The 576,716-nt window shown below is 35.3% G+C and overlaps 7 protein-coding genes and 1 non-coding gene across 25 annotated transcripts; 3 read left to right on the forward strand and 5 right to left on the reverse strand.

Moving 5' to 3' along the window:
- Window positions 1-21,322: 21,322 nt before the first annotated feature.
- SNX25 (sorting nexin 25) lies at window positions 21,323-312,957 on the forward strand. Its single transcript, XM_051965470.1, is given in 20 exon segments — window positions 21,323-22,274; window positions 22,277-22,410; window positions 75,459-75,543; window positions 120,467-120,683; window positions 129,969-130,141; window positions 132,770-132,956; window positions 194,000-194,070; window positions 225,905-226,086; window positions 247,479-247,610; window positions 251,232-251,504; window positions 255,082-255,246; window positions 261,930-262,061; window positions 264,199-264,339; window positions 280,532-280,645; window positions 284,976-285,140; window positions 288,559-288,676; window positions 295,646-295,712; window positions 308,694-308,875; window positions 311,892-311,992; window positions 312,634-312,957. Coding segments are annotated over 20 exon segments (3,045 nt in total). The 5' UTR covers window positions 21,323-21,949; the 3' UTR covers window positions 312,715-312,957.
- A 1,718-nt stretch (window positions 312,958-314,675) lies between these two features.
- On the reverse strand, window positions 314,676-366,893 carry LRP2BP (LRP2 binding protein). 12 transcript variants are annotated; one of them, XR_007948264.1, is made up of 10 exons: window positions 364,005-365,066; window positions 363,678-363,801; window positions 360,327-360,439; window positions 352,200-352,313; window positions 328,840-328,982; window positions 328,650-328,755; window positions 323,929-324,152; window positions 317,760-317,934; window positions 316,604-316,839; window positions 314,676-315,651 (listed from the first exon to the last, which is right to left on the reverse strand). XR_007948264.1 is itself a non-coding variant. In XM_051965485.1 (10 exons), exons 3-10 carry the CDS (start codon window positions 363,778-363,780, stop codon window positions 316,774-316,776), a joined length of 1,044 nt encoding a protein of 347 aa, XP_051821445.1. In that variant the 5' UTR covers window positions 363,781-363,801; window positions 366,229-366,354; window positions 366,661-366,890; the 3' UTR covers window positions 314,676-316,773. The 12 variants fall into 12 exon arrangements, 11 of the variants coding, with proteins under 11 accessions (XP_051821445.1, XP_051821446.1, XP_051821444.1 ...); XM_051965485.1 differs by lacking the exon at window positions 364,005-365,066 and adding exons at window positions 366,229-366,354; window positions 366,661-366,890 and having other exon boundaries at window positions 314,676-316,839; XM_051965486.1 differs by lacking the exon at window positions 364,005-365,066 and adding an exon at window positions 366,661-366,893 and having other exon boundaries at window positions 314,676-316,839.
- Window positions 366,894-367,339: 446 nt separating this feature from the next.
- Window positions 367,340-371,839, forward strand: ANKRD37 (ankyrin repeat domain 37). The gene is given in 7 exon segments (XM_051965501.1): window positions 367,340-367,883; window positions 368,065-368,096; window positions 368,098-368,173; window positions 368,175-368,210; window positions 369,377-369,468; window positions 370,349-370,569; window positions 371,572-371,839. Coding segments are annotated over 7 exon segments (501 nt in total). The 5' UTR covers window positions 367,340-367,856; the 3' UTR covers window positions 371,589-371,839.
- UFSP2 (UFM1 specific peptidase 2) lies at window positions 370,283-396,255 on the reverse strand. The gene is made up of 12 exons (XM_051965477.1): window positions 396,007-396,255; window positions 386,979-387,057; window positions 386,182-386,365; window positions 385,134-385,200; window positions 384,656-384,813; window positions 384,040-384,232; window positions 382,108-382,254; window positions 379,878-380,042; window positions 379,326-379,450; window positions 377,225-377,301; window positions 373,833-373,957; window positions 370,283-372,289 (listed from the first exon to the last, which is right to left on the reverse strand). Exons 1-12 carry the CDS (start codon window positions 396,238-396,240, stop codon window positions 372,203-372,205), a joined length of 1,641 nt encoding a protein of 546 aa, XP_051821437.1. The 5' UTR covers window positions 396,241-396,255; the 3' UTR covers window positions 370,283-372,202.
- A 90-nt stretch (window positions 396,256-396,345) lies between these two features.
- C6H4orf47 (chromosome 6 C4orf47 homolog) lies at window positions 396,346-453,083 on the forward strand. 3 transcript variants are annotated; one of them, XM_051965494.1, is made up of 8 exons: window positions 396,346-396,620; window positions 421,233-421,415; window positions 426,966-427,185; window positions 440,152-440,289; window positions 440,391-440,466; window positions 444,330-444,509; window positions 447,673-447,842; window positions 452,855-453,083. In XM_051965494.1, exons 2-8 carry the CDS (start codon window positions 421,316-421,318, stop codon window positions 452,901-452,903), a joined length of 933 nt encoding a protein of 310 aa, XP_051821454.1. In that variant the 5' UTR covers window positions 396,346-396,620; window positions 421,233-421,315; the 3' UTR covers window positions 452,904-453,083. The 3 variants fall into 3 exon arrangements, with proteins under 3 accessions (XP_051821454.1, XP_051821457.1, XP_051821456.1); XM_051965496.1 differs by lacking the exon at window positions 396,346-396,620 and adding an exon at window positions 396,641-396,724; XM_051965497.1 differs by lacking the exon at window positions 444,330-444,509.
- On the reverse strand, window positions 427,996-428,075 carry LOC127542168 (small nucleolar RNA U2-19). The gene has a single exon (XR_007948564.1). It is a non-coding gene; the product is annotated as a small nucleolar RNA U2-19 (small nucleolar RNA).
- A 10,388-nt stretch (window positions 453,084-463,471) lies between the features above and the next one.
- CCDC110 (coiled-coil domain containing 110) lies at window positions 463,472-477,788 on the reverse strand. 3 transcript variants are annotated; one of them, XM_051965473.1, is made up of 8 exons: window positions 477,705-477,788; window positions 477,007-477,221; window positions 472,528-472,583; window positions 470,745-470,801; window positions 469,841-469,948; window positions 469,673-469,732; window positions 465,650-467,780; window positions 463,472-465,130 (listed from the first exon to the last, which is right to left on the reverse strand). In XM_051965473.1, exons 1-7 carry the CDS (start codon window positions 477,758-477,760, stop codon window positions 465,705-465,707), a joined length of 2,628 nt encoding a protein of 875 aa, XP_051821433.1. In that variant the 5' UTR covers window positions 477,761-477,788; the 3' UTR covers window positions 463,472-465,130; window positions 465,650-465,704. The 3 variants fall into 3 exon arrangements, with proteins under 3 accessions (XP_051821433.1, XP_051821434.1, XP_051821431.1); XM_051965474.1 differs by having other exon boundaries at window positions 463,473-465,130; window positions 470,736-470,801; window positions 477,172-477,221; XM_051965471.1 differs by having other exon boundaries at window positions 463,473-465,130; window positions 470,736-470,801.
- A 29,300-nt stretch (window positions 477,789-507,088) lies between these two features.
- Window positions 507,089-556,512, reverse strand: PDLIM3 (PDZ and LIM domain 3). Of its 3 annotated transcripts, XM_051965478.1 has the most exons (8): window positions 556,260-556,509; window positions 544,378-544,529; window positions 538,440-538,524; window positions 524,886-524,953; window positions 517,090-517,353; window positions 513,493-513,620; window positions 510,632-510,743; window positions 507,089-508,317 (listed from the first exon to the last, which is right to left on the reverse strand). In XM_051965478.1, exons 1-8 carry the CDS (start codon window positions 556,350-556,352, stop codon window positions 508,128-508,130), a joined length of 1,092 nt encoding a protein of 363 aa, XP_051821438.1. In that variant the 5' UTR covers window positions 556,353-556,509; the 3' UTR covers window positions 507,089-508,127. The 3 variants fall into 3 exon arrangements, with proteins under 3 accessions (XP_051821438.1, XP_051821439.1, XP_051821440.1); XM_051965479.1 differs by lacking the exons at window positions 517,090-517,353; window positions 524,886-524,953 and adding an exon at window positions 525,362-525,549 and having other exon boundaries at window positions 556,260-556,512; XM_051965480.1 differs by lacking the exon at window positions 517,090-517,353 and having other exon boundaries at window positions 556,260-556,511.
- Window positions 556,513-576,716: the final 20,204 nt, after the last annotated feature.

Here is a 576,716-nt window from a genome sequence, read left to right on the forward strand (position 1 = left end):
ATGAAAGCTAGTTTATTACCTGTGGAACAAACATTCCAGAGAACACTTCAGAGAATTCTATTTTTACCTAGCTACAGAGAGTTTTCCTTCTCTCGAGTTCCTGTGCCATTTGACAAGCCTAGTCCCTATCCCCTATGTCAGTGGTTTTCAAAATATGCAGACTCTATGGAAGTAAAAACTATTTCCCTAATGGTATTTCAATTTCTCATTTAATATTGACAGATATACAAGTGGGATGCTGACAAATGTTTAATAACCTGTTCTTGGAGAGAAAATTTACTCATATTTTAAAGATTTAATCTGTAATTTTAATTTTCTCCATTACTTTCTTAAGTCTAAACAATCAGCAAAACAATAGATGAAGCCCTGATTTGTAGCATTTGATTTTTGAGATATAAATGTTAAGAGTGAAAATTTCCAAGTTCCAATTTGCTCCAAAATGGCTCTAGAACCCCTGGATTTAACCCACAGGAAACAAAGTTTTTGAGAACAGGAGGAGTCCTCAGTATTTTTTAGAGTATAAAGGGATCCTGAGACCAAAAAGTATAAGAACTTTGGTTTATGTTTTGTGAATGAATATAATTTTTAAAAGATATTTCCTCCAGTTTTATGTAAAAACAATTTTTGACACTTTTTTTGTTTTGGGTTCCAAATTCTATTCCTTCTTCCTCTCCCTCTTCCTGAGACAATAAGCAATCTGATATAGATTATGTATTTGAAATCATCTACAACATTTCCATATTAGTCATTTTGTACTAGAAGATTTGAACAAATGGGATGATCAGCTGTGAATGACTTTGCTATTCCCAGAAATTCAATAATCCAAGACTACTCTAAAGAACAGATTGTGTCTAAATACAGAATGAAGCAAACTTTTTTTAAACTTTTTTTTTTTGAGGGGGAGAAATCTATTTTCTTTTGCAACAATGATTTTTATGGAAATGTTTGTATCAAACTTCTGATATGCCTTCTCAACGTGGATTGTGGAGGGGGGGGGAAGGGAAGGAGAAAATCAGGAACTCAAAAATTTTAAAAACAATTGTTAAAAACAAATTGTAAAAATAAAAAATTTAAAAATATGAACAAAAACCAAAAAAAAAAGTAAAAAAATGGTATGCTTAAGTTGGATTCAGTTAATATTAGTTCTTTTTCTGAATGCAGATAGCATTTTTTGTGTGTGTGATTTCTTTGGGATTGTCTTGGATCATTGTATTGCTTTGAATAGCTAAATCATTCACAATTCTTCATTATATAATATTGTTGTTACTGTGTACGGTATTTTCCTGGTTCTGTATGGAAGTCTCCAGGTTTTTCTGAAATCATCCTGTTTGTCATTTCTATATATATATGTATATATATATATATATATATATATATATATATATATATATATATATATATATGTATATATTCACACATGTCCATACAATTATTTTGCTGTACAAAAAGAATTGGACTTTGAAATAGTGTACAATTAACCTGTGAAGGAAATCAAAAATGCAGGCAGACAAAAATAGAGGGATTGGGAATTCTATGTAGTGGGTTATATTCATTTCCCAGAGTTCTTTCGCTGGGTGTAGCTGGTTCAATTCATTACTGCTCTGTTAGAACTGATTTGGTTCACCTCATTGTTGAAGAGGGCCATGTCCATCAGAATTGATCATCATATAGTATTGTTGTTGAAGTATATAATCTCCTGGTCCTGCTCATTTCACTCAACATCAGTTTATGTAAGTCTCTCCAGGCCTTTCTGAAATCAGTGTCCTTAAAAGCAATTCAGCATCAAATACCAGTGAAGATTATATCATAGTGATGATACTGGAAAAGTTTTGATTATGATCCATGCCACAAATTCTATTGCTCTCCAAGGACCAGTTTAGCCTAAGGAAAAAAAATCACTAAAAGAAGGGCCAGTCGGTGATGACTTTTTAGCAGATAGCATTCAAGAAACAAAGAAAAATAGTAAATAGCACTCAGTCCTCTGCAGGCCCCTTTGCTTTTGCATGAAAGGCTGGCAGAAAAGAATGCAAAGGGTATTAATAATCACATAGATTATATACTATCTTTATAAACATTAACTTAACTGTGCCTGAATGGATATATTATCGGAAAAACTGAACTAATAATAACCTTGACAGTCTCACTTTAAAAAATGAAACTAGAAGACAAAGAGAGTTGCAGTTATTTAGGATTGCTCACAGGTTGGAGAGAGCTGATAGAGTTGGTCTTTATGGTTCATTCAAAGATAACAAGACATATGATTTTATGGAATGTTTAGTTGTTTTTTGTTGGCAGTGCTCAAGATTAACATTTGCAAAAAGGCAATTGGTAATTGAATGGCCATTAACTAGGAGCCTGCATAAAGTTTAATGATATAGTCTGCACTTGAACTGTGGAGCATGCACAGTTTTTCTGTAGTTGGAAAGATTTGCTAACCACATGGTGAATAAAAGTCTCTTTGATTAGCTGAATATTAGAACTGGGGAGCTTTTCTTCTCTTAGTTTGACTTCTTCCTGCTGGTGAATGTTCTGTGGAAAGAAGAGAGATGATGCTGTGGGGGAGAGAAGCTTCCCTACCTGACATTAGCATGTGTCATAAATATAGATACCTGTCTTGGCTGTCTTGGCTCTTTCATTCTGAGTGAAAGAGGAGATGACCAGAAGTCAGGGTTATGCTACATTTTTACATCCATTCAGCCTAGTGTAGATTCCGTGAGCAGAGAGGAATGACCTTTAGAATTTTGGTCATAAGTAGTTGAGACAGGGATTTCTCATTTGGACATTATTAACGTTATTTAGGGAAAAAAAATGTTTTTAAGTCTGAGCCTATTCTTCCCAGAGACTAAAGTGTCAGGATTGATCTTTACAAGCGTGTGACCCCAGGGTACTAGAAGAAGGTATATTGAAATTTTGGTCTTTGTTTAAAAAAAAAAGTTAATTTATTAAGTGTAATTAGACTCCTACTTGCCAGTAGTTAGCAATGAAAGAAACTTTCAGTATAGAATTTCAAGATGACACCACAACTCCAGTGTGGAAATATAAGCACACTAATGTATTGCTAGTAGAATTGTGAATTAGTCTATTCTGGAGAACAATTTGAAACTATGCCCCAAAGGTTATAAAACTCTGCATACTCTATAACTCATTAATATCACTACTAGGTCTGTAGTAGTAGCCCCAAAAAGATCAAAGAAAAAAGAAAGGACCAAATATATTAAAATATTTATAGCAGCTCTTTTTGTGGTGGCAAATTGAAAACTGAGAGGATGCCCATCAGTTGGGAAATTGTTGAATAATTGTGATGGAATAGGATAGTTTTCAAAAATCTAGGAAGACTTAAATGAATTGATCAAAGCTAAGTGAGCAGAAAAAGGAAAACACTATACATAATAACAGAAATATAACAATAAACAACTAGCAAGTGGTAGTGGAGAGTACTGGTTAGCTACTCTGATCAATATAATGATCCAAGAAAATCTCACAGGACCCGTGATATAAAATGCTATTTGCCTCCAGAGAGATGAAATGTATAATGAAACATTTTTTCACTTTATTACTTTTTTTGCAACATGGCTAATAGGGAAATGTTTTCATGATTTTACATGCATAATGAGTATCATATTACTTGTCTTCTCAACAGGTGGAGAAGGGAGGGAGAAGATTTGAAATTCAAAATTTTTAAATAGCATATTAAAAAAAAAAGGGGGATACTCCAACTCTGCAGAAGGAAATGTAGCTATCCTTGCTCTAAAGCTGTGATGTCAGAGCACTTACACAAAAAAAATTATCTGCCAACTTTCTGAGACAATGACTTTATTGCCAAGGTGGAAAATAGTATAAGATAGTAAAAAAAAATCTGCTGAGAAACTGTTTAGGAGCAATAAAAAGGAAAAGGTCAGTAGACTATAATGAAGTCTCATGATGGACCTGGAGTCAAGGAGATCCAAGTTCAAATCCTATCTCATATACTTGTTAGTGTGACTCTGGATAAGTTATTTATTTGTTTGTTTGCTTGTTTATTATTTATTTTGTTGAGGCAATTGGAGTTAAGTGACTTGTTCAGGGTCACACACTAGGAAATGTTAAGTGTCTGAAGTCACATTTGAACTCAGGTGGTGCTGACTTCAGGGCTAGTGCTCTATTTCCTGCGCCACCTAGCTACCCCTTCTGGACAAGTTATTTGTCTGCCTTTACTTTCTTCATTTGTAAAATAGAGAGATATAATACCAATCTCACAGGCTTATAATTATGCTAATCAAATGATAAAATATTTGTAAAACACTTTACAAATTGTGAAGTACTAAATTATATTATTATATAATATATATGCTAATATATAGAATAACATATAAATTATGTTTTTATTTTCATTTTTAAACACTTATTTTTACCCTTTTTCTTTTCAACAGCCATTTCTAGCAGAATTGTCTACCACTACCACTCAATAAAATTTCTCTTGTAATGGGGAAAGTAGGTAAGCAAAATCAACTAATTGTACCTGATGGTGAACAATGTATTTTTCACCCAATCTTCTCCAACTCGCCAAAAAATAAGAGATCCAATCTTTTCTATGGCAAGATTGGTTATTACAGTAGTATTCTTTTTGTTTACAACATCATACTCATTAATTGTGTATATTCTTTTCTTCTTTCTGTTTATTTCATGATAACATTAATTAGTACCTCCTCTCAGGCTATTTCTCTCAGTTCTCATCTACACTAATAGCTTAGATCTCTAGAGCCAACTACTACTGTGTTCAGAGTTCTGGCATGTAACATTATTGTATATGAGCCCCCATTAGTGTGCTTCCCATCAGTGTCAATCATACATTCTTCAATTACATTAGAAAAAAATTTATATAGCAAATAACCATAATAATTGTTGGCATCATAAACATTCCTTCCCCCTCCCTCAGTTGGGTGTGTACTCTTTTTGCATATACAAGAACCTTGCAGAGTAGGCATAAATTTGAAGTACAATGTTAGTAAGATATGCATAGAGAACATAGATAACAAAGAGGTATCTTGTTACTTTTATTCCTGGAAGTAATTTTCACCTTTTGTGGAGTTCTCATAAAGTTGATTTCAGGGTATAATGTCAGTATTGCTGAATGAATTGATGTATGCTGGGCTAGGCCACTTTTCTGATGCTTCTAGCACTCTTCCTACCTTCTACTCTCTCCAGATGTGATAATTACAATAATGTTGCCTGAACATATCCATCTCAACATTACTGCTTAATTGCTTCCCAATTGTTGTCCCAATCTCTTGTGGACACTGTTGCAAGCTTAGTCCACTGGTGGGATCTCTGGTGGAACCTCAGGATTTCCAGAACATACATGGTTACCATGGTTACTAGGATGGAATTAGAGAGAGACACATTCTCTCCTTCCATCAAGCATCATCTCCCTTTCATCTTGGCTAGGGCTCTACCATTAGATTGCCACAATCCAAACTGGCTTTTGTTTTATAATAGGCCCAGAAGTGTGTCAAATTCTTGTGCCACGTGTCTTTATACAATGATTAGGGCACTGTAATATTCTCAAATTGATTAAGTATTCAATCACACCAGTTTATATTTTCCATTGATATATTGAGCTTTCTGGTCCCTCTTCAATAATATTAATAGGAGTAATGGTAGAAAGCCCCACCCTTTTATAAATTTAATGTTTCTGAAATATTCTGAAATATTAATCAATTAGTCATAGACAATAATCAAGTACTTACCCGAGTTCTATGGTAAATGCTGAGGATTCAAAGGAAAAAGTCAAAACATGTAATTCATATGCCACCATTTCTTTAGCATTCTCCCCCAAAGAGGCACATTGTAGGTTTTCAGAGTTTTTCTACCATAAGGAATGCTGTTAGAAATATTTTTTGTATAATATAGGGCCGTTATGTTTTTAAACTCCTTGAGATATATGCTAAATTTTGGGGTCTCTGGGTCAGAGATTCCATATTTTTTCCAGAATACTTGTATCAATTAATTTATTAGGATGCCTGTCCCTCTAGCATTCACTATTTCTGTCTTTTTATCATTTACTATTTCTGGTTTTTGCTAAGTATAAGATAAGACCTCATGGCTATTTTAATTTACATTTTTTCTTATTAATAATTTAGAGCAATCTTTCATATGACTTTTGATTGCAAAACTTTAGATACTATTTGTTCATATCCTTTGTCACTCAGTCTTATATTTGGTGTTAATTCCCAATATATTTAAATCTCACCTTTTTTAGAGATACAAAGATTTTGTTTTTCTACTGAATTTTCCTTCTTATCTAAATTGTAATATTTTGTTCATGATAAACCTTTTTGGTTTTTTGCAATCAAAATATCTTTTGGGGCAGCTAGGTGGTGAAGTGGATGGAGCACCAGCCCTGAAATCAGTAAGACCTGAGTTCAGATGTGACCTCAGAGACCTAATACTGCCTGGCTGTGTGACCCTGGGCAAGTCACTTAACCCCAAATACATCAGCAAAAATATATAGATAGATAGATATTACTTTTTTATGATCAACACAGGAGATAACGGACTTATAAAATAACATCATTAATTGCTTATATCTAAATAATTAAATGTTAATTTAAAACCAATCCTATAAAATAAACATTATTTTAAAATATACTAAATTATGATAAACATCATTATAAAAATTTCATTTTTGAAAAGAAATATATAACTAATAAATCATATTATATTGAGATAAAATCTTATTGAATAAATTTAAATATTATATTTCACTGGAAATGACTGGTTACTGATGCAGTTGTCATTTCTGAATCAACCATGAGTGATCAGATATTAACTTTTTAGACAAAATATAAAAATCAGTTCTAAAACAGAAAAAAAATGAACATGAGAAGATATGGCATATACAATTTGGGCAACTCCAGCATGATCTTAAGGAAGCTAATGGTTCTAAGAAAAAATGGGAAATGGCCAATAAAAATACAGATCTTTCACCATTTACAGATACAGATACAGATAATCACCATTTACAATGGCAATTTAACTGATGAAAATCAATTTCTATAACAAAAAATCCAAAAGAGTCTTAGCTAAGGAACACTTGATCTTTTTTCCAAGCAGGGAGATACAGTAGCCAAGAATAACATTGGTTCAGAATATTGAAAAAATTGTATGGAGGAAGATGTTGGAAGATTGTAATATGTTATAGCTGGTCAATCCATGTGGGAATGTACATATATCAGATACATATTATTGTATATTATTGTAGCTAGTTGAAGAAAAATCAGGAGTGACAATGATAAGGAAAGATTAAGAATAAAAAAGTATATTAAATTTAACAAAGTGAAAGCATATCAATTTAAATATGTATTAATCTAATGATATTGTACTTAAGTTAGTAAAGAAAAAAAAACCCAAGGAACATATGTGTTATGTACATATGTCTGTATATATATGTGTGTATGTGTGTTATGTATATATGTCTGTATATATATATATATATATAAAATTGAATAATAAAAACAAATTCACTTTAAAAAATCATCTTCTATACTATAACATATTTAACATGTATAAAACTGCCTTCCATCTAGGGGAGGGAGTGGAGGGAGAGAAGGGAAAAATCAGAACAGAAGTGAGTGCAAGGGATAATATTGTAAAAACTACCCATGCATATATACTGTCAATAAAAAAAAAGATTAAAAAATCATCTTCTTTGGAATACAAAGTTTTGCAAGGGTGAATGTTGAAAACTATCTATGCATATGTTTTAAAAATAAAAAAAAAATAAAAATCATCCTTTATTTTATATTGTAGTTTCTCTGCATGATCTTTATGTTCCTTTTCCCTTAATACTGTAATAAAATGTATCCTTTCTTAGAATAAGGGATTGATGAGAAATTGTAAGCATGGCATTAAATATTTGAATGTGAAAAGAGGTATAAATAGGGGATTTAATCCGATAGCATTTTTGAAATATGTTTTATGATTGTACGTATATAACCTATTTAAAATTCTTACTTTTTTAAGGAACAGAGATGGGGAGGGAAGAAGGGAGAAAATGTGGAACTCAAAAATTTTTAAAAGATGAATGTTAAAAAATTGTCTTTACATTTAATTGGAAAAAATGAAATGCTATTTTAAAAGAAAGGCAAAAAAACCTCTTACATGTTTTAAGACTATGTTTCCTGGGCTATGTCTTCTACAATCATTTTATTTATATATATGTGTGTGTGTGTGTGTGTGTGTGTGTGTGTGTGTGTGTGTGTGTGTGTTTGTGTGTGGTTTTTTTTTTAAATAACTTTTTATTGACAGAACCCATGCCAGGGTAATTTTTTACAGCATTATTACAGCACTCACTTCTGTTCCGATTTTTCCCCTCCCTCCCTTCATCCCCTCCCCAAGATGGCAAGCAGTCCTTTAGATGTTAAATAGGTTACAATATATCCTAGATATAATATATGTGTGCAGAACTGAACAGTTCTCTTGTTGCACAGGGAGAATTGGATTCAGAAGATATAAATAACCCAGGAAGAAAAACAAAAGTGCAATCAGTTTATATTCATTTCCCAGTGTTCTTTCTTTGGGTGTAGCTGCTTCTGTCCATCCTTGATCAATTGAAACTGAATTAGCTCTCTTTATTGAAGAGATCCACTTCCATCAGAATACATCCTCAAACAGTATCGTTGTTGAGGGTGTATAATGATCTCCTGGTCCTGCTCATTTCACTCAGCATCAGTTCATGTAAGTCTCGCCAGGCCTTTCTGAAATCATCCTGTTGGTCATTTCTTACAGAACAATAATATTCCATAACGTTCATATACCACAATTTATTCAACCATTCTCCAATTGATGGGCATCCATTCATTTTCCAGCTTCTAGCCACTACAAACAGGGCTGCCACAAACATTTTGGCACATACAGGTCCCTTTCTCTTCTTTAGTATCTCTTTGGGGTATAAGCCCAGTAATAACACTGCTGGATCAAAGGGTATGCACAGTTTGATAACTTTTTGAGCATAGTTTCAAATTGCTCTCCAGAATGACTGGATGTATTCACAATTCCACCAACAATGTATCAGTGTCCCTGTTTTCCCACATCCCCTCCAACATTCTGCATTATCTTTCCCTGTCATTCTAGCCAATCTGACAGGTGTGTAGTGGTATCTCAGAGTTGTCTTAATTTGCAATTCTCTGATTAATAATGATTTGGAGCATATTTTCATATGTCTATAAATAGTTTTAATTTATTCATCTGAGAATTGTCTGTTCATATCTTTTGACCATTTATCAATTGGAGAATGGCTTGATTTCTTATAAATTAGAGTCAATTCTCTATATATTTTGGAAATGAGGCCTTTATCAGACCTTTTGACTGTAAAAATATTTTCCCAGTTTATTGTTTCCCTTCTAATCTTATCTGCATTTGTTTTGTTTGTTCAAAAACTTTTCAATTTGATATAATCAAAATTTTCTATTTTGTGGTCACTAGTGACTTCTAGTTCTTCTTTGGTCATAAATTCCTTCGTCTTCCACAGGTCTGAGAGGTAAACTATCCTGTGCTCTTCCAATTTATTTGTAATCTCATTCTTTATGCCTAGGTCATGAACCCATTTTGACCTTATCTTGGTGTGTACGGTGTTAAGTGTGGGTCAATGCCTAGTTTCTGCCATACTAATTTCCAATTTTCCCAGCAATTTTTGTCAAATAATGCGTTCTTATCCCAAAAACTGGGGTCTTTGGATTTGTCAAACACTAGATTATTAAAGTTATTGACTGTTTTGTCCTTTGAACCTAACCTATTCCATTGATCAACTAGTCTATTTATTAGCCAATACCAGATGGTTTTAGTAACTGCCGCTTTATAATATAATTTTAGATCTGATACAGCTAGGCCACCTTCATTTGATAAAATCATTTTATAACTCCATTTAGGACTTAGTATTTATTTGACTAGGAGGAGGTAATAAATTTGTACTTTTAAATATTGAAATCCCTAATTTTAATTAAGCAAGTATTAGTTGAATTCTTAATCTATTTGTTTTATTTCAAACTTTAACATTATGCCCAACTTTTTATTTCTTGTTGCTTTCCTAAAATAAAATCTCTCTCTTTTCCTTTCCCTTTCTTTCCATTGTTTTCTATTTGTATTAGAATTATTATTGATAGTTCTTATTTATGTTGATTTATGTATCAGTAATATAGTACTTGTAATCCCGGGTGAGATTTGCTGATCTTTGAGTTTGAGGGATGGATCTGAGTTTGAGTGGGCTTTCCCAGTTGGTATCCACACTAAATTATGCATTAACCTGGTAAGTCCTAGAAAAGGAGTAGGCCAAATTGCATGAGGAGGAGTTAACCCAATTTGGTCAGAAATGTGGAGCATGTTAAAGCTCCTCTCCTGAGTAGGATAGGGCCAGTGAGTAGCCTCTGCATATCTAGTCTGAGCTAGATAGGGAGACCCATATCTTTAAAAAAATATATTATTTATACAATGCTTTGAAGTTTTAAAAGCATTTCCTAACACATTCCTGAGTTTTTGTAAACCTTTAAGCATTCTATAAATATGAATTCCCAATTAACACTCCCCCCCCAAATTTACTGAAATTCACAAAAGATAAATGTTTGCCCATGGTCACATGGCTTATAAATATTAGAGTTGAGACTCAACCCCACATTTTTTAACCCTGATTAGAATATTTGGAATATTAAGAGTTAGAAATGTTCCTTGGAAATGTTTGCTATACTTCAAACCTGAAGCAATAATTCCATCTACAGAATAACCAGAACTGGTCTTCCAGCCTCCATTTCAACATTACCAATAATGAGAAACTTTTTATCAAGGTAGTCTACTCCAATTTTGGTTCACAGTAATCAATAAGAAAACTTTCTTATTTTGAATTAAATTGAAATCTGTCTAATTTTAACTTTCATAAAATGGTCATAGCTATGGTCTTGAGCTATGTGGAATTAATCTAATATTTCTAGAAAAAGAAGTAATCAACAGTATACATTATAATGGCTATGGAATCAGAAGACGGGGGTCAAAATCCCACCTTGGTTACTCACTAGCTGGATAATCTTAAGACAAGTAATTTAACTTTCCTAGACTCCAGTTTCATTGGTGAGACAATCAAATTGATTCCCATTCCATTTTGTAATTGATTCTATTCTGTTATCACCACCATGTGATTGAATTTTGTATTGTTTCTTTGTCTTTGAGAGGTTCAGAAATTCAGGTTTCTGTTCAGCAGTCCTACAAATCACCTTAATTCAAAGAAATATATTATCACCACACAGCTTATTGCCCATGCACAATTAAAGGAGACCTCTTATCTTACTAATAAGCCTTGCATGCCCACTTATATTTAAGGGAGATCTGTTATATCAGTAATAAGCCTTGCAAGATGCAGGTGGGCCATAGGAAATCTGTTAGTTCTGCAACATTAGTTTTTCTTCAAGAAATCTGACCTATCATTGCTGGGACACTGACTAATCATGCAGGGGAAAACCAACAATGAACATAATAACAAGATGGAAGGAATAGTTGTTGCTAGCCTTGGATTCCAAACTTCCATCTAATCATATTATTTTCCATCATCTATGACACTTGAGACTTTGTAACCAAACATATCGCTTCCTAGTCTTCTTTAAAACTTGCCAAAACTTTAGGAAGGGTAGTAAGATCCACCTCAGGGTTTTTTTGGCTGGCTGAGGAGCTGAAAGATCCCCTTTTATGGGTAATTGCTAACCTTAACAATAAATTGACCATTCTTGGAACTTTGTGCCTCAATTTACCTTATTTTCAATCACAACAAATGGCAATCATAAAGGAATTAAAGGTGGGAGACTGGTCTTCAGAGCAACATATTAAGGGGGCCCTTTTCAGAGTGCTCAGGTAAAATTTTCACTGAGAGGGATTTAAAATCTTTTTTCATATTCCCCCTTTTTAACTTACTTATTTTAGAATTTTCAATAGTATTTTGCTTTTCCAAATACATATAATGATAGTTTTCAACGTATTTTTATAAGACTGCTTCAAATTTCTCTCCCTCCCCAAGACAGCAAGTAAGCTGATAGGGGTTAAATATGTACAATTCTTTTAAACATATGTGTGAGGTGGTAGACCCCCTTACCCAAACTGACTACTTGGAGACATTTTCAGATACAAACAGGAAGCATTTATTCTGTCCTTGCAAGGAGAGCTCCCAAGCACACCAGCTGAGCAGACCCAGAGCCTCTCAGCTCCTATCTCTCAGTATTGCACCTGGCCTAGTGAGCTGGAAAGAGTGAATTTGCTTAAATAGCAAACAACTTAGGTTCATTGGATGGAGCAAAAAGGAAGTAATCTTTGACCAATGGTCAGCTATGCTATCTACTTCCTGTGGTAAAACTCATAACTTCCTGAAGCTTAGATCTAGAGTCTGACCTTTCTTGCCCTAAGGACCTCTGAGAATAAGGATTATGTGACTTTCTGAAATTTAGGCCTAGGATCTAATCTACTCCATCTCATAGACTTTTTGAGAAATCTTCACCTGGTCCCATTCACATATTTCCATATTTGTCATATTGTGCAAGAAAAATCAGACCACATCCAGCAAAAGAACTATAGGAAATGAGTGTCAAACACAACATAGCATTTCCATTCCCTCTGTTTTTGTCTGCTTGCATTTTTTATTTCCTTCTCAGGTTATTTTTACCTTATTTCTAAGTCTGATTTTTCTTGTGCAGCAAAATAACTGTATGGATATGTATACATATATTGTATTTAACATATATTTTAACATATTTAACACGTATTGGTCTACCTGCCATCTAAGGAAGAGGGTGGGGGGAAAAGAGGGGAAAAGTTGGAAAGGTTTTGCAAGGGTCAGTGTTGAAAAATTACCCATGCATATGTTTTGTAAATAAAAAGCTATAATAAAAAAATTTTTTTAAAGAAAAAATCATACCAAAAAAGGAAAAAAAATAAGAAAAAAAGACAATCCCCCCCAAAAAGGGTAAAAATTCTATGTTTTGATCCACATTCAGTTTCTATACTTCTCTCTCTGAATGTGGATGACATTGCCTGTGAAAGCAAGAAAAGAGAAACATTAATGTATGTGGTCAAGACACGTTTATTGCATCTATGCTCTTCATATTTAAGCCTAAAATCACAAAATTACTAAGGAAACATAAAGCAGATAAATGAAGGGACAGTGTTTTGGGTACTAGTAGAAACTAAGCATTCTCTATAGAAACAGCTTCACCCCCTTGCCATCCTGATTTATGATACACACCCAACATATTCATTCCTAATTCTTCTCAATCTTTGCCTATGGGCTGACTGACACTTAGGGGGAGTTAAAGGGGGTGTTCAAAGCCAGGTCGAGATAACCTTGAATCCTGCAGCTAAGCAGGTGTTGCTAGGTAGATGTCATTGCCTGGAGAGGCACATTTTCCATGCCAAGTCTATTGGAATTGCCTTGAATCATCTCATTGTTGAGAAGAGTCAAATCCATCATAGTTGATCATCACATAATTTTGTGACCTTGTACAATGTTCTCTTGGTTCTGCTTGCTTCACTCAACATCATTTCGTATAAGTCTTTCTGAAATTAGCCTGTTCATCATTTCTTATAGAATAATATTAATAATAAAAATAAAACAATTATATTCATACACCATAACTTATTCAGCCATTTCTCAGTTGATGGGCGTTAACTCAGCAGTTTCCAGTTCCTTGCCACTACAAAAAGGGCTGCTACAAACATTTTTGCATACGTTAGTTCTTTTTTCTTATGATCTTTTTAGAATACAAATCCAGTAGTGACACTGCTAGATCAAAGGGTATGCACAATTTGATAGCCCTTTGGACATAATTCTTAATTGCTCTCCAAGTGGCTGGATCATCTCACAACTCCATCAACAATGCAATAGTGTCTTGTTTTCCCACATCCATTCCAGCATTTATCATTTGGATTTTTTTCTTGAAAGATTATACTATAATTATAATATTATATTATTATTATCCACTTTGGTGCAGAAGTTGCAACAGTATTTGTCTTGGTATCCTACAGGTGTTTGGGTGTGTCTGATTGGCAATTGGTAATAGAAACCCCCTTGAGGCAATACCAAACTCTTAGAAAGCTTTTGTTTTTTATCTTTAATGGAGGCATCAGATTTGTGTTGGGAGGCAACTTGATTCCTTGGAAAAATCTTTCTTCCTTCAAGGGGCCTCCTAGTGCAAGCCAGGAGAGATTATTAAGAAGGAATAGGGAAATCTGGAAATAAGGAATTTTTCCAGTAGTAAAAAGTGGTTGATTAATATTAAACAAAATTATATACATATATATATATGTGTGTGTGTGTGTGTGTGTGTATGCTAATTAGTTGCCCTTTGTTCTGGAAGAGAACTAAAATGATATCACTGTGTTGAATTTGAGGTATAGTGTGTCTAACTGTGGCTTATCAGACCAATACAAATTTGGAATGCCATGGGTTGGACACAAATAGTTCCTATGAACATTGAGATGGCTTCTCTAATTTTGTACATCTCACATTTCTTCTGAATTAATTCAATTATGCTTTGCTCAAAGAGCACAGTACCTTCTTTGATGAGAGCATGCCATTTTGGGTGGCCCTATGCCAGTGTCTCCCATGCCATACAATATGCATACACACAGATTATATTTAGACATATATACATACATATGTCCCAGAATTTGACCTAAAAGGAAAATTTCCTTTGTACTCATTGATTTGGTATCTTTCAGTCTTATTATGTATCTATTTTTGACAACCAAATTAGCTTTTCCTTGGGGCCTTGTCAACCAAATGAAAAAGAGTAAAATTTTGTTTTTGAGAAAGAATATCTCTTTCTCTTCCTTATTCTGACCAAGTCTGGGAGGTAGACAAGAAAATATAGATAAGGACAGGATTTTTTTCTCTAGTTTGCAGAAATTTTTGGCATCATAAACCAATTAGAAACTAAAAATATAAGTTTTCTACTTTGAATGTTTTTATAAATGCTGAAATGTTTTAGTGAGTTTTATTTAACTCTCTGTAGAATTTATTTTAAGGAAAAATGAGAATTAAAACTGTGAAAGTTGCAGGGAAATAGCATTTAGATCTTTTATTATTCTTTGTCTGGAAAGTGACAGATTTACTGTTTTAGTGCAAGGGAGAGATAATTTCATTGATTGGAGAAAAGGGAACTAAAGATATTTTGAAAGTAGTAATGAAATTCCAAAGTAAAGTAAAAAAAATGGATTGCACTTTATAGTCTGAATAGCTGTGGTACTTCAGAAGTGCTGTTATTAACTCTTTCCTGTTTCATGAAAAAAGAGAAAAGTTTGTATAAATCAGGGGATAGCTAAAAAGCAAATATGTTTTATTATACCATTTAATTAGATACTTGGGAGTTTTACAAATTAAATCTAAGTACAAATCAATTTAGACTGAAAATTTTGAATTATGTGTTGTGAAATTAGATTTTTTTTTGCTGTAAATTATATTAGAGTCTCTGATTTAGGTGCCAATATTAATTAATGTAGATTTAAAAAATTTGTCAAGAAGAAAATGAGGTTCTTACACATCCATTCAAACTAAACGATACAGAAATTATCAGCTCTGCTTTTGTTAATCAATCACTTCCCATAGGAGCATTACCACTCACATATATGAGAAAAAGAATAAAGAAAGGGAAAATCTGAGCTAATATCTCCATCCCTTTCCCCAAGGTGTGTGTGTGGGGGTATAATCCTAGTTGCAACTCAACATTACAAATCTGCAGGTTAAAGAAAGAAAAGTCACTTTGGGCTAAATTTCAAAGTCAATTGATGATTTGAATTTTAAGAATTATCTTACTTCTTGGCCACAGAAAGAGAAACTTATTTAAAGGAACAACTTAAATGTGAGTAAACTCTAATCTGGAAAAATACTTTATGTTACTTCTGTAAATAAGAGAACTTAATCATTTGGGTAAATTAGAAATAAGTTACCAAAATATATGAATAAACCATATATTTATAATTTTTTAAGATCCTCAAAAGCAACAATATTGCAATTGGTTGGAGTTATATACATTGTGCTCAAATTATTAAGGAAAAATTTAAAAAGGTTAGTTTGATAAATAGTTGGGAAATAAAGATTACAGGATCTGAGCAGATACAAGGATGTGAGGGAATTGGGTCAGAATATGAAAGGAGTCAAAGAAAGGTCCTATTCTAAGGGGCTTTAATCAAAATTCAAGGCAGCTAAGTGGTATAGTGGTTAGGGGTGGGTGGGGTGGGAAGACTCATTTTGCTTAGTTCAAGTTCTGTAGGACAATAGCGACCACTAAAACAATCAGAAGTCTGAGTAGATGTGCAGGAAAAAGTTTCTCAGAAGAAATAACGTGTAGTCTCAGTATAGTTTGAGAGAGACACAAGTAAACAAGGGGCAGTCTCTCTTTTATTCCCTAACTTTAGCTCCCCTCCCCAACCCATTGGCTCCTTTCCCCATTGGCTGGGGCTTCTAAAGTGCAGTTTCTAAAAATGTGGGATAAGAAAGCTTAAGGCTATCAAATGCTTAATAAAGTAAATTTTTCCCACTCAGTCCAGTTCCTGCCATCTAGGAGCTTCCATTCTAGAAGAGTAAGATAAGAGTGGAAAGCTAAAGAACAAAAGATTCTTTCCAAATCTCAGACCACCACTCCTAATTACAAAACCCAATCCCTGCCCCTAAGGAGCTTACATTCTTTCTTTTGGAGAGACAACCTCCACATACACCCCCATTTAATTTTCATAACTGTGGAAATAAAATAAATTTCTCATAAAGTTTCATCATTCAAATTTATATAATGAACTGAATAAGGAAATGGAAAACTACTCCAAATGGGTTCAAGAAATTTACTATGTTTGCTGGATTTTTTTGTGAGGCAATTGGGATTAAGAAATTTACCCAGAGTTACACAGTTAGGAAGTGTTAAGTATCTGAGGGTGGATTTGAACTCAGGTCCTGCCAGAACTGGTGCTAGAATGTCAAGACTGGGGCTCCATATTTAAGCCTATAGATACATAGGTAAATATAAGTAAAATACCATAAAGCATGTTTAGTTCTGTTTATTTTCAGGTAAGAGTGTAGTTACTATTTGGAACAGTCAATCAAATAGCAAAGTTCCATATCATTGACAAGGCATAATAGCCAGTCTGAGGATTAATTGAGTAAGAATTTTCCTGTTTGGAAAAGAAAGAGCACAATGGGAAAATTATGTTAAGAGGATTCTACCTTACTATATATACACTCCAAGGTTGTTCATTTAACCATTCTCAGGCAAAGATATCATCTATAGTACTCCTTTAAGAAAGTCTGGTCTATGTCATTGCTATGACACAGCTTTAATACTGATGAGGTTTAGATTTGGGGAATCCAAATAAAATTAGAGTTTCTGGTGGTCAGGGAGTTAAATGAGGTCTAGTGGCAGGTTTGGGGTTCAGGGTAGGTTTGGCTCTCCTGCACCCCCTTGGGATTTGGTGCAAGGAGAGAAAGTTTTGGGGACTCCCTTTTGGTGGCACAAGAAGTTCCCTGTAAAGGAATTTACACACCCGAAAATCTAGATTGATAAAAGAGGTTTATTAAGAGGATTTGAAGTATAAAGTCTGGTTAGGGAAATAGGTGGGGATAAAGAGAGGATGGCACTGGAAATAGTATTCCAGTGGGCAGAGGCTTCGTGGGATGCCAAGCATTGTATAGCTTGCATGTTTGGAACCTCTACAAAGAGAGGATTTTAGTTTGGCTCTTTTTATAATGAGAGATTTAGCTAATGGGCCCATGGGTGGAGTCCCAAGTTGGCTCCTTGCTGGGTTTCAGCTAGGGCTAGAATTTGTTTGGTGGGGGTTGGGAAACCCGAGCAAATCATCAGAATGCAGGCTTGGATAGCCCGAGTTGGCTCAGATCCCATGGGGGCGGGATGAGTCCTAATCTCCTAATTGAATTCAAAGGGGTTCTTTTAATCAGGATTTGTGAATCAAAGGCCCTGGCATCCTGTATTGATAATGCATCAGCCAGGAGGGGTTGGGAATCAGAAAGGAATCACAAATCAATCTGAAAGGAATCACAAATGTAGTTTCTTAAAGGAACTACAACCTGCTTCAATACCAGCTAGCCAAAGCAGGTGGATAGAACCAATGAGCTTTCCATAGCAACTAGATGGAGAGAGGGGTTGTTGCAAGTCCTGCATTCCATACTTTCATCCAGTTATGTTGTTTTCCATCTGTGATACTACCTAGGATTTTTTTCTTGTACTTCCCACTCATGGTCTTTTGCCACCACATGTAGCTGGTGATAGAACTGAGAGACCCTTCTTATTGGTAATTGCTAGACTTATGAATAAATTGAGGTGCCTGAAATTTTTTGTCTCAGTTTACCTTATTTTCAATTGTGACATTGGTGAAAAAATGAAGGGGATTAGAATAGATTCCTATAGCCCCTTCTAATTATATATCTATGATTCTGTGAAGATAATACTTAAAGATATTTGAAAACTACAATCATGTACCATCTAAATCTTGACCCTAGGCTAAACATCACTCCCTGAGTTTCTTCAATGATTCATTACACTTGCCATCCTGATTGTTCTCCTCTGTGGGCCCTCCAATTTATTAATCCCATCATGAAATATGGGGCCCACAACAGGAAACAATATTCTAGATTTGGGCTGGATAGGACATTGCAACAAAGCTATCACTGTGACCACCATTGTGCTCCTATTACTGTTAAGGGAAAATGATTTTTGTTGCTTTATTTTGGTTTTGTAACTATCTGATTAGGATATAGTAGTAAATTTACACTCTGAATTTATAAACCCTTGATTTTCTCATCTGTCAAATGGAGAATTAATAATAGTACTTAACCCAAGGTTTTGGTGAGGAGCAAATGAGAATATTTGTAAAGTGCTTAGAAAACCTTAAAGAACTTCATAAATGCTATTTATTGTTATTAATACCCTAGTTCTTTATCTAGTTTCTTTCTCCTATGCTTGTGCTAGTTGTTTTTACATTTCTATTACTGGTAATAACCCATTTATACAAAGTTATTTAAGATTTATAAAACCTGTGAAGTTTACTTTCTTTATAACAACTTGATAAAGTAACATAATATAAGAATTATCATCAGTTTTTTTTTAAATTGAGGAAATGCTAAATCTGAGTGGCTCACTTCATGAGCTTTTCATGGCTTCATGACAAAGTCAGAAATGAGATTCAAACTCAAGTTTCTTGACACCAAATCCAGAGCTTTTTAATTTTACTATTTTTCAATTCAAAGAGGATGAAAAGTACATATTACTAGCACCTACTACATGCTAAGCGCAGGCAGACTTAGGTTAAATGATTTGTATGTATATATGTATCTAAGGCTGCATCTGAACTGGGGTCTTTCTGACTCTAGGCCCAGTACTTTATCCAATACTCCACCTAGGTGCCTTGAAATCAAGAACTATTAAGTTACCCTACTATCATCCCAAAAACCTCAGACCAAATGGGTAATGGATAATAAAGTGAGACATTTATTCAGGGTCCAGGAATTGCAATTCAGGATAACATGATGCCTCATTCAGACAGGGATGCATGGGAAGAAGGGGAAAAGGAGATTCTTAAGAGGACAATAGAAAAGAGCAGGAGAAAGTAATGTCTGGATACATATAACAGACAAACTGCAGGAAGAGAGTGCTGAAGATGTTGAATGGTTACAACAAAGGCTCAGAAATGTCCTTCCAATCACCTCTGTGCAGAAACAAGGGTGATTAGAAACTTCTGGAGTAGGTGGAAGTCTTCTTGGGAATAGTTAAAAACTGCTGGTCAGAACAGGGGTAGAGGTCTACAATTTTCAGGAATTAACACTAGATGTTCTAGGTACTGTGGATATGTGTGGATATATGTTTTAAGGAGCTTATATTTTGTTGTTTATCTTTCATTTGGAAGAGGACCAAGATATCAGGGAAGTGATGCCATGACATGCAAGTGAATTGGATTTAAGTGAGGGAGAGCTGTGCAAGGTTACCAGCCTCTCCTTCTCCTCCTGAGCCATTTGGGTCCTGTGGCAAGATATAGATCAGGTGGACTGGAGATGTTCTTCATGGGAGGAAGTATGGAGTCACAAATTTTACTGTATTCAAATAACTGCAAAATACATTTGAGATGGAAGTAGCTAGTGCAGTGGTTAATACCTCACCTGGAATCAGAAGATTTATCTTTAAGAGTTAAAATATGGCCTCAGATATTTCCTATTTGTGTAACCCTGGGCAAATCACTTAACTCTTTGTCTTAAGTTTCTTCATCTGTAAAATAAACTGGAGAAGGAAATGGTAAACCGTTCCAATATCTCTACCAAGAAAACCAACCCCAAATGGAGTGAGGAACTACATAACATAACAGGATTAAATATTTGTAAAATGCTTGGTTGGCATGTAGTAGGTGCTATATAAATGCTTATTCCCTTTCCTACCTTCCACCCCCTTCCATTGAAAGTCATTTTTTAAAGAGGAAGAGTGTAAATAAAGCCAATAAATACACCTATATGTAGATTCTATACTCGTGGTTGTGTCCCACTTAATATACTTTTAAAATTCTAATGCCACTTTGCTTTGATAAAACCATTTTGCTGGATAGTTGCCACAGAAAACAGAAACATTGGTGAGAACAGAACGGAAGCCAAAGTGGTAATCACAGCTGTGTCCACCCTCTGGCACCAATCTTGCTTCCTTAGACTCCTCTAAACTGTTACACACTCCCCATTTGCTATCTAAGGAAAGAAGGAAGAGGTCTAGGAGAGTAATTAAAAACAACAACATCATCATTACCAATTGTGTTTCAAAAGTGGAGTTTAGAAATGAGGACACTTACTGTTTTCATAAAGAACTATCAGTCTTTTACTCACCTATTAGAAGTTCTATAAATACATAAAGATGTAAATCAAAGAACTTGCTGGAAAAAAAGGGGTAAGAAACAGGGATTCAGAATAGGAGTATAAGCTGTCAGTCATGAACCTCTGAAAAGGAAGAAAGATATCTAGTTAACTCATTGATTAAGGCACACAATGACCAGCAGAGTGGAGTGGAGGGGAATTTCAATACTTTGGGCAACTGAAGCAAAATTTTCCACTGGAGTAGGTAGAAAGTTAAGGTTGCTGAAATTCTCCTAGGGATGAGGAGGGGTAGCAAAGATATGAAAAAGTCAGCAGGCTTCCTAGGTTGCCTAGTACTTTTAAGAGATGTAGGTGAACGCCCCTCCCCGGAGGTTCCCTGTTTCCTTTCCGCCTCCCTCCCCTCCCTCTTCCTCTTCACTTCCCCACTCCTCCAGTCCCCCGGCCAGATCAAAGTGATTCAAATGGTTAAGTCTTTAATAATGTACCAAACCCGAGGCAGTCATTCCGAAGGACTCGGAGGAAGAAGGCTGGCCCTAAAGCGCGCTCTCCTTTTGGCCACCTCGAGAAGCATTTGCTCGCCGGCAAAGGAAGCTCGATCTTCACAGCTGTCACTCAGCCACCGCCTGCACTCCTCCCCCTCGGCTTGACACGCACGTCGGGGCCGCCTCCTACTCTTCTTCCTCCACAGTCTCCTCCTCCGCGGGTCCGTTCTGCTCCACCCGGTGCATTGACATATTAATAATCCCCCACCCCCATCCCTCACCCTGTTCCCCTTCCCCCTACACCCTCGGCGTCCGTGCGTCTATATCCTTGTGGGCTACCTGAGGGGCCACGGCACCGGCAAAGGTACTGGGGCCAGACGTGGCGAGGCAGGCGCCGTCTAGCCCAGCCCAGACACTCCGCGCTTGGGCCGGTGTCTCTCGCTGGCTGCCGGGGAGCAGGGTATGAACTGGGACTGTCCGTCGCTCTCGTGCAGCGGCGGCCGGAGCCGCGCGAGCAGCCGGAGGAGGAGCTGGGGAGCGGCCGCCTTCCGACCGAGCTCTGGGGGACAGCAGGGCGGGAGATGTGCCTGTCCTCAGCGGCACAAGGAGCAGCATGCACCCTGATGCCACCGACCACGGCGCGCCCGGCCTCAGTCTCGGCCGGGAGCCGGAGCCCGTGGCTGCCGCAGTCCCCGAACGGAGCGCACCCTCGGCCCCGCGCCGAGGCGCAGCTGGAGCCCGAGAGCTGCAGCCGGCGTCCCGCGCTACTACCCGCTCGTCACCTGCCGTCCTGGCCGCCGCCGCGTTCGGGCTCGGGGCGCTGGCGCTATCTTGGCTGGGGCCCGGTGGAGGCGGGAGCTGGAAGCCAGGGGAGCGCGGGTTCTGTTTGGTCCTGCTCAGACTCTGCCTCTACCTGGGCTGCGCGGCGGCCGCTTTCCTCCTGGGGCCCTCTTCGCGCTTTTGGGCCACAGCCGGAGGGCCCCGCAGCCCCATTTCCTCGGCCCCGGGGGCCGGCTGACCGGTGTTGCTTCCCGGGTTGGTGCTGGAAGTGCGGCCGCGCGACAGCTCCCCGGGGTGAGTAACTGGACTACCCTCTCCTTACTGTGTGGGGGGGTTAGGGGGATGGTCTAGCGTGCTTTCTCTACTTTCTGGGGGCACAGGCTGTCTACCAGGACTGTACCGGGTGGCACAGTTGGCCCCAAGTGCCCCAAGGATGATTATCCCTCCTTCCCCATCCTTCTCCTCCCCCCCTCCCCGCAGCTGAGAGCAACGAGTCTGGTGGCTTAGAAATTGGGGATTTTATGTCTTCCTCACTCCCAACTCCTCCTATGTGAATTTCTGGCCCTGGGGCAAATGAGCGAGAAATCGTGCCTACCGGAACCCTGTCAGGCAAGTAATTAGATAATTGTCCTAAGACTTAGGGATTTCTTGGTTTCTCACATGTTAACAACCGACCCTATTGTTACCCTCTAGTTTCTAATACTTTTGAAGGTAATGCAGGCAATTAGTGTTTGGTTTTTTTTTTTTTTTGGTGGGGGAGGGGGGGGAGGGAGGGAGCTGTTTCCATCCAGGAATGAGGCATTCGTTGACTGAAGAAAAACAATTTAGGAAAGTAATCCTACAGTATTTACCTGAGGCTGTATTACTGTTTTCCCTCTCCCATTCTATATATATTTGGAAATAGTTAAAAAGGAATTACATTTAAATATAGGGTGTCCCCAAAGTCTTAGTGCAACTTAAACTTTGCTGCACTAAGACTTTTGAGAAATTCTGGGGAGTATATACTCTGCTTCTGAGCCCAGTAAAACTATCATTTAAAGGTGAAGTAACAAAATTGGAAATAATTGCTGTAAAAAGGGCTATTGGGGATATGTCAAAGTGCGGACCATTCAGCATTATGCAAAATGATTTGTAATGATTAGAACATTAATTTGTACATTTCCTCTGTGATTTTCTAGTCAAGATCATAGCATCCCAGAATCTGAGAGAGAAGGGCTATCTAGTCCAACCCATTATGAAGGAAGAATTTCCTCTATAATATGACAAATGGTCACCCTGACTTGAAGACTATTGGGAAGAATAATGGGAATCTCATTACCTCAAAGCATCTCATCCACTCTTGGACAGTCTTGTTAGGATAATTTCCCTATGTTGCCCTGAAGTCTGCACCCCTGTCTGTAACTTGCACAGAGCCTGCTATTTGGGGCCTAGCTGTACAAGTCTCATTCTTCTTCTCTTAGGTTCAATCTGGCTGAAGATATTAGAAAACATCCAACTGTGTCTTGCCTCTGTTCTACTTCAGGTTAAACATTTGCTTCACATGCTCTTTGGATATTGGAATCCAAGACCTCTCCCTCTTATTGCCTTACTCTGAATTCCAGCCTATCAATTTCTTTCCTAAAATGTACTTTATAATTAAGCAGTCTTCCAGATATGGTTTGACTAGAGCTAAGTAGAGACTGACTTTAATCTGCCTGATTTTAAAGCACCCTAAAATGGCATAACTTTTATAAGCTGCTGGAAAGCAATTACTTTTACTTTCTTTTTATCATCATTGCTTAGCACACTCCTGGCACATACTAGGTACTTAACAAATTCTTATTGATTGACTAAAGTCCAAATCTGTAACTTGGAATAAGTCTTGGATTTTGTCAAGTTACTATAGTGAGGAGCATATTCTATTAGTTTAGAAGGGATCAAACTGGAAGACCTCAAGTACAGGCCAAGTGATGGACTATATGTCGTCTGAGCACCATCTTAGCTAAATTTGGAGGATCTCACCAAGCTAACTGCAGGATGATGGATATTCTAGCCAGGGCAATTTTCAAAGATCATCTAACTTATGCAGGGGTTGTAATCATGGAGAGAGCATTCATAGAATTATAGCTTCCTAAAGTAAGATTGATACTATTTGATTCTGGAGTCATATTGAGCCAGCATTTTGTATGGCAGCTTACTATAGTCTGAAGAATATTACACTTAAAATTTGGAGAGAGCCAAGTTTGAATTCTGGATCTAACACTTAGTATATGATCTTAGGGAAATTATTTAATGAACATATTTCCTTATCATAAAATGGTGATGATGATCTTTACATAGTTTGTGTCTCAGGGTTATTATGTGGCATATGTCTTAAAACTGTTTACATGTTGGGATTGCTCTTGCAAAATCTCAAGAACCTTTTTATATGAAATATATTTTAGTCATGCTTCTCCTTCTCATACCTTTCCCATATCTTTATAGTGGATTTTAAAAAAAAAAATTGAACTTCATATTTATCTCCATTATATTCCATCCATTCTTCTACATTGTCATGATATTTTTGGATACTACCTTTGATAGCCAATATGTTAGTTATTTCTCCCAGCTTTGTGTCAGTTGTAAATCTGATGAGATTCCTATTTATACATTTATCCGAGTCATTGATAAAAATATTGAACAGAGTCCTAAAGTTCTCTATTTGAAACTATCTTCCCTTCAAATCGACATTTGTGTTTGGTGATTGAACCAGTTCTGAGTCTTTGTGTTTATCCATTTATCTATTCATCCATTCTGTTTATATTACTCCATTTTCTCCACAAGATATAATTAAGATAATCATGATATCATGATAACTAGAATATATAGTACTTTAAGATTGGCAAAACACCTTACAAAAACTCCATTAGGTAGTTGCTATTAGTATTCCCATGATACTAGATGAAAATTCTTGTTCAGATGCTTTGTAAACACCTGTCCTATCAGTCCTGTTTAAAAGGGAAATTAATTTATTCTGACATAACTTGTTTTTGACAGATTCATGCTGGTTGGTAGTGATCCTTTCATCCCTTTCCAGGCTTTCAAAAACATTTTTGAAATAATGCATCTTAAAAATATGTTAAGTTCACTGGTCTGTGGTTTGAAGAACCCATCTTCTTTCACTTTTGGAAAATTGGCCATTTGTCTCTAATTCTTTAGTGACTTTCCCCTTCTTCATTCACTCTATGAAATACTTTGTATGGCCATGTCTCCCAATTATTCCTGCCAATTTGGCACAATAGTTTACTAAGCTAAAATGTTATTTGTGTATCCAAAGTATTCTTTTCTCTACCTGTCATTATTCCAAAAATGTCTCACATAATGGATTGAAAAGTATACATGAATCCAGATCAATACAAAGGTATCTTGAAATACATCTAGAATTTAATGTGCAGTATTGAACTACCGTATTCCATTTTGCTTAAGTTCAGTGCCTTGCTCTTGGAAATGAATTAAAACCTCAGAATTAGTAGAATTTTCTTATTTAGTTCAATGCTGACTTTAACTTTTTTTTTTTTATGAAGTTGAGAGTAGAAAGTATAATGTAGTTCATTTGCCACTGTATTCTTTCCCTACTCCTTTCTTAAATTACCCGTCAATAATCAATATTACCATGGGGGAAAAAATGGTACCTGGAGGACAAAACCTGCTTCTTTAGAGTGCTAGAAAGAATAATAACCAATGTATTCCAGTCTGCTAAACAGACCAACCCATTTTCTGGCTGTGTGCCCAGAAGCCTTATGTTATGGGTAATTACTCTCTTGCCTGGAAAGTCAGATTCCCCCCCAAAAAAGTCCCAAAACAAACAATAACAAAAACCTTAGGGCAGACTCACTCGTGCCTTTGGGCAGATAGAATTGGATAGCTGCCCAGAAATATGATTTTTTAGGGGATTTGGAAGAAAATGAATTCTGAACTTGGAACTAGAAAGCTCTGAGTTCTAGGCTTAGCTCTTCCACTTACTAATTATATGATGTCTGTAACCTGTGGGATCTTTGAGCCTCAGTTTTCTTTTTCACAGTCTACCTCACAAGAATATTGAAGTCTCAATTAACAAATTTACAGAGAAACAAGCTTTTTTCTATTATTAAGAAGAGGGAAAATTAGAATATACACCTTTTTTTTGGGGGGGGGGGAGAGAGTAACTCACTGGGAGCAAAGACATCTAAACTGAGAGGAATACAGACTAAGACAGACCAGATAGATTCCCCAAAGTCTCCAGGGAGGCAAGCTCAAAATCTGGGATATTTTGAGGATATTCTTCTATATCCTCTATTCCTCTTTCTTTCTGCTGTTTCTGTCTCTCTCTCTTTTCATGTGTCTGGAATCAATCCCTAAGAAAGTCGTCTAGTATTATACACAGCTTCTCTAAGACAACATGAACAATGTTTTTCTAAAGTTCTAATATAAACTTTACCCTCATAGTCACATAGTATTCTATCAACATACTCTCTACCAGTAAGGAGATTATTATGTAGAATGCCCAAGGCCCAAGTAGAAAACTGGACTTTATGTATTTTCTGTATAATACATATATGCATATGTGTGCAACAACCAAACCCTCTAATCAATGAGCAATACGTCACATGTATATATGCATACTCTATCATGTATATATGCTCATATGTGTATATGCATATGTATATATTAAATATATATATATTTTATATATGTATACTATATACAGAAAAATTTGAGATGTGAGGGAATATTTTCAGCTAAGAGAGCAGGGTCCTAAAGGTGGAAGGAGCAAACATTTTTAGGTACCTACTATGTGTCGAGCAGAATATTGAGTGCATTACAATATTATTTCATGTAATACAACAATCTTGGGAAATAGGTGCTATTAAGATCCCCATTTTACAGTTGAAGAAATTGAGGCAGATAGTGGCTAAGTAATTTCCCTAAGGTTACACAGCTAACTATATAGCACTGTTTCCTGTGCCACTTAGCTGGGCAAGTCACTTTACTTCTCATCTGCAAAATGAGAATAATAATAGTATCTATCTACCTCACAGAGTTGTGATGAGGATCAAATGAGTTAACATTTATTAAATACTTCACAACCTTAAAAAACTATATAAATTCTATTATTACTGTTATTGTTATTATTAGCTCTGAGATCAGTAACACCTAATAAACTGTCTTATTACTACTTAGACACTACTTAGTATGTTATAGGTGTTTCATAGATAATTTTTAAGTGACTTTGAATAAAACATTTAGAAGCTATTCAAGGAAGAAAGCACCTAGTATGGTAAGGAGGTTGACATGTATGGAAAGAAAACTAGAGTTTAGTGAAAAATAAAGATTAATTTTTTCTCCCTTCTTAAGTTCATGAGTCCCCTTGATAGGACTCCATGCAAATCTGGAACCTAGATTAGGAAATTAGAAATCTCTGGATTAAAGGATCATCTATGTCAGTCTTCAGAATCCTTTCCAGGTCTACTGTTGTCTGATTCTTTGAATTCTTACTGAAAAGAATTGCATGTGAAATTCAGTAGACAATGAAGAACTGTTTAAATGTGTTGCATAGAAGAATAGCACAGTTATAATTGTTAATATTATCTGCAAGTAAGAATGGCTAATTTGGCAGCATGAAGAATGGTGTTGGGGTGGGAAGAAATGGGAAGAGACTAGGTAGAAGGATGTCATTCTCAAGAGCCTCAAACTTCTTCTTTTTTTTTTTTTTTAATAATACCTTTTTATTTTCAAAATACATACAAAGATAGTTTTCAACATTTACCCTTGTTTTAATTAAAGCTTTTTATTTTCAAAACATATGCATAGATAATTTTAAACCTTGTGTTCCAAATTTTTTTCCCTTTTTCCCCACACACTTCTCTTCTAAATAACAAGTAATCCAATAGAGATTAAACACATTCAATTCTTCTAAACATGTTTCCACATTTATCATGCTGCAAAAGAAAAATCAGATTAAAAAGGGAAAAAAAATTAAAAAAAATACTATGTTGGGATTCATATTCAGTTCCCATAGTCCTCATTCTGGATCTACCATCACAAGTCTATTGGAATTCATCTGAATCACCTCTGTTGAAAAGATCCAAGTCCATTAGAATTGATCATCATATAATCTTGTTGTTGCTGTGTACAGTGTTCTTTTTGTTCTACTGAATTTACTTAGCATCAGTTTATATAAGATGCTCCAGGTTTCTCTGAAATCATCCTACTGATAGTTTCTTATAGAACAATAATATTCTATAACATTCATATATCATAACTTATTCAGGTATTCTTCCACTGATGGATCCCCAAACTTCTGTCAGAATTCTGTAGTTTTTGAGGGAAGAAAAAAAGGCTTAAAAAAGGTATCACTAATGATGCAACTATCATCTTGCAAGATAGATTCAACAGTGTTCTTTCTATGTGTCTTGTGTATGAGAACTTCTCAGGCAGGTAGCATGTTACTTTCCTAGGACATATGTAATACAGGAGAATACATTCACACAGATTATTATCTAGGAAACATAGCCTTCCCCCACTATCAAAACTATACTGTTCTACCACAAATAACCCTTATCATCTTCATTATCTCACCTTTATTATCCTAAGAGAATCTACCAAGCACAGTAGTTTGGGCCAGACTTACAAATACCAGCGTAAAAAAGGAGGAGAATGAAGTTCTACATGCTATTAAAAGTTGTTGCTTTCCACCCCCAGCTAGGCTGTCCAGCTTCCTTAGTATGGTAATAGAAAAGTCTAGGGGGCTGACAATGAAAACTGTTTGTGCCTGTTCTGGACAGTGGCACTAAAGGAGAACATAGGTGCAAGAACTATCACACTAATCAACAAGACTTGATAATTGATCCAAGGTGGAAAATTGGGGAGAGAGGGAAAATCAGAAGTTGAACAAGAACAAATTCTTCAAATATTATTTTCTAAGTGCTTTGTATACAAAACATTGTGATAGGCATTGGTAGAATTACAAAGATTAAATACAACACCCAGTCTTGGCCAAGGTGTAGAGTATTGAACTTGGAGTCATGAAGACCTGAGTTTCAAATCCACCCTTAGACTCTTACTAGCTTTGTGACTTTTATCAGGCATCTAGATGATATAGTAAATAGAATAGGCATCTAGATGATATAGTAGATAGAATTCTGGACCTGGAGTCAGAAAAAACCTGATATGCTAATTGTGATCTTACACGAGTTCATTTAACCACCCTGCCTCAATTTCCTCAGCAAATTTTACTTAATTATTCTCTGCCTTGGTTTCCTTAACTGTAAAATTGGGATCATAATAGCACCTCTCTTCCAGGTTTATTGTGAAATTAAATCAAGTAATATTTGTAATGCTTGCTTAGCATAGTGCCTGGCACATAGCAGATGCTTAATAAATTCTCATGATTATTATAATTATTATTTTATGACTTGAGTCACTTAATCTCTCTCTGACTCAGTTTATTCATCTGTAAAATAGGAATAATAATCATACCCTTTCCCCCAGGGTTGTTGTGAGGATGAAATGAGGTAACACAAGTAAAATATCAAATCTTTAAGCAGTATATAAATGTTAGCTAATTACTGAAAGCTAGTTAGATAACAAAAAAAAAAAAAAATTGAGAGCAATAGGTTAGGAAAAGTTCTGCCTTCTAAGCAGCCAGGATTTGGCAGGTGGTGAGGCTTGGGCCTTGGATGTTTAGAGGCCTGTACCCACGACTTTAGGCTTGGGTCAGCACTAGAATTGGGGGTGAGGACTTTGTCTAGCACAGCTAATCGACTCTGTTGTATGGTAACCAGCTTCTGGCAAAGGGCAGACATTACCCTACTAAAAGGTCCATCTCTGAGCCTAAACATCTCATGGCCCTGATTGGTTAGTGCTTTCTGAGTCTGGAGATGAGAGGTGCATACTGGTTGAGCCAGGGCTAAAAGGGCCATTGCCAGTCACAGATGCCAATTTGGAATAGCCTAGATGCTCAGCAAGCCAAGGGGTAAGGCGAGAAAGGAATCCGTGCCAGGACCAGGAACAGGGAGAAATGCCCAGTTCTGTCTGTGCGGTCTTAGGCAAGATCCTTTTTGTCGATCAGTAACCATTTATTATTAAGGTTTACTGTGTGCCAGTCATGATGCACAAGACCGAGGACACAAAGAAAGCACCCTGATTTCAAAAAACTCACCTTTAATTTGGGAGTCACCATGAAAAAAAGTATATACAAGATATAAACAGTGTAAATTGAAAATTATCTCAGAGAGAAGGTTCTAACAGGGATAGTGCTGGGCAGTAGTAAAGACCTACAAAACTTAAAGGTAAGATGTTCAGTTGTTTTTCAGTCATGTCCCTCTCTTCATGATCCCATTTGGTATTTTCTTGGCAAAGACAATGGAATAGTTTGCCATTTTCTTTTCCAGCTCATTTGATAGATGAAGAACTGAGGCAAACAGGTGAAGTGATTTGCTCAGGGTCACATAGCTAATAAGTGTCTGAGGCCAGTTTGAACTCAGGAAGATGAGTCTTTCTGACTTAGATACTCTATCCATTGCACTAACTAGCTACCTTAAGGGTTAGGTGAGTTGATCTTTAAGTCCCTAACCACTGTGACATTCAGTGGCTTTATGACATAGAGCCTAGCCCTTAGATTTGTATATCTCCTTTGATTATTTTATTCTTTGAATGATCTGCCTAATTACTTTATTTTATCTCTAAAATTCTGGCCCTATGGGACACTTGGGAAGATAATGATAGCTAGCATTTATATAGTGCTTTCAGGTTTGCAAATCTCTTTATACATAATATCTTATCTGATTCCTTTATCAAGATCCTGTGGGAAGGTGCTATTATTCCAATTTTACAGATGCCCAAAAAAACAAAAACAAAAACACAAACAGGATAAATGACTTGCACAGGGTCACACTGCAAGTAAATATCTGAGACAGACCTTTCTGACTCCAGGTGTTCTATCCATTTCTCTACCTGATAGCCTGTAGAGGAATCATTGGTCCTAAGGTCCCAAGATGTCTGTCTACCTTACCCAGAAGACCTGTGACTGCCTTTTGGCTCACCCCCACTCCATATGATGGAGCCAAGGGTTCTTAATGTGGGGCCTCTGGTCTCCCCAAAAATCTATAAATAGATTTTAGGGGCCTGGACTGGGGGAAAAGGAAGGAAGGAATATCTTTATTTTCACTAATCTTTAAGTGAAATTTTGCATTTCCTCCCCTTAGAAATCTAGAAAACCTTAATTATAGACTATTGTTTTCCTAAGACTAGCTTTACACAAAAGTGTAAGGTTCATGTAGAAAGATGTAGGTTTCTCAATCATTAGAAAGGATGTTGGTATGTTTAAAATGTAAAAATATGCCCACATATTTATTTTGTTCCTCAAATCACTCCAGTGATATTTAGTACTGAGCAAGTAGGGACAGACAGTGCAATGCAGAGTATCTGGATGAGTAGTGAGTTGATCTTCTGGCCTAGAATTCAGCTTGGTTGATAAGATGAATTGGTGAATTTGCTTTTATTAGCCAAGTGTGAAAAGAAAATTTAATTCTGTAGCATTAAATAAAACCTGCTTAGTTAGAAGAACAAAGAATAGTTTGCCTCTCAGATCTGTGGAGAAGAAAGGAATTTGTGGCCAAAGAAGAACTGGAGTTCATTATTGAACCAAAAACAGATAATTTTGATTATATTAAACTAAAAAGTTTTTGTACAAACAAAACTAATGCAGGCAATATTAGAAGGGAAGCAATAAGCTGGGAAAACATTTTTACATTCAAAAGTTCTGATAAAAGCCTCATTTCTAAAATATATAGAAAAATGAGTCAAATTATAAGAACATAAGTCATTTTCTAATTGATAAAGAATATGAACAGACAGTTTTCAGATGAAGAAATTGAAACCATTTCTAATCATGTGAAAAGGTGCTCTAAGTCATTATTGATGAGAAAAATGCAAATTAAGACAATTCTAATGTACTGCTACACACCTCTCAGATTGGCTAAGATGACAGGAAAAGATAAGATGAATTTTGAGGGGGTGGGGTGGGAAACCTGGGACACTAATACATTGTTGGTGGAGTTGTGAACTGATCCAACCATTCTGGAAAGCAATTTGGAACTATGCCCAAAAGGCTATCAAAATATTCTACCTTTTGATCTAGTAGTGTTTTTACATAGTTTATATACCAAAGAGATCTTAAAGGAGGTTAAGGGATTCACATGTGCAAAAATGTTCATGGCAGCCTTTTTTGTAGTGCCAAGAAACTGGAAACTGAGTGGATGCCCATCAGTTGGAGAATGGTTGAATAAATTATGGTATATGAATGTTATGGAATATTATTGTTCTATAAGAAATGACCAGCAGGATGTTTTCTGACAGGCCTGGAGAGACTTACATGAATTGATGCTAAGTCAGATGAGGAGAACCAGGAGATTATTATACAGGGCAAGAGCAGTATTATACAATGATCAGTTCTGATAGACATGGCTCTCATCAACAATGAGATGATTCTGGCTAGTTCCAATGATCTTGTGGATCGCAACATAGCATTTTCACTCTTTTTATTGTTTGCTTGCATTTTATTTTCTTTCTCATTTTTTTCTTTTTGATTTGATTTTTCTTGTGCAACAAGATAATTGTATAAATATGTATGCACATATTGGATTTAACATATTTTTAAAATGTTTAATATATATTGGATTACTGGCCATCTTGGGGGAGGTGGGGGGAAGAAGGGGAAAAATTGAAACACAAGGTTTTGCAGGGCTTAATGTTGAAAAATTATCCATGCATATGTTTTGAAAGCTTTAACAACAAAAAAAGTTGCTTGCCAAAATCAAATAATGTTAATACAAAATATTATGTTTACAAAAGGTGCAAGTAAAATGTTACATTAAGTCTGGGAGACTTAGAGAAAGTTGAACGTACTTCAAATGGTGCCTTAAGCACTTACTGTGTTGGTTTGTTTGTTTGTTACCCTGTTTGTCTCAGTTTCTTCATCTGCAAAATGAACCGAAGAAGGAAATGATAAACTATTCCAGTATCTTTGTCAAAAAAAAAAAAAAAAGCCATATTGGGTCACAAAGAGTCAGACACTAATTAAGAATAAAAAATAGCATCTATCTTTGGGTGTTGTGAGTATCAAATAAGGTAAATGAAGAGATAAAAATCAATGTTGATATAAACCATTTCTAGCTTAAAGAGAAACAGAGACAGATAGACAGAGATGCCCAAATTAGCATAGCTTTCCTCTGCCTCAAAGAGGCATAGCAAAGCTCTGCTTCAAGATTTCAGTTAGCATTGAAAAAGGAAAAGATAATTTAAAATATAGCCAGAGTGAGCTTTCTAGAATTGTCCCATTCTTCCTATATCACTCCCCTCACTCCCCAGGTTATTAAATCCAGGGAGCTTTTCCTCCCTTCCACTGATATCTTTATCATTTTTCTGTGGAGAAGGCTAGCTCACAAGTATCTATTTTATCCATATTATGTAAGAAATCTTTAAGGAGTAGAGAGGCAGTGAATATGATAAAGTAAGATTATTATCTTTATCTCCTTTCTTGGTGAATATAGTCCTTTGTTTCCCCCTTTCATCCTGATCTGTTACCAAGAATCTGGAAAATTAAGAGAGATTTTGTTACTTAATATTTTCAGTTTTTCTATAAATGCTCCCATAGTAGTATAATTATTTGTCCTCTGTAAGTTTAGGAAGAATAGCGGGTTTTAAATTTTTGCCACCTGCAGATACATGCAGTACTATAACTTGGAAAATTTTGAATGCTTCTTTGCAAGGCGACACTGGTCCATAGCTTCTTAAGAATGCACTTCTTACTATAGTTCTTTGAAAGTAATAGCCCATTCCTGTATCTGCAATATATTTCTACAAATAGACATAATTATCTGAACCATTTGTTCATCATTTTGTTGACATCTCAGTTGAGTTTCTGTAAATGTTACCTGTTAGAGCTATTCTTCGATTTGAGTCATTTAATGTGTTCTGCAATTTGTTATTGTTCTTATTTAACATGTAGTGAGGAACCAGTGAGGCAAATGGAAAAATTAGGGAAATGATGAATAGTTATTCCAAACTTTTAGGTTTAGCACTTTTTGGTAGAAGTACGGAGAGGGGGTCATAGATGTGAAACTGGAAGAGTCGTCAGTAGTTAGGTAGCTCTGCCCCCTCATTTTATACATGAGAAATCTGGGTACTTTGTCTCCCTCACAGAGTCTAATGATTGAAGATTTTTATCTCTGTCCTTGTGTAAACTGAACAACTAGATAACTTGCACTGTTTTTATAAATGTTCCTTGATTCCTTCCTCAGAATCTCTCTGTAATTAAGATCGAGTTCATTTAATATCTCCAGCTTGGGAAATTGTAGATTTCCTTACACTTGTTGGTACTATAGGAGATCTTATAACTCTCTTGGGTTCTTTCTCTTTAGTTTAGTTTACTGATATGTGTTCTGATATGATGTTTTTGTAGGAAAAGTTTTAGGTCAACCCATCAGAAACTCATTCAAATTAAGATTTGACTGCTCTTTGGGTATATTAACTTAGCTTAATATAGAAGCCAAAGACAATACAATTCTAATACCTAAATCTAAGAAAAATGGACAGGAAAAGTGGCTTAGATACAAACCTTATTCATTTTTTTAAAGATAATAATCTAAAAAATTTTTTCAAAATACATGTAGTTTCCAACATTCAGTTCTGAAAAATTTTGTGTTGCAAATTTTTCTCCCTCCTTTCTTCCTCCCCTAGACAGCAAACAATCCAATATAAGTTAAATATATGCAATTTTTCTAAATTTGTTTCCATATTTATCATGTTACATGAGAAAAATCAGATCAAAAAGAAAAAAAATGAGAAAGAAAAAAAACAAGCAAGCAAGCAAACAACGAAAGAATACTATGTTGTGATCCACATTCAGTCCCCACAGGCCTCTTTGAGTGCAGATGGCTCCATCACAAGTCTGTTGGCATTGGCTTGAATCATCTTAGTGTTGAAAAGAGCCACTTCCATCAGAATTGATAATCGCATAATCTTGTTTCTATGTACAATGTTCTCTCCATTCTACTTACTTCACTTCCTTATTCACTTTTGAGAAAAACAATTCCTTGCATGTCTTTTTAATTGTAGAAAAGAGAAAAAATAATACATTTTCATATAAAGGACATCATAAGTGAAGAAGGAAATGGCAAACCACTTTAGTATCTTTGCTAAGAAAACTTCAAATGGGATCATGAAAAGTCAGACATCACTGAAAAGACAACAGGAGAACTAGAAGAACACTAAGAAGTTTGGAGAAAACTGAAGGTCAGCCTCATTGAAAGACATCTTTAAGGAATGAAAGACAGCCCTCATCAAGGTTCATTTTAAAAGCTAGGGAAGTTCCTTGGATCATTTAATGGAAACATTTTTATTGAACCCCAACTTTATGCCCCAAATTGTCATCTTGACAGATAATTTCATTCTCTTATTAGTATCCTGGCACTGTCAGTAATCCCTGAGAAAGGAATCAATCTTATTCTCCAACTGATTTCCTCAAGCTTTCAATTTCAAGTAAAGATTTATAAGATAAAGAAGGGTCAGATATTCCAATTCCTGTAATGAATTAGCAGCCAGCATAAGGAACAGATGGCCCGGATAATGTGCTAATCTCCTTTTAGGACAGTCTGGATAACATGGTTCATGCTTATAAACAGGAAAAAAAAATGAAGAGAATAAGAATCAAATACTGTACTTGAATTAACTCAGTAACCAAAGTAACTAAAAGGACTTCTTTTTTTGTTACTGTTTTTTTAAATGCAAAAACTACCTAGGGTAAAATAGTTTGGGACTAGTGACATGGGATCAAGAAAGAAGATTGAGAATTAGAAGCACGAAAACATAAAAATGATGTAATGGGACTAAAAACTACTTACTCTTATCCGTGGCTTCCCCCTAGTTTTTTCCTCACACCATAAATTAATCTCTGATAGTTAGAGCATGGCAATGTGAGCTATTATTATTATTAACAATATCTATATTCTAATTCTATAATGTCTGTAATTTGTTTGCCTTTTTAAGGAGGGCTTTTTTTTTTTTTTTTTTTAAAGAAAAGCAAATAGGGAAAAAGAATTTTAGTCAGCATGGACTTTTGGGACTGCACTAACCTCATTACCATAGACTGGTGTTGAATTCCTCCATTGCTCTTCTTGGGTTAAGGATTGATATGACTTAAATGTACATATTTTCACAATTCGGTTTTTGGGCATCTTAGAATAAAATCTTGGAACTTCTCATGTCTTGATATAGTTGTATCCAGAAGTGCCACTTAAAGGATGGCCATTGTTCCTCTCCTTCCTTCTCCCAAAGACCCATACCTTTTCACAAAGTTTTGTTTTGTATTTTTTTAAAGAAAAAATTTAAAAAGAGGAAAATAAAACCCCAGGGGAACTCATCAGTGCATAGAAAAAAAAAATAACAATTTTATACACTAACATCTTATGTTTACTAAAGACATGATGAATTTTTATTTTTGAACAACAGCAACCACATCAAAATAGCAAGGAATAACTTACTATAAATGCATAAAGAACTTATAAATAAAACAGTAATGATAAACACAGGGATTGTAGCACAATTTATGAGGGAAAACTTGCAGTGGGTTTTGGCAGTAACTTTTTTCCAACGGAAGGCACACATGTATACAAATCTGTCCATGAAGCTGTGTTTCTGCTCTCTTAGTTTCTAAGGTATTATTTTTGTCCTGAGAAAACAAAAAATATTGCTTAATACTTTTATTTTGTTACAACAAAAGTCACATAGTTTAAGAAGGGCTCATGCTCTCATAATTTTAGCCAAACACAATTTAAGTTCAACATAGAAGCAAACAGTCTTTACATGAGAAAGTAACTTTCATAGGAATGAAGGTTCTTAACTACGTTTGTGTCTCTCCCTGGCTGCAGGGGAAATTCTCTTGCTGGACTGATGAGAAAGGGAAGTTTTTGTGTACTGGGTGTCTGGGTACTAATAAGTAGGGGAAAAAAGAAAGAAGGTAGCTAGCTATATCTTGTGTTTCATCCCAACTTCTAATTCAAAATTAATTTTCCTATGGGAATAATGTTTTTAAATGGTGGCTAGCCATGCAGGCTAGCCTGTAAACACATTTTGTATCAGAAATGGTCCCCATTTCTATAGTTGACAAAGAAGGATTAGACTGCAGATCAGTCTTGCCTGCCTGTGTGCTATAAGTAACTATTCTATTAATATGGGACATTTTTGAAGCAAGCTCTTCCTAACTTTGCTTCCCAGCTCATATTTTCCTATATATCCTCTTCTGCAAGGGCAGGCCGAAAGTCTGACCTTTGAAGTTATAACTTGTTCGTGATGTTGGCTTTAATTTGTATGTACCCGATTCGGCTAGCTGATTTACCCTTTGATTGAGAATCTTACTACTGTAATATTTATATCTGGAGGAAATCGTAGAGATCATTTCAGCTGATCAACCTCTTAATTTTACAGATGAGGAAATTAAGACTAAGGGAAGTTACTCAGAAACAGAATTTGAACTTGAGTCTTTTCACTTGAAATTTATTGTGATGTGATATATTGTAGAAACTAAGTCAAAAGTCATTGTGGGTTGATAGGTTTAAGAAACAGGCTTTCTAGATATCAGATATCAATGAAATAACCACTATATAGTAAGATTATCTACAAGGTAGCTTAGTGGCAGATTGGATAGAGCAATAGAGCTGGACAAAGATCTGAGTTTAAATTTGACTTCAAATACGTTCTAATTATGTGACTAGATGACTCACCTAATATAGGTCTGCCTTTGTTTCTTCATCTGTAAAATGGAGACAATAATAACACCTACCTTCCAGGGTTGTTGTGAAAATTAAAAGAGATAATATTTGTAAAGTGCTTTATGAATCTTATAGCAGTACAGTAATGCTAGATTTTTTTTTTTTAATTTTCGTTTCTGTTATTGTTTGCTTGCATTTTTTTGTTTTGTTTTCCTTCTCAGGTTTTTTTCTTTATTTCTAGACCTGATTTTTCTTGTATAGCAAGATAACTGTATAAATATGTATTTATATTGGATTTAACATATATTTTAACATATTTAACATGTATTAGACAACCTGCCATCTAGGGGCAGGAGTGGTGGAAGGAGAGGAAAATTTGGAACAGAAGGTTTTGTAAGGGTCAATGTTGAAAAATTATCCATGCATATGTTTTGTAAATAAAAAGCTATAATAATTAAAATTTTTTTCATTATATTTTATTTTCTAGATACATGTAAAAATAGTCTTGATCATTTGTTTTTATAAGACTTTGTATTCCATATTTTATCCCCTCCCCCAAGACAGCAGGTAATATGTGCAATTCTTTTAAATATATTTCCATATTTGTCATGTTGTGGAAGAAAAATCAGACCAAAAGGGGAAAAAGTATGAGAAAGAAAAAAACAAAGAATGAAAATACTATGCTTGAATTTAATTCCAGTTTCTGTAGTTCTCTTGACATGAATGGCATTTTCCATCCCAAGTCCATTTGAATTACCTTTAAATCACCTCACTGTTAAAAAGAGCATGCCCATCAGAATTGATCATCACATAATCCTGTTGTTACTGTGCATGATGTTCTTCTGGTTCTGTTTGCCTCACTCAGGATCAGTTCATGTTAAGTCTTTCCAGGCTTTTCTGAAATTACCCTGCTCATCGTTTCTTATGGAACAATAATATTCTATTACCTTCATATATCATAACTTACTCAGTCATTCCCCAATTGATGGGCATACACTTACTTTCCTTCCACTTCCTTGCCACTACAAAAAAGGCTGCTATAAACAATTTTGCACATATGGGTCCTTTTCCCTTTTTTATGATCTGTTTTGGATACAGGCTCAGTGAGACAGTTGAATCAAAGGACATGCACAGTTTTATAGCTCTTTGGGCATAGTTCCAAATTGCTCCCCACAATGGGTGGATCATTTCACAACTCCACCAACAATGCATTAATGTTGCAGTTTTCCCACATCCCCTCCAACATTTATCATTATCTTTCATGCCATCTTAGCCAATCTGAGAGGTTTATAATGGTATCTCAGAGTTGTCTTAATTTGCATTTCTCTAATCAATAGTGATTTAGAAGATTTTTTCATATGACTAGAAATGGCTTTAATTTCTTCTTTTGAAAATTGTCAATTCATATCCTTTGACCATTTCTCAAATGGGGAATGAGTTATGTTCTTATAATTTTACTCATTTCTCTATATATTTTAGAAATGAGGCCTTTATCAGAGGCCTTTTTTACAATGGTTGTAAAAAAATTTTTTCCCCAGCTTTCTGCTTCTCTTCTAGTCTTGGCTGTTTGTGCAAAAATTCTTTAATTTAATGTAATCAAAATTATCTATTTTTCATTTCATAATTTATTCTCTAATTCTTCCTTGGTCATAAATTCGTCCCTTCTCCACAGATCTGACAGGTAAACTATCCCTTGCTTTCCTAATTTGCTTATGATATCATCCTTTATGTCTAAATCATGTACCCATTTCAACCTTCTCTTAATATAGGGTGATAGATGTTGGTCAATGCCTAGTTCTAATTTTTCCAACAATTTTTGTCAAAAAGTGAGTCCTTATCCCAGAAGCTGGGGTCTTTGGGTTTATCAAACACTAGATTACTATAGTCATAGTGTCTTATATACCTAACCTATTTCACTGATCCACTATTTCTTAACCAGTACCAAATGCTTTTGATGACCGTTGATTTTTAATATAGCTTTATCATCAGGTACAGCTAGGCCACTTCTCTTTGCATTTTAAAAATTAATTTCCTTGATATTTTTGACCTTTTGTTCTGTTCTTCCACATGAATTTTGTTATTATTTTTTCTAGCTCTAAAGCAATTTTTTGGCAGTTTGATTATCATGGCACTGAATAAATAGCTTAATTTAGGTAGAATTGTACCTAATAAGCTAGGCCTACTCATGAGCAATCTTCCACTTGTTTAGCTCTAACTTTATTTGTGTGAAAAGTGTTTTGTAATTGTGTTCACATGTATTCATGGCTTTGTCTTGGCAGGTAAACTTAAAAATATTTTATATTACCTACAGCTATTTTAAATGACATTTCTCTTTCTCAGATATTATTATTAAAAAAGCATTCTGACACCTACTCTTTTGCCAGGAATTAAGCACACTTACAAAATTTAAATATACTGTGTATTTTGATCCCAAACATTCATCCATTTCTTCCTCTCTTACTTTTTGTGTTCCCTTTGGGCTAAGAAGCATGTCAGATTCTATTTTAGGAATTAGCACCAAGTTCTGTCTGTTTGCCTCTGAGTCAGTCTGTCTGCTCGTCTCTTTGCCCCTTCATTAAGAGCCCTTATTAAGACTGATGTCTGTTAATACATATATACAAATAGCAAAAAGATGAATCAGTTTCAGTGAATAGTATCAAAAGTAAAGTAATTTTACTTTCCAGAAAAGGGCTCTATAACTGCAGTTGTTTACACAGCTGTTTGCAAATGTCTGAGATTTATTGCCTCATCTCTTCATCCCTCTAGATTTATTTTGTTCTAAATCTCTCAGGATATGCAAAATTGGAATTTATTATTATTTTTTTAACGGTCATTTATCCAAATTCTTAATTGATATGGTTAGAAGGAAGAGAACTACTGTTCAGCATTTATTAAGCACCTATTACAGACCATGCTAAGTACAGGTCAACAAAAGATGAGGATCCACATCGTCATTGTTCTTTTTCATAGCCTATCATGAAATCATCTCACTCCATTTGTTCAACTTGTTCAAATCTTTTCTGGAGCAGAAATTCAGGAGATTGGGAGCTAGAACTTAATATAGCTTCCATAAAATAGAATCTGATTTCAGATTCTCTTTTTGGTCATAGCTTGCTTTATTATAGTTATTCCTTCCACATCACAGGACTTAGTGGTTTTGCCTTAATTTGGAAAATCCTTGTAAAATATTTTGGCTCTTTCTTCATACCGGAGAAGTCTAAATAGTTTCTTTTTCTTTTATTGGGGTGTTTACAATACCTTATTGTAAAATTTGGGTTGAATATTTGGTCATAGACTCTCACCTATTGGCCTTTATATGTTGTTTGTAGCTTCTGCAAATTTTCTAAACCATTTCCACTTAATTTATTAAGATAGTCATCTTAATATCCATGATATTTTGAAATCTCAATGGGTACTGGAAGCCTGCTCAGAATGAGAAATCAGGACCTATTTCTGCACTGTACCTTTTTTTTTTTTTCATATAGAGGCCCAATGCAGAGCAAAGAGTTCCAAGGTTCATTGTTTTCCTAAAAGGCTAACACTTATTCTCACCTCTCACTTGTAGCCACTGAAACCATCCTCACTCTGTTAAGTCTTACTCTTCAAGTTCATTACAACCAAAGTTTAGAACATGCTTTCATCACATTATCTAACTCTCTCCTTCCTGATTTCCTCAGTCACTATTCCCAAGTCTCTATGATGTGAAATAGAAGTCAGTCCACCCATTTCCACTGTCAGAATTTTAATGCACCCTTTTTTAATCCACCCATCTTGTTTCCATTGTCACATAGAGATAGGCCAGTTCCTGAGAATGTCTTGGTTAACATGCCTAAGACAGACTCATCTGTGTACCTGGACATAGACTAGCCCTGAACTGACCCCTCCCTAACGTCCTAAATTCTGCCCTTCCTTCCTTCTTTCTCTTCCCTCCTACTTTAAAAAGCCATGTTACCTGAAGCATCTTGCTAAATCACATATAATTTAGCCTTGCTAAATCATATTTGATTTTTCCTGTGAGCTGTTTCATATTTAAAAATGCCATTCTTTGTAACTATGATAAATATCTTATGTGAGTTCTTCACATTGTGAACTGTTCTCCCGTTACTTGGATCTGGTATTAATTTATTTGATATTTCATCTAGACTACCTAATCTGAAACTAAACTGAAGCTGGCTTTTTAAAAACCTATCTATCTATCTATCTACCTATCTATCTATCTAATATTTTCCACCAGTTACATTCAAAACCATTTTTTAGACATTTGTTTTTAAGATTTTTGAATTCTAAGTTCTCTCCTTTTTCTCCATCCACAATTAAGAAACCACATGTGAAGTTCTGCAAAACATTTCCATAAAAGTCAAGTTGTGAAAGAAAATATAGATCTCCCACCCTAATGAAAACAAAAACCCTCTAGAAAAATTAAGTTAAAAATAGAGGACTCATACTTTACACCGTACACTAAGATAAGATCAAAATGAGTCCATGATTTAGGCATAAAGAACAAGATTATAAATAAATTAGAGGAACATAGGATAGTTTACCTCTCAGACTTGTGGAAGAGAGAAAGGAATTTGTGACCAAAGAAGAACTAGAGATCATTATTGATCACAAAATAGAAAATTTTGATTATATCAAATTAAAAAGCCTTTGTACAAACAAAACTAATGCAAACAAGATTAGGAGGGAAGCAATAAACTGGGAAAACATTTTTACAGTTAAAGGTTCTGATAAAGGCCTCATTTCCAAAATATATAGAGAATTGACTCTAATTTATAAGAAACCAAGCCATTCTCCAATTGATAAATGGTCAAAGGATATAAATAGACAATTTTCAGATGATGAAATTGAAACTATTTCTACTCATATGAAAGGGTGTTGCAAATCACTATTGATCAGAGAAATGCAAATTAAGACAACTCTGAGATACAGAGTTATACCTGTCAGATTGGCTAAGATGACAGGAAAAAATAATGATGAATGTTGGAGGGGATGCCAGAAAACTGGGACGCTGATGCATTGTTGGCGGAGTTGTGAATGAATCCAATCATTTTGGAGAAGCAATCTGGAATTATGCCCAAAAAGTTATCAAACTGTGCATACCTTTAATCTAGCAGTGTTACTACTGGGCTTATATCCCAAAGAGATCTTAAAGAAGGGAAAGGGACCTCTATGTGCCAAAATGTTTGTGGTAGCCCTTTTTGTGGTGACTTGAAACTGGAAAATGAATGGATGCCCATCAATTGGAGAATGGTTAGGTAAATTGTGGTATATGAATGTTATGGAATAGTGTTCTGTGAGAAATGACCAGCAGGATGAATAGAGAGGCTTGGAGAGACTTACATGAACTGATGCTGAGTGAAATGAGCTGAACCAGGAGATCATTCTATGTGGTGTTCTCTTCTTTAATATATAATATAGTATGGTTCTCTCTGGGAGCAGGTTTCTTGGGGAGGTTTCTGGAGGCAGCCTTAGTTTTCAGTTAAAAGTAATAATCACTTCAAATACAGCCAGCTGATAAAATCCAAACATTTATTTCTTATCTCTTTCCAAGCCTGGTTAGTTTTCTTAGAGGCCTCTCTCTCTCCTGGGTTCTAAGAGCTCTTGCAGCTTTGTCCTTTGCTTCTGCCTCTGCTTTCTTCAGCCTCCGGCCAGGACAAAGGTGGAAGATGGAATGAATCTGACTCCACCTCTGTTGTGGGCTTCCTCTCAGAGTGCTCCCCTCTCTGTCAATCTTCCAAACTAACTAACTGACTAAAGTTCTAAGAGCTTCTTTATATATGATCTCCCAAAGGTTGACTTCTCCTCTGAGGGAGGGATTAAGGGAGATGTGAATTCACAAAGTTACAAAGTTATCTTTGTGAATCTCCCATACTTGGAAACTCCAATGAATACTTAAATACATTAGTGAGTTAGAGAATTTGCTAAGTACCTTGCTAAATTAGGCAACGGACATCACTTTGTAAGGATTTTGTCTAATGTGTGAACCAATAAGCATACTAGAATTCTAACATCTCCCTTGAGTTATCACCTTGTTTCAAGTTCTGGCTCATAACAATTATATATTTCAACAACAGTACTGTATGAGGATGTATTCTGATGGAAGTGGATATCTTCTACAAAGAGAAGACCAAATGATCAATGATGGATAGAATCAGCTACACCCAGAGAAGGAACACTGGGAAATGAATGTGGACTAATTGCATTTTTGTTTTTCTTCCCAGGTCATTTTTACCTTCTGAATCCAATTCTTCTTGTGCAACAAGAGAACTGTATGATTCTACACATAAATTGTATCTAGGATATACTATAAACATGTATAAGACTGCCTGCCAGTCTTTTGAGACTATTTCTGAGGCAGGAGTGGAGGGAGGGAGTGGGGGAAGGGAAGGGAAAAGTCCGAATAGAAGTGAATGCAAGGGATAATGTTGTAAAAAAATTACCCATGCATATGTTCTGTCAATAAAAAGTTTTAATAAAAAAAATAGAGAGGGAGAGTAATAAAGAATGCCTTGATCTATATTCAGATTCGATCTGTTCCTTCTCTGGGCGTGGATAGGATTTTTCATCATAAATCCTTCAGAGTAGGGATGGATGATTGTTCTGCTTAGAATAATTATGTCATTTACAGCTGGTCATTCAAGAACATTGCTATTACTTTGTATACAGTATATTTCACTTTGTTCATGAAGGACTTTCTAATTTTCTGTTGTTTTTTTTCCCTCGGGAACATCCTGCTCATTAGTTTCCAGAGAACAATAATATTACGTCAGAGAAACTTGCCCTTAAATTTTTTTTCACATTGTTATACTTTGCTAATTGTATTTCCCCCATTTAGGAAGCTTGCTTCTTAAGTGTCTTCATTGTGTGGAAACTTGGGTATGAGTGCTGGAAAGTTTCTCTCTCTAGAGAAAGGATATGCAGTCTCTGACACACAAAGAGTGATTTCTGTGAGAAATACACATCCTGGCAAAGGACATTCCTTTTTTTATTCCCTAATTCAAAATCCCCTCCCCAACCCCTTTTCCCATTAGCTTGGGGTTTCTAAAGTGCAGTTTCCTAGAAATGAGGTAAGAAAGCCTGAGGCTATAAAATGTTTAACCTAGTAGGGTGTTTCCCACTCAATCAACCCTTGCTCCTCTGGAACTTCCATTCTAAGAGCTTCCATTCTTTCAGCTGCCCTCTAATGTCCCTGTAGGTTTCAATTTTCCAATTTAAGTTTCATTTCTCCAATTTAATTTTTATAACTGTGGAAACCAAATAAATGCCCATCTGTTTTTCATACCATGGAACTGTAGGCACCTGCATTCTCTGGCCAGAACATTTTCCTCCTCTGTTCCACAATACCTCAAACATTCCCTCAAGGAGTGTTCACTCTAATAAGCATAACTTGACATGTGTCCAGATAAGTATAATACTGAATAGTTTAATATTGAAAATGGAATTAAAATCTACATGTTTTATGTTTTATGTATATGTTTTAATACTCTCTCATATCTTTAAAAATCTAAACAGTTGCTTTGTAACTTTACTCTTTAATTCTGGAAGAACCTTTAAGCTAAGCTTTTGTCTTGCCTTACCTCCACTCACACTCAATTCTATTGTGAATTGAATCTCCATCTTGCATTGTCTACTTTTATGACCTCATCCACCACCCACTTAACTCAGATTTTAAACTACACTCAAGTAGAGCCTATTACCTGAAGATTATTCCCCTCAAGTAATGGAAAAGCTTTGTTTATCTTAATTTCTAATGCAAAATTAGAGATAAGGGGTAAAGAAGAGATTCATATATTTCTTTAAAAAATTTTTAGTTAACACTATTGTTTGGCTTTTATCCCCAAGTATTGGGGAGAGGGGTTGATGGACTGCAAAAATATATTGAGGTCTCAGGCCAATGTCGCAAGTTGTCTCAAAAGAATTTAAAAAGTTAGACTTTCTCCAAATTGTATGAGACAAGCACCAGTCTTGAAGTCAGGAGGACTGAGTTCAAATCTGATCTCAGACACTTATTACTTCCTAGTCCTAGTGTTATGCCACGATTCCCTTTTAGTGTCCTGACTCAGTTTCCTTAATTGTCCTAAATTGTTCTGCCTTAAATTCCCCTGGTTGCAACCCCTCCCCCATCCCCCCATCATTAGGACTGATAAAACTTAGGACTGGCTACTCTAAGGTTATAAATTGTAAATGTGTAAACTCAAGATAAGAGGGAGTTCAGACTTCCTGGTCCTAACTCCTAAGTTATCAAGAATTTATGGTCCTCACCTCCTACCCTGTCAGAACAAGATTGATGGTCCCTTCCCACTCTCAGTGCTCAGACTTTACCCCTTACCTTGGTCTACCCTGGTAGACTAAAGCCATGTGTATATATTTCATGGGAAACTCACTTTTGCTGCTGGATTCTTTGAGACAAAAGTCTGATTCAGTCTTGAGACCAAAAATGGATCCTTTTGGTCCCAGAAAATCTCTCCCTCTCAGAAATCCAAATAAAATATTAAAAACTCTCTAATCTCTATCTTGCCTCAGTTTCTTTGGCATTACACTAGCTGTGTGACCTTGGGCAAGTCACTTAACTCCAATTGCCTCAGTAAAAAAAAAAAAAAAAAAAAGTTTGTTTGAAACAACAACTACCAACCCAAAATAATTCAAAAAGACACTTCTCAGAGCCAGAACAGAAAGCGGTTTATTCAATTTCTGCAATGCAAAGGGCATTCATTGCCTCTGCTAGCATAGTCAAACTAAGGCCCGTGGGCCAGATGCGGCAGCTGAGGACGTTTATTCCCCTCACCCAGGGCTATGAAGTTTCTTTATTTAAAGGCCCACAAAACAAAGTTTTTGTTTTTACGATATAGTCCGGCCCTCCAACAATCTGTGGGACAGTGAACTGGCCCCCTATTTAAAAACTTTGAGGACCCTTGGACTCTAGTAGAGTGAGGCAAAGTACAGGCTTTTTTAATACCCTGAACTTGGGCCTTAGTTCTTCTTGAGTTAGTATCAGGGCTCATAATATGTCAGGTGAATCCACTCTACCTTCAAGGTACAAGAACAGGGGGACTATAGATTACAAAGAAGTTAGTATGAGATCAAGCAAGAGAGTTTTCCTGGAGCTGTAGCCCTAAACTATGGCAGGTGTCAGTTTTCTGAGAAGGCCTTACATTCTTTTATGTGTCCATTTGAGACTTCTCATACCAACTTGATACAACAAACCTCTACATCTACTTTGCACTTCCCCTATCTTCCCGACTTTTGGGTTCCCACCCTGATTCCCCATTAATTGGTTTTTATAGAAGTTATAGGACATGGATTTCCATTTCTCATTACATAGCCAGTCCCTGTTCTCAAAGAGCTTTCATTTTTTGGGAAGAAAATAAACTTCATCCTTGATTATTCCTTTGATGCCCTTATGAATTTCAGTTTTCTATTTTAAGTTTCATTTTTCCAATTTAATTTTCATAACTGTGGAAAACAAATGTTTATCCATTTCTTACAAAATCAACAGGCAAAGATTTTATTTTACTAGTAATAGTGACTCCATAAGTGGGTTTTTAAGCAAAGAAAAGGGATTTAGCAATTAAGAAAGGAAAAGACAAGAGTTAAGTTCCCTAGTAGAATTCACAATTAACCAGGGGGAAGAAGCCCTTAGGGAGGAAGATGCCATTAAGGCTTAGCAAGTTTTTAGAAATCCCCTGATACCTTAGGTGGTCTAAAGAATTGGCTGCACAGCTATTCACTGGTGGGCTAACCCTAAAAAGAAGTCAAAGTGGCAATAGGTATTAGTGTGATGCTCGGCAAGGGGACTGACTTTAAAAAAGAGTGAGTGAGAAAATTTTTAGGCTTTCTCATAATTTGGCTTTCTGGTTGGCTGCAGTAACTAAAGTAATGATAGTTTTGTCAATGCAAAGACTTGGGAAGGACTGGGACTCTAATAAAAGTCCACTTTAAAGGCAACAAAAGGCCTAATCAAAATCAAAAGGTCTACTTATAATCCTACCAAAGCTTCTCCCAGAGAAGCTTTTTAACTCCCAGAGTAGCTTGGCTTCCTTGTGGTTTAAAGCAACTCAGGCTTTCTGTTTTTGAATATCTTCCAAGAACTTTATCACTATTGTGGTTGTTTTCTTCAGTATATTTTCTTTATAAGACCTTTTAAGAATGACATCAATAAATAGCTTTCATTTGGATGGAGGGAAAAGCACAAATAGAATATGAGTATATTATATTTAAGCAACTCACCAAAATCTCCTGGATAATTGAACCTTTGGGCTACTATCATTGCCTGTCCTTTCCCCTTCACAATCATAGGAGCGGGAGAGGAAAGGGAAATGATTATGTGAGTGGTTCTGCTTTTCCTCCCTAATGAATTATCCACTGTTTTTGCCCATATTTCTGGAGTCATGCTTTTTCTCCTTGTCAGTTTGACTGAAGGATTTCCCTGCATATTTGGCTGTGATGGGAAGAATCATAACATTGTTACATTTGCCTTTGAAATTGAAGGAAACTCTGTGACCCTGGGCAAATCACTTAACTCTTATTGCCTCAGCAAAAAAAAAAAAAAAAAAAAAGGAAAGAAAAGAAAAAGAAATTGAAGGAGAGAGAAGAAAATGAGGAGTAAACAGTGACAATAACAACTGAAAATAATAAAAGCTCAGATTCTTCTACTTAGGTTATGTGAACTACTTGGCAAAAAAAAAAAAAGTTTATGACAGTTATACTAACACAAATGAGAAAACAAATATAGCTAGTAGCCCCATGGAACAAAATCCGAGGAGTAATATGCCTTTTCATCTCCTTGTCTTTTCCCTCCCACAGTTCTAAGTAGCAGTTTATCCTCAGAGTTTAGGCTTATGCATGCTAATTGTTCTGGCTTTTGAAGTAGAATCTCCATTTATAGGCTCTGAAATTTAGCCAAGAATTCAAGTCCATCTCAGGGACCTTTACACTTTAAAGACGGTACTTCTCTTTATTATCTGAAAATTGGAATATCTGTCCAATTCTATTTAGCCTCTCTCTGAATTCTTCCCTTTTTCATATCATAAATCATAAATATGGTTACATAAATATGGAACATATTCCAATGGTCTTACTGTGCCCTGGTTTGAAATTGGTAGGAATTAAATTTATTGAGTGCAGTTGTATACTTCCAAATCAGCTGAGGATTTAGACATTAAAACTGTGACATTGCACTTTGAAGGCATGCTTTTTGTCCATTTGGATTAGGGTTTCAAATTCCTGTTATTCTTTTTCCCATTCTGAAGAGCTTTTCTATTATTTGAGTTGAGGAGAAAAAATAGAAATTTGAATGGTTTTGCCTTTTTCCTTTGTGTTCTAGTTTCTATAGTTCCAGATACTCAAAGATCAGTCTTATCCTTTCTTTTTACTTTCTTTTAACCTTAATTTGTATCCTTAGTATTTTTTCTCTTCTGTCTTCCTTCACAGACATCTTAGTCCTATCTAAATCCAGTCTTTATCTGCCCTCTAGAATCCTTCCTGTATTGTTAATTCATCTCTTCATCTTCCATCTCTTCCTCTTCCTTTTATTCCTGTTCCAGACAATCTCTCTTTCAGGAAAAAAACCTGGCATTTATATAGTGCTTTAAACTTTGCCAAGTGCTCATTTGATTCTCACTACAATCTGGGAGGAAGGGATTATTATTATTCCTAATATACCCATCTCTGTGTGTGTGTGTGTATATACTGAGGCATAGAGAATTTAAGTAACTTGCTGAGGGTCATACAGCCAGTAAATAAGCCAGAATTTGAATTTAGGTTTTTCTGACTCCAGATCTAACTTTCCACTGTGCCACCTAGCTGCCCCTCAGAGAGGACTTGGCCTCCTGCCTTTTTAAAATAATTATAACTTTTTATTGACAGAACCCATGCCAGGGTAATTTTTTACAATATTATCCCTTGCACTCACTTATGTTCCGATTTTTCCCCTCCCTCCCTCTACTCCCTCCCCCAGATGGCAAGCAGTCATACTATACATGTTAAATATGTCACAGTATATCCTAGATACAATATATGTTTGCAGAACCGAAGAGTTCTCTTGTTGCACAGGAAGAATTGGATTCCGAAGGTAAAAGTAATATGGGAAGAAAAACCAAAATGCAAACAGTTTACATTCATTTCCCAGTGTTCTTTCTTTGGGTGTAGCTGCTTCTGTCCATCCTTGATCAATTGAAATTGAGTTAGATCTTCTCTTTGTCAAAGAAATCCACTTCATCAGAATATATCCTCATACAGTATCGTTGTTGAGGTATATAATGATCTCCTGGTTCTGCTCATATCACTTAGCATCAGTTCACGTAGGTCTCTCCAGGCCTCTCTGTATTCATCCTGCTGGTCATTTCTTACAGAACAATAATATTCCATAACATTCATATACCACAGTTTACCCAACCATTCTCCAATTGATGGGCATCCATTCATTTTCCAGTTTCTAGCCACTACAAACAGGGCCTGGCCTCCTGTCTTAAGGATTATATGCTTTTATGCCTTTTTTTTTTTCCTTTTATGACTCCTTTCAAGACATCCCTTGCAAATGCACTTATTTCCCTCTTTACAATCTCAAAATCTCTTTATTGTCTCATTCTACTTCTGATCTCCAAGAATGAAAGGTTATTGCTTATTACCCCACCTCTCTTGTACTTGATTCCATCTCCTTCCATTTCTGGCACTTTGCTTCATGAATCTTTCCTTTTCTCTCCACTGGATGATCCTTTCCTTCTACCTATACACACATGTTCATTAAATCTTAAAAACGCCCAATAAAATAAAACAATCCAGCCTTCAGCATTTAGCCTTTTAGCTTTCATCATTCTAGCTTCCAATCCTGTCATTTTCCATTTTTGAACATTTCTTAGCCTGAGGTCATTAAAAGAGCATTTTCTCACTAGTTAGATGGGATATACAGGCAAATACCTTTTTGAGTATCTTTATTATTTAGTACATTTGTGAAATTCTACTATTTAAAGTTGATGGCAGTAAAACTGTTTTATCTGTCTGAATGTTTCAAGGATGTGCATTATCAGACTTGCCTCTATTTTGGCTTCAAAGTAACCACAAAAACAATTCTCAAGTCTGCCAAGTTAATCAACATTTCAAATATTTTCCTAAGCAGGTAATATGTACTCAGTTAACTCTCTGTTGGCAATGTGACTAGAAATTTAATGAGGAAAACCAATAGATAAGGATTTGTAGGATATTAAAAGTATAAGGATTCATTTCTTTGTCCAAGATCCCCCTAAAACCACCCCCTCTTCTGTATTCAGTATATTCATCAGTTTTTATAGCAGAGTAATATTCTATTACTTTAATATGACCACTGACTTAGCCCAAATAATGACCATCTACTTTGATTCCAATTCTTTGCTATAATAACATGTTGCTATATATATTGTGTTATATATGGAATCTTAGTTTTTATCACTTGTCTTACTTGAGGGAAGGAAGATATTCCTAACTGTACAATGTCTGGGTTAGAGGATTTGCATTTCCAAAGCATTACAAATTGCTTTCTAGAATGGTTGGACCATTTCACAACTCCACGAATTCATTAGTGTATTTGGCTTTCTGCAACTTCTCTAACATTAACTGTTCCCATCTTTTGTCATCTTTGCCAAAGCTTAGAGTTGTGTTGATTTGCATTTCTTATTTTTAGTGATTTGGAATACCACGGTAATTTTCTTGAATGTTTAAAGTAGGAACAGACCCAGCCAGCCTGGCTCCTTAGGTCCAGAGGAGTTCAGTGCGAACTCCATTATGAAATGAGACTATACAATTATACCTAAGATACTGGGATTGGAATTACATCTGTGAATCACATCAGTAGTTTTTAACCTTTTTGGTTGCAGGACCCTTTTATATTCTTTTTTTTTAATAACTTTTTATTGATAGAACCCATGCCAGGGTAATTTTTTACAGCATTATCCCTTGCATTCACTTCTGTTCCGATTTTTCCCTTCCCTCCCTTTACCTCCTCCCCCAGATGGCAAGCAGTCCTTTACATGTTGAATAGGTTACAGTATATCCTAGATACAATATATGTGTACAGAACCAAACAGTTTTCTTGTTGCACAGGGAGAATTGGATTGAAAAGGTATAAATAACCTGGGAAGAAAAACAAAAATGCAAGCAGTTTATATTCATTTCCCAGTGTTCTTTCTTTGGGTGTAGCTGCTTCTGTCCATCTTGGATCAATTGAAACTGAATTAGCTCTCTTTATCGAAGAGATCCACTTCCATCAGAATACATCCTCAAACAGTATCGTTGTTGAAGTATATAATGATCTCCTGCTTCTGCTCATTTCACTTAGCATCAGTTCATGTAAGTCTCACCAGTCCTCTCTGTATTCATCCTGCTGGTCATTCCTTACAGAACAATAATATTCCATAACGTTCATATACCACAATTTACTCAACCATTCTCCAATTGATGGGCATCCATTCATTTTCCAGCTTCTAGCCACTACAAACAGGGCTGCCACAAACATTTTGGCACATACAGGTCCCTTTAGTATCTCTTTGGGGTATAAGCGCAGTAGAAACATTGCTGGGTCAAAGGGTATGCACAGTTTGATAACTTTTTGAGCATAGTTCCAAATTGCTCTCCAGAATGGCTGGATGTATTCACAATTCCACCAACAATGTATCAGTGTCCCTGTTTTCCCACATCCCCTCCAATCCTTTTACATTCTTAAAAATTATTGAGAACCTCAAGGAACTTTTACTTTACTTTAATATCTTATTTTTTCTCCAATTACATGTAAAATAATTTAAACATTCTTTTCTTTTTTAATTTTGAGTTTCAATTCTCTTCTTCCCCTCCTCATTGAGAAGGCAAGCAATTAAAAATTTAAAAAAAATTTTTTTCTTTTTATTTTCAAAATATATGCAAAGGTAGTTTTCAAATTCACTCTTCCAAAAGCTTGTGTTTCAGATTTTTCTTCTCCCTTACTCTTACCCTTTCCTCTAGATAGCAAGTAATACAATATATGTTAAAAACCTGCAACATATTTCCATACTTATAGTGTTGCCCGAGAAAAATCAGATTAAAAGGGAAAAAATGAGAAAGAAAAAAATGAACAAGCAGACAACATCAGCAATAACAAAGATGAAAGAAAATACTATGTTGTCCTCCACATTCTGTCCCCATGGTCCTCTTTGTGGATGCAGATGGCTCTCTTTATCACAAGTCTATTGGAATTGGCCTAAATCGCCTCATTGTTGAAAAGAGCCACATCTGTCACATTATCTTATTGCTGCTATGTTCTTTTGGTTCTACTCACTTCACTTAGAATCAGTTTATGTAAGTCTCTCCAGGCCTTTGTGAAATCATTTTGCTGATTGTTTCTTATAGAACAATAATATCCCAGAACATTAATGTAGAAGGCAAGCAATTTGACATAGATTATACCTGTGTAGTCATTTCCATGTAAAGTCATTCTATAAAAGAAAACAGACAAACAAAAACAGAAATCCAAGAACCCCCCAAAAGTAAAGAAAAAGTATCTGATTTACATTTAGGCTCCACCAGTTCTTTCTCTAGAGATAACCAGCACCTTTCATCATAAGTCGTTCAGATTTGTCTTGGATCATTATATTCCTGAAAATATTTAAGTTAACCATACTACATCATTGGACAGTATTGCTGCTATTGCTTATAATGTTCTCTTGGTTCTTTCTGCTCATTTCACTTTGTATCAGTTAATGGAAGTCTTTCTAGGTTTTTCTGAGACCATCCTGTTCCTCATTTCTTATTCCATCATCACAATAATATATAACAGTAATATTCTTCTCTAAAATATATTGTTATCTGGGAGCAGGTTTCTTGGGGGGCTTCTAGCGGCAGCCTTCGTTTCAGTTTACAGTAATCACCCCAAATGCAGACAGGAGTTAAAAGTCCAAAACCTTTATTTTCTCCTTCAAAGTCTTGTCTCTTTTCCTGGGGCCCGGTTAGCTTTAAGAGGCCTATCTCTTTCCTTGGTTCCAAGAGTTTAAGCTGCTTTCTCTGGCTTATCAATCTCCTCTACTGAATCCTGGCTGAGGCTCAGAGCTTCTAGTGGGCTTCTCTCCTCCAGTAGGCTTGTCCTTTAGTGGGCTTGTTACAACTTCCTGGTCCTGAGACCTCCTCCTTATATACCCCACACTGAGTATACACCAATCATTATATCACTAGGAAACCATTATTTGTTGTAGGATTAAATCAATGCTAAACTAGATTTAACCACTGTCTCCTCAATTCCACTTAGTACCTTGTTTCAGGTTCTGGCCTATAACATCTCCTTATAGGATCAGATCAATCATACTGAACCTTGCTAAATTAGATAATTACGGTCTCTATCAATTCCACTGATTTAGTACTTTGTAAGAATCCTAACATGTAACACCTAGTTTAATCATTCCCTAATTGATGGACATTCCCTCAATTTCCAATTCTTTGCCACCACTAAGAGAACTGCTATAAGTATTTTTATACATATAAATCCTCCTTTTTGTTTTTATTTTGATCTCAAAGAATATTTATGTGAATTATATTTTGGTATTTACCACATCAGAAATTAAATCTGATAAATTTTAAATTTTTTATTAATAACAATAATAAACCCATTACATATTAACATGATAATTTTATAATGAAAATGTTTAAATAAAAATGGATTAGTGGCATCGTTTTACATATTTTTGCAAATATTTATTGTCTGGCTTGATAGAAAACATCTGGATTCTAAGATACTGCTTCAAGATTCATTATGTTTTGAAATGTTTGAAGTGTATGGAGAAAATCTAGCCTCACACAGATACATAGTTAGAAAAGAGAAGGAAATTTTAATAACATTTTAGTATTTCTATGAAAGTAGCTTGTGACCCCAGGTATCCCCAGAATTCTGCGAACTATACTTTGAGAAATCATACATATGGGGAAATTCCAAGGCAAAGAAATTATCTTTGCAAAAGCAGAATAGCTTTTAACTATAAGGGGATAAATGGTAAATCTAGAGGTAGTGTGTATAGTGAAAATAAAGACTTGACTTTAGAGATAAGATTAGAGACCCAAGTTAAACATTTACTATCTGTGTGACCATAGGCAGGACACCTGATCTCTATGTTCCAGTTCCTCTATCTTCAAAGTACAGATAGTTGTACTTAAGTACCCACCTCCCAGGATAGCTTGGAAACTTCAGTTGTTCTCACAAAAGTGAGACCTGCCCTCTACCCACTTTGTGTATAGTGTGTGTGTGTGTGTGTGTGTGTGTGTGTGTGTGTGTGTGTGTGTGGCACTTGGGGTTAAGTGATGTTCCTAAGATCACACAGTTAATTAAGTGCTTGAGGCTGAATTTGACCTTAGATCCTGACTCTAGGACCACTGCTCTATCCACTGTGCCATCTAGCTGCCTTTAGACAGATTTTTTGAAGGATAAATACAATGCATTCAGATAATGTTGTGTTTTCCAGTTACTTCCCCTGTATCCATTTCCCTTCTCTCTATCCCTCCTTCCCATTGCTTTTTTGTGTTGCCCTTGGAATTTGTGGAAAGTATATGCTTTCAAATGCAGTATTAGGATTTTAGTGTCCACATGAGTCTGATCTCCTTATAGATTCAGATATAGGCATGCAAGAATATTCTTCTGATAAAGGTTATGATCAAGCTATTTCTTAGATTAATACAGTTATAGAATTAGACAGGCACATCATTAGGAGAATTAGGACTATAAAAGTAGTTATCACACTGGTGAAACTGAAGACATATTTACACAAGTAGCCATACTTAGTTGATATGTCCTTTGAACATAATTAATGCCAATAGATACAACTAGTAGTTGCATGTTTAAATAGGCTTTTATTTCTTATTATTTTCTCACTATGCTTATTTGTATTTGTGTGTATTGAGGCAACATTTGTCTGTTATGGATATTTTGCTTTTATACATGTTTTTGCTACATGGAATTACATGTATTGTTATGTCAGCAAGTATTTTAGACTTATAGCCCTTAGAGCAAATTTCTAAATAATGGTTTGTTTGGGGCTATATTGTGAATAGGAGCAATATTTTTTTTTATTTTTATTTTTATTTATGTTTTTTTCTTCCACTGGAATGGAAGACTAAAGAATTGTGAGAAGCCAGTGCATGGAGAAGAGAAGTGCCTGGAACTGCAAATGTATGTTGACATTGTTAGATGTAAGTGAAAGATGCTGTTTCTCTGAATTGAATATAAACATGAAGAACTGAAGGTTTGTCTGATTTCGTTAATTCACTTAAGGAGTGATCTGCCTGGTATGCCTGAATATGCATGACTTGCCACACAAATCTAGAAAATGGGGAATGTATCCATTCTCCACTTCCTCTCCCTTTTTTGTGCCATTACTACTTAGTGAATAAACTTTACTTGTTATGTTAAAAAAAAAAAAAAAGAAAAAGAAAAAAGAAAGAAAAGGATTTTGGTGTCCAAATTCCCATCTCATCTGAAATCTAGTCATATTAGAAATTATACTTAGGAAACTGGACTATTTCTCCTAGCAATATTCTTTAGATTGAAAAAATTTCAAACTGAATTCAAGTATTTCTTAATTTTTTAGATCAAAATAACATGTATTTCAACATATTTAACATGTATTGGACTACCTGCCAGCTAGGATAGAGGGTAGGGGGGAAGTAAGGGAAAATTTGGAACAAAAGGTTATGCAAGGGTCAATGTTGGGAAAAATTTCCCATGCAATATGCTTTGTAAATAAAAAGCTTTAATAAAAATAAAAAAATAGATCAAAAGAATAAAAGAACCTTGAATTTTTAAACCTTTGGGACATTATATATGTTCACCTTAAAAAGCATGATTTTAGAGCATTAGGTCAGGGGTCTGAGACCTTTCTCCCCAACCCCCGGCTCCCCTCCCCCCATGCAAAAAGTCTTCACAGTTAATAAGGAGTGGTTATTACATGACTATGGCACAGAAGTAAGAGTGTGTTTTTATTAACCAAACCCCTCTCATGTACCACCCAGTCTCCTCTCAATCCTTCCTGATTGGTTAATATTCTGTTGACTAACAGCACCTCCCTCTCTGACTTCTTCATGCCCTCCTAGATGTGCTTCCCCTCCCTTGTCATTCATCCCATGTTCAAAGAGGGCAGAAAACTCTTAGAGGGTATATTAGTTAATATGCAATTAGTCTATTAAACATACTCATTCTCCATTTGCCCCAGATAATTGACCCCAACTAATTTGAGCCAGATTGGGGTCTGTGGGAACATTGTGGTTGAAAAGGATACATGGACCCATTTCTGATTGGTTAAATTCACCTGTTAAGCAACTTTGTTAATTACTTTCAAAATTCTAGTTCTCTGTGGAAAACAGTTTTGTTATTCCATCCTGGGGTGCATCTATTACAATGTCTCCTTTTTTTCTTTCAACACGAATTTGGTTTTCACATTTTATTCTTCTTAATTTCAAATTTCCTCATTATCATCTCACATTTCTCCTCAGAGGGTGAATTATAAATTTCCTTAGATATCATCCTCATCACCCTGCTTTTGATATTTCAAGTTTACATAGGCTATAATACCATATTCAACTGCTGTGAGTGTCCTGGCTGCCACTATTAGGGAAGTTAGAATGGATGTACACTGCTATTTCTTTTTATTTCCCAAATCATGACTCCAAATACCCTGCAATTGGATTCATGCAGTTAAATCTTGAAGTGCTTTAGTAAGGGTTCCATCAGGAGCAGTATTGTTTGGGATGAAATTCAAACATATTACTCCTGGTAGCATTTTGCATATACCACCTTGTTTGACTAGAATTGTATCTGTTAACTTATTTTCCCAAGCCATTCTGCTGCTTGCATCCAATTAACTGACTATGCCCTTGACCTGCATCTCTTCCATGGTTAATTTTGTTGATTATAATAGATATAATTGATCTAATCTACAGTCTAATTGATGATTGACCACCAAAAGAGGGGGAATTCAAATGTCTGCTTTTTGATTCCTTGCTTTGAACCCATCAGGTTCTCCATGTGGAAATCCAATAGCATCCAAATAGATTCTATCATCAAATGAACACTATAGGGTCTTTCAACCTCCCTTTTCCTTCTCTTATTCTCTTGGTTTTCCTCACCTGGATCAATGAGGCCTCATCTGCTAGGATGAATGGGATAGCCAATTGTACCAGTGCACAAGTATCTGCCCTTGGGAGGGAGAGTCAGTTAGAGTGTTTTTCCTCTAAAGAATCACCTGAAATCTGTCTTGGCAGGGTAGTCCTTTTAGTGCTCTCCATAGTCACATTCCAGTGCTGGGTGCAGAGGGCCATTCTGCCTAAGTCCTGAAATTTTTGTCTTGAAAGGTAGGCAGAGTGATTGTCTATCCCAAAGATAATGGTGGGAATACCCTTAGTGGTGCTTTTCTTTATTGATGAAATAAGGAGAATGAGGTACAATTTTTTGCAGTGCTGTTGAAGAACAGCCACATACATCATGCACTTAAACTTGGCCTCATGACCCTCCAATCCTAAGAGAAATGGTACTCCATATACTGCTGGTCTGTCTGAAGCACGTGTAACAAGTACTTTTATTCAATCTTCTAATTATGTATTGGACCCATTCCATCCAGTTATTAGTGTCCCCATATCCTATCTTTATTTCTATTGTCTTCTTTACGTCTCTTTTGAAGTCATTTATGGAAGTTTTTTACATCTAGTTTTTTTCCCATTTGGTGGTTTACTGGACCCAGGGGAGTTTGTAGCCTACACTCCAGATTGAGAATGGGTTGGGGGCCCACCAACCACTAGAATCCTGAATCTATCCATGGGATCCTTCCCACTAATATCCATTCCCATTCCAAGGGTTCCATTCACACTTCTATCTGCTCTTTTGATTGTGATATTTGTGGAATTGTACTCTCGGTTTCCACACTTCTGACCTACTATACCCTTAAAGATTGTTATCTTATTTTTAATTCCTGTTGGGGGCCCTTTGACTGAGTCCAACTTTTATACTGGGTGGCCCACTACACATCATCCCAAGCTGCATGAGAGGCCTTCTCTGTATTCGTACTCTATCATCTGGAGATTCGACTGGTTTCCTGCCCAAAGAAAGGTATTTATGCTCACCTCTTAGTTTCCTTTGGTTATCAATGTACCCACATTCAATTAATCTGACAGGCATTTAGTTGGATTGTTTGTGGGTCCCATTTTTATCAAATTAGCCCTTATCTTAATCTTACTTAGAGAGTCCCCTCCCAGAGTGTACTAACCATTGTCATAAACCCTATCCTCAGCCAAAGATTTCCCCTGCACCATCACAATCTCTGGACATAATGGTGACATGTTCCAACTACATTCTGAATTTGAACAGAGAAGGAGACATAAAATTATTATTCCACAGATTCCAACCACCCATATCGCTAAACCAAACACCAAAATCATTCCCTCAGGTCCAGTCATTTTGAGGACACATAGTCTCCTTCTGCTTGAGAAAATACTGGGGTAATTTTACACAGGAGAATTTGGGTATCATCACCAACATTCTAACCTCCCCTTGGCAAGCTGCCTCCTTTGCCACCTCATCTGTCAAGTGGTTTCACATGGCCTCAGGGGAAATACCCCTCTGTCCCCTCACATGTATTTTTGCTATTTCAATTCATCCTAATAGATTTTTTCCAACACTTATTTAACTACCCATATACCAATTCTTTCCCCTTATCATTCATTAGTCCTAATTTTTTCAAAAGTATGTACTACACTATAACCATATTTTGAAGGTTTGTGCTGACTTTCAGAAGGGCTCCTGTTCAAGAGTGAAAGCAAAAATTTCTCTGCTACTTACATCCAATGGATATATCTAGAAAGCATATTTTAGTTCTATTCTACTAAACCACTTGTGTTCTGAAGTACTTTACTCAGGAGATTATAAGAATTGGGCATGATAGGGTGCCTAACTTGCACTATTTTATTTATGACTCTCAAATCCTATACTACTCGATATGTCCTGTCCAATTTCTTTACTAGCAATATAGGAATATTATACCTAAACATACAGGATTCTAATAATCCATCTTTAAAGTATCTATTTCTACTATTAGTATAATATAATAATAATTATAATATATAATAATATAATATATTGTAATGTTCTCTGTTGAGGTTTTCTTGGGATCTCTGGGGGTCTTGGGAGCAGCCTTCATTTCAGTTCAGTAATCACCACAAGTACAGCCAAGTGTTAAAGTCCAACTCCTTTATTATCTCTTTCAAAGTCTTGTCTCTTTTCCTGCGGCCCGGTTAGCTTTCTTAGAGCTCTATCTCTCTCCTTGGTTCTGAGAGCTTGAACTCCTGCCTCCTTCTCTGTCCTCTGAATCTCTCTGAATGTCTCTGAATCTCCCTGGCTGAGGCTTCTAGCTCATAAGCTCCATACTGAGTACAAACCAATCATTATATCACTAGGACACCATTATTTGTTATAGAATTAAATCAATGCTAAACTAGATTTAACCATTGTCTCCTCAGTTCCACTTAGTATCTTGTTTTAAGTTCTGGCCCTATAACTATGTATAATAATAAAAAAAAATGATAATATTAACTAGTATTATCTGTTAGGCTGAGGCCTAATCTTCCTCCTATTTCCAGACAAATCTTCTAGCTTTATATCCAATTCCTTTTTCACACTCAGAGAATGCATTTTAACCACCACTTTTTGACTTTCCACTTCCAATTCTAGGCCCCGTGCTACTCTCAAATTACAACCTGTTTCCAGTATGAACAGTAACTACACTCTGTGTCTTTTCCAGTTTTTCTAATCACTTTCTTAAGTAACTACGACTTCAAATTCCTTCCTTTTTATCTCCTGTAACTTTTTACTTGTTCTTTGAATCATCCAATTTCTTTGGAGAGAACACGGGAGCAATGACTTCTCAGCCTCAAGGTCTACCAAAAATATTACTTCATCTTCTGGTTTTCCAATCTTTAAACTTACTTGAGGTTTCCAGTTGGGTGTGAGGAGTAGGAACCCCAGATATCCCCCTAGTCCTCTTTAACCAATAGTAACAGGGGTGCCACTGATCCTTCCTTGTTTTGGGGCAGTTTTTTTTTTTTTTAATGCCCTTCTTTTCCACAGAAAAAATACCTATTATTCTCCTGCCCCATTTCACTTTCTTCTCGCTTTTGGAGGGCCCTTCACTCCCTCTCTTGGTCTCCTTTCACCTTCCCATCTTGGTTATGTAGTCCAGAAGGGTCAAACCTTCTCTTGGCTCTAGAGCCAGTTTTGCTTACCACCTCCCTAATAGTCTACAACATTATTGTAACTTTCTGTTTCTGTGTCTCATCCTCCTTCTTTACAATACACTTTCTGGGCTCTCTGAGCAATTCATCCAATGGTTTTGGAATATCTATCTAATTTATGTAACTTTTTATTAATGTCTGGCCATGTTTTGGTCACAAAATTTACTTTCAACATACTCTGTGCTACTAAGTCCTGACTATTTTCTCATCTATCATCCCTGGTCCAGGTGGATGCCTTCAATGCTAAGTTTCCCTGGCTGTGCTCCTCTACTTTTTCCTTTTCAATAAACAGTAAATTTAGAATAGACATTAGTTCAGCCCAGATATAGATATTTGGTCCTAGGAATTGATCCATCTGTTCAGCTAATCCTACTGGATCCTTGATTTAAGACACCATTTCTGTCTTAAAACTTCTAACTTTAATAAAACTGAGTAGAGCATTTACCAACCTAATTTTTCCATCTCTATAGGAGCCTCTCTAAAGGAAACATATTAGTCCCCAGGTGGTTGGGATGGGAAAATTCACTAAATCCCTTTTAAACTGTCCCAATTCCTCCTCTAGTCTCCCAAAGGTTCATCCCTCCTATCTCCCCCTCCTACTTTTGTTGTACTGCTAGGGGGAACCCATGAGAAACATAAGCAGGCGGTGGGGGGTAGGGGTAGGGGAGTAGAGCAGAAAGAGGAAGGAGCCCATGGCTTCTCCTCCTTCCCTACCTTCTGTTCCATACTAACTGAAACTTTTGCAGGGTGTGCTTTTGCAGTGCCAAAGTGCAGCATATTCTGACTCTTACCTGTTGTTTCCTTTCTTTCAGTAACAAAGACATTAAGTGCCTGACACACCCAATCTTTATCCCTCTCAAACTTTGGCTACCAGATCAGTTGCCCCTGAATAGACCATTGGGTCATTATAACAATATTTAGCCAATTCCTTCTTATTCTTACCCTGAGTTCAGGAACTTTATTTACAATTTGCTAGCCTCCTTCCTGGGGGACTGTCTTTGGGAATCTCCAGAGGGTCCTTCCCTCTTTCTCTTGATTCCTCATCCTAGGCTTACCAAGAAGTCCCACTTCTCTTACACTAGAATGTGCCCCCTACTGACAAGACAGTACTTAGCTGCCGTTTTCTTACCTTGTCCAACATCTCAACTTTTCCTGGTCTGTCCAGATCTTCCTTACCTCACTCTTAGTGCAAACCCAAAATTCTGGGTTTCTATTCGAAGTGGGGGACAACTTAAAGGAAGGAGAAGCGAAGACTGCTGGAAATGGAGTGGGAATGCTCTTTTCACACCATTGTGTTCCCAGGACTGACCTGCTGAGCTTCTGTATCCTGGACGAGCCCCCAGATTGTTATAAATGTGGTCAGGGTTTCGAGACCCCCCAAAATGATGAAAAGTCTCCATAATCAATAAGGAATGATTATTACATTCCTGCAGAAATGTCCTTATGTAGATGCTCTGGTACAGAAGTAAAAACCTGCTTTTATTAACCAACCCCCTTCCATGTACCACCTCTTCTCTCAGTCCTTCCCGATTGGTTAATAATCTGCTGATGAATAGTGCCTCTCTCTCTATCACCTTCATGTCCTCCTAGATACGTTCCCTCTCCCTTGTCATGAGTCCCATGTTTAAAGAGGGCAGAAAATTCCTCTTATGAGGTATGATTATTATATTAAGCTTACTGATTCCCCATTTGCCTTTGCCAGGTCATCAGCTCTGACTAGTCAGAGCCAGATTGGGGTTTGTGTTAAGACTGTGGTTGAAAAGGACCCATTTCTGAGTGTTTGAATTCACCTGTTAAGCAATTTTGTTAATTATTTTCAGAATGCTAGTTCTCTGTGGAAAACAAACTGTTATGTTACTACATCTTGGTATCTATTTATCTCTGTATTCATTGTGGAAGCCATTTGTTTTGCATATAAAGAACCTGAGGCCCAGAGAGAGGATCGAGATTCCAAAACAATGCTCCTTCCACTATACTGTATTTCCTAATTTGTTTATGATAGTAAAATTTGGAAGCCTGAAAGGCTCCATAAGGAATTCCTTATAATACAATAAATACCATTCTTGTAGAAAGATATAATTGTTTTCAAATTTAGAAAGTAATTTATAACATCATCATAGGGGAATGTTTTCTATCACATGGAAGAACAATAAATTCATTAGTTTGCTGTTACTAATTTGGTTATAAATGCTTGACATTAAGACATTAAGATGATTTCCCAGACATCGCTAGTCTTACTTTCTTCATGTAGGTCACCACTTCCACCCTCTCCCCATCAGAAAATTTGGCTCTTCCTGAAATCAACTACCTTGAACTTTGATAGGCCAGCTTTGGTCTTGCTCAATTCCATGTCTTCATGGCATTTTATGGACTTCTCCAGGCAAGCTATCATGTGTGAACCTTTATGTGTTTTTTTCCCCCCTTATTAGACTGGCAGCTCCTTGAGGGCAGGGACTGTCTAGTATGCTTTTGTATGTATTTTAAGAGTTTATCACATTGCTAGACACACATTCTCTCTGTCTCTGTCTTTGTCTCTCTTCTGTGTGTCTCTTTCTTGACTTTTTCCTCCTTTCCCTAATTTCTTATTTGTTTAAATATTATTTTTCCCCCTTTACAATTGTAATTAACAGAAAGTACCCCAAACCATAATTTGAGGAGGTCTGGAGAGAAGTTTCTTGTAGTCTATCATCTAGTAGTTTTCTATTTTAATTAATTATTCTTGTTAACTAGATGCTAATCTCCTTCTCTCCCTCCACCCCTCCAGCACTGCCAAATACTTTTCATACTATTTTAATTCACTGCAAAGCATCAGTCACTCTTTCTAGTTTCAGTTCTATTTGTTTTCCTTAAAACTGCTCATTTCTAGAAATAAACATCATGTGTTGGTTGGAATGACCTCTCACCTTTTATTATTTTTATTTATTTATTTATAGCTTTTTATTTACATGATATATGCATGGGTAATTTTTCAGCAGTGACAGTTGCAAAACCTTTTGTTCCAACTCTTCCCCTTTTTCCCCCCATCCCCTCCCCCAGATGGCAGTACATGTTAAATATTTTAAAGTAAATGCTAAATGCAATATAGGATACATATCCATACAATTATTTTGCTGCACAAGAAGAATCAGACTTTCAAATAATATACAATTAACCTGTGAAGGAAATCAAAAATGCAGGCGGACAAAAACAGAGGGATTGGAAATGCTATGTAGTGGTTCACACTCATTCCCTAGAGTTCTTTCGCAGAGCCACATCCATCAGAATTGATCATCATATAGTGTTATTGTTGAAGTATATAATGATCTGCTGTTCCTGCTCATTTCACTCAGCATCAGTTCATATAAGTCTCTCCAGACCTTTCTGAAATCATTCTGCTGGTTATTTCTTACAGAACAATAATATTCCATAACATTCATATACCACAATTTATTCAGCCATTCTCCAATTAATGGGCATCCACTCAGTTTCCAGTTTCTGGCCACTACAAAGAGGGCTGCCACAAACATTTTTGCACATACAAGATCTTTTAGAAGAGAGTGTATCATGAATTTCACACACATGACATGTAGCTTGGGGTCTAACACATGACTATTGCCATGGTTTCCCTGAGTACAGAATTTGATAATAATTCTTCCTTGCTATAGCTACTTTTGGACATCATCCCTAATTTTGCACAAATATTTATAAACATTAATAAATTAGTATGTTGATATGATGATCTCACTGATAGCTCATCTCTTTCCTGAATATAGATGTTTAATAGATTTGTGTACCTAAAGAGTTTTATTAATGCTAGTTGCTTTTATATCATAATTATTTCCCCATATAGCATAACATTTTTAGCTCTCTACCATTTCTTCTAATAAAGAAAAATAGCCAAGTAAAACTGTCCCTTACAACAGTTATACTTGTATGCATATTCAATATTTAGCATCTGTAGTCTTCTTGTCTAGAAGAGGGGAGTATTTATGTTTAGTCATCTATCTTCTAGAGCCAATAATAATCATATGAAGTTTTTCTAAAAGTTGTTTTCATTCACATTATTGCAGTGTTTATGTTGTTATCCTGGTTTTGATTTCTTCACTATCTATCAGTTCATACAAGTCTTCCCATGTTTTTTGAGATTGCTTATATTCACTTGTAGTGTAATAATTCCTAAACTGATGAATGCCAGCTTGGGCTTTGCTGTCATGAAATGTGTTTCTACTAATACTTTAGTATATTTGAGCTCTTCTGCCTTTAGGCTCCTTGAGGCATATGCCCAGTAATAGGATCACGAGTTCAAAGGATTTAAGCAATTTAGTAATTTTTTCAGAATAATTGTCAATAGTTCTTTAGATGGTTTGGTATTTTATAAAGCCCATCAATAGGATATTAATATCACTAACTTCCCATAATCCCTCTGTTACATGTATTATTTTGAGACAATATTTGTACTTACAGTGTATTGTAAGATAAGAAAGGAAAGGAAAGGTTCAACCCAGTTAGTCTATTAATTCAGTTTATTTCTATCACCTCATGGATTCCTCCCAACTCCTTCTGTACATTCCCACAAAGCCATTTGGTGGTAGGCTACCTTGCATGGGAAAGTTGATTGTCTCTCTGGTGGATTTCTGCTATTGCAGTTTGATTTCTTATTGCAGGAATTCTTTCATGACTTGAAAGTTGTAAGCAGTGGGCACAGTGATTTAATATCAGCATCTAGAAAAACAAATTCCATATTTAAACTTCAAGAATTTCGGTTCAAATTTTGCTTCTATTGTCTGCTCTCTCTGTGATATTGGAAAACTCATTTAGCCTCTCTGGTATCTGAGTTTAATCATAAGTAAAATAGGAAAGGAGGCAGGTTGTGGGGGTTGGGAGTGGTTGGACTAGTTGATCTTCACTAAGGTCCTTTCTGGCTATAAATAATAATCAGACAAAAGACCTTGCTTAAGACACAACTTCTAGATGTAATAGAGTGTAATGTCCAAACACCAACAATCTCTTTCAAAATAATTTATAGTTAAGCCTCAAAGTATATGATATTAGTCTTCCTTGAATGCAATTGCATACTTGAATTCCAAGGAAATAACTCCTTTAGAAAAATTGTTGGTTTAAATTTCAAAGGGCAGCTTTTTTCATTTCCTGATCTAAAAACAGATAAGTTAAAAAACAACAACAATAACAACCCACTTAAAAACCCCCCAACAACCTGACAACATGGCAGCCTATTAGTTGTGTGTCTACCCGTAGAATTTTCAGCATATGGCTACTTATCATTTTTGAAACTAAATAAAAAGTTGTTCTGTGTCATTTACAATTAAAATCATAAAAACACAAAAAAGGAATCTGATTTTTCCAAATCTTTATTTAGTTGTAGGGCTTGGAACCTCTATTTCAGAAATCATTACTGTTGGAGAAAGGGGACTGGGACAATTGGAGCACATCCAGGAGATTTAGGCTCATCTCTTTTTAAGGCAGAATAAACATTTTCATAGTGATTCCTTCATTTGCCTTATATTTTTATAACTCTAGGATCTTGTAAATATTTGTGGGGAGGATAGGTTGATCCAGACTTGTGATTTCATTAATATGGAAAATTTCCAGTGTAGAATTCCTTCAATCAGGGCAGATTAAAAGTTTGGCTTTGGTTTTAGAAAGGTATCTGGAGCTCTGAGAGATTTAGGGGATTTAGCTATAGTCACATAGCTAGTGTGGGTCAGAGACAGGTCATAAACCCGTCTTCCTTTGCTATTCTCAGGAGTACAATGAAGGATTTATGATAAAAAAAATTTTCTTATCCATATCCAGAGAAAGAACTGATTGTGTGTGAATACAGATCAAAGCATATTCTCTCTCTCTCTCTTTTTAAACTTTATTTTTCTTGAGGGGTTTTTGTTGGAGGATAGGGGAAGGGAGAGAGCTCTAATGGTTTTTTTTTCATAACATGACTTTTATGGAAATGTTTTGCATGACTTCAGGAGTTGGATCTTAATGGGGGACTGGGACTAGGGATAAGGGAGAGAATCAGAAACCCAAAAATTTTAAAAATAAATGTTAAAAAAATTTTTTTTAAATAAAGCTGGGAAAAATAAGCAAATAAATAAATCCAGATCTTCCTAGCTCTAAATTTATCATTTTTTTTTTTACTAAACCAGACTGCCTGTAATAAAGGGTTTATCAATGTGTGTTGGTTTGAATTGAAATAAATTCCTACCTACTCACCTCCCAGATCATTTCATTTTGTAAAAAATATAGGAGTCAAGTGATTTTTTTTTTTGACTGGACCACAGTGACACATTTTAAAAATAAATTAAGTAAAACTACAAATCTCTATTGCAAATTGCTTGCTTTTTTTCCCCAAGTATATAATAAATTGAGTATATTACTATCATCTTTGGGATGATAGTCTTACTTATCTTTGGGAAATGGTAGTTTCTTAAGACTCATTCTCACTATGGAAAAAAGTGTCAGTTTAGAATCTTATGCTTTGTGACAGCTCTCATACTGACCTTGACTGTTAAATAATTACTGTTTTGTGTTTTTTTTTTTTCCAGTGAGCATAAGTTAAGTTCTTTATGTCAGATGAGGATTAATTGAAAGAAATGAGTGTTTAATTCAGAGAATAAAAAAATATAGAAGGACATAATAGCTGTCTATGTCTAAAGTAAGACATGGAAGACGGTCTTTGTGTTTCAGAATCAGGACTTATGGTTGGAAGTTGTTGAGAGGAATGTTTGATTTATTAAAAGATGACTTTCCATTACTTAGAATGATCCCTATGACTTAGGAGTATTCAAGCAGAGACTGAATGACTTGTCATAAACATTGTTTAGAAGATTTATTAGTTTAGTAGGAGGTTGAACTAAATGACTTTTAAGGTCCCTTTCAACTTCAGGACTTTATGAGTTTATCTCCTTTTTAAATTTTCTTTGTGATTTTTTTTATTTTCCAGAGAAAGAAAAATATAGTTTCTTTTGTTAGTGATTTAGTTTCTGAATAAGTCCTTCTCTTCCTGTTTGTTGTAAAGCTGCTTAATTCATTTTCTAGGGACCAGAATTAAAAAAAAGAAAAAAACGAGAAACAGAGTAAGAATCATAAAATAGCAAAGTAAGAAGGAAATCTAGGACATCTAAGCCAACTTCTGGGTTTTACAGTTGAGGAAACTAAATCCTACAGACTTGTCTAAATGCCTACTTATCATATAGGTATTAAATACATTGTAGGCTTGCTCCTTCAAGGCAGGAATTATTTTTACTTTTCCTTGTATCCCTGCACAATATCCTTGTGCATAGTAAGAGCTTGATAAATGCTGAATTGATTTGCAGGCTCTTTGCTAAGTTGCTTTCTTGTGTTTATCATACACCTCCAGTGCATATTTAGATATTGACAGTATTTTGTAATATATCATGTGACAAATTCAAATTGTTAGTATTCATTGAAAGATAGGTATTCTGTGGCTTACTGTTTTTTAAATTGGGGAAAGGATTTTTGCTTATCACTATGATAGAGATGGCAAATCCTGCTTTAAATTGGTTTTCCTGTGAGAAGTAACAGTCAGCATTGTCCATGAACATTGAGTGTCATGTGTGTATGTGGCTGGGTTCCAGGTAGTTCCTGGTTGCCTAGTTGCCAGAGGACTTAGGACTTAGGCTTGCATTTTCTTTGGATAGTGCCTCGCTAAGAGAGGATGACTTTAGTTAGCTATTTAGGTAAAGTGGATCTTAATTTGACTTGGCAGAAGATTCCAAACTGGTGTTATTTAGGAGCAGAACAGAAAGCTGATAAGCACAAAACTTTTTCTTGATAAGTGATATATACTGGGGAGGGAGGGTGAGGGGGAAGAGGAGAGAGCTTTTACGTTTTGTCCTATATTTGGAAGGCCATAATTAATGCAAGGAAAACTTTCTTTTCCCCTTTGTTTTATATTATTATATATTATATTATTTAATATATGCCATATATTATCTCCACAAGTTCCATTTATTTTATATCACATCTTTCATAGAATTTTTCTCCAGAATTTCACAGGTTTTAGTGATAAAAATATTGATAACAGAATCAAGATGCAAAATTATCCGAGCAGGTTAGAACTTGGGATTGTAAACAAGTCTTGAATTTATCTTCAAAAGAAGGTGCTTGGCCTGCTGCAGGTTGAGGGAAGCTTGGGGTGGCTCCTCCCAGCAATGAGACTGTTCTCCAAAATAATGTTCTCCCTACCTCCACCTCTCCCTCACCTTTCTGGACTGTCAGCTAGGCTACTGGGCCACTCCCTCTCTCCCCTAATTGAGTTGATCACAGGTATAGTTAACCTAGTTATGGCTCTGCCAAGCTAAAGCAGCGTGACTGGGGAAGCAGACCTGGTTTCAAATCCTACTTATGTCATTTACTATCTGTGTGATTTGGGAGGTGTCACTTCAACTGACTGGTCTTAGTTTCCTAATCTGAAACTTGAAGGAATTTCAAAGTTCCTTCTAAGTCTACATCTATGTCTATGACCTAGTGATAGGATATGGAGAGTAGAGAATATGGGAAGAACGGAGTATGACTGATGTTGTGAACCTGGGAGACTTAGAAAAGTTCAGCAAAAGTGAAATGAGCAGAACCAGGAGATCATTATACACTTCGACAACGATATTGTATGAGGACGTATTCTGATGGAAGTGGATTTCTTTGACAAAGAGACCTAACTGAGTTTCAATGGATAAATGACGGACAGAAGCAGCTACACCCAAAGAAAGAACACTGGGAAACGAATGTGAACTATCTGCATTTTTGTTTTTCTTCCCGGGTTATTTATACCTTCTGAATCCAATTCTCCCTATGCAACAAGAGAACTGTTCGGTTCTGCAAACATATATTGTATCTAGGATATACTGCAACATATCTAACATATATAGGACTGCTTGCCATCTAGGGGAGGGGGTGGAGGGAGGGAGGGGAAAAATCAGAACAGAAACGAGTGCAAGGGATAATGTTGTAAAAAAAATTACCCTGGCATGGATTCTGTCAATATAAAGTTATTATAAAATAAAATAATTATTAAAAAAAAAAGAAAAGTTCAGCAAGTATTTAGTAATTCTGAATTCCTTCAGGAATAACAAGTAATCTATTATGAGTCAGGTACTATTCTATGCACTGAAAATACAGAGATACAACCAAAATAGTTATTAATTACTGCTATTATTATTAACTACATTAACATGAACACAGATAATTGGATATGAAATATCCATATAATAAGTCATCAAATATTTAATAAGTATCTATTAGGAGTTAGGCTGGGGATGTATATGATAATGGAAACCATCCCTACTTTCAGAGAATGGAGGAGAAAACAAGTACATATTATTTGAATGAAGGGCTATGTGGAAGGAACCGTGAAAAACTAGGAGAGTGTGGAAAAGTAGAAATGGCCTAGGCAAAGGCACAAAGATAGGAGATGGAATATCATATTATGGGAAACAATGAGGGAGGGAGGGCAAGATTGGCTGCAGTATTGAGTGTTTGAGTGAGGAATAATATGGAATCATTCTGGAAAAGAGAGATTGAAGGGGACTTTGGGGGGCTTTAAATTCCAAACAAAGGAGTTTTTATTTTATCCTGGTGATTATAGGATCCAAAATGGCCATGGTCCCACCTCTGCTTGAGGAATTTCAGTTTGGTGGTTATATGGAGGAAGGATTGGAGAGGAGAAGAGAAGCTGCATAGGAATTGGAGGGGGCAGTTTTTTTTCCCCTGAAGCAGTTGGGGTTAAGTGACTTGCTCAGGGTCACATAGCTGGGAAATATTAAGTGTCTGAGACCAGAATTTGATCTGACTTCAGGGATGGTGCTCTATCCACTGTGTTACCTAGCTACTCCTGGAGAGGGCAGTTTTAGTCAAGTAACGGGGTAAGGAGAAACCAATCTGATTGAAGAAGGTAGAAACAGCAAGAGTAGATAGCTCTTTTAGGCAGTTTGACAGTAGATATAATTTAGACTGGCAAGGTCAATTGAGGAAAAAAAATTATTTATTTTTGTGAGGCAATTGGGGTCAAGTGACTTGCCCAGGGTCACACAGCTAGTAAATAAGTAATTCTGCCATATTTGAACTCATGTCCTTCTGACTTCAGTGCCCATACTCTATCCACTGCTCTATCTTGCTGCCCCCAAGTGAAAATTGGAGTCATCTCATTGTTGAAGAGGGCCACGTCCACCAGAATTGATCATCATATTGTATTGTTATTAAAGTATATAATGATCTCCTGGTCCTGCTCATTTCACTCAGCATCAGTTCATGTAAGTCTCTCCAGGCCTTTCTGAAATCATCCTGTTGGTCATTTCTTACAGAACAATAATATTCCATAACATTCGTATATACCACAATTTACCCAACCATTCTCCAATTGATGGGCATCCACTCAGTGTCCAGTTTCTGGCCACTACAAAAAGGGCTGCCACAAACATTTTGGTACATACAGAGCCTTTTCCCTCCTTTAAGATCTCTTTGGGTTATAAGCCCGGTATTAACACTGCTGGATATGCACAGTTTGATAACTTTTTGAGCATAGTTCCAAATCACTCCCCAGAATGACTGGATGTGTTCAGAATTCCATCAAAAATGTATCAGTGTCCATGGGTAATTTTTTAACATTGACTCTTGCAAAACCTTCTTTTCCATTTTTTCCCCTCTCTCCCTCCACCCCCTCCCCTAGATGGCAGGTAGTCCAGTACATGTTAAATATTATACAGTAATTAAATAAAAATTTTCTAATACAAACTTTGAAAGGGCTAAGAACTCTAATTTATACATTGATCAACCATGATTCCAGTGGATGCTATCCACTTCCTGATATAGAAGTGATAGACTAAATGTGCAGAATGAAACATTTTTATACATGGCCATCATGGTAATTTCTTTTGCTTGATTATGCCTATTTGTTAAAAGAAGTTTATTTTTTGTTTTGTTATTTTCCCCAATGGCAGAAGAAAGGAGGAAGAGAAAATAAATATTTGTGTTAATTGAACAACCGAAAGCACCCTTTAAAAATAAAAATCCTGAGCCAAGTCCTGAAATCCTTGAGGAAGTGTAATATATGACCTCCATATAGTTCAGAACCCCGGGCCCATAGGTAGAAGTTGACTTCAATAGAGATCTGAATAGGGTGATATAAACAATGGAGAGTGGCTCCAAGGAATTAATTGTTGATACATAGTGGTAGAGGGAAGGTACAAAAGTGAGAATGGGAAGCAAAGAGTAATAAGATTCATTCTTCTGACTCAGTGTTTCCAATGAATGGAATGGGTATTTGAAGAAGGTATTTATATTGAAGAGAATGGTGAGGGATGCTGTATCTTCTGGAAAGATCCAAGTTTCTGAGTGCCCAAGATAGAGTGCAAGATGATTGCACCTCAAAAGGGCATTTGTGGACAATGGAACAGTAGCTTCATGGAGGTATGAACTAAAGAGAGTTAGCAGATGAAAAGGTGTTTTTTTTGTTTTTTGTTTTTTTAAATCTTGGCAGACAGCTGCCCTGAATATGAAGACCTGGGTCTGAACTTTTAAAAAAAAATTTAATAGCTTTTTATTTACAAGTTATATGCATAGGTAATTTTACAGCATTGACAGTTGCCAAACCTTTTCCAATTTTTTCCCTCCTTCCTCCCACCCCCTTCTCTAGATGGCAGGATGTGGGTCTGAATTTTTAATGCTTACTACTTGTGTGATCTTGGGCAACTCATTTTGAAAATGAGTAAAATGAAGAATATATTAATCTCCAAGGTCTTTTTTAGTACTTAATCTTATAGTTCTGTTATTAGTCTTTCATAGTGATTGAAAAAAATATACTAATGTTCAGTTATCTGTGGAATATTAGTGGGGAGTAGAAACAAAGCTTAATACCCATATTCTATAGGAGGTCTTTCCTGCTTCCATATTTCTTTATTTTGGATATACTTTATCTTTTTGGTCTCTACCTGTTTGCTTCTGTATGCTAACTAATCCTTTGACATTGTATAACTTTTGTCTTGCTTCTGGCCCCTTTGCTGCCTCAGATGGTACTAATAATGTCCATGATCCTGCCTATGTCAGGCTGCCTTGCTAGGGTCATAGTCCTTCCATGGAGGATTTTCTGTTGTCTCTTTCCTTGGAGTGGATCATTGGGGAAAAAGTGAACCTGGGAACCTAAAAAAGGAGAAAGATCTTCCTAGAAAAGGATGGTAAAGTGACCCACTGACTGGTTTGGTTCTTGGTTTGTTTAAAGTTGGCCCAGCCTGCCCCAGTTCCTGATAGAGAGGTGACAGATTCCAAATATTTTTCAGACATGGCCAGTGTGGAAATTTTGTTTTGCTCATATTGTTTATAATAAGGGTTTTGTTTTTCATTCTCATTTAGGGAAGTGGCTGGGATAGGAGAAAGAGAAATTAGAGTTTTGTTGATTGAAAAAAAATAATTAAATACTTATCTCATTGGGTCATTGGGAACTCAAATGAAATAATATATGTAAAACACTTTGCGGACAGTCAAACAGCATATAAACATCACTTGTCCTCATTCTAGTGATTGTTTCTCTCTGTTGTCAGCAAGATGCTTTGCAAAGTACTAAAGAATAGCGTTTCCCTTCATTGTTAAGTGGATTCTCAAGAGATTAATCACCTTCCTAGAGCATCTTAAAGTATAAAAACATTAGAGCCTCTGAATCTCTTTTTATCTGCCTCTTGTCTGGTTGACTCTTGCAAATTACTTCCATTGCCTGGTTCTTTGTACTTTCCTTTGCCTGACAGTGATTTTTTTTTTAAATCAGTTCTTTCTATTGCTTAAAATAAACCTCTTAGTTAAAAGTTAGATTGATATTACATGAACTTCTGATGAGAATCATTCCATGTGTACCTAGGAAAGGAGAACATGGGGACAGCCAGAAAATTCTAATCATAGGTTGGACAGGTCTCATCTTTGTATTCTTAAAACCCAGTTCAGTGAGTGACACAAAGAATGTGTGTAATAAATGCTCACTGATTTGAATTGAATTGAATAGGCTCCTGCCTAAAGTATACCATTTCAGAGATCTTAAAAAACAAACAGCAAAAAAACAAAACAAAACAAAACAAAACCTAGAACTACCTCCTGTTCCCTTCATTAAGAGACACAGTCTTTCATTTATTTTCCTTCACTGGGTCTTAATTTCCTCATTTATATAAAACCAATGTGTCCTGCCTCTTCCCCCTTTGTTAGTATTCTTTCTCTCTCCTTTCCCCCTTCCTCCCTCCCTCCCTCTCTCTCTCTCTCTCTCTCTCTCTCTCTCTCTGTCTGTCTCTTTCCTTTTCTCTCTCTCTCTCTCTGTGTCTCTCTCTCTGTCTCTCTTTCCTTCTCTCTCTCTCTTGCTTTCTTTTTTTCTTTCTCCCTTAGTTGTCTCCATGCCTGACCATAAGGACTTCTCCTGACCTTCAACACCATATGGTACAACTGCCCCTTGATCACTCCCTATCATTCTTGTTATAACTCTCTCATGGGTTCCCCTTTCTTCCAGTCCCTGGATAGGAAATGACTTAGATCAACCCCTCTCCCAGAACACTCACACCTCTGGTTAGACTATTCCTCTCTCCTTCCCCCCTTCCTCCCTCTTTCTCTCTCTCTCTTTCCTTCTCTCTCTCTCTCTCTCTCTCTCTCTCTCTCTCTCTCTTCTCTCTCTCTCTTCTCTCTCTCTCTCTCTCCTTCTCTCTCTCTCTCTCTCTCTCTCTCTCTCTCTCTCTCTCTCTCTCTCCTTCTCTCTCTCTCTTGCTTTCTTTTTTTCTTTCTCCCTTAGTTGCCTCCATGCCTGACCATGAGGACTTCTCCTGACCTTCAACACCATATGGTACAACTGCCCCTTGATCACTCCCTATCATTCTTGTTATAACTCTCTCATGGGTTCCCCTTTCTTCCAGTCCCTGGATAGGAAATGACTTAGATCAACCCCTCTCCTAGAACACTCACACCTCTGGTTAGACTATTCCGTGAGCCACTGAATTTTACATCCTGTTTTGATAGTCTTAATTCTGGCTCTTTCTAATGCTTTGTATACATGATCTCATTTTCTGGAATACAAACAACCCTGTGAAGTAAACACTACAGGTATTATTGTCCTCATTTTACAGATGAGAAAATGGAGACTCCATAAGGCTGTGACTTGTCGCTGGACTCCTAATTAATAATTTCCATGAGGAGGATTTGGATCTCCATCTTCCTGTCTCCAAGTCCAGCACTGATTCCAGCATACAGTGCTGTCTCTTCAAGTCTTCCATTTTGATTTAAAACCAGGTGGTGTTTTTCATAGTGTAATTTATTCCTCCATTAACACATATCCTATTTATATTTCAGAGTCCTTTATCTGGAAATTCACATGAGTCTATCCAGTCCAGAAGGGTAGTAATTTCTCATAACATGGATAAAGCTCTGAAAGAAGGTAAGGATTTTATATAGATAATAGATATAGGCATAGCTATTTATATAGATGTTTATATATCTATTCAAACACAAATTTCTGTGTAAAGCAGGCCATTATATTTTGAAATTCAGATAAGATGAAATTTTCTATTGTTTAATCCATAACACTTTTTCTTTATGGGCATTTGTGTTAAAATTTTTATATCAGTTGCACATAGTGATGTGAAAATAGTTCTACCTTATGCTTTCCTGAGTTTATATTTAGTCCCTGTTTGTTTTACCAGACAAATGGAAAAACAAACACAGACACAATTGTTATCAGTGACTTCCTAAACTCCTGAAGCAGATTTGTTTCAGTTTGCCATAAGAAACATTATATTTCAGCGGTAATTCCTATGCAAAGCCAAGTTCTTAAATGAATAATGACAGAGTCATGTTTAGAAGTGTTAGGTAAGCATTATGGTAAATAATGAGAAAATAAGTCCAGATATCTTCCCACCTCAATCCCCTTGACTAGCATATTTTACCACTGATTTATTCTTAGTATGTTTAAGTTATTTTTAAAATGTACCTGGCTACAACTTTCATGGTGATTTCTGAACATACATATATCAAAGCCTGTCCCTTTGGCAGAATTTTTATATGTATATACATACATACATATAGACATACACATATACACACACAGTATATATTTTATATAAGTATGTATGTGTGTCTAGACATATATACCCAAATGTAAATGTGTACATGTACACATGCATACATATCCTCATTAGTATATTTGTATAGGCAAACCCATGTATATACACATATGTCACATATACATACCTCTTTGTGTATGTATATACACAATACACATTTAAATATATATAACTTAATAGTATACAGCAATCATATTTCATTCCATGATTAATTTTTAAAAAATATGTTTAGTCTCCTAAGAATAGATTGCCATTACAAGTTCTGGCAAATCTATTACATTTCATATCTCTTTGTTGTCTTTCAGTTTCATCCATAAATGCTATTGCCTGACCTAGCTTAGTCATGTATCATCATGCCAAGCTTTCGGGAGGCCTTGGTTTCTTCTCAGTTGCTTTTTCTTGTTTCAGAAGGTGATCCTGATCATCCTTCTATTGCCTTATAACTCATCTTTTGAACACACTCTGATATTTTTTTGACCATAGATGGATGAATTTTTGGAACATGTCAAAGAAATATTGTATAGTGGGAAGAATGCTGAGTCTGGGGTATTCATTGAACATCTTTAGGCCTTCTTTTCTTTGCTATGAGATAAAGAGGTTGAACTAGATGACTTTGGGTTTTTTCCCTTTTAGCCCTAGAGGTATGAATCTATAATATCAACTCTTCTCTCTCCTGCCTCCCTCTGTGATTGTAGGATCTAATTGAAATAAGAGAGTGCATTCAAACTATGGTTATCTAATATCTTGAAAATTAATTGGACTAAAAATATTTAAACTGTTATTTAACTCAGATGGCGGGCTTTTGCGTCACTTTCATGCTTTAAAAACCCCACATTCAATTTTTTTCTTCATTTAGGTATATACTGCATGCATGCACATGCATGCATATGTGCACACACAAAAAAAACTCTTTGAAGAGTGACAAACTAAGTTTTGAGTTTGTTGGTATAAAAGTTAGCCAACTCAGGCTGTTTTTTTTTAATTTTTTAAAATCTTATCCTCAAAGTAATTTCTCTTCATTTATTTTTATTATAAAGAAAACTGTAGAATCAGTGACAGTCTAAAGCCCTTAAATGAGAACTATACTTAGTCTACTTTGTACAACCTTGAGAATTTGAACATACAATGTTTACTTTAGTGGTATCGATGCACTTCTCTGGGAAATCTTGAAGTTATCAAGTTTGTTATTAAAGGAGATCATTTATTTTATATAGTGTTATAGTCAATAAAGGGGATTGAGAGGAAAAATATATTTAGTGTTTAGTATAACAAAATAAAAAAAAAAAAGAATTAGAATACCCTTACTGATGGGATATTATCTGTAGTCCATATAGCCTGATATGGGATATTATCTGTAGTCCATATATATTTGTCTTGAAAGAGATTTTTTAAAAAAAAAGTATTTAGAAATTTAAAATGGATAAAATTATATGCTAATATTTTATATTATATAATCTAATCTTTTCTAAATCTTGACAACCAGGAGATTCTATTAAGCATTCAGAATATTATTATCTAACTTCTATAAACTCTTCTATATCTTGGCTAAAACTGGAATTTCATTTTTAGGTCAGCAGTATGCAAACAAAAAGCTAACTCTTAGATTGGCATGATGAATTCTATTGAACAGAAGTATTTGAGCATGGCCTTATTTTTTGCACTTGAAAGGACCAAACAAGTCGAATACAACTGAAATAAGTTGGCTTTTGTGTTTTTCCTGACTTGCTTTCCTCTCCTCCATATAGAGCAATTAGTTTTAAAAAAGAACTTTTCCCTTTCCCTTCCCTCCTTGCTCTATATAGGAATCATCAGGAAAAATTTAATCTGTTCCCTTTTTCTGCTCCTTAGGCAGTCTTCTGGTCTTTTTTCCCCAAGGGCTCACCATTTTGGTGCCAGATTTAGCAAGTACCTCTCATTAGCTTTATCCATACTCTAGCTCAGAATTCCAAAGCCATTTACTGGCCTTTACCTCCCTAGAAGCAGGGCATGTAGGCATAGCAAGCTAGTTTGCTTTTTTTTTTTTTTTTAATGGAATTTCAAATAGGCTGTCCATTGAATTTATTTTCTTAAATTTTAGCTGATTGAATTATAGAGCATCAAAATGGTATTAAGTCAGAAATATTGAAGGAAATAATATAGCTATTTTTTCTGTGGGAGTAACAGAATTGTTAGGACTCCAGATATTTCAAGCAAACATGTCTTATGGGATGAATAAAGATTATACTTTTCCATTATACCCTATATTAGGGTTATGAATGTATTATCATTTTAAAATATGAAAGGCTAAAAATTAGAAACTCAAAATCTTGACATATTTATTTATATATCAACTCATATTTCTTTTGGAGAAAACTCAATAACCTCTTTCACCCATAACAAACACACAAAGTTTCTGTCCTAATAGAATCCCAAGAACCTTCCATACCTCTATTTTCATAAAAGAGATGGTAAATGATTTTTTTAAGAGAAAATATTACAGTTATATTAGACCTTCTATCAGACTTTCATAAGATCTGCTTTCTAATTTTCATTTGGCTATTTATTTATTTAAGTCTAGACTTATGATTTTATTTTTGTTATTTCACAATTTTGAAAATCACTCTCAACTGCTAAGGCCAGTAAAAAGTTAAATAGTTTGCCCAGGGTTACACAAGTTTCTTGTGTGCAAAGTAGTCCTCTATCCATTACTTCATACTCTCATTGATTTATTTTAGATTAGAATAATTCACTTTTACTCAATAAATATTCACATGCAACCTTAAAGGTAAATTTTTAAATGTTATCTTTGTAAATTTTATCCTTTTAGAATAATTTTGAATATTAATCAGTATTCTGCCATTCAAAAATGTTCTTGGTTTTTAACAAGTATCTTCTAGATAATGATCTAGAAACCTAGCTAATGGGTTTTGGTTCCATTATTATTACTATTTTTATTATTAATGTGGACATTCATTTAGTTTAAAATGGCCCTTGTTTCCTTGGGACATTTATAAAGGGTGTCCTCAAAAGTCTTAGTGTGGTTTTAAGCTACTTAGCTTAAAGCTAAAACTTAAAAACAAAATAAAACAAAACAAAAAAACCTAAAATGCCAAAAAGATATCTGATATTATAAAGCTTTTGGAAATTCATCATAACATGGATCCTGATAAATATTTTTTAATAGACGCTATAGCTTTCCATGGAAACCTAAAGATTGAAAACCTGGGACTTAGGCTTCTATGGGGTGTCCCTAAATTCCTAGTATAGTTAGTCTGTACTAGTCCAATGATATGATGAAAGGGTGAAGGAATAGTAGCTGATTATTTTTATTTGGACTAATGGGCTGTTTGTGCCTATGATATTGAATCATGTGTCAGCTGATGCTTTTTCTAGCAATCGATCATATTGAGGGAAGGCCTGGTTAGAAAATGCAGAATCTGCTTTTGATCAAGCTTCCAGGTTGCTTGAGAGTGAGTTTAAGATTAAACTCTGATTATGAGAAGGGAAAAATATCATTTTATTGTTTAGTGTTGTTTGAAGGAGAATAGAATGCCTTAGGGCACTGGGAAAAATCCTGGTAGTTTGATTAAACCAGAGAAATGTTTTGTGTATATTCACCTGTTTTTCAGTCAACTCTTCAAAACTCCATTTAGAATTTTCTTGACGAACATATACAGATGAAAAAAACTGAAATAAAGAGATTACCTAATTTAAAATCCTCCCAACAGCCTTTGGAGATAGGTCTTATTTTTATACCCACTTTACAAGTGTGATAATTGAAACTACCAATCCAGCCTGGATTTGAATCTTCCTCACTTTAGGTCCACTGTTCCCATCCATTGTACCACTTTGTACCACTTAGATCGGTGGTGACAAACTGATATAGAAATAGGGATCACTGATCATACATAAAGATCCGTGCAGACTGTGTATTGACTTAGATGTAATGATATCTGTGGTTCATTATATTTTAATTTATTTTGTTAAATATTTCCCATTTGCATTTTAATTAATTCAAATTGTATTTGGGAGAGTTTGCTGGAATGTATTTGACATCTCTGGATTTGAGGACTTTAAAGGTCTTTCCCATAGATATTAAAGTCTTTGATTCTATGATTTTCTCCTTGCAGATGCAAATAGAGAAGTCTCCTGAGGAGATATGGATCCCTTATCTCTTTAATAACATTTGTAGTAACCCCTACATAGTCTGTGCTAGCCCTCCCCTAAGGCTCTTATCTGTATTGATCTGCATTCTAATTGACTCTAGCTCTGATTAATCTTTGATTTATTAATATGCCTAGGTTACAATCTTTTCTCCTCTGTCCCATCTCCTCCTGTCTATGTCCTTACTGGTGTCTTGGGGGCCCCTTCTCATGTAAAGACTGATACTTTGATTGAATATTAATGTTTCATAAAACATTGTAGATTTAATACATTCTCAAAATCAAACATTATGTTAAAGAGAGTAGATTGAAATACTTTCTTAATGAATGCTAGGGTTTGGAATCAGGATTTCTTAATCTGAGTCATGAACTTCATTTAAAAAATATTTTATTAACTTTATTTTAATAAAATTGGTTTCCTTTATAATTCTGTGTATTTATTTCATGGATTTAAAAACATTATTCTCAGGAGTTTACAGATTTTACTCGTCTACCAGAATGGTCCACAATCCAAAAAAAGTTAAGAACTAGATTAGGTTGTCATTATTTATTTCTTTGTAACAAAGCCTTACAAGATCCTGTGTATTTTTTTTTCCAAGTGAATAAATACTGGGCTAGACAGTGAACCCAGGAATACTTCAAAGAAAGGTAGTTAGAAAGAGGATACCCAGTTAGTGTGTGTGTGTGAACATCATAGAGCTCCCAGTGCCTCATGAAGTTTCTTAAAAGCTACTCCAATGAAAATGCAAACTCTAAGAGGCCATGATCCAAACACCAGAAACTTACCAGATTGGCCTAAACGTGATTAATTTTTTTTCTGTAGCAACCTTTGAAACAAATAAAAATACAAAATGGCCCATGGTGGTTGGCGGCTTCTGACTCCTTTTCACTCTACAATGATGGTAGCAGACGGATGAAAAAAAGGGCAAGGAGTGCCAAAAATGCTATAGTCTGTTCTACTCTAGTGGATTTAACTATTAAAACTATATATGTGGATCTTTGTCCATTGAACCACAAATTTATAGATGGGAGGAAGTGAACCAAATTCATGTCAGAATTGTCATTAGAAATGAAACCAGGACACAGATAATAATAACAGTTAAATGAGAGACTGGCACATAAAGGAATTGACAAGTTATTTTCATTTTGTGTCCCATAACACCAAAAAATATCATTTGGTTTAATACCTTTAATACCTTCTTGCCAGACATTTATTTATGGAGTTTATAAAAATATTTAGTGGGTTTCTTCACCCAATTCACAATGGTGCTAGCAGAATGGGTCTAAAAAGGGGTGAATGTTACTGATTTCAGATATTCTGAAATACATGGTAGCTGCTCATTCTGGTAGGTAACTATGCTCCTACCCCTAGCACTCTAGCTCCCACCCGGAGCTCTTAGCAATCAGCCAATAGACTCCATTACTCAAAAAGTTTAGCAAAGACAGTAGTTACAAAGTATTTCTCCCAATAGAGTGGTACACTTTCCTAAAAATGCTTCCAGAGTAGGGTAGGGGTGGGAGGAAAATGAGTAAGAACTTAAAAGTACAGCACTAGTGAGACACACATGTACAAAATATATCCCATTCCTACTGATATTTCCTGTGGAATGTGATGAGGTGACGGTGTATCACTTTGCTATTCAGCTGGGCTGCCTTTTTGTCTATCTCTCTCATATACTGTTCTGCCAGGCTATTGCTGCTAGTCTTTGTCAGGTTGCTTGGCCACTGGGCACTTTTCAGGGTACGTAGCTCTTCAGTTCAGTTGCTGGACTCCACAGGTTTTACTGTCAGCTATAATCTTCTCTGCTTCTAGACACCAGCACACTCAGTGTTACTTTGCTCTCTTTAGCTGGGGTAGTGCTATGTGTTCTTTAAGTGGAGTGCTAAAGAGCTCTTTCTTGTAGCTGAGGCAATGATCCTCTGTCTAAAGATGCTTCTTTCCTCTGACTCTCAGAACCCCTAGCACTTTGTTTATCTGGCAGGAGACAGGAAAAAGCCTGACCTTCCCTAATTGATAATCCTTCTGAGCTCAAAACTCTTTCCCTAGATAAGTCACTCTATGGTTGCCTTAGGGTGATGTAAGCCAAATCAATCATTTCTACCTCCCGTACTCTTTTGGGAATTCTATATAGATGATTCTGTTAGATAAATTGACTGTCTTGTTTGTCTCTTCATATTCATATGAAATATTTAAGCCTTTAGATGCTTTCTAAAGTGAGATTATCTCTATTTTACATCTGGAAGCTTTTCCCTTTACATATCATTATCTCTGTTTTCAGAGTTTTTCTGAAGTCTCACAGGGTACCCCCTCTTACTAATATAAGTGTTTAATAACAGAAGATCTACTTTTGGTGTTAATAACAAATTCTGATTCTGCTATTTCTTACCTACATGATCCTATGCAAATTATTTGATCTTTCTGGATCTTAATCTCTTTGTCTATAAAATAGACCATCATCAATGAACGATCAACTTAAATTTTTTTTAAAGTTTTTATATTCTATGGAAGATAAAGTAGAAAAGTTCTACAAAGGATTTTTGAAAATTTTCAAAACCATATCAATGTATAGTTTCATATTTGAGGATCTAAGAGCAGCTGTAGGGCATGGAGGAATGACATAGAAAAATATTTGACAAAATAGTTACGAATTAAGAAAGAAAGAAACTAAAGACTTTTTCTTAATCCTAAACCATTTTATCAAGCAAGCATTTGTAACATAGAGGATTGATTATTCAGAAGACATATGCCTGTGTTATAAATATTTGTATCCAGAAAAGAGTTGAAAGGCAATAGACATGAAGAATAGCAAATACAAAAAATGAAGTACACTTTTTCTTAATGGACAGGAATCATATTAAAGCAGTGCTCTAAATGATTTTAGGTTGCTTCCTTCTTCAAAATCCCATATTTTGTCCTGCAGTATTCTGATATTACTGTGTGCCTATAAGTCATAGATTTAGGGCCTTAGAAGAATTAACATTAGAAGCCAGCCAAAGGAAGATGCAAAGACAATAATGAAGGTGAGAATAGAGTGTTGCAAATTGCCAATGAAAATTTAGGTGCAAGAAGTGGTCTAAAATCATTAAAGCTACATAGAAACAGAGGGGAAGGGTGGTTATGTAGCAAGAACAGTGAACAAATGAAGAAATGTTGCATTGAAATGCAAGAAATATTCAATAGAAATACTGGAAAATAGATAAAATACTGGAAAAATAATATGCAAAACAGCTTTATGAATAAAGATAATCTGTATGGTCCTTGTAAATCAGATTATTAAATTTCCCCTGGAGAACCGAACAGAGCTTCTCAGATGGAGTAGGTATTCAGAAAATATTTCTTGACTTGTTAATCCAGCCAGGTCCTGATTAGTACAAATAATGACTCCCTCCTCAAATGATCCTATTATTTGAATTCATACTACATATTCCCATAGATCTGGAAACAATTGCCCAAGTTTACATAATTATAATTTCAAGCAGTTTGAAACCAAATACTTGTGACCACTTAATGGATTTGTTATTTGTGCCTAGCTGCCCATAAGTGTTGCATAAGCTACCTCTAATGATTTGGTTGATACTTGTCTAGGTATCTCTTGAGAAATTCAGCTTCTCTCTGCATCAAGGCATTGAAGTATTTGGTTGGGTTTGTTAAATAGTATTTCCTGTTAAAATAGTATTTTAGACAATTCTCTTCCCTCTTTCTCTATTAACTATGTTACTCCTTTCCCCAATTTCAGAGTCCCCCCCCTCCCCCCCCAGGCAGTTGCGGTTAAGTGACTTACCCAGGGTCACACAGCTAGGAATTATTAAGTGTCTGAGGTCACATTTGAACTCAGGTCCTACTGACTTCAAGGCTGGTGCTCTATCCATTGCATCACCTAGCTGTCCCCACTGAGTCCTTAATATTAAGCTTTTATTGTTTTATTATGTTTCCCTCTTTAAAAAAATAACCATCATTGTGAGAGAAATGATTATTAATGACCAATGATTTGGAGAGTCAGAGTTGCTCTTTTTTCTATAGTCATCTTTTCAAAGTTGAGTCTTTTGAAGGACATTACTGATAATGAGTTTTGAATTAATTGTCTCTCAATGTTGGTAAGATCCTAACCCTCCTTCTACTCAGTTTTCAGTGAGGATACATTCTTTAGATAGAATGCCCACTGCTGGGCATTAGAAGTGAATGCCATAATCAAAGTTCATTAGAATAGGTCCAGTCCCTCACTGTAATACTCATTCTTTCTCATTACTTGTTAACCAGTCAGAGTTGATTCTCCACCATCCCCCCAAAGCCACATAATAAGTCTTGAGTTGCTGCCACATGCTGTACATGTATGTGTATTGGGTAGGGTAAATGTGGAGAGATTGGGGAGAGAATATTAGAGAATTCTAGAATTGCTTTTTTCCTCCACCAGACAAAAAGAAAACCCAACTCATAGGTGTAGAGCTTTGCTTTTAGAATGAAAATGGAAACAGTACTCTCATGTCATCCCAGTATACCATTTAGATCAGGGCAAGTTTTCCCTTTTTCAATTCACATTTCAGGAAGTTGTTGCTCTCTTGCATAGCTTCTCTTTCCTTTCCCCATTTTTCTTCTAGCTCTCTTTTAAGGTTTTTTATAGTCTCTTCTAGGAGACCCTTTTGTATTGGGGACCAACAGTGGTCTGGAGACTGTCTGCTATTAGTCTCTTCAGGGTTGAAAAGCTGTTCTCCTTCTGTATAGAAACTATCAATCGTCCTTTTGATTTTTTTACTCATTTTGTTAAAGCCTGAAGTGTCTGCCTTCAGAGCCAGGAAGTTACCAGCTTCCTCTGCAGAGCAGTGAAAGGTGTATGGACGGGTAGCTGTCCTGCCAGCCGGCTACAAAAAGCAGCGAGGTACTGGAATGCTCTGGGAAAGAGTTCCCCACCTGGGAGTAACTCAGGCCTGCAGGGCCGAGCTGGGAAAGTGCCCTGCAAAGAACCCCTGCTGTGTGGGATGATGACTGCTCTGGGGCTAGACGCTGAGCAGTGAGAGTTTCACTACCCTAAGCCAAAGCCCACCCTGGGGCTGTGGGTATTAGCAGCAGAGCAGGGAATGGCCCTGCAGGGACTGGAAGTGTCTCTGCTCTGGAAGCACAGTCCTGCTGGGGAGGTTCTATTGCTCCAGGATGAGCCCCCCACTGTGCCGATTAGAGGCTGCCCAGGCTGTGCCCCCTGCCGTGCAGATATATAGCTGCCTCCGCAAAAGCCCCGAACTGCAGGACGTGGCTGCAGGGCTGCATTAAAATCTGCCTGAGTCACTTCCGGGTTTGAGGGGTTACAGCCAGATCTCATTAGGTTCTGGCGTTTTTTAGAGGACTCTCTGTTTTAGGCTTTCATTTCTCTGCCAGTTTATTGCTTTGTAATCAAAGCAGAGCAGTCAGCCCATAGCAGAGTGGTTCCTATAACTTCTCTAGCCACAGAGATCACCCCCGCCCCTGGTCTGCTCAGGATGCTGGTCTCTCACTGCCTGTGCTAGTCTGTTCCTGGCCCCTCAGGACAAACCTTTCCTGGCGATCTTCCAGATTGACTTTGCTGGTAAGTTGTAGTGCTTCTAATCTTCATGAATTTAAGCAGTGAAGAGCTATTTTTGAGGCTGAATTAAGTAGTTGGTTGAGGGGATGAGAGGAGCTTAGAAAGTCAGCAGTGCCTTCCCTGCCATCGTGGCTCTCTTGGGGGGGGAGGGGGGCTTTCCCGGTGCCCAATGGCTATGCTTGTGGCTTGCCTTTCACTTCAAATTTCATAGATGTGGCACATTTAAATAGCAGGAGCCTTTGATATCGGGGAGATCTGAGAAAATAAGATAACTTTTGTTTACATTGTATTTTTAAACATTTAAAGCCTTTGAATTAGCTCACATTGTCTAACTCTTGGTGATTCCCATTTGTTTTTTGTTTGTTCGTTTGTTTGTTTTAGAAGAGATACTGGAATGATTTCCATTTGCTTTTCCAGCTTATTTTACACTTGAGAAAACTGAAGACAAATAGCATTAAATGAGTTGTCCAGGATCACACAGCTTTTAAGTGTCAGGGGCCTATTTTGAAACCAGATCTTCCTGATTCTAGAGCCAATGTTCTATTCACTGTGTTGTATAAAAATGAAAAGATTTGCTTTTTTGATAACCTCACCAACATTCTAGAGGCAGCTAAATGTTTACTTCCATGAGCACACTCTTCTGATTGTTAAATCTTGGCTCACCATTCCTGAAGGCAAGTATATTTTCCTTGATGTCCTTTTAGCCCTAAGTCTGAGATCCTGTAATGTAAAATGTGTCTGAGAATGTGGTGGTTGTTGTTTGTCTTTTGTTCTCAAAGAGGATTATGATTTCAGAGGAGATGCTACTGTGCCATGTAAGGGAGTTGGATTTAAGTGAAGGAGGGCTGTGGAAAGTGACTAGTCTTGCGTTCTCTTTCAGAGCCATCTGGGTCCAGGGGCAAGGTATTGATCTAGACAACTGGATCTGGCCCTGGATGCAGTGGGAGAGCTTGATCTTTTTAAAAAGCTTAAGTCTTTAACAAGTCTCAGTTTGATTGAGACAACATCCATTCAGTGATTAAAACTAGGTAAGAAATGAAGCAGAGAATGTCTCAGAATGTCTGTGAAGGTAATTTAGATATGGATTGTGAATTTAAATAGAGGGGTTTGTGTTTTGTTATAGAGACAATAAGGAGCCATCTGAGTTTTGTGAACTGAGGAGTGATGTGTCTGCTATGCTTTAGGAATATCATTTTGACAGCTGTGTAAAGTATGGATTAGTAAGGAATGAGACTTGAAATAGGAGACCAATTAGAAGGCTGTTAAAATTCATAAGAAGCAATTTGTTCTTGAGATAGGTGTGTGAATAGCGAAAGAATGTGGATGAGATTGACGTTACGGAGGTAAAATTGATGATATTTGGTGGACCTATTGAATATGTCAGAAGAAGAGTGATGAATAAATCAAAAATAAATCTCATCTTTACAATACAAACAATGAAGAATAAAACCACATCATAAGATCGAAATTTTTAGAAGAAAAACATAATAATATCAACTATTTATGTAATCTGTACCCTTCTAGTTTCTTTTCTGTATGCACACTTGAAGTTTTGTGGTTTTGTTCTTTAGGTTGTAGCCAATGTGTTTGCTCTTCTAATTTTGCTTTTGAAAAAGCAAATATTGAGGCATTATATCACTTCTTGTGAATCATTTTATATTTCTTTGTAATCTTCATATTTATCATTTTAAATTCCATAGGAATATTCCATTTCACTGTTGCAAATCCAATCTGTCTGCCATTACCTTGTCATTGGATATTAAGATTGCTCTTAATTTCCTCCATTATGATAAAGCAGGCAATATATTTCTACAAACAGATCTTATTTTCTGCTTAATATTAGATTTAGCAGAGTTCATATGAAAGAAATTGATCACATTTGTGTCCCTAAAAATACATTACTAGAGTGTCTTTCTAAAAGATTTTATTGCATAGCTCTTCAAAAGAATATAACATAGCATATATGTTTTTCTAGACTTCTGATTAGATGTAAATTTTATAATTTCAAGCTTTTTGTTAGTTAATATGTGTAAGGCAATGTTTCAAAAATTGTTTGATTCTGTACTTGATTATTGGAGTTTGAATACTATTTCATATAATTATTTAAAACATGTGCTTTGCTAGAAATTTATTAGTTTTTGTTAATTATTCACTGGGGGATGGGTATTACTCTTATAGATTTGTATCCTTTCTTTATGAATTTCTGAATGTTAGATTTTTGTTTCCTCATCTGCTTCTTTTCTTTTTGTTTTGCATGTTCTTTCAGTTATGCAAAATCCTTTTATTTTTGTATAATAGATACTTCATTTTGTTGTCAATAATTATTTATTTTATAAATTCTTATTTTATAAATAAAATCTTATTTTATAAATAAAAATTGTGTCTTTCTATTGAGATAACTATATTATTAGTTAGGATTCTATTTTGTGTATTATTTAAAAATTTTTTTTAGTATATCCAAGTGGAATTTATTTTTAGATATAGGATGAAGTGTAAATATAAACTCACTACTAATGAAAGTTTTTTCCCCACCCCCTTTTAATGAATAATAGTTCCTTTCCTAATCTGAGGTTTATAAAACACTAATGTCTTGTATACATTTGTACGTTTTGTACATGATTCTATTTTTTTACTTTTAAAACCTGCATAAAATAGTTTTGTCATTTACTGCTTTATACTAAAAATAACTCCTGCATAATATTTTTTGGGGAAAATCTTGATATTTTTGCTAGTTTAATTTTCTTTTAATATTCTTTTATTTTCAAATGAAAATCATTCTTCTTTCCCTCCCAGATACCTACTATTGAGAAGAAATATAAGAAAAATAAAATTCCCATTACAAACATGTATAATAAAGCAAAACCAATTCCTGCATTGACCATGTCCAAAAAAATGCAATTCTGTACAGTTCATCACCTGTTTATCAGGAAATGAGCATCATATTTCAACTAATTGTATTGGTCAGAGTTTCTTAGTCTTTTAAAAGTTGTCCTTACGATGTTATTGTCATAATCCAAATTATTTTCCCGGTGATGCTTACCACACTGTCAGTTCATATGGTTTCCCCATGTTTCTCTGAAACTGTTCCCTTCATCATCATATAGTATAATAGTATTCCATCATAATTGTATATAACAATCTTTTCAACTGTTGGTTACCAACTCAGTCACCACAAAAAGAGCTTCCATTTTTAAAATAAAAATCCATGTATTTTTATACATAAGGATCTTTCTCCATATTCTTTGATCTCTTTGGAATATAGACCTAATAGTGGCCATCACTGGGTCAAAAGAACATGGCACAGATATGACCACAGACCTGAGAGTTCTCTATTCTTTTTTCTTCTTTTTAAAAAATGACTCTATTTTATTTGTGTTTTCTACTCATTTGGAACTTATTTTAATATATGGTGTGAGTTTACCAAATACTACTTTAATTGTGCTAATTAGTTTGTTGAAACTATATCTGTAAATTAATTTGGGGAATATTGACACTATCACCATATTAAATTCTTATAATGATATGCAGGAAATATCCCTCTGTCTTTATTTCTGTTAAAATCATTTAAAAGCCTTTTTTTTTTTTTATAGAGATCTCATGTCTCAATAGGTGAGTACTAAACATTTGATACTTCTTTTCATCACAATACATTTTCTTGTATATACATTTTCTTACTTTGAGGGATAATATAAAAAATGAGCATATTTTAAATTTCACTGCCAATACTTACTTTTAAAATTTCTTCCTTCTTAATGCTCATATAGCATTGATCCACTTTTCTAAAGCTACATTGACTATATAATAAGTCATTCAAAGTAAGTAATACTGGTTTGTACCTCTTTAAAGTACTTTTTATGTTTCTCTATTTTGTATAACCTCAGACCTTGATTGTACTTTTGAATAGATGCTTTTATAATACTCAGGAAAAATTCTTGTTTTCTTGTGCTTTTTCATTATTGTGGATTTATTGGTAATACTTTTTTTAAAAGTTTCCTCTGAATCCTTTGTTGTAATCATATGATTTGAAAAGCAGCCCTTTATAGTAGGAGGCACTGGAATTGAAAATGGGAAATCTGGGTTGAAATCCAGCTCTGACACTATAAGCTGGGTAAGCATTAGGCAGCTTCTGCAAAATGGGGTTAAAAATATTTGAATCTAAATATAGGCTCTGCTTTGTGTTTAACAGTTCTTGGCCTTTATCAGTATTATGTTTGGATATGATCTCTTACCTCCAACTCTCAATCTTGTGTCATTGCTTTGCACTATGTTTCTTAGAGGATGGTTCTAGAGAGAGAATGCTGCCAACCTTAAATCAGCATATAAATGTAAGGTAGTTTTTAAAAGTGTGATTTAATTATATTGATACCCTGCCTCCCCCCAACCTTTCCCCCATTTTTAAACAAAAAGATAAGGCCATTTTTGTGTTATTCTGTCAGTTTTTGGTCATATTAGATTCTTCATGACCCTCTTTGGGGAAGGGATGGGAGGGTTTCTTGGCAAAGATATTAGATTAGTTTGCCATTTCTTCCTCCAATTCATTTTACAGATGGGGAAACTGAGGCAAACAGGGTTAAGTGATTAGTCTAAGGGCACACAGATAGTAAACATTTATGGCTGGATTTGAATTCAAGAAGACAAATCTTCCTGACTGGAACTCTATCCACTTTACCTCTTTGCTGCCCCATCTTTATGTTCAACCTTCCTGGTATTAATGCAATGTGGTCAAATTTTGTATGCTAGTCTTAGGATCCTAGACTCATCAGCTCAAAGACTGGGGCCTCTTAGTCCATATCCTTTATTTTATAGATGAAGAAACTGAGGGCCAGAGAGTTATGTTATTGGGCATATGCATATTCAGAATTGATACAATTTTATTATCTATCATGACTTTAAACATGATATAAACCTTATATCCCTTTTTATGTTTCTTGGTTTAAATTCAACTTGGATTTGCATTGAAGTGAGCAGATATTTTCTGAACTATTTCTAGCATGATAAATTTAATACAGCTAATTCAGTTGAAATCTGCTTATCACTTTTCTTGCTAGATTACCTGCATACAACATATGGTTAATTAATTTTTTACCCTTTCCATTGTAATACATAAAGTATTAAAATATTTATAACTCCTTCCCTTTTAAATGGATGAAGTGAATCCATTTAATTTACCTTTATAGTTATTATATTTGACTTTTCCATACCAATTCTGTAAAATGCTCATTTTTTGTCAGAAATTTTTTTCAAAAGTTGTCAAATTTTCTATTTTAACATTTAAATAATGTAACCAAAATGACATGTAGGACCCCTCTAGTTTATACCCTCATCTCACATCCCAGTTTAGGCCCTAAAGGAGGCCTCACAGTTATTTTAGCCTTCTCCTCAGTTTGGGAATTCACTTTTTACTCAATTTTTGCCCTAAGTGACTTCTTGGAGGAGAGAATTAGTCCCAGGTAGATGTCAGTCCTCTTTCCTTCAAATATCAACTTTGGCATCTGTTTTTTGTCCCCTTAGTTAGTTAGTTCTCTGGTTGAATATTGCTGCTGTGTAGTATGCTGTTACCCAAGGAAAAGATTATTCTATAGGCTTTTTTGTCTTTACCGCCATACAAAAAGAGAAGTTTGGAGAAGGAACAACAGAATTGAGTGTTGTTGCTTGTTGCCATACAATGATTGGGATGAAGGTTAAGGGTTTACAGCAGCAGCAAAAAGTATAGATTACAAGCCCAAGCTTAGGTTGTATTGTCTTGCCATATCAAGGGACCTGGTGTATGGTAGGGACTACTCAATAGATGGTTTAGGTTTAGAGATCTGCCTTCTCTCTGTCAATAAACAGACTTCTTAGTGTCTATAGACAGATGAAGTTATTCTTACCACTTGTGCATAATTTTTATTTGGCAGACATTTAGGAGTTTGGGAGGATTGGAGTCCTTGCTTTTTTGTTGTTCTTGGACCCAGACAATTACCTAAATGCAAATGTATTTCCCGAAATAGCATTATAAAAGGAGTAGTAACAAAATGTTATTATCATAACCCTAAAGTATATTCTTCCACAACTAATTTACATAATAAGAGGTTTCCCTCTCTAAATTGGGATCCAGGTTATGGGCATTATAATTAATGCTTACTCTTTTCTTAAATACCCTTTAAAATAATATTTTATTTTTTCCTCAAATACATGCAAAGATAGTTTGCAACATTCACTTGCAAAACCTTGTATTCCAAATGTTTCTTTAAAAAAAAAGTAATATCCCTCTATTGTCAAACTTCAGATAGATAGGGGTGAATAAGGGACTATAAAGGAATACTGCATAGAAGATCTTAATTTGAGAGAGAAGGCAAGGGAGGTGGCTCCCCATCCCAACTTTCACCCCAAGTGGGAGTGACTTATCCAATGTCGAATAAAGCTGGCAAGGAAGAGAGCCAGCAAAGAATTTGCTCTTTGGTTAGTGCTGGGACTGGAGCTAAGGGGTCAGGTCAGTGGGTGGTAGGGGATCAGAATCATGGCTTTGCCTGACCTTTGGGTGTGTCCTGGCTGGTAGATCTTTTGATTTGGAGCTACTGGACTGTGGGTTTAAATGGGATGGAGGTTCAGGATTTGTTCCATTGCCAAGAGAAGCAGAAGTTGACTCATAGTCCTGCTCAATTCTTCATCAGTTGCTGTCTTTGCTCTTGTCTCCCAGGACCTAAGCCACTGTACAAGGTCAGCCTAGGATGGTCCTACAGGACACAGTTCCAGCCTGATACTCCAAATCTTTCATAGGTGTCCAGCTTCTTATACTTGAAGTTTCCTAATAGCTGTACACAGGGGTACCTTTGAGCCTGTGAGCTGGGAAGTGCCTGGTGGGGTTTCTTGGGAGAATGTGGATTTCTTGATGGAGAGGATGAAAGAATAAATTCCCTGAAAGAAGCAGTAAGAGCTGAAAATTATATGCTGATCTAGAATAGCAAGAATAAGCTTCCATCACTGGCTCTTCCTGAATGGGCTCCTCCTTGGCCCCCATTAGCCCCAAATGGCCTCCATTTTAGTTGTGAGACAAAAGTATTCGTGAACAGTCAAATCTATATAAATTTTAATGGGCTATGACTGCTAGGCTGCCCTAGCAGCTTCCTGATCATCAGGAATCTTCAAATGCTTTCTTTTTCAGAACTCCAACCTGAGTTCTGAAGCCATCAGCCTATTGGCTTTGAGAAACAGATTTGGATTCCTTATGTTGGGGGATTCCAAAATTTTTCTTCTTCCCCCTCCTTTCTGATATAGGTTAAACAAGTACAATTTTCTAAACATATTTCCGTATTCATCATGCTGAGAAAGAAAAATAAAATCAAAAAGGTAAAAAAAAAAGAAAAAACATGAAAGGGAAAAATATCCCAAGCAAACAAACAACAATACTAACAATGGAGAAAATACTATGTTTTGATCCACATTCAGTTCCATGGTTCTTTCTGTGGATATGACAGCACTTTCCATCACAAGTCAATTGGAATTGTCTTATTGTTGAAAAGAGCCAAGTCCATCACATTTGATCATCATAGAATCTTGTTACTGTCTCCTGGTTCTGCTCATTTCATTCAGTATCAGTTCATGTAAGTCTTTCTAGACCTTCCTGAAATCAGCTTGCTCATTATTTCTTATAGAACAATAATATTTCATTACATTCATATATCATAACTTAATCAGCCATTCCCTGAGTGTGACCTCCCAGGTAATCACACCTACCTTGCTGATATAATCACACCTGCCTAGCCTATGCATAGCTTGCTATATTTCCAAGCTGTATTTTCCCAGGCATTCTGGCCTGCTCAGTCTGCACTCAGTTTGCAGTAATGTGCCATTCTGACTTGGCACAAACCCCTACTTCAGTCTGCTCATTGGCCGGCAGAGGCTGGGAAGCTTCGGGAACAAAGATGTTATGGGAATGAATCTGCAGGAGTGATAAGCCATCTGCCCAGATAGGGAGAGACAGTTTGTCTGGGAATATTAAAGTTTCTCCTTGAACCCAATTTTCACATGGTCCCTTCATATACTGACTAATTTATCTACTTTTTATTTTCATTTTGTGTTTCCTTAGCTATACTGTGATTAGAAAGCATTTAAGGGTACATTTAATGATAATAAACATCTTCCTTTGTCTTTTTACTACTTCACTTTGAAAGTATAGTGGTATCTTTTTGTCTTTCTTTCTCTCGATTTTCATGATATCTGTGAGAACCAGAACAGCTGGTTTGATTTCTGGCATTTTCAAGGGTCGTGCATTCCACACCTGAGGTACGTCCATTCAGTTTCTAGTTCCTTGCCACTACAAAAAGGGCAGCTACAAACATTTTTGCACATGTGGATCCTTTTCTTTCTTTTATGATTTCTTTGGGATACAGGCTCAGTAGACACTGCTGGATCAAAAGGTATGCCTTTTGGGCATAATTCCCAATTGCTCTTCAGTTCTCATATACTTCTTGCTTGGATCCACAGATGAATTTTTTAAATTGGAAACAAATTGTCAATGGCAGATGACTTTTGTTTTTCTTGTTTTATTTCCCTGATCTGTGGAGATTTTTCCTGATTTGGGGTGTAATGCCGGAGAAACTGAGGCAGGAGAGAGATTAGAGAGTTTTAATATTTTTATTAATGGGAGAGTAAGATTGACTGGACAGGACTCTCGTCTCAGATTATCCAGTCAGACAGAGATAAGTATACTGGGACCAAGGAATCCATATTGGTCCCAGGGCTGGAGGAGTCCGGCATACAACTGCCAGCCGCCATACTCCAGCAATGAATGGAAGAACCCCAACTTCTTAAATACCTTTTTGGAGACAAAGAAGAGAAAGGGAGGGAAAGTTTTTATCAGGGAGGGGAAGCCATATCATGGGTTATCTTGGAATATTCTAAAGGAATATTGTAAATCCATAAAAGAATCAGGAGATCTACTCTTCTATCTTGCTAATTTATAACCCCAGAGCGAATAATCCTTAGTTTTACTGGGTCAGAGACAGAACAGTTAAGGAAACTGAGACAGGGAAACTGAGTCAGGACAGTTAAAGAGAACTGTGGCATAACAGGGGCTTTTTGCTTTAATACTTAGTTCACAATTTTCTGCCTAACCTTCACAATGAATTTTTCTTGGAAGCTCCTGGCTTTTTGTTTACCTACTTAGATCTCTTTGCATTATGTCTCCCATTCTCTTCTCTTTCTCCCTTGAGTCTCTTCTCCTCTGAAAGAAATTATTATTTTTCTTTTATATTAATAACCAACTATTGAATTAAGACTAAGGTTTTCCCCCTTCCTATTTCCTCATTCAAAAATCAACCCTTGTAGACAAGCCATTGAAGTACAGGGATGATAATGTATGGTTCAGAAATGGTGAGGGGTCACCATTTAATAAAAAAAGCTGGAGAGATCTCTAGAAGCAAAGCAAAGTTTATTATACATTCTAGCGAGAAGGGCGTCCCACCCTTCCAGCAGACAATGGAAGGGAGGGAAGGAAGCACAGTCGGTGGCAGGGTCAACACTTTTAATCCCTAATGGGAATACCCCCTTCCACCACTGATGCTCATCCTCATTGGCTGAGGATCTTACATTCTAAATGAGGGAACTACCCAAGAAATTGAACTTGACCAATAAATACATAGTTGCCCATATTTGACTGAAATGGGGAGAAAACGATGTCATGGGAGGATAGCAGGAAGGGGACTTAAGTATTGAAATGGACAAATCTCTCCTTTCCGCCTCAGGCCAGCAGAAGAAAGTTTGCTTAGTTAGATTGGGGATCTCTTTTGTATTTCAAAAGACCAGGTCAACGATGCCCTTAAGGTTATCTGTTCCAGGTGGGTGGTCTATTTATGCAACAGAATACCTACTCCCACCCTGTAGTAAAATGCTAATCACAGATTCCAATGTAATAATGCTAATCACAGATTCCAATGTAATAATAGCCGAACAAATATAAAAGCTATCCCTAGTGTTGTGAGGGCACGGAATTTTCACCATTCTGTCCGGAGCTCGGTACCAAATAAATCCTAAATCTTCCTCATTGCGGCTGTCTTGAATTTTATTGCCTGGGCTATTTCATTATGACTGACTAAGTGCTCAAAGTCCTTCAGGCCTACTCAAACTCTGAAGTAGATGAAGTCTTACTCGATTTTCACAACTGTCTTGAAAGATCTCTCCTCATCTCGTTCAATAATGAGATGAAATCTTGGGCAAAACTGGGAAAACTAGTATCTAATCAAAAGGTAAAGAAATTCTAGTTTAGATGAATTGATGAATTCCGGTCTATTGGATCAGTCACCTACTGGGTGGAAGTGGATTTACCCCTTTTATCTAGATTACACTAGACTGGTGATATGTATATAGAGAAGTCTCTTTGACAAAGACTGAGTGATCAGAGTAAAATCCTTCAGACCCTCATTAAAATAAACCCATCTCTCATTATAATATTTATTTTCCTCATTACTCTTTAATAAGTCAGTGTTGATTTCCATCCTCATGAATATTCAGTCTTCCAAGGGCATATAAATATCTAGTGAATTCAGTGAGGTATCCCTGGCATTTGAGAGTGCTACTGACACCCTTCCCCGTCTTTAAATTATCTGTTAGCAACAATTAATAAAATGATTAATTACCCAGGAACTATATTTCTTGAACTTTTTATATGTCATGCCTGCTACCTCCAGGTTTCATGATTATGGCTGATTGCTGGCATTTATGGGCAGACCTTCATTTCCTTTTCTGATTGCATTCCATCTTGCTGATTTCCCACTGTATATAAAACTCACTACTGCATCAGTAGAACAGATGACAAGGGAATAGGATCCCAAGGACTGTAAAATTCCCTATCAACAAGAACAGAAATTCATTGAGATCTGCATATGAATAGTAGTGTTTGGCTGGCATTTGCTTTTTCCCTGAGCAGATGTGAGATGTGAGTGTTTTCCAAAGGAGAAAGTGATTCAGCATTTCATACTGGGCTACTTGTAGCTATGCCCTGGATGACCTCTCAGTATCTCTGGGAGCAAGGAAGGAGAACATAGGCTTGTTTGAATGGCAGTATCACTTGGGTATCTATTGATAGCCAGTTACTATGTCTTTAAAAGAAAGGTCTATTGCTTCCCTTGGATGATAAGTAGTTCTTTTATTTTAGACCCTACTTTGTATTATTTATATGTAGTCATATGTTCATTTAACAAAGAAAGAACTATAAAAGTCATTTGAGATATGCATTTGTTGTCTCTCCATACATTGACCCAAGAGGGTTAGGTTAGATTTTTATTTTAAATTTCTTATTCACAGATGTGTTTGTGTTTCTGAGTTTATTTTACATAATGCATCTTCAGAATTAAGACTTCCTTCTATTTCCTTTCATATTGATGCTATTCAGATTGTGAATTTCTTTGAGGGAAAGGGAGGGCCCTGCTGAGGAGATAATGATTGCTATTGAATACAATAAGTATCGTTAAGAGACTACTATATACAAGACATGGAAATATATAAAGATAGAATGAAAAGTAATCCCTTACCTCAAAGGGCTTACATGCTATTAATAAGATATAACATTTAAAGAGATTTGAAAGTGTGTGCATGTTTGTGTGTGTGTGTGTGTGTGTGTGTGTGTATGTATGTACGTACACATACCATATATTATTTGAGAAGGTCTTAAATCAGAGTAATTCAGGGATTCTGGAAAAGCAAATCCCCTTAGCACATAAAACTAAACCTGGAAGGAAACTAAAGATTTTTAAGAGGCAGACTTGAGGAGGTACAGGAGCAGAGATAGAGGTCAAAGATGGAGTGAAAGACTCTGGAAACTATTAAGTAGGCTATTTAAGCTGAAATGGAGAATACATGAAAGGAAGTGCAGTGAGCCTGAGAAGGTAGGCAGAAGCAGATTGAGATAGACTTAATGGTAAAAAGGGAAACTAGTATATTATCCTAGAGGCAACAGAAAAACACTAACACTCCTGAGCAAGGGAGTGTTATGGTCATCGGTACTTTATAGGAAGATAATTTTGATAGGTGTTGGGAGGATGGATTTGAAAAGAGACATACTGGAACCTGAAGGCTGAATCTAGGGAATCTAGAGATTGGGTTTTAAGTATGCAATGGGACAAGTGATATTTTAAAAGTTTTGGCTATTGAGAGCTATTGTGCTCAAGCATGAGCAACTAGGTGGTACAGTGGATAGGATGCCAGGCCAAGGAAGATTCATCTTCTTGAGTTCAATCTGGCCATGTGACCTGGACAAGTCACTTAACCCTGTTTATCTCAGTTTCCTCATCTGTAAAGTGAGCTGCAGAAACCAATGGTTCTAATATCTTTGTCAAGAAAACCTGTTCTTTAAGAGTTGGACATGATTGAAGAGCAAAAGTGCTCAGGCATAAATTTTCAGAAATTACTGTCTGATAGCAAAATACCTTGCTCATCGTAGGTGCATAATAATAAACGTTTACTGACTGATCAAATGTTTGATAAAGTTAATGTAGCAGATTTCATTTCAATATTCATTTGCACATGTATATACATACATACATACATACATATGTGTTGCGTGTATTATATATAGATCACATATCTTTGTTTTTTATAATAGCTTTTTATTTTTCAAAATACATGCAAAGATAGTTTTCAACATTTATCCTTGCAAAACCTTGAGTTCCAAATTTTTCTCCCTCCCCTAGATAGCAAGTAATCCAATATAGGTTAGACGTGTAATTCTTTTAAACATATTTCCATATTTATCATTCTGCACAAGAAAAATCAGATCAAAGGTGGGGAAATGAGAAAGAAGAAAAACAAGCAAGCAAACAACAACAAAGGTTGGAAATGCTGATGAGATTTAGATTTGGGGGTACCCAAATGAAATTAGAGTTTCTGGTGGTCAGAGAGTTAAACGAGGTCTAGTGGCAGGTTCAGGGTTTCAGGGAATCAAATAGAGAGGTTTGGCTCCCCTGCAACCCCTCAGGATTCGGTGCAAAGATAGGGAGTTTTGGGGAACACCCTTCTGGCAGCACAGAGGCTCCCTGTATAGGAATTTACAGACCTGAAAACCTAGATTGATAACAGAGGTTTATTATGAGGATTGGAAGTAAGGTTAAGATCTAGTTAGGGAAATAGGTGAGGGTAAAGAGAGGATAGCACTGGAAACTATTCCAGTGGGCAGAGGCTCCTTGGGATGCCAAGCATAGTATCGCTAGCATGTTTGGAACTTCTGCAAAGAGAGGGTTTTAGTTTGGCTCTTTTTATGATGAGAGATTTAGCTAACAGGTGGGTGGAATCTCAAGTTGTCTCCTTGCTGGGTTTCAGCTAGAATTTGAATTGAATTCATTGAGTTTCAGGACTGAGCCGACCCCCCTGAGATAACAAAGATGAAACTGTTTGTCCTTGGGGTGGGGTCCCTCACTGAGGCAGAGTTGAAGGAAATTTTCTCCTTTAAGAAATTTCAGAGTTTTAGGGTCCCCTCTTCAACATGTTGTGATCCACATTCAGTTCCCACAGTCCTGGATGCAGATGGCTCTCTCTATCACATATTGGAATTGTCCTGAATCAGCTCATTGTTGAGAAGAGCCTTGTCCATCACAGTTGTTCATCACAGAATCTTCTTGTTGCTGTGTATAATAATCTGGTTCTATTCACTTCACTCAACATCAGTTCGTGTAAGTCTCTCCAGTCCTCTCTAAAATCATCCTGCTGCTCGTTTTGTATAGAACAATATTCCATAATATTCATATGACATAATTTATTCAGCCATTCTCCTACTGATAGGCATCAACTCAATTTCTAGCTTCTTGTCACTACAAAAAGGGCTGCCATAAACATTTTTGTACGTGAGGGTCCTTTTCCCTCCTTTATTATCTCTTTGGTATGCAGGCCCAATAGAGACACTGCCGGATCCAAGAGGGTATTGTGTGGGATGGTACTAGACCCCTTTTCCCAAATTACTAATCAGAGACATCTTCGGGGACGAAGAAAGCATTTATTTAGTCCCTGTAGGGAGAGGCCCAGACACACACCTGGGAGCCATCCCAGTTCCCTCCATGTGCTTGTGGAACCTCACTAGCTTCCGGCTTGTGGGGATTAAATAGTAAAAGAGCCAAGCCTTTTCATTAGATAGACTAAAAGGACATTACCATCCTTGACCAATGGTCACTAATGTTGTATGCTTCCCACAGGTCACATCACTTCTTGTAACTTCCTGAGGGTCTGACCTTTAGAGACCATGTGACTCCCTGCAACCCGGGGGTCCAAGACCTGATCTTCAGGCTCTGGGAATAGGGATCATGTGACTTTGTTTCAAATTGAGAAAATTTCATCCAATCAGTCCCATTTAGTATGCACAATTTGTATACCATATATCTTTAATATAATTCAATTCAACAAGTTACTAAAAATATATGTCCAAAAGTGTCCAACTTTCATTTTGAGTTAATAGGTACTCAAATATATGCATTTGGATTCAGAGGACCATCTACTTACTTAATCCTGTGTGATCCAGAGCCAGGCCTTTGATCATTTTAAGTCTTCATTTCCTCATCTATAAAATGAAAGTTGTTAAAAGTTGGTCTTTAAGGCTCTTTCCAACTCTAAACCTGGGATCCTATATACAGACATGTATGCCTAAGACGTTGGTACAGATGATTATGTCCTTTATATTTATTTTTTTAAACATTAACATTGGCTTTGAATTCCTCTCAGCATGCTGTAATCATAGGGTTATAAAATTTTAGAGCACAAATGGACTATTTATTGAAATCTTTTAGTGCTAGGCCCAACCCTTCATTCTAAAGATAAGAAAATATCTTTACACCAGAGAGATTATCTTGGTTAAAGCCATTTAGTGTCCAAGTAAGGGGTAAAGATTGCCTATACAGTTCTGTTTCAAAAATGTCTCTTATTACATGTGATAATTTTGGGGGGATGTCTTGTTTTAACATCAAGAATTTACACGGTATTCCTACTTTGTGAGCAGTCTCTAGTAATAAAGGAAAACATTTAAGTAAAACTAAAATTATCTGAAAATCATCAGAAAGTATATACAAAATGTTACATCTTGTAGCATCCTTTCCATTTCACTACTTAATAAAAAGACAACAGAAATCTTTTTCCTTTTCCTTTTATTTCCTGCCCCATTGGGGAAAAAAGAAAAAAAATTTTCTTTTAATAATTTTCTTGCATAGTCAAGCAAAAAAAAAAAAATCCTCTTAATGGCCCATATAAATACATACATGATACATACATCCCTACAAATACATATCCATCTATAGAAATTCTGTAACCTAAGTCCATTACTTATATGTAATGGATAGCAGCTTTTATCATCTTGAAGAGTAAGGAAGGGAGAAGGCAAGATAGAGACAGACAAGAAAGATACTCCCATTTAAAAAATATTTTTGAGAGGTTTTTTTTTTTTGCCTGTTGTAAATGCTACTGGATAATTGTTTTAGTTTAATAGCAAATAGGATAATGTAGGCTCAAAAAAGGCCTCTTTGGAGAACAAGAAGCTGAACTCTACTGATTAAATCTCATTATGTCCAAATAAAGAGATCACGTAAAGAGATGGAACTTTAAAGTTCACATTCCAGCCTCTCTGTCCCTTGGGCGAGGAAGTAGATTTCTCTTGTTTGACCCACAGCAGGCAAAACTAGCGCCTAATTAGTAGAAGTTACAGAGTATCATATTTGAGTTTTGTTCCATGATAAACTTCCTAATAAGAGGTACCCCAAAGTGATATGCTACCCATGAAGAAATAAACTGCTTGCTCTAATAGATGTTTGAGCAGACCATGAATGATATATGGAGATTCCTATTTGATTTGTTTTGTTTGATTTGGAGAAAAAAACCACAATAACTGCTCATTGAAATCTGGGTGCCTAGACTCAGTTCCCCATTTGTGCTGTTTTATCAAGGAGAGGTGTCTTTTAGGAAAGGTCTCTTAGGAAGGCACATTCTATTACTTTTCTAGTATTGGGGTGTTTATAGCCTTCAAGGATGTGCTTGCACACATCAATAATATCTGGATATACTCTCAAATCTTTCTTTTTAAAGATTATGCTTATGGGAGAATAGGTTCTGATCTGGGTTTTGTTTTTGTTTTTTCATTGAAATATGGAACTCTATTAAGGTAGATCAGCTCCTTCTCTCCATCTAAGAGAGATACCTGGCAGCATGGGAGCTTTACTCAGATTCTTATAGACAGTATATCACAAATGTAGGAATTGAACCCAGCTCTTTCTGGCTTTCTATCTAGTATAATGTTATTATTGTTATTGTTGTTCTTGAGTGGTCTCAGTTGTAACATCCAACTCTTTGTTATCCTGTTTGTTTTTTGTTTTCTTTTGGCAAAGATACTGGAGAAGTTTGCCATTTTCTTCTCATTTGACAGATGAGAAAACTGAGGCCACAGTGACTTACCCAGGGTCATATAGTTAGCAAGTGTCTAAGGGAGGATTTGAACTCAGAAAGATGAATTTTTCTGACTCCAGGCCCGGTACACTATCCACTGTACCCAGCTAGCTGCCCCCTATCGAATATACCATACTGATTAAACATATCTTTTTGTTAGAATACAGGATCAATGCAGGACCCATCTATATTTCCCCGATTTGTTAAGAAAAACAAAAATCTATATATGCAAAGTATTTTTTAAAAAAAATATATATTGCTGAATCATTGCTGAATTTGTATATAATTATTAGTTTCTAAGTTTTTTTTTAATTTTTATTTAATAATTACTTTATATTGACACTCGTTTCTGTTCCGATTTTTTTTTTCCCTCCCTCCCTCCACCCCCTCCCCTAGATGGCAAGCAGTCCTTTATATGTTGGATATGTTGCAATATATCCTAGATACAATATATGTTTGCAGAACCGAACAGTTCTCTTGTTGCATAGGGAGAATTGGATTCAGAAGGTATAAATAACCCGGGAAGAAAAACAAAAATGCAGACAGTTCACATTCGTTTCCCAGTGTTCTTTCTTTGGGTGTAGCTGCTTTTGTCCGTCATTTATCAATTGAAACTCAGGTCTCTTTGTCAAAGAAATCCCCTTCCATCAAAATATGTCCTCATACAATATCGTTGTCGAAGTGTATAATGATCTCCTGGTTCTGCTCATTTCACTTAGCATCAGTTCATGTAAGTCTCGCCAGTCCTCTCTGTATTCATCCTGCTGGTCATTTCTTACAGAACAATAATATTCCATAACATTCATATACCACAATTTACCCAGCCATTCTCCAATTGATGGGCATCCATTCATTTTCCAGTTTCTAGCCACTACAAACAGGGCTGCTACAAACATTTTGGCACATACAGGTCCCTTTCCCTTCTTTAGTATTTCTTTGGGATATAAGCCCAATAGAAACACTGCTGGATCAAAGGGTATGCACAATTTGATAATTTTTTGGGCATAATTCCAGATTGCTCTCCAGAATGGTTGGATTTGTTCACAACTCCACCAACAATGCATTAGTGTTCCAGTTTTCCCGCATCCCCTCCAACATTCATCATTATTTTTTCCTGTCATCTTAGCCAATCTGACAGGTGTGTAGTGGTATCTCAGAGTTGTCTTCATTTGCATTTCTCTGATCAGTAATGATTTGGAACACTTTCATATGAGTGGTAATAGTTTCAATTTCATCCTCTGAAAATTGTCTGTTCATATCCTTTGAAGTTTCTAAGTTGAAGATAAATTTGAGATTTAAATTGAATTGATTAAAAAATTAAACTTTTAGAAAGATTAAAATAGATGTGCTGATTAGGAACATAGGACCATAGATTGAGAGCCACAATGGACCTTAAAGATAATCTTGTATATTTTGCATCATGTGCTTAAAATATTCTTGTTCACTTTGCCCTCTCCTTTCTCTCCACCAATAGAATAAATAAAGTCCCCAAGGCCTATTACTGTTTCATTTTTAGCATTCATTTTAGCATAGCAGAGGTCCAGAAGTGCTGAACCCCTCCAATATATTGGGGTTTTCAATACATACATACACTCAGAACGTTAGCAGAAATGCTAATATTGGGGATATAATTCTCCCCATATGGGACACCAAATGTTATTGTTTATGGGTGACTCAAAGTGTCTCAAAATAAAATCAAGAGGCAAAGATTTTTATGATGCTGCTGACAGTGGGATGACCCACTTAGGTGAAAAATGTCATAAAGGCAAGGAAAGTTCCTAATGAACTAGCCATAACTGGGGGAAAGATCCCACAAGGCAAACAAAGGTCCTGGAGAACTTGTTGCCATAAGGTGGGCAGTTCCTAATGAACCCCACAGAGAAGTGACACACAAATAGATTCTTTTATAGGAGAAAAATAACTGGGGAGAGAGGGGCTTGACGTCATAATTTGACCTTCTGATGGGATACAGTGACTATAGGTCATGTCTATGCAAGGAATTCAGCCTGGGCCTACTGCAATAAAGGTCCTAAACAAAAGGCTTATTTAAGAAAAGACAGAGATAATCCTGATAATGCTCATCCCTGCTTGGCTTTGGTCAGAATTTGGAGCTTGGACAGTAAAATTCAAACCTTCTCCTGTCAGTTGTCCCTACCTATGGCCCACCTACTTATCAAAGGTTTTTTTTGGGATCTTATTTCTTCCATCATTTTTAGTATCCATTCCTATGACTTGCATATAATGTAGTTATTATTATTATTATTGTTATTTTTTGATGAGGCAACTGGGGTTAAATGACTTGCCCAGGGTCACACAGCTAGGAAGTGTTAAGTATCTGAATCCAGATTTGAACTCAGGTCCTCCTGACTTCAGGGCTGGTGCTCTATCTACTGTACCATCTAGCTCCTTATAGTGTATATTTTTAAAAAAAAATTTGAATTGAATTCTCTATGTCTTTCATTTTATAGATGTGGAGACTGAGCCAGGAAGCCTGAGATTATCCAAGGTCACATTTGGTATTTTAGTGTCGTGAAAGAGCTATGAATTCTCTTTGTGTGTTTAACTTGCTGTTTATCAGAAAGAGACTCACGCTGGAAAGAAAGCTTTATTTTAAAATATAACTTAATTCAGTTTTATCAAAGCAATTTAAAAAATAAGGTACCATAAGTCCTAGAGTAGTCTAGACATATACATATCTGCATTCTACACATTGAAAAATATCTTATTTCTTATTTATATTTGGAGCATTTTTCCTTACTGTGCTTATCTAAACAGATTACAGGAAAAAAACATTCCTATTGCTTTCTATCATTCTTTCATGTTTCTACCTGTAATCCTTTCAACTTCTATCCAGAGTGCACATTTAGGATTTGGCAACTATATATGAAACTTAGAAAACTTCTGTGTTCCATTCACATTGAGTCTATATGTAAGCCGTAATGAATCTACTGAATTAAATTCAAGGAACATTTTTAAAGTATCTAGATTGCTAGGTATTGAGGATGAGGATGGGAGAACAAAATCAACTCCCCTTTTGTTGGGGAGGGAAAGTTAGATATAACATGTGCACAGTTAGGTAAATGCAAATTGGTCAGAAAAAGCGATACAAGGACAACTTTAGAATCAGTTGTATGACATGGGAGACACTGACATAAGATTGCCCAGCATGGCGGGCCCTCATCAAAGAAGATGCTTTGTTCTATGAGCAAACCAGAATTGAATTAGCCAAAAAGAAATGTGAGATGGGCAAAATTAGAGAAGTGAATGTTCATCGAGATTATTTGTTTGTTTTTTTGCTGAGGCATTTGGGGTTAAGTGACTTGTTCAACATCACACAGCTAGGAAGTATTAAGTATCTGAGGCTGGATTTGAATTCAGGCCCTCCTGACTTAAGGGCTGGCGCTTTTCCCACTGCACCATCTAGCTGCCCCATAGGGACTATTTGTGTTCAGCCTGAGGCAGAGCATTCTGAGCTCCGATTGGTCTGATCAGTTAGTCAGACTCTAACTCAACTCTAACATAGTGATGTCATTTTAGTCCTCTGAGTATCAAGGTAACAACCAACTAAATGCAAAGTAATGCAAATGAGTTTCAAGAGGAAGATATATAGGTGAGAGAAATGATTATTCAATAATCAAATATTGGGGAGATTCAGGATTTTTTCCCTTCCTCATTTGGAGATTATGTAAAAGCTTAGTTCTTTGAAGGGGAAGGCAGATGATAAAATGAAATTTTAGAATTATTATCTTACTCAACTAAGAGAACCTTAAAAAGAACTTAATTTAAAGAATTCTGGTTCATTCTGTTCCACCTGGCCAGCTCTGAGTAGAGGGAGAGCCTTTGTCTAGATTTTGGAGGCTAGGGATTGTCTAGGAAAGACAGTGATCAAACTCATCTCCTCTATCCATCATTATAATGGGTCAGCTTCTCATGATATTCATTCTTCTGGGGTTTTTATTCTTATTATTGTTAACCAAAAATAATTGATTGCTACCCTCAGGAACATACATGTTTCCAAGGCCACATAAAAGCATACTGGTTTTATAAGGGATCTCTGGCATTTGATTTCTTTTATTATATGATTAATAGTTTTTACCCAGAAACTATGTCTCTTGAACTTTTGTCACATGGGGCAATCAGGAAAGATTTTATGTAGGAGTTGGCACCTGAACTGTGTTGTGAAAGAAGCTAAGGATTCTATAAGGCAGAGTTGAGAAGAAAGTCGATTTTAGAAATGAGGAGTATGACGTGTTTTGTATGAGGAAACCACTAACAGGCTAATTTGACTAGAATAGAGAGTATGTTATAGGAAGTAATATAAAATAAGACTGCAAAGGTAAGGCAAAGACTGCAAAGATTTTGTAGGGCATTTAGTTAATGATTTTTAAAAAAAAGGTTTATGTGCTATTTTATAAATATTGACTTTTGTCATCATTAATCTCATTCTCATCCTTATTTTTGTTATTGATGAGCTTCGTACTCTGTCTTTGTCCAGTGAATACTAAAGTCAATGTTTTATACATGGACTTTGTATAAAGCACAGGATCAATTTGCAGAATAACTCAGTAAATAGGGGTTAAATGAATGAAAATATAGTTGAAATGTCAGCTTTTGTCCAATTATTTTTGTAGCTATCTAGTGTCTTTGGTAGGAGGTACTCAGAGCTAGCAGTGTCTAATTTTTTCTCCATGCATTTCTCCTGACGTCAGTATAAAACAATAAATTTCCATTTCAAGAAAACACTACAAATTATTTTCCAAGCTACCTAGCTTTTGTTTGCTTCCTTGTAAGTTTTTTGGTTTGCTGCTGTGTACTTTTAACTTAAGCTTCCTCCGAATGCCTCCAAATCCAAAGGTTTGTCCTTCAGCCTCACTTTTCTCATTCTCTCCCTGCCCCTCCCTTCCCCAACTATACTATATTAAAACTACCCAAATAGTAATGATAGTCAAGAGTATTGATATCGTTTTCACATATAAGAAGTAAACAATTTGATTTTATTGATTAAAGATAATTGATTTTAAATGTTTACCTTATATTTGTCTTGGAAAATTTCTCCTTGAAGATGTCAAATTTTCCCTTAAATTCTGCAATTTTTGTCACAAAATCTGAAAGTCTTTCAATCCTTTAAATATCCTTTGCTCTCCCCTCCCTCTACTCTCCCATTCAGGTCTGTACTTAACTTTGCTTTGTAAGTTATCCTTGGTTATCACAGCTCTTTTGCTCTATGAAATATGGTATTTCAAGATCTGCAGTCCTTAAATATATTAGCTGTTTTATGTAATCTTTATTGTAGCTTCATATTAATTTTTTTCCTTGTTGATTCCAATAGTTTCTTCTTGACATAGGGGCTTTGAAACTTGACTATGATATTTCTTCAAATTTTCCTCCTGGGATTTCTTTCAGGTGGTAATTTTTTTTCCCCCTATTTCTGCTTTGTCTTCTTGTTTTAGAACTTCGGGATAATTTTCCTTGATAAATTTTTTCCTAATATTTGTATCAAGATTCTTTTATATTTTTAAATATTCTTTTATATGATTAAATCATATAACAAGTAATTATAACTTAGAATGTGAGTGGTATAAATTTATTCATAAAGTGGAAATTGATAGCAGATTTAAAATAATTTCACTATTCTTATATTATTTCTCCTTGATCTGTTCTCTATATTAGTTGTTTTCTGATGAGATGTTTCACATTCTCTGCTATTTTTTTATTCCTTTGCTTTTGTTTTTTTTTCCCAATATCTTAGAATTTTTTTAGTTTCCCTTTTCTAGTTTTCAAGGATTAAGTTTTTGATTCTCCATTTCAAATTGGTTGAACTTTTCAAAATTTTCTTGATTTTTTTTTTCTTGGATTCCTCTTTTTTTCAAATTTTTTCTTTAATTCCTTTTATTTGATTTTTAAAGTTCATTTTTAGTTTTTCCAGGAACTCTTTCTGTGCTTGAGACCATTTGATGTTTTCATTGAAAAAGAAGTGGCTTTTTTTTTTTTTTTAAGCTCTATTATCTTCCTCCAAATATGAATTCAGATCTTCTCTATCCCCATAGTATCTGTTTATGGTTAGGTTCTTTCTCCTTTGCTTACTCATTTTAAATTAATTTTTTTTCAGCCATTCTAATCCCAGGTTTGGGGGGATGATGTCCCAAGCTTCTGGTCTTTCTTACTGCTATTTCCCGGTCTATTGCAGGGCCCAACTTTGGGCTCTCCTCTCTACTCCTTAGCTATATCTAGGTCTCTGTGGACATGCTGTCCATCCAGCAAATGATCTTGCTGCTTGCTTTCTCTCTGGTGGCTACAAGTTACAATGGTTTTCTCTGTCCTGAAACTGAAGCCTTCTTTTGCAAGTGCCTATTGCCAGAAGGGTCCCTACTCCTCTGCCACTGCGTTCACCAGGTTTGTGCTAGTTCCCATTCTCTTCTCTCACTAACCCAGAATGCTTCTGGTCAGCACAGCTGTGTTTGGCATCTCTCCACAGTAGAAGATCTTTTCATCTTATTCTCAGCTTTCAGACCCCCACATTGTCCTGGGATTAAAAGTTAAGACACCTCCCCACCTATCTGCCCCCAGGGTTTGGTGTTTATACTTCTGTCTGGTCCACCCTTCATCTCTGGAGGCCTGTCTTTCCTACAGTCTTCTCAAGTTGTCTTTTCTTCGATTTTCTTTAAGTTCTTTAAGTTTTCTATTCGACAATGTTTTTTGTTTTAGTTTTTTTTTTTTGGTGGAGGAAATTTGGAGAGCCCAAAGTTTTTTGACATCTGTTATCTTTCCAGAATCCTCTAAACTATGTTATATATCTATATATTTATCTATCTATATATACAACACACTACATCAATATTATAGAAATGAACAATTTTGAGGACTTTATAAAGTGTTAACAAATGAAGTGAGCCAAACCAGGTGAACAATTTGTGTAATTACAACAACAGTGTAAAAACAAATAACTATAAGAATTGTGAGCAGTACAATGATTATTCATGACCACAGAGAAATATAATGGATTTGGGATACAATAGGATAGACACATATATACGTATATCTGTATACATATGTATGGGTATGTCTATTCACATATATACACACACACACACATACACATATGCATACAGGGGAATTGTGAGAATTGGATGGGGATTTAGTTTTCACAGAGTTATGAAAATTAAATTGGAGAAATGAAACTTAAAGTAGAAATTTGAAACTAAGAAATGGGAAGCTGGAACCCACAAGAACATCAAAGAATGTAATCGGGGTGGAGGTTTTAGATTTGAACAGGGGCTCTTTAGATTTTGCCCCCTTCCCCTTGGGTTATCTACCCTCCAGAGCATGTAAGAATGTAAGCTCCTTGGGGGCAGGAGCTGGCTATATAATGAGGGGGTAGAGATTCACATTTTTGTAATATCCAATTAATGGATGTTACAGAATGTATTTCTTCATTTTGTCTGTAACCTCTTCTCCTAAATAAACTTATCTTTTACCGAAGAGCATGGCCATTGTGAATTCTTCACGTAACTGTACCCCAAAATTTGGTGCTTTCCTAAATCACATCATCTGTTGTCTACAACCATTTGTTCACAACGATGTTAGGACAGTGATATCATGACTTGGAGATAAACTGAATGTAAGAGAGAGGGATGTCTCTCTCCCCCAGAACCATCTGGCACAATATAGAACAGAGATAAACTATGGTGTTTAACAGGTCTCAGTCTGATTGAGGTAACCATTCATTCAATGTTTAAAGCTACGTAAGAAATGAGACGAGCCTCTTCTACCTAGTCGAAAAAGAATTTAGTGTCAGAGGGAAGATCCCCAAAAGAGTTTTTGCCCAAAACAGAAACAATTGCTATTTACACTCACTCTGAGCTTTCAGAGCCCCAAAAATAACTAGGTGAGACTTGGGCTAGAGTCTATTCTTAGCCAATCAATGAGAACCAGAGTGACTTGGGTTTAAGGCATGGTCCTTAAAAAAGAAATCTAGCCTGTGAACCCCAGGTATCTTGTGTGGTTTCAGCAATCAAAACTTATATTCCCTTGGGCAGAGAACCTACAGGTAAGAATATGCTTCCCTATGTGGACAGAGGGAGAAGAGAGAGAAGGAGAGAAAAATAAGAGAAAGGGAAGGAAGAGCTGTGTTGTCCAACTGAAACTGGCCAGTTGGATCCACAGTGGGGCAGCTATCACTATACTTAGATTGTTGTTTGTCTTTTGTTCTTGAAGAACATCAGGAAGATGACTTTAAATGAGGGAGGAGTCCCCAGAATTATTTTCTCTAACAGAGCCATCTGGGGCCAGTGGCAAGATATAGATCCAAGGTGACTGGAGATGACCCCAGATGCAGTAGGGAACCCAGGTTTGGTGATTTGCTGAAATGCTTCTGTTGTCCACTGTAAAATTTTGTGATGTTTCAGTTAACTAACGAGGCGCAGTGTCAAGGAAGATCCTAGAATTATGAACAGAATTAGTCAATAGACATTAATTAAGCACCTACTAGGGCAGCTAGGTAGTAGTGATGGACTTGGAGTCAGGAAAATGAGTCATCCTGATTTGAAATCTGGCCTCAGACACTTTTTAGTGTGAACCTGGGCAATTTACTTAGTTCTGTTTGCCCCAGTTCCTCATCTGTAAAATGAAATGGAGAAGGAAATGGCAAACCACTCCAGTATCTTGTCAAGAAAACCTCAAATAGGGTCACAGAGAGTTGATGTGATTGGGAAAACAAAACAACAAAACAAATCTGAATCACAACAGTGCCAAGGGCTGTGCTAAGCAGAGAGAATACAAAGAAAGGCATATGACAGGCCTTGCTCTCAGGGAGCTCACATTCCAAGGGGGAGGCAACACATAATAAGAAGGTGAAAAACCAGGTTGGAGAAAAGAGATGTTTCTCAGACTCAGGCGCATGATGAAGTCATTTGTCTGGAGTGGGAAACGATCGAAGTAATTTCCAAGTTGATTTTATCTTGCAGAATGATAGGTTTCTGGAGATGATCAAATCCTTTCCTGGATTCATATACTTTCCTATAACTGGCTGGATGAGGAATCAGTTCTTAAACACATTCCTGAAAACTTGGAAGACAGTTTTCAATCTCTTGTTGAGGCAGATGGTTTTCCTTTTAGGAGTTTTGTGTCCTGACAGACAAGGGTATTCATCAATTATTTTAAATATCCTTGGCATAGCATGAAATCTTTGAATATTTGTTGAATTTGTGTCTGCACCAAGTATATAAAATTTGTTGAGGCCTTTGAGTCAACTACATCCAGGACATTCCTCTTTCTTTGCATGATGACATGGTGACCAAGTTAGACAATGTTTGCAACACTGTTTCCATGGATTACCATCTTCCTAATACAGATAGTGCTTTTTTTTTTCTTTTTTTAAATAAAATAATCTTTTTTATTTTCGAAACTAAAGCATAATTTTCAATATTCATCCTTGTAAAACCTTGTGTTCCAAAATTTTTTCCCTTAATCCCTTAACCCTTTCCCTTAATCCCTGCCTTAGACGGCAAGTAATTTAATACATGTTAAACATGTACAATTCTTCTATACGTATTTCCACAGTTATCATGATGTACATGAAAAATCAGATCAAAAAGGGAAAAAATGAAAAAGAAAACACAATGCAAGCAAACAGCAACAAAAAAGTGAAAATACTATGTTGTGATCCACACTCAGTCCCTCTCTCTGGGTACAGATGACTCTCTCCACAGATGGTGCTTTCTCAAGAAATTTGTTTTCTGAAGCAGCTAAACAGTGCAGTGGATACAGTACCAGCCATGAAGTCAGGAGGCCTTGAGTTCAAATTTGTCATCATACACTTAACACTTCCTAGCTCTGTGACCCTGGGCGAGTCACTTAATCCCAAATGTCTTTTAAGACAGTCTCAACATATCAATACACATCTTGTCACTTCTTAGATCCTGCCTTTATTTCCCCCTCTTCCTTTTGTGCTACCAAATACCTTCCTCATTCCTCCCTTTACTTATTAGATCCTACTCTACCCTCCATCTTCTCTGAGCTATAAAAAGATGTGTCCCCCAAAAGTAAATTGTTCATTCATTTATGACTCTGCCTTGCCTACTTGTAGTGGCTTGAGCCTCTAAAGCTATTTCACATAAATAAAATAGCAAACCAAACTTGTGATGGATGCCTGTGACAAATTCTTTGTGTCAATTGAACTATTCTTCTTTCCCAAATCTATTTCATATTTCTACCCTATATTACCACTCCTGATACCTTTATTACTACTTCACTGACTCCAGACCCAGTGCTTTCTCCACTGAGCCACTGGCTGTTTCTTGGTCTTGTGCTAAGTACTTCCCAAATACTATCTTCTTTGAGCCTCACTACAACCCTGGGAGTAGTGAGGTTGTTGAGGTGTGAAAAATGAGGGTTGAGAGATCCCCTGACAGCAATGGGATCCCCTGGCCAGTCACAGAGGCTTTGTGAAAAAAATTCGCAAACCCCAATGAATAGAAGCTGGAGGTTTGTGGCAAGAATGAGTTTATTACGCCAAGAAAACAGCTTTCTTAGCAGGCAAACTCCTGTTAGGACTTTTGCAAAGATGGGTTTACACTGAGAGGCAACTCAGTGGGCATTCCTGATTAGGAATTAGCAGAGATGGATTGACAGGCCTTATATAGGTTTGTTTTGGCCCAGAGCTGGGGGACCTTTCAGTAGAGGGTGGTGATCATGCCCCTGGCCAAGATCTCCAATTGAATAGGAGTGTTTGGATTTTGGGAGTTTTCCCTGTGAACAGGAAGGTTAGGTTAGGGTTAGGGTTAGAGGGGTGGGAGGATTTGAGACTCAGGACTACTCTTCCCCCAAGATTAAAGGGACACAGTTTACATCAATGTAAACTTATTCTCTCCCTGTTTCAGGAAATGCTAAAACACTCATCCTGGGAACTTAGTTTCCCAGACTATCCTATGACCATATTTAAGACAACCATGATGTGTCCAGACTACCTTAATTAACATCTTTAAGATACTTATGACACTTTCCTAGTGTAATACCAGAGAAACTGAGGCAAGATAGAGATTAGAGAGTATTTAATAATTCATTTAATGGGAGAGATTTACTGGGACCAAATGGATGCATGGTTTGGTCCTAGGGCTGAATGAGACTATCATCTCCAAGAATCCAGCAAACAATGTGAGTTCTCAATGACTCAGACTTAGGGGGTATACTGAGGCAGGGGTAGAGTCAGGGTATTGAGAATGGGAACGGAACTCTGACAGGGTAGGGTGAGCCTCCCCTGAGATGGGGGGAAGGCATCTTGATAACAGTATCTGACATTCCGATAATTTGGGATGGGGAGAGGCATTCTGATATTCTAAAACATAAGATCTTTTGTCTTTATCAAAGATTCTGATAAAGAGGGAGGGGAGGTTTTTGCAGGACTGAGCTTTGAGAAGCAGAGAAACTGAGTCAGGACTGGGTCAGGATAATTAGAGAAACTGAGAACTGTGGCATAACACCTGACTGCCTTTGTTAATATCTTCAAGGCAGTCTCAACTTCTCAACATAAATCCTTGTTACCACCTTTATTTCCCCATCTCTCCTGAGAAGTTCCAAGGTTATATTTTCCCTATAATGCATATGATGAAGATCTTTGCTAAGTCTTTTTCCGGATTAAGCCAGTTCTGGGGTACTCTCTCCCTCCTCATAGTGTCTTCCCTTTAATGGCATCTTTCTCCTTCCTATATCTAATTCTGATTAATGTGCTAAACTCCTATATGAATTTAACTGGCCCATCAATGGTGTACTCGTATCTCATGTTATATTCTTTTAATGGCTTTTTCCAAACCCCTTTTATTACTGACCCTGTTGGCTCTCCAAAATCTACTTCATATCTACCCCTCCTGGTATCTATTTTACCTTTTCATTTTGTCTGCAACTTCTCCTAAATAAATGTATCTTTTGGCTAAGAGAAAGCCTTTATAAATTTGTCACGTGTATTTTGAATTAGGAATTGTTACTCTGACCTCATTAATAGTTGTTATTGAGGAGAACTGCCAAATCCTATTCATATAAAATAATGTGAAGTTAGTCTGTTACGTCTTTCATCTTGTCTCCAATTTAATTAGTATCTTTAAAGTCAGTCACAACAACTTTTGTGGAACTTAGTTCTTCCAGACTATCTTATTAAAAAGTTAAGTTTTCACAGATTATCTTGATTGGCATATCTTTAAGCATGTCTGGGACCTGTTCTGCCACTTAGCTCCCTGACATTACCTTGTCAATTTGTGTCTTTATAACCCCCAAGGCTATTTTGTCCTATAAAAAAACATGCTTATGATGAAAATCATTGCTAAGTTCTCTTCAGGACTAAAGCCATTATGAGGTACTTTCTTTCTTTCCCTCCAAGTGTCTTCTCTTTAACGATACCTTTTTCCTTACTCTTGCTAACTCTGCTCAGGCTAAACCAAACAATGGCTTTCTTTACCTCATGTAATACTTGTTTTTGTTTTGTATATTAAATATGTATAGAAGAATTGTACTTGTTTAACATGTATTAGATTACTTGCCATCTAAAGCAGGGGGTAGGGGGAAGGGAAGGAGAAAAAAAATTGGAACACAAAGTTTTGTAAAGATGAAAGAATTTTTTCTTTTATTATTATTATTTTTTATTAACGTTTTTATTTTTCAAAACATGCATGGATAATTTTTCAACATTAACTCTTACAAAACCTTGTGTTCCAGTCTCCCCCCCCCCCTTTCCCCATCCTCTCCCCTAGATGGCAAGTAATACAATATATGTTAAACATGGTAAAAATATATGTTAAATCCAATATATACATACATATTTATACAGTTATCGTGCTACACAAGAAAAATCAAATTAAACCAGCAAAAAATAAGAAAATAAATTTCAGACAAACCACAATGAAAAGAGTGAAAATATTATGCTGTGAACCACACTCAGTATCCGTAGTCTTCTCTCTGAATGTAAATGGCTCTCTTTATCACAAGTCCATTGGAACTGGTCTGAATCTCATCTCATTGTTGAATAGAGCCATGTCCATCAGAATTGATCATTGTATAGTCTTGTTGCCATGTATAATGATCTCCTGGGTCTGCTCATTTCACTTAGTATCAGTTGATGTAAGTCTCTCCAAGCCTCTCTGAAATCATCCTATTGATCATTTCTTATAAAACAATAATATTCCATAACATTCATATACCATAATTTATTCAGCTGTTCTCCAACTGGTGGGCATCCAGTTTCCAGTTTCTTACCACAAACATTTTTGCACATGTAGGTTCCTTTCCTTCCTTTAAGATCTCTTTGGGATATAAGTCCAGTAGAAACATTGCTGGGTCAAAGGGTATGCACAGTTTGATAACTTTTTGAACATAGTTCCAAATTCCTCTCCAGAATGCTTGGATCCATTCACAGTTCCAACAACAATGTAGGAGTGTCCCAGTTTTCCCACATTCCCTCCAACATTAGTCATTATCTTTTCCTGTCATCTTAGCCAATTTGAGAGGTGTGTATCTCAGAGTTGTCTTAATTTGCATTTCTCTGATCAATTTAGAGCACTTTTTCATATGCTTAGAAATGGTTTCAGTTTCTTCATTTGAAAATTATCTGTCCATATCCTTTGACCATTTGTCATTTTCTCCTGGTTAATTGTAAGGGGAACTTGTCTTTTTCCTTAGTCCAGGAAATTTTATTTCATATTTACTATTTCTGATGTCAATTATCCATTATCATTACCCTCATTTTATAGTTGATGAAACTAAGGCCGGCAGAGATTGTGTCATGCCCAGAGTTCACATAGCTAGCAAGTATTTGAGACTGAATTTGAATTTATCGATTCTAGGCTCAGTGCTCTATCTGCTGTGCTACTTATATCACACACATATACATATGTGTGTGTGTGTGTGTGTGTGTGTGTGTGTGTGTGTGTGGAGAACAGCTACTTATATCACAAGTAGTATCATTCATGCCATTGTGACACTCTTGGCTGTGTCTTCTTATAAGTTCATTACAAGAAGTCCACTAAGTCTGGACCCATAAGTAGTCCCATATTTCTCCAAATTCCTCATATTTGGCTTATCTGACAGCCTAATAATATTTCACTACATTCATATATTACAATTTGATTATTTATTTCCTACACACACCTTCCTTAAAATTTGATCTGGAGTATAAAAATAAGATGAGCAATAGAACAGGCAGTTAAATAAGTAATCCATGGATGGGGGTCACAGGAAGGCAATGAAGGACCTTGCCCCATGTCCTTTTTCAAAGTCCTGAAGAGACTTACATCACAGAAAAGGCCAGTCATAAGAGATTTGAAGAGATCAGTTATTTCAGTCTCCTCACTTTAATGGCTATGAGAGCTAGGGAAATTATCAAACCTTCTGTATCTCAGTTTCTTCATCTGTAAAGGAGAGGAGATTGAAATGATACAGATGGAAAATGACCAAAAGCAAGTCAGTCAGGAAGCCCAGGTTCAAATCTAGTTCTGTCACATCACATAACTGTTAAGTGGCAAAGCTAGATTTGACTCTGAGTTTCCTGACTGCCTCCTGGTGAGTTGGGAAAGTGCTAAAAATCAAGGTTGGGTTTGATTTGATTTATGAGTCAATGCCCATCTCTTGTCAAATAAGCTTGGGAAGTTAGTGTCATTTTCTACTCAGTTAGCCTGAAATTGGAATTTCATTCCAAATAAGTGTAAATAAGTCTTCCAAAAATGAATCTACCAGAACAAGCAAATTCCATGCCAAATACAGGAAGAGCTGGTCTGTTGCAGTCACTTTCTCATGCTGAAGCTCATTGATCTGCTGGCTAACCAGCTGGGTTCTGAGATTTGTAAAAAGTCTTCCAGTGGTTCCAATATGGATCATGGTTCATGAGGCAGGGGGCTTAGTCTGTGGGGAATCCTGGTAGAAAGAGCACCATAAACAGCTTTCACTGTACTAGGAGCCCCAAAAGGATCTCTATTTGCTTGGAGAATGCCCTCAGATGCCAGCTGGGTTCCTGTGCTTTCTTTCCAAGGACTGTCTCATACAGAAATTTGTGCCTTTGTAGTGTCTCCCATGCTTTCTATGGTGTGGTTAGCTGTTTGAAAGGATAGTTGTCACAGCTCTGAGGTCTTTGCCCTGCCATGGGTGCTGTAAGTCATCTGTCTAGAGTTGGAACAAATAAGCATGATGAGATAGTGCAGAACTGTTTCATGCCAGTAATTAGGGAAACCCCTGAACAGGTGTATAGAGAGACAAGCTTGGAGACAGAACAGGAGCTAGAATCCTAAGGAAAAGCCAGTCCATTATTAAATAGTCTGCAGTCTACCAATATCCAGATAATATCCAAGAGGTTAAGACTAAAATGAGAAATATGGCCAGTTGCTAGAGTTCAGAGGCAATGGCAAATTCAGGGAGTCCAAAATAAAGAACTCTCTGAACCGAGTGACTGGGGTAGGAGAAATGGTCTCTGTAAGAAATGGATGGGTATTTTGGGTTTCCATAGTTATGAAAATCAAATTGGAGAAATGAAACTTAAATTAGAAAAGTGAAACCCACATGGACATCAAGGAATCTTCCCACAAAAGAATTGTAAGCTCCTTAGGGGCAGGGACTGACTTTTGTCATCAGGGATGGTGACCTGAGATTTGAAAAGAATCCTTTGTTCTTTGTTGTTCTCCTCAGTTCCCTTTCCCCTTCTAAAATGTAAGCTCTTTGGGAGTAGGGACTAACTAGTCCCATTACAAAGTATAATGAGGGGTGGAGATTCATATCATGTAACTTCTGTAACATCCAATGAATGGGAAATCAGGGGAAGGACTTGTGCATCAGGATAGGAAATAAAATGCTGTCTTTGGAGTTCAAAAGTGTGTCTACTCACCTAGACACTCATTCTTTTGAGAATATAAAGTCTTTCCTGCATTCATCAATGAGTCAGTGGACTTCTTAGTAAGATATCTTGTTTCTTACAGTCTCTGAAAACCAATTTAATACTTCTGAGGAAGGATCTTCCTTTCCGTTTTCCTCCACTTTCTACCAGTAACTTCTCTCGTTATACAGACTATGGTAGACTCTGCCCAGGCTCAGTATATATTTTCTAGGCAAAAAGAGAACTTCACAATTACCTCAGTGACTCTTTTCCTGGGACCCCCAAAGGCCAGACTGCACTTCATTTTGCCCTTAGAAAGATTGATTCTATTTTGTAGTTTGAGCACTGAGAACAGAGATACCAACAGACCCAGAATTCTGAATCACAAAATTTCTTTTTCAGTGACTTCATTAAGTCTCTGGTGTCCCACAACTCCTAGGGGCTAGAATAATAAACTAGATGGCTTGTCTCATGCTCCTTGTGGGATTGTGCTACAGAATGATCTTCAGTCCTTTCTATTCCAAACCAGTCTATTCACTTCTGGTTTGCTCATCCACAGCCTCTTGAGTCAGCTATTAACAGAGCTGAGAGCTTTCAGGAGGCACGTTGAGAATGTCCCTTTACCCATCTTTGTATAGATTCCCTGACTGCCTTCAAATCCCAGAGAAAGTCCTACCTTCTGCAGGAAGCCTTTCTTCATCTCCTTGAACTCTTAATGCCTTTCCTCCTTTGATAACCTGTGTATATATCTTGTTATATAGTTATTTCCACATTTGTTCCCTCATTAGATTGAGCCCCTCAAGAATAAGAATTGCCTTTTTTTTTTTTTTGGCTTTTCTTGGTATCTTCAACTAGCATAATGCCTGGCATGTAGAAGATACTTAAAATGTTTGAGAATTGACTGATACTCTAGCAGAGAAGCTGACTTGAAACTGAGAAAAATATGAGGAAGTGGGGATCTGTTTACTCTAGAGAGAAAGTGAGAAGGCACTCTCTATATCATCCTGAGGCTGTTTATAACCCAATTTCTTAAACTGTGGTTCACATTGAATGTGGGGATCATGAAATTTTGATTTATTATCAGTAAATGTTTGATTTGCTTGCCTATTTTATATACCTATATACCTGGGGTCATGTAAAAATTTCTTGGGTGAAAAGGAGTCACAAGTAGAAAAAGTTTAAGAAGCCCTGGTCTATATTAACAGCATTCCTCCTTAGGTGAATCATGGAATGTTGTAGCTGAGAGAGATCACTATGAAGCATTGTGTTAGATCCTGGAGAAGATATAAAATTTTAATGGGCTTGGTCTTTTAGTACAGGCTCATTTTACTGCCTCATATATTTAAACTTAACAGCTGTGATTCTGGTCAAATTATTTATCCTTTATTTATCTTAATTTCCTCTTCTGTAAAATGGGGATAATAATAGCACGTACCTTCCAGGGTTGTTGTGAAGATCAAATGAGATAATATTGATAAAGCACTTAGCAAAGTGCCAGGAACATAGTAGGTAATATATAATGCTAGTAATTTATTGATGATGCAGTTGAACAAGTGTAGAATTTAGAATAAAGTAAGGGGTCCATAGGCTTCCCCAGATTGCCTGAGGGGTCCATAATATACAAAAAAGTAACAGATTATTGCTTTAGACTTTGTGTGCTGTAAGCAGCAACTATTCCACAGATAGTAATAATGAAGTGATAAATAAGCACCAGAACTAGTAATATGAAATAGATTTGGGAGAGATTGTAAAGATTTGGTTCAAAATATGGAGCAACTACAAGAAGCCATCCATTACAGGTTACAAAAGTTTGCTATTTATTTAATGTAAATAGCTTCATAGGCTCAAGCAGATACCAACCAGAAGCAGCATACTGTGTGAGCAATAATGCATTTCAGAGTATACAACTTTTAAAGTCTTTGGGGAGCAGAGAGATTGGGGGGGCAGGATCTATTGAGTAAGGGGGAAGAATCAAGGAAGAACCATGTGGAATCCTGACCAAGTACTGACTAAGGTTGTTGTAATTGCCTTATGAAGGTGTCTTAAAGGTGGGAAAACCAAATGGGCTGATTTAAGAATTTTACCTCATATCATTGAAACAGTAGAGGCTGAATGAAGAGTTTCTGTCTCTCCTTATTCTATGTAAACAGGGAAGCCTAGGAAAGGTCATCTGATAAAAATTTTCATTTTAACAATTCATGAGAATAAACTAGTTGAGGGTTCACATCTGTAAGACACCTCTAGAAATGGTCTTTGTGATTCTGTTGTATCTATATTCAAGTTTCATTTATGGTTTTGTTTTTTCTTTTGTTAGTGTTCGACTACAGTTATAGGGATTATATTCTATCCTGGTATGGGAACCTCAGCAGAGATGAGGGACAGCTCTACCACCTGCTCTCAGAAGATTTCTGGGAAGTTGCCAAACAGCTGCGCCACAGACTGAGTCATGTGGATGTGGTGAAAGTTGTATGTAGTGATGTTGTCAAGACTTTGCTCACCCACTTCTGTGACCTCAAAGCTGCCCAAGCCAGGTAACACCTTTGAGCCAGGGGGGAAAATAAAACAATCCAGGGCTTTTCTTTTCCATTTGTTCTTGTTGGGTTGAAAATCAATTCACACAGGTTACAATCTCTCATTTGTACTTTGCTTATGAATAAGCATGCAGATTGCACATCAATATAATATAATTGTATTGATGTATTTTTGTTTTTAGTTTTATGACTGTTTCCAAATCAGGTTTTACAAAGAGATTGGTATTCCATAGAGGATGCTTTTTACATGAAAATATTCTCAGTATAATAGTTATTTTTCATGAGAAGAATCAGTTTTTCTCTTTTTTTTCTTTTTTTTTTAAATTTTAATAACTTTTTATTTACAAGTTATATGCATGGGTAATTTTACAGCATTGACAGTTGCCAAACCTTTTGTTCGAATTTTTCCCCTCCTTCTCCCTCCCCTCTCCCCTAGATAGCAGGATGACCAATACATGTTAAATATATTAGAGTATAAATTAAATACAAAATAAGTATACATGTCCAAACCATTATTTTGCTGTACAAAAAGAATCAGACTCTGAAATATTATACAGTTAGCCTGTGAAGGGAATCAAAAATGAAGGCGGGCAAAAATACAGGGATTGGGAATTCGATGTAATGGTTCTTAGTCATTTCCCAGAGTTCTTTCGCTGGGTGTAGCTGGTTCAGTTCATTACTGCTCCATTAGAACTGATTTGGTTCATCTCATTGCTGAAGATGGCCAGGTCCATCAGAATTGATCATCATATAGTATTGTTGTTGAAGTATATAATGATCTCCTGGTCTTGCTTATTCCACTCAGCATCAGCTCGTGTAAGTCTCTCCAGGCCTTTCTGAAATCATCCTGTTGGTCGTTTCTTACCGAATAATAATATTCCATATTATTCATATACCACAATTTATTCAGCCATTCTCCAATTGATGGGCATCCACTCAGTTTCCAGTTTCTGGCCACTACAAAGAGGGCTGCCACAAACATTTTGGCACATGCAAGTCCCTTTCTCTTTCTTTAAGATCTCTTTGGGATGACTGCTGGGTCAAAGGGTTTGCACAGTTTGATAACTTTTTGAGCATAGTTCCAAATTGCTTTCCAGAATGGCTGGATGTATTCACAATTCCACCAACAATGTATCAGTATCCCTGTTTTCCCACATTCCTTCCAACATTCCACATTATTTTTCCCTGTCATTCTAGCCAATCTGACAGGTGTGTAGTGGTATCTCAAAGTTGTCTTAATTTGCATTTCCCTGATTAATAATGACTTGGAGCATCTTTTCATATGGCTAGAAATAGTTTCAGTTTCTTCATCTGAGAATTGTCTGTTCATATCCTTTGACCATTTAGCAATTGGAGAATGGCTTGATTTTTTTTATAAATTAGAGTCAATTCTCTATATATTTAGATATGAGGCCTTTATCAGAATCTTTGACTGTAAAAATGTTTTCCTAGTTTATTGCTTCCCTTCTAATCTTGTCTGCATTAGTTTTGTTTGTACAAAAACTTTTCAATTTGATATAATCAAATTTTTCTATTTTATAGTCAATAATGATCTCTAGTTCTTCTTTGATCATAAATTCCTTCCTCTTCCAGAGGTCTGAGAAGTAAATTATCCTATGCTCTTCCAATTTATTTATAATCTCATTCTTATGCCTAGGTCATGAACCCATTTTGATCTTATCTTGGTGTACGGTGTTAAGTGTGGGTCAATGCCTAGTTTCTGCCATACTAGTTTCCAATTTCCCCAGCAATTTTTGTCAAATGTTCTTATCCGGAAAGCTGGGGTTTTTGGGTTTTTCAAACACTAGAATTAAGGTTATTGATTGTTTTGTCCTTTGAACCTAACCTATTCCACTGATCAACTAATCTATTGAAGAATCAGTTTTTACAGTTATCTTGAACATCTTGAATACTTTTGCAATTTTTAGTCAAATATAGTTTATGTTTCCCCTTATAGAATACCATATTGAATGAGATAAGGTGAGATCTTTCAAGACAGTTGTGAAAATCGAGTAAGGCTTCATCTGTTTCAAAGTCTGAATCGGCCTGAAGGACTTTAAACATTAAGTCAAGGGCATACTTGAAGTGTCTCCTCCCTGCTATCTTTTTAAGGGCATACTTAGTCTCCTCCCTGTTATCCCCCAAGAACATACTTAAGTCCTTTTCTTGTTATCCTCCCTATTTCAACCAAATATGGGCAACTATGTACTTAATGGTCAAGTTCAATTTCTTGGGCAGTTCCCTTGTTTAGAATGTAAGATCCTCAGCCAATAAGGATGAGGGTCAGTGTTAGGAGGGGGAATTTGCGTTAGGTATTAAAAGCGTTGACCCTGCCCACTATGGTCCTTCCTCCCTTCGATGGGTGGGACGCCCAATTCTCGGTAGAACATATCATAAACTTTGCTTTGCTTCTAGAGATCTCTCCAGTCTTTTTTTATTAAATGATTTCTGACCCACACAATATTAAGAACTTCTTAGCATTATAACACCTTGAAAACTGATTTAAAGAAACTGTGTGTGATATTTAGAGATGGTATTTGAATGTGAGAATGTAAAAAAGATATCAAGAATTACTGTTTGGGAACATAGTAAAAAATGAGTTCTTTGCTAGTGTAACAAAGAGAGCTGTTTTTGGGTGGGTGGATTTATGCCTCCCATAAATGAATGTACATTTTGAAGAAGGGAACTCAAGCTATCATACTATTGGGATAAATGTTTACTTTTTTATTTTATTAATAACTAATTATTGAATTAGGATGAAGATTTTTCCCCTTTTCTATTTCCTCATCCAGAAATCAGCCATAATGGGAAATCTTGCTCAAAGGCTTATCCAGGTTAAGATCAAATGAAAGATAGTAAAGAAATTCTAAGTTCAGGAAAATGGGTGAATTCCTGCTCATTTTATTTATTCTGAAAGGTCTGGGGAAAATATCCATTCTCCCTTTTGTCAGATGGGCAATAAAGAAATTGTTAAATCTCTTTGATCGAGATTAGGTGCTCACATGTTTAACATATATCAGATTACTTGCTACCTAGGGTGGGTGAGGGAGGAAGTGAGGAAGGAAAATTTGGAATATGAGGTTTTACAAAGGTGAATGTTGAAAACTATCTTTGCATATGTTTTGAAAATAAAAAGCTATTATTTTAAAAACAAAAGATTGGGTCCTCAGTGTCATATATACCCCAAGATTCTTGTTGGAATATAGCTCAGCCCCTCATTGTCTTTTTTTTTTCCCCCCAAGTCAGGGGACAAAGTTTACTATAATTGTAATGCCAATTGAAGTAGGCGAAGTTCCAAAATAATTTGACCAAAGAACCAAAAACCAGAAGATAAATTTATGGAAAAAGATAGAAAGGTCAGGTGTTTCAATGTGTGTTAATTTTTTGGCTTAGAGATAGAATTAAGGAGTGGTCTTAAAGGTGGAATTGAAAATTATTGAATTCTATGGCTTATAGATGGAGTTGCACCCCATTACTGAATTCTGTGGCTTAGATTGTTTTAGGAACTTTGTTATTACTTACCAACAGATCTGAAGCCAGCATTGTTTATGGGACTTCAGCACTCCGAAGGCCAGATAGCTTTAGAGTTAGGGCCAGGTAATCTTAGGGTTATTGCTACATCCTCCCTAAGAGATATACTATATCATTCTACCCTCAAAATAATAGGGACCTAAATGCATTTTAGAGGCACAAGGATAAGGGTCTCACCTTCTGGAGCTGCTTCAGACTGCTAATCAGTATAAGGTTGTCCCTGCCTAGCCAAGTCCAGACTGAGGAGGGGAGACACAAGAATCCAGGTGGCAGCAGCATCTAGGGGCACCAAATCTCAGAATTAGGTAGCTAGTGGTTTTAGTTTGAACAAATAGTTGAAAGTTCTTGGCTGGAACCTAGAAGAGACAAAGCTCATGAAAAGGTTGAAAAATAGTTGCTCAGCTCCTCATTGTGATATTCATTTTGTCATTAATTGTTAACCAGTTAAAGTTTATTGCCTCCACTCAGGAATACCCATTTTTCCAAGGGCATATATATCATGAACCTGTCATGAGCATCTTTTTTTTTTTTTTAATAGTTTTTTATTTACAAAATATATGCATGTGTATTTTTTCAGCATTGACATTTGCAAAACTTTTTGTTCCAATTTTTCCCCTCCTTCCCCCCATTCCTTCCCCCAGATGGCAGGTAGCCCAATATATGTTAAATATGTTAAAATATATATTAAATACAATATATGTATACATGTCCATTCAGTTGTTTTGCTGCATAACGTAATTCGGTCATCTTAAGAGTATCAGGCTAAGGTGTCTGTTTCTACCTGTACACTTTTATGAGCTACTTATAGTTAGCTTTGGAACAGGACAAAAGTTGATGCTGGCATCAGAGCTATTAATATTATTGCTATCTGCCCCTACAGTTCAGCTGCCCTGGCTTCATTTTAATTTAACAAATAAAAACATCTGCCACTTGCAGAGCATTGGCCTAGATACTGGGGAAGATACCAATTTCCATAGTCAACATCATTCATGATGGGATTACGAGGGGGTTCATTTCACAGAGTCAGATAACTGTTGTTCAAAATAACATATAAATGCACCAGGCATGTGAAAAACAATGCTTTGCATTATACAGAGGGGAAAAATGTTGTTTTTGATTTGGAGGCCTATGGGAAGATTTCATAGAGGAGAGAACATAGCTTCTTCATTCATCCTTTAAAATTTAATAGTCAAAGAAAGGTTTAACATTGGTAATTTGGTGAAAGGCCAAGTTAAGGATTTGTAGTCAGTACTATTCAAATTCTGTTTATGATATTATATTACTCATATAACTTTGACAAGTCATTTCAATTTTCAGGGCCTTAATTTCTTCATGTATAAAATAAGATGCAGGGAAAGGAGATAGTGGGCAATAGAGTCCTGAGTTCAAATCCTATCTTTGCTACTTATTAGTGTGACCTTGGGGAGTCAGATATTTACTAGCCGTGTGACCCAGAGTAAATCACTTCACCCTGTTTGCCACAGTTTCCTCATCTGTAAAATGAGTTGGAGAAGGATATGGCAAACTACTCCAGTACCTTTGTCAAGAAAAACTCCACAGGGATTATGAAGAGTTGGACATGACTGAATAACTCCTGACTCCAAATCCATTGCTTTTTTTTTTTTTTTTTTTGGTAAACTATCCCATGCTGCTTTGAGAGACCAAAAAATTTAAATTTCTAAAAAATTAATGCAAACCCATTCCAAATTTATGTTTTTCCAGCACATGTATAATAAACCAGTAATCTCACTAAAATTAGAGGGAAGATGATTTTCAATAAACTTGAAGCAATTTGGTAAATGTTTTGCATTGTCTCACTACATAATTCCTTTTTTATTAATAATAATTATTATAATTATAATTATTATTATTGTTGTTGTTGTTATGGCAAAATAATTCAACATAATTTTTCCTTACTTTTTCCATGCATTTTCAGTTTGTGAAGTGATTTTCAATTTATTTTCCTGGCAAGAAGTTTTAGAAGCTTCTAAAGGCACAGTGCCTAGTATAGTGCCTAATTCGTAGTGTGACCTTAATAAACATTGACAGTTGGCTTAAATGGCTTTTCATAGAGCTGTTTTCAGGTGTTCCAGATACAGTGGAGACCATGGAAATTCTTTTGGTGGTGTTTGCTCACCTACTCCCACTTGGAGGCATCCCACGCATATGAGTCAGAGAATGCTAGTTCTGGAGAAAACTTCAGACATAATGAGGTCTAACCCACTCTTTTCAGATATGAGAAAATTTACTATTGTATATATTTCCAGAAAAAAAGCCTTTATGATTTTGGGGTTTTTTGAGCAGTGAAGTATAAAGAAATGGAAGTTTAACATTAACCATTTTCTTCCTTATTCATTGAATTCCTGGGAACAATACTTTCCCTTTAGAAATGAAGGAAAAAATGTTTTTCCTTTTTGAAAATCAAAGCCATCCTATGCCGATTACTTGTCTGGGTATATCTTCCAGCTGCATCATTTAGAGCAAATAGTGTTTTCAGCTATTGTTAAAATGCTTTCAATTTGAAGGACAGTGTCTTGGTATGTTGGAATTTTGAGATACTCAGTTAATTTCCATTTTTGAAAAAAGTTATCAGCTTCTGTGAAAGTAATTTTCCAGTGCCTAATGGAAGTATGGAGGTGACTAAGTTCTCAAAAATCTTTAGCTATGGCAGCCTTTCCCATATTCTCCAAAGATCAAAATGCTTCACTTACTTTTCCAGGAGAAATAGATTGTGTTTCTGATCTCTGAGGATGGGCTTAACTGAACTTGGCTAAGCCTCATCACCAGAAGGTTGGTCTCCAGGTTTGGGCACAAAAACTCAGAAAGCCATCTGCTAAAACATGGTTTAATTATGATCTGCATTAATGGGAAGAATACTCATATTGATAAAATGACATCTTTGGAAGAGAAAAAGTACATTTATCAACCTATAGTTTCAAAACTGAAATGTAATTAATTGGGTATTTTCAATTTAGAAATGGTAGCAATAAATAAGGAGAAAGGATATATATAGGCATAAGAAGAGATTAAAATATTTTTATTTGTTGAAGGGCATAAACAGGGTAATAATTGAGAAATCCAAGATAAGAAAATATTGAGATGAACATCATTATTAAATAAAAACCACTGGGAAATTTGCCTGGCTGAATGACAAAAATGAAATTAAATCTCTATTTTACTCGATAAACTATATTATGTTTTAAATGGCTCAATAGTCAAGATATAAAAAAGTAAAAAATAAAATAATATATCTATCATAAAATGGTAAACAAGAATTCTTAGCTTCAATAGTTAGAAATTATAGGTGGAAAAAAAAGATGGACTTAATTTTATAAAAAGTTCAGTGTTAAACTAAAAGCAATATACATAAAAATACAAAAAAGTAACAGGGAAAATTTTTTGCTGTTAATATTTTAAATAAGAATATGTCATCAAAAATTAAATCAAGGTTAAAAGATCTGAGGAGTGTTTAGATGAATGAATGAAATAGCATTTATCAGATAACTCATTACATTTCAGGCACTGTGCTAAGCAAAAAAGGATACATACAGACTGAGCCTATCCTTCTCCAGTAGATTAAGGATAACAGAGTGACTTGCCCAAGATCCCACAGCTAATAAACAAGTCCATATTTTAGGGTTTACTTCTGTCCATTAAGCTATCTAGCTACTTCTTAGTGAATCCACTGCTATACTCTAAAGATTTTATTGAAAGGAAAAGATCTTGCTCTATAAACATTCATAACAATACTGTTTGTTAGCAAGCAGTTAGAGACAAACTTATGTGGTCAACAATTAGAGAATAGCTAAACAAATATGGTATTCATTATTCTATATATCTATATTCTATCATTATTCTATAAGAAATTAAAAGAAGATTTCAAAGAAATACAGGAAAATATATTTGAAATGATGTAAAATGAAGCAAATAGAATCAGAATAATACAAATTTTGATTTCAGTGATGTAAAAAACCTGGGGGAAGTGTATACAATCAGAAGATGTGGAAACAAAACAAAATTAATCTTGCTAACAACATTGATGTACACCTTTCAGAAACAATTTACTAATAATGGAGTTTGTGGTTTTATGTCCAATCTTTTTTATCCTTGTTTGTGCATTTCAATTTTTTTTTTGGTTGATGATTACTGTATTTATAATCAAAGCATATAAAAAAGGAGAAAAATGAGAAAATAGTAGTGATGGTAAAAGAAAGGAACACCAGAGGATGGGATGATTTTGGAGGGAAGGTGAGGAGTTAGGTTTTGTGAACAGGCAAACATCCTTTGAATTTGTGGTCCTTGGAGAAGAGTCAGATTTCTAGAGGTCTTTTGATAATAGTCAGCAGTGTGGATCAGGAGCTCAGGAAGTAAGTAAAAAAGGATTGGAAATATACCTTTCAGGAATCCTCCAACATAACAATGAAAATTAAGATATAGCAGTGGATAAGATCACTAAGAGAGAAAATGTAGAATGAAAAGATTCAGAGCTCAGCCTTGGGGACTGCCCAAATATATGGCATATAAAGGAAGAAAAAGAGGAGACAGAGAAGTAGGTATCACATCACCAAAACTAAGGCAGCAGAAGATTTCAAGAGGTCTTTCTTCCATTCAGTTGAAGAGGAAGAAGACTGAAGAAAAGCCTTTGAATCTAATAATTAAGGATGGTTATGCTTGAGGTTAATTCTGGAAAGCAATTTTATTACTGTGCTTCAAAAGCTATTAAACTGGATATATCCTTTGACACAGTGATACTGCTACTAATCCCATGCCCCAGAGAGACCAAAGTAAGAGGAAAAGGACCCATGTGTACAACAATATTTATAACAACTTTTTTTTTTTTCTGGTGGTAAAGAATTAGAAATTGGGGAGTGTCCATCAATTGGGGAGTGACTGAATAAGTTATTGTATTCATGGTATGTGAATATGACAGAGTAGTTTTATGATATAAAAGAAATAATGGGAAGGGGATGGCTTCAGAAATTCTGGGAAGATAATTATGAACTGATGCAAAATGAAGTGAACAGAACCAGAACAATTTACATAATAGCATTAATATTTGTAAAGATTTTATAAAACTTAGAAACTCTGATCAATAAACAATTTCAAAAGTCTTATGATGAAACATGCTGTCTACCTATTGGAAAAGGGGGTAAACTCGAGTACAGATGGGAGCATATTTTTTTCCTTCTTCTCCTCTTTCCCTTCCTTTCATGTTCCTTTTTTCCATGACCCTTTCTCTCTTTTTCCTTTTCTTTGTTTCCTTTCTTCTTTTCGTTATCTTCTTTCCTCTTGCAGAAATATATATAACCTATACATATCTATAACAGGTTTTGTTTTTCTTGCCTTCTGAATAAGTTGGGAAGATGGAGGTTAGAGGTAGAGAATTTGGGAGCTAAAAATGAAATTTAAAGGTACTTGAGACTAGAGTATCTAAGTGAGTCTATTCCTTAGATAAATTTCCCATGAGGCTCTCTAATATAATTTCGTCATTTTAGGGAATGGGAAACTGAATTTCAGGAAGGTTATATAACTAACCCAAAATCATACCCTGGTAAGTTACAGAAATGGGATTTCAATCTAAGAAAATTGTGTAAAATTGATAAAATGTCACATGTTGGAAAAGTATTTTTTCAGATGTGTTTCTATTTAGCTCATTTGAGTAAATTCTACTTAATTATGTATGAATAACAAATTGTCCATGTAGATGACTCACTTCCACAATTTTCTCCCACCCTCTCCCCCTTCTATTTTTAGACAAGAAGAGCAGCCGAGGCCCTTTTTATTACATGCATGCTTAAGGAACTCGGATGAAGAAGTAAGGTTCCTACAAACATGTTCTCGGGTTCTGGTGTTTTGTCTTCTCCCCTCAAAGGATGTCCAATCTCTCAGCTTGCGCATAGTCCTTGCAGAAATTCTCACAACAAAAGGTAGACTTATAAAATTGAGATTGCTTTTAGATGACTAGATTTCTGTGCATACTAATGTGTTGATAACACTTTTTATGGCACATACATTCCCTTTGTACTCTTGTTTTGGAAGTGTGAAAATCAAATTCCAAGAAAATTTCACGTGGAAATAGAGCAGCAAAGAGAGCATGCTTTGGACATCCATAAGAAGCATAAAAATAGATAGTGACAGATGGCCGAATGAACAATCATCCTCTTATTTATTTTGAAATGAGAAAGCTGTTCCTTCTGCCCTTCATAAGGAAACAGTCATTCATGATAGCCTTTGTGTCAGTTGGGATAGTAACACAGAATCATGGGCTTAAAGCTTGGAAGGTCTTCAGAGGGCATCTAATCTAACTCCCTCGTTTTACAGAATTAGGAAACTGAGGCCCATGAAGATTAAGTGATTTTGCTCTAGGTCACGTAGACATAAATGCAAAGAAATCTACATGAGTCAAATCCTGATGGAAGATCTAAGTATTTTAAGATTTAGAATTTCATTGGTAGTGGTGGGTCTTGGATCTTTTTAATTTGTATTTCATAGTTTATATAAATTCAAGGTGATTTAAAGAGCAAGAATATTACAGAACTTTCAGTATGCTTTAAAAGAATGGAATAAATAGCTTTGCACAGCAAAAAACCTGAAAGAGAAAAAAAAAAGGCAAAATCTTAAAGCAGGGGTCCTCAAACTACGTCCTGTGGGCCAGATGCGGCAGCTGAGGACGATTATCCCCCTCACCAAGGGCTATGAAATTTCTTTATTTAAAGGCCCACAAAACAAAGTTTTTGTTTTTATTATAGTTCGGCCCTCCAACAGTCTGAGGGACAGTGAACTGGCCCCCTATTTAAAAAGTTTGAGGATCCCTGTCTTAAAGTGTCTGACTTAAGAAAAATATATCCTAACCCAGAATGTCAAGAGACAATTGTTGTTTGCTGAAATTCATTTTTAGGTGGGGAAAAAAAGGAATCTTTGAGAAGAGAGATCCCATGAGAGATCTTTCAATACAATTCCAAAAAATTCAAATCATATTATATCACTATTTTGAAATAGGAAAGAACATGTAGTCCTGTCATTTTAGAAATGAGGAAACTGAGTCTCAGAGGAAATGGTCACATAACTGGAGAAAAATCTTTTTGTTTTTCTTTTTTCAACCAATGCCCTTTCTCTTTAAAAACAAACATTATTAATACATTATTGATCCTCCTCTACCCCTAGCAGAACTACATCTAAGTAAAACTAAGTACTTATGATAATAAAATCTCCCATGCCTTCAGTCTACTACTTGTATATTTCGAGGGAGAAAGTCATCCTTTGCTGTCCAGACCTGTGAAGTCTCACTTGGTCAAGGTCTCGTTTTTGTATGCAATGTTTCCCTATTGTATACAATAGTCTTTGCCAGGATCAGTGATTCAGAGACAGATGGTTGAAAAACTACCAGTGACCAATTCGGAATTTTGTGGATAAAAGAAATGTTTAACTATGCACTTGCATGCAAGTTTGGTTTGACATGCATCATTTTCTCTGTATTGGCCAGCTTCTAGTAATCAACCAATAGCACCTTTAAACAATAGGAGACATTTTTGTATCTGAGAACAGATTTTTATATTTGTGAACATTTGTACATTTTTGTATCTGTGAACCACTATAGCCAAGTATTATTCTAGCTCTTCTCTTGTTTTACAGTCACAAACAAAATTAGCTGGGAGTCTCTCCTGGTCTGTCATAACAGTGTTGACTCTTAAATTTTGGCACTTTAGACTGCTTAAAATATCTGGAACCCTTATTTAAGCATAATCAAAGATTTCAATGTATGAATTTTAGAGGAGGAACATTTGAGCAGAACCATGGGACCCTGGCAACTTTCTTTCCTCTCTCCCTCACTGTTATCTTTGTTTCTTAATGGAGAAATTGATAGTGACAGCACATCCAGAAATGGACCCATCCACCTGGACCATTTTATTGGATGGAGCCTATTTGTAAGGAATTTTTTTTTAATCTCTTAATTTTATATGATATTAATTAGTCTATTTTAAAATCAGCATCTATTAATTTTATTTAATATTTTTTGACAAGGCAATTGGGGTTAAGTGACTTATCTGTGGTCATATAGCTGTTAAGTGAGGCTAGATTTGGACTCAAGTCCTTCCAACTCCTTTGTACCATCTAGTTTCCCCAAACATCTATTATTTTAAATGAACAAATGAATTTATTTTATAGCTTGTCCTAGCTATGTTGGAAGAAGTAGCCTGGTAAAGAGGATAGAGTTAGTTGGAAAGACCCAAGTTCGGCTCCTACCTCTGACACTTATTGATTATGGTCACTTAAATTCTCAGTGGCTCACATAATAAAGACTATCTTGCATAATATGTCACATAATGAAGAATATCAAGTGTTAAACTTGAATTAGAAATTGGTTTTAAACCAGTGAAATTACAGATCTGTCCCTGCCCAAAAAATGACCTTTAGATCATATATGTTTCCAGAATGCAGGCAGAAATGTTCATGTCGATTGAAATGTAAATTAAGAAAGAAAATAACTGGGAAAAAAAATTTAAAAAAGGAAAAAAAAAGAATGACTGTTCAGTGCCTTCTTCTGTTTCCTTCAGTCTTACAGCCTGTGGTGGAGTTGCTGAGTGACCCTGATTATATTAACCAGATGCTACTGGCTCAGCTGGAATACAGAGAACAGGTGAATGAGCATCACAAGAAAGCCTACACATATGCTCCTTCTTATGAGGAGTTCATCAAGCTCATTAACAGCAACTCTGACGTTGAGTTCCTGAAGCAACTAAGGTACCTGATGTTTACTCATAGTGTGTTCAACGTCCAACTTGCTCCTGACCCATGGCCTATTACCAAATTAGGCCAAACTATGTGATTTGAAGGAAGCAGCAAGAAAGGAAATCTATAAATCTTGTCATTTAATGAAGTCTAAATTAAATCAACTCTTCCTTGAGGCAGCTGGAATGGTTAATTTTCCTCATATCTAATTAGTGCAGATTGAAAGCTACTTGGTTATTATAGGCACTTGCTTACTTTCTCTAGTGCCTAGAAATAAGGGACTGTTAGAAGGGAGCGCTTATGTTTTTTCTTCAGAATGGATGTCAGAAGACCTGGATTTAAATTTCACCTTTGCTCTTTAATGCCAGTGGGATTTGGGGTAACGTCCCTAGAACTCAGTTTCCTCAATTACAAATTTAAAGTTTGATTTCCATGTCCTCCCAGGTCCTTTCTAACTAAATAGTTGATACCTATGGTTAGTGTTTGAGAAACAATGCACCACAAGAGAACTGTTCGGTTATGCAAACATATATTGTATCTAGGATATACTGTAACATATTTAACATGTATAGGACTGCTTGCCATCTAGGAGAGGGGATGGAGGGAGGGCGGGGAAAAATCAGAACAGAAGCGAGTGCAAGGGATAATGTTGTAAAAAAATTATCCTGGCATAGGTTCTGTCAATAAAAAATTATACATATGTGTGTGTGTGTGTGTGTGTGTGTGTGTGTGTGTGTGTGTGTGTATATAAAGAGAGAGAGAGAAACAATGCACCATAATAGTCATCAGACTAGTTCACATATATAGTGCTTACTGTGTACCAGGCATTGTGCTAAGTACTATATGACATGTTATCTCATTTGATATGTGCAACAACTCTGGGGGTAGGGGGTAAGTCGTATTTTACATATGAGGAAACTGAGGCAAACATAGATGAAGTGACTTGGCCATGGTGATCTAGGAATTAGGTATCTGAGACTGGATTTGAACTTGGGTCTTCCTGACTCCACTGCCAACGCGATGCATAAAGGGTAAGTTTGCAGTCAGGAAGTTCAAATCCAGCCTCTCATGCATATTGGCTGACGCAAGTCACTTAATAATAATGAACACTTATCTTGCTTACTGTGTGCCAGGATTCATACTAAGTGCTTTACATCCATTTAGGTGGTACATACTATTATTATCATCCTCATTTTACAGATGAGGAGATCAAGTCAAATTGGGTTTAAGTTAATCCTTCCCAGGGTAACACAATCAGTAAGTTTCAGATGCTGCATTTGAACTCGGGTCCTGACTTCTGCTCTCTCCACAACACCATCCAGCTACCGATGGATAGAGAGTTGGCAATAGAGTCAGAGACCCAAGTTCTGCTTCCCAGTGCTGGCTTTGTGACTGGGCAAATGTCTCAAGCTCTCAGTATTAGAGAAGATGTTGACATGCATTCCCTATTTGGGATGTTTTCCAATAACATCATAATGACATATATTAATAACTTCTGTTGTTCCTTGGTACTAGAGCTGAAGGCCTTGGTTTGGTTATAAAAATGATCAGCTCAGCCCCAAGTAGAGAAGAGAAAATGAATACCACCAAAATGCACAATGGGATTAACCCTTCTTATCCATCACTTGGCAACCTTTCCTTCTTTGGAGTTTGTTCCATATAGCTGTAAATCACCTTTAATGTGGTTACTTACTGATCTGAGAAATTTTCTTCTTCCTGTATTTGTTAAGCTCAGTCTTTCCCTGCACCTTAAGCACCTACTCTCATCTTCACATATCTCCTGGACCACTCTTGGGTCCCACTTTGCTGATCTCCTCCATTCCCATGACTTGTACAAGCTGCCTATGGAAGTGTTTCTATCCTAAACATCACCATTATCCAAAGCAAAGTTTCTTAAACTGTGGGTCATGATCCTATATGGATAACTGAATGTGGGGATCACAAAATTATGATTTATTATCAGCAAATGTTTGATTTGTATACCAATTTTAAATCTTTATATCCAGGGTTGCATAAAAATGCCTTGGGCAAAAAAGGGGTCACAACTGGAAAAAGTTTAAAAAACCCTGATCCAAAGCAGTGCTACCTTCATGATTCTTAATTCTGTAGCTCCTGAGTTCAGTGATACGTTCTCCTCTTTCCTTGAATCCTTTGTTTTTTCTGCCCTGTTGCCAATCAGACCGTGCCAATTGTAACCCTGGGAAGTTTTTCCATTCCTCTTTCAGTGCTACTCATTCTCACTAAATCTGCTCTTTAACTCATGATAACCTCTATTATCTCATCCCTAGAAATTCTCCCAACACCTATTCCTCCATTTAGTTTTACTTATTTTTATATCCAGTCTTGATTAGTGGGCTGCCATTTTAATGATTCCAACCAGTACCTTAGAATTCTAATCCTCTTCCTACTTCTAACCTCCCCCTCCAACTTTTAACATTCCAGATTAGGTCATTCTTAACTCAGCTCTTCCTTGAGGCAGGTGGAATGGTTAATTTTCTTATTACATCTGATTAGTGCAAATTGAAATTTCCTTGGTTGTTAAAAAGCACCTGCTTCCTCACCTAGAGATGAGTAACTGTTGGAATCCATGCAATGGACAGAATGCAGGATTTGACACTATAACTTATACCCTTACTTCTCAGTATTCTTACACCTTATTCTCCATCAGATACCCTTTGATTTAGTGACACTGGTCTCCTGCAAATAAGTCACGCCCTCTTTTCTGGGGCCTTTTCTCTGATTGTCCTTTCATGTTTGCCATGTTCTCTCTTTTCTCATTTCTGTCTTCCTTTAAATTCCAATTAAAATTTCATCTTCTCCAGGAAGTCTTCCCCAATCTTTCTTAATTTTAGGGCTTTCCCTCTCTTAATTATTTCTTATTTTATATTCTTATTTATTATTTCTTATTATTATTCCTGTAAGTAGTTTGTATACGTTTTGCTTTTTGTCTCCTCCATTAGATTGTGAGGAATTTGAGAGTAGGGACTTCTGCCTCTTTTGTATACTCCAGGACTTACACGGCAGGTACTTAATAAATGTTTACTGACATATGAGGGAAAATATGGAAAAGAATTGTACAAGGTGAGATGTAGAGTGGATTGTGATCTCTCTGGCAAAGGAAGTATCTCTGTCATCATTAGAAAAATTGGCAAGGAATCAGGATACCTCTTTCTCTACAACTGGAAGGAAAGAGGAAAGAATGGATGATGATACCAAGTGCAACAGAAATGCTGAAAGAAATCCAGGCCTATTCCTAGTGAAGCAGACAACTAGTACATCAGCTCTACATGTTGGGGATTGGGGAGCAGGAGTTAGATGAAATTGATGACTTGAGAGAAGTCTCTAAAAAAATTTGTTTTTGTTTTTGTTTAATTGCTGTGGAGAATCACAAGAGTACAATAGAAAAACTAACTGCTAAATAGAAGTGAGAGCCTGGCTGGGATTATCTATATTGTATTAACTATATCGTACCTAATATAGTTATAGTGATTGAAATCAACTTGATTTCATTGTTTCTTTCCTGAAGGATAAGCAAGCATATTTTTTGGTTCTTTAATCATGTCATACTATTCATGATCCTGTGGATTGTCCATAGAGTTTTATTGGCGTATACTGGAGTAGTTTCTTTTTCTGTTCCAGTGGATCATCTTTGTCAGAACTCCCCACTGTGACTTAAGGTTGCAAAATTAATTTAAATAAAGGAGCATGCCTATATTAGATTAAATGGAGGATTTTGTATTTGATCCTGTGGTTAATAAGGAATCACTGGAATTTATTGAGTAGGAGATGATGATAATCAGTTTATTAAGTACCTACTACTTTTATTAAAATAATTTATTAAGTATTTAGTATGTGCCAGACACTGTGCTAAGCACTGGGGCAGTGCTCAAGCTTCATAGACAATTAATGAAATTATTTCTATTCTCAGAGAACTTGCATTCAAGTAGAGTTAATTTAGATTCATAAATTTAAGTGTCTTTATAAATTTATATGGAATAAATTCAAGGAGAATAAATGTGGAGAGAAGGCATTAACAGTTGTGGGGATCAGGAGGGACTTTATGGGGAAGATCATACTTAAACTAATTTTTTTTTTTTTTGGCTGAGGCAGTTGAGGTTAAGTGACTTGCCCAAGGTCCCACAGCTAGAAAGTGTTAAGTGTCTGACACTAGATTTGAACTCAGGTCTTCCTAATTTCAGGGCTGGTGCTCTATCCACTACAGCAATTAGCTGCCCCTTGAACTATTTATTTAAGATAAGTAGTGAGGCAAGAGGAGAGAATTCATTCTAATTGGAAAATAGAGTGCAAAGGAATGAAGACCAGAGATGGAAAGTTATATGTGAAGACTAGAAAGAAAGTTAGTTTGACTGGATTGCCGTGTCTGGCAGGGGAAATAATGTTATTGAAACTAATTGATTAGTCAAACAATGAACTATGTCATGCATTGGGAATATTAAAAGAGAAACAGTAACTGCTCCCAAGGAACTTCTAGTCATAATATATAGAGAGAATATAGAATATAGCTCTAGACTTAAAAGAAGTTTCAAAGATAATCTAATTCATTGGTGTCAAACTAGTTAGATGGATCCCTGTGGAACACATATTCTTAGAAAAACACAATTTAACATTATTATTTATTTGTATTGTATTTTTACCTATTTTGTTAAATATTTCCTAATTACATTTTAATCTATTTTTGAGGCAGCTTGTGGTCTGAGGATCATAAGTTTGACATCTCTGAATTAACTCCCTGATTTTATCTTTTGACAAAAATGCATTATATGTCTAATTTTGGGATTTAACTAGGATTTGACTACAGAGCCTGTTCCATACTTCTACAAAGTGTATACAAAGTATTAAATATAAAGTAATTTGAGACACACTAATAATTTTGGGGAGGTGTCAAGAAGAACCTCTTGACAGAGCCAGATTTTACAAGGGCCTAGGGATCCATTAGATTATTAAGATCCTTGAGAGCAGCTTTTATTATATCTTTAGAATTTAGCATAATATCTGACATGTAGTATAATAAATAAATGTTTATTCATTCATTCATTTGTCTACATATGTCTGTATATGAAATCTTATTATAAAATAGTGGAGGGAAGAAACAATTGCATCCCAAGCATGGGTGAGGTATGGCCTATACAAAAGCATTTAGACGGATCTTGAAATGTTATATATAAAAAATAGCAAGGGGGTCAGATCTTAGCCTGTGTGAAAGAGACAAATATGTAATCAAGAGACCATAATCAGATTGCTGAGGGCTTAAATACCATGCTCTTACAGAAGAGGCTTAAACACATGCTGCCTACTGGCTTTCTTTTTCTGCTTTGCTAGCCAGAGGCAAAAATGCTCTGAATTAGAGTGCTGTTGCTACTACTGCTGTTTCTGGGTCTACTGCCAACTAGATTCTGGTTCCCTGTATTGTGCTAACAGCTGGAGCTCAAGCTGAGACCAGGAGCTCCTAGTCTTTGGGTCACAGGTCAGATATCAAGATTTAGACTCTTGTCTATTCCCCTCTCAGGAACTATCTCTCTGGTATTTCACAGAATCAGCAAAGAGCAGATATGGGTAGCAGCTTAGAAATCAAATAGCCTATCTTGTTTGTGTCCTGGACCTCTTGTCAGGGCAATCTAGTGAATCCTTAGGAGCCTTTTTCAAGAGAATGTAATCCTGTGTATTTTATGTATTTAAAAAACAAAGTAAATCTTATTAAAAATGCAGCTAAATACATATAAAACTGTGTTAAAATAGTTATATATATATATATATACATATATATATATATATTCATTTATCCAAATCATAGCAAAGCAGAAATCAAAGTATACATATGAGAATACATGCCAGACAATACAGAGTAAAGAATTCCTCCCATTGAGAGAAAAATAATTCAGCTCACCTAAGAGGCCTAAATCTCACTACAATATTTTTTTAAAAGAAGTTTACAGATTCCTAAGTTAGTCTTGACTTAGTTCATATTTTTTTATTTTGCAGAAGGGCAAATGGAGACCCAAAGTCAATGGGTCTAAAAGGTTATAAGTGACAGACCAGGACTCGAACCTAAAACTCAGTGTTTTTCCTATAATACACGATTTTTTTTTGTGGTGGTAAATTTTGCTTATTTTCTCAGGTTCAGTTCATAAATGCTATCAAACACCATTTGGTTGCAAAAAACTGTGCTCAGAACTATGTGCTGCAGTCTTCCACTTTCACATACTCACACTCTCTCTCTCTCTCTCTCTCTCTCTCTGTGTGTGTGTGTCTGTCTTTCTGTCTGTCTGCCTCTCTCTGTCTCTCTCACATAATTAACTAAATAACAAATCTTAGTGATGCAAAAAAGCTCTGTTGCTATGTAAGGGCCAAAGGAAAAAAAAGGTCTTTACTAATTGAGGAGATAAGGGAAGGAATTGAGAACAAAAATTTATTAAGCACCTACTGTTAACTGGAAATCTATTAAATCCTTTACAAATATTATCTTAGTTGATCCTCACAATAACTCTATGAGGTGGTGTTATTTTTTCCCTATTTTACTGTTGAGAAAACTGAGGCAAGCAGGGGTTAAGTAGTTTGAAATCAGGTAGGAAGTATTTGAGGCTGGATTTGAAATGTGGGGATCCTGACTCCACTGCCTCACTTATATTCTTAGAGGAAGTAACATTTGAATGGGGCTTTAAAAGACTTGAAAAGAATTCTCCTGGTGATGAAGGAGAGACACTTCAGATTTTGGGATAAGTAAAGGCCAGAAGAAGGGGCAAATACAATGAGGCAGCTCCCGGGGAAGTAAGCCAGGCTCATAAGTGGGGGTGGGGCCATGCTTAATATAGATGTTATCTCAAAGCCTTTCCAGCTCGTGTGATTTTGTGAACCAACGAGTATGTTCAATTTTATACCTGGGAAGAAGGTGAAAATGAAAAATACCTTGTAAGACTCCTTTAATTATTACTCTTGAACCTCCCAGAAACCCGACAATTTTTTTTTTTTAGAATGATTAACAAAGTGAGTAGGTCAGAAAATTCCAAGCTTTCTAAATTTTTCTCACAAACAAAATAAAATTGTGCCTCAGACAGACAGATTGTGCCTCAATCAACAAAATTGTGCAAACATAGACAGGAGAGGAAAAAAACAAACAATTTGGGGCAGAACAGGAGTCGTCCGAGATCCCAGAACAGAGGTTTGGCAGGTGTGAAATATAAACATCTCCAAGTTAGTGCTGATGAAAAAGCAGAGGGGAGCCCTGTCAGTAGCCGGGTTGAAAGGTAGCCACAGCCCCCACTACTGGAGCTTTCTGAAGGAACTTCTGCTGATAGGAACCAGGAGTGCTGTTGAGATCTGGTCTTGGGTAAGAAGAAACCAGCACAGACCCGGAAGTGTAGAAGCAGTGGGCAGGGAAGCTGTTGTCTGTGGGCACCCACAGGCAAGTGGAGTTCTTGGCTTTGGGTTTCAGGACAGAGGGGAGAACAGAAGTTAAGCCAAAGGCACCATCTCCCCATCTTATGACTAGAGGTAGTTACACTAACAATCTGCTATTAAAAAAAAAAAAAAAGGCAAAGGAGAAAAAAATCCAACTATAGAAAATTACTATGGGAATAGGAAAGACTGGAGTTGTCAGAGGAGGATACTGAAAAGTTTTAAAAAGTCTTTCTCTTATCTCAAATGGTTACCTACCCAAAAAGATTTCAAAAAAGACTTAAAAATTAAATGAGAGAGATTAAGAAAAAAAAATAACAAGAATAATCCAAGAAAAACAAGATGATGAAAAGAAAGTTAAACTAGAAAAGGACATCTAGAGTCTTAAGGAAGAAAATGACACTCTGAAAATTAGAATTGGGCAAGGGGAAGCCAGTGAAGAGACCAAGAATAATAAAACAAAATACAAAGAATGAATAAAATAAGAAAAACAACAGATTTGCAGAAAAGATCAAGAAGAGAAAACAATAACTGGACTACCAGAAAACTATGACCAAAAAAAAGAAACCTGATAAAATAATACAAGAAATAATGAAAGAAAATAGTTCTGAAGTAATAGAACGAGAGGGAAAGGTAGAAATAGAAAAAAAATCTACTGATCATCATCTGAAAGAGGTCTTATAAGGCAAACATAAAGGAACATCACTGAAAAATTTCAAAATCTCCAAATCAAAGAGAAAAATTTATAAGCAACCAAAAAGAAAAATACAATTCAAATATTCTGGAGCTACAATTAGAATCACATAAGACCTATCAGCAGCTGCAATAAAAGACTTCAAGTCCTGGAATACTATATATAGATCATCAAAAGAACTAGAGTTGCCACCAAAAATATCATATTCAGTACAATTAAGTATGACATTGAATTTTAAAAATGGATACTCGGTGAACTGTCAGATTTTCAGGATTTTGTTGCAAACAAACCTGACTTCAGTAGAAAATTTGACACATAAGTACCAACATCAAAAACTAATTTCAAAGGACTCAATAAGGATAAACTGCTTATGTTTTATACAGGAAAGTATAAATCATATGTCTGAGAGTCTCATTTGTAAGTGGGTAGTCCAAAAGAAGGATTGGGTTAGAGCTGAGTATGAAGTATATACTAAAAAAGCAAAACTGTAGGAAAAGGTAAAAACAGTAATGAGATGTGAGGGCAAGAACCAACAGAGAAATTAGATGGGGGAGGAGAATTGGCAGTTCTGAAATTTTACATTGGAAATGGGTTAAAGAGGAAACAATATACCTAGAAGTATATAACACCCTCCAAAATCTATAATGAAATAAAAGGAAGAAGGAATAGGATAAGGTGGAGTATATAGATTAACAGGAGTTGGGATAAGGTGTGTTGATTAATGGGAAAAGAAAAAAGTAGGGGAAAGGATTGGGGGAAAGGATAAGGGAGGGATTCTTAGAGGAGGAAATTAAGTAATAGCAAGGGAAATTAACAGGTAGAAGTACCGTAGAAGAATTTGCAGGGATAAGAAACAAGAGATTATGTATATATGTATAGATAATGTGTACATGTATATGTGTGTGTATAAACAAATATCTATGCTTAAATGTAGCATGCTTGGGGGAGGTAGAACAGAAGAAAAGGGGAAAAATGAATAAAATAAAAAGTGCACTGCAGAGAACAAAAGAAAATGTACAAGGAAGCAAAGAATAGATGGATAAGGACGTCTAAATAGCCCAATAGATAGAGTACTGGCCCTGAGAGGATCTGAGTTCAAATACTGCCTCAGACACTTAATAAAATCATTAACTAACTGTTAGAGCAAGAAGAATTTAAATATCATCTCATCCAGTCTGTTTATTCTAGTAAATGAAAAAACTGTGGTCTGGAGAGATGACTCAATCATTGTCTACTTACTAGCCCATGAATTAGTCTTTGTTCCTCAATTGTAACCCCATCTGATTTATTTTATTTATTTTTTTTTGGGGGGGGGGTAAGGCAGTCAAGATTAAATGATTTGCTCAGGATCATATGGCTAGTAAGTGTCAAGTCTCCAAGGCTGGATTTGAATTCAGGTTCTCCTGATTCCAGGGCAGGTACTTTAAATACAGTGTCACCTAGCTGTCCCTCTCCTTCTACTCCTGTAGCACAGAGTAAAAATGGTTCCTTGGAGTTTCTCCAAAATGCAGGCCCCTTGCCATCTTCTCTTCCTCTCTCACTGAGGCAGGGACTTTTCCATAAGGGATGCTGCCAGCTCGTTGGTCTTTCCTCTTTTCTTTTTTGCTATCACACAACTGTGTGTGATATTTATCCTGATCCAGGATGTCTTTTCCCAGGCACTGGCTCTATTCATTATTTCCTAGGGGTAAGTTTCTTCTTGTTTCCAAAGTGAATATAGAAAGAAGCCCCAGACTCAGCCAAGCGATCAAGAAATGGATATTTTGCTCCAAAAGAAACAGGTGAAGTACATAAAGTTTTTTGTTGCTTAGCTACTTACTTTTCATCGAAATAAAAAATTATTCTTCACTCAAGGGCCAGGGCCAGAGCCACGGCTGGCCAAACAGACAAAAATTACTTTTTAGATTCCTTACTAAAGCCTAAATTGATATGGTGTTATATGATATAATAGTTACTCATAGCACCAGTGGCACTGCTTGCTTCAGGTACAATTGGGACATGTCCTTCCTATTTTTTTTTTTTTTCCTTCTGTAATTGCTAATGTATACTGTTGCCTGGCATTATTGATTCCCTGGATCTTTCTAAATTGCTATCTATAAAATTAAGTGGACAGGCTGACTAGGCATGAGAAAGGTTGTGTCTTTTTAATTAAATTTGTATGGTCATTTGGAGATGGCAAAACAATTTACTCTACAAACATATTGATGTGGGAAATTAGCATGTGTTATGAGCCAAGCCAGGTCATTCAAGTTGTGCTTGACTAGGAAAAAAATAATACTTGTCTTTCAGATGGCCCTTTTCGGTCCTACCTCAAGATCTTAGGTTGTGGAACTTTCTAGGATCCTAAATTGTCCGTAGGTTATTCCAGCTATTTGGAGGCTCTATTAACTGCCATTTCCAGGCTTTGCTACAACAAGGGATAACTGACATCAATCAATAAACTTTTTTTTTTTTTTTTTTTTTAGCACTTAGGAAGGACCAGGAGACAGCTAGATAGCACAGTGGATAAAATACTGGACCTGGAGTCATTAATAGTTGGATGTGACTGAACCAAACAAGCAACAATAATAAAATGGACCATTCACTGTGCTAAGGGCTGAGAAGGCAAAGAAATGTAAAAGTCAATTCTTGCTATCAAGAGCCTGACAGTCTAATGGGAAAGACAACCAGGCAAAGACTTATTTTAAAACGAACTATATACAGAATAAATTGGAGATAACTGACAGGGAGAAGGCACTAGTATTAAGGAGAGTCAAGAAGTGTTTCCTGTAGAAGGATGTGATAATTGTGTGTGTGTATATATATATATATATATATATATATATATATATATATATGTATATGTATATAATTGATAATTGGGATGTGATAATTGTAATATTCTTACAGTACCTAAGAGCAGCTAGGTGGCACAATGGTTAGAACAGTAGGCCTGGAGTCAGGAACACTCATCTTCCCAAGTTCAAATTTGGCCTTAGACACTAGTTGTATGATCCTGAGCAAGTTAGTTAAGCCCTATTTGTCTCAGTTTCCTCTTCTGTAGAATGAGCTGGAGAAGGAAATGGCAAATCACTCCAGTGTCTGCCACGAAACCACAAATGGGTCATGAAGAGTCAGACAAAACTGAACAAGAAATGGTTCTACAAGAAAATGAAATAACCTCAAAATTATAAAGGGATTGGGATAGGAATAGGAACTGGACTTATGTCTTCATTGGAACAGAAAATTACTAGGAGGAAGAAATGTGCTCTATCATTGCAAATTGGTATCTTCTCTGAGATTGATAATCAAGAGCTGCTTAGGGAACTGACAGATAAACTGGGTTATCCAGATGTCAGGTAGAAGAGGTAATTGTTATATTGCACTGCTTGCTAACTCATAAAAGAAACAATGAATTATGTTCCATATAATTTTTTGTGAAAAGAAATGTATTATAATGAATTGAGGGCTAGCCTTGGAGTCACAAAGACTTCTTAGTTAAGTATGGCCTCTGAAATAGACTAGCCCTATGAATGTTGGGCAAGACACTTAACAGTTTGATGTCTCTGACAACTCCCTAAGACTATAGATAAAAATGAGTTGCTGATTTGATGGGGGGAGGGGGAAAGAGGAGTTTCCACATTGGAAGTTCCCCACGTGGGTAGAATTACAAATGTAGATGAAAAAAATTTTTAATGTTGAGTGGACTTTATTGTATTCTACTTTGATACTTTGGAAGATCTGTAATTTCATCAGCATGGATATTCTTTCCACCAAAGTAAATTATAATTTCCTACCTGTCTCATACAATTTAATTGGATTCAACACAACATTTGCTTTGTGCAGAGTAATCTTCTGGACATTGGGAGAGTACAAAGTTTAGATAAGACATGGCTTCAAATATCATGGAGTTACCTCTAGGGTCATATTCTCACCTTTCTCTACTTAGGGAAGACCTATTAGACTTTGTCCTTTGCTAATGTAGTCTTTGAGAATTCTCTAGGCTACACCGAAGCACAAAGTCAATACCTTCTGAGGTGGTGAGGTGGTATAGTAGGTAAAGTACCAGGCCTGGAGTCAGGAAGGCCTGAATTCATATGTGGTCTCAAATACTTACTAGCAATGCGACCCTAAGCTAGTCACTTAACTTGCTTTTGTCTCAATTTCTTCATTGTAAAATAGGGATCATCATAACATTTGCTTCACAGAGGCAGTTTGTGAGGACCAAATGAGATTTTTTGGTAAAATGACTGTCAACAGGAATTGTATCATTATTGTTCAGTCATTTCAATCATGTCCAACTCTATGTGACTCCATTTGGAGTTTTCTTGACAAAGATAGAGTAGTTTGCCATTTTCTTCTCCAGCTCATTTTATAGATGAGGAAATTGAAAACAAATTTAAGTGCCTTGCCCAGAGTGACATAGCTAATTGTCTAGAACCAGATTTGAACTCATGAAAATGAATCTTTCTAACTAGATCTAGCACTATCTTCCTTTCTGGGTGGTTGAAACTTGATAATTCATGTTTGACATAAGTGATGATTTTTCCACTAATCAGAACACCATGCAGGATAACAGTAGATTGCTTTGTACCAAGATCATTTTTAAAAAATATATATTTTAAAGGTCACAAGTAATTCAGATATGTGAGAGTCATTTGACCTGGCAAAATCCCAAAGCAGGAGCTTGAAATTAGCTAGGAATGGAAACATACCATTAATTTATTAAATGAATAATAATAATAAAAAAACCTAAAGTGATCTTCTAATCTTATTAATGTGACTTTTCTTCATTGCTCCCAATTAACATCCAATTCAGACATGGTATGCGATTCACACTTTAAAAAGACTTGTGGAATTGAATTCTTCTTATTTTAGGTGATTCTCTTCCAGGTTTCATTGTAGAATCTTCCTAGAGAATCTTGTTCAATGTTCTAGAATCCTTTTAAGTCCACATTCAAGCTGCTTTTATAAATACCACTACTATCTTTGTTTTTACATATGTCTCATTGACATGCATTTATACTTGTAATTTTTGAAGCAATTTCTTAATCCAGAAGTCAGAATGGCAGCAGAACAGTTAGTTAATGGTCAGTAGGTGAAGGGAAGGTTTCAGTTGTCCAGCTGGAGTGATCATTGTCCTCAATATCTGGTATGCCCAAGTCCTAATGTCCTTGACAGTCAGAGGTTCTCTACTTGTTATCCTTCCTTTATCTTTCTTTCCTTTTCTTTCACTTGGTCATAATCTTGAGTTTTTTTCTAGAAATGTCTCAGTGGAAATGATGGTACTTAGAAGGTTTACTTACTACATCTTTTGTTCATTTCCATAGTTTAACTATGGCTCAGCTTTCTCAGGCTGCATGTGTGCCTCATCGATAAAGTACAGGGGAGAATTCTATTGTGGCTTATTCTGGTGGATTCCATGATTGAGTTGTTCAAGGAAGGGAACAATTCGGTTTAAAAAGAGTCTATCATAGTAAGAAATCCAGGATGGTGATTGGGGTTAAAGAATTTGAGAAACTGTGTGCCACAATATAATTTAATCACGTGTATTTTTAAATAGCCTTAGGCAAAAGGCTGCTAAATAAAGTCTTTACCTTTCTAGAGCAGCTATTCTATTATGAAAAATTTCCCCAAAACAACTTACTTTTACATTAGGACTTTTCAAAGTGTTTTCCAGGAGACAAATTAACTTACAGGATAATAGATTTATTGCTAGAAAGTATCTTATAGGCCAGTAACTTTTATCCAAATTAAAAATGGAGACTCAAGGTAAGAAGCAGAAAGGATTTATTAGATCTTCTGAGAAAGGGCAACTCCCAACAGACAAAGTGTCCATAGAGGAGCAAAGCAAAGTAAAATACAGGATTGGAAGCCCCCACCCTTTTCTGACCTATTCTCCCATTGGCTGGGGAAATCCAGGCTTACCTCCTAAAGCAGAAATCTACCCAGAGACAAAGAATATTAGCCAATGACACTTTTTTTTTTTTTTTTTAACCATATTAGGAGCTTAATGCCAATTGTGGCAAAAAGGGCAGGGGGAACAGAAGAGAAATGTATGTTTATCTAAGATAAGCAAACACCTGAAGCTTTTGGCTGTAGCACAAATAAGTTATAATTAGGGTATAGGTCAAGGTCACATTCTTATGAGAGGACTTCACTTATTTTATCCCATTCATAATCTTCATATATATATATATATATATATATATATATATATATATATATATATATATATATATATGGCACCTAAATATGCTGTAGACATCTTAAAGTTTTCTTCCACATCATGAGAGTTAGGGGAACAGAAGCCCCAAGATCTTGAAAATCTACACAAAATCTTTTGGCCTTCCTTTTATATCAGAGAAGTATGTTTTAGTTTTGGCCTTCCTTTTATATCAGAGAAGTATGTTTTAGTTTTGTCGTCTTTTATGGAGTGTTTACAGTAAAATTTGGATTGATACTATACAATACTATACATATATTTTATGTATTTCTTGAGTTTCTAAACTTTTTCTGTTATCTGCTGTTTTTCATAGCTTCTGCAAAATTCCCCCAAAATTCCCTTTTAATTTCTTAAGTTGATCCATGATATATAAAACAATGAAGGTGTGATGTGAAAGGGATAACTATACTATTAAGGGAACCACTGTTCTCCCAGTCATCCACATTCACAATCTAGGTGACATTCTTTGCTCCTTATTCCTTCTCAATCACTATGTCCAATCTGTTTCCAAGGCCTGTTGGTTTTCTTTTCATAGCATCTTTCCAATGTCCTCTTCACACCCTATACTACCACCATCCCCTTATCACCTTATGCTGGAGTTAGTGCAGCACTCTGCTGATCTCTAGTTTATCCTTCACTCATCTGACAAAATAATCAGATCTGATCATGTTATCCTCCTATTCAGTCAACTCCAGTGGCTTCCCATAACTTGAAGCATCATATATATAAAATCCTCTGTTTAGCATTCAAAGCCGTTAATTAACCTACCTTTCCAGCTTTCTCAAACCATACTCCCCTCCTGCCATGTATTCTGTGATCTAGTGATGTTAGTCTTCTTGCTGTTCTTTGCATAAGATACTACTTTTCTGACTTTTTGAATTTTCAGTTTCTTCCCCATGCCTGAATTCTCTCTCTCCCCATCTCTGCTTCTTGGCTTGTTAGCTTCATTTACATCCTGTCTATAAGCCCACCTTCCCCTTAATACCTTACCCCTGTTGATTATCTCTAATTAATTTGGCTAGTATCCTGTTTGTTTTATATGTTTTATGTGATATATATATATGTATATATATATATATATATATATATATATATATATATATATATATATATAGAGAGAGAGAGAGAGAGAGAGAGAGAGAGAGAGAGAGAGAGAGAGAGAGAGAGAGAAAAAGCCACAGATAATGCTCTTTTAAAACATAACATATGGCCCACAGGGATCTTGGTGGAGGCATTAGAATCCCCTAGATCTATTTGAATCTTACTCAGCTGCTCTGATGAGCATTTCTGCATTTTAAAATAATTTCCAGTTTTCTCTTCATTTTCAGTTTGAGAGTTGACTTTATAAAGCAAAGTTGTTATAAGTTTAAATTGTTTTATTTTTATTTTATTTTATTTTGTGCTTGAGGCAATTGGATAGTGTTAAAAATAAAGTATGGGCCTGAGGTCAGGAAGAATCGAATTCAAATCCAGTCTTAAATGTTTACTAACTGTGTGACCCTAGGCAAGTCTTAACTTTTGTCTGCCTCAGTTTCCTCTGCTACAAAATAAGGATAGGTATATAGCATCTATCTACCTCTTAAGGCTGTTGTCAAAATAAAAAAGATAAATGATGTTTGTAATCTTAATACTTGTTTTGTTCCTTCCTTCTTACTTTGCAAATAGCCATCCTATACCTTCTATCTCTTATTTGAATCCTGATAATTAGCAATAAAAGCAGGATGACATGGCATTTATCATATTGGGGTAGTTTTGAGAATTGAAGCCCAGCTTCTTGATAATAGAAGATATGTCATATTTTTCTTACTAAGAGTTGACTTATTGAAAAGTAAAGTTCCCAGATTTCCTAACAGCTATATCACATAAATGTTGTGTCAGCTGCCGAATTGTCTGTCTTGGATTGGTTTAAGAATACTCCTTCCCTCAAATTCCATCTGTCTCTGTTTTTTCCTTCCACAACCAGGAAACAAACGAATTGGGCTGTTTATCAATTTCATTGAAACTATGTTAACACAACCATCTTTTTTTTTTTTTTTTTTAAATGTGGTAGGTAGGAGTTTTATGCATGCTTAATGGATTTAGTTTTTAATCAGAGTATTCTGAGAGTTCTATTGAGCCTTACATTTGGACATTAAAAAAAATTTTTTTTTGGACTGGACTTCAGGTTGGATTAATTGACTAGTGCTAGTACTGAAGAATATTTCCAGCCCCTTCATCCTATCCTTTTCTATTAAATAAATTAATTTTAATAAGTTTACTTTCCTTGGATGACTCACTGTGTAGAGGTTGCTACCCAACAGTATCACATGAGCACCTCCATTTTTGATTTGCTGTCCAGTACACTGGATCTTCTGCTATAGCTGTTTCCATAGAGTTTCCACCCAGATGTGCTTCTTCGATATTTAGAGTGTTTTCTTTTCTCTTTAAATTTTAGAAGTATTTTGCCCAGAAGAACTATAAGACGTCCCTGCTTATGTATTGAAGCAGCATTTCTTTAACACTGATAATCCAGATGTGTACAGGATCTCTTTGGTGTCTTTTCTGATAAATATTTTTAGTTTTTTGTTGCAATAATAGCTTTTTATTTTTCAAAATACATGCAAAGATAATTTTCAACATTCAACCTTAAAACGCTGTGTTCTAAATTTTTCTCCCTACCTCCCTTCACTCTCCTCCTTTACTCAGCAAGCAATCCAATATAGGTTAAATATGTGCAATTCTTCTAAATTATTTCCACATTTATCATGCTGCACAAGAAAAATCAGATCAGAAGAGAAAAAAAATCAAGCAAACAACAACAATAAAGGTGAAAATAATATGTTTTGATTCACATTCAGTCCCCATAGTCAACTCTCTGGGTGTAGATGGCACTTTCCATCACAAGTCTATTGGAATTGACTTGAATCACCTCATTGTTGAAAAGAGCCAAGTCTATTGCAGTTGATCATCACATAATCTTGTTGTTGCTGTGCATTCTTTTGGTTCTGCTCACTTTATTTATAATCAGTTTATATAAGTCCTTCCAGCTTTTCTGAAATCAGCCTGTCCATCATTTCTTATAGAACAATAATATTCCATAGCATTCATATGGTATAATATATTCAGCCACTCTCCAACTGATGGGCATCCATTCATTTTCCAGTCTCTTGCCACTACAAAATGGGTTGCCACAAACATTCTTGCACATACAGGTCCCTTTCCCTTCTTTAAGATCTCTTTGGGATATAAGCCCAGTAGGAACACTGCTGGGTCAAAGAGTATGCACAGTTTTGATAGCTTTTCAGGCATAGTTCTGGTAAACATTTTTAAAGTCCAACTGTATACTACTGTCTATTCAAGTTCTTTCTTTAAGTGGATGCCAACTCTTCTTCATGCAAAGCTCAGGGTTACTGACATATCACTTCATGCTCTATCTCAAGGGTCCTTATGTGGACAATATGGCTACTTAGGCTCCATTGCTGACCACATGGAAGCCCATAGAGATTGTCTGATAGATAGGTGCAACATCTATATTTAAGAATGTCCACAGACATTCTCACTCTCTCTTTTTTTTTTTTTATTATTATAGCCTTTTATTTTTTTTTTAGCATTGATCCTTGCAAAACCTTCTGTTTCAACTTTTTCCTTCCTTTCCCCCTCCCCCCTCCCCGAGATGGCAGGTAGACCAATACATGTTAAATATGTTAAAGTATATGTTAAATACAGTATATGTATACATTATCCATACAATTATGCAAACATTCTCTTTTGTGTGATTTTAAGTTGTACTCATTGTTTCTCTCCAGATTCTCCTGTTTCAGTCCAAGTACCTCCCAACACTTTCTTTTTCTTTCTCTCCTTTCGATTATTCAAGACAGATTTTCTTGTTGAAATCTGCCATCCTTGAATTTTTAGCCAGTGCGTCTTATACTACCTCCTGTAGCACCACTGCCCTGGTTTTCGCTATCCCTGCTAATCCATAGCAATAACTGGATTGAGATTAAGATTTTCTAGAACTGATAGCAATATCATCATTATTATATCACTTTTTAATAAAAAAAGACTATGACCACAAGGGGATAGTATGATCATGTAGAAAATGCTAGGTCTCTTTTAGCCTAAAAAATAATCCTTTCCCTGGACTCTTCCTTTAATCCATCATCCTATTTCTCCCCTCTTCTTTTACTATTGGAATTCTAGGCAGAATAGTTTATACTCATTTTCTTTTACTTTTTCATATTGCTCACTCTTTCCATATCATTTTCCTTCAAGTGATTCTTTTAGATCATTATGATTTAACCATGAAATCTAGTGGCTTCTTTTTACTATCCTCATTGTTCTTGATCACTCTGTAGCATTCTTTTTTTTTTTACTCCCTTATAATATTTATTTTTTAAATTTGTTTTGGTTTATGGAATTAAAAAAAAAGCATTTCCGTAATGTAGTATAAGAGAAAAAAGATTGTACATGAAACTGCAGATTAGTTATATACAATTTGCTATTCCTTTTAAACATATACTAAAACTATCATGTAAATGTTTTCTTTTTCCTCCTTTTTTTTCTTCCCCTCCCCCCTGCCCTACAGATGGCTGGGATTATAAACAAATATATATAATTCTAGACATTGTTCTATTTATTCTTTCTGTGAATGCAGATAGCATCTTCCTTCCTTTATTTATCCTTGTAGTTAATTTGGGTATTTATAATGGCCAAAGTAACTGATTCACTTAAAATACTTTACCCCAGGTAAATATCCCAGGATTCTACCTTTGGTCATTTTCTCTTTCTACACTTTACCCTTTCCTTTGTTGATTGCATGTTTTCCATAGAGGGTAAAGAGATAGCAAAGTCAACATAGCAATAAAATATATAGTAGAAGAGCTAAAAGCATGCAGTCCAGAACTAGGCTCAAACATTGGAAAAGAACCATGCAATCCAGTTCTCTTGTTCTGAATGAGGAAAGTAAGACTCAGAAAGTTCAAGTAATTTGCCGAAGTCTACATAGGCAATGTGAATCCCTATCATTGAATCCATGTCCTCTCCCCAGATCCAGGAATGTATAAATTATCATTGGACTTGATCATTAGAGTTCAATGGTAATCTTTGAGGAAATTGTTTCAATAGAGTAGATAAGATGGAAACAAGATTACAAGAGTTTGAAGAAATAAAACTGGAAGTTTTGGATATAGGCAGTTTTTTCAAATGACTTAGCAGTAAAGTAAAGCAATAAAGTACATATATTCAGGGAAGACTATTATCTCTACTGTGAGGGCTTGCTGAGCCCTTTTCAGTGTTATTTATTCACTTTTGGGGTCCACCTGCCACCTAACTCTCACCTGTGGCTCCAGAAATATGTGCAGTGGTCACAGTCTGGTAAACCATTTCTACAGATGTTCTAAAGCAGGTGGAGGGTAACTGATAGACCTCAAACCTATTAGTGAGTTAAGGGGATGTCCACCCAAGATTGTGTAGACTTCTAGTGGAATGGACTTAGGAGGTAGTTTGTTCCTATAAGGCTATGAAAGCAGCTGAAGCAGGCACTGTGGGGCACTTAGAGCTTGATCAGATACCAAGATCATCCATTGCATCTGGGGCCAATGCCAGTCATCTTGACTTTTTTCCTGTCACTCGACTTAAATGATTCTGGAAGAGAGAGTGAAACTAGCAACTTTGTGCAACACTGTTTTACTTAAATCTAATTCATACAGAAGTCAAGACATTATCTATGATGTCACTGATCTCCTACAAAAACAAAAGACAAATAACAACAGTAATAAAAAAAACAAAGAAGAGATGGTATCTGGATGGGGGGTAGACACATTAAGGGAAGGCTTTTTTATGAAGCAAGACAGGTATATTTGTCAGCAGATTGAAAGAAGACAATGGAGAAGAAAAGATTCAAGGGAAGAAATAATTGCTGAAACAAAATTCTAGTATAGTTAAGAGAGAGTGGAAGAGATGAGTTTTAGCAAGGAAGAAGGGTATCTCTTTTTCTAGGGAAAGGACCAGAGAAAAGGTAATAACACTAAGAAGTCTTAAGGAGTGACAGTGGAATTGAGGGATATTCCAGTTGGCTTCCATTTATTTAGTGGGGGCTCAAGTTGTGCTTTGAGCGTCAGGCATGAAGTTACTCCAGAGAACAGGTTAAAGAGTCGAAAAGAATGGAACGTTTTCCTCCTAAAACTCAGGGCCTTCTTGAGGTTATAGACAGTAAAATTTATGCTGGAGTAAATTGGGCAGGGAATACCCTAGTGGCAAAATCCTTCTCTTTCTTCAGGGTAGCAGCATTCCTACCTGTAACTGTCTCTGTCCTGCTCTGGTCTGCTCAGGTCTTTGCCGGTTTTGGAAGCCCTTGCTAACTTTCCCCAGGAATACTTAGCAACCCAGAAGGAGGAATAAATTTTCAGATATCTTCTATCCTGCAATGCTCTCCTTCCTCCAGTTGGATTAATGACCTCCCTGTCTTCCTCCTTTAAGTCCCAACTAAAATCCCACTTTTTATAACCTCTTTCAATTCCATGTTTGACCTCTGTTAATTATCTACTATTTATTTTGTAAATAGCTTACTTTGTACATATTTATTTGCATGTTGTTTCTCTCCTTAGATTGTAAACTCTATGAGAGATTTTTGCCTTTTTTTGGTGGGGGAGACCCACAGTGCTTGGCTTAGAGTGTTTAATAAATGTTTATTGATTGAGAGAATTGGAAGTGGGGAAGGGGCAAGCTATCAATTCTGTGTAAAAGACAGTGAATTTGTCTGTAAAAGACCAGGAAGTAGTCAACAAATGCTTATCTATCTCTTTTAATTTATTTATTAAATATGTTTTTGTTTCTTTTTTATTTTTTACATTATCATAATTTCTCCCAGCTTCCCTCACCTTCCCAGAGAGCCATCCCATGTAATACAGCATTTTTAATACAAAAAAAAGAAGAAAAAAAAACAGCATAACTGATCAATACACTGAAAATATGTGCAGTGTACAACATTTGTAGACTTCCTATTTTGGCAAAGTAATGGGTTGGGAGCATCTCCTTCATAATATCTTCTTTTTTTTTAGTCTTGTTTCTTCTTTATAGTTTTGCAAAATTCATATTTGCATTGTTATAATTACTATATATATTTGGTTCTGCCTACTTCATTCTCATCACTTTATGTAAATGCTTCTCCATATTCATCATATTCACCATTTCTTTCAGTACGGTAATATGCCATTACATTCATGTACCATAATTTGTTAGGCCATTCCTCAAGTATTTATTAAGTGTTTGGTGTGTCCTGGGGCAGCTAGGTAGTGCAATGAACAGATAACTGACCTGGAGTTGGGACAATCTGAAGTCAAATCTGGCCTCAGTCACTTATTAGCTGTGTGACTTGGGGCAAGTCACTTAAGCCTATTTGTCTCAGTTTCCTTATTGATAAAGTGAGCTGGAGAAGGAAATAGCAAGCCATTCCAGTAGTTCTGCCAAGAGAACTCCCAAAATGGGATCACAATTTTTGGACATGATTGAACAAGAATAACAAAATAGTATGTTCCCTCCAACGTGCTGAGGAAAGTGTTAAAGGAAATTACATGAATTCAAGGAGCTTGTTATTCTAGTGGGGAAGATTACTTGCAAACAAGTATGTATAGTTGAGTCAAGACTGGTTTATGGAGACAAGTGAAACCAGATTAGGCTATGAAAACTGGCTGACAGTGTTTGTTATAAAGGCATTATTTCTAAACTATATAGAGAATTGAGTCAAATTTGTAAGAATATAGGTCATTCCCCAATTGATTAATGGTCAAAGGCCATAAACAGATAATTCTTGGATGAAGAAATTAAAGCCATTTATATCCATATGAAAAAGTGCTCTAAATCACTGTTGATTAGGAAAATGCAAATTAAGACAATTCTGAGATACTACTCCACATCTCTCAGATTGGCTAAAATGACAGGAAAAGATAATCTAAAATGTTGGAGGGGGTATGGGAGAACTAGGACACTATTGCATTGTTGGTGGAGTTGTGAAATGATCCAACCATTCTGGAGACCAATTTGGCACTATGCCCAAAGGGCTATAAAACTGTGCATACTCTTGATGCAGCAGTCACTATTGAGTTTATATCCAAGGAAATCATAAAAGAGAGAAAATGACTTACATGTGCTAAAATGTTTGTAACAGCTCTTTTTGTAGTGGCAAGGAATTTGAAATTGAATGGATGCCCATCAATTGGAGAAAGACAGATTAAGTTATGGTATATGAATGTAATGAAATATTGTTCTATAAGAAATGATGAGTAGGCCGATTTCAGAAAAGCCTGAAAAGACTTAACTTGAATGATGCTGAGTAAGATGAACAGAACCAAGAGAACACTGTGTTTAGTAACAGCAAGATTATATGATGATCGTGATCAACTGTGATGGATGTGGCTCTTCTCAGCAATGTGGTGATTTAAAACAATTTCAGTAGAATGGAAATGAAAAATGCCATCTGCATCTAGAGAGAGAGCTATGGAAAATGAATGTGGATTGAAGCATAGTATTTTCCCTTTTATTTGTTTGCTTTTTCTTTGTCCCCTTTGGTCTGATTTTTATTTTTTTGACAATATGACAAATATGGAAATATATTTATAAGGATTGTACATGTTTAATCTACATCAGATTACTTGCTGTCTTGGGGAGGAGGGGAGGTAAGGGAGGGAGAGAGAAAATTTTGGAACACAAAATCTTACAAAAATGATGTTGGAAACTATATGTGTATTTGGAAAAATAAAATACTATTAAGGGAAAAGAAGAAAAAGAAAAGAAAATTGGCTGAGATACTAGAGGTCAAAGAGCAGGTTTCTTATGAAGAGGGAAGAGAGAAGTTTAAGAAGTTGTGTTTGGAGAGTAGAATTTTCCAGGAGCTTGGAAGTGGTTATTTTGTGAGAGTGAAGTATAAACTTTGACCACATAGGGATGAGGATAATGCTGGTGAAGGAAGAATTAGAAGGCCATTTTGAGAGATGAGGATGTTGAAGAATTGTTTGATTAGGCTGGTCCTGGAGTTGGGAGGATCTGAGTTCAAATCTGGCCTCAGTCACTTACTAGTTGTATGTCTTGGGGCAAATCATTTCATCCTGTTTGTCTCAGTTTCCTTTTCAATAAAGTTAACTGGAGAAGGAAATGGCAAACCATTACAGTAATTCTGTCAAGTAATGAAGTCTGAATAATGAAGTCATTGAGGATGCTGGGAAGAGATAGGTAAGAAGATATCAAGTATTAAAGTTAGGGTGATTTAGTTTATAGATTAGGATGAATATAATGTTTTTCAGGAGATTTATAGAATTATTTTCAGCTACAATTAAAAATATCATAGACTTTTGTCTGTATAGGAAAGTTTAATTCTGCCTTTAAACGAGGAGATAAAATAGATAACTAATTAAGGTTTTAAAAAAATATTTTCATTTTCTTAAAAAATGATTAGAAATGTCATAATTGTAGAGAATTTTTCAGAAAAATTCATTGAGTTACTAGATAAAAGCTCACAGACGCTTTTAAAGAGAAGGTTAGTGTGGGTGGACAAGGAGAAGGAAAATCATGCAGCATAAAACAAAGAGAAACCTGGCAAGATTTTATGAAAGGAATAATTTAATATACTCAAATAATTTCAAAGATTAAGTATTTAGCCATTGTGTGCATTCCATCTGCAAAAAGTAATCACACACATTTTATGACTTAGTTATGGATTTCTGTGCCCAAGAAATTCTTCAGGAAAGCTGCCATTTTGTCCCAAGCTAGTATAACCTTCATGCACTTAATCATTTCTACATCATGATAAAGCGATCATGGAGGATTATTATGGGAGAAAAGGAATTTTGATGTTGGGGGGAAAATCTTAGTATAAAATGAGAAACAGCCTCAAAGGTTAAAACATAGTAAAAATGAAATCTCTATTTTATGAGAAAATAAAAGTTCTTCAGAACTTCAGAAATAATGCTGTCTGATATTTTTGTCTGAGAAGTAGCAGAGGAAATGAATAGATTTGTTGAAGATTACAGGGCAAAAATTTTATTTTCATTTAATGGAAAAGTTAATGGACTAATGGTAGAAGCATAAGATGTATTTCCCAGAGGAGGAAAGATGCTAAGGAAATTTAAGAGCTCTCTGAAATTTTAGATGATTATTTGCTCAATCAAGAAGGCTCTAAGATGAACAGTAATCCATGACTCATTTAGAAATGACAGATATTAGACAACTATATAGATGTACAGTTCCTCCTATTTCTTCCCCTTCTCTTCCCTCCAGTAGGTGAAGATCATTAGTTTGAAGTCATGATAAATAGTTCACTCAAATGAATCTGTGGTCTTATTGAATTGAGAGGTGTTTCCAGCAGGTTAAAGTTAAGCCCATCCATGCCTGCCCATGCCATGCAACTCTTGTCTATATCATCCCCAAAATTCACCCCAGGAGTTCCTACCAAATGTGCTTCCTTGTTTTTTCCCAAAATAAGAGGAAATCTATCAGTGGAATCTACCCTGTGATGCCTAGTTCTTGCCACAAACTAGCAATGCCATATGACCAGCCCTTTTTTTTAATTTCTGTCATACGGTTTCTTGAAGATGGTAAATGAAAAGCCAAAAAACACATTTGTAAACCTATTACCAAAAAGCTTAGATAGAGATTGAAGCATTGAAAGAACATGACATTGAGAGACAGAAAAATTTGGTTCTCATCATGGCTTTGGCATCAAATATCTATTTATTTTTTGAAAAATCTCTTAAATCTAACTAGTTCTCAGTATTCACATTTATAAAATGAGAGATTGGACTGGATAGTTTCTAAAATCCCTTCCAATTCTGATATTCTAATTTCTGTGTAAAAATAGCCAAAGAGATTGCTAGGTTGGGCAGTTTGCTGTTGTTGGGAAGATCTGAGCTCAAATCTAGATAATATTTGTAACATATTTAGCACAGTGCCTGGCATATAGCAGTATTAATAAATGAGATCCTTCTCCTTCCCCCTTTTCTACTCCTCCCCATCTCTGTCTCTGTATCTTTCTCTATATCTCTCTTTGTCTCTCTGTCGCTGTCTCTATTTCACCTTCTTTCTCTCTTCTTTCCCTTTCTCCATCCTTCCCTCTCTCTCTTTCCCTCTTTCTTTCTGTTCTTTCTCTTTTTTCCATTTGAGTTTCATCTATTTTCATAAATCTTCCAACAGCTTTTTCAATGTAGGAAAATTCATTTTCTGTACAAACTCTGAACAAAATTCCGAATTAAAAAAACAAAAACCTGGAAGGGGAAATATCTTAGTTGTGGTAGATGCAATCTAAAACTTTCAATCAGGGCTAAAAATCATTTGCTCCTAAGTGGTTCCTTTTTTTTTTTTTTTTTATCCAATTATGTCTGCATTTGGAATTTTTGGCAGACATACTGGAGTGGGTTTGCCATTTCCTTCTGCAGCTCATTTTACAGATGAAGAGACTGAGAGAAGTAATGTTAAGTGATTTGCCCAGGTTCCCAAAACTAATCTGAGACTAGATTTTAACTCCTTCTGGTGCTGTATCCACTTCACCACTTAACTTCCCTGAGGGTTAAAAATAGCAGATACCACAGAAGCAGCATGAAGCTAGCCAGGAGAATAGGTTGTATTTGTGACAGAATTAGCTGAAGGTAACATACCACAGAATTTGGTGACATTGATTTTGTAGTTTTGCTTTCCCAAGGCTTGCCATGCTTCTTTCCATTCTTTCACTCTCCCAAAAGGTTCATAGGATATGGGGCTCTAAGCAGCAGAACTTTCCATTTTTTCTGCTCCAGATTTTTTAGCCAAGTTGTTGATTCCAGGTGTTGGCTTGTACTTCAGCTCTGTTGTTTTTAAGATTAATCAAGAATAACGCTCAATTTACCTTGCAAATCACTTCATGATTGATTGCTTGCTTGTCCATTAGTCAGATCTGCTTCAAGCTTACTGCACAGAAATGGAGTGACTAGCATACAAATGTATGTACCTGATTAGAGAATAAAAGCCGCACTAGAATTTATTCAATAGCAACTCACATTTTTATAGTAGGTAGATTTATAAAGAGTATAGCCTAGTGAATAGAGACTTGACCTTGAACTTGGGAAGATTTCCTACATCAATCATTTAGCCAATAAATGTTTATTAAGTATCTATCCTGATTTACCAGCCATTGTGCTAAGTATTTGAGATACAAAGAGAGAAAAAAAAAAGACAATTTCTACCCTCTTTGTTGTTGTTTTTTGTCCTTTGTTCTTGTAGGAGACCATCTAGGAGGTGATGTCTTGACATGCAAATAAACTGGATTTATCTGAGGAAGTGCTGTGCAAATCATCTGCCACAATCTCACACTCCTCTGAGTCCAGTGGCAAGATATAGATCAGGATGACTGGAGATGCCCCTGGATGCAGTGAGAGACCTTGGTCTTTTTAAGCTCAGGTCTTCAATTGTCTCAGTTTGAGGCAATTGCCCATTCAATGATTAAGGCAAGGGAATTTACAAAGCTGTGGAAGAGACAACATGCAAACAACCTTATTCAAACAAGTTGTGTATTCAGGATAGAGGGAAGGCATTAAGGGGAATTGAAGATGTCCTATGGAAGGTGGAATTTTAGCTGGAACTGACTGATAGGAAGCCTGGGTGAGAAACCTGCAACTCTACAGTTTCAGAGAAGTACATTGGTAGAGAATTTTCTCACTGGAAAATGCCAGTGACATATAGTAGATAGGATTTTAAAAAAGGTTTCCACAAGTCTTTCCTGAAACAGTCAGAAAAGGTAGGGATCAGATTCTACCACAGACATTTAAGAGCTTTGTGACTTTGGGCTTAATATTTCCTCTCTTGTACAATGAGGGAAGTGGGAGCAGTAGCCTGTAAGGTCCCTTCCTGCTTTAAACCTATGATCTTATATATTCTTAAGTATTAAGTATAAGTATAAAGTATTAAGATTTCTCAGGGAGGTTAAGCACCTTATCCCTGAATGTGTGTGTATACATACACATCTTTGGCAAATATCAGTATGGGATATGAACCTCTGATGATTTAAAATCCAGCATCCTTTCTACTTTGCCCTCAGTTTTTCAAAAGGGAAAGAGGGAGAAGGAAGGGCAGGAAATAGAATAAGCAGTTATATAGCATCTACTTTGTGCCTGGCATTATACTAAGTGCTTTACAAATACTATCTCACTGGATCATCTTCAAAGAAGGGACTCTCTTTGTCTTCCAGAAATTTTGTACAGATACTCATCATGGACTGGTGTAGTAAAGATGGGAAAAAAGAATACTAAATCTGGAGTCAGGACCTGGGTTTAAATTCTGGCTCTGTTACTTATTGTGAGACTTTATTTCACCTCTGGATCTCAGTTTCTCTCTTCTATAAGATGAAATGGGTTGGATCTACTGATTTCTAGTCTCATATCTTTTTATTTTTAATTACATTTTAAATTTTTTATGGTTATACATATACATTAACTTTTTAAATCCACATTTCTTTATGAATCATGTTGGGAGAGAAAAATCAGAACAAAAGGGGAAACCACAAGAGAAAAAAAAAAGAAAAAAATGTGAACATAGATATTGGTTTGCCATTTCCCTCTCCATCTCATTTGACATATGAGAAAACTGAGGCAAACAGGTTAAATTGACTTTACCACAGTCACATAGCTAGTAAGTATCTGAAGCCATATTTGAATTCTGCAAAATGAGCTTTCCTGACTCAAGACCTGATACTCCATGCACTACGGTGTGTGAAATAATTTGCCTCAAGATGCCCAACTAGTTGTTAATCCAACCAAGATTTGAAGCCATATCTTCTGACTTTGAATTCCACATTCTTTCCACTATATTTAATGGTTCAAACATAAATATAGAAATGGGCAATTAGAGTATGGGACCTGGGATCAAGAAAATCTGAGTTCAAATCCAGCCCCAGATACTAACTGCATGATGCTGAACAAGTCACTTAATTTCTGTCTGCTTCAGGTTCTTCACCTGTAAAATCAGAATAATAATAACACTTCTCTTCTAGAGTTATTGTGAGGACAAAATGAGATCCTAATGGTCAAGCCCATTGAAAACTTTGTCACTTCTCAAGTCTTAGGAATCTACAAATGCTCTGGAAATGCTGCTATTGTTTAGACCATTTTGGCAATCTCTTCTTGGAATTGTTTTTAGAGCCAGCTTTGCCCACTACCCTTGAAGGTCAGCTACTATTGATTGATTAACTGCTATTTGTGTTCATGTTTGTAGTGACTGAACTTGAATGCAACAGGCTGATTAGCCAGATGCTTCCAGATGCTGCTGTTCTCTTTTCAAAGGGTTCCTCTCTTGGCTAACCCCTATTTATGAAACTTTGAGGACTTGATCATGGTAGCCCCCCTACTTGATATGTTTTATCCAATTAGTACTGAGGATTTTTATTACTCTTAATAATCATGTTCTTTTCGCACCTAATGAATGAATAAAATGTATTAAGTTCTTATTCTCTGTGAAGCACTGTGTTATGCTCTTCTGTTACTTATACAACATGTCCCTGCCTTCAAGGAGCTTACCTTCTAATGAGAGAGATAATATAGAACCTAAAGTACCTGCTAGGAAAGGAAGGTCCCAAGGGAAGCTAGTCATAGAGATGGTGAGTAGAATGATAGATCCATTAGCATACTATTTCCAGAAGTGGTAAAAGTGAGTTGATTAATAGTTATCTTTTTTTTTTTTTTTTAACTTTTGCATGCAACTTCATTATTTATTTATTTATTTTTAAAAATAACTTTTTATTGACAGAACACATGCCAGGGTAATTTTTTACAGCATTATCCCTTGCACTCACTTCTGCTCTGATTTTTTCCCTCCCTCCCTCCATCCCCTCCCCGAGATGGCAAGCAGTCCTTTACATGTTGAATAGGTTACAGTATATCCTAGATACAATATATGTGTGCAGAACTGAACAGTTCTCTTGTTGCACAGGGAGAATTGGATTCAGAAGGTACAAATAACCTGGGAAGAAAAACAAAAATGCAAGCAGTTTATATTCATTTCCCAGTGTTCTTTCTTTGGGTGTAGCTGCTTCTGTCCATCCTTGATCAATTGAAACTGAATTAGCACTCTTTATTGAAGACATCCACTTCTATCAGAATACATCCTCAAACAGTATCGTTGTTGAGGTATATAATAATCTCCTGGATCTGCTAATTTCACAGCATCAGTTCATGTAAGTCTCGCCAGTCCTCTCTGTATTCATCCTGCTGGTCATTTCTTACAGAACAATAATATTCCATAACATTCATATACCACAATTTATTCAACCATTCTCCAATTGATGGGCATCCATTCATTTTTCAGCTTCTAGCCAATACAAACAGAGCTACCACAAACATTTTGGCACATACAGGTCCCTTTCCCTTCTTTAGAATCTCTTTGGGGTATAAGCCCAGTAGAACACTGCTGGATCGAAGGGTATGCACAGTTTGATAACTTTTTGAGCATAGTTCTAAATTGCTCGCCAGAATGGCTGGCTGTGTTCACAATTCCACCAACAATGTATAAGTATGTCCCTGTTTTCTCACATCCTCTCCAACATTCCGCATTATCTTTCCCTGTCATTCTAGCCAATCTGACAGGTGTGTAGTGGTATCTCAGAGTTGTCTTAATTTGCATTTCTCTGATTAATAACGATTTGGAGCATATTTTCATATGTCTATAAATAGTTTTAAATTCTTCATCTGAGAATTTTCTGTTCATATCCTTTGACCATTTATCAATTGGAGAATGGCTTGATTTCTTATAAATTTGAGTCAATTCTCTATATATTTTGGAAATAAGGCCTTTATCAGACCCTTTGACTGTAAAAATGTTTTCCCAGTTTATTGTTTCCCTTCTAATCTTGTCTGCATTAGTTTTGTTTGTACAAAAACTTTTCAATTTGATATAATCAAAATTTTCTATTCTGTGGTCAATAATGATCTCTAGTTCTTCTTTGGTCATAAATTCCTTCCTCTTCCACAGGTCTGAGAGGTAAACTTTCCTATGCTCTTCCAATTTATTTATAATCTCATTCTTTATGCCTAGGTCATGAACCCATTTTGACCTTATCTTGGTGTACGGTGTTAAGTGTGGGTCAATGCCTAGTTTCTGCCATACTAATTTCCAATTTTCCCAGTAATTTTTGTCAAATAAGGCATTCTTATCCCCAAAACTGGGGTTTTTGGGTTTGTCAAACACTAGATTATTAAAGTTATTGGCTGTTTTGTCCTTTGAACCTAATCTATTCAATGGATCAACTAGTCTATTTCTTAGCCAATACCAGATGATTTTAGTAACCACTGCTTTATAATATAATTTTAGATCTGGTACAAGCTAGGCCACCTTCATTTGATTTTTTTTTCAATAATTTCCTTGAAATTCTTGACCTTTTGTTTTTCCATATGAACTTTGTTGTTATTTTTTTCTAGGTCATCAAAATAGTTTTTGGGGAGTCTGATTGGTATAACGCTAAATAAATAGATTAGTTTAGGTATATTGCCATCTTTATTATATTTGTTCGCCCAATCCAAGAGCATTTAATATTTTTCCAGTTGGTTAGATCAGACTTAATTTGTGTGTTAAGTATTTTGCAGTTTTGCTCATAAAGTTTCTGATTTTCCCTTAGCAGATAGATTCCTAAATATTTTATACAATCAGTAGTTACTTTCAATGGAATTTCTCTTTGTAACTCTAACTGTTGGGTTTTGTTAGTGATATATAAGAATGCTGATGACTTATGTGGGTTTATTTTGTATCCTGCAACTTTGCTAAAGGTGTGGATTGTTTCTAATAACTTTTTAATAGAATCTCAGGGGTTCTCTAAGTATACCATCATATCATCAGCAAAGAGTGATAATTTGGTTTCCTCATTGCCTATTCTTATTCCTTTAATCTCTTTCTCAACTCTTATTACCGAAGCTAGCATTTCTAATTGGTGATAGTGGGCAACTTTGTTTCACTCCTGATCTTATTGGGAATGGTTGCAGATTGTCTCCGTTAAATATGATGCTTACTGCTGGTTTTAAATAGATGCTCCTGATTATTTTAAGGAAAAGTCCATTTATTCCTATACTCTCAAGTGTTTTTAATAGGAATGGATGTTGGATTTTATCAAATGCTTTTTCTGCATCTATTGAGATGATCATATGGTTTTTATTAATTCGGTTATTAATATGGCCAATTATATTGATAGTTTTCCTAATATTGAACCAGCTCTGCATTCCTGGTTTAAATCCTACTTGATTGTGGTGTATTATCCTGGGGATGATTTTCTGTAGTCTTGTTGCTAATATCTTATTTAAGACTTTAGCATCAATATTCATTAGGGAGATTGGTCTATAATTTTCTTTCTCTGTTTTCAACCTACCTGGTTTAGGTATCAGTACCCTGTCTGTGTCATGAAAGGAATTTGGTAGGACTTCTTCATTCCCTATTTTTTCAGATAATTTTTATAGCATTGGGGCTAATTGTCCTTTGAATGTTTGGTAGAATTCACATATAAATCCATCTGGTCCTGGAGATTTTTTTTTAGGAAGTTGATTAATAGCTTGTTCTATTTCTTTTTCTGAAATGGGACTATTTAAACAATTTACTTCCTCCTCTGATAATCTGGGAAGCCTATATTTTTGGAGGTAGTCGTCCATTTCACTTAGGTTATCAAATTCATTGGCATAAAGTTGGGCAAAGTAACTCCTTATTATTTCTTTAATTTCCTTTTCATTGAGGAAAGTTCTCCCTTTTCATTTTTAAGACTACTAATTTGATTTTCCTTTCTCCTTTTTCTGATCAGATTTACCAAAGGTTTATCAATTTTATTGTTTTTTTTTTCCATAAAACCAACTCTTAGTTTTATTTATTAGTTCAATAGTTTTTTACTTTCTATATTATTAATTTCTTCTTTTAATTTTAGAATTTCAAGTTTAGTAATTGATTGGGGATTTTTAATTTGGTGTTTTTCTAGCTTTTTAAGTTGCAAGCCCAATTCATTGATCTTCTCTTTCTCTATTTTATTCAAGTAAGCTTTCTAAGGATATAAAATTTCCCCTTATTACTGCTTTGGCTGCATCTCACAAATTTTGGTATGATGTTTCACTGTTGTCATTATCTTGAGTGATCTATAATTTGCTATTTCACCCAATCATTCTTTAAGATGAGATTATTTAGTTTCCAATTACTTTTTGGTCTATTTATACCTAACTTTTTGTTGAATGTAGTTTTTATTGCATTGTGATCTGAAAAGAAAGCATTTACTATTTCTGCCTTCCTGCATTTAATTTTGAGGTCTTTATGTCCTGATATATGGTCAATTTTTGTGTAGGTTCCATGAACTGCTGAGAAATTTCTGTCACCATTCAGTTTTCTCCTGAGATCTATCATACCTAATTTTTCTAATATTCTATTCACCTCTTTAATTTCTTTCTTATTTGTTTTGTGATTTGATTTATCTAAATCTGAGAGTGCAAGATTGAGATCTCCCACTATTATAGTTTTGCTGTCTATTTCTTCTCGCAACTCTCTTAACTTTTTCTTTAGGAATTTAGATGCTATACCACTTGGTGCATATATGTGTAATACTGATATTGCTTCATTGTCTATAGGACCCTTTAGCAAGATATAGTTTCCTTCCTTATCTCTTTGGATTAGATCAATTTTTGCTTTTGCTTGATCTCAGATAAGGATGGCTACCCCTGCTTTTTTGACTTCACCTGAAGCATAATAGATTCTGCTCCAGCCTTTTAACCTTTACTCTGTATGTATCCCTGTTTTAAATGTGTTTCCCATAAACAACATATTGTAGGGTTCTGACTTTTGATCCAGTCTGCTATCTGCCTCCTCTTTATGGGAGAGTTCATCCCATTCACATTTATGGTTAAAATTACTAATTCTGTATTTCCTGCCATCCTAATATCTCCAGATTATACTTTTCTTTTTCTTGCCCTCCTTCCCTTCTTCCCTAGGATTAAACTTATTGGTCCCACTGGTCCCACTTGCGTCACGCAGCTCTCCCTCTTTAGTATCCTTCCCTCCTCCCTATGAATCCCTTCCCCTTTCTTGTACCCTTCCCTTATTACTCTTTTTCCTTTTCCCTTTTCCTCTCCCACTTTTTAATGAAGAGAGAGAAGATTCTCTGTAAAACAAATAATGTCAATTATTTCTTCTTTGAGCCAATTCTGATGAGAGTAGGATTACACAATGTTCCTCCCCCTATCTAAGTTCCCTCAGATATGATAGGTTTCCTTTGCCTCATCTTCGCATGTAGTTTCCCTCTTTTTATCTCCCCTTTTCCCTTTTTCTGACATTATCCCATTTCATATCTACTTCTTTTTTTTGTTATGTCAGTAAAATCAAATTATACATGTGGTTTTTATGTATATCCACAACAGAAATACAGTTCTCAAGAGTTCCTTTTACCTTTTACTACTTCTCTTGAGTCCTGTTGTTGGAGATCAAATTTTTTGTTTAAGTCTGGTTTTTTCCTTAGAAATAAATGGAATTTCTCTGTTTCATTAAATGTCCATCTTCTTCCATGGAAAAAAATGCTCAACTTAGCTTGGTAGTTATTCTTGGCTGCATTCCAAGTTCTTTTGCCTTTTGGAATATCAGATTCCAGGCCCTTGAATCCTTTAATGTTGAGGCAGCCAGATCTTGCATGGTCCTTATTGTGGCACTTCGATATTCGAACTGTTTTTTTCCTGGCTTCTTGTAAAATTTTTTCTTTAGTCTGAAAATTTTGAAGTTTGGCCACAATATTCCTCAGGGTCTTTATTTTAGGGTCTTTTTCAGAAGGTGTTCAATAAATTATTTCAACACCTATTTTATTTCCAGTTCTATTACTTCTGGGCAGTTCCCTTTGATGATTTCCTGTAAAATAGTATGTATCTAGGCTCTTTTTTTCATCATAATTTTTGCGTAGTTCAATGATCCTCAGGTTACCTTTCCTAGATCTATTTTCCAGGTCTGTTGTTTTTCCAAGTAAATATTTGACATTTTTTCCAATCTTTTATTTTTTTGCTTTTGCTTGACTGATTCTTGATGTCTCAATGAATCAGTCATTTCTATTTGTTCAGTTCTGATTTTTAGTGAGTTATTTTCATTAGATTTTTTTACTTCTTTTTGTATATATCCAATTGAGTTGTTTTGCTCTATGGAATTTTTTTCCATTTCACTAATTTTTTTTTTTAGTGAGTTATTTTCTTTTTCCAATTCACAAATTCTGTTTCCCTGCACTTCTTGGGAGTTTACCTTTTCCTTTTTTTTTTTTTTAAATTTTTATTTAATAATTACTTTATATTGACAGAATCCATGCCAGGGTAATTTTTTTACAACATTATCCCTTGCACTCGTTTCTGTTGCGATTTTTCCCCTCCCTCCCTCCACCCCCTCCCTAGATGGCAAACAGTCCTATATATGTTGGATATGTTGTAGTATATCCTAGATACAATATATGTTTGCAGAACCGAACAGTTCTCTTGTTGCACAGGGAGAATTGGATTCAGAAGGTATAAATAACCCGGGAAGAAAAACAAAAATGCAGATAGTTCACATTTGTTTCCCAGTGTTCTTTCTTTGGGTGTAGCTGCTTCTGTCCATCATTTATCAATTGAAACTCAGTTAGGTCTCTTTGTCAAAGAAATCCACTTCCATCAGAATACATCCTCATACAATATCGTTGTCGAAGTGTATAATGATCTCCTGGTTCTGCTCATTTCACTCAGCATCAGTTCATGTAAGTCTTGCCAGTCCTCTCTGTATTCATCCTGTTGGTCATTTCTTACAGAACAATAATATTCCATAACATTCATATACCACAATTTACCCAGCCATTCTCCAATTGATGGGCATCCATTCATTTTCCAGTTTCTAGCCACTACAAACAGGGCTGCTACAAACATTTTGGCACATACAGGTCCCTTTCCCTTCTTTAGTATTTCTTTGGGATATAAGCCCAATAGAAACACTGCTGGATCAAAGGGTATGCACAATTTGATAACTTTTTGGGCATAATTCCAGATTGCTCTCCAGAATGGTTGGATTCGTTCACAACTGCACCAACAATGCATCAGTGTCCCAGTTTTCCCGCATCCCCTCCAACATTCATCATTATTTTTTCCTGTCATCTTAGCCAATCTGACAGGTGTGTAGTGGTATCTCAGAGTTGTCTTCATTTGCATTTCTCTGATCAATAATGATTTGGAACACTCTTTCATATGAGTGGTAATAGTTTCAATTTCATCCTCTGAAAATTGTCTGTTCATATCCTTTGACCATTTATCAATTGGAGAATGGCTTGATTACTTATAAATTTGAGTCAGTTCTCTATATATTTTGGAAATGAGGCCTTTATCAGAACCTTTAACTGTGAAGATGTTTTCCCAGTTTGTTGCTTCCCTAATCTTGTTTGCATTAGTTTTATTTGTACAAAGGCTTTTTAATTTGATGTAATCAAAATTTTCTATTTTGTGATCAGTAATGGTCTCTAGTTCATCTTTGGTCACAAATTTCTTTCTCCTCCACAAGTCTGAGAGATAAACTATCCTATGTTCCTCTAATTTATTTATAATCTCGTTCTTTATGTCTAGGTCATGGACCCATTTTGATCTTATCTTGGTATATGGTGTTAAATGTGGGTCCATGTTTTTTACCTTTTCCAATTCACATTTCAGGACGTTGTTTTCTTTTTCTACTTCATCAAATTTTTCTTTTAGTGAGTTATATGCCTTTTCTGTACTCTCTTGCATAGCTTTTCTTTCCTTTCCCCATTTTTCTTCTAGTTCTATTTTAAGGTTTTTAATAGTCTCTTCTAGGAGAGCCTTTTGTATTGGGGACCAACAATTGTCTGGAGACTGTCTTCTGTTAGTCTCTTCAGGTTTGACAAGCTGTTCTCTTTCTGTATAGAAACTATCAATCATCCTTTTGATTTTTTAAATCATTTTGTTAAAGCCTGTAAGGTCTACCTTCAGAGCCAGGAAGTTACCAGCTTCATCTGCAGAGCAGTGAAAGGTGTATGGACTGGTAGCTGTCCTGCTAGCCGGCTACAAAAAGCAGGGAAGTACTGGAGTGCTCTGGGAAAGAGTTCCCCACCTGGGAGTAACTCAGGCCTGCAGGGCCGAGCTGGGAAAGTGCCTGCAAAGAACCCCTGCTGTGTGAGATAAGGACTGCCCTGGGGCTAGACACTGAGCAGTGAGAGTTTCACTACCCCAAGCCAAAACCTGCTCTGGCATTGTGGATATTAGCAGTTGAGCAGTGAATGGATTTGCAGGGACTGAAAATGTCTCTGACCCCTAAGCACAGTCTGCTTGGAAAGTTCTATTGCCCCAGGCCGAGCCCCCCACTGTGCCAATTAGAGGCTGCCCAGGCTGTGCCCCCCTGCCGTGCAGATATATAGCTGTCTCTGCAAAGACCCCGAACTGCAGGATGTGGCTGCAGGGCTGCATTACAATCTGCCTGAGTCACTTCCGGGTTTGAAGAGTTACAGCCAGGTCTCGTTAGGTTCTGGCGTTTTTTAGAGGACCCTCTGTTTTAGGCTTTCATTTCTCTGCCAGTTTACTGCTTTGCAATCAAGGCAGAGCAATTATCCTATAGCAGAGTCGTCTCTATAACTTCTCTAGCCACAGAGATCACCCCCTCCCCTAGTCTGCTCAGGATGCTAGCCTGCACTGGGCTGTTCCTGGCCCTTCAGGAGAAATCTTTCTTGGTGATCTTCCAGACTGACTTCACTGGTAAGTTGTAGTGCTTCTAATCTTCATGAATTTAAGTAGTGAAGAGTTGTTTTTGAGGCTGAATTAAACAGTTGGTTATGAGGGGAATGAGAGGAGCTTAGAAAGTGGAGTGTTTCTTCTTCACCATCTTGGCTCTGCCCCTGATTAATAGTTATCAAAGAAAGAAGTGGAAAGCAGGAAGGGTATATGTGAGGGAGAAATTAAAAAAAAAAAAAATAAGATCCAAATAGTTGTCATGGAGATTAGGGCACAAGGGCCAAGGAAGTCGACAAACCTCTCCCATGTGTCAGGAACCAGATTAACTGCCATTAGCAAATGTTTAACAAAATGAATTAAAATGTAGTGTTATTTTTGTTCAGTTGTTTCAATTGTGTTCTACTATTTGTGACCCACTATGGGGTTTTCTTGGCAAAGATACTGGAGTTGGATTTGGCATTTTTTTTTTTTTCAGCTCATTTTACAGATGAGGAAGTTGAGGCAAACAACGTTAAGTGAGCTGCCCAGGGTCACACAACTAGTGGGTGTCTGAAGCTGAATTTGAATTCTTCTTCTTGACTACAGACCTAGTGTTCTATTCACTGAGCTACCTACCTGTTCTTAAAAAATAATACAACATAGATCATGTTAATTTGTGGTTTTCTAAGCCTGAGGGGAATCCATTTCTGTTTGAGTTGACACTTCTGCTTTGTGACATCATTCTCATCATCACTAACATTTATATAGAGCTTTTGGGTTTACAGAGAGCTTTACAAATATAATCTGATTTGATCTTCACAGCAACCATAGAGATACATGCAGCTATTCCCATTTTGCATATGAGGAAACTGAGGCAGCCAGAGATTAATCAGAGTTACAGAGTTAGTAAGTGCTGTGGGCAATATTTGAACAGGTTTTCCTAACTATGCCTCCACCTAGCTATCTATGTTACTGAAAGTCTTTAGTGGATTCTCAATACTTACTGAATGAAACCTAAAATCCTAACCTTGGCATTCAAGGCCCTTCACAATCTGACTCTCATCTGTTTCTTTAAAAATAAAAAATTCTATCTTTTGATTTGACATCAACGTTATTTCTAAGTGTATCTGTCCTTGTTCTTCACCCAGAGATTCATCCCTTAGGATAAAGCAGAAAGAGAAAAATAAAATGGTTTAATAAAACTAATCAATACTGTTTGTATGTGTGTATGACTTTATAAGCAGTGACTGAAGGCAGTGAATTCCCTGATTTCTTTTTCAGGGACAAATTTGGTCATTGTAATTATAATGTATTCAGTTTTGATTTTTTGTTATTGTTGTTTTTGCTATTTACATGACAGCAGAAACCAATCCTGTATATCACTGTTTGATTTACAGGATTTTTCCCACTTTAGTAGAATAGGCAATAATCATTACAAAACAAGGTAATATATTGCCCACACACTGTAGTTTCTATGATTGCTACTTAAATAAAATTAAATCAGATATATATTATGTATTCTTTTTTATTATGGCTTCCTAAGGATTACTTACTGCATTGATATTTTTACCTCTTAAAAAAAACTTAACAGGGCAGCTAGGTGTGGATAGAGCACTAGCCCTGAAGTCAGGAGGACCTGAGGTCAAATCTGGCCTTAGACACCTAACACTTCACACTTCCTAGTTGTGTAACCCTGGGCTTAACCCCAATTGCCTTAGGGAAAAAAATTTGGCAATGTAGTAAACATTAACTAACTTACTGAATGGTTGTGAAACCTAAAGTTCAAGCCTTTTCTCATATGATTTCATTCATATCACCCAATTTATAACCCAGCTCCGTATAGTGGATAGAGCACTAGACCTAGATTGAAGATCTGAATTTAAATCTGGCCATGGGCATTTACTAGCAGTGTGATCCTGGATAAGTCGCTTACTAGCTTTTCTCTCTGTTTTCTCATCTGTAAAATGGGAGGGAGGGTAATAAATTTCATTGGAAAAGACCCTGATGTTAGGAAAGATTGAAGGCAAAAGGAGAAGGGGATGGCAGATGATGAAATTGATGGATAGTATCATGGAAACAATGAACTTGAGCTTGGACAGACTTCCTGAGTTAGTGGATGGTAGAAGGATTTGAAATGCTATGGTCCATGGGGACATGAAGAGTTGGACAAGACTGAACAGCAAAATAATATTACCTCCTTCCTAGGACTATTAGGAGGAAAAAAATGAGTTAAAATTTCAAAGTACTTTCCAATCTTTCAAGTAGTGTATATGCTCTAGCTGTTATCTTCATTTTTATGAGCAGCAGAACCAAAATTCAAATCTAGGCCCCCAGACTGTTCATTTAGTATTCTTTGCATTCATTTGTCCTACCTTCAGAGCAGAGTCTAGTACATACAGCTTTGTACTCTCAGCATTTACCCGAATGCTTGGCTTAAGCTTCAGGGAATTTGTGAGCATCCTTCTCACTGGGGCCTATCTTAGTGCATTTGTGGCTTGTAAAAATCTCCAATGTATAAGTAAAATAAAAAATAAAATAAAAATAAAATAAAATTGTAAATCTATAATGTATAAGTAAACCCATCCATGTCTGGATTCCCTGATTGGCAAGTGCTGTCTCTGGGTGACTTGGGCAAAGTCATTTAATTTCATCTTGATCAGTTTAGGAGGCAGAATGCTATTTCTAATCTACCTCATGACTTTTTCTAGTAATAAAGAAAGGAAGGAAGGAAGGAAGAAAGGAAGGCAGAGAGAGAGAGAGAGAGAGAGAGAGAGAAAGAGAGAGAGAGAGAGAGAGAGAGAGAGAGAGAGAGAAAGGAAGAAAGAAAAGAAAAGGAAAGAAAAAAAGAAAGAAAGAAAGAGCTGCACTTGCCTGAGATTTTCTCATGGGCTATCTACTCAACTCTCTACTGAGCAGATTTACGAAAAAAATTTTAAAAAACAGTTCATTCAACATCTGCTCATGGTTCTAGTGGTTTAATATATGATTTCATGGGCCTCCTTCTGCTCCCTGTTTGAAGAAGATGTAGCACCCTGATGTATCCTCTGCCTAAAAATATCTTCTTTTGTGGGAGATAATTTTTCAGAGCACTCCAAGTGACATTTTGACATTACTTCATTAATTTTTCCCATCTCTGTAGGAAATGGTGAGAACAAAGCTGAGTGAAAGGTGGCTATAAATAGACATCACTGTGATTAATTCTGCCCATGTTCCTCTTAAATACTCTCACTTCTCATCATCTCTGTGTCTATTGTATAAGCTGGAAGACAAAAGGTTCTGTGTCTTGTCAGGCTCTAAAAATATCCCCTGAAGCAGCTAACCAAGCCAGAAATGAAGTTGTTTAAAAAAAAAAAAATTGAGCACAATTTAATTAGTAAATTTCTGTTGTGGGGAGGAAGATACCAAATGAAAGTTTTAGAATTTGGACCCCAAATTATTGGTAAGCAGCCTTATTCTATTTTTAAAAAATACCTTTTCAGCCCTTTTTGTAGGGGCAAAGAAGTGGAAACTGAGTAGATGCCTATCAGTTGGAGAGTGGCTAAATAAGTTATGGTATATGAATGGTATATGAATATATGAAACAATATGGAATATTATTGTTCTATAAGAAATGATCAGGAGGATGATTTCAGTAAGGTCTGGAGAGACTTCCATGAACTGATGCAAAATGTTGTGAGTAAAACCAAGCGAACATTGTACACAGCAACAAGAGGATTATACAGTGATCAATTCTAGGGGACATGGCTCTTTTCAACAGCAAGATGATTCAAGCTAATTCCAATGGTCTTATGATGGAGAAAGCTATCTGCAGCCAGAGAGAGGACTGTGGGAAGTAAGTGTGGATCACAATATAGTATTTTCATTTTTTTTGTTATTTGTATTTTGTTTCCTTTTTCAATTTTTTTCCTTTTTGATCTGATTTTTTTTTTTCTTGTGTAGCATGATAATTGTGGAAACAGGTATAGAAGAATTGCACATGTTTAACACATATTGGATTATTTGCCATCGAGGGCTGGGAGTAGGGGGAAAAGCTGCTTTTTTTATGTTCAAAACATGCATAGATAGTTTTCAACATTCACCATTATAAAACCTTGTGTTCCAATTTTTTTCTCCCTCTCTTTCTCCCATCCCCTTCCCTAAATAATAAGTAATCCAATATATGTTAAACATGTGTAATTCTTCTATATATATTTTCACAATTATCATGCAAGCAGCTTTATTCTATTAAGGTGTCACAAGCATTCAGTAAATACAGATAATTAAATATTGTAAAACACTGGCCTATCCAGTTTGATCAAGGCAAAACCAGATATCACAAGCCAGGCCTTATCAATGTGCTTCAGTCATTTTATTCTCTTTGTGACCCCATTTTGGAGTTTTATTGGCAAAAATAATATTGGAAAAATATTGAAGTAGCTTGCCACTTTCTTCTATAGTTCATTTTATAGATGAGGAAACCAAAGCAAACAGGATTAAGTAATTTAATCAGGTTACATAGCTTGTGAGTGTCTGAAGCTGGATTTGAACTCAGGAAACATGCTTGTCTCCAGATCCAGTACTCTACTGACATTGGCTAGATGCTCTAAGTTAGGGCTTAAGAATGTGGACTTTAAAAAGCTCTACTAAACTGGTCTCTAGTAATCAGTAGTGAAAGGTTGTCTTTCTATAGCACATGGTGGTTTTTAGATTTTTATTATTAGGCAACCAAAAATTTAATAACAAAGATAATATTTGTGACATGGTAAAATATACTTGTCTAAGCAGATTAAAAAATGCTTTTAGACTGATCTGTAACAACTATACACAGCTTTGTACAGAACTTTCCATAAATGAACAGAAAATACATTGGAACACAAAAAAATTAACAACAAAAACATTTAAAGGACTTCTTTCTATCTCTAAGCAGCATTTTATTTTTGCAAAAAGGTATTTCTTGGACTGATTAAATATCTACAAATGCTTTTTCTTTATAAAATACACATATTTTTAAAGCACTTTTCTAATTTATATATTAAGTATTTCTAGTCTCACTTTAACACATAAGAAAACTGAGGTTCATAATGGAGTAATGAAACCCACTAGATGTTCCATTTATTATTTCTCTGATAAGATTATTCAAGGTCCAAGAGAGAGATGGTTTGCTTTTCATATCATACATTAATGGTTTGTAGCAAAATAGAATATTTTTTTCAGCCTTTCCATTCATTCATAATCTTACTCAGACAGGTATTCCTCCAGTGAGTAGAACAAAAACTCTCTATGCTGCCTTATCCCCGCCATTCTTGTCTAAAGCTTTCCCTACTCTCTTTCCAGAAGGTTTGGAGATTTTTACTTTAGGTCTTTTAACATTCCAGGGGTACCACGGAGGCCCAGGTGTTTTCTTTCTGTCTCATTCTCACTACACAACCCAGCTGCTTTTCCACTCATGCATACTTTAGATGATGTATGTTTCTACTACTTTTTGCATACAAGTTATTGGTGGTAATAAACTACAGCCACTTTTCATGAATAGGGTATTTCTCCACTGCCATTTGGGTCACCTTAAGTTTTCATTTTTTAAAGATTGCAGGGTTCTATAATTTCCAGACACATAAGACCATTGGAAGTATATTAGCATTAACAAGCTGGACTTTTCATATAAGTGTGTTAGGAACCAACTTCAACTATCACTTTAAAGTGTTGAAAGCATTGTGCAAACTCTCAAATGTAATCCAGGCTGCTTTTTTCTTTCTATTCAAATGATTATCTGAAAAAAAAAGATTTATGTATTAATGCCTTTTTGTTCTAACATAGACATTTCTAAATTTGTATTCTTTTAATTATGTATCTAGGGGGCAGTGGTTTTTGTTTTTCTGTTGTTTTTGTTGTTCTGTTGGCCATGTCTGACTTTTCATGACTCTTCTGAAGGTTGGTTTTTTTTTTTTTTTGTTTTGTTTTGTTTTGTTTTTGTTTTGTTTTGTTTTGTTTTGTTTTGTTTTTTGTTTTTGGAAAAGATACTGGTGGTTTGCCATTTCTTCTCTAGCTCATTTTACAGATGAGAAAACTGAGGCAAATAGAATGAAGTGACTTTGCCAGAGTTATATGGCTTGTCAGTGTCTGAAGGCCCTTTTAAAGTCAGAAAGGTAAGTCTTCCTGACTCCAGGCCTTATGATTTAACAGCATCTAGCTTTCTCTATAATAGTGTCAAGTCTCTAAATATCTTGACTATAGGCTTTTATTTGTCAGACTTTTATCAGAGATAACATCTTTTTTTAACTCTATAGTTTCTTCTTATTCATAGACTTATATTCTCTACAGTTTCTTCCTATTTATACATAAAATTATGGATCTGGAAGTGACCTTGGAAGTCATCTGGTCCAATACTTTCTTCAAAATTCATTGAATTTGTTCTTTAAAAATAGCTTTTATTTTATGTAATCAAAATTTTCTTTCATCTTTTGTGATCTCCTCTGTCCCTTATTTGCTTAAGAGTTTGTTGTACTTATAGTTCTAATTGTAGAACTAATTGTAGTGCCAAAAGTTTATGTACTTTTCTGGTTTATGTACTTTGGTGAGGATTTGACACCATTGCATAAACTCATTGTCCATCATTATAGCCTGCCCCAGCCATGTGTACTGATGGACTAATCCAGTGAACTGACCATCTAGCTACTTATTGGAAATGGTAAACTAGAAGAGTTTCATTAAAAGTTTGGCCAAAAAGGACTTACAATTTTAATTTTAAATTATGTGTTTAGGTAGACGTTGATTTTTTTTTTTTTTCTTAACAGAGGAAGAATGTTTAAAAATGTATCCTGGCATTTTTTTTCTCAGTGAAAGCCTTGGATTAAGTACTCAACAATCTTGTCAATTATGAAAAGTTCCAGAGAAATGAGCTTGGCAGCTTTTCTTATGTCATTCACTCATTTATATTCAGAAAATCCTTTCTTTCTTGGAGGAGAATGGAGGGAAATCCTGGAGATGGCAGCATAGGAGGCTTTGAATGAATGGAGAGACAGGGAATGGGAGAAGGTAATGGCTCCCCACTTTTCCAAGCCAATTTAACATCAAAATGTCTTTGAACTCCCATATGATAGTAAGCCATGTTATCATATAGTAATTTTTAGGCTTACAAAGCTCACAGGTTAGGAGTTTCTAGTATGGCAGAGAAGGAGATAATTATGAAAATAATAGCAGGCATTTATATGACCTTTTAAGATTTGCAAAGCAAATCTTAACTCATTTTATTCTCAAAACAACCCTAGGAGATAGGTGCCATTAATATTGTTAATTTGTATATGAAGAAACTGAGGTAGAGAGAAGTGAAATGAGTTGTACAGGGTCATGCAGCTAATAAGATTGTGAAGTAGTTTTTATCACCTGGCTGCCTCTCATTATGATGATATAAATAGAAACCTGGACATAGGAAGTTTTTTTTTGTTCTTGTTACTAGGCTAGGCTATGGAGTCCATTTTGTTCTGTGTTTGGAAGCCATAAGAAATGAGTTAATTAGACAGAGGTAGAGAAGAATTAAGTATTTGCATAATTTCATATGCATAATTGATATACTGCTTGCTTTCTCAATGAGTGGGAGAAGAGAATTTGGAGCTCATATAACCTTTTTTTAAATGTTGAAAGTTAAAACTCTCACACACACAAAACTAAGAAAAGGAGTAATTTAAGTTTGACGAGAAGCAATAGGTATCTCTAGAGTTAAATTCAGTGTTTGACAGTCCTCACTTATTCCGGAAGTTGATCCATATGTATACACATCATGTATTTTTTTCACCCCTGTGATTCCAGTCTTTTGACTCTTGATTTGTCCTTAGAACTGAGATTATAATTTTGATTCAATTTCTAGACCTAGTTTCTTTTACTGTTCCAGGCTGTTCCACATTCACTACTGTAGATAGTGATCTAGTCTTGTATTGTTCAAGGCTGAAATGAAACTCCATATGTGTTTGTATAAATTTTTGGTTGGTATTTTGAACACATAAAGGTCTGTTTCTCAGAGAGAAGGCTTACAAGGAAACTTGAGTCTGCAGAATAAATGACTCATTTCATAAGGATCCATCTGTTGTACTTGAGTTGACTGTAGTATTCTCTCTCTTTAAACTTTTTAAATGGTATCAGACTCCCTCTTGAAATCAGAAGGTTTGGGTTAAAGTCTTTGTATTGACACTTCTAAAAAATGCATATGGCATTTCATTAATTTTTTTGTGATCACATGTAAATACAATTTTCAACATTCATTTTTTATAAAATTTTGTGTTTCAAAATTTTGTCCTTCCCTTTCTTCCCCCTCTTCAAGACAGCAAGCAAACTTACATAGATCATACATATTCAATCATATAAATGTATTTCCATATTAGTCATGTTGCAAAAGAAGAAACAGAACAAATTAAGTAAAAATAGTATCCTTTGATCTGAATTCACATTTCATAGTTCTTTCTCTGGATCCGATAGCATTTTCCATTTTGAGTCCTTTAGAATGAATTATGATGAATTGTTATATTGCTGAGAAGAGCTAAGTCATTCATAGTTGATCATCACACAATGTTGTTATTACTGTGTACAGTGTTTGTCTATTTCTGCTCCTTTCCTTTTTTATCAGTTTATGTGAATCTTTCCAGGTGTTTCTAAATTCTGCCTGCTCCTTATTTCTTATGGTACAAGAGTATTTCTTTATATTCACATAAAACACCTTGTTCAGCCATCCCCCGATTGATGGGCATATCTTCAATTTCCAATTCTTTGCCACTACAAAAAGTGCTGCTATAAATATTTTTTTTTGGTCCATATAGATTCTTTTCCCTTTTTAAATGATCCCTTTGGGATACAGACCTACTAGTGGTATTGCTGGATCAAGGGATGCACAATTTGATTGCCCTTTAGACACAGTTACAGACTATTTTCTAGTATATTTGAATTGCACTGAAGCTTTGTAAATAACCAGGCACATTTCTTCACCTTCTGAATATCTGTTCCCTCCTTTGCCAAATGGGCAGCTGGACTGCTTCAGAGTTAAGGTGACCCAGGTTCAGTGTCCCACCTTTTACATGCTCCCTGTAGAACCATAGCTGATTTTCCTTGGTGAAGGGCATTTGCTTACCTGGAGCTCCCTGTCCTGGTGAAAAACAACCATTTTCCATTGCATTTGTCTCTGGGTTATGATGAGGAAAGCACTTTTAAAGATTTTCAATGTGTTATTATGAGTACCTATAATCCTTTCTAGGATGATGGTGATAATATCAGTAGCTCATATTTATACAGTGCTTTAAGATTTTTTTAAAGCTTTCACAAACATTCTCATTTGATAAACCCGACAGTTTTGGTTAGGTAAATTCCCCTGTAACTCCTATGCCTCTAAAGCCATAGGATGTAAGAACTGCTTTGTTGTTAGTTTACTAGTTTTCAGTTGTATCACTCTCCATAACCCCTTTTTGTGATTTTTTTTTTTTAAAGCAAAGCTAATAGAGTGATTTGTCATTTCCTTCTCTAGCTCATTTTACAGATGAGGAAACAGAGCCAGACAAGTTAAAGTCACTTGCCCAGGGTCATATTGTTAGTAAGTTCCTGAGGCTGGATGTGAATTCAGATTTTAGGGATATTCCTCTATCTACTGCACATAAGAGACTTTAAAAATCACCTACTTCTCCTTCTCACTGAGGCACAAAAAGAGTGTGAGTAACTTTACTGAAATCTAATAGGTAGCTAGCTATTGAATTAGATAAAGTACAAATATCTCCCAATTCCTCTCCTGGTTTTATTTTCGTTTCCTTGATCTACTCTAGCAAACTGCGATTGTGTGTGTGTGATCAAATCCAGAACCAAGAATGTTTTCTGAGAAGCTTTGGAATCTGATCCAAAAAAGCACAGAGTTACAAATGGAATGATCACTGATAAAAGTCTTAATATCTGTACATATTTAACCTATATTGGATTACTTGCTGTCTGGGGAAGGGGTGAGGAGGGACAGAGAAAAAATTTGGAATATAAGGTTGCTCATTATGGTACAACAGTATTTCCTTACATTCACATAATACACCTTGTTCAGCCATCCCCCAATTGATGGGCATATCTTCAATTTCCAGTTCTTTGGGTGAATGCTGAAAATTATCTTTGCATATATTTTGAAAAGCTATTATTTAAAAAACTAATCAGACATGACAAAAAGTGTATGTATGTGTGTGTTTATATATATATGTACGCACGTATTTATTTGTGGGTGTGAAAATCAGACAGGAACAGCATTGTGATCTGATTCTTGCAACGCTTGAAAGAGAGTTATAGCTTGTATATGTCCCTTTGGCTGTGTTTGAGACTTCTGATCTAAGATACATGTAAGAGTACAACACAAAATAAATGATAAGTATGTCCAAAAGGTACAAAGTCATTAAAAGGACAAGAAGGGGGAGAAAGAACTTTTAACTTCCAGGTTTATGTTTAATTCAGGAATTATCTTTTTGGCTTTATACCACAATTTTTATCATCTGATCATAGAATTGAGTTAGAATATGTTCCTTGCCTTTGTAATGAGATGATTGTTTTGCAGGCAGGCATGTCTTACTTTGTTTTGGTATCTCCCATAACACTAGCATAGTGTGGGGTATGTAGAAGCCACTCATTCCTGTTGAATAAGTCTATTGAATTTCAGCTAATATTAGCCTGCCCTCCAGTTGCAACTATTACTAGAAACTTGGAGCCTTAGGCCTAGAACCTGCCTAATTAAAAAATTTATGAGACATATTACAGTTAGTTGTTTGTTCACCAAATGTTACACTATGAAACCACTCTGGACAACTTCAGGATTGGAATGTTTGTTCTTTAGCCTGGAAGCTTGCATCCAGAGAAAAAAACCTAAAAGATATTTGACCCTGAAAGTTTTAGTAATAGAGACTTGAGTTGATAGCAACCAGTCACTGAAGTTACAAGAGTATTTATTAATGAAGTGAAATGGTAATTCATTGAAATTTAGTCTAAATCATTTCGTGAAAATCTTAGGGAATGATTTTGAATGATCTTTCCTAGTATCTAATTTTCTAAGTCTATTAAAATACTATATAATATTCATTTTTAGCAACTTGTTCAATAACACATAATATTCATTTTTAAAGCAATGAACCTTCTAAACTCAAACAGTACTAGGCAAGGCAGAATCATACCGAGTGACCAGCTTACTTTGGAGGAAGACGGCTTTTAAAGTTTCAGGGGAACAGAAGCAGGATCTAGAGAGCAAGAGTTGGGGAGAGATCAGGGAGACATCAAGGAAGAGCCAGGTGTGCCTGACCAAGTCCCAGAATTGTCTAAAGATAGGCTTATCAAGATAGTCTCAGAAAGGATGACTTGATTAAGAATTTTGGCCTCACATCATATATGAATGATTTCTTTTTATATTAATTTTATGACTGTCTTTTTTTTCTGCATCATTTTAATTTAAGATTATATACCTTGCACCTCCCCTGCATAGAGAGCCATCTTGTTGTGGAGTATGAGAAGTTAGGTTTCCACATATATTGTCAAAACAAGATGAAGGGAGAGATGAAATATCTTAAGATCTCTCCAACCCGTCACTGTGTCAGTCAAAGAACTGGCTAAATAATAAAATTCCTGACAAAGGAGCTCAGGCCTAAATCCCATCAATGACAAAGCACAAGCCTTTTTGACATATGGAATGGGCAAATAAAGAGGATTGTAAATCCAACCAATTGTAACTCTGACTGTAAATCTGACCAATTGTAACTAACTTGGATTGTAAATCTGACTCATCCAAACCTTGAAAGGTGAGGGTAGTGGTATTTAAAGAACTAACAGTATAAAGCTTGTTCCCGCTTCTTCTGTACTCAGTGTGTGTCTCCCCCATGAGCACACCTGCTTCCCATGAGAATCACTAAATAAAGGATTCTTCTTTTATTCTAGAAAAATGTTTGTAACACTACTTATGGACTAGCTTGTGATGGGAAACAGTTTGTACTGGGCTTATGCCTTAACTTTGCTAACTTCCACAAGTTATTTTTGATAGCACTATGTAACAAATCAAAAAGAGAGAAAAAAAACTAAATTTCTTTAAAACCAATAAACTATTAAACAGCATAGTTAAAATTAATTTTCTGAAATAGAAAATTTCTGAGTAAGTAAATAATGATTTAACAGTCAGTCATTTACCATTAAATCAGATCAATTAATCCCTTTGTTATTAGTGACAAAGAAGTAATTTACCAAGCTTTTCCCCCTCCCCCCTGAGGCAATTGAGTGTAAGTGACTTGCCCAGGATCACACAGCTAGGAAGTGTGAAGTGTCTGAGACCAGATTTGAACTCAGGTCCTCCTGACTTTAGGGCTGGTGCTCTGTCCACTGCGCTAACATGCTGCCCTGAGCTTATTTTTTTAAATAATAAAAAAGAGGAATAAAAAAAGTAACAATCTTAGGAAACTTGTTTTGAATGTAATTCATTATGTTGAGGACCTGGAATTTTTTCTAAGAAAGTTAGTCCAATAATGAAAGGAAAAAACAAAATTTAAACCCTCCACAGTCATACTAGAGAAGAGTAGTTCCTTTCCTTCATTTTGTCCCTAGTGAAAGATGGAACGTTCAAGAGCCAGGTGGAGATGGCACTGTTAGTGACATTTACACTGGGAGTCAAGTTGGTCAATAGAAGAAAACTAGGGAGAGGGTGACATTTAGAGTGGCTATTAAAGAGAAGAACTGGAGTGACTATTCATTCCATTAGTAAGAAAGGATGATAGGGCTTGTTGAAGCACCCTCACTTTTCAGATCAGAGCTTAATCTTCAAAATCCCTAGGCAACTGACTTGGGAACTCTTCTATTAAAAAAACATTGCCTTGGTTGCTTTGGTATTAAACCTGAGAGGTTGGATGAAACATTTAGGAATGATATTAATTGTTTTTCTTGAATTAATTTTTATTCTAAACAAAATGCAGATATACAGAATACTGCAAAATATGTTGTTCTCTATTGTCATGTACTTTTTTTTTTTTTTAAACCTATTTAATGCTTTGCTATCCTATTCCGGGAAAGACCTTAGGTTAAAAAAGGCCAAGGTTCTTCCCCACTGCATTCAGGATCATCTCTGGTAATCCTGATCTATATCTTGCCATTGGATCCAGATGGATCTGAGGAGATTAAGGCTAATGACTTTGCACAGTCCTCTTTCACTTAAATCTAATTCTCTTGCAAGTCGTGACATCTCCTACCTGATGTCATGGTCCTCTTCCAGAATGAAGAATAAACAACAACTTTTGTTACCTCCAAAAAATGCTGCTATGGATATTTTGGTGTATATTATGGGGCTTTCTGTCTTTTAACTTCCTTGATTTAAATACGCCTAACTGCAAGATCTGTAGGTTTAATTCTATGGACATTTTGGTCACTTTTAAAAAAAAAAAAAAAGAAGTATATTTCCAGGATGCTTTTGGCTTGAGCAATTCATATCTTTGCCAGAAATGTACTCATGTATCTTATTTTTCTAAGGAATGAATTAACTTTTTAAGAAAAAGGAACATCACAAAATTTTTCTAAAATAAAATTTTATTGATTTGGTCTGCTTTTTACCAACATTTTGCAAGTCTCTTTTTCATTATCACAAATAACATTAAAGAGACAAAAAAAGTCAGCAAAACCGACTAATATATTGAAGAAACCTGAATATATGTGCAATGTTCCACACCTTTGAATCTCTCACCTCTTGGGGGGGAGGGGATGAGAATATTATAGAATGTTAAGAGCTATAAGAGATTTTGAAGATAATTTTGTTTCAATTCTCATTTTTTATACACGAAGAAACTGAAGCCATTGAGATCTTGTGACCACACTTTTGTCCCCAAATTCAGTATTTTGTTAACTATACTACTATATTTTATTTGAACTATTCTTTCCAGCTTTCAAGACCCTCCATAGTCATGTCTACGTTTTACCCAGTCAACTTTACTTTTACTCCAAGGATTTTTCACCTGGGTTCTGTAAATCTGTTTTACAAAAAAATACATTCATGATTATATTTTAATATAATTGGTTTCTTTTGTAGTCCTGTGCATTTTATATATTTGGAAATACTCTTCTTAGAAAGGGTCTCTAGACTTTCCAGACTGACCTAAGGGTCATGACATAAGAAAATTCCACTGGTTAACATATGTGCCCCATTGTAGTTGGGTCATTTGGGACCATTTTCCTTGGTAACAGTGCCAGCTTTCATGGTAACCCCTTCCTCACCCAGAATGCTCCCTTTTTTCAGCTTTTCATCTCATCAAATCCAACCCAGCTTAAATTACAAAGCCTCAAGCAAGTTTCCATTGGTCACTCTATTCTTTATATTCCATTGTTCTAAACTCTGACAGTGCTTCTACATGGGCTGTAGGGAAATCCAGGCTGTAAAATTGAACAAGTAATTGTGTTTTGTCTTATAGTATTTCCTTTTGTTTCCCATATATTAGTTTTGTGATCTCATTATAAATGCTATGATAGTAGAGACCTTGCTTTTTTGTACTTTAGTTTTTCTTATAATGCCAAGTACTTCGTAAATGTCTGGTTATTACTTCCAAATCCCTCTTAGCCATCATTGGCTGATAAATATCTTCCTTTCATTTTCTATTGGGATATGGAGTATTCTAGTGAATGTTTAGTAACCAGCTCTCAAGCATGGAAAAGGGTTTTGACATATTTTGGAGATCCTATCTGCACTCCTTCCTTTTTTGGGGGGGGCGGTGGCGAGACATTTAGGTTAAATGACTTTCCCAAGATCATACAGCTAGCTTCTGTTAAATACCTGAGGTCTGGTACACTATCCACTGTGCTAACCAACTGCCCCATTACTTCCATTTTCTTGATTACTTTCTTAAATGTCTTAAGTGTAGACAATTAATAGAACAATAAGTCAAGTTTTGATTTTTAGTAATCATCAATTTCCAAGGTGTAAATGCTAACACTGAAAATTCAATAATTTTTAGAGTGGATAGGTAGCAGCTAGTGGTGGTGCATACCTGGTGATGTGATATAGTGGGAGAAGGAAGAACTTATTTTTTTGATGCTTACTACTGTTTATATGTATGTCCTATACTGACCTCCCTCTGGCCTTGACTCACTATATAGAACTCCATTATGACTTCTGCAGACACTTTCTGATTCATCATGTGAAATGGAAAATGGAAAATGCCCTGGGCAGTCACTTCATTTGCCAATGCCATTGTACTACTCTGCATTTCTTTACATTGCCAGTCTCTCCTAATTCCCAGGGCTACCCATCCCCTCGGCTACTCCAGGAAAAAGAGACAGACCTCTTTCTACACCTGAGCTTTAGTAGGGTCTGTGAGGTCACACACACAGCCAATACAGCCAATCAGAAAGTGAGACATCTCCCATTAGGAAGCCCGCCCATGAGGCAGTCTCAGGGTTATTGTATAAATTGTCTTCCTGATTCTGCTTACTTTATTGTGTATCAGTTTATATAGATCTTTTCAGGTTTCTCTGAGACCAAATCTTTTTGTCACATTTTAAAAGTCACATGATAAATGTAAATAAATGTCTGAGACTCAAGTCTGGTAATCTGTCCAGTATCACCATCTACCTGCTCCCTTTATTGTCATTTCTTATAGCACTATAATATTCCTTTACATTCATATACCTTTACATTCAAATACCTTAATTTGTTCAGCCTTTCATCAGTTGATGGGCATCTTTGTCATCATGATAAAAAGAGCTGTTACTCATGTTTTTGTACATATGTTCCTCTTTCCCCTTTCTTTGATCTTTTTGGGGCATCAGTCTAGTAGCAGAATCATGTTATGATCACATCGTTATCATGTCTTCTTTCTCAGTTGTGTTGGAGACATGTGTGGCCTGGATAACATGAGGGAGTCAATTTCAGTTTGCTGCAGACCAGATGTTTCATCTACATTGACATTAAATAAAAACCATTAATCTCTATTACTACTGGACAGATTACCAGACCTACAAAAGATGTAGATTTATTGAACTAAGTTCATCATTTAATATATTTTACGTAAGAGATAATTGAAACTCAGATATCCATGACTTACTGAAGATCATATAAGTGGGAAGCACCAGAGACAGTTTCTGTTCTTGAGATACCATGCTATAAAAAAAAAAATTTTTTCTGTGACTTTGTCCTGTTTTTAAAGTGATACTTCAATCAGTCCTTTAAAGTTTTTTCCCCCCCACCCTTCTGATTGTGATTGATCATTGCTTCGGGTTACCTCATTGATGACCTAATGTTATCCACACAACTATTGTAGAATAATTCATAGATAAAATGAAAATAGAGGCTGGCAAAGATTGTTCTTGTGTTTGTTCATCTGCTCTATTTTTCTTTCATATGATGCTGGAGACTATAAACATTCATGATATGGTCTGTGTTTCTTGTATTTTTTTTTTTTTTTCATTCCATACAGTTGAGGACTTCATAGTCCAAAGATCAATCACTAATTATCTCCATGTGTCCAAAGATATGCAGCATATTATAAGACTGAGCAGAATATGCAGAAGTAGAATAAGAGTCTACTCGGACTAGTAGTAGTCTGGGCGAATCATCCAATCTCTGTGAGCTTTCATTATCTATATATGAGAGGGTTGGACTCCATGACTGCCAAGGTCTTTTTAAATCTGAATATATGATCACAAGATGATTCCACAGTCCACTAAGAATTCTTGTGTAAGAGATGCTGTTAAAAAGTTTCATTTTTAGTTTAATTTCTTGATTGTTGTTGATATATTATCCTCTTCCTAGAATGAAAACCCTGAGGAAATTGAGGAAATTAGTACAGCAAGTGTTTAATTATAGGAACTGTGAGAACCACACTGACTCCATCTTGAGACTCAATTTTGAAACTAACTTAGTTTCTAATTAAATTATGTGTCTAGCCCAGTTTTAGTTTTGTGAAAAAACTTTATTCATTTATAAGAATTGGAAGAAAATCTTATTGCATTTTGTGAACCTAGAGCTGCATGACTGGAAAACTGGACTACTTCTCCCTGTTGTCTCGAAACCATTAAACCAAGAACCTAGGTTATACTGACGAAAAGACCAGTCAGATTCAGATTGATGCAAGGAATTGTCTCAAAGTTGTACATCTAAAGTAATTTTTATGTTTTATCTGAAAACTGACCTTATATTGATCAATCAATTGTGATTTGCTTTTTTGTTTTGTTTTCCTGAGATATTTGGGGTTAAGTGACTTGCCCAAGGTCACACAGCTAGGAACTGTTCAGTGTCTGAGGCCAGATTTGAAATCAGCCTTCCTGATTCCAGTGCTGGGGCTCTATCCACTGTACCACCTAGCTGCCCTCAGATTTCTTTGTTTTTTGGATTGTTTATAGACCCTTGAGGTGGAGGGAAGAGTAGGCTGCTTCTTTTTCTGAATTCAGGAAATTGTACCATTGGTTCTCCCTCTTTCAACTTGAAAAGTCCCTTATCTTTCCTCCAAATAGAAATAGAAATCAGATTATCTAATGTTGTATTGTTTCTTTTCAATTAATTGGCCTCATGTGATTAATTATTTTTATTGTATGAAAATCTGTTTTGCTTATATTTAGGGTCCAGGTTGAAGCTGAGGACTCAGCTGATATCAAATCTATATAAACTGATCTATATAAACTGATTCAAAGGCCCTGCTTTGTTGAGCAATTAGCATGCATTGCTAATAAATTGATATGCTCAGATGATTTAACCTTCATCTTTTTACCTGCCATAACTCTTTGAGTGTAAGTCTGTACCTCCCTAGGGGAGTTGTACATAAAAACTGAACTCATTGAATTCATTGTTTGGATCTTTTAAAAGGACACCTATTTTCTATTATTTTGGAAGGGAGGCAGTAGAAGTTAAGTGACTTGCCCAGGGTCACACAGCTAGACAGTATTAAGTGTCTGAGGTCACATTTGAACTCAGGGCCTCCTGATTCTAGCACTGGTACTCTATTCATTGTGCCATCTAGCTGCCCCAATACTGAATTAATTTAATCAAATTTATACACTGTGCTGGGAAAATCAAGGCAAAAATCATCACAACAATCCCTGCCTATAAAATACAAAAGCAAGTATATACACTTCAACAACAATACTTTATGATGATCAATTCTACTGGATATGGCTCTCTTCAACAATGAGATGAACTAAATCAGTTCCATTTGTTCAGTAATGAATAGAACCAGCTATACTATGCAAAAGAACTCTGGGAAATGAGTGTGAATCACTACATAGAATTCCCAATCCTCTATTTTTGTCTGCCTGCATTTTTGATTTCCTTCACAGGTTAAGTGTACATTATTTCAAAGTCTGATTCTTCTTGTGCAGAAAAATAACTGTATGGATATGTATACATTTAACATATACTTTAATATATTTAATATGTATTGTTCTATCTGCCATCTCGGGGAGGGGATAAGGGGAAGGAGGGAAAAAATCAGAATAAAAGATTTTGCAATTGTCAAAAAAAAAAAGTAAGTATATACAAAATAATTTTAAGAGGAAAAAAGAATGCCAATATATCAAGAAAGGTCCTATTAAGAGAGAAATTTGAGCCATGCTTTTAAGGAAGGTAGGAATGATAAGTGTTTGATGATATGATCTGATTTTGTTTTTAGATTCCACAACTATTCAGTTTATGAGAAGTGAATAGCTTCCTAAGAAGAGAGAAATCAGTGTTTGGTTTTATGGACTCTAGCACTGGGAAAGAATGCATTTTCATGGAATCTGGTTTATCTGATTAAAAGGGCTTTTAACCAAAAGTGAGAGGGAAAGAGAAGAATGCCTAGATCTAGATTATAAACCACATATGGTTGAAGGTAGCAGGTGTGAAATAGGAAAGGAGAGTCGATACATGCTTAGTTATTTACAGGCAATAGTGATGAAGGATTAGGGCAGAATGGATGATAATGGGCATTCGTGTTTATGTACTAAGGCAGGGACTATTGGTAATAAGTAAGTCTGAGGCTTGCTTGGATCAGATTTGTAACTAGAACATGCCAACGGGAGGGTGTACCTTTTTCAGGAGGAATTTATTAGATAAATGGGAAAGCATGGTCACAAAATAATCATCCCAAGAAGTTGATGTGATTTTTAAGTTGCTTTGATCTGCATTGGGGACTCTTTGGACTTAATTCTCAGTCAGCAAGCAGGCTTTTATATTTATATTAAATACTTGCAAATACAGACAAAAAGAATGACAATCTTTGCACAAAGGAATGTATATTCAAATGAAGGAAGAGCCCTAAAAGGAGAGAAGGGACACATCTTCTCAAAAGACTGGAGAAAAATGAAATTGCTTCAGTCACCCTCCTTGGATGGAAGGTCTGTGGAGGAACCATCCAATGGGGAGAGGCTTCAGGAATGGAGGCTAGGGTCTATTGGAGTCAATTCTACAAGCTCAGGAGAGCATTTATACTGAAACCATCAAACTCTACAAATCAGGGCTTGGTTTCTCATTTTGTTGTCTAGATATGAGAAAGTGATGGAAAAGATGTGGTTAATGAGTTGAATAAAAATCTGTTGAATATTTTTCCTCTTACAGAGAGTTGGTTAAATATTTGCCAGTGTATCTCTTGTGTCCTATGTGTGGATTCCAGGGCTGGAACAAGGCTTCAAGATGAAAAGATTTCTGGGTCATATGGGAGAGAATGTCTAGGACTACTAAGGGCTACTTTTTAAGCAGAATGCCAACAAGGCAGAGTGCATACATACAGAGGATGCCAAGACTAGGTAAGGGAAGCAATCCCTGTTTCCTTGGCCAGGCCCTACAAAGAGCAGTTGAAAAAACTCAAATTGTTTAGCCTGAGATGAAAAAATTTGGGGGGGGGGTGATAGTTGCAAAAGCAGTCTTCAAGTGTTCAAGAACTCTCATGTATGAGTCCCTGGAGGTCTGAACTAGATCCCAATTTGTATAAAGTGCTTGTTCTCTGAGGTAGTCTCAGTTCAACATAAAAAAAAAAAATTATGAACATCGAGTATTGTCCAAAAAGAGAATAGGCTGGACTGGATTTTTTTGAGTGGGAAATAACACTCTCCACATTACTGAGGCACTCTGTCATCCCAACAACATACTTTCGTGTTTGTTATTTTAAAACCCTTAACAATCTGGTGCCTACCTGTTCCCATTCTAATTTCCATTTCTATTCATCACACTTGCTACAATACAACCATTTCTTGCTGTTATTGTATTTATATTCTGTGCTATCTCATTTCCTGTGTCTTTTCATAGGCTGTCCTTCATGCCTAGAATTCTTCCCCCCCCTCCTCTCCCCCCATATCTAGCTCTTGAAATCTTTAACTACCTTTAAGGCTTAGATCTGGAACTACCTTTTATAATCCCTTCTCTCCCAGTTAGTTTGTTATTTCCCACAATAAATTCATTCATATATGTATACATATGTACACGCATACATATTTAATATTTATTTTTATATAATATATCTAAATTTTGACTTTTTTTATTAAAGCTTTTTGTTTACAAAACATATTCATGAGTAATTTTTCAACATTGATGCTTGTAAAGCTTTGTGTTCCAAATTTTTCCCTCCTCCTCCCCACCCCCTCCCCTACATGGCAGTCCAATACATGTTAAAAATATATGTTAAATCCAATATATGTATACATATTTATACAGTTATCTTGCTGCACAAGAAAAATTGGATCTAGAAAGAAAAAAAAAAAACCTGAGAAGGAAAACAAAATGCAAGCAAACATCAACAGAAAGAGTGAAAATGCTATGTTGTGGTCCACACTCAGTTCCCACAGGCCTCTTCTCTGGGTGTATATGGCTCTCTTCATCACTGAACAATTGGAACTGGTTTGTATCATCTCGTTGTTGAAGAGAGCCATGTCCATCACAATTGATCATCATATAGTCTTGTTGCAGTGTACAATGATCTCTTTTTCTGCTATTTCACTTAGCATCAGTTCATGTAAGTCTCTCCAGGCCTCTCTGAAGTCATCCTGTTGGTTGTTTCTTACAGAACAATAATATTTCATAACATTCATGTACCATAATTTATTTAGCCATTCCCCAACTGATGGACATCTACTCAGTTTCCAGTTTCTTTCCACTATAAAGAAGGCTGCCACAAACAGCGATTAAACAGCAATTTAAAAATTAAAATTTTTAGTCTTTTTCTTTAGAGGGAGGAGGTGCTTAGTTCAAGTTTAGATTCCATCAGTTCTCTTTCTAGAGATGTATAGCACCTTTGGAAGTGTCATGGATCACTGTATTGATCAGAGTAGCTTAATCTTTCACATCATTTTATTACATGTTATAGATATTTCTGTATTATTATAATATTACAATTCATATTATAATATTTCCAATATTGTAATTGTATTAATTGTAATATATTACATATATCACAATATTATATGTTATTATATAACACATAATATAATAATATATTATACAATAATGTATATTATATAATTATATATTATTATACATATTATTATAATATTACAAAAATATTCATATTACAATATTTCTGTTACTCTGTACAATGCTTTTCTAGGACTTTTTTTTTTTTTTTTGGTGAGCCAATCAGGATTAACTGACTTGGCTAGGGCAGGGTTTGAACTTAGGTCCTTCTGATTCTAGGGCTGGTGCCCTGTAGAGGACCGCAGATAATGGGGGAACTCTGGGAAAGATATGTTTGAAGTATACTTACAGCAGGGTGTTTACTCAGTGTGATTGAGGAGATAATGGTTCTCTAGTTCACATATACTTAGTATGATGTAATGATGTAATTACTCTAGTTGGCTTATACTTAGTGTGATATGGTGATATAATGGTTTTACAGATGGCACATGCTCAGTGTACTACAGTGGTGTAATCGTACTGAGGTATTTAAGGGCTGAGAGGACTGGGAACTCAGAGTCTCAGACACAGACACACAGAAGATTCCAGATTCCAGACTCCAGAGTTCATCTTTAACCAGCTTCGTGATGGCTGTCCTGCCCTTTATCACTTCTCCGCTAAAACTAAGGCCCGTCCAAAGATCCTCCAGAAAACTAGTCTGGACATTACAGTGTCCTATGTACTGTGCTACCTAGTTAACCCCTAGAATTAATCATCTTTTCCTTCACTTTGGGAAAATTTTAGTTCCAAAGCAAACATGCATATTGTGTTTCATTAAAACAGGTATTAAATTTTAACTTCTTTGTAGGAGAAACAACTTCTACCAATAACATATACCATATCAGGCAGCAAATAGGAGAATAAAAGGACAGAAGAGGAGTTGAATGTCCTGGGGGGAAAGAGAGAAATAGAGACAAAATAAGAATTCTAGGATAAGACCTGGAAGGAATGATGCTTGCGCTAGATAAGCTCAGAGAAAGAAAAACCCTCTTACCTTACTTTAGATTTACCTTCTGAGAGAAAAAATAGATCAAGTACTAAGAAATTCTTCCTTTACTTTTTACTTTACATTTTAAAAACTGTGTCCAATATTTAGATATGTTGGCACTCTTCATTGGTAAAGAAACATTAGAAGTATCATATGTTCTTCCTGTTATACTTTTTGTGTGTCCATAGTGATCTTGGAAGCATTTTTCACTTAAAAATATAAGTAAGTTAGGTAAATGGGTCCTCTTTAAAAATGAAAAACAAAAAACAAGAAGTTAGTTGGGTGCATAAAAGGTAATGATTAAGTAATGACTTGATCAGTTCAGTGTCATCTTCAAGGACCAGAAAAACCATCAATAAATGGAATCAAAGAGGAGATGTTTTGTTGAATTTGTTGTGACCCAATTCTAATCTGTGAATTACAGGCTGGCCTTACTTTGATATGTTAAATTGTATTGATACAACATATATAATGTGTGCTGAAGATAATGGAGGGAACCAGATAAGAGAGTGTAGGAAAATTTGTGGAAGAAGAGAATACTTTTACCTGGGAGTAGAGAGTGGGGGCAGATAATGGGAGAAGAGTTAAACAAGTGTTCATGAAGGAAATGGTATTTCAGCAAGGTTCTTAAAGGAAGAGAAATGTGAGAAAAGTCGACAAGCATTTTTTAAGTGTTTATCTTGTGCCAGCCACTATGCTAAATGAGGGGGGTATATATAAAAAGAGGCAAATAAGTCCCTACCCTGGAAGGTCTCACATTCTAATGGGGAAAACTGTCACTTTACTTAGCATCATGGCTATGCAACCCACTTAACAGTTCTGTGCCTTAGTTTCCTCAAAAGCAAAATGAAGGAGGCTTGATGGCTACTAAGATCTCTTCTGTTTTCAATTATATCATGGAGAGGAGAATCAGTCAACCAAGTAATAACCTTTAATTAAATACTTATTATATACTAAACACAAAATAAAATTGGGATATAAAGAAAAGCAAAAGTAGTCCCCACACTAAAGGAGCATGCAATCTAATAAAATAGGCAATATATAAGTAACTTTGTTATTGTTCTTTTGGTTTATGTTGTTACTGTTTAATCATACTTGATTCTGTGATACCTCAGCCCCCACACCACTGCTCTGAGGGAAGAATAGAAAGGATAGAATGTCCTCTTAAGTCAGTCAGTCAATAAACATTGACAAGGAAAAACATAAGAATATATTAGTTTATCCCCTGGCACTGAAGCTCATTAATATTGAGGTCACAGATTATAAAGCCAGAGAATGTTTTAAATGATACCTTAGAGTTCATCTGAGTCTAATACAACCCTACCTTTAGTTTGAGATGCCTAGAAAAATTAAGTAATTTACTAGAGGGGTTATATAGCTCATTATTGGCAGACCCTAGATTATAACATTGGTCTGATTGCCAGCCCTCTTTTTATGTAACATTGCTTTTCAAAAATTGCTGCTTTGAAATTCTTACATGTGATATCCTATCCAGGAAAGAATCAATCTCTTAGGGGATGCTCATATTTAATTTGGAATATACAATTGTCATCATTATTATTTCACTTTATTTGAGCCTCTTTTGATCTCCTATCCTGGTTTTGTGAATATTAGTGATCCCAAGTAACCTGTGGTTGAGGGTCTTAGTTAAAATAAAATTTATACAACATGATTTTAGTGACTTATATCAACTAAAAGTGCTGCTGAAAAAAAGGTCCATTCCCTCCTAGTCAACCTTTCTCATTTCTTCCCTTAATCAGGTATCAGATTGTAGTAGAAATAATTCAAGCAACAACAATCAGCAGCTTCCCCCAGCTGAAAAGGCACAAAGGTAAGAAATAATTTTATTTTAACCCCTATATTTTACTATAATATTAAATTAACATAATATTTTAATACGTTCTTTGTTTCAGAGACTCTGGTTTTGTGCCATCAAACAGTTTACAAACAAATGTCTGGTGCTATGACAACGCTGCTCCCCTTACATTTTGGGAAGGTCAGGTTCAAACTCTTCCAAAGAACATTTCCAAGTCCAGTTTCCAATGATCTTAAAATACAATAAATTGAGATATACACAAGCTTCCTATGATTACTCAGTTAACCTCATGCTGTTTTCATTTTTTCCACTCACAATTCTGTTGGCTAAAAATATGGGGCATCAGGAAGCATCATCTTTTGAAAAACTATGTTTTTGTACCACTATCTTCTTTCCCTCCATATCAGGAAATTTGGATGAATGCCCCTAGGAGCACACAGCATGATATCAATTGTCTTTACACTGGAATGTAGAGACTTAGTTGTCTCAATGCTACCCATGCCCACGTGTCCCAGTTCAGAAAACAATATTTCTTTAGCTTATTACTTTGTCTTTTTTGGCTTTCTTTCTTCTATGACTAATGTGCCTCATTATTGGCATGCTTATTGACTTCTTCCATTCAGCTACTGTTTGATAAAATAAGGAAGCTGCCATGGCATTTTTTAATACTTTATGAAAACACCAGAACAGAGTAATTGAAAAGTCCCAGAAAATCTAAGATGTGTTATCATTGCTCCCATCCCATACCTGACACTCATGACTATGTAAATGCAAGTCACCTATCTCTCAGTGTCCAGAACAACTCACAAATTTCAGAATAAATGCTGACCTGAACTGTTAGAACAAATTTTACTCCTGAGGAGTTTTCTACATCAAAGAAATTATGTCTGGAAAATTAAAAGGCCAGAAGTGGAGTAAAATGGGCATAGCTATAATTAACTAAATAATTAATTGTACAATTTAAAATTAACACTTAAATTAGTTAATTAACACTTTTAAATTAATTGTCAGATTTTTTTTTTTCCTCTTCTTTTGTAAAGGAATTGAGATTTTGGTTCAGAAAGACCGGAGTTCAAATCCACCCTTAGACATTTACTAGATATGTGACATCATTTAATCTCTTTTGGACTCCGTTTCTTTATCTGTAAAATGGGAATAATAATGGCACCTACTTTACAGGATTGGTATAAGAATCAAATGATAATATAACTTTGTAAACCTTAAAGTGCTATAAATTGATGTCTGTGATTCTATTATTATTTCTTGTCTTTTTGCCTCCTATCATTTAAAAAAATTTTTGTTGTTTAGTCATATCAAACTTTTTGTCATTTCATTGGGATTTTCTTAGCAGAGATACTGTTGTGGTTTGCCATTTCCTTCTCCAGCTCATTTTACAAATGAGGAACTGAAGCAAACAGGGTGAAGTGACTTACCCAGGATTACACAGCTAGTAAGTGTCTGAGGCCAGATTTAAACTCTGGGATGTCTTCCTGTCAGCCAGTGCTGTATCACATTGCCTCCTCGCTGTCCCCTTTTCAATTTTACTTCTAGGTTATGATTCCTGTCTAAACACAATTCTTTTGGACAACTTTAGTGGGAGAAAAAATTTCACACTTTGGGTCTTGATTGTGGATCTATTTGTAAAATGAGAAAGATCTAATCATGTTTAATGGCTCTGAGAGCTCTGACAACCTGATTACCAGTATTAATCCACAGGAAATTTATCTATACTTCAGTTTTTCTGGGTTGGAAAAGAAGGGAAAATTTTCTTTACCCTACAATTTTCAGAGTACAATTTGTACTACTATCAATTGTACTACAATTAACTACTATCTAGAGCCTAACACAGGAGGTATTTCAATTGAATTGAATTGAGATTGTGGGACAAGGTGGTCTCACTTTCAAGATACAATGTCTGATTTCTTCCCTATATACCCAGCTGACATTAGCTGGTCAAGGGACAAGGAGGGATAACTGAAGAATAGTTCATATGCTCCATTGGTTTATAGGTAATATCAAGAGAAAGGTCCCTATCATTGTGTGGTAGGTATGGAGAAGATTCACAGGTTTGGCAAACATTGATGAGTTGGGGTCTCCTTAGCTAGAGGAAACTCACAGATCTATCAAAGTAGTGTAGCCCATCCTCACCCCTGTCTTTTAGCTAAAAGTTATCAGAAATTTTCTTTGTAAACTGATCCTCTCTAATCACAATCTCTCTCACGGTTTTAAAAGGTACAAGTGGAACCACTTTCTACTTCTTAGTATCTCTAAGTCCCTCTTTTTTCTCTATACTCTCTATTTTGGTTAGAGATTATAGAAACTTCACGGTTTATTTTCCTATCTATGTGCAAATGAAACTCAGATCTCTCTCTGTCTCTGTCTCTTCTCCTCTCTCTGTTTTTCTATCTATCTGTCTGGTCTCCTCTTTGCTTCAGGCCTACATATAAAATTCATGCTCTATATCTCAAAATTGAATTTTCCAGTAATTTCAAATTCAAATAAACTAATAATTCTTTCTTCCTTTTTCAGCCCCTTTCTGATTTCTGTTAATTGTTCTACTTTCTTCCAGTTACCCATGGTTGAATTGACATGATCTTGTACCTGAACCTCTACATTCCATCATTTGAGTCCTGTAGATTCTAACTTTAACATTTGCTATCTGCTTTTCATCATTTTCTCTCCTTATAGTCTAAGGACTAAAGCTCTTTTCATCTTTTCTAGGTTTTTATAGTACTATTCTAATGAGTTTCCCTTCTTCCAATCTCACCTTTCTCTAAGCTCCAGCTTCTTAAACTATGGTTCTCAAGCCCAGATGGGGTCTCATAACTGAATGTGGGAGTCTATAAATGTTTGATTTGTATACCTGTATACCTAGAGTTACATAAAAATTTCTCAGGTTGCTAACCCTGCTTCTAAGCCAACCTTTTCATAGCTGCTACTAAGATGATTTGGTGATTTCACATTTTCCCATCCTGTCTTCTTCTTTCAAAAATCCTGATTTCTTGAGTTTTAAGATCAGTAACTCTTAGTTACTTAAAGAGGTAGCTAGCCTTGTGCATTTTCAAATTCAGCTTTAGACACTAGCTATATGTAACCCTGGACAAGTCACTTACCTAAAATGGAGATATTAGTACCTTCCTCAGAGGGATGTTGTGAGGATCAAATGAACCTGCTTCACACAGTGCGGCTACATAAATTCCCTTCTCCTTTCTGACTTTCTCTCTCTTAGCAAAAAGTGTTCCCTCATCGCTCAGTTATTACTTTATTTGGCTCTTGTAGAAGGCTGAAACTCTTGAGTTGATGCACTGAGGTTGGGCCAGCCAAGCACTTGAGGCTAACTACCAATTGGACAATATTCTATGGGCATATGCTTGGAAAATGGCCCTTCCCACTATGCTGTGCTGGCTCGAGGATTGGTGTATACAGAGGATTGTAGGAGGGACTAGGGGGGTGGAGTAACACGAGCCAGGGTCACTTTTTGGCAGTGGACGAGTAAGAAGGCGATTGCAGAGATCCTACTTCCATTGCCTTCACTTCTATCCCTATAGACCAAAAATAAAGATTAAAGACTTTTGCGTATCCTGACTCCAGTTGATTCTAAGGTATCCTGGGTGCTAGCGCGGTCGTCACAGGCTCTATTCTCTTTCCATATCTTACTCCTCTTGTAGCCCTTCCAGTAAATTAGAGGTTTCCTGAGGATAGAGACTATTGAATTTTTTATCTTTGTATCACTAATAGGAACTTCATAACTATTTTTTGACTAGTATGGAATTGATTTGAAGTCTTATTTAAAGTGACAAACCAATAATTAAATGTAACATTGCTATGTAAAATTTTAAATAAATTCTGGATATGCTATTCCTGAAACACATAAATTAGTTTTTTTTAGAGCCAAGGAATCATTTTATTTCCTGGAGTTTGGGTTTCATTATGTTGGGCCCTTCGTGTAACCAAGTTCTAGTGTAAGTAACTTCTTCTGTGGTTGGAACTGGTTTGGGGTCATTTCTAGGGTAATGCTGGGAGCAGTTAATTTCATATTGACCCCAGATTGGATACAGATAATACCTGAAACATAATTGCAAAGACCCAGGTTGACTCTGAAAACTGTCAGGGGTCCCAAGGAGGAGAATCCCTGATGCAATATAAGCTATTCAAGAGCAAGTGCTCTTGGGTACATAATTACATTTCATCCTTGTTTCTGTATCCCCCAGGCCTAGCACAAAATAGTTTTTTACTAAACAATTGTTTGATTACAGGAATCTATGTTTTTGTTTTTGTTCTTGGTTTTTTTTTTTTTTTTTTTTTTTTTTCTGTGTAGGAAGCACAGTATGGAAACTCCCTCTATCACCAGAGATTGGTCTAACAGAAGTTAACTGACTTTCCCCCTTTCCCTGCCTAAAAAAAGGCTATCAATAAAATAGGGGCAGTATTGGAACTCCTGTCTTCTTGACTCCAAACCTAACATATTCTCTGCTAAACCAGATACTTCTATAAACATTTCCTTGACAGAAGTAATCTAAATCAACTTCTCATAATATTACCAAACTTGTTGCTTAAAGTTAGTTTTGTATTTCACTTAGCATGACAAAATTTGATAAAAGCCATAATATCCCAGACTGGTTGAATCATGATTACATGAAGACCTAAAAGGAAATAGGAATGATTTTAAAACAAAGACATGAAATGTGAGTTGTCTTGGCATAATGAAGACAGATAGATCTCTGGGAATGGGCATTTTTCACCCAGTGTTAATTTTTCTTTGAAGTTCAGATGCCCATGATGATCCGGCACATTCAGTGGGTGGATGCTTGGCAATATATTTTTGGAGAGATACAGATTGGGCATTTCTCCAAATTAATGAAGTGCTGTGTTAATGTGTTTTCCTTTGGATTTTAATGATTAAGACAGAATGAATGTCCTGAATTGAAGAGAATCATGCAATTAAAGATTCCTGATTCATTAGCCTAGATCCTTTTATTCAGTTTTTCTTAAATCAGGACATTAATGGGAGGTTCCTACCTTGATATTTCCTTTAAACCATGTTCATTAAATGATTTAAAAGAAAGTGATCTTTTTTTTTTGAGCTGTTTGAGAAGCTGATTTTGTAGTCCACATTTTTATCAAAAATTGATTAAAGGTGTGTTTATTCCTTGCAGGTAAAAGAAAAAGCTGTAATGTTAGGCACCACTTAGAAAAGACTTTGAAGCCTAGAATTCCGAGCCAATTCAAAGATGAAATAGACATAAATGTAAAATCCTGTCCTTGGGTAAAAAAAAAAATGAATTGCCCAATAGTTTATGATTAAAAATGGATTTTAATGGATTGCAAACTTAAACTTGTGTATGTGGGACATGGAAAAAAAAAAACAACAAACTAAAATTTTTGTTGAGTCATTTAAGTCATATCTAATTCTCCACAATCCCATTTGGGATATAGAAGTGGTTTGTCATTTCCTTCTCTGGCTCATGTGACAGAGGTAAAAACTGAGGGAAACAGGGTTAAGTGACTTACCCTGGGTCACAAAAGTACGAAGTATTTGAGACCCATATTTGAATTCAGAAAGATGAGTCTTCCTGATTCCAGGCCATGCTCTATCTACTATGCCACTTAGCAACCCCCATGGGTCCACAAAAATACCTCAACAAAAATAATTTTTCAATGAACAGCTGATGTGCAAACAATAGGGATGATAAAGTATGAATTATAGTTTTGTTGTGATTGGCAGAGGAAAAGAAATTTCGAGAAAATGGGTTAGCTAAGAAATGTTTTTCTAGAAAAAAATCTTATTAAACATAAAAGAAATATAACAAAAGTTGTTACCTTGAAGAGATGGTGTAAGGATAATAAAATATTGTATGTAAATTGTATGAAGTCCTACATGTGAATCCCTTTCCAATCCTTAAAACATATAGCTATTTATTATTATTATTATTATTGTTGTCTAGAAAATAAGTCAGACAATATCTCAGTTGTACTCTGTTCTGGGGTAACAAACTGGTACAGTGTATAGAATGCTGAACCTGAAGTAGCCGTTAATACTTATTGTTTGTGGGACCTTAACCCTGTTTGCTTTAGTTTTCTTATCTGTAAAATAAGCTGGAGAATAAAATAATAAATCACTCTAGTATCTTTGCTAAGAAAACCCACAAATGGGGACATGGAGAATCAGATGTGACTCAACTACAAAACTCTTCTACATTCCAAGACTTGTGTTTGTTTCTGGGTCCCACATTTTAAGCTACACATTTAACAGCTTGGAACATATCCAGCAGAAGTAGCCAGGGTAACGACCAGACTCAAAATTATGCACTATGAAAATTTGTTAAAGGAATTTGGTTTTTCTAGCCTGGAGAAGAAATGATTTAAAGAGCATCTGATAACTGTCTTCCGAGGGCTGTCATGGAGAATAAGGATTGGGTTTATTTTTGGCGAGGAGAGCAGAAATTGCTGGGGGATGGGGGTGGGAGTGGGGGGAATAGTAGTCATAGAAGCAGATTTCAGCTGAGTGTAAGGAAACTGTACCTAAGAACTACCATGGTCCAAAGGTAGAATAATATGCCTCAGGAGGCAATCTGTTCCCCATCATAGTTGGTCTTTAAATAATGCCTGAATGAGGATAATTTAAAATGAATTCTCAGGCTGATAGGGATTATACTTGCCAATTTCTAAGGATCATTTCTCATTTGAGATACTGTGTTTCTAAGATCTCATGCAAATTTCTGATTAAGGAAGTCTCATATCATAATGTGTGTTTATTATCTCTATTTTTATTGAATTACATGTACCATTATTATTCAAGCTCATTTACGAGCACATTTATATAACATTAAAAAAAACCAAACACGCACCAGAAATCTCTTCAACAAACTGATATTCACTCTAAACAATACATTGTAAATTTATTGTAAATTGTGTAAATTGTAATTTTTGTAAGCAGTGGAAAGGAAATTTTGAGAAAGAATGTAGTTAGCTTCATATATTTTCTACCTTTAAAGAATAAACTTATTTGAATCAGGTTTTTTCCTCCCAAGTTTTATATCTTTTCTTCAATATTCTGAAGTCATTCTATGTTGAGAGGCAGCATTTTATGGTGAGAAAGACCTTGATTAGATTAAGAATTAGAAGCCTATGGCTCTAGTGTGGTAGCAGAAATATTTTAGGTTGAAACAGGTAGTCCCTTGTTCATTGTCTTTCCTTTTAGAGAACATACAGTTATTTACATTTATTCACACATGTTTAGAAAAGCAGGATGGTAAGTGAAAAGAAAGTATGTATATATACATATGTAGTTGATATTTCTTAATCTTATTGGCCTCTGCTGATTGGAAGACCAAATATCTATTTTCAAAGGGAAAAGTATTACCCTCTGATAGTAGTGATATAGTCCAGCATTACAAGGTCTGATCTTAAGACCCCTCCCACTCTTGGAGTTGTTAAATTTACCTGAATCTCAGGTTTTTCTGGTGGTTTGATAGCTTTAACAAGTCTTTCATTTGAAGACAACAGTGGCAGAGGATATTTGGGAGCATTTCCTTTGATGCCTCCATGTGCTTGTCTCTAGAGCCAACTCTTCTGGCCCCATTCAGTGGAATGTAGTTCAGTCCAGTTCTGTGAATGAATTTGCAATCTATAAATTGAGTAAAACATCATAACAATTTTGAAGCATTAAGCCTGATCAGATTTTCTGGCTACCCGCTGTTTAAAATAATATTTTGATTTCTTCTCCACTCCTAGGGCCAAAATTCAGCCATAGTGTCAGAACATCACTCAACAACTCTGGGAGGAAACTATTTTTATGTCCATTTTGCATTTGAGGAAACTGAAGCAAACAGACATGAAGTGATTTGCTCAGTCAGACAGTTATTTTGTGTCTGAAGCTGTGGATTTGATTCCTAGATCCAGCACTCTATTCACTAGGCCACTTAGCTACCCAGGATTAGATGATTTTGTCATACAGCCAGGAAAGAATAGAGTTGGTATTTGAATTCAGCCTCTAACTCTATGTAGACATTCACTCTCTTTCTAATATAACTTCAATTGAAAGAAAATCATTAGAACTTGATTGTCATTCAAACTGACTTAACACAAAATCATAAACAAGATGTAACAGGTTTTATTTACTCTACCTCTTAACTTCTGTTTCTAAAACCTAAACCTAAATCTGTAAAATGGGGATGATAATATTGTCACTATCTCATTCACAGGGCTATTGTGAGTAAAGTAAGTGTTTTTGAGGTTTTTTTTTTTTAAATAAATTTATAAGTTATTTAGACCTTAGATTTTTAAAAACTTAATTTGTATTCCCATTAAAATAAAATGAAAATATTTGAGAAAAAACCAAAAATGTTGGCCTTTCCATTCAGCATTGAAAGCTTGTAATTCAGCATGAAAGCTTGCTTCTGTATGCTTATTTACTCCTATTGTTTTAATTTTGTAGTAAGAAAGCCATTAAAAAAAAATCTGTGACAAAGTAAGATTTTTTAAAATATGAAAAATAATTCAGATTAACCATGCTGTAAACAGGTTAAACATTACCTGGTCAAATGTTCTCTGAAGAGAATTCTAATTCAGCTATTAAATAGGTCTTTCTTTCAGGACAATTTCATGAAAATTTGATAAGGACCTTAGTTTCTTTGTTCTGCCTAATTGTTCTGAAAGTTAACATGAATTCTAAAGCAATCCTGAGCAAAATCAGTCAGGTTACCCCCACTGTGTTTGAAATTTTAATATTCCTTTTTCTCCCTCTTAAAAGAATTTTTCATCTTTTGAAGAAATGAACTATGTGATAACTCAGTCCCAGGTAATTTGATTATCATAATGATTTTCTAGGAAAATATGGGTCACTTTGATTTTTTTGGAGGACTAACTAATCAAAAGCAAGAACATGTATAATTGATGTAAACTGATCCTGATTTAAAAAACCAATGAAAAAGCTTCCTTTCTGCCTCTTGATAAAGAGATGATAGACTGAAGCAGAATCTGAGACACCCTTTCAAATATGACCATATGTTGATTTGTTTTGCTTTAGTTATTTCTTCTAGGATAACTTTTGTTACAGAGGTTCAGATGAAAGTGGAAGAGTGGTTTGGTAGTATAGAGATAGAGGAATAAAAAGGAATATCAGTAAAGCATTAAAAAACCACAAACATTAAAAAAGGGACACAAGCCAACTGTGGGGTTTTGTGTTGTGAAGATTAACAAAAAGTGCAATGTAAAATTTGTATCATATATTATGACTACCTGGTAGGACAGTTTTAGAAAATGAAGTACATTTTACAGGAGTTAAGTTATTACTTTTTTCACTTTCAATTAATTCAAACACTTAGAATAGACATGTAGACACATATATGATAGAAGGTTAGAATCAGAAGTTTTAGGTTGAGGAGAGTCAACTTAAGAGATTCTCAGGAAAAGGACCTCTCTCTAGAGGAAGAAATCTCATCATGAGTCCTGGAAGAAGAGGGCAGTTTCCCAGGAGATCTTAAGGCAGTACTGTCTCTTTTCCTCTAAAGTCCTTTTGTCGCTATAAGACTACCCTAATTTAAATTCATTGCAAGGTTAGTTGGGGTCTGACCCAGATCTGGAGAATCTTTTTAGAGGTGATGTCCCTGAAGAAAAGGGAGCCTTTTAAAGGAATTGAGAAAAAAGGAAGAGCCTTTGAATCTCCCCCCCATAATGGGTATTAATAATCATTTCTCACAAGGATATACTGAGGAGTGCCCTTGCTAGAAAGACTTTCATGTACGATTAGTGTTAACCATTTTCTGAGGACCAGCCTAGGTAGGTATGAAGAGGTTCATTATTGGAGGCAGACCATTTAGTCACCTGGATATTGTAATAGCCTTCTGTATGGTCTTACTACCTCAGATCATTTCCCATTATAGTCTAGTCTCTACTTGGTTTTTAAATTGCTTTTCTGAAAGTTCAGATCTGTCATTGTCACCTCTAGTGGTTCTCTATCATCTCCATGTCCAAATATAAAATCCTCTGTTTTTATAACATAGACTCTTCCTACCTTTCTAGTTGTCAAAATTTTCTCCTTCTTGTCCTTTTCCTTCTCTATCTTCTCTCTCTCTTTTTAAATCTCTTCCTCTTCCTTTTCCTCTTTAATTTTTTTCATTTCTTCCCTTTCTTCCCCCGCTCCTTCTTCCCCCCTCCCCCCCACACAGACAGTGATCCAATGGCATTAAATTTCTTGCTGTACCATACACATTGATGGTCTTTAGGTATTTTCACTTGTTATTTTCATTCCTAGAATTCTCTTCCTCCTCATTTAGATCTACTGGCTTTCATAGTTTCCTTCAAGACTAAGCTAAAATACTACTTTCTGCAAGATGTTTGAAATCTCCCTTAATTCTCTTGGCTTCCCTCTATTGATGATCCCCAATTTATAGTGTCTACTGCAGCTTTATGTATAGCTATCATGTCTCTGTCATTAGACTGTGAACTCCTTGAAAGTGGAACTGTTTTTTGTCTTCTTGTGTATCCCCAACTTAGCACATATTGTCCCTTAATAAATGCTTGACTTGGATGAAAAATAGCTAGTGTCTGAACTGTAGCCAGGGTAATATTACATCTTTTATTTTTTTTTTTTTTTGGTATGTGTATATACTATAAATCAAGAGTAATTAAACTTTTCTTGTGTCACAAATGGATCTTTGGCACTCTGGTGAGGAAGATTCCTCCTTAGGATTTTTTTAAAACTATAAATTAAAATTCATAGGCTTACAAAGGAAACAAATTGTATTGAAGACAATAATCAAAATATGGAGCACAGATTAAGGTCTCCTGATGCAAACAGTTGATGAGCTGAGCTCAGAATTAAACAGGAGGAAGAGATTGGTCTATATTACTCTTTTGAATAATTAATTGCTCAAGACTTTTAATGACCCAAACTTCTCTCTGACTCAAAGAACCATCTTTCTGGCATTAATATACTTCCAGTGATGATCTATGACTGAAAGTCATTGAAAACCACAGTTTCTGAAGAATTAAAGCTGTAGATCACACAAACATCAGTGGAATGTACAAGTGATAATGAGTGGCTTTGAACATATTACTACTGAGAATCTGTGCAAAGGGACTTTAGAAGATATTATTTAAGAAACTTATGTCTGAAAAAAGAGTCAGCTGTCCCTGTAGCAAGATTGAAGGATAATTGCTGGACAGTTTGCTTTTTATTTATTTATTTTTTTATTAAAGCTTTTTATTTTCAAGTTATGTGCACGGATAATTCTTCAACATTAACCCTTGTGAAATTTTTTTTTATAATTATAGCTTTTTATTGATAGTACATATGCATGGGTAATTTTTTACAACATTATCCCTTGCACTCACTTCTATTCCTGTTTTTCCCTTCCCTCCCTCCACCCCCTCCCCTAGATGGCAGGCAGTCTTATACATGTTAAATAGATGTAAATAGATACAATATATGTGTGTGCAGAATCGAACAATTCTCTTGTTGCACAGGAAGAATTGGATTCAGAAGGTAAAAATAACCTGGGAAGAAAAACAAAAATGTAAACAGTTTACATTCATTTCCCAATGTTCCTTCTCTGGGTGTAGCTGATTCTGTCCATCATTGATTAGTTGGAACAGAATTAGATCTTCTCTTTGTTGAAGATATCCACTTCCATCAGAATACATCCTCATACGGTTAATCTCTTCAAGCCTCTCTGTATTCATCCTGCTGGTCATTTTTTACAGAACAATAATATTCCATAAAATTCATATACCACAACTTACCAATTCTCCAATTGATGGGCATCCATTCATTTTCTAGCTTCTAGACACTACAAAAATAAGATGCTTACTGATGGTTTTAAATAGATGCTCCTGACTATTTTAAGGAAAAGTCCATTTATTCCTATCCTCTCGAGTGTTTTTATTAGGAATAGATGTTGGATTTTATCAAATGCTTTTTCTGCGTCTATTGAGATGATCATATGGTTTTTGTTGATTTGATTATTAATATGGCCAATTATACTGATAGTTTTCCTAATATTGAACCAGCCCTGCATTCCTGGTATAAATCCTACTTGATTGTGGTGTATTATCCTGGGGATGATTTTCTGTAGTCCTATTTAAGACTTTAGCATCAATATTCATTAGGGGAGATTGGTCTATAATTTTCTTTCTCTGTTTTCAACCTACCCGGTTTAGGTATCAGTACCATGTCTGTGTCATAAAAGGAATTTGGTAGAACTCCTTCAATCCCTATTTTTTCAGATAGTTTATATAGCATTGGAGTTAATTATTCTTTAAATGTTTGGTAGAATTCACATGTAAATCTATCTGGTCCTGGGGATTTTTTCTTAGAGACTTGGTTAATAGCTTGTTCTATTTCTTTTTCTAAAATGGGACTGTTTAGGATATTTACTTCTTCCTCTGTTAATCTGGGCAAGCTATATTTTTGAAGGGATTCTTTCATTTTATTTAAGTAGTTGAATTTATTGGCATGAAGTTGGGCAAAGTAACTTCTAATTATTGCTCTAATTTCTTCTTCATTAGTGGCAAGTTCTCCCTTTTCATTTTTAAGACTAATAATTTGATTTTCCTCTTTCCTTTTTTAAATCATATTTACTAAAGATTTGTCTATTTTGTTGTTTTTTCATAGAACCAACTCTTAGTTTTATTAATTAATTCAATAGTTTTTTTACTTTCAATTTTATTAATCTCTCCTTTTATTTTTAGAATTTCAAGTTTAGTGTTTGAATAGGGGCTTTTAATTTTTTCCTTTTCTAGCATTTTTAGTTTCAAGCCCAATTCATTAACCTTCTCTTTCTCTATTTTATACAAGTAGGCCTCTAGAGATATAAAATTTTCCCTTATTAGCGCTTTGGCTGTATCCCACACATTTTGGTATGATGTCTCATTGTTGTCATTTTCTTGGGTGAAGTTATTATGTCCATGATTTGCTGTTTCACTGACTCATTCTTTAGTATGAGATTATTTAGTTTCCAATTATTTTTTTTATCTATTTCCCCCTGGCTTTTTATTGAATGTAATTTTCATTGCATCGTGGTTTCTGAAAAGGATGCATTTACTGTTTCTATAGCTTTACTGCATTTGAGTTGGAGGTTTTTATGTCCTAATATATGGTCAATTTTTGTATAGGTTCCATGAATTGATGAGAAGAAAGTGTACTCCTTTCTGTCTCCATTTAGTTTTCTCTGAAGATCTATCATATCTAACCTTTCTAGTATTCTACTTACCTCTTTAACTTCTTTCTTATTTATTTTGTGGTTAGATTTATCTAATTGTGAGAGTGCAAGATTAAGATCTCCTGCTATTAGAGTTTTGCTGTGTATTTCTTCTTGAAGCTCTCTTAATTTCTTTTTTAAGAATTTAGATGCTACACCACTTGGTGCATATATGTTTAATATTGATGTTGCTTCATTATCTATGCTACCCTTCAGCAAGATATAGTGTCCTTCCTTATCTCTTTTAATTAGATCAATTTTTGCTTTTGCTTGATCTGAGATGAGGATGGCTACCCCTGCTTTTTTGACTTCATCTGAAGCATAGTAGATTTTGCTCCAACCTTTTACCTTTACTCTGTATGTATCACCCTGCTTCAGGTGTGTTTCCTGTAAACAACATATTGTAGGATTCTGGCTTTTAATCCAGTCTGCTAACTGCTTCCTCTTTATGGGGGAGTTTACCCCATTTACATTTATGGTTAAAATGACCAATTCTGTATTACTTACCATCCTTTAACCCCTGCTTATGCTTTTCTCCTTTCCCTTCCCCTTTATCCCCCTCCCCAGTATTAAACTTGTGAGCACTACTTGCTTCTCACATCCCTCCCTTTTTAGTATCCCTCCCCCCACTTTAGAGTTCCTCCCGCTATCTTACTCCTTTTCCTCATAATTTCTCTATTCCCTTCCACTTAGCTTACTCTTTCCCTTTTCATTTTTCCCCTCCCACTTTTCAGTGAGATGGAAGAAGTTTCACCATAAATTGAGTATGTCTAATATTTTTCTCTTTAAGCCAATTCTGACAAGAGTATGATACACATTATGTTCATTCCCTTCCATTCTTTCTCTCAGATATAATAGGTTTTCTTTGCCTCTTCATGAGATGTAGTACTCCCACCTTACCCTTTTTCTGGTACAATTTTCTTTCCACCTCTAGTTTCTAGAACAAATTATACATGTGTTCTTTATATATCTTTATAGCAGAATTATAGTTCCCAAGATTTCTTTTTACCTTTTTAGGTATCTCTTGTGTTCTATATTTGGAGATCAAAGTTTTTATTTAGTTCTGTTTTTTTTTTTTTAATCAGAAATGGATGAAATTCATTTATTTTGTTTGTCCATATTCTTCCTTGGGGAAAAAAAATGCTCATTTTGGCTGGGTAGGTTATTTTTGGCTGCATACCAAAATCTTTAGCTTTTCGGAATATCAGATTCCAGGCCCTTCTATCCTTTAATGTGGACACAGCTAGATTTTGGGTAATCCTTATTGTGGCTCTTCTATATTTGAATTGATTTTTTATAGCAGTTTGTAATATTTTTTCTTTGGTTTGATAGTTCTGGAATTTAGCCACTATATTTCTTGGAGTTTTGATTTTAGGATCTCTTTCAGTAAGTGATCAATGAATTCTTTCAATGTCTATTTTATCCTCTGTTTCTATAACTTCTGGGCAGTTCTCTTTGATAATTTCCTGGAAAATAGTGTCCAGACTCTTTTTTCATCATATTTTTCAGGGAATCCAATAATTCTCAGATTGTCTCTCTTAGATCTATTTTCCAGGTCTGTTGTTTTCCCAAGAAGGTATTTGACACTTTTTTTCCATTGTTTCATTTTTTTGGTTTTGTTTGACCTATTTTTGGTGTCTCTATGAATCATACAATTCTATTTGTTTGATTCTGATTTTCAATAAATTATTTTCTTCACTTGCTTTTTTTATATCTTTTTCTAATTGTCCAATTGAGTTTTTAAGTGAGTTATTTTGTTCAATGGAATTTTTTTCCATTTCACCAATTTTATTTTTTAGAGAGCTATTTTCTTTTTCCAATTCATTAATTCTGTTTTTCAAGGATTTGATTTCTTTATCCACTCTATCTTTAAATAAATGGGATGACTTATCCAGACTCTCTTGCCAAGCTTACCTTTTCTTTTCCCATTTTTCTTCTAGCTCTCTTGTGAGAGCCTTTTTAATTTCTTCTATGAGAGTCTTATGTGTTGAGGACTAGATCATATTCCCTTTTGGGGAGTCATCTGGAGACAGTCTGTTTTTTAGTCTCTTCAGGGTTTAAAGTCTGCTTGCTAGCAGTGGTTAGGGTCCGTTTTAATTTTTTTGGTCATTTTGTCAGAGAAGAATCAAAGAATTCAAATTAGCAAAAAAACAAGCACAGGCTGCTTTTTTGGGGGAGGGGGCTGATTACTGAGCTTCCGCTATAGACTGCTGGGGGCAGCAATGAGGCACTAGCAGGACAGCAATGAGTATGCTACGTCTGTGTTCTGAGACTCTGAGATCATGCTGAGAAACTCTGGGTGGGTGTGGCCAGGTATGGAGAGACCCTAGCCTTTCCGAGTTATAGTCTTTACCTCCTATGTTTACAGCTTTTAAGCTGGTCTACTGGCTTGCTGCCAGGGCAGAGTATCCCCACTGTGGTAAAGTTCTTTCTGCAGAAATGGCTGAGATCACCGTCCACCTCCCTCAGGTCTGCTCAGTGTGAGCTACCTGCTGTACTCTTACTGCTTGCCCTCAGCTTGCACCTGATCTAACCACAAGCAAAAACAGACCTTTTCTGGCAAATTTCAAGGATGTCTTTTGTTGGTAATTATTTCTGGGTTTTTTACAGTTAACCATTAATTCAGAGGCTTGTCATGAAATAAATTCTGAGAGCAAAGAAGGAGATTAAGTAGATGTGTGTGTCTTCTCCACCATCTTGCCTGGAAATCCAGCTTGCATTTTTATTGGGGGGAGGGGAGGTAGTTGGGATTAAGTGACTTACCCAGGATCATATAGTGTCTGAAACTGGATTTGAATTCAGTTCCTCTTCACTCCAGGGCCAGTACTATATACTGTGATGCATAGCTGCCCTCAACAGCTTGCATTTTTTAAGAGTTGTAGGGGAACTTCCCTTGCATGTTGTATGAATCCCCTTTTGAAGGTTCTGTGAGCAAATATGGGCAATATTCACAAAGGATGAGAAAGCAAGAATAGGTTGGGTGGAGAGGAATCCCATACAGGTATGAGATCTCAGAACCACTGAAATATCAAAGCAAACTGAGGTCTTTTAGATATAGTTTCGTATTCTTTTCTGTAGAGGGCTGAACTCTGGAAAAGTATACTTGAAACAAGGCTACTTACAACAAGATATTAACTCTGTGGAATTGATGAGATGATGGTTCTCTAATTCACATATACTTAGTACTTAGCATGGTGATATAATAGTTCTCTAATTCATACATACCTAATGTGGTGTAATGATATAATCCTACTGAGGTATTTAAGGGCTAAGAGGACTACAAATAAGACATTCCATCTTTGACCTCCTCCTGGTGGCTCTCCTGCCTCCTGCACTCCTCCACTAAGATCAAGGTTGGTCCTTAGATCCTCCAGAGAACTATTCTGGACACTACGTTTTGGTGCCTGAACAGGAACTTCCAGAAGGCCATTACACTTTTCATTATACTAAGATCTTTCTCATAAGAAGATCTTACATGAACTATGTGCAAGATGTTAATGAATCTTAGAATCATGGTTATGGAGTCAAAGGCAATTTAGGAATTATCTTTTCCAACCCACCCATTTTATAGATGAGCAAACTGAGGCTCTACTAGTTAAAAATCAATTGACTAAGTTCACACATGGCATAAGTTGCAAAAGCCTAAATTCTAACCAAGTTCTCTTATTCAAAATCCAGCATTCTTTCTATGGAGATAATGATCTTGATGATCTAAGCAAATTAAAGAGGTAGGACATAGTAATAGTTTCCCATTTTATAGAGTATTTTATACTTTTCCAGTCATTTTCTTTGCAGTAATCATGTGAGATATTAAATGTGGGTATTCCTATTTTATAGTTAAAGAAATTAGAGTTCATTGACTAGAAGTGACAATGACCCATATGATCTATCAAAGAGAGAATACTTAGGCTCTGACAAAACAGTTACCTTGCATTTATTTTTTTATATGCTTCTCTACATATTGTCTATCATGATAGAATATAATCTCCCTGAAAACAGGGGTTGTTTCATTTTTGTCTTTGTATACTTAGTACAGTGCCTGGCACATTTGTTGTTCAATCATTCAGTTGTGTCTGTTTCTACATGTCCCATGGACAGTTCAGGGGTTTTCTTGGCAAAGATACTAGAGTAGTTTACCATCTCCTTCATTAGTGAGTTTGTATTTATTCTACAGGTGACAGACTAAGGCAAATAGGAGCACATATTTTGAGTAGGAGAATAACAGAAAAATTGGGGGAATGTGATACAATTCTATCATCTCCTACTTATATTTAGTTATCTATTTGGATAGAAGTATCACTAATATTAGTTACTTGAGGAAAACTATCATCTTTATAGTATATGCATTGATTTTGTTTCTTTGAGGTTTTTGAATTAGATAGAAATTTAATATGTTATTGGTTGATATAAATTTCCATTTCTGTGATTTTACTAAATCTTGTATTCATATCTTAATAAATTTTAAATGCTAATAAAGATTGAGTTACATGAAAAAAAATTGCTCAGGGTCACACAACTACTAAGTATTTGAGGTTGAATTTGAATTCAGATCTTCCTAATCAATTAGGTAGCACAATGGATAGTGTTCTGGGCCAGGAGTCAGAGTCATTTTTCAGTTATGATCAACTTTTCATGACCCTATGTAAGGTTTTCTTGGCAAAGATAGTAGAATGGTTTGCCATTTCCTTGCCCAGATTATTTTATAGATAAGGAAACTGAGGCAAACAGTGTGAAGTGACTTATCCAGGGTCACACAATCTAGGAAGTTATCTGAGGTCACATTTGAACTTATGCCTTCTTGTGCTGGGCCTGGAGTCAGGAAGATGACACCTATTCTTGAGTTCATAATCTCAAATGGGGTTATGAAGAGGCAGGCAGGATTGAAATGACTTGCTGATCATAGGCCCAATGCTCTATTCCCTGTGCCTACTTGTTGAATGATTAATATGGTATACAGTATATTCTACTAAACCATTTTACATCCTTTTGAACTGAAAGCTACTTGGGGTGGAAAATACAATTTTTGATGTAATTTAATGAACAAACTGAAATTATATGTTGTCATTCCTTTTTAACAGATATATTAGAAAAATGTCTCCCTTTTGAGATCCTTTGATAGAAGTTATAGAAGTAATATTTTAGATTGAGAAACAAATCATCCATTGTCAACACTAGGCCTACCTATTGTCTGTCTCATTCTAAATTGTACAATTTCTTTCTCACCTCCTTTCATTCTCTTCATACTTGTACAATTCAATTTGGCTCCTAATAAAATATGGAATAATACCTTTGACTTTATTTGGTTTCCATTCATCTGAAATAGAAAAGTAGGGGGGAGGGGAACCAAGATGGTGGAGAAGACACACACGACTTTCAAAGCTCCTCTTATTCCCCTCATAACAAACTATTTAATTCAGCCTCAAAAATAGCTCTTCACTGCTTAAATTCATGAAGATTAGAAGCACTACAACTTACCAGCGAAGTCAGTCTGGAAGATCGCCAGGAAAGATTTCTCCTGAAGGGCCAGGAACAGCCCAGTGGAGGCTAGTGTCCTGAGCAGACCAGGGGTGGGGCTGATCTCTGTGGCTAGAGAAGTTATAGAGAAGACTCTGCTATAGGCTAACTGCTCTGCCTTGACTACAAAGCAGTAAACTGGCAGAGAAATGAAAGCCTAAAACAGAGGGGACTCCAAAAAACACCAGAACCTAAGGAGACCTGGCTGTAACTCCTCAAACCCGGAAGTGACTCAGGCAGATTTTAATGCAGCTCTGCAGCCACGTCCTGCAGTTCGGGGCCTTTGCAGGGGGCAGCTATATATCTGCACGGCAGGGGGGGCACAGCCTGGGCAGCCTCTAATTGGCACAGTGGGGGGCTCGGCCTGGGGCAATAGAACTTTCCCAGCAGACTGTGCTTAGGGGGGCAGAGACATTTTCAGTCCCTGCAAATCCATTCACTGCTCAACTGCTAATATCCACAATGCCAGAGCAGGTTTTGGCTTGGGGTAGTGAAACTCTCACTGCTCAGTGTCTAGCCCCAGGGCAGTCCTTATCTCACACAGTGGGGGTTCTTTGCAGGGTACTTTCCCAGCTCAGCCCTGCAGGCCTGAGTTACTCCCAGGTGGGGAACTCTTTCCCAGAGCACTCCAGTACTTCCCTGCTTTTTGTAGCCGGCTGGCAGGACAGCTACCCGTCCATACACCTTTCACTGCTCTGCAGAGGAAGTTGGTAACCTCCTGGCTTTGAAGGCAGACCCTACAGGCTTTAACAAAATAAGTAAAAAAAATCAAAAGAATGATTGATAGTTTCTATACAGAAAGAGAACAGCTTTTCAACCCTAAAGAAACTGATAGCCAACAGTCTCCAGACAATTGTTGGTCCCCAATACAAAAGGCTCTCCTAGAAGAGACTATTAAAAACCTTAAAAGAGAACTAGAAGAAAAATGGGGAAAGGAAAGAGAAGCTATGCAAGAGAGTACAGAAAAGGCATATAACTCACTAAAAGAAAAATTTGATGAAGTGGAAAAAGAAAACAACTTCCTGAAATGTGAATTGGAAAAGATAAAAAAAACTCCCAAGAAGTGCAGAGAAACAGAATTTGTGAATTGGAAAAAGAAAATAACTCACTTAAAAAAAAAAAATTAGTGAAATGGAAAAAAATTCCATAGAGCAAAACAACTCAATTAGATATATACAAAAAGAAGTAAAAAAATCTAATGAAAATAACTCACTAAAAATCAGAACTGAACAAATAGAAATGGCTGATTCATTGAGATATCAAGAATCAGTCAAGCAAATCCAAAAAAATGTCATATTTACTTGGAAAAACAACAGACCTGGAAAATAGATCTAGGAAAGATAACCTGAGGATCATTGGACTACCCAAAAATTATGATGAAAAAAAGAGCCTAGATACTATTTTACAAGAAATCATCAAAGAGAACTGCCCAGAAGTAATAGAACTTGAAGGTAAAATAGGCATTGAAAGAATTCATCGAACACCTTCTGAAAAAGACCCTAAAATAAAGACTCTGAGGAATATTGTGGCCAAACTTCAGAATTTTCAGACTAAAGAAAAAATTTTACAAGCAGCCAGGACAAAACAGTTTAAATATCGAAGTGCCACAATAAGAGTCATGCAAGATCTGGCTGCCTCAACATTAAAGGATCGAAGGGCCTGGAATCAGATATTCCGAAAGGCAAAAGGTAGCCAAGAATAAACTACCCAGCTTAGCTGAGTATTTTTGTCCATGGAAGAAGATGGACATTTAATGAAATAGAGGAATTCCATTTAACAAAATTCCATTAAACAAAAAATTTGATCTCCAACAACAGGACTCAAGAGAAGTAGAAAAAGGTAAAAGGAACTCTTGAGAACTGTATTTCTGTTATGATATACATAAAAACCACATGTATAATTTGATTTTACTGATATAACATAAAAAAGGGAAGTAGAAAAGGAAAGGGGATAGTATCAGAAAAAGAGAAAAGGAGATAAAAAGAGGGAAACTACATGCGAAGATGAGGCAAAGGAAACCTATCATATCTGAGGGAACTTAGAGAGGGGGAGGAACATTGTGTGAATCCTACTCATCAGAGTTGGCTCAAAGAGGAAATAATTGACATATTTGTTTTACAGAGAATCTTCTCTCTCTTCATTAAAAAATGGGAGAGGAAAAGGGAAAAGGAAAAAGAGTAATAAGGGAAGGATACAAGAAAGGGAAAGGGATTCAAAGGGAAGAGGGAGGGATACTAAAGAGGGAGAGCTGCGTGACGCAAGTGGGACCAGTGGGACCAATAAGTTTAATCCTAGGGAAGAAGGGAAGGAGGGCAAGAAAAAGAAAAGTATAATCTGGAGATATTAGGATGGCAGGAAATACAGAATTAGTAATTTTAACCATAAATGTGAATGGGATGAACTCTCCCATAAAGAGGAGGCAGATAGCAGACTGGATCAAAAGTCAGAACCCTGACTTTTGTTGTTTATGGGAAACACATTTGAAACAGGGATACATACAGAGTAAAGGTTAAAAGGCTGGAGCAGAATCTATTATGCTTCAGGTGAAGTCAAAAAAGCAGGGGTAGCCATCCTTATCTGAGATCAAGCAAAAGCAAAAACTGATCTAATCCAAAGAGATAAGGAAGGAAACTATATCTTGCTAAAGGGTCCTATAGACAATGAAGCAATATCAGTATTACACATATATGCACCAAGTGGTATAGCATCTAACTTCCTAAAGGAGAAGTTAAGAGAGTTGCGAGAAGAAATAGACAGCAAAACTATAATAGTGGGAGATCTCAATCTTGCACTCTCAGATTTAGATAAATCAAATCACAAAACAAATAAGAAAGAAATTAAAGAGGTGAATAGAATATTAGAAAAATTAGGTATGATAGATCTCAGGAGAAAACTGAATGGTGACAGAAAAGAGTATACTTTCTTCTCAGCAGTTCATGGAACCTACACAAAAATTGACCATATATTAGGACATAAAGACCTCAAAATTAAATGCAGGAAGGCAGAAATAATAAATGCTTTCTTTTCAGATCACAATGCAATAAAAACTACATTCAACAAAAATTTAGGTGTAAATAGACCAAAAAGTAATTGGAAACTAAATAATCTCATCTTAAAGAATGATTGGGTGAAACAGCAAATTATAGACACAATTAATAATTTCACTCAAGATAATGACAATGATGACACATCATATCAAAATTTATGGAATGCAGCCAAAGCAGTAATAAGGGGAAATTTTATATCCTTAGAGGCTTACATGAATAAAATAGAAAAAAAGATCAATGAATTGGGCCTACAACTTAAAAAGTTAGAAAAAGACCAAATTAAAACCCCCCAATCAATTACTAAACTTGAAATTCTAAAATTTAAAGGAGAAATTAATAATATAGAAAGTAAAAAACTATTGAACTAATAAATAAAACTAAGAGTTGGTTTTATGAAAAAAACAATAAAATTGGTAAATCTTTGGTAAATCTGATTAGAAAAAGGAGAGAGGGACATCAAATTAGTAGTCTTAAAAATGAAAAGGCAGAACTTTCCACTGATGAAAAGGAAATTAAAGAAATAATAAGGGGTTACTTTGCTCAAATTTATGCCAATAAATTTGGTAACCTAAGCGAAATGGATGACTACCTCCAAAAATATAGGCTTCCCAGATTATTAGAGGAGGGAGTAAATTGCTTAAATAGTCCCATCTCAGAAAAAGAAATAGAACAAACTATCAATCAACTCCCTAAAAACAATCCCCAGGACCAGATGGATTTACATGTGAATTCTACCAAACATTCAAAGAACAATTAGCCCCAATGCTTTATAAACTATTTGAAAAAATAGGGAATGAAGGAGTCCTACCAAATTCCTTTTATGACACAGACATGGTACTGATACCTAAACCAGGTAGGTTGAGAACAGAGAAAGAAAATTATAGACCAATTTCCCTATTGAATATTGCTGCTCAAATCTTAAATAAGATATTAGCACAAAGACTACAGAAAATCATCCCCAGGATAATACACCACGATCAAGTAGGATTTATACCAGGAATGCAGGGCTGGTTCAATATTAGGAAAACTATCAGTATAATTGGACATATTAATAATCAAATTAGCAAAAACCATATAAATCATCTCAATAGATGCAGAAAAAGCATTTGATAAAATCCAACATCCATTCCTATTAAAAACTCTTGAGAGTATAGGAATAAATAGACTTTTCCTTAAAATAATCAGGAGCATCTATTTAAAACCAGCAGTAAGCATCATATGTAACGGGGACAAACTGCAAACATTCCCAATAAGATCAGGAGTGAAACAAGGTTGCCCATTTTCACCGTTACTCTTTAATATTGTATTAGAAATGCTAGCTTTGGCAATAAGAGTTGAGAAAGAGATTAAAGGAATAAGAGTAGTCAATGAGGAAACCAAATTATCACTCTTTGCTGATGATATGATAGTATACTTAGAGAACCCCCGAGATTCTACTAAAAAGTTATTAGAAACAATCCACACCTTCAGCAAAATGGCAGGATACAAAATAAACCCACATAAGTCATCAGCATTCTTATATATCACTAACAAAACCCAACAGTTAAAGTTACAAAAAGAAATTCCATTTAAAGTAACTACTGATTGTATAAAATATTTAGGAATCTATCTGCCAAGGGAAAATCAGAAACTTTATGAACAAAACCATAAAACACTTTACACACAAATTAAGTCTGATCTAACCAACTGGAAAAATATTAAATGCTCTTGGATTTGGTGAGCAAATATAATAAAAATGACAATAGTACCTAAATTAATCTATTTATTTAGTGCTATACCAATCAGACTCCCAAAAAACTACTTTGATGAACTAGAAAAAATAACAACAAAGTTCATATGGAAAAACAAAAGGTCAAGAATTTCAAGGGAATTAATGAAAAAAAAAATCAAATGAAGGTGGCCTAGCTGTACCAGATCTAAAATTATATTATAAAGCAGCAGTTACTAAAACCATCTGGTATTGGCTAAGAAATAGACTAGTTGATCCTTTGAATAGGTTAGGTTCAAAGGACAAAACAGCCAATAACTTTAAAAATCTAGTGTTTGACAAACCCAAAGACCCCAGTTTTTGGGATAAGAATGCCTTATTTGACAAAAATTACTGGGAAAATTGGAAATTAGTATGGCAGAAACTAGGCATTGACCTACACTTAACACCGTACACACCAAGATAAGGTTAAAAATGGGTTCATGATCTAGGCATAAAGAATGAGATTATAAATAAATTGGAAGAGCATAGGATAGTTGACCTCTCAGACTTGTGGAAGAGGAAGGAATTTATGACCAAAGAAGAACTAGAGATCACTATTGACCACAAAATAGAAAATTTTGATTATATCAAATTGAAAAGTTTTTGTACAAACAAAACTAATGCAGACAAGATTAGAAGAGAAACAATATAAACTGGGAAAATATTTTTACAGTCAAAGGTTCTGATAAAGGCCTCATTTCCAAAATATATAGAGAATTGACTCTAATTTATAAGAAATCAAGCCGTTCTCCAATTGATAAATTGTCAAAGGATATGAACAGACAATTCTCAGACAAAGAAATTAAAATTATTTATAGCCATATGAATCATTATTAATCAGAGAAATGGAAATTAAGACAACTCTGAGATACCACTACACACTTGTCAGATTGGCTAGAATGACAGGGAAAGATAATGCGGAATGTTGGAGGGGATGTGGGAAAATTGAACATAGCCAGCCATTCTGGAGAGCAATTTGGAACTATGCTCAAAAAGTTATCAAACTGTGCATACCCTTTGATCCAGCAGTGTTTATACTGAGCTTATACCCCAAAGAGATACTAAAGAAGGGAAAGGAACCTGTATGTGCCAAAATGTTTGTGGCAGCCCTGTTTGTATTGGCTAGAAGCTGGAAAATGAATGGATGTCCACCAATTGGCGAATGGTTGAGTAAATTGTGGTATATGAACATTATGGAATATTATTGTTCTGTAAGAAATGACCAGCAGGATGAATACAGAGAGGACTGGCGAGACTTATATGAACTGATGCTAAGTGAAATGAGCAGAACCAGGAGATCATTATATGCCTCAACAATGATACTGTATGAGGATGTATTCTGATAGAAGGGAATCTCTTCGATAAAGAGATCTAACTCAGTTTCAATTGATCAAGGATGGACAGAAGCAGCTACTTCCAAAGAAAAAACACTGGGAAATGAATATAAACTGCTTGCATTTTTGTTTTTCATCCCTGGTTATTTATAACTTCTGAATCCAATTCTCCCTGTGCAACAATACTGTAACCTACCTAACATATATAGGACTGCTTGCCATCTGGGGGAGGGGGTGGAGGGAGGGAGGGGAAAAATCGGAACAGAAGTGAGTGCAAGGGATAATGTTATAAAAAATTACCCTAGCTTGGGTTCTGTCAATAAAAAGTTATTTAAAAAAAATGAAATAGAAAATTTTAATTTCTTTACTTGGGTATTCAAAGCATTTATCTTGAGGGAAAAAAAATTAAATTTTCTCTCTTAAAAGAACACATAAGCCTCAGATTCAAACGTAATATTTAGTGTCAAGACAGCTTTTGGAAATTGTCATCAATAGTTTTGAAGAACTTTATGATTTTCAGTAAACCCCCAAAGATCGCCACTGACCTTTGTCTTAAAAATTCAACGGCTGTTTCTGAAAATAGGTTTTTAAGTTGTCCCAAAGTAAACATACCTATTCACTGAACTCTTATAGTGTAGGAGTTTAGTGTAAAGTTTCTGACATCATATTTACTGGAAGCACTTAATACCCTCACTGTTGATTTAAGTATAAGGGTAAAATATTCTACTTCCCACCCAAACTCTTGAAATCCATCTTGAGAGCCTTGAGTGCAATGATGGAGGCTTGCCAGTCAACTTCATCCTCACTGTGTTCCAGGACCTTTCTCAGTACTTCAAATTCTTCTAAGCTGTTGGGAGTTGAAGAAAGCTATATGGCAAGACCCTAGGGGCTCTGTAACAGACCTGATAAGGAGTCTCATTTGTCCCCTATTGGAAACTCCTAGAATATGATTTAGCCTTGGAATTCTATGGAGTAAAGTATGAAGAGGAAAATAATCTATTATTGATTTTTTTCCTAAGTATAAAATACAGTGATAGTTCAGTTGGACTACTTGTGATGTTCACATCGAATTTCTGATTCAAAGATACAAGCATGTCTTGTTTTATTGCACTTTACTTTATTTAAGTGCTTCACAGATATAATATTTTTTGCAAATTGAAGGTTTGTGGCAGTCCTGTGTCAGGCAAGTAAATCTATTGGTGTCATTTTTTCAATAGCATGTGCTCACCTTGTGTCTTTGTGTCACATTTTGGTAATTCTCACAATATTTCAAACATTTTCATTATTATTATATTTCTTGTGGTGATCTATGATCAATGGTATTTGATGTTACTGTTGTAATTGTTTGTACCACAAACCACTTCCAGATAAGATAGCAAATTTAATTGATAAACATTGTGTATGTATTGACTCTTCCACTAACTGCCCATTCCCCTGTCTTTCTCCCTCTCTTTGGACCTTCCTTCTCTCCAAGACACAATAGTGAAACTGGCTAATTAATAGCCCTGCAGTGGGTCTCTAAGTGGTCAAGTGAAATCAGTTGATGTGGCAAACTTCCCTATTGTTTTATTTTAAGAAATTGCCACAACCACCCTAACCCTCAGTCATCATCCGCCAACTGGGAGGCAAGACCTTACATCAGCAAAACTATTACAACTCACTCTACAACTCAACTTACATCAACAAAACTATTACAAATCACTCTCAGGCGATGATTAAGATTTTTTTTTTTTTTTTAGCAATAATGTACTTTTAAATTAAGGTATATACATTGGTATTTTTAGATATAATGCTATTGCACACTTAATAGACTACAGTGTAGTTTAAACATAACTTTTATATATACTGGGAAACCAAATCATTCATGTAACTCATGCTATTGTGATATTAGCTGTGTTGCATTGGGCTAGAACTGAACTTGCAATATCTCCCAGTGTTTATACTTTATTTTATAATTTGTTACTTTATAGTAACTATTTAAAAATAGATTTAATGATATTTTGTTTTTTATTAATAATAGCTCACAATCATATAGGGCATTAGTTTAAAGCAATTTATAGTGGATGAATCCTAATTCATGCAATGGGAGAGAAGGTACAGAGGCAACTTAAATTTTTGTGTGAATTCTAGGGCTGGAGATGTGTTTTAGCCATGGTAGAAGAACCCATACTGTAGCCTAGAGAGGAATGAAGATATTGCTGGCTCAAATACCGTCCGTCCCACTCCTAAATCAAACCCTGTCTTACAACAATGTGGCATAATGTAGGCTTCTGACAGTGTAAATAACGATCTGCTCTGGTAGTCTCCTGTTTCTCTACCAAGAAGACAGAACTATGAGTGGTTGCATTTTCTGATGTGATTATTATTTAATTCTTCATTTACTCTGAGTTCAGTTTTCTTTTCAAAAGCTTTTTCATTTACCTTGTTATAATGCATATTGGTCTTTTGCTACAACTTATTTTACTCTGCATTAGTTCAAAAACATGTTCTAGTGTTTCTCTGAAAGTCTCATTGTCCTCATTTCTTGTTCTACAATAATATTCTATTACATTCCAACACCGTATTTTTTCCCCAACCCTTCCCTACGTTGTTTCCAGTTTTTGGCTACCACAAATTATTAGAATCTATTTTTCTGCCTCCTATCTCTTTCCCATATTTGTATAATAATGGTAATGAAATTACTTTTCAAAGGGTATGAACAATTTCATTTGAATTCTTACCTAATTCCAAATTGATGTCCAGAACGGTTCAACTAATTCATAACTATTACAACAATTTATTTACATGCCTGTCTGCCCACAGCCCTTCCAATATGGACTGCTTCCATTTTATCCCCTGTCTTTGTCAGTTTGTAGGATATGATGCATAATTTCAGAGTTGTTTAATGTGTTTATCTCTTTCTTTTCATTATTAGGAACAATTTTCATCTGACCACTTAGAGTCTGCAGTTCTTTTAAAAGCTGTTCATATCCTTTGATCCATTATTTATCTGTAGCTGTCATGGTAAATGTAGAAATTGATACTGTTGTTCAGATGTTTTCAGCATGTCTTACTCTTGGTGAACCTATTGTTTTTTGTTTTTTGGCAAAGATACTAGAGTGGTTTGCCATTTTCTTCTCCTGCTCATTTTACAGATGACGAAACTGTGGCAAACAGGATGAAGTGACTTACCCAAGGTCACACAGCTAGTAAGTGTCTGAGGTCACATTTGAACTTAGGAAGACAAGTCTTTCTGAATTCATTCTTGGCACTCTATATTCTATAGTTATCCTAGCTGTCTTAGAAATGGATAGTTGTCCTTTGTATTTTTTTTAACCAATTCCTCATGTCATTACTTAATCCCCCTCCTCTCCTCAAATAAAGCATAAATCTCTGCTCTCAGAGCTATCTGAACATAAATTTTTCTCTTAAAAAATTTCCAATGATCTTCTATAATGGCATTTCTAAACTTATTATTGTTTTCCATACTTTAATAATCAGAAATCTTTTCCTGAATGTATTTGTCTCTTTACATTTCAGCTCATTATCCTTTTCTGATAAAAATCATAGAATTTCAGATGTCCAAGGGACCTCATAGATCCACTAGTGCCCTCCAGACTTGATCAGTGTGATTAGGTGCTGGACTTAGTATCATTAAGACCTGAGTTCAAATCCCACTTAATGACTTCCCTGTGTCTTTGTTTTCTTATTTGTAAAATAGGAGATGTTGAACACAATGGTCTTTAAGATCTCTTGTAACTCTAAATTTGTGATCACATTATCCCTAACAAAATATTTCCCCAATCTACTCCTAAATCCCCCAATTTAGAGGCAATCATTACTTTCCAAAGCAGTGCAGTTTATTATTGAATAGCCCAGAATATTCAGAAGTTTTTTTCATTAAATGCCAGCAGCCATGTATTGTCCCTCAAGTTCTGTTTGGGAGGTGGACAGAACATGCCCAGCCTCTGAAAATAAAACTAGAAGACAGCTACCAAAACTTTCCCTGATTTTTTTTCTCCAATTTCTTAAAAAAATCCTTGTGGATTGGATGATTTCTGGTCTTCTTCTCATCCTGGTTTCCATCTCAGCTCTTGGCTGCTCTTGTTTTCTGACATGTGTCCTCAAGTAGAATCAAAATTGTATCAGATAGAGGGAAAATATGTCAAGATACTTTTCATTTCTTTGGATTATTTCACTCTACTTATTTTTATCCTCAGACTTGCTTTAGGAAGTCATTGTCTTGGCTCACTGTCCACCAGATCTGCCTTCCTAAACCGGATTAAGCATTCTGCATTCAAAAGGGTTTCAACAATGCATATTACTATGGGTTCCATTTACCTTGAATCCTTAAGACCCTATAGAACAACTGCAGAGTGAATTGGGTTTGAGCTCAGTGATAATGTCATGTAAAGTGTGGTTGTGCACACGTTCTCTGACACTCTTCTCGACATGTGGATATTTCTCAGCTGAATGGGTTTTAAGGTCACAAAGCAGCGTATTCATTGGGATCACTAGATTTGCCAGGATTTTCACTAGTCAGAAATATAGGCGGGCAGGGTACCATGGTAGGCATTCACTGCCGAACGCAGGATTAATTTTCCAAGGCAAAAATACATGGAATTGTCTGAGCTACAAGCTGCTCTTTTGGGGAGAGCAAGAAGCTTTGTGACCCAACAATGGTATTGTATTGCTCATTAACAAACAGCAGATTCACAGGAGCCCTCTATATTCAAGCCCTCCAACCCGAGAACATTCTCCTTAACTCTGCAGCTGGGTTATAGGGTTTTTTCCTTTTTTCCCTCCCTCCTCCTTTTATAAAGCTGCTTTTGGTCTTTATTCTTATAGAAGAGATTTTTAAGCCTTCCTTGGGAAAAGAGAGATGTAGATGATGAAAACGGGTGCCCTTTCCCCCTACACTCCCAGATACTCCCTGTTCTGAATTGAAATCTTGTCTGCATGCTTACCACATGAAATGTTTGGCACTAAGCTTAAAACTGAAGTCTAGCTTGTTTACATTTTGTGAAATTTAACTTGGTCTGAATGCCATCCATGAAATAGAATTTGAGATTTTGAGAAGAGGAAACTTGTGGGTACCACTTCTCCCATGATCTCTAGTGACAGTATGCATGAACACACAGATGCTCAGATAACACTGAAGCTGAGGCTGGATTTGTGGAATTGGCTCTCTGTTCGATTTTTGAAAAGGCTAAGGTTTTTGTTTTGTCCTAAAGGTAGAGGCTGAAGGTTATAGATTCTTTTATTAGTGTCTATCAGCCAAATATTCCAAAAGTTGAGAACCTGATGTGGACTTGAAAGAATGTACTTCAGGAAGCTAGGTAAAGTGCACATCAAGTCCTGGAATCAGGAAGACCTGAGTTCAAATCCAGCCTCAGAAGTTTATTAATTGGGCAAGTCACTTAACTCTGATTGCCTCTCCCCCCAAAAAACAAAAACAGAAAAAGAAAGAAAGTGCTTTACTAGTATACTTCTAGTCATGGCAGCTCATCCAGTGACCTAAACACCACTCATGAACTTCTTTTCGGGGTGAAGAGAAGGGGAGGAAAAACTGGAACACAAGGTTTTTCAAGGGTCAATGTTGAAAAATTATCCTTGCATATATTTTGAAAAAAAAAACTTCAATAAAAAAAGGAAAAGAAAAGAAAATACTATGCTCAGTTTTTCCTGGGATTGATTCCCCAAGGAGTCTGTTTGAAGGATATATTCTGAGCATATGACCAAATAATTACCAGTGTGACAGTGAGACCAAGTTCTGATGCAAATAAATGAAATCTCAGCTTCCTCAACAAAGCTTAGACCCTGAAAGAGGGATCAGCTCTTTTATATAGTTTTGGGGAATATAGGACAAAGAATAGGGCTTCATAGGCAGGACACAAATTATAATTGGTTAAAAGAATTCTACATCAAAAAATGGCAAAATCAATGTGATTAGTTTCAGAGCTGGGGGCAGCTAGATGGCATCGTGAATGTCATGCCAGGTCTGGAGTTAGGAAAACTTAATTTCATGAGTTTAAATCCGGGCTCAGATATTAACTAGCTGTATGACCTTGGTTAAGTCTTAATGTCTCAATTTCCCCATCTTCCAAATGAGTTGGAGAGGGAAATGGAAACCCATTCCAGTGTCTTTGCCAAGAAAACCCAAATAGGATCATAAAATCTCAGACACAACTGAACAACATTAACAGAATTGAAGTTGGGGGGGGAGAATACGATTGGTTGGAAATTGGGAATGGGGGGCTAGCAACAACCTTCTTCCCTTCTCTGACTAAGAACTGTTCATTGTTTGAGCCCACCTGCATCCCTCAAGAATAACAAATTTCCTTGAAGCAAGAATAGAACAGTGATTAGCAAGAGAACTGGATTTCTAAACTTAACTCGTAACAAGGCCAGCTGAATTTCTGAACTAAGTTCAGATGCAAAGTACCATGACTTTTAGGCAGTGACAGGACAAAATCAATTAATTATAAATAGGATCAGTTAAAAAAAAAACTATAGAATCAATCTAGTCATTTTACTAGAAAAACGTATAGTTTTAGACTCAGTCACTTAATTCGAGAGAGTCAGAGCTATCAAAGTTCATTGTTTCAATAACCAAGGAAAAATATTTCCAAGTTGGCATTTTGCTTCCTTTGAATAAAGGCCTTGAAGTAGATCCTTAGAGGACTAGTGTATCTAAATTTAGAGAGGGTTATAATTTAAAAAATAATAATAATTGACCCCTAGGAGAGGATTATTTTTGTCTATGGTAATTGCTGAAAACTGCCCAATAAGGCATGGAGGGTTTTTGATATAGAACTAGCATTTAGCAAATGTTAAGATTCTTAAATTATCAAATTATCTTGTTGGATGAATTCATGGTAGCTGAGGGAACCAGAAGTGAATGGGATTTTGAAAATGCTGAGTCTGCCGGCCTCATGTGTGTGTGAGTTGGCGATACTCTGCAGTTTATCCATTGCTCCCATGTCTCCCTTAACTGGTTGTTATCTGTTGCTCCACCAACAGGCAAAGAGACTGCTGCGATGAAAGCTGATCTCCTGAGAGCCAGGAATATGAAAAGATACATTAACCAGTTGACTGTGGCCAAGAAACAGTGTGAGAAAAGAATTCGACTTCTGGGAGGACCTGCTTATGATCAGCAAGAAGATGGGGTCTCGGATGAGGGAGAAGGGCCTCAGGGCCAGAAGGTAAAACTTTGATTGTTCTCAGTCTTTATGTGTGTCCCATTTCACATTCAGGTGGTTATGAACGCAGATATCATTTAGACATAGAACACAGAACATAGAAATTCTGAGTCCCACATTTCTCCTTTGACCCAAATGTCACCATTGCCTGTCTTCCCCCATTTCTGATGAAGTAGCAGGTGTGATGACATTTTATGTACATTTTCCTTTTACTGTTCCTCTTTGTGGATCACAGATATCAATATGCCCTCAAGCAGCCCTTACATTGCAAAAGTGGCCCAACCAGTGGAGATATATTGATTCTAATTGGTAACAAGTCAATTTCCTGAGAGTCAAGAATGTGAAAAGGAACATTAACTAGCTGCCTGTGACAACAGGTAGGAAAAGAGAAGAGAGCTTATTTGGGATGTTTGGGTTTGAGGCTAAAAATTTAAAGTCTTTGGGGCCATACAACCTAATTATAAGTAGGAGACCTCATAGACAAGTTGTTTACTCTCTTATCTGATTGTTATTTATATAGTCAAGATCCTCTTCCTGCCATGTCCGTGTGACATATGGACAGAAAAATCCATCAAGGGATGCTTGGTTGTGCATTTATTGTTCTTGTTACTAGGGGATGGGACAAGGATAATCAAAAGTACTTAACTTTTTATGTGTCATGAATCCCTTTGGCAATCTAAGGAAGTCTGTTGACCCCTTCTCAGGATCATATTTTTAAATATATGGAATAAAATGTACAAGATTACAAAGGAAACACATCATATCAAAATACAGTTATCAACATTCTCCGATTGATAAATGGTCAAAGGATATGAACAGACAATTTTCAGATAATGAAATTAAAGGCATTTATAGTTATATGAAAAAATGCTCTAAATCACTATTGATTAGAGAAATGCAAATTAAAACAATTCTGAAATACTACCTCACACCTCTCAAATTAGCTGAGATGACAGGAAAGCATAATCATAAATGTTGGAGGGAATGTGGAAGTTGTGAAATGATCTAACCATTCTGGAGAGCAATTTCAAACTACATCCAAAGGGCTATAAAACTGCATATTCTTTGACCCAGCAGTATAATTACTACGTCTGTATTCCAAGGAAATCATAAAGGAGGGAAATATGACCCACATATGCAAAAATGTTTATCTTTTTGTGGTAGCAAAGAATTGGAAAAGTAGTCGATGCCCATCAATTGGGGAATGGCTGAACAAGTTGTGGTATATGAAGGTAATGGAATATTATTGTTCTATAAAAAAATAATGAATAAGCTGATTATGGAAAGGCCTGGAAAGATTTACATGAGTTGATGCTGAGGAAACAAGCAAACGAACTAGGAAGAAATATACATTGTACACAATAACAGCAAGAATGTGTGTTGATCAATTATGAAAGCTTGATTCTTCTCAGTAGTTCAGTGATCCAAAGCAATCCCAATAGACTTTGGACAAAAAATACCATCTGTATCCAGAAAAAGAAGTAAGGAGACTGAATGTAAATCAACATATCACTTCTTTTTTTCTGTTTTTTTATTTCTCTTTTGGTTTTTCCCATTTGCTCTGATTTTTCTCTCCCAACATAATTCATAAAACAATGTGTATTAAAAATAAACAAAAAATACAATTACCAAAGTATTTTAAAATATTTCCTCTAATATAAAGTAAATGGGAAAACTGAGAAGCAGTTGATACTATTTTCTTAAAGGATTATATAGAATTTTGGCATTTTTGAGCTCAAGTTCTATCTTTGCTTTTATCTTTGTATTTTTAACATTTATCACAGTGTTTGACTTAGTAGATAATTATTGAATGAATGAATGTTGGTTGATCTGGCGTTGTCAATAGAGCAGAGTGACTCAGTCTCAGACTATACTGGCTTTATGACCCTGGGCAAGTCACTTAACCATTATCTGCCTCAGTTTTTTCAGCTATACAATAGGGATAATAATAAGCATCTACCTTCCAGGGGTGTTATATAAAAGCTCAAATGAGGTAATATTTAAGTGCTTGGTAGGAGTGCCTACACATAGTAAGTTCTATTTAAATACTTATTCCCTTCCTGCTCCCTTTCCTCTCTTGTCCCTTGGTTTCTTTCCCAGGGAGACTGGCAAAGATGTTAGTTTTCTATTGAAAAGGTCAAGAAATCAATTGATTTGTTTGGGGGCTTGCAATGAAAAGTGTTTGGAGCCTGAGGTGACAGCCAAAATCATTCTGCCAGTGCTCTTAATCTGCTTGTACTTGGCCCATTAAACTCATCAATTTCTTGATTTAAGAGCTTGAAAATCTGTGACATAAGTGCAATGGATCACCCTGGATATATTTTTGTACACTGGGAAACAGAGGTACTTTAGTTCAAAAATAAATAAAGGATTCTGTTCCACAAGTTCTAGTTTTAGGAGAGTTCTACATTACCTACTTAGGTAATGACACATGAAAATGAGAGGTAGAGAAGCAGATGGGTAGGGATGCTTCCAACATTATCTGAATAATTTTTTTTTCCATGTAGTCAGTTATATGACCATATTAGTTGACCTTGGAGGCTAACAGTAGTTTTCGCTTTTCCTTTATCTAAGTATTTTTAAACTATATTAAATTCTTTAGTAAGCATATCACAAATGTTTCCTTATTTAATTAGAAGAAAGCCCTTTTAAAATTATAAACTCATAAGATTTGATGCTGGACAGGATCCTTTGAGGGATATATTGACTTGGAGAATCACATATAGTCCTAACACTATCCATTTTTTATTTTTTTGATTTAATTTGTAAAAATAATTCCCAATGACATTTTTGAATAGTATTTTATTTTTTCCAAATACATGTAAAGAAAGTTTTCAACATTGATTGCTGTGTTCCAACTTTGTGTTCCAAATCTTTCTCCCTCCCTCCCTAATCTCTCCTTCCCCAAGACTGCAAGCAGTCTGATACAAGTTAAACATGTGCAATTCTTTTAAATATATTTCCATGTTTGTCATGTTGTGCAAGAAAAATCAGATCAAAAGGAGGGAAAAAACATGAAAAAAAAACCCAAGCAAACAAACAAACAACAACCAAAAAAGGTGAAAAAACTATGCTTTGATTCACAGTCACTCCCCATTCTCTCTCTGGATACAGATGACATTTTTTATTTACATTTTATTCTTATTTGGGCCATACTCATCATGTGGGCTGCACAAGGCAGCATGTGTGACATTTCTGGACTAGATATCTTGGACTCTTTTTCCACTATAACCCATTGCCTTTATTATATGTTTCATACATATACAACGAGTTAGTTTTGCATAAAGGAAAACCATCTGGACCCTCATTGTCAGGCCGATTATGTACATAGTACCTTGAGAGAGATATCATGACTTACTGGGTGGAGAGCTTGTATTGAAACCAAGAAGACCTGTGACCACTTGTGAGACATACTGATTGCTCTGAGCCAGTTGTTTGATCTCACAATGTCTTTATGGTGCAGAGATGGTGCTGCTTTGCATGGATTGAAACTGTTTCCTCACACAGGTGTTCCTTAAGCAAATGAAAGCACAAGTCTAGTCCCCATCTCCCATCCCTACTAAAGAATAATTTGGACATTTGAATTTCCTCGAGTAGGTTCATCAATGAATATGACAGACAACACATTCTTTGGCGTGGTTTAGTGAAAATTCACTGGCCTAATAAACAGGAGAGTCAGATTCTGGTCCTGTTTCTTCCTAATTAGTTTTATGGACCCAGGTAAGTCATTGAAAGCTTGGGCTAACTAAAAATGGCATTATCAAATGTACAGTGAATACTTTTTGAATAATAAGAAAATGCAAGATATGTTGTCTGGGAGCTTTTAGGCTCATAGGTTTAAAAAAAATGAAAGAGATACTCTATAAACATACACTTTTTTAATGCAACCATGACTTGTTGGGAGTTAATTATCTTTACAGTCTTTTAGCTTTACCTGCTTTTTAACCTAGTTTCTTAAAGCCAATCCTTTGGTCCTTGCTAATGTGAATTATACTATTTTATCTACGTCGAAATGCAGGAAATGGATCCAAAGGCTCAGTTCCTCTACACTATCAAAAAATAACTCCCTCTTCCCTCCCCTCAGAAAAAAATTGAAATTCATACAATGACTTCCTGTGTTTTGTATTTTGCTGTGTTTTCGATGTTTTCCTGTTGAGTCCTACCACATATATAAACAGCCCCTTTTAGATTCAAACTTTGAGTCCTCCTATGTTGCCTGGAATGATTTCTTAATGTTTTTATCAGACTTCTAATGGTTGATTTCTTTATTTCCTCAATTTTGCTCCACATTCATGTCAGCAGTTCTATTTTTTGTCACTCTTCTCTTAATGAATGTATTCCAAATAAAATGTTTGGCAAGGTCACTGAAGTAGCTTTGAGAAAGTGACTGTTCAAGGGGCTAGAGACAATTCAGATTTCCAAAGCAGAAACAAAAGATGAGTATTAATATGAATGATGTATGAGTGTCTGTTTCAAAGCAAAATTTGTGAATCCCATAGTTGCTGTGGTTTAAAGGGAAATTCCATAGCATATAAGCATGATCTGTGTTCACTTGGTTACTTGACTCTCCATCTATCAGATTCTTGCCTGGGTGATTGAATTTACGTTAATCTTATTTTCTTCCAGAATAGAATATAAGATCCTTGAAGCAGTAAACTGTTTCATCTGTCTTTGTCTAGCACCCAGAATAAAAATTTAATAAATACTTGTGGATTGATTCCAGTTTAGTTCAAACATATATTAAGTATCTACCATGTTCAAAGCGCTAGACTGGTGTGGTGAGATATAAAGTTTGGGTGAGACATTGTCTATGCCCTCATGGAATTTCCATTGTAGAAGGACAATAAAGTACATTGCAAATGATCATACTTCAAGACTTCAATGGTTCGGGACAACTAGGTGGCACAGTGGATAGAGCATCAGCCCTGAAGGACCTGAGTTCAAATCTGGTCTCAGACACTTAGCACTTACTAGCTGTGTGACCCTGGGTAAGTCACTTAACCCTGATTGCCTCAGCAAAAAAAACAAAACAAAAAAAAAACCCCACCAAAGTGGTTCCATGTTAAATCCATCCAGTGATATCGTTAAAAGCCTATTGATATTTCTTCATCCTGTCAGACTCTTGTCTCTGTCCTCTCCTCATAAATCCTCCACAAAGAAGGAAATATGAGGAAAAGTTCATGAACCTTATTCTCATTGGAATTGGCTCATGGAGAGAAATACACACTGAATTGGATATAGAGAGCAATTTGGAACTATCCCCAAAGATTCAGCAATATCACTGCTATGTCTCTATCTCAAAGAGGTAAAAAAACAAAAAACAAAATGACCCATATCTACAAAAATATCTGTAGCAGCTCTTTTAGTGATGGCAAAGAATTGGAAATTGAGGTGATGTCCATCAATTGGGGAATTACTGAACATGTTTTTTGTATATGATTATGATGGAATACTATTGTGCTATAAGAAATGAACAGGATACACTCAGAAAAATCTGGAAACATATATATGAATTCATGCAAAGTAAAATAAACAAATCCAGGAGAACATTCTCTATAGTAACAGCAATATTTTATGATGATCAGTTGTGAATGACTTAGCTATTCTTCGCTATACACTGATCCAAGACAATTCTGAAGAACTTTTGATGCTTTCCATCTCCAGAGTAAGAACTGATGGAGTCTGAATGCATATTGAAGTATGCTTTTTCTTTACTTTGTTTTCTTTTGTTTTGTCTGCATTTTCTTTCACAACATGACTAACATGGAAATATGTTTTGCCTAAATGCAAATTCTTTCTTTCTCAATGAGAGGGAAAGTGAGAGAAGGAAGGGGAGGATTTGGAACTCAAAAACTTTTTAAAGCAAATGTTAAAAATTGTTTTGACATATAATTGGGGGAACGTTAAAATACTAAATAAAAGGAGAAATGAGGGGGAAAAAATCCTCCATGGAAGAATCCACCCACTTCATTAGAAGTTTCCCTGAGTTATATATTTGAATCCTCCCTGATATTTTGCTGGACACACATTATAATGTTCTTTTTTGTTTTATTTCACTTTATTTTGTATTGCTTTTCTGTTTTTCCTTTTGTTTATTCTGTTCCTTCAAATAAAATAAATTTGAAAAAAAAACATAAAAAAGCTTTTCCCTTAAATGGATACCAGAAGAGCATCCAACCTAATTGTCATCCTCATATAGATTATTATAGCATACAGTGTTTTATAAATGGATTAGAAAAGTGCCATGCAAAGTAAATACTATTTTAGATCTCAGGGAGAGAAAAGTTTGATCAGAGAAGGCTTCCTGGAAGATCTGGTTTTTAAGTATAGGCATGAATTCATTGAAGGAGAGTGAAGATAGTGAGCCACAAGTTTGTATATGTATAGCAAAAGATGTGTTTAGTAACTGGAACAGAGATTAGATAAGAGTGTAGCATAAAATGAGGTATGTGTTGGTGTCATATTGTGGAAGGCTTTGAATGCCAGGGAAAGTAGACTAAATGAAAACAGCAATTAAATGTTCACTGTGTCAAACACAATGATAAGTACTGGGAATATAAATACAAAAAGTGAGCAGTTTTTGCTCTTAAGCTCATACTCCTTTGAGAAAAGGGCACTTGGTCTTCAATGAAAAGTGGAGATATGGAAGAATTGATTGACATTCCCTTCCCATTAACAATGAGAGCATTGATTTGATTATGGTTCCTAGAACAAGAGGTGGAAAGTGGAAGCAGTGTGTGTGTGTATATGGTAGTAGGAAGAACCATGTAAAGTAGCAAAGTAGAGGGAAAGAAGATGGTCAGACTGATTGGCTAGGTAGGGACTGGTAAAGTCAATTTACTCAGTAGGCAAAAGGAACAGATCCTCATTTGTTAAAGACAGCACCCAAGTGTGAAACGCAGAAAGCCTAAAAAGGATTTAAGGGAATATACCATCAAGGGATGGGTAAATGCTCTGAAGCCCCCATAGCTGTGAATCATAACACATTTGAAGGAATTGCAAATCAGCCCTTACTGATGTTGCTTGTGAATTGGGAAATAAATTGATGGCAAGAGAGAAGAGGAGAAAGGTCAGAGAAAGCAACTACCTCTCAGTCTCCTTATATTGTTATCCTTTCACATTAAGGGATCTATTCTGCTGGTCAGAAGTAGATCCCCAGCAGCCACTAGCAAATGGCTCCTGTAACACTTATTTCTCTTGTGATGACATGTTTTACCTACTGAGACTTGTAGTATTCCACTTGATTCTTACAGAGAATTTGAGCTCTTGTTTGCTTGATGCCTACTGGATTCCATTCCTGCCAAGCTAGTCTTGGCTTCTCTAGCTAGCCTTATCACATTTCTGCTTTTATCCTGCTATTTTATTTCTGCTTTTCATACTGTGCAACCTCCCATGTGAATCAAACAATCTTAGCGATCCTACTGCTGCCCTTAGTAGTTGTCTGACCCTGGGTGAGATCATTAATCCTCAATTTCCTCTTCTACGTATGGGGGAAATAATACTTAGATAGATTACCTCCCCAGGTTGTTGTGAGGAGAGCATCTTGGAAACCTATGTGTAAACACACATATATACATATACACATGCTATTATTGTTGGAGATAAATAAAATGCCTTAAGAATTGAGAATGCATTTATAAGAAGGAAACATTTGGAATAAAATAATAAAGAAAGATAATGCATCCTGAGAGCAGTTCTCTTTCCCACACAAAACAAACCTAGATCTCACTAGTTTTTTTTCCAAGCAGCTGAGTCTTAGTTAACATGGATCTGAGAGCAGCTCACTGGACTGACTTCTAAAGCTGAGCTCAAGAAAGGGCTAAGCTGCTTCCCATTGATCACTGTTCTGTGGCTCTTACTTTCTGCTTTGATCATGTGTGGAACCTTGTACCTCCCAACTCTCCTTAAGGCTCTTAGTTCTTTCAGCTAATGAAAGAACGATGCAGAACATTCTTTTTATTTCTCCTTTTTTTTTTTTTTTTTTTTTTTTTTTAAATGGAGTCTAGGCAGAAGCTACCACTTGCATGCTGAACTGCTATTTTTGTAGGCAGGCTGATATTTTTCATGTTTTTACTGCCATTTCTTAAACACAAGTCATGTTAAGTTGTCCCCAGACTATTGCTTTTTTGTATCAGTTTCCCTATAGCAATTTCCTGGCTACCTGCAAGAGAGAAGTTCTTTCTGTAATTCATGTGGAACATCTGTGCTGTAAGGCAGAGTGCCCATTCCCAGTTGATTTTATGATCTAAGCTTCAAGACTAACTCTATGGACTGCAGTTTGGCTACTCAAAAATTACCTAGAGAGAGCCTTGTGGTCACAGCACTCCCCTGGTCATAAAAGATATTAAAGAGGAACATAAGCTATACTTTAGTCCTTGAAATTTAGTGCTCCCTTTCCTGGAGAAATGGCACTCAGTGGAATGAAGATGTAAAAGTGAGAAAGAAAAGAGTAACTTAACTCAAAGAGAACAGAAAAAGAACACCCCAGCCTCTGACATATATGGGTTATATAATCCTGGTCTAGTGACAACCTCTCCATGCTCCAGAAAACTCTAAGACTATAGGTTACAGAAAAGGTGCTGACTGCATTGTAGGAGTTCAGTAAAATCTCCTTGAAGCCTTTCTGATTCCCAAATGCTGGCACTGTATCTCCCAAACTACCTTGTCTTTATCTTGTATGTATTTGTATCTACTTTTCTTTTAATACATATATATATATACACACACACACACATATACATACACATATGTATACATATAATACAATGCCTATAAATACATATATACACATGTTTGTATGTACACATGATATTTATACATATATTATGTTTTTAATATATGTACATATATAGTGTATTGTGTTTACATATGCTATTCAAGTAAAAATTACTGTTTTTCATGTTTATATCTTTGCTGCTTTACCACAATGACTGTTGCATAGCAGGTGCAAAATAAATATTGTTGATTGATTGCTTATTTAATAGAGGGCAATTAATATATGCTTGTTGTTTGATTGCCCAGTTTTTGGCTAAACACTAGGGATATAAATACAAAAGTTAGAGTCCCTATGTCAAGAAGCTTATATTTAAATTTGGAGAGACAACACATATAGAAGGTTGGTGGTCAGGAAAAGAGGAAAGGAATCTGAGGAGTCACAGAGGTAAAGCATAGCTGAATCATAAGATAGTCAGTTAACATGTAAGATTTTGAGTTCCAATTTTTTTTCTCCCTTACTTCTCTCTCCCAGACAGCAAGTCCTTTTAAACATATTTCCCTATGTCATGTTGTGAAAGAAAAATGAATACAAAAGAGAAAAATCACAAAAGAAAAAAAGCAAACCAAAAAAAGGTGAAAATTGTATGCTTTGATCTGTAGTTCTCTTTCTGGATTCGATGGCATTTTCCATCCCAAATCTATTGGAATTGTCTCAGATCATTGTATTGCTGAGGAGAGCTAAGTCTGTGATAGTTGATCATCACTTAATCTTGCAGTTACTGTGTATAATGTTCTCCTGGTTCTGCTCACTTTTACTAAGCATCAGTTCATGTAAATCTTTCCAGGCTTTTCTTTTTTTTTTTTCTTTCAGAGATTATAATAGTTTCTTTATATCAATGCTCTTCAATATTGATTCATTTTTATCTACTTTTTTCTTTCTCAATTTTAGCTTTCTTGTTTTTTTTTTAATTTTTAATAGCTTTTTATTTACAAATTATATGCATGGGTAATTTTACAGCATTGACAATTGCCAGATCTTTTGTTCCAATTTTTCCCCTCTTTCTCCCTCTCTCCCCACCCCTCCCCCCCAGATGGCAGGATGACCAATACATGTTAAATATGTTAAAGTATAAATTAAATACAAAATAAGTATACATGTCCAAACAGTTATTTTGCTGTATAAAAAGAATCGGACTCTGAAATATTATACACTTAGCCTGTGAAGGAAATCCAAAATACAGGTGGGCAAAAATATAGGGATTGGGAATTCAATTTTCTTAGTCATCTCCCAGAGTTCTTTCACTGGGTTTAGCTGGTTCAGTTCATTACTGCTCCATTGGAACTGATTTGGTTCATCTCATTGCTGAAGATGGCCAGATCCATCAGCATTGATCATCATATAGTATTGTTGTTGAAGTATATGATGATCTCCTTTTCCAGGCTTTTCTAAAATCAATCTGTTCAACATTTCTTTAATTTAATTTTTAAAAATTAAATTAAATTTAATTTTTCTAGTTTTTTTAAAATTTAATTTAATTTTTTCCTAGTAAATGTATTTATTTTTAATAAATGTTGCTTTATGAATCATATTGGGGGAGAAAGAGAAATCAGATCAAAGGGGAAAAACCATGGGAGACATTAAAAAAAAGAAAACAGAAAAAAAAAGAAGTGAACATAGCATGGATTGATTTACATTCAGTATCCTTAGTTCTTTTTCTGGATGCAGTTGGCATTTTCTATCCAAAGTCTATTAAGATTGCTTTGGATCACTGAACCACTGAGGAGTACCAAGTCTTTCATAGTTGATCATTGCACATTCTTGCTGTTATTGTGTTCAATGTATTCCTCATTCTGTTTCACTCAGCATCAGTTCGTATAAAGTTTTTCAGGCCCTTCTAAAATCAACTTGTTCATAATTTTTTTACAGAACAATAATATTTCGTTATCATAACTTGGTCAGCTATTCCTCAGAATTTTATTTTTTTCATCATTTCTTATAGAAGAATAATATTCCATCATGTTCTTATACCATGACCTATTCTTATATCATGACTGGGGTTGGAGAGGAGCACTCTTGGAGGAAGCCCTCAAGCCCTCTCTCAGAGACAAGAGAGATTCATTCCATTTTCCACTTGGCTGGCTAGAGGTTGAAGAAAGCAGGGGCAGAAGCTGCAAGAGCTCTTAGAACCAAGCAGAGAGATAGGCCTCAACTAACTGGGCTATTTTGGAAGGAGAAAATAAACATTTGCAGTTTTACCAACCGGCTGCATTTTGGGTGATTATTACTCTTAACTGAAACTAAGGCTGCCTCCAGAAAATCTCCCTGAAAAAACCTGCTTTCTCCCAGAGAGAACCTATTTTAAAGAAGAAAATCACCACAGTCTATGTCACAAGTCACTTAATATCCGTTTCCCTCAGTTTCTTCAAATGTAAAATAAATAATAGCACTTACCTCCTACAGTTGTTCTGTAGTTATAAAGAGATTGGCACAGTGCCTGACACCCAATGGGCATTCTATAAATGCTATGATGACAGTCAGTCTTTGTGATTATGAATAGCTACTTTACAATCACTCTTGAAACCCTTGATGAGAAAGAGAGAGAATGAGAGGGAGAGCCAATTTTTAAAAATCTTAAAGCTCTATATAAATGACTTCTTGTTATTTATGATAAAAGAAGATAGGAATAATATGAATAATTGAAGTTGCCAAACAATCAAAATTACACCATTCAGAAGCTTTATTATAGCCATTAACTTCAACCCGAGTCAAGCAGTACTCCCTCCTCCTCTTCTTCCTCCTCCTACTTTGTTTTGGAGATTAATTTTCTTCTCTCTTCTCTTAACTGACATGTTCTTAGTTTAGATGCTATTATAATTGCTTAGTAAAACAAAATGAAAAAAAAGCAGACATTTGAATAATTCATTGAGTAAATAAATTAGAAGTGTTTTTTTTTTTTTCTTGAGAAAGTGAGTTGGGCAAGTCATTTAGCTAAAGAATGATAGTAATGGAAAGCCTAGGTTGTGTATTCTCTCATAATATTCCTCCCTGTACTAAGGAAGTGCATCCCAACACCTGTGAGATCACGGATTTATCAAAATATTCCGAATATCTGTTCATAGTTATTTACACTGATAGAGAAGGCAAGAGGCATCAGAAATTTAAAAAAAAAAAGTACACACTGGCTTTGTCACTAAAGATTATTAGAAGTTTAAGACAAAAAACATTTTTAATTCAGTTTATCAAATTCAACAAATATTTGTTGAACACCAACTATGTGCATTGTATTATGTGCATTAAACACAACTATATATATATATATTATACTAAAAATTGGGAGTTCTAGGAGTTTTGTTGTTGTTATTCAGTCTTTTCAATTATGTCCAACTCTTTGTGACCCTATTTGGGATCTTCTTGGCAGAGATACTGGAGCTGTATTTGCCATTTCTTTCTCCAGCTCATTTAACAGATGAAGAAACTGAGGCAAACAGGATAAAGTAACTTGCCCAGGGTCACACAACTAGTAAATGTTTGAGGCTGCATTTGAACTTAGTTCTTCCTAATTCCAGGCCCAGTGTTCTATCCACTGTGCCATCTAAGCCACTCTGGGAGTCCAGAGACAAAAATTAAATGGTTAATGCCCTCAAGGAACTTATATTCTATTTGGGGGCATATGGTATAAAGGGAGAAACCACTAAAAACTGAGAGTAGAAGACATCTTGTAGAAAACTTTATAATGAAACAGAACCTATGAATGTTGGAATATTTACAAATTGTTAAATCATTAGAGTTGATAGAGACAATAATTATCTAATTTAGCATCTAATTATCTACTGAACCATGCTAAATCTAATGCTTGATCTAATCTTACAAGAAGATGTTTTGGGCCAGAACCTGAAACAAGGTACTAAGTAGAACTAATTGATACAATGCTTGTTTTCACACCTTTACTCATTGGAGTTCACAAGTTTAGGAGATTTCAGGGTTTAGTATGAGATATCCGAATTCACATCTCCCTTGAACCTCTTAGAGCCAGAGAGCATGCTGGGAGATATCCCACAATCCCGCTCTCTGATATATAAGAAGAAAGCAGAGGCCCAGTTAGGGGAGTTCAGCTGAATTAGATTGGAGAGGAGCATGCTGGGACAGACACAGAGCACTCTGGGAGATTGAGAGCCAGAAGCCCTCTCTCAGAGGCAAGAGAGAGTCATTTCATTTTCCACTTGGCTGGCTGAAGGCTGGAGAAAGCAGAGGCAGAAGCAAAGGATAATCTGCAAGAGCTCTTGGAACCAAGCAGAGAGATAGGCCTCAACCAACCGGGCTATTTTGGAAGGAGAAAATAAACATTTGCATTTTATCACCTGGTTGCATTTGAGGTGATTATTACTTTCAACTGCAACTAAGGCTGCCTCCAGAAAACTTCCCCAAGAAACCAACCTTCTCCCAGAGAGAACTATTATTTTAAAAGAAGAAAATCACCACATATGAGGAAGTGGAATATTCTAGGGAAGGAGCACAACTTGGACCAAGTCAAAGAGGTGGGAAATGGAGTACAGAATTGAAATAATAGCCAATGATGAGCTAGTTTTACTATAACTAAAGTAAGTGAAGAAGAGCAATGTGAAATAAGGATGGAAAGGTGGAGAATCAGATTTAGGAGAGTTTTAAATGTTCAGGCTAAAATTATATTTTTAATGAGAAGTAATATCCCTATTGCTTATATTATATATGTATGTAAAATATATATTATACTTATATAATAATGTATTTATTATGTAATTATGTAATATATATATATATATATATATATAAGTATACATACTTATATATATTAATATTAGCCCCTGAAGATTTTTGAGCAGAGCAGTAAAGCAGTCTACCCTGTAAATTATGGTATATGAATGTTATAGAATATTATTGTTCTGTAAGAAATGACCAGCAGGATGAATACAGAGAGGACTGGCGAGACTTACATGAACTGATGCTAAGTGAGATGAGCAGAACCAGGAGATCATTATACACTTCGACAACGATATTGTATGAGGACATATTTTGATGGAAGGGGATTTCTTTGACAAAGAGACCTGAGTTTCAATTGATAAATGACGGACAAAAGCAGCTACACCCAAAGAAAGAACACTGGGAAACGAATGTGAACTATCTGCATTTTTGTTTTTCTTCCCGGGTTATTTATACCTTCTGAATCCAATTCTCCCTATGCAACAAGAGAACTGTTCGGTTCTGCAAACATATATTGTATCTAGGATATACTGCAACATATCCAACATATAAAGGACTGCTTGCCATCTAGGGGAGGGGGTGGAGGGAGGAAGGGAAAAAAAAATTGGAACAGAAACGAGTGTCAATATAAAGTAATTATTAAATAAAAATTAAAAAAAACAAAACAAAACAAAACAAAACAAAAAAAAAAAAGCAGTCTACCCTGTGTTTTAGGAATATTAATAATTTGGATGCTTTGTGAAAGGTCAGCGATGTCTATTTCTTTTCTTCAACAAAGCAAGTATTATCAGGCAAGGACTTACTTGTTTAAAAGAGTTAATTGTATTGCTTCTGTCATCTAATAATTGCCTTCAGGAAGATAATATTGGAAATATTTTCGGATGATTTGTTACAAAACAGTATCAAACATAGAATTATTTACCTAATTGACTTTATACTTTGTAGACAAAATAAGCGTTTTCCTTGTTACTAATTCAGAGATAGGGAAATGAGATCTGAGGATTTATTTGAGAAATTTCTTCTAATGAATTGGCCTATAATAGATTACATTTACTTTTTCGTAATTTACTAGTTTTATCTCGTGTTTGTTTGTGGAATATCCTCAATGAAGTAATTCACTTTTTATTTATCTCTGGGCACCAAAAAAGAAAGGTAAATATCACTTAGGAAGCAGTATGGTACAGAGGAAAGAACACAGATGGAATTAGAAGCCCAGGACTCAAATTCTGATTATGATGCTTACTTAAGCCTATGTGATCTTATATAAATCATTTGATTTCCCTTCCTCAGTTTCCCCATCTAAAAATGAGAGAGTTGTATTAAATAGCCTGAGATCCTTTCCAGCTCCTTCCAGATCTATTATCCTACATTAAAAAACAAAAACAAAAAACATCTTTCAGCAGGCATATTCAGCAAGCATTGTTAAGTAAAAGTTTAGACACACAAAATGAGATTTAGCACAGTGGCTTACACTCTCATTTTAGGGAAAGATGTGCCCAGAGAACTGGTGGTACAAGAGAGATGGAGATATAAGTAGAGAAGATGTTCAGATGAAAAGCTATGGGAAATTTGAGGGAGGATGAAGGGAGAAAATAAGATAGCACGGGATGGTGGTGGAAAAGAACTGGATGCAGTTATCTCCATCAATTGGGAAATGGCCAAACAGGTTGTAGTGTGTGGTTATGATGTAATACTATTATAATATAAGAAATGATAACTCAGTGATCTTAGAAAGGCATGGAAAGACTTGTATGAAATGATGAAAAGTGAAGTGAACAGAACCAAGAGAACATAATATACAATAAGAGCAATATTGTTAATCTCCCACATTTCATAATATTTATTTCTAATTACATGTAAAGATAGTTTTCAACATGCACTTTTAGAAGATTTTGAGTTCCAAATTTTTTCTCCCTTCTCCCTTCTCAGGGTAGAAAGCAATTTGACATGTTATACATATAAAATCATATTAAACATATTACTATATTAGTCGTGTTGTGAAAGAAGACTCAAAACAAAAAGGAAAGAAAAAAAACCCCAAATGAAAATAGTGTGCTTTAATTCTGCATTCAGACTCCATAATTCTTTATCTAGATATGGATAGCATTTTTACATCATTAGTGTTTTGGAATTGTCTTAAATCTTTTTATTGCTGAGGAGAGTCAAGGTATATCATGTGTATAATGTTCTCCTTGTTTTGCTAACTTTATTTGGCATCAGTTCATTTAAGTCTTTCTAGGTTTTTCTGAAATCTGCCTGAGCATCATTTCTTATAACACAATTAATATTCCATTACATTCCCCAATTGATGGACATCTCATCAATTTTGAATTCTTTGCCATCATAAAAAGAGGTACTATAAACTTTCAATAGTATAAAATATTTGGAATCTATCTGCCAAGGGAAAGTCAGGAATTATATGAACACAACTACAAAACATTTTCCATATAAATAAAGTCAGATCTAATCAGTTGGAAAAATATCAGCGCTCGTGAGTAAGCCAAGTGAATATAGTAGAAATGACACTACCTAAATTAGTGCCATACCAATCCAACTCCCAAGAAATTATTTTACAGATCTAGAAAAAATAGTAAGAAAGTTCATCTGAAATAACAAAAAGTCAAGAATTTCAAGGAAATTAATAAAAAAAAATGCTAATGAATGTGGCCTAGCTCTGCAAGATCTAAAACTGCATTATAAAGTAACAGTCATCAAAACTGTTTGGTAGTAGCTAAGAAACAGAGTGGTCGATCAGTGGAATATCTTAGGTCCACAGGATAAAATAGTCAATAACTATAGCAATCTAGGGTTTGACAAACCCAAAGACCCCAGCTTGAAGAACTCAGTATTTGACAAAAACTGCTGGGAAAATTGGAAACTAGTATGGCAGAAACTAGGCATTGACTCACACCTAACACCATATACCAAGATAAGGTCGAAATGAGTTCATGATTTAGACATAAAGAGTGATATTATAAGCATATTAGAAGAACATAGGATAATCTATATCTTAGACCTCTGGAGAAGGAAGGAATTTGTGATCAGAAAAGACTGGAAGTTATTAATGAAAACCAAATAGATAATTTTGATTATATTAAGTTGACAAATCTTTGTGCAAACAAAACTAATGCAGACAAGATTAGAAGGGAAGCAATAAATTGAGAAAACAGTTTTATAGTTAAGGATTCTGATAAAGTCTTCATTTCTAAAATATATAGAAAATTGATTCAAATTTATAAGAATTCAAGCCATTCTCTAATTGACAAATGATCAAAGAATATGAACAATTTTCAGATGAAGAAATTAAAACTATTTCTAGTCGTATGAAAAGGTTCTCTAAATCACTGTTGATCAGAGAAATACAAATTAATTTAACTGAGATACCACTACACACCTGTCAGATTGGCTAGGATGACAAGGAAAGATAATGATGAATGTTGAAGGGGATGTGGAAAAACTGGGACACTGCTACATTGTTGATAGAATTGTGAACAAATCCAACCATTGGAGAGCAATTTGGAACTATGCTCAAAAAGTTATCAAATTGTGCATACCCTTTCATCCAGCAGTATTATTTATATCCCAGAGATATTAAAGAAGGGAAAGGGACACATATGTGCAATAATGTTTGTGGCAGCCCTTTTTGTAGTAGCAAGAAACTGGAAATTGAGTGGATGCCCATCAATTGTAGAATGGCTGAATATGTTATGGTATATGAATGTTAGGAATATTATTGTTCTGTAAAAAATGACCATCAGGATTGTTATGGGCCAGAACTCTGAACTTGAAACAAGGGATTCTTACGAGGTACTAAGTCAGTGGAATTGATAGAGACAATAGTTATCTAATTTAGGATGGTTTAGTATGATTGATTTGATCCTACAAGGAGATGTTATGGGCCAGAACTTGAAACAAGGTACTAAGTGAAATTGAGGAGACAATGGTTAAATCTAATTTAGCATTGATTTAATCCTACAGCAAATTATGGTTTCCTAGTGCAGTCAGGGATCTCCTTTAGAGGAGATCATAAGATGCTGTGCCACAGTGGGCACAAATGCTTATTATATCCAGACTATGGTGGACATGGGAAGACAGGGTCCCTCTTGGCAAGGGACTTCTAGAGACACTCGTTGATGTTTTCAGTGTGGAAAAATTGGACATCTGAGAGCTCTATGTAGGCAAAGAGATAAGAGTGAGAAGACAGCGTGAGATAAGATCCAAACCCCATGTATAAAATACAACAAGGGTTTCCACTGGGCCTCAGAATGTAGATTTATCCAGGGAAATGAGAGGTGGGGCCCAGCTCCAAGATATCATACAAAGGACAGGTGGGGCAGGTGGGTTTAGGGTATATCTTTAGAAGTTCAGGACTCTGAACTTAATCATTATCAGCCAAAATTATCACTCAGCCAAAAAGTAATCAGGTGGCAGAAAGGGAGAATACAGGCTTTTTTAATCCAACAGAAGGGCAGTGTCCAGTGCGAGCAGCTCCAGTGTAATTGCCAGATGATGAGAAGAGATCTAGAAAGTGGTACAATAGAAGGGACTAGATAGGTTAATTGCTTGGGAGAGAGGGTTTATTTGTATTTCTACAGATGAAGAAGGAATCAGATGGGTGCCAATAGCACCTGGCTCAGAGAGACAGAAAAAGAGAAAAATCTTGAAACAAAGGAGAAGACCTAAAAAACCATCTGACATTGAATGAGCACAGCTGATAATGAAACTCTTAAAGAACTTTAAAACTAGCAGGAATCATTATATTCCCTGAGATGAAAAATTATTGATAAAGACTGTTGCCGGACTTAAAAACTATCAGGAATCATTGGATTTCATAATACATAATAAGACTATTGCAGGACTTCAAAACTTGCAGGAATTATTAGATTCCTGGCACATGAAGTAATGGACAATTCATTCTTTTTGGACTATTTCTAGGATTTATGGACATGTATAATTCCTCATGTTGATTCATGTTATTTGTTACATCACTACTAGCCTGTGTTATATTACTATGTGCTTATGTAATTTATGTAATTATGTGTAATACCTCCATATTGATGGATTTATGTATACCTGTTTTAAGAGTGAGCCCCTTCAGAAACCCACAAATCTGATTTGATTGCCCATTTCCTTTGGTGTCCTGAGATGTCAGGGAGGGCGTAATCACCTCCTTCTATGGTGTTTCCACCCCTTTTTTGAGCAGTCAGGGAAGGTATGATCACCTCCTTTTTTTGGGTTCTCACCTCCTTGAGAAGTCAAGAGGTTCTAAACCTCTTGTTCTAAAGACAAGAGATGTTCTAAAACAAAAGAAAGCAGAAGATGTTATGGGCCAGAACTCTGAACTTGAAACAAAGTATCTTACAAGGTACTAAGTCAATGGAATTGATAGAGACAATAGTTATCTAATTTAGCATGGTTCAGTATGATTGATCTGATCCTTCAAAGAGATGTTATGGGCCAGAACTTGAAACAAGGTATTAAGTCGAATTTAGGAGACAGTGGTTAAATCTAGTTTAGCACTGATTTAATCCTACAACAAATAATGGTTTCCTAGTGATATAATGATTGGTTTGTACTCAGTGTGCAGCATATAAGCTAGAAGCCTCAGCCAGGGAGATTAAGAGACATTCGGAGAGAAGACAAAGGACTGGCGGCAGGAGCTTAAGCTCTCAGAACTAAGGGGAGAAATTCAGTTAGATCTTTGAGCTTCCTGGTGGCTGACCTGGCCTCTTGCACTTCTAATACCACTAAAACCAAGGCCACACTAAAAGGCTCTTTTCAAAAAGCTGCCCAGGAAGAAGATAATAAAGGATCTGGACTATAAGAAAGCTAACTGGGCTGCAGGAAAGGAGAGGACTTGGAAAGAGACAATGTGGTGTTACTTGTGGTGATTACTAAACTGAAACAAAGGCTGTTCCCCGAGACCCCAAGAAAACCTCAACAGAGAACATTACATTTTAGAGAGAACATTACACAGGATGATTTCAGAGAGACTGGAGAAACTTACATGAAAGTTTCTAAGTGAAATGAGCACAACCAGGTACAATGGTACACAGCAACAACATGACTGATGCCAGTTCCAATGATCTTGTGATGGAGAGAGCTATTTAAACCCAGAGAAGAGGACCGTAGGAACTGAGTATGTATCACAACATAGCATTTTCACTCTTTCTGTTGTTTGCTTGCATTTTATTTTTTCCCATTTTTTTTTCCTTTTTGATCTGATTTTTCTTGTGCAAGACAGTTTAAAAAAATCTATACATATATTGGATTTAACTATATTTTAACATGTTTAACATACATTGAATTACTTGTTATCTAGGAGAGAGGGTGGGGGCAAGGAGGAAGAAATTTGGAACACAAGGTTTTGTAAAGATCAATGTTGAAAAATTATCCATGCATATGTTTTGAAAATAAAAAACTTAAATATTTTTGTACATGTGGGTCCTTTTACCTTTTTAATGATATCTTTGGGATACAGATTTAGTAATGATACTGCTGGATCAAAAGATTTGCATAGTTTTATAGGATTTTGAGCATAGTTCCAAACTGCTCCCCAGAATAGTTGAGTAGTTCACAACTCTACTAGCAATGTACATGTTCTCCAATATTTATTATTTTCCTTTTCTATCATATAAATCAGTCTGATAGGGTTGTACCTCAGATTTTAAAATTTGTATTTCTCTAATTGATAGCAATTTAGATTATTTTTTCATAGATAGTTTGATAGATAGCTTTAATTTCTTCATCTGAAACTGTTTATGTTCTTTGACCATTTATCAATTGGGGAATGACTTGAATTTGTATAAATTTGATGTAGTTCTTAATATATTTTAGAAATGAGGCCTTTATCAGGAATAGTGGGTGTAAAAGTTGTTTCCCATCAGTCTGCTTCCCTTCCAATCTTGGTTGCCTTGGCTTTGTTTGTGCAAGATCTTTTTAATTTATGTAACCAATTGTCCATTTTGCATTTCATAATGCAGATTCTCCCCTTCTCTACAGATCTGACACATAAATTATTCCTTACTCTCCTAATTTACTTTACGTCTAAATCATTTACCCATTTCAACTTTTTGTATATGGTATAAGATTATTTTCTGTGCCTTGTTTCCACCATACTGTTTTCCATTTTCCCCAGCAACTTTTGTGAAATGGTGAGTTTTTACCCCAGAAGCTGGATCTTTTGGTTATCAAGCAGAAAATTATTGTAGTCACTGACTATTGTATCTTGTGTACTTAATCTATTTTAATGATCCACCACTCTATTTCTTAGATATTTTGATGATTGCTGCTTTTTAATATAGGTTTAGGTCTGGTACAGCTAGGCCACTTCCTTACCGTAATATTGTTTTAAGATTCAACTTTGAATGACTAAATCATTTTGGCTGTCATAAATACACAAATTAAAAATAAAGAACATGTGAAGAAGAGTTATATCTGCATTCAGAGAAAGAACTGATAAAATAGAATATGTGTAGGATAATTTTGCATGTACACACAACACACATTTATTTATTTTGTTCAATGATGGCCATCTTGGGGGAGGAAGGGAAAATTTTTTTATAATAATTTTGCTATATATTTGAAGAGAATAATAAGTTGTACCTGGCAGATTTGCAATTTCATATACAATCTTTTTTTATTGTTCTGTTATGGAAATGCTTGTTTTCTGTGAAATGATTATTCTGTGAATAATAACTTTTTAAAAAAGCCATATTTGCTCCATTTTAGTTTTGAAAAAATTAGAACAAATCCAGTTTTAATCTTCACTAAATTTTTCACTGAACTTAGAGAACTGAATATAGTAGATTTTGATTTGTTAGGTTTGTGATTGTATATGAATGACTCACTTCAACATCTTGTTTGCTCAATGACCCAGCAAGTAGAAAGAAAATAGGATTATGCATTTATGGCTCTACTCTTGACTTTTCCTTACCATCAGATTATTCAGTTTGAGGATATTTTGGCAAACCCATCCTATCGAGAGCACTTTCGTATATATATGGAAAGGATGGACAAGAGAGCTCTGATTAGCTTTTGGGAGTCTGTGGAATATCTGAAGAATGCAAATAAGGTAATTACTGGAAATGGTAACTTCTTTTTAGTAGTGATTTGATTGTTATTAATATACTTCCATGTTTCCTAATGAAGATTTATTTAAAGAAATACATCCTTTATACATATATATCATATATAGAATCAAAAAGTTCTAGAGTTAAAAGAACCCTGGTTTAGCATAAACCTACTGCTATAATATCCCTGATAAACTGTCAGCTAACTTTTGCTTGGAGACCTTCAGTGACAGGGAATTCATTACTTTACAAGTCAATTTATTCCATATTAGGACCATTTTGATTATAATGAAATTCTTTCTTATGTAGAATTTTCTACCTACTTCTGTTTTTCTACCTTTCTATTTTTTAAGCCTTTTGAAAACCTGAAGATCTGTCATGCTTCCCTTTTGTCTTTAATCTAAACATCATCGTTAGTGTACCCTTTCTGGAACCAGGAAGATCTGACTTCTCTGGTCTCAGGTACTTACTAGTTATGTGATCCTGGACAAGTCACAACCTTATTTGCTTCAATTTTCTTATCTGTCAATGGCAATAATAATACTTCTCGTGTTGTTTTGAGGATAAAAATACAATAAGGTCTGTAAAATATCATGCCATATAAATATTAGTTATTATTTAGTGATAGAGTTTGAAATCCCTGCCCTTATTAAAGTGTGACAAATGATTAGATAGGAGAAGCCATATGGTGCAGTAGAGAGTGTGTTGGACCTGGAGTTAGGAAGCCTTAAATAAAGAATTCAAGTAGGGGCAGCTAGGTGGTACAGTGGATAGAGGACCAGTCCTGAAGTCAGGAAGACCTGAGTTCAAATTTGGGCTGACACTTAACACTTCCTAGTTGTGTAACCCTGGGCAAGTCACTTAACCCCATTTGCCTCAGCAAAAAAAAAAAAAAAAAAAAAAGAGTTCAAATAAATCCTGCTTCTTATACTTTCTAGTTGTGTGATCCCAAGCAAGTCATATGACCTCTTTCAGTTACAGTTATTTCATCTTTGAAATGGGGATGACATGTATGGCACCTGTCTCCTGGGTAATTTTAATGACAATGTGAGATAATATACATTAGTTGCTTTACAAACTTAATGTTCTTATTCAGTTTAACTACAAACTTTAAAGTGCTACATAAATAATAGTTATCATCATCCCATTATTATTATTATTATTCCAAATGGGTCTGAGCTTAGCAGAGTAAAATCCAGAATTTCAGGCCTTTAAGGTTCCTTTCAACTCTGAGATCTGCAGTCATTAATGGCACCATTATTCTAGACTTTATACTTCTATTAATACTACCCACAGTTGAATTAGTGTTACTGTTAGTTATTGTGTTACTGTAGTATTACTACATTACAATGAAGACTTTCTTTGCTTGTTATCTATTTAAGCAGCCAGACTGTTTTTTAAATGTAAAATCTTAATCCAATTAAAATTTTGAATTGAAGAGCTAATTCTAATCTAATCATAATTTTTCTACCATATATGAGGTGAGTTCCTTCCCTTCAAGTAACTTCTGGCCAGTTCCAAAAAATCTAATGGCAAATGGGGATGATTAAATAGATTGGAAGCTATAGCAAATGAATCTTAGTTGAAGGGATAGGAAAGTTTAGTCTAAAGGAGAGAAGACTTTTAATCTTTTAGGAGGCTGCCATATGAGAGATTAGATTTGTTTGGCTCATTTCTGCCCAAGAGCACAGAACGTGGAACAATGTGTGGGAGATACAGTGAAGCAGGTTTCAGCAGCACATAAAGGAAAACCTCCTAACAATTAAAGTTAACTTTAAGTCAGTCTCCAAGTTGCATCAAAAGATAGTGAATTTCTATCAAAACAAACAAACAACAGTTAAAAATAAATGATTTTTAAAAGGTTGGTGGGTTCTTCTCAGGAAAAAAAAAAAGGTGCAGCAAGATAATTGTACAAATATTTTTACATATATTGGATTTAACATATTTAAATATGTATAACGTATATTGGATTACTTGCCATCTAGGGGAGGGGATGGGAGGAAGGAGTGGAAAAATGTGGAACCCAAGACTATGCAAAGTATCAGTGTTGCAAAATTATCCATGCAATATGTTTTGAAAATAAAAAGCTTTAATTTAAAAAAAAAAAAAAGTAGGTGGTGAATTTCCCACCAGGAAGTCATCAAGATGGCAATGAGTAACTTCCTTCTAAGAGGATTCCTGTTTAATTCTGGGTAAGTCTATCCCAGTAGTCAACCTCAGTTCTATAAATTTGTTTTTAAAATATTTGGATAATTCTGCTTCGGCATCAATGACTTTGTTACATTGCATATATTATTTTATGCTTTTAAAGCATTATTATTTGATCACTGGTTTGAATAGGCTACCAAAGGGGTTCATGATTCAAATAAGCTTAAGAATTTCTGGCCTTTAAGATCCCTTTCAGCCCTGAGATCTATAATCATTGAGAATTTTCAAAAGAACATACTTCAGGCTCTAAAGAAAATTCCCAGCTGTTCAATACTAGTATGATATTTTCATCAGCACTGTATAAGATCATTTGGACAGCATATTTGGATGTACAAATACAGGTATATTTGTAAAAATAGTAGGCACAGCCACTAGCTACACATGTGAATGAACATTGAGGATTTTGTCTCCTTTTACACAATTCTACGTTATTTAGTTAAATGTCCCTGAGAGTATTAATGTTATGTTCATTCATACACACACACACACACACACACACACACACACACACACAGTTACAGTTTTAAAAGTAGAGACTTTAAAAAATAGACTATTGATATTCCAGATTAATATTAAATATTACGTAATTATCCTAAAATGCCTCTTGTTTTTGTTTTTTAAGTTAATTAATTAAAAAAATGTTCTTCTCTTTTCTGTCATTTAACTTCTTTAAGTTTCAGTATTTTCATTTGTAAAACAGACCTAGTGATTGATTTGCTGACCTCTCCAGATCATTGAGAAAACTCTTTAAACTTGAATGTTCTCTAGAAATGAGTGATCATTATTTATAATTATTATCATTTGAGATAATAATTTGCCAATGATTTCATTGGCAAAGAGAATTCTTGATTAAGAATTGTCTCTACCAGTGCAGAGTGACAGCTGTTCTGTAATTTATAGTCTCAGAAAATTGTCTGGGATATTAAGAGATTAAGAGAGTTGCAACAAGAGAACTGTTTGGTTCTGCATACATATATTGTATCTAGGATATATTGCAACATATTTAACATATATAGGACTGCTTGCCATCTAGGGGAGGGGAGGGAGGGAGGGGAAAAATTGGAACAGAAGTGAGTGCAAGGGATAATGTTATTAAAAATTACCCTGGCATAGGTTCTGTCAATATAAAGTTGTTATAAAATAAATAAATTAATTTAAAAAAAAAAAAGAGATTAAGAGAGTTGTCTGGGATGACACAAACAGCTTTGCCAGAAACAACACTTGATCCCAAGTTTTTCTAACTCTGAGGTCAGCTCCACAGCCATTCTCTCAACGATTATTGTCATCATTTTTATTAATTAGTTTATTTATTGATCATCTTTCTTTTTAATTCAAGAGACTTAAAGAAAATAATTTGACCTTAATGATTTTAATTTTTTTCTCTTGTATTCATCATGCTTTTTCCTTCTTTACAGAATGAAATACCACAATTAGTTGGTGAAATTTATCAGAATTTCTTTGTGGAAAGCAGGGAAATATCTGTGGAAAAGTCACTTTACAAAGAAATCCAGCAAAGCCTTGTAGGAAATAAAGGCATTGAAGTGTTCTACAAAATCCAGGGTGATGTTTATGAGAGCTTGAAGGATAGGTATTACCCTTCATTTATTGTTAGTGACCTGTATGAGAGACTGATCAAGAAAGAAGAAGAGAAGAGTGTTTCCCAACTGATTTCTGACAAGGATGAGGCAGTGAGTATCTCATTTTATCTTTCTGTGGTCCTTTGCAATGAAGGAAACTTGACTACAAATCCTATGCATATCTAATTTTTAATCTGGCACACAATCGGTGAACATGAATTAAGCATCTATTATGTGTCAGGCTTTTTTCAGGTTGTATTTTAAGTGAGACCTCAGGGAAGCTAGGAAGTGGATTTGGGGAGGAAGAGCATCCTCGGAATTGGGAATAGCTATGGAGTCTGGAAATGGAGTATCTTGCTTGAAATACCTCCAAGAGGTCACCTGGATTGCAGAATATATGGGAGAGGATGAGGTGTAAGGTATAAGACAACAGAAAAGATAGGATGGGGCCAAATCATGAAGGACTTTGAATGCCAAACAGAATTTTATATTTGATCCCGGAAATAATAAGGAACCACTGGAGTTTATTGAGTAGGGGGTGACATAGTTCATACCTGAACTTTGAGACAATTAATTTGGCTGCTGAGTGGAGGATAAACTAGAATGAGCAGAGATTTGTGGCAAAGAGACAAGTAAGCAAGCTGTTACTATAGTGTAGGCTTGAGGGCATGAGGTCCTTGGGAGTAGAGGAATTGAGGATGACCTCTCAGTTGGGAGCTTGGATTCTTGGAAACATAGTTGTATCCTGATTAATAAAGCTAGAAAGATAGAAGCTTTTATAAGAAAATATGAGCTCAGATTTGGACATGTAGAGTTTAAAATGTCTACAATACTTCCCATTTGAGATTTCTGATAGATAATTGGAGATTGGGGTTGAGAGAGCAGCAAAGAGCTTAGATTTCAACACTGTGTTTGTGTGTGTGTAACCATATATGGGTGCTCATGTGTAGCCTTGGACTACCTTGAACTTGTCTACTTCTCTCAGTAGGTACTGAAGGATCTACATTCTTGCCCTTGAAGGAAATTTAAATTAAGAGTTTTGAATCTGCATTTTAGTTGTATTACACCTTAATTTGAGGGAGATCTATTTTGTCCATTTTAATTCATAAGTATAAAGTCATCAGCTTAATTAGTCAAAACATAGAGTTGCTTTGTTGGATTTTTCAGGAATAATTATAATGGAATGGCAGTTTAAAAGGAATATGTAATCAGCATTCATTTACATTTGATTTTCATTATGGGTTAGTTTGTCCAGTATCTTTAGTATACAGGGTCTTTTCTGTTCTGAGGCAAACTCTCAATCTGTTTGAAGGATTATGTACTTTTTTTCCTTCTTGCATTTTCAGTGCTTGGGACATTCATTTTTCAGTCATATCTGACTTTTTGTGACCCTGTTTGGGATTTTGTACTGTAATAGTTTGCCATTTCCTTCTCAAGCTTATTTTACATATGAGAAAACTGAGGTAAACAGGGTCAAAGTGATTTGCCTAGGGTCACACAGTAAGTGTCTGAGACCAAATTTGAACTCAAATATATGAGTCTTCTAACCTCAGTGCTACCTAGCTGCTCTCCCTGGCAGCTTACTGGAATACTACTTGATTTGACTTGAATTCTTAATTTATAGCATGCAAACTATAGGACAGTAAGCCTGACTTCAATTCTGGACAAATGCTAGAAAATAAAATTTAAAAGATATTTTGAAAACATCAAAAAGGAAAAGTCATCAGTAAAAACCAGCATAATTTCATCAAGAATATATCCTATCAAAGATACGAATTGATGAAGTCTTTCATTTTCTGCCTTTGTGGACAAGATGATTCACAACTTGTTAAATTACCAGACTCACATAATCACTGATGCTTCTGTGTCAGCTTGGAAAGGGATCTCTAGTGAAGTGCCAGAGGGGTCTGTGCTTGGAACCATTTTATTCAATGTTTTTTTGAATGATTTGGATGAAGCAAAGGCAGCATGATTACAGATTTGCAGATAAAACAAAATTAAGAGGAATAACTTTTGATTTTTGGCTTGGGTGTATCAATATTCAAAAAACTTCTTAACAGATTAGAATGATGGATCGAATCTAAGATGAATTTGAATAGAGATAACTGTATGAAGACTTGGGCTTGTGATCCAGACATGACTAGAGGATATTTATGTGAAATTATCTGGACAACAGATTTTATATATTGAGTCATCTGTGGACTCACAGCTCAAAAACTAAAGTAAGCTTAGGTTCCATCAAGTGTCCACTGTACTCTCATTCAAGTTCAATTCTTGTGCCACATTTTTGGAAGAACCACTGATAAGAAGCATGCAACATTCCTAGGATGGCAATAAAATGGTGAAGAACCTTGACCCAATGTCATAAGAAGACTAGAAACCATTAGCCTAGAGGAGATTACTGGGAGGAGGGACAGTGATTGTCCTAAAAATCTTTAATGGGCTGTGTTGTGGAAAAGAAGCTAGACATCTCTGCTTGATAGGGCAGGACCAGGAGAATTGGACAGAAGTTACAGAGATTGGCATCATTTATAAAAATAAATCGATAGAAATTAGATTTGGCCAAAAATGGAACTGGCATTTTAGAGAGTTACAGTCTTCTTTCCCGCCTCCCTCACCCTCAGGAGATTTTCAAGAGGTGACTAGATATTTGTAGAAAAGATTCCTGCTTAGGTAGAAAGTGGGTTAAAGGACTGAGATTTTGAAATTCAATGGGGTAAAAAGTACTTTAACGTAGAACTTTAAAATTATAAACCCCTTTTCTCACAACAACCCCCTGAGGTTAATATTACATTAATAAGTGGAGAAGCTGGAGCTCAGAGACTTGATTTGACTTGCCCATAGTCACACAGCTGGTGTCAGGCCTGAGATTTGAACCTAGGTCCCTCTGACTCCCAACCTACTTTCCACTGTATCAATTGCAGCAATAGAGCCATGGTTAGAATCAGATAACCATAGAAAGCAGTCTAGGCAACTTTGTCACGGGCTCTGCCATGTCATTAATCATAAGTCAGATTTATGTGAAGTTTCAAAATCTACTAGATAGAAAATTATCACTTAGGGAAACAGAATTAAGCTTCTGTCAGTGCAGGGCATATTCCAAATATCTACGTGTTAATTTGATTGCAAAATGACCGACTAAAAATAAATAAATAAATAAATGACCCACTAATCAACTTGTAAACTGTAAGTTTAGAGGTAATTTATCACATTCATTCAGGAAGGGCCCTTAACAGCAAGGAATTTAGGGATTTTATTTAAAATTATAACAATTCCCATCTCAGGATGATGACAGGCCTCCATAGTCTCATATCAAACATGAGTCATAGAATATTTCTGTTTATTTCATAAGAGGGCCCATCCCAAGAGCCTTCCAGCTTTCTGGTTCCAAAGAGAAATCAATACTGCAGCAAGTCTTACAAGTAATTATTCTCCCATCCTTTCAGGCCATGATACAATATTTATATCTTTTATGAGACTGTACATACCAGTCACTGGACTCTGAAACATTTCTTGCTTTTAGTTAGAGAAGAAAAATATCTTGCTGATGGTGTCAGTATTGCCATACTATAGTGCTAGTTACTGAGCATTTTATGTAAAGTCTGTAGATAATCCTGGAATAGATCTGCCATGTTAATTAAGCAGCATGGCTGGCAGGAATTTAAAATTCTGATGACTTCTTTTCTAGAGCCAAGGAGGTGAAGTTGGGGAAGAAACCATGGAGGAAGCTAATGATCGGATCAATGAGCAAGCCAGTTATGCTGTGAACAAACTACGAGAATTAAATGAGAAACTGGACTATAAGAAGCAAGCTCTGCATTCTATTCAAAATGCACCCAAACCTGATAGAAAGGTAAGGGTTTAGTTTTCAATTTCCTCTTTGGATTTTCCTGTCTGTTGGTAGCTAAGCAAAAATTGATAGCTTATATCAATAGGGAAGTCTATCCTATTCCCTGCTAATTAGTACAATCTGGAGTTCTTATCTCACAGGGTTATTGTGAGAAATATTCATATACACATACACACATAAATATGAATGTTTGTATATTTATACATGTATCTATGCAGAGATATATGTGTTTAAACATACAATGTTTTTATTTTAAAGTTCTTCAAAAATATGAGCTATTTTTATTATTATTGTCAGCAATTGATATCAGTCAACATTTATTAAATCTTTATTGTATGCTGGGCTTTGTGAACAGAGGTAAAAATAATTAAGTACCTTCCCTCAAAGAGCTTACAATCTAGTAAGGGAGCTGTGTGTATATTTTGTATATACCAAACAGAGGTGTCCCCAAAGTCTTAGTGTAGTTTTAAGCTCTTAATAGCTTACATTAAGCTTCCGTTAAGTTTTTAATAGCTTAAAACTTTAAAGCTTTACATTATTCATAATTTTAAATTGTACTACATCTTTTGAGAAACACTGTGTTTCCAAGTTGTCTACCCTATTAAATTTCTCCTAAGAGAGAAATAGATAAACTTTTGCCTTTGCGTCCCCAGTACCTGGCTTAGTTCCTGGCACACAGTCATGTTTATGTCTTAATACATATTGGTTGTATATTAATACATACATATTAACATGTCTTAATAGATATTGGTTGATTATTATTGATAATATCAATAGTTGATAATAATAAAAGTTTTTCTTTACACAATATTTTAAAGTTTGTAAACTGCTTTGCCTTTGTTATCTTATCTGAACATTGTAACAGTTATATAAAGTTGGTATTCGAGGTATTAGTATCCCATTTTATAGATGAGAAAACTCTGGCTCAGGAGGTTTAAATAACTTGATTTTATTCAAGTATCTAAGCAATAGAAGTAGAATTCACACCCAAGTGTCATCTAGATTGTAACATTGCTTCATTTCCATCAAAACATAAATGTTATCTTTTTCTCACATTTGTTTTATTTGAAACTCCTGAACACCTTGTTTATATTACTTTCATTTCTAAGATTAAGTATTTGCACTCATATACAATATATAAGTGAAATGATATTTGTAAAACATTTTGCCAACCTCAAAATTTTATATGAACATTAGCAATTATTTATATAGAGCTTCCCAGCTATGAAGAGCTTTTCACACGTGTTCTCATTTGATTATATTTCATCTGTGTTCTTGTTATGAGCTCTCATCCTTTGCCTGCAGAGAGGGTGGAACTATTTTCTACCCCACCTAGATCACTTCTTGGTAATAAATTGGGCACCATTCCATCCTTTTGGTATCTTGGGTTACCATTTGGTTCATTGCCTAGAATTACCACCATAATGTCACATTATGATTTACAAAGTAAATTTCCTCACAACTCAGCAAAGGAGATGATATAAATTATTATCCTTATTATGTAGACAAAGAAACTGAGGGAGCTAAATTTGCTTGTTCACAGTAAGTGATCCAGCCAAGACCAGAATTCAGGGCCTCTTGAAGACAAAACCAGTGCTTTGTCCTCTACATCATGCTGATTTTCTAGAAAGAAATTACTTTATTAGGAGCTTATGAAGTTTTAAAGATTAAGAATTAATCAGAGTGGATGTGGCTCTCTTCAATAATGAGATGATTCAAACCAGTTCCAGTTGTTCAGTAATGAAGAGAATCAGCTACCCCCAGAAAAAGAACTATGGGAAATGAGTGTAGACCACAACATAGCATTTTCACTCTTTCTGTTAATGTTTGCTTGCATTTTTGTTTTCCTTCTCAGGTCTTTTTTTAACCTTCTTTCTAGATCCGATTTTTCTTGTATAGCAAGATAACTGTATAAATATGTATACATATACTGGATTTAACATATACTTTAACATATTTGTTAAATGTTATTTATTTAACATATATTGGACTACCTACCATCTAGGGGAGGGGGTGGGGGGAAGGAGGAGAAAAGTTGGAACAGAAGGTTTTGCAGGAGTCGATGTTAAGAAATTACTCATGCATATGTTTTGTAAACAAAAAAATAAAAAAAAAAGATAAAAATGCTTGTTAAATTGCCAAAAAAAAAAAAAAAAAAGAAATAATCAGCAGGAGTGAAGTGAGCAAAACTAAGAAAACATTGTACACAGTAACAAGATTATGTGATCAACAAAAAAGGTGATTCAAGGCAATTCCAATAGCCTTGGGATAGAAAGTATAATTCACATCCAGAGAGAGAACTATGGGGACTGAATGTGGATCAAAGCATAATATTTTCACTTTTTTGTTGTTGTTTGTTTGCTTGGTTTTTTCTTTCTCATTTTTTTTTCCCCTTTTAATTTAATTTTTCTTGTATAGCATGATGAATATGGAAATACGTTTAGGAGAATTGCACATGTTTAACTTATGTTGGATTGCTGCAGTCTTGGGGATGGAGGGAGGGAAAAAAGTTTGGAACACAAGGTTTTGCAATCTTTGCATGTATTTGGAAAAATAAAATGATATTGAAAACAATTAAAAAAAAAAAAAAAGAATCAGCAGACAAAACCTCTCCCATACCAGAGTATAAGTCATCTATGTCCTCAAGGAGGTTACATTTTTATCATATATTTTTATGAATAAGTTTAGGATTTCTGTGAATACATTCATGAATGAATCTCCATGCTTTCGGACAGGAAACATATGTAAGTTATTATTGGTGCTTCTTAAATATCTTTTATTTTTATCTTTTGGACCCATAATTTCATTGGTGAGTGGAATATTCCACATATAGATGTTCTTGTTACTATTGCAAATCAGTAATTCATTTTTAATTTAGAGTCTTAAGAAAATTTGCTGGAATATTGTATAATGATCTACGATGAATAACTTAGCTATTCTCAGGAATACAGTGATTCAAGACAATTCTGAAGGACTTATGATAAAAGGTGCTATCTCCACAGAAAGAACTATTAAAGTCTGAATACAAGTCAAAGCTATTTTTATCTTTACTTTCTTTATTTTTCTTGTTTGTTTTTTTGGGGGCTATGTTTTCTTTTGTGTGATCACACATATATAATTTATGTTAGATTGCTTACCTTCTCAACGAGGTGGCGAGGGGAGAGAGAAAATTTGGAACTCAAAATTTGAAAAAAGAATATTAAAATTGTTTTTACGTATAATTGGCAAAAAATTAAATATTACATTTTTTTTTTAAAAAAGGAAATTAGCTAGGAGGGTAAAAGAACTTTCCCACAATTAATATGTGGAGGAGGCTGGATTTGAATCCAGGCATTGTGGCTCCAGTCCCCTTTTCTATAAGGCCATACTCCCTGTCTTTCATACACACAGGGAATTTATGCTTTGACATTTGCTGGGCTTGGCTAAAAATAGATGTAATATAATCAGAGGAACTCAAAAAGCCTTTCATATAAAAATCTCCACTGACAATTTACAGTCAATAACATCTCTTTTCATAGGTAATTCAATGGTATGGCCTAACTTTGTGTTATAGCCTTCACCTAAGACCAGAAAAGAGAGGTAAATTAAATATAATTTAATAATCAATAACTCGAGCTAACAAGAGAATTAAAACAGCCAGGTTTCCTGTGTCTCCATAAGAACATTGAGTCTCATATTCTTTTCCATGTATGAGTCACTGCCTGGTAATCAGGCTGGCACTAGTGGGAGGCATGTTCCCTCAGTCTTTCAGGTCACCAGAGGACTATTTAGATTACAAAAACAAAGGGAGTAAGTTCTCAATATCACTAACCTGTAGTCAGAGCTGGCTGGCAGTGGAATATTTTGGGAAACAGTCAAGTCAAAAAGCATTTATTAAGTACCTCCTATGTGTCTGAGGTTACGAAGAAAAGCAAAGACCATCTCTACCCTTGAGAGCTTATAGTCTGATGGGAGAGACAATATGGAAACAATTATGTACCACAAGATATAGACAGAATCAGTCGGGAATCATCAAGACAGAGAGGACACTCAGAGGGCAAAGCAAAGAACAAGAAACAGGGATGGGGTGGACTTTTAGCAAGGACTTGAAGAATGACAGGAAAGAGTTGCTAGGTGGCGCCGTAGTGCATGGAATGCTTGGAGTCAGGAAGACTCTTCCTTCTATCAAATGTGGGTTCAGACACTAACTGTGTGACTCTAGGCAAGTCACTATGCTCTGTTTGCCTCCATTTCTTCATCTGTAAAATGAACTAGAAAAGGTGATAGCAAATTATTTCAGTATCTTTGCCAAGAAAACTCCAAACGGAATCACAAAGAGTCAGAAATGACTGCCCAATAACAAAGAGTTGTTCATATAAATTAGATTGTTTATAACCTATACAAAATAGGTTGTTTATATAATAATTTGGGTTGTTAGAAGTTGACGTTGCAAGCATGTGTGATTGGAGAATATCCATATTAATGGGAATGTTAAGGAAGCAGGAGAACTTGGGAAGAACAGCTAGTAGGAACACTAGTCAGATTATAAATAAAGATCATTCTACTATTACCTGGAAACTAAATGAAACAATAAGACACAGTTTTTATGCTTATTGAAATATGTGATATGTTGGTGGATTCTCCATTTTAAAAGCTTTAATTTCTAGCTCACCCACACACCTAATCATCATTTCCCCTAATATTATAAATCTTTTGTTCCTGTAAATGAATTTTGCTATTATTTTGTCTAATTCTTATCTTCTTTATAATTTTGGTATAATATTAATTCTGTAAATTTATTTAGGAAGTATAATCATTTTTGCAATCCTAGCATAGCTCAAGTTTGAGCGTTGGCTGGTCCTTTTAATTATTTAAGTTATTATTTAGTCCTCTGAAGACTGTGCTATAATTATATTTATACATATCTTGAGTATAACCATCTCAAATTAACTTCCAGATACGTTATCTTAAATGAATTCTCCCTTCCTATTTTTTCCTCTTTGATTTTGTTATTGCAACATAGATATGCCAACGATGTTGGTGTTTATTTTGCTTTCTGCCAATTTGCTGGAGTTATTGTCTCAATTAGTTTCTTTGTTGATTATCTGAGGCTTTCTAAATTGACTTTTTAAAGTCATCAGCAGATGGAGGTAGTCTTCTCTTGGCTGCTGTTTATGTCTTTAATTTCTTTCTCTTGTGTTATTGTTATCATTACCATCTTATATGTTAACTAACCAGGGCAAAGGGGGAAGTCTTTGCTTTGCTACTGTATTTTTGACAAAAACTTCTATTATTTTCTTATTTTTGAGAGACTTTCTTAAAAACATTTGAATTGTAAAAATTGGAAAATTCTTCAAATTACTTATGGAAGTTGTATTGTGGGTTTTTTTCTGTTTTTATATAGGGTTTAGCAGTAGTTCTATCCAAAGAAATTTAGATATTTAAAGAATTTATTGAGTAGTGGAAGGGGAATTGGTCTTGGAATGAAAAGATTCCTGTGTTCAAATGTGGTATTGATGTTTACTCCCTGGGTGACTAGTTATTCTAAGATCATTCATTTAAAACCAGAAAGGATTTTAAAGGTCCTTGAGATTAACGCCCTCCTTTTATTAATGAAGAAACTGAAGCTCAGAAAAGTTGAAGTTGCATGACTTGCCTAAGGCCATACAGCTGGTAATTAGAGGAGAATTTGAAACCAATTCTTCCCAATTCCAAGTCCTCTCTCTATTACATTATGCTGCTTAATCTCTCTGATCCAAGCTTTCCTCATCTGTAGAATGTAGGCATCTCTGTTTACCTTAGTTTCCTCAACTGTAAAATGGCACCTATCTTGTAGAATTTGTTGTGAAGATCAAATGAGAAAATATTTGTAAAAAAAACTTTTAGCATAGGACCTAGCATATAGTAGGTGCTATATAAATGCTTATTCCTTTCCCTCTTCCAATAATAATAACAGTGATGATGATCACAATTAGCATTTATATAGCATATAAAGTTTGGCAATCATTTTACATAAGTGATTTCATTTGACCCTCACAGTAACCCTCAGAGGTATTTTACAATTGAAGGAACTGAAACTGAGAGACATTAATATAGCACAGAGAATAGAATGCTGGGCCTAGGTCTAGAAATGGGGTTTAAATCTAACCTTTATTACTTTCTCACGATGTGAGTTTGCGCAAGTTACCTAATCTGCTTGCCTCAGTTTCCTTAACTGTAAAATAAGGATAATAAATAGTGGCTACCTCCAGGGTTGTTAGTAGGATCAAATGAGATAATATTTGTAAAACCTGTAGCACAGTTAGTTATTGGCACATAGTAGGCACTTAATAAGTGCTTATTTCTTTCCTTCCTTTAGTAACTTGCCTACGTTTAAAAAGCCTCCTTCTGAGACACCTATTTCCCTGACTCCCAAGTCTAGGACTTCCCCCTTCCCCATTCCCCCATGCTACCTTGCTGTAATAAGAGTCGGAGGTAAGATTTGACTTAGATCCTCTGACTTCTAAGCCAGTATACTTTCCATTGTACCAGGCAATCTCTTTTCTTTGGGAGTATGAACGAAGACTATCTTGTGATTGGTCATGCATGGCTGGTGAAGGAGCCAGTATTATGATGCTTTAGGATGTAATGACACTGCCCACATTATTATCAAGTAAATTGAGGCCACTAAAATACTTCCTAAACATTAATCTTTCTTCCCTTGGCAGATTGTTTCCAAATTGAAGGAAGAAATCATTCTCATGGAAAAAGAACGCAATGACCTTCAACTGCACATAGCAAGGACAGATTGGTGGTGTGAGAATCTTGGCATGTGGAAGGCCTTCATCAACAGTGGGGAGGTAGTTGACTTCGGCTCTTACCAAATTTTTGATTTGGAGGAAAGTCCATATTCTATCTGTTCTGTTTATTCCTCTTTCTTGTTTGAACCCTTATTTGGTCACTGCAGCAGTTACAGGCCACTAATCTGATCTTCATACCTCAGGAGAGGGCAGGGCATTGGAGTCCATCTTCACTACTGCCAGAAGGCTGCTACTCATTAATGTACTTGAAAAACATTGATTTGTTTTCCTGTCTTCATGAAAGACTGAAATATGATCGAGTGAGTCACTTGGAGCCACAGGAGGAAAAAGAGAAGAGGCTGTAGAATGGGATGGATAGAGGCCTCTTGACTGCATGCAATGGGTTAGCATTTCAGTATGAAGGCACAAACAAGATAAAATGCCCACCTTACTTGTGATTAAGGGACAGAATTTTTAGATTTCTTGTGTCTAATCTTGGGCCTGAAATCCGAGTTGTTCTCAAGAGTGTGTGTGCATGTGTGCATGCACATACAGACTGGGAAATTCATGGTATTTTTTTTTCTCCATTAACACTCTGTTCACTTTAGAAGAAAGACATTTATAGGTCCCTGTGCCATTACCGCTGACAGATCCTCCTTCCCATCTGCTCAGCTATTAGTCAGTACACAGAGAGACAGTATTTTGTTCCAGAGAAAGTCATCCGTGATTGTACACTACCTTTCTTATTTATCACAAGACTAGTCATCCTGGTGGCTGCCAATGGGCTTTAAGTTCCTGTGTACCCTGAATAGTGATATTCAGTTGTCTAATATCCTTTCTTTACCTGACCTAAAAACCCCACCCTTAGAGGTATAAATCTGAGTTAATATGTGGGGTAGAGAATAATAATAATAACTAGCAATTAAACATGTGCCTTATAGCAATCTTCTGTAGTTAGTAGGATTTTTATTTTACAGATAAAATGCTACCTGGTGTTCAGGTAGTGTTTTTAAGTTTTATATACATTATCTTATTAGATCCTCATAACAGTTTGGTAAGGTCTAATATTAAGAGGAATTATTCTCCCCATTTTACAGATGAAGAAACTGAGACTTAGAATGGTTAAGAGATCTACCCAATTTCATGCAACTATTAAGTTCTAATTGCAATTGAATCTACACCCCAAACATTTTCCCCTAGGTCTCACTCCTTTGTCATTTTATATGTAATTGAAATAAATTTCATGATGCAATGAAAACTGACCTTTTAGCCTGAAAGATCTGAGTTCAAATTTCACCTTTTTGACACATCCTAGCTATGGGAGAGGCTTCATCATAGGCAACTACTCATAGAAAATCTTCACCTTTTGTGACATGGAGTTCTTAGGCAGTCAGATAAAGCCCTTGGAACATCTTTCAGAATACTGTTCTTATAGTCATTACATAGAATTACAAAGGAAACCAATTATATTAAAATAGTTATAAAAATATTTTTAAAAAAAATTCATGGAACCCAGATTAAGAAGTCCAGTTATAACAGAATAAGTTACAAAGTATAATTATAGTGGTGGAAGGCATTTCTTTTTCTGGAAGATCCTTCCTATATCAGTGACATCTCCAATCCATTCTTCTCCCTCTTCTGCTGTTGACGCCAGACAGCTTTTCATAAAATATATTTCTTTTCATGTTTTTTTTTGTTTTTTGTGACCTGGTCAATTCTTGTATCTTCCCGAGGAGCATGGTTAACAGTTTTCTCACTGAACACATCATGAGACCAAGAACAGTGGTTACTTGACTATGAATCCATAGCCAAGTCACTTGACAATCCAGGGGAATGTGATCCAACCAAACATTTTGAACATCATTTAGAATATTGTGTCAGGTTTCTTTATTCTTGCGTCATATATGTATCATATTGTCATACATGTAACAGATGTTGGTTCATTATGCAGATGAAATATTTGTGGAACTGACCTGTCGATTCTAGACTGGGAAACATATCAGCTAGTGAAAAAATGATTTTATAAGGCTGGAAGTCATGTGTTTTTGACTCATGAAGTCAAATGAGCAAGGCCCTTCGCAATCTGATTTCATATACATGCAAATACTACCAGTGATTTTACAATAACTTAAAAAAATAGTTTTTTTTTTTAACCAAAAGGATGTGGTTTACATTTTTTTATTTTTTTTATTTCAAGGTTTTAGAAGAAAATGGGGAGCAAATGCCCTGCTACTTTGTCATGGTCAGTTTGCAAGAAGTTGGAGGGGTTGAAACCAAGAACTGGACGGTCCCCAGGAAGCTCAGTGAGTTTCAGAATTTACATCGGAAGCTTAGCGAGGTATGGATTCTTGGTGAACTTTGGGTCTTGGAATGTTAGTGGGGGAAAAAGGCCCTCAATAGCATCCAGTCCAACATGATAGAAATTAAACTTTCTTCTTACATTAAATACCTTGAAATATCGTATTTTTTACCATAACATTGGTTTTGAAAGGAAAGCTTCTAAAAATCATGTAATTCGGGGACATTGAGACCATTTGAGTGATCTCCATTTTCAAAGCTAAACTACACAGGAACTTTTTTTTTTTTTTTTTTTTTTTGTCTTTTTGCTTGAAGGTCTGCAGGAACAAAAGCCCTTTCATTTTCCTTAGGAGCACATATTAATTAGAATAGCAATAATAACACTAACAGCTGGCAGTTATAGTTTATAATTTTACAATTATTATCTAATTTCATCTATACAGCTACCCTGGAAGGTAGGCACTCATCCCTATTTTATAGATGAGAAAACTGAGGGAAATAGTGATTAAATGGCTTGTCACATAGTTAGGAAGAATAGCACTCTATTTACTGAATCACTAGTTCAGAATCTTATCATCCTATTAAGCTATTTTTAAAATCATTTTATTATTTTTTATTATAGCTTTTTATTTACAAGATATATTATGCATGGGTAATTTTTCAGCATTGACAGTTGCAAAACCTTTTGTTACAATTTTCCCCCTCTTCCTCACCCCCTCTCCCAGATGGCAAGTAGACCAATACATGTTAAATATGTTAAAGTATATGTTAAATACAATATATGTTTACATATCCATACAGTTATTTTGTTGCACAAGAAGAATTGGACTTTGAAATAGTGTACAATTAACCAGTGAAGGAAATCAAAAATGCAGGCAGACAAAAAGAGGGGGATTGGGAATTCTATGTAGTGGTTCACACTCATTTCCCAGAGTTCTTTCGCTGGGTGTAGCTGGTTCTATCTATTCATTACTGTACTATTGGAACTGATTTGGTTCATTCTATCACGGGCAGCTAGGTGGCACCAGGCCTGGAGTCAGGAAAACTTCCCTTCCCAAATTCAAATCCTCTCCCATATACTTATTAGTGGTGTGACCTTGGACAAATTATACCACACCAGTACCTTTGCCAAGAAAACCCTAAATGGATTTAGACCTCTGCGGACATAATTAGAATTATATCCCACATATAAATAATACTTTAAGTTTATAAAATCTTTATAAAGCTTTTTCTTAACAATAGTCTTGAGAGATAGGTCATTGTTGTTCAGTTTTGTCTGACTCTATCTGACCCCATGGACTTTGTGCATTATGTTTTCTTGGCATAGATACTGGGGTGGTTTGCCATTTTCTTATCCAGTGTGCCCCCATTTACAGAAGCAAATAGGGGTTAAATGATTTGCTGACAAATGGCATTGTAACTTAACTGCTTCAAACATTTCTTGCTTCCTGAAAATCAAAATGATCTATTTCCACAGATTTTCATAGAGAACTTTGGTTATTTCCCCCTGTTAGAATCTAACCTGATTCATATCCATGAATCCTCTCTCTGTCCTCAAAACAGAGGTGCCCACAGTGCTTTATGCTCACAATGGATGCTTACTTCACATGTTTGTTCAAATGAGTTTAATTGAATTGAAAATAAATTATTTCCCTGTTATCTTTTAGAATCTGTTATTCTTCCATAGAAGTCCCTAATTATATACATTCAAATTGATTGCTATGGAAATCCTGTTTTCTTTGACATGACAGCAAATTGATTTTTCTCGTAATATCTTTCCAGTTATTGCTGTCACCTTGACCAGCTTGTGTAGTTTGTCCTTCTCCCTGCTTTTCAAAGATGAGCATATTTAAGTCCAAAAAGGCTTTTAAATGTCAGCTGTGTCACAGACATTGTATTGGGGGGATATGTTGAAGGAAGTTAGGAGATCTAAGAATTGAAGCAGATATGGGAGTCCCCTTTCAGACTGGATGAAAGATTCTAAGGTGTTTGTGGAATTTAAAGAAGGTCCATTTGGCTGGACAAGGCCCTTTTCTGACACCTGGGGACTTTTAATTCTTCAGTTTTGGATGAAGAATAGTGGCTCATGGGTCCACAGTATCATCTGTTCTTTCTTTAACTGAGCGTGCATGTCCTCATGATGATGTTTGAGTCACAGTAAGAGGCAGCTAGGAATAACAGACAAAGAGCTAGCCTCAGAACTGGGAAGATGTAGATTCTGATTCACACTGGTTATGTGACTCTGGATAAGTTATTTGACTTCTCTGTAGTCTGGACAACTTCTGAGAATGTAATTTCCAGAAACAGTATGGATCTGCTTTGACAGAAAGTTTCTTCATCTGGGAATTCCCTGAACTAATTCATAATTCTCTGAATTTAGCACCTGCTCTGGAGTCAGGAAGACCTGAGTTCAAATCTGCCTCAGACATTTCTTAGTTGTATGACCCTGGGCAAGTCACTTAACCCTGTTTGCCTTAGTTCTTTATCTGTAAAATGAGCTGAAGAAGGAAATAGCAAACCACTCCAGCAGCATCTCTGCCAGGAAAATCCCAAATGGAGTCATAGTTTGAATTCTCTGAACAACTAGTTTCTATTCCCTGTCAAGCTCAAATAGACAATAAATCATTCCTTTTCTTTCCCTAATTGAATGCTCTTGGTGGATTACTGTGACTAAAAAGATTCATAAACCAGTGACTAACCTTCAGATGATATGCTTCTCTGAGTGCTGGTCCTTTCCAGCAAAGTAGAATCTTCTAATAGTGTGCAATGAATCAACATGCGCTTCAGCTACCTAGGGGTCCCTCTGTGCCACAGGGGGAATAAGGGAACAGTGTTTAATAGGATTTTTTTGGTATATATCCCCAGTTTTTTAGGCATTATATTCAGAGATCTTGCCAACAAAAGGCTGACATATTTGGCTTGTGGCTAGCTAATATTTTTCCTTTTTTTTTTTTTTTTTTATGCTATTTGTCATCTCCCCTTTTTGTATTTGTTGGTTTTAGCTTCCTTTGGGTAACATTGCATAAGCATTGGTTTCAGTTTTTGACTTAGGGATCATAAATCTAGAACAGGAAATTATCTCCACCACTTAATCCATCCCTTTCATTTTATGAATGAAGAAACTGAAACCTGAGGAGTTAAAGTGATTATCAAAAGTGTATTTAATACCTAAATTATCAAAGTAAATATCTTGTTTTTGGAGAGTTCTCTAATCATCTTAATTTATATTTTGACTTTTATATAAATTGAAGTTTGTTTGTTTGTTTGTTGTGAGACAATTGGGGTTAAGTAACTTGTACAGGATCACATCATTAATAAGTGTCTGAGTTCAGATTTGAACTCAGGTCCTCTTGACTCCATAGTCTATCCAGGGCCAGTGCTCTCCACCATGCTATCTAGCTACCTCTGATCAATAACCAATCAAAAAATCAATATTAGTCTTTGCAATTAATTAATCAGTTACTAACATGTGTCAAGCACTATGTTATTAGAAGGGTTCACATCAATAAAACAATTGACGTTAGAGGTATTGAACTGAATATTCTGGTCATGAACTCTGACTTCTAAACTTTGAAGATTTCAGCTCTCCTCAATGTTCACTTGATTACTTTACAAAAAATACCCTGATAGCATAATTCATAATTGGTGTTGATTGGCCATGGAGTCATTGAGTGTGGCATCAGGAAGATGTCTCTTTGTTTTTTTCCAGTTACTGCCTAAGTATCCAAATCACGAATAGACAGAAATAAAAGAATAGTTCTCAAATATGAGAAAAGTGGATTTGAATTATAAACATAAGATAATAGAAGACAAAGATATTCCAATGTGAGTTAGGAATCTGTTGAAATCAAGGCTGAGATTTGGGAAAATTCTGTAGAGAAGCAACAATTCAGCATCAGTCATAGTCCTAAACTGTTCATGCTCAGACCCTCTTCAACTGCCTTCTTATTGGTCTCTAACCCTTTTCCATTTCCTCTTTCCTATGATAAGCCAAAAGTTCTGAGTAAAGTACAAGGCTAATCCTGTTATCCCTTACCATCCCCCCAAAAAAGGTAGTGATCAGTATCACTGAATAGTGTGACCTCCTGAACATGGCATTCAGTACTCTTCATAATACGAATCCAATCTATCTTTCCAGCTTTTATCACATGCTACTTCCCTCGAGTTCTTTTATGGTCCAGCCTAAAGGGAAAACACTCCTTCCTTTGTTTTTGTCTTGCCTCCATGGAGGTTTGTCTTACCATCTTAATAATATAATAACAATATTAGTTAACATTTATATAGTGCTGTACTGAGTGATTTACAAATATTATCTGATTTGATTCTTATAAATCCATGGGAAGTAAGTAGCATTATTATCCCCATTTTACAGATGATAAAACTAGGTAACCAAGAGATTACTCTGGGCTGGATTTGAATGGTCTTCCTTACTCTAGTCTCAATGCTCTGTGCACTATGGCGCCATCTAGTGATGTACAATCTTCAAGGTCCAGTTACCATATTCCTGAAGCTTTCTTTGACATCTCCCTCTTTCTCTTCATTTCCCATGCACTAGGTAAAAGTGAGGTCTCTATCTTTAGAAGTTTCCCAGAAGCTTACCCAGCCTCAGTTTTTCTTTTAGTTGTCTGTTCTCCCTTATGTCATATTTACTTAAGTACATAGAGATCTTTCTTTCCTAATAAATAATCAATCCCTTGAGGGTAGGAACTAATTTTTTTTGTTTGTTTTGATCCCTAGCACCTAATATAGTACTTTATAAATATTAGGTGCTTTAATAATTTTTAAAATTTAATATTTTATTTTCCCATCAATTAAATGTAAAAATAATTGTAACTTTTTTTCTTCAGATTTTGAGTTTCAAATTCACTCTCTCCCTTCTTTCCCTCTACATCAAGAAGACAAGCATTTTTACCTAGCTTGTACATGTATAATCATGCAAAATACACATTTCCATGTAAGTCATGCTATGAAAGAAAATATAGTTTGAAAAAGTCCCCTAAAATAAAGAAAAAGGTAAAAAAAAAAAAAAACCCAGTTCTTTGATTTGTGAATAATTATTTGTTAAATTGAATTGATTTGAAAAGGATAGAAAGCAAAAGAATTGATGACTGCTTTAGAAATGCAAATATGGGAAAAGATTGAGAAAATGTCCAAAAAAAATGGATTAATTGAAGATCCAGAAAAAAAAAAAATAAACCATCTTTATTATGCTTCTCTCTTTGTTTTTGTTTTGACCATTAAACCTCCAGTTAGGTGTGCTTCTGGTCCTTCTGCTGTTCTCAGCAGAAATCTCCCTTCCCACAAGCAATCAACAGGAAGTACCTTTTTGAATCCCTAGTGGCTCCCACCTTTTGTTCTGAATCCCATTGTTTTATTCCCTTCTCTAAATTGCCACTATGATGTTGAATCCTGACTGCTCTTTAATCATAGTTAATTGTCATATTCCTGTGATTCAATATGCTTCTGAAAACCTTGGTCTAAGGGCCATTATCAGTTTTCATTTTTACATCCAACTAAAGAATCCATACCCACGCTGTTTGCTTGATTTTCTGCTATTTCCTGTCCAGCCTTACTGGCCAAGGTGGTGGTCTTTGTGACTGTGTAAAAGGATCAAAACAGGAAGGAAGGGCTAGAACCAGCACTAAGGATTGCTTTTCATGATGACAGATGGAGAGATAGATTGATATATATACTTTATATGATATGACATGATATATGATGAAAGGTTATAAAACATTATACAGGTAGCATATATAATCCTAATACATAGAATTATAGTCACATAAATGATAGATTTCAATATAGAAAATGTAATGAAATATTTTTGTAGAATATTATACATGAGTCATATTAATGTAATAATATGTATAGAATATAAAATCACAAATAGTGATTATGTTTACCAGTATATACATATGTATATGTATATATGACTATTTAAGTTGGGAGAGGGAGAGAGAAAATTGTAGGATTAATTCAGCCCTTGCATGGAAAGAGTATTTAGATTTAGAGGGAACATTTTAGAGGGGATTTGGGGGAAGGTTGGGAGAGGCAAAAGTGGATACAGCTGAAACAGCCCTTTCTATGACCAAGAAACCTTTAGTCAAAGATTTTTCCATTTGAGGACAGTGAAAGAGCTGGTTCTGAGTAGTCCTTTGTTTTTCGTCAGCTCTCTTAACAGACTCTAACTACTTGACTGCTGAGGAGTTGTAAATAGATTCCTTTTTTAATAAAGTAACTTCAGACCCTTATGAAGCTGACCCAGTTTTCCAGAGTAAGCATGTCATGCAGCTGTGGAGGATAAATGAATCTTTTTTTTTTTGCCAGCTTAGCTCCTCTGTCCCCAAGCTTTCAAATAGTGCCAAGGAGGAGCATTTTTTCTTTCCCATTGAGTGTCATTTTCTACAGGAACACAGACTAAGTTGACTTTGTTGGTCCCCTGAATCTCTATTCTGAACAAAACCTATATAGAAAAAATGTTTGGTTTGTTTTGAGATCATAAATCTTTGTTAAAATACACTTTCTTTCCTTCCTTCTTTCTTTCTTTTTTTTTGGCAGTGTCTTGCACTTTAATATTTTTTTATTAAAGCTTTTTATTTACAAAACATATGCATGGGTAATTTTTCAACATTGACCCTTATAAATCTTCTGTTCCAAATTTTTCCCCCCTTCCCCTTATCCCCTCCCCTAAATGGCAGATAGGAATACATGTTAAATATGTTAAAGTATGTCTTAAATCCAATATAGGTATATGTATTTATACAGTTATAAGAAAAATCAGATCAAGAAGGGAAAAAAAAAACTGAGAAAGAAAACAAAATGCAAGCAAACATCAACAGAAAGAATGAAAATTCTGTGTTGTAATCTACATTCAGTTCCAACAGTCCTCTCTCTGGGTGTAGATGGCTCTCTTCATCAATGAACAATTGGAACTGATTTGAATCATCTCATTGTTGAAGAGTGCCATGCCCATCAGAATTGATCCTCATATAGTATTGTTGTTGCCACGTATAATCATCTCCTGGTTCTGCTCATTTCACTTAGCATCAGTTCATGTAAATCTCCCCAGGACTTTGTGAATCATCATGTTGGTCCTTTCTTACAAAAGAATATTCCTTTTTTTTTTTGTCTTTTTTTTAATATTTTATTTTATTTTATTTAATAATAACTTTATATTGACAGAATCCATGCCAGGGTAATTTTTTTTTTTACAAAAATTATACCTTGCACTCATTTATGTTCCGATTTTTCCCCTCCCTCCCTCCACCCCTTCCCCTAGATGGCAAGCAGTCCTATATATGTTAGATATGTTACAGTATATCCTAGATACAATATATGTTTGCAGAACTGAACAGTTCTTTTGTTGCACAGGGAGAATTGGATTCAGAAGGTAAAAATAGCCCGGGAAGAAAAATAAAAATGCAGTTAGTTCACATTCGTTCCCAGTGTTCTTTCTTTGGTTGTAGCTGCTTCTGTCCATCATTTATCAATTGAAACTGAGTTAGGTCTCTTTGTCAAAGAAATCCACTTCCATCAGAATACATCCTCATACAATATCGTTGTCGAAGTGTATAATGATCTCGTGGTTCTGCTCATTTCACTCAGCATTAGTTCATGTAAGTCTCGCCAGTCCTCTCTGTATTCATCCTGCTGGTCATTTCTTACAGAACAATAATATTCCATAACATTCATATACCACAATTTACCCAGCCATTCTCCAATTGATGGGCATCCATTCATTTTCCAGTTTCTAGCCACTACAAACAGGGCTGCCACAAACATTTTGGCACATACAGGTCCCTTTCCCTTCTTTAGTATTTCTTTGGGATATAAGCCCAAAGAGAAACACTGCTGGATCAAAGGGTATGCACAATTTGATAACTTTTTGGGCATAATTCCAGATTGCTCTCCAGAATGGTTGGATTCGTTCACAACTCCACCAACAATGCATCAGTGTCCCAGTTTTCCCGCATCCCCTCCAACATTCATCATTATTTTTTCCTGTCATCTTAGCCAATCTGACAGGTGTGTAGTGGTATCTCAGAGTTGTCTTAATTTGCATTTCTCTGATCAATAATGATTTGGAACACTCTTTCATATGAGTGGTAATGGTTTCAATTTCATCCTCTGAAAATTGTCTGTTCAAATCCTTTGACCATTTATCAATTGGAGAATGGCTTGATTTCTTATAAATTTGAGTCAGTTCTCTATATATTTTGGAAATGAGGCCTTTATCAGAACCTTTAATTGTGAAGATGTTTTCCCAGTTTGTTGCTTCCCTTCTAATCTTGTTTGCATTAGTTTTGTTTGTATAAAGGCTTTTTAATTTGATGTAATCAAAATTTTCTATTTTGTGATCAGTAATGGTCTCTAGTTCATCTTTGGTCACAAATTTCTTTCTCCTCCACAAGTCTGAGAGATAAACTATTCTATGTTCCTCTAATTTTTTTATAATCTCGTTCTTTATGCCTAGGTCATGGACCCATTTTGATCTTATCTTGGTATATGGTGTTAAGTGTGGGTCCATGCCTAGTTTCTGCCATACTAATTTCCAGTTATCCCAGCAGTTTTTATCAAATAATGACTTCTTATCCCAAAAGTTAGGATCTTTGGGTTTGTCAAACACTAGATTGCTATAGTTGACTATTCTGTCTTGTGAACCTAACCTTTTCCACTGATCAACTAATCTAGTTGGTGACTGCTGCTTTATAATATAATTTGGGATCAGGTACAGCTAGGCTACCTTCATTTGATTTTTTTTTCATTAATTCCCTTGAGATTCTCGACTTTTTATTGTTCCATATGAATTTTGTTGTTATTTTTTCTAGATCATTAAAATATTTTCTTGGAAGTCTGATTGGTATAGCTAAATAAATAGATTAGTTTAGGGAGTATTGTCATCTTTATTATATTTGCTCGGCCTATCCAAGAGCACTTAATATTTTTCCAATTATTTAAGTCTGACTTTATTTGTGTGGAAACTTTTTTGTAATTTTGCTCATATAATTCCTGACTTTTCTTTGGTAGATAGATTCCTAAATATTTTATGCTATCAACAGTTATTCTGAATGGAATTTCTCTTTGTATCTCTTGCTGTTGGATTTTGTTGGTGATGTATAAAAATGCTGAGGATTTATGGGGATTTATTTTATATCCAGCTACTTTGCTAAAATTATGAATTATTTCTAATAGCTTTTTAGTAGAATCTCTGGGGTTCTCTAGGTATACCATCATATCATCTGCAAAGAGTGATAGTTTGGTTTCCTCATTGCCTACTCTAATTCCTTTAATCTCTTTCTCAACTCTTATTGCAGAGACTAGTGTTTCTAATACAATATTGAATAATAATGGTGATAGTGGGCAACCTTGCTTCACTCCAGATCTTACTGGGAAAGATTCTAGTTTTTCCCCATTGCATATGATGCTTACTGATGGTTTTAAATATATGCTCCTGACTGTTTTAAAGAAAAGTCCATTTATTCCTATGCTCTCAAGTTTTTTATTAGGAATGGATGTTGAATTTTATCAAATGCTTTTTCTGCATTTATTGAGATGATCATATAGTTTTTGTTTGTTTGGTTATTGATATAGTCAATTATGCTAATAGTTTTCCTAATATTGAACCAGCCCTGCATTCCTGGTATAAATCCTACTTGGTCATAGTGTATTATCCTGGGGATGATTTTCCGTAATCTTTTTGCTAATATTTTATTTAAGATTTTAGCATCAATATTCATTAGGGAGATTGGTCTATAATTTTCTTTCTCTGTTTTCAACCTACCTGGTTTAGGTATCAGTACCATGTCTGTGTCATAAAAGGAGTTTGGTAGGACTCCTTTAATCCCTATTTTTTCAAATAGTTTATTTAGCATTGGAGTTAATTGTTCTTTAAATGTTTGGTAGAATTCACATGTAAATCCATCTGGTCCTGGGGATTTTTTCTTAGGGAGTTGATTGATAGTTTGTTCTATTTCTTTTTCTGAGATGGGACTGTTTAGGATATTTACTTCTTCCTCTGTTAGTTTGGGCAAGCTATATTTTTGGAGGTATTCTTCTATTTCATTTAAGTTGTCAAATTTATTGGCATAAAGTTGGGCAAAGTAACTCCTAATTATTGTTCTAATTTCCTCTTCGTTAGTGGCGAGTTCTCCCTTTTCATTTTTAAGACTAACAATTTGATTTTCCTCTTTCCTTTTTTTAATCAGATTTACTAAGGGTTTGTCTATTTTGTTGGTTTTTTCATAGAACCAACTCTTGGTTTTATTAATTAATTCAATAGTTTTTTTACTTTCAATTTTATTGATCTCTCCTTTTATTTTTAGAATTTCAAGTTTAGTATTTGACTGGGGGTTTTTAATTTGTTCCTTTTCTAGCATTTTTAGTTGCAAGCCCAATTCATTGACCTTCTCTTTCTCTATTTTATGCAAATAGGCCTCTAGAGATATGAAATTTCCCCTTATTACCACTTTGGCTATATCCCATACATTTTGGTATGATGTCTCATTATTATTGTTTTCTTGGGTGAAGTTATTAATTATGTCTATGATTTGCTGTTTCACCCAATCATTCTTTAGTATAAGATTATTTAGTTTCCAATTATTTTTTGGTCTACTTCCCCCTGGCTTTTTGTTGAATGTAATTTTCATTGCATCGTGGTCTGAAAAGGATGCATTTACTATTTCTACCTTACTGCATTTGAATTTGAGGTTTTTATGTCCTTAATATATGGTCAGTTTTTGTATAGGTTCCATGAACTGCTGAAAAGAAAGTGTACTCCTTTCTGACTCCATTACATTTTCTCCAGAGATCTATCATATCTAATTTTTCTAGTATTCTATTTACCTCTTTGACTTCTTTCTTATTTATTTTGTGTTTTGATTTATCTAATACTGAGAGTGCAAGGTTGAGATCTCCCACTATTATAGTTTTGCTGTCTATTTCTTCTTGCAGCTCTTTAATTTTTCTTTTAAGAAATTAGATGCTACACCACTTGGCGCGTATATGTTTAATAGTGATATTGCTTCATTATCCATGCTACCCTTTAGCAAGATATAGTGCCCTTCCTTATCTCTTTTAATTAGATCAATTTTTGCTTTAGCTTGATCTGAGATCAGGATGGTTACCCCTGCTTTTTTGACTTCACCTGAAGCATAGTAGATTTTGCTCCAACCTTTTACCTTTAACCTGCATGTATCTCCCCCCTTCAGGTGTGTTTCCTGTTAACAACATATTGTAGGATTCTGGCTTTTAATCCATTCTGCTAACCGCTTCCTCTTTATGGGGGAGTTTACCCCGTTCACATTTATGGTTAAAATGACCAGTTCTATATTACTTGCCTGCTTTTCTCCCTTCTTTCCCCCTTACCCTCCTTCCCAGTATTAAGCTTGTGAGCACCACTTGCTTCTCACAGCCCTCCCTTTTTAGTATCTCCCGCCTCTGCCTTAGAGTTCCTCCCCCTATCTTACCCTTTCCCTCCCAGTTTCCGTATTCCCTTCCACTTAGCTTATTCCTTCCCTTTTCACTTTTCCCTTCTCACTTTTCAATGAGGTGGGAGAAGTTTCACCATAAATTGAATATGTCTAAGATTTTTCTCTTAAAGCCAATTCTGAAGGCAATAAGATACCCACTATATTCATCCCCCTCCCTTCTTTCTCTCAGATATAATAGGTTTCCTTTGCCTCTTCATGAGATGTACTACCCCCACTTTACCCTTTTTCTGGTACAATGTCCTTTCCACATCTAGTTTCTAGAACAAGGTATACATGTATTCTTTATACATCTTTATAGCCGAAATAGAGTTCCCAAGTTTAATCTATACCTTTTTAGATTTCTCTTGAGTTCTATATTTGTAGATCAAACTTTTTGTTAAGTTTTGGCTTTTTCATTAAAAAATAGGTGAAATTCGCTTACTTCGTTGAATGTCCATCTTCTTCCCTGGAAAAAGATGCTCATTCTAGCTGGGTAAGTTATTTTTGGTTGCATACCAAGTTCCTTAGCCTTTCGGAATATCATATTCCAGGCCCTTTGATCCTTTAATGTGGATGCTGCTAGATCCTGGGTGATCCTTATTGTGGCTCCTCGATACTTGAATTGGGTTTTTCTAGCTGATTGCAATATTTTTTCCTTCATCTGAGGGTTCTGGCATTTGGCCACTATATTCCTTGGTGTTTTGATTTTAGGATCCCTTTCCGTAGGTGATCGATGAATTCTTTCAATGTCTATTTTACCCTCTGTTTCTATGACTTCTGGGCAGTTCTCTGATAATTTCCTGGAAAATAGTGTCCAGGCTCTTTTTTTCATCATGCTTTTCTGGGAGTCCAATGATTCTCAGATTGTCTCTCCTGGATCTGTTTTCCAGGTCTGTTGTCTTCCCCAGAAGGTATTTCACATTCTTTTCCATTGTTTGATTTTTTTGGATTTGCTTGACTGATTCTTCTTGTCTCTTCGAGTCATTCAATTCCAGTTGTTCAATTCTGATTTTCAATGAAGTATTTTCTTCATTCACTTTTTAAAAATCTTTTTCTAATTGTCCAATTGAGTTCTTTTGTTCTGTGGAATTTTTTTCCATTTCGCCAATTTTGTTTTTTAGAGAGCTGTTTTCTGTTTCCAGTTCACTAATCCTATTTTTCAAGGATTTGATTTCTTTATCCACTCTCTCTTTAAGTGAGTGGGATGACTTCTCCAGCCTCTCTTGCCAAGCCTCCCTCTCCTTTTCTCATTTTTCTTCTAGCTCCCTTGTGAGAGCCTTTTTAATTACTTCTATGAGGTTCATCTGTGCTGAGGAACAGATGATCTCCTCCTTTGGGGATTCACCTGGAGACTGCCTGTTTTTAGTCTCCTCAGGGTTTAGAGTCTGCTCTCTATCTGTAGAGAAGCTGTCAAGGGTTAAAGTCCTCTTCAATTTTTTGCTCATTTTGTCAAAGAATCAAAGACAAACTAGCAAAAAGAAAAAAAAAGAAAGAACCCCTAAATGGAGTCTGCTTTTTTGGGGGGAGGGGCTGGGTGGTGTTACCGAGCTTCCTCTACAGACTGCGGGGTAGCAGCGAGGCACTAGCAGGACTGTGTGCGCCTGTGCTCTGAGACTCTGAGAGTGTGTTGAGACACTGTGGGGGAGGGGTGTCAGGTCCCGAGAGACTCCAGCTGTTTGGGGTTGTATTCTTCACCCCTGGTGTTTTTAGCTTCTCTGCTGGGCTGCTGACTTGCTGCCGGAGCAAAGTATCCAAACCTGTAGCGAAGCTCTCCCCGCAGAGACGGCTGCGATCACACCCCACCCCCTCTCCTCTCTGCTCCCGTGCTCTCACTGCCACTGCCCTCAGTCTGTGCCCGATCTAAAACCATCCCCACCCTCGAGCAAAAACAGACCTTTCCTGGCGAATATAAAGGATGGCTTCTCTTGGTAACTATTTGTGGGTTTTTTTCAGTCAAGCATTGATTCAGAGGCTTGTAATGAAATGGATAGTGAGAGAAAACGCAGAGCTTACACAGCTGTGTGCCTCCTCTCCACCATCTTGGCCGGAAGTCAAGAATATTCCATAATATTCATATGCCGTAACTTATTCAGCCATTCTCCAATTGATGGGCATCCACTCAGTTTCCAGTTTCTTGCTGAAGAGGGGACCCCAAAACTCTAAAAATCCTTAAAGGAGAAAATCTCCTTCCAACTCTACCTCAGTGAAGGACCCCACTCCGAGGGACAAACAGTTTCATGCTTGTTACCTGGGTGCAGTCAGCTCAGTCCTGAAACTCATTGAATTCAATTCATATTCCAGTTTAAGCTGAAACCCAGTGAGGAGCCAACTTGGGATTCCACCCACGAGTTCCATTCAGCTAAGGCTCCAAACTAAAACCCTCTTTTTGCAAAGTTCCAAACATGCCAGCTCCTTGCTTGGTATGCCATGGAGCCTCTGTCCACTGGAATATTCTTTTCCAGTGCCATGCTCTCTTTACCCTCACCTATTTCCCTAACCAGACTTTATGCCTCTCTGTCAGGATTTCTAATCTTACTTCCAAATTCCTATAATAAACCTCTTTTTATCAATCTAGGTTTTCGGGTTTGTAAATTCCTTTACAGAGAACCTCTGCGCTGCCAGAAGGGAGTCCCCAAAACTCCCTACCTTTGTGCCGAATCCCAAGGGGATGCAGGGGAGCCAAAGCTCTCCATTTGGTTCCCTGATCCCCGAACCTGCCACTAGACCTTATCATTTAACTCCCTGACCACCAGAAACCCTAATCTCATTTTTGGTTCCCTAAATCTAGACCTTATCATTGCCGCTACAAAAAGGGCTGCCACAAACATTTTTGCACATGAGGGTCCCTTTCTCTCCTTTTAGATGTCTTTGGGCTATAAGCCCAGTAGAACACTGCTGGGTCAAAGGATTGCATTTTCTTTCTAAAATTTTTTTGATACCTTTTCCCCCATTGTCTTTATTACCCAATATCATTCTTTCCTCCTCTCTCATCTAGAGAGATCCTTTACAATAAAGAAGGAAAAAAAGAAAGAGGGGGAAAAAAGCAGTTGAAAAAAACTAAAGGAGATGTATCCTCATGTCTCTTCATTGGGATAAAGTAGGGTGGTCTGGTAAAAGTTTAACAACCAGCTCTCCATAAAGAATATACTTCTGAGTTTAATTGGCATTGTTAGCAGGTTATTCATTGTTTTCTTGTTGTTGATTCATTTCAGTCATATCTGATTCTTCATGACCCCATTTACAGTTTCTTTGATAGATATTAGAATGGTTTACCATCTCCTTCAGATCATTTTACCGATGGGAAAACTAAAACAAAAAAGCTTAAATGACTTGCCCAGGGTCTCACAGCTAGTAAATTTCTGAGGCCAGATTTGAATTTAGGAAGCTTGAGTCTTGCTTATTACAGGCCCTGCACTCTATACATCACACCAACTAGATGCCGCATTACTTTCTTAAGTCTAGACAATCAACAGAACAATTAATCAAACCCTGATTTTTGTTTGCCAGTACATGTTCACACTGAAAATATACATTCAGCTATCTAGTTGGAGCTGGCTTCTCTTATGCCTGGGGCCAAATTTAGTTGATTATAATTACACAAAGGGCTGTTTTGATTTTGGAATGTTGGTTCTGTACATTTACATTGTTGTAATCCTGCTTACCTCATTTTATATCAGTTCATATAAGTCTTTATATTGATCATGTTCATCATTTCTCATAATCTAATCGTATTCAATTAAATTCATGTGTCATACATAATTTATCTACTCCCTTTTTCCTAGCTTCTTAAACTGTGGTTCATGATCCCATATGCCCTCATAAATGAATGTGGGGGTCATGAAATTCTGATTTATAATCAGTAAATGTTTGATTTCTATACCTATTTTATATTTCCATGTTCTCAGTCATGTAAAAATTTCTTGGGCAAAAAGTGGAAAAAATTTAAGAAACCCTGGTTGATGGGGAATCAAGTTCTTTGAATAGCTGAATGAATGAAAAATCATGTTTTAAATACCTACCATTGTGCAAAGTAGTGTGTTAAGCACCAAGCTTACAACAAATAAAAAGGGAAGAAAGTCTTTTCTTCTAAGAAATTAATTTTTTGAAAGGGGGAGACAAAAACATAAGTTGTAATCGCAAACCAGATGAGAAGACCCCATCATTCTTACAAGGACAGCAGATACTAAGTTATATTCTTTAATGTTATCCCCACTTATGAAACTATTTCCATTTCTGTTGAAATGTTTGACAGTCCCAAGGATTTTGGTGTCAAGAAATTTTTGTGTGTGTGTGCAGTATGTGGAGTTTTAGTAATTTATGACTACCAGGAAAATAGGAGCTGTAGCATCTATAAAGGCAGTTGCCTAATTGCATTTTTATAAGGGTTGCTTTACTGAAAGATAGTTAAGAGGACCAGGCTAGAAATAGGATTGGTGATTTGGGAGATTCTGTTATTCCCAAGGTTCCTGGGGTTTTGATATTAGTATGTCTCCATCATGGTCTGAGGGGAGGTAGTAGTTTTACTTGCTTCTTACTTATCTTTACCCGTCTCACTCTCAAGATGTCTTGCTGCTTCACCTAGGCTTTGTGGATAGCTCTTACAAAAATGTAGCTATAAAAATTTTTGTGTATATTAGCTCTTTTTCTTTATTTTTTATCCCTTGGGTATATATACTTAGATGCGGGATCACTAGATTAAAAGGTATGGACATAAAATGCATTTTCAAAGGATTAAAATCTTCATTTTTTTCTCCTCTTCTACAGTGTTTCCCTTCACTAAAAAAAGTCCAGTTGCCTTCTCTTAGTAAGCTGCCCTTCAAATCTGTGGATCATAAATTTATGGAAAAGTCCAAGAATCAATTAAATACATTTTTACAGGTAAGTAACCTAAACACTTATTAGCTCTAAAGGAAGCATGCATTCTTTTGGTTCCCAGTTATCTTAGTGCTATAATTCAGTAATTTGTTTTTTCTATTCTCAATAGTCCTACTAAGAAACTACAAACATCTTTTTTTATGTACTGTTATGTACCTTGATCAAAAATCCAACTTTTAAAAACCTTGGCCCAAATTCTCTTCCCTGTGTGAGTTCCCAGCAGCCCTTGTTTGTATTAGCCTTGGCTGAGTCAGCTACTTTTAAAGATTTATGTAATTTAGTGTGCCCAACTGTCTAAGTCTAAAGAAGGACTCACTGTCCCTACTTAGGGAGGATAGTTGCCTTTATCTTAATGTAATAACACAATGAAATCTTAGGATGCTTGCATTTAATAATGTGCTTTAACAAATCAATGATAATTATCATGTTGAAAAATTGTCATTGCCTTAGGAATTTCAAGTATAGAAAAATAGAATGAATTGAATTACTACCAACAATAATAGGATACTTTTGCAGACCTATGGAAATTTACCTCTATAGTCACTGTTAAGTCATTTTTCATTAGGAAATTGAGGCAAAGAAGATTAAGTCACTTGCCCAGGGTCATACAATTAGGAAGTATCTGGGCCAGATTTGAATGTAGCAAGATGAGGTTTTTTTTCTCTACTCGCTATAGAGAATCTACTAATTTTTAAGAGTAATGATTTTACAATCCAAAGTTGTCATAAAGTACAACTAAATATATTTTACTCAGGGATAAAATAATTATAATCACAGTGTAAAGAAAAGTACTAGATTTGAAGTCTGTCAATCTGGGATCAAATCCTAACTCAATTACTTAATTTTCTGTGAAAATGGACAATTAACATAATTTCTCTGAGACCTCAATGTCTTCCTCTATATAATTAGAGGCTTTTAAAGAATGAATTCTGGGATTCCTTCCAACTCTAAATGATAACTTCATAGTCCTAGTTTTGGAATAATGCTTAGAACTCATTAAGTCTAATTCTTTTATTTTATAGGAAAGTAAACCAAGGCAGACAACAGTTATGTAACTTGCTCAGTCATTCAGTGCTAAGGATATGAGACAGGTTTCTAAGGCAACACTTTGTAGGATGGCTCTGCAGTTCAGTGGCTCTGCAGGGTTCAAATAGATAGTTAATTCATTTAAAATAATCTATAGTATGTGAAGTATATCATATAGAACATTGGTTTCAGGGTCAGGAGGCTGGGTTTGAAAATGACTAAGATTTAGAATTTAAGTCTCTTAATTTCTTATTCAATTCTCTTTTTGTCTACTCTATCTTTGTCATTCTAGATTTTTAAAGTTTAAACTTTAAATAGGACAGTGAAGTGGTACAGTGGATAGGGCCTGGAGTCAAGAAGATCTAGAAATCCAGCCCTAGATATTAGCTGTGTGATCCTGGGTAAATGACTTTACCCTGTTTGCCTCAGTTTCCTTATCTGTAAAATAAGCAAAGGAAGGAAACAGCAAATCACTTCATTATCTTTGCCATGAAAATCCCAAATTGGATCATGAAGAGTCAGTACAACCAAAATGGTTGAATAACAACTACAAATTTTAAATATTACCATTTTGTGCTGTTTCAAAATATTTTAGAAATATATTGAAACATATTTTCATGATTATAAATGCATGATCTCTAGCAAATTGCTTACCATCTTAAGAAGGAGATAGAGGAAAAGGGAGGGAGAGAATTTGAAACTCAAAACATAACCCAAAATGAATTTTTTTTTTAATTAATTGTTTTTACATGTAATTGAGAAAAAAGAATATTCAGAAAATCTTAACATATTTGAATAGGATATCTGACTAAATCGTTTAGGTAAATTTAAGGTCCAGTCTTTTAAAAATGTTTGTGCTATTGAGATACATGTGATTTTAAATCTCTGGGTTTAACTGGGAATTTCTTGTTTCCTTTTCCTTTGATCTTCTTGTCCTTGCTAATGAGGATTTCCCTCACTTCCTATTGTAAAGAATCCTTCCTTCTCTGAATGTTTTATTAATTGTCTACTGCTTTTATATCTTGCTGAAAAATACAGAAGAATACTAAGCCAGTGTTGAGTGCTTAGTTGAAATATGTAAGTCAATAATGATAACAGTAGCTATCTTATCCAATAAAATCCTATTTGCAAAGGATTTAGAACAGTCTCTGGCACATAGTAGGCACTTATGCTTATTCCTTTTCCCTTTTTATAAAACATTTGAAGGTTTAGAGAACAACATGCATGATCTCATTTGAGCTTCTCAACAGTCTTGTGAGATAGATACTGTAGTTATATCTCTACATTTTATGGAGAAAGAAACTGAGGCGCCAAGAGATTAAATACTCATTCAGTAAGTGGTAGAGATAGAATTTGAACCCCATTTTTAAACTCCAAAGTTGATTATTCCAGGCTGCTTTTCTACAAAACTGACATTTATGGAACACTTTTAGGTTTGTGATATACTTTATATATGCCATTTTATTTGATTTTTCTCAACAATCCTTCAAGATAAGCAATGTAGTTATTTTTATACTCATTTCATATATGAGGAAACTGAAGCTGAGAGAAATTATTTGTATGGATTCAAATAGCTAGTGAATGTCGGAAGTCAGATTTGAACCCTTGTTAGGTTCATAGGCATCACATAATCCAAATAAGTGAGGAAACTTGAAACCCAGCAAGATCCAGTTATTTGTCTGAGATCTCACAGGAAGTAAATATCAGAAGTCAGATGAGAACTTGAGTGTTCTGATTCAAGAACCAGAATTCTGTCTGTGCTGCCTCCCAAATCTTACTCCAAGCATAGGGTGTCATGGTCTCCATCTAAGCCATGGTGCTAGTGTTGGTGCTGGTGAGGAAAAGAATAAATTGCAAGCCTCAAAGAGCAGGTTTTAAACCTGAAGAGGGTTTTGATTAGTTTTTTAAGCCAAAGGAAACCGATGTTTAAATACCTCAGTGATTTTTTCTCAAAGGAGCTAATTTGAAAATTTAGTAAAACCTTTTGATATCTTAACAGATCTGTATACACAGACTGAATGATAGCTCCAAGCTTAACCACATGGTGAAAGCCTGAAATTCAGGCATCCTGTAAGGCTTCTGTTAATTCTGTTCCCAGCATTAACAACCGAGAGAGAGAGAGAGAGAGAGAGAGAGAGAGAGAGAGAGAGAGAGAGAGAGAGAGAGAGAGAGAGAGAGAGATTTGTTTTTTAAGAAGGCTTAAAAATTATATTAAAACTTAACTGGCATCATAGAGACATATTTTCAATTAGCTGTATTATTCATGGAAAGAAGTTTGAATGCAGCTGGCCGCCCAGCTGAGGACTAGCTCAGCTAAGTTCAGCGATGTTCATCAACAGAAATTTGTTGATGATAAGGAACAGATGATAAAGGATTGTTTTCCATCATAAAAATCCATGAAGATTGTCTGCTTAGGTGTGTTGGAGTTATAATCTATTCAGAGTACTCTTACCATTGAAATCACCAATCTGGTCAAGTTTAAAGTCCAAAAAGACTCAGAAATATGCAGAGCTCCAAATAGAAGATTATTATCTTTGTCTTTTTTGGTGGGTTTCGGTGTGTGTGTATACGTACACTAATGCTTCAATAGATATAAGACAGACATTCTAAGAATTCACTTTTTATCTTGTTTAGTGGGAAGACAATTCACAGAAGGATCTGAGAATGTACTTCATTTTCTCCCTCCTGATATTTACCCATTTCTCTCTAAGTGTGAAGAGAACATAAAATTCATCTCCCAAATAACTATTCTATAAATCCTCTCTTGGAACAGAGTGAGGTATTTGAGTCTCAGAGTGCATCCCCTTTGGAACACTGGCAAAAATAGGAGAAAAGAGATTTTTGCAATACCAGCAGAATAGTTGGAGTTGTGATTCAGCTAATTGTCCATATGGGGATGAAGCAAAGGCACTGTGCAGTCCATGAAAAAGAAGGCATCATTTACCTTGGATAACCCAGCTTCAAATAACTGAGCATTTTTTCTTCTGAGAAGAAAACAAGGCTTTTAGATTGAGGAGAAAGAAATCATGGACAAAACTGTAGATTTAGAGTTGACCAATTGACCTGACTTCCTCACTCATAGATGAGGAAACTGAGATTGAGACATTCAGTGACTTATTTAAACTCACAAAAGTACAAAGTAACAAATAAGGCTGGAATCCCAGTTTCTCTAACTCTCAAATCAGTGTTCCTTCCCCTGCTTTTCCTGCCTCAATTCTATTTGCTTTCTCTCACAAGTCCCTTTGTGACATGACCAACTTGAACATAAAATATATATAATTACACAGGAGTGACTCTTTTTCTGCAGAAACTGCTCTCAGATGAAAGGCTATGTCAGAGTGAAGCACTTTATGCCTTCTTGAGCCCTTCTCCTGACTACCTCAAGGTTATTGATGTGCAGGGGAAGAAATCCACATTTTCATTGTCCTCATTCCTAGAAAGGCTTCCTCGTGACTTTTTCTCCCACCAAGAGGTGAGTACTGGGAGCATGTCTGAATGCTTCTTCATACAGAACCCTGACTGACCTTTCAAATGGCAGGGATAAATTGAATGACTTTTCCCTCTGCTTGTGGCTTTTCACTGCATTAGATAATCATTTCCAGCCTTCAGAGAGCTCATATTTTAAGTAAATTAGATGGGACACACCCTATTTTGCAAAAAAAAAAAAAAAAAAAATGATATAGTAGATAGAGAGTACTGAGTCTAGGAGTCAGAGTCATTCTCCTGAGTTCCAATCTGGCTTCAGACACGTATTAGCCATGTGACTCTGAGCAAGTCACTCCACACTCTTTGCTTTAATTTCTTCATCTGTAAAATGAGCTGGAGAAGGGAATGGCAAACTACGCTAGTATATTTGACAAGAAAATCCCAAATGGGATCACAGTCAGGCAATGTTTTTTTTGAAATGACTGAACAGACTTAGTTCATTTGTAGAGATAGATCTGAAGTAATCAAAACTTCATCATTAACCCTGTTAATGAGAAATATTGATGCTGCTTATTAGGAAGGGTTTTAAACCAGGGAGAATTTACTGATGTCATGACTTAAATACCCACAAGCCATCTTTACCAAGCAACAGCTGAAACAAACACTAGCTGTCAGCACCTACTTGTGGACAGCTCATGCTAGGTATTAGGGAAAGATCAACAGACTATATCACCCAGCCACATGGCCTTGAGCCAATCTTGGGATTTAGTTTCCTCGTTTTAAAAAAGAGCATAATAAATAATAATAGAGAGAACAATAAAGAGAAATAATGAGTTACTTTGACTGGAGTTCATATAGGGAAGTAATGGGGAGGGGGGGGAATGTTATAGCAAGGGCTTTAAATCTAGTCCAATCCACTAAATATTTATTAAGTAAATACTTTGTGTCACATGATGCTAAGCCCTGGGTTACAATTAATAAAAAGAAAAGCAGTCACTGACCTCCAGGAATTCATAATCTAATGGTGGTAAGGAGAGAGAAATAATACAAAAAAGGAAATAGGAAAGCAAGAGAGGGAAGAGACCAGGAGGGTACCCAGCACAGGAATATCTTTTCTGTGGGATTAAAACCATAAAAGAAATAAGTGTAGAGAGAAGTGAAACAACACATCCAGTTTTTGTTTTCTGTAAAGGAAGGCTTTGGCAGCCTTCTGTCAAAGGAGAGGAAGATAAGGGAGGAGATGTCACTCAGTGCTTGAAGTTTCATTAAATTGGATTAGATTAGAGGTACTGAGTTTATCCTCGGAAGGGTTTCTTATTCCATGGAGTTGAAACCAGGCAGAACAGCAAATGCAGAGGAGAATGGAGAACACTAGATTGTGGAATATGAATTTTTTATGCTGTAATAGGGAGGCATTGAAAACATTTGAGTAGAAAGGAGAGAAAGGATGTATGTGTAAAACAGTGCTTCATAAAGATAGGTCTGACAGTAGGTGGTATTATGAAGAGAATGCTGGACCTGGTGTCAAGAGGATCTGAGTTCAAGTCCATCCTTAGCTTCTTATGAGGTGTGATCTCCCTCTGTTTTCTCATCTGTGGAATAACAGCATCAGCCTCCTCAGGGTGTTGTAAAGATCAAGTAAGATAAAATTTGATGAATGTTTGGCAAATCTTAAATGATCATACAAATGACAGTTGTTGTTATCATTCTTTTTATTATGGGAAGATTGTAGAGTCATGTACACCAGGTACTATAGTCTAGTTACTAGGTTTGTTCCTTCAGTAAATTCTTGCCTTGTATTCAAGCCAATGAAGCACTTCTTTTCTCCCCTCCCCCAGCTCCTATTACAGAAGATTAGTATCCTCCTTCCCCCTTCCCTTTCTACCATCAGGCTAGATTGAATCTGTTTAGACAGGAAGATCTGGAAGTGAGAAGCAGTTCTTACACAGTGATTTTTATGATCTCAGAGAAAAATTCACAGTATGGCATTAGAAAATGTACACACATGTGTTCAAGCCATATGCAGAAATCAGCCCTTTTGCCTATAAATGAATACCGCCTCTAGTGCTGGGAAAGCTTGAATCATGGCTTTAAAAACAATGAAATTAATTTGAAAACACTTTGTATTGATTTGAAAAACAGTGGGTTCAAAACCAATAAAGTTTTCAAAAATCTTACAGCATTTTTGATTTCAACTTTGTGAAATTATGTTTAATTTCATTTTTATTAATCCATTAACTTTAATAACTTCACAGGACTTTTAAAATTACCTTAATTATTTTGATCCTTGAGTCAATTTTTAAAAAAGCATAATTAAGAGCTATCATTTATATAGTGTCTTACTAATTTTATCTCTCTTGATCCACAAAGTACCTGGGAGGTAAGTGCTATGATTATCTTCTTTGTATATAGATGAGGAAGAAGCAGACAGATGTTAAATGATTTGATCTGGGTCACACAGTGGGGCAACTAGGTGATACAATGGGTAGAATATAATGCCTAATGTCAAGAAGACTCATCTTCCTGAGTTAAAATCTGCCTCAGGTGCAACTAGTTTTGTGATCCTGAACAAGTCATTTAACCCTATTTGCCTCAGTCTCCTCATCTGTAAAATGAGCTGGAGAAAGAAATGATCAACTACTCCAGTATGTTTGCCAAGAAAACCTCAAATGGAGATACAAAGAGTTGGGCTTGACTGAAATGATTGAACATCAGTGATGATATACAACAAGTAAGTGTCTGTGGCTGTATTCGAATTTAGATCTTTCTGACTCTGGGCCTGGTGCTAGCCTACCTACCCTTTTGCAAATTTGCAAGTTTTTGCGTATATGAAGGAGGAGACTTCTTTTCTGGAGGAGCTTCAGTACCTGAAGGATTATGATTATTTTGGCAGTGAGTGATCTTTCTATTGGTGCAGGTCCTTGCCCCTCCATGGCCAAAATAATTCATTCCCCCAGTGTCCATATTTCTCCTGATGAGCCTTGCTGAACTTAGCAAGGCTGATCCTCAACCGGCTTCAAAACCTATGGTTCCATCTCTCCCTGAAAACTTTTCAGTTATGGAGGACCCCTCAGAGCTTGCTCTCTCCTAGCCTAGCCTTTGCAAATTTTGAGCCACCATGAGGCAGTGGAGGAAGATTGTCCATATCCTGTGATGTGATGCGATCATCTGTTCCAGTCCCCTCACTTTACAGATGAGGAATTTGAAGCTCAGAGATATAAAGGAATTTGTTCAGTGTCATAAGTCCCAAGCAGCAGAACTGGGATCCAATCTCAGGTCTTCCAATATTAATTCCACTTTCACTTCCCAATATACTACATTGTGCCACTATGTCTATGCTTTAGTGAAAACTACGGAATAAAATATGGGCAAACAGTAAGGAATACAAAATGGAGGAAGCTACATAGATATATGTATTTCCATCTGTGAGTAATTGTTTACCTGTGATCTTACTGTATCCCCAGGAGGAGGCAGAAGAAGATAGTGACCTATCAGACTATGGTGATGATATAGATGGGAAGAAGGATGCTTTGGCTGAGCCGTGTTTCATGCTGATTGGGGAGATATTTGAGCTTCGAGGAAGTAAGCCTCTTCCTTTAAACAATTAAATGTTGGTAGTTGAGATAATTTTTTAAAGTCCATTGATTCTTGGATGAAATTTGTCACTTTTTTTTTTTTTGGCTCTTATTTTGTTAGAACTATATTCTGAATAGCAGAAACAAGAGGCTTTGATTTTAGGGCTTTAAAGGAGAGGTTTTTTCTAGGCTTTATGAGGATTAATAATATACAACATAGGATACAAATATATGTCCACTAAAGTTATATCTCGAGGTGATACCTTATTGAGTACTGATGTTTTTTATTCTTACTCTGTATAATGATTAAAACAATAAAGTCCCTGCTCTGGTGCTGCTAAGTGACATGAAGTTAACTTTGAGCCCTCAAACACTGTGTTATGGAACCTAAGCTCTAGGAGGTAGTACCAGTTAAAAAGGCATTGATTATAGCCTTCTTAATAGACTGTGGCTGCCAGTTTGAGGATCTCAACTGGAAATGGAAAAACTCAGCTCCAGAAGGTGGCTATAGGATGATGGATTGCTTTGGCGCTAGGTATTCGTGAAAACCACCCACTGAAGTGTGGAGGTTTTTATTTTTTAAATAGTATTTTATTTTTCCAAATACATGCAAAGATAGTTTTCAACATTTACCTTTGTAAAGCCTAATGTTTCAAATTTTTTTCCCTCTTCCCTCCCCTAGACAGCAAGCAATCCAATATAGGTTAAACGTGTGTAATTCTTCTAAATATATTTTTACATTCATAATGCTTCACAAGAAAAATCAAGTCAAAAGTGAAAAAAACCAACCAAACAAACAACAACAACAAAAGGTGAAAATACTATGCTTTGATCCACATTCAGTCTCTATAGTTGTCTCTCTGAATGAGGGATAGCACTTTCCATCACCAGTCTATTGGAATTGCCTTGAATCACCTCCTTGTTGAAAAGAGCCAAGTCCATCACAGTTGCATCTCATAATCTTGCTATTATGTACAATGTTCTCTTGGTTCTGCTCATTTCACTTAACACCAATTTATGTAGGTCTACAGGTTTTTCTGAAATTAGCCTGCACTTCATTTCTTACAGAACAATAATATTCCATTACATTCATATACCATAACTTATTCAGCCAATCCCCAGCTGAGGATTATCCACTCAATTTCAAATTCCTTGTCACTACAAAAAGGGCAGCTACAAACATTTTTGCCCATGTGAGTCCTTTTCCCTCTTTTATGATCTCTTTGGGATACAGACCCAGTAATGACACTTTTAGATCAAAGGATACGCACAGTTTGATAGCCCTGTGGGCTTCCAAATCGCTCTTCAGAATGGTTGAGTCATTTCACAGCATGGAGGGGTGGAGAATGCAAACAATTGTCATTCTCTAAGCAAAACAGAGTAAATACTGAGCAGATGTGCATATAGGTGCACATCATCATTATGGGCATAGTGGTGGATATGATGAAGTATGAGCTGTGTAACTCCTATAGCTTTGTAGGAACAGTCATTCTATTTAAATTTTGTTGACTCATTTAATTTAACAATCTTTCATTAAGTGTTTTTTTTTGTGTACTGGACTAGGTCTGAGAGGAGATACAATAATAAATAAGCTTTATTTCCTAAGATATAGATGTTGCAATTTGAAGTAAAAGGGTATAAGCAGGAATAACAATAATGTCAAATAGTACATAACGTGAACTGGACCTAAGAAGGATACCAAGTCCAACCTGAAGAGATAAAACCAATGTATTAGAGTCTACATATTACAGATGAGAAAGTAGAGGATCCGAGAAGTTGAAATAATAACAATAACAACAATATTAATGATAACAATAATAATAACTCACATTTATGTAGCACTTTAAGATTGGCAAAGCACTTCACAGATATTATCTCATTTAAGTCACAACAATGCTGCGAAGTAGATTCTGTTTTTTTACCCCCTTTTTATAGATGAAGAAACTGATATAGGTAGGGGCTGTGTCATGCCCACATGGCTAACATGTATCTGAGGTGAAATTTCAATGCAACTCCTTGACACCATTTTGTCTCCATGTGTTTCCGTTTTCTAGTCACATGTGTTGTAATTTATTAAATAGTACCAGAACTTTGTGAAGCAGTTATTGTTCCCTATCTCCAAATTGCACATTTTATGCTCAAAGTCCATCCCAAGAAAACCTGTCTCATCACTTCATGAATCCTCTTGATCCAAGTTGTCAACCAGATTTTTATTTTGTTTTATCTTGGTGGGGTTTTTTCTATTTGTTTTTAAAGTCAGGAAAGATGATAGGGCTTTTCTTGAGATAGAGAAGATTAAGTGATTTTGCTGTAGCCAAACAACAAGCCAGGGAAAGAACTCAATAGAATACCATCTTTCTGTGAGCATACTTGGACATCTGTTGCCAACATTTCAGGAGAAAATAAATAGCATTCTTTAATCCAAATACTTTCACCATCAATAATGTTTTGTTAAAACTACAACAACAACTTATATGAGGAGGCTAAGTGTGGGGCCAATAGGGAGGAAAGAGGGATCAGGGAGACATTTTTCAGGCTTCATATTGGGGAAAGGGTAGAAGGAAACAGACCAGAAATGGGGAGGGGCTGATTGAGGAAAATTGTAGCAAAGTCATTGCAGTCAGGGGCTTTCACTTTTGTCTTTTTATCCCCAGTGTCTCACACATAGTTAGTTCTCAATAGAGGCTTGTGGATGGATTGATTTCTTAGGTCAGTAGGGGGTCACTTTAATTATCTTCACAGATAATCAGTCTTGTTAGACATTATATATTCAGTGCAAATGTCCTTAAACCCTCTAAGGATCATCTCTCTCTCCCTCTCTTACGCCTCTAAAAAGATACAGGGAGATTGCTAATTATCTCTGACAGACATATTCCTGTTATGGTCCCGTTTTTTGTTTTTTGTTTTTGTTGGTTTAGTTGTGTCTAACTACTTGTGACCACATTTGGCAAAAATACTAGAGTGCTTTGCCATTTCCTTCTCCAGCTTATTTTACAGATGAGGAAGCTGAGCAAACAGGGCTAAGTGATTTGCTGAGAGTCAGAAAGCTGATAAGTGACTGAGGCTGGATTTGAACTTAAATCCTCCTGACTCCAGGGGTTATCCCACTATCCATTGTAGCTGCCCCCACATGGCCCCATGCCATCCCTCAAAATGAGCAGATCTCTATAATGCCAGCCCATTTTTGAATTCTAGCCAACTTTCTGGTATTTTTAAAAAACATACTTGTCTGGGAGACTGGGCCTTTATAGAAATGATCATTTTAATAGTATTTTATTTATCCAAATATATGCAAAGATAGTTTTCAGTATTCACCTCTGTAAAACTTTGTGTTGCAAGTTTTTTTCTCTCCCTTTTTCCACATGTGCAATGAAAAAGTCATTTTTAATGTTTTTGAAATATGGTATGATTATTTGTTACTTCCCATCTTTTACTCTATCCCCATCTTAAAATCCTAATACAAAATCTACATAATCCACTCAACTGCAGAGTTGAAATGGACCCTAGAGTATAAGATTTAGAATGGAAAGAAACTTTTATCTAGTTTAGTTTTCTTGTTTTAGAGATGGGAAAATGAAGGTTCGGCGAGGTCAACTGTTTACAGTCACATAAGTAGCAGAGCCAGGATTCAGATTCATGGGATCATAAGAATTAGCACAGGAAATATCTGAAAGGAAGCTTAGAAGCCAACCCCATCATTTTACACATTTAGGAAATGAAGGCTCAGAAAAGCTTAAATAATTTATTTGGTCACACACAGGTACAGGTAACATGTAACAGTGGGGATTTTAGGTTGGATCAGACCTCAAATCCTTTACTATTTTACTGTATATTTGAAGAGATCAAATTAACATTTCCTCGAGTTTCTACTGTATTGATTCTACCACGTAATTGATTTTATAAATATCTGCTAAAAACAGAACAAATGACCTACACCTTTAAGTACTGTAGGAAAGTTTTTTTTTAATGAATTGATAAAAAACTCAGATTTCATCATTATAATGCCATTGGAAACATTGGTAAGAACATTTGGATCACTTATCTAATTTTTTACAAGTAGAACATAAACATAGATTGACTATTAGTCTGTCCTTACAGCTTGGTCTGAGAAAGGACTGTTTTGCTACTGTTCCAAATTGCATAGTAAAGCTAGGGGGAAAAAACTGTAAAACTGTAAAAATCTAAAACTGTAAAAATAATAGGGATCTATTATTAATAATAATAAGACTACCTGTTTCTTAAATAATGGAATCCAGATATCAGATAAGCAAGGGGGTGTCATTAGGAATGATATATGATAGATAGAAAGACTCAAAAGCCACAGGAAGTCCATGTCTCTCAATCAAGAGGTACGTACCCTAGGACCAAACATAATGTAACTCACTTTCTACCTGAAAAGGGAATCTTTTTATAACTTTCTAGACAAGAAGCCATCCAGCTTCTATCCTTAAAAACTTCAGTGCAAGAAAACCCAATTCTTTTTTTTAAGTTCTGGAATTAATGAAAATCTGTGTTTACTCCTTCCCATCTCTCTGTCCCCTTTTGAAAAGAAAAAAAAAATAGCAAAATCTCTATTACATGTATAGTCAAGCAAAATAAATCCCCATGTTGCTCATGACCAAAAAAATTTATGTTATATAATTTATATATTTATAAGCACTCTTGATCAAGATGAAGATTCCATCATCAGGAAGTGGATAGCATATTTTATCATGAGTCATCTGGAATCATAGGTAGTCATTACATCGATCAGAGTTTATATATTTTCAAAGTTGAAAGCTACACCCTTTTGAGGAGTTTGCCTGTGCTCCGGGATAGGGGCTTCTATGGAAAATATACCCTATCAATGAAGGAAAAATAAAAAGGCAACCCTCCCCTCTCCTCCCTCCTCCCCCTCCCCCCCATACTATTTGGCAGGCCTTTCTTTAATGTAAGCAAATCTAAGGTTGGCTGTGGGAAAATGGATAGATGGATTTTATGAGGTTTGTACTGTGTCTGATTTCATGGTAATCTAGTAGAAAGTCCTATCTGGCTTTGATGCCAGAGCGTGTTCTTTATTTGTGCTTTTGAATTTTATGGAGTAAAAAAATGTATAAAAAATGTTTCAGTGATTTCATCCAGCGCTTCTTGTGAGCACTTGGTTTTACAGTTTTTTCCCCCTAGCTTTACTATGCAAATTGGAACAGTAGCAAAACAGTCCTTTCTCAGACCAAGCTGTAAGGACAGACTAATAGTCAATCTATGTTTATGTTCTACTTGTAAAAAATTAGAAGTGGAGTGGAAGGTTTGTTTCTTAACTGTTGTATTTTAATTGCTGTATGCATAATTAAATTGTGGAACAAGCAAAGTATTCTGGAGAAGACTCATAACTGCTCAATAAAGTTTGAACCTAACCATCTACCCAAGAGGATGAAGACTGGGTCTTGGACTATAATATTTAGTTGATTAAAAAAGCATCAATCAGTATAAATACTCTTGGACAGATACTTCAAGAAGTCAATAAATTGGGCCAGAATTGAAAGCAAAGAAAAAGTGGGATTTTCTTCAGAAACTGCAAAGGTTGGACTTCTCTGGAAAAGAAATGCCATTTCTGTTGAGAGATTTCTGCAATTCACCAGAAGTGATGGTTCCTCCTCTGAATTCTATACCTCTGTCTCCTTTCATACTCACATCATAACCTTTAATATAAGGCTATCAGTTTTGTTACATATATGCGTATATATGATTGTTGTCTTTCATTTTCAAAGAGGATCAGTGACATCCCAGGGTGATGTCTTGACTCATATGTGAATTGGATTTAAAAGAGGCAGAATTTCACAAAGTCTTCTGTCTTACTCTCCCTGATTCATCAAAGTCCAAAGGCAAGTCAAGATGACTGGTGATAGCCTGAGATGCTATATGTCATTTCTGTATGGTAGATCATAATGCAGATGATATGTACTTGCATATGTACATTGATTTTGTAGACATGTGTGTGTATATGTATACATTTTTAAGGGAGATAAAGGAGGCAGCATGTGCCAGACAAGTCAAATCTCTACTAACACTTTGATGACACATAAAACCTTGAACCCTGATGCAGACACCTGAGACCCTAAATCTAAGAGCCTTGGACATAATAATACTTCCAGTCCAGTTTTCTTGGGCATCATCCTGGGAAGTGACCCTTGAAGATGGAGATGAGATAGAGCCTGGAAACTGCTTCTACAGATGCTACAGCTTAAGCTCCTGAAGATTCGGAAAGGAAAGATTCTACTACCAAAATCCTTGGTACTGACATCAGTTCAGCATCAGAAACTGATATGATTCTGTCCATGGAAATGACATTTTTTTAAAAAGAGATGTTAGCATCTGTTTTTCCACTATATCCCAAGAACCATGGGACTTTTCCCTGTGACTTGTAGCTGAATCCTTCTGTATATGTTGTCCCTCTAACCCCATTTAAAATGTGAGCTCTTTGAGGGCAAAGACTGTTTAAATTTTCTATTTTTATTCTAAGTGTGTTGCATATAATAGACAATGATTCATTTACTCATAAACATACACACATAAATAAGTATAACATAAAGTAGAATGAGTAAAAAAAGAGAGAAAGACCTGGAAAGTGATGATTTTTTTTTTCTATAGTAACATTTAACAAACATCAAGAGTCTGTGTGGATATTTCAATAGGCACAAAGTTTAAATAAGACACAGGCCCTACTCTCATTGAACACAGTCTTGTTGCAAGATAAGATGTGAACATAGGCAGGTATATAATCCATAACATTATTATAAAGAAAAAATTACAAAGTGCTCCCCAAATTGGAATGTCTATTAATTGACCTGCTTTACCTCATTTGATGTGGGAACAGCTAGGCTAGATTGAACTAAGGAGAGGTAAGTGAACAGATCTGGAATCGTTTTATGTAGTTACGGGAAATGCACAAGAGTGATGCTATCTTGTGATGATGCTCTTATCCTGATTTTTCTTCCAGTGTTTAAGTGGGTGAGAAGAACACTGATTGCACTAGTCCAAGTCACTTTTGGAAGAACGATCAACAAGTGAGTAGTAACTGTTTTAATGTGGATACGAAATTTATGAGATCAGCATGGTACAGTGGCAAGGGCACTAACTCACATATAAAAGGTCTGGGTTCAACATCTGCTTGCTGCCTATGGGATCCTGAGCAAGACACTTAAATTCTCTAAGCCTGTTTCCTCATCAGTGAAATAAGGAGCTAGATGTGAGTCTGTGAGATCTTTTTCACCTCTAACCAAGATCTTATGCTCCTATGATGCTTTGTTCTGTACTTACACAGGCTACTTAACTTACACGTCAGTTATGGTCCCAGGCCCTGATAGACTTAGAAATCAGGTAATTCTACCTTTATAATTGCCTCAGGGAGTAGCTATCCTGTCTTTACTTGAATATTTCCACCGATGGGGGCTTATTTTCTTGCAAGAAAGCCCATTCCTTTTTTGGACAGCTCTAAATGGTGGGAAAATTTTCTCTATATGAAGCCAAAATTTGCCTTTCTTTAACAAACACCCTTCCTCCTCATTCTGCCCTCTAGTGCCAAGTACCAAAAGGCCTGTCTTTCTTCTGCCTGAAAACACTTCTTTTAGGCTGCTATTATAATCTCTACTGTCTTTTTTCCCCTCCAAGTCAAGTCTCCCCAGTTCTTTAACCCATCCCCTGTGCCATGGTTTTAAGTTCCCTTGTTATCATAACTGCCTGTTCCACTTTTGTGTAGAAGGGCTATATTTCTGAAAATATTGGACCAGAATTAAACCAGTAGTCCAGATGTCATTCATTTTCTAGAGAAGACCGTACAAAAGGTAGCAAGCTGGTCCAAAGTCATTCACTTATACTATAATAACTCATAAAATCTTTAGTCTTGTAGAGGTTTCAATCTGTGCCTAGATCATGGAGGGGGTTAAGTGGAGGAAGAGTTTATACTAATTTTTAGTAATATTTTCTATATTTTATTTTATTATTTTTAATAATAGCTTTTAATTTTCAAAATACATGCAAAGATAGTTTTCAACATTCACCCTTGTAAAAACTTGTGTTCAAGTTTTTCTCCCTTCCTTCTTCCCACCTCTCTCTCCTAGACAGCAAGTAATTCCATATATGTTAAACACGTTCAATTCTATGACACATATTTCCATGTCATGCTGCTCAAGAAAAATCAGATCAAAAAGGAAAAAAATGAGAAAGAAAACAAAAAGCAAGCAAACCACAAAAAAAGTGCAAATACTATGTTATGATTCACATTCAGTCCCTATAGTACTTTCTTTGGGTGCAAATGGTTCTGTCTATCACAAGTTTATTGGAATTGTCCTGAATCACCTCTTTGTGGAAAAGAGCCATATCCACTAGAATTGATCATCACATAATATTCTTGTTGCTGTGTACAATGTTCTCTTGGTTCCACTCACTTCACTTAGCATCAGTTCATTTAAGTCTCTCCAGGTCTCTCTGAAATCATCCTGTTCTTCATTTCTTATAGAGCAATATTCCTTTACATTCATGTACCATAACTTATTCAGCCATTCTTCAACTGATAGGCATCCACTCAGTTTCCAGTTCCTTGCCACTTCAAAAAAGGTTATTACAAACATTTTTGCACATGTGAGTCCTTTCCCCATTTTTATGATCACTTTGGAATACAGACCCAGCTGGATCAAAGGGTATACATAGTTTGATAGTCTTTTGGATATGAACTCACATTATTGAAAACAGTCATCTCTACAATTAGCTGTTCTTTCTTCAGTACTCACTGCGTTCCTAGAATTATTTGATGCTACTTTCACTTTTACAATCCAATTTGCATTTGGTAAGCTGTTATGTATGCAATTATTCACTCATCTGTTCCACATTCACTTATTCCTATTTTGTGAACTGGGGAGACACAAATTTTAGCTAATATACACTCTCTGTCCTAATGGAGTACCATCTAATAGAAATATGAAATACATATTTCATATAGTTTTACTTTATGGGGAAGAGACTGAGGAGCTTTAGTCAAATGATGTCTCCATTTGGCCTCCTAAAAAATGTTACTCAAAGCGCCAAATTTTGGAAATTCTGTCATTCTTCAATGCCCCTTGAGATCTCTGTTATCAATTAATCTTTTTTCTTACAATATAACTGGCATTAAGCATAGCTTTGATATTATATAATAACAGAGGCTATTTTGAATAAAATACATTCCTTTAGATGACACTTATTTATGATGTTTTAATAATGGTCTTTTTTTCAAATGCCTCTATATTTAAAATTTAGATCTTTCATAGGACTTGAAAATATGACCTTCTCTTGAATAGAAGTGTGATTTAGGTGCCAAAAATGTAATAGGATTGAATCTGAAGAGGAAAATAAATACTTTTCTATACTCTTAAAATGTAATGATATTTTGTGATAAAATTAATTATTTCCAGTTAAATGTTAATTCATACTTGCTACATAAATATATGCATGTAATTAGATAAGAAATATGGCAAACTTTTATATATTGAAACTAGTGAACAGAAAAGGACATTTTTAAATTCATTATATTGCATTTAATGTGCTTTATATATGAATTTAATAAGTGTTTAGTTAGTACGAGATATTGTACTAGGTTTTAGATGTATAATAACCCCTCAGAAATGGATCTGCCCTCAAGGAGTTTGCATCGATTTCATTCTATAATGCTTCCCCAGAAGTCACTATTTCATCAGTGTGGTTATTTCCTCCAGTGGCAGAGCCCCTTGTTATTGTATCACAAGTTTTTCAACATTTGCTCCCCATTCTCAATAATCATCAGCTGGTGGCTAATTTTCTAATGATGAGGGTCCTCTCATCTAGCTAGCTTGGTCCATGAGTGACAAATCAGTTATAGAGTGAAGCGTGGAGTGTGGGAACTAAGTATCTTGCAAGGTATAAGATAGAGCCATAACACCTTACACGTGTCGGTGTAGTCTGAGCTTGAAGCCTTTCTAATTTACTTATACCTCCCAAAACTTGTGTCCCACTGGCATAGCCATCAAGGGCCTAAGGATTATCTTTACTCTGCAAAGAGAGGGAATTGCCCTAGTGGTTTGATTATATTTGGGGTTCCCTTATTTTTATAGAGAAATCTCAATGTTAAGATTATGTCAGATTAAAGATTTGCCCATCTCTCATAAAGCATTCTCCATTACTTCTGCTTTCAGTCTGCTGAGGCAAACCACTTTAGTGACATTTAAGCCTTGGGAAAAGAGATTATTGGTATTTAGGCCTTGGAAAAAGAGATTTCTTTTTCTGAGCCTTCAGAAGCTGCCTCTTTCTCTTCCCATTTTATCTTCAATAAATGATACGCATGCCTGGTTCAAACACTGATAATAACACACACTTTCATAGGACATTTCCCCCCCCCACCCCTTCCCCCAACAAGCAGCCTCATATAGTAGATTCCTGGGGATGGGGGGAGGTATAATTCTTTTCTTATTTTACAGATGAAAAAACAGAATCTAAAGATTAAAATGATTGATCTGAGTTCACATAGCTAGTAAATATTATAGCCAAGGCCCTATTTCAGTTTTTAAAAATTTCTATTCTAATTCTAATTCTAAAACTAGTGATATCCCCCTCCATATTTATGTTTTTGATCTAATTAAAATTTATTGACGTACATTATGTAGTGTGGCTCTAACTCTACATTCACTACCTAATCATTCCAATAGCTTGGATTAAATAATGACTCTTCCCCTTCTTTTTGGGGGAGGGAGGGGGGCTTTGGTTTTGTATCAATTTCCTTCATAACATGAGGTTGTACTTTTGGGTTTTCTCTTCTGTTTCGTTAACCTTTCTCTCACCCCTCCCCATTTCCCATAAGAGAGAGCTTTTTTATAATTATTGTTCCATAATATATTTTGAAGTCCAAGAAACCTTTGAGTACATTAAATGTCTTGCTGATTACCTTTTTGCTATTTATTAGTTTCTGACTTTATTATTTATATTGCTAATTTTCCCCATTATTTTCTCATGGTCATTTTAAGCCACTTTTAATTCTACCTTCAATTCCTCTCGTGATATCTTTTTTTTTTTTTTTTTTTTAATTTTTTATTTAATAATTACATTATATTGACACTCATTTCTGTTCCGATTTTTTTTCCCCTCCCTCCCTCCACCCCCTCCCCTAGATGGCAAGCAGTCCTTTATATGTTGGATATGTTGCAGTATATCCTAGATACAATATATGTTTGCAGAACCGAACAGTTCTCTTGTTGCGTAGGGAGAATTGGATTCAGAAGGTATAAATAATCGGGAAGAAAAACAAAAATGCAGATAGTTCACATTCGTTTCCCAGTGTTCTTTCTTTGGGTGTAGCTGCTTTTGTCCATCATTTATCAATTGAAACTCAGGTCTCTTTGTCAAAGAAATCCACTTCCATCAAAATATGTCCTCATACAATATCGTTGTCGAAGTGTATAATGATCTCCTGGTTCTGCTCATTTCACTTAGCATCAGTTCATGTAGGTCTCTCCAAGCCTCTCTGTATTCATCCTGCTGGTCATTTCTTACAGAACAATAATATTCCATAACATTCATATACCACAATTTACCCAGCCATTCTCCAATTGATGGGCATCCATTCATTTTCCAGTTTCTAGCCACTACAAACAGGGCTGCTACAAACATTTTGGCACATACAGGTCCCTTTCCCTTCTTTAGTATTTCTTTGGATATAAGCCCAATAGAAACACTGCTGGATCAAAGGATATGCACATTTTGATAATTTTTTGGGCATAATTCCAGATTGCTCTCCAGAATGGTTGGATTCGTTCACAACTCCACCAACAATGCATTAGTGTCCCAGTTTTCCCGCATCCCCTCCAACATTCATCATTATTTTTTCCTGTCATCTTAGCCAATCTGACAGGTGTGTAGTGATATCTCAGAGTTGTCTTAATTTGCATTTCTCTGATCAATAATGATTTGGAACACTCTTTCATATGAGTGGTAATAGTTTCAATCTCATCCTCTGAAAATTGTCTGTTCATATCCTTTGACCATTTATCAATTGGAGAATGGCTTGATTTCTTATAAATTTGAGTCAGTTCTCTATATATTTTGGAAATGAGGCCTTTATCAGAACCTTTAACTGTGAAAATGTTTTCCCAGTTTGTTGCTTCCCTTCTAATCTTGTTTGCATTAGTTTTATTTGTACAAAGGCTTTTTAATTTGATGTAATCGAAATTTTCTATTCTGTGATCAGTAATGGTCTCTAGTTCATCTTTGGTCACAAATTTCTTTCTCCTCCACAAGTCTGAGAGATAAACTATTCTATGTTCCTCTAATTTATTTATAATCTCGTTCTTTATGCCTAGGTCATAGACCCATTTTGATCTTATCTTGGTATATGGTGTTAAGTGTGGGTCCATGCCTAATTTCTGCCATACTAATTTCCAATTATCCAGCAGTTTTTATCAAATAATGAATTCTTTTCCCAGAAGTTAGGGGCTTTGGGTTTGTCAAACACTAGATTGCTATAATTGACTATTCTGTCTTGTGAGCCTAGCCTTTTCCACTGATCCACTAATCTATTTCTTAGCCAATACCAAATGGTTTTGGTGACTGCTGCTTTATAATATAATTTTAGATCAGGTACAGCTAGGCCACCTTCATTTGATTTTTTTTTCATTAATTCCCTTGAGATTCTCGACTTTTTATTGTTCCATATGAATTTTGTTGTTATTTTTTCTAGATCAATAAAATATTTTCTTGGAAGTCTGATTGGTATAGCACTAAATAAATAGATTAGTTTAGGGAGTATTGTCATCTTTATTATGTTCGCTCGGCCAATCCAAGAGCACTTAATATTTTTCCAATTATTTAAGTCTGACTTTATTTGTGTGGAGACTTTTTTATAATTTTGCTCATATAATTCCTGACTTTCCTTTGGTAGATAGATTCCCAAATATTTTATGGTATCAACAGTTATTCTGAATGGAATTTCTCTTTGTATCTCTTGCTGTTGGGTTTTGTTGGTGATGTATAAAAATGCTGAGGATTTATGGGGATTTATTTTGTAGCCAGCTACTTTGCTAAAATTATGAATTATTTCCAATAGCTTTTTGGTAGAATCTCTGGGGTTCTCTAGGTATACCATCATATCATCTGCAAAGAGTGATAGTTTGGTTTCCTCATTGCCTACTCTAATTCCTTTTATATCTTTCTCGACTCTTATTGCCGAGGCTAGTGTTTCTAATACGATATTAAATAATAATGGTGATAGTGGGCAACCTTGCTTCACTCCAGATCTTACTGGGAAAGGTTCCAGTTTTTCCCCATTGCATATGATGCTTACTGATGGTTTTAAATATATGCTCCTGACTATTTTAAGGAAAAGTCCATTTATTCCTATGCTCTCAAGTGTTTTTATTAGGAATGGATGTTGGATTTTATCAAATGCTTTTTCTGCATCTATTGAGATGATCATGTGGTTTTTGTTTGTTTGGTTATTGATATAGTCAATTATGCTAATAGTTTTCCTAATATTGAACCAGCCCTGCATTCCTGGTATAAATCCTACTTGGTCATAGTGTATTATCCTGGTGACAATTTTCTGTAATCTTTTTGCTAATATTTTATTTAAGATTTTAGCATCAATATTCATTAGGGAGATTGGTCTATAATTTTCTTTCTCTGTTTTCAGCCTACCTGGTTTAGGTATCAGTACCATATCTGTGTCATAAAAGGAGTTTGGTAGGACTCCTTCAATCCCTATTTTTTCAAATAGTTTATATAACATTGGAGTTAATTGTTCTTTAAATGTTTGGTAGAATTCACATGTAAATCCATCTGGTCCTGGGGATTTTTTCTTAGGGAGTTGATTGATAGTTTGTTCTATTTCTTTTTCTGAGATGGGACTGTTTAGGATATTTACTTCTTCCTCTGTTAGTTTGGGCAAGCTGTATTTTTGGAGGTATTTTTCTATTTCATTTAAGTTGTCGAATTTATTGGCATAAAGTTGGGCAAAGTAACTCCTAATTATTGCTCTAATTTCCTCTTCGTTAGTGGTGAGTTCTCCCTTTTCATTTTTAAGACTAACAATTTGATTTTCCTCTTTCCTTTTTTTAATCAGATTTACTAAGGGTTTGTCTATTTTGTTGGTTTTTTCATAGAACCAACTCTTAGTTTTATTAATCAATTCAATAGTTTTTTTACTTTCAATTTTATTGATCTCACCTTTTACTTTTAGAATTTCAAGTTTAGTGTTTGACTGGGGGTTTTTAATTTGTTCCTTTTCTAGCCTTTTTAATTGCAAACCCAATTCATTGACCTTCTCTTTCTCTATTTTATACAAATAGGCCTCTAGAGATATGAAATTTCCCCTTATTACCGCTTTGGCTGCATCCCATACATTTTGGTATGATGTCTCATTATTATCATTTTCTTGGGTGAAGTTATTAATTATGTCTATGATTTGCTGTTTTACCCAATCATTCTTTAGTATGAGATTATTTAGTTTCCAATTATTTTTTGGTCTACTTCCCCCTGGTTTTTTGTTGAATGTAATTTTCATTGCATCGTGGTCTGAAAAGGATGCATTTACTATTTCTGCCTTACTGCATTTGAGTTTGAGGTTTTTATGCCCTAATATATGGTCAATTTTTGTATAGGTTCCATGAACTGCTGAAAAGAAAGTGTATTCCTTTCTGTCTCCATTACATTTTCTCCAGAGATCTATCATATCTAGCTTTTCTAGTATTCTGTTTACCTCTTTGACTTCTTTCTTATTTATTTTCTGGTTTGATTTATCTAATTCTGAGAGTGCAAGGTTAAGATCTCCCACTATTATAGTTTTACTGTCTATTTCTTCTTGCAGCTCTCTTAGTTTCTCTTTTAAGAATTTAGATGCTACCCCACTTGGTGCATATATGTTTAATATAGATAGTGCTTCATTATCCATGCTACCCTTTAGCAAGATATAGTGTCCTTCCTTATCTCTTTTAATTAGGTCAATTTTTGCTTTAGCTTGATCTGAGATCAGGATGGCTACCCCTGCTTTTTTGACTTCACCTGAAGCATAGTAAATTTTGCTCCAACCTTTTACCTTTAACCTGCATGTATCTCCCCGCTTCAGGTGTGTTTCCTGTAAACAACATATTGTAGGATTCTGGCTTTTAATCCATTCTGCTAACCGCTTCCTCTTTATGGGGGAGTTTACCCCGTTCACATTTATGGTTAGAATGACCAATTCTGTATTACTTGCCATCTTGTTAACCCCGATTTATGCTTTCCTCCCTTCTTTCCCCTTTCCCCCCTTCCAAGTATTAAGCTTGTGAGCACCCTTGCTTCTCACAGCCCTCCCTTTTTAGTGTCCCTCCCCCCGCCTTAGAGTTCCTCCCCCTATCTTACCCCTTTCCCTCCCAGTTCCCGTATTCCCTTCCGCTTAGCTTATTCCTTCCCTTTCCACTTTTCCCTTCTCACTTTTCAATGAGATGGGAGAAGTTTCACCATAGATTGAATATGTCTTAAGATTTTTCACTTAAAGCCAATTCTGAAGGCAGTAAGATACCCACTATATTCATCCCCCTCCATTCTTTCTCTCAGATATAATAGGTTTCCTATGCCTCTTCATGAGATGTACTACCCCCACTTTACCCTTTTTCTGGTACAATGTCCTTTCCACATCAATTTCTAGAACAAGGTATACATGTATTCTTTATACATCTATATAGTCAAAATATAGTTCCCAAGATTAATCTTTACCTTTTTAGATTTCTCTTGAGTTCTATATTTGTAGATCAAACTTTTTGTTAAGTTCTGGTTTTTTCATCAGAAATAGATGAAATTCGCTTACTTCGTTGAATGTCCATCTTCTTCCCTGGAAAAAGATGCTCATTCTCGCTGGGTAAGTTATTTTTGGTTGCATACCAAGTTCCTTAGCCTTTCGGAATATCATATTCCAGGCCCTTCGATCTTTTAATGTGGATGCTGCCAGATCCTGGGTGATCCTTATTGTGGCTCCTTGATACTTGAATTGGGTTTTTCTAGCCGCTTGCAATATTTTTTCTTTCATCTGAGGGTTCTGGCATTTGGCCACTATATTCCTTGGTGTTTTGATTTTAGGATCCCTTTCAGTGGGTGATCGATGAATCCTTTCAATGTTTATTTTTTCCTCTGTTCCTATGACTTCTGGGCAGTTCTCTTTGATAATTTCCTGGAAGACAGTGTCCAGGCTCTTTTTTTCATCATGTTTTTCTGGGAGTCCAATGATTCTCAGATTGTCTCTCCTGGATCTGTTTTCCAGGTCTGTTGTCTTCCCCAGAAGGTATTTCACATTTTTCTCCATTGTTTGATTTTTTTGGATTTGCTTGACTGATTCTTCTTGTCTCCTCGAGTCATTCAATTCCACTTGTTCAATTCTGATTTTCAGTGAAGTATTCTCTTCACTCACTTTTTTAAAATCTTTCTCTAATTGTCCAATTGAGTTCTTTTGTTCTGTGGAATTTTTTTCCATTTCGCCAATTTTGTTTTTTAGAGAGCTGTTTTCTGTTTCCAGTTCACTAATCCTATTTTTCAAGGATTTTACTTCTTTATCCACTCTCTCTTTAACTGACTTCTCCAGGCTCTTTTCCCACTTTTCTTCTAGCTCCCTTGTGAGAGCCTTTTTAATCACTTCTATGAGGTTCATCTGTGCTGAGGAACAGATGATCTCCTCCTTTGGGGAATCACCTGGGACTGTCTGTTTTTAGTCTCCTCAGGATTTAGAGTCTGCTCTCTATCTGTGTAGAAGCTGTCAAGGGTTAAAGTCCTCTTCAGCTTCTTGCTCATTCTGTCTATTAATCAGAGACAAACTAGCAAAGAAAAACAGAAAAAAACTGGAGTCTTTCTTTGGGGGGGGGCTGGGTGTGTTATCGAGCTTCCTCTACAGACTGCAGGGGGCAGCAGTGAGGCACTAGCAGGACTGTGCTGCGCCTGCGCTCTGAGATCCCAGAGCGTGCTGAGTCACTGAGGGGGGGAAGGGGGGGGCGGCCAGGTCCTGAGAGACTCCAGCTGTTTGCAGTTGTGTTCTTCAGCCCCGGTGTTTTTAGCTTCTCTGCTGGGCTGTTGACTTGCTGCAGGTTCCAAACCTGTAGCGAAGCTCTCCCCGCAGAGACGGCTACGATCACTCCCCACCCCCTCTCCAGTCTGCTCCCGTGCTCTCACTGCCGCTGCCCTCAGCCTGCGCCCGATCTAAAACCGCCCCAGCCCTCCAGTAAAGACAGACCTTTCTTGGCGGATCTCAAGGATGGCTTCTCTTGGTAACTATTTGTGGGTTTTTTTCAGTCAAGCATTGATTCAGAGGCTTGTAATGAAGTGGATAGTGAGAGAAAGCGCGGAGCTTATGCAACTGTGAGCCTCCTCTCCGCCATCTTAACCGGAAGTCCCCCTCTCGTGATATCTTAACTACAGCAAGTACCTCTTTTGTTCTCCTATACTAATTTTCTATGAATCTAAGCATACAACTGAAGCACAAGTGAACAATATTAATAGCTATTGCCTAAACACAGCCTTAATGTCCACAGACTGCTTTACATCCTTCATCTCAGTGAAGCCTCACAATAATCTCTGAGGTTGTTACTATATCTTATAGATGAGGAAACTTTAACAGTAAAGTTAACTGACTTGCTTGTCATCCCACATCTAATAAATCCCAGATCTCTCCTTCCACTAGAACATAAATTTTTAAATGAGTGAAATGTTTGGAGAGCTTTGCTTTGTTAAGTGTGTAAAAAAAAAAAAAAGCCACTATCACTCATGAACAGTTCAGGTGATATCAGATGATAGCAATTTGGTGTGAGATTAGACAAGAAGCATCATCCAGAGGTTGGATACTAAGAGCCCCTGAGGGTCTCTGGGCCATCTTTGCATTTTTCTCTGCTGCTTAGAATAAGTAGATGAGGAGGCCATAGGTTCTGCCTGGAATTCCCATTGTGTAAGGTACTCTAATTCCACCGCCAGAATTGAGCTAATAACCTTCTACAGATTTTGTCTACATGGGAAGTAAGATAAAAATGGATTGAGGACACTTTGATGACAGCATTTGATGAGTGCCTCTTATCAAAATTTAAGTTTGTTTAAATTGACAATTTCTATTCTCACTTGGTTTGTATGATGCATATGAATAAGCCAGATAGTTAAGGGAAAGGGTAAAGATTTTAATAGTACTTTTGGATTGTTTATGCAGGGATTTTTTATTATTATTATTAAACACATCTTTCTTTTAAAAACGAGCATTTGAATAGATGAACCTTAGGACTTGACATGACAGAGAAGCAAAGAAAGGAGTTGTGGACTCTTATCCTGACTGTCCCTAACTCATATGTGGTTCCACAGCCCTCATCTTTTCCAGGGATTTGGAATCATTAAGCTTTGCAGAGATGTGCACACATTATCTAAGCATGATGCTGTATACCAGGCATCAAAAGAGCATTCCAGGTAACAATATTCCAAGGTCAAAGCCAGAGAGAGCTATAGATTTTTAAAAATATTTTTATTTTATTTTATTTAATAATAACTTTATATTGACAGAATCCATGCCAGGGTAATTTTTTTGCAACATTATCCCTTGCACTCGTTTCTGTTCCGATTTTTCCCCTCCCTCCCTCCACCCCCTCCCCTAGATGGCAAGCAGCCTTATATATGTTAGATATGTTGCAGTATATCCTAGATACAGTATATGTTTGCAGAACCGAACAGTTCTCTTGTTGCACAGGGAGAATTGGATTCAGAAGGTAAAAATAACCCGGGAAGAAAAACAAAAATGCAGATAGTTCACATTCGTTTCCCAGTGTTCTTTATTTGGGTGTAGCTGCTTCTGTCCATCATTTATCAATTGAAACTCAGGTCTCTTTGTCAAAGAAATCCACTTCCATCAGAATACATCCTCATACAATATCGTTGTCAAAGTGTATAATGGTCTCCTGGTCCTGCTCATCTCACTCAGCATCAGTTCATGTAAGTCTCGCCAGTCCTCTCTGTATTCATCCTGCTGGTCATTTCTTACAGAACAATAATATTCCATAACATTCATATACCACAATTTACCCAGCCATTCTCCAATTGAGGGGCATCCATTCAATTTCCAGCTTCTAGCCACTACAAACAGGGCTGCTACAAACATTTTGGCACATACAGGTCCCTTTCCCTTCTTTAGTATGAGAGCTATAGATTTGAGGAGGGATGAAAAGACTCAGAAAAACCACTGTAAACATTTAGAGCAAAAATTCTTAATTTGGGATTCTTGAGCCTAAGTTTCAGTTACCTGAAGGAATTTTAGAAATTAGAAGGGAAAATGAAAAATAAAATCATCTTATTTTCACTAACCTCTAATTGAAATTTAGTATTTCTTTCAGTTATCAAGCCATCATTTTTCTGAAAAGAGATTCATAAGCTTCACCAACAGTTCATGATGCGTAAAAGCCTAAGAATCATTGAGTAAGAGAAATCAATAGCAGTGAGGCAATTGTAAATTGTTAACCCCAGTGAAGAATTATAATCCATTATCACATTAATAGAGTTATAGTTGTGGAAAGGAACTGACTTTAGAGTGAAATAGATTTGGGTTCTGGTCCTATTTTTTTAAATTTAATTTGTTTTGTTCTGGGGTGGGGGTCTTTCGATTGGGTCCTAATTTTTTACATGTTTTGTCACTTTGGTAAGTCATTAATGTCTTAGTGCCTTTAGGCAACTCTAATGTACAACAGTCATGGATATGCTCTCATAGAAGGAGTTTTTTTTTTTTTTTTTTTTTAACCAAAAGTGAGTTTTTCTTAACAAGAATTCCTCATATCAGTGAAATCACAAGTCTGAACCAACAAAAAAATAAGTTACCAAATTGATTCTGGAGCCAGTAACAGGATTGAATCCAGCTCCCACTGTGATTATTTAGCTCAGGCGAGATCTGATTGATCTGTTAGACAATCACCTGCTTTCCAAACCTTTCTGAAAGAACATGAGGGTAACAATATGTTTTGTAAGAATCTGAATAATTGATTGATGATATTCTTTTTTTCTTTTACAAGACAAATACGAGACACCGTGAACTGGATCTTCAGTGAGCCAATGTTGGTTTATTATATCAATGTTTTTCGGGATGCATTTTGGCCAAATGGAAAATTAGCCCCACCAATGTCACCTAGGAGTGAGGAACAAAGCCAGGAAACTAAACAGCGAGCACAACAAAAACTACTTGAAAACATTCCAGGTGAGTTATGTATGTATATGTTATGTATGTGTGTATATGTGTGTGCACATGTGCGCGCGCGTGCACACACACACACACACACACACACACACTTTAAGAGAAAAGGATAACAAAGAACTAAATAGGGAAAATTTTGCATTAAATTTTGGTCTCTATTATATCGCCCTTAAGAAAGCATCCAGAGGAAGATGGCCAAGAGCATGTGAGCATAGAAACCTTCCTAAAGAAAGAACTGGAAGTATTGAGCCTAGTTTTTTAAAAAAATCATAATTTAGGGGAAACAGCCTTATCAGCTTTTAACAACTGCCTCTGAAGTCAGAAGATCTAAGTTCAACTCCAGCCTCGGTTTCCTCATTTGTAAAATGAAGGAATTGACTTAAAAATATAATCAATACCATTTCCAAGCATAACTTAAGATTAATGATAAAATATGCCACTATTTCATTGGAAAATAGGTGATGGGGGTGTAGAATAATTGAAATATTTTCCTTGAAAATATGCTTGTGTATGTGTGTATTATTGTGGTTTAATTCTCACATTTAGTTCTTTGTGATCTGTTTTAGGTTTTCTTAGCAAAGATACTGGAGTGATTTGTCATTTCCTTCCCCAGCTCATTTGACAGATGGGGAAACTAAGGCAAACAGGGTTAAGTGACTTACTCAGGATTACACAGCTAGTCAGCCAGCATCTGAGATCAGATTTGAACTCAGGAATAGGAGTCTTTTCAACTCGACTGAGCATTCTATCCACTCCTCCACTAGGAGCCTCTTTTATTGTGTGTATATGTCCACCCACACACCCCACAAACACTTTATCAAATGTCCATGATTTTGGTAGTGTGGGCTCTCCCTCAACCAACTGGATCATAACCTCTTTAACATCTAAACAGATTGTAGTTTTTATGAGGTGCTGTGTCTCCAACTCAGCATATCCAAAGCAGAACTTACTCTCTTTCTCCCCAAACCTCCCTTTCTTTTGAACCTCCCTGTTACTGTCAGGGTGACCCACCATTCTCCTAGGACACCATCTTTACTTCCTTGCTCACACATCCGATTTTTCTACCTTTCTACCTGTTTCTATCTTTTGCAGCATCTCCCACAGCCACCACCCAAGTTCAGGTCCTTACCATCTCATATCTGGAGAACGACAATGGCTTTTTCTTGGTTTCCCTCTCAGGACTGCCACATTTCATTCCACCCTTCTCAGTGAACTCCAGTGGCTCCCTGCTGGGGCTAGGATTCAATATAAAATGCTATTTGGCATTTAAAACCTCCCTTTCCAATATTCTTACATGTTACCTTTCTCCACGTACTTTATGATCCAGCAATATCTTTGCTTTCCCTTGAACCCAGTGCTCCATTTCTTAACTGTGTGCCTTCTCATTAACAATCTCCCATTCCTGTAATGCTCTTCTTCCTCACCTCTGCATCCTAACTTCCTTCACATCCTTTAACACTGCCCAAAGCCCTTCTCCAGGAGATCTTTTCTAGTGTCTCTCCTCCCCACCAACTTTCTCTCCTCCATCTCTTGTGCCTTCCTTCAGAAATTACCTCCCATTCATATGTGACTTGTATGTATGTATTAGTTGTTTTCCTCATTAGAATATGAATCTTTAGGAAAATGATTGTGTTTTTGCCTTTCTTGGTATCCTCAGTGCTTATCACAGTACCTCACATGCAATAATTGCCTAATAAATGCTTGTTGCAACAAGATTATATGATGATCAATCCTGATGGATGTGGCTCTTTCCAACAATGAGATGATTCAGGCCAGGTCCAGTGATCTTGTGATGAAGAGAGCCATCTACACCCAGAGAGGGAACTGCGTATGGATCACAACATAGCATTTCCACTCTTTTTTTTGTGGTTTGCTTGCATTTTAATATCATTCTCATTTTTTTTTTCCCTTTTTGATTTGATTTTTCTTATGTAGCAAGATAATTATATAAATATGTATGCATATATTCGATTTAACACATTTTTTTTTACCATATTTAACATAAAAATATTGTATTGCTAGCCATCTAGGAAGGGGATGGGGTTTGGAACACAAGATTTTGCAAAAGTTAATATTGGAAAATTATCCATGCATGTTTTGAAAATAAAAAGCTTTAATTAAAAAACAAAAACAAATCCTTGTTGCCTGATTGATTAGTTGTGACCAAACACTGGACATCCTTCTAATGGTGAGCCTCTCAGTTACCCAGACTGGGTTTTGGAAAGTGGACACACCTTTGTTGCCAGGACTACGCATGAATATTGCCTTTTCAACTTGGTAGAACCTGCTGTCCTTGTCTGCAACTTGTTTGTACAGTGTAATCAAATTAAGTGGCTAGAGTTTAGGGTCATCCCCTTTATGCTGTCATGGTGGGTTCAGAGGAGGCGTTAATCAGGAATCAGTGCTATGTTTAGGAACTTAATTTATAGGCGATTAAAATCAAAATTGCATTTTGGAAATTAAATTTGGACAGGTTTTTTCATCTTAAAATATTTTCATTGCTTTCCTAGAGATTTTAAAGCAGCAGGTCTTAACTTGGGGTTGTTAAATCAGGTTGTTTTAAAAACAATTTTGTTAAATATATTTCAGCATAATTGGTTTTCTTTGTAATTTTACATATTTTCTTTTATGTAGTTAAAAACACCATTCATAGATGAAGTACATAAGATTCATGAGATTAACCAAAGGAGTCTGTAACAAAAAATTTTTTTAAATATTAAAAATATTTTTGATATATTTATTAATTATATTGCACATATTATATATACACTATATATTTAACATATTTTAAAATATAGTTTTAGGGAAATAATGAAATACTGAAAACTTTAAAAGGGCAATTTCCTGTAATTTTTAGACATTTCCAAATGGAGTAGTCATAGATAACCCTTAATTCTCATTATTAACATATATAATACATAAATGTTAATATCTTAATATATAACTGTTACTTTCTAATAATTAAGTACTTTGTCATTTACAGCAGTCTTAAAGTTATTCTTTTTTTTTTTTTTTCCAGATATGCTCCAGAGCCTAGTTGGACAACAAAATGCCCGCCATGGTATAATAAAAATATTTAATGCACTGCAAGAGACAAGAGCCAATAAGCATCTATTATATGTGAGTAAATTAAAGCATAATTAAGAGTCAGAGATTCCACAATCCCAATTTTAATGCCTTGGATTTACTCATTTTAATTACATTGTATCCATTTCTCCCATCTTCCATAGCTTCTCATGTGAGCATCCAGCAGAGTACTTTGCATGTAATAGACATTAAACATTTATTGAATTCATTTCAATTTATAATTTTTTAAAATTTTTATTCAGTTTCTAAATATTCAGTCAAGATATATGTCAAACTCTCATATTTGACCCATCATGCTCAGACTCTAACCTCCTTTCTCTCAATCATTTTGAGAATTGTGATGAAGAATAGCTTTTTGAACATAACCAATGAGAGAATTCAGGTTTGGTTGTCCATACATGTTTGTTAAGAAGATTTTGTTTTTTGTTTTTGCTTTTTTTTCACCATTGGCATGAGAGGAATAAATTTAAGAGATTTATCAGTATGAGTTATTTTATCTTTTGATTATCAGCAGTTCAATGAAATAACTCAGTCCTGTACTGAATTCTGATCATCTTCTATTCTCTGTAGTTCCACTCTTCAGACTAAAAAATAGGATTTTTTTTTTTTCCATAATGAATTTCATCAAATTCTTGGAAAACTCCAGTGATTTATTTTCTTCTTTCCTATTTTAGGTGCTAATGGAACTGCTGCTAATTGAATTGTGTCCTGAGCTGAAAATTCATTTAGATCAACTTAAAGCCAGTCAAGTTTGAGGCTCCACAAAAAAAAAAAAACCGCTAGAGAAATGTCTGTGTAATAATAGACATGACAATTATTTTCCTCTTTTCCATAGAGGGCTAATTGAGAACTATATTGGTTTTTATTTTCAGTTTTCTTTCCCTTAGTTTTACGTGAACAGACTTGAAAAGATTTGATGCTGTAGTCAGAAAATATGCCACTGTATAATTACTGGTTTTTATTTAAATAAACAGCTATAAATACCTTAAAGTTCAAAATATTGATTGAACTGATTGTTGATGTAAATGATGAGAATCTAAGAAATATTTTAAACATTTATAAAAATGGTTTTGTTTCAAAGTGTTATTTTAGGTTGTGTCTTTACTAAGGATTCTAAACATTCCTCACTTCTTTCCTGTGCATCAGAACATTGGTCAGACAATATTTTATATAAACATTGTCATATTTTTATTTTTTATTTTTACCAAAGATTTCCCATAGTTTGAAGCCTTTGTAAGTAATAATGTAAATGACCCCAGAGAGCTTGAGCATGATCGTTAAGTTCCAACACTTTAACCAATCAGCAACTATTTCTTAAGTGGTGGGTACTGTAGAAAATACAAAAAATCTCCTAGCCCTTTGTCAATACTTTGCAGTTTGTTGGCTTTGCTGTCAATGAATTTGCCATCTGGTGGAGAATGGCACTTCAAAATATTTGATCCGTGCTTCTCCTTCCCCAAATAGACGAGTAGAAATGGTCTTTGAGAATTTCTGCAATTGAAAAATTCATTTTGTGGCAAAACTCACATTAAGCCTCTCCAAAACTAACTGGGTTATTTTTTTTTAATGATGATAGATAATTGTACATAGCAATACAAGGTCAGAAATTGCAAGTTCCAGATGAGTGCTTAGGATAAGCCATACTGTGGAAATAGGAGGGAGCAGTCACTTTTAGTTGTTCATCCTTCATTCTCAAAGAGAACCAATGACCTCATGAGGATGATATCTTGACTTGCATGTGAATTGTCAAAAGTCTCTTTCAGAGTCATCAAAGTGATTGGAGTCCAGTAGCTTCCAGTTGTTGTGATCAGAGAAGCCTTCCTAAAGGAAGATGTGAATTATACCTTAAAAAAAATAAGGATTTGAACAGTTGTAAAAGCATTGGGGTCATTCTAGGGAGGGAATACTTCAGAGAGTTGCAAGGACTTGAGTCTTTACAACTTAAAAATACCTTCCTGAGTTCAAGTCTTGCTTCTGATGCATATTGTGTGATCCAGGGCCAGTCACTCCCTACAGTCTAATCAGTTCTCCAAGACTACAAGTTACAAAGAAGGTACCAACCTCACTGGCAGAGGGAACATCTGGAAGTTTGTCACACCAATGAATCACTGATCTGCCCTGGCTTAATTTCTATCCTATGATTTAATCTATGGTTATTTAAGTCGAATCTTACAAATTAGATTTCATCAAAATTAGTTTATCCAAAAGACCTGGATTCAAGTCCTAACCTTGATGCTTCCAAAACCAAGCCACACATCTCTATGTCTCACTTTTCTTATCTATAAATTGGGAATAACACTTGCCTTAGCTATCTAAGGGATCTTATATTCTTTATGACAGTTGATTTTCTAGGACAACAATTTAGTTGAGGATGTTATTCGTTTTGATATTTCTAAGTAGAGGGTTGTTGAAAAAAATCTGTGTTCTTCATATTTCAATTTCAGATGATTGTGACATACTTGGGAGAATCTTTCATTGGAGTATCTTTAGAGCAGAATTTTTCTTCAAAATTTTTATAGTCAATAAGCATGACGAGTTCTTTTCTCTGTATCCTTCAGTATGACTATGTGTGGACACACATACACGGGAAATCCTTGGTTCCTTTTTCCTGCTTTCATTAAGAATGACCTCTATGTGCTGATTATTCATAGAAACTAGTTTATATTTTCAATCCCTTTCTTTTTAGCAAAGTGGCTAAGGGTTTGCTTTTTTTGCCTTTCATTTTAGCTACTGTGAAAATCAGTGCCCTCAAAATTCTGTCACCTCCACTATAGACCTCTTTGTATACTTGATCCTGCTGCTTTTTCAATTGTAATTCAGTCCTATTTCTACATTATTAGGCAACACTCTGGGAAATGTGATAGTGTCTATTATGTTCCTAATTTCTTGGAAATAAATACTCAACATTTCATAAAGAACTGCAAATGTTCTTGTAGATACTTTGAAAATCTCTTGGCACAACTTTTATAATCCGGACATATTTCCAAGCCACAGGGCAAACTTGCTAGTGGAAAGGACTTAGCTCTTGACTCATTAGCTGGAACAAGATTGTAAAGTATTTGCTTCATTCTGATATGGTACAACTCCAAAGCTGAAACCAAGTAGTATTCATTTTAATCTTTATTTAGCTTTTAAGAAATCACAAGAATTGACTCACTGAATTATCAATAATTCAGCACCTCATTCCCTGAGGGCAGGTAGATATTGCTATAATTACAATTTGTTACAAAATGTTACAATTGCTACAATTACAATTAACTGAAATACAAATTGATTAGTAGACATGAAAAATTAACCAGTATGTGGATTTTTGAGACATATCTGAGACAGTGACAATTTTTAAGTAGTCTCACATTTGGGTTAAGCGATACAGCAAATTTCGTTAAAACTTATTAATATTGACTTAATGTTTTCTTATATTGGGTAAGGGAACAGGGTTTATGAAGTCTTGAGAAGGAAGAGAAGGCTTTAGGCCTTTAAAATATTTAAAGGCATATTATTTGAAAATGAAATATATTTAAGAAAAAATCTTTCAAGTTTTTGAGATACTGAAGTATGTAACTAAAGAAGCTGTGGAATAATTAAGTGGATTTTTAAAGAAGGGAGCTCCACCATTCTCAGGAATAGTTTAAATACAATTTTGTCCAGAAGATGATCACTTGAAAACATCCATTAGTCTTGATATTTCATCCCTTAAGAAAAAAAAATTGAAGTACTGAATAATTAAAATTATACAACAATAGCCAGCCACAATTCCACATCAGCTACTTTTTTTAGTCCATCCCCAAAATGGAAGTCATTCTTCATTTAAATCATCTTGGCATTAAGATAGCTATAGTTTTGACATACATAGCCTTAACAGGGATGGCATAATTGTCATTTCTATTGTCACATCATTAAATAAGGAAATTTCTATAAATTTGTATCTTTATACCATCCCGTTTTCCCCTACTGCCTTATGCTTTTATAGCAGTCATTTTTTGACTGTACCATGAACTCCATCTTTTATCAAAGAAAAGTTTAATCGAGAGATTTGTTTTTGATGTATGAAATATTCCTCACGCCTATAATCCTTCACAACTCTACCAAGGGAAAGAGAGAGTATGTTTCTTCACCTGTTCCTGGAAACAAAGATTTTTATACAATCTTCTAAAGCAATTCTTTTTGAAATTTTGACCATTGTGAGATTTCATTTTTTTAAATACCTATCACTGAATAGAGCATGTTTATTCTCTATTAGAGCTACTTTACAAAAACAGCATTTTTATTCAATTTTTATTGTTGAACGATTTGATTCATGTTACGATCACAAAATATTTTTAAAATAGTAATTGGGTGCATTTGGTTAAAATACACAGGAGAAACATCTTACTTCACTTGGTTACTTCTAACTCATCATGAAAGTAGCAGCTGTAGTAGAATGCACCAGAAAACAATTTTATTTTGTGCATTTTAATTAAGGTCTTAGAATATCAATATACAAAACAATATTTTAAAAAACACAAGTTATTAGCAATTTCAAGGAGCACATCCTGCTACTTCTCTATCTTGAATGAGTTTTTCTATATGAAATGATTTCTATTTAGTCCCAGGTGGTACATCACTTGAGGTTCCAAGGACTTCATTACATTAATTATTATTTACCTTGTGAAAGACAGAGTGCTTGAATTGAAGAATACAGATGGTATCATAAGTAATGTGGCCAACTGAGTACAATTCCTATAATTAGTTATACAGAAAAATGAAATACAAACTTCTAGAAAAAATACACACATAATTGGGAGTTGCTTATCTTTGCTACTCTGTATTATAGCTTAAATTTTTTGACAAATAACCAAAGAGTAAAGTTCATCAGCTAGTGCAGGACACAGATGACATGCCTAAAATAAAATAGAAGAGAAAATAGTATATTATTTGGATGAAAATTCTTAAACTAGTATTTTAAATTTAAATATATATATAATTATCATATCAAAATACATATATTTCTCTACTGATTTCCCCAAAAGGGGCAAAATCAAAATTCAGTCCTCAATAACAAGGACCATTTCAATTTCACAAATATATGTTAAAAACAAAAAACCCTGTAAGTCATCTAAGAGAGGGGAGGTCACACCAGACCAAGGCAAACTGAAACGGATTATTTTTTTAAAACACGGAAAATTTGGACTTTTTGGCCTTTGACATGGATGGCAGTGAAAACAGCAATGGATTTAGTTTTAGGACCTGCATCTAATTTCTCCTAACTTCCTTTGTGACCTTTGGGTCTCTGTTTCTTCACTTGTAAATAAGTAAACAATTGGACTTTGAACTGAAAAGGAAGGAGAAGGGAGAAAACTTGTATGGGGGAGAAATCCCCCATGTTAGTTACAATAGGGAAGGCAGCTACAATGGAGGAAAAAGAGTCTCTGTGGAGATGCCCAGGAATCCACATAAGACAGAATTCAAGCCTTCCCCCTTCATTCTTATGTAGAGAATGTCACCTTCAGACTGGTAAGAAAGGATCAGTTTAAAATGTGCTATGTAGATCAAACCTTTTTTGAGTTAGAAATAAATTTTTTTTTTTATAAAATCACCCTGTGAGGGCTTCATATTTATAGAAAATGAGGAATGAGAGAAAATAATAACTATATGACCTCATCTATTCTGCTTTATAATTTTTAATGACTGATTTTTAAACATTGTGACAGGACTATAAATTAAAAAAAAAAATCACCCACACCCAAATTCAAGGTTTTCAAATTTCATCTAAAAGAAGAAAAATATTTGGGAGAAGTTTCCAGTTTGTTCTGATGCATGCCTTGGCATAATACTTTCTGGCTTCTGCTTCATCCTTTGTGATACCCAAGCCAAGCTGAAGACACCTTGCATAATAGAAGGAAGCCTTTGCTATGCCTTTGGTTATGTATTCAGGAAGACAGTCAGTCATTTGGGCTATTGTGGGAACATCATGGCAGACATCATATTCAGAAATCCTGTTACAGAAATGGCAAAATTAAAATGAAGTCTAAAGTCTTAATTTCACATTTAAACATTAGAAGCACCCCGTGGATCAAGTCCTTTTGCACAATCTATGTATCAATATTTCCCCGTGAGCAAATAAAGTATCTGCCAAATTCAGTTTTGAATCTTTCAGATACAAAATCATTTACGTTTAAAAGGCTTGGGAACTTCTGTCTTAAAATAATTTTCTAGTGCTGGACCTTCTAGTGAAGGACTGGACTTCATGCATTCAGAAACAGGATTGATTTTAGATACCTAGAAAGATAACAAACTGCCAAGGTGTTGTAGTGGGAGCACTGGGTTTTGAATGGGAAGAATTTGCATTTTAGCTCTGGTAGTCACAATCAGGTCACCTACCAGCCTAAATATTAGTTCCCTCTTTGTAAAATGTAAACAATACTATTTGCTCTAGGCAACTCACTAGATTCTTATGAGGGAAAAATAAAACACACCTGATCTGCTATTATTATTCCACTCCCCTCCCCTTTGGTATTACCACACTAAGTTCTATAAAGTATGAATACTAGGAAAAGAGAATTGGAGGTTGGGACAATGTAATGAATAGCGAAGTGGCCCCAAAGCTGTCCTACCTGTGATTACGATTATCCCCCACAACAATGCTATTAACATTTTCAATTTTAAAGGCTCTCATTTCTCAAGTCTAAAGTTTCCTGATAAATTTTTTCTAATAAATTAAAAAGCACCTTTTCATCTCTTTAGTGTAATTATATCTTTAATAGTATTCAAGTCAGGCTGATGACAGAGAACCACAAAAAAGCTCAAAAGTTTTCCTTTAAATGCATACCCAGATAAGGGGTGTCAAAGCTGGAATGGGTGGGTACAGTCAACTCCAATGGGCTAGGGGAAAAGGTTGGGATGTATAATAGGAATTTGGTCCCTTATATTCCCTTACTGGGGCAACTAGATAGATTTCAAATATGGCCTCAGACACTAGCTGTTTGACCACAGGCAAATCATTTAACCTTGTTTTAGTTTCCTCATCTGTCAAATGATCTGGAGAAGGAAACAGCAAACCACTCCAGTATCTTTGTCAAGAAAACCCCAAATGGAGTCATGAAAAATCAGACATAACTGAAACAACTCAATCACAAAAACAAAAAAAAATCTTACAATTTTTAATCAGTGATAGCCCCCTGACTTTTTAAAAAATTATTTTCCCCCAGTTATAGTTAAAACAATTTTTACATTTTAATTTACAGATTCCTCTCCTCATCCCCACATTAAGAAATCACATGTGAAGTTATGCAAAACACTTCCATAAAAGTCATATTGTGAAATATCACTGTGAAAGAAAACAGATCTCCCACCCTAATAAAAAAAAAAAATCCTCAAAAAAAGTTTAAAAAAAAAAAGGCAGTATGCTTCACAATCAATTTCTTCCTTGGGTACGTTTAGGATTTTTCATCATTAAGTCCTTAATTTGGAGTAATTGTACAGCTGAGAATAACAAAGTCATTTACAAGCTGGTCATCCCAGGGCATTGCTATTACTTTGTATACAGGACATGTCACTTTGCTTTGAGTTCAAGGAATTCCAGGTTGGTTTGGCTGATTGATTTTTTTCTGAACATCCTGCTCATCATTTCCCCTAGAATAATAATATTCCATAATAATTACACATTACAGTTTATTGAATGTAATCGATAGGAATCCTCTCAATTTCCAATTTTTTGCCCTGAGAGATGTTACAAATATTTTTGTACACATAGGTTCTTTTCCTTTAAAAAAAAAAAAAAACCTCATTATTCATTCCTAGGAGTGATATTGTTAGGTCAAAGGATATGCAGCATATCTTTTTTTTTTTTATTAAAGCTTTTTATTTTAAAAACATGCATGGGTATTTTTTCAACATTGACCCCTGGCAAAACCTTTTGTTCCAAACTTCTTCCCCTTCCCCCCTAGATGTCAAGTAATCTTACATTAAACATGCAATTTTTCTGTTTCCACAATTATCATGCTGCTCAAGATAAATCAGATCAAAAAGAAAAAAAAATTAGAAAGAAAACAAAATGCAAACAACAAAAAAAGAGTGAAAATGCTATATTGTGATCCATACTCAGCCACCACAGTCCTCTCTCTGAGTGTAGATGGCTTTCTTCATCCCAAGATCATTGGAACTGGCTTCAGTCATCTCATTATTGAAAAGATCCATGTCCATCAGAATCGACCATCGCATTATCTTGCTGTTGCCGTGTACAATGAATAGATCTTATCTTTTGTCCATTTATCATTGGAGTCTGGCTCTTAATTTTACTTAGTTCCCTCTAAGTTTGAGAAATGGGGTCTGATGTGAGAAACTTGCTTCAAAAATTTTTTTGCAGTTATACTAATTGTATCTCTCCCCCATTTATTCTATTCTCTTTCATCCTGTCCATCTTCAAAAGTGTTTTGCTGACACTCTCCCCATATGCTCTCTGTTTTATCACTCTCCCCGCTCCCTGTATCTCATTCTTCTCTTTTCCAACAGAGTAAGATAGATTCCTATATTCATATTGAGTGTGTAATTTCCACTTTGAGTCAATTCTGAGGAAAGCAAGGTTCACTCACTCATCCTCTCCTCTCCCTCTTCCCTTTCACTGCAAGCACTTTTTTTTGCCTCTTTTTTTAATGGCAATTAATTTACTCCATTCAATTTTTCCCTTTCCTTTTGCTTTAGTTCATTCCTCTCTCATCCCTTAATTTCATAATTTTAAAAAAGATATCATCCCTTCATATTCAACTCACACCTTTGCCCTCATCTATATATACTACTTGTCATAAGGAGAAAGTTCTAGTGAATTACTATTGAATCATCCTTTCATGTAGAAATATAAACATATATACCTTATTAAGTCCCTTATGATATCACAAAATCTTTTATTTGAAAATCAGATTTTCTATTCAGCTCTGGTCTTTTTATCACACATACCTGAAAATCCTCTATTTTACTGAATATCCACCTTTTTTCCTGAAGGATTATTATACTCAGTTTAGTTGAGTAGGTGATTATTGGCTATAATCCTAGCTGCACTGCTCTCCAGAATATATTCTAAGCCCTCCAGTCTTTTAATGTAGAAGCTGCTAAACCTTCTGTTATCCTGACTATGCCTCCACTATACTTGAATTGTTTCCTTCTGGATGCCTATTTTTTCCTTGCTTTCAGAATTCTGGAATTTGGCTATAATATTCCTAAGAAGTTTTCATTTTGGGATCTCTTTCAGAAGGCGATAGATTCTTTCAATAACTAGTTTATCTTCTGATTCTAGAATATCAGGACAGTTTTCTTCACATTTTTTTTATTTTTCCCCATTTTTTTTTTTGTTTTGCTTTATTATTTGATTTCTCATGATTGATTTCTCATTAGCTTCTATTTGCTCAATTCTAATTTTTAAGGAATTATTTTCCTCAGGGAACTTTTTACCTTCTTTCTCAATTGGCCAATTTTGCTTTTTAAAGCATTCTTCTCATTAGCTTTTTGTATTTCCTTTTGCACTACTCTCAATTCTTTTCCTAATTTTTCTTCTATTTCTTCTTACTTAATTTCCAAATTTCCATAGCCTGAAGCCCAATTCTTATTTTTCTTGGGGGCTTTGGATATAGGAACTTTTGACTTTGTTATCTTCTTCTGAGTGTGCGTTTTGATCTTCTTTGTCACCACAGTAACTTTCTATGGTGAGAAATTTTTTTTTGTTGAATGCTCATTTCCCTAGTGTATTATTCAGCTTTTAACTTTTGTTAAGGTAGTACTCTCTTTCTAGGGTGGAGGATTCACTGTCTCTAGTTTCAGGGATTTTGTGCAACCATTTTCAGAGATCCTTGGAACCTGACCACAAGATCTCTTTTCTGCCCTTGCACTGTTAGGAATGTCCCCACTCCACTACAGTTATGTAAGATCTATGTAAGAGCTAATGTGCTAAAGCAACAAAATCCTGCTTTGCTGGTGCTGGTGTTGGGGGCTGAGCTGTCCTACACTAGGCTGCTACCCTGGTCTTCTAGACCTGTTCTGCTGATCTTCCTAGTCCTCTTTGGTGTCTCTGGGCTGAGAAGTCTAGAAACCATCAGTACTAACGCTGATTCAGAGGTCCTAAGGTCCATTCCTGCTTTGATGGCATGGAGCCATGCCAGGGCCAGGCCAAGACCAGGGTTTGCACCGGTGTACCTGCCCCAGGACTACACACACTGGATTCCCACCCTGGTGTCACAGACCACCCCTGCTGACCTTCCAAGTGCTCTCAGATGGAAAACGTTCTACTCCATCTTTCTGAATGTGTTTTTTGTTTAGAGACATTACTTAAGGGAATTTGGAGTGATTAGGGGAGAGGTTGGATGAGTTCCTGCCTTTACTCCATCATCTTGGCTCTACCTCTGGTTTTTGACTGTGTGTGTATGTGTGTCTGTGTGTGTATGTTATGGACTACTCCTTTGATAGTCTAATGAAGACATGAACCCCTTCTCAGAATAATATTTTAAAATATAAATACATAGGATCACAAAGGAAAACAATTACAGTGAAAAACAGTTACAAATATGTACATATATATACTATACACACACACACATATATATATAACACAAATATAACTTACATAATGAGTTTTTTATATTTGTGTCTATAACAAATATATGTATGTATATGTTCATATATATTACTACCATTTCAATATGTAAATATTTACAACTTATTTATATATTTATATTTCAATATAATTGTTTTTCTTTGTAATTATTTGTACTTAAAAATGCATACCTATACACATATATATATATACACGTGCATACATGTATATACACACATATATGCCTGCTCATATATATAAATATGTGAAATGTTATATGAACTTAACTCTAATTGCCTCAGCAAAAAAACATTATGTATGTATATATATGTGTATGTGTGTGTGTGTGTATATATAGAGATGTATATATATATATATGAAATGTTTATATTAAGAACTTAAGAACCTCTGCTTTAGAATGAGTGGTAGTTCATCTAAGTTACAACAAATAGCATCACTTCTTTCCTTTCTGACAAAAAGCCCATCTCTAGTCCATCACACTAAGCTGCAAACAAGCAGGTAGGAATTCACATCAGTTAAAAAATATCAGGGCTACCACTTGTTTTAACTGCCTTAACAACAGAAAATGACTAATGCCCCAACTGGATTGTTGTTGATCTCCTCTTGCCACTGTTGCTGACACTGATGAATACAGCATCATTTTGGGGGTAAAGGCATCTCTCTAAAGACTCTAAAGATTTCTAAAGAAATCTTGTGGATTTCTGTCTGCAAATATTGAATTACTATAACTCTTGCGTAAGAAGGAATAGATCTTGATGTTCAGTATATGAGCATGCAGTCTCAACAGTGAACTGACTTGTCAATGTATCTTTTGTTGAGCAGAGATTATGTATTATTGCACTCTTCTCTGCTCCTCCTACCATCCATGCCCAAGAACTACTCAGAGAACACAGAGTATTCAGGTCTCTATTTGAAGCTTCAAATAGAGAAACCACATTCTGTTGAAAAACTATGGAATTTTGTGGTCTTAGAAAAGAAAGAGGATTTCTGCTACTTGGTGTTGAAAACTGTAGTGGCAGTTTTTACACATGATTTATACTCATAGGCCAGCCATTGTCCCTGATTCAGAAAGGGGCCCTGGCTTGCTGAAGGATTCACCCAATTGTATTTGGATTCCAGTCACAAGGTGGCATCTACCATGGTGCTGTAGTGGAAAGAGACTAGCTCTGGGATCAGAAGACCCATGGGCCAATCAGGGGCCCAGCCACTCACCAGCTATGGCACTCTGAACAATTTGTTGTCCTTTTCACTGTATGACGGGTCTCCATTGATGCTTATGAAGAAAGCATTGTGTGAGCTGCCAAGTGTTACAGAACATAAGCTACAATACCATATTGGATTGAGATCATTAGCAAATATTCTCTTAAATGTTTTCATTCAAATTATTTACCTCTTTGAAAATGCAACACATTTTGTAAAAAACTTCATTTTATAGTAATATTCGACAAGATTGCCTTGAGCATAGACATTTCCACGGTCAGCTGCTTGCCGCAAGCACTGAAGAGCAGCATCAATATCTTGATGAACACCTTGTCCATAAAAGTACATAAGACCAAGTGCACCCTGGGACTCCAAGTTTCCATTGCCACAAGCTTCTGAATGCCAGAAAAATGCCTGAGGAGAAGTATAATCATGACTTGCCATCAAAAAATAACTTTAGAGCTAATAGTTTAGGTGAGATACACGGGGTAAGGGTGGGAAAGAGTAATTTTCTTGGTACCCTTCCCCAGCTTTTATTCCCTCTAAAATCACCTTCTATCAATTATGTTTGGGTCCTGCATATACTTAGAAAGTTAGAATAGAAACTTTCCCCTGTTAGAACTGAAACTCTCTCTGGACAGGAACTAATTAATTTTTGACTTTGTACCTAGGAGCATGTGTACACACATACACACACACACACACACAAATACACACGCACACACACGCGTGCATGATTTGGCAAGTGTTTAATAAATGCTTGTTGACTGACTGATTTAAGGGAAAAAATAGCACATCTGGAATGAGATGATCTCAGTTTGAATTCAGCTTTTCATTTAATAGCTCCATGACCTTGAACTTTCTGTCCCTCAGATCCCACATCTGTACAATGTCAGCAATGGTGTGCCATCTCCCTCACAGGAATATGGTGAGGATCCAGTGAGGTCATCTATGTAAAATGTAAATTGTTAAACTAGATAATGACCTCATCACAAAAATGGCTTCAGCACTGGGGGCTTCCTCAACTCCAGAAGTCACAGAGGAGTTAGTTCATTTTCTGTCTTAGGAGAAGGGAGCACACACCCCACTGAAATCACAGGTGATGAAGTTCTGAAACACAGGATCATGGAGGGTGGCTCAGTGGAGCAGTAGGTAGATGCCAGGCCCGACATCAGGAAGATGCATCTTCTTGAATTCAAATTTGGCTTCAGACACTAATTCTGTGACCTGGGCAAGTCACTTGTTTCCTCATCTGTCAAATGAGCTGGAGAAAGCAATAGCAAAGCACCCCAGTACTTGTGCCAAGAAATTCTAAATGGGGTCACAAAGGGTAGGATAGGTCTGAAGAATAATAAATCCCTGTCATTCATTTAGTAGCAGTTTAATGCCATCAGTATACATTTTTGACTAACAATGCATTGATATGCATCCTTATTAGATTGCAGAAGTGTTCTTGTCCCTTTTACTTAAAACAAATTAAGATAAAAAGAGTATTATCTTTTCCAGACTTATATTAGTCTTCAGTCAATTGCCTAATCATTACCAATCATCAAGAGACTTATTTTTACCATGTTTTCCTAACCTCCCCTAAAAAGAATGGAGAGGGCAAATCCTTAAGATGCTTATAATGAGACAATGCATACAGAGAGAAGAGTTTGCCAAGGAAATTTCAAAGGAAGAGATGAAGAGTTTAAAGGAAGTAGAAGACAAAAAGGATGGTGAGATTACTTCATGCAAACAAAGTAGAGATGGAGTTGATTAGTGTGAAAAATGCTTGAATATCACATTAAATAATTTTGAATTTTTGTTTATATCTAGATATTTTAAAGTAACTAATAGTGATTCTTCCTGGATGCCCTTGGTTTTGGTTGTAGGTATCTTGAAAGAGTTAATTTTTATTAAAGTTTTTTTTATTTTCAAAATATATGCATGGATAACTTTTCAACATTAACCCAGCAAAACCTTGTGTTCCAATTTTCCCCTCCTCCCATAGATGGCAAGCAATCCAATATATGTTAAATATGGTAAGAAATATATACTAAATCCTATCTATGCAAACATATTTATACATTATCTTGCTGTACAAGAAAAATCAAATCAAAAAGGAAAAAAAATGGAAAAATAAAATAAAATTCAAGCAAACAACAACCAAAAAGGGTGAAGATGTTATGTTGTGGTCCACACTCAGTTCCCACAGTTCTTTCTCTGGATGTAGATGGCTGTCTTCATCACAAGATCATTGGAACTAGCCTAAATCATCTCATTGTTGAAAAGAGCCACATCTATCAGAATTGATCATTGTATGATCTTGTTGTTGCTGTGTAAAATGATCTCCTAGTTCTGCTTATTTCACTTAGCATCAATTCATGTAAGTAAGAACTAATTAAAGAATAAAAAAGGTTCTCTATTATTTCTAACTGATAGCATTATTTTCCCTGATCCTTTCTCTTTCAGTATTTTCCAATTGATGTTTCTACTATCATCAATAAAAAGGAGAGACGATGTTTCTCCTGGAATTTTAAAGTTTTTTTTTTGTTTCTTTTTTGAAAAATAATATAGAAAACCTACAGAAAATTACTAAGCATACTTTTCCTATCAATGTTAGGCTAGTTCCCTCAAGGACATTTTGCACTTAATCTTTAAAATGTTTGATTGATTGAGAGTTGTTCTTCCCTCTTTAAGGTATCAGGTTATCATCATTTGCTTTAAGAGGAAAGAGGAGTGACTGGATTTACTTAAACAATTCTACCTTTGACTCATAGGCCATTAGAGTATGAGGTTCCTGAAAGATCATCTAGTATCCAATCCCTTTATTTCATAGCTGAGGAAAATGAGCTCAAAAGCACATGATACAGAATACAAAAAACAGTATAATCAATCTTCTTGTATTTTGAAAGATCATTTTAATTTCAGGATTTTTCCCAAATCTTCTCTTAGGTTTTAAAATATCCTATAATTAGTCATCTTGTCAATGTTTCTGCTAAAAAAAGTTTAAAGTTCTTTTTTTTTTTTTTTTTTAATAGGCCCAATAGAAACACTGCTGGATCAAAGGGTATGCACAGTTTGATAACTTTTTGAACATAATTCCAAATTGCTCTCCAGAATGGCTGGATCCATTCATAGTTCCACCAACAATGTATCAGTGCCCCAGTTTTCCGACGTTCCCTCCAACATTTGTCATTATCTTTTCCTGTCATCTTAGCAAATCTGAGAGATATGTAGTGTTGTCTCAGAATTTCTTCTGTATTTTATTGTAAAGCAAACAACAACCAAAAAGGGTGAAGATGTTATGTTGTGGTCCACACTCAGTTCCCACAGTTCTTTCTCTGGATGTAGATGGCTGTCTTCATCACAAGATCATTGGAACTAGCCTAAATCATCTCATTGTTGAAAAGAGCCACATCCATCAAAATTGATCATTTCAATTTCTTCATTTGAAAATTGTTCACATCCTTTGACCATTTGTCAATTGGAGAATAGCTTGAACTATTATAAATTTGAGTCAATTCTCTATATATTTTAGAAATGAGGACTTTATTAGAACCTTTGGATGTAAAAGTTTTCCCAGTTTATGGCTTCCCTTCTAATCTTGTCTGCATTAGTTTTGTTTGTACAAAAAAATTTTAACTTAATATAATCAAAATTATCTATTTTGTGATCAGTAATGATCTCTAATTCTCCTTTGGTCATAAATTCCTTCTTCTTCTATAGATCTGAGATCCTATGTTCTTCTAATTTGCTTACATATAATTCTTTATGTCTAGATCATGAACCCATTTCGACCTTATCTTGGTGTACGGTGTTAGATGTGGGTCTATGTCTAGTTTCTGTCATGCTAGTTTCCAATTTTTCCAGTAGTTTTTGTCAAATAGTGAATTCTTATCCCAAAAGCTGGGGTCTTTGGGTTTGTCAAACACTAGATTGCTATACTTATTGACTATTTTGTCCTGTGGATCTAATTTATTCCACTGATCAACTAGTCTATTTCTTAGCCAATACCAAATGGTTTTGGTGACCTCTGCTTTATAATATAGTTTTAGATCTGGTACAGCTAAGTCACTTTCATTTACTTTTCTCTTCATTAATTCCTTTGAAATTCTTGACCTTTTGTTCTTCCACATGAATTTTGTCATTTTTTTTAAGGTCAGTAAAATAGTTTCTTGGGAGTTTGATTGGTATAGCACTAAATAAATAGATTAGTTTAGGTAGAATTGTCACCTTTATTATATTGGCTAGACCTATCCAAGAGCACTTGATATTTTTCCAATTGCTTAGATCTGACTTTGTGTGGAAAATGTTTTGTAGTTTTGCTCATATAGTTCCTGACTTTCCCTTGGCGGATAGATTCCCAAATATTTTATATTATTTTAAATGTTATTTATCGTTGTATCTTTTGCTGTTGGATTTTGTTAGTGATGTATAAGAATGCTGATGATTTATGTCAATTTGTTTTATATCCTGCAACTTTGCTAAAGTTGTGGATTACTTTTAAGTTTTTTAGTTGATTCTCTGGGGTTCTCTAAGTATACCATCATATCATCTGCAAAGAATGCTAACTGGGTTTCCTTATTACCATTCTAATTACTTCAATCTCTTTTGCCAAAACTAGCATTTCTAATACTATATTGAATAAGAATGGTGATAGCGGGCAACCTTCACTCCTTATTGGGAATGGTTCCAGTTTATCTCCATTACATATGAGCTTGGAGTTCTTAAAGAGATAAATTTACTCTAAAGAAATTTATCACTTTTTCAAATGAAAAACAGGGATATTAAGAGTTCCAAAGCTAACAATTACTACGTTTGGCTCCCTCAATGTACACACCCAAAAGGGAGGAGAAAAAAAGACTTACTCATTTATTCAAGATAATATCACATATATAATATTCTTTAAAAAGTAAAAAAACTCACCTTTTCCAATTCCTGAGGCTCTTTTGTAGAATAGTACAAACCCAAGATACTCTGAGCTTTGATGCTAGCTTTTGGATTTCCATTATCTGCAGCAAAAAGCCATAGTCTAAGAGAGAAAGAAAAATCACTACTATGTTACATGAAAAGATAGTAGCCCATGAAAACAAAGCTTTATTCGAGTTTGCATTACCTTTCAGCTTCCTCATCATTATGTGGAACACCTTGTCCTTCATGATAAGCTCTTCCCAAGTTGTATGCAGCTGCATATTTTAAATGTCTTGTTTTGGGACAAGGAGATTCAAGAATTTTCTTCATATATTCCACTCCTTTTTCCTTCCAGAAAGAAAAAAAAAAGCATTACTCCCTCAAAAAAGGTATTCTTAGTTTGGGCCCAAATAAATTTACACTCTTAACATTTTAGATTGTGTTCAATATTTCTCTGGATAAAACCACAAAGAAATAAGGCACCCTCATTCAGTCCCAGGAGGAATGCCTCCATTTCTGTGAGACAAAAATTAGAGCTGAAAGTATACATTCTGACCTAGGGCTCATAGCTCAAAGGTTAGGAAGGGTTCATCCAAAATTGTCCTCATGGGGAAATTTGTATTTCCAAATACTTCCATCAACATAGACAAACTGTCAAGTAAGATAAAAAATATATTAAAAATAAATTCTGCCTTAAGAGAATGAACTTCAGAGTCAGTGTTAGACTTAATTCCTTTTCTGATGCTACCAATTCTGCATCTCAAACCATTTCAAATCATAATGTGCTCGCATACACACATACAGACACACACACCCTTTTTTTCCCCTCTCCCCACCCCTCCTGAGGTGAGATAACACAGTTCTTGTCATTTAAGAAATCAGAATAACTAGTCTTATACTGTAGCAACAATGTCTACCTTTCCACTCCCCCCTCAAATGTGTTAAAATAAATTTATTGCTCATAATTTATATAAAATGTATTGAGCTTTTTAAAATACCTGATTGGACACGGTAAGAATTACAAATTAACTACTAGGTGCACCTAAATAAATGAAGAGGACACAATTATTACAAGTTCAATATAAGAAATGAAGAATAATCAGATGTGGAGAGAATAAACCAATTTATCAATTAATAAGCATCTGTTTAAGAATTTATGTGCAAGATACAGAACAAAGGATTAACAATCTTTAAAAAAAGGTAAAAAATCAGTCCCTGTCCTCATTGAACTTATATTCCAAAAGAGGGATATAATATCTATATACATAGGAACAGTCAAAACACACAGAATAAAAAGAAGTTAACCACCTTTGTTACAATCCATGAAATGTTACCAAATGTATGAACTAAGTAATTTTGAAATATGGAGCTTTTTCATGATTACAAGTTAAATGCACTTAATGCTTAAACTTCTTCTTCAGCCATCAGTGACCTTGAACAAAGTAAATAGATTTTTCAGTATGATAAAACTGTATTCAATTAAAATATAAACTCTTTTGCAAATATGATTCATATGCAATCAATTGCTCACTTTTTAATACTAAAGCACAGTTAAAAACAAACAAACCCAACTTGTCTTGGTTCTGTCTTAGCAAAGGAGTAGGATCAGATAATTTTACTGTAGAATACTTGTATAAATCCCAATCTTTTTCTTTCCCTACCTCTTTTCCTTTCTTTCCTCTTTCTTTTTTTTGGTAAAGAGATAAAAACATATAAAAGGATATTATAGAGGAAATTATAAAATTAATTATCATAACTATAAATGTAAATGAAATGACCACACCCACAAAAAAGAGAAGGGATTAGAAAGCAGAATCCAGCAATATTTTTTTCAAGTATTTGTGCTGCCAAAGCAAGCCCTCCAGTAATATATTGTTTACAAGAAACCCAGACTTACACAATTAAAATAAGAGATGAGATGAATTTATTAAGCTTTAAGCAAATTCAAAAAAGCAGGGGAGTCAATCTCAGAGAAGGAAGCAATAAAAATAGTTAGGATTAAAAGATGTTAGCAAGGAAATTAAATTATATTCAAAGGTACCATCCATGAGAATACAGTATCTAAGTACTTAAAAGAAAAGCTAATTAAATTATAGGGAGAAAAAAAAGACAATAAAATTATGTTTGAAGATCTGTCCTGAGTTTCCTGGGACTTCCAGCCAAGATGACGGAGAGGAGGCAACACAACTGTGTAAGCTCCGCGTTTTTCTCTCAGAATCCATTTCATTACAAGCCTCTGAATTAATGCTTGACTGAAAAAAAAAAAAAAAAACCCACAAATAGTTACCAAGAGAAGCCATCCTTGAGATTCGCCAAGAAAGGTCTGTCTTTACTGGAGGGCTGGGACGGTTTTAGATCGGGCTCAGGCGGCAGGCGGCGGCAGTAAGAGCACGGGAGCAGACTGGAGAGGGGGTGGGGAGTGATCGCAGCCGTCTCTGCGGGGAGAGCTTCGCTACAGGACTGGATACTTTTGCCCTGGCAGCAAGTCAGCAGCCCAGCAGAGAAGCTAAAAACACCGGGGCTGAAGAATACAACCCCAAACAACTGGAGTCTCTCGGGACCTGGCCACCCCCGCCCCATCCCACAATGTCTCAGCACACTTTGGGATCTCAGAGCGCAGGCGCAGCACAGTCGGGCTAGTGCCTCGCTGCTGCCCCCCCGCAGTCTGTAGAGGAAGCTCGGTAACACCACCCAGCCCCTCCCCCCAAAAAAGCAGACTCCATTTAGGGGTTCTTTCTTTTTTTTCTTTGCTAGTTTGTCTTTGATTCTTTGACAAAATGAGCAAAAAACTGAAGAGGACTTTAACCCTTGACAGCTTCTATACGGGTAGAGAGCAGACTCTAAATCCTGAGGAGACTAAAAACAGACTGTCTCCAGGTGAATCCCCAAAGGAGATCATCTGTTCTTCAGCACAGATGAATCTCATAGAAGAAGTTAAAAAGGCTCTCACAAGGGAGCTAGAAGAAAAATGAGAAAAGGAGAGGGAGGCTTGGCAAGAGAGGCTGGAGAAGTCATCCCACTCATTTAAAGAGAGAGTGGATAAAGAAATCAAATCCTTGAAAAATAGGATTAGTGAACTGGAAACAGAAAACAGCTCTCTAAAAAACAAAATTGGCAAAATGGAAAAAAATTCCACAGAACAAAAGAATTCAATTGGACAATTAGAAAAAGATATTTTAAAAGTGAGTGAAGAAAATACTTCACTGAAAATTAGAATCGAACAAATGGAATTGAATGACTCGAGGAGACAAGAAGAATCAGACAAACAAATCCAAAAAAAATCAAACAATGGAAAAGAATGTGAAATACCTTCTGGGGAAAACAACAGACCTGGAAAACAGATCCAGGAGAGACAATCTGAGAATCATTGGACTCCCAGAAAAGCATGATGAAAAAAAGAGTCTGGACACTATTTTCCAGGAAATTATCAAAGAGAACTGCCCAGAAGTCATAGAAACAGAGGGTAAAATAGACATTGAAAGAATTCATTGATCACCTACTGAAAGGGATCCTAAAATCAAAATACCAAGAAATATAGTGGCCAAATGCCAGAACCCTCAGATGAAGGAAAAAATATTGCAATCAGCTAGAAAAACCCAATTCAAGTATCGAGGAGCCACAATAAGGATCACCCAGGATCTGGCAGCATCCACATTAAAGGATCGAAGGGCCTGGAATATGATATTCCGAAAGGCTAAGGAACTTGATATGCAACCAAAAATAACTTACCCAGCTAGAATGAGCATCTTTTTCCAGAGAAGAAGATGGACATTCAACGAAGTAAGTGAATTTCCCCTATTTTTGATGAAAAAGCCAGAACTTAACAAAAAGTTTGATCTACAAATATAGAACTCAAGAGAAATCTAAAAAGGTAAAGATTAATCTTGGGAACTCTATTTCAGCTATAAAGATGTATAAAAAATACATGTATACCTTGTTCTAGAAACTAGATGTGGAAAGGACATTGTACCAGAAAAAGGGTAATGTGGGGGCACTATATCTCATGAAGAGGCAAAGGAAACCTATTATATCTGAGAGAAAGAATGGAGGGGGATGAATATAGTGGGTATCTTATTCCTTCAGAATTGGCTTTAAGAGAAAAATCTTAGACATATTCAATTTACGGTGAAACTTCTCCCACCTCATTGAAAAGTGAGAAGGGAAAAGTGAAAAGGGAAGGAATAAGCTAAGTGGAAGGGAATACGGAAACTGGGAGGGAAAGGGGTAAGATAGGGGGAGGAAATCTAAGGCAGGGAGAGGGATACTAAAAAGGGAGGGCTGTGAGAAGCAAGTGGTGCTCACAAGCTTAATACTGGGAAGGGGGATAAGGGGGAAAGAAGGGAGAAAAGCATAAACCGGGGTTAACAAGATGGCAAGTAATATAGAATTGGTCATTTTAACCATAAATGTGAATGGGGTAAACTTCCCCATAAAGAGGAAGCGGTTAGCAGAATGGATTAAAAGCCAGAATCCTACAATATGTTGTTTACAGGAAACACACCTGAAGCAGGGAGATACATGCAGGTTAAAGGTAAAAGGTTGGAGCAAAATCTACCATGCTTCAGGGGAAGTCAAAAAAGCAGGGGTAGCCATCCTGATCTCAGATCAAGCTAAAGCAAAAATTGATCTAATTAAAAAAGATAAGAAAGGGCACTATATCATGCTAAAGGGTAGCATGGATAATGAAGCAATATCAGTATTAAACATATATGCACCAAGTGGTGTAGCATCTAAATTCTTAAAAGAGAAACTAAGAGAGCTGCAAGAAGAAATAGACAGCAAAACTATAATAGTGGGAGATCTCAACCTTGCACTCTCAGAATTAGATAAATCAAACCACAAAATAAATAAGAAAGAAGTCAAAGAGGTAAATAGAATACTAGAAACATTAGATATGATAGGTCTCTGGAGAAAATGTAATGAGACAGAAAGGAGTACACTTTCTTTTCAGCAGTTCATGGAACCTATACAAAAACTGACCATATATTAGGACATAAAAACCTCACAAATGCAGTAAGGCAGAAATAGTAAATGCATCCTTTTCAGACCACGATGCAATGAAAATTACATTCAATAAAAAGCCAGGGGAAAGTAGACCAAAAAATAATTGGAAACTAAATAATCTCATACTAAAGAATGATTGGGTGGAACAGCAAATCAGAGACATAATTAATAACTTCACTCAAGAAAACGATAATAATGAGACATCATACCAAAATGTATGGGATGCAGCCAAAGCGGTAATAAGGGGAAATTTCATATCTCTAGAGGCCTATTTGTATAAAATAGAGAAAGAGAAGGTCAATGAATTGGGCTTGCAACTAAAAATGCTAGAAAAGGAACAAATTAAAAAACCCCAGTCAAACACTAAACTTGAAATTCTAAAAATAAAAGGAGAGATCAATAAAATTGAAAGTAAAAAAACTACTAAATTAATTAATAAAACTAAGAGTTGGTTCTATGAAAAAACCAACAAAATAGACAAACCCTTAGTAAATCTGATTAAAAAAAGTTAAGAGGAAAATCAAATTGTTAGTCTTAAAAATGAAAAGGGAGAACTTGCCACTAACGAAGAGGAAATTAGAGCAATAATTAGGAATTACTTTGCCCAACTTTATGCCAATAAATTTGACAACTTAAATGAAATAGAAGAATACCTCCAAAAATATAGCTTGCCCAAACTAACAGAGGAAGAAGTAAATATCCTAAATAAACTATTTGAAAAAATAGGGATTGAAGGAGTCCTACCAAACTCCTTTTGACACAGACATGGTACAGATACCTAAACCAGGTAGGCTGAAAACAGAGAAAGAAAATTATAGACCAATCTCCCTAATGAATATTGATGCTAAAATCTTAAATAAAATATTAGCAAAAAGATTACGGAAAATCATCCCCAGGAAAATACACTATGACCAAGTAGGATTTAAACCAGGAATGCAGGGCTGGTTCAATATTAGGAAAACTATTAGCATAATTGACTATATCAATAACCAACCAAACAAAAATCATATGATCATCTCAATAGATGCAGAAAAAGCATTTGATAAAATCTAACATCCATTCCTAATAAAAACACTTGAGAACATAGGAATAAATGGACTTTTCCTTAAAATAGTCTGGAGCATATATTTAAAACCATCAGTAAGCATCATATGCAATGGGGAAAAACTGGAACCTTTCCCATTAAGATCTGGACTGAAGCAAGGTTGCCCACTATCACCATTATTATTCAATATTGCATTAGAAACACTAGCCTCTGCAATAAGAGTCGAGAAAGGTATTAAAGGAATTAGAGTAGGCAATGAGGAAACCAAACTATCACTCTTTGCAGATGATATGATGGTATACCTAGAGAACCCCAGAGATTCTACTAAAAAGCTATTAGAAATAATTCATAATTTTAGCAAAGTAGCTGGATACAAAATAAATCCCCATAAATCTTCAGCATTTTTATACATCTCCAACAAAATCCAACAGCTAGAGATACAAAGAGGAATTCCATTCAGAATAACTGTTGATAGCATAAAATATTTGGGAATCTATCTACCAAAGGAAAGTCAGGAATTATATGAGCAAAATTACAAAAAAGTTTCCACAGAAATAAACTCAGACTTAAATAATTGGAAAAATATTAAGTGCTCTTGGATAGGCCGAGCGAATATAATAAAGATGACAATACTCCCTAAACTAATCTATTTATTTAGTGCTATACCAATCAGACTTCCAAGAAAATATTTTAATGATCTAGAAAAAATAACAACAAAATTCATATGGAACAATAAAAAGTCGAGAATCTCAAGGGAATTAATAAAAAAAAAAAATCAAATGAAGGTGGCCTAGCTATACCTGATCTAAAATTATATTATAAAGCAACAGTCATCAAAACCATTTGGTATTGGCTAAGAAATAGATTAGTGGATCAGTGGAAAAGGTTAGGTTCACAAGACACAATAGTCAACTATAGCAATCTAGTATTTGACAAACGCAAAGATCCTAACTTTTGGGATAAGAATTCATTATTTGATAAAACTGCTGGCATAGCTGGAAATTACTATGGCAGAAATTAGGCATGGACCCACACTTAACACCATATACCAAGATAAGATCAAAATGGGTCCATGACCTAGGCATAAAGAACGAGATTATAAAAAAATTAGAGGAACATAGGATAGTTTATCTCTCAGACTTGTGGAGGAGAAAGAAATTTGTGACCAAAGATGAACTAGAGACCATTACTGATCACAAAATAGAAAATTTTGACTACTTCAAATTAAAAAGCCTTTGTACAAACAAAACGAATGCAAACAAGATTAGAAGGGAAGCAACAAAATGGGAAAACATCTTCACAGTTAAAGGTTCTGATAAAGGCCTCATTTCCAAAATATATAGAGAACTGACTCAAATTTATAAGAAATCAATCCATTCTCCAATTGATAAATGGTCAAAGGATAGGAACAGACAATTTTCAGAGGATGAAATTGAAACCATTACCACTCATATGAAAGAGTGTTCCAAATCATCATTGATCAGAGAAATGCAAATTAAGACAACTCTGAGATACCACTACACACCTGTCAGATTGGCTAAGATGACAGGAAAAAATAATGATGAATGCTGGAGGGGATGCGGGAAAACTGGGATGCATTGTTGGTGGAGTTGTGAATGAATCCAACCATTCTGGAGAGCAATCTGGAATTATACCCAAAAAGTTATCAAATTGTGCATACCCTTTGATCCAGCAGTGTTTCTATTGGGCTTATATCCCAAAGAAATACTAAAGAAGGGAAGGGGACCTGTATGTGCCAAAATGTTTGTGGCAGCCCTGTTTGTAGTGGCTAGAAACTGGAAATTGAATGGATGCCCATCAATTGGAGAATGGCTGGGTAAATTGTGGTATATGAATGTTATGGAATATTATTGTTCTATAAGAAATGACCAGCAGGATGAATACAGAGAGGCTTGGCGAGACTTACATGAACTGATGCTAAGTGAAAAGAGCAGAACCAGGAGATCATTATACACTTTGACAACGATATTGTATGAGGATGTATTCTGATGGAAGTGGACTTCTTTGACAAAGAGACCTAACTGTGTTTCAATTGATAAATGATGGACAGAAGCAGCTACACCCAAAGAAAGAATACTGGGAAACGAATGTGAACTATCTGCATCTTTGTTTTTCTTCCCGGGTTATTTTTACCTTCTGAATCCAATTCTCCCTGTGCAACAAGAGAACTGTTTGGTTCTGCAAACATATATTGTATCTAGGATATACTGCAACATATCTAACATATATAGGACTGCTTGCCATCTAGGGGAGGGGAAAAATCGGAACAGAAACAAGTGCAAGGGATAATGTTGTAAAAAAAAATTACCCTGGCATGGATTCTGTCAATATAAAGTTATTATTAAATTAAAAAAAAAAAAAAGATCTGTCCTTTTTGGATCTAGATAAAGCTAACAAAAATTTAAAAAGAGATTTGAGTTAAGGGCTTGTGTGAAAATTTTAAAAAGATGCGCTAGAGCTTGGTGATTGTGAATTAAAATTGAAAGGTATATGAATTTCTTCAGTTATTCATGATACCTTTACAAAAATTGACCAAGTTCTGGGTCAAAGGAATGGTATACATGTAAAAATATTAAATGTAAACAAAGTACTTTAACAAAACTAATTTGAAAAATAGCAGAATAAAATAAAATCATGATGGTATCTTTTAAACACATTTGGATCTTCAGATTGTACAAAGCCAGAATACTATTTAGTGCTTACATTAATGATGAAAGATTCAAGTCATATAAAACTGTTTTGAAATTGTCAAAAAATCATATTGAGCACACACACACACACACACACACACATATATATAGATATGCGTACATATACACACACACATATATATATATGTACGTATATACACACATATGTATTGGCTTGGAGAGACTTAGATGAACTGATGCTAAGTGAACATATATATACATATACAGATATAGATATATAGATAGATATAAACCTATTACTAGAATTTATTTCTAGAGAAAAACACCCTTAGACATATTTAAATTTTTAATATTGTTATTAGCAAGCTTTAATATAAAAAAAAAAGGTAGATCCTAATCACTTTCAGTTAAAGAATGGCTGTTAATAACTTTAGCAAACCCTAATCACTAATGATTTTTAAAAAATAAATGGCATGTTGAAGAAGATAAATAATTATTTACTACCAAATGAATTAATCAAAAATTTCAATCACAGAGACAAAAAAAGCAAAAACTGCCTGCTTCTATTCTTTCATTCTGTCCCATCTCTCTTTCTCCTCTAATTAATAGCTCTTAGAGTAAAAAGGAAATAAATTAAAAACTTTAGAGAAAAGTATCAACTTCCTTATTCATGAAGCTTATGGTGATTTCCTTAGTCATTAGTGATCTGCCCTTCCCTAAGCTACCTTTTATATACTTTTCTGTATAGATGCCCTATACCCTATTGGAAAATCATGATCTTTGACAGCTGGGACTATCTTGCCTAGTGCCTACTATTATACCTTGCACATATATGGTGGGGAATAAATAAGCATTTTTAAATTAAAATCAGTCATGTTTTTATTATGACACTGTATTAAAGTTTAATTTGTTAAGAGGTTCAAAGACCAAAGCTCCTTTTCCCTAATGTTCATATCTGGAACTTGATGTTACCTATAACTCATCACTGAGATCTCTCTCTCTCTCTCTCTCTCTCTGTTTCTCTCTCACTTTCTTTCTACTTGATGTTACCTATGACTAATCACTGAGATCTAGGTTGCACTGAGAAGACTGAATTTAATGAGAACAAAATGCTACTATTCATTTACTTTGTTTTCTAGGTTATTATGTGATTTGTTCGCCCCCTAGAGGAGAGCCAGAATCTTCATTAACTTAAAGGGTAATTTACATAGAAGACAATTCTTAAGTAATCATTAGGTCTAAGAATTGTGACATATTTAAAAGTAACAGTGGTCTTTTTGAAGTCTTTATTGTAAATTATCATTTTTCTCATAAATTGAGGGTTTTTTTAATGTACCAAAAAAGGAATCAACTCCTTGAAAAAGTGAGAAACTGGTTTTAAAGGATCTAGGACACAGGTTAATGAATAACCTGAATCACTTAAGGCTAATTATTATTTTGTCAGGCTGAGGTTTAACATTTTAGAAATATCGAACAAATATAGTCAATAAATTCAATTCAATAAGACAAGACAAAAGGAACGGAAGAAGGAAGAAAGAGAACACTCATTTTACAGAGTTTCAGGAATGGAATACCAAAAAAAAAAAAAAAAAGAAAGAAAGAAAAAGAAAAGAAGAAGAAAGCTATTTATAGGAGGATTGATAAGGTTACTCCCTCCATGGGGGCAGATCCTAATCTATCAGGGATGTAGTTGAAAGGGCACTGGAATGTGTTCAGGAAAACTGGGTTCACATCCCAGCTTCACCCCTTTTACCAGATATATAACACTGGGCAAGATATATAACTCTCTTTGACCTTCCTTATCAGTAAGACTGTGTTGGATTAGATAAATTCAAAAAGTCCTTTATAAAATCATAATGTCTTTTTTTTTCTCCTTTCTAATAGAATAGAAGAAAAGGTGACCTAAAGTTTTCTGGAATTAGCAGAAAATAATTATACAATTAACATGAACAGAAGAAAAACTGAAAAAACTTTTAAATACTATAAGGGGAAGGAAGGAAATCTGTATACAATCTGGGGATTTTCAATACTTGCATCTCCACAAATGAGAGGAACAATTAAAGATTTCTCTTTAGAGGGAAAGGGAACCACATGTGCAAAAATGTTTGTGGCAGCCCTCTTTGTAGTGGCAAGAAATTGGAAGCTGAGTGGATGCCCATCAACTGGAGAATGGCTGAATAAATTGTAGTATATGAATGCTATGGAATACTATTGTTCTGTAAGAAACGACCAGTAGGATGATTTCAGAGAGGCTTGGAGAGATCTACATGAACTGATGCTAAGTGAAATAATCAGAACCAGGAGATCATTATACATGGCAACAAGACCACCATATGATGATCAATTCTGATGGATGTGACTCTCTTCAACATTGAAATGATTCAAACCAGTTCCACTCGTTTAGTGACGAAGAGAGCCCTACACCCAGAGAGAATCATGGGAACAATGTGGAACACAACATAGCATTCTCACTCTCGCTGTTGTTATTTGCTTGCACTTTGTTTTCTTTCTCAGTTTTTCTTTTTCTTCCTCTTGATCTGATTATTCTTGTGCAGTAAGATAACTACATCTACATATACATATATTGGATTTAATATGTATTTCAACATATTTAACATGTATTGGACTACCTGCCAGCTAGGGGAGAGGGTAGGAGGAAAGATGGGAAAATGTGGAACAAAAGGTTTTGCAAGGGTCAATGTTGGAAAAATTATCCATGCATATGCTTTGTAAATAAAAAGCTTAAAAAAAAATTTCTCTTTAAAAGCCCAGCAAGAATTAAGCAAAGCTTGATAGTTAAAATGGAGAAATTGTACTTACTAAATGGTTCTTACAATTTCCTCCAAAAAGAATCATTCTTTTAACTATTATATAATTGTTCCTCCAATAAAATCCTATTCCATTTGTGGAATGGAGGCTGATGTGGGTTTTTACACATTTTGCTAGAAGGGTCATTTGTTTCAATATCAAATTATAGTCCCTTCAGATAAAGTGTGAGAAAATTAACATGTCAGTTTAGTCTCAGTGAAATTTTCAATAAACAAATTTGTGTGTGTTAAAGAGATTCCTTCTGTCTTAGATGATGCATTTCATCAGTACTTCTAAGTTTCAAGTATCTGTATCAAAAGTTATGTTGATGGGGCAGTTAGGTGGCGCAGTGGATTAGAGCACCAACCCTGAAGTCAGGAGGATCCAAGTTCAAATCTGCCCTCAGACACTTAACACTTCTAGCTGTGTGACCTTGGGAAAGTCACTTTAATCCCAATTGCCTCAGCAAAAAAGAAAAGAAAATTAAAAAAATTAAAAGTTATATTGACTTAGTATCCCATTGTTCTCTGTCTTGTTTGCCAATCTGTGTTGGTATAAATATCACCGAGTTCTCTGATTCTGGTCATGAAGCCAAGTCATATCTTACCTGTGACCTCTGTACCTCTACCTACAAATTGTCATGTTCTTTCTATCTTGGGGAGGAACTGAGATGCAAAGGCCCAGTCTCTTTTGGCCCCTCCATACATACACATTTCTAGTTTTCTCATACTTCACACTTCCCCCAACATATTCTGTGCCATTAGCTTCTTTGCTGTTTTGAAAAGACACTCCATTTCTCAGCTCCTTTATTTTCTTTGGCTGTCCTTCATGTCAGAAATGTTCTTCTTCCTTCTCTCTACCTTTTGGATTCCTTTTAAGTTTCAACTGTATATCATAGACAGAAAGTTTTTGCTATTCTCCCATAATTCTTCCCCCCTGTTGATTATCTTCAATTTTTTCTGTATATAGTTTTTTGTATGTTGTCCCTCCTCATTTGAGAGAAGAGATTATCATTTGCTTGTCTTATATCCTCCAACATTTGGCACACTGCTTGGCATATAGAAGTAGTTATTGCCTGATTGACTAGAGTTCCTCTACATTTTAATAGATTCTTTGTGAATTAGTGGGCTTTAAAAAAAAATTGAACACCTATGGCCAACTTTGTAATGATGACTCTGCCCAACTTAGCTAAGCAAATCTTGGTATCACATTGCCAGACATATCTTTCAAGCCTTTCTAACTTGGTAAGAACTTATGCTTAATTTTTGAAAGTACAGAATAATAAATATTCAAAGTTAAAATGTAATGCAAATCACATCATAATGTTCTTATCAGATGCACTGCATGTATCAGCTATGGATAGCTATCTATACACTAGACCAATGATGTCAATTCAGAAATGAGGCCCACTAAACTAGATATATAAGAATTTCTGCCAGTCTCATACTGACATAAGTTTTAAAATGTAACCTTGTCTTTATTTTATTGTATTTTGACTTATTTTGTTAAATCTGGTTGGGGCCCACTCAGGAATGTTGTGAGCTACAACTGTATTTGACATCTCTTTCACATCTCTGATCTTTTATTGTCTCTAATAAATAATCTAAGGGTCCAGGGTTCAAGTCCCTGTTCGGGCACCAAAATGTAGTGTTTATCACCTCAAAACGCAGCCAGGTGATAAAAGTTCAGATCTTTTATTGCCTCCAATATAGCCCGGTTAGCTTACAGGTCTATCTCTCTGCTTGGTTCCAAGAGCTCTTGCAGTTTTGTCCTTTGCTTCTGCCTCTGCTTTCTTCAGCCTTCAATCCAGCTTCAAGTTGAATATTCCTTGCCTCCGAGAGAGGGCTTCTGGCTCTCCACCAGAGTGCTCCTCTCCAATCCAGCTGAACTCTCTTCTGCCACCAGCCAGCCAAGTAGAATATATTCTCTCTTGCCTCGGAGAGAGGGCTTCTGGCGTAATTCCGCTGAAATCTGACCGAGAGCCTCTGTCTGTTTCTTTTATACAAGAGGGAGGAATTGTGGGATACGAGAGAGAGGGATTATGAGTTTTCTCCCATAGTGCTCTCTGGCCCTAAGAGCTTCAAGGGAGGTGTGAATTCACAAAGTTACAAAGTTTACTTTGTGAAACTCCCATACTTGTGAACTCCAATGAGTAAAGGTGTGAACACAAGCCTTGTATTAATTAGTTCTACTTAGTACCTTGTTTCAGGTTCTGGCCCAAAACATCTTCTTGTAAGATCAGATCAACTCTAATGAGTTAGCAGTTTGTAAAGATTCCAACAATAGACCACTCCAGGAAACATGAAGAACCTTGAGTCAAATCATCAGAATGAAAAATCATTGATTTTAAAGATTATAATCTAAAATAAGTTATGAATAGTCTAGTTTTTACTTTATATATGGTGAATTAGAGCTGAGTTTAAACAAGATAGTTTTATAAAGAGAAAGAACTGATTTGAAGTTATTGAACATGCATAACTTTTGAATATCCCATTGCCTACTAAACAAAATTTCACCTCCTCAGTTCAACCAACCTCTGAGACTTTAATTATTCTGACTTCAAGCTATGTTAAAATTATTATATACTTCTTACTTTCATGTCATCTATGCTTTTGCAAACTGGACTACTCATTATTTCTTTGGGAACATGGGAAAACAATCTCCACCTATGATGTTTCATTCTCTGAAAATATGTTTACATGTTTTCTGATGCCTAGAATGAACACCCTCACTTTCACATCTTTAATTGCTATTTTCTAAGAAACTTTTCCTTTTCTTCCTAGTCAGAAGTGATCCCTTATTCTTGGCATCTTTTAAACAATTTTGTACCTCTCCTATCCAATTATCACATTATATTCTACATTATGGCTATTTGGATATATATATGTATGTATGTGTGTATGTATGTATGTATATATATATATATATGTCGCTTCCCTATTTTGTAAGCTTCTTAAGGATAGGAAGCCATGTCATTCCTCTATGTGTAATTCATTAAACTGCAGAGTACCATGCACATTAGAGGTGTTTTATGTATGTTTGTTCAAATAAGAAAAAATGGTCCATAGGCAAAGTTTCTTCTTTGGCTTAGTACAAAAATTTCTACTAATTTAAGAATATAAAAATCAAGCAAAAATTTTTAAAGAAGGAAAATGCACTAAATAAACACACAGAACTATACAAAAGAAATGAATTTAAAAGAATATATAAATAAAAGAAAAGCATAATAGAATTAGTGATCATTTTTTAATGTGCTGAAATGGGGCTGACTATTCCCCAGAATTTTTTTTTTATCAGAGTAATCAATAATAATTGTTTACTAATCTAGGTATTATTTCTAAATCAGCTATCCCATATATATTCAGATCAATTTGTTAAAGCAAAAGGAAAACAACACCAAATCTGAAGGATGAAGATGAGGGGGAAAAAGCAAGACTATATGTAATTACAAAATTATAATTACAACTTGACCTATTCAAATAATACAATGATGATGAAAAATGGATAAAGGAAGAGATATTAATACAACTACAATTTTCCACAGATTTAACGGACATAAGGAAATTGCCACCAAAAAAAGATTAAAAGTCCAGAAACCACCACAGCTATCAAACAATTGATTTTCTTAAAAAGCAGAGAAATATGGAATCTGAGGACAACAGCCTCTAAGAAAATAAATTAATAAAATGTTACCAAGGAAAATGGGGAAGATACAGGTATTTTTTTTTTAAACAAAATAACAAAGAATAGTGGAAAGAAAAGTGAGTTTGCAAAAAGTTTGGTATGATATTTAAATTAAGTTAGGTCATTACAAAAGCATTTATAGATTAAATTAGAATGAGAACAACAAACGAAAATAGGACAAAGTATCAGCATTTCCATGAAGACACAAAAGAGAAGATGCTTGATAAATGAAAAAACTCAAGGGATATATCGCTACCAACACCTGCTTTTTTATCTCAATAGAAGTCTTATGAGAATGCTTATATATGCATGTGGGTAATCTTCAGGAAAACATGAAAAAGGAACAGGGAAACATTTGCAAATATTTATATGGCAGGCCTTCACCTTCATAAACACAACTGATTTGAAAGGTGTAGAGAATAAGCAATTCTACTACATCCACTATTTTTTTTTAACCTTTTAACTTAGGGGAGCTAGAGGACACAGTGAAGAGAGCACCATACCTGAAGTCAGGACAATCTAAGTTCAAATCTGGTCTCAGACACTTAACACTTTCTAACTGTATGAACCTGGACTGGTCACTTTACCCCAATTGCCTCGGGGGTGGGTGGGTGGGGAAATCATTTAACTCAGAAAAGAAAAAAAAAATCTTAAAAATAAATATTCTCCCCCTGTGAGGTATCTCCCATGCATATTTTAATATAAGTATAAGATTCTTTACTACAACTCATAACTTTATTCAAAGGTTCTTTGATTACATCAATAACAAGTTAGGAGTAAAACAGCTTAATAGCAAAAGTGTTTGCTATAATCATAGAGGAAATACTCTGCAAAATATAGATTAAAAGGAAATTCTTGAAGATAGTGAGATCTTGCAGATACTCCTGTTTGCAGATGACATTGTGCTAACTTTATCAAGTCCCTAATTTTATTCAGGATCATCTATGATCACTCAGAAGAGTCTCACCTAATAATCTGTATAAGAAAAATCAAATGGGTAAAGAATGCGTATTTTGTTCAGACTAGAAATTCTTATGCTATTTTATATCATGGACCCTCCTTTGGCAATCTGATGAAAACCGCCAACACTTCCTCAAAATATTTTAAAATATATAAAATAGATAACAGGGTCATTAAGAAAGTCTATTATATGACATACTATTTATTTATTTTGAAGTTCATAGACCCCAAGTTAAAGAATGCCTCATCTAGACTTTGTTATTTAGATGGATAGTCAGCCTGTTGAGGAATTCCAACAGTACTTCTCTTTTAGATAGACACCATAAGAAGACCCTGATCTGGGCCCAGAATGGCAGAAGAGGAAAAGAATAAGCTGACTGCAATGGGGAAATTGCATAATAAACTACGCTCTGTCACAAACTCCTTTTTTTTTTTTAATATTCATATTTCTCCTGTGATGATGGTATATGACTGTGAAATCCCACAATCTCAGAACAAAAATCTCAGGTTATACAAAGAACAATGGCAAAATGCATGCAATAAGCAACTAGATTTTGGCACAGAGCTAATGATTTATGTGGTCAGCTAGCATTTAATAAGTATTATGGTAGACAGACAATAGTTCTTGCTGATAAGGAGCTCACAGCCAAATTGGGGGGAGGGGAAGATTACACATAAAATTGGGGGTAATCTCAAAAAAAAAAAAAAAAAGGCACTAAGATTAAGAATTAAAGCTTGAAGAAAGCCAGGAAAGCTGAGAGGCAGAGACAAAGGAGAAGATCCTATACACCCATCAAAAATACAGTAAACCTTTGGGACTCCCCCCAGACTGCACTCTGGACTTTATCGACCACTCTTCTATACCCCTTTATGCTTCCTTTTATAAGCAGTCTTCCCATTAGAATGGGAGTTCCTAATGAGTAGGAACTATTTTTTTACTTGTATTTATATTTTCTGCACTTAGCACAGTGGTTGGCACAGATTAAATGCCTTAATAAGTGCTTATTGATTGACTAATGACCTGTTCTCAGTTCTCATCTTCAATCCTAAATCATAAGCCTTAACTGTGTAATGTGACATTGTTGTTCACTCACCCCTCCTTGAAATTCTCTCCTCTGTAGGTGTGACACTACTCTTTCTGTATTCTTTTCCTGTCTAATGGCTCCTCAGTCTCCACTGTTGGATTATCTTCATCCATGTCACACCCACTAAGTGTGAGTGTGCCCTAAAGTTTTGCCCTGCGTTCTCTTTTCATGTCTCCTTATAATTTCTTGGTGAATTCATCAGTTCTCATGGATTCAACTATCATACTGAAGTTGATGACTCTCAGATTTATGATTTAAGGCCTGTTTCTTTCCTAAACTGCAGTTATACATCCCTAACTACCTGTTGAATATATCAAACCAGACATCCCATGGACATCTCAAATTCAGCATGCTCATCTTTTCCCCAAAACTCTTTCCTCTTCCCACATTCCTAGTTCTATTCAAGGGCAACAGCATCTTATCTTCCCAGTCAACCATGCTTACAACCTCTGTGTCATCCTTATCTTTTTGTCCTTGCACTTACCCCATCCAACCAATTTATTGTTAGATTTTGTTGTTTCCACGTTTACAACTCCTCTCAAATTCATTGCCTTTCTCCACCGTGTGCAGGCTTTCTCCACTTGTGCTCTATTTCTTCTAGTTTCAGATATAAAATGCACCATTTATCATTTAAGCCCTTTATAACCTGGTCCTTTCCTTACTTTTCCAGTCAACTTACACTTTTCTTTCCTCCATACACTTGGCAATTCAACTCAACTGAACTGTTGTTTCTTGCACACAGCACTCCAATTTTCACGCCATGCCTTTGTCCTGGCTAGTCCCAAAGTCTGCAATGCCCTCCTTATTCATTTCTGACTTTTAGATTCCCTGGCTTTCCTTAAAACTCAGCTCAAGCACTAGTTCCTTCAGGAGATAGACCTTTCATGATATCCATAGCTACACTAGGATTTTCCTCTCTAAGCCTACCTTTCATTTATTTTGTATATAATCACTTATTCATTGATTTGTACATGTCTCCTCAATTAGAATGTAGGCCCCTTGAGGATAAGAACTGTTTTTTCTTTTAGACCCTGAACTTAATACACTGCTGCCCCCCAACACACACATATATAGTGTCACATAGTCCAGTGTGTGTGTGTGTGTGTGTGTGTGTTAGAGAGAGAGAGAGAGAGAGAGAGAGAGAGAGAGAGAGAGAGATGTATAGTTATAAGGCCTTAATATAATGTTGTGAACTCATGTGGAAGATATGGTAATATGTGTTTTTGTTAGAAATTTATTAACAAGTGTAATGTCCAGGCTAGCTTTTTTGGAGGGCCTTGGGACCAGCCTTGGTCTCAGCAGAATAATCACCACAAGAATAGTCAGGAATAAAGACCAAAATCTTTATTGCTCCCTTCACAGTCCATGTCTGTCATAGTCTGACCCGGTCTCCACTGCCAGTCTGTCAGTCTACTGGTCTGCCAGTCTCCCCCATAGTGCAGGAGGCAGGAGAGCCACTAAGAGGATAGTCAAAGACAGAATGATTGTGGCTGACTTCATCCTCAATTTAAATATCCTATTACAATTACATCAACTATAGAACTATTATATCACTATGCTAAGTACTAAGTATATATAAACTAGATAACCATTGTCTTATCAATTCCATTGAGTTAACTAACACCTTCTTTCAAGTATACTTCTCCAAAGTTCCCCTCCCCCCCTACAAAGAAGCAGCAGTTAGATGGTGCAGTGGATAGAGTACCAGCCCTGAAGTCAGGATGACCCGAGTTCAAATGTGACCTCAGATAACTTAACACTTTCCTGGCTGTGTGAACCTGGGCCCCCAACTGCCTCAACAAAAAAAAGAAAGAAAGAAAGAAATTTGTTAACAATTGTTAACAATCAACTAATGTGTGTATATGTTAATTTATTGTTTTTTATATGCTTACTATATATTATGTAATGCTCTGACCAGCACAATAGTGAACAAATAAACACAATTTTTGAGTGCAGATCTGTCCCTGCTCAGCATAACAAGGAAATGAAATTCTCCCATGCCATCACCATGTATGTACAAAGTTTACATATCGGTTTTTAAAAATCCATCCAAATTTGCTACGTATCAGTATTGAGAAAGAACCACAAAATGATATTTGATTGAAACTTATACTTCATTCGATAAGTATTTATTCCCACTACAGTAAGAATGATTCTCTTCAACTAATTACAAGATAAGTCCTGTGTAGAAGCAGCTGCTTTCATTCAATTCATATGTAGTTTCACATTTTTAACTGATTTCAAAAGAGGTGTCTAAGAATTAGATAAATCTTTATTTATTGATTCTCTAACTCAACCAAAGAGGTCTTCTACCTGACAAAGAGCATCGTATTAGTTATCTTAATTGAAATAAATATTGAGGTAACATATGTGTGCATCTATATATACTTTGTACCTTTTGATTCAATTGTGCATAAAGATACAGTCCACTGTAAACTCTGCAAAAGTCTGTTCCTTTTCCATGTTTTCATTGCATATGCCTTTGATATCTATAGTCAATTTCATTTTTATTTTATCACTCTGTGATGACTATGTTTTGTCCTTTCTTTTTTCTTTTTCTTTGTGAGACAATTGGAGGTAAATGACTTGCCCAGGGTCACATAGCTAATAAGTATTATTTGTCTAAGGCCGAATTTGAACTTAAGTCCTCCTGACTTCAAGGTTGGACTCTATCCACTGAGCCATCTAGCTTCTCTGTCTTGTGTTTTCTTGAAATAAGTGTTAATTACACATTAGAGGATCTATCTCATCAAGTTCTTCATACATATTTCTCCATTCTGTGCAAAGTGGAAAGGCACATGAATTCCTTCCACAAAATTCCTACTCCAATGTCTTGATGTAGTATGAAAATGAATGTAGCATGTATACATATATTGTATTTAACATACACGTTAACATATATAACATGTACTGGTCAACCTGCCATCTGGGGGAGAAGATGGGGAAAGGAGGGGAAAAATTGCAACAAAAGGTCTTGCAATTGTCAATGATAAAGAATTACCCATGCATATATCTTGTAAATAAAAAGCTATAATAAAAAAATAAATAAACTCAATTCATGCTAATATGAAAAAAGAAAAAGAAAGTGAATGTCCATTTGCTTCCACTTTCCAGGGAAAAATTTAGTCATAGATCAACGAGGTTAGAAAAGGAGGATAAGACAGTTATTAGATTGGCAACAAATATTTAATTATTAACACTTTCTTTGTATTATCTCTAACAGCCAACAAATTGACATACTAGTGAAGAAACAAATTTAAAGACACTGACATTATCACAAGTCATAAAGAAGTTAAAGCTATTAATATAGATTGTAGATAAATTGTAATATAGATTTCCTCCTTGGAAAGGCCAATTAAGGAGTTGGCAGAGTTGACTTGGTTATGCAGTGCACAAGCAACAACAAACAACTATCCATGGAGATCCTTAGGTCTTGGGCCTTGCAATGCTATTTGCAAATTACCACGAAGAAACTGCTGCTTAATTCCTTAAAATTTTTTTAATCATAACATCAGTTACATTAAGGGATGAAAGGCCCATAAATATTTGGCCTAGTGAGTGGGAGGAATGATCATGTTTCCTAGAGATTCAAAGTTAGACTGGTAACGGCAGAGAATGTAAAATAAAAGAAATCTTTAGCGCTGGAGGCTACTCCTGTCTGTCTTGGTACTTCTTCAGAAACATGAAAAATTTCCATTTCTTATCCCTTCTTTTTGAGCCAAATAATAAGTATACCAATTGTTCTCAGATGCATATCTAGATAGCTCAGGTATTGATTTTTAAAAGTTGATTTGGCATAGATTTTTTTTTTTAGCCTATGAATTGGTTGACTGAAAATTTCTATGAAGTTATAGGAGTTTATCAACAAACTCAATTTTTAAAAATTACACAGTAAACAAGAAGTTCCTAATTTACAAAGAAGTTCTTCATTAGCAATTCAATAATTTGGAACTGAGAATATATTTCTCTATAGAAGCTATTTCATAAATGTTGAGTAGAGAACTAAGCTGACACATAAATGTGATATATATATCTGAATAAAGTATAACATTTTTGTACAACTACAATGATAATACTAGTACTATGATAATAAAATATTTTGTTAATTTTTTGTAGTTTTTATAGTATCAATAAAACACATTTGACTATGAATTCTCTGGGGGAAATCTTATATCATGGCAAGAAGTAATTATTTCTGAATTCTACAAGGCTCACAAGACATAGAAAAGAGAAGTCCATTAAAAAAAAAAAACAACCCAGGAACTTGGAAGGATCAAATGAGAAGAGGCAATAATAATGCTGATTTTCTTTAAAAGATGTTCTCACAGAGCAATTTGGAACTATGCTCAAAAAGTGATCAAACTGTGCATATGCCTTTGACCTAGCAGTGTTACTACTGGGCTTATATTATATCCCAAAGAGATTTTAAAGAAGGGAAAGGGACCTGTATGTGCATGAATGTTTGTGGCAGCCCTCTTTGTAGTGGCTAGATACTGGAAACTGAGTGGATGCCCGTCAATTGGAAAATGGCTGAATAAATTATGGTATGTGAATATTATGGAATATTATTGTTCTGTAAGAAATGACCAGCAGGACTAAGCTTCAGAAAGGCCTGAAGAGACTTACATGAATTGATGCTGAGTGAAATGAGCAGGACCAGAAGATCATTATATACTTCAACAACAATACTATATGCTGATCAATTCTGATAGACGTGGCCCTCTTCAACAATGAGATGAATCAAATCAGTTCCAACAGAGCAGTAATGAAGTGAACCAGATACACAGCGAAAGAACTCTGGGAGATGACTATGAACCACTAACATAGAATTCCCAATCCCTATTTTTGTCAGCCTGCATTTTTGATTTCCTTCACAGGCTAATTGTACACGATTTCAAAGTCTGACTCTTTTTATACAGCAAATTAACTGTTTGGACATGTATACATATATTGTATTTAACTTAAACTTTAACATATCTAACATATATTGGTCAACCTGTCATCTGGGGGAAGGGGTGAGAGGAGGGAAAAAGTTGGAACAAAAGGATTTGCAACTGTCAATGCTGAAAAATTACCTATGCATATATCTTGTAAATAAAAAGCTGTAATAATAATAATAATAATAATAATATGTTCTCACAAATAACAACTAGGTAAAACAATGATTTACATTATTTTTGGCAGTGGTTATCTAAATGCATCTGGAAAACTAGCACCAAATAACTTATGAAAATCCCGGAAAGTCTGCTTTTTTAGAACGTGAAAACAAACAGCTAAGCTAAAAAGTGCTTCTGTAGACTCATTACCATCTAACAGCAAGAGCAACAGTGAGCTAAGGATTTCCATTTATCATATAGGGAGGAGAAAGAGTATTCTAAAGATCTCCATAAAGATGGACCTCTAGTGTTTATTCTGAAGCCAATTAGTAACAATTTGTATATATAGTTGCTTGTGGATGGCTCCTGCTAAAGAAGATGAAAGGTTGGAAGACACTTCCAGCTAAGACAGGGAAATAAATGGGAGGAGAGCAATCTTTAACTATTATATTAGTCTAATAGAAGATTTTAAAGTGTATTCAATGGAGTCGTCATCAGGAAATCTAAGGAGAAATTACAATACTTTTTTTCCAGCCCAGACATAGAGATAACCAGAAGTTCAAAAGATTGAGAATTTTATGAACTTCAAACTTAATATGAGACAATCATGTAATATGGAAGCCAAATTTTTTTAAAAAAGGAAACAACAAAGATGATCTTAATCTACATTAACATGGGCATAATATTGGCAAAAAGGACTCTTTCCATTTTACTCTATTTTACTGGGCCATGTCTATATGGCATTTTAGGAAGTACATTGACAAACTAAAGAATGGAAAAGAATGATACCACCATGATAAAAAAAAAAACTTAAACCATGCCATATAAGGACCAAAGAAACTGGGGATGCTTAGTTTGAAGAAAATATTTGGTGAGGGAGGATAACTACCTTCAAAATATTTGAAGACATACATAACATGGTGGATAAGGATTTAAGACTTCTTTTTGTTCATTGACAATAGAGAATAGACAACAGAGGGACAATAGAGAGGTAAAATGGTCAATGGTAGAGATACAGATTTCTCCTCGATTTAAGGGAAAACCTAATTAATAATTAGGGTTGTTAAATGTGAAATGGGTTATTCTGTGAGGTGGTGAATGCCTTATCTATGAAGGTTTTTGAGCATAGATTAAATAAAAACATTGTATTTACTAACAATATCACTCACCCTGTCTACCCATCTCCCAAATCAAGCAGAATGACAACTTACAGGATTTGCTTTCGTCCCCAGCCCATCATAATACATAACTCCCAATTGGTAAACAGCTTGATGATCATTCTCCTGGATTTCTTCAAATTGATCTAATGCTTCCTCATACCATCCCTATAAAAGTCCCAGAAGACATTCATATTATATATGTAAAAGCAAACACCCCACCCCAACACTATTGTTTTAATAACAAAGTTCAGCTAAATCTGAGATAGTAACCCTTATCTTTCCTTCTCCCCATCAACATGAAGAATACTTTTGGCAGGATTCTGCAAGTACAACATAAGATGGATCAATCATGATCAGTCAGTTATGAGTGTGGAGGGTGGGGAAGACTGATAAACTAGGAAAATTCTGGGTAAGTTTTCGATTTCCATTTTATTCTATTCCTGCTGCTAACTCTTGAGCCTTGAGGCTACAACAATAAAAATGGTTGTCCTTCCAGTTTTAGTGATGAAGGTTACTTCTTCCAGTCATTTTACCTTTGTCATTTAGTTTAGAAAAACTTCAGAGCCAAGACAAATTTCCTTCAGGAAATAAAATTAGCAAAAGAGCCAGCACGCTTCTTTAACTATCATAATGCAGTTTGAACATGACATTTCACTTTTCTGAGCCTTAGAGTCTTCTAGTTTAGAAGATAGGACAAATGAATGAAAGAGTATTGTTTACTGTAATAATGATAATAGCTAACATTTACATAGAATTTTCAGGTTTGAAAAACTCTTTACATAATACTCTGTTAAATCCTCACTACAATCTTATGAGGTAGGAGCTACTGTTATCACCATTTTATAGCTGAAGAAACTGAGGCTGCAAGAGATTAAGTGATTTATTTGCCCAGAGTCATACAACTGAGAAAAGGATTCAAACTGAGGGTCTTTCTGATGCCATGCCTAGGACTCTACTCTGCATCCTAGATGCCTTAATACATATACATGTCTAGAAGGTTGTTAGCAGCTAGTCAGATGGAAATGTTCCATGGTCTTTAAGGTATAGTGGCAAAACAGGTGGCATCTTCTTTAATGTCACTTCCATTGATAAAACTATATCTGTTTCCAGTGCTGAACCATTTGACGTTGTCAAAGACTTTGGAGGTGAGAACTTTTTTTCCAAATCTTCAGTCTGCCTTTCTCACAAAGCAGTTCTGTATATTGTGACATCACAAGTGTGAAAATGTTATATAAACATAAAGTGGTGGCATTAAGAACTTTGGCTCAAGCATTTCAAACTGGATGTCGTGTAAGCTTTTCAAATTTTAAAAGTTTAAATCGGAACACATTATCTTTGCTTCTAAACCTATTTTCTGTATTGTTTTTCTGTACTTATAGAGTCACCCCCCTTAGTTGAACCTCTAAGATTATAGAACAATCTTCTATAACTGGTTTCTTTATATATAATCTTGCCCTCTCTAGTTCATGGACATTTGCCAAGATGATTTTTCTAAAACATAGATTTAACCATACCACTCCCCTTTCTCCTCATTTCTTTCAATAAGTTCCAGCAACTGCTAATATATTTCTTCTTGGGTCACATACAAACTCCTATTTTTGGAACTTAACTCTGTCTGTTAGAAACTTAAGCACTTTAAGAGATTGACATTTTTGTCTTTGCATTCCTAGCCCCTAATATTGTTATGTGGCACATGGTAGGACTTGCATTTAAAGCTTTTATATAAATGGCTTCTTTATGTTTCATATATCCCAAATCACATTGAGATACATAGCAAGACCTATTTTCAAGTGAACTATAACATCTTGTGATATGTATCTTCTAAGCTCCCAGTCAGTAGCATATGACAAAAATTTCACATACTTTTCCTTTGCCAGGCCTGTACTACTATCTCCAAGTTGGAGAAAGAAAAGCATTTGTTTTCTCTGGTCAAGAAGGGGATAAAATCCTTAAAAGTCATTTTGGCCACCTAAGTAGCAATACTTCTGTTTTCTTGTTCTAGGGTTAACTTTTCCTTTCATTATCCTATTTCAGCATTTTCATACTCAGTTGGCCTTAAAATTATTTTTCCCCTGCTCTAAAGAACAGGGTTCTCAGTCCTACATCTCCATGCTCATTAGCTTAGCTCTGTCTCCCAAAAATGAACATTTAACTTAATATGTGAAAAGATAGCACATCCAGTTATGGAAAGGAAAGTAAGATCTTTGAGCAGAGTGACTATTATGTAAATGCAAGTTATTTTACCATGACAGAAAATGGAGCTATACAGAGCAGTGTGACAGTCACTCAAAAAAGGGAGCCAGCAGAGGTGAGAGGGCCATATATAAAATAGCATCTGTAAACATCTTGAGCTCCCAGCTTTTGTCATCCAAATTATTTGACACCTAGTCAACAGCTCTCTTAAGCTTTCCTGATAAATAAGTAGGCAAACTCCTGACTTTTGAGTTCAAGTTGGACTACAAGGTAAGCCATGTAGTAAGTATATTTAGTCTTTAACTCACAGAAATATTTTTGAATTACTCTAATTATTGGCACTTTTTGTCTGCTTGGACAAATTTTCTTCAGCTATCTCTTTCAAGGCTGCACACCTCTCCCCTTCAATAGTATTTTATTTTTCAATTAACATTCATTTTTACAAAATTTTAAATTCCAATTTTTCTCCCTTCCTTTTCCTAAAACTGTAAACAAGTCATTTACAGTTATATATGGGTAATACATAACATATATGTAGATATGTGTGTGTGTGTGTGTGTGTGTGTGTGTGTGTGTGTGTATAAATGACATAAACTGAGATCTTTTGGGGGGCCCAGATGTAAACTTCCAGACCTGGGAAAAGCGTGCAAACTTCTGGATAAGTGGTTTCATTCAGTTGGAGATCTAGGCCTGATAGTCCTATTAAGTGGCTCAAACTCCCAATTAAGTAATCTCATTCAATTTTAAATTGAATTGAATTGAAAATCAGTCTATCAGGAATTGGCCTAGTCTCCAGACCAAAAATCAAAGCAAACGCTAATATGTCTAGGGCTACATGCCCAGATATCTTTGCAGGTATCTTAACAGACCATGCCCACTGGTGAAATTATTCTCTTTTCAGTGTTAACCTTTGCTATCTTCCTAACAGGACCCTTTACCCACTAAGAAGTCTGTCTTTCTAACAAGCTAGCTTTTCAGGGCCAACAAATCCCATTTTGCCACACAGATTTAGGTTTGCAAATTGTTTCCGCATAGAACCTGTGCTTTCAAGCAGAGGGTATCTCCCACCCCAGTTCTCACACCTCATCACAACTACTACTGACCTCATCATATGTGTGTGTGTATATGTGTGTGTGTGTGTGTGTATGTGTGTGTATATATATATATAATCACATAATCATGTAAAACAAATGTCCATAATAGTCATGTTGTAAAAGAAGAAACAGACCAAAAAAAATTTTTTTAATGTGAAAATAGTATGCTTCAATATGCATTTGGATTCCATCAGTTCTTTCTCTGGATGTGAATAGCATTTTCCACCATGAATCCTTTGGAATTGTCTTGATCACTGTACTGCTGAAAAGAACTAAGTCATTCCTCATTGATCTATCACAGGATGTTACTGTTACTGTGTACAATGTTTTCCTGGTTCTGTTAATTTCATTTTGTCTTATTTCATACAAATCCCAGGTCTTTCTGAAATATAGCTGTTCATAATTTCTTAGTGCACAATAGTATTCCATTATATTCATACTTCACAGCTTGTTCAACCATTCCCCAGTTGACATCCCTTCAATTTTCAATTCTTTGCCACCACAAAAAGAGCTGCTATAAATATTTTTATGCATGGGGGTCCTTTTACCTTTTCTATGATGTCACTGATCATAGAATATGATCAATATAATAGATCTAAATACCTAGTAGTGATATTGCTGGATTAAAGGGTATTCACAGGTTGGTTGCCCTTTGGACATAGTTCCAAATCTTCAAAATTATTGGATCAGTTCACAACTCCACCAACACAGCATTATAATGAGACAATTTTTCCACATCCTCTCCAACATTTATCATTTTCCTTTTCTATCATTAGCCAATCTGATAGGTATGAGGTGGCATTCCACAATTGTTTTAATCTGAATTTCCCTAATCAAAAGTGATTTAGAGCGTTTCTTCAAACAACTACAGATAGCTTCGGGGCAGCTAGGTGGCGCAGTGGATAGAGCACCAGCCCTGAAGTCAGGAGGACCCGAGTTCAAATCTGGTCTCAGACATTGCTAGCTGTGTGACCCTGGGCAAGTCACTTAACCCCAATTGCCTCAACAAAACAAAACAAAACAAAAAAATAGATAGCTTTGATTTCTTCATCTGAAAACTTTCCTTTGACCATGTATCAATTGGGAAATGGCTCTTTTCAAGCCCTTTCAAACAGTTAAGTTTCCAGCTACCTCTAAAGTTTCTGAACCTAGTAATAAAGAATCTTGCTTTCTGATCCAGTTTCATTGAATAGAGTCTTTTTTAATACTACTTTCTATTCACAATATATGTTAAGGTCAAATAAAAATAATTCTTGTGGTGTTTGCTATTTTGTATTATTACTCCCACCATCCCAGAACAGAAATAATAGAGGCTTGCTTTTTTCATCTATCCATATGAATATGCTTACTGGAAAACCTTGGAATACTCATAATATCAATATATTTTAAAACAAGGCTGATAGCAATAGTAACATGAATCATGATTTAATGCTTACTTTTAATAAGCACAATAGAATAATGAACCCATTAGAAATCCATTTATCAGCCTATTTGGGGAATGTCATGTTCTGATAAATCAAATACATTTGAGTCAATGGTGTGGTACCATACTTGGGATACCACTTTTCAAACTACTATAATAAAATGAACTAATTTAACATTGCCTTTATTGGTTGAGACTCTCATCTGTTGTTTTTCTCCTCTCTATTTCTGTTTCTCTCTTGCGGAGTTTTGACTATCCTCTGTCATCTTTCTTTGTATCTTTAACTCTTCTGTTTCTTCATAATCCTTCACTACAACGTCAAGGCATTGGTGTTGTCTCTTCATGGTTTTTTTTGTAGTAATAACCCTGAACAATCACAGCAACTTTTTTTGCATTTTGTTATGTCAGATTTATCATAAAATGACAGCATCTCTTCATTGCTCTGTATTTTATTGATGGTTTTTCACAACTGCTATTGTAACAGCAAAGAATTCTTTGAGCGCCCAAATGCTAATTTACTGTACTTTTGATAGTGAGGCTTGGAAAATTTTGTTTTGCTTACTGTTAACAATAACATAACAAATTACCATTAGAGAAGGGAGTTTGTTTATTCTTCTTATCTCAAGTCAAAAATGGACCTTAAAAGCTTGACTATCCTTAAGGAACTCTTCAAAATGGGGGAAGACACCTATCTTAAGAGATCTCCACATATATAGGAGTACAAATACAATGAGGACAAAGTTGCAATGTGGTCTATGTTGACTTTATGTAAACACAAAATTAGTTTTAAAAAAATTTAAGGGAGACAATTTCCTAAACTTATTTGAAACATTTCTACATAGATATAATTCTAGCTAATATTAAATTTTAGTATGCTTAGGCAAAAATAGAAACTAACACTAAAAGAATAACAATTGTCTTCATTTTAAACATGAAAAAATCACAATGATCTTTAAAATATTGACAGTGTAAATATATATATATATACACACATACATATATATACGTATATATATATATATATATATATATATATATATATATATATATATATATATATATATATATATACACATACATACATACATATATACATATATATATGTTTTGATGGGAAGGTTTAACAGATCTTATTTTTTGTGTCCTAAAATGGATATCAATAGGGATGGCTCCTTACCTAAAGTTCCTGTACCCTGCCAGGGTTGGTTTTGAAGAGGATACATGAGATTTGAAAAGTAGTCTGGGATGTATTTTATTTTGGGATACTCTGGGGAGGATTTAGTTAGTGGGACTTGAGGAAGCTATTTCTTAGAAATAGCTTGATAACTATACAAAAAAGTATTGAATTTTTAAAATATTTAGTTATTATTAGAAATGACAAAATATTAACCAGATCAGTAAAGTAATAGGGATAATGATAGATGAGAATTTTAAAATCATAGACTATCTCTTGTTTATAACTGAAGAAACTGAAAACTAGAAATATTAAGTGGCACTGCCAATATTTGAACACAGATTTCTCTGACTAAAAATCCAAATGGCTGATATTGACAACTCACCAAAGAGTGCAGTGCTAACTTGGAGATGAGCTGAACATTATTAACCAATGATGGATAATGTCAAAATTGTAATAATGGTTAATAATGGCACAAACAATATTGATCCTCAGCTATTAATTTTTATCACTTTTCCCACATTAATTTATATACATATACATACACATGTATTTATATATTTAATATATAAGCATATGCAAGACAATGTGATGGAAAGGGATCAGAAATAGCCTTCGAATGAGCTAGATTCCAGTTCTTTCTCTGACACATACTAGATCTATAACAATGGGCAAATCCTTTTAAGTGTCCCTAGTCGCCTCTTTAGTTCTATAAAAATACTTATATATATTTATGTTATCGATCTGCATTGGTGATGGATTCTATGCTAGAAATTTCCTTTATCAATGAAATTACATAAAAGCATTTATTAAACATTTACTATACACAAAGCATTGTGAACACAAATATAATAGTAAGGAGCTCACATTCTAATCAGGGGGAGAAAACATATACAGGAGATTTTAGTTGCAAGAAAGATGGAGAAGTCCCAAGAGGGGTCCTTAGGATCTAGAACCAAAGCAGATGCTAATGCAACTTTTCTTTATTAATAAAATCATAGGACCTTTTGTGATAAATTGGATAGTGTCAGATATTGTGAAGAGAACTTTAGCCACTCAGGAATCAGGACTGCACTACCTGTAAGAGAAAGTTATCACTTTGGATCCCTAAAGACTTGTTTCCCTTGACAACAGCTGCAGGATTTGGAGCTAAAAGCAACGACAGTGGTCTGAGCGTGCTGGAATTCTTACGGCTCTGTGGGCTCAGTGTTGGGCTATTTCTATGTTTCTATCACAGTTTAAGAGGACATGGTGGGTAGTGATAAATGCCTGGCACATGATTCCTTTTGTCTTTTCTTCAGGGTAACTTATTGCATCAGTCTGGTTAACTTGTTTGCCTCTTCACTGTTTACTGTTTGGCAGATGGTATTGATGGTGGTAGGGATCGTGGTCCCTTTCTTCACAAGGGCTGCTTCTCTTGATGATATTTGTGAGAGTTGGACTAGAACCAGGGCTAGTAGTCTGGAAGTTACTGCTATTCCCAAGTTTATTGAGCTTGGGGGTTCTAGGCTATCTACACTGCAATTTGAGAGGAAGTAGTGATCTAAGTTAAAGATCAATATTTTGTTGGTATGAACAGTTCACTCAAGCTCACACGCTAAGTACTGTCTCTAACAGGGTAACTGATGTATGTGGATTGTGTTATTCAACCATTAACTTTAAAATATACATTATGTCTCCCTATGTGTATACACATATGTATATAGATACTTAATGTGTGTATACTACTGATGCAAGTATACATATTACATATGTATATGCTATATATTATATGGCTATGTCAACAAAACATATACACATAATAGAAATGCATAGGTATACATATGACAATTCACTTTTTATATATGAAGGGAACATCCTTGTCCTAAAGAAACTTTTAAGCAAACAATTAGGTTAATTCACAGGTTACAGACATGTAGCTAATCTGCATTTGTGGAGGAAATTTCCATATTAGAAGTTCTATACTAATGAAATCATAAGTCTAGATAAGATCTCCAAAATTGTGATCCTTAATATTGTCCATAGAGTGAGATTTTATCTTATATTGGGAACCCTATCAAAAATGATTTTGTAGTAGAAACAGTCTTGCTGATCACATCTATTAATAAGGGCAAAGGTAATATGGTCATTTTTTAAAAAGTTATTTCTAGTATGTTCTAATGTAATCCATTCCCTAATGGATTGATTGTAGGAAAACTGGATATGAAAATACTACAACAGAATTATTAAACTGATGTTTTTCCTGGAAAATTTCTGGGTTTAATATTTTTAAAAATAAAAAATTTTAAAGCTACCTCTTCAAAGTATAGCTGACCTCGCAGGAAACGTGCCAGAGGATCTCCTTTTTTTATTCTTTCCTTCAGTAATTGTAATGCCTTTTCCACTAATTTCGAATGATTGTAATAATCTGATGAAAAAGTTTTTCAATAAATGTTACCTTATAATTTTATATTATGATCCTATAAATTCATAGAATCTATCTTTTGAAATAATACAATAGCAACCAAACCTCCCTTCCTGACTCATTTTCCTCCTGCCTTCTTCCTGCTCTAGACCAAAGCTTCCTTAATTGTGAATATGTGATCCTGTAAATGAATATGAGAGGTTGCAAAATTATGATTTATTGTCAATCAATTTTGAGCTTTCTATCCATTTTATATACTTATATACCCAATTTCACGTAAAAATTTCTCAGGTGAAAAGGGATCATGAATGGAAAAAAGTTCAATTAGTACTTCTTTATACCCCAGCTTTTTAAACTGTAATTCACAACCCCATATGAGGTTTCATAACGGAATGTGGGAATTGTAAAACTATTGATTTATTATCAGTAAAAGTTTTATTTGTATACCTTTTATATATCTATATACCCAGGGCCACATAAAAATTTCTCAAGCAAAAAGGGGTTATATATGGAAAAAATTTAAGAAGCTCTGGTCTAGACTATATTCTAAATATGGCTTTTATATTTATGAGAATATAGAAGTGGAATATCTTAGTGCATAATTAACAGCACAAAAAGAGGAAATTGTCTTCTAGTCATTCTCTAGCACACAGTACAAAGGGCTTTTTCCTACCCAAGGAGAATTAGACTTTTTTCAATCATTATGTTCCCAACACAAAGTCTCCCCAATTCAAGAAGGCTCATCTAGTTATTTCTTAACTAGTCTATCCATTCTTGACTTGACCATCTGGGCTTTTATTATTACATTGGCTTGGCATACTCCTCCATTCTCATTTAACCCAACCAAATTCTACTCCTACAAAATTCTCCTTATTATATACCACTTTAACTCTCAGCGGTTTCTCCCTTTTGAACACTTACACAATTGTCTCATTTGTCAAAAGTCATACATTATCCTCTAAACTAAAATAGGATGAGGATTTGAGCTATTTCTAGGCATCTTTTGCATCCTCCACATCACCTACAGCAATGCCTTATACATATATTCACATAATATATGTATTATACATATATATATACACATACATATATTAAGCTCTCAATTAATATCTGTTGAACAGTTTTAGAAAACATGAATAGGATAAAACTAGCTTCCTTTACCAAAGAGCAACTAATGGATCATCTCTCTTCCAGTTAAACTGAATAGTGAGTGTGAATATGAGTACATTACTTTGTGGTAAACTTTGTACACTTGAAGTTCTGATTCCTAGGCTGATTTAAAGTCCTCAGTATTCAAAATGAGATCATCCTGTCTTCTAGTCCCAAATAAGTCACTAAACTAGCTATGTAGCCATGGATAAATCACTATTTCTCCTTAAGACTCAGCTTCTTTATCTGTAAACTGAAGGTACTGAATTGAATAAATTCTAAGATTCTTTCCATCTCTAACAATCTCATTCTATGGTTCTATACATTTGGATATTTTGAACATAAATCAAAATACAAAATATTCTTGGAATATTCTGTATTTGAACAAGAATTCTCTCTAGAATATTTTAACAAGAGATCATCTAGCCTTCCCTTTAAGGTTTCTAGAGAGATGTAGCACAATTTTTGCCTCCTAAGCTGTCTTATTCCATTTTTTAATAGTTCTACTTGTTACTTTTTCCCTATAGCAAAAGAAAATCTTCCTCTATTGTTCCATTCATTATTATTTCCTTTCTAGGAAGCAGAGCAAGTCCAATCTCGCTTCCATATGGCAGCTAAGTTCTCTCAACTTCTCTCCAATTTCAGTCTGACCACCTGTAGTCTAAACATCCCCAGTCCTTTCTACTAAGGCTGTGGCATGATCTTAAGGCTCTTTGCATCCCATTAGCTGGATACTCTACAACTAATGTATATCCTTAAAATGTATACCCAGAACTAAATGCAATACTTAAGCATTGGCAGAATGAGGGCAACGTCTTTCATTTCCTGCATTCTGGATTCTACTCCTGTTGTCATGCAGCAAGCCTAGAGATCATGCCCTCCTTATGTTGAACTTAGCAGACTCTGAAGCTCCTAACACTTTTTCACATCTTGAAACTGTAAAATTAACTAATTTTTTGATATATAGTATAACTTGATTTTAATCATTTTAAAATCCTGCTTTATTAGATTTGGCCCAATACTTTAACTTATCAAGATTATTTAAAATTTTATTTTCTTCTTCAAATTAATAAGCATTTATTTTTTCTCCCTTCCACTTTACCCTACTGGGGGAAAAGGAAAACCATAATTCTTATAATAAAATAAACATAATCAAGCAAAACAAATTTCTACATTGAGCACATTCAAAAATGTATATATAAAGATCTTTTTTGGGGGATCATGATTCAGAAATAGATTTGATATGCTCAAGTTATTTATGACTTTTTTGGGGAGATAAAAGGGTGAAAAGGCAAGATTACTAGACTCGTTCTTCCATAGTGAAGAGACCCTATTAATAGTTCTGGTCATTCAACCAGGTTTGAAATCTGATAAAGATTATCTAATTCACACCTTTTTTCTTTTTTTAATCTATCTCCCTTTTAAAAAAATCTATCCTTTGTAAATATGTTAATAACAGCTGCAATGTGGCTAGTTGAGATTAGTCATGCAATCGCTTGCCAAAGAATAGTGTTTTATTCTGTTCATCTTTGTGTTGGATTAAATCGTTTTGTGTAGGACTAAAGCATGAATATCATGCTCCAATTCTTCTGAGCTAAATATTCAACATGATATGTAAATAAGAAAATGTCTCCGAAAAAAAATTATTAGTGCTAAATATATCTAAGTCAAGTTTGACTTTTCTTCTCTTATAGAGCAGCATTCTGAATTTCAGAGATTTAATAACAGAACCAGAAACGCTACTAAACATAAATCAAATGAAAGTCTCACAGGTTTGTAAATCCTAAAACTGTTTTATGTGTAAGAGGGGAAAGAGCACTGTAAAATATGAAAAATACTTCATATTTAAGTACTATTTTAATATTTACAGGTAAAGCACATGTTTCTAACAGCCCTATGATGTAGAGGGCGTATTAATAATTATCCTCTTCTTAAAAATAGGAAAACTGAAGCTCTATTTTTCCCATAGACACAGCACTAACACAGCACTAATACTCTGAAAAGAATAATAAACTTCACATCTCTTAATTATTATTCAATTATGAAACTTTAGAAAGCCACTTCTAAAGAGGACTAATAACAGGACTTGTACCTTCCTTCTCCTTTTTCCATTTGTTTAATTTCTGAGTCTTGATAGGACACTGGAATGGAGCACTTTGGGGACTCATAGGCAGTTTTTCACTGATTAACTTCATTCTGTTTTTTCAATGTATAGTCTGTAAATAACAAACATAGATAAAATAGGTAGACAACTTCTAGAAAGATGAAAAAATAACCCCATTCTCCACTATTTTCTGTCACAATGAGTTCCCTAACTCTCTACCCCAACAACTTTACCACTTAGCATAAATGAGACAATAGCTAGCATGAAAAGGTTGAGCATATATAGGGAAAGTGACAACTTTCATAAAATCAATACCTTCTGTATCATTTTGTATCTCCAAAGAATCATTTGTGATCTACTTGTTAGTTCACAAATTCACATAGTGATATGATTTGTTATCCATACCACACTTGTTGATAACTGCCTGGTCCTGTTGACACTACCCATAGCAAGAATTCTTCTGCAACAGAATCTTCCAGTTGCCTAGTGACCACAAAGTAGCTTTATGATAAACACCTCATCAGAATGAGATAAATAGGATTTGCCCTTTTCTAAATTGCAGCTTCTTTTATATCTTAGGAGAGCATATACTGTTTGTCTTTTTTTTTTCCTTGTCTTCAAATGTTATGGTCTAAAATTGAATATAGTTTGGGAGCCATTGCACCAAAAAGAATGAAGTCGCTCTACTTAAGAAGTGCAACCAGGTTACTATGAGACTAAGATGTGGGGAAAGTAAATCAAACAGTGGTTATGCTTTTCCTTCACATATTAGCTGTTCTCCTGCATTCCATTGTTAAACTTTTTCTTTAATATGGGACAAGATCTGATTGGTAGGAAAGAGCAAACTCAGTGAGATTAAATATGTGTGATTACGACCAGCTTTTAGATAATGAAACATCAAATTGATAGACTCAGGAAGAGGGGACTGAGTGATATACTGAAAAGCATGCAGGATTAAGAGTCTACAAGTCTGAGTTTTAGGCTTGGTTCCTTTATAGATTTTCATTAAAACAAGTGGTTAAGGTGATGATATCTAACTTTAAAAAGGAGTCATAAAGCAAGATGGGAAAAGTGAAGAACTGGGAGTCTGAAGATTTAAATTTAAATTGGGCTTCAGATATTTTATTACATTGGGCAAATCACTTGTCTGCTTGAGTTTCCTCATCTATAAAGTGGGGTTGATAGCTCCTATCTGTTAGGATTGTTGTGTTGTTAAAATGAGAACATTTGTAAAGCACAAATTATTATAAAAGGCTAGCAATTATCATCACATTTCAGTTCTAAGATTCTGTGATTGGTTTTAAGGTCCATAGTACGGCCAGCTGGCAACCACTTCTATTGATTCTGCAAAATGATAGTGATAGTAATTAATTTGGATCTTTCTCAGACAAGAATCTATGAGCTAGGCCACATTCTTCACAGATTGTAGAATGCTAACACAAGTTTTAATCTTTGAGGAATACCTCCTAAAAGTACACATACCCTAGCAAAGTCCCACATTAAATAATAATAAAATGTAACTCTGATTATAAATCTGACCAATTGTAACTAATTCTTACTGTATATCTGACCAATCTGAACTTGAAGGGAGAGGTAAGGAACTGAACAGTATAAAGCTTGCTCCTTATTCTGTATTCAGTTTGTTGTTCTTCTGAGAATGGAATGAAAGATTTTTCTTTTACTCTAAAATAAAATTGGTTGTACACTACTACTGAATTAGCTTGCAACTGGGAAGGCAGCAGCTCCCTGATCCTGCTAATCTCCATAGGGTCTTTTGATAAGGAAGTATAAATCTTACCTACCTACCTAGAATGTAATGTCTAAGACTGCAGAAAATATGTCTGATGGAAACTTTGTGTCTTCCCTGATATCTTTTCTTTTGCACTGTTGTTGAGTCATTTCAGTGACATTTGTCTCTTTTCAATTCCATTTAGGGTTTTCTCAGTAAAAATAATTTATTGTACCAATACTCCAATTCATTTTACAGATGAGGAAGCAGACAAGCAGGGTTAAGTAACCTGCCCAAGGTAACACAGCTAGTAAGTGTGTGAGAAGAGATTTGCACTGGCAAAGATGAATCTTCCTAACTCCAGGCCGGGCATCTATCCTCTATGCTACCTGCTTCTTTTGCAAAAAAGTACTTAACACATTTATTGTTGAACTGAAAAAAATTTTGTTTTCCCTTCCTCTACATTCTTATTCCTCTTAAAAAATGAAAATTAGGTTTCCATTTTGTTTTTCTAAAACATGTTTTTTTGTGGTCATCAAAATATCATTGGTACAACTGTGAGAACTGGATGGTGGTTTAGTTTTCACAGAGCTGCAAAAATTAAACTAGAGAAATAGAAAGAAAAAACAAATTAAGAAATTGAAACCAAAGAAATGCAGGCTAGAATGCTAGGACATGGAACAAGGAAATAAAAATTTAAAAAGGAAAAGGTAATCACGGATGGAGTACTCAGACTTCTAATCAGAAGTGGAAATATGTAATAATAAAAAAAACACTGTAATAATATGTAATTGAAGATGAACTACTTACACGTGAGGGAAAACAGGCGTAAGGATACGAGTAGAAGAGACCCTTGAAATCAATACTTGTTCCTTTTTTTTATATTGAACTCGTCCCTATCTTGATGTCCATTAGCTGAGTGCCAGACGTCACAACCTATCAGAAGTGTGAAATCCCCCTCACGTGAAGGATCACATCACGGTCATCATATTTAAACATAGTTCCTTATTGGCTGAGTTCCGTCCTATCTGAAGAGTCTAATTCTCTCACTCGAGTCTAAAATCTCTAATTAGTATCTTTGATTTTTTTTTTTTAACTCTTCAGTTTGGCTCTTGAATTTAACAAAACTGAAATGACAGAACATAAAGCACCTACTATATGCCAGGCATTGCGCTAAACAATTGAGGATATTCCTCGATTCTTAAGAATTTTTCGATCTAATGGGTTCACAAAACCACTTACCTATCGCTAGGGTCTCTCCCAACTTGAAATCATAGATTCAAAGAAGTAGCATTCCTATTAGTATGGAATTAAACTTGGTAACTTCTCCCTCCTCTTGGCCTACTCCATTTATTTAGGTAATTCTAAGACAAGACCTTTGTAGAGTACACGTTCAAATAACCGCCGGCCTTATCAGCCCGCTTCCCAGAAAGTGAACGTGCCTACTTGGTCACCTACTTCTCACGGCCTTCCTTAAATATGGAAACTGGGGTCAAGATAAGGACCCAGGCGTATTAGGGAGTGGGCGGTCCCTGCCCCTTTCCGCCCATTTTTTGGGAAGTATGGAGTAGACTGCTTTGCCCAGCTATCAAGAGCCCGAGGCCTCTCACTAATTCCTGCATACGTGTAGGGAAGCAGGAACCCAAAGCCACAGCGGCCTCCACCCCCTCCCCAGGCCGGGTGAGAAGGTGTGGGAGGTGCCGGACCGCGCGGACCTTCATGGCAGTCTCCTCCCCAGGGACTTCTGACCCCACCCACACGTCCGTCCGCTTCCCAGCAGTCTCATCGCGTCTGCGCACTTCGCGGGACTTCCGTGTCCCAAGTTCCCAGTCTATAAGCTCCAGCCAATCAGTTCCAAGGACTTCCCTCTAATTTCTTCCCTCCCCACCTCTCATCTCATCTCCGGCCCGTGGCTCCACGTGATGATATGTGTTCATGCTGACGCGGACATGGAGCCCCGAGATCTTTAGGGAGTTGTAGGCGGGCTAGAAGAGGAGGGAAGGAGGAAGACGAGCGAGAGAATGGAAAAGTGGAAGAGGCCGGGGAGGGGGGGGAAGGAGAAAAAAAAGGGAGGAGGGTCGAGAAAGGAGGAAAAACCAAAAAGGAGGAGAAAGCGGAAGACAGGAGAGAGAGACAAGAGTAATTGGAGAGATAAGGGAATAACAGCAAGAAAAAAAAAAAACAGTAAGAGGAAAGGGCCTGGAGGGAAAGCCAAAAAGGAGGAGGGAAAAGCGGAAGACAGGAGAAAGAGAGAGACAAGAGTAATTGGAGAGATAAGGGAATAACAGCAAGAAAAAAAAGTTTGAGGAAAGGGCCTGATAGGGGGCGGGCCAGGGAGGACGGGGCGGTCCTATAAGCTAGGGGAATCCCCAGATGTGCGTTGACAGCGTAGCTCCAAGTGGAGCAACGACTTTTTCTCCGTATTAACTCACGGGGCGATGCTGCTCCTGAACTGCGGGGCCGAGGTGCGTCAGTCTGTCTAGGTCTGGGGGACGGACCGGGGGTCAAAGAGTTGAGTCCAGAGCCAGCACACACAGTCAACGGGCTCCCGTGGCCAGAGCGGGAATATTAGATGCAAGGACCTTACCTGAATGACAGTTTTGATCTTTCCCTCTCTCTCTTCCCCAATGTCTCACCCCTCCTCAGGTGGACAGCCTGAAGCATTTGCTGGAGCCAGGTGAATGCTCCTCGAGACTTCTTCTGCCAGTCTCCACTGCACTTAGCTGCCCAGGCAGGACATCCCTTCTTTCTGCTCCGGCCAGCTGCAATCAGGAGCTGACCTCAATCAACAGGTAACGAGATAACTGGAGGAGGGTTAGGCTGCAAACGCCGGAATGCTCGGTGCAGAAATCAGATCTTTTTCAATATATCCTTTTTCCTTGATGTATTGCAAATATTGGTCACATCTAGGAGATTTCGACTTTTTCAGGTTGGTTCGGATCGTGCCATGATCACTTAAACTCTCTGGGTCTCCATTTACTCATTTGATAAACTAGAATGGAGGGCATGTTACAACAGATAGCATAGAAGCCCTATGAAACATTAAGATCTGTGTTCAAATTTCCACGTCTGATACTATGACTTAGCTTTACCTTATCCAAAAAGTTGGTGCTGGGTGGGTCTATGCTACGATCAGAAAAGTTGATCAGGCCCTTTCCAGCTCTTAAAGCTTCATCCTGACCTAGATCAGAGCTGGAAGGAGGTCATTGAAATCCTACCTGGAAAACAGACCCAAAAAGTGGGATTTGAACATAGGATCCCCTGACAAGCAGAGGCAGTGGCTCTTTTCCATGTTGTTCTCACTTGGTGAGGTGCTGGTACCGTATCTATTATTATTATTTTCTTCTAAAGTTCTGGAGAGATTTTCAGAAAAGTACTTCAGCTGTTTACCTAGAATTCATTCCCATTAAAGATAATAAAATTAAGTTTTCTTTCAATCTTCATAAATTGTAATTGCTATGTAGGGTAGGTTAAGTTCTTGTATCTGTTTTATTTATTCTAAGAAGAATGTAAATTTTTTTCCCACTCAACCATGAAAACAATGTACTAGCAACATGTATGGAACTATTTATAGCTACCCAAAAAGTGCTGTGGGATAAAGTTCTTTTGTACATATTTACAAAAGGCTAGTTCTATCCAATGCTATAAACTAGTGGTGTCAAATTCAAAGAGAGGAGTCACTGATCTGTATATGGGCCTTATGTTGACTTAATTTTAAGATGTAATATTTTATTAAATATTTTGCAATTACATTTTAATCTGGTAAAGACTTCACTCAGGAATGTTTTGACACATCTGTAAATCATTAAACTAGGGAAAAGCATTATTGTGACAAGCATTCAGTATAGTTTTCATATTGAAAATCATTTAAACTCACCTCCTTGCCCAATGAGAAAGCTGCTGGGAGGAGAGGTTCTTGTATGGAGAATCTAAATTTCTTTCTTCTTCCTGTTTTTAGGATTCTTTTGGAGAAGCTCCAATACATAAGTCTGCTAAAGTTGGGAGTTTGGAATGTCTCAGTCTGCTTGTAGTCAGTGATGCCCTAATTGAGTAATGAAACCACCTAATATTTCTTTGGTACATCACAACTTCGAGAGTGCCTCTAAATAAATTACTTTATGTAATTCCCTTAACTCAGTAAAATAGAAAATCATATAACAACTTCAGTTTTGCCCTTTCCTTGGAAATACCAGGAATAGGAAGATAAAGAGTTTTACAGAGTTCATTAGCATTTAATGCTCTGTTAGTATCCTTCCCAGAACTCCTAGACTTAATTTACATGTTAACTTGATGTATTTTCATATACTCATACTCCTATCACTCTGATGCTCTGAATCAGAATGCTTTGAAATTACAGCCATTTTATGTTGATAACTACAGAAATGTTCTCTCTCTGTTTAGGCAGACGAAAACCCATTCCATTTTAATTGTGTTTGAAATCTTACTGCAGAATTTGCTTGTTATAGAAAACAGAGAGCCATGTATAGAAGTTATTTTCTCTTTAAATATCGAACACATCTTTCTACCTTATATTCAACCTACAATAATTTTTTTCCTGGCACAATCAAATTAGTTTGATAAAAATTGCCCTTTTTTGTGATCATCATAATAAATATTAAATAATAACAAGAAAATCAGAAAAACATACAAAAAAGAAAGATCAGAAGAGGACACAAGCAAAAATTACTTTTTGTTATTTTCTTATCTTTAATATATAATTTAAATAATTTCGAATTTTTGTTCTTTCATTTTTGGGTGGTGGAGGGAATATGTACATTGACAAAAATCAAATGCCTTTAAAGTATTGTTTATTTTAATGTTTTTGTTGATGGATTTATTAAGCAAAGAGAATAAAAACTTAAAATTTAAATCTTAAAAAGAGCAATTTATTTTTATTTAATTGTTCTCCAATTTTATGATTAAAATGCAGCTTACATAATAAGGATGGGCAGACTGCAGAAGATTTGGCATGGTCTTGTGGATTTCTGGAATGTGCCAAATTTCTCACAACTGTTAAATATACACAAAGTATGAAATTAAGTGAACAGTCCAAATATTCATTCAAAACTGACAATTGTGGTTTGCTGCTTAAAAATAAAAGAGCATACAGAAATGTGGACAACTCAAATGGGAAGAAGCAACGATCAGATGGTAGGTAGTATGTAGATTCTACCCAATAGCCTGTTAAATATTTCTATAGAATCATTAGACTTAAGCTCATTACAATCCTAAAATCTTACTCATTTAATAATTCATTTAAGTTCATTCTTTAGTTTTGAATTGCTGAGTAATACTGTATTCCCATTAGAATACAATTAATCCTCAACTTTCCCAGACTTCAAGAATTCTCATAATTATAACCATATAACTTTAAAGTTGGCAGTTGCAGTACACAACTTTGAATCTGCTAAAAGGGGAAAGCATTCTCAAAACTGTTCCTGAAGTGATTAAATTTGTAGATAAATAGTGTTCATCCCCACCCTCTCAGCAGTGCTGGGCCTGACCCTGTAGAGACTCATCCCAGGCATATACTTTTCATAAGGAACAGTTCATCCAAAGAAATGAAAGGAGGATTAGAGATGGCAGCTGTTGGGTGCCTCCTCCCTTTTTTAAAAAACGTTTAGGGTTCTTCTGATATTGCTGGCCTGCCCTGATCAGTCAGCACTGTCTCTCCTCTTCCCTTCATTTTATGGCTTATTTCATGTTACTGTGTTAGGAAAAGTTTTAAAATAAAAAAGTATTATTTAGAAAAGTGTATTTTCAGTAATCTCTAGTAAAAGATTACAGTTTTTATAGTTATAGGAACCTTACCCCATTTCCTACAGGTTCATTGTGTCAACATTCATGTTTTGGCTTATCATGCCTTTTTCTAAGACTATTAAGGACCAAGTGTATTTAGATTCTGATTATAACTAGTGGTTGTTTAGAGTAATGTAAATGTCATTAGCCTTACAATATTTTTTATTAATTACAAAGTAAAATAGAGGAAACAAATCAAAATGTATTTATAAACAGTTATCTTAACATATTTAGAAGTGTATAGTGAATTGTTATATATCACACAAACTAATATGTACTTTGTAGCATTCAGTATTTCCCTCATTGTAAAAGTTCACAAAGATAACTTTTTTTTTTTTTTTTTTTAAATAACAGCAAATCATTTGTGTTAGTGGGAAGCTACTGAAAGAAGTTTGGAGCAGACCTTTAAATTGATGCTCTCTTTATGGGCCACAAGCTACTGAACTGATCCACAAAATATTCTCATCTTCTTCTAAGAAGGAGCAAGATATCAAAACTTTCTTTTGCATGAAGATCATTTTAAGAACACCTATATTTGCATAGTTTTGGTATGCTGCATTTTGGTTGTATGTGTTCCAACGTCATATCTATCTTTAACTTAAATATAAGTGTTTTGTTTATACATTTTCTAAAGACTTCAGTGATAATGATAAAAAAAGAAGTTTTAATCATTCTTCAATTATTGTAGCACTGACATTGATTCTTTTTTTTTTTTTTTTTATAAATTTTATTTTAATTTAATAATAACTTCGCATTGACAGAATCCATGCCAGGAACTGACATTGATTCTTAACAGAATATCTGGTTAAGAATAATCAGAGTACCTTGTACATAGCATTGGTTGGTATTCCAACTAAACTTCCCCATTGAAATTGCTATTATATATATTTGCCTACCTTATGTTTTTATATGAAGTTAGTACTTTATTTTTACATAAGTATCATGCATCCTACACTGTTATAAATATTGGTTCTACTCAGATTTTTCAAATAATTTTAGGTCTCTGGGGAAGGCAGAGATTATAGTAGGCATCCTTTTTCCAAAATTCTGGACCTTTCCATCCACACCAACCCTGGATAAAAGCATGAAAAAAAAAATCACAGTCACACTGTCTTGCTCCAGTAACCTCCCCCAAATTCCAGGAAACAACCAAATGTTCATGGATTGTAGTCATTGTCAACAAATGTTATGAACTTATACTTAAGGTAATGTTTACCTAAACTTCATTAAAGTCTTAAGAGTATTTTCCTTAGTTACAAAATAATTTCCAGAAGAAACAAATCAAAATGTATTTGTAAATAATTAAACATATTTGGAATTTTACAGTAGTTTGTTATATCACACTAATATATACTTGCAGACAGTATTCAATATTTCCTTCACCCTTATTAAGTCAATCTATTCTTTCCATCAGTGAACTAAAACTGATATTTCCAGCAAAAAATTTTCTTCACAGATGTGATTCTATGCAAACAGAAAAGCATAAACTCATTTTTTCTTGTATATCTGCTGTCTGATTTTGAAACAAGGCCCTCAAGACAGGGTGAAAGGAGAGAGAGATTAGAATAAATGGGGGAAATACAGTTAGCAATAATAACAGTTAATAGAATTTTGAAGTAAGTTTCTCTGATAAGGTCTCATTTTTCAAACAGCAGGAACTGAGTCAAATTTATTTTTAAAAAAATTGATAAGTGATCAAAAGATAAGATTTATGCCCAAAGGGCTATAAATTCATGAATATCTTTTGACCTAACAATACCACTACTAAGCATAAATACTGAAAGCTTCCAGCTCTCAGTTTGGCATGATAGTAATTTTTTATTCTTTAGAATCTATTGTAGTCCACATTTGTGGTTATAAAGTAATACTTGCAGACTTCTGGTATTAAAAGATGAACCTTTGCTTTCAAGGGAAGTCAAGTTTGAGGGGTCATGAGAAAGCTCAGCAATTTGTGAAAGGTAACCCAGCCTACAATCTTCTTCCTGTTCAGTTCTGGTCTGATTTCTTGTCTGTCAGGTATAAATACCGTTGGATAAGTTCAAAGATTATATATCTAATAAATGAATGTTGTAATTTGAGCAATAACTTAAAGATTGCTGAAAAATTCTAGTATTCTAATGTTCGAAATTTTTAAAGGACATTATTTGGTACCTTCTATTCATTTCTGTCATTGAGTCTAAAATTCCAAAAAAGTTCATAAACATAGTCTAAATTTGTTTTTTAAGTATATTTTTACTCCTTTGAGATAAAAAAAAACAACTCATATTTGAAGTTGGTCACCTCCTGCAGTAATATCAACAGCAGAAATATCAACTTTTAAAGCCCAATTTTTTTCTTAAATAACTTGTTTTCTCTTCTTGGCTCTAGATTCTTTACAAGACTGAGTTCTAAACAGATATCTAATTTCTACTTTATTTTGGAAAATATTTAGTTTTTTCTCTATTACTATCATTTCCTAATACCCTTCCATATGAAATTTTCTTTTGAGACAAAGTAGTAATCACATTTGACAGCATATGCTTCATCTTTGTAGGATGGAGAAAGTTATGTTTCACCACAAGACCTAGCTATCTGATTTATGTTGCTTTAGAACTATCTTCATTTACATTACCTACCTTTTCCAAAATGACTTGCAGGTCCTCTGGTCCTGTATAATGAGGATCTAAAATCAGGTATTTTACTTGCCCTGTCATCTCATTCCAGGCTACTCCTAGTATTGTATGAGCCAAGACTCCTCCACCTATAGAAAAGGAAACAAGAATTGACATAAATTGAAAAATAATCTTAAACTTTACATTCAAACTAAAGAATTGCTTTGTTTTCTAAGTTATCCAAAGCAGCTTTAAATCACAGAACCTACATGTTCAGACTACAGGAACATAAAGAGGCACATCCAGAAATGCCACATTTATTTTTTAAAATTCAGACCTAAATTGATGCTTTATTATGTTTCTTTATTTGTTTTTGTTAACTCAATCAAAGAATTTATTTATGAAACCGACCACAACTACTTTGGAAATCTCTTTTACAATATTTCTGACAAATGGTCAAAATCCTACTGCAATGCAACCTGTCATACACTGGCTCAGAGAGTTAGGCAATCCTTTCTTGGGTATAGTTAAAATGTAACTCCTTCTAAAGTTCATGTTTATACTTTTGTCTTCTGCTACTACTATATAATTATCTCCTTACATATTTAAAGACAGCTCTCATGTTTCCCCCTTTAGTCTTCTCTACATAATTATCATTTTAATCACAATCATTCTTCATGTGACATTTCTTTGCAACTAGGAAACATTTATGCCCTTACTCTCTGCTCTATACAACAATTATAGGAGAGACGCTATTTTGCCAGATGAAACAGTAAAAAAATGAATGGATGTAGAGGATTATCTTGCTTTATACTCTGAATGTTGGGTAAGAAAATTTGGGCAATTTACTGGCCTATGAGGATCTAAGGTTCAGGCAAATAACCACTCATCTTCACTATCAAAATACCATCATCATCACCCTACCCTTTTCCAGATGCTTCACCTTCAACCATCACCTATCTATCCTTTCTAACTTAGTAATAGATCAACCCATCCAACCTGTCTACACCCCCTGCTCTCAGCTCTCATTCCCTTATATGTATTATCTTTCCCTATTAGAATATACTTTTTTGAGGTAAAGGACCTTGCATGTTATATTTCTATGCTCAAAACTTAACACGGTGCTTGGCAAATGCTAAGTACTTAAACATTTACTCATTCCTATATGTATGGGTACACCTATATAAGTGTATATATACATACATACATGTATAAAAATTTGTGTGTGTGTGTTTGTGTGTATGTGACTTGTGATATGTGATATGTGACTGAATATATTCTTACATGAGGGAACTATTTTTTTTTTCCATCTGATTATCTAAACAATATGTATTTCTATATGTTAATTTCCATTCTGTAAATGAAGAAAATAAGATTTAGAAGTATTAGATGATTTTTCTCAGTCTAATATCTAGTAAATGTTAGGTAAGATTTAAAACAGGGTTCTCTGAATCCCCAGTCGACATTCCATACACTAAGGCAGAAGCCATTTGACATAGGTTAATAAAAGTTGTATTTACATTTTCTGTAATGAGAATTGGACTGGTGAGTTTATATATGTCAAATGTATCACAGATTAGATTTTATCTGAATAGGGGATGAGTACAGTATAACTTGTCACTGTGTCTCTCAATAAGGACCACTTTATTTAATGTTCTGGAGTCCCTTGTCTCCAAGAATTTATAGAAACTTGGCTCCAAAAGAGTGTGAACACACACAATGGTTCTCTAAACATATACTTGATGTGACGGTGATGTAATGGCTCTCCTTAAAAGTTGGCATGCTCAGTGTGCTGTAGTGATGTAATTGTACTGAGGTATATAAGGGAGTCTCAGACACAGAAGACTCTTAGCCACAGACACAGCTTCTTGTAGAAGGTTTCCAGTAGAAACTGGGATATTAGTAGGGACTTAAAAGGAAGACAAGAAGGTCAGTAGTTAGAATGAAGGAGGGAGAGCATTCCATGCATGGAAGATAGCTAAGAAAATGCCTGAAGCTACATATATGCTTTCATGCACTGTATGTTTTGGTTATACTGGAGCCTAGCTCCATACAATACAACAAACACTTCTTGCTTCTGGGCATTTGTATAAGCAGATTCTCATGTTTGAAATTTCTCATATCTAAGCGTTAGAATTCTGATTTGCCTTCAAGATTCATCCCAAGCTTTCACAAAGCCCAGGAAGATTTCCTCTTATTCTTTCCTCAAATTAATATATTATAGTTATGTATATACATAATTTTCCTCCTTCCTCCCCATACTCCAGTTGAATATAAACTTCATAAGGGCAGGAATTGTTTTGTTTTTGTCTTTGTATCCCCAGCATCTAGCATGATATCTTGGGCATTTAATACATTGTGTGTGTGTGTGTTGTATGTGTGGTTTGCATCACCTCATGCCTAAATTATTACAAAAGCTTTCTGACTGAGCTCCCTACTATAGAGCTCTTGCCACACCATTCCCCAAGTGATTTTCCTCAAAAATAGATCTGACTGAATCAATTCTCTATTCAATTAACTCCAGTAGGAATGACCTCTAGGAAAAATATCAGCTCTTCTAGCTAGTTTTTAAAGCTTCACACAACTCAATAGTCCCACAACAATGGCCTTACTCAAGATAATAACGGACTATGAAGGAGATAATAAAGATTTTTGGACTCGATCCCTGACTATTCTTGTGGTGATTATTCTGCTGAAACCAAGCCTGGTCCCAAGACCTCTAGAAAGCTAACCAGAATCGTACAATTCTGTATGGCTTTAAATATATATATCTCCATCTACGTACATATGTATCTTCTTATGTCACATATGTCTATATCTATATACACACATACGCACACACATACACACACATATATGCTGTCTTGCCCATTAGAATGAAAATTCCTGTATATGTATCCTCACTGCCTAGCATACTGTTTAGCCTGATGTGTACAGGCACTTAAAAGTTTGTTGATCAATTAAAACAGTTCCTAAAATGTCATGCTGAAAGCTGAAGATAGTATTCCAGAGAATCTTTGACCCAGGCAGAAGAGAACAGAATCCTCACTTCCCTTGTTCTGGTAACTATGACTTGCTTAAGAGAACATTGGCTACTTTGACCAACAGGTTACATAAATGACTTAAGTTCACTTAAGTGCTCTACCACCAAAGAGTAGGACATTATCTTTTTAAAGTCCTCCTAATCAATGCAATCTATTATGTGGATAAAATACTGGATAATACTTAAGTTTATTCACTGCCAGAGATATCTTCTAAACATGCAAAAAACTCTGGTGAGAATTTTTATACATACTTCTCAAGCAAAGTTTTAAGAAAATTAATCATATATCTTTATTTCAAAGTGTCTTATAATTATGTTTAATGTTAGCATGCATCTTATATCCCAAACACTCCACCCTTCCCAAACACCTTACCGATCATTACTGGAGTTCCTTCACTCTGGAAATGATTGGCAAGTTCCCTTCCTTGAGAAGCTAATTCAGAACCTTGGCTAAGAAAGAGACAGTTTTACATGAGATCTATAACCTTCAAGTCCAAGTTTGGATAATAGGCATTAAAAAATAATATTTTAACAATTTATTTGTGGGAAAAATAACAAAGTTGGCAAATCTAAAAGCCAGTTGGAAGAAGCTTTGGTTAACATCTAAGAAAAACATTCAGTAATATTCTTTGAGTTCTAAATAAAGACAATTACAAATGGCAGAGGTCATGATATGCCAGAAGTCAAAGGTCATAAGGGAAAGGACTTGGAATTTAACTCATACCTTCTGACTCTACATCCAGAATGCTTTCTATTGTACCAACAGACAACAGTCTTTCATCAAATAAAGGACAAGGGAGGAATTCTAAGACAGTATAAATGCAGATGAGAAAATATAGCTCTATATTTTACCCACTCAACCTACTTTATAATGTTCTTATGGAAAAATAATATTTGGGAGAGGATAAGGCCAGTGCCAGGTAGTCAGGGACCAATTATGGTGGCAGTGTCAGAAAGGAACTTTCTATTTCTCTAGTCAGAGTCTTGAAATAGCCATGATGGATTATGAGAATTCTAGCTCACTTTGATAGTGGTAGAGATTGAGTTTACCTGGCCAGCAAAGAAGTACTTGAAACATTTTTATAATTAAAAGTTTATGAGATCATGTTGACAAAATGACAAGAAACTCTATTCTCTGCTTCTAGTATCATATATAACAGACCAAGATTTTATGAATGAATTTAGAGATCCTTACTTCTGGGCCATGGGACTTATATTCCTGCTTTTGAGGTCCCCATTTAGAATCACAGATGGATTTCTTTTCTCTCTTTCTCTCTCTCTCTCTCTCTTTTTCTCTCTCCTTCCCTCCCCCTTCCCTTTCTCTTTCCCTCCCTCCCCCCCTCCTTCCCTCCCTCTCTTCTTTTCTTCCTTCCTTTCCTTTCTTTCTTGTAACAAGCCAATTTTTTAAAAGAGATGTCAAGATAGAATTTTTCACTTTGGTGTTTAAGATTTTGATGAGAACTTAACTTTTTTTTTCCATTTTAAACTTAAGTTTAAAGCCATCTTAATGTTAAACCCATCTTAATGTGATTAACAAATTTTGTGAAAACCTCATGTTTACATGAAGGGGTTAATTCCACAGAAATTATATTGGTTAATCAGCTGAACAATGTTTGTTAGAGTATATTGTGACAACAATGTAATGACATTATAAACTGTAAAATAAAGGGATTATTATAAGATCCTCTCATTTCTAAATCTATGATTTTATCACATTAAAAAAATGACAGAAATCTGGGCAATGTGACAAAAAGGCTTCTTGTACATAATAGAACTGCAAAGAATTTCCACATTTGATTGTTAGGAAAGTTATTACTTATTTGCATGAGTCATCTTAGCCAATTTAAGTACCAAACACAACAAAATTAGAATATGAAGATTTATAGAATACAAGAGTCAAGATATTTAATATCACCACAGAAGCAGTCAAAGAATTTGATATAATATGAAGTAATAATATGAAATTCATACATGTACATTAAAATAAATGGCATTATACTATGTCAAATAATATATGAATATATAAATTTTTATCAATATATTTTGGCCACATTATGAATGTATAAGTAATTATTTTAACAAAACAAGTTGCTAAATATAGATATTTACAGGATTAACATTTTCCTTTTCAAGATTTTTTTTTAGTGAATCCAGTCCTAAAGAGAAAAATTCTCTATTACTATCATATTAACCACTTTTAATTAACATTTTTTTCAATTTCTCTCAGAGCTCGAACAAGATGCACATTTCTATTAAAATCATTTGCAAGCACAAAAATCCCATAAAACCCAATCAAAAGGAAATGAGGATTAAAGAGAAAAAAGATTCAGAAAACAACAGAAAAGGGGCGGGACAAGAAAAGGAAGCAAAAATTTAATCTTACTACAGATTAAAGACATTCAGCTCATAAACTATTCTTTAGGGAAAAAAAAAAAAAAAACACCATTATCAAATAATCAATGCAGTATTCTTACCTGACAAATAGTATTTTTGAAGTTATCCCCATCAAATGGTTTAGAACCATTTGTACCTCAATCGAACCAATCCACTGATGTGACCCTACAAATGTTGCTGGTTTGTCCCCCACATCAACAAGGGCCTTTATTTTGCCATCAGATGAAAAGATAAAATATATATATCAAAAATTATAATAGCATTTTACAGAACATTATAGAAATATTATCTCATTTAATCTTCAAAACAACCTGGAAAGGTTAAGTATTATTATCACCCCCATTTTACAAATGAGAAAACTGAGGAAGACAGAGGTTTATGGGATTTGTCCAAGATTGCATATAGAAAATATCTAAGACTGGATTGGAACTCAGGTTTTTCTGATGTTAGGTCTAGCACTGTAACTACTGCACCACTCAGCTGCCTGTAAGCTTAAAATTTAGGGTACTTATTTCCTTTTATGTCTCTTTTAGGAAATTATCAAAAGATTTTTTTCAAAACAGAACTATATTTCTAGGGCTAGGGTCCTCAATAAGAATGAAATATATAATTTGAAGCCAAAAGTTCTATACCTGCTGAATCTCCTGGTGGGTTGGAATGGACCTGTCAGTATATCCCTGGTGTCTGAACCAAGAACAAATAGTTTGTAGAGACCGATAAGCACAGCCCCAGCCACTGTCATCTATCCGATCCTGCATGTAATGATGATAGCCATATATGCCCTGGACTATAGAAATCTGTGCAGGAAAAAAAAAAGAAAACGGTAAAATACCATCATTAGTACCATTATATTAAGTACCATCTTCAAACTGAAAGTCATGATGCCCAAGATGCGTTGTACAACATTTCATTTCTAGACAGGAATGAATAATAAGATAGAAATGATGTGGTCCAGTTTCATCCTGTCCTTCCTCCCCTCACTTCCTCACCCACTTTATAGATGAGGAAACTTAAGCCGAGAGTTGAAATCACTTGCCCACATGATGGCTAAAATAAAAATATTCTGAATGACTGCAAATGTATAATCTAAATCAAATTACTTGCCCTTTGATGGAGGGAGGGCGGAGAAAAAGGAGAGAGGAAATCAACATGGAGATAAAAATTGTTAAAGAATGTATGTTAAAAATTTTTGTTTGCATGTAAATGAGAAAAAAATAAAATATCAAATGTCAGGAAAAAAAGAAACCACTTAGCCGAGGTCAAACAAGTAATAGCAACAGAATTTGCTAATCTTCTAACAATGAAGCCAACATTCCTTCCACTGAACTATTGCCTCCCAGCCCTTCTTCCTTGGGTTTGTTTCTCATGTGTAAAATGAAATTGGATATAATACAGAATGATTATAGAGAGGGTTGGAGAAGCCTACATGAACTGATGCTAAGTGAAATGAGCAGAACCAGGAGATCATTACACATGGCAACAAGAAGACTATCTGATGATCAATTCTGATGGACGTGCATGGCTCTCTTCTACACTGAGATGATTCAAACCAGGTCCATTTTTCAGTGATGAAGAGAGCCAACTACATCCAGAGAACCATGGGAAGAGTGTGGAACACAATAAAGCATTCTTACTCTGTTGTTATTTGCTTGTATTTTGTTTTCTTTCTCAGTTTTTCTTTTCCTTCCTTCCTGATCTGATTTTTGTTATGCAGCAAGATAACTGTATAAATTTTATATATACACACACACATATACATATATTGGATCTAACATGTATTTCAATATATTTAACATGTATTGGACTACCTGCCACTAGAGGAGGGGATAAGGGGAAGGTGGGGAAAATTTGGAACAAAAGGTTTTGCAAGAGTCAATGTTGGAACTGATTGATTCCCCCAGGGAATCAGGGGGACTGATCCAGTACAGGACGGATCCACCAACACCAAGATGGGAGGGGTCACTAATAAGTGGTCTCAGGGCGACATATTTATAGAAAGAAGAGACATCAAAATGTTTCTTGATACATTTGTCATAATAAAAGGAATTTCTATTCTAAACAGGAGGTAAAAATTATCTAAGGATGTCATTCCCAGATAGCAATAAGACAGTATTTCTTTAACTTTATCAAGTTGTCAAGGTCTTAGGTTTTTTAGGACAGCACATCTGGGGGGTGTAAAAATACCATCTGCATTAGGACATGAAGAACTAGTAATAAACTTCTAACTACAAAGATTCAAGATTATGTTTCTTACAGTCCCATTTGGGGTATATTTCCACTTCAATCTTTACAAAAGCTGCTCCCTTCAGAAGTGAAATTAAAAATTAGGCAGTCTCTTTTCTTCAAAATCTCCTCCAAAGCACAGAATTTGTCACAACTAAAATCAATTCACCAATTCCTTACTATGTACATTAGTGCTATGTTGGCTACAAAATATAAGACAATGTCCTAAAAAGGCTTTTAATATCCTTATGGGACATATCCACACATACATGCATACATATAGACAGACATAAAATAAAAGTATAATATTAGGCAAAATGACCAAGTGCTCTAGCTTATGGTCCAGAAACACCATGTGATAGAAAAGATTTTTAAATCATCATATTTCTTAAGATTTTCTTCATACAAATAAATATTTTAGGGTGATATCACAGATTTAGGATTTCTTCTATATCCAGCCCAGAAGACATTATGTCTATGCTATCACATAGATAAGAATTCAAATAGAGTACATGAATAGAAAAAAATTATACAAAGATTGATTTTTTAAAGATACTGATAGGATACTATTATTCTGTTAATAAGATCTTTTAAAAATTATTACAATTTTAATAATTATATTTCTACAAATCAACTCACCATACCAGACTCCAATCCCAGTGGATTTAAATGACTATGTGGATTCCTGATATACCCATCTTTAAATGACTCATCTGGAAAGCGATATGCATTAGCTCTTTTAAAATAAGGTCTATCTTGAGGTAGGTGGTACAGGTCATGCAATTCCTATATGAAAGGCAATTAAATAAGAAAAAACAGATACAGATAAATCTTTAAATTTAGTCCATAAATAAATTAAAATCCAAAATGATACTAAATATGAAAATTAATTATATACTATTTAGAAAGGTTTTAAAATATGCATTCTTAAAACATTATTTTCCTATGTTTTTCACAAACAAAAAAATGATAAAAGCTTTTAATAATAATTATAAAGCATCCACACAGGAACTACATAACAGCCATAAAACATAAAAAAAGGCTTCAAATCTGAGAAAATGTTAAAACAATCAACACAAAGAGACTAAATACATATTATCGCATATTTTCATAGTCAAAAAAAGAATCTTATTTTAAAACATTTAGGGATTTTAAGTTCAAAATTCAATGAAAACCAATAAACACTGAGTATTTTCTGGGAATAAAATAACTTTGCTAGGGCCAGAAGGACAAATTAATTCTTGATTCATGCCCTTAGTGAATTTATGAGTCACCCAGATATTATCTAGTTAAATGAATTTTGAAAATTACTACTAGGAGATATTTAGAAGTAATTTAAAAACTACTCATTTTGTAGACTGAAACTCCGAATCAGACAAGAGAGCACTTAAGGTTACCTATTCGATGTGAGACAATAGCTCTATTAACCTATATTTGAATGATGGCTCTCCTTACCATGGATGTTTGCTGAATGTTTAGTAGTAAGATAATTGTAGGCAAGGATTGGAGGGCAGAGGGAGAGAAGTGAGAATCACTTGGCAGCAGGACAAAGAGAGAGGCAGTCTCCAGACTCCAGAATCCAGGATACATCTTTGGCAAGCTGCATAGCAGCTTGCCTGCCTCCTTCACTTTTCCCCCTAAAGACCAAGGACTTTGATTTATCCTTACTCTGGTTGACCCTGAGGCCCTCCAGGGAGCTAGCCTGTACTTTACATCATTTAAAATCAATTAGTGTAAGTGATCAAATATTATTTCTAAGGAAGAAAAAGAAACTATTAACAACCATATGAAGTAATGCTTCAAATCATTAATAAGAAAAATACAAAATAAAATACAAAATCTTATATCCATGGCAAAGATGCTAAAAAATGAAAATGGAAAATTGTTGGAGGAGCTGCAGGATGACAGACTCATTACAGCATGCTAGAACTGTGAAATGGTCCAAATTTTGCAAAATGATTTCTAATTATTTTAAATTTTTAAAATTTAATTTAATTTTAATTAACTTAATTTTTATTTATTTACATATTTAGTTTTTATAATATATAGTTATATATTATATATAATAAACTATTTAATTTTATTAATATAAATAAATAAAATTAATTTAAATTTAATTTAAAGTTTTAAAAAATCACTCAATGGTACAAATCTGGTAATGCCACTATTAGGTATATGCATTAGCCAAAGACAAAAGGTCTCTTTCTTTCTGTCTCTGTCTCTTTCTCTTTACTAGAAACTTACCATAGGGAAGAGTGAAATCATCTGATTATGTTGATATACTCTAAGAATGTCTTATAATATGAAGACCATGTTAAATATGAAAAAGTAAAATGACAATGAATTTATTGTTATGGATTTAGTACATCAATTTGTACTTTAATTGAAAATCAGAATAGCAGTGTTTGCTTATGTGTTGAATTATTTGACAAATTACTAATAATCTGGTAATTGTTTTTGAAATAGTCTTAATGTAAATACAAATTGTTTCCATTTGTTATCTCAATGCAGCCCTAACTAAATTAGGACCTCCTTGAATCTAGTTCCCAAGACCTAATTAATAGTTTTTACCTTTCTGTAAGATTGTAGCTGACCATCTGGAACTCCTGATGGATAGGAAATTGTTACAAGATTTTTCTCTCCTGGTAATAAAAAGTGCAGTGGTTCAGGGACTACTATAGATGTTCCTTTCATGTATTTTAAAATGCATTTCTCCATATCAGTTAGTTGACTGTGAACTGAATTTACTAGACGACTTCGAACTCTGCCAAATGAAGAAAAATATTTAAGTATTACGATAAAAAAATACAGTAGCAATGATAAAAAAAAAAAAAATAGCTAGAGTTAGACAAATTCAACATTTCTGTCAGCCAAATCTGAAAGTATTTGTTGGACTTCCAAGGTCTATAAACCAGTATGGACTAAATACAGAGACACATGACCCTAATCAACTGATTTCTATTTACTTACAGATTTTGTGGCATTTCAAATAAAGTCAAAATCAATGAAAGAAATATGAACAGATTTTTTCTTTCTTTTAACCAAGGCTCCTGGGCTAGTCTCTAATCAAAGGTAAAACCAAACTTTATTACATAATTCTTGTTTCTAAAACAATAAGCAAGTCCATGATTAATGTAGGAAATGGGATGGAGTAATATATTTATAAAAATGAGGCAAAAAGACCTACACTCCCCATGATTCTTCTGGATCTGCAGATATAACAGTATCAACCGGCAATGTCATGTTGACATAATGATGACCTCCACTTTCTCTTTCAATGATGAGAGCTACAGCAGCTAGAGAAGTTGACATTTCCAACATGAGATCTATATTTATTACCTGAAGCTACAAAGACAAACAATTACAATTAATTTTAGTAATACCATCATACTTATTTCAGATCATGGATTCATTTTTCAACTTTCTATTTGTAGATGATCATTATCACATTTAAGACTTAAAAGCAAACCAAAGTGAGCTAGCTTTCTGATATGAATTCTTGTGAACTAAAAGTCCCTAAAGTAAAAAGATAAAGAAATGATGGGGATGTTAAATTGTAAGATAAAATATATTAATAAGCAAGCAACTTAGGAAACCTAACATTTATATAGAACAATTATATAGAAAAATCTGTGATTCCTACTCAGTATGAGTGACAAGCTTACCTGTCCTTGTAACTTTTTATCTTTCTTTTTGGTGAATCTTCGTTTTGTATCCTCTTCTTGGTCAAATCTAAAATGATATTATGCAAGGAACATTATTTAAAACTATTCCTGCTAATTTTAAAAACATACTCACTGCATCAAGTTATCTTTGATAGGGGTCTGATACAAAAGTTAAAGTGGAAGCTAACAAAACTATGTAAGATTGGGGAGAAGTTTTTTAGATTGAAGGCCAAACACTATAAATGACCAGTTCTCAAAAAAAGGCTTGGCTACTACTTTTAAATCACTTATCACAAAAGAAACATCAATCAAAACTGAGGTGAATTTCACCTCAGAAATTTGGCAACCATAACAAAAGTTGGACACAGAGGAGTTGCAAGTTGTATGATTTTGGTAAAAATGTGAATTGGTTCAATCATTCTGGAAAGCAATTTGAAATTAGGATTAAAAAAAAAAATAGGATCTGAAGATCCCACTTATAATCACATATTCTAAGAAATTAAGACGTAGAAAGAAATGCCCCATCCATTCCAAAACATTCAAGGTAACATTTTTTGTGGTAGCAAAGAATCAGTAACAAAGTAGGTACTTATTGATTACAGAATGGCTAAATAAATTGTGGTTCAGGAATATAATGGAATATTACTAGGTCATCAGAAATAAGATGAAGAAATTCAAAAAAACAAGAATTGACTTATATGAACTGATATAGAAGGAATTAGGAATAAGGAGAATTAGAAAAATATATATATAATATAATATAAATGGATAGGATAAAATCAAATTGAGAACTGTAATTATGATGCCATGATTATCCCTGAAGAGGATGTAAATTTTCCCCTTCACTGCAGAACTGGGGGCCTATGGGTACAGAAAATTGTATGGATTGTTAAAACACAGTCAAAAGATGAGTTTTTCTGAACTTTTTGTCATTTGTTTCATCTTAACTAAAAAGGAAGGATAGCAATATTAGAGAGGAAAGAGGTACATATTCAGGAATGAACATAATATAAAAACAAAAGGTATCAGTAAAAACATTAGTACTCACTGAATAAAGCGTAGTATTTCTTTACAAGAAGAATTATCAGTTAGTTCTGCTGGAACTGTGTTCATGTTGCTGTTAGGCCATATGTACACTGAACTATGGCAAATTTTGAAGACAAGGGCATTTGATGAAAGTTTATTTGAAAGGTCACTCAATACATATTTTAATGCCTTTTTCGTAGAAATATCTGAATTAAAAGAATATTCTTGCTATTATTAAGAGAATTCTTTAATGGTTTTCCTATCCTATAATCCTAACAGAATAACCAATACCATGATAACTTCAACAATTCAATACTTATTAGGCACCTACTATATATAAGAAATTATACTAGGTCCTAAGGATAGAAAGACAAGAAAGAAGCAGCCCCTGGATTCAAGGAACATATATTCTACTGGTGGGATACAACATTTATACAAGTTAACTCCAAGACTCAGGGCTCAGGATTCAACTTTTTTACTTCATCCCTGACTTTACTTCTCATTATTTGGACTTTTTCACTTTTCTCCTTCACAGACATCACTCTCCCACTCCCATCTCTTGCTCCTTTTTATGTGCTATTTGTCTTCACTCATTGGAATAAAGCTCTTTCAGAGTTTTTGCTTATATTTGTAACCCCAATAATTAGCATAGTGCTAGGCACATAGTAATAAACACTTGCTGAATGACTGAAGAGTAGGGTACTCATGAGGGTAGTGATTAGTGATACTCAGTAGCAAGAAAGATTCTGTCAAAAGGGGTTTATCACCTTTTTTCTAATCACAATGTAGTGGTGTGTGGGGAGGGGGTTCCAGACATACCATCAGCAGAAGCTAGCTGAAATGCTAGATCAAGACCTCCCCTTATTCTGAAAAGCAGATCCATTGTCTCTGAAATCACCTTGAATAAATAAAAGCAAAAATCAGTTTCAGACTCCCCCAAAAGAAAAACACCCCCACAACTTTACATACAGAATCAAGAATGCTTTAAACCACTATTTTCTAAAGTAAAGTCCTCAGAAACATGAGAATGACTTAAGAAAACTAACTTTATGTAACCTGAGTAATTTTTTTTTCATTTGTCTGAAAGCGACAGAAGAAACATGTCTATTATTATTGAGTATCATTTGTGGTTCCTAAACTTTTCCAATGTACAAAGCAAAAACCAATATTTCAGTAGATTTGAAAATGAAACTACTATAAAACTTGCCTTGAAAATCTTTGGAGGACTAACTCTATGCTTCCCAAGGCAGCAGCAGATGAAGATGTTAGCCAATATTAAGATACCACAGCTCCTATTTTCTAGTATCAGGTTTTGCCTCTGACGGTCTACAGTTCAAAGATACCAACCTTCTTTCTGTTCCTCAAATATGACATTCTAGCTCTCCTTTATTTTTTGTTCTATCTCTCCATTCCTTTGCCCTGGGTCTCCTCTAAGCCTGAAATGCTCTACTTCCTCATCCCCACTTCTTAGAATCCCAGGGATTCCTTTCTAAGATACCACTCTGTATGTACCTTGCATAAACCTATGGATATGTATCTTATCTCTCCTATTAGAATTGAAGCCCCATTAAAGCAGACCATATTTATATTTTTATATCCCCAGTATTTAGCATGGAAACTGATAGATGTGTGTGTGTGTGTGTGTGTGTGTGTGTGTGTTATATGTATGTATGTATGTATGTGTGTTAATGTATAAAAACTTAATGCTTTTTGATGAATTGGAAAATGAGATTATAGTGGATATCCTGTTGAATCTTCCAGGCTTTGAGTAAGAAACAGTTGGGTACTGCAAGAATGGGTTCTGGACCTGGAATCACAAAGACTTAGGTTTCTACTTATTGGATCTTTTTTTTTCATTTCATTTCATTTTCTGGAGTCAATCTTCTCTTTTGTAATTTACAGCACGTACATGAAGGTTGTTTTAATAGTCAAATGAGATAATGCATGTGAAATGCTTTGCATATTTTAAGGAAACATACAAATGTTATTATTATGAATGAAAATGATTTTTTAAAATTCTAGGAATTTTTACCCATATTTCCAAATTAGAGGGCTGAATTTTTCAAAAAAGGATGAAATTAGCAAACCAGTCTTTTGCTTCTCAAACACTATTCAAAGGGATGGTGAATGAAGTATATATGTCACATATGAAGAGAGCATAAGCAAAAGCCAGAGACAGGAATTAGGACAAGACAGCCTAGTATTGTGGAAAGAACACTGTCTTTGGAGAATCTGGATTCAAATTCCTACCTATGTGACTGTGGCCAAGACATAACCTCTCTGAGGCTCTACATCTGTTTTTTACATCTGTAAAATGAGAGAATTGAGTTAGCAGCCTTTTAGTTCCCTTTCAAGCCCAGATATATGAAGAATGAGGGCCGAAGAGGTCTCCAAACAATCTGTCTGCAAGAGTAGTGAAGAGAAGGTAATGATGGGTGTAAACTAACAGTGAAGGTCCTTGAATTTTATTATGAATGAAAATGATTTTTTAAAATTCTAGGAATTTTTACCCATATTTCCAAATTGCAGGGCTAAATTTTTCAAAGGATAGTGTTATTAAATAAGTCAGATCTTTGCTTCTCAAACACTATCTAAAGAGATGGTGAAGGGAGTATGTATTTCACATTCAAGACCAGGGTCAGAATTTTATACTTTATTCTGTAAATAAAGGAGAAATCAGTAAAGAAAGTCAAGTAGTGAAAAGGAATGATCAGACTTGTACATGGAAAAGATTTTTCAGGTAGAGCTGAGGAGGGTGAAAGGGAGAAGGAATATACTAGAGAGAGGACCAATGAAGAAGCTATTACAGTATATTTTGCAGGAAAACATGAATTAATGAAATAAAGTGACCACAGTGGTAGTGGAGTCAGATCCAGGTACAAAGGATATGACAGGAATAAAAATGACAGGACGTGGCAAGTGAATGTTATAGCATATGTCAAGGCAAAGATAAACAAAAATCAAAGATGATTCTAAGTTTACAAGCTATCAGACTGGAAGGATAGTGGCTCCATTAATAGATACAGAGATATCAGGGTGAGGGGCAAGTTCAGTTTATCATCTGAACATAGGCCAAATCTGACATGACAAGAAGCCATGGATGAATTACAGGCAATTGAAAATATGGATCTAGAGTTCCAAGAAGAGATAAAGGAAAGGGATAGAACTGAGAATCATCTATATTTATATAATTAAAGCCATGGAAATGAAAAAAATCAGCAAGGAAAATACCTATACAAAAGAATGCCTCAGATAAACACTGTGGAGAGGATAGGATCAGTGTGGAAGAAATGAAAAGAGGAAACAACAGTAAATGGGCCAGAGAAGGAAAAGTTGAAAAAGTGGAGTAAGAACCAAGAATGTCATTGAAGCCAAGGGAAGAGAAGGGATCAAGATGGAAGGAATGACCTATAGCATCAATACTAGGAGGGGCTAAGGAAGATGAGAAACCAAAAAAAGATCTAGGTTTGTGATAATGGCAGTGATAGATGACCTTGGAAACAGATGCCTCAGTACAATGGTATGGACAAAGGTCAGATCATAAGATATTGAAAAATTGTGGAGAAGCAGTGAATGAATACAGACTACTTTTTTAAGGAGTATGATAAAAAGAATGGGGTAGACTAAATAGAGGGATGGCTTGAGAGATTTTGAAGAAAGAAGCAAAGGTTTTTTTTTTTTTTTTTTTTTTTAACAGATTAAAAATATAGGGAAGAGAGGGGGGGAGGGACTAAAGGAGAAAAAAGAGAAAGAAAGAGAAAGACAAAAATAAACAGAAAAATGCTTAGTAGAGCAAGGTCAAAGAGGAGAATAAGAGAGAATAGGAAGGATCAAGGATGTAGGTGGACTTCATCAAGGAATTGTCATTGCTTTCCCTGAGACTATTGTGAAAAGAACCAAAGTTTGATGAAGACACTGAGAAAGGAGAAGAATGAAATAGGGAAGCTCAAAATGCCAAACCTGGCATATCTGCCAACGATATAAATTCCTCTATATCTTTTCTCATCAAAGACTCCCAAACCTCTAATTTTTGGTCTTCAGAGGAAGTATCTTATATCTGTATCTCTGTTAATTCAGTATTAATATACCACACTTGTTTTTTTTTCCCCCCTCTATTTCTAAAGATGTCCTAAACCTTTGGAGTTTGGAAACCTTATAATCTGTGTAATGCTTCAACTCTTACTCTAGTGAGATAGAAAAATCCAAATGTTCAACATTTGGAGCTAGGAGCAATGAGAATGTCAAAATAATAAGAGATACTCTATTTTCCAGAACTAAGGCCCAGCAAGCGCAGTCCCCTGAGCTTGGCATAACAACAATCCTTTGTGCTCACTTTCTGGCAAATGGTGTCATGGGATTTATGATTTTCAAATTAATTGAGATGTATAATGAGTATACTAACTATTAAGATTTGTTGAAGATTCCCTATTTCCCAGGAGATCTTGGTCTGAGAGCTGGGGCTATAGCCAATGTGCTGCAGCAGAAAGTGAATCTTCTGATATGTTAATAATTCTTGTGCTTGTAACTGCTAAATGAACCAAACCTGGTTCCTGTCACAGCAACTCTGGTTCTATATCCTGCTGAATGACCAAAAGGCTCAAAAACCCTAATGATCTGAGAAAACCACAAGGCCCAATGATTCTATTAACTTATAGACTTCCCCACCAGAACCCCAAAATGCCTATATTGTCAAAAAACCAAAAAATAAAAAATAAAAACCCTGCCAACAGTAGAAAAGAATGACTATATTGTGGTATTCATGCTTAAAAATCTTACCTACCCCTGCCATAAGCTCTAAAGCTCTTCTTCTCAGGAGACCTTTGCTTGCAAAACTCTTTTCCTCACTATGAAATTAAACAACTTGCTTCCTAACTCACCTGCCTCTGGCCTACTTTGTTCAGCTCTAGCCACCTACAGGTTAAAAACTGGTTTTTGTCAATACAAGTAGGCAAAAGAAAACAGTCTTGAGCCACTTACATGATATAAGCAAGACAAATTCATGTATAAATACATATCCAAATTGAACAAATACAAATATGGTAGGCACAAAGAAGTTAGGGAGATAGATAATATTAGTTTTTATGGAAACCTAGAAAGCCTTCATGGAGAAGATGGGATTTGAACTTGGTTTTCAAGGATTATGGATTTTCAAGGATTTATGAAGTGGTAGTAAGGAAAGAGCACCTTCCAGACATGTAAGAGGGCCCATACAAAGACTTGGAGATGAGCACAGAATATTGTTCATGTGGAACAAGAGAGAAGGAAAATATGGCTGGATTGATGAGTGTGGAAAGGAGTATATATACCAGTGAGGCTGCAAATATAATATGGGATCAGGTTATAACAGACTCTTAAAAAAACCCAAAAACTTAATAGTATTTTATTTTTCCAATTATATGTAAAGATAGTTTTCAACATGCATTTTTTTCTCTTGTTAGTTGAATATATTTCTTTTTTTACCTTTTTATTTAAGTGTGTGCATTTTCAAGGTTTTGCAAAGGTGAAATGTTGAAAACTATTTTTGCATATATTTTATTTTATTATTTTTTTCCTTTTTAATAGCTTTTTATTTACAAGTTATATGCATGGGTAATTTTACAGCATTGACAACAGCTAAACCTTTTGTTCCAATTTTCCCCCGCCTTCTTCCCACCCCCTCACCTAGAGGGCAGGATGACTAGTAGATGTTAAATATATTAAAGTATAAATTAAATACAAAATAAGTATACATGACCAAACTGTTATTTTGCTGTACAAAAAGAATCGGACTCTGAAATATTGTACAATTAACCTGTGAAGGAAATCAAAAATGCAGGCGGGCAAAAATATAGGATTGGGAATTCAATGTAATGGATTCTTAGTCATCTCCCAGAATTCTTTCCCTGGGTATAGCTGATTCAGTTCATTACTGCTCCATGGGAACTGATTTGGTTCATCTCATTGCTGAAGATGGCCAGGTCCATCAGAATTGATCATCATATAGTATTGTTGTTGAAGTATATAATGATCTCCTGGCCCTGCTCGTTTCACTCAGCATAAGTTCGTGTTAAGTCTCTCCAGGCCTTTCCGAAATCATCCTGTTGGTCATTTCTTACCGAACAATATTATTCTATAATATTCATACACCACAATTTATTCAGCCATTCTCCAGTTTCTGGCCACTACAAAGAGGGCTGCCACACATTTGTGCACATACAGGTCCCTTTTCCTTTTTTTTTTTTTTTTTTTTATGATCTCTTTGGGATATAAGCCCAGTAGTAACACTGCTGGATCAAAGGATATTTTGCATATATTTCAAAAATAAAAAGCTATTTAAAAATAAAATAAAAATTTAAAAGTATGTGTGCTTTTCTTTTTTCATAGGACAGTTTGCAGTAAAAGAAACTGGCATTGGAGTCTGTTGACAAATTGGCAATTTCACATAAACCAGTAACATGTTCATCCTTTGGTACAGAAAACTCTAGAAGCTCATAATTTATGAACACACCCAGGACATTGTTAATCTTCTTTCACTGTTTTTTTCTTTTAATCATTTTTTTCAATAAACACTTTCAATGTCTACTTTCAGGAAGACCCATTGGCTCTCGGTTAAAGGACAACTGAAAATGGTTGACAACACTTGGATCTTACCTTCCAGATCTGACAATTTTTTTTCCCTCCAACTTGATTTTATTTAAAAAATTTTTTAAATGCCCCAACTCTCAGTTTATAAGGTAAACAAAATCTCTAAATGAAAAAATAAGAGATCGAGGTGCTGAGGTAGTTTTTTTCCCTTTAAAATTTTTGTTTTTGTTTTTTCAATTTGCAATTTCTATGTCCTGACCAATAATCTCTAGTAATTTCCTTTTTCATTTTTTCCCATTTATTTTTTATTTATTGTGTTTATAAGAAAGAAAATTACTTCCCCTTGCATACGTGGCTAGGTCCTAAATGAACAGAACAGATATTTAAAAAAAAAAAAAGAAAGAAAGAAAGAAAAAAAAAGAAAAGAAACAGCAAAAGTTGTTCTTTTTTCTTTCCCTTTTGAAGATTGCTGCGACAAGTACCACTGAGATAAACATTCATTTTTGTAACATTTTGAGTTTCAATTTTTTCTCCCTAAGACAAGTAATCTGATATAAGTTATACATGTAAAATCATTTTAAACATTTCCATATTAGACATGTTGTGAAAGAAAAATCAAAACAAAAGAGAAAAATCATGAGAAAAACAAATAAATAAACAAAAAAAGCTGAAAATATATGCTTTGATTCATATTCAGTCTTCACAATTCTCTCTCTGGATATGGATGGCATTTTCCATCCCATGTTTATTGGAACTGTATGACAGGCTTTCAAAGCTAAATAAAGAACTCTCTATTTTATATTAAAGATACTAAGATCCCACTGGAGTTGTTTGAGTAAGGGAATTGCATGGTTGGATCCAGATTTGGGTAAAATCACTTTGGTAGCAGATTTTGAGATATACTTAAATGGTAAAAGACAAGAGGCAGGGAGACCAATTGGAAAGCTGGTGGAATTACCAGGTAAGAGGTGGTCAGGGCATGAAATAAGGGGCTGGTTGTGTAAGTGGAAGAATGAGTAGGACACAGGAGATGTGAAGGTAGCAAAAGCAAGGTTTGGCAACTGACTGGATAGTGGAATAAAGGAGAATGAGAAATCGATGCTAATATAAATATTATGCAGAAGTATGGCACTGTTTTTGATGAAAATAGGAAAGTTTGGAAGAAGGGAAAGTTGGGGGGAAAGAGAATGAGTTCAGATTTTGATATGCTGATTTGGAAATATTTTAGGAATACCCAGTTTGGAATCTCTAATAGGCAAGTGATGATGCATAAATCTTCATTCATCCTCTTGCCTGAACAAATTAATCAGAATACTGTGTCCAGTTGTGGGTTCTACATTTTAGGAAGAACAAGGATAAGCTAGAATGGTTCCTTTGGAGATATAATAGAAGGTTGAATAGGCTAAAAATCATGCTCTATGAGAACTATTTGAAAGAAACAGGGTATATGTAGTATGAAAGGAGATTTAATAGCAATCCATATTTGTCTTAAAAACATAAAAAGTTGTTTATGTCATAGAGAGATCAAGGTCATTTAGCTTGGCTCCATGAGATGTAGAACTAGGTCCAATGGATGAATATGGAAGAAATATAGATTTGTGATTACTATCAGAAAAATACTCCTAATGATTAATATTGGCAAGAAATGAAATATGCTGTCTTAGAAGATAATTATGTTCCCATTATTGCAGAAGCTGAAATAGGGACTGGGTTACCATTTACCAAAGCTGTTGTAGAGGAGATTATATTTAATTATATCACTCTCTGAGACCATCTTTTGATTTTTTTTTTTTGAGTATCCTTAGGCTTTAAGCACAGAGCTAGGCACATGGGTAACAAGTTCTTAATATATGTTTTATGAACAGATATCTTCCAATTCTGAGAATCTCAAAAAATCTATGACATAATAAATTTTAGTGAAGCTTAAGATAAGTATTGAGGCTTGAAGGCAAATAGGGAGGACTTAGATGTAAAGGAAAAATTATAACTAAAATTGTAAAAAGCTTATCAGTGTCTGGCACCTAGTAAGCATAATGTAAATATTAGTTAATAGCATAACATAAGATTAACAATAGCAGTAATAAGAATTCATACAGCACATTAAAATTTGCAAAGCTCTGTATGTCTATTATCTCCTTTAATCATCACCACCACCACCACTATTGCTAACATTTATACAATCCTATGTGCCAAGCACTGTGCTAAGCACCTTACAAATATTATCTCATTTAATCTTCAAAACAATCCTATAAGACAGGTACTACTATAATCCCCATTTTGCAGATAAAGACTTTTGATCCTTAAAGAAAGTTAAGTGACTTTTGGCCAGGGTTACACAACTAATAAAGAGAAACTGAGGTTAGGTATCAGAATCAGGGTCACTCCAGATTCACCAAGAATTAAAAGGGGTTGTCACATAGAATAATAATGACTAACCTTACAGAGAGTAATTTAAAGTTTGTAAAACTATATATGCATGTGCACTTATGTGTGGGAATGTGTATGAATATGTGTATGTAGGCATAAGCACAGACACATACAGGTACACAAGCACTTACATGTGTATTTGTGTGTATATGTATACATGCACACATATAGGCAGACATCTTTATGGGCATGCACACATGCTACACAAGCATATGTTATATGTATATACACATATATACTACAATGCATGCACATATTGTTTTACAAACGTTTGCATGTTCTCTCTATATGTGCATATACATATACACATATGTACCTATACATACTATGCATGTATAGATATCGATATTTATCTATATTTTTATCTCCTTCCAACAACCCCAGGAGTAAGGTATTATTTATGCCCATTGCACAGATGAAAAAACTGAGGCAGAATTAGGTACAGTTACTTGCCCAGGGTCTGAGGTTAGACTTGGGCACCAGTAACCCTGATTTAAAGTCCATTATTCCATCCGCTGCCCCATTCAAAATTTAATGCAGGACCACCCCTGGTAAAATGAAGCTCCTCAAGGGAAGGGGTTTGTTCCTCCCCTCCTGGCTCGGGCAGTCTCAAAGGTCGTCTCCCCCTGCCACTGTCCAGACAGGTGCAGAGACAATGGGATTGGGGGTGGGAGTGGAGTTGGGGGGCGGGCACCAGATGCCACTTTCTCTTCCAGCAGGAGATATCTCCGGGATAGACAGGGGCGCGTGAAGAGTTAACATGGCGGCTGCGCAGCCCCGCTTCGGAACCCCGGGTACTGCCCCCGCCGCCTCCCTCCAGTCGGACTGAGCAGCTAGGCGCGTTTAGGTGACTCACCATATCGAGAGCAGACCCTGAAGGACGAAACACCGGGTATGGTGCAAGTAGGAAGGGGCCGGAAATAGGAAAATATAGGCGGGCACGAAGGGAAAAGACTACAACACCCAAGATGCACGTCGGTAGATCATTCCATTCTTCCAGAACCCGAGGGGGCTGCTGCGCAGATTTTTTTGAACCGAGAGCTCCGAATCTCTCCGGCTGTTGAGATTCTTTTTGCCCTTGCTTTTCCATGTCCCTTAAATTTCCCGCGCTGCCTCTCAGTTCTGGCTTAGAATGGCGTGTTCTGTATTTGGCCCCTTTGGAATGGACCCTCCCAGAACCAGGGTAATTTTGCGCAACAAAGCGTGGAGTCCTGCGCTACCGTAGTTCCTGGGCGGCACTGGGTTAGACTGTCGGAGTTTGGTGCGCGAGCGGCCGCTGCCGCTTGTGCTCCTTCTGACGCCGCTTCTGGGGCTTTCATCTCTGGCCGGGCTAGGCGGGCATTGCTAGCTGTACTCCAGCCGGCCCCACCGTGGACTACGGGACGGCGCTCGCTGTAGGGAAGGGTTTTTCGAGAGCTTCCCAACTCCAACTGCTTGCTTTTTGCCTCGATTTCCTTACCTGTGAAACAGGTAGTTTTAATATTTTTTTAAATGATAGGAGAGTGGGAGTTTACGGCGAGTGCTGTCCTACGGGTTCCAGGTTCTGCCTTGACCAGATTCTGAACAACATTTAAGTTAGTAATCAATCCTCTTGTTTGTAAGAAATTGATTTTCTTCTGGGTTTTCATCATCCTCCGGCCCCCAAGTGCAGGCAACTGACGAGGTCCTGTTTTGGCTCCTTTTTAGCTTCTTCCAGCTTGATCCATTCCACTTCGTTGGATCCAGTTATCTCCATCCCTCTGCTTCCCAACCCTGTATTGCCCACTTGCAATCAGGATCACTTCTTAGAGTAAAAGAAAAAATTTTTTAATGCATAGAGAAAATAGCATTACTAAGGAAACCAGCTATATTGGAATAACGTTATTAAAACACAAAACAAGAGGTTTAAAGACCCTAGCAAGTTTTTGCAGATGTTCCCCAAATTTGTATAAGCCCAACAAATTTTAATTGCTGTATGGATAGGCCCTTTACACTCCAACCCGCCAACCTCTACATATTCATAACTGAATTTAATATCTTTCTTCTTCCTTTCCCTGTTCTGCTGACGCCACTCCCTTTATAGTTAGTTACCAGTTACCTAGGCTCCTCAAGAGTCAATTAAATTGGATCTCCCATACCCTGCATAAGTGATTGCAACGTATACAAACAGGGAAGCTTGAATTGAAAGAGTCAACTTCTGGATATCACTCCAGCTTTCATATGTCACTCAAATGAGACCCATTTTGAATTTGAGATGGCTACAGGATAGGCGTATGAGTCTCAAATAAGATAATAGACATAAAGCACTTTGTAAAGCTTAAAGTGCTATGTAAATATTCTATAAAAATATTTCCATTTCCATTTGCAGGCCTCCTGTCTGGTGATATCATTCCCTAAACTCAGGAAATGGTTTCCAAAGCAATACAGCAATAAATATTTAACAACTGGACTCAACCTTTAAGTTTAATTTGAATTATTAATACTTTAAATCCAAACAATCAACAAAACAATAAATCACGCATTGAGTCCTAGTAATTACGTTTTTTAGACCATATGCCAATCTTGCCCTGCAATCCCACATTCATACTTGCTTGTTGTCTGTCCCCCTGCCAAGCTGATGGAACCAACCTTTAACCTGTGAGTACCAGAATTGAACAAAGTAAGCTAGCGACAGGAGAGTCTGGGATTGAACAAAAGTTTAATTTCAAAGCAAGGGAAATAACTTATATGTAATGACATATGCGGGCAAACCCCTCCCTCCCCCCCACAATACCTGGAACACTTTCCCGCACATCTATGCCTTTTGGAATTCTTTTCCTTCAAGGCCCAGCACAAAAAGTCATCTCCTTCATGAAGATTTCTAATATCCCCACAGATAAAAATAATCTTTTTCTCTTCCTAAAGTTTTTTCATCCAGCTCTTGTATATTTTTCTCTTTTACCAATTATCAAGTATGTATTAAGTGTGTATTATTAGATAGTAAATTCCTTAAAGATTGGTATTGTTCCAATTTAGTGGTGGAGGGGAAAAACTAAAATAATCCTCTCTCCTTTCCCAGTAAATTTAACAAAGGACAACTCTAGACATATTGCTGTATAAGAAAATTTGAGGAGATGGCCTTGTACACAGTTAATAAAAGTTAACTTCACAAAAAAGTGAAGTTTCAGCTTCCTTCAGAGGATTGTAAGAATAGGTCTGATATGCTTAATATAAATTATAGCATCACTGGGCTGTTCTTATATATCTTAAAAATTAACTTCTGTGATGGAAGAGCAAAAAGTTGAAAAGACTTGTGCTTAGATTTAAATTATGGGTGAGATAGCTCTTCAAGTTGGACATTAATAATGAGTTCAGATTAATTTAAGTCTCTGTCCTTGATCTCTCACCTGAACTTCATTCCTGTACTGAATGTACTCTTATATGGAGATATCAATGGCACTTCAAATTTAATATCTCCTAGCCCAAGTTCATTATCTTTGCCTCAGTACCTAACCAACTGAGTTTATTTCTGTCAGTGGTACAATCACATCATTTTACTCATCTAGTCTCCTGTTTTTAAAACTTTTAATTTTTTTCCTCAATTATCCTCTGCCTCATATAGTATCACTGTAATATATCTCATTTTCTTCCCCCTCACTGCTCTGAAGTAAAGTCCTTCATCAGTAACCCTCATTTTGGTCTTTCTAAATCCATTTCTTCCCCTTTTATCTAATGTCCTTTATACCAAAACTTCTTAAATTGTGAGCAACAATGCCAAATGGAATTGTATAACTGAATGTATAACCGTAAAGAGGTCATGAAATTGTGATTTATTATCAGTAAATGTTTGGTTTGTATATTCCTATTTTATGTTCCTATATACCGTGGTCATGTAAATATTTCTCAGGTGAAAAAGGGTCGGGAGAACTTTAAGAAGCCTTGCTTTAAACTGATGATGGATTAATCTTTCTTATTTGAAGATTTCATCATGTCTCTTCTCAGAATTATTTGGTGGCTACTGTCTCACAACTGAGTTAAGTTCAAATTCATTTGCTAGACATTCAAAAACTTCTATAAGCTGGGATGAATTTATTTTTCTAGTTTTATCTCTTATTTCCCCACTTTAACATTTCAGCCAAAATGTATTATTTAGACTTTTTCCTCTTCACTTTACTGCCTCTATGTATTTACTCATATTGTTGCTAAACCTGGAAAACCCATATATTTGTCCTCCCTGCTCTTTAAAATCTTATTGGTCCATTAAATTCCAACTCAAATAGCATCTTCTCAAGGAAGCCTTCAATCTTCTTAGTTGAAAATGTGGCCTTTCTTTCTTTGTCCAAAAATGTATGTCTCATTCTGCAATTTGAATTACTATAGACAATTTATCTATCTGAATTAGAATGTCCTCACCTGGGCTTTCTATACATCAGTTAAATCACAGGTCTAATATCTTTTTCGTTTTCCATTTACTAAGTTGTTTCTCTCCTAGTAGAATGTAAGCTGCTTGAGAACAGGGTGTATCTCAATTTTGTATTTCTATTCCCCAAACCTAGCATAATTGCTTATTAAGAGGAAGTGTCTTACTTTAATTTTTTTTTTAGAATTCAACTAACTAGGTAAGTACAAAGTAAAACCCATGTTTATGCAGCCTAATTAATATAAAGGTAGTCCAGTTCCAGTCTATGACTTTGTACAGTCATTCAGTCATGTCTGGCTTGCGACCCCTACGGACAAGCCTTCTATCTGCTACCATCTTTTGAAGGCTGTGCAAGTTTATTTTCCTTGTTTCCATGACATTATCCATCTCACCCTCTGCCATACCTTTCCACCACCTTTTTTTAACTTCTTTTTTTCTCAACATTAGTGCCTTGTTCCAATAAGTCCTGTCTTCTCATTAAGTAACCAAAGTCCTTAAGTTTCAGTTTCAGTATAGTACCTTCTAGTGAATAACCCAAATTAAGTATCGACTAATTTCATCTCCTTGCTGTCCAAGGGACTCTCAAAAGTCTTCTTTAGCACCACCAATTTGAAAGCATCAGTTTTCCTTATAATTTAATTCTCACAACCATACATTAGTACTGGAAGAATTAGCTTTATACAGACCTTTGTCAGCAAGATGTCGTCTCTTTTTTACCATGCTGTACAGATTTGCCATAGCTTTTCTTCCAAGAAGCAACTCTTAATTTCATGACTACAGTTGCTGTTTAGAGTGATCTTTGAACACAAGAATACAAAATCTGTCACTGCTTCCATCTCCACCCCTTCCCTCCCCCTTTTGTTTGCCAGTTGCCAAGAACTTAAGGTTGGTTTGTTTTTTGTTTTTTTTTTGACATTAAGCTTCAAGCCAGCTTTCACATACTCTCCCTTTCACCCTCTTTAAGAGCTTCTTAATTCTACTATCTGAGCAGTATGCCAAATTATCTCAGAATGTTAATATTTCTCTCAGCAGTTTTAATTCTGGCTGTTGATTCATCCATCCTGGCATCTCAGGCTATCCTTTGCCTCCGAGTTAAATGACAGTATACATCCTTGTTGTATTCCTTTTCCAATCTTTAACCCCTCAGTCATTCTATGTTTGGTTCTAACTATTGATTCTTTCAATTATCACTCAGGAGATAAGATAATCTGGTACTCCCATCTCTTTTGAGGACTTGTCACATTTTGTTGTGATTCATATAATCAGGAATGAAGCAGAACTGGATGGTTTTTTTTTTTTTCTGAAACTCTTGTTTTCTTCATAATTCAGTGAATATTGGCAATTTGGTTTTTAGTTCCTCTGCCTCTTTGAAAACCAGTCTGTTCTTTTGGTAATTCTCAGTTTACATATTGCTGAAGCCTAACTTGCAGATGTTTCAGTGTAATCTTGTTGGCGTGTGAAATGAGTGCCATTGTTTGGCAATTTAAACATTATCTTGACATTGCCATTCTTTAGGGATGGGATATAAACTATCTTTTCCAATCCAGTGGACACTTGAGTCTTCCAAATTTGCTGGCATAAAATTAGAAGAACAAAGGATAGTTTACCTCCCATATCTATAGAGCAGAAAGGAATTTGTGGCCAAAGAAGAACTGGAATTCATAATTGAACACCAAATAGATAATTTTGATTGTATTAAGTTAAAAAGTTTTTACACAAACAAAACTAATGCAGACAAGATCAGAAGGAAAGCAATAAATTGGGAAATAATTTTTATATTTAAAGTTTCTGATAAAGGCCTCATTTCTAAAATATATAGAGAATTGACTCAAATTTATAAGAATTCAAGCCATTCTCTATTTGATAAATGATCAAAGGATATGAGCAAGCAATTCTCAGATGAAGAAATCAAAATCATTTCTGGTCATATGAAAAAGTGCTCTAAATTACTACTGATCAGAGAAATGCAAATTAAGACAACTCTGAGGTACCATTCCACACCTGTCAGATTGGCTAAGATGACAGGAGAAGACAATGATGAATGTTGGAGGGGATGGGGGAAAACTGGGACATTACTACATTGTTGATGGAATTGTGAACTGATCCAACCATCCTGGAGAGCAATTTGGAACTATGCCCAAAGGGTTATCAAACTCTGCATACCATTTGATCCAGCAGTGTTTCTACTGGACTTGTATTCCCAAAGAGATCTTAAAGGAGGGAAAGGAGGACATGTGCAAAAATGTTTGTGGCAGCCCTTTTTGTAGTGGTTAGAAACTGGAAAGTGAATGTCTTATCAGTAGAAGAATGACTGAATAAGTTATGGTATATGAATGTTATGGAATATTATTGTTTTATAAGAAATGATCAGCAGGATGATTTCAGAGAGGCCTGGAGAGACTTATGTGAAGTGAGATGAGGAGAAAGGAGATCATTATACAGGGCAACAGCAGTATTATACAATGATCAATTCTGATGGACATGGATCTCATCAACAATGAGATGATTCAGGTCATTTCCAATGGTCTTGTGATGAAGAAAGTTACCTGGACCCAGAGAGAAGACAGTGGGAATTGAATGTGGACCACAATATAGTACTTTCACTCTTTTTGTTATTTGCTTGCATTTTATTTTCTTTCTTGATCTGATTTTCCTTGTGCAGCATATTTGTGGAAATATGTATAAAAGAATTGCACATGGTTAACATATATTGGATCACTTGCCATCTAGGGGAGGAGGGAGGAAAAGGGAGGGGAAAAAAATTAGAACACAAGGTTTTGTAAAGGTGAAAGTTGAAAATTGTCTATGTATATATTTTGAAAATAAAAAGCTTTGATTAAAAAAATACAAATTTTCTGACATATCAAGTGCAGTAGCATCATCCACGATTTTAAAAGCTTAGCTGCAGTTGCATCATTTCCATTAGTCTTAATGTTAGCAAATCCTTCCTAAAGCCCATTTGATTTCATTCTTCAGGATGTCTGACTTTAGGTTAGTAACTACATCATTGTGGTTGCTGGTGATGTTAAGATGGTCCTTATATAAGAGTGTGTTTGTGTGTGTGTGTGTGTGTGTGTGTGTGTGTGTGTGTGTGTGTGTGTATTCTTGCCACTTCTTAATCTCTTCTGCTTCTGTTAAATCCCTACCATTATTCTCTTTTATTATTCCCATTTTTGCATGAGATGTTCCCTTGGTATTTCTAATGTTATTTTTTTAATGAATATTTTATTTTTCCCAATTATATGTTGTAAAAACAATTTTTATAATTTGGGATCTTTTTAAATTTTGAGTTTCAAATTCTCCTTCTCCTTTCCCTTTTTCCCCTCCCTGAGATGGTAAGCAATTTGATATACGTTATACATATGTGCTCATATAAAATATTTTCACATTAGTCATGTTGTAAAGGAAACCAGACCAAAAAAATCCCCACAAAAAATAAAAGTGAAAATTAATATGTATCAGATGTTCTTTCTCTAGAGGTGGGTGGCATTTTTATTCAAGAATCCTTAGGAATTGTCTTGTATCATTGTTTTGCTGAGAAAAGTTACGTCATGAGATGTAATTAGCACCCTGGATACTTTAGAATCAGCCGGAGTCAGGATCAGCAAAAGTCCTTTTTATTCTTTTTGGACATGAGAGGAATGGCGACATGAAGTGAGAGAGATGGCAACACAAATCCAGCCAGGAGTTGCTCTGGCTTTCTTATTCAACCCTTTTATTCCTCCTCCTCCTCTTTATATACCCCAACAGATCGAGCCAGCACAGAATGGTAGGGCTGGCCATTTTCCAAGCAAATGCTAAGAGTATTGTCCAATTAGTAATTAGCCTTAAGTGCCTGCGGATCCAAACCTCAGTGTATCTGCTCAGTTTCAGCCCATTACAATGGGGGTGGGGCCAAGATGGCAAAGAGCAGACTTGACTTTCTGTGACCTCCTTTGACCTTCTCTCAAACCAACAGTAGATTAATCCTGTAAACTGGTTTTGGAGTCACAGAACCCACAAATAGTTAAGAGTACCACACATTTCTAGAAGAAAATACCTTGGAAGAATTCCAAAACAGTTCTGTTTCAAACGGGCAGGGGGACAGTCTTTGAAGTCTGGATTGCAGAAAAGGGAGCCCAGGGCCTCTTAGGCTACTCTGTCCTGGTTTCAAGTGGGTGATCAAGCAGATTTTCTACAAAAGGAAATTATAAACCACCGAGCCCTGAAAGAATGGAGCACCTAGCCAGGATTACCCTGCCAAACCTGAAGTCAATCAGCAAAACTGCCTCAGGCAAACTAAAGCAGCTATTGCTCCTTTGTGTTAAGGACAGACCTCAAAGCCTTGGGGGGGAGGGGAAGGAGGGGAAGGAAGAGCAAATGGGGCAGCTAGGTGGTGCAGTGGATAGAGCACCAGCTCTAAAGTTAGGAGGACCAGAGTTCAAATCTGGCCTCAGACACTTAACATTTCCTGGCTGTGTGACCCTGGACTTAACCCCAACTGCCTCAGCAAAAAAAAAAAAAAAAAAAAAAAAAAACCTCTCAACATAGACAACTTCTATGGGATGAGAGAAGCACAGATCTCAAATCCTGAGTTTCTTAAAGGAAAATCAACTCTAAAAAAAAAGGCCCAAAAGGTGATATGAGCTGGTCCTCATTTTACAAGGCTTTCTTGGAAGATTTTATAAAGGTTCTCTTAAAAGAGAGAAGAAAAATGGGGAATGGAAATGAGATATTTGCAAGAAGGGATGGGAAAAACATGTAACTCCCTACAAAATAGATATGAAAAAGATACCAATTCATTGAAAAACAGAATTTGTGAAATGGAAAAAAAGTGCAATGAACAAAACAATTCAATTGACCAAATACAAAAGGAACTAAAAAAGGTAGCTGAAGAAAATAATATACTAAAAATTAGAATTGAACAAATGAAAGTGAATGACTCAGTAAGACTTGAAGAATCAGCCAAACAAAACCCACCCAAAAGAAAAAAATATGAAATGCTTCCTATGAAAAACAACTGACCTGGAAAATAGATCTAGGGGAGACAATCTAAGAATTATTGGACTTCCTGAAAGCCATGATGAAAAAAAAAGCCTAGACATTATCTTACAGGAAATATTGTGGCTAAATTTCAGAACTATCAGACCAAAGAAAAGATATTGCAAGCAGCCAGAAAGAAACAATTTAAATACTAAGGATCCACAATTACCCAGGACCTAGCAGCTTCCACCTTAAAGGATCTAAGGACCTGGAATCTGATATTCCAAAAGGTAAAGGAACTTGGATTACAGCCAAGTAAAATGAGCCAGGGAAGAAGATGGATATTTAATGATATAAATGAATTTCATCTATTTCTGATGAAAAGGCCAGAACTAAATAAAAAATTTGATCTCCAAACACAGAACTCAAGAGAAGCATAAAAATATAAAAAGGAAAGAACTTTTGAGAACTATATTTCCGTTATGAGTATTCTTAGAGATTTTATTATGATAATATGAAAAGAAATTAGAGGTGGAAAGGGGATTGTATTAGAAAAAGAAGAAAAAGGAGATAAAATAAGGGAAATTACGTGTTACAAAGAGGCAAAGAAGACCTATTATAATTGAGGGAAAGAAGGGAGGGGGATAAGCATTTTGTGAATCTTACTCTCATCAGATTTGGCTCAAAGAGAATATCAGACATATTTGATTTCACAGAGAAATTTGTCTCATAGGAAAGTGGGAGGGGAAAGGGAGAGGTTAATAGAAGGGAAAACAAGTAGTAGGGGAAAGGTGTAAGAAAGGGGGAGGACTGTTTGAGGAATGTGGTGGACAGAAGCAAAATACTGGGGAGGTAGGAAGGGGGAAAGGAAAGAAAAATGCATAACTTATGATAAATCAGATGGCAGGAAATACGAATTATTTTAATTATGAATGGGAATGGGATGAACTCTCCCATAAAAGGGAATGGATAGCAGACTGGATTAAAAGCCAGAATCCTACAATATGTTGTTTACAAGAAACACTTTTAAAACAGAACAACACATACAGAGTGAAGGTAAAAGGCTGGAGCAGACTCTATTATGTTTCAGGTGAAGTTAAAAAAAAAAAAAAAAAAAAGCAGGGGTAATGATCCTGATCTCAAATCCAGTAAAAGCAAAGATCTAATTAAAAGAGGTAAGGAAGAAAAGTATATCTTACTAAAGAGTATCATAGATAATAAAGCAATATCAATGCTAAACATTTTATACACCTGTGATTGCCCAATCATTAAACCACTGCTCCATGAAGTGGTGGCCAGAGATCTCTGAAGATCTCCGATTAAGGTAAGATTGGTAAAAGTACTATACTAGACAGTGGCAGAGATCCACTTCATGGAGCAGTGGTTTAATGTACAATAGAGTACCCAAGAACAGCTATGTGCAAGCTCAAGATCTTTATTCACGTGTTCATATCCTACCCTTCTGACCTGCTCACTCTTAGTTACTCCTAGTAGAATTCCTAGTAAAAAGGACCTACTTCCTTGTCCCCACAGTTTATATAGGGTCTATGAGGTCACATTCAGCTACTTAGAGAAGGAGATGGCTCCTGTTGATGCAGATCTCAATGCAACCAGAACTCCCACCCACCAAACGGTCCTTGCTGGTTCACAGAAAACCACTTACGGGGATCTCAGACTTCAAAGCCTCTTTACTTCCTGATTGCACTGTTCATCCTCCTCTGACCCTTACAATTCCCTTCTCTTGTAAAGCAGGGACCTCTCAACACATCAAGCTAACTTAGCTTGATCAATGAGATTACACAGTATATATAACAGAACTAAGGCAAACAAAAGTATGACAGTAAGAACTAGGCCCAGTAGGCCAAAACTAAGCATGGATAACATAGTGTTTAACCCACTCAATAAAGTCATGTTCAATGAGGTAGGATGTCAGTGAAGGTAGGATGTCATAAGTCTGTGGTTTCAATTGTATACACCTTTTGGTAAAGAACGGCACAGAGGAAGGTGTATACAAGAAAAGTCATGTCCTGTAATACTACCTTATTAGCTTTGACAGGTGGAGGTGTTGGTTTTTCACCACAAGGCATTGTCTATAAGTGGAAAACAGCAAAGCCTTTCTCTAGGCCACCATATGAACAGTGAGTAGCCATGGGAGAAATGCACAAGCCCATTGTCCAGTTCAGTCTCTAGGTGTCACAAATCACAGAACAATCCAATTCAGCTGTTATACTGGTGCTGTGTGTGCTGTCTTTGGTGTCATGATCAGGAGGGACATGGCTGCCATCAGCATCTGAAGGGCTGCTGACATCCAGCCGATCTTTCTGAGCCATTGTCTGGTCCTTTTTTTCTTGGTTCCCTAGGTCACAAATGTTTCTGAGCATCTTGAGGGTACAATTAGCCTGTTCAACAATGGCTTGGCCGTAGGGTTATATGGGATGGTAGTGGAATGGACAATGCCAAATTCAGTGCAGAAGTACCTAAAGGCAGAAGATGTATAAGTTAGTCCATTATCTGTCTTAAATGCATATGGGACTCCTGCAATGGAAAAGCAAGGATAAAGATAGCTGATCACATGCCTAACTACTTCTCCTGATTGTAGTGAAGCCATGAGGAATTGAGAATGTGTATCATTCTCATGTGTTACATGGATGCACTGCCTTTTAACATGAGTAACATCCATTTTCCATAGGACATTGGGTAACATACCACGAGGATTCATTGCTGTATTTCAGGGGTCCTCAAACTTTTTAAATAGGGGGCCAGTTCACTGTCCCTCAGACTGTTGGAGGGCCGGACTATAGTAAAAACAAAAACTTTTGTGGGCCTTTAAATAAGAAACTTCATAGCCTTGGGTGAGGGGGATAAACGTCCTCAGCTGCCGCATCTGGCCCACAGGCCATAGTTTGAGGACCCCTGCTGTATTTTGTGGAGCAGGATGAAAAGAAGCACTAGTAGTACAGCTGCGAGTTGCAGCTTCTGCTTTAGAAGTAACATATAGCTTCTGCAATGAGCGGGCAGATAAATGAAATGAAGCATGTGCCTTTTGGGCACACAAAGGATTAAGAAGGGCATCAGCTACCCTACTGCCCGGTACCATCAGTATGCATGATGAAAAAAGGTGCGACTCTGTTCAATGCATCCTGAGCCTAATGAAGATCAGTGATGGTAGAGTGCCTGTCATCTGTATATGCATGTGGTAGCTGTTGGATGGCTTGACAGACATAAAGACTGTGTGTAATGATATTAATAGCCTCTTGATATTGTTACATTGCATGTATAATTGTAAACAACTCATTTTTCTGTGTGAAATCAAAGGGGATGTCAAGGACGTGTGTCTCTTGAGTGTCCTCCCTGTATATTGCAGCCCTGTGATCTTTGGTAGCATCAGTAAAAAACATTAGGGCCTTGCATTGGCTCTGAAGAAAGATCCAGTGGCGATACTTTTAATCTTTTGTACAACTGCCTAAATGGCTGAGAAGTATACAAAGGTGCTAAGGGACAAAGCTGTAACAGAACTGCCCACATTAAGTTCCTGGGCAATAGCAAGCACTTACTGTGCTGGTATACCAAGACCCACTTGAGGGGCCCAAGATAAGTACAGCCCATTGGCAACATTGCCACAAAAAGGAACCGAGTTCCTCAATCTTTTTAGGATGTGTGAAGGTCTAGTAGGGTACAACCATTCTATGGGGTGTTCACCTTGGTGTAGGGCGGCAAAAAAGGGCTTATCAACAAATGCCGACAGCATCAAGGGCTGTGAAGGATCAATTCTAGAGGTAAGACAGGCGCACAGCAAAGGAATAGATTGTAATGCTGCATGAGCCTCTGTAGAACATGATCGTGGTGATGTCAGAGCAGAAGGGCCCTTTAAAATATCATTAAAGGGGTACATAACAGAAGGGAGAATCAGATGAATGGACTTCAACCACTGTAAAGTCCCCACCAACTGTTGAAAGTCATGAAGAGTTTTATATTTACCCTCATCCACCTTAGGAGGTACCTTAGACACAATAAGATCTTGAAGGATGTGCCCAAGATATAGAAACGGAGGCTTAGTCTGTATCTTATGCAGCGCCATATAAGGTTTTGCTGAGCTAATATTCAAATGATGTGTTGCACAATGCGTTGCAATGTGATTCTTCATTAGTGGCTACCAGTATATCATCCATGTATTGGAATATATAGACATTTGGGTATAAACTTCTGACTGGTGCAAGAACCTTGTCTATGTACTATTGGCAAAGAGTGGGACTGTTAGCCATCCCTTGTGGTAATACTTTCCATTGCTACCTAGAGTCAGGAGCTTGTAAATTAATAGCTGGAACAGAGAAGGCAAATTTCTCCCTGTCAGTAGGATGTAAGGGATGAGAGTAAAAGCAATCCTTTATGTCAATAACCACCATATGATATTCTTTATGAACCATATTAGGAGATGGGAGGCCTAGTTGTAGGGCACCTATGGGTTGCATGGTGACATTTACAACTCTCAAATTAATTAACATGCACCATGCTTTGTTCTTTTTTCCCAATTACAAAAACAGGTGAGTTATAAGCATTAAAGGAAGGCTCAATATGACCTAAATTTCTTTTGTTCAATGATGATGGATCTTAAAGCAGTGAATTTTTCATTTGAGAGGGACCACTGATCTACTCATATAGGACAGTCATGCTTCCATTGTAAGGGTAGCACTGCCAGGACCTTCTCAGTGGCCCCCATTAGTTTTCCTCAATGTGTAATGTTGTCCGAAGGGCTTTCAGTAAATCTCTTCCTTACAAGGAGGTTCTGAGCCCAGCAATGACAAGATGCCTAAAGACACTCTTCTGATTCTCAAATTCCCAATGAAATTTTACTAGACTGGGAAGCATGCTGCATATGCCACTGTTACTGTTTGAGTTTGAAGTGGCCATTCGGGAGGCCAATCAAGTTTTGTTATAAAGGATGTATCAGCTCCTATATCAATCATTCCTTGAAATGGCCTATTTTCTATATAAATAGTACACATGGGTTTTTCTTGTCCAATCATCTGAGTAAAATTCAACTCACTAAAGGGATGTAATGGGAGTGCTTTGGCAATTGTATGATCCCCCTTTAAGTTCACAGGATATGGGTGAGGATTGGTAACCAAGATAAATGGTTCCATATGTTTAATATCATAGTATGTACAATTATAGGTGCATAGTCTGAGAGTGCCATCAACTAATCTCCAGCCTTGGGTTGTATCTCAACATGTGAAGTAGTCCATGGGTTGACATCAAAACCCTCAACTGCATTCAAGTGCTGGCCATATTCCTCATTAGAGCTTGATAATTCCCTCTGAGCCCTGTAGTTCCTCTCTGGGTAGGTTCCTGATCTATCTAGTATGCATTTGGGGCCCTTTTGGGACCTCTTTGCCCATTTCCTTGAACCATAGAATTATTTCTCATCCTGGTCCTACAAAATTTTGCAAGCTGGTCTATTTTGCCACAAGCAAAACAAAGGGATTTTCTGCCTCCTAGTGATTGGGCTTGGAAATGTCCTTTTCTGCCACAGTTATAACATTTCTTTCCCTCCTCCTTCCTGTTCATCCCCTGTGTGATTCCCTGGGCTATGGCTGAGGCCATAGTATCTGCATTAACAGCCTCAATCTGCTTCATAACATTTATAATTTCAGAGATAGGAGCTTCTTTAGAACGTCCAGCCATTATGTGGCTGCACACTTTATTCATTCCCTCTTTTAAAAGTTGCCTAAAAAGAAGTCAGAAGCACTACCTTTCCCTATAACTCTTGTCAACTGCTGTTCTTAATAGGGACACATAATTTTGAATAAGTTCTCAGAGGCACTGTTTTATTGAAGTAAAATGTTGCTGTACCAACCCCTCCTTGTCTGTTCTTTCCCAAGCATATATAGCACACTGTGCAATAGGTGGAAATAGTCACATTGTATAAAATCTGAGTCTGAGTTGTGGAATAGCGGCCATTGCCAGTAATTACAAGTACAGATTCTTCTGGATCCTGTGGATCAATGTGGATCATTGGTCACAGCATATTTCCGAGCTGATTTAACAAATTCTGATAACCATACAACTGATTGGCCAGGAGTAAAACAAGCAGATGCCATAGATTTCCAATCATTCGGGGTAAGAGCATATCTACTTGATATCAATTGTAACATTTGTATGGTATAGGGAGCATTTGGGCCATAATTAACACAAGCTTATTTCACTTCCTTTAACATTTTGTCTCTTCTCTGGCTCAGCCTGTAGGCAGAGCTCTTGCATCTCTTGCCCTCTCTGCCCTAAAATAATCCTTTGTTCTCTGCCTCATCCTTTAGGGGGAGTTGTTGCATTTCTTGTTCTAATTGTCATAAGTCAGCCTTTGGTTTGTCTTCTGATTCTGCTCACAGGCAAAGTTCCTGCACCTTTTGTTCTATCTGCTTAATCCCCTCACCCATTCCTTCTTGCTGAACTGCACTTAATGGGTGTGGAGGTAGTTTTCTTTGCTATCTTGGTCATCTAAGGGCCTGTATCCCAGTAACTATGCTAATGAAGATATATACACTTGGGGGCTGGGGAGCTAACCTCTTGCTTTTCATCGAGCATGTTTTTTTGTTAAAAGATCACCCGTTCAATTTTCTAACTCATAAGATTGAGCTGCATGTACAACTGTACCTTCGAGTTTGGTCACAGCTAGACTCATAATGCTTCACTGCCTTCCCTCCTGGGTGGGGAACTAATATACCTTCCCAATTATGGAGCCTGACAATTTACAGCACTGTCCCCATGATTGGGCTGCCACTTGTGATTACCCAATCAGCAATCACAACTGCCAGTCTCTCCAAATTCCCAGGCCCTCAGAGGAATCTCTGGCCACTGTCTAGTACAGTACTTTTACCAATCTTACCTTACCCTTCTGACTTCCTGCTCACTCTTAGTTACTCCTAGTAGAAATCTTGGTAAAAACTTCCTTGTCCCCACAGTTTATATAGGGTCTATGAGATCACACAACCAATTAGAGAAGGAGATGCCTCCCACTGATGATGCGCTTCTCAGTGTGACCAAAACTCCTGCCCATGAGGCAGTCCTTGCTGGTTCATAGAAAACCACTCCTGAGGATCTCAGGCTTCAAGGCCTCTTTACTTCCTGATTGCACTGTGCATGGCTCTTCTTCTGACCCTTACACCCACCAATTGTATAATGTCCAAATTCCTAGAGAAGTTAAGAGAGATGATAGAAGAAATAGACAGCAAAACTATACTAATGGGGGATCTCAACCTTGCTCTCTCAGAACTAGATAAATCAAACCAAAAAATAAATAAGAAAGAAGTTAAGAAGGTAAACAATGTTAGAAAAGTTAGGTGTGATAGAATTTTGAAGAAAATTGAATGGAGACAGAAAGGAGTTTACTTTTTTCTCAGCAGTTCATGGAAGCTATACAAAAATTGACCATGTATTAGGGCATACAAATCTCAAAATCAAATGCAGAAAGACAGAAATAATAAATGCATTTTTTCAGTACATGATGCAATAAAAATCACATGCAATAAAAGGTCAAGGGAAAATAGACCAAAAATTAATTGGAAACTAAATAATCTAATCCTAAAGAATAAGTGGGTGAAACAATAAATGATAGACACAATCAATAACTTTATCCAAGAGAATGGCAATAATAAGACAGTATACCAAAATTTGTGGGATGCAGTCACAGAAGTTATTAGGGGAAATTTTATATGTCTAGATGTTTACTTGCATAAAATAGAGAAAGAGAAGATCATACCAAAATTGAAATTCTGAAAATAAAAGGGGAGATTAATAAAATTGAAAATAAGAAAACTATCATATTAATAAATAATACTAAGAGTTGGTTTTATGAAAAAAACAACAAAGTAGATAAATCTTTAGTTAATTTGATTAGAAAAAGAAAAGAAGAAAACAGAATTGTTAGTCTCAAAAATGAAAAGGGAGAACTTTCCACCAATGGAGAGGTAATTAGAGCAATAATTAGGAGTTATTTTGCCCAACTATATGCCAATAAATTTGATAATTTAAGTGAAATGGAGGACTATTTACAAAAATATAGATTGCCCAGGTTAACAGAAGAGGAAATAAATTATTTAAATAGTCCCTTGGAAATAGAAATAGAACAAGCTATTCACCAACTCCCTAAGAAAAAATCCCCAGGACCAGATGAATCTATATGTGAATTCTACCAAACATTTAAAGATCAATTAATTCCAATACTATAAAAACTATTTGAAAAAATAGGGAAAGAAAGTGTCCTACCAAATTCCTTTTATGACACAGATATGGTGCTGAAAGCTAAACCAGATAAGGTAAAAATAAATAAATTATAGACCAGTTTCCCTAATAAATATTGATGCAAAAGTCTTAAATAAAACAACAGCAATGAGATTACAGAAAGTCATCCCCAGAATAATACACTATGACCAAGGAGGATTTATAGTAGGAATGCAGGGCTGGTTCAGTATTAGGAAAACTATTAACATATTTGATTATATCAATAATCAAACTAACAAAAATCATATAATTATCTCAGTAGATGAAGAAAAGGCATCTGATAAAATCCATTCCTATTAAAAATATTAGAGAGTATAGGAATAAATGGACTTTTCCTTTAAACAATCAATAGCATCTATTTAAAACCATCAGCAAGCATCATATGTAATGGGGACAAACTGCAACCTTTCCCAATAAGATCAGGAGTGAAACAAGGCTGCCCACTATCACCATTACTATTCAATATTGTACTAGAAACATTAGCTTTGGAAATAAGAGAAAAAAGAGATTAAAGGAATTAGAATAGGTAAGGAGGAAAGCAAATTATCACTCTTTGCAGATGATATGATGATATATTAGAGAACCCTAGAGAATCAACTGAAAAAGTACTAGAAACAATTCAACTTTAGCAAAGTTGCCAAGACAGAATAAATCCACATAAATCATCAGCATTTTTATGTATTACCAACAAAGTCCAACAGCAAGAGATACAAAAAGAAATTCTATTCAAAATAACTGTAAGTAGTATAAAATATTTGGGAATCTATCTGCTAAGGGAAAGTCAGGACTTACATGAACACAACTACAAAACATTTTCCACACAAGTAAAGTCAAATCTAATCAGTTGGAAAAATACTAAGTGCTCCTGTGTAGGCTGAGCGAATATAATAAAAATGACAATGCTACCTAAATCTATTTAGTGCATACCAATTAAACTTCCAATAAATTATTTTACAGATCTAGAAAAATTAATAACAAAGTTCATCTGGAAGAACAAAAGGTCAAGAATTTTAAGGAAATTAATGAAAAAAAAGTGCTAATGAAGGTAGCCTAGCTGTGTCAGACCCAAAACTATATTATAAAGCATCAGTCATCAAAAACATTTAGTACTTCCTAAGAAATAGTGTAGTCAATAAGTGGAATACATTAGGATCATTGTAGAGGGCTGCAGATAGTGGGAGAACTCTGAGTGAGGTATAAGACCCTTTGGCCTAGAGGAAACCTGCTAAAAATATCTGGTTTGGCTCCCCATTTTACCTATGGAATTTCTTACCTCCCTCTCTGAGCAATCAGGGAAGGCATGACCACCAGTGAAGCAAGGACACTTACAGCAGTATGTTTACTTGGTGTGATTGATGAGATAATGGTTCTCTAGTTCTCATATACTTAGTGTGATGTAATGTAATGAGACTGTGAAGTATTTAAGGGCTAAAATGACTGGACACTAGAGCTCAAGCTCTATTTCAGACTCAGACACAGACACAGAGGAGACATAGACAAGGACTCGAGACACAGAAGATGGAGACAGAAACAGAGCTCTCCTGCCTTCATCACTCTTCCCTCTAAGACCAAGACTCATCCAGAAATCCTCTAGAAGGCTAGTCTGGACATTACATTTTGGCACCCAATGTGGGGCATAGAAGCACAAGAATTATATGAAGCAGCAGCAGCAGCATCTGAGATCCATTCTACAGGTCTGAGTTAGACCTGCAGCAGCCACTGGCAGGTGGCTCCCGTATTGTAACAAATCACAGGACAAAATAGTCAATAACTATAGCAACCTAGTATTTGACAAACCCAAAGACTCAAGCTTTTGGGATAAATATTATTTGACAAAAATTGCTGGGAAGAAACTAGTATGAAAGAAATTAGGGCTTGCCCCACACCTAACACCACATAGCAAGATAAGATCTAAAGGGTACATGATTTAGACATAGAATGATATTATAAGCAAATTGGAAGAATATAGGATAATTTACCTCTCAGTTCTGTGGAGCAGGAAGGAATTTGTGTCCAAAGAAGAACTGGAACTCATAATTGAGCACCAGTTAGATAATCTTGATTATATTAAGTTAAAAAGTTCTAGTACAAACAAAACTAATGCAGACAACATCAGAAAGGAAACAATAAATTGGGAAAACATTTTTATATTTAAGGGTTCTGATAAAGGCCTTATTTCCAAAAATATATAGAGAATTGACTCACATAAGAATTCAAGCCATTCTCTAATTGATAAATGGTTAAAGAATATGAACAGACAATTTTCAGATGAAGAAATTAAATCCATTTTTGGTCATATGAGAATGTGCTCTAAATCACTATTAATCAGAGAAATGCAAATTAAGACAACTTGGAGACACCACTACACATCTGTCAGATTGGATAAGATGACAAGAAAATATAATGACAAATATTGGAGGGGATGTGGGAAAACTGGGACATTAATACATTTTTGGTGGAACTGTGAACTGATCCAACTTATTTTGGAGAGCAGTTTGGAACTATGCTCAAAAAGTTATCAAAGTATGCATACTCTTTGATCCAGCAGTGTTTCTATTGGGCCTATATCTCAAAGAGATCTTGAAGGAAAGGGACCAACATGTGCAAAAATGTTTGTGGCAGCCCTTTTCTTAGTGGCAAGAAAGTGGAAACTGAGTGACTGCCCATCAGTTGGGGAATGGCTGAATAAGTTATGGTATATGATTATTATGGAATATTATTATTCTATAAGAAATGATCAGGAGGATGATTTTAGAGAATCCTGGAGAGACTTATATGAACTGATGGTAAGTGAAATGAGGAGAACCAGGAGATCATTGTACATGGCAACAACAATATTATATGATGATCAATTCTGATGGACATGTCTTTTTCCAACAATGAGATGACTGATGCCAGTTCCAATTATCTTGTGATGAAGGGAGCAATCTACACCCAGAGAGAGGATTGTGGAAACTGAATGTGGATCACAACGTAACATTCTCACTCTTTTGTTATTGTTCACTTGCATTTTGTTTTCTTATTCACTTATTTTGATTTGATTTTTCTTGTGCAGCAAGAGAATTATATAAATATGTTTACACATATTGGATTTAACATATATTTTAACATGCTTAACACATATTGGATTGCTTGCCATCTAGGGGAGGGGGTGGGGAGAAGGAGGAGCAAATCTGAAACACAAGGCTATGCAAGGGTCTTTGTTGTCAAATTGTCCATGCATATGTTTTGAAAATAAAAAGCTTTAAATTATAATAAAATAAAATTGATAGTTATTAAAAGAAATTATTCACTATTGTATTAGAAATGTTAGCTTTGGCAATAAGAGAAGAAACATTAAAAAGATCTTTATAGATGATATGATGGCATACTTAGAGAACCCTAGAGAATAAACTAAAAAACTGTTAGAAACAATTCACAACTTTAGAAAAGTTGCAGGATACAAATTAAATCCATATAAATCATCAGCATTTTTATATGTTACCAACAAAGTCCAGCAGCAAGAGATACAAAGTGAAATTTCAGTCAAAAGAATTGTCGATAGTATAAAATATTTGGGAATCTATCTGCCAAGGGAAGGTCAAGAACTATATAAACACAATTACAAAACACTTTTCCACACAAATAAAGTCAGATCTGATCAGTTGGAAAAATACCAAGTGCTCCTGGGTAGACTGAGCGAATATAATAAAAATGACAATACTACCTAAATTAATCTATTTAGTGCCCATACCAATTAAACTTCCAATACATTATTTTACAGATCTAGAAAAAAATAACAAAGTTTATCTGGAAGAACAAAAGGTCAAGAATTTCAAGGGAATTAATGAAAAAATGCTAATGAAGGTGGCCTAGCTGTGCCAGACCTAAAACTATATTATAAAGCATCAGTCATCAAAGCCAAAATAGAGTGGTCGATAAGTGGAATACATTAGGATTAGGATATAGTCAATAACTATAGTTTTATTATATCTAGTGTTTGACAAACCCAAAGACCCCAGCTTTTGAGTTAAGAACTCATTATTTGACAAAATTGGAAACTAGTATGGAAGAAATTAGAGTTTGATACACATCTAACACCACATAGCAAGATGAGGTCTAAATGGGTTCATGATTTAGACATCTTTAAAAAGTAATATTATAAGCAAATTAGAAGAACATAGGATAGTTTACTTCTCAGATCTATGGAAAAGGAAGGAATTTGTGTCCAAAGAAGAATTAGACCTCATAATTGAACACCAGATAGATAAATTTGATTATATTAAGTTTAAAGGTTTTTGTACAAACAAGACTAATGCAGAGAATATCAGAAGGAAAGCAATAAATTAGGAAAATATTTTTACATTTAAGGGTTCTGATAAAGGCCTCATTTCTTTTCTTACTTTTTCTCCCCTTCCCCCCCCCCTTTTTTTTTTTTTTTTTTTTTTTTGCTGAGGTGATTGATTGGAATTAAGTGATTTGCCCAAGGTCATACAGCTAGAAAGTGTTAAATATCTGAGACCAGATTTCAACTTAAGAGTCCTCCTGGCTTCAAGGCTGGTGCTCTATCTACTGTGCCACCTAGCTGTCTCTCTCATTTCTAAAATATATAGAGAATTGACTCAAATTTATAAGAATTCAAACCATTCCACAAATGATAAATGATCAAAGGATATGAACAGAAAATTTTCAGATGAAGAAATTAAAACCATTTATCATATAAAAAGGTGCTCTAAATCACCATTGATCAGAGAAATGCAAATTAAGACAACTCTGAGACACTACTACACACCTTGAGATTTGCTAAGATAACAGGAAAAGATAATGACACATGTTGGAGGGAATGTGGGAAAACTGATGCATTGTTGGTGGAACTGTGAACTGATCCAACCATTCTGGAGAGCAGTTTGGAACTATGCTCAAAAGTTATCAAACTCTGCATTCCCTTTGATCCAGCAGTGTTTCTACTAGGTTTATATCCCAAAGAGATCTTAAAAGAGGGAAAGGGATCCATATGTGCAAAAATGTTTGTGGCAGCCTTTTTTGTAGTGGCTAGAAACTGGAAATTGAGAGGATGCCCATCAGTGGGAGAATGGCTAAATAATTTATGATATATAAATGTTATGGAATATTATTATTCTATAAGAAATGATCAGGAGGATGATTTTAGAGAGTCCTGGAAAGACTTATATGAACTGATGTGAAATGAAATGAGCAGAACCAGGAGATCGATATTATGCAACGATCAACTCTGATGGACGTGACTCTTTTCAACAGTGAGATGACTGATACCAGTTCCAATGATCTTGTGACAAAGAGAGCTATTTACACCCAGAGAGAGGACTGTGGGAACTGTGGATCACAACATAACATTCTCACTCTTATTTGATGTTTGTTTGAATTTTTTTTACTCATTTTCTTTCCTTTTTGATCTGATTTCTCTTGTGCAGCAAAAGAATTATATAAATATGTTTATACATATTGGATTTAACATAATATAACATGTATAACATATATTGAATTGCTTGACATCTGGGGGAAGGAGTGGGGGCAAAAGAGGTAAATATGAAACACAAAGCTATGCAAAGGTCAACATTGAAAAATTATCTGCATATATTTAGAAAATAAAAAGCTTTAAAAAAAAAAGAAAGCAAAGTTAAGTCATTCAGTGTTGTAGATTTACTATATTCAGGTTCCCCCAGGTTCTGTTCATTTCACTTTGCATCAGATGTTCATTTAAGTCTATCTAGGTTTTTCTGAGAGCATCCTGCTCAGTATTTCATATAGCACAACATTATTACATTACAATCATATACCAAATCTTGTTCAGTCATTTTTCAATTAATGGATATCCCTTCAGATTGCAATTCTTTGATTTGAGAACTGCTATAAATATTTTTGTGCATGTATGTCTTTTTCAGTTTTTAAAAGTCTCTTTGGGATATAGACCTAATAATGGTATTGCTGGATCAAAGGATATGCATGACTTGATAGTCTCTTCAGTGTACTTCCAAATTGTTCAGAATGGTTGGATCAGTTCACAAGTCTATCAGCAGTGCATTAGCATTTCCTCCCATCTTCTCTAACATTTAACATTCTTTTTCTGTCATATTAGCTAATCTGAGAAAACTTCAGAGTTGTTTTAATTTGCGTTTCTCTAATCATTAGTGATTTAGAACATTTTTTACATGACAATAGCTTTAAAAATTTCTTTATTTCTTTATATGTGAAAACTGCCTGTTCATATCCTTTGATCTTTTATCAGGTGGGGAATGACTTGTATTCTTAGAATTATAACTCCATTCACTCTGTATTTGGATATCTTTAATTTTTTTGGTATATTGGATAGAGTTCTGGGACCTGAATCAGGAATGCTTATCTTCCTGAGTTTAGTTCTAGCCTTAGACCCTTATTTAACTATGTGAACTCTGGGCAAGTCACTTAACCCTGTTTACCTCAGTTTCCTCATCTGTAAAATGAGTTGGATGAGCAAATGATAAGCCACTCTAATGTTTTTACCAGGAAAATCCCAAAAGAGATTACAAAGAATCAGACATGAAACATTAGAACATTTCCTTCTCCAGTGGATCACCTTTTGTCAGAACTTCCCATTATGATCTGTCCATTTTGGGTAACCCAGCATCGCATAACTCATAGTTTCAATGAACTATTATGCAAGTCTTTTTGGCAGTGATCCAGATCTGGGCTCAATCAGTGACACACTCTTAATAACTGGCAACAGGTACAGTAGGTAGTGTGGGATTTGGGATTAGGAACACCTCAGTTTAAATCCAGAATTATATTCCTGATCTGTGTTTGGATCCTTTTTCTAGCTTGATAGCATTGACCAAAGCTTTTACTCCACTGGCTTAGCCTTTTATCACCCCAGAGTCACCTCCATGCTGAAATAAAATTTAAGATCACTTTGTGGAGAAGACTTTTTTTTTAAACATATGTTATCATATTTTTCTTAATCCTAATTTAAAAGCATATGATTGTTCATTGTTGATGAGTTTGTGTTGAATTCTAATATACATAAATCAAAGTATTCAACCTTTTTTTTTTTTTTTGGCTAAAGTGGCTGATTTTGTGATTAAAATTTTGGAAGAAGCAGCAAGCCTATATGACAGAGCATTGAACTTGGAGTTAAAAGGAAAAGGGTTCAAATCTTGCCTCTGATACTTTCTGGCTCTGTGGCCCTGATTAAGCTTACTTACCTCTGCCTCACTTACTTTTTTTTTATTATAGCTTTTTATTTACAAGATATATGCATGGGTAGTTTTTCAGCATTGACAATTGCAAAACTTTTTGTTCCAATTTTTCCCTCCTTCCCCTCACCCTCTCCCCCAGATGGCAGGTAGATCAATACATGTTAAAGTATATGTTAAATACAATATATGTATATGTATATACAATATATAACTATATAGTTATTTTGCTGCACAAGAAGAATTGGACTTTGAAATATTGTACACTTAACCTGTGAAGGAAATCAAAAATGCAAGTGGACAAAAACAGAGGGATTGGAAATGCTATGTAGTGGTTCACTATCATTTCCCAGAGTTCATTCGCTGGGTGTAGCTGGTTTTATTCATTGTTGAACAAATGGAACTGATTTGATTCTTCTCATTGTTGAAGAGAACCACGGCCATCAGAATTGATCATCATATAGTATTGTTGAAGTATATAATGATCTCCTGGTCCTGCTCATTTCACTCAGCATCATTTCATGTGAGTCTCTCCAGGCTTTTCTGAAATCATTCTGCTGGTCATTTCTTACAGAACAATAATATTCCATAACATTCATATACCACAATTTATTCAGCCATTCTCCAGTTGATGGGCATCCACTCAGTTTCCAGTTTCTGGCCACTATAAAAGAGGGCTGCCACAAACATTCTTGCACATACAGGTCCCTTTCCCTTCAAAGGGTATGCACAGTTTGATAACTTTTTTGAGCATAGTTGTGCCTCAATTTCTTTATCTGTTTTATGAGGGGTTAAACTAGATGTTATCCGAGGTCCCTTCTAGCTTTAGATTCATGATTTTAAAATGTTCCTTAAACACGTTGTAAGATGGTAATTGTGCTCAAATGATGCTAAGATAATTACATTATTATACGCACACATTTTAAAATGGAGGTCACTAAAAGATTAAATTTGAGATAGCAAACTTAGCCACCTATCTGTGCCCATTAGTATGTTAAGTGGTAAGCCAAAAAAAAAAAAATGAGATTTGATTAGCTTTCATTTATTGCTCCTTCCCTAAATATTTTCTGCAAATGCCTTTCTCCCTCAATTTTTATTTTAAGAAAACAAATAGCAGATTGTTGTTTGAAAACAAGTTGTAGATTATGGTTTGTTAAAAAAAAAAAGTAATTCATTATTATTGTGATCAAACCTATCAGAATAAAAAAATTTTTTAATTGAAATTTAAATTTCACTGAAAATAACCATTTTTCTCCTAAATTTTATTTCAAATATTATCAGTACACTAGGCATTTTGCATAAGTAAGCCTAAGAAATTTTTAAACTTCCAAGAATAGAGAACATTACTACTATAAGAAGCAACCATGCCTGGAGAAGGAGGAAAATCAGATATGGATCGAATTGGCCTGTTTAGTGAAATGGAATATATTACTATTGGGGACAGATATATATCACCATATAATCGTAAGTATATTTTATTTTATTCATTGTTAAATAACTGGTATTTTTTACATAAAATTTTTAGATTTAATGGTTGAGGTTAGAAGTAATAAATGTTTTAAACCAGCAGTATCAAACTCAAATAGAAATGGAGGCCATTAAACTATACATAAAAAATTCTTGTGGGCTATATATTGACTTAGAAAACTACATATCATCCTGTGTTAGAAATGAGGAACCTAAACATGAAGAATTATAAGTACCTTGCCCTGTCACACAGTTATAAACCACAGAAGAGAAATTTGACTAGAAATCTCTTCTGATCCTAATTTGCTGCATTTTGTTGCAATTCAGTAGAAAAAGCCAAGCCTCACAGAAGATTTTTAATTGCAAAATCACTGAAAACTGAGAGCCTCTAAAAATGATCTGGGTTGTCAAGCTGATTGATTTAATCACTAAAGAGAAAAAACTTGAGTTTAGTCATCATAAAACAAGAATTAACATTTTCTGATTAAAGAGCAAATGATTTCAAGATTGATGAAGGAAGGAGAAGAAGGATAAAGAATTAATGATCTGATTGTGTCTATTACTGAGAAAGAGAAGGAAAAACAAAACTGGTGAATTAGAGTTGGATGGAGACTGCAATCACAGAATCAGAATCTTCAATTTGAAAGGGCCCAAAGTGGCCATTGAATCCCATCTATACCCACAGAAGGATGCAGTATAACAAACTCACTAGCTGGTCATCCAGCCTTCATTTGAAGATGTTCAGGAAGATGGAACTCACTATCTCCTTAATCATAGTATACCACTTTTCTGGACAACTTTTATTGTTAGGAACATTTTTTTTCTGACATCAACTTTAAATTTATGTCATTGTAAAACTTTAGATGTTTGTAATAGTGGTTTTATTTTTCTTTCTCATTTAGGTTAGGGACAAAAGAGAAAGGAGAGGGGAAAGGGCAGATTTTTGTTAATTAAGAAATGTAATTTTGAAATAAGTTACTAGGTTGTTTATATCATTTCATCCAACTACTAGATTTTCATTCCAGTTAACCAGTCAACAAGGATTTTCCAATGCCAGAAAGCAAAAATAACAAAATATTGTGTACCAAAATATTCATAACAACATTATTTCTAACAGTAATAATAATAATACCTATCATTTGTATAACACCTACTTTGTGCCAGGTACTATGCAAAGTAATTCACATTTTAACTTTGTATCAACCCTTGCAGATGGGTGTTATCTTGACTCCCATTTTACTGTTGAGAAAATGAAGACAGAGGTTGTGATTTTTTCTGGCTAGTAAGTGTCTGAGACAGAATTTGTACTCAGATCTTCCTGACTCCAGGTCTAGTCCTCTATCCACTGTTCCATTTAACTATCTTTAATAAAAAAGCTGAATACAAATTTTGTATCACAATAGTTGGGAAATGGCTGAACAAAATGCAGTATGTTAATTTAATGGAATATTTCTATAACTTAAAGCAGGGGTCCTCAAACTATGGCCCGTGGGCCAGATGCGGCAACTGAGGATGATTATCCCCTTCACCCAGGGCTATGAAGATTCTTTATTTAAAGGCCCACAAAACAAAGTTTTTGTTTTTACTATAGTCCGGCCCTCCAACAGTTTGAGGGACAGTGAACTGGCCCCCTATTTAAAAAGTTTGAGGACCCCTGACTTAAAGGATGGTCTCTGGCATGCTGAGTAGACCTCCTTTGGTGAATTTAAAGAATAACATGGTTAAGAGTTTCATAGAAGGGGAAAATGTGGTTGGAGTATGAGGGAATTTACAAATGTTGAAGCTCACAGATTCATTTGAGTAAGTCAATATAAAGAATTATGGAAAAGTGAGAAGATTTATATGAACTGTTATGAAGTTTAGAAAGTGGATACAACAGTGTAAATGAAAACAAGAGTGTACATGAAGACAACACTGATACTAAAACTCAAGTCAAACAAAATAGGTAAGTTAAAGCATATACTTTTTACTTCAATTAACAATAAACCACAAAAGGAGAATTAAAAGGAATTTCTTTGGCTATATGTCTTCTATATATATATATGCTTCATTTATTTATATTTGTGCCCATTTATCCTATAGACAGTGTGTGTTTGTGGGATAATTCATTTGAGAGGTAATTTGAAGGAGAAAAATATTGTACCTACTAAATGTTCTAGACACTACCTGAATACTTCACAAACTATTAATTAGGGAAACATAAGTTAAAATAACTCTGAAAACATAATAAAATTCAAAGTTAGTATAATTAGAGACAGATATTCTATTATGCAATTGGAGCTGTGAAATGGTGCCATTTTTTTAGAATAAGGACAGTCTGTGGGATATGAAAAAGATATAAAAAAGCAACACCAGCAAAACATTTATTGAAACAACCTCTTTGGAAAGCAAAATGACAGCATGCAAAAAGAACTACAAAATTGATCTTTCTGAAAGGATGACTCTCAAGATTATATATTAAGGATGTTATAGAAAAGTGATCTTAAGGCCTATCTGTACAAAAATATCCACACTATCTTTGTTTGTAGTCTGAAAAACTGAAGATAGATTCTAGTATTTAGGGAATAACTGAACAAATTCTAGTATATGAAAATTTAAAATATTTTTAGTAGAATAATACATTTTGTGAAAGAGAACCTGGAGTAGAATATAGTGCTGACTTTCCTTGGAGTCAGGAAGATCGGTTCAAGTCTTCCCTTGCACATATGTGTCCTATGACGCATTAAATTAAATGATTTAATTTCTCAGACTTCCAACATTCTAGTTTTGTTTATAGAACAGATCATTGATCTGCCTTGATAAAAACAGTTCCAAATCCTATAAATTTACAGATATCTGTATTCTCTCCTCTCCTTCCTACAATCATCCATGAAAAATACAAAGGGATATGTAAAAAGTAATGCAGAATGATAAGGATAATACTGTAATGAAGATTGGGGAGTTGATCAAAATGTTCCATGTCTATTGATTTTCATCAGCTGTAAAAGCTGATGAAATTACAGAAAGTAAGGTGCAAGTAAAATAGACAAAAATATATTACAATCTTAAAGTGCAAACAAGTTTCTATACTCTTACCTTTCTATGAAATATGAAAAAAAATTTCAGTCAAGATTATTGGACTAGATTTTTGTAATCTTAACTTCCCTTCTGGAATGTAAATTGTAGGCAGGGACAGTGTTGTTGTTCTTCTATTTATTCTCAGATGCTAGCATAAAATAATACCATATACACAGGAGTTGCATAATTAGTATTTGTTGGAAGGCTAATATGGAAATACATTTTTTATGACTATGCAAGTATAAGGTATATCAAATTGCTTGTCTTCTTAAGAAGTGGGGAAGAAGGAATAGAGATTTTAAAAATGAATGTTAAAAGTTGTATTAACATGTAATTGGAAAAATATTTTAAAATTTAAAAAGTGTCAAATTTTAGGTATACTTGTATAATAAAACAATATTAAAGCAATATCAATACTTGACTAAGAAAACAGCATAAAGACATATTTATATAAAAACAGTTTAAGTCCAAATCATTGAAAAACATAGTAAATGCTTGTTTTTAATAGTATTTTATTTTTCCAAATACATGCAAAGATAATTGTAAACATTCACCTTTGCAAAATGTTGTATTCCAAATTTTTATCCTTCTTCTTCCCCCCTCTCCCTGCCAAGAAAGCAAGCAATCTTACATAGGTCAAATATGAACCGTTCTTCTAAACATATTTCTATAGTCATTGTGCTGTGTGAGAAAAATCAACTTAAAAAGGGAAAAAAAAGAAAGGAAAAAAAAAAACAACGACAATAATAGCAACCAAAAAAAAAAAAAAAAAAAAGAGGTGAAAATACTATTCTACTTTATCCACGTTCAGGATCCATAGTTCTTTCTCTAGCTGCAGATAAGCACTTTTCATCATAAGTCTATTATAATTGCTTTGAATCACCTCATTGTAAAAAAGAGCCAAGTTCATCACAGTTGATCATCACATAATCTCATTGTTTTTGGGTACAGTGTTCTCTTGGTTCTGCTCACTTCACTCAATATCAGTTCGTGTAAGTCTCTCCAGGGTTTTCTGAAATCAGTCTGCTCATTGTTTCTTACAGAATAATAATATTCCATTACATTCATATACCATAACTTATGCAGCCATTCCCCAGCTGATGGGCATCCACTCAGTTTCCAGTTCCTTGCCTTTATAAAATACTTTTGTACATGATCCTTTTCCCTCTTTTATGATCTCTTTGGGATACAGACCCAATAATGACACTACTGGATCAAAATGTGCAGTTTGACAGCCCTCTGGAATGGTTGGATTAAAAAATGTTTAATTGTAATTAAAAATACTTAGGCAAACTTAAAAGTCTTTTTTCTATATATGTAAAACTCTAATAGTGTGACTAGAAGTGGCTCTAGGTTCTCAAAAGCTTTTGCAGCAGATCCTAAGTACTGATACATTGAACCAAGTTTAAACTCTTAAGAGGTATACCCAGCAAAGGACTTAGTACCTGAATATCAGCTAAACTCGCTTCAGAGATCTTTATCACAAGGTTGATGGTTGACTGTAGGCTAATAACTTTTTTTAAGTCACAAAATTAAGAGAGACAGAATTATCCATGGTTTAACACAATGCCTAGTACATAGTTTATGCTTAATAAATATATATTGATTTATTATGACCATGTATCATTACAGACTTTTAAGTGTTTGTTAGATATATAACTAAAGTATGAATATATAAAGAAAATATTGGTATTATATTTGTAACATCCTGAATTGTCTGTTTCATTTATAATACCATATAATTTTTTAAAAATCTGTTTTCATGTCTTTAAATGTCATAATTTTCCCAGTTCACAATAATAATTGCCATATCATAAACAAATCAGAATGGTTTATTCTTTCCTTTCCTTTCCCTGTTGCTACCTCTTGTTCAGTTAGTAGTATAATTAGGAAAAATAAAACTTGTATAAATTGTTATCTATATAGTGCAGTATGGAAATCATCAAATACAACCTGCTGCCCATGAACTAAGAATTTTTTAATTTAACATTTTTACAAGTAGTAAAACTTTTAAAATGTAAAATCTATTTTTAGTGCTCTGGCTATACCAGTGTGATTTGGCAGAGTTGCCAATTATTAGAAAAGGCATTGAATTGAGAGTACAATGGGGAATTCTAGACATTTTTTGCTTAGCTTTATCCCCAGGTTTCAGTTTTGACATCTACAAATGAATAGTTTAGACTAACTTCTAACCATACTTTTCAACTATAAAAAGATATGATTCGGTCAGAGATTTTATATTAGGTTTATTGATGAGGTTTTTTTTTGGGGGGGAGAAAGGGAACAGGGTCATTTATTTTATAATAACACTGAATTTTCAAAAAACTACTTTTAGTTATATGCATTTCAAACACTTTCATTTCTAAAGGTTAAAACTACCAATTGTCCTGCATCTGAATTTAAATCTTATGTTTTAGTGCTTGAGAATTTTTTAAAAATTTAAATTGCTATAAAGAATATAATTTAATATGTTGCAACTTCTTTTTAAAGGACCTTTTAATGAAGCTGCTGGCAAAAATAGACAGATGCTGCCTGGGGGTAGTAAAATGATGTCAGGTCTACAACAAGGTTTCTTTGAACCTCAGTTTTTAAGGATATTTGAAGGTGAGGGCTACGTAAGTCTGAATCAATTAAGGAGGCGATATATGTTAGAAGAAGCCAAAAAAAATATAAGCAAAGCCTTCCTTCCCAGTAATGGAGAAAAAAAAGCGTAAGTGTTGGGGGGAAAAATATTAAATGAAATTTTATATATACATGTTTGTTTGTTTTTGCTCAGATACTTTTTTTCCTAAGACTTGCTTTTGTATTTTTTGTTTCTAGATATAATTCTTAAATTAATTTGATTTTTTCAGCTTATTGTTTCCACTTTCATATCTGTCCAAATGGCTTCATCTTAATAGTTTAGATAAGGAAATAGTTTGAATAATGAAGAACTCAAATTCGTACTTTCTCTTCATTTTTTTATTAATGAAAAGCATTTATTAAAGCATTGGGGCTACAAATACAAAATCAAAGCCAGTCCCTACCCTCAAGGAATTTATATGCATTTTAAAATTTAAGACATTTTTATGTTAATAGTGTTTTATTTTTCCAAATACATGCAAAAATAGTTTTCAACATTCACCTTTTCAAAACCTTGTGTTCCAGTTTTTTTCTCCCTCTCTTCCCTCCTCCTTTCTTCCTTAGACAGTAAGCAATCCAATATGTACAATTCTTCTAAATCTCTTCATTATCTAAGCAATTTAAACATAGTAAAATTTTGTATAGTTTGAGGTTTGAACTATTCAGATAATTGCTATGAGTAAACAAACTTGAGTGTCCTCTTTCTATTTGAGCTCAGTTCAGGTATAGAAACCTTCACAATTAAGAGGTCAGCAGAAAAGAACGTTTTCCTCACTGCATAGAACTAAGTAGCTTTACACACATACACACCCCAATCAAGTCTTACTTATTCCTCCTTCTCTACATTCTTACTCCCTACCCCACACTTTCCTCACAAACCATTCTAACTTCTCTTGCTTCTCAGAAACATATATAGATTATGTACTAGAAAGATCAGGTCTCCTGATGCATATATTTGACTATTTTTGATCATTGATCTATCTTAGTGAGAATAGATCTCAGAGGTGTCCTGTTTCTAGGGTAGAATCAAAAAGAACCAGATGAACTTTAAAGGAAAAAAAATTAAAATGAGAACACATTTTAGGAAGATTTTAAAAAGCTGCTGATGAATTTCTTTTTCCCCTTTAGCTTCATAGCCACACAAAACTAATGTAACTCCCCTAATAAAAATCTAGTTTTCATCTTCCCATGTAGGGATGTAAACAGTTTAACTTTTAAATGACATTTTTTTTCCTTTCCTGTTTGCCTTTTAATTCTTCCTTTGAGTTTTGTATTTGAAGATTAAATTTTCTGCTTAGTTCAGGTCTTTTCATCAGAAATGATTGAAAGTTCTCAACTTCAATAAAGGTCCATTTCTTCCCCTGAAAAATTATGCTCAGTTTTACTGGTTAATTGATTCTTGGTTGTAATTGGCTGTAATTAAGCTTCTTTGCCCTCCAGAATATGTTATTCCAAGCCTTCTAATCCTTTATTATAGAAGCTGCTAAATCCTGGGCAAATCTGACTGTGGCTCCTCCATACTTTGTTTCTTTCTGGAAGCTTGAGGTATTTTCTCCTTAACTTTATAGTTCTGGAATTTAGTTACTATGTTTCTTGGGACTGGTCTTGTGGGATCTCTTTCAAGAAGTGATTGATGGACTCTCAATGATTGTTCTGCCTCTCTCAATTAAGAATGTTGTTCTAGTATGACCAGGGTAATTTTACTGAAAGATATGGTCCAAGTGCTTTTTTTGATAATGGCTTTCAGGTAGTCCAAAATTCTCAAATTCTCTCTTCTGGATCTTTTTTCCATGTTGGTTGTTTTTCCAATGAGGCATTTCACATGTTTTTTCTATTTTTTCATTCTTTTTAGTTAGTTAGATTGATTCTTGATGTCTTGATTACTTCCATTTGCCCAATTATACTTTTTAATGTGTGATTTTCTTTCTTTATCTCCTTTTCTATTTGGCCAATTCTATTTCTAAAGGTGTTTTCTTCAGTCAATTTTTGTCTTTACTTTTCCAACCCATTAACTCGTTTTTCCATTTCTTTTTCTAGTTTTTCTTCTACCTCTATTATTTGGCTTTTAGAATCCTTTATGAGCTTTTCCAAGAAGGCCCTTTGGGCTTGAGACCAATTCATATCGCCCTTTGAGATTTTGTAAGTAGGCATTTGTTCTCTTCTAAGTTAGTGGTTTGACCTTCCCTATCATCATAGTAGCCTTCTATGGTCAGGGTTCTATTTTTGTTCCTTTCTTTTCCTTTCCTTCTTTTCTCTCTCTTCCCTTTTTCCTTCCTTCCCTCCCTCCCTCCTTCCTTTCTTCCTTCTCTCCCTCTCTCTCTCCTGTTCCTTCCTTTTCCCTTTCCCTCTTCCCTCTTTCTATTCTTTCTTACCTACCCGTCTTCTTCTGTTCCTTTTCCCCTTCTCCTCTCCTCTTCTCTTCCTCTCTTTTTTCCTTCCTCCCTCCTTTTTTGTCTATTTCATGGGTTTTAAAGTCAAGCTCTGCTCCTAGAGCACAAGGGGCGCTGTTCCAAGCTTTTTGTGCAGCTTTGGCTTTGAGGAAACCTTGTGTTTGGTGATTTGCTTACAGCAGAGAGTAGCCTATTGTTGCTCAATTTCCAGACTGCTTTCTATACTGGGACTGGAGGCTGCCCCACTGATTTGTTTTGTTATTGTCTTACTGAGTCAGGATGTTTCTAAGTGAGGAGTTTCAGTTGCTGATCTATGCTGTGGCTAAGACTCTCCCATTGGCTTTCTCAGATACTTTGCTCTACTGTGCTTCCCTTTCACCCAAATGAGCCTCACCTTTCCTGAAGTTCTTCCAAGCTATTTTGAGCTGGAAAATTGTTTCATTCCATCTTTTTATAGGTTTTGTCATTTTAGAATCTGTTCAGAGGCTTAGTTTCATGTTGTTTCTGAGGAAACTAGGAAGAGCTCAAGCAACTTGCTGGCTTCTATTTGACATCTTAGATCTCTCTAAGAGATTTGCCTTTTAGTTTAATTGTAAAATGAGATGGCTGTCTAAGAATCAAAAAAAAAAAAAAAACCCTCATTAATCCATGAAAAGCTTAACCTGATTTTGCCCTTCTCTGCTTGTCAGTTGGACATAATTTAAGAAATTACATACAGAATGTTTATATAAAATAACTCAAAATAGTAATGATATTTGCATTATCTTTCACATGGATCCATATTTTGTCAATGTGGATATCAAGCATCTCTGACATAAACAAGGTAGTTTGGAATCTTGTAAAAATCAAATTGTTGGAAAAGAAAATTATTTTTTTTATCTTTTTATAGTTGTTTTAAGGGAAAAGAAAAATCCATTTTTTTCTGGCAAACAATTTATTTTAAAATATACTTTATAGTAACATTAGTACTATTATAAGATTTTTAAACACTTATCTGGAAAAACTATCTGTTCAAAAAATAATTTATGCTAGATCTTTAATTCATATACTGAAAATAGTAGTGACAGTGTGGTGCTATAGAAAGTGAACTGGATTTGGGACTGGAGGTTTGCCTTTTTCTTCCTAAATACATATCTGTATTACAGTGGAATATAATAATAAATTTTAGAAAAGTACTTAATTTAAATTTCAATTTATAATAGCATTGAAAGTTTAAAAAACCCAATTAAGTAGTGATATATGAACCCTATTCATTAAAATAGAAAAGATTTTCATGAATAAAGGAGATTCTCCAGTAGATAATAGAATGAGAAATTATAAAAGAATTTATGTTCTTTAATATTGTCTTCAAAAACAGAAGTAGAAAAGAAGCAAAAGTGCAAGAAATTCTCAAAAGCAAATTTAAAATATCTTAAAAAAGAAAAAAGAAAGCAAACCAAAGAAAAACTTGGGGAAAATGAAAACAAAATTATGTATTTAAAGAAGCTAAGAGAAATATTCCAAGAAAAAACCCCAAATACATCTCATGGAATGAATATCAATTATAGAACTAGAAACAAAGCTAGAATTTTCTTAGGACAAAAAAAAATGGAATAAAAAGACAAAAAACTAGCAAAAATAGCATGAGATGAAATAAGAAAGAATTGGTACCATACAGGAAGAAACAAGATGATGAAATCCAATGGTTGAGAAATATTACTGTAAAATTTAAACAAACATGCTCTAAAATTATTTGGATGGACAGCAAAATAGTAGGAACATAGGAAGAAGGAAAAATAATTCAGTAATTGAATAAAGTAATGACAAAGTGATTTCTGGAAGATGTGAAGAAAAAAACAATTGAGAATGATCAGATTTCCTATAAATCATAAAGAATATTTTAGGAAATTTAAAATTTCCTCAGAATATTGAAACAAAGGACAGATTATAAATATATATTTCCTTAGTTTACAGGTCTTGTAATTCTTTTTAATCCTCTTTTCAGTATAGGGAAGTGTGTTTTGCTTGTGATTGTTACTTTCCTTCCTGGTATTATTATTTTTATTAATAAATTATGTGTTCTCTTTACTCCTTCCTCCTGTTTTCCTGTTTATTTTAATGTATTTTTACACCAACTGTGCATGTATGTATGTATGTGTGTTTATATATGCATGCGTGTTTCCAATTCTTCTTTCTTTGGTTCAAATAAGAGGTTTGTCTCAAATTACCCCTTCCTCTGTGTTTTTCTCATGTACCCTATTTTTGAGAAACACTCATTTCTGCCCCTTCTAGCTCCTTTCTACCATACTGCATTTCTCTTACCTTCCTTTCTCTTTCCCTTCTTAAAACTCTCAGAATAGAAACAGACCACTATGCTCTGGTTTTCTTATTTAACTTGTTTTGAAGACTTTAAGGCTCTGAAAATACATTTGTTTCTTTCCCCTATTAGAATTTTAGCTCATTATCCTCCTTCTGCCCATTCTGATTATTGAAATAAATTTTCCTTTCTAGATTTTTTTTGAGTCTTATGTTTGCATTTCAAAATTCCTGCAATTTAAGAAAATCATTTAAACAGAGAAATGGAGAATATATGGGTTGGTGAAGCAGGGTAACCAACCAGAAAGCTATTGCTGTAGGCCCAGAAGTGAGATGATGAAGATCTACATCAAGATAACAGCTATATAGAGAGAGACAGCATTGTATATAGACATATTTTGAACTTTAGAAACACATTGAGACAGCAATTTGGAAATGGGGGTAAATGCAAGTGAGGAATAGTAGATGACACTAAGGTGGCAAATCTGGGGGAATTAGTGAGAATGGAGTTTCCCTCTTTAGTAATAAGAATTTGGAAAGAAAGGGGTTTAGAGGAAAGATAATGAATTCTGTTTTGAATATGTTGAGTTTAAGATGTAAGTTAAACTTTGGGGAAAATTGAAGAGCATGTGCCAAAAAATTAGGTTTTTTTTTTATTGTTTTGATCACTGTTTTATATAATCTTAGGGAGGTGCCTAGAGTACTAAGATGGTGTGACAGTCCCATGGTTACACAGTTTATCAGAATCAAAACTTGAACCCAGGTCTTTCTGGTACCAAAGCTGGTGTTTTTTCTACTATATATCACATACACACACACACACACACACACACACACACACACACCCCATATGCCATAATAAATTCCAAATAGATCAATGATTTAAATACCTTTTTTTCCTAAGGCAATTGCGGTTAAGTGATGTCACCCAGCTAGGAAGAGTTAAGTGTCTCTGGTCAGACTTGAACTCAGGTCCTCCTGACTTCAAGGCTGGTACTCTATTTATTGTACCATCTAGCTGCACCAATTTAAATACTTTTAAATATCATGAACTATTAAAGAAAATGGAATGGCTTACTTTTAGTGTAGGTGAAAAAAATTATTATCCAACAAGAAGAAATTATAGGTGATAAAAAGGATTGGTTTTATTTATAGAAATAAAGACCTTTTGCAGAATAGAACAAAATTATATTTAAAAAGGAACAAAACAGATTGCCAAAAAATCCCTGTTCTTTAGAATATTTCTCATTAAAAACTTGACATGCAAACTCCATAAGAAAGTGGCACAAATTTGTAAGAATAAGATCCATTCCTCAGTGGATAAATGTTTAATTTAGACAGTGCTTGAAAGAAGAAATATAAATGATTAATAACTTCCTGAAAACTGCTCAAATTATCTATTTATTAGAGAAAATTAAAGCTCTGCTTAGCCACTGCCTTAAATTTTCAAAGAGGCAAAAAGATGAAATTTGGTGTTTGTATGATTATAGAGAAACAAGTATATTGTGAATTTATGTAATTGTTTTGGGAAGTAATATTGCAATATATATTATGAACTAAAAATTGTGTTTCTCTTTAATTTAGTTATTCCATTATTAGAATTAGAAATCTAGAATTATTAGAATTAGGATATATTGTTGAAAAAAATTTCAATCTATGCAAAGACATTAGCAGTCTTATTTGTAAGAAGAAGAAGAAAAAAAACTGAAAACAATTCATATGGCCAGTTATGGAATAAATAGATTTTGGCACAGAATACCATTCTGTCATGAGAATTAACACATGTGATACATACATATATACGAGAGAGAGAGAGAGGAGAGGAGAGGAGAGAGAGAGAGAGAGAGAGAGAGAACCATCTGAATAGAGATCATTGAATCTATGGAAGCTGATGTTACTATTGTGAGTACTGACCTCTTGTGTTAATTGTTGTGAACTGCTTTTAGTAGATGAGATATACTTTGTATTTGGCTTAAGTAAGCCTCTGACAAGAAATAATAACTCTAAAAATAGAAATAGCAACTCTGTCATTTTTCCTTTTTTGATTTATACAAAAGGACAAAGTTCATATTAGTTGAAAGTACACTAAAAGAGAAGTGGCATAATATAGAACTGAATTATAAGTCTACATTTCTTCTGCTTTACAATCTGTCATTCAAAGCCTAAGGATTTCTTTTTTTTTTTTTTTTTGGTAGCTTTTTATATAATTTTTTTATTCCCAAAATATATGCAAAGATAGTTTTCAACATTCATCTCTGCAAAACCTTGTACTCCAAATTTTTTCTTCTGCCTCTCCCCTACACAGCAAGTAATTCAATATATGTTAATTTTTCACATTTATCATGCTGCACAAGAAAAATCAGATCAAAAAGGGAAAAAATTAGAAACAAAACCAAAGCAAGCAAACAATAAAAAGGTAAAAATACTATGTTGTGATCCACATTAAGTCCCAACAGTTTTCTTTCTGAATACAGATGGCTCTCTTCATCACAAGTCTATTGGAATTGGCTTGAATTATCTTACTGTTGAAAAAAACCATGTCTATCAGAATTGATCATCACATAATCTTATTTTTGCTGTGTACAATGTTCTCTTGGTTCTATTTACTTCACTTAGCATCATTTCATGTAAATCTCTCCAGACCTTTTTGAAATCATCCTGCTCATCATTTCTTATAGAACCATAATATTCTCTAACATTGATATACTTATTCAGCCATTCCCTAACTTTGGATACACTCAGTTTCTAGTTCCTTGCCATTACAAAAAAGACTGCTATAAAAGTTTTTGCACATGTGGGTCCTTTTCCCATTTTTATGATTTCTTTGGGATACAGACCCAGGAGAGACATTGCTGGATCAAAGGGTATGCACAGTTTGTTAGCCCTTTGGGCATAGTTCCAAATTGCTCTCTAGAATTGTTGGGTCATTTTATAACTCCACCAACAAAGTATTATTGTCCCAGTTTTCCCATATCCTCTCCAACATTTATCATTATCTCTTCCATTCATCTTAGCCAATCTGACAATATGTAGTGTTATCTCAGTTGTCTTAACTTGCATTTCTTTGATCAATAATGATTTAGAGCATTTTTTTAATATGACTAAAAATGGTTTTAATTTCTTTGTCTGAAAATTGTCTGTTCATATCCTTTGACCATTATCAATTGGAGAATGGCAAAGCCTGAGGACTTCACACCTCAAGCCATTCTAGGAATTCTTTACTTTATCCCTTTCCTCCCCCTACTGTATTGGGAAGTGTACTCTATCCTTCCTAATCCCTTCCTGCACCAGATCTTTGCTTTACCTTTGACTTTCTGACCATTAGATTATACTATCTTCTTCCAATTCTTGTTGCTACTATCCATCTATAGCATATTCTCCTACTATCTGTGGTAACTTTGGCACCTCTCTTTAGGGTCTTCCTCTGTACCCTTCTTCCTACTATTTTCCAAGTCTTCAATATCTCTATCAATGACCCTTTTAGCATTCTTTTTTTCAGTCCCAATAATTTTCTCTACTTCATACACTTGCCATATTGTTTAATCTTAAATGTCTTCTCATGAAAACATGAACAGAGAGATTTTAAAATATTAAACATGAAGAGGTATTTGCATTTGATAGCATTCTAGTGAATTGCCCTAATGTACAACCATGAAAAGTTTACTTTTGCAAGAAAATCATGTTTTTATACACTCATGATTTTCTTTAGAAAATTTAGCATGTGGATTTTTATTGTTATAAATACATTCTTTGTTTATTTTTTTTGGTTACACTTCAGATTCTGAACTCTTTCCCTGTCTCCCTCTCTACCCACCTCACACTAGAGATTACTACCATTTGACAGAGATTTATGTAAAACCATACTATGTACTTCTGTTTATTAGTTCTTTCCCCATATTTGGATAGCATTTTTCTTCATAGGTTTTTTTTATACTTTATTTGAGCATTTGTAATACACATTTCACAAATCAACTCCCTTATTTCTTATAGCACAGTAGTATTCTGTCACAACATAGATCATGTTTAACCATTTCCTAATTGAGGAGCATCTCATCAATTTTCATTTGTCACCATAAAAAGAACAACTATGAATTTTTAAATAATTTCTTTTCCTTTTTCTCAGATCACTTTGAGAAACAGACCTAACAGTGTTACTCTTTGTAACATTTTTGTAACACAGTTTTATAACTTTTGGGGAAAATTCCAAATTGCTCTCCAATATGGTTGAATCAGTTCACAGTTCCACTGGCAGTATGTTTCTGTTCCAATTTTTCCATATTTCCTCTAACATTTGACATTTTGTTGTAGATATTTATAAGAGGCAATACAGTAGAGTGAACAGAGAACTGGCCTTGGAGTCAGATGATCTGAGTTCAAGTCCTATTTCTTAATAAAATTAGGTATGCGATGTAAGGCAAATCACTTAACCTCTCAGCATTCTAGGCAACTTTAATAATTTAAATTAGAAGTAAGTGACATCAATAAGAGAAGTTATACTACCATAACCTTCACTCCAGGGAAATCACAGATACAAACCAAAACAAAATTGTATTATATAACATTTATTTTGAATATAAAACATTTTAAAACAATATGAATGAATATATTATTGGAAATGGTCCTGAATGCAGTAGGAGACCTTGACCTTTTTAAAGTAATTTCTTTGCCAGTTCTCAGTTTGACTGAGGCATGCTCAATGAGTGATTAAGGGTTAGTAAGAAATGAGGCACAGTATGGCTTTTTTTTTTTTTTACCTAGCCACCTTGCCTAATAAAATAATAAAGAATAATGGAAGTTGGTGGGTTTTTTTTAGTCTGGTTTTTTAGCTTGGTATGAAATTCACATGAATGACACCATGAAAAGCATTCATTAAAAATGATAGGGAAACACCAAAGAGATGTTAGATGGAACAAATTTGTCAGCATTTCTAAAACAATGTGCATTATGGTTGACGAAGAAATTATTACATTTGAGCCTTAACATCTCTGTCTTTGATGGGATATGTATGAAGAAATGGAAATGACATTGAGGAGGACAAATTTGGAAAAAACAGCTGGACCAGACTAAGTATACTTTGAGGAACTCCATACTAGAGGTGACATAATCTTGAAAGCACTGTTATAAGTGGCTATTATAAGTGATATCCCAGGAAGGGGAAGATTATTATAGAATGGAAGAAGACTGTATTAATAACTTTAAAAAGTGATAGAACATCAATAACCTTTATGCCTATTTTCTCATCTTTATGAAGATCATCTCTGTATTTATGGTATCTTTTAAAATATAGGAAAAAAATAGGCTTTCCAAATGATTCCCTACCATTTTTTACATTCACACCATTAACTGAAAGGTACACAGAAACTAAAAGATTCCATGATAGTTGACTTGAGAGCAAAACAAAATCTCAAAGGCTGTCCTCCAACCATCAATCTTAACTTACATGTTAAAAACTAAATAATATTCCTTGATAGATGCAATCGCATAATAACTTTGTCCAATGATTCTCTGATTATTTATGTCAAATAAGGCCTAAATAGGGAGATGAATGCTCTCTAAATTTAGATAGCAGTTGTAATGGAGGATAACTTGTGCCATGTCCAAGGATTCCCTAGAGACAGCCATTATTTGGGTACCGATCCTTTATACAGGATGTATGAAAAAATGTAAAAAATTTCACAGGATGAATGTGTATGTGTTACAATCTGCACTAGAGGAGAGAATATCCATATTAATGAAGGATTAATAGATCAGTTGATTAATAGAGCAAAATGAACAATAGATCACTTGAATTATTATGTGTATATCTATGTGTGTGTGTGTATGTTTATTAAAGATAAAAATTCTGCCATTAAAGGAGTATTTTTTGCTTTTAGTTTTTGTGTCTTTGTTTTTTGAATTTTGTCAAAGCTGCCTACTATGTCATTTGTCAGTTATGCAAAAGAAGATATCAACTCAGATATCATTTATTTAGCACCTGTTCTGCACTAGGCACTGTGCTAAGTGCTGTGGATACTAAGAGCAACTAAACACAATTCCTACTTTTGAATATTTAATTCAGTCTAGTGGGAGAGATGTCATGCAAAGAACTCTATAAAAATGATCTATAAAGGATAAATCATCTCAGAGGGAGGGCATTAACATTGAGGACTAGGAATGGCTTTTTGTGGAATATGGACTTCAACTGAAACTTGAAGCTAAGGAATATGAAAATATGAAGCAAGAGTTATAAAAATGAGGGAGATTGCTGCAGGCTTGAGAAATTGGAAATGCTCAGAGCTGAGAATAGTATGAGGATAGTCTTGTATGAAGAACAGAAAAAGAGGCCAGTGTCACTGGAATTTAGAATTTTTGGAGAGATGTAGGGTATAAGATGGCTCAAGGGTAGGAAGGACCAAGGTTATATAGGATTTTAAAAGGCAAATAATGGATTTTATATTTGATCTGGATGTAATAGGGAGCAACTAGGAGAGCATGGGAGCTGATATAGTGAGACTTTAAGAAGACACTGAGTAGAGGAGAATGGTTTGGAGAAGGAAGAAGATTGAAACAGACTAATTAGACTGTCACAATAGTCTGGATATGAGATGATGAGGGTATTTTACAGGTTATTGCCAGTGTCAGAAAAGGGAAATGTAACAAAGGTAAACCTTGGCAACGGATTGGATGTAAGGGTGAAAGAGAACCAAGACTGATCCCTCTGTTGCAAGCTTGGGTGACTGAGACGGTAGTTGTGCAATAATTTATAGTGAAGTTAATAAGAAGGGAGAGTTTTTTGGTGAGGTTGGGGAGGTTAATGAGTTTTGTTTTGGACATATTGAGTGTAGGTTTTCTACAGGAAAATTTTTAAGATGTGGATTGGGCAGCTACTTTGGAACAAAAGGTGGCCCAATTCCATTCTTCAGGGCCGAAGTAAAACACGAAGAGAAATATATGAGATATGCAATACATAGTCAGAGATAATAATAGCTAACATTTATATAGCACCTACCATGTGCTAAGCACTGTGTTAAGTGCTTTATAGACATTATCTCATTTGATCCTCACAACAACCCTGAGAAGGAGGAGATAATATTCTCATTTTACATTTGAAGAAACTAAGGTGAATAGAGGTTAACAGGATCATATAACTACTAAGCATCTAAGGCTGGATTTGAACTCAGGCCTTCCTAAATCTACGCTCAGCACTCTATTCACTGTGCCACCTAGTTTCCTTAAGCATCAGGAAAGAAGTTAGGAATACACAAGTAAATCTATGAGTCAAATGCATAGATCTATTAAATGAAACTCTTAGAACTTGATAAGATCACCAAGCAAAATGGTGTAGAAGAGAAGAGAAGAGGATAGAGTCTGGAGGATATCCATTTTTAATGGGCATGACCTGAATCAAGATTGAAAGAGACTGACGTTGAAGGAGACTGCAGAGTGTTGAGAGGGAAAGGAAAAGAGATAGATGCAGCTATTGGAAATGCCTCACAGAATTTAGTCACAAAAGGGAAAAAGAGATTAAAGGACAATAATTACTGGGGATGGATAAATGAAGTGAGTGATGTTTTGGGGGGTATGATGACATGGGCATGCTTATAAGCAGCCAGTAGACTGGGAGATAGTAATGTTTAGTTTGAGATACCTAAGAAAGTTAAATACTATAATTCTATATCAATTTTCATTGAAAGAACTGGTAAGAATTGCTGCCCACATCTGAAGAAAGTTTTAAAAATTTAGTATTAGAACCTACTGTAGACTAGGACTTCTTAAACTTTTTCTATTCATGATCATCTTTGTCCAAGAAATTTTTAATGACCCTGTCTTGAATCTGAGCCAAGGTGTTTCTGGCAGTTTGTGCATACAAAGTACAAAGTGTAAGCATATATGTTGTGTATTCAGAAACAAGGGTGCAATGAAGCTGCATGATGCAACAGGGGCAAGCTGCCAGAAGCACCTTGGATTCATTACGCATTTGATTTTGATTTTGAATTTGATTTGATTTTGAATTAATTTTGGTTATTGTGTTAAGAAACCTTTTATCATTGCCAAATTTTTTTTGACCTCCACATTCAGTGACATGACCCCACATTGAGTCATGACTCACAGTTTAAGAAACTTTGCACTAGACAAGCCCTGTCAGTATTACTAATAGGAACTATATTAACTTTCTTGGGTTTTATGAATGTTTTGTCTTGTTTGGAATATTTTAAGTGGGCACAGTAAAATCCAAATAATACCTAAGATTTTATCATCCCTCATCTGAAAACTTAGTAAAGGAGAAAACAAACTATCAACTATCCAAAGGTTTAGCCTACATTTTTGAAAATTAGGAAAGTAAATTTCTTTGCATATATCTGATTTTTCTTTTGTTTAATATGTTTAAGATGTGGATTGGGCACCTACTTTGGAACGATAGGTGGTCCAGTTCCATTCTTCAGTGCCCAAGAAAAACCCAAAGATAAATATGTTGCTCCTGGAAAGAATTTGTATACAAGCCCAGGAAAGAAAGGGACTGGATATGGGTAAGTTACTTAATATTCATCCTTAAGCTTTTTCGCTTTTTTTGTTGTTGTTCATAAAATTAGAATAACCTCAATTATTATTGCTAATTTTTTTTCTATAGCTATGCAAATATTACCATAGGTAAACAGTTCTCACACTCGGTTGATGTGTACGACACAGCAAGAGCAAATCTTCAGGTAAATTTTTTAGAAAAATTTTCCTTCTAGGTATATCTTGTTTAGTCTCTTTTCCTCATAATATTTTTACCCTTGTAAATTATATTTTACTACATACCACTTTGTGTCCCTCTGTGTGTACCTGGACATATACCAATAAAACAGCATACCAATTTTTATTGTTTGGTGGACATTGTTATGCAAAAAACAAAAAAACAAAAAACACCCCAAAACCCACAACTCTTTTTTAACTCTTCAGCTTATTTTTAGTCAATAGGTAGTATTAAGTGAGAAGATCTGACTTCTAGTCCTGGCTCTGGCATTTGCATATGTGTCCTTAAAGGTCTTTTTCTGGGTCTTCATTTTCTCATGTGTGAATTGAGAGATTTAAACTAGATGATCTTTCAGCTTCTTTCTGTTTCTAAAATCCTTTGCTTCTTTGAGCCTTATCTTTCTTATTTTTTCTTTCCTTTTAAAGGAGCTGATTTAACTCCATACTATTCTTGAAACTTTCTAGCTCCACTCTGAGCCTTCTTATACAGTACTGGTCCTGTCACTTCTGGGTCATATCCCACTCTCTCACACTCCCCCCCCCCCAATAACCAGTTTTGGCCCTACCTGTGCCCTCCTTTATTTAGCAACTCAGGTAGTTGCTAGCAGTACTATATATAGCAGTGACATGGGTAGAAGAAGATAGATTACAACAATGAAAAAGAGAGGTGGGAGAAACAGTTGTCAATCATTTAATGTCTATACAATGAAATATAGTCATGAAATGAGCATATATCCTATTAGAATTGGTTTTTAAAATATAATTACTCTTTTGTAGAAATAGGACCACTTGCAGATAGACTTTCCTATGAATGAAAAAATGGAGCTTCATCCAACTTGAATAAACCATGTAGGAACATTCAGAATGTTTTGTCCTATCAAAGTACTTACAGAGAAATAGGTGGTAGTGAAAATGTAAAGTTGCCTTTGACTTGAGTTACATGGCATTAACCAAGCATTGTACCCACTGTGCTACAGGCATGCAAGTTGTTGTGATAACACTTAAAGGCAACAAGATAAATTTATATTTGGGAAACATGACTAAGTCATAGGCATACCCAAGGCACTCAGATTCATTTGGCCATATGAGGATTATTAACATTTCTTTTTATACAATTTTTTTTTAATACATAATGTGTATACAAAACAGTTCTACAAAGTAGGGAAGGGAATAAGCATTTACTAAGTGCCTACTTTGTGGCAGGCATTGTGCTAAATACTTTACAAATTATCACTTCATTTGATTCCATAAGAAACCTAGGAGGTAGATACTATTGTTATCTCCATTTTATAATTAGGGAGACTGAGCCAGCCAGAAGTAAAGTGACTTGCTCAAAGTTAATATAGCTTGCTAGAGCTTTTGGCCATATTTGAATTCAGGCCTTCCTAACTTTAGGCCCAGTATTCTATCTACTGTACTACCTAATAGCCTTGAAGTGGTACTTTTCAAATTGAATTACAATAACCTATTAGATCCATAAATTTATTAGTAGCAAATGCTTTTTCAAATTAAAATTCAAAGGATTTAGTATGCTTTAGTCTCCCTATAGCATGACTTTTTAGTTTGTAACTTTGCTAAATGGCATATAGTAGTAATTCTATTTTGTCTTAGAAAAGAAATTCTGATATTATCACAATTGAGTCTGAGCTCCCATATCTTTGTTGTTTGCAGTTCAGATGTTTCATCTTCAATCTACTTAGAATCTTGTAATCAAGGTCAAAAAGCAAGTTAATCATTAAGTAGGCATATTCATTCATGTATTCCATTCATTATACTATTTTGAGTGCATTCTCACTAAACATTATGGAGGGACACAATAGTCCTTACTTTTTTGGAACTTAGATGGGTATAAAACAAATGAATTTAATCTGCAGACTGCCAAGAAGTCAATGAAAAGATTTTAGGAGGACTTTGAAGTTGGATAGGAAAAAAAAATGTTTTTATTTTCATTAACTTTTCCTGTACCAGGAAAAGGTACAAAATGCTTTGGGAGCTTTTAAGAGCCAGAAGTCTAAACCACCTTCTCATTCTATATCTAATTGACCTCTTAATTTCATGAATCAGCATCTCTTTCTTGAAACCCTTACGTTTAGTTAGAATTGTGATGAAAATACCATTTATGCTTTTAACATCCTCAGCTTTTGCTCCAGCATTTCACATTTAGCAGTGTTTTCCTTGTTCTCCATAATAGTATCATTTGTCCTCATATGAATCACAAGGAGTAGGTAATAGTCTTAAGGTCTGACAGATCATGAGAGACTGGGTACCATATCCTCAATACAGGCCCTATCCCTCTTTGTTGTATATGTCAGGGCTACAAATATCTGCCTTAGGAATCTTTCAGCAGGATGTCACCAATTGCCACAAAGTGTCCTGTCTTCTAATCATTGGAAGATATCCACAAGTATATTAGTACCAATAGATATGCATTATCATTCCTTGAAGCAGATGGTATCCCACTCTTACCAGAAGAGCTTCAATAACTTCAAATATTCTATAGACCTTCTTTCCTTCCTTCTGTATCTGGCACTTATTGATTGGCCAATCCTGAGGATCTTCCCTTCCAGGATTGATTTTTTTTTTTGACTTGGTAAAAAAGGTCATTCTTTGCCTCATTTCTTTCCTACCTAACCTTAAACACTGAATAGTGGTTGATTCAGTCAAAGTGAGATCTGTTAAAGATCTTAACTTAAAATAATAAGATCTTTAACTGCATCCAGGGCCATCTCCAGTCCTGAGCTATATCTAGCCAATGGAACTGAATGGTGATGGAGAAGTGAGCCTGATGACTTTGTACAGCTTTTCCTCACTGAAATCCAATTCATTTTCATATCATGATATAAGCTCCCTGATTCCATAGTCATCTCAAAGTATAAAGGATGAAAAATGACTTGTTCTGTTCTGACTCAAAAGTGCAGAATTAATAAAAATGTAGAAATTGAAAAGAGGGAAAAATTAGGCTTGAGATAAGGAGAAATTTCCTTGACAATTAGAACTGTCCAAGAGTGGAATGGGCTGCCTCAGGAGATTGTGGCTTCCTCTTCTTTGGAGGTCTTCAAGCAAAGATCATCTGTCAGAAATATTGTAGGGAGGATAGAAGTAGAAAGTAAAAATTCTTTTTAAGTGTGCATTATCATATAATCACTGAACTTTTTTCCAAATCTGAAATTTTAAGTTTTTTTTAACATCAATTAATCACTGAGCTTTTTTCCAGCTCTGAAATTTATTAAGTTTTTTTTTTAATATCAATTAGGTGAAAAAGGTAGTAGATATGGTTGCTGTGCCCTCCCTAGAAGACAGAATTAGAATCAATGGATAGAAGCTTAAGGAACATAGAGATCAGTTTTTTATACCTAGAGAAATAATCACAAGTTTTCAAAACAGAGAAAGGACTTTTCCTTTAAGACAGAGTTTAACACTTTGAAAGTATTTAAGTAAAGATTGGACAACTACTTTATCATTGATATTCTTTATATTCTTAAAAATTACTGAGGACCCTCTAGAGCTTACCCCATAGAGCTATTGTTTTATAAACAATTTCTAATTTTATTAGAAATGAAAATGTCCTAGCATTATAATAAAGTATTTTAGTGAAATTCATTTTGACCTTGTGGATCCCCTGAGAGGGGCTTAGGGACTCTAAGAGGTCCCTGAACTACATTATGAGAACCTCTGGCCTAAACTTTAAAGGAAGTTTTTAACTAAACTTAAAAAAAAACAAAAAAACCCTCTTTTACTTAAATCTTGAATCCAAAATACTTTTCTTCTGATTTTAATAATTTGTGAAGGGAAATTCCATATTTACAAACTTTTATCACTACTTAATTTACAGAAAGAGACTGAAGATCACCATCAGTTAATTAAGGGATCACCTTTCAAGTTAAATCTCTTTCCAAGAGATTATTTTGACAGTAATCCTTATGCTTTTGAGAAAACTTTGCCACCACTTACTAAACCAGAACTGCCAAAAGCAATTGGAACACCTTTTAAACCACCTTCTCCTCCTAAAAAGGTAAATTTATAGTTGTAGATATGCCAATTAAGGAAAAATAAGAAATGGGTTAGACACTATTTATTATAACAAGTAGTATTTAAAAGAAATGATGTTAGGTCAAAAGAAATTTAGCATAGTTTAAGTGAACATAATGAAATATTGGGTGTATGGTTGTAGATTTCTTCATTTCTACCAAAAAGTGAAATAACAGAAATCTGTCTAATTTGAGTTATATTCAGAAAATATTAGTTCTCCTTTCCTGAAGACTTCAATAAAAGAATAGACCAGTGTCTTTTGAAAGCAGGTGGATGAAGCAAATGGTACTCAGGGTTTCTAGCAACCATCCTATTTTATAATGTTTGTAAAAAAAAAATTTATATGTTGCAGAAAGCCCTTAAATCCTTCTGTTTTTTATTTTTTCTTTCTAAGAGTGACAAGAATTTCTTTAAAAATGATTTTTGTACATTCTTTAAAACCAAAGCACCAAACTTGAGATTTGAGGTTTACCATCAAATGATGAGGTTTACCAACAAATGATGAACCAAATGTTGGGGTTCAGTCATGTAAAAAATTCACAATGGTTATTCTCTTTGCCAAAAGATAGGTTTCTTTAGAAGAGGATATAGACAAAATGAAGATATACAAAAGACAGTAGGAATGGTAAATATGAAATAGAGAGCATATATATAGTTAGACAGAAAAGTGGTTTTAACAACCACCAATGGAAAAGTCACATTCCCTAGTGGAACTCACAACCAGAAAAAAGGAAATACTTCATGAGGTGGAAGATGTATCATTGACTGGCAGGCTAAGAGAGATTTAGCGCCCTAAGAATTAGTTAAGGAGGAAGATGGGGAATGAGACATGAGGGAGGGGTAAGGAGAAAGACATTACAAGGCAGAATATAGCCATGGTGGGTTTAACCCAAAGGAGTTCAACAAAGATGACTTGGGCCATGGATAAGTATATAGGAGAAATTTAACCTCAGGTTTGATATAACTTGGATTTCTGACTAGATACAGCAAGATGGAAGCTACCCATGATCTCTACAGAGGATAGGACTATAATGGTAAACTGATTTCTATCAGTGCTCTTCCCTGCTTTCCTCAGGGAGTAATTTCATCAGTATTTTGGGCTTTCTGTCCCAGTCTCGCTTAGTTATCGAGGACCTTGTCAAAACTATTAAAACCCATATCCCCAAAGCAACACACTAACTTGATTAGTAATTTATGTACTTTTTTTAAAAAGAAAATTGATTATTAACCAGACCAGGTATTTCTGCAGCAAAACTATCATGTTGATTTCATTATCAGAGAAAGGGTACATGATTAATTTAGTCATAAGACTGAACTCTCATAAAGGGACTGAACTCGGTTATCTCTAAGGTTCCTTCCAGCTCTAAGTCTATGATAGTCTTATAATCTCATAGAATTTCTTAAGTGACTTTATATTCAATGAAGTCAATATATCCAATCCAATGAGTGAAATTAGTGACCTTAGTCAGTCATATTGGTATATGATTGGATTAACTTATATTAAGCAGGTGAAATTTGTCTCCTTTATTTTCTACTTCTGGTCTATCCCCTCTTTCCTCTTTGTAGCATTCACCTACCCCAAATCTTTGTAAGCATATTGTGTGGCCTATAAACCATTCCCTTTGACACTGTTTTCCATCATGTAATTTTAGGACAACATTTCATACTCTGCACCTAGTTTTCACACTTCTGGCCAAACTACATTTCTTCAAGGCCTTACTTAGACTGGCTTTCTGAAACCAGTCTACAGAGATGTTAATGATTGATCCTGACTTACTTTTTTTGGCATCTGTATTCTAGTGGCTTAGAAAACTGATCTTTCAAATCCTGCCCATGATTCAAGATTCTTTAAAAGATGGCAATAAGAGATCACTTTTTTCAACAAATTCTTCAATTAGGTATAAACTCATGAAGAATATGTTTATTAAAGTGGTTTTCTTTCACCCTGGACAATAATGTGTTCAGATGAAAGAGATGTACCCTATAGATAATGAGGTCCTCAAGATGCTGCTGTTTACAAATCATTCAGGCTCAAAGTTGAAAGAGGTGAGCTAACCTAATTCCTTCTTTTGGAGATGAGAGAATCAAGGCCTAGAGAGATGTGTCTTGTCCCAGATCACAGAAGTTATAATTGGCAAAGATAGGATTTGAAAACTAATGTCCTTTGACTGCAAATCTAGTATTTTTTCTTGGAACATTGTAGAGCCTCCTAAATTAGACAATTCAGCCTAATTACATGCACACAAGGAAGAAACAACTGAACAAATAATGCCTATAGTTCAGACCCTAATGTATAAATGGATGGATAGATATGGAAACAGATATGATCTATCTTATATGGTACCTACATCTTGGGTTAATATTTTAAATTGGCAATAAACTAGATATAACATTGAGCAAAAAGAGAAAACCATGCTGCATTTCATTTGGGAAATTACAAAGTGCTCTTATTGACTTCAGATTTCTCTCTGAAATGAGGACCATTTCTTCTTCTTTTTTTTTTAAACATTTGTTAGCCATGGAATGCCATGGCCTCTGAAGATTAAAATTGTGGGTCTTCCATAGGACAGTGGAATAGCTACACAGTAGGTTAGACGTGCTGCAACTTATTACCAAGTAAGGCGTAAAGAGGATTGTCAAAGATACTTGTCACCTAAAAAGCAGAGAGCTGCCTCACTTAGTGAGAGAGAAGGATAATAGATGGCACAATAGATAATATTTGTAGCATGTTTCACATACTACCTGCTTAATAAATACATATTCCCTTCCCATGTGTGTACTATGCTTTTATCTATATCAGGTCAAGAGATCTAGATAAAGGGATCTAGCATATTAGATTCTGTAGAGGATTGAGGGGAACATATGGATCACATTCCCACAGCATGAGAAGGCATTAATGGTTTGCAGTTTCTACCCTTGGAGAAAGTACTCACATTAGTGAGATCGTAGTCCAATGAAATATCAGAGAAGTATTTTAATAGTTGATTTCTTCCTTTACCAAAAGGAATGAGGTTATAATGAAGCTGGTGATAAAGTAAGTACCTACAGTTGTTTGGCAAAGCACTATTAAGTCTATTTATTCAGTGTAAGGGCAATTGCATTCAGAACATTTGTGAAATGTTTTTATATTTAAAACTTATTCTTAGGCAGGCGGTATGAAAGCAGGAACATTTGATCCTTTCCCTACATATACCAATGACCAATATGGGAGAAAAATTTTGGATAAAAGTGTTGCTAAAGCAGGCAGTATTTTCCATCCAAGCAGTGGACCAAAAAGCCGGCCAGTTTCAAGCATAATGTCTGCCAATGTCAAAAAGTAAGTATAATTTTTTATTTTTTGCTTTGTTTTCTTTTCTTTTTAAATTTTTTCCCTTAAGGCAATTGGGATTAAGTGACTTGCCCAGAGTCACACAGCTAGAAAATGTTAAGAGGGTTGGAGTTCTTGATTTGAGATTCCAGTTCAGAGGGGAGAACTGAAATGAAACTAGAAATGTCAGCCTCCTATCTCACAATTAGAAGTGCTTACTTCTAATAAGGGGATGAAAGAGGAAAAAAAAGAATAAACTAAAAAAAAAAAGGTTCATAGCAGAGAACAAAAGAACAATTTACAAGGAAATAAAGATGGACACTCATAAATGTAATTTCTTTTACTAATGTGTGTGTGTGTGTGTGTGTGTGAATATATGTTCTTGAACTGGTAATTTGTTGTTATATATATTTTGAATCCTTCTTGATGTTCTGCTGTGCACATGATAGTGTTCTCTTTTATTCTTTATTCCTTTTATGTTGTTTCTCTTTCTCTTATTCTGTTTTTTTTTTAAATAAATAAATTTTTAAATAAATAAATTGAAACAAAATATAAAAAAATTAAGGAAGAAAAAAAATCATGTTTATAGCAGAACTTAAGAATCATCAAAATATGTAACTGAATTTCCATTTCAAGAAAGCCTATATATAATAACAGAACACTTTCAGGAAGGAGGGCTGGTAGTTCTGAAATCTAACTCACTTTGGGAATAGATTCAAAAGGGAACAATATACACATACACACAATTAGACACATCTAGAAGCATATAACACCCTCTAAAATCTATAAAGAAATAAGGGGGAGGGAAAGGCAGGGTATAGAAGGATATGTAGGTTAACTGGAGGTGGAATAAAGTGTGTGGATTAAGGGGAAAGGAAAAAAGGAGAAGATTAGGGAGGGATCTTGGGGTAGGATGAGGGAGATTAAATAGTTGCAAGGCAAGCTAGTGGGTAGAAATTAAGTAATAGAGTTTATAGGTATAGGAAACATATATATGTGTGTATATATATATACATATATATGTGTGTGTGTGTGTGTGTGTGTGTGTGTGTATTTCTATATATGTATGTATGTATATATATGTATGTCTGCTTAACTGTAGCCAGCTTGGGGATGGTTGAGGGGAAAGGAAAAAAATAATGTAAAAAATACACATCAGAGAACAAAAGGAAGCCTGTAAGGAAGCAAAGAAAAGAATGAACGGTTCTGAATATAATGTGTTATTTCTTTGCTAGAACTTTGGATGAGGAAATTTATTCTACTGATGAGATAAGCTCTAAACTATTCTTATCTAGCCATGATGTCAGAACCAAGTAAAAATACTTTGTCATTACTTAAATGCTTTTTGTAGCCAAAGTATAATTGCTATTCAAATATTAGCATTGAATTTTGTTATAAGAAATTGTCATTCATGGAAAAAATGCATCATACAAAATTATATTTTCTATCTGTACCTCTGTAATAAATTTCCACGAAAACATAGCATTAGAGATAGATTGACTATTCCTGGTTAGATTTGGGAAAAATTAATGTGTTGAACATTTAATAAAACAAACAGGTGGCTTCTTAGGTGTTCAAAATCTAAACTCTAAAAGCTTCTTTCTGAATTATGTGGAAGCCGTCTCCCAGGAAGTTAGATTATTTACCTTCTTTCCTCTTTCTACTTATTTTGTAGACTCATATGATTTAAGGTTGAAAGGGCCCTTAGAATCATCTAGTCCAACTTTCTGATTTAGCAAAGAAACAGACCCACAGAGGTTGAAACTTCCCCAATGTCATAAAAGCCCTCTGACTCTAAATCCAATTCTCTTTCCACTTTGCCACAAAAATATCCTTTTTACCATATGGGGTGAGGACACCTAGGTGGTGCCATAATGGATAGAGTGCTGGGGCTAGAGTCAAGAAAATTCATATTCTTGAGTTCAAATATAGCCTCAGATACTTAATAGTTGTGTGACTCTGGGAAGGTCACTTAACCCTGTTTGCCTCATTTTCCTTATCTGTAAAATAAACTAGAGAAGGAAATAGCAAACCACTGCAGTATCTTTACCAAGAAAACTCTCAAAAGGGAGTCATAAAGAAGTAGACGTGGCTTAAACAACTGAGCAACTGAACCATAACACTATTATATGAGATCCACACCCTCTGCTTATGCTTGTCTCAGTTATAATAAATACATTAAATTTGGTCAGAGATTCATAAGTCATCTAGTCCAACCCTATCAATTCACAGATGAGGAAACTAAAGTCCAGAAAGTGAAGGGATTATCTAGGGGTCTCCCAGGTTGTAAATTGCAAAACTGAGCTTTAAAGTTGGTTCTCTGACCACAAATTCTGTGCTCTCAACTCTACCATGTAGGGTATTATGGCAACCTAATTTTTGAAAACTAGCTACTCTCATCTCTAGACAACTTAAAATTTAGAACTAACATAAATAATAAAATGCTTATAAAGAAATGGCACAATAAGATATTTGAATTGTTTATTAACGAGTCATTATTTTGACTGGTCTTTCTTGTGATCAGATTGCATATAAATGAGTTAAATTAGAGATGCTGTTCATAACTTTTTATGGTCATTTTATTGAAAACCAATAGTCAGCTTGCAAGAATTCATATATTTTCAGTATCACTTCCAGGGCATTAATTGGGCTATATAATCTGTAACCATTAACTTTAACCATTCTAAAGGAATTCCATATTCTGTGACATTTTCATTGTTACTATGCTGAAACCAACTAATTTGATCATTCCATCCTTCCAAATGAGTGGATAGTGTGACAGAGAGAAAAGCTATTCTGCATCTGCTAGCTAATGAGGAGGAATTCTTTTGCAAAATAGTAATGATGTCATCTTGGAAAGAAGCAACTATATGCCATTTTAGAGTTTGTGATAGATTAGAGAAGCAAAATGGTGGAAGGGTGGCAAAGTACTGGAAATCAGGAGAGATCTGAATTCAGATTTTGTCCTGACATGCAGTATTAGCCCAGTGCATAAACAAATTCCTTAACTTCTCTCTGTGCTCTAGATTCTTAATCAAAAGAAGATTAATAATGCCTGAAATACAAGCTAGGCAGGGTTGCTACATTGGTTAAAAGATATCACAGTAAAGAATTTTATGAACTTTGAAGTACTATGAAAATAATTAGCTTATTAGTACAGCAAAGATGGCATGAACCTTGAACTTAGTGAAAACAGACTTCAAAGTGTATAGAAAAAGAACAGATCTGATAAAGCCTAGGCTTTATAGAAAAGATGGCTCAAGAGAGAAGGCAGATTTTTCAAGAATAGAATTCTGATAACACAAGCACAAATGAAGTAGAACTACATTATGAGATTGCTGTGGTGGCAATAAGGCATCAACCAACTCATACTTTTTTATATATATAGCTTTTTATTTACAAGATATATGCATGAGTAATTTCCCAGCATTGACAAGTGCAAAACCTTTTGTTCCAATTTTTCCCCTCCTAACCCCTCCTCCCTCCCCCAGATGGTAGGTAGACCAATATATGTTAAATATGTTAAAGTTTATGTTAAATACACTATATGTATACATATCCATACAGTTATTTTGCTGCACAAGAAGAATTGGACTTTAAAATAACATACAATTAACCTGTGAAGGAAATCAAAAATGCAAGCATACAAAAACAGAGGGATTGGAAATGCTATGCAGTGCCAACTCATATTTTTCAAAGATGTCCAAAAAAAAGAATACGGCAGAAAGGGTAGAGAACTAAGGATGAATACAAAAGAAGATCTAAGTTCAAATACTCTGTGATTTCAGACAAATCATTTAATCTCCCTGTACCTCAATTTCCTGAATTATAAAATGAAGAGCATTCTTAGGTTCCTTACAGCTCTAACTCTATAATCCTATGTATGACCTTGTCGATTTAATGTTAGCACTAAAGCCAAAAACAAATATATTGTAGCTTTTTTTTTTTTGAGAGTTTGTTATTAAACATTACCAAGAAACCTTTGGCAGAAACCCAGTCTCTCCCAAAGCAGCTCATTCCAATTTTAATTTTAGAATGTTTTGTTTCATATCAAGCTGAAATTTATGATTTTGGAACTTTTGCCCATGGTTCTTATTTCTGTATTTTGGGATCTGCTAAGCTCATTTCCATGAAGTAACTTTTCAAATATTTGAATATTTGAGCTGTCAACTCACAATCCATGTATAACTTGGTCCTGTCTTTATATAAAAGAGACCATGTAGCCTTAGTAAGAAAGTGGGGAATCCTGGAATTTTACCCAATAGTTCTTTGATAGGTAACAACTGAAAATCACTAGGTCTCCCTCAACCCCAATTTTCTCCTCTATAAAACTGAAGGGCAATAAAATTGGCAATGCTTTTTTTCAAAGCAAAACAAAAACAAGAGTTTTTTTGTTCTTTAATCTTGAGAACAAAATAGTATGAAGACATACTATGTTATCAGTGTGGGAGGAGGAAGTTGCCTGTTTTCTGGAAAGTAAATAATTTATTTTCTGTTTTAATTAGCTGTCAAATCAAATAAGCTATTCACATGTTATATATATGTGTGTATATATGTATACACACACATACATACAAAGCAAAACCCTATAAGGTAATTACTACAAATAGCATTATTCTTATTTTAAAAATGAAAAAGTGAAGTGTCCTGTATTGCTTTTTAAGCAAGCTAGCCAGAATTTTCACTCAGGTCTTCTAGGTCACTGCACTCATTCTGTTAAATCACAGTCATAATTTAATCACTGAATTGTTTCAAGATTTTATGAACATTTTGCCAACCAAAATTATATATTTTAAAAATCTTTTACAAAACAAAAATCTGTGATCCAGAATTTGTATTCTTAAAGCCTAAAATAGACTTTCAGGTTTTTACATATTTTTCTAATTGATTGGATTTACACAGTAAAAGTTTCTTTTGAATTTGGCAAAATAAATTTGTCATTGAAAATGGAGAAAACTTGAAAAAGTTAAAAAAAAATTAATATGATTTGCATGTATTTGTCTTTTTCTTCCCGATTTTAGGTCATTAAATTCAAAGAATTATCTGACTGCATCTATACAGTCCTACTAGTACATGAGAGAAGAAACTTCCTGTAATCACCTGAGTGTCAGTAATTCTTTAACAATCATTTTTTAAATAAAATTAAGGAGTGTTTGTGAAAGTGGCAATTCAGATATGCAAGACAAATTTTAATCTTTTATCATTTTAATGTCTTGAATGTAAATTTTTATAATTAAATAATATCATGAATGTGTGTGGTTACAGTGTGATTACTATGATTTGTTCTATTTATTTTTTCTTATTTAGATATCTCAACTAGCCACATTTATACATTATATATTATACATTAAAATTGTTCAGAATTTTCAGGCTTTTATTTTGAATTAAGAATTAGTATTAAAAAAATTTTAAGCCTTTGTGTTTTGCTCTACTTTCCTAAAAATATAATTTTTAAAAGCCTTCTTGGTTAGAATTTAACACAGATAGATAGTTTCTTGTGATGTTCTACTATCTTGTAATTCCATGACATATTTTTACATGTAATTATGTAAATTATTTCTATTTTCACAATTTATATGTGTCTTCTGCCTTCAATGTAATTTTATGACATGGAGGTAATTCTGAATTTGGGTTCTCAAAGGCCAAACCAGAAGAACACATGTTCTGACAGGCGCTATTTTCACAATTTATATGTATCTTCTGCCTTCAATGTAATTTTATGACATGGAGGTAATTCTGAATTTGGGTTCTCAAAGGCCAAACCAGAAGAACACATGTTCTGACAGGCGCTACCAAGCTAGAAAGATATTAAGAGCTACAGCTACATTGTTTGATGGCTCAAGTACCAAACTAGCCAAGGATGGAGAAGCTCATTAGCAGCTTATTGATCTTTAGGTGACCTATCAAAGAAAAATGCAAAATATACGGCTCTATATTATTCTGAATGGGATGTGTATTCCTTTTCTATTCTAAATGATAGTTATCAATCTCAGGTCATTTGAATAACCCCCTCACATAAGACTTGCAGATTCTAAACAAGACAATTTGGGGAAAAGCTAGGAACTATGCTGAATCCTTAAACTAGTGGTCTCCCAACTTTTTGATCATGTACTCTTCTCAGTAAATGCTTTTTCATTAGAATTTTGGGAGATACAAGTAAAATTTTACTTACGTATCTTCTGCCCTCCTACCCCCCAGTCCAAACAGTATAGAAAGAACTCACTCCCAGGACCAGGAAAATACCATTCAGTTAAACCCTACAATGACTTGCAGGTCTATTGCTCTGGCTTCTTGGAGTTTTTTTCAGCTTTTCTAAGATAAGAAGGTATTGGATTTCTGATTAGGGTTGAAAAATGTCAGAACTGCTCAATCTGTATTTTGCTTGGTTTCCTTGCCACAGATAAGAACCTTTAGTCTGGAAAGGACAAGCCAGAAATGGCTGATGGAGTTGATTCAAAGTAGGGATCTATTAAGCATTTTATTGCTCTTCATGAGTTAAAGGCACCAGGCCTAATCATATCTCATGGTACTGAAAGAATTGGTGGATGTGATTGCTAAGCCAATGTTAGTTACCTCAGAAACAAAAGGTAAAGTTCCGGGCTGGCTCCCTGGAGGCCTCAGAATCCAGAGTCAGGATAAGCAAAAGTCCTTGGTCTTTAGGGGGAAAAGAGAAGGGGATGGACAAAACTGCCACAAGCTCTCCACCAACTTCCCTTCTTCTCATCCTCCTCCAAAGTGAGTCTAGCTTGTCTTACTCCACCCTCTAATCCCTCCTAGGATTATCTGTGTACACCAAAAGATTGAGCCAGCATGGAATAGTGAGAAGGGCCATTTTCCAAGCATATGCTACTACAGTATTGTCCAATAGCTTGGTTGTCTGATTCAAGCACACCTTTTAAGAATTTCAGCACTTTACATCTCCCACTTTCTTTTGTTTTAGAACACAGGTGGTCACGCCATCCCTGACTTCTCAGGGAGGTGAGAACCCCCAAAAAGAGGTGATCATGCCCTCCCTAACTTCTCAGCAAAAGAGGTGACAACACCAAAAAGGAGATGATCATGCCCTCCCTGACTTCTCAGGAAGAGAGATGAAAAACACTAAAGGGAAGTGGGGAGTCAAGCCAGATATTGCTAGCGGGTTTCTGGGCTGAAGGGTCTTACTAGAAACAGGTATGCACAAATCCATCAGCATGGGAGGTATTACACAAGCACATAGCAATAAAGCACAGGCTAGTAGTGATGACTTTCCCCACAGCCAGTGCAGGCTCAATGTGGTGTAACAAACTTGAATTGTACATGCAAGAAGTGATATAACAAACAATATAAATCAATATGGTGTAAAAGATTTTTCAGAAGTCCTAGAAGAAGGGTATGTAAACAACAATCACATATATGTCTCCTTCAGCAGCCAAGACATAGTCCAAAACCAATCTATTGTCCATTGCTTCACATGTCAGGGAATCCAATGATCCCTGCAAGTTTTTGAAGTCCTGCAACAATCTTTTTATGTGTTAGGGAATCCAATGATTCCTGCAGATTTTGAAGTCCTGCAACAGTCTTTTTATGTGTTAGGGAATCCAATGATTCCTTAGGATTTTCAAGTCCAACAGTTTTTGATGTTCATGAGTCAATTGCCATAACTGCCATGCTTTTTTAGTGGTTGGCACAATCAGTGATGAAACCATCCGATGTTTCTTGGATCTTCTTCATTTCAAGGGTCTGCTCCATGTCTCTCCAATGGACAAGGCGAATATAGCTCATTGGCACCTATCTGATTCATATAAGCAAACTCTCTCCCCCTAGCAGTTAACCTATCTGGTCCCTTCCATTCATCACTTTCTGGATCTCTCCACATTACCTAGTGATTATCTAAAGATAATGGAGCTGCTCACACTGGACACTGCCCTTCCAGTGGGTTATAACACCTGTCTGCCAGAGCCAGTGCACCTTTGTCAAAAACCAATAAGTTAATAGTATAAAGAGCTAGATTTAGAAGTTCTCTAGATTTGCCCGTGGCTCCCCCTTTCTTTTGTTTTTGGAGGAGTGTCTTAATGTCTGTTTCTCCTCTCTACTATTGCCTGTCTTTAAGGATTAAAGGGTATGCCAGTGGTGTGTAAAATCTTATTCTGTGCACAAAAGTATGCAAAATGTATATGCAGGTCCATTATCTGTTTTTATGGCTTGTGGCACACCCATAATTGCAAATGCTTGTATAAGGAATTCAGTGACCACTCGGGCTGTCTCTTTTGCTGCTGGTATTGCAAAAGTGAATCCTGAAAAGGTGTCTACTACAACATGGATAAAAGACAGATGACCAAAAGATTTAAAATGGGTCACAACATTTGCCAAATTTCATTGGGTCTCAAACGACAAGGGTTCTTTCCTGGAGGGAGCATAGGAGCATGGAAAGGAAGGCAAGCTGTACAGGCTTTTACTATGCTCCTAGCTTCCTTTCTTGTTATTCCAAATTGTAAACGTAAAGTTCGAGCAGCCTGATGATAGTTAGAATGAGATTCATGGACTTCTTGAAATAAAGGAGTATTGACCAACATGATTAGAAAGCTATGTGCCCTTGAATTACCATCAAAAATAAGACCTGGAAGTCCACTATGAGAGTGTACATGCAAGATATAGATCTTACCTGGATGCTTTCTCACTTGCTCTTGAAGTTCCTTAAAGAGCTGATATATATTGGAAGCTACAAATTTTATTTGGGCTATGGCAATTCTTTGTACCACAACCTACTGAATAAGCCAAATAAGATATATCTCCTGGATAATAAGAGCTAGAATGATTGCATACAATTCATTCTGCTGAGTGAACTGAAAAGGAGTTCTGACTACTGTCTTTATAGTTAAATCACGAGAATATACAGCACAAATATTATGTTTAGATGCATCTGTAAAGATAGTTGGTCTTTTAAGAGGAATTTTAGAAACCTCTTTTTCAAGAATTCATTGTCAATTATGTAATAGTCTGGTTATCTTTAATGGAGACCCATGTGTGAGTTTTGGAGCTGTGGCCAATAAAATGTGGGATGGTTTTACAGCTTACATTAATTTGTGCATTAGTATCAAAGGTGTATATCTTGTCAGGATTTATCCCAGATAATTGTATTGCTTGCTTAATGGCCTTTAATAAAATTCTAGTCATAAGCACTAGGTAAGGAGTAAGGCTTTGTTCTGGTTGTGCTGGGAGCTCCACCCACTCTATCACACTGTCTCCTTGATGAAGGACTGCTGTGGGTGCCTCTTGTATAGCAAAAACTGTTATTTCCAAGGATTTTTGAGTGACTTTCAACCACATTGGATAAAGCCAGTTCAACTTCTCTCAAAGCCTCGAGCTTCTTTTGTAAGCTGGTGTGGTGAGTTTAAAGCATTGTCTCCCCTTAAAATGTCATATAATGGTTGCAATTGATTAGTGAAGCCTAACACTGGATACATCCATTGGATATCTCCTATCAAATGAAATGTCATTTAAGATGTTTAGCTTCTCTGTTCCTAAGGAGAGTTTTTGTACTGTAAGCACCTTAGGGTATACTTCATATCCTAAATATTGAAAAAGAGCATATCTTTGAATTTTTTCTGGAGCTATGTACAATTTATAGTTCTTTAGTTTCTCTGTGATCTTTTGTAGACATGCCTCTAACATTTGTTTCTCAGGTGCACATCCCAATATATCATCCATGTAATGTAGCAACATTACTTTTGGGAATGCTTTTCTTACTGGAGTAAGCAGCAGCAACATACATTTGACATATAGTAGGGCTATTTTCCATTCCCTGTGACAAAACTATCTATTCATATCTTTTATAAGGCTCAGCTAAGTTAACTCTGGGCACTGAAAAGGCAAATCTTTTCATATCCTTATCTAGAGGGATAGAATAGAAACAATCCTTAATGTCTGTAACCCAAAGAAGCCATTCTTTAGGCAATTGAGTAGGAGATGGAAGTCCAGGCTGGAGTGTTCCCATAGTTCCCATCTGTTCATTTACCTTTCTTAAATTAGTCAACATCCTCCATTTTCCTGATTTCTTTTTTTACAATAAATACAAGGGAATTCCAAGGACTTAGAGAAGGTTGTACGTGTCCTTGGTCAACTTGTTCTTGTACTATATCTAATAAGGCTTGCATTTTATCACTACCTAAGTGCCACTGTTCTAGCCACACTGGTGTATCAGTTTTCCATTGGATAGGAATAGGTGAAAATGTGGGCAGGCAACCCTGTCTAAAAAACCGAAGTACTCATTTTTAATCCAAAATGTCTCTTCCCCACAGATAGGGATTTTTTCCAACTATAAAAGGAGTAAAAACTCCTGTTTCACCTTCAAATATCCATCTCAAAGGGGTAGCACTATCTTCAGCTGCTATTGATCCTATGCCACACATGTGTCTGCCTTAATCTTTGGCCAGTGGCTGGGCCAGTTGGCATCTTTAATGACTGTACCATCTATACCAGTGTCTACCAGTCCTCCTAATGGTGAGTATAGGTTGGTCAGCCGTCACAGCTGTTATCTAGTATATTCCTGGATTTTGTTGCTTGGAGTCAGAATCTGAGCAACTATCACCAGATTGCTTATTAGGAATCTATCAGTAAATCTGATACTACTACTTCTCCTGGGTAGACACATTGTCTACCTGTATTAGTGACTGGGATATTATCTACACATTCCTCAGTTTCCCACATCAGTGTATGGATGAGCACTGTTTTGTAAGTACCTTCAGGAGGTGGAATGATCAAGCCTACTGGGCCTGGAGGCAAGAGATCCATAGGCTGGAGAGGAACAGATTTTACCTCTCCAAATAGTATCTCAGTTGTCCCATCTGCATACAACTCTATTCTCCCCAATTGTAATCCCTTTCTCCCATCAGGGTGCTTCCTGGCTGATTGGTCATATCTGGGTATTGAACTTCTAAAGGTTCTCTGGGTGTAGCATTGGTTGCCATCATGCTCCAAGTATTTTTTGTCTTGGGCCCTGGGGCTGGGCCCCTCATCCCGTTTCCCTGAATCAGTCTACATTCTGATGCCCAATGGAAGCCTCTGTTGCATTTTGGACATGGGGTTTTGGGTCTTGTTCTCCCACCCTATTTTCTCACTCTGTCTCTATGCCAACATTGAGCTTTCAGATGCACTACTTTACCACATTGAAAGCATTGACAAGTCTCTCTGGAAGTCCCTTCCCAAAAGGGACCCTGGTCTTCCCATGTTCAGATCTTGGGAAGTCTGCATCATAGCCTGGCTATAAAAAAGTATTTGTGCCCACTGTGGCACAGTGTCTTATCTCATCTAAAAGAGCATCCTTGTGTAGTAAACCTCATTAACATTTTCCTTAGCAAGTTGCCTTATAATTTCTGTTGCATTTTCACCAATAGTTCGTATGAAAGCTTGTCTGCAAATGTCCCACAAAATCAGCAAAGGGTTCATTTGGTTCTTGTGCTATTTTTGTTTAGACCTGTCCTTTGTCCTTTTTACCTGGGATAAAACCCCATGCTTTGATAGCAGCAAAAGCAATTTTCTCATATGCTATGGGGTAATTAATTTGTACTGAAATGTCTGCATAAGAACCTACACCTGTTAGTTGGTCACAGGTGATTGGATTTTAATTACACAATGACTATTTTGTTGGGCTTATACCCTACAGAGCTCACTATATTCAGAAAGCCACAACAAATTTTATCCAGATTCTAAGCATATCCTTGCTATAAATTTCCAGTCACTAGGGGTTAAGACTTCATAAGCCAGATTCCGTAATAACATCTTAACATAAAATGATGTAGCCCCATGAAGAGTGCAAGCCTTTTTCAGATCTTTGAGGATTTCTAGATCAAAAGGAGTGTATCTTCTCCTTTCTTGACCTGAAGAGTTAAACTGTTGAATCACAAGATACATTTATATTCTCAAATCAGCTGTATTCTGCCCCTTTTCTGTGGCTTTAATTCGTGCCTTTTGTAATCTAGTCATAGGAGGGAGAGATTGCTGGGGGTGAGGTGCTACGGTGGTATCACTGCCCCTCCTACTCCTTCTCCTCCCTCCACCCAGGAAGGTAAAGTTGATGGGGAAGGGTTAAGGACCTGCTCTGGTGTGGGCAGAGTTGAAGCTGGGCTGTGAAAGAGAATCACTATGTCCTTCAAGTTTAACTCCCTATGCCCTCTGATGATATTGCCATTAATCTGTCCTTTGTTTTACTCTTTTTCCTCACACTTCCTCATCTGGCTGTCCTTAAAACTTTTCTTTTTTCTAGAACTTGCAGGATTCTTTAAGGCCAATTGTATTATGTTGCATATATATATAATGTTTCCTTAGAAATCGAATCAGGACCTTATCATTGTAGTATTCACATAGTTGATCTACTAATTTCCAATTATCTGCCTCATTTCTTCTTGGTTTAAGAACCAAGGGGATGTGAGATCTGCTCCCAAGTTACAAGCAAACCTTGAATCTTGATGAACTTCAGTATGCTTTCTATAGGGTTCCCTTGGGGCAGAGGTGGGGAAGAATCTTTTCCTAATATCTACCCCATTTCAGTTAGAAAAGGTTACTAGTTTAACCTTTAACAAAATAAGTTCCCTGTTTGTCTATTAAAATACTCACCCTATTTCCTGGTCACTTGGGACTTCTTCAGTGAAATTAGAGTCCTTATTTCACATGTTGGACACCAAATTGTAAAGTTCCAGGCTAGTTCCCTGGAGGCCTCAGAATCAGCTGGAGTTAGGATAAGCAAAATTGTCCTTGGTCTTTAGAGGGAGAAGTGAAGGGGATGGACAAAACTGCCACAAGCTTTCCACCAACCTTCTTTCTCATCCTCCTCCAAAGTGAGTCTGGCTTGTCTCACTCCACCGTCTAATCCCTCCTATAATTATCTATATACACCAAAAGATTGAGCCAGCATGGAGTAATGAGAAGGGCCATTCTTCCAAGCATATGCTAAAAGAATATTGTCCAATAGGTAATTAGCCTTAAGTGCTTGGTTGTTTGATTCAAGCACATCTTGATTCAGCCCTTTACAAGGGACCAGCTGTGTGGTTGCAGGAGTAGATAAAAGTCCAAAACAAGGAAGATGTAGAAAACAGAGGTAGAGAAAGCAAAGTTGTACTGTAATTTTTGGCAAAATTCCAGAACGTATTATTAAAAGGATAGTTAGTAAATATGTTAGCCTTCCAAGGAATGGAATGCCACCAGGCTAACTAAAGGAAATCAATTTTGGAAAAACTGAGGCTAAAACTTCTTTTACCAGTTGGGCTCATGAGTAGCCACTATATTTACAGCTGGACCTGGGAGGGAGACCCAGTTTAAAAAAAAGATATTTTATTCAATAAAGGGCCCAATTGATCTCAGAGAATCTATGGTCAACATAAAGTTCAAGTGTTGCATACTACCCCATTCTACTCATCTTCACCTCCACTGTGATCACTCTTGCACACCTCTTTTATATATGATAATTTACACCATTCTACCTCTACCTTCCCCCTTTTCCCAGTATAGCCTTAAGGAACTTCTATACACAGACGTTCTAGGGACATTGTTTTATACTTATTTTCTAGAGATTTAGCCTTTTTATTAAAAAAAAAACCCTTAATTTATCAGTATAACAACAAGCAATAAAGTGCACCATGGTCTTCCCTTTCCAACCCTGCCCCTCTGCCCCCCCAAAAAAAGTGGGAAAAAATATGCTTCACTCTGCACATAAGAGTACATTAGTTATTTCTTTGGAGGAGGATAGCATTTTTTATCATGAGTGCTTTGGAATTGTGGATCATATTGCTCAATACAATATTACTGTTAATATAGACAATGTTCTCTTGGCTCTGCTCACTTCACTTTGTATCAGATCATAAGCCTTATTGGGTTTTTCTGAAACTATCCCCTTTGACATCTCTTACAGCACAGTAGTATTCAGTCACAATTATATACCAGAATTTGTTTAGGCATTTCCCCATATTTTCCAATTTTTTGTCAACACAATATTTTTGTTCATATGCATCTTTTTTCTTTTTCTCTGATCTCTTTGATGTATACAAGCAATGGTGTTTCTGGTCAAAGGATATGAACAAGTTTGATAGCACTTTCAGTATAGCTCCAAATTGTTCTCTAGAACAATTGTACCCACATTCGCAATTCCACCAATGTAGTGTACTTTTTTTCCCCACATCCTTCCAAACTTTGTCATTTCCCTTTTCTGACATTGGACAATCTGATAGGTATGAGGTGATTGTAATTTACATTTGTGATTTAAAGTATTTTTTCATAGATAAGTTTTGTTTGAAAACTGCTTGTTCAACTCCATTGATTGTTTAACATTTAGGGAATTGCTCTGATTTAAAAAAAAATATGGCTGCATTCCCTCAAACTTACTCTATTTTTCCTAGTCTCCTGCTTTTGAATTTTGGCTGCATTGGTTTTGTTTTGCAAAAGCCTTTTAACTTCATGTCATCATTCATTTTACCTCCTGTGATCCTCTACTCTGTCTCATTTGGTCCTAAACTTTTCTAATCCAGAAGTCTGACAAGTAGTTTTTCCCAACACCCCCTAATTTGTCCCATATCCTTCTTTATAATTAAATCATATATTCATTTTGTCTTTTGACCTATATATGGTATGAGTTAGTGGTCTGTCCCTAGTTTCTGCTAGACAGCTTTCCAGCTTTCCTAGCAGTTTTTAAATGAATAGTGAGTTCTTGCCTTAAAACTTAAAAAGGTATTTGGATTTATCAATGTTAGATTATGATGTGTGGCAATTTATTTCTAAGTATCATCTACAGTAATTGTTTCATTTCCTTGTTCCTATTTTTATTCAATTTCTTTTTGTAGTCTTATTCCAATAACTTGCATCTTTTGCCTTTTACCTGGAAACTTTGAACTTTGGCTACAAAACAAAACCAACAGAAATCATATGATTATCTCACTAGATGCTGAAAAAGCTTTTAACAAAAATACAAAATCCTTTCTTATTAAAAAATAATAGAAAGGAATAAAGGGAGTTTTCCTTAAAATAAAGTTTCTCTCTTAAACCATCAGTAAGCATTATCTATAATAGTGATAAGCTAGATGACTTACCAATACAATCAAGGGTGAAGCTTCACCCATGAAGCAAAGATCCCCATTATCACCACTATTACTCAATATTGTACTAGCAATATTAGTGATAGCAATAAAGGGAGCAAAAAGAAATTGAAGAAATTAGAATAGGCAATGAGGAAATAAAACTATCACTATTGCAGATGATATAATGGTGTACTTACATCTTAAGAGAGTCATCTAAAAAACGAAAATAGCAAAGATATCGGATATAAAATAAACCCATATAAATCATCAGCATTTTTACTCATTATCCACAAAGTCCAGCAGCAAGAAGATATAAAGAGAAATTGCATTTAAAATAACTATAAACAATATCAAATATTTGGTAGTCTTATATGCCAAAATAAACCCAGGAAATAATTACAAAACACTTCATACAAATAAAGTCAGATCTAAACGGCTGAAAAAATATTAACTATTTATAGGTAAACCAGGCAAATATAACAGAAGTGATAATTCTGCCTAAACTAATTTACTTATTCAGTGACTTATCAAATACCAAAAATTATTTTCTAGGGCTAGAAAAAACAGAATTCATCTGGAAGAACAAAAGGATCAGAATATCTAGACAGTAAAACAAATGCAAAAGAATTAGCTTAACAGTATCAGCTCTCAAACCATATTATGAAGTGGCAACTATTCAAACTAATTGATACTGGCTAGGAAATAAAATGGTTGATCAGTGGAATACATTAGGTATACAAGCCAGCAGTAAATGACCATAGTAACTTAGTATTTGATAAATCAGCCTCTAGGATAACAACTTGCTAACAAAAATTACTGAGAAAACTGGAAAATATGACAGAAACTAGGTATAGATCAACATTTTACATTGTATATAGCAAGATAAGATCAAAATGAATACATGAATTTACACATATAGGGTGGTGGCATAAGCATATTAGGAAAGCAAGGAATAATTTACTTGTTAGATCTATGGAGAAGGGAAGAATTCATAACCAAACAAGAGACAGAAGGCATTACCAAATATGAAATAGGTAATTTTGATTTTATTAAACAGTTTTTACATAAAACTATTACACCAAGATTGAAAGGAAAACAGAAAGCTGAAAATCTTTACAGCAAGTGTCTCCAATATATAGGGAACTGAGCTAAATTTTTTAATACAAGTTATTCCTCAATTGATAAATGGTCAAATGATATGAAGAGGCAGTTTTCAGATGAAGAAATCCAAAGCTACTATAGCCATATGAATGCTCAAAATAATTTTTGAATAGAGAAATGCAAATTAAAAGAACTCTGAGGTACCTATCACATCTATCAGATTGGCTAAGATGACAAGAAAAGATAATGTTGGTGGGAATATGGGAAAATTGGGACACTAATAACATTGTTGGAATTGTGAACTGATCCAACCATTCTAAAGAGCAATTTGGAACTATGCCCAAAAGGCAACCAAACTCTGCACCTAGATCTGTATCCTAAAGAGATCATAAAAAAAAAAAGGAAAGGACCAAATGCACAAAAATATTAATAGCTCTTTTTGTGGTAAAAATTGAAATTTGAGGGGATACCCATCAATTGAGGAATGGCTAAACAAGCTGTGGTATATGAATGTAATAGAATACTATTGTGATAGAAGAAATGCTGAGCAGATGAATTTCAGAAAACATGGAAAGACTTACATGAACTGATGCAAAGAGAAGTGAAGAGAACCAGAATATTGTACAAAATAACAACACTGTATAATGATATAACAACAACACTGTATAATGATCAACTATGAATGCCCTACCTAGCCCTTTTCACCAATATAATCCAAAATAATTCTAAAGAATTTATGATGGAAAATGCTACCTATATCAAGAGAAAGAACTGTTGGACTCTGAATGCAGATTAAAGCATGACTATTTTCATTTTATTTTTTCCAAATGTTCTTGTTTTTTCCCTTTAGTTTCTTCTTTCAGAATATGATTAACATGGAAATATGTTTTACATGATTGCATATATATAACTATATAAATTTGCTTACTTTTTTAGGAAAAGGGAAAAGGAGGGAAGGAGAAAGAAAAAACGAACTCAATTGACTTTTCATGTAACTGGAAAGATAAAATACTATTTAAAAAACCAAACCCCCAGATTTAACTAAATTTATTGAGGGAACAAAGTACATAGACAAAGTTTTTTTTTTTTAATTGGTCACAAATATTTATTAACATTTCTTGAAAGAATGAGAGTGATGTAGTTTAGATGACATGCCTGGGGGGGAAAAAAGAGTTTTATTTTAAAATGGGAGTTTTTAGAAATTACATTTTAGGATAATTTAAAGAAAAAAAAAACCTAAATGCAACATCCCAAAGATTCTTTGCATGTATATGATGTGAATATGGATTTAATCAGAATGGCAAAATTCTTAATCTATTACATCTTAATTCTTAAAATGTTAAAATTTCCCTCATTGAGAAACTGTCTTCTTATGTTGTAGTAGTGGAGAAGCACAATGGAGTAGAGTCAGAGTCTGAACTCTTAAGAAATATTAGCCATAAGATCTTAGGCAGGTCACTTAACCACTCATCTGCAAAATAAGAATGTCTTGCCTTGACTGCATTATGAGATTGTTAGGATTATATTGGATGATGCTTATTTGATCTTTAATTTGTGAAGCACTTTGTAATCCAATGTTGTTATTACTATAAAATGCTTAATTTTGCATATCAAACTTAAAATATAACTATATTAACAAACTATAACTCTATTAACCCAATACTATATACATACCTTATAGATCATGCTCTAAAATATTCCTGAAATTAAATTTTTTTCATAAGTATCACTAGTTATCAAAATGACAATGTTCACTTCTTGCTACATAAGTCAGCTGAGTCAGCTCACGATGTTTATTTGAAAATACTTTACCTGAGGTAAAGTAATCTCGTTGACGCTTCACCTCAAATTGCAAACTATCCCTTTCATTTTCTACTGTTCTTAAATAGTTTTCTAAAAGCACTTTGTCTTCAGTTAACCTACTAATGTTCTTAGCAAATTTTAGATTTTCTTGGGTATGCTTCTTTAGTTCTTCTTTTAGAACTTGATTATCTGATTGAAGACCCTTGACCATTTTGGATAACTTCTCACATTCCTTGCCCATTTCAGACATGCCATTCTTAAAAAAGGTGGCTTTGGATTTTGCATTTTGAAGTTCGACTTGAAACTTCTCCTTTGCATCACATTGGTAGGACTGGATTTTTTCAACTTCTTTCTCTATTATCTGTCTGGCAGCTGTAGATTCATGTAATGTGGCTTCAAGATTAAGCTTTTCATTTTTAGCACTCTGTATCATTTGTAGAAGAGACTCTTTATCAGATTTTGTTATTCTCTCTTTTTCTTTTAGTTGCAGTATCTCCAAATGATTTCCTTTTAGTTCATGTTCAAGTGAATTATTTTCTTTTTGAAGCTGGCATGCTTTTCTTTCCAGCATCTGTTTGTCATTTTGTAACACTGAATTACTTGTTTTCAGAGATTCCAGTTCCACTGTCAATCGAGTCATTTCATGATTGACAAGAACCATATCATTTTGAGTTTTCTCCTCTTTAATTTTTAACTGATTTATTAATTCAACCATGTGTTGTATCTCCAAACAGAGTTGACCATTTTTTTCTTCTAGAATTTTATTGACATTTTGGAGTTCACTATACTTCTGTATTATTCTTTTCAGTTCAACAATACATTCTTTATTATCTTCTTCTGCTTTACTTAATTTAGCCTGAATGGTTTTCTTGTCTTCAACTAAATCCCTAAGTTGATTTTGATAAGCTGAATTTTTTTGCATCAGGGACTGTATGGTATAAACCATGGGTTTTATTTTTGTCTTTAGGTCAAGATTTTCATTTTCCAGTCCTAGCACTTTCTTCTGTACTTCCACAGATTCTTTAAGATAATTCTGTAAATACTGAATTTTTGCAACATATTGGTCAGTTACTGGATTGATTTTTGATGACTTCTCATTTTCAAGCTTTAGTGATCCTTGATATAACTCAAACAGTTGCTTTTCTTTATCTTTCATTTCACGTTCTGTTTGGTCAATTAATGATGATGTATCTTTTAGATTGCTAGAATCCAATTGTAAATATTTAATTATGTCAGTGTTAGAAATTTCCTTATTTTTTTTCTCACTCATTACTTCACTTTGTATAGCAATGGAGTTAAAATTTGCTGTAGACTCATTCTCAGATAAGTTTTGACAATTCTGACAATAATTAGTACAAAATTTTGACATTGTTTCCCCTAGTGGAATCAATTTGTTTACTAATGCCTCCAACTCCAAAATGCTGCTTGATTTTATGTCCTCATTTAATTCACCACCTATATTTTCTTTCTTAATAGATTCACTTTTTTCCAATTTTGTAGAAAATGGAATATTTGAACTATAACTGTGAACATCTGTAGCAATCTTTAGCTTATGAAGTTCCTTTGCAAGAGTTAGTTCTCTTTCATGTGATCTTTGAAGCTCATTTTTCATTTTTTTGATTGCATAGCAAACGTCATCTAAGTTTCCACCATATTCTTCTTCAAGAAGCGGCATAGTACATTTAGATTCAGTTGGAAAAGCTGTATTGACAGAAGACAGACTTTGATTTACATAAGATAGGAAACTATAAAAGTCATTGCAATTCTTGAGTAAGTTTGATTTTTCCAAGGTATTCATGTTTGGGCTTACAGTTGATCTATTTGTTTGTTTTGTCAAAGTTGATATGTTCTTAGAAATGACCTGAGATGGAGTAGATACACCGTGTAAGACACTATTGCCAGTGACAGAACCGGATTTTTCCCCTACAGAATGAATAGTACTGGACTCCTCAAAAAGATTAATTTTCTTCTTCGGGAGGATTTCTTCTGTATTCTCTGTAGGCTGATAGAAAAAGCATGCTATAAAGGTCCATTAAATATAGCTTTCCACTTTATATCAGCCAGACTATTTCTCTTTCATTTAAAACACCCTGCACATTTTTCTATTCATTATTAAGTATCCTCCATTAACAAGGGGGAACAATAAATAGAAAAATGTCAAACATTTCCTTTAAAGCCTACTCTGGCTTCCTGGAAAATCCTAAAGCATAGAAGCATAAATTGATTGTTGCCTGATTTAATTTTTTTGTCTTTCACATCATCTTATTGTTTGCTTTTGGTGTTACATTTTAGAAAGACATGAGTAATATGAGTGTAAAGAAGAGCCATGGGAACAATTACTTGACTAGGAAAAAGGCATATTTAGTGTCAACTATATGATATTTGTTTACTAGAGGATGACAACCACAAGAAACAGCATATGGTAAGCAGAGTACCATTTTGAAGCTGTGTTCATTTTATGCATTATACTAGCTCTGAACAAGTCACATATATTTCCTGAGCCTCAGTTCTCTTTAAAGTGGAGATAAGAATTACTAATTAAAAATTTCCTTAAAGGAGAATAATTTTTATTTTACTTGAAACTAAAGCAAGAAGAGACTAATTTAAATTGATGGATTAGAGTTGGATTTAAATAAAGATTTTTGGTCAGTAAAAATTCTAAAATATTAGGAATCTGAAAAATGATGTGGAACATGTAATTTTTGCAGAATTGAAAAGCTTTGCATCTCTAATTGCCTGATATCCTGCTGGCACTTTCAATTCAATTTGTTCAAAATTATCTTCCCTAAACCTTTCAGCTTTCCCATTTCTGTTGATAGCTTCATCTAGGCTTGAAATCTCTTAATGATACTTTTCCTTCTCCCTCACTGAACCCTCTTTTGAATCAGATATCAAATCACTCAATTTCTCCATATTTCTTTTATCCATTCCACTCCACCATTAATAATATTACCATTTTAGCTTACAGTTGATTTCTTATCTAGATTCTTATAATAGCTTCCTGACTGGTATCCCCGCCTCTAGGTTCTTCCCTTTTTCATCTTTCACATAGCTACAAAATGTTCTAAGGCTGATCACATTACTCCCCTCCTCAAGAATGTTTAGTAGTTCACTATTTCCCATAGAATACAAATTCTCAATTCCTATCTACAGTATTCCCTCACTATCTCTTCGTATTCCAGCCAAACTGAACTACTTGTACTCATGCAGGGTATCCATTCATCCCTGAAATTCATTGCCTACTCATCTCTCCTTTTCAGGAGTCTTAATACTTCCTCCTCCATGAAGCTCTGCCTGATTGTATAGGTGAAAACATTCTTACTTTTCCCTCATAGTGTCCCCAAATATTGTGTCTCAATCATTTATTATTTTTATTTGTATATGTGTAATTTCCTTGAAGCAGAATGGAGTCATGGAGAGTTGGAAACCATTGAGATGACTCAACAACCACAAAGTCATAAAAGATTATTTCCTCATGAAAACAGTTAAGTTTGGAACTGCCCTCAGTATTGACTCATGGCCTAAATTTTATTAGACTCAGTAATATATTTAGTAAGCTGTTTCCCTACCTATATGCCAAGATATAACAAAGACCATGGCCTTAAGAATATGCTAATGTCACATTTCTTAATTTGAATGGAGTTAGGACTTCCAAAAGGAATATAGAAGATTTGTAAATAAGCCTTCAGATTGCTTAAACTCTCAAAAGAGATCCCTAAATAGATTGTAAACTCCTTGAAGACAAGAACTGTTTTGTCTTTATATCTCTAGCATGCTTTACATCTCTAGCACAGTATGTGGCACAAAATAAGATTGTTAGGAACTCCTATTCATTCAGATCAAAACCAAGTCTGATCCAATGGCCAAGGAAGGTTTACCTAACAATGGACTCACCTGCTTTAACATCTTTTGGCCTTGACTGTCCTTATATAATGTTCTGACAGTTTGTTCTTCCTATTAAGAAGAGAGGAATCAAGGTGAAAGTGAATAGTGAAACTATATTGGCAGATAATTCTCTGAAATTCCAATAAGCTTACAGAAATTATTCATAGTAAAACCTACCATAAAGTTCTCAACAGGTTTCTTGTTTGCCTTTTCTGTACTAAACTGTGGTGGACTCTCTACATCAATAATACTTTTATTCAGAATTTCACTAATTTCAGATTGCACCTTTAAAAGGAAATAGAAAATATCAAGAGTTTTCAGATTTAGAAAATTATATATATGCAAGAATACTGCTTATAATGACAGATTTGAAAGGTATGTAAAATTATAGTTCATCAACATTCATTCCTTTTATATGGAAGAACATAAATTGCAAAGCAATTTCCAAGTTAATTTTCTCTTAAATGATTTCTTCATAAATTATAAAATTTTAATTATACAATATGAAATTTTTATTAAGTCAAATATTTTCTGGATATTCAATTTTTAGAAAATGTTCTTATTACTTTAGAATAAATATATTAAAGGCATAATGTAGCATTGGCTTGGACTAAGAATTCTTCTATCCCCTATCTTTGATGCCCTTTTTAATGAAATTAAGGACCAATATAGCATCATGAACATACTTTAAGAAAACAACATTGGAATATCTATATCTTCAATATATGACAGAAAAAGCTATTTCATTTAACCAAGAAAGTTTAAGAATTGTCGTGTAGGTGCCAGATGCCCTAGTTTATTCTGGACATTCATTTTCAACTTGATTATTCCATTAAGAAATTAGAAATGTCTCCTATGTGCTCAGAAAATCAAGAGGACATTTTTTAGAGTTGCAAGGGATCTTAGAGGTTACCTAGTCTATACTACCCCCACATTATAAAGATGAATGAGAAGATTTGACCAAGGTCATACAAGTTGTAAAAGGGAGAGTCAGACTCTTATCTTCCCACTAATGCTGTTTTATATCTGAACATAATACAGAACTTAGAAAATTAGTAAAAATACAACATACCATACTAACATTTTGTAAAGTTTGCATGCGGAGAGCCTGAAATGATTCCAGTTGGTGTTGCAGGGCCTGTAATTAATATGAGTATCAAAATTACATTTCTTCTAGATATAAATACAGATGAAGTTAGAAGAAGTCTTTGAGGTGATCTGGTACAAGCCCTTCACTTAACGGGGAAACTGTGTTTCTCACGGAGGGTAAATGAAAGCTCCAGGTTAACTGGGAATGAGGAGCAGAGCTAAAATTTAAATCTAGGGTTTCTGATTCCAAGCCTAGTATACGTTTCAGGGCCAAAAAGTGATTTATTTATACTGATTATATATTTGTAGTTTATGCAGAATTATTTATGCTGATAAATGAGCCAGGACTGAAAGTTGTCTATCAGGGACAATTGCACTCTGGCCACTAGGACAATACTGTAACCATGATAAATTGATTTGTTAAGGGCTTACTTTATGTCATGTCCTGTGGGATATAAGGTCACAAAACATCCTTCCCCAAGGAATTTACACCATATAAAATATAATACAAATAAAATACTGCACAAAATAACCTCAGAGAGAGCCACTAGGAAAAGCCTTCTACTCTAAGTAGTATTTAATATGAGTCTCAGAGACAACCAAAGACTCCAAGAGGCAGAAATAATGAGCAGGACCATTCTAGAGTGGAAGGCAGCCAATGAAAAGGATTGGAGACAGGTAGGTGATGGGAATATTGTGCCAGACTGATAACTTGAGAGCTGACACCCCGCAAAGGAGGCTAATAGAACCTAAATGAAGGTGATGGATTTGTAAACAGAAGAAGGTGTATTAGATATTGTGGAGATGTAAATAACAAGATTTGGCAATTGATTAACTGAGGTGAATGAGAATTACATACTCAAAAGATGACATTAAGTTTGTATACCTAAGTTCCAGGAGGTTTGTGTTTGTGAAGAGGGACTGCATCTCAGGATATACAGTACTAGATATATAAATCTGAGAATCATCTACTTCAGATAATGAATGAATCCATAGATGCTGAAGGGATCAGCAAGTGAAAAATATAGAGAAAAGGGGGTCTAGGACAGAAACTTGGAGAAAATCTACACTGAGCAAGTATGACATGAACCAGATCAAAGTAAAGTAGGATATAGTGGTGGATCAACTCAAGGGGTTGTGAGGTGAAGAGGAGGGAAAAAAGAGAAATTTCTCTACATTTTTCTCTAATCTGAAACAAGGTTCTCAACTAGAACATAAGAAACCAGGAGTTTGGAACAAAGTATCTGAAAAAGACTAGTAAATGGAATAGAGATCAATTAGAGAAGAACAAAAATAAACTGCTTTGCTAGAATGAAGGCACACAGTCTTAATACAAAATAACAAATTTATGATGGACTTAATAAGCACAGCTGCACAGTAGAGAAGGCAAATAGTGGAGGTATTACAATATTGGGTATTATTGAGATGTGATTGGCAATAGGAGAGTGCAGCAAGTGATTTGAGAATAGAATATAGCATAGAATTTAACTGATTCACTAAATAAGATTAGTAAAGATAGAGAATATAGCCAGAATAGGGGTCCTAGCCTGTGCTGGGATTAGAGCTCATCATAAGGACAAAGGATAAGTTTAGGAGTAAAGAAAATGGAGAAATAAGAGGTGATTAAATAAAGTTCAGTATACATAATCAAAAGTGGTACATTTATTCTAAACATTTTTATCTAAAGCAAAAAAAAAGGTACTAATAGATCTATCTAGAAACATTTAATGCAAATCTTGAAAAAGATTAGGTTTTGAAATATGAAACTGACTCACTTTTAACGCTGATTGTGGCTGGTTTTGATTTTCTGTTTCTGGTGTAGAGACATATTCTACAAAGCAAAAATGACAAACTCTGTAATCTAGATAATATACTGAATTTTTATTTCACGGGTGACAAGGAATAGTCTAATTACCTAAGAATCATAATAAACTTGAATTGAGGATAAAGAACCCATAATATACTTGTTGCATGGCAGCTTTATTTAAAAGAGAAAACAAGGAAAAACTACTTTTTTAGTAGCATTTTTACTTAGACAATAAATTGTTAACACGTGTAATATGTTAGATATATTACAAAAACTAAAACAATTTGGGGACTCAAACATTAAAAAATTTCTTTTGGTATATTTAAAATATTCTAAATAGTTTACATCTTTTCATTGTTTTCAAGAACTATCTCACACATTGCAGAAATATTAACCACCTACTTCTGCCTAGAAAAAGCAATTCTGTTTTCAGGAATACCTTTAACAGTCAGACCTTTGGAGCTAAAAGAGCCCTTAGAGATCAAACAGTATCTCAGAGTTCTAGGACATTATTTAAGCAATATTCATTATTAGTCATATATACAATGCCATACTAGGCATTAGACACAGTCTCTACAAGAAGCTTATAATCTAGTTAGCAAACAAGTGATTAAGTTAATATACCAGACACAGTGCTAAATGCTGGGAATACAAATAAAAGCTACCTCTCCCACAACTTCCTTAAGGAGTTCATAGTGAACTGGGGAAGACAAGCACACAAACAAAATGTAAAGCTGTACACACATATATGTATATAATCTCTTAATTCATTTATGTACATATGAATTAATATATTAAAAACATAGTTTGAGAAAATATTGTAAAACAAAAATGAAATTTAAGGTGTTGGTGTGAATTGTACAGGGAGGATTTTGATTTATTTAAAAGAGAAAACAAGGAAAAAAACTACTTTAGTAGCATTTTTACTTAGACAATAAATTGTTAACACGTGTAATATGTTAGATATATTACAAAAACTAAAACAATTTGGGAACTCAAACATTAAAAAATTTCTTTTGGTATATTTAAAATATTCTAAATAGTTTACATCTTTTCATTGCTTTCAAGAACTATCTCACACATTGCAGAAATACTAACTACTTCTGCCTAGAAAAAGCAAATCTGGTGTATTGATTTCTTTTTCTCCCTGAAGAGACTCAGGGAACTCAGAAAACTATCATTCTTCTCTCAAGATGTCAGACTGTCAATAGTCTCCTTACATGCTAAACTTGCACCTGTTAAGACTTAGCATTAGCCCTCTCTCTTGCAATTTCTTCAAACAGCTGAACAGGCAGGGGACATCTGCCTTTTTTCAAGCCCTGAAACACACTCTTAGATGTCCTTACTCTCTTAACACCCATGAAAGGTCAGATGGTGAATTAACATGCTAAACAATGATCATCATTAAGGTCCTGATACCCTTTCATGACTATAGATTCTACTTACCTTTATTTTGCTATGATTGTAAATATGAAGAGAAAATACTGAGATGGAGAATTTTTGTGCCTAAAACAACCCAGAATATATAGTTTTTAAGTTAATGATTTATAATGACACAGGATCGTGTATAGGAAACCCTCCATGTATGTTGCATCTGTGATTTGAAGTTTCATTTACCTGAGGTTTGTTCTACTGACCCAAACTTCTTTAGAATTAACTTTTATTGAATCTTTGTGGTGTATTTATAGCACCTGACAAACAAGTAGATAGTGAATAGTGTATGCTAACATTGCTGGCTGAGTCGATTTATTATGTTTCCTTCTAAACTGGGCAAGGATAGAAAGATGAATTATATGGTCTACAGACAATGAAGTGAGTTGTCTAGCCTTGCTAAGTTTAGAGAAAAAAAAATCTACCAATTAAGATTCCTTGGAGTTGAAAAACAAAAAGAAACAAAACAAACTCTTTTGAAATAAAAATTCCTTAAGGTTAAGCCTTATACACATCTTGGCATAAGGTAATTTTAACTAAATTACTTTGGAGGTCAGTACAGAATGAAAATATTGTTTGAATGATGGAACAGGGTATTTAGGTAGTCAAAGGACTATAAAGGCACAGATGATTGCATTATGGGAAACTTGCAAACCTCAATTTTTCCCAGGCCAATTCAATTTCCCCAGTTTAAGCTAGTCTAGTCCAGCCATGTCTCTCCATCTATTACCTGCATTTATTCTAATGGGAAAAAAGGGAAGAGAAAGAAAAAGGAAGAAAAATGAAATACATGTATATACACTATCCTTCTACTTCTCCTTTATAATCAATATTGGATGGAAAATCTGACAAATGCTGTTCTAAATGTTGAAAGTCTGTTTTTATTTAATATTATCTTACTTTAAGGGGAAGGCAGATGGAAGGAATCAAGAATTTATATTGTGTCTATGATATATGGCTTTTACAATTATCTCATTTTATCCTCACAATAATTACATTGTTGCATTTCACGGTTTTTACCCCATTTTACAATTGTGGAAACTGATGCAGATAAATATTAATTGAATTGCCCAGGGCTACACAAATAATAAATGGGGAAGCTGGATTTTGAAATCAGGTCTTCCTGAATCCAGGCCTAGCACTCTACCATGATGCCTAATATTTCAATACTTTATATTAAAAGCAGTTTAGGAAGGGCTAATTCAAATTAGTTAAGTCTGAAAAAATTTTACTTTGTAAAAACAGATAAATTCTTGAATGATTTGCAAATTGAAGTTAGGCCAATTAAATTATATTTTAAATAAAATATTTTTTAAAAGAGAAAATCATTGTAAATTTATAAATTCAAGTATAAATTAATTAATTTGTCTTTTAGATTTATTTATGGTAAGAAACACTTCTATTTCATAGAATCAGAATCAGGGACCTTGGAGAACAACATCTAGTTCTTAATCTTTGTCATAAACTCCTTCGGCAGTCTAGTAAAACCTGTGGACTCCTGTGTATACACACAAAATTACTTACAAAAAATAAAATATCTGGTTATAATGGAAACCAAAGGTTTGTGAAAACAAAATTTTTCCTGTTCAAGTTCTCAAAGCCCTCTGAAATCTTTCCATACACCTGTGGACCCCAGATTGAGAATCTCTGATATAGACTGTTCTTCAAGTGTATCACAAAGCAATCTAGACATCAGGGTATAAACGTAGATGTCTTGACCCTAAAGCCATTATTATTTTTGCTGTATATGTGTGCTTTCCAATTACTGCATAATATTTCAAGGGAAGTAAAAATGTGTTAGGTAGTTGTGGAGACACTGAATGAATGAAAAAATAAAACTTTGCAACTATGATATTAAGGACTGTCTTGGCTTTTGCCTTTAGGAATGCTCTACATTTGCCTATATGGGATTTTGAATTTTACACACATGTAAAGTGATTTTTGTTATCTATGGTTCTCAATGCAAAAGCTGACTATATTAATAACAGTAACTGACAAAAATATTCACAGAAATACACAGATCTTTTTGCCTGCCTCTCATTGAGCCCCCAAGAAAGTGGGAATAATTCCGATTTCTGCTTTCTGTTCTTTACTAGTATCTCAGAAACTAGCACTCCAGAAAAAATGAATTTAAACCCTCTAAAGGTATGCCATAAGGAGCCCATAGCCTATACTATGTATGGTGTATGTGCCCTGTGCAGCCTTAAGGCTCCCTTAGTTTGTACTGGAGTATTTCAGTGCAGTCAACTTCTAGGATCCCTACTCAGGCAATTCAAGGCATTTAATTTACCACAGATAGCAAATTTCTTGATAATTAAAGGGAATAGAATTGTATATCATCTAGGACTTTAGGAAAGCTGTATTTGTAAAGATGTCACTGAAATCTTTTCAGTGACGCAAGGAATAAAGTAGGCCACTTATTTCACTTTAATCCAATTCAATTGAATACATTTTTATAAAACCTTCCTGGGGATACAAAGGGAAAAAAAAAAAAAGGACAAGATTGCTGCATAATGTTTCCTGGAATGGAAGGGCTGGAGTGAGATGGAGAATAAAAGTTGTATTTTACCTAAAGACTAAGCTGCATCAGGAAAGATGTTACAGAGATCCTCACAAGAATGCAAAAGAGGTGGATTACTTAATTCTGCTTTACTTAAAAATCACTTAAACATATACTTATAAACATCTACAAATGTAAGAAGTATTGGGGATATCAAGGTGGGAAATAATTCCTCTGCCATGGCCTATTAGTCTAATTACTTTTGGAGGGAGGTGGGTGGGAAATCCACTAAGTCTTAATGTAAGGTGGTGGGGGTAGCAAGGTAAAAACAATAACAAATATTCAGTCTTAGTTCTTAAGGGAAACTTGTTTTAAGTTCAGTGCTATAAATTGCTGTTTTTTGACAAAAGTCATCAAAGTTATTAGGCTGCTTGATGAAAGGACATCTTATTCGATGCAAAGACAAGTTAAGGAGGGAGGGCACTCATAATACCTTCTATTGTTGCCCATTCCTACCTGGCTTCGGGGTGGATTTATTGGGGAGTCCCAAGAAATCCAGGTGGAAAGGATGCATGGCATCCATCCTGGAACTGGGAGGCTCATAGCGGCTCCTGACACCTTGGGAAGACATTGGGAGAGGGGGCGTGGCCTCAAAAAAGTCCAGGGAGGGCTGACTTTTACCTTTTTTTGGTCCACTGTTCTCCTTTACCCCCTCAGAATGATTTAGGAGCCTAGACACAGAAAGAAGAGACGCAACTTCCCTTTTCTGTAACAGAACTGCAATCCGTTGAACGATTTACGGAAAACGAAACCATCTTTCACTGCGGGGAGGTGGGACGGGGGAGTGGAGGGGAATCCCTGCAGCCAGCATGTTAAACCGTCACTGGAAGCCGCTGTGGGGCCGTCCAGCAGTACTGAGGCAGCGGCAGGCCCGGTGGACAGGCGGCTCACGCTCTCCTAAGGGGACCAAGGGGGCGACGAAGAACCCGAAAGTGGCCTCCCCAAAAGTCCAGGACACCGGCAGGGTCCTTGAGGGTTCCCGGGGTTGGGCGAAGACGGTCACCCTCCCACCTACAACCCTCATCTGGCCTCTTATCGCGGAAACCCCTTGGAGGCTGGGGTCGGGGGAGGAAGGGGGGGAGGGGAGTGCTCATTTAGTCCTAATTGCCCCTTGGCCCACCCCTCCCCGAAATTCCCTTTCTCAGCCCTCTCACCCGGGGACATCTCTGTCACCCCCGGCCCAACCCCATAACTGCCTATCCCCGCGCATTCCCTCTTCTCCGGATCTCCCCACTGGCTTGTTGCCAAGGGAATGAAGTCTCAGCTCTCGCGATCGTGGGTAAAGGATATTGCGAGCTGAGCTTTCGCCCTGGGCATGCGCCACTTGCGCGTTTCCAGAGCTGCTACGTGCCTCTGGAACCGTGCCACAAGGGAGCTGGGGTGGGGATCGTGGGGCTCTGTGGAGTTCTTGTTCTTCTTTAAAACAATATAATGACAATTTTCAGATGAAGAAATTGAAGCTATTACCACTCATATGAAAGAGTGTTCCAAATCACTATTGATCAGAGAAATGCAAATTAAGACAACTCTGAGATACCACTACACACCTGTCAGATTGGCTAAGATGACAGGAAAAAATAATGATGAATGTTGGAGGGGATGCGGGAAAACGGGGACACTGATGCATTGTTGGTGGAGTTGTGAACGAATCCAACCATTCTGGAGAGAAATCTGGAATTATGCCCAAAAAATTATCAAATTGTGCATACCCTTTGATCCAGCAGTGTTTCTATTGGGCTTATACCCCAAAGAAATACTAAAGAAGGGAAAGGGACCTGTATGTGCCAAAATATTTGTGGCAGCCCTGTTTGTAGTGGCTAGAAACTGGAAAATGAATGGATGCCCATCAATTGGAGAATGGCTGGGTAAATTGTGGTATATGAATGTTATGGAATATTATTGTTCTGTAAGAAATGACCAGCAGGATGAATACAGAGAGGACTGGCGAGACTTACATGAACTGATGCTGAGTGAAATGAGCAGAACCAGGAGATCATTATACACTTCGACAACGATATTGTATGAGGATGTATTCTGATGGAAGTGGATTTCTCTGACAAAGAGACCTAACTGAGTTTCAATGGATAAATGATGGACAGAAACAGCTACACCCAAAGAAGGAATACTGGGAAATGAATGTGAACTAATTGCATTTTTGATTTTCTTCCCGAGTTATTTTTACCTTCTGAATCCAATTCTCCCTGTGCAGCGGGAGAATTGTTCGGTTCTGCAAATATTGTATCTAGGATATACTGCAACATATTTAACATATATAGGACTGCTTGCCATCTTGGGGGGGGGGTGGAGGGAGGGAGGGGAAAAAACGAAACATAAGCGATTGCAAGGGATAATGTTGTATAAAAATTATCCTGGCATGGATTCTGTCAATACAAAGTTATTATTAAATAAAATAAAATTAAAAAAAAAACAATATAATGGTTTCCCCTGGGAGAAAGCAGGTTTCTCGGGGAAGTTTTCTGGAGGCAGCCTTAATATCAGTTCAGATCAATAATTACCCCAAATGCAGCCAAGTGATAAAAGTTCAGATCTTTTATTATCTCTAATATAGCCCGGTTAGCTTAGAGGCCTATCTTTCTGTCTGCTTGGTTCCAAGAGCTCCCTCCGAATGTCTCCAAATCCAAAGGTTTGTCCTTCAGCCCAGCCAACACCAAGGTGAATCTGCCTTACCTCTGAGAGAGGGCTTCTGGCTCTTAATCTCCCAGAGTGCTCCTCCCCCACCCCAGTCAATGTTCCAAAGTAAAACTCCTCACTCAGAGAGGGCTTCTGCCTGAACTCACTTGACGTTCCCCTCTCAATCTAAATTCAGCTGAACTCTCTTGACTGGGCTTATATATGACTCTTCTGAAAGAATGGGATTATGGGTTTTCTCCCATAGTGTTTTCTGACCCTAAGAGCTTCAAGGGAGGTGTGACTTCACAAAGTTATAAAGTTGACTTTGTGAATCTCTCATACTTGTGAACTCCAGTGAGTACTTAAATACTTCTTGCTTATATGAGCTCTCTAAAGGTGTGAACACAAGCACTGTATCAATTAGTTCTTCTACTTAGTACCTTGTTTCAGGTTCTGGACCAGAACATCTCCTTGTAGGATTAGATCAATGATACTGAACCATGCTAAATTAGATAATTATTGTCTCTATCAACTCTAATGACTTAACAATTTGTAAAGATTCTAACAGGACTCTACTTCTAGTCTTTGCATTCTCCCTAGCGCCTCTACAGAGACCTTTATTCCCTATTGGGCTGGCGGGGGGCAGGGCAGTGTTTGAGGATTGAGGCTCAGATGCCAGTTTGTGCATGCTTCCACAACTCTTTTAACAATGATCTTGCATCCCATGGGCAAGCCCAGCTTTGGGGGGGGAGGTGAGGAGTGGGGCTCAGCCACAGCCCTGGACGTTCTCCCCTCCCCCCACTTTTTCCCATGTGCCTGGGGATGGGTTTAACATTCGTTTAACATTAAATGTTCACAGTTTAACAAAGGGAGGGATTTCCTGCAAGCACTGGGGCTCAGCTTCGAGGACACACATTGTGGAGGAGCTAGTGTCTTTTGAAAGGTAGAGGCCTTTGGTTTGAATCTCAAATCAGCAGTGGTTGCCATACTGGATCTTGGTCAAGGAACCTCACCTCTCTGGACCTCAATTATCCAGCTTTGGGATATATGTCCTCAGGGAGGACCAGCACTTCTGGTGTGAGGGCTTGCCAAAACCCTTTTCAGGCCTGCTCATCCACCTTGGCACTTAACTCTCACATGTGGTTCCTAGAAGCTTTAACATTCAAAGTAGCCACACTGCTAAACTAGATTAAAGTAAACCAGCAGATCTCAAAGGCATCTATGAATCCTGACTACCCCAATCAGGTGAAGACTTCCAAATCTGGTGAAATGGTTGGATGAGATCACTGAAGCAGGTGCTGTAGAGTACTTACAACTTGGTCAGATATTGAAGACACCAAGGTCATCTACTGTTCTGGGCCATTGATAAGTACCCTGACTTATGTCCTGCCACTAAACTTTAATGACTTGAAGAGAGAGTGAGTCTGAGGACTTTGTATTGAAGTGGATTGTATTTCCTATTGATCTGTGATTCCTTTCAGATTCCCAGCCCCTCCTGGCTGAGGTATATCCGCCCTAGACAAGTTGTCTTTCCAGGATGCCAGAGCCATTGATTCAATTACAAATCCTGGTCAAAAAGCATCCTTTTGAATTCCAGTAGGAGATCCGGCCTTGTCCCAGTCCCCACTGGGTCTGAGCCAACTTGGGCTCTCCCAACCCCCACTAGGACACTCAATATAAAAGAATCAAACTAAAATCCTCTTTGCAGAGGTTCTGAACATGCCAGCTATGCCATGCTTGGGATGCTAAGGGCCTCTGTCCACTGGAATATTCTTTTCCAGTGCTACCCTCTCTTTACCCTCACCTATTTCCCTAACCAGACTTTATGCCTCTCTGTCAGGAACCTTACTTCCAATCCCTATAATAAACCTCTTTTATCAATCTAGGTTTTCAGGTCTGTAAATTCCTTTACAGAGAACCTCTGCACCGCCAGAAGGGAGTCCCCCAAACTCCCTACCTTTGTGCCGAATCCCAAGGGGTTGCAGGGGAGCCACACCTCTTCCTTTGGTTCCCTGAACCCCAAACCTGCCACTGGACCTTATCATTTAACTCCCTGACCACCAGAAACCCTAATCTCATTTTGGTTCCCTGACTGGGAACTCCAAAAAAACTAGACATCAATTGGCGACCAAACAGAACCCCAATTTGGACACTCAGAACCAGTTTGGGTTTTGAGTTGTTAGAGCAGTATTCTCCCAGGGAGAATATCTGCATTTTCCTCCTTTTGCCTCACTCTTATCTCTAAAGGTAATGGGCACCTAGACTGGGTCTGGGCTGTGGGCAGTATTCTTGCGGGGAGAGTATCTGCATTTTCTGGAAAAAGACAGCCTAAGAGAGAATTTCTAGGAATGGAGGAAGGAAGCTGACCTATCCTGCCACGAGCCCCAGGCTTTCCAATTCTAAGCTCTTTTCTGCTCTAGGCATCCCCAGAGAGAGACTGAAAGATTTGACAAAAGCTCTCCTCAAGAAGAGGGCTATTTATCACCCTGCAGGAGTTTGTTCAAGTCCTCAGAGAGACAAATATGCATGAATGCAAGGCTCCAGACAGCTCCATGTGTGTGCCCTGGGGAATTTGACTTGTGTCCCCCCTATAGAAGGGTGATATGGTGGGCTTACCTCAGTTGGAAAAACCTCATGGAAGGGCCACCAAAATGATGAGGGCAGGATACCGAAGGAGAGGTGTGGTAGGAATGGGTGTGTGTTCCTTGTTCTCCAAGGTTCGAAGCAAAGGAAATTAGTTAAACTCAAAGGCTGTGACAAAAAGCTTTTATTGTTAAAGAGGCACCAAGAGAAAGACTTCCTAGCGGGCAATATCATTCTCAAGAGAGAAGTGATTTGCAAAGAGATATTTTCTGAAGACCCATTTTATAACTGAGTCTAAGAATTGACATTCTGTATTCAAGACCATTTGAGTTTGTATATGAAAGGAAACATTTTCTGAAGACTCATCTTCCTGTCTCAGGAGGATGTAAGACCATTTGAGTTTGCATATTTTTTTGTTGGTGATTTTATATAACTTTATAGGACTGTCTCAGGTCAAACAGAGTTTTACTCTCATCAGTATGACTCTGCCTCATTAAATCCAATTTAAGAACAAGTCAAGACATCACCAGGGAATGGACCTGTTAGAAACATGCTTGACATTGAAATTCAGTTATTGAGGATAATTTACCAAAAAAGAATCTAACTTTCTAGCTAGAAACGAGCTGTACTCCTCTTCAGGAAAAAGGAGCACTGAGCATAAATTGAGAGAAATTTATACTTGTTAGTTCTCTGTGTTATGCCTCAGTTTCCCTGAATTGTTCTGCCTCAGGTTCCTTGCCTCAGTTTCCCTGGTGGCAACCCCTCCCCACCTTCCTGGCCATTAGGACTGAGATAATTAGGGCTGTGGAGCCCTGACTACTTTGGCATTCCAAAAAGTCCTAAAACTTCAGATGGCTTATCTTAAATAATTAGATGGGACTCTATCTTTCTGGCTCAGACTTACTGTCTCCTAAATTCTTTACTCCCAACTTATCAGAATTTATGTTTCTTCCTTCTTCACTCCCCCAACCTATCAGAATTAAAAAGTTAGTGGTCCGTCTAACAATGCTCTGCCTGCCTCCCCCCCACCCACCTTTTGTTTCCCTGATCACTGGAATTACTCAATCCTTGCTGGATGCTTTGAGACAAGAGTCCCATCCAGCTAGCTGGCTATAGTTATGGATAGCATGGCCACCAATCCAAACTCTCCACTATTAAAATATTAAAACACTCTAATCTCTGTCTTGTCTTAGTTTCTCTGGCATTACAACTGTAGTCTAGGTCCCTTCCCAGTTACAATCTTCCTGATATGCCCACTGCATGTTTCTCCCAAATATGTGTAAGCACATATCCCTATCTTGACACACATCCCATGTTCAAATATAGTGGAAAACTCTTATGGGGTGTATTGTTTAATATTCATTTAGCCTATTAAATAAACACACTAGAGATTTGGTCAGTCAGTTCAGTGACCCTAAACAGTTTGAGGTTCTCAAAACCCCAGGACTCTAATTTTTTGCCTTCTTAGTGCCCCACTTCTGTTTGATTAAAGTTTCTGAGACATTGACACAATTGTTCTATGGAAATCTAAATCTAACCTTCAATTTCTCACATTCTGAAAAACACTAGTCAGTGATATTATCTTACATTACCTTGAAGCTTGCAGCATTCTGTGTATAAACACAACTTTTCAGTATTTCTCACAGGCCCCCAGTAGAGCCTCTATTTGTAGTTATGGGAAAAGGGAAAGAAAAACAAATTGTTGCCTACTAGGGCAGGTGGAGGGACTTGAGTTCTTGTAAAGAAAAAGCTTGGATCCTGCTACAAGTTTCCATTCCTTGTTTTTCTCAGATTTGGCCAATAGTTAAGAAATAAATATCTCTTTTTGAGAAGGGTCTAACCAATAAGCAAAGACTAAACATCTCCCCCTTCAGCTTTCTCTTTCCCTATAAAATATTCATCTTGATGTATTCCCTTAGATCACCCAGTCCCCTAATGCTGCTTGATTATCTCCCCCTACTCCAGCTGTCCCTTCTCCTACATTTATTTGTGTTAATGGCACCACTAACTCCTTCAACTCATCCTTAAGATACAGCCTGAGTAATCTTCCAATTGGGGCTTCCTATTCCCTTACTGATTAAAGTCTGAACTGCTGATCCTGTCTTTCAAGATCTTCCTCAGTCTGGTGCAACCATCTTTACAACCTTATATCATATTTTTATTTTCCTTCAAATGCTCTGCCTTTGAGCCAAGGTGCATCACACTGATTATCCTACCCTCTTCTGTCTTAGCACCTTTGCTTTCCCTTCTCTTCATCTTTAGAAATCTTTGCCCTACTTTTCAAGGCTCGGCTCAGGTGCTGCCACCTCTGAATCCTTCTTTATTAATGCTTCCTTTGTGCCCCTTTGTTTTTATTATTATTATTATTATAGCTTTTTATTTACAAAACATATGCATGGGGAATTTTTCAACATTGACCCTTGCAAAACCTTCTGTTCCAACTTTTCCCCTCTTTCCCTCATCCCTTCCCCTAGATGGCAGGTAGTCCAATACATGTTAAATACATTAAAGTATATAAAATACAATATATGTATACATATTTATACAATTATCTTATTGCACCAAAAAAATTGGATCTGGAAAGAAAATTTTAAAAAAACCTAAGAAGGAAAACAAAAATGCAAGCAAACAATAACAGAGAGAGTAGAAATGCTATGTTGTGGTCCAAGCTCATTTCCTCTAGTTCTTTCTCTGGGTGTAGCTGAATTCTCTTCATTACTGAGCAACTGGAACTAGTTTGAATCACCTCATTGTTGAAGAGAGCCACATCCATCAGAATTGATGATCATAGAGTATTGTTGTTGAAGTATATAATGATCTTCTGGTTCTGCTTATTTCACTTAGCATCAGTTCATGTAAGTCTCTCCAGGCCTTTCTGAAATCATCTTTATGCTCCTTTGTTATACCACAAAGGCAGTGCTTCATTTATCTCTATCAGAAAATCCATCCTTCCTTCCTTCCTTTCTTCCTTCCCTTCTCTTTCTTTTCTCTCTCCCTTCCTTCCCCTATCCACATAGGCTATCATACCCTTACCTATGGATGCTTTTAAAAGCATCTTTACTTTTTACTCTCAAACCTTCCCAAGATATCTTGGTTTACTGACTAGATTTCTTTCTTAAGGACTATGCCTTAAGTTAGGGGTCCTCAAACTTTTTAAATGGGGGCCAGTTCACTGTCCCTCAGACTGTTGGAAGGCCGGACTATAGTAAAAACAAAAACTTTGTTTTGTGGGCCTTTAAATAAAGAAACTTCATAGGCTTGGGTGAGGGAGATAACTGTCCTCAGCTGCTGCATCTGGCTCTCGGGCCATAGTTTGAGGACCCCTGCCAAAACTAATCTGACTTTCATTGGTCACGCATAGGTCCTAGGACAAGGTCATTGTTTGGGTACTAATTGATTTAGATTGAATGTAAATAGCAATCACTTCTGCTTTGGCCAGAAATTTTAAAGGTCTTCCCCTCCAAGATTTAGTTACTTATTTAATTTTTTTATCACCTAGCCTTAATCACTGAATGAGTGCCACTTCAATCAAACTGAAACCTGTTGAAGACTTTAGCTTAAAAAGGCCAAAGTGTCCTATTTTATCCAAGGCCATCTCTAGTCATCTAGATCTGTATCTTGCCAATGGACTTAGATGGCTCTGGAGGGGAAAGTGAGGCAGGTTACCTTGCACTGCCCTCCCTCATTTAAATTCAATTCACTTGCATGCATGACATCACCTCCCTGATGTCATGGTCCTCTTGGAGAACCAAGGACAAACAACAATGACAAAGGAATTCAGAAAATTGCTTCCTGAACTCAACCTTCTTTGAAGAAGAATGAGATTTCTGAATTTCCTAGAGAATGTGATCCCAGAATCTAATTTTCTAGCTGAGAAAAGATAAGTTTCTGGATCAGCAGCCCAAGCTTTCAGAGTTTCTTCATGGGAAACTGAATCCAGGAGTTCTTGAATTTGAGTTTCAGCCACTGAATGTTCTTCCTGCTTCATGGGGAAAAAAAGAAGTCAATCCACATTTCCTGAACAGTATCTTGCTTTTAAGGCAAAGCTACCAGAACCAGAGAATAGAAGTAGTAGGTAATTCAGTGAAGTAGTTTCCTCCAGGTTAAGGTGGAATGTATTTTGTTGCTTTTCTTATTATGCAATTCTAGTAAAATGCATGTATTACCACTATTAATGGGTAAAATTGGTAGAAATTCATTGGTGGAAACTCATGAACTTTATTTTTGTAGTACAGCTCCACATATTCAAGAAAAACTGTCTTATGGAGTTGGAAGAGAAGGGTCTTTGAAGAGGGATTATACCAGACATTTTATGAATAATTATCCTTTTAATTAGCTTGTCAACACTTTGAGTAAAACTTTGTAATGCCAGAGAAACTGAGGCAAGGCAGAGATTGGTTTTTAATCTTTTAATGTGGAGTGTTTAGGCTAGCTGACCCAATAGAACTCATATTCAAAAATATTCAGCCCAGAGTGACTGGGAAACAGCATTTATATAGCAAAGTAAGCAGGTAATACAGAAGCAAAAAGAATGCAGGCAGCTGTTATACCAAAAAATTATATTTCTCACAGCTTAACACAATAACCGGTGCACACAATGATGGGAATGGGTTTGGGATGAATACAATAGTGGGAGTAATAGGATGCATACCATGATGCTAAGAGGACCTTCCAGTATCTGTATTTTCAGAAAAAATAACTCATCTTATCTGTAGAAGCACTTCACTAGTGTGATGTCCAAGTAAGCAGAAGAACAGAAATAGGCAAGGTCACTCTATGGTCATGCTTGTCACTTTGATCTAGTGTGTGAGGCTAAGTTCAGGTTCTCATGAGAATCAAGGTCCTTTTTGATTTAGCAACCTGTGTTGTTTCTGTTTTTGTTTCCCTGGCATTTAACACAGCACCTTAAATTTGTGTTAAAGATTCTTAACTTTATTAAAAAGGTGAGAATTTTCTCCACCCACACAACATACAACCTGTCCACAAATCTTACAGAGTTGACAGTCTCAGAAATTAATAATAATGACTAACATTTATATGAAGCTTTGGGATTTACAAAGAGATTTGTACAATTTACCTCATTTGATCCTTCCAACAACTGTTAGGTAGGTTCTATTATTATTTCCATTTTGTAGAAGAAACTGAGACCAAGGGAGTTTAAATGACACTAATGTATGTTGGGGGAGTATTTGACCTCACTTCTCCCTAAATTCAGCTCCAACAATCATTAAGACCTAGAATCCCAAGTTAGTTACATACCCATGGTCCTCTTACCGTCTGTAAGAAACAGAGCAGGGAATTGAATCCAAGTCCCTAACTATAAATTTTGCACACCATCCAATACACCACACTGCCTTTCAAGCCTTGCGATCAATGAATCAATCAATAAACATTTATTAAATACCTACTATGCTCTAGGCATAATACAAAATATTTTTTTAAGATGTATTGAATTGAATTAAAAGAACTTAAGTTTTCTAGCTCACCATCTCTCTGCCTCCGCACCCCCCTTTTCTTCTACTTGTGAATTCTATCAGGAACCTTCAACCAGTAATATTTTATTGCTTTTCTGGTTCTGCTTTTGTCTCTGGATTCTGCCATCATTCAACTATAGGAACCTTTCCTATACCTTTTTTAGCTTCCTTTTATGTGATCTTTTGGAGGACTTTCTCAATCCAAAAGTATTCATATTCTCCAGAATAATCCTTCCCATATTGGTTCTTTTGACAAAATGTCAATAAATCAAGAGGCAAGGACAGGAAATTTAATTAGTTCCAGCTGATGAGGACTGCCAGTTGGCTGACAATTCCAAGGAGTAAAAGGAGATACACCTATTCAGACTTTTGCAGAGTTGAGAAAGACATTCCTGGTGGCAAAAGAAACAGATGGTGAGGTTGTTTGGTCACTCGGAATAGAATGTCTATACCTTGAGGTTTTAGGAGTTGCAAAGATCAGATCTGTTCTAGTGAGAAATATTTTCTCTGTAGTTATTACAATCAAAACACCTTGGTGAGGCAGGAGGTATCAAAATTAGTGGAAACCTCCTTCAAGATAGAATCAGTGGGTTTAATCTTTCTGAAAAAAAAAAAAAAACGACTAAAGCTCTGTCACTATTTGCACAACACAGTTCCATTTCTATGATTACTTTTTCTAGGGAGAAAATACTTTGTCCAACTTGCAGCACACAAATTTTCTCCATTGTTTCCACCCCCCTTGTTTTCCCTCAGAAGGATATAGACTCCTTGAGTGCAAGAATTTTTTTTGTTTTTGTATCCCCAGTATTTAACAACAGTACCTGGGATCTTAGCAAATGTTTAATAAATGTTTGTTGGCTTACAGAGACATGTGAATAATTGGAAAATACTTAGGAATTTGCTACAGTATTGTATTGTCTGAATTTATCTTCTTACTATCTTGGTTGGTGTTCAGTCATTTCAGTAATGTCAGACTCTTTATGACCTCATTTGGGCTCTCCTAACTTCAGACCCAGTGGTCTAAATACATTACCAAATAGCTGCCCCTATCATTATATATTAATATTAATAACTTTGTTAATTGAACTTTTACAATCCCTCTGTGCATGTAAAATATTTTATAGAAATTGAAATTTTCCATCAGCCTTCTTTTTTATTTATCAGTGTTACAGAAATGACAAACTAGTTAAATGAGCTTCAGTTTTCCCCAAATACAATTAGTCTTGAAACACCATATATGCAATATATGACTTACCCATAGAATGATTCCTTTTGGGCTAGTCCCAAAAGTTCTAGTCTGGGTTATGTTCCAGTTCAAGATTTATAGTTGAATGCTACAGTCATCCAGGGAACAGTTTACTTTCAACTTTCAACTAATCCAAACCATCTTTATATAATTTTAAATTAATTCACTAAAAGGAGAAAGTGCTATTATTTTGTTAATCCAATTATGTGTCCTAAGTAAGCAGAATAAAAAAAAATTCCTATTTGTGATCTGGGGTCTCCAAATCATCCTTTCTGTTCTCCAAAAATTGGCTCCAGGACAGAGGGTAAGATAGGGTTGCTGTGAGGCTTTGTGGGAAGATGGTATAAGTAAGAATGAGTGGAGTATGTTGGACCATTTAGTTTATTATGACAAATTTCGATTTCCTCCCTATATCATCTCTTTCCATTTTAAAACAACCACTCAGCATCAGCTTCAATGACTTTGGATATTTTTGTGTAATATTTTGAATCAGCCCTTCTTTCAGGTTATGTAACATTTCTGTACTTAAAAAAATGATGGTTTAGTCATTCTGTTTCACATGGGTCAAACTAGTTTCTGTGTAGTGAGCTGGTCATAGTCAAGGATTCATGAGATCATTGATGTGGGCATTGCCTCTACCAACACAGGTTGCAAACGTTATATACCTCAGCAGATTGTGAAACAGTGCCCTACTCTATTTTCTAAATGTATAAGAATAATTTTGGGAAGATTTTACTACAGAATGTCATTGAAAAGAGGATTGTTTTGTTCATATTACTTCATTTAGCAGCAATTACTTTTAAATAATTTTGTGATTAACTTGCCAAATCCCAAAAAGAAAGAATAAGGCTATAACACAGAATTTAAGTATTCTAATGAAGTTTAATGAAGAGTGTTCTTTGTAGCCAGTACAAATTTCCTGAGGGAGGTCTGGAAATTAGACAAAGTTATTTTTCAGATCTCTGTTCCAAGTTGAATCTTCATAAGTTAATTAAACAGTACAGAGATCTATTATCCAACTAGGTAGTGCAGTAAATATGGATCTGGAGTCAGAAAGACTCATCTTTCTGAATTCAAATAGGATTTTAGACACTTACTAGCTGTATGAGGTTGGACAAGTCACTTAATTCTGTTTAGCTCTGTTTTGTCATCTGTAAAATGAGCTAGAAAAGGAAATAGTAAACTACTCCAGTATATTTGCTTCAGAAAATCCTAAATGGGGGTCACAGAGTCAGATACGACCAAAACAATTGAACAACAACAAAAAATTAATGAGTAATGGGAGAAAAGTTCCTCAAATGACTAGTTGGGATGACAACACCTCACTGTCACCAATCCTAGTTTTTCATTGGCTACTGGGGAATAGGATGGCATCTTTGAGAGTTCTGTTTCCATAGGAAAAGAAAAATAACAACAGGAAGCTGACTGTTGATAAATGAATATATGAATGAATAAATGAAAAAAGTACTTTTTAAGTACCTTTAAGCCAAAAATAAGTTCTGTACCTGATGGCTGAAGTATCCAATATGACTCAACAAGCTTTCTTTTTATTTAGAACCTATGAAGTCCATTAGTATTTCGATTTTCTAGCTCCCAAGTATTCTAGGGCTATAATAGGGGGGATATGAATAGGATTTATATAATTTATATAGTAGATTTATCTTTCTTATTTTGGTTAAGCATAAATGTCTGTCAGCAAGAGAATGAAACAAAAAAAATCTTCATTTGGGCTTTATTTTCATAGTAACAGGAAAAGATACCAACAATTCAGTGATGTCATACAAGAACAGTGGATTGTCATAAATTGCATAGATAAAGGAAACAATCAAAATATTCTAAGAATTTTTTCTTAGACTTAAAAAAGAGCTTTATTTTTTCCTTCCTCAAGAACAAATCACTTTGAGGTTGCTCTTAGGGAGATAAGTATAGAGATTGTGCAAAACTGTTCACAAATTTCCCATTACATTCTACATATGAAGAGTGAAGAGAGAGTGAACATATATAGGTATATACATTCTCCAGGAAGCAATATAGATTAGCATTCATAGAGGAAGGACTGCATTTACAATTACGAAAATCTTAAATGGCCAATCTCTCTCTCTCTCTCTCTCTCTCTCTCTCGCTATCTAGCTATCTTTATCGCTATGTCTATGTATCTTTATCCAATGTATCTATCAATTATCTATTATCCATCTATCAAGTGAAAAGTGAAATAAAAACCAAATATTATGGAAACCTCAGTAGCATAGTTTTTTGTTAACATCAGTGCAGATAGTTTCAAATTTCTATGACAAAATACTAATTATCTAGAAGATGACTTTCTGAAGTTCAGCCTCTTTGAACTTAGAGAAACCATTCTTCCAAACATAATTTATCCCTTCAAGCCATCATAGTCAGGATGTACCACCAAAAGCAACTGGTAGTGCAATGGTGGAGTCAAGGAAAACTGTATTCAGATCTAGTTTCAGATACTTGCTAGCTGTGTGATCTTGGATAAATCATTTAACCTCTATTTACTTCAGTTTTCTTGATTGTAAAATGTAAATAATAACAGCACCTATCTCCCAAGGTTATTGTGAAGTTGTTGTGAGAATTATATGAGCTGATATTATCATAAAGAATTGCTAATACAATGCCTAACACATAGTAGATGCTTAAGAAATGCTTATTCTTGTACCTTTTAATGGGAAATTAATTGGTAAGACTTGCTCATAGCTTGCACCCTTCTATGTAGCCTATATTTCATATATACTATGGATAAATCAACAAGCATTTCTTAAGTGAATATTATGTATCAGGCACTATGACAGTTTCTGCACTTCATGAGATTATGTTCTAATGGTGGAAGATGATGGTGAGATGAAATCAACTAGGGTGAAGTATTAAACAAAGTATTTTACAATATTTTTACAATACTCTTAAAAGAGTACTTCAATATTTTAGAAGGACACATGGTAGTTATGTAGATATTCCTTCTTCCAATACAGATTATAGCTCTTCCATATTTTAGTAAATGGTTTTAGTGATTAAATGTGAATGAAAAAAATCATCACTTGGTGACCAGTGGATGAGGTACTTTGAACATAGCTAGGCTAGTCCCTGAATGACAAAACACAATCATTCTACTGCTGGGTCTAAATTCAAGCTCTCTTCATGTCAGGAGGATCTACCAGTGCTTATATTTTGATGGTAGACCCTTTAGGAATCCCTTGATTCTCAGATGAGGTGTCATATGAAGATGTTAGAGGCTTTCTAAATTATTTTGTGTACAATTCTCATTTAAAGTTTTCTCTACCATTTTATTGAATTTAGATAATCAACAAAGCAATAAGTCAAATCCTGATTTATAGGATTTGCTGTTACTAATACTGAAAGGCTAGCAAATGGTTTTCAAAAGCCAGTATGAAACTGGCTTCAGCTATACCACTAACTAAATCCAATCTGGTTTCTGTGAGTTTGTAACAAATATAGTGATGTGGGACAGGAGAATTCCAGGTTACCTATGGAAGAACAAATTGGGCTAACTTGGAAACAAAGTAGGTCCTTGATGATCAACATTGGGCTTATCCTGAAAGTAGCCAGTGGCCTGATAATAGGGAGACCCGATTTTTAAAAATGGTGTTAATCTGCACTGGTACAGAAAGTTCCTTGCCATGAGCTTTCTACAGTCTGATCAAAACAAATGAATACACTTTTACAAAGCCAGAAGGAACATGCCTAGTACAGCAAAACTCACACTAGATTTAGGCTTAAAACCCAGGATTCTTGTATTTCAGGGGTGGCTTCCCATTATATCCCTGTTGCCTCGACAAATTTTCTATTTCTTTTGAAGTAACATGGGATAAGCAGACAGGGGAACAAATTCTGCCAGGGAATCTCTCTTTTCAGTTCACATACAACTAATGTTTGAAAAGTTCACTTCTAAAGTATGGTAGAATTAAAATTTTATCTCCTAGTTCTACATGAGTCAATAAGTACCAGTAGGAATTTTCAGATAATCTCTTCTTAAGTAATGATCTCAAGGAAGCTTTCTCTTCACCTATCCAGAGACAGCTGAAGATTTTAAAATGTGGACCAAGTCCCAGAGCATTACTCAACCTACACGTAGACCACATTCTTAGTAACTTACTCCTCATACAAAAATAAATGTTTCTGACCTTATTAACCTGGTAACATTTTTACACCAAGCTACAAGTCATGATTGTGACTTCTAAGATGGCATCCCCCCAATTACATGTAAAAACAATTTTAATAGTTTTTAAATTTTTGAATTGAGTGTTCTTTTTCTCAACCCCATCACTCATCCATCCTTGAGAAGATAAAGAATTTGATATCAATTATACATGTGCAAATCCTGATTTATAGGATTTGCTGTTACTAATACTGAAAGGCTAGCAAATGGTTTTCAAAAGCCAGTATGAAACTGGCTTCAGCTATACCACTAACTAAATCCAATCTGGTTTCTGTGAATTTGTAACAAATATGCAAAATTCGTTTTGCATCTCCTGCAAAATATATTTCTACATGTTACAAAAGAAAACATAAGCCAAAAAGTCAAAAATAAAATGAAAGAAAATTATGCTTTGATCTGCATCCAGATTCTATCATTTCTTTCTCTGGAAATGTATGAAATTTTTCATCATTTGGAATTGTCTTGGCTAATTGTATTGCTGAAAATAGCTTAGTCATTCACAATTGATTATAATACAATATTGCTGTTACCTTGTTGTTTTCCTGATTCATCTCTCCTCCAGCATCTTCTCCTTTTCAATATTTTATTGTCTCTCCTTCCTCTCTCTCAACTTTTGTTTCCTAAGGAGCCTGAGATCTTTCTGCTATATGTGATGCCGCATTAGCTATGATGAAGTTCCTAACTCTGTCCTTCCTATTCTGTCTAAACTTTTTACCTTCTGTGCTTTCCAAAGTGGCAAGCTACTAGTGTCTGCTAGAGTTAAATTTTATATATCTGTTCATTGAAGAGTAATGATTTCCTTCCCTCTTAAGCAACATTCCCTGTTGATCTATATAAATATTAATGTAGAACATACCCTCAAAATGAGTCTCTTTGAAAGGAAAAAAAAAACTTGAAAAGTAGCAGATGAACAGTAATTACTCCTAATTAATTAGTACTAGTTTGCAAACAATGTGTTTGAACTTCCAAGCTTCCATTCAAAATTGGACCAAAGAGAAGGGAAAAATGAGTCATTTTTCACTTGTCTTCTCCTTCTTCCCTTTCCCTTCATTCCACTACCTGGGGAATCTCTTAATCATTCACAAAATTTAGAAACCCAGTGACTCCATGGAATCCACCAACTCTGCCTCTTTGTCTCACCTGTTCTTTTGCTCCAGGATATTAACAATAAAAAAATTATAGGAGATCACATGAAGGGACAGAAATGGTGAGAGATTAAATCCAGATTTTGTCCATCATTGGTCTATGCCTTTTGTATTGTGCACTTTCCCCTATTAGGGATGGGAAGGTGCTCCGTCCCAGAATAGCTCTGTGTTGATGCAGGACTTATGAGATCTGGTGATTGGAAGCTCTCCAAAGATGTACAATACTTGATTTTTCATTCCCAAGTGCTTTACCCTTGAGAGGGGAAACCTTAATCCTAGGATAGATAACTTAGATAACTTAAGTCCCTAGAAAACGTAGTAATCCACCAGAGAGGGAAAGACTATTTGTGAATTTGCATCTTGCATATTCTCTTGTTGTTGGGGTTAATTAAATTACACAAAGTCACACAGGTATACAGCATCAGAGGCAAGATTTGAATGCAGATTCTCTGCTTACAGAACTAGGTATTCTTTCCATTGGTACCTGCTTCTGTGCTGAGTCCTGGCACAGAAATTGAAGGCTCTTCTCATTTTATTCTGTTTCCAGAGAAAAGGGAAAGAGGGAGAACATTCAAAGAAAAATCTGAATGAGAAGCCTTTAGAGTTGAACCAGCCCTACATAAACTCAGAGTTTCCCATTCCAAGTGACTATACTAGATATAATAATGATTTTATACTAGGTATAAAAAAATGGTTAAATATCAAATAGATGTTTAGGGGTAGGTGTTAGGAAGAATCATTGTCCATTCTATCTGAATTTAAATAATTAACCACTGTCAAGAAGAAAAAAATCTTAATGGAACTCCTTGAGCCTGGTCAGTTTTGATCTGACATGTCAACTCTCCAAGGTTCTTCTAGGAGAGGAATCTAGTTCTGTGACCTTAAAGAAGGAACTTGATTACAGACAATACTGCTCATTAAATTTGCCCTTACCCTTCAGTACCATAGAGAGAATGTTATAAATAGCAATGGGTACAGGGGTATATGTGATCTTGCTTATTGCACAGGCTATGTATAAATATCTAACAACTAAATTTGGGAAGTCATTAAAAAATTAAAAAAAAAACTTTATTGAAGCCTTATTTCTTTTAGAAAAGAAATCTCATAATGTTGGATTCAAAAGGATTAAGGAAATTGTGGTTTTGAGCAAAATGGATTGACTCTATAGTTTTAGGAGGAAAAAAATCCCTGCAAATAACAAAGAGGAAACTTCACTATGTAAGACCAAAAGGGAATTGAAGGGATCCAGAGGTTTAGGACAGCAAATAGGTTAATTGTCGGAATTGAGTGAAATCACTGATTCCATCTTGTACTCAATTCTGGAGGTCGCTCAGTTCCCTTTCTATTCTATGGATCTAGTCCAACTTCCGTCTTTGGAGAAAACTTTATTTAATTGTAGGAATTAGGAGAAAGTATTATTATATTGTATGTATGTGATACGTGTGTATGGCCTGAATAAGAGTGATATACCAATATCCAAGCACTCCTGAAGCAGCCAACTCTAAACTCAAAATCCCTCATTTGTACCTTAGGATTGAAAATTAAATATTGGCTCAACTAGGGAGTACAAGGTAATATTCTAAAAACAGATCTGAATATGAAGTCAGAGAACATAGATTTTAATCTTACTCTAATCAAAATCAATCAACCATTTATTAAATGTATCTTTTATGTGTTAGATACTAAAGATTCAAGTACAAAGAATGAAACAACCTTGCAATGAATTTACATTCTATTGGGAGAGATGATTAAGTCAACAAATCTGAGTTTTGACATTTGTCAAATGAAGAAATTGGGATGATTCTGGGGTCTTTCCAGCTCTAAATTTGTATTCTTCCCATGTTAATTCCAGAGACCTCTCTGTTTTAACAAAATTTCTTTCTTCTGTTGGGAAACAATGACTATTTAGAGGAAGGAAAAGAGAACTGAAGAGTCAATGTGATTCTGATTCTTCTAGAAAGGCAGTGGGGGAGCAGACGCTCAGACTTGTATCAATATTTCCTAAATTACATTTTATGGAATATTTATGATCTGTAATATCTGAAGTTTATGTTTGAAGGAAAATTTAAATGCTGATGATAATTTTTTTTAGGGGGATGGGTCTGAATCTTTTATTTCACTGCACCAAAGGGAGGAAGCTCCCTCCTTCTCCCAATCCAAAATAACATTTGTATACAATTTATAGTCTTAAAGAGTTATCTGATATAATGAAAGACTGATTCATCTTTCAAAGACTTGACTAGGTCCACAAGCCAATATGTATCAGAGACTGAAATTGAATCCAGGTCATTTTGACTCAAGGCTTTCTCTCTAATTCTTCAGATTAATAAAATATTAAATATAAAATTATACTTGTATCAAAAATCCCTCCTTTTATTCTTTTTAGAAATTTGGCATGAAAATGACTTAATTCCCTCTTTTTGTTCCCAAATCCAAGTTCCTTTTTCTCCATTCCTATTTATCTGGAGGGATAGTATTCCATACCCTTGACCTTTTTGGGGTTCTCTCTATTTTCTTTATACCTTATATCTTCCATTTCCAAATTAGCTTGGAAAATAGTACTCATTTTTTACAGTGATTCTTCCTTTTATATAGACTTAGAATTTAGTTCAATAGTAGATGAAGCCAAAAGGATGGTTTTACTTGTGAATTGAATGTTTTTATTATCCAATTGAATTCTCAATAGAACTGATAGATGGTGCTAGAACTCAAGAGAATAGACAAGCAATTGCAGTTATGAAACAACTAAAGAAAATGTAACAATTTCTGCTTCATTTTCTGATTTCAAAAGAAGTACTGTGGTTAATGATGAAAGAGCAAGAGGAAAAAGAGAAAAATCATGATTTTTCTGCAATCTCAGTTATTAGATCTCAGTTATTGTTCAGTCACTTCAGTTGTATCTGACTCTTCATGATCACATTTGAAATTTTCTTGGCAAGGAGTCTGGAATGCTTTGCCTTTTCTTTTTCCTGCTCATTTCACAGATGAGAAAACTGAGACAAACAAGGTTAAATATTAAGCAAATGCCTAGCATCATACCGGTAGTATGTAAGGCTGGAAATGAATCCAGAAAGATGAACTTTAGAAATCATAGTACAGTAAATATAAAAATATAGTAAAATATAATAAATTAGAAATGGTGTTGGCTGACCAGGAATATAGTGAAATAAAACAGTTTGTAGCTAGGAAGGATTCAAATGCTTTAAAATATCTCTGATCTAAGTGATATGAATATTCCTGTTACCAATAATTAATAAACACTTATTAAGTACCTAGTATGTGCCAGGCCCTGTACTAAGTGGTAGGGATACAAATAAGATAGAGAAAAACTGTCCCTGCTGTCAAGATGTTTATGGAATAAAAACCATGCAGAAGAACTGTTGGAAAATGGAGACTCACCTGGAAAGTTCTGAGCCTTCTATAAAGGAAATCTTTGTTTATTGCTCCACCTTCTAGCTCTGCAGGAAGAAGGAAGAGATAAATGAGGGTTCTTAGGAGATGTAGAGTATCAAAGTTGAATGGTTTCCTGATAGTGAGATTTATTATTATGGATGGAGGCATGATCTCCATGAAGTGGGAACCATGACTGCAAATTGTAATTTTTCTAAGTCTTAGCAGACACCCTTCATATTCTTTGGTGAAACAAAAAAAATTATCAATGCCTATCTTCTGATTTAAAAAAATACATTACTGTCCAGCATCTGGGCCTTGAAAGATAGTGTCTTGGATATCTCCAGGTTTCTACTAAAAACCTTCTGACCTTCAAAGATTCTTCCATGATCCTCAAGAATCAGAGTTACTCTGAGTATAAGTAACAGTACAGATGATCAAATAGGGTTTGAGTGACCACTTCTCTCTATTGTCAGAAGGATTTATGTTCCAGGTAAAAAGAGGAATTAGATAATATTGGAGGCCCTTTGCATTTTTAAAATTCTATTATTCTGCAAATAGCATCTTCTCAAAGATAGCATCTTGTGAAATTTCAGGGAAAGGAAGAAATTAAAAAAGGAAGAATTTGGTACTTTGTAATTTTCAAGGATGAAGGAAGTTTCTATATTACATAAAACAAAATAAATAAATGGAAATAAATGCTAAAATTTAAGGGCTCATGTTATTGGATAATTAGGATTCTTGTTATCACATGACATTGACTTTGGTAATTCTTGTAAACCCTGATACAACATTAAGAAACTCAGATATTAAGGAAAAAACAATCACAAAACCTCAAACCTTAAACTTAGAATGTATATAGAATGGAAACTGAAAGAAATAAAATAAGAAACCATCCATGTTTCAATAACTAGTAATCATTGTGAATAAATTAGCTCCTGGATAGTTATGATTAGAGAAGCAAATTCTGTCATTTGAAGGAAAAATAAGTTTCCTATATTATATATAATCAGTTTTCAACATTCATCCATTTAACTCTTACAACTTCAAACATCCACATGATTATTAGTAACCCCATTTTTACTTTCACATTGCCAATCTTGCACATTCATGATTGTGCCCAGTAGATTCAAGCAAGTTTTTGGAATAGCTGGTATCCTACTGGAACATTGGTCCTGGTCACCCTATCTTTGTAAAGAGCTCCTTATGCATTCATTGAATATTTTCATTGTTTGCTTTTAAAAGTCAAGTTTTATGTTGCAATTATGCCCCCAAAACACAATTCAAGTTCTTTTGGCTCTGCAAAGTTGGTGATGAGGATTAGTAAGAAAATGAAGTTATTAGATAAACTTCTTGCTGGAATGTCTACAACCATTGTAGGCAGCAAGTTTGATGTCAAATCAAAGATCTGTTATATCTGCAAAATGGAGGAAAGTATTCATAAAATTATTTGTAAATCGGCCCCAGAAAGTGTTAAAGTAACCTCTCAGAAGTTTGATGAAGAAATTGAAAATTTTGAAAAAAAAATACTGTTTTTAGGTAACTGAAAGGGTGCTCATCCCTTGCTCTTGCAGATACTAATATGACCTGTTGAACATCTTGCCACTCTCCATGCAAGAGCAGTTGGACTGCTGAGCAGAAAAATCTAAGTCCAGTGCAGGGCTGAGTTTGACCAAGCCTCTTGTGCTTTTCACTGGGGAATAGTTCAACCACAGAGTGAAAAGGGAGATTAGAGATACCCCGATAATGACACTGTCTTATTATTTTTTTGGACAGAAAAACACCAGAGGGCTTATTTTCAGGGGAGGGCTTATTTTAATGAACATTGACAGCAATTTTAATAAACAGGTAAATGTGAACAAAAAAAAGTACCTTTATTCAATAATGATCATGTCATCTTCTTCAACAACATCGTCATAAGTGTCCTTACCCTGAATTCCATCCTGGATGTCTTGCGCCTCTATTTCCTTCAGAAGAAGTGGACCCAATCTGTCATGTCCAGCAATATAGCTCTCTTTAAATGAACATGTCTTGCCCAGGTAACCTGCTCGTAATGCCTTGGCGACACAGCTGTCAGTAATTTGATCCCATGACTTCTTCACCCAAGTCATGACTTCTTGCAGACAGGGCTTCACAAAGTTTCCACGCTGATTTCTTTCCATTCTATTTTCAATGTAATCATTGACTTCCATGCGCAAATGGTCCTTGAATGGCTTGTTTATTGCAATATCAAGGGTGTGGAGATAGGCAGTCATTCCTGCAGGAATCATTATTTGATCTATTCTTCTCTCTGCAAGGAAGTTCTTCATTTCTTTAGCGTGGTGAGTGCTGGCTGAGTTCTTCTTTTATCCTCCATCATGCTCCCTCACTCCCGCTTACATACCGGGTTTTTATGTTGTCTTGCCTCAGCTCTCCTCCGCGGCACTGCTCTCAATGGCACCAGCAACAAATCACTGGGGAAGAACAGGATGACGCGCTCACTGCTGCAGCTCTGATTGGATGCAGCTCGGAGCACGGCATGCATTTCACCCGGGGGGAGGGGAGGGGGAAGGAGGGGGACGGTGCATATAGAGGGTACCGTAATGTAGCGTGTAGCACAGGGGATCAGCTTCACTACAGTAGCAATCTCAATAGGGCTTATTTTTTGGGGAGGGCTTATTTTAGAGGAATCTTACACAGTAAGGGGGGGGGCTTATTTTCGGGATAGGTCTTATTATCAGGGAAACACGGTAGCAGGTTGCCTGCCCCCTTTCTCTTTTTCATCTCTTGATTCTTCTGACACCCTGCCAATCCTGTCTAGTGCTGACTCCTCTCCTCTACATTTTGTGGGTTATTTCCTGGTTACTGTATTAGAAAAAAGTACATATTATCAGAAGTAATGTTTTGTTATAAAGAATTATAGGCAGAAAAATATATTTTCAGAAATCTTTAGAGAAAAATTAGTTTTTAGTGGTCTTGGGAACCCAAGCACCTATTTCCCATAGGTTTAATGTATCAACATTTGTGTTTTTGACTTTTGCACCATTTTTTAGGAATATTACCCCCATGAAAGTTGAAGATTGATTGTGTTGCTCAATAAAGACAAATTGGTTTTGAGTCATTTCAGAAACTTTTGTGTGGGATGTAGAAGACCCTTACCCAAAATGACTACTCAGAGATCACTCAAAATAGAAAGCAGAAAGAGCTTATTATACCTCTGGAGGATGAGCCGTTCTATCATGAGATAAGGGAAAGAGAAAGCTGTGGTAGGAGAAATAAAGAAGTAGTAAAGATACACAGCTTTTATACAAGAGATTACATCACAAGTAAGAGAGCATTGAGAAGGGGAGAGGGAAGCATCTAATTGGTTGTTGCTATTCGGAGAGATTGGAATGGAAGGTTTCTGTTTCCCCAAAATCATCTGATTTCTAGGAAACAGAAAATCAGGTTTTCAGGCTTCAGATATAGCTGGCCATGGCTCAAGTACATAGGGGCCTGCACATATCATACATGTCATAGGGGAAACACAGAAATAATGAAAATAAAATACAGAAAAAGAATTCACATATTTCTGTGGGTTCTTCACCTTATCTCTCTATTACATACACTTTTTTCCTTTGTAGAATGATAAGGTTAGAGAGAGTAAGTTAAGCGCAGACCTTGCCGGAGTTATTTTGGAGGTGATAAGGGTGAAGTAGGACAATGAATGAAGGAGCAGCTAAGTGGCATTGTGGATAGAGAGCTGGGCCCAGAGTCAAGAAGGTAAGTCTTCCTAAATTCAGATTTAGGCTCAGACATTTCCTAGATGTGTGTCCCTAGGCAAGTCATTTAATCCTGTTTGCCTCAGTTCTGGAGAAGGAAATGGAAAACCATTCCAGAATCTTTGTCAAGATAACTCAAATAGGGTAATGATGGATAAGACCTGATTGAACAACAGAGTTGCACAGCCAAATCAATATCTTCAGTCTCAGAAGCAGTCATGGTTCTGCTGAAAGGTAGGCACTTATTCGCCTCAGTGTGATTTTGCCCATGTATTATACCCTCTGTCCAAAGATTATAACTGCCACTGCCTCAGTGACTTATGTTGTAATGTTCTTCACTGAGATCCATTTCTCTTGAAACTCCTATTACCTCCAGCTGGACAAACACTTATGTATACTCTGTCTCCAGTTGTGTGAAGGTAGCACCCATTTGTTTTTACCTTTCTGTCACTGTCTCCAGTGACCAAGACAGTGTTTAGAGCATAGTGGATACTTAATAAATGCTTTCTGGTGGCTGAAAAGATAACAGCAGTTTCTTTGTATGTATATATTCTATAATATGCAATTGCATGTATTATAGTTCTCATTAGCTGTTATATATTCATTAATACCTGGTGTCAAAATCATATGCTTTTCCCCCAGCTAATCTTTGGCTTTATTTATAAACAATCACATGACTGATATGTAATCAGGTATTTATGAAACATTATATGCTAGGCATTATCAATATAAGCACAAATCATGAAACAATCCATATTTTCACAATGAACTTATATTTATTGGAATATGATTAAACACTTCAAAATAGTTTTCTGAATTATCTGTGTTTGACATAAAAGATGAAACTGGACCGGGATAATTATCCAAAAAAGGAGACTGAGGAATGGCTAGATAGGAAAAGAACTAGCTGAGAGCAGCACCACACTATCCAGGGAGCAGAATATTCAAGAGAAGACAGGATGGTCAGTAGTGCTTGGGGAGGTCAAGGCTGATAAGAATGGATAAAAGACTATTGAATTTGATAATAAAGAAATCATTAGCACTTAACATATAGTGGAGTCTTAAAAAGAACTCGTGGACATGAATTAAGTTATTGGTAGCCTTTGAGAACATAATTCAGGTAAGTGGTGGGAATAGAAGCCAGATTTCAAAAGACTGAGAAATGAGGGAGAAGTGAAGACATAGAAGCAAAGAGTATTTTTCTAGGAGTGTGAGAGGACCAATATCTACCAGAAGATTATGCTTTTTCTTCTCCTCCTCCTCCTCTTCTTCCTCCCAAACATGGTTTAGGAAAGTAACAAAACTAGAACTTGCTTGGGCTGGGGCCCAACACTCAAGCTAGGCCTCCTTCAATTTCTTGGTAGCTCTGACTTCTTGGTCACCTCAGGGCACAATTGTTTCCATCCATATGGGATTGGGATGCCTCTGGCTGTCTGAAACCTGGGACATCACTAAATTTTGCACATTTGAACCCAATCATTTCCAATTAGAGATGAAATGAATCAACAAAATATACACACAACAATATGCATTGTTGTATATATGTGCTATGTTAGAACTCAATAAACCTCCTATGGTTAACTGTACAATGACTTGAATGTCTCATTTTGATTCAACATCAAACTTAAGCTAGCAGGGTGCTGGTATCAGGCCTTTCCCTAATTTCCACCATAAATAGGGTATATATCTTGAATTGTTTTTTATAGTGGTAATGAATTCATAATGATTTTCTTGTGACTTATTTTTTGGGTGACTAGTCTGGGTTTAGAGTATAGTTCTGTGATCTTGGAACAGAGAGAAGCTTAGTATTCTATACGGATAGTAAATAATGGATTAATGTTTGTTAAATTAAACTGAATTAAATGACTTCTATAAGAATTGGGTCTATGGTGAGACCTATCCAGATAATTGATGAAGTTTAGTGCACTGTACCAAATGACCTCCATTTCCCCTACTATTTTGTCTATTATTTTTACCTACTATCTTTAAAATTCCTGACAATAAAATCACTCCTTAAGGACCAATGAGAACAGGACACAGGAAATATAACTGTTGATTTGGTTGGGGTGGGGGTGGGGAAATTCTAGAAAACTGAGGCAAGGAGCACAGTTTTGAAAGGACAATCCCAGCCGTGGGGAAATAGAGGAGAATTTAGGGAAGTCAAGATACATAAAGATACTGACTGCTTTAGGGGCTTAGAGAAGAAAAAGAGGAATGCTGAAATGAGACAAAGGAACATTGTTGATCAACCTCATCGACTTTATAAGTTTTTTAGACTTGGCCACTGTGACCTGTTTTATTTATTGTTTACATATAGTTTGCTCTAAATGATCACAGATAAAATATACTGAATGTATTTAAAATATTTGTCTGGATATTTTTATATAGTTTCATATTTTGTTAAATTCTGTACCTTGGTTAGAAAGTAATGCGAAGTAAGACTATAAATTGGGGAGAAATACGGCTTATCAATCTATCAAGATAATTTTGCTATTAAAGCAGAAATTGATGGCATGGGTACACTTTTTACACCTGTTCAACAGCTGAAGGATCAAAGAAATAAATGGATAAAGTCTATACTTAGTACCAGAACCTTCATCTAAAAATAAGTACTTGGCACTCTATACCTGAATCACTTGAAAAATATGTAACTCAAGAGCTATGATGAAATAGGATTTTATCTATCAAAATGGATACATATATTATTCTTTTTAAAACAATTTTTTAAATTTTATTTTTCCTCAATTGCATACAAAACAATTATAATATTCTTTTTTCAAATTTATATGTATTATTTTTGAGCCAAAATTTAACCAAATTGTGCTTTGAGTATTTCATAAGTGGAAATGGGTTGGTGTCTTTGGTTGTTTTAGAGAATTTAACTCTTAAAACTTTCAAGCTTGTCTATTTAACCATCTTTAGCAATGTCATCATTAATAATTGAACACAGTTATCTTAAAGCTGTGTGAAATGAGGGAAGGGAGATAACATTTCACCCATTCCTTCCATCTGGTTTTAGCCAGAAAAATGAATTGTAGGAAATGCTAGTCTTCAATATTTCAGGTTGACTACATTGACGAGGTTAGTTTCTTTTTATAAATAGGGCAGGATTTTGTTGATCTAAAATTGAGTCCTTAAGAGTCATATTTATGAGATCAAAGAAAGTTTTAATTGGTAAATAGGACAGGACTCTCTTGATTCACAACTTTCATTTCAATGTTTCATTGGAAAAATATGCATATGTATAAGTGCTGTATATATGTATAACTCCTTAATTTTCAAATTTTAGAGCTTAGAATGTTGGGCAATAAGATGATACAGTGGATAGAGCATGGAATCTGGAGTGAAGAAGATCTAAGTTTAGATTTTATCTCAGACATTTGCTAGTTGTGTGACCGTAGGCAAGTCACTTAACTCCTATTTGCCTCAGTTCCTCATCTATAAAATGGGGACAAAATGAAGAAGGAAATGGCAAACCACTCCTGTATCTTTGCCAAGAAAATCCTAAATGGAATCATGAAGAGTTAGACAATTAAAATAATTGAATAACAACAACAATAACAAGAACTTAGAATGTAAGTAAATTAAGAAATTTCCTCTAAACTTAAGGAGAAAGTGGCTAAAGAATAAATAGGAAGGAACATGACTGGAAGTGGTTGCCCTGATTGACTGGAAACAAACCTTCAAGACATGAGTCTTCTGAGCTCTCTTCTTTTTTACTTTGTTCTTCTTTTATTTCCATTTGCTCAATGATCAAATTATATTTGTCAGTTCTTTCTAATAAATCTTCCTTGCTTGCTTTATTTTTATTTATCACAAGCCTGGCACTCAGCAGATACTTAATAAATGTTTGCTTCTATCCTCCCTTCCTTCTTTCCTTTGAGAGGGTAATAATATTGTTTTATATTTTTTAAGTTTATTAAAGGCAGACAAGACTTGGATTTAGTAAAAGATTATTGATTATCTTGGTATAAAGATTTATAGTGAATAAATATCCACTATAAATAATGAGCTTACCTGAGCCACCGATTAAATATATAAATGACTATAATACACATTAGAAAATGTGTGATTATTATTCCATTCAATGTCTCAGGGTTGGGATAAGAATGAAATGAAACTTTCATAGACCATCTATCATTTAACAAAACAAGGTCAGTCAACAGTAAAATGGAAAAGATTTTCAGCAAAGATGTATTCTATTAGAAGATAGTTCAGTTGGAGATAGATCTATTTGCCTCTTTGTTTGCCAAAACAATGTTCCTAATTGGAAAGATGTGTTGATTTAAATGAAAATCAGAAGTTCTTAAAATTTGAAGAGTGTCAAATTTGAAGAAAAAGCTGTTTTTTTTTTTTTTATGTCTTGAATGACTACAGAGCGACTTCAACAGTTCACCTTTCATGCAATAGACTTAGAGGTGTCAAACAGTCCTCTTTCCCCTCCCGCACAAATACACTGAAGCAGTAACCTTTCTAAACAGAAGAAAAGCAGATTCAAATGTTATAGGAAAATATTCCACAAAATAAATTAAAATACAATAGAATATAGATAAAGTTAATGTAAGGGTTTTTAAGTCAACATGCTGGCTATAGAGATCCTTACATGTTGCTTAGTGGTCATTTTCTATTTGAGTTCCTTACATGTTGCTTAGTGGTCATTTTCTATTTGAGTTTGACATCTCTGCTCTAGATCATTTAAGTTTCAAAGATGATAAAATTGTTTTTTTTTTTTTGAGGGGGTGGGGAGAGGAAACCTACTTTTCCTAAAATGGATACCATTCAGATTAATGGTATGTTACAAGATTTGTCTAGGGTCAATTGGGTATTAAGAATAAGAGGTGGGATTTGAACTCAGGTCTTTTAATCCAGAGACAGTCAGTTCTCTTTCCATTATATTTTTATATTAGTTTTGGGAAAAGCTTTAAAAATTGGATAGACAAATGACTATCTAGGTTGCTTAGATATATATTGCAGGAGCAAGGTAGATGGATTAAACAAACCAAACCCAAACCATTTTTTCCCTCTCAGTATCCCATGATTTTGATTTAACTCTTTTGGCTATTATTATATAATCATATTTCCAACTTTGGACATTATGATGAATATGCTGAGTAGGAATTGATAATTTGCACTTGACCTTTGTGTGAGGGACAGAATTTTGGAAAGCAAATTTTTTTTTGAGAGTTACATGAGGTTTCATGAAAGTTACATGAGATTTTCTTGGGGAGTGACTCCAGACATGGAGTGGAGGAGGAGAGAGAGAGGGAGAACGAGAGGGAGGGAGTGGAAAGGAAGGGAAAGAGGAAGAGAAGGAGAGAGAGAGAGAGAGAGAGAGAGAGAGAGAGAGAGAGAGAGAGAGAGAGAGAGAGAGAAAGGGTTGGTTAAAGGGAGGGAGGGGAAGAGAGGGAGAGGGAGAAGGATAGACAGAGAGGCAGAGAGACACATACACAGACAGAGAGACAGAAACAGACAGACAGATAGGGGTGGGGAGTGTGAAGGGAGTGGGAGAGGGAGAGAGAATTGTAGACATGTAGGGGATGGTTTCTCCATGGCTAGAGGCAACTTGCCTCTAGAGATTTGGGGAAATTTCCCATTGGGTGAAAACAGAGATGTTCTCTTGTTTGAGCTAAAATCTTATTTCACTCCTATCTAAAGAGCTCATTCACTCTATGTATTTTCTGTTATATCTTAACCTGTATAATGTTTCTAACTTCTTTTTTCTATTTATTTAGATAAAGGATTTTATTCAATATTTGTAATTTGTGATGATCTTTTGTGTAAACAATATTTAGTGAAGAAAAAAAGCCTGTATATATGAGTTTAGGATAATTCCTCTTACGAACAATTAAGGAAATAACTTTATTGTTTTGAACCTATTTTATGCAGACCAGTAATATTCAGGAAACAGATAGATGTATTCTAGTACATTACCCATACAAAGAATGGGAAAAAGAACTAGCTTTGTACTCTGAGGGTAAGGTGGGACTTATTATCCCCTCTTGGCTGGCTTTTCTCCTCTCTGAAGGGAGAAGTCCAGACTTCAGAACACATCGATCACTGACTCTTGAGGAACTGCAATTAGACAATCTATGTGGACACATATGTCTTTCATGAATAGCACAAACCTACAGTTGCAATGTGTTTTTCAGACTTTATTATTTTAAAATTCTAATATTTTGTCTCACAATTTATTTTAATTCCTTTATTGAAAATGAGAATTTTATATACAGGAAGCTTAGTTTTGATACCATTTACTGAAGGAGTTCCTAGGCTGCATTGTATAGTATAACATTGCATAGTATAACAAATTAATTGTAAACTCATTAAATATATAAATTATAGACTCTATTCTATGCATTTGAATGAATGATCATTGTAGTTGTAAATGCTCTTTTTATTCATGAATGCATATATATATGTGTTATGCATAGTTTTTGGCAAATGAATCAATTTTAGAAGTTAAAAAGAAATAGTTGGCATTTCCTTCCAATCCCACACACTTGAATATTGTTAACTAATGTCAAGTATGATCAAATTCTTTTTTTGGGAGGCATTAATTTTATATATATATATATATATATATATAATACACCCTACTTCTTTAGTTATTTTAAACATATTTCTATGGGTTTATTATGCATATTTAACTGATATAATTTTCAAATTTCAAAAACCTAAAGAAAGTCTTTTCCCTCCTGGATGTGTCATAATAATTGAAAAAGACAAAGAAAAATTCAGTTAGCATTATAAAGCAAGGTTATTATTACAAATCTATTGATTGGTAATAGTCTTAAGGAAACAAAATTTGAATAGACATCTTGATTATATTTTTACATGTAACATCATTCAAAAAACAATTTTAAATAATATAGTAAAGCATACAAAATATTACTGCTTTAAATGCCATCAAATTACTTTGTTAGCTTCAAAGATAACATACTTGCAAAATATAACTAAATATATGCTTTCCTTTTCTCCCCTTCCACCCTCCCACTCAGCTGAACTTGCTTCCTTAATGCAATTCCTCAATTGATAATAAAATCAACTCTCAAAATCCAGTATTTTTGATTTAGAGTAGACATTTCACTATATGACTGCCCAAAGCTACTAATGTCTTCCTGTGTGCATGCCTGAGAGTGAATGTGTGTGTGCTCCCTAAGCATCCATAGGAGACATTTAAGCTTTTGGATAAATAGTAATTGCATCATATCCTTCTGGTGGGCTTGTTCGGGCTCTTGCATGGGTTTCACAGTACAGTTGTCCTTCCACAAAGAAGTAACCTTTCTGTTTGAGATTAAGGTTACAGTCAGCACACACAAAGCACTCTGGATGTCTGTACTTATCACGTGCCTTCACGACAGCCCCACTGTTAATAAAAACAAAGAAACAAAAATAAATAAATAAATTCACATTACAGTATAGGGAGTACCCTACAATGAGGCTAGATTCTCTTTTTATTATAAGAGAAACAATTGACCTCCATCTGTAAAGAAAATCTTACACAACTGTGAAATTGGAAATAGTTCTTTAAAAAGACCTAAAATAACTGTAACAAATTATTAATCCCCACCCAGGTTTAAGGTTTCTGGTTGATGTGATCTTTGGAATTAATTATGCTCAATAGGGATCAACTTTAATTTTTTTTTTTTTTAGTAGCTGTATCTCAGATTGCCTAAAGAAATGATTTCTGGAGAGATTGAAAGGATACATTGTGAGATTTCCCAAACCTCAGTTCTTTTGAAAGTGAGATTGATAAGAAAAATACTTAAACATCTTTGGATGAGATTCTAATTCTGGCTAAGGGTGTGTCTATAAAACATAAGTCTTTCCAATTATACCATATGGGGTGTAGGGAAGGAATAAACTATTTTCTTTCTCTCTTTCCACATAAAATGTATAGGCCATACTAATGCAACAAAAAGTATTGATCATGAGTGATCTTTTTTCTCCAGTGCAAATAAGTCACTACTGTATTCAGAATAAACATGCTTTTGTTGCTGCCCTGGGAGTAATCTCTGCTTGTGTTACCTATCTAACCTCTCCTCTTCTTTCTCCCATTTTTGGTTACCTTAATTCGCCATCCAGTGATGGATGGATGGCAGGATGGTTAAATGGGTGAAGTAATAGATAATATGTCTGAGAGAGAAACTGTTAGATTTTGTTTGATATGTTATTTAGAGCACTATCATTGCCAGTGTGGTTACTTTGACATTAGAAATCCATGGGAGAAAATGACCATTCCTGATGAAACCTAAATCGACTGCTACATTTTAATATATGTGTTCCTTACATGCCTCTGTGCAAAGTATAATTTGCCTAAGATTCTAGATTATATTAACAAAAACAAAGTGCTCCTTAAAGTAAAATTTGTGATTATGAAACATGAGGCTAAAAATCCTTTGGAACCAACTTTTAAAATGAGACTGCATCTCTGAAAACAGTGGAAGTCATAATGATTGCTAGACAAGTATTTCTTTTAAGTTTTTAGAGTGGATAGCCCTTCTTGGAGTTAAATAAAATAACAATGTTAAAGTCCCATATTTGATACCTACTGGCCATGAGACCCACTTAGTCCCTTAGGTTTCCAAACAGTCTCTTAGATTAGAAGTAAAACAGCTTAGGATCTACTTTGGTAGAGGCAATTTCCTCAAAAAGAGCTCTCTACATTAGAGATCTAGACCAAAGTAAAATAAAACAAAGCATAAAAACCAAAATAAAACCTGACCCAAACCAACTTTACAAATCTAATTAAATGTTACTTATTTACTTTCATACTTGCATATATTTGGACACTTTGAATGAGCTGAAATTTCACTGGTAACTATACCCTCATCTACTGATGTAGGTAGAAAATTTCAAATTTCTTATAAATTGTCATGGTCAAAACCAAAACCAACAAATCAATCAACCAACCAACAATCCCCCTCCTGCTAACCCTTGATGGCTAGTCCTTAGGTGATGGGTCAGTTTTACAGAACTGGCCAAAATGCTCTTCAGATGTGTACATTTTTTATCCTGAACTTGATGTTAATTTTGTCATAGCTTCTGTTTTGCTGGTGTATACCTTTCAAGAATCAATGGTTACCTCTATGACAAGGATGAACCATTAGAGGAGAGTTACCATGAAGATACTTAGATATATACATTATAGAGGCAGCTAGGTGGCACAGTGGATAGAGCACCAGCCCCGAAGTCAGGAGGACCTGAGTTCAAATCTGGTCTCAGATACTTAACCATTCCTAGCTGTGTGACCCTGGGCAAGTCACTTAATCCCAATTGCATCAGCCCTCCCCCCTAAAAAAGATATATACATTATAAATTCATAAAGCAGCCGGGTGCTGCAGTAGATAGAATGCATAAAATGTCAGACAGGGAGACTGAGTTCAAGTCCAAACTCAGCTACTTCCTATCTATCTGACTTTGGGGGAATCACCTAACCTCTGCCTCAGTTTCCTTAACTATAAAATTAGGATAATAGTACTTACCTCTCAGAGTTGTTAGGAGGATAAACTAAGATAATATTTGTGAAGTACTTTGCAAACCTTCAAGTATTATGTAGATATTAATTATCATTATTATTATATGAGGCAGAAGAAAGTAAGAATTTCTCTGAAACTCATACAAGTCCTTCCTTGGTGAAGATTTATAGTAAACATACAAGTCAAAAAAGGGAGACTTACACAATGCCACTTCCACATTTGTCACACAGTGGCATCTTTTGTCCACTCCCAGCACCAGCATGAGCTTTTGTAACAGGGGCTCTTACACTTCTTGTCCCAGCAGGACGGTCATCTGAAAAATCAAAGCATATCCATTTATGGCATAGGAGCAGCTCTGCAAATTCTTTGGGGAAAACACTTGTTGCTATTTAAAAAAAAAGATTTTTTTTTGGTTCTAAATTTTCTCTCTTCTTCTAGCCCTTTCCCCCACCCACTGAGAAATACAATACCTATTATACACTTATTTTCACATTAGCTTTGTTGTGGGTGAAAGTCAAGAAAAATAAAGCCAAAGAAAACATGCTTCAAAGTGTGCTCAGTGTTCATCAGTTCTCTCTGGAGGTGTATAGAATTTTTCAACTTGGGTCTTTCGGAATTATTTTGATTTATTGTCTTGATCAGAGTAGCTGAATCTTTTATAGTTGATTATCATTACATTTTTGCTGTTCCTGTGTACAATGTTCTAGTTCTTCTCACTGTACTTTACATTACATCATACAAGTTTTCCCAGGTTTTTCTGAAACTATCTCCTTCATAATTTCTTATTATACAATAATGTTTTATCACAATCATATATCACTTGATGAATATCCCTTCAATTTCTCATTCTTTGTTTCCATTAGAACAGTTGCTATAAATATTTTTGTGCATGTGTGTCCTTTCTCCTTTTTCTTTGCTATTTTTGAGATACTCATCAAGTATCAGTATTATTGGGTCAAAGGACATGCACCGTTTGTATAGATCTTTGAATATAGTTCTGAATTGTTCTCCAGAATGATTGAACCAATTCACAGCCAGCTGCTATTTTTTGAGGTATTTTAACCTAAAGAATTCCTGTTTTGTGCATAGACTCTTATTTCTAAATAACTCCATGCAAAATAACTTGTTTTTTAAATTTAGGAAAAGAGACAGACAAATATATAGATCCAGAGAATTAACTTAATCGGCATTAGTAGAAGATGTGGGGAAGAAAGTGAGGAGTTTACCCAATAAAGTTATTGGAGACCAGAGAAAATCATGGAGAGTGTTGGCTTAGTCTTTCTTTATGGACATTTAAAAATTGTATTGTCAATATGATTGAGTCACAAATCATCTTTTTAATGAATCTTTTTCTGTTTTTTATATCCCTAATTGATACAGCTAGCTGACTTTTGGAAAGGATCTGATATTACAATTTGGATGTTAATAAAATAAGACATTGTGTGGCCTCAAAATGACTCCTCCCAAAAAAAGAATAGATCTCTAATTTTGAAAATTCAAGCATTGTGGAAGACAGGAGTCTTCCTTTTTATTTCAGGGCAAGGACTTCATCAATAAATCTTACCTTTTGTGTTCTCACCTACTTTGTCTATTTTCCAGGTACTGAGAACAGACTTACTGCAATACTTTTATTTTTTTTTAAACATGAACTTGGTCATTCTCTTATCATCCCTTAGTTAAAGTAGGCTTTCCATAATCATCCATTGATTAATTGATTGTGGATGCCATTATCCATGAGAACAGATTTATAACTATATCTGAGCTTTACCATTTTAATAAAATTTTTTGGCTTTATACCTATTGGATTTCTATATAAGACACTTTAGAACAGTCAAAAAATCACTTACATCTTTGTATTTTTAAAATAATTATTATTTGAGGTCTTATGAAGCATAATATCCCTCTCTAATAGCTGAAAGCCTTTTATATAGATAGAAAACTGATCTTTTGGAGTATGATTCTGAATTTTACAGAATTTGTTGTTCACAGAGTTAGCTAAAATTGAAAAATTTAACAAATAATTATAAAATGAAAGATATCATGCTAGACTCTAGGGATTTAAAATAAAAAAAAAACACACCATCATTAATTTATAGTAGCTTACTATTTTTTTTAGAGGAAATACATAAAGACACCAAAAATATAGTATAGAATTATTGGAACAAAAGACATTTTAATGGAATGTTCCAGGAACATAATTTTCACCTGGGAGCATCAGAAGATGCTTCATGGTGGAGGAAGCATCTAAGATGAGCCTTGAGGAAAGAGATCTTTGTCCAATGAAGATAAAGACCTTGGGAGCAATAGAGTTCAGGGAAAGATCCAGAAACACTTATTGTTCAGTCTGATTAGAATATAGAAATAGTGGGACACAATAATGTGACAAGAGGATTGAAAGCAAGTTAGGGACAGGTAGCAGAGGGCTTTAAATGTCATATCTTATTCTACAGGCCAGAGGTTCTTATAACTATTTTAATACAGTTGTTTCCCATGTAATACTATAGGATTATTATATTTAAATTACATCATTATGTTTAAATTTTTATTTGTAATTGTATACATTTAAAAACATTATTCTGAAAAAGGATCCATAGGGTTTACAGAATGCCAAAGGGTCTCTGAACTAGAGGGTCCCTGGTTCCTCAACTAAAGAGCCTGGTTGAGAGTCAGGAAGATATAGCTTCAGTTTCTATCTGTGAGACATACTGGCTTGTGTGATTTTGAGGAAGTCATTTAGACTCTGAGAATCTTAGACAACTCTTTTAAGACAACTCTCTCTGTAAATTATAGAATAGTCGCAGAACTAAATCAAAAAAGAGTTTCCTTACCATTATATTAAAATCACAGGTTTGGACAAAAAAAAGTAGAGTTACTCTAATCTTTTTAAGCAGTGAAATTACATAATCAAAGAAATAATGTCTTGGTCAGAAAAAAAATCAGATGTTGATTTTCTTTAGTTGTTGAATGAGATGGATTTTTAAAAAAATTGTTGCTTATATATTTTTTTATTCTCTTGTTTTCTTTTCCTATGACCAATGCTACCAATAGCACCAATTGCTCACCAGGGTCATCCACTAAATCCTGGAGTACCCTAAAAGAACCTGATTGGCGTGGCTGAGTAGGTCCATCTCGATTGTCATGAAGCATCCTGTATACATCTGACTGGGGAGGCACAGAGGCTGTTGATTCACTAAGAGGGAAAAAAAAAGAATTGAAGTAAAGAAAGGCATTAGACATCTTAAGCAGTGCACCTTGTCTTTATGACAAAGTCATAAGAAATGACTACAATACTCATAATCCCTGACTAGCATATATTGATCATTGATCTTCCCACATCAGCAGCAAAATGTCATGTGATCTCATATATCTTACCTTAATGATGTCATCCAATAAAATTTATTCACGCTCCCCAAAGCTTTGGAGATTAGACATTGTCAGAGTAGTTTTGTTACTGAGAAATGATAGAGGCAGCAACATTACAAATTTTTCAGCAAAATTCTGTCCATGTTTCAGAACATGATGAAAATGAATGGAAGTTCTCAGAACCGACAGAATCTGAGCTCTGGAAAGACCTTAGAAGTTATCTAGTTCCTCCAATTAGGAGAAAGGATGATGTAATAGAGAAAATGATGGATTGGATGTCAGAATGTCTAAGTTTGGAGCTACTATTTAGCTGATATTACCTTAGGCAGAATAACAGCCTCTTTTGGTCATGGAAGAATCTATGGAAGTTGAAGTGAATTAGACCAGATGATTTCTAAGATCACTTTCAACTTAATAAGATCTCTTGATCCTTTTTACAACATCCTTGACAGAAAGACACCCACTATCTTAGAAAATTGCCTATTCAGGATAGCTTTAATTGTTAGAAATTTTTTTCTTATGTTAAACTAAAAATTGCCTCATTATAACTTTAATTTCATAAATATTCATTACTATGTGTAGGTTACTGTGCCAGTTATCTGGGATATAATCAGGGTATCCTATTAAATATTTAACACCCAGCTTTCTGAAGTTAAAAAAAAAGTGCCTGCAACATACTTTAAAGTTTAATCTTTATAATTATCATGTTCTCCATTGTTTTCTTAAGTCTAGACAATCAACCTGACAATAAAGCAAGTCCTGATTTGTCCTCTGAGGTATAAAATGTTAACTTTGAAATAGAAATATCTCCTGCACACTTCTTGATATAAAGATGAAATCAGGCACAGTTCCCAACCCTAAAAGAGCTTAAAAATCTAGTAGAGAAAATAAGCCATGCACAAAAATAGCTACAAGTCGAATGGCAAAGTGAGGTCAAGAGTGAATTCAAGTACCATGAAAAAAAAATTTAAAGGATATCATTTGGGGCAACTGGGAATGTTTCTTGGAGGTAGTGGGTTATGAGTTGGGCACTGTAGGAAAGGGAAAGATGTCAACAAGAAGAGAGAGAGCAGGGGAGGGAGTGTTTTTCAAGTACATGGGAGAATATGAGTGTAGAAATAGGAGAGGGAAGAATGGAATGAAGAATAGTCCAGTTGATGGGATGTGAAATATGTGAAGGAAAATAGCATGGATTAATTTTACAAGGTAGGTTCAATCCAAACTACAGAGGGCATTTTAGGCAAGACTAAGCATTTTAAACTTTATTTAGGCAACAAGTTAAACCTTTAGAGCAGGGCAGTAATGTTATCAAAATAGTCCTTTAGAAAGGTAACCTAGGCAGAGGTATGGAAGATGGATTGAACAGAAGAAAAACTGGAACATGAAGAAGCTTAAAGACATTATTTGAATCATTCCAAAAGAGAAATGATGAGGGGCATTGCGGGGCAGGGGGAGGAATGGATTTGAAAAAGAGATCTAAACTGGAGGCAATAGCTTTTGGAAACTTGAGTTTGAGTGGGTATGAGTGGGGTGGAGTTGGTTAGAGAGAAAGAGAAATTATTCACTAGTCCTAGTTTTGTCCTCTGGATCAACAAAGAATAAGTCCCCCTCCATCTTACATATAGTTTTAAGCTAAACATCCCTAGTCTCCTCATCTATTCATCAAGAAAGGTAATTATATCTTATATTGTATTGTCACAACTGGACTTCATATTTCAGATGGAGTTTACCCATCACAGAATGCATTTGGATTTGCTTCATCTATACTAGAGCTAGAGATTTCATTGGTTTTCTTTTTCTCTCCCTTCCTTCTTTCCCTCCTTTCTCTCCTTCCTCTTTCTTCCCTTTCTCCCTTCCCTCCTTCCCTCCCTTTCTTCCCTCCCTTTCCTCCCTCCTTCCTTCTCTCTATTCCTCCCTCTCTACCTCCTTTCCTTCCTTCCTCTCCCTTCCCCTCCCCCCTTTCTGATCCTATCTTTCTCTATGTCTTTGTCGTAAATTAATCAGGTGTATCCCTACCATTGTGCCAATGAACAAAGGGAGCCTTGGCTGAATTGATACTAGGACGATTGCCAAATTCGACACTGCCTTATTTGTCCTCATTCTCTTTTTTCACTGGCTCTCTTTTTTTCTGTCCTCTAAAAAAGAAACTGAATTCTAATCCCACATTCAGGTCCTCAGTTTCTCCTTACTATTACTTTGCTGATAGTCATAAGAACTATCTTCTAATACTACTTCATGTTTAATTTTTTCTATTTTTTCTTTTGGAAGCTCAGAAATCTTGATGATTAGTTAGCCTAAGAAGTAGCCATGGAAGAGCCAGTGGAGGAGCCAAGAAAAGTTAGTGGTGAACATCCAAAAACAGTTTGTCAGTTGTATGACTTCATAAGCACTCAAATTCATTACAATTCTGGATGTAGCTATTACCGAAGTGGTTGGTTTTTCTACTATCTAGTTCTGATGTAAATCAATATGTTTGCTGCCTCCTTGAAGGTATCCTTGAAGAAAAGTGACTCTATTCATCTATGGCATCATGGCCTTATCCAAATCCCAAGACTATAGAACTCATATGGCTATCACAAAATAATTACAATTATGACAGAATAATTATGTGCCAAAGAATATTAATTAATATTTTAGGTTTGTAATCTCGGGGCTGTTAGAAAGAAAAATCAAGTATATTTAATTTCCCAGTTTTTCAAAAAAAATTCTCCTGATATCTCCTCAAAGTATAACTTTCTAAGATTTTTTATATTGGAGATATATTTTATAGTAATACAATTTGTATTTTTTGAATATTCACACTTTGGACCATGGGTATCCATGACAATGTTATTTAGAATTCTATTTGTAAACAGTTCTGTGACAAGCAAAAATGAGGGAAAAAATACAGCATTGATGATTGTTTCAAGAAAGTTTGGCTAGCTGTACACTTTTTAAAAAATTATGCCTTTCATTGATTACAGTACTTTGTAAAATGACCAAATTCCAGTCTGATAAGGGTCACTAGAAACAGCAGCATCCTATAGAAGCAATGAGGCTATTGTCTAGAAAAATATTGTCAAAGGATTTTATTTTGAAATAGTCAAAAAGCTCTTAACTAAAAAGCCAGGGTAAGCAGGACAATGTGGGACTCTGCCTTTTACTCATCGGCTTTATCTTTCTTACTTCTCACAATTATCTTTCAATTTTGGGAAACTCATATAAGTCAGTGTGAAAACAGCTCATCACATATGACATCCTTCATGCATTTTAGTCAGTGTGCATGCAGCCAGTCAGTCCATGCAGCCAGTGATTACCTCATTGGGGGTGTTTCCCCCAGGGCTGTAGAAACCTGACCCTGCAGAGTTTCCATAATATTGTCATCTGAGTACAATTGCATGGGTGTATTAAATTGAGCATGAACGATCTTCACACCTGGAAGTTCCATTTCCAAGGGAATGTTAGGGGCCATCTTGGTAGCAACTTTCAAGTCACCTGGGCAAATAGTGCTAACAGTACTGATAGATGAAGGGGTGCTACGTCCGCTGCCACAATCAATGCCGGAGGGAGTGCTGCATCCACTGTGTTAATAGTAACCGGTTATAGAAAGATGACCCAGAAAAATCAGAGTATACAGACACAAGGTAGAAGAAAGAACATATGCAAAGACGTTAAACAGAATTGAAAAAAGAATGGAAGAAGTGAATTACAGCAAAAACAGGAACGCAAAAGAATATTGATTCCAGCCCAATCTGAATTTTTTTTCTTAAAGGACAGGAACAATAAAAGGAATAATGGGGAAAAAAACCCCTAAAACTAAGGTTTTAATTTAAGATTGAAAACTGAAAGTAAATTAAATCAGAAGAAACTACTAGCACTTCTTTTTACACTGCTTTGCTATGAAGTGTAGGTTGAAAATTCCAGGAATTTAGGAGAATTTTTTTGGGGGGAGGGGAATAGAATAGAATGGGATTTCTTCAGTCTGAGGCATTTCTTCAGTTTGAGGCATTTCTAGTGTGGAAATTCCTTTCATTGGTGTAGATTTTCTCATTTGTGAATTATGGACTTAGAAAATTAACTGGCATTGAGAGGTTATAACTTGCCCACATTCACAGAACTAATATATGTCAGAAGCAGAATTTGAACCCAGATTTTCCAAACAAAGTTCTCAAAAAGAAGTGCACACTTCTATTCAGTGGAAAGACTAAGCAAAAGCAACAGGCATAAATGGCATCAAACTGCTCTTTCTATTTAGGATGAATATTTTAAATGATCCTTTGATGAAAATTCAACTAAAGAGGGATTATGAACTAGCCTTTTTTTAGGTTGGGCATTCTTTTGCATTTCTGAATTGCCACACTTAAGGAACAAATAAATAATCTTTCACAAATGGTTACTAAGCATAGCAGGCAAGAAAACCTGTTTAAATGTTTTGTATTTTCACCTGTGATAAAAAAAAGAAAAAGAAAAGAAAGTTTGGACCCCCGTTGGGCAAGTCTCTGGTGCAATTAAATTGTTAGTGGTTGAATTTTGAAATGTTCTGAAAAAAGATATTTTTTAAATCTTCTGTCTCTGATAGAGCTATATTTTTAAATTTACCGAATATAGTTTAACTTGCTGTTATTTTACAATTTTAGGGTCTCTAAAAAAGGGCAATGTCAACAATTTTGTAACAATACAGTTTTGTTTGGTGGTCCTTTGTATTTTTTAAAAGGTCTTTAAACAAAGTCTTGATGTATCAATAGCTTAAGCCTCGTGTCTCAACAAACACAAGTGTGTTTAAGAAATTACCCTTAAAAATCTTTAGAAAATTCAGATAACTGGCTAAATTCACAAAGTTTCATATAGGTTGCCAATTCTATAACTTCAGACCATGCATTTAATCCAAAAGCTGCTTCTTCCAATTTTAACATTTTGCAGTTACTTTCTAAGCATTAGGGACTTGTGTAGATGAAACTTTCTATTCTTGCAGAATGCCAGTAGGCTCCTCCTATGTTCTAATTTCTAACAAAGAGCCAAAAGGTCCAGTCTGAATGATCCAAACTTTCCTTTCCCATGTTTGGAGTCCCATGCGTGAATTTTGGGAAGATGTAACTGAGATATTACCATCCTAAACCGTGGAAATAATTTGAAGACTTTTCTACTGAAGCTACAGAGTCATTTCATAGACAGTCTTATCATCAGAGTCAGAAGGTTTAGTTTTGGTAGAGGCTTTAAAGAGATTAGGCAAATAACTCCAAGGGAAGTAAAGCAATTTGCTTAGCGTCACAGTAGTAATAAGTAGTACAACCCAATTTTAAATTCAGGTCTTCTAATTCAAAAATATAATCTTTTTTGCCATGATATATCACATTTTTGAGAACTCATATCATAGAATCATAAATTTAAAGCTAGAAGGAACTTAAAAGCCATCTAGTTCAATTTCCTCCTTTTATAAATAAAGGACTAGAACATAGAGAGGCTACATGACCACTTGGATGTTGACAGTCAGAATTTGAACCCAGAGCCTGACTCCCAATATAGTTCTCTCCCCACTGAACTATGCTGAATAGTTTCCTTTATACATGTACTCCCTCCCCCACCCTGATATTTATTCAGGATAATCTAATTTAAAACAAAACATATCTCACAAACAAATGCAAGTTAGCTGTTAACTCAATTTCCATTCAATAAGCATTGATAATTGTGTACTATCAGAAAAATCCTAGCAAATTTGAAAACAAGGAGCCAATGCCACATCCAGTCAATAATTAATCAATCAACATTTATTAGTCATCTATTATGTGTCAGATTCTGAGTTAAGCATTGATTGTTCTCCAGAGCCAGGCATTAAGTGAGACAATAAGTCACCCCAAACCTGCATACTGCTGGCAGAAAGCAAAATGATAGATGATTTTTGAAAGAAAGCATTGATAAGTACATTTTATGAGGAAAAAGATCCTATTGAAGGATTTTTAATAATAACATAATTATATAATAAAAAGAAATCTATTCACAGAACTACCTAGCAATGAATAGTACAATTTTAATATAAGTATTTCTGTGCTTAATGAAATGCATGTCTCAAGTATCTCACAATCAATATTCTCTTGAGAACTATATTAGAAACTTTTGCTATCTGTCTTCTCTCTAGAACTAGAAGCTACGGCTTAATATCAGCCAACAAACCATAAGCTGCAAAAGATATGTTCAGGCTCATTTGATAAATGTTGATAATTTGGAAACTTAATTTAGATTTGTTCATTCTATAAAAATGTTAAATCTTGTAGTGGAATGAGGTATGTTGGGGGTGGGGTTCATAGAATGAGGTTTTAGTTTCAGTTATAATATTTATTAGTTGTGTAACTTTAAGGAAGTCATTTAAATGCTCCATGCCCCATTTTCTCATCTGTAAAAAGAGGATAATTGTATTTTTGAAAGCATCAATACTATGGTAATTAATATTAACAGAGAGGTGATATGGCATAGTAGATGGATAGCTAGTCTTGTCTGTAACATATACTGGTTGAGTGACCTTGAATGGACAAGTCATATAATTTCTCAGTACCCCAGACAATTTTCTAAGGATATGAGTTGTGGAACACTTGTTGATCTACATTGGGAGGGAAGATTTCCTATCTGATCCTTCCTTTTACTGTTAAAATCACAGGTGCTATGCAAAAAAAAAAAAAAAATTAATAATAATCGTAATTCTTAAGTGTTTATCATGAGCAAGATAATGTACTACAGTATAAAGAAACATATAATATAAATAATTTGAGCATTATAAATATAAATAAATTGGGAATCTTCATCTCAATTTTCTCTTCTCTGTAGCTTAAATTAGAAATTAAATTAAATTAGAAATTAAATAATCCCTCTCTCTCATATCCCACAATTCCTCTCTCTCATATAAAACAGACAGAGGCTCTTGGGGAGAGTTGAGCTGAAGATTGAGAAGGCTTTCTCAGAGGAACAACTAATTCTTTCATTTATTCTATATAGGGACAGCTTAAAACTAGGTTTAACAAAACTGTTGATAAAAGTGATAGACCCGCCCCAAATCCAACTGGTTCTCTGTACCCAGGGCTGTCTCAATACTGAATAGGTAATAGGACTGGTATTGCTAACCTCCTACAGCCTCACTTGACTTGCTAGAGGAGCTGGAGTAGATTTTCTATGTGGTCTGTTTTGGTCATGGCTGTGTTGACTTGCCATCACAAAGTGAAACTATAGCTTATGAAATTGTTAGCTAAGGCTAGCTGAATCAGTTGCTTTTAACCCTGGGAAGATCTGTGAACTAATTATACTTTTACCAAGAGTAGTACATTTGGATGATAGCTCTGTTAGCTTCTTATAAACTGAAAAGGCTGTGAAGGGTCTTTAAAGTCATGGCTACATGAACCAAACAATCTAGGAAGTGAACAGATATTTTCCAAAATTTATGGCTTTTCAAAGACTATCCTCCAATGTATCTCTCCCTTTTCATTTCTGCCTTCTGGCTTCCTTCAAATTTTAAGTAAAATTCCACCTATTACAAGAAGCCTTTTCAGATCCCTTGTTAATTTCAGCACCTTCCTCTGTTATTCCCAATCTATCCTATACATAGCTTATTTCTACACAATTGTTTGAATGTTGTCTCTTCCATTACATTGAGAGCTTCTTGAAAGTTGGGACTATTTTTTTGCCTTCCTTTGTATCCCAGCACCATGCTTTGCACATAATAGGTGGTTGATTTATTGCCTGATTGATTTATATGAGGTGATATGGAGATGGAATAGGTATCAGGCTAATAATTCACTGGATATAGATGTGCTGCAAATTTTGCCAACCAGTTAGAGTTGTTGAAACTTACTGAAAAGTCTTTCAGATAAACAACTTTGAAAAATTAAAAACTCTGGTCAATGACAATGATTAACAATGAAGTATACTACCCACTTTCTAATACCTATACCTAAGGTAATGATGATGGTGTTTGGAAACTAGCCTTCCATATTTCTGGGTGTGCCTGTGAAAAGTAGGAGTTCTTCATGAAAATTATATAGGAAGAGGGGATCTTCCTTGGGATGCCTTCTGAGACTCATTTGGAAGTAATCATTCAAAAATTTTTGTCCTGCTATAAATTTATATAAATATAATATTATGTTTAATATGTAATATTTAGATATTTGCTGGGACAAAGATTATATAATAATATATGTATGTTTATATAAATATAAGGTATAACATACTTAATATATTATATATTCTCTTTATATAAAATACATTCAATAAATAATATATTGAGTAAAACATGTAATATAATATAAAAATATATAAAGTTTTATATATATCTGTGTGTATGTATATATATGCATGTATATGCACACACACATGTTGGAATCCTAGTGTTAACTCAACTTGAAACAAGGTGATAACTCAAGGGAAATGTTAGAATCCTAGTGTTAACTCAATGTAATTGATGCAATGCTTGTGTTCACACCTTTACTCATTGGAGTTCACACGTTTGGGAGATTTCAGGGTTTAGTATGAGATATTCGAACTCACACCTCCCTTGAAGCTCTTAGGGCCAGAGAGCATTCTGGGAGAAAACCCATAATCCCTCTCTCTGGTATCCCACAATTCCTCTCTCTCATATAAAACAGACAGAGGCTCTCGGGGAGAGTTGAGCTGAAGACTGAGGAGATTCTCTCAGAGGCACAACCAGATTCCTCTTCATCTCACACCACTGTGGTGGCTGGAGATCAAGCTGGTCTGAAAGACTTGCCAGAAAGCTAGCCGAGCCCCAAGTGAAGGAGACAAGAGATTCATTCCATCTCTGTGCTGGTTGGAGGCTGAAGAAAGCAGAGGCAGAGGCTGAAGGACAAACCTTTGGATTTGAGAGGGAGCTCTTGGAACCAAACAGAGAGATAGGCCTCTAAGCTAACCGGGCTATATTAGAGACAATAAAAGATCTGGACTTTTATCACCTGGCTGCGTTTTGGGGTAATTATTGATCTGAACTGAAACTAAAGCTGCCTCCAGAAAACCTCCTGAGAAACCTGCTCTCTCTCCCAGAGAGAACCTTTATATTATTTTAAAGAAGAAAAAGAACACCACACACACACACACACACACACACACACACACACACACACACAGAGTTGTTGTGATGGGGAGAACCCATAGAATCATTTTTAAAAATTGATTGTTTCATGTAGAGATAGTCTTAGATTGAGGACCTAAGCATATGAGAAGCATAAACAGACTAGTAAAAAGAATTCTGAACTGAAGTTGGAGCAACATGAGTTTAAATCTCACCTTAGAAATTCAGGAATGTGATAATGAGAAAAAACACTTAATTTTCCTGACCTTCAATTTTATCACCTGTAAGATGGTATAATTCCAGCAGTATCTGCTTCATAGAATTGCTATAAAAATTGGATGAGCTTCAATTTATAAAGTAATATAAATACCAGATACTACATGATATTAAAATTGTGATGTATTAATAATTCTTACTATTAATTAAATAGTACAATGTTAACATTTTATAATAACTGTTTTTCATTGTATGCTATATAAATATGTTAAATTATTGATATATAACATTATTTTATATCAAATTTTAATTTATCATATTAGTTTGTGCTATTACCTATACTGTATTTATATCTTTAGTATATACTATGGAAATTTAATGTTTAGGTAATGGCAAAAATCATGAAACCATAAGAAATTGCAAAATACAAGGGAGTCTATTATAGTCACAATGAAATATATATATATAAAATAAAACTAGTTAGTGACAGATAAGATATTTGAGAATGACAACCTTGTAATTGTGGAAATACAAGAATGTAAAATTTATATAATTACAGACATGCTTAATATAAAATGTGAAATCTATGTGTATCTATGATGAATTTTTTTGAGTGTATTACCTTCATAAAGCTAAATGTGCATACGTATTTAAATAAGTGCATGACATTATGCAATTAGAGTAAAGTCATAAGTTTCATTTTAATTGGCAATCAGCAATGCTACCCTAAAAAATTCCAAAAAATTAATCTTGAAAAGTAAATTAAGGAAATTCATGAGATAGTTAATAGTTGATAGTTGATAGTTAATAATAATTACCATATGGTGCTTTAAGATTTCCAAAACACTTTACAAATATTATCTCAGTTTATATTCACAACAGTCTTGGGAATTACATGTGATTATCCCCATTTCGCAGATCAGCTACAAAGTGTTAAGACTATCTCAGTCCTATTTCTGGTTGCTTGATAAAGCAACTATGAGAAAAGAGACTAGATCATGAAAGTCATTGATATCCCTCCACTTCTCCAGTTCTCAAGGAACTGATGGTTTCTATTTTGGGTGTAATTTGAAAAGACTCTTATCAATTGTAAACATTCCATTTCCCTGTTTAGAGAACTCTATTAAGGCATTCAGCCAGTCTAATGTGAAAATTACTCTATCACCCATTTTAGTCCAATCCAAATAATTTCCCTATTCCTTTTCTTGAGCCACTTCTACCATTCCCCTTTTGGGTTCAACACTAATAGACATATACTAAAATGTGAAAAATATTATGGATGCTTAGATGATCTAGAAAAATGAAAATTGCTTTTTTACAACAGAGTCTAGAGCTTCTAGTAGGGCCTCCCCAAAGGTATATGTGCTTATAAGAACTAGAGATTGGAGTGATATGGTTGGAATGTGTGGAAATTGATAGAATTATATTTATAATGATACAGTGTTCTACCTGGCTTCCTTACAATTTTCAAAGATGTTTCCCTTTTCATTTTTGGCTAGACTTTTCTGCCCAGTATCATGCATACTGTATGACTCAGAAGTATTTTGGATATGGTCTCCAAATGTGCAAGCTCCACGTTTTTAGTTAAAAATATCTGTGTTGATAGCTGAAAATTTCACAGCTCCACAAATATCAGTATTTACTTTTGAAAAGGGAGGTTATTTCTATGCTAATTTTTGAAGCAAGCATTTTCCTCTTTAAATAAACTTAACAAATGAGCTCATGTTACTCAAAGACAATGTCAGAAATCCTAAAATCACACTTTTCAGTAATTAGTAAGAATTGGTTAAAACAAGCATGCATTCCCTAGTGCACACTGGTAAAGTTTATGACCTGCTTCGGCCTGGGAGAATGAAAGGTTTGGGCCGAATATTGTGCTTGTGTTCGAAGTAGTTCATGTCCTGTAAAAACAAAGGATTAAAAAACAACCCCACAGATTAATTTTAAGACACAATCAAATGAACTCAAATTTTATTTATTTTTCCCCAAATTGGATGCTTGAGATACCTATGTGCTTCAAAAATTACAAATCCTAAAGAAAAGTTGTGAAATTTCTATTACTATGGGAAAGATGATGGTCTAACTATCATATTTTCATCATGTACAGATGTTCAGATGTATGAATGCTTTGGGCACCTGAACAACAGAGCAGTGCTTTGGATGAATATCTATTCAAATATCTGATGTGATCTGAGTTTTCCAGGAAAACTCAGGAAAAAAAAAATGAACAAGAGCTGGACTTTTGGTATAAACGGAACAGTAACATCAACATCAAAAACATAATGGACAGAAGCTAAGTCAATACTTACTTTTGAGGTGAATTAGGAATAAGCCCCCGAAGCTGTCCATGCAGTGCATCTTGAATATTGCCTGAAGAATAGAGCCCAATTGGCGAATTATAGGAGGAGCTCACTACCTGCCTTTTGTCATCGATATTTGCTGCGGCAACAAAAGGCTGTGCCCTTCTGTTGTGAGCGGTACCAATAGGCTTGAATTCCTGTACATGTTGGGCAGACAAAATACACAGAGCCACAGATACATAAAGAAGCTGTTAATGTGCAAAAATTGATAGCCCCATGCTTGTTAATCTTGGTATCTTTAATATCTACTATACCATTTGTGGACTGATTCAAGAAGAAGCAAGGAAACATCAAAAAATTTTGTGATTTTTCCATACAATTTTACCTTGTAAATGGAAAAATCCAGTGTCATCTAGTATCTAGTGTCATCTAGATACCTAATGGCAAGAGGACAAAGGAAGTGAAATGGTCACAAAAATCCAAATGCTGTTATCTGTTAGCACTATGTAGACTTCTTTCATGTGTACAATTCTTTTTTTTTTAATTGTTTTCATTGTTCTCTCTCTCTCTCTCTCTCTCTCTCTCTCTCTCTCTCTCTCTCTCTCTCTCTCTGTGAATTGAGGTTAAATGACACACAGCTAGTAAGTGACTAGTATCTGAAGTCATATTTAAACTCAGTTCCTCCTGACACCAGGGCCGCTATTCTATCTATTAAGCACCTTAGTAGCCCTTATATGTAAAGTTTTAAGAAATTGTATGGCAAGAATTTGTTGTCAGAAAGGACAATCTGAATTTGATAAAATAATTATCTTATATATAAAAATCCAGTATCAAGACATTTAACTAATGGAAAATTAATTGGCAGAAATTCAAGTATCATTTTTAAACCAGTTGAGGTAGGAGAAAAATTGTTGCATTTAAAGTCTGATGTCTCTTAAGGCAGGTCAACTCTGGGTCTCAGTTTCCTCATTTGTATAAAGAATTAGACCTACTAATGCCCTTTCTAGCCCTAGCTTTCTGATTCTATAAACTGTAATTACTTATGGGCCATTTAAACTAAGGTTTTTATTCTGATTCAGAATAATTAGTATTTTCTCTAGTAGGTCTAAATTTGAGGGAGGAAGAAGGAAGGTGGAAAGTTTAAATTAACGTCTCTCCAAAAGCTTTCTGTTCTTAAGTCTAATGAAGTTAAAGTTTCTTGTACTATCTTTTTAAAGCTGCTTTATGTTTTGGCTCTAGCATTGGAAGTTTTTTTGAGGAACATTGCACATCTGTTCTAGCACCTGAAGGGCTGTATATCAGAGATAGCAATTTCCCATAATGTGCGTCTCTAAAGAAACAAAGAAACAGATGAGTCTTGCTTTGATAATTCCATAATTGGAGTTTGAGTCAGAATCATTTCCTCAAAGAAGCAGTGTAATTTGTGGGGCTTGTTCTTTTTTCCCTTCTAGAGCCATATTATTGTTATTTTCCTTCAAAGTAGAAGGAAATCATTAAAGCTTATAGGAATGCTATAATGGAGGAGCCCAGTTCCCACGACTAAATCTTCCCATTCTGGTACAATTAATAAGATAAACTTTTATAACAATATTTTCATTCATACATTTTAAATGGACAGTAACTGTATCTACTTTTGTGCTGCAGTGTTGCAGAAGTCTGCCAAATGTTTGGAAAAAAATATTAATCCAAAGCACACATCTTTGTCCCATGACAAGATGGGAGAAAAAGCATTTTGCTGTTACATTAAGTTGCAGTGGAACTCTTAGCAAGTTCCATTCTTTCTCTTGCTATAGGAAGTTCTGAAATCTCTCCGACTCTCAGATAGTTGTGGGTGGGATGGTGACTATCTACTAGAAATAAGAGATTCCCTTCCTTGGACTTAGTTGTGTTCTGAAAATACCATAGATATAACTCTGAGAAGAGGGACAGGAACAGAGTTGGGAGGTACCTTCTTCTGGCTATTTCTAAATAATACATGCATGCCTTTGAGAACATACTTTTTGTATCTTTAGGAGGCCAGTTGGAGGATTTTTTTTTTCTAGTAACTAATCCCAATATAGTGAGGAGTTCAGTTTTAAGTTAAACCTCTCTGAGGCTTTGGAATGGACTATTTTTTGCCTCAACTTCCTAGCGTCTGGTACGGTGACTTGAACTTTTGTTTGTTTGTTTGGTCTGTACTTGTTAATTTACCTGTGCTTTCTCTGCCAGTGGAGACTGATAACTGTGAAGTAACTTTTAGTCTTGGAGAATTCTCTGAGGCCATTGAGGTCAGATGACTTGTCCAGAGTCAAAGGGTCAGTTTTTTTCTCTTATGCTAAGGCTAAATCTTTATCAATCATGCCATGATATCACTACATTAAATCATTAATGCAGATGAAAAACTAGATGGAGCTTAAGACAGTTTCTGAATCCTAACCCTTCTAGTATAATGACATACAATTTTTTCAACACATGCAACTTCAAAAGACTTATCTTTTACTCTGCTCATGTAAAAGGCACTGTGGCATAGTAAATAGAATGTGGGGCTTGGAATCATGAAGGCTCAGGCTCAAATCCTGCCTCAGACGCTGCATTACCTGGCCAATCATTTAACCTCTGTGCCTTATTGTCCTTAGCTATAAAAGAAATGGAGGTGGACTTGATGGCTTTTAAGTTCTTTTCCAGCTCTAAATTTATGATCTATATATAGGCATTAGTCACATTCTAATCCTCACCAACTCATGGAACTGCACTGATTATTAAGAAAAAATGAAATTCATTTCTTCATTTTTCTTAGTACTAAACATAAATAGTACATTTTGGCTGTAGAACCATGGGTTTAATCGCTCCATACTACTAGGCAATTCTCTAAGATTTGCTTGATTGAAAATTTGCTTACATCTATCTAGGAGAGTATTTACTCCCTGAGAGCCATCCTCCACTCCCACCTCCCCTCACCTTCCAATGAAATCATAGCTCATAGGGTAATAGATTCAGAGTTAGAAGAGACCTCAGATACCACCTGTTCTCTATTGATAAGAAACTCAAGCTCAGAGAGATCACTAAGGAAGTGAGAAGTAGTATTTCAATTCAGATCCTTTGATTCTAGAGCCTTCTACAGACAAGATTCTTCCTTTCCATTGTACCACCCCACTTCTGGACAAAATATTTTTTAAAAAATCATAAATAGATGTATAATTTATTGAAGCGAAGAATCTAAAGGTCTGAGAATTAATGACATAATTAAAATTAAAGATTAATTTTATAATTATACAAGTGCTTGGATTTGTGATCTCATTAACATGGAAACTCTTTTTTACTATTGTAAATTTGCAACTCTCTCTAACTTGAGGTCTTATAAGTTGCCTAGGCAATTGAGATATTAACTGACTCACCTATGAACAGCTAGCCCATGTTAGGAGGAGTGTTTGAACCTAGGTCTTTCTGATTCCAAAGTTATCTCTCTCATTAGTATGCCAAACTGATTAATAAAAATGATCGAAGGTTGGACAATATGAATTGTTTCATATGGAAAGAACATTGGACTTGTAACACAAGAAGCAACTTAATAATTTGTGTGATGTTAGCCAAATCATTTAATCTTTTAGGACCTCATTTCCTCATGTGTAAGATAGAGTTAGACATGATCATCTTTTGGTTCCTTGTAATGCTACAGTGGATGATTTTAGAAGCCACCTAAGGAGAATCAAACCAGGATACAGAAATTAGCCTCAGACTGGCTCTTTGAGAATAACCATTTCACGTATATATATTTTCATATACATACCTATATATTACAAAGGGCTAATATAAAGAAATTGTATAATCACTTGTTTTTCTACTTATGCCTTAAGATTTATGAAACAATTTGCACTTGAAACATCAGTATCTAAAATTAGATATTTACTGAGAAGAAGTAACTATTTTACTGAAAAGAAATCTTTAAAAATATTGCTTCCTGAGACAAGTAGGCTGGAATTATCCAAACTGCATATTGAAGCGTCTAGATCACAGAAAAACAGAATAATTTAGCATTGAGGTTCATCATTTTGATTATTTTCATTTTATTGTTGACAAATAACTCACCATCAGATAAGGTTCCTAATAGCTTAGTGAAGTGAGCACTAGTGTTAGCTTCATGTTACAGATGAAAAGAGTAAAGGTTGGAGATCTTAAGTGATCTGGATTTGAACTTAAATTTCTTATATCTAAATCTAGCACTGTTTCTTACACTTTGTCTCTCATAACAAAAAAGCACATGAAAAAAGAAAAAAAATCATTCTATAGTTAAATTAATTGTATAATGTTATAGTTAATTACCCTTTTTGCATACCTTTTGTTCTGAACACATTAGTAAAACAAAATGTTTATAGCAAAACAAATAGCAGGAAAAATAGTCCAGCTCTTGTGTTTGTCCAACCTAAACCAAAATTTTCAGGTTCTTGTATTTCCTAGTAGCAACCTATGAGTTTTTACTTTATTTTGGAATTTCCAAATATTAAGTGATGAAACAAAAAGGAAAATGAATGGAATACCATCCAAAACACTTTTTTTTTTTTTAAATTCCCCGTGCAAAGGAGACTGTTGGTGTTGGAGAAAACTAACACATTATTAACATTCTAGCACAAATTTGGCTAAAGACCCCTCCATTGTTCTTCACTTTTAGTTGAAATGACCCAATAATTCCAACCCCCAAAATTTGTTTGACAATGCATAAATGATGAAAATTGATTTGATGATGAGTACAACAGCATATTATAATTCTTAATGGCAAATTTTAAACAACTAAACTAGAGAAAGCTGATAAAATGTTGACTCAATGTTATGGAAACTACTGCATATTTGAATGTTTGAGAATGCTCTCAAGCCATCTTTTCTCACCAATCTTTGGTGTGCAATGATGGGAACATAATTGTGAATGCTTGTACTATGTATGCGCCTAAATTATCACACCATTTCAAATGAAAGATTCTTTCTTCTAGACTTTTTCAGATAAATTGCTTCAGTTCTTCATTTTACTTTCCATGTATAGACTCGGCTTTATTTTTAGTCAGTCAGTCAGTGTATCAGTTAGCATTTATTAAGTACCTATCTGGCAATATGTTAAAGAATCATCTCATAGATGAATAGGTTTCCCTCTTGATGCTGTTTAGTCTCCTGTCATTTGATCTTGATCAAAATTAAGTATAACTTTGGTGCCTGAAAATTGTCTTTCCTGTACTTGTAAATTAGACATTCCAGATACTTAAATGACATTTAACAGTGAGAACAATAATATTTGATTTAAGGACATGTAAATAAAGGGGAATGAGGAAAGAATTCTTTGGCTGTATCATTAATGTCTTGCTTTAGAAAATGAACATTAAATTATGTTTAAGGATTCCTAGACAGACTTTCTCACTAAGTAGGAGATTGAACTAAATGACCATATAAGGTCTCCTTCAACTTCAACATTTTGAGTCTACTTCAAATACATTTTTACCACTGAAGTTAAGTCTTGAGATATGTTTAACCTTACATTTCTCTAATTGGCATAGGGTAATAATGCTATGAAAGAAAGATAATTAATACACTTCTTTATTTTAAGTTTCATATTTTACTTGAGTCTCTTTATAATGTTAGGAAATCTATTAGGAAATAAGCAGAATCATATTAGGGTTATGTCTTGCCTTGTATTGTTATTATTTAGTTGTTTTCAATCAAGTCTGACTCTTTGTGACCCAATTTGGAGTTTTCTTGGCAAAGATACCGGAGTTAATTTGCCATTTTCTTCTCCATCTCATTTTACAGATGAGGAAACTGAGGCAAACAAAGTTAAGTCACTTGCCCAGGGTCACATAGTTAATGTTTGAGGCTGGATTTGAACTCAGGTCCTCCTGACTCCAGGCCTTGGGCTGTCCCTCCATTGCACCACCTAATAGCCCAATATTACACTGGCATTTTGGTGATGGGATCCAAAGTCAGAATCATTCTTGGACAGTTTGAAATTCCATTCTAGAACATTTTATGAATATTTTTGCTTACTTAAGAATTGAGAATTATATATGATTTGGCATGTTCAAAAATAGGCATTCTTAGGTTTGTAGAAATTAAAGAATTCTCTGGGACTTTATATCTTTTGTATAAACTCGAATGAATCTGGATCTCCTCAATTTGGATATTATCTCCAATGAGAGACAATGACTTATTCTTGATTGTCCATTGTTTTCCATGTCTTCCCATAAATTCACTACAGGGAGCCTTGTAAAATTGATGTTTATACAATTGATTGAAAAATTCTTTTTACTCTAGCCTGAACATGATGAGGTCTGGAGAAGTTTAATTCTTTAGTGTTAGGGTTGTAGCAGTAGTTAGGAAGGGAGAAGGAACATATCAGTTATAAACATGTCAAAAACAAGACAGGGTTTGGCGCTAATTGAAGGGAGGGCTGAATTCCTAAAACTTATAAAGCCCAGGGACTTGGACATCAGAGAGGACCTATCTAGGTCTGGCCTATGTATGGGCTTTTTTTTAATCTGGTAAGTGGAACCAACCAAAGAGAAAATGGAATGCTTACTATGGAATCTTAGAATCAAAAAACTGTCACCTGCTTATCTGTAGTGATGGATGGGACAAGAATGCAATTCATATTCTAGAATACAATTACTTATTGTCTAGATGATGATGATGATTTTTTTAACCAGTGACAATAAGATTTAACAACCATTGATCCACATTATTTTAACTTCAAATATGTATCTTAAAAATTAATCGGCAACAAGGTCTATTTGACAAAAGCCTTTAATTTGGAGATCCTGCTTTATTATTCACTACCACACAGTGTATTTAGTCTTAGAAAAGCAGCTGTTTGTCATATAAGGCATGGCAAATTAATAAGACATTTTAAATAATAATTCAAATTCATTAAACAAATATTATTTATCAAATGTCTATAGTATGGAAGCATATGACACAGTGTAAATTGCTTTAGTTTTGAGATCCAGTTTCAAAAGCCATCTTTGAAATTTAACTCTCTATGGATATGATTTTATCCTCCCTGTTCCTCAGTTTCTTCATTAATAAAATGAGGAGTTTGGATCTACAAAGTGAGAGAGTCTAAAGGAACTGCAGGGGACCATCCAATTCAATCTATACATGAAAGGGTTTCCCACAATGACATTCCTGACATTGGTTGAACAACCTTTGCTTGAAGACTTCCAAACAGGGGATGTTCATCACCTCTTGAACTAGTTCACTTCACTCTTGTATTCACTTTTTGGACTTTCTTTTTATATTGCTGATACTTATTGCTCTTTCAGTTCATGAAAATCCCCAGAATTTTTCAGAAAAATTGTTTTCCATGAAGGCCTTTCCATCTTATTCTAGTGGATGTGATTTTAGGTACCCAAGAGCCAATCAGTACCTAAGAAACTCTATTTATTCAATTAATTAGATTCATCCCAGTACTCCAGCCTGTCAAAATTCATTTGGATAATAGATGTTTCATCCAGTTTGTTTCTTAGCTAGTCTTCTCAGCTTTGTTGCAACTTTGATCTGTTATCTGTTATCAATATCTTTCCAAGTCATTGATAAAAATGTTAAACAGTACAAACCTAAGCACATATTGAACAAAGTAGACATTTAATCTCTGTTTGTCTGATTGGTTGAAAAGCTTCATTCATTACAGTTGGTCTGAACATGGAAAGACCTAGAGAAATTTTTGTTTTTTAGGGCTAGGTTTGTGGCAGTGGTTGAAGAGGCAGCAGAAACATCTCAGGTATAACATGTCAAAAGCAGGTCAAGGCTTACCTCAGTTAAAAGGGAAAGCTCAATTTTAGTGTATACCAAATATACTTACTTGGGGAGGGTTACTCTTTTAGAGCTTTATCCATTAACAACTTATCTTTGGTTATAAATAGGACCAATTAGGTAGTACCCTAGAACAAAAAAGTGCCATCTCAAAAGCTAGGAAGACTCATCTTTCTAGGTTCAAATCTGCCCTTAGACACTTTCTAGGTAGGTTTAAACTTTAACCTTGTATGTATCAGTTTCCTCATTTGTAAAATGAGCTGGCAAAGGACCACTCCAGTATTTTTGCCAAGAAAAATCCAAATGGGATCATAGGGAGTTACATATATCCGAAAACAACTGACTAGAGGGATTCAGTGGCCTCTAAGTTCTCTTGTAGCCCTAAATCTATGATAGTCTAAATGTTCAGCATAGAAAATTGAATAAATTGGGTGCCACTGACCAAGGAACTTAAAATTTGAATGTGGTAGAAAGAGAGAAAATAGATATTATATATCGAATAAAATAGAAACAAAGAAGTCTAGGCAAATGTGCTATGAAAAATTTGAGGAAGTAAAGATTTTTAAAAATTATAAGTATTAGAAATTTATTTAGTACAATGTAACTTACTACACACTTAAGAATTTCACCAAATTATTCATAGGTCACATAACTTCAATAAGTCAGAGATACTTAAATGATTGACTTAAAATGTGACCAAGACTAGAAAATCAAGAGAACTTAGTTCTACAAACTGTCAAACTGCTCATAATAACCTTCATTTTCAATACTGGCATTCATCAAAGATAAGTTCATTTGTAAAGCTCATTTAGAAAAGACTCTTTGTTGCCTAACAAAAGTAGGGAGGAAAAAAATGTAAAATAATAGTTCAGTTTTTCTTAGAGACCTATTCTACTTAAACAAATAATATCCCTTATTTTTTGAGGTGGAATGGGGGAGGGAGGTAGAGCATTTCATGGCCAAAATTATACACTGATCAAATTTCTTGTTAGCCCTTTTATCATTAAGCCTAAAAGTAAAGGTTTAACAGACATTTTAGGCCCCTTATTGAGACTAGTCTCCTTAGTCCTCCAAAATTTCACAAAAGCAATAGCCAGCTGCCTTCTCTAATCTGGATGGCCAAGCCTGGCTTTTGCTTCTCACCTAAAGAAAACTAAGGGAAAGGAAGTTATTTAGTTTTAAGAAATTTGCTCTGCGAAGAAAGGATTGAATTGGAATGTTCTGACACATTCCTTCTCCTCTCCCATATTGATTTCCTTTGTGGTAAAGTTTTTTTTTTTTTCCTAATTTAATTTTTTTTACAGACTGTGTAAACTCAGAACTCTGTATGATTTAGCTGGTAGGTCCCATGAAGTTTTCTGAAGCTCAGGTGAAATGAGTTTCTCAGAGTCATAGGGCTCTTAGATGAAATGGAACTCAATGCTTCCTGTCTCTAAATTTAAGACTAGTCTATATATAATTTTTGAAAGAATTGTCTTTTGAGAGCATGGATTTTTTTTTTAGAAAAGAATATGCAATATTTAACCCCTTCTTTTTAACTTGAGAAGAGCTAGTTCAAAAAAAAATCTTCTTTAATGTGGTTTGTACAAAATACTACAAGAGCACCAGGTATGGGATCAGAAAGACTCATCTTTCTGAATTTCAAATCTGATCTTATTTGCTTGCTAGTTGTGTGACTCTAGGAAAGTCACTTAACTCAATTTGCCTCAGTTTTCTCATCTATAAAAATTTGAAAGTAACTAGTCTAGGATATAGAACTAATAATAGGAATAAGAACTAATGGAATAACTCCATGGGCTGTCTATCTAGTTGTGCCTTAAGATCAAGACAGTAGACAGGTATTGTTAGTATTCTTGGTTTTTCTTGCACAAATTGCTGTATTTATCTTTTTTTTTTTTTTTTAAAGTGATCCTGGCTTTCACTGAGATAACTTTATAGTATCTTGGGACTTCTTTACAACCAGCATATCATTCACAAACAGGAATGCCTGGAACTGATCTATAGGAAATCCCTTTTCTATTTGGAGTCTGTACAACCTATCTTCGGATAGTGTTTTAAATTGCAATATTTATAATCAGAGTTTTGCTGAACAATTACTTCTGTGATTCCACCTATCAAGGAATCTTGTATAGTCTTAATATAGAAATAAGAAACATTTATTGGAAGAGGCCTTTAAGGCTGCATTTTTTTCTTCGATCAAAAAGGTTTTTTTTTTTTAAATAATCACCAAAAAACAGATGAATGGAATTTTGTATTCTTTACATTTCTTAGCCAATTTCATAGTCACAATTCATGTGACTGTGAAGAAGTTTTCTGACATTGAAAATCATCTGCAAAGACCATCTATTCCATTATCATAGTTCCATCAATGATGCCTTTAGAGAGATGAAAAAGTAAATGATAACAGTGATTGTTCGTGAATTCATGTTTGACTTTGGGGGGGTTGTGTAATAATATCATCTGTCACTCAGCTTAAAAATCTCATTTTATTGCTTTGGAAGATCTTGCTTCCAGTATGAATTTCTTCTCTGTTTGTTTTGTTTGGTTCCACTTCTCTTCATGAATTTATTTTTTAAGTGCAATTTTCTTTTTCTCAGATGGGGATGAAGTATTGAGTCCATGGCTTCAGTTATGAGAATACATTACAGTCCTGTGTTGTTCCATTTTGCATCTATTTGTTGCCTCCTTTAGATTTCATTTACAAATGCTTTTGAGATGATCTGTAGTGGATGAGTTTTCTGCAGGTTTTCTGCATTTATTTTTCTTCTGTTGGTCTTCCATTGTTAAATCACAATAGTCTTTTTTTTTTTTTTTCATCTTACAACATTTCTCAAATAAGCTTGTTTTGTCATTGCTGTCACATCTTCCTGCTTGGTAAGAAGTGCTGGCTAAAATGGGTTTCAAATCCTCTACTTTCATTGTGGTTTCTATCTTACATAAAAGTATAGTTATAATAATTGTCTGTGTTCTATTTTTTTAAATCATTAAAAACTTGCTTGAATATATGGTTTTGGGGCTGTATAGTTTCATGCATAATCCTTTCATTTTTATTCTTTCTTCTCTTTAGATGTTGATTTGTGCTTCTACTATAACTGATCCCTTTCAGTCCCAAATCTGTGATTCTATGATTCTAAACAATGCTCTAACTGAACACATTTAAAAGATTCTGAAACTTTCACAACAGAAGGGGTTTTTTGTGTTTGTTTGTTTGTTTGTTTTTTTTGGTGGGATGCAGGCTTTGGTTTCTGATGTTTTATTCCACTTCAAAGTTGTCCACAATATGAATAGATATAATCAGAAGGGAACATTTAAAAGGTATAAGAATAAGGGAAATATTTTCATTCATTCAGTTTCATGAGTGATGTAAACAGTTCCAAGAAAAGTAAACTAAACCTATAACTTTATTAATGACAAAATACTTTTAGTATGCTTAATTTAATATGTATCACTAATTAGTCCTTTCCTGTTCATCAAGATACATTTAATTTTATCTTTTTTGATTGTTTGGTTTTTGCCACATTTAGAACTTTCCAACTCTGACAAGAGCAAAGCATTCATGCTATCCCAGCATTAGTAGTCAATAAAACTTTGACCTCTTTTTATTCTTTATCCTGAGCCTTATTTTCCAACATATTTTTAAAAACCTTTCTACCTTATTCCTATCTTTATTTCATAGTTAACAAATATCAAAGTATATACTGAATTGACTTCTGAGGATCTCCTGAAGACTTTTTTTAGACTTCTTCTACTTGACATTCTCTACAATAGATATTGGTGCTGAGCCTGGAACTAACTTTGTGGTAGGTTTTTTTGATTGTGCTCAAAATAAGCATTGTAAGCTCAGATGACCAAACACTTCCATAAACTTATTGTCTTTGTGCAAATAATTAACCAACTCCAATCAATCCATTATTTTTTCATTCTTTTTGGTGTGTCACGGACCATTTTTGTAGTTTGATAGAGCCTATAGACACTCCCTTCTTAGAATAATGTTTTTAAATGGATCAAATAAAATATAATGGTTTAGAAAAGAAACCAATTATGCTTAAAATATAGTTACTTAAACACATTTTTAAAAAAAGGTACATGAACCCACATTGAGAACCCTGCTCTGTAGAATCTATTGTGAGCCTTCTCTCTTCTTTTACCTTTCTTTGGTAAACTGATGACCTCTAAAGTATATTTCAAGTCGCTGTCTATGAATGTGTGATCTCATCTGTTTCCAAGGGTTTAACTATCATCTCCACAAAGGTGATTATTTTTATTCTCCTCTTATATTGATGCTTTCGAGGAGAATTTATAAGCCATTCTTTTCTATAGCTTCAACTTCCTCTTGTATTCTGACTTAATTTATATTAAGAATATCAATATTTATGTGGTTCTTCTAGTTGTATGTTGAATTGTTGGTTATTGGACAAAAAGCTCATATATAGAGGAGTATTATCCATTGCATCCATCTATCTATATCTATCTATCTATCTATCTATCTATCTATCTATCTATCTATCTATCTATCTATCTTTTATCTCTACCTATTTATCATCTCTTTCTCTTTCCATATCATATATATATAATTTTTAAACTGATTTTCTTAGCACCCTGAGATCTTCTTTTTTGCCTTTTATTGTTGAGGAAGGCCAAATCAAATGTTGGGCCATTTGTACCGGTTCCATGGCCATAGAACCTTCACCTTTTGGTGATGAGCATTTTTCTCCTTAGCCAGGTTGATCTTAGAATAACATGCAGTTTATAGCCAGTGTCATATTGAAAAAATTTGGTTGAAGCTTTTAGAATTTGCAAGTTAGTGGCATGGTTTGCAAGAAACCTAGGTCAATTTCATGTCATGACAAAACACTGAAGCAAGGGGTTTTTTGTGTTTGTTTGTTTGTTTTTTTGGTGGGATGCAGGCTTTGGTTTCTGATGTTTTATTCCACTTCAAAGTTGTCCACAATATGAATAGATATGATCAGAAGGGAACATTTAAAAGGTATAAGAATAAGGGAAATATTTTCATTCATTCAGTTTCATGAGTGATGTAAACAGTTCCAAGAAAAGTAGATTAAACTTATAACTTTATTAATGACAAAATACTTTTAGTATGCTTAATTTAAAATCTATTTTTAACTGTGCAAACTTTGATTAAAGCTCATGGTTATTAGGTGTTGTTGTAGAAAGTAGTTTATAGAAAAGAACTTAAGATAAATGGAAAACCAATAGCAAAATGAAAATAGAAAATGTCCATTTTAAAGTATTTTAAAAAACACCCAGTGGGATAGTGAAGGTAGCAAAATACCAGAATGATTTACTCTAAAGTTCATACCTGAGGTTCAGATTCTAAGTTGATTTTAAAAGGATGTGCTTTCCCATCTTCTGTGACTTGTGGAGACCATAAGCGAGTTTCTGCCCTGTGAGTAAAACAAAATAATTGAACCCCAAGCTTTTAGAATACCTCCCTTTCCAGCCCACTGAATAGAGATCTTTTCCCCCAGAGTTGAATACTAACAGTATAACTTACAAGAATTTAATAAAAATTATTTACTCTATATCCTCAACCTATTTAGTTCTGTATAAATAATGCTATGTCTTTTTTGTCATCTGGAATGTATCAATATTTCCCTTGAGGATCTTGTGCAGATACTGGGGTAACTAGTTCCAAATCACATGTTTTAAGCTATTTGGGAATGTAGAAAGGCCTAGAAAAGTAAACTTTCAGTATTCATTGAAATGGTATATATACATTGCCTCCACATTGTTTCTTTCCTTACTTGTATTGTTCAAGTTTGGAGTTGAAGGTCTGGAAGTACATGTGTGGTATAGGTTATTGCTTAGTGGCCTGGAATTATGGGAATTTGGTTGGCCTCCACTTTGGAGCTTGCCTAATCCTACTTTTTACTTTATATATTACCTTTTCTACTCATATGTCATCACTCTAGATTCTTATCAGTTTTCTCTTGGATTACTCTAATAGTAGCTCTTAGGTTCTAGTTTCCACCTTTTCCAATTTATCCTCTGCAAAACTCCCAAAATAATTTTCTTAAGGCAAATATATTTATAACCTTCATTTATTATTTATAGCCAGCAGAGAATTTCAAGGCTGTTTAAGTTCAAAAAAATTAAGTGGTTTGCCTATGATGATATAATTAATAAATTTCAGAACTAGAATTCAAATTCAGGTCTTCATACTTCTTCTTTGTAGCAGGACTTGCAAGTGTAAGCCACCATGACTGACCCACTTTGGGTTTTACAAATCACTTTCCTCATATCAGCCTTGTAAACAAAATAGTAAATTATTATTATCTCAATTTCATTGATGAGGAAACTGAAGCAAAGATAGTTTAAGTGACTTTTCTAGGTTCATTCAGCTAGTAAATGAAACGGCGTTCTCTCCAAATCCAATGTTCTCCCCACTAAGTAACTACATTAAGGAATTCTATTATCATATGCATAAGAGAAGTCACACAAAAAAGTATGAAAGACTGGAATAGGGAGACATCACTATTATCTGGAAGGAATTAGCAAAGACTTCATAGAAGAGTTCAAATTTGAAGGACAAGAATAAATTTCAACAGGCAGATATCTGTATGCAATTCTCTGGGGCTAACCTGGGAGAATAAATGAAAGGTACAAAGTAGAGGATGAAGTCAAGAAATAATTGGTAGCTCAGTTTGGCTGGCCTATGGAATGCATAAAGGGGAGTGACACGGAATAAGGCTGCAAAGATGGATTCAATTCAGATGGTAGTCATGATGGCAAAGGAAAATTTCTGAAACAGAATTTCTGAGCAAACTAGTTTAATAATCAATTTTATTGATTATGGCTAGCAGATAATCAATAAGATGCATTCAGTTGTTCCTCTCAGGAGGATCATAAAAGGAAGAGAACATGTAAGCTAAGGACAAAGATTGTACCAAGAAGGAAAAGGTGGCCCATAGCCAAGGAGGACAAGAATTGAATCATTGCATTTAACAATTAAGTTATTTATGACTTCAGAGAAAACAGATTCAATATAGTGGTAAGCACAGAACTATTGCAGAGGGTTAGTTTTGACAAGGATGTTTGCCTCATCCTTGCAAACTGGATAGAGGGTGAAGGAGATGAGAGAATACCGGTTTTGGAGTATGGAGAAGGAAAAAAGAAAATTGAGATCTCAGAATCACAGTTCTTGCAAATGAGAGGGGACTCTAGAAGTCATCAGTTTTCTCATTTGCAAAATGAGACTTTAAATTCTCTGATATAATTCAATCCCTTCACTTTACAGGAGTCTCAGAGAGATTAAATTGCTTGCTCAAGGTCCCCAAGTTAGTTACAATGAAGTTGAACATTTATTTTCTATTCCAAATTCAGGGTCTAAGACACCTAATAGGATGGCCACAGTCTTTTCATTAAAGCAAAAATTAAGGTCATCATCTGAGACAGATTAGGGTGGAAGTGGAACTTGAGAAGACCTGAGAAGGTCTGGAAAGCTGCAATAGGGAATGTGCATAAAGTTAGTGGGTGCTGATTAAAAGAGTTGTTATTTATCATTTTACATTTGTCAGCATAAGGTTGTAGAAGACTCAGAGGTAACTTTCATGATTTTCTTTAGCAATGTTTCACTTCCTGAGTCTAGAATTAGAAACAGAATACATGATTGGGATGACCCTGGGTTAGGGATTAGCTGGGTGGGAACATCAAAAGGTCAAAGGGGAAAGGGATTTTTTGAAGGATAGTACATCATTGAAAAACAGCTGACTTTAACCAGTTATTAAGCCCTTACTATGTGGCAATGTGCTGAGCACCAGGGATAGTAATATATAAATATGAAATATGAAAAAAGGCAGTCCCTGCTCTCAACAAGCTTACAATCTTTTGCAAAAAGATGACTCCGCATGAAGAAGCTGAAGAGTGGGAGTAGAAGGGTAAAAAGTACCTATGAAGGTATAGTAGAGAAGTCAGAGAAATCTCAGAGTAGTGTAGCCAGGTGGTAAAGGAAGAGATAGTTATAATGAATGGGAATGGGGACTTTAAGGTTCATGGCTTTATCCTCCAGTCAGAGGGGCAATGACTAATGATAAGTGTGAATATCAAGGCTGATTTGAGCTTGCAAGAAGTTTCCTATTGATGAGATTCCTGGGGCATGGTAAAGAGTCAGAGAAGTCCCAAAGTGGCCCAGTCAGGTGGAAAATGAGGGTCAAGACCATGAGGGGACGTCACTCTGGAATAGGGGTAATAGGCAACAAGGAGAATAAAAAAGGATCAAGGAACCAGAGATCAGGGTTAAAGCAAAGGGAAAATTCAAAAGAGTGACTAAATAGAGGATGGAAGGATCAGAAATCACAATCTGAAAGAGAAATGCCAAAGTTCAAGATCTTAAGGACTGAGCAATTTCTGATTATGAGATAATATACAAAACAAAGTATGACCTCTTCTCTCTGTATTTGTCTCTCTCTCTCTGCGTCTCAGTCTCTGTATTTCTGTCTCTCTCTGTGTCTCTGTCTCTGTCTCTGTTTTTCTCTATTCCTCTGTCTCTGCTTCTGTCTTTCTCTTTGTCTCTGTCTCGTTTCTCTCTCTATCTGAATCTCTCTTAGTCTCTGTGTCTGTCTCTCTTTTTCTTTCTCTTTCCCTCTTTCCCTCTTTCTTTTTTCTTTTTCTCTCTGGACTCTCCCTTCATCCTCGCTCCCCAGTGAATAGCTTAAATTCAACCAAGATTAAAATAAAAGAAATAGAGAAATTTAAAGAACTGACAGAACACGATCACTAAATCTGAACACTGAAGTCAGTTCCAAGGTTGTTGAAGCAGGCAGTAGAATGTTCAGGAAATCAGGACATGCTAGCCATTAGGATCTAAAAGTACTGTGACATCAGAAGATATGAACTTCATGTCAGCAAGCATTTATTAAGCAGCTACTATGTGCTAGGTCCTGTGCTAAATGCCAGAGTTCTGAATAAAACCGAAACCAAACTAAAACCACAGTTTAATAGGGAAGACAATGTACAAACAATATATAGACAAGAAAAATTGGAGATAATGAGAGGTTATAGAAACATGGACTGTCTGGATTAGAAAAGTTCTCAATGATTACTGAAGCCATCCTATTCCAGAACAAGGATCTCTATGACATATTCAACCTTTGCTTAAAATTCTCATCCAATCTTTATTAAAAGATTGAGGAGAAACCTCTTACCTTCTGAGCAAGCCCAGTCCTCTTTTGGACAGTTCAATTATAAGGAAGCTTTTCCTTCAATCAAATTTAATTTTATATATTTTTCAATTTCCTCCTGTTATGCCCAATTCTTCCTAAAGAGCCAAAAAGTAAAAATCTAATCTCCTACAACAGTATTTCAAATACTTGGAGAAAGATATCCAGTCTCCCTCAACTTTTCCAGGCTGAACATTCATGATTTCTTCAACTGCTCCTTATAAAGTTTACATTTAAGACTTTACCATACTGATTTCACTCCTTCACTTCACTTTAATGTCCTGGCTGAAATTTTGCACCATGAGTTCAACACAATATTCCAGACATGGCCTGAATAGGTCAGGGTATGGCAGGACAAAAATTAAATAGTTCTTGTAAGTTTTGCTACTATTAATCGTTTGAATTCACATTAGTTGCCAAAGAATAGTCAGTCTCTCATTGAGCTTGGAGTTCATTAAGAACCACAGATTCTTTTCCAGACGAATGGCTACCTGATCTTGTATTTGTGAAACTGAGGCTTTAAACCCTAGTATTGGCACATAATTGTGGCAGAGAAAGAGTCTACAATAGTGATTTCTTTTGTAGTCTGGAGATACATATATGGATCTCTTTTCAGAATAATCTTTTTTTTTTCCAAAAATCACTCATAATTTAAGAAATACTAAATTTTATAAAATTAGATGTTAATGAAAAGTAAAGATATAATTTTATTCTATCCAAGTTCATGGACACTTTAAAATCTATTCACAAACTTTGACCCCTTGAAGATTAGTGGGGGTCCATGGACCTCAAGTTAAGAAATTTTAGTCTAGAAGTTACAATGGTGAAAAGAAGATAGGTTAACTCTCCCTCTTGTCCCAGAGAGTAAATAAAGGAGAGGGGAGTAAAAGAATGAAAAAATTGAAGAAGTTGTTAAGAAACGTCACAAAGGAAAGATAGGTTTCTGCAATGCTAAGTAGAAGTATAAGAGAATTGAAAGGAGTTTGTTGGCATTAATTCTGGTATCTTCCCTCTGTTGATTATTTCCTACTTATTCTGGATATGCCTTGCTTTGTATATATTTGTATGCATTTTATTTTCCCTATTAAATAATAAGCTTCTTGAGGTCAAGGATTATATTTTGTTTCTTTCTGTAGCCCCAGTACTTAGCACAATGACTGGCATATGGTAGGCACTTAACAAATGTTTATTTATTGATTGAAGATTTCTAAAAATTACAGTGGAAGGAGGAAAGGAAAGCAGGTATGAACTGGGGACAGGATGACCTCAAGCTAGGGCTAAGAGTAATGAAGATAGGAAAAAGGAATCGTAGCAACTGTGGCCAGTTCATGCCTAAACGTCATGGACAAATCTAGAAAGAGTTGTATCAATGCAAATTTACTTAGCTCAGACCCCAGCACTGCACTCTTGTGTGAAGGCTGGGAAACATGGTTTCCCCTCTGTCCCAGAAAACCCTATTCTTCACTCTGACTAGAAGTCTAGACACATCCCTTTCTCTCCCCATATACCTGTTGTTTTTTCACATTTAAGTGCTCTCTCAGTTTCAATGTTTTGAGGTGTGTGTGTGTATGTGTGTGTGTGTATGTAAAAGAGAGAGAGAGAAAGAAAGAGAGAGAGAGAGAAAGGGAAAGAGGAGGGGGGAAAGAGGGAGAGAGAGCAAGAAAGAGAGAGGGGGAGAAGAGAGAGAGAGAGAGAGAGAGAGAGAGAGAGAGAGAGAGAGAGAGAGAGAGAAGAGAGAGAGAGAGAGAGAGAGAAGGAGGGAAGGAAGGAGAGAAATGGATGATTTAGATGATTTGAACCTCAGGGATGATGTGATGAGTAGAAGCCTGGGATATAAGTTGGAACAAAGGGACAGAGAATGTTGCTAGCCCTGGCATGGGGCAGGGAGAGGTACAGAGTAGACAGGAATTTATATAATAAATCAGCCTCAAGGTCCTAATTAGAATGATAGGACCTTCATAAATCCATCTCGTATAGTAACCAGCCCTCTTTTTTTATACACTGACACACACATTTATGTCTCCTTTTCAGATTTTCTCCTGAAATGGATCAAATTTAGCTGACATTATTAATGGATACCTGTCAATTTTAAGACACAATTGATGACCTGCTGCTTTAATTCTGTCCTGGGCATCAGCATGAGTCATGGTCTCTGTTCCAAAGCCATCTATGGCCAGAATGATATCTCCAGGGCACAGGTTGGCAGCTGCAGCCTTGCTTCCTGGAGTAATCTGTAAGAAATCGAAATAGTATTAAAATTGTTATCCAGGGGGATGATAAAAATAATTACAGATTATTCTGCATGGAATGAACTGACTCATAGTAAAGTGAGTAGCACTAGGAGAACAATTTATAGAATAACAATATTGTAATAAAAAAAAACAACTTGGTAAGACTTTAGAACTCTGATTGATTCAATGACTAGTGATGTCCAAGTGAACCTATGATGAAACATGACATAACTTTCTATCAGAGAGGTGATAGAATATAGCCAAGGAGTGAATTTCTTTTACTTCACACTGTACTTATTTCTTATAAGGGTTTTTTCCCTTCTCATTTTCTTGATTTTTGAGGTTGGCATTAGGAAGAATGAGTATTTAGCAATAGTAATGCCCCCCCCACTCCCAAATGAGAGCCATTGTAATATTTTAAAAATTTACAGGAGAGTGAACATTAAAATGATGTTCAGAAGGAAGCATAGATAAGCAGGAAAGTAATGTGTAGAATTTAAAAATAAGCAAATATCATGAAATGGAGAATCATGGTTTTATATATAAATCTCTTTTTATGTTGTATTAGAAAATGGAAATGCTTTCTTTTGGTTGGTGTTCCAGTTAAAAAAAAATGAGTATTCAGATATGTTGAAGGTTTTATGCTTGCATTTGTATTTCACTTCAGTGTGAAGGTAGACATGGAGTGAAATGTAATTAATACTGGGCCTTAAGTCAGGAGATCTGATTTTAGGCAAGTCATTTAACCATGTTGTGCTTCAGTTTCCTCATTTGCAAAATAAAGTAATTGGATTAGATAATTGCAATGATTCTATGATTTATTCTGTGTAGGGTACTTCTCACAAGAAAAGTACCTTTTTCAATGCAAATCCCCTAATGTTTTGCAATTTAGAATTATAGTGGCTAAGAGTCATATAAGTAATATATGCCAGAGGGACATTTTGGAAAGCATTTTGGAACCAAACCCCTCAAATTACCAACTGTACATATCTTTTGACCCATTTATACTAGGACTATACTTATACCCTAAAGAAATCAAAGGAAGAGGAAAAATACGCATATATACAAACATATTTATAGTAGCACTTTTTGTTGTAGTCAGAGTTTGAAATTAAGGGGGTGTTCTTGTTTTGAGGAATGACTAAACAAATTCTAGCATGCGAATATAATAGAATATTATACCATAAGAAATAATGAAATGGATATTGTCAGAGGAAACTGAAAGACCTTTATGAACTGATGTAAAATGAGATGAGTAAATCTAGGAAAACAATTTATACAATGATAACAAAATTATAGAGAAAAACAACTTTGAAAGATTTTGGAACTTTGGTCAATGCTATGATAAATCATGAGTCCAAATGAATGAAGATGAAATAGAAAGAAAGAATGAGAGAATGAAAGACAGAAGAGTGGAAGAGGAAGGATGAAGAGAGAGAAATAAGGTGGAGAAGAGAAATAGATTTTCTTTTTGTATATTTTCTCAGCATTTAGCCCAGTTTCATTCATTCATTTATTGTGATTCATTAATTTTTATTTTACAAGAGTCTCTTGTTTATTTTCATAAGACCAAATGCAAAGATGTTTTCAGTTTTGGTTTGAAATCATTGTCAGCAAGATGATGCTTTATCTTTAAAACTCACGTTTTGCATAAAGTGAAAGGACTGTATTTGAGAGAAGGGGCAGTGGAGACTAGGAAAACTAGGTATGAATTATTTTAGAATAGGAAGTTGTAGAGACTGCTGGTTCTTTGCCTTGAGCAGTCAACCAGCCTAAGCACCACACTCACGACTGACTACCCTACTGAAATCTTCACTCTGAAAAGATATTGAGACAATTAAAGCTTGTTTCCATATAGTAAAACATTCTAGCTATTGATGCCAATTTGAGTTGGTTGTATGTAGGTGTTTGGACATGCCTCTTCTATCAGGGCAAAATAATAGTACAGTTTGTCTTTAATGCCAGACTTCTCTGCCAAAGAATCCTTGTAAATCTGAAGGACTAAAAAAATATGTGGAAACCAGCATATCATGTTCATTTGTACAACTACATTATCTTCAACCAATAAACTCTTAATCTATTAGAATTTATTAAATACTATATTACTAGCAAAGGAATAAGCATTTAGGGTATAAAAAAGGGAAAAAAAAACTGTTCCTTCCCTCAAAGAGCTTACATACTAACAGAGAGTGTGTATGTGTGGGGGAGTGTGGTTGTGTATGTGTATGATGAATAATATAAATAAAATGATACATAAAAGGAAAATAATTTGCCCCCTCCCAATTAATCCTGAAACTGAGTCACAATGAATTCTTGAATAAAGAAATTATTTAGATTGCTTGTAATAATTATAAATTTGAATTATAATTACTGAATAATTCTTTCTAGATATCTTAGTTTAAAATCAGTCTACTCTTATTTTATAGAATAGGAAACTGAGACCCCAAAAGGAGGTCAATCAGTCATCTAATATTTATTAGGTACTTTAGTATGTGCCAGTCACTGTGCTAAGAGCTAATGAAATAAAAAAGGACAAAAACTAGTCCTTATTCTCATGAGTAGTAAGAATAATACCGGGAATTTGAATCTAGCCTCTTCAACTCTAAATTTGCTCTTTCCATCATATGCACATGTCTTATTTTAAAATATCATATGATCATAATAACTCTATTAATATTTTATTCTGATGGTCCATAATTGTATGGACTTCATTCTCCCTCACTTCTGCCTCTCCCCATGTCCTAATGCCTTCTTGTACCCTCTCCCAAACAAATTTTTTTTTTCTAAATAACTTTTTATTGATAGAACCCATGCCAGGGTAATTTTTGTTTACAGCATTATCCCTTGCATTCACTTCTGTTCCGATTTTTCCCCTCCTTCCGTCCATCCCCTCCCCTAGATGGCAAGCAGTCCTTTACATGTTGAATAGGTTACAGTATATCCTAGATACAATATATGTGTGCAGAACTGAACAGCCAAACAAGTTGTTTTAAACCTATTTTGCACATACTTATGTTTGTATGTATTGCATCTCTCAATAGAATGGAAGCTCTTTGAGGGCAGAGATTATTTAATTTCTCTCTTTGTAGTGCTTTAAGAGCTATAATACTAAGTAGGCACTTAATAAATACTTGTAGTTGAGCATGATTGATTCTTTTTTTGTAATTAATAGTATTTTATTTTTTTCCAATTATATATATAGTTTTAAACATTCATTTTGGTAATATTTTGGGTTCTAAATTTTTCTCTCTCCATCCCTTTTCTCCCCTTTCCCAAAGACAGCAAGCAATCTGATATAGGTTATACACATACAATCATTTTAAACATATTTCCTTATTAGTAATGTTGAAAGAAAAATCAGAACAAAAGGAAAAAACATAAGAAAGAAAAAAGAAAAAATACATTTAAAAAGAGAAAATATTATGCTTCTCTCTGCATTCATACTCCATAGTTCTTGCTCTGAATATTGATGGCATTTCTATCATAATAACATGATTGATTCTTGAAGGTTATATCAGCAGAATGCAAATCCACTAAAGGCTTGCAATCTGTTGATAACATTCATAGCAGTGTGTTTCTAAATCCAGGACATCTTGAAGAACAAATTTTTTCTCTTTTCTTCTCCCTGTCTCTCTTCTCTCCCTCCCTTCCTTCTTCCCTTCCTCCTTTCCTCTCTCTCTCCTTTTCTCCCTCCCTTCCTTCTTCCCTTCCTCCTTTCCTCTCTCTCTCCTTTTCTCCCTCCCTCCCTCCCTTTTTCCCTCTCTTCCTCTTTTCCTTCCTTCCTTCCTTCCTTCTTTTCTTCCTTCTTTTCTTCCTTCCTTCCTTCCTTCCTTCTTTTCTTCCTTCCTTCCTTCCTTCCTTCCTTCCTTCTTTCCTTCCTTCCTTCCTTCCTTCCTTCCTTCCTTCCTTCCTTCCATCATCCTTCCTTCCTTCTTCCTTCCTTCCTTCCTTCTTCCTTCCTTCCTTCCTTCCTTCCTTCTTCCTTCCTTCCTTCCTTCCTTCCTTCCTTCCTTCCTTTCTTCCTTCCTTCTTTCCTTCCTTTCCTTTCCTTTTTTTATTTCTTAACTTATTCTTAAATTCTTAATTATATATTAAAATTCTTAAATATATATAAGCATATATATATGTCTATATAGTCATGGACCCCTTTGGCAGTCTGAGGAAATCTATGGACCCCTTCTTAGAAAGATTTCAGTAACAAGGGTGGAAATAAATGGTTCTCCCACGTCTAATTAAGTTCACAGATGAAGTTCATGACCAGAAGGTTGGCTCTCAGATTATGATCTTTTTTTTTTTTTTTTAACCAGCATCTTGTGAAAATCATCTGTTGTGACATTGTGTTTAGCAAAGGTAGGATTACTCACACCAAAGAAATTGTGCATTCTAGCAAAGAAAATACTTATTGTAATTAGTATGAACATTTACAACATGAAATTTATTTTGCTCTCAAAAATGTATTCTAATTATGAATGAGCACATACTGTGAAGAGATAACAAATACTCCTGACTTTAGGAATAATTAACTCTTTAAGATTTTCAAAGAACTCTACATTTATTATTTAATTCAATCTTCAGACTACTTTGTGAACCAAGTACTATTATTACCTCTATTTTATGAATTAGGAAATTAGGGATACTACTAGTCTAGGATCACATTGATCATAAGTGATTGAACCAAAATTTGAATTTAGCATTTTCTGACTCCAAGTACTGTGGCATTTTATTCCTTACGCCATTCAACTTGTCTCATTGACTATTCCCATTGAAAAACTTTCTTATTTCCATACTAATTATTTCTTATATATGCATAATAGTGTATTCCTGGGTCTAGAAGAACAACAATTGAAGAGCAACATTTTTGATCAAAACCAGAGGGGGTGCGTGTGTGTGTGTGTGTATGTGTGTGTGTAGTGTGTATATTTGATGAATCCCCTTGGCTTTCTGGAGTAGCCTTATAAAGTCTCAAAATAATGTTTTTGAATAATTGAAGGAAATGCTAAATTTTGGTTAGGAGAAAATGATATCATTTTCTTCTCAATCAAATTCAGACCTTCTGAAATTTTTTAGTAGTTGCCTTGTTGGTCTCTGAATTCCAAGTTAGTGAAACTCTGATGTAAACTGTGTTTATGGGGATAAGAAGAAATTCTAAAATTTCAGTATTCCTTAGACACATTTGGTGAAACAATAAGCTTTTTCTATTTTTAAATGTACAAGACTATGCCTTTATTCCTGGTAGTCTAAACATGAGAAAGTTTGATCTTTTCTCTTTTAAATATTTAACTTTTCTGACATTTTAAAACAAACATTAATCATAAATATACAGTACTGATTTTGAAAATCAGCTGGGCTTGGATATGTAACTTGTGGGAAATGAAAAATCTGTACACATGCAGAATGTGATTTGTGTCCTAGAATTATGGATTTTTCTTTTAGAATGTTAGTTTTGAAAGGAACTATACAGCTCATCTTTTGACAGATAAAGAAAGGTATGGATCAGAGAGGTGCTTGAAAAGTTGGAATCAATGTCTAAGTTTTTTAACTCCAGATGACCTAAATTGATACGAAGTGGCTTTTATTATTAATCTCATTCTTGAATCTCTCTGAAGACATTGGAGTTTGGTGGGAGAGATCTTTGACTTGATTCTATCTTGTCATTCAGGAAGTTGACTAGACTTGTTTCTTACCGGATTGGGGGTTGTTGCTTGGGAAGAAAAAATGATTTAGAGAGTAGAGCTGTTGAGAAGAAGGATTATCTTGCTCCTTCCTTTTCTGGGCTTCTGATATAAGGTTGATCATTAAATTGCCTTATTTTAATAGCACTATGCCAATGGTTGGAAGTGAATAATGCAGCAACTTCCTGTATAACTTTGTGGTGAATGACCTTAGATATTTTGCACGTTATATTTCAGTTAATTGTATAATGTATCACTAAAGAGCAGTGTTACTTGGATAAGTTTTGGAACCTTTTTGAGCCTCTGTTCTGTCATATGCAAAATGAGGATAGCACACTAGATAAGATTCCTTCTAGTTTTAAAAACTGAAGAAAAAAACATTTAAGTTTTGTAAAAAAAAAAAAAAAAAAAGTCATATACATTACTATAAAGTAATGTAGTGAGGGTATCATGAGACAATGATATTCAAATTTATATTAAATACAGTAACAGATAAACCAAATGTAGTAGAAAGCTGAAGAAATTATCAGTAAAATTTGAAATCCCTTATTAGAATTTCTTGTTGGCTCACATTTAGTTCAGACTCCACTTTTTATGTGAATCCTTTCCTACTTCCTCCCAGCTTTTAGCACTTTCCAGCCCCTTGCCAAATTACTTTGTGTAACACACACACACACACACACACACAACACACACACACACACACACGTACATCTCTCCTGAGAGAATATAAGCTTCTAGAGGGAAGGGATTGTTCCATTTCATATTGATATCCTTAGTCCTGGCATACAACATGTGCTAAATAAATGTTTGTGGATTGATAATTTCTGCCAATTTCTGTGTGAAAAGATTCATTCCTTTCCCCTAAGTGGGTAGGCTACATGTTGACATAATCTACACGTGATTTTTTTTTCAGAGTATGCCTGAGTGCTGAAGAGAGACAGCTAAAATGAGGTGGGTTTTTAATGATCTAAGGCTTCTCTAATCTAAAATGTTATAGATAATTAAAATTTAAGTGCCTACCTCCTTTATTCTTTATTCTCAGTTTTAGAGGGCTATTCCCCTTCATTCCAGAATGGAATTCCCAAGTTCCATTCACAGATCCTCTCAGCCACAATAGTCTGGCTTGAGTTCCTTGGTCCATTCTTTAATCTGAAGACCACTCAGTTCTCAAGAAATCTGCCCATATTACTATGAAATTAATTGCTAGGTAACTTCCCCCTTCTCAAAGGAAGAAGGAAATATAAAACAGGTACTATGTATCCATAATCTCAAAAAAGTCAGATTTACTCAACCTGCTTATCTCTCCCTGAAATTCACTGAACATAGATTAGCCTTTATGTCCTCATCCTTATATAAAATACATCTTCCATTTTTAAAATGGAGAAATTGAGATGCAAAAGTTGACTGCATTAATCGATATTGTAATTGAAAAATATTGATGCCAATCAGTGATTTAGTTATGTAAGTGTCCATTCTTTTCTCTGGTATTTAATATTATAAAACTTTTGATTTGCAATTTTTCTCCCTTCCCCCACTTTACATATTTTTTTCTTACAACTAAATTCCACAGCCATCAGTATAAGTGATGGCACTTGATTATTCCAAGTAGTTAGGTAAGAGTTATTACTAGGCTTGTTATCCTGATTTAAAGATGTCTTCTTTCCTTCTTCTCTCCCTCCTTCCTTCCCTCCTTCCCTCCTTCCTTCCTTCCCTCCCTCCTTTCTTTCCTTCATTCCTTCCTTCTTCCCTTCTTTCCTTCCTTCCTTCTTCCCTCCTTCTCTCTTTTTCTTTCTATTTTTTGTTTCTCTCTCTTTCTCTCTCTCCCTTCCCTCCTTCCTTCCTTTCTCTTTCTTTCCTTTTCTATTTCTTTCTAAAATCACATTAAATGGAAAAAATAGTTGTCAGTTCAATTACAAATGTAATTAAGTGCTTACTTGTGCAAGGCTGTGGTAATATCAGATGTAAACATGTATTAGATATTCACCACTTTTACAGCATTGCAGTTTAGTAGTATAGAGACAGGACTTGTAATTTCATTGGTATTAGGAACCAAATTTAATATGAAGAAACTCCTACTTTTATAAATTGACATCTTCTCTGCAACCTAAAGTCTTTGAAAATTGTATAAACAAGGCTTCTTAAACTTTTTCCACTCGTAACCCCTTTTTGCCTGAAAAATTTTTATGTGACCCTGGGAATATAGGTATATAAAATAGATATACAAATCAAACATTTATTGATAATAAATTATAATTTTGTGATTCCCCACATTCAGTTATAAGGTCCAATATGGTTGCAAAACACAGTTTAAGAAGCTGGGGCACTGAGAGTTTAAATGATTTATCCAGTATCACGAAGTCCATATGAGCCAGAGGCAGGGCTTTGAACACAGATTTCATTCTTTAGTCATTATACTACTTTGTCCCTATTGTGCCCCACTGTGAGTTAGTTAGTAGGAGGAAAAAGAACATATAGGCATAATTATGTTTCAAATGGGGAATTCTCCTGATATCAGCTGGAGATTAGCTGTGCTAAAAGCAAAGACATTCTTTACTTTCCTTGCTGGTAATTTTAGCTTTCAGAAGGTAGAGAGGAAGTGACAAAGAAAAATGTTGTTCCGGGCCTGGGTTTGGCTAATAAGGAATAACTTGTTAGAAGCATAGAGATATTGGGAAACTTGAAGGCAGTAGCCATGTTATCTTAGAATTTTTGACAGATAAGGAGTAAAACATCAGACAGAATCTGACATGTATTCCAGATTTGAGGAAAATAGATTTCAAAGAGTTTAGTGATATGACCCCAGGGACTCTGAAAGGGAAGTCCGATAAAGAAGGATGGATACAGAATGGAATTTTGGTGACATTCACAGTTGATTCTAATGTGGCAGTAAAGGAGGTGGGTATCTACATAGCCTAACTGTGACAGAGAGCTAACATTTCCACCAATTCAGATGTTAAAATAATAGATTTGGATATGCACTATAGTAGAAATGAAGGCAGGTAACTAAAGATTAATGTAATTTTTAGCTTTTATGTGGCGGTATTTCTAATAATTAATTTTTTGTCTAGAATAAATATTTAGGAGAATGACTAATTGTGGCTGCATCTATGTAGCAGTTCCAAAATATTTTTCAAAGTTTAAATCAATTATGGAGTTGGTGATTGTGTGAACATTGTTACCCCAAATATGCAGCTTTGCCTTTAAGTGAATTTACTGACTACATGATTTTTTAGCCAAGTTAATAGCTGAGCCAAGAAATAGCAATAGCAATAGCAACAGTAAAAATATTTTGGTCAGGGGCTAGATCTTTGATATATCAGTGGTGTATTGGTTCTTTTACCTACCCTTTGTCTTTGAATGGTAAAGACATGTATTCTTTTGAGGTGTATATGCTTTCCCAATCCTAGATGTCTTAAATCAGGGGATTCCTAATTCAAGGTTCAAGGACACTTAGTCTTTCCATACATAAATTTCAAAGGGTTTGTGAATTTTGAATAGGAAAAAGATTACATCTTTATTTTCTCTCACTTTTAAATGACATCTAGCATTTCCTCAGTGATTAAATTCTGTGTTAATTAAATCCTCAGTGATATTCTGAGAAAGGACTCCATGGACTCCCAGCTTGTCCAAAGAAATTCAGATTGTGTTGGGCATCACAGAAAACAGGAATTTGACAAATGGTAGAGAAAACTGTTCAATGATTTGGTATCACACAGCCACGCTGCTCCATGTGACTCATGATGCAGAAACATGAAAGTGGGAAAAACAACAACCACAACAACAACAAAAGATTTTGTCTGTGCAACACCAAACATTTGGAAATATATGGATAATAATTTTTTGCTTGTTTAGATGCTAACTTAATGAAGCTATTAAAATCTTTTTTACTTTCTTATAACTTCAATGGGAATAGTCACAGAAATAGTTGTGGATTTAAACATGAAAAATTACTGAACATTTCTTAACTACCTACTTTATGCAATGGGATCCCTAGTTTTGGGAGATGGGGTGGGGGGAAGATACAAAGCAGATGGAGGATGTGGATTCTGCCCTTAAAAAATTTATATTCTATTTAGAAGGACAAGATATGCACATTAAATAATATATCAGTTGTACAAGTCTTTATCAGAAAAGATAAGAATAGTTGCTGATGATTATTTTTACTAATAAAGCAATATTATTACCATTACCTCTCAGACCCAATCAAATGGAAATATTTCCTTGGAATAAAAAGTATTATAATATCATAGTAATCTTTCCAATTATATGAATAAAAGGAATTGGCACCTTATATACCAACATGTCAAGAGCAATACCTATTTCTTCAGGAGTTGATATAATTTATCTTTTGTTACTTTTAGAAGCCGTCAATTAAAGTAAAGGAAAAACAGTGATCTAGAAACTACTAAAATAGTTTTGAGAAGAGATAATGGAAACTTTTCCCCTTTGTAAATCCATAAAAGGTATTGCTTGGTCCAAAGTATCAGAGTATTTTCTGCTTAATTTGCCTAAGAACATTTCTTGGTTTCAATCAACTTAGCTTGTTTAATGTCATAAACTTGCATTTATGTTCATATATTTTTCAAAATGTGTGAAACAGAGTTTGACGTGGTCCTTGATTTGCTTCTGTATAAAACATTGTTTCTTAAAGATATCTGAGGAAGGCATTTTCTCATTCACTCTCAGGAAAGTGAATGAATAGGACAGAAATAGAACACAGAAGTGTTTTCTTTGTACAGAGTATTGTGCAATTTCAAATTAAATTGTCCCCAAGTTGTTAAGAATGTTTATAATAAAAAATACATAGAAACAAAAATTATGGCATAGTATTCTAGTATTTCAAGGATTCAAGAAAGTTTTGTTAAGAGTTTATAACTAAAATATACAGATAATTTTCTATTAGAAAAGGTGAAGCATCATATTCTTGAAAAAAGCCAATTAGATTGGGATATACTTTAGAGTTCACAAATTCTAGATTATTTGTCATGGCTATGTGTCATAGCATCATTGATGCAGAATTGGAAGGGTCATTAGAAGCTACTGAGTCCAACTTCTTCATTTTATAGATGGGAAAACTGATGTAAGAGAGTTAGAGTTCACTATGCAGAAAAAAATCCCAAGTTTGACTTCCCCTTTCTCCCTCTTTTACTCCCTACCTCTGCAATTCTGAGGAGACATTTAAACCTAAGTCTTCCTGACTCTGAGTTCCATGCTCTACCCACTTCTAAAATCTTTCACTCGTGTGACAATTGAAGTATTTCTAAGCAAAAGAAAGATGTACTTCAAAAGAAAAATTTTTTAAAGTATTATGTTATTAGGCAGACACATCACTATTACATCCTCCCAAGATACTTATCTGATAGGTTTTCATGGTAGTTCAACTTAACAATTATAGTTTTAGAAAATTACTCAAAATGTTTGGAAAAATAGGAACATATAGTAGCAATATCTTTCCTATCTGTATTAACGATTTGTCAAGCTTAAATTAGCTAACCTAAGTTATGCATTGCCTATATCTCCCAGATGAAATTTACATCAGAAGATAAACATGTTTAATCCAAAGGAACAGCTGCCAGATCTCTGTTCTTTTCTCCCCTTCTTCCTCCCTGCCAGAGATCATATAGCCATGCAATTAAAAGGAAAGGGATTGAAGGCTGAGGAGTAGGTATAGGAGATCACAGCAACTTGGACTTGCCAAATTCACCTTTTCTGAATTCTGTTGTCCCTCCCCAGGGTCTTGACTTCAAACTAGTGAGCTTCCTTTCCTTCCTTCAGCAAACAGGAGCTGGTTGCTGTCATTCTGACAATGTAAACACGTAGCAAGCTCGTTCCCTTTTCTGTCAACATCCAAAGCCCATCATTCCTGATTTATTTACACTGTCTTCCTACCTCTACAAGCTGATGCCCAGGAAGCAATAGCCTCTTTCCATCTCGCGCCGGTTAGGTATCAGCCAGTGCTCACTGGACAGATTTCTGCAGCTCTTAGGAAACTGAAAGACCAACATGTGAAGCAGAAAAGCCTCTCAGAGAGAAAGTAAGAGAGGGAAACACCTACCCTGGTGATGATTAAAGGTTGATTAAAATCTATCCCTCCTGAAAGCCTGAATCCCCAGGGTGCAGGGCCTGGGAGAATGACATTCTGTGGCATGATGTCCTTCCGGTTAGGCTCCCACGAGTGGCACCTTTCCCGTCTCCACTATGGACAGGAAAAGTGTGGAGGAAGGTCTTGCCAACAGCACCTCTTCCCAAAAGGACAGCTAACACTTTTAAGTATTGGAAGAGTTTCCCTTCTTGTCCCACAGTGGCAGCTTCGCAGCCTCTCCACTTTATCCTTGTTAGGGAATGACGTCGCTACTTGCCCCTCCTTACCACTCCCTCCCCCTAACCCCCCCCCCTCCCCCGACTCTCCCCCCAAGGAGAGCTCCAACTTTGGTAGTAAGAGAAAGTCTGGACGCCAGGGAGTTTACAAGAAATGCATTTGCTCTGTGCACGCTGCCTCTGCCCATTCCTGGGCACAGAAGTGAGGAGGCTTCAGGTTACAACTTCCTATGATTTTCTTAAAGCAATACCTGGCCCCTTGTTTCTCTTGTTAACCACCTATTTGGTACACAGCTAGGTACTTTAGGCATGAGCAAAGGGAGGAAGGGCTGCGTACACACCCTAGAGAGCTTTATGTGAAAGGCATTGTAATTAGAATGGGTTATTGAGCATATACCACCAACTGATATATATGTATGTATTTATGTATATTTATATATGCTGATATAGCTATAGGTGTTTTTCTATCTAACTTCATCAGTATATATCAGATAAATCTGTTTCTTTGGTTCTAAGGCTAGTTTTCTATTCATTATGGTGTACTTCTCACTTTGTCACTGCTTTCCTGTCTATCTCTGCTTCTCTCTGCTGTTATTCTTTCTTTTGGTGTCTTTCTTTCTTTGTGTCTGCTTTTCCCTCTCTATCTCTTTCTGTGTTTGTCTCTCTTTCTTCCTGTCTCTCCCTCTCTTTCCCTTTCTCTCCTACCTCTTTTCCCCTCACACTTTTCTTCCTCCTCCCTCCCTCTCCCCTTTTCCCTATTCTACTCCTCCCCTCTCCTTCTTTCCCCTTCCTCCCTTCGCACACTTACGCATACAGAGTCAAGAAAGATTTACTAAATGCCAGCTACGTGCCTAACATTGTAATAAACACTGGGGAAACAAAAGAAGAGCAGAAGACAGTCCCTGATCTCAAGGAACTCACACATACACATACATGTTGCTTGTTTGTTTTTGTTTCTATGCAGGGTGTCCCCAAACGATTAAGCATTTAAAATGCATTAAGACTTTTGAGACACTCTTCATAGCCTACATGATTCTTGCCCTTTATTAACATAGAAATATACACAGACGCATACACAGTGTCATAATAGTGAAATGTGACAGGGATGACAGACCATCAAGAGCTGTGTTTTGGTGAAACAATATTATTGCTCTATTGACAGCTTTCTTTTAGATACTCTTGAGTGGAGTGTTAAGGTGTTAGTCACTGGTTAGAGAATAGTACCATAAGATCATAGGTTTAAAGTTGGAAGGCAACTTTGAAGTTATTTAATCCAAACCTTTCCATTTATATATGAGGGAATGGAGAACCAAAAAGATTGTTTTGCCCAAGGTAACACAAATATTCTATAATAGGAATATTTCCATAAATGGAAAAAAGTATTGGCCAGAGAGGCTATTTTGCTTGGGACTAGAAATTCTTTTGTTGTCTCCCAAAGAATTGTGAAATTTAACTTTCTGGTTCTTAAAAATAATGGGTTTAAGTAGTTTCTGGAGAATGAGAGAAGTTATGTCCATAAATCAGGGAAGAATATCATTCTCTGTGCAAAATGTGGCTGCTGGGTAAAAATATGAAGCTGAAGGTCGATGGAAAAAATGAAGGTGTGCAGGTGATGGGGGCGATGTAATAGATATTACTAGCAAGTCCAGAGTGGTTTGGTAGAGGGGGATATTATGTCCTGAGATAATTATAGAAAACTGAAAGAAATTGGTAGACTAGAAATAATTCTGGACTTAAAGTTTGGAGACCTAAGTTTACAAATCATAACCAACACATTCTATGTGATCTATGTGATCACTTTATTTCTGTGATCCTCAGCTTTTTGGTCTGTAAAATGGGGATGAAAATATTTACATTATCTATCTCTATGGTAAGAAATGTATTTGGTAAATCTTAAAGTATTAGATAAATGTGAGTTGCTAGTGTTGTCCAATGATTTCTTGCATCCCTACAAGTGGTGCTCTTCTTTGTGCCCTCCGGATCATGCACTCATACATTAAAAATTTAGATGGACCTTGGAGACTAGTCTAGTCACACCCTCTCATTTTACTAATCAAGGAATTGAGGTTCAGAGAGGTGACTTCCCCAATCACATGGCTAATAAATGGTAGAGCTGGGATTTAAACTCATATTCTTTGATTCTGTCATGGATTCTTTTTACTGTACCAATCATATCAGAGGGGATGGGATTAAGCTATATAAGGTGGTTGGAATAATCACTCTCTTCCATTCAAATAATTGGTAAAAACAAATCATTCCAAGGGGGCATTCATGATGAAGTTTATGGTGATAGAGAAAAAACACACACAGACAGGTACACAGACAAGCAGCAACAAGAGAGGAGAGAGCTTAGAAGACATTCTTGCCCTTGTTGGAGATATCAGTTGATCAATAAACATTTATTAAGTGTCATGCCAGTCATTGGAGATAAAAATAGAAAAAAAAAAAAAAAAAAAAAAGGACTATCCCTGATCTCAAGGAGCTTGCATTCTACTACCACTGAAACATTAGGAAGGTTACTTTTTAGCCAGGGATGGTGGAACAAACCTGTCATCCTGGCTATTGAGGAAGCAAAGAATGGTGGCTTAAATTTGGGAGAGCTGCATTGGGGTTAAAAAGAGATCTGCACTGTCTGGCATCATCTGGCATTGTGAGATCCCTGGAATGGAAGACCACAGGGCTGCCTCAGGAGACCAAACAGTCTTAGGTTGAAATAAAGTGGGCCAATGGTTAAATGGTTAAGCTGCATCTTAAAGGAAAAAAGATTTCAGTTGTTTGAGATGTAGGAATATATTTATTTCAGGAATGTATAAATGGACAGAGACCAAGGAAAAACTTATCCACTTTCTCCTTGAAATCTTCCATAATTCCAAACCATTTGGAAGCTCCTTAGTACAGGTATTATTTTGAGTCATTTAACTTTTTTGATCCCCTCCTCTCCCCCCCCCCCCCAGTTCTTTTGTAGAATGAGACTTAGGCATAATAAGTAGATGGTCTCTAGGACCCCTTCCTGTTCTAAATCTAAGATCTTTTCTCTGGATTCCTATTAGATTTTGTCATCACCACCATTTAACATTGGTGTTAATTTTATTTCACCAATCAGATGATAAGCTTCTTGAGGCTTAGGATGCATGTCTTACACAATTATTGTTTTTTTGCGTGGCATGTCGTACAGTTCTGAGTATATCAGTTGATATTGAAATATTATAACAATTTTGAATTTAGTCAAATATTAGTTACTTCCTTCCTTTCCTCACTCATTACTGAGCTAACCAAGAAGGATTTTTTTTGACAGTTGTGATCATGTCTGTTTCCTTCATCTTATCAGTTATCTCATTTCATGTTGCAGATGCTATTCTGTATGGTTACCCTGCTGATATAGACTATATTGGATAATTCCTGGACAAGCATCCATCCAGTTCAACTGAACTATTCCAGGTACTAGGTTTTGACCTTCTCTTGTCTCTAAAGTCTATGTGATTTTCATGCTTTGGTTGATTGGGTTGTGGCAAAAGCTTTATTGAGGAATTAATTATATAACATGTCTTGTATCTTCCCCATAGGTGACTATGCTGTTTTATTCCAAAAATTCTTATCTTTATACCTGATGAGAACATACAGATCAAACTTACTTGTATATTGTTCTTCTGGCTTATGTTAGAATTTTTACCAGTATTTACTGTGAATTGACTCTTTGTTGTACATGAGAACTAGTATTATAGATGAGAGTATATTGGGTCAAAATAAGACCTCCTTCCAAAGTACCTGTCAGCGACTATGGGAAAAAACCATTATTTTGGTCATTTACAGAATCAGAAAGATGAAAGAAGAGAAACATATCATTCTACAGGATTCTATGGAAGCCCCCTTATCTTTTCTAAAAATGAGAATAACATCTGGGCCATGCTTTGCATTCCTTTTGTCTTACGTGATATTTTTCTTTAAAAAACTTTCCCTAGACTGCAATATGCTGTCCTTCTTCAGGGAATTTACCTGGAACTTTTCTGCCCCTGAAGAAATGACTTTTATTTGAGCTTTGGGTTGTATTGATATTTATATTTTCCTACTGCCAGCAGGTCTACAAAGACTCTTCTTTATTTCCTATTGATCATTTGTCTTCTTTGCTCCCTTTTTCCTGCAAAGGTCAACATGATTAAGAGGTACATTTGATGGCATTTATTGCTGTCCCTTTCACCTCCTTTATCCCTTTACCCAGAAGAATGTTTTAGTGACTGTGTTCTATTCACAGAAGGGGTTTGGAAAGCCAATAACAATTCCTTTTGTTTCCATTGAATTGCATACTATCTAAACTAGTTCAAGACTTTCACTCTGGGGATCTAGATTCTTTCTTTATCTCCTCTCCAGGTATCATACAAATGAGGAAGAATTTCATTTCAGACTAGAGAAAAACCGACCTAGACTAGTTTTGATTTCAAGGTTCAGAAGCCAGGAAAGGTTACCTTTTCAAATTTACCAATTATAACTTTCTTCCCAGTAACTATACAGTAAAAGTCAAACAAATGCCAGTTCTGATTATTACTTTTTGAGGGAATAATAGTATGAGAGCCAAATCCTAAAGCACTGACCCCAGGAGGTTGGTTCTGTGAAAGTAACATTGATATATAAATAAACAGGATTGCTAGAGATATCAGAATATTATTATATTTGAAAGTTTGAGGCATATTTTGATTTGTAAGAACTGTAGTTTACCTGGTTCTGTGAATGCTTCTCTCAAAGAAATCACTGCATTTTGTAATGATAACTTGTCCTGAGAGAATGGAGAAAAGTTACAAGTCAGATCACCAGCTGGTGATCCAGTTGCTGGATTGGCTAAATCTCCTGCCATCAGGATTATACCAACTACAGATGAATCACCCACTCAAATGCTCTGTCTGTTTCTTCTTTTTCCCTGATCATTAGACACGTTTTTCCCTTCCTCCATGTCAATGTTTTAATTATTTCCTACATATCATATTTGAGGAATGGGACTTTCCCTGAGTTCATGCAGGTTTTGTTTTTGTTTTGGATAGCTAGCTCCATTATATATCATTGCATAAGAGTCAGTGATTTTATTTTAAGAAGCTGCTATTTTATTTCACTGTTCAAACAACCTTAGTACTACATTGGGACATAGCTAAGTTATACTAGCATGTGATATCTAAAATAGCATTTATATGTGCATAGTTAATTAAGCCTAATTCAGTTGTTAAGAGCAATGTTTATAATCTCTTGAGCCCATGTTTTCTACTTGTAATTTTTTTCTGGGAATTAGTCACATTGAATTTCATGATTTATAGTTGCCAAATAGTGCTTATTTGCCTAGCTCTTCGAGCTTTATTGAGCAATGGGCAACAGAAAAAAACCTAATCTCTTCTTAAAATAAATGTCTGAATGTGTCCTTTGAGAAGACTCCTTGTGTAAAAGAGACCCTTTAAATATCAAGCTATGTATAGCTAATATTTTCATGCTTCCAAAGGACAAAATGAGAGCTTGGTATAAGGGTGAAGATGGAGAATAGTTTTTGGATATGTATCTTGGAAGTCTTCTGATTGATCAATCAGAAGAACTAGTGGGGGCAGTATGCTAAAAAGTCCTTTTCTACCCCACTTTTGAAATTTCCATTATTACCATCTGTAGGATTATGTGTAAGAGAGTCAGACAAATACTGTCTCTTCTTTTTGCACCCCAGTGTCATTAATTCTTCCAAATTAGCAACCAATGAATGGATTCTCAGTTATATGCTAACTGCAGCCACTATCTATGAGTTTTCCATACAACTCCAGTGGAAATAGAGAATATCTATTCATACTTCAGGGTGCTATACAAGGAACACAATTCACTTGTGCTTTTGGGATTAGATTTGACCTAGATGCTTCCATGAATTATTTCATTAGTTCATATCTTTTCATCTTGTGTAATTCTTGGAAGACTATCACCTTCCATAAATCTCCTGTGATAGGATTACCCAGAGCACTAAGGGCCCACCTTTAAATCTAACATTTTGTGGATTTAAATGCAACTGTCCAACTACAGTTATTATCCCTGACTCGAGAATAATTTGCGGTGGAATTTTTGTCAAGTCTGTTCCATTGTTAAGTGTGAAGATTGAGTTAGCACCTTGGTTACCTTAGAATCAGCAGCAGTCAGGATAAGCAAAAGTCCTTGGTCTTTATTCTTGGTCTTTAGGGGTAGAAGTGAAGGGAATGGACACAGGATCTCCACAATCTCCTTTCTCTTCATTTACTGCCAAAGTGACTCTGGCTTATCTTACTCCACCCCCTAATCCTTCCCACAATTCTCTGTATACACCAAAAGATAGAACCAGCACAGAATAGTGGGAAGGGCCATTTTCCAAGCATGTGCTAATAGAGTATTGTCCAATCGGCAATTAGCCTTAAAGTGCTCAGTTGTTGGACCCCTATGCATCAACTCAGAGTTTCAGCCCTTTACAATTAAGTTTCTAAGTTTTATCTATAAATGTTCTTGGGGAGATTTGTGGGGTGTCATTTCAAGCTTTTTGAATATTTGATTTCTCCTGCATTGCTTTTTACGGTTTTTTTTTTTCTTGAGCTAATACCATATTCTTTCAACACTCCTTTTTACAAATGAGCTTTTATTTTAAAGTAGTGTTTGTCTTGATTACCATAGTTCTCTGCTTGTCAAGTAGATCAAGCATTTATTGGGGAAAGCAATTTCTAGGATTATTTGTCCCCTTGTTGTGATTGCCTATCATCTGTTAAAATTTCTCTAAAAAAAAAAAAAGAACAATGACAAAGTCAATTTTTATTCATTTCCCATTTTGAAATTAATTGTCCATTTAAACAGGTCTGATTGTAGCTATTAATTACAGCTCTCATCATTATCTTCCCTTCTAAATTGGTGCTAATTTTGACCTTTGCTTTGCTTAGTCTTTCTTTTAATTACACAAAAGACAGCTAATTTTGAAATAATGTCCATATTAGTAGCCAAAGATTTCTTGACTTTGAAGGTTATAGCTAATTTCATTGGGGGAAGGAGTAGATGGTATCCCCGCTTATGTTCACTATCTTCCAGTTCTCTTCTTGAATAAAGCATTCGTGATATAGACATGAGGCTTTTGAGTTATCTCCAAAACTTTTAACCTCTTCCATTTTTTTAATCCAATGTCCAATTTTACATCATATATCATCATTATGTCTGTACACCTTTTCACAGAAGGCTCAAAGTATATTTTGAGATATGTTTGCCTAGAAAAATTAACATGCTCTAAGTTAGCTCTCTTTACAGGAAGATGGTTATGCCTGCTTTATTCTGCTCCAATTAGACCTTGTCTGGAGTGTTGTGCTCAGTCCTCAGTACCATGTTTTAAGAAGGATGTTTATAGGGGGCAATTAGGTAGTATAGTGACCTTGGAGTCAGAAAGACCTGACTCCAACCTCAAGCCCTTACTATCAGATACTTCTGAACAAGTCACAACCCCCATTTGCCTCAAAAAAAAAAAAAAGAAAAAGAAAAAAAGAAAAAAGGAAAAAAGGAAAAGAAAGAGAAGGAGGAGGAAGATGACAATGGTTACCTTCAAGTATTTGAAGGATTATCATGTGGAAAGAGGGACTGGATTTATTCTGTTTGGCTTTAGAAGGCAGAAGAAAACAAGTATCCATCAAATGCCTGCTATTTATCAGCCCCAGAGCTATATACTCTAACATACACACACACACACACACACACACACACACACACACACACACACATGTATATATAGGCAAAAAGAAAGTTAGTCACACCCTCAGGAAGCTTATATTTTAATGGGGGAAGACAATATACATAATAAAAGAGCTGAAAAGGGGCAGGGTGGAGAGAATAATTCCGAAGTCCAGAAAAAGTCAGCAATAAGACAGGAGGAAACTGAAGGGAGACCAGCCTGGCTCCTTTACAAAACAGAGGCTCCAAAGGGAGCCTCTAGCATTAGGGGTTGGGGTAAGCTGGGTATCCAGAAGAGATATTCCATGGTGAGTCTGTCACCAGCATGGTAGAATACCCCAGAGTGGAAGAACAATGGGTAGAATACATAACACAGAGGAAAATTAAACTTAGTTATAAGGGGAAAAAACTTCCCTATTAGAGTTGATCAAAAGTGGTATAACACATGATAACCCTCAACTCCTAGTTTGTGTCCTGCAGAGAACAGCAACTATAGGCTCAAAGTACTCCATAGGTCATGCATCCCTTAAAAACACAGTTCATGAGATACCATTGATGTCTTTAGCTTTTTAGTGGTCAGACAAGGGACAGAATTAGCTCAAAACAAGAACATTTAATGAAATTGAATGGTAAGAAAAGTAATAAATTATTTTCCTCATAAACATTCCCAGAAATACAACACTGGTGATAAGAATGTAGATAGGAAGGTATCACATGTAGAAGATCACCCAAATAAGGACCACAAGTTGTTTGAGCACACATGGATAAGACTACATTATATAGGGAATAAGTATAGTCAGACAACTGAACTTTCATACTGCTAGGACATTGATGTCTACTAGTGATATTGCAGTTCCTTTCCAGTGTGCTTCCTACTCATCTTGTGTTCTGCAGAGGACACTGCCCTGCTAGACACTGCTTAGTAAGTTAGGAAAGGAGGGAGTTAGGTAGCTAAGTGGAGAGCAGTCTGGACTTGGGGTTAGTAAGACCTGAGTTCAAATCCTATCTAAGATACCTACTAGCTGTGTTAACTTGGGCAAACCATTTAACCTCTTACTGCTTGAGAGTTTTCTTATTCTCAAAATGAGTATAATAATAATAGTAGCAGTGTTATGAGGATAAAATGGTGTAGAGTTTGTAACAAAAAAATTTTTTTTGCCAACATTAATGCACTGTATAAATGCTAGCCATTATGATGATGATGGCAAACTCATCAGACTCTAGAAAACCTGGATCAGATGAATCTAATAAGAATAGCTAGAATTTATTTATATAATACTTTTTGCTAAATGCATTAAAATATGATTTCATTCTATCTTCAACACATTCTTGTGGGTAGATGTTATTACTCTAGTTAACAGATGAGGAAAAAACAAAGAGAGATTAATTGATCTTTCCAGAGTCATATAGCTCCACTAGACACTTTTTGGAATGATGCACAGTTTCAGACAGATGCAGCTTAATGTTTACAGACTGTGGCTCAGTTGAAATTCTTGGCTAATTTCTTCCTCAAGGAAAAGAAAAGTGTTCCCATCATGTTCTTTTAGCTTAAAACTCTACAGCACTTTTAGTAAAAGGTAGAGGAGAGAATTTTGGGACCAAGACAGAATAGATCAGAAAACTTTTGGCTTTCCAAATTTCCTCTACAGAAAAAGATATGAACATTGCCTCAAAGAGAATGTAGAGTATAGGAAATAAACAAAAATCAGGGGAAAGCAATTGGTTTGAGACACCTAGAGAAGACCCTAGGAGAGAACTGACCCTGGGGGTGCGGCAAAGTTTGCCTTGAGTGAAATACTTATACCTTCAAGTCAATAAACAACAAGCCCTGGGGGCAGATGGGGTTGGGAGGCAGCTTCAGCTTTAGAAATTTTGTCCCTGTCAGGGTATGACAGTTGAACAGGTGAAAACTGAAGGATCTTCCATTGTCAAGATATTCCAACCACAGCTGTACTGATCAGAAGCATCCTAGGTTTAGGCTGCTGCTGAGAGAGTAGGAGTTGTCTAGCACACACTTGGTTGAGTGCAGTAGCATCAGGGCAGGGACTTTGCTGGCGTTAGCAGGAGAGCAGTCCCAGGTTTCAATCTAGAAAAGAGAGGCAAGCCACTGTCCAGGCAAAGAGTAAGATCATTTGCAGAATGGATAGTGTGACATTTCCCCAAAAATCGTCCCCCCCCCATTTCCAGCAGTGACTTAGGAGTGGACAAAGGAGCCCAAGACTGAGCCCCAGGACAGACCTCAGATAATAACAGTAAGAAGAACTCGAGCCTTGGGGCATTATTTCCCATACCTTGGAACTAATGAAGGGGGTACAGTTTCTAGGGGAAATATAGCAGTAATCCTGAGGTGCCCTGATCTTAGAGTGCTAGTGTTCTAACAATCAATGATCCCAACGTCTTCTGGCTGTAGGAATACTATAGTAGAGTCCTAGAAACTTTCCTTTCGAAAGGGACCTGTATGTGCCAAAATGTTTGTGGCAGCCCTGTTTGTTATGGAATATTATTGTTCTGTAAGGAATGACCAGCAGGATGAATACAGAGAGGACTGGCAAGACTTTACATGAACTGATGCTGAGTGAAATGAGCAGAACCAGGAGATCGTTATATACCTCAACAATGATACTGTTTGAGGATGTATTCTGATGGAAGTGGATCTTTTCTTTTTTCTTTTTTTTTTTTTTTATTTTTTTGGAAGTGGATCTTTTAGATAAAGAGAGCCTTAATTGATCAAAGAAACAGCTACACCCAGAGAAAGAACACTGGAAGATGAATATAAACTGCTTGCATTTTTGTTTTTCTTACCGGGTTATTTATACCTTCTGAATTCAATTCTCCCTGTGCAACAAGAAAACTGTTCAGTTCTGCACACATATATTGTATTTGAATGTAACCCATTCAACATGTAAAGGACTGCTTGCCATCTGGGGGAAGGGGTGGAGGGAGGGAGGGGAAAAATTGGAACAGAAGTGAATGCAAGGGATAATGCTGTAAAAAATTACCCTGGCATGCGTTCTATCAATAAAAAGTTATTTAAAAAAAGATAATTTCAGTAGAAAGATACTATGCTCTGTGCCAAAATGTTTGTGGCAGCCCTTTTTTGTAGTGGCTAGAAACTAGAAAGTGAATGGATGCCCATCAATTGGAGAATGGCTGGGTAAATTGTGGTACATGAATGTTATGGAATATTATTGTTCTGTAAGAAATTCCCAGCAGGATGAATACAGAGAGGATGGGAAGACTTACATGAACTGATGCTGAGTGAAATGAGCAGAACCAGGATATATATACATATATATACTTCAACAACAATACTGTATGAGGATGTATTCTGATGGAAGTAGCTATCTTCGACAAAGAGAAGATCTAACTCAGTTCCAATTGATCAATGATGGACAGAATCAGCTTCACCCAGAGAAGGAACACTGGGAAATAAGGGTAAACTGCTTGCATTTTTGTTTTACTTCCCAGGTTATTTTTACCTTCTGAATCCAATTCTTCCTGTGCAACAAGAGAACTGTTCGGTTCTGCACAGATATATTGTATCTAGGATATACTATAACATATTTAACATGTATAATAAGACTGTCTGCCATCTAGGGGAGGGGATGGAATGAGGGAAGGGAAAAATCAGAACAGAAGTGAGTGCAAGGGATAATGTTGTAAAAAAAATTACCCATGTATATGTACTGTCAATAAAAAGTTATAATTTTTTAAAAAAGAAAAAAAAAAAAGAAACTTTCCTTTCAGCCAGATAACAATCTGGTGGTCAATGATAAAAGAGTCCCTGAGACAAATGGTGAGGAGCTACCAGATAACTCTTCAGTTCTACCTCTGGGCCATACAATTAGCAGCTCAATGACATGAAGAACCAGATTTTTGTCTTTTCCTATAAATTTGTCTTCTTACTCTTAGTTCTTTGCTAAATCCTTTTGGAACTTAGTCCACTTCCATTGATGTTACAATGCTAAAATTTTGTCCCTTGACATGGACCTCCAATGGGTTCAAGCCTGCAAGTTCTTTTGAGATACCTCATGGCACCAGACTGTGACCCCAGCCTTTTAGGATCTCTTTTGAATCTCAGCACTAGAACTCGATCACACTAATAGCTGCTAAAAACAAAATAAAACAAAAATTAAATTAAAAAAAAGAAAACTACTTTGGAAATAAAAAGATCTGGGTTCATATTTAGAGGAAGATAATAGAGATGAAAAAGCCATTTTAAAAAAAATGAAAAATGTCAAATAGTCCCAAGCACAGAAAAATTTCTTGGAAGAACATAAAAAGAACTTTAAAACCAAATAAAAGAGATTGAGGAAAAATAAAATGAGAGCAATCTAAGAAAATTATGAAGAGAAAGCAATCAACTTGAAGTAGAGAATCACAAACTTAAGGAAGAAAATAATTCCTTAAAAATTAGAACTAGGCAAAGGGAAGCTAGTGACATTCTCAGACATATAGAAATAATAACACAAAATCAAAAGAATGAAAAAATAGAAAACATCTCAGAAAAAATAGGAATATCTTATTAAAAAAACTGATCTAGAAAACAGATGGAGAAAAAATATAAGAATAGTTAGACCATCTGAAAGTTATGGTAAAAAAATAATCTTGATACAATATTAAAAGAAATTACCAAGGAAAATTGCCATTAAGTTCTAGAACAAGAAGGTAAAGTAGACATAGGGAAAAAAAATTTACCAATAGTCAGATCACCTGAAAGTTATGATAAAAAAATAATCTTGATACAATATTACAAGAAATTATCAAGGAAAATTGCCATTAAGTTCTAGAACAAGAAGGTAAAGCAGACATAGGAAAAAACAATCTACCAATCACCACCTGGAAAAGAATCTAGAATAAAAACTTATAGGAACATCAGTGCCAAATTATTAAATTCCCAGATTGAGAAGAAAATGTTTTCAGCAAAAAGAAAATTCCTCCAACAGTTTGAATATCATGGAGCAACAATAAGAATTACACAAGACCATAGATACTACTTTGAGACACCTTTGAGGTTGGTAGCCTATATTTCATGGAAAAAAAAGAGCTGGTGTTATGACCAAAAGTAAGTATGATAATACTGACTTAAAAAAAAAAAAAGGATATTTAATTAACTGAAAGACTTTCAGATGTTTGTGATAAAAACATCAGAACTTAAGGGAAATTTTGACATAACATCCAGGAGAAATAGAAAGTAAACATTAAGGACCAATTGTGAGGAACTCAATAAAATCAAATTATTTATTTTTCATATATGAAAATATTATCAATTCTTTTATACCTGTCATTTTTATTTGGATAATTTGAAAGAAAGGGTTCTGCTGAGCTGAGTATAATAAGGTGATTCTAAAAAAAAAAAAAAAAAAAAAAAACTAACAAAAGATAAAGAGGAGCAATTATCTCAGACAAATGAAACAAAAAATATTATACAGAAGAAACTAGTGGGGCAATAGTAGGCAATAGGTAGCAAATAGGCAGGCAATGCTGAAACCTCACTCTCATTTTTAACTCAGGAAGAGGTTAAAGAGGGAACAATGTATAAAGAGGGAAGGCTATGAAAGTCTTCTAAATTCAGAAATAAACAAGAGGGCAAAGGGATATGGTAAGGGGAGAAAATTTCAAAAAGTTTTATTTATGTGGATAATATGTATTGATATTTACCATATTAAAGCTAAAATTTTAAAATATGTACTTATTTGTTCATTTAAAATTAGGAACTCATTACATTTCAATGTAAACATAATTTTAATGAAAATAACTATTTTCAAAAAAACAAGAAGAGTGGCATTATTTTATATTCTTTTATAAATCTCTCAAATGTCTGGTTTAATAGAGGACAACTAGATAATCATATCTGCTTCTGCTTTCAGTCTGTTGTAAGATGTTTTGGTTGAAGTATATGAAAAAAATCTGGCTTCACACATATATGTAGTTGGAAAAAGGAGGAGTATTTTCATAACCTTTTCAGATAATTATGAATTTTCTTCTTTGATACTATGCCAAACATCCACAAGTGGTAATTTTTAAAAAGTTGTAGATGTAGAATCTGAAACCAGATCAATGAATTTTTTGTATTCTGTTACATTAAAACTCACTGATCTGTCTTATACATTGTGTGGATCTTTCACCCATACATTTTGTAAAGTCATGTATTGGTTTTTGGAAAATATTGGTTGATTGAGTTAGATATGTCTTCCAAAGCCAGATGTATTTCTTTATACCATATAAAACATCACATTCATTATTATCACTATTTATATCATCAGGAAAGTCTTTAAAAGTATTGGAAAGCTGTTAAGCTCATAGCAACAGACATTTTTCAAAATTCTAATTTTCACTTGAAAGCTTGAATGAAAGCTTGATAAATCATTGTCGACAAATACTGTTGTATGTTTTCCTTCAACTGACAAGTTTATCATTTTTGAGAAAATGTTTTTCAGATACTCAAGCCAGAATAAATCAGTTTGTCCATGATTCTTTCTAATAAAAATGATGTTCTTTGAAAAAAGTGGCAAATTCAGCTCACAAAACAAACTATTGCATAAGAGCTTTTCTTCCAGTCACATCATACTTTGGTATAAAGCAGAAATGTGTTATGTATACTTCCTATTTTTTCATACAGATTTTAAAAATATATGTATTTAGGGTTCAAATTAATAAAATAATTAATTTTTGTTGCTTGATGAAGACATTCTTAAGTGAAAATAAGCTTTTGTGTTGAGTTTGTGGTGATGAAGATTATAATGACTACTCATGCAGTTTGGTGCCTCTCTCTTGACTTGTGATAATTTTAGTCACCATCACTTTTGTGCCACTGATGAAAATGTCAGCACAGCTGTTCCAGGATAAACTGTGAGATTCAAAAGTTATTCAACACTTTGAATGGTTCCGCATCACTTGTGTTTGTTGCCAAGCCTTTACATAAAAGATCTTCAATAATTGATTGGTGCTGATAGCAAACAAATACAAACAAAATACCATGTCCAGTCAAGTCTGTAGATTCATCATTTTGTAAGGCAAGTATACAATTCTGCAGGCTAGATATTAATTCAGTCTTCATATCTGTAGACAAATCTTGAACTCATAGGTTATGTAGATTCTGCAAAACACTGTACAAGCATAAGAAAATGAGGGTGAAAAAGGAAAATAAAACGTTAATATTATTTTGAAAAGTTTTGACCTTGTGGATGGCAAGAAAGGTCTTGGGGATTCACAGGGATATGTGTACTTTTGAGAACCAATGACATAGGGAAATGAATACCAACAAAGATATCCAAATATTCACAAGAAAGGAACTTGCAATTAAGTTCATAGTCTCAAATATCTATGTATAAATATATAGCAGATGAGCAATATGAGATAAAATAAATATATTAATGTGGAGAGGCAAATTTGTCTTCATAGATTTTGATAACCTTGTTATTAAGTACTTAGGGGCAATTGGGTGACATGGTAGACAAGAGAGCCTGGTCTAGAGTCAGGAGGATTTACCTTCATGAGCTCAAATCTCGCCTCGGACATTATCTAACTGTGTGACCTTAGGCAAATCACTTAATCTTGTTTGCCTTGGTGTCTTTGTAAAAGGAGCCAGAAAAGGAAATAGCAAACCACTCTAGCTAGTATCTTTGCCAAGAAAATCTCAAATGGGATTACCAAGAGTCAGCCACAACTGAAAGGAACCCACCACATTTCAGGCATTGTGATAAGCTCTGGGGACACAAAAGAAAAAGAAAAATAGTCTTGCTCTCAAGCAAGAGGAAGCCTCTAGTAGTAGGGACCAACATAAGTCTCCTGAAGATACTGGCATCTGATCTGAATCTTAAAAGAAGTCAAAGATTCTAAGAGTTATAGGTGAGGAGAGAGAATGTTCTGGATATGGAGGAAGTCTTTACAAAGTGATGGAGGCAAAAGCTGAAGCATCTTGTGTAAGAAACAGCCAATGTGGCAATATGGCTAGACTCTTGAGTGTGTCCAAGATAAGAAGATTTAAAAGATGGGACAGACTAGGGACAGTTCTCTCAAACACTTGGTGATAGCTCTTATATCCATCACCAACTCTGAATCGATGATCACATAAGCCTTTGATAAGCTGTAATACAACCAGAGAAGGGGAACAAAGATGGTGATGGAACTCAAGATCATGTCATGCTTGAAATGATTGGAAGAAGAGAGGAAGAGAAGACTTAGGAGAGAGAACATGCAGGGATATAAGAGTTATCACCAAGTGTTTGAAGGAACTACAGAATAACAACTAGCTTTTATATAACACCTAAAGTTTTGCTGTGTTTAACATATTATTTGATTTGCACAACAACCTGATGGGGTAGCTGCTATTATTGCCTTCATTGAACAGATGAGAAAACTGAGATTTAATGAGGTAAAATGACTTGCTGAGGGTCAGATAGCTAGTTAGTATACAAGGTAGAATTTGAATTCAGATCTTCCTAACTGCAAGCTCATGGCTCTATCAACTATGTTACCTAGTTGGAAGAAGAATCAGTCTTGTTTGTTTGTTTGTTTGTTTTTGCTTGATCCTACAGGGCAGTCAAGTCAACAAATCAATAAGCATTTATTAAGTGTTTATTATGTACAAGGTTTTGTACTAAGTACTAAGTACTAAGAACAAAAAATATAAACAAAAAGTAAGACTGTGCCTGCGCTCAAAGAGCTTACATTTTAATAGGAAAAGAAAATACACAAAAAATAGCAGAACTAGGAATTCTGAACAGATTGAGGTTTGATATAAGGACAAACTTTAGAATTAGAATTATGGTAGAGGTCATGGTTATCTCCTTATTGGAGATCTTCAAAAGAGTTGGACAACCATTTCTCAGGGGAATATTGTTCAGGTATTTGTTGAGTCAGATGCTCTTTAAGATCCTAATTCTGAGAAGAAATGAATTCAAGATGCAAGATGAGTCATACATTTTTGGACATAGCCAATGTAAGATCTTGTTTTGCTTGACCAGACATATTTGTATGAGAATTTGCTTTCTCATTTTATTTAATTGGAGGAGGGGAAGAACACACTGTGAGAGGGAAAGAAAGTAAATGCTTGTTAACTAAAAAAAAAATTAAATTAAGAAAGAGATTGTAATCCTGAGAAGCTAAAAAAAAAATTATTTTGATTTTCATCTTCACAGGAAGCTTTTTGTGGTCCCTTTTTCCTACCTACTGCCATAAGTTATAGGGCTTCTGATCAAGCACCCATTGAATATTCCATGACTCTCAGTACCATTCTATGAAACTTTGCCTCACTTGATTTTTGGGAGCACTTTTAGCAATCCCAGTCTCATCCCTAGTTCTCATTCCTAGTAAGTTTAGGTTATTCAGGACAAGTTAGGTCTCTTTGAATATTTGTTTGGCCAAAGGAAAGTACATGTATATGTGTTAAAAAGTCATTAATACTTAAAAAAAAGGTATGTACTTATCCATATTCAACTAAATTCCCAAATTTTAGATATTAAATTGACTTTTTATGAAACTTAGTATTTAACCATTTAAAATAAACACCAGCAAGAGGTTCTAGATATGCTTCTGAAGGTTTTCCCCCCACCCCAAGGCAATTGGAGTTAAGTGATTTGCCCAGGGTCACACAGTTAGGAAGTGTTATATGTCTGAGATCACATTTGAACTCAGGTCCTCCTGACTTCACTACTGAAAGTTTTTATATGTGGAAAAACTATTTTCCTTATGGATAAGGCTGATAAAGCTTACACAGAATCCGAAAGTGTCTACTTTACTAACATGTTATAGCTTAGTACATGGGATAATTTGGATCATTAAATCACTACTTCTTTATTTTACTTACAGAAGGTGCCCAGCAAGGCAATTGAAGTCCGTTTAGGTCTTTGGTGAACTTACTACTGTGATATTCATTTGATGCTTGTAGCCTTCTTTGAGGATTTGCTGATTGTTCACACTTATTCAGTGATTTCTTCTTGTTTCTGTTTGCCTGGAAGTCATTGGAGTAATGTGAACTGATTTATGTAATGTCATCATATATCAAAAAATTCTTCAAAGAGGAGATACATTTTTATTTTTATTCTGAATACATGTATAATATATAATTCTATGTGCACTTATATTTGTAGTGTTAGCTTCTTGAGAGTAGGAATTATTTTGTTTGACCCAGAGTAGGCATTGTCAATAGACAATTAATTGATTAATTGAGCTAGTTCTGGGATCGTTAGCAGGAGATCTAGATTAAAATCCTTGCTTCAGAGGCGGAGCCAAGATGGCAGGAACTTGTCCAACCTCTCTCCCAAACTGCTCCAAATTCCTTTAAATAATGAGTCTAAACAAATTTTAGAACATTAGAACACTCCAAAAAAGCAGATTTTCTAGCTTAAGGCAACTTAGAAGCCCAGCAGAAAAGATCTGTGATACCAGGGTGGGCGTCCAGCCTATACTCCTGGAGAAGGGCAGTCTGGTGCAGCCCCAGTCCTGACCTGACCTCTGAATAAGCAACAGTACTGGTGGCTTTCAGATCTCTCAGCCCAAAAACACCAAAGAAGGATTGGAAGGTCAGCAGAAAAGCTTTGTGGACCAAGAGTGGGAACCCAGCGAGCAATCCTAACACAGACCTGCCCTCTCTTCTCCCCTTCCCCCATCAGTGAGGTAGGACCTCTGAATCAGAAGCAATGCTGAAGCTTCTGGATTTCTCAGCCGGGGGACACTAGGAAGGACTCAGAAAATCAGTGGAGAGAGTCTGTGGTAATGGAGTGGGAGTCTGGGGTGCAGTCCCAGTGCAGCCTTGGTCAACAGAGCCCCAGCCATGGCCAGCACACTAGATCTTACACCTACAGTGAGGCAGGGACATGTCTAACAACTCCAGGGAAGAACCGAGGGCTTGTGGTCAGATTCCTAGAAGGATTTCTGAAAACAGCTGCACAACCCCTGAAGCTTAAGACAGTGCACTCTCTACCCTGGCAACAGAGCCCTACTTTAACAAAGAGTTAAAAGCAGAGTAATAGGCTAGAAAAATGAGCAGAAAACAAAAAAAAAAGTTTCTGACAATTGAAAGTTATTATGGTGACAAAGAGGATCAAAATACATTCAGAAGATGATAACAAAGTCAAAGCTCCTACATCCAAAGCCTCCAAGAAAAATAAGAATTGGACTTAGGCCATGGAAGAACTCAAAAAGGACTTTGAAAATCAAGTAAGAGAGATAGAGGAAAAATTAAGGAAAAATTGAGAAAGGTAAAAAAGAAAATGCAAAAAGCCAATGAGGAGAAGAATGCTTTGAAAAGCAAAATTGGTCAAGTAGGAAAGGAGGTACAAAAACTCACTGAGGAAAATAATCCCTTAAAAAATAGAATTGAGCAATTGGAAACTAGTGACTTTATGAGAAATCAAGATATAACAAAGCAAAAGAAAAACATTTCAAAAAATAGAAAAAATGTGAAATATCTCATTGAAAAAAAAAACAATTGATCTGGAAAATAGATCTAGGAGAGATAATTTAAAAATTATTGGTCATGATAAAAAAAAAAGAGCTTGGACATCATCTTATAAGAAATTATCAAAGAAAACTGTCTTGATACTCTAGAATCAGAAGGTAAGATAGAAATTGAAAGAATCTACCAATCACTTCCTGAAGGATATTCTAAAATGAAAACTCCCAGAAATATTATAGCCAAATTCCAGAATCCTCAGGTCAAGGAGAAAATATTGCAACTATCCAGAAAGAAACAATTCAAATATATATATATATATATATATATATATATTTATTTAGCAGATTTAGCAGAATGGAGTCACAGTTAGGATAACACAAGATTTAGCAGAACTTGAGGGCTTTGAATATGATATTCTGGAGAGCAAGAGAGTCAAGATTGCAACCTAGAATCACCCACTCAGCAAAACTGAGTATAATTTTTCAGAGGAAAAGGTGGTTTCAATGAAACAGAGGATTTTCAAGCATTCATAATGAAAAGACCAGAGCTGAATGGAAAATGTGATTTTCAAATATAAGATGCAGAAGAAGCATAAGGAGGTAACCAGCAAAGTGATATCATAAGAGACTTAATAAGGTTTATCTGTTTACATTCCTACATGGGAAGATGATACTTGTAATTCATTAGAACATTCTCATTATTATGGCAGTTGGAAGTAGTATATATATCTATACCTATACCTCTATCTATCTATCATCTATCTATATATCTGTACACACACACAGAGGGCATGGGTATAACTTGAATATGAAGGGATTTTATATATATATATATATTAACATGATAAAATTAAGAAATGGGAGAGAAATGTACTGGGAGAAAGGAAAAGGGAGAAATGGAATAGTACAAATTATCGGTCAAAAAATAAAGAGGCAAGAAAAAACTTTTACAATTTTGGAACAGGGAGAGGAGAAGGTGAGTGAGTGAACCTTACTTACTCTCATCAGAATTAGCTCAAATAGGAAAAAACATACATACTCAATAGGGGTATAGAAATTCTGTCTTACCCTGCAGGAAAATAGGAGGGGAATGGGATATGAAAAGCAGGAGGGT

The sequence above is a fragment of the Antechinus flavipes genome, chromosome 6 (assembly GCF_016432865.1).
Source record: "Antechinus flavipes isolate AdamAnt ecotype Samford, QLD, Australia chromosome 6, AdamAnt_v2, whole genome shotgun sequence".
NCBI classification, from domain to species: Eukaryota; Metazoa; Chordata; class Mammalia; order Dasyuromorphia; family Dasyuridae; genus Antechinus; species Antechinus flavipes.

Coding starts and splice junctions, on each gene's coding strand:
- C6H4orf47 (XM_051965494.1), top strand. CDS start 421,316: ATGCCTGGAGAAGGAGGAAAATCAGATATGGATCGAATTGGCCTGTTT. Junction 440,467..444,329: donor CAGCAAGAGCAAATCTTCAG/GTAAATTTTTTA, acceptor CTTAATTTACAG/AAAGAGACTGAAGATCACCA. Junction 447,843..452,854: donor ATGTCTGCCAATGTCAAAAA/GTAAGTATAATT, acceptor TCCCGATTTTAG/GTCATTAAATTCAAAGAATT.
- LRP2BP (XM_051965486.1), bottom strand. CDS start 363,780: ATGAAGTTAATCAGTGAAAAACTGCCTATGAGTCCCCAAAGTGCTCCA. Junction 352,314..360,326: donor GTCAGCTATACTTTGAAGAG/GTAGCTTTAAAA, acceptor GGACTTTTATAG/GGATGGTATGAGGAAGCATT. Junction 317,935..323,928: donor TGTGTTGCATTTTCAAAGAG/GTAAATAATTTG, acceptor TTTCTGTAACAG/GATTTCTGAATATGATGTCT.
- CCDC110 (XM_051965471.1), bottom strand. CDS start 477,760: ATGCGCGGGGATAGGCAGTTATGGGGTTGGGCCGGGGGTGACAGAGAT. Junction 470,802..472,527: donor AGCCACAATCAGCGTTAAAA/GTGAGTCAGTTT, acceptor TATTAATTACAG/GCCCTGCAACACCAACTGGA. Junction 467,781..469,672: donor GCCAAAAGATGTTAAAGCAG/GTGAGTCCATTG, acceptor TTTTTCTATCAG/CCTACAGAGAATACAGAAGA.
- UFSP2 (XM_051965477.1), bottom strand. CDS start 396,240: ATGGAAAAGCAAGGGCAAAAAGAATCTCAACAGCCGGAGAGATTCGGA. Junction 385,201..386,181: donor GAAATACTACGCTTTATTCA/GTGAGTACTAAT, acceptor ATATCATTTTAG/ATTTGACCAAGAAGAGGATA. Junction 384,814..385,133: donor ATAAAAAGTTACAAGGACAG/GTAAGCTTGTCA, acceptor TTGTCTTTGTAG/CTTCAGGTAATAAATATAGA.
- PDLIM3 (XM_051965478.1), bottom strand. CDS start 556,352: ATGCCACAGAATGTCATTCTCCCAGGCCCTGCACCCTGGGGATTCAGG. Junction 513,621..517,089: donor GGGGAAACACCCCCAATGAG/GTAATCACTGGC, acceptor TTTCCCTCTTAG/TGAATCAACAGCCTCTGTGC. Junction 510,744..513,492: donor GGATTTAGTGGATGACCCTG/GTGAGCAATTGG, acceptor TTGATTTTTCAG/ATGACCGTCCTGCTGGGACA.